The sequence below is a fragment of the Schistocerca americana genome, chromosome 2, assembly GCF_021461395.2.
Source record: "Schistocerca americana isolate TAMUIC-IGC-003095 chromosome 2, iqSchAmer2.1, whole genome shotgun sequence".
NCBI classification, from domain to species: domain Eukaryota; kingdom Metazoa; phylum Arthropoda; class Insecta; order Orthoptera; family Acrididae; genus Schistocerca; species Schistocerca americana.
In genome coordinates, this window is record NC_060120.1 from 696,844,746 (window position 1) to 697,376,201 (window position 531,456).

Genomic DNA, 531,456 nt, shown 5'->3' on the forward strand with positions numbered 1-531,456 from the left:
AATCAATGCCAAGGCGAATAACTACTTGCATGAGGGCCGAAGGTGTATCAATGTTTTATTGACTTACTCAATTTGTGGATCTCTATCTCTCAAATAAATCATCAAAATCTTCTGAAACTATATTCATTTGTTTCTCTGCACACGCACATCACATCTAGCGAGTTCCATCGCATCAGATAATTCCTTCATGATGCTTCGGTTTTTTGGCCTGAGAGTGTATAATGTGGACTTACACAGACATTAAGTCAAACTTCCACACGAATGATTTCCTTGCACGCGCATGCCCCCACTACGATCCGTATAAGTCAACATTCATATTCAACTTAGACGTTAGTTCTGAAAGTTAAAATGGGCTTAATCACGACAATCAGTTCAAAAAATCGATACGTGCAAAAAGCGTAACCTTTTGACATTTGACGCGATTCTCGCGCTTCAACTGTCTATCCACGTAGTAACAGAAGAATGGCGTAGTATTAACTGAGAACTTTCTGTTTATAATGCTATTACTTCCATATTTTCCACCCATTAAACTTAGCAGTGATTTTTATAGTATGAATAGGAAAACTGAATTAAATAAATCTCCAGACTCCTGTTAATGCAGCATGCAATAATAAAATATCAGTGAGTAGCAGTATATTCAGTTCACAATAGTAGAGTCGTAATTGTATCAAAACCCTTTATGTCCAGAATTGAATTAATTGTGACTTGACGTGTGGCAAAAACAAATTGTCATTTTCTGTGCGGATGTTAGTTCCACCAATATGTGTATCGGGACTGGATGGAGTGACACCTTTTTTCTTGGATTGAAACTGATGTTTAGCGCTTTTTTGTGCATTTATTAGTAGACTGTTTGCCTCAAATCAAGACTGAAGATAGACAGTGATTTCCTCGACTGTTTCTTGGAGTATGTACTTGTTGCTAGTTCTCAGTACATTTCTGTCGTCTGTGTACAGGAATGATTTATCTTAGGGTATGTGTTCTTTAAGAGTATTTATGAGGAGTATGAAGAGGCCAGAGCCAAGACTAGGGTCTATGAGAGACCATAACTTGTATCAGGCATATTTGACCTGTAGGATGCAGCGTCCTTAGAGTTCGTGGTTTCAACAAGCTGTCTCCTTTCATTTCATCCGAACTCGATATTGCTCAAGCTTCTTAAGGAGCAATGCATGATTAATCACGCCTCATGGACCAAGAAATGTGCCTACTGCTGACTGCTTGTGATATATTAAATTTGCCCATCTATCGAGAAAGTCATACAGGGCGCTGGGGGATATATCTGTTTTTGCTGAATCCATATAGGTATGGCGGATTAATAACATGTGAAAGGGCACAATAGCATCTCTTCTTCCACTGCCTTCTCTAAAAGCAAATTAGTCTTCCCCAATATACTTATCTAGTTTTCCTTTATCGTACCCTTAACAATACTATTCAGTGTTTTTCAGACATGTGACAGTATTAGCAGTGTTCTTTAATGGATGCAGTCAACTGTCTTTTCTGTTTTAGATTTAGTAATGGCTCTGCATTGTGTGAAGTCGACTGGTGTAATTCCCCTTTCATATCAGTCATTAGACTCTGAGTAATTGATCTTCCATGCCGTTACCCTAGTAATTTAGTAATTCTGCAGGAATTTCATCAATGCCGAGTGCTTGCCCATGTTCAAATTCATGTTTCATGATTGGAGGACCTTGTATTTATCTTCCACACATTAATGTCTGTCTATCAGTAATATTCCCTCTTAATTTTTAATTAATACAGATTTAGTTCAAGATTTGTACTGAGGAGTTTCGATTTTTTCACAAACTGTCTTCAGAATGGCTTTTGGTCCATTTCTCTTTTCCTTCTCTACATTTGGTTGTGCTAAGATTCTTAATTCTTTATTAGTCATCTTCGTTATTTTCCTTCCTGAACTTATTTCTCTCTTGAATTAGCTTTATTATTTCTTCCGGGATTCTCTGGGTTCCACTTTCCTTTTACCTAAAAACTCATTCGTTGCTTCAATTACCCCATCTTGATATTATTCCGCTCACTGACTCATCACTTTCGTTAGCTGTAGAGGTTCCTTGTAGCGGTGAGTATGCAAGTGACTTGAAGATACTTTTGCCACAAATCGTACTACTCTATTAATAGATATTAACAAACAATAAGATCTGAACACTTCTGCCAAAGAATACACAGTAAGACAGTAACGAAACAGAAAAACGAAGACAATAATCAATACAAAGAGATACATCCGTTCAGTGTTCTTAATCTCGATTTCGGATGGTCAATGTCACTGGAATGGGCAACCCTACCCCCCTCCCCGCCTCGCTCCCTCTAGCGCGGAGCATCGAGAAGTGCATAGGAGGAAATCTTATAGAAATGCGGGAGGATGGTGGGGCCTGCTGCTGTAAGAGTGGGGTAGATCACCATTGGTGATATTTGATGCAGTTACTGGATGTCGAGTTCTGCAGTGAAGGTGGGATGATTGTCCCGTGAGTCCACCTCAGTAGGGATGGATGCTGCTTAAGTATCTTCTGCTGATGGTCGCCAGTTATCCTCTTCCTGCTTGTCCCCCAGCGCCGAAACTGGTTTGAGGCACGGCACGGAGACCGTTATGAGTTAATCATTAAGTAGGATTGAAAACGTCTGGTGCCCACATCAGAGTACTTTATGCGAGCCGGAATTAGGGTGCTGGAGTGCAGCACTAACTTTATCACCTCAGACTTTCATGTGGGAGCAGTCGCTTAATTCCTTGTGCACAGAAATTCGCCATGTACTGTGAGCTTGAGGAGGTGGCGTATAGGTGTGACCTCTGACTTTGTTTGCCAACAATGGGAACCCTTAGGCTGATACTGGCAGAGGAAGGAAGGGGCTGTCTGCTAGCAGCATCAGACAATCGCCATACTTAGTGGATCCTACGGTAATGCTTGAGTCCATTGCGAATCGTGACAATCAATGCAGGCTTAAAGGTTCGGTACCATCTTTCAACAATCCCGTTGTTTCTAGCGTGGCTGATGGCTGTGTCAGAGCACAATGTGCACAGCTTTTCAAAGAGAAGTGATCTGAACTTTTGCCGCTACTGGTTCTGCTAGAAAGTGGACAACCAAAATGTGATATCTACATACTGACAATGCCATAGACTCTGCTGTCATATCCTTTAATGGACCAGTTTTAGCCTACGCTTTCGTATGGCCAATGGCAGACAGAATATACCTGAAACTGTTGTATTCAGCTAATGGTCCTACCAAACCCAAGTGTACATGATGGAAACGTCCTTTAGGTACATGGAATTTCCCTAGCGGTGGGAAGGCAAAGCGTACTTCCTTGCTACATTAACGAGCAAGGCGGAGTTTGTCCATTTTCTGTAGTATGCCCTTACCCCAGGCCCAGCTTTGTTATGCGTGGGTTTATATTATTGTGCAACATTTTATATGCAGCTATTGTAGTAACAGTTTGGAAATACTTCTCAGTTAACAATTCGGAACGGGTTCTCGGTTGTTGCTCATTTCATGGTTTCATAAAGAGTATATTAAATGCTTTTATTCCGCAGGTGTTATAAACAAATTCTTTGTTTTACTTACGTATACATTATTATAGGACGGCTTACACACACGATGGACTACATTCAGAAAAAAAAATAGTTCGGATTTATCAGCTATGGGCGTGTGCGGCGGCAATTGCAGTATAGCCAACTATACATGAGCCGTTAAGTGAGATGTTTCGGCGGCCAAGCCTTACATACGATTTATTTAACCACCAGTATGAGGTTTACCATAATTTCATTACGGCAAATTGTGCCAACAGCCACGCGCTATCAAGAGTTCCTTATTGCTCTGGTACTTTGAAACAGCATTTGTTCATAGGATGTAAGTTATATTATGAACCCCACAAACATGTGCTTCAACTGAATACGAGGAGATACTGTGCGGAGTCTCCCAGGTGCAGCTTGTGTTACAGCGAGCGATCTTGTCTCTTATTGTCTCAGCGCTTCATAGCACGTTACCGAAATATCACAGCACTTGTTATGTGTTTCACGTATGGCAATGAGTCTTCAACATGAAATAACAGGAATTGACGTCACAAAATTCTTACAACTCCATGTAAACGTCAGATAACACGTCCATGTGAGGATGGCTTAAGTCACTGGTTCCACGACATTTCCGCATCCAACAAGTATTCACCTTATTCCTCTGCTCAGAATTTTCCTGGCCGACCATTCGCTTCCTGCCTTAGTACAGCACAGCTCACCGCAGCGTGTCCTTCTCCACCTGACGTACCATGTCATTTATCTGCTGGTGGCAACTATCTCTGGTTTCAATTATTATTCTTTTATGATCTATTGTAGAGTACTGAAAATTTAATCTTTCTTTTCTGGAAAGCCAGAATGAATCGATTTATTATGGCCGTACGATGAACACGATCAACATTATCTGAGAAGCTTGCAATATGTACTGAATGTAATTTTCTCTACAGAACTAAGATTTTTGCGATGGACTTACAGAAACCTGCTTTCTTTTTATTAGTTCCAGTGTATTATTACTGACCTCAGTACCATTCAGATTATGCGAGCAGGACGTACTGGAACGCGTGTAGGCATTGAAAGCATATACTTATCTGGTGCTGTTCTCCCATTTTCTGCTTGACATTTTCGTACCAGTACGATGTCTTGTACTTCCATGTTGAAATTCTCCGGCAGTGTATACAGTAGATAATCTCTTTAGGTTGTCTGACAGATCAGATTGCTCTCCTTCTCCATGATCACCACTAGGTACGGTAGAATATCCGCTTTGACTGATTATAATCAGCATTTCATAACCAATCTCATCAAAGTTCCGAGATAAGATTTGCAGGCAAAATCGGTACAAAGATACAGACTTTTACAGTCTGAAACATGCGTTTTTAACTGTTTAATATCGAAAATATCGCTAGCATAGCACGTTGGTGAGCTTCTATCCAAATAGCTCATACCATACTGCTCTAAATCTATGATTATTTGGTGTGCACAGCGTCGGTGTCGTTCTGGCGTGATCCTATGGAGGTTAATATTATGTCAGTTACATGGATAAAATGTTGTAGAATCAATATTTTATAATTTTACGTAACACACATTATATTCCAGTTAACTTGGTATGTGTAGGGACATAAGGAGTGGCAGTTACCATAAGAGGAAAGTGGTCAAATAATGTTTGCAATACTTACCAAATCAGTGACTGGCTAATGATGGTAAAAATAAATAGAACACGTGTAAACTCGGTGATAATTCAGACAGGTTTCCCAACATTGGCTCATGGCGTGGAAAAAGTGGCAACTGTGTACGGAGATACTGAAGAAGTATTAAAACTTAATAAAGAAAAAGATAATTTTGTAATAATGGGCGATTTTAATGCAGTAGTACAAGTATTAAGTCAGTAGGAAATTTTGGACGGGCGAGGGGAGGGGGGAGGGGGGGGGCAGAGGGAAGAGGACAAAGGTGACAATTTGGTAGATTTCTCCAGTCAAAATGATCTAGTTATTACAAATACATTACTTGAAGGTTTTCTTACTTTTTAAAAAAATGACACATGGGAGAAGCCAGACAAAAGTCAAGCCAGTTAGAATATTCAAACGAAGCAAAAGTCTAGGAATCAGATAAAATCATGCCACAGCTATCCAGGTAGAGACGTAGCTACTGATTGTACACTTGGTTAGTCAAGTGCAACATCCGATTTAAAAGAACGAAGAGATCTCCCAAAAAGGAATGGAGAGCGGAAGGAGTGAAAGAAGAAGAACAAAACTGGCTTTTGGAGAAAAAACCAATAAAATAATTATGGCATCAGCGATCACATTATAGCTATACCAAATCGATATTAAGAACACTAAATAAGTGTATCTCTTTGAATTGATTATTGTCTTACTTTTTCTGTTTCGTTATTACCTACCTATGTGCTCTTATGATTGAAGTCTTTTATCTTTTTGTGTGCGAATTTGTGTTAATAAAGTGGTGCAGTTAGTGGCACCAGTGCCTGCATTTTACTTTGCATACTCACCAATACGAAGATCCCACTTTGGTGAGCCATGACGATTGTACATTTTCTACCAACTTAGCAAACACACAGTGCTACCTTGCTGCTGAGGCAATGGATATCGTGAACCATCAAAGGTTCTGGAGTTCTTTCTTCAGTTTTGACTGTGCTTATCATGGATAACATAGCGCTACGAACAATATAGAGCTACCCAAGCCCGAATCTGCTACTGATAGTGACTACAACCTCCTTCCCAGAGGTGTACATGGACGTTTAGGTTCCACGTAGGGACAGATATGGGCCTTGGCGCCCTAGGGATTTCTGGGAAAGGATCGAAGTGGAAGGACTGCACCACAGGAGTTTTCTCTTCAACAGCATTCACCATTTGATAAAAATACAAACATGTCTTTATTACAAGAATAACAACAGCCAGCAGTTAACATGATCAACTGATTCATAAGGAAATTGAAAGGGTTGACTAAAATTGTTAACAACAAGGAAAAATTTAAAGCCAATCAATATTATTCCATAAAACTTAACAAGAAACAAGACAAATTATTTCCTAATTATGGCACAAACTGTCTCCAAAGAGGTTAAAACCAATAAATGGTATAATACTCATGAAATTATTGCCGCTATCAGGACACTAACAAGAAAAGTACACTGAAGCGCCAAAGAAACTGGTATAGCCATGCGTATTCAAATACAGAGATATATAAACAGGCAGAATACGGCGCTGCGGTCGGCAACGCCTATATATAAGTGTTTGGCGCAGTTGTTAGATCGGTTACTGCTGCTACAGTGGCAGGTTGTCCAGATTTAAGTGAGTTTGAACGTGGTATTATAGTCGGCGCACGAGCGATCGACACAGTATCTACGAGGAAGCAATGAAGTGGGGATTTTCCCGTACGACCATTTCACGAGTGTACCGTGAATATCACAAATTTCGTAAAACATCAAATCTCCGACTTCGCTGCGGCCAGGAGAAGATCCTGCAACAACGAGACCAACGACTGAAGAGAATCGTTCAACGTGATAGGAGTGCAATCCTTCCGCAAACTGCTGCAGATTTCAATACTGGGCCTTCAGCTATTATCAGCGTGCGAACCATTCAACGAAATATCGTCTATATGGGCTTGTGGAGCCGAAGGCCCACTCGTGTACCCTTGATGACTGCATGGCACAAAGCTTTGTGCCTCGCCTGGGCCCGTCAACACCGACATTGGAGTGCTGATGACTGGAAACATGTTGTGTGTCCCGGCGAGTCTCGTTTGAAATTGTATTGAGCAGATGGACGTGTAATGGTATGGAGACAACCTCATGAATCCATGGAACCTGCATGCCAGGGGGGAACTCTTCAAGCTGACGGAGGCTCTGTAATGTTGTGGGGTGTGTGCAGTTGGAGTGATAAGGGACCCCTGATACCTCTAGATACGACTCTGATAGGTGACACGAACGTAAGCATTCTGTCTGATTACCTGAATCCATTCATGTCCATTGTGCATTCTGACGGACTTGGGCAATTCCAGCAGGGCAATGCGACACCTCACACGTCCAGTATTGCTACAGGGTGGCTCCGGGAACACACTGCTGAGTTCAGACACTTACGCTGGCCACCATACTCCGCAGACATGAACATTATTTAGCATATCTGGGCTGTCTTGCAACGTGCTGGTCAGAAGAGATCTCCACCCCTCGTACTCTTACCGATTTATGGGCAGCCTTGCAGGATTCATGGTGTCAGTTCCCTCCAGCACTACTTCAGAAATTAGTCAAATACATGCCACGTCAAGTTGCGGCACTTCTGCGTGCTCGCGGACGCCATACACGATATAAGGCAGGTGTACCAGTTTCTTTGGCTCTTCAGTGTATTTACTTCCACAATTTCTTAAGCATTTAACATCACTTCAGAAAATAAGCGGCCCTCCCAAAAACGAGATAGTTACTTAAAGAAAATTCTAAGAGCTAAGAACAATTAAATGGCACTAACTTATCAACAAGAAAAAGTTTTTAAAAACATTCAGTATTAAAATTTTATTTTAAAAGAAGTTGATAATTTAAACAACCGTTTTCGCAGATACAGTATAACAAGAGACACATCAGAATCTGAAGAGAGAGCAAATATAACTACACAGGTTTCCAAAATCAGAGCAACAAACGGAAAATTTGCAAGATTGCATTTATTTTGATAAAAACAATAGAGGCAGGTAATAAAGCAGAAACAATTTAAAGAATACAAAACATAAACAACTGCAACACGCGCAATGGTAGACAAAAATATTCTTCGTCTTTTCCAACTTGAGGGATCTACACACACATTTAAACAGCTGGTTAATGTGCTCAGTATGGTGTGCGACCAACTCTGGTAACAATAAAAAACTGACAAAAATGAGATGTGCTGTGAATGATGTCATCAATCTCATGTTGAGGAAATAACGCCCACTCTTCCTACAGAGCTGCTCGCAAGTCTTGGGAGTGGTTGGTGGATGCTGACGTGATGCAACCCGTTTCCCTCCCAGACCCAGACACATTCTATGGGATTCAAAACGGGAGATCGAGCAGGCCACGCCATGAGAGCAATTCTTTTCGTTTCCAAGAAAACATCAAACACCTGTGCTCTGTTAGGTCGCGCATTATCGTCCGTCAGTACGGAGTTCGGGCCCACAGTACCTCGCAACAGCTGCACATGAACTCTCAAGTTCTCGTCACGATACCTGACAGCAGTTAAAAATTGCCGATTCAGAATTCATGAAGAGGTGTTCGAATGGTCAACATAATCTCTGCCTACACCATTAGGGATCCTTCTCGATGTCTGTCTGTTTTCACAATGTTTGGGTACGAAACCGTTCCACGTTCCCTGCAGATGTGAATGCGCCGGGAATCACTCTTCAGATCAAATCTGGATTCATGTGTGAAAAGAATATTGGCCCACAGTTCGTACGTACAGAGACGTTCCCTTCTGTGAAGACACTCAGAGGTATACATACAGCAGGTATCCAGCAGTAAAGGACACTCTGCTGAAGACTTCTGTGCACTGTTTGTGTTCAGTGAATGCTGCGAGGTCAGATGGCAGTTGCCGTGCAGTACTAAGGGGCTAGCGTCGCCCCATTACAGCCAAATAATGGCCCTCTCTTCCTGGTGTCACACGTAGTTAACCCTGCCCTGGTCTTCGAGATACAGTTTCAATCTCTATAATCTGTCACCACATCCGAGAAACAACAGAACAATTCACATTAAGCTATCAGGCCACATCAGTTTTCGAATATCCTGCTTCCATTCTTCCTAGGGCCCTCCACTGCAAACAGTCTAGTAGACAGCGTTTCTGTGCCATACCGTACCGTCTATGACTGTGCACACAGCAACTGAGGGACGTGGGACTACACGGCAAACACTATCCCGTTTGATATGTGCCCTGACGTCACAGTTGACGTGGTTGTCTGTTTAACGGAATGCCATCTTCTCTGTAGGACACTATCTTTGGATCTCTATTGACAGTTTGTATGATTATATCCTGAATTAGACACAGGATGGGGAAATAGTGGCTTTAATTTTTGGACACCAGTGTATTAGATTAAATCGCAAAGCCATAGAGCCAGTAGTGTACATAATAATTTTTGACAATAAACTTAACTTGTCTACAGGATCCACTCATTCAGTTCAGAGAGGCAGGCTATATGTGCAGACTGGGAACCCATGCAACCGTTAAACGCACTGCTTAGCATATCCATGCAACCGTTAAGCACACTGCTTAGCATATCCAAGGCGTATGTTGCTTCTGCAGAAACCAGGATATCGTTGGAACAGACCGAATGCTCCAAAAGGGCCTGAGCCTGCTCCCGCGGCTGGAATGGCCCAGGCGAATTTAAATAACGAATATGACAGGCGCACCTCAAAAATAGAAAATCTTTTTAGTTTAGATACAAATACCAGACCTTCACATGACCCACACAGAGCAGAAAAACAAGATACTGAACTACAGCCCGGATACAATAATGTTAAGCATGTCTCTGTGTTTAATATTTATATTTAAGATTGACAAAGTCGTAAATTATAGGTCGAGGTACAAGAGCATCTACAAATTAAGTCACCTTAGTAACAAGTGCCGACTAACAAATGCAAAGCAATAAGACCTTTTAAACAAATTTCGCCCTAGCGACATAACGAGTATGAATATAAAGGATATTGCAACACGATAAATATATTAAGTCAACTTCATTAAATGGAATACTAAAAACAGCTCAGGGCCTTGAGGGGCGTCCTCCACTGATTAGCATGCAGCAAAATTTAGGAAAATGGGAGACGTGAAAAACTCTAGTAGCTTACATTTTGCGTCTCTTCCAACAGCAAACATACAGGTAAGTAACACACCCTGTACGTCAAATGGCATATCTGTTCGGTGATGTAAGACTCACCTCAGACTTTAAAGGTATCCATGGACAACACCAAAACATACTAAAATACGTACAGGTCAATTCCCTATGCAAGCAAAGCGCTATAAGGGTGAAAATAAAGTCGCCCACATGTGGTCTAAAGAACAATAGCACATCACACACATAAATATTACAATATCACCGAAGCAGAAAGGCTTTATCCGTAATTCAAAGGCTATCTTTCTCTCACAACACCAAGAAGTGGAAGATAAGGACAAGGTGGTCACAAAGCATGGATTGAGAGTGCAAGGACATGTGATGTCTCAGCTTCCAAAATAATAATCTTCAATCATTTCAATTAAGATATGAGACACCAAGAGGAAAAGGCTGAAGAAAATAAAATCTGCATGTTAGGCGAGGTGCGATAAATCCACGGCTCCAGTTTAAGGATGATGACGACAGTAATTCATTGCCAGGCTTGGAACCACACAGGCTGCAACCGCTGAGCTCGACGCCTCAGTACGCGCCTTCACAATCTCTCCCGCCAGACCTCGGCTGCACTCTACCGACCCAGACTGACTTGCTTCTCGCGAGCCACCCCTTCTCAGAGCGCCACCTGCCTTCCTCGTACAGAGGCTGACCAAAAATTCTACTTTCAATGGAAGATCGACTCTGGCTGAGCCACCACGGCTCATCAGTAGTCTTTGTTGCGTCACACGGAACCGATATAACTCTGATGGAGAAGCAACGGAGACTGATTGTTGCATGCGTTACTGGACCATTGTTAGACTCTAGATCGTCTTCTTACCCCTCCTATTTCGACGTGTGCATTCTTACCCTAGGTGAAGCTTGGCCAGCTGGGTCACACCACAAGATTTCCGAGTTTGCGGCCGATCGATGGAGCTACATACGATAATACCTATGGACCGCCTCAGTCAGTGCCATAAGGATGCTTTTCCATGTTTCCGATGTTCAGAATGTTTTACCATTACTGCCTCAGTTCCTATCAGAATAGCCCCAAACTTTGTTCGCCACTGAAAAATCGGTGTTCTCCACTCACAATATTATTGACGATCCAACGAAATATTCCGCAAAACTGCGACTTGTAAGAGAGCATGGTTCTCATTAGCAATGTTATCCTATCATCACTTGCTTTTAACAAATTTGAGACAACCAAGCCAGTATAACATTAAGGTCTGTGCAAGGCATCTGAGGAACAAATTCGGCAGACAATTTTGTAGGAGCATTTGAATGGACGGACACCCTCACTGATTTGGCGCCACATATGTACTCTTGTGGATCCTACATTAATACGACACAATACATTGTGGGCCGTATGGGCAAGTAAATTGACTCGTGGGACTCAAGTGTCCTTAATTTGTAATGCAGGACACACACAAGAGGTTAAATTACAAATGGCGTCTCGTGTTTTCGAGTTACAAGATGGACGTCCTTGCTACCCAGCAGCCGCTAGTGGATCCCCTTGCACTCAGCAGCCAAATCCTGCTTCAGTGTGGCAGGCAGCAAACGAGCAGAGCCAACCATGTTTGGTGTTTCATGTCATGCCTCCTACAGAGCTGTGACAGTCAACTTGGCTTTTGTTACAGCAACAAACTGACTAGCACTGCTCATTGTTAAAGGTGCTACTAGCGGTTGGCAGATAATGCGATGGTGTTGGTTCCACGAATACCTTGGGACAGCCACATGTAAGTGCCTTCCTCTATGCAAGCATCTGAACATTGCTCGCAATCTTCACTAGACGTCAGAGGTTTCAATGTTATAAAAGTGCCACAAAATTCCAGCCAGGTAAATCAAACTACTTTACTTCCAGCATCTGACTGCAATGGCCATCTCTACATACTTGACAATCGTACCAACCAATATTTTGTGACTGACTTGTGTTCCGAGATTAGCATGATCCTGAATGCTACTAGCATTCCTCATGCTGCACATCTCTCATCTCAACTCAAGGCGGCATATGTTTGATTATCATGAAGTAAGGTCCTATCCTATGCAACATTGATTTTGGAAATGGCCAAAATTTCATGTGGACTTTCATGCAAAGAAACGTTAATGAGCCCCTGTTAGTGGAAGATTCTCTTTGCCATTTTCACTTATGTCCTGATCTGAGAGAAGAAGTGCTCTCCAACAGAACATCCGGTGACAGCATTCAGGATATGATAGGGAGACCTTTGGTGCACACTATTCCACAACATGCAGAAACATTCAAACCTCTTGAGTGCAAGCCTCAGCAGTTACAGTCCTCACTTAATGATCAACTGGATGCAAATAATAAATTGTACATGGAATTCAAAATGGAATGTCTTGCATGGCAAGAGGGAGATTACTTGTTACACTAGACCCTGCGTGACAGATGCAACAAATTGGCAGAGATTAAACATCAGCATTCACCATTAAAATTTTTATCTATTACTAATATTAGTCGTCAACCATCACAGGACTTCACCACTTTTCGAAAGTATAAGAACCTACAGATGAGGGCACAAATGTTCATTAACAATCACAGAGTTGACAATGAATATAGATACATAGATGATTTGCTTGCCTAGATTATACTGGATTTGGACTTGATGGGTCTTAGGCGTGATGAGAACACACAATACTCCCAAAGAGAAGCTGCGCAAACTTTCCAACACTGCGTCATTCAGCTTGGATCCTTATGGACGACACCGCATACACTCTGCAACGACCTTCCTTCTGCATCAGCGACACACCCAGAGGTCAGTTACAGGGCCTCCCACACATGCTTGTTTAGTGCTTCCCAACACCCTACCCACCACAGCATTAAGGAACGTAGAGTGCATAGGAAATACGCTACAGAGGGTCCTCCCACCTTTTACAAGGCATGGCGCAAACTGCCATAGTCGAATTGTTAATGTGGGGCATCATACGTCCTTCCAACAGTACACAGGCTTTCCTGATTCGTTTAATTCAGAGTAAAGAAGGTACGTTTTAGATGTATGAAGAATACAGAGCACTCAAAGCCTGAACCATTCCTAGCCGGTATCCCATACCAAATATACAGGACTTTCATCATTCATTATTGGGTACATCGAACTTCGCGCTATAGACTGTCAAAAGGCTTACTTACGGATACCAATGGGTGTAGATGACATTCCAAAGACCGCTATAATTACCTCCTTCAAGTTGTTGGAGGTTTCGTACATGCCATTAGGGCTGAGAAACGCAGCACAGATATGGTAGCATGTCATTATATCTGCTCTGCCCCAGCATCCCCTCTGTTTTCTGTATCTTTATGTTATGCTAATTTTTTCGTCTTCACCACAAGAACATGAATAACATCTCCGCCAAGGTTTTCAATATTCTGGATCTTTGAGTGTGGTGGAAAATAAAGAAATACCAGTTATGGCAACAGACAATCCACAGTATCCAGCAACCACTATGGTCCTTTTCCAGTAAGCTGATGGGGACGCAACACTTGTCGTCGGATTATTACCATGAATTGCTAGCACTATATGGGGTGATGATATACTTTGAAGAGGATATAGAGAGTCAGCCCCTCATAATTTTTATAGACCACCAACCACTGGCCCATGATCCGGAATCCAAGTTATGACATGCCTCCCGCCACTTCAGCTACCTGGATCGCATCATTACCACTGACATCCGGCATTTAAGTGGGAGGTGGAGAAGGTGGGAAGAGGCAATGTTGTAGAGAATACATATCACTCATTTATGTCTTTAGTGCACTGATAGATTTCGATGTGTTGGCTACAGAACAGGAGCAAAATAGACAGTTACAGGCACCCTTGGCGACTCCAGAACGATTTTACAGTTGCAACACATTCGGATACCTAACTCTTGCGTCTATGTGTGGTGCGATACATCACAAGATAGACAAGGCCCTTGGTCCTGGTGAAATTCCGCAAATTCATATTCGATAAGTTGTATAATATGTCACATCCTGCAGTTCATTCCACTACAAGGTTCGTTAGGGAACAATTTGTCTGGCCTGTGGTAAAGGCAGACTGCATAAAGTATAAACACACCTGAGTTCCTTGTAAATGCAGCAAAACAGGACGCCATGCACCACTAGGCACATTTGATGTACCTGAAGGCCATTTTCATCATATACACTATGATTTGGTCGGGCCATTATGTGAATCCGACAGTTTCAGGTACATTCTGTCAGCCATTGGCAGTATGACATGGTGGGGTGAAGCTGTTGCATTAAAGAATATGACAGCAAAGGCTATGGCATTGCCTTTCGTCATATGTGGAGATCTTGTTTCAGGTACCCATTGTCTAGCACAACCTATCGGCACAGCATATCAAATAATTTCTCCTTGAAAAATTGTGCACACTGTGTAGAGTGTAATGCTTTCACAAAACAATGGGTTGGTAGAAAGGTGGCAGTGAACCCTGAAGGTTGCACTAATGTGGCACAATTAGCAATGGACTGAGACATTCCTATAGTTTCTATTGGGCTACCTGAATACTGGCTCTGCATTTTAGGTCAGCATCAATCCAACAGTCGCCGCTGCCGGTGAAAAAAGTCAGACATCACATAGCCACATCAATATGCCTCTTTCTCAAGCTAAGAGAATATGGTGACTTTCCGTACATAAGGCATTAAGCGACTGCTCCCAAATGAAGGTCTGAGGTGATACAATTAGTGCTGCACTCCAGAACTCTAATTCCGGTTTCCATAAAGTACTCTGATGTGGACACCAGACGTTTTCCATCGTACTTAATGATAAACTCATAATGGTCTCCGTGCAGTGCCTCAAACCAGCTTGAGTGTTGGGGAACAAGCAGGAAGAGGATAACTGGTACCCAATACCAAAGGATACCTAAGCTGCATCCATCCCTACTGAGGTGGACCCTTGGGCCAATCATCCTACCTTCACTGCAGAACATGACATCCAGTAACTGCTTCAAATATTACCAATGGTGACCTGCCCCACTCTTACAGCAGCAGGCCCCATCACCCTCTCGCATTTCTACATGATTTCCTCCTACGCACCTCTGCGCTAGAGGGAGCAGAGGGGCGGTGGCGGGAGGGGGTTGGGACTCGACATTAAGAAGAGAGAACGGGTGTATCTCTTTGTATTGCTTATTATCTTTGTTTTTCTGTTTCATTACTGTCTTACTGTGTACTCTTATGGCAGAAGTGTTGAATATGTTTGTGAATATGCGTTAGTACCGTGGTATGATTTGTGGCAAAAGTAACTGTATGCCATTTGCATACTCACTGCTACAAAGATCCTACATAGCTAAAGGAAGTGATGAGCCAGTGAATGGAATAATATCAAGATTGGGTAATTGAAGTAATGAATGAGTTTTTAGGAAAAAGGGAACTGGAACGAAGAAAATCCTGGAAGAAATACTAAAGCTAATTCAAGAGAGAGAGAAGTTCAGGAAGGAAAACAATAAAGATGACTACAAAAGAATTAAGAATAATCGCACAACCAAACGCAGAGAAGGAAAAGAGAAATGAACCAAAAGCAATTCTGAAGAGAGTTTGTAAGAAAATCAAACCCCCTCAGCACAAATCTTCAACGGAATCTGTAGTAATTAAAACTTAAGAGGTAATATTACTGATAGATAAAGATGAACTTTGTGCTCATTGGAAGGAACACAAAGACGTACTGTACGATGGTGAGGAATTCAAAATTGGAAATAATTTATTGAAGACATTAATGAGTGTAGAAGATAAATACGAGGTCCTCCAGTCATGAGACATGAATTTTAACATGGACAAGCACCCAGCATTCATGACATCCCTACGGAACTGGTGAATAATTAGAGTAACAGCATGAAAGACCAATTAGTCAGATTCATAAATGTCTGATATGAAAGAGGATTCACAACAGAAGACTTCATACAATGCAGAACCATTAACAAATCTAGAACACAAAAGAGAGTTGAATGCATCAATTAAAAAATACAACAAATATTATCACATGTCTAAAAACACGCATTAATATTGTCACATAGAAGTAGTTCCTTCTCTAGATTGTCGCACAGATGACAAAATGGTAGATATCGAAATAGACGACAGAGGGATAGAGAAACAATTAAAATCGCTCAAAAGGGTAAAGGCCGCTGGACCTGATGGGATACCAGTTCGATTTTATACAAAGTACACCAAGAAACTTGCCCTCCTCCTTGCAGTGGTGTACCGTAGGTCTCTAGCAGAGCGTAGCGTTCCAAAGGATTGGAAAAGGGCACAGGTCATTCCCGTTTTCAAGAAGGGACGTCGAACAGATGTGCAGAACTATAGACCTATATCTCTAACGTCGATCAGTTGTAGATTTTTGGAACACATATAATGTTCGAGCATAATGATTTTTCTGGAGACTAGAAATCCACTCTGTAGGAATCAGCATGGGTTTCGAAAAAGACGATCGTGTGAAACCCAGCTCGTGCTATTCGTCCACAAGACTCAGAGGGCCATAGACACGGGTTCACAGGTAGATGCCGTGTTTCTTGACTTCCGCAAGGCGTTCGATACAGTTCCCCACAGTCGTTTAATGAACGAAGTAAGAGCATATGGACTATCAGACCAACTGTGTGATGGGATTGAAGAGTTCCTAGATAACAGAATGCAACATGTCATTCTCAATGTGTAACCTCCCCCTCACTTATCGACCTCAATGACAGTGAAAAATGAAACCGCGTGTACCTAATGGGAATTTTGGAAAAGCAATCGTCACCGAAGTTAACCTGTCGGTAAAGAGGGAGGAAAGGGTTACATCTAAATGAAAGGAAAAATGCAAGTGAAACTGGTGGAAATTAATTTTGAAATACAGATAAAGTTAATAAAGAAAGTAAATGTGCGGCCGTTACGTTAACAATCAACTAGCGGTAATTAGATATTTGAGATTTGGGGGAAATTACGGTCGCCAGTCCTATGGACAATTACTATAATAACTGAAAAAGAAAGGTTATTACACATATAATTACCACTAGAAGCGTGGCAACTGAAGGTTGACACGTGTAGTGTGAAAACTGAAAGTTTGTCAGAAGTAATAAATTTCGCTACACTTCATTTAGCAAAAGAATTAATGAAACTGGAAAGTCGAAAGTTAATTTAGTGACTGAAGTTAATAGTGAGCTTTCTTTCTGAAGCACATCGAAATACAGTTAGTCTTGGACTACCTCAACAATCATTTCTAAAGCTACTTGAATCAACGCAATTTAGAAAGAAGAGATTTAACTTTGAACTTGAATTAAACGATTCTGAACAATTAACAATAGTAAAATTTAGTATGTACCAAGCTGAGCTGCAGTCACAGGTAAGCTAAAATACGGTAACAAAACTCGCACTCTTAATTTGTGCTTGTGTAATCTAACTATTGTAGCCAGCTATGAATACTTAAATTGAACTTTGAAATTAAAGCAGTGAAATGGAATTATGCTGGCGTTTGAATGTCAAGGACACTCGGGTTCATTTCGGAAAAGGAAGGGACCCTGCTTGGCAATGCAATTGGGACAATGAGCAACAAAGGTTCATGCTAAGTTGCTGTAATTTTGCGAGGCAAATAGAACAATTTGAAAAGCTGAGGTCTGCCATACAGTTCTGAAACTTTACGTGCTTTTAGTCTTCCTTGTTGGTTGATTGAAGGTTTGAAGCCGTCAATCGAGGAGGAGGCGACAGTCACTCATTGTCGGCCGTCGCTGTTGCAGAAGCTGGATGTTGGCGCGCCTTCTTCTCGACACGGTCACCAGGCCAAACGAGCTCTTGATGTGCGCCAGCTAATGCTTCCCATCCGCGACACCATGTCAGAAACTATCATCGCGAGTCGAGCGCAATTACATGCTGCCAAACCCCGAAAGCGCGGCAACTCGCGGGAGCGTCACACAACACACCTGCTCCACTCGCTACTCCAGCCAGACTCCCCCAGCTCTGCCCGCGCTCCACGCGGAAGAGTTAACACTACCAAAGATCCTACACACTTTGAGTCTTCACACGACCTATCGATGTAATCGTTCGATAGCAGTTTTCCCTAGGCAAGACCCAGCGTAAAAATACAAATAATATTTACGAAACAAACCAATTATACATCGACATAAATGCATAAATACATATATACAAATATTAAAACAATTACAATATGTAAAGACACAGAAATGTCATATATTCAGGTAACAAAAATAAGGAATAGTACAATAGATGGAAATAGGAGGATATGCATTTCCGGCGTTACACATGCCCCACATTGTCTGAGGATGTTCGTGTAACATAAACAGACTCAGAAAATGTCCAAGTAAAAAAAAAAGAAACAGCGGAAATGCATATGCTCAAAACATCAACAAAATTTAGCATTCGCCTAATTAACCATAAACCAATTTTTAGACGATAATAATTGAGTGGAGACACTCCTAATCTTATTCCACTCTGTCATCTTGATCAAAATAAAACAGGTTGACAACATATTAAAATTCATAGAAAACATAGAAAATGGTTTAGCTATTCTAAAAATCTAAATTCCTAGCAGTATCAAGAAATGGAATACTATTTACAAAATTAATCAGATTACATGGTCATAGAAAACAGGTATATCAAAATACGCAAATTAATAATTAATTACATAGAATACGTATTTTATATAAACTTTTCATGATTAATATTCTCGTCATGAGTGTGCACTTAACGCTAAACAAGAAAATAATATACAGCAGATCGACAAAAACATAAATATTGACAACAGAATTCTTTCATATCAGCTGTCCGGGAAGAAAAACAACTCCGCCTTCCGTACTCGCAAGTACAAAGAATGCCGACTGCGGCACAAGAGCCGACAGCGGAACAAGAGCCGACAGCTGTTCCGCCCCGCCAGTATTGTTGCGCCCGCCTGTGCGGCACGCTTGATCTCTCTCGCCCTTGTAACGGCATTTCCAGAACGTCCGTTTCACTGAATTCTTTCGGTAAAACTCACTCCCGAGTAATCTCAAGGAGTCCATAAACACTATCACAGTGGATAACTCAACACTGTCCAATCATCATACGCATGTACTAGCCTGAAACTTAAAACAGCGTCTAAGTACATCGGCAATGACTAGTAAATCACATATTTATGGAATCTTACAGCTATTTACAAAATCATATTTACATTCCTTAATCTACTGTGACTCAACTGAAAACTTAAACTAGCAGCTTGGATTTTTCAATTGGTTAAAACGTCTAATCAAAAATTAATTACTTGTTAATTACAAGTTCTTTAATGATCTCTAGGTCAGGCAAAAGCATGGCAATCTAGCAAATCGTTAAATCTTACACTCTATTTTACATACTGTACAAATTACCCATTCTGTGGTATTAATCAATCCTAGGTTGGTACAATTTCAGGCCTACAATGTTCCGTATACCTAATAGTTTTCCAGAGCTTGGATACTCTAAGCAGTAAGCATTTGTGTGAGGTATACCAATGACTTTATATGGTCCATTATAAACAAACTTAAATTTAGAGATTTCATTGTCTATCTCGCTCGATTTCTCATGAGCTTTTACAAGTACTAAGTCTCCGATTGCAAACTTAGCAAAACGCACTTTAGCGTCATGACGACGTATGCGAGCATCGGCTCCTAGCTTCATTACTTCTCGCAAACGATCTTTTTTCACACCAATACTAATGTCAATCCGTGGAGGGAATTTGATTATCTCTCCCAATTCACTTTCTACACTTTTGTCAATGCTGAGATTCCTCACATTACAGTAGTTCAAATTAATACCTACATCAATACCATCTGGCCAGTTAACAATGTGTATAGGCTGGTATTGCCTATGCACACCGTCTCCTGCCTCGTCAAAACTAACTGCTATTGTTTTATCTTGTGACGTACATGTCAAAGTTTTGCTTTCGCAATTAATCACTGCACGGTACTTTAATAGCCAATCTAACCCGATAATTACTTCTGTAGTCAAGTCTGGCACGACGACAAACTCTTGTTCAAATCGTGCCCCATATATCTCGAAGTTGACAAAAATCTGTTTTGTGACCGGTTTACTGGCCTTCCCAGTAGCACCGATAATTTTCACTCCTGTTACTGGCATAACTAGGATGCCAGGTCTGTCTTTCAGTAACTCAAATATTTTCCCAGATACAGCACTCAATTCTGCACCGGTGTCAATCAACACGTTTAGTTGTAGGTCGTGCATATTAACAGACACTACTATCTGTCTACACTTGTCCTCGACTGTTTCTTTATTTTCCCACAGTAAATCCTCGTCTATATTCAGGTCATTCCAGAAAAAACCATCCGGCTTTGATCCTAAATCCGGTTTATCTGGTGGCTTTTTCAGCCTCTGTTCACATACAGTTTTAATTTCAACACGTTTGTCCTGAGGCTTTGCCTGTAGCTTCGCCTCCAATACCGAAACCTTTTCCTGTAACTCGCCAACTAGCGAGTGTTGCTTTGCTATCAATTCACTAATTGTCACCTTCGTTGATTCCTCTTTAGCCAGATTGATCTCATCTGCCAATCTACCTGGAGAAATGTGCCCAGTAGTATCTGCAATTACTTCCTCTAGATCTGCGCAACCCACACTGTTATCGTCTGACCGTATAACGTCAGCTCTAACCTCATACACACTGTAATCTGCGTGGTTTTCTACCAATCGTGTCCGGCTATCACTAAAATTTTCGCAATCTTTCTCCTTAATACTTTCGCAATGTTTAACCTGGAGGTTTGCGTCGGATGGGTCGGCTACTTCTACCACTGAAACTTTCGGTAAGGTCTGCCGGTTAGGGCCAGAACTTTCCGTTACTACTTCAACATCCAACTCTTGCGGGACGAAACACGACCAATCTTGCTCGTGCTCCCCATTAACATCAACTATTTCTAGTAAAGTCTGCCGGTTAGGGCCAGAACTTTCTATCATTTCACAAACACTATCTTCCTGCGGGACGAGACGCGGAAAATCCTGCACGCGCTCCCCATAAACACTTCTCCCATACAGGCCCCTATAATCTCTTAGTTCGTCGTATAAGTGTCCGAACTGCCTTAACCAGACCTCATCCCTCTCTGCATCCCCTCGCTCGATGACGGACGTTTTATCCGACATCTGATCTTCTCTCAACACTTGCGAATCATTCTTAAACTCAATCTCCAGTTCCGCTGTGGGTATTACAGCTGCCACTTTATAATCGATTTCCGGAACACTACTTAAATTGTTCTCACTGACAGTGAATGTACTTCCTACTGCCGTGTATACAGCTGATCTACTACTTGTGGGCGCACTCCTTTCTCCTAACACTGGCACACTCTCCCGCCGTTGATTATTCCACACGGAATTTTCATATCGACGACACCTGGGTTTTCTCCTGCTATTGGGCCGCCAAAATTTCTCCACGCCCGGTCGGCCCCTCACCGGCGCTGCTAATGGTTTCCCTGTCTCGTCCCAGCAGATACGGTCCCCGGATGCTGCTGAGGCGGCTGATCACACCCTCTGGCGTTATTACTATTCTGTGAAGCCCGTATCACGTTAGTATGATACTGGTTTCCGTCATTCCTGTTATTATTTGCATTGTACCGATTGTTATTACGATCCGAACCATTATTGTTATTGCTGCCATGGTTGCGGTATGCATTATTCCAATGGTTATCGTTGTTGTGGTTGCTGTGGTACTCGTTGTTGTTACCACGGCCTCTACCACTGTCGCGATTATTGCGCCAATTGTCCTTGTCCTCCACTCTTTCCAGGAAATCATTTATTGTTCTGTAATTGCTTCCTACGTAGCGTTTTGTATCATCTGGGAGCTTTTTGTAGAGTTCCCAGACTATTTCGGATTCCGTGCGGCGATCACGCAAGTATTCCAACTTGCGGATCCAGCCCTCACAAAACTCCTTCATCGAACCGCGCGAATTCGCATCGAAAGGCCTCGATACGACAAATTCGCGCCAGACACTTTGCTGTTTTTGCTCTGACCAGTATTCAGCCAGAAACAAATTTTTAAATTCGTCAAAAGTCAGGTCCGTAATGTTGAGGTTTAAGCCCCAACGCTTGGCATCACCAGCCAACACATCAATAATCGCATTAATTTTTCTCTCATTAGTCCATGATCTGGGTAAAACTCTTTCACAATTCTTAATGAAATCCGTCGCGTGTATACCGCCTTTTTTCAAGGGGTCGAACCGCTCCTCTTTCGTCAACAATTCCGAACTATGTGCATAGATTGGCACATAGCTCTGTTTTTCGTCAAGTTTCTTTTCTAATTCCGACACTCTCGTAATTACTTGGCAAGTGGTTGTCGCAAGCGTTTCTACTTCCCTTTTTTTCTCTTCGCAGGTATTAGCCTGCTTCGTCACTTTGGTATTTACTTCGGATACTAAAGCCTTTAAAGTTTCCACCTTCTTTTGATCCTCTTTTTTCACTAATTGAATTTGTTCCGTCACCTTATTCTCGATGATCGGAGCAACTGATTCTCCTACACTTTTCTCGATTCTGCTAATTTCGGAATAAAAACGAGTATTTATGCTCGCAATTTCCGCCTGAACCCCTATCATTTCCTAAGATTACCGATTTCGCTATTAATCACAACAATATCTTCTTTGATTTTATCAACTTTTGTGTTAACAACTCCAACATTGTTGTTAACAACATTAATAGCTTTGTTGTGACTGTCTAGCTTTCGTTCAATTTTTTCAGACTGAGCTTCTTGCTTGGCCGATTGACTCTTGATTTCGTTAATCAAAACATTCAATAAATCAGTTAAATTCCCGGAAACTATCGGTTTTACTTCCGTAGCGGCTTCCTCTTTAATTGTCCCCCCGTATTCGTCATCAAGGGATTCGCATTTGGTTTTCACTTCCGACTCCGAAACATTTTCTAAAGTGTGGAATTCCATTTCTGCTCTATGTTGCGTTTCGGCGGTCGCCTCTTTCATGCTAGCCGCCTGTCCCTGAACAATGGGTACCGCGGTGCGCGTTTCCCACTGTTCGACCGATTGTTCCTTATCCAAGCCTACCAAATTTTGGTAATTGTTGCCTTCACTCATTTTAATAATTTTCAATATAAATGCCAAATCTCAAATCTAATTAGGATTCCTCACACTAATATTCTCGCTGACGTATCGACCATTTCGTAACCAGTACTTTGTTACGAGATTTGTACAATGCAAAATTCGTGTCCAGAACAACCTCAAATTTGAAGATTGTCCTGTCACGGTCGACACGTGTAACCTCCCCCTCACTTATCGACCTCAATGACAGTGAAAAATGAAACCGCGTGTACCTAATGGGAATTTTGGAAAAGCAATCGTCACCGAAGTTAACCTGTCGGTAAAGAGGGAGGAAAGGGTTACATCTAAATGAAAGGAAAAATGCAAGTGAAACTGGTGGAAATTAATTTTGAAATACGGATAAAGTTAATAAAGAAAGTAAATGTGCGGCCGTTACGTTAACAATCAACTAGCGGTAATTAGATATTTGAGATTTGGGGGAAATTACGGTCGCCAGTCCTATGGACAATTACTATAATAACTGAAAAAGAAAGGTTATTACACATATAATTACCACTAGAAGCGTGGCAACTGAAGGTTGACACGTGTAGTGTGAAAACTGAAAGTTTGTCAGAAGTAATAAATTTCGCTACACTTAATTTAGCAAAAGAATTAATGAAACTGGAAAGTCGAAAGTTAATTTAGTGACTGAAGTTAATGGTGAGCTTTCTTTCTGAAGCACATCGAAATACAGTTAGTCTTGGACTACCTCAACAATCATTTCTAAAGCTACTTGAATCTACGCAAATTAGAAAGAAGAGATTTAACTTTGAACTTGAATTAAACGATTCTGAACAATTAACAATAGTAAAATTTAGTATGTACCAAGCTGAGCTGCAGTCACAGGTAAGCTAAAATACGGTAACAAAACTCGCACTCTTAATTTGTGCTTGTGTAATCTAACTATTGTAGCCAGCTATGAATACTTAAATTGAACTTTGAAATTAAAGCAGTGAAATGGAATTATGCTGGCGTTTGAATGTCAAGGACACTCGGGTTCATTTCGGAAAAGGAAGGGACCCTGCTTGGCAATGCAATTGGGACAATGAGCAACAAAGGTTCATGCTAAGTTGCTGTAATTTTGCGAGGCAAATAGAACAATTTGAAAAGCTGAGGTCTGCCATACAGTTCTGAAACTTTACGTGCTTTTAGTCTTCCTTGTTGGTTGATTGAAGGTTTGAAGCCGTCGATCGAGGAGGAGGCGACAGTCACTCATTGTCGGCCGTCGCTGTTGCAGAAGCTGGATGTTGGCGCGCCTTCTTCTCGGCACGGTCACCAGGCGAAACGGGCTCTTGATGTGCGCCAGCTAATGCTTCCCGTCCGCGACACCATGTCAGAAACTATCATCGCGAGTCGAGCGCAATTACATGCTGCCAAACCCCGAAAGCGCGGCAACTCGCGGGAGCGTCACACAACACACCTGCTCCACTCGCTACTCCAGCCAGACTCCCCCAGCTCTGCCCGCGCTCCACGCGGAAGAGTTAACACTACCAAAGATCCTACACACTTTGAGTCTTCACACGACCTATCGATGTAATCGTTCGATAGCAGTTTTCCCTAGGCAAGACCCAGCGTAAAAATACAAATAATATTTACGAAACAAACCAATTATACTTCGACATAAATGCATAAATATATATATATATATACGAATAGTAAAACAATTACAATATGTAAAGACACAGAAATGTCATATATTCAGGTAACAAAAATAAGGAATAGTACAATAGATGGAAATAGGAGGGTATGCATTTCCGGCGTTACAAATGGAGAGAAGTCTTCTGAAGTAAGAGTGGTTTCAGGTGTGCCGCAGGGGAGTGTCGTAGGACAGTTGCTATTCACAATATACATAAATGGCCTTGTGGATAACATCGAAAGTTCACTGAGGCTTTTTGCGGATGATGCTGTGGTATATCAAGAGGTTGTAACAATCGAAAATTGTACTGAAACAAAGGAGGATGTGCAACGAATTGACGCATGGTGCAGGGAATGGCACTTGAATCTCATTGTGGACAAGTGTAATTTGCTGCAAATACATAAAAGAAATATCCTTTATCATTTAGCTGCAATATAGCAGGTTATCAACTGGAAGCAGTTAATTCCATAAATTGTCTGGGAGTAGGCATTAGGAGTGATTTAAAATGGAATGACCATATAAAATTAATCGTCCCTAAAGCAGATGCCAGACTGAGATTCATTGGAAGAATCCTAAGGAAATGCAATCCGAAAACAAAGGAAGCAGGTTACAGTACACTTGTTCACCCACTGCTTAAATATTGCTCACCAGTGTGGGATCCGTACCAGATATGGTTGATAGAAGAGATAGAGAAGATCCAACGGAGAGCGGCGCGTTTCACTACAGTCTCATTTAGTAATCGCGAAAGCGTTATGGTGATGATAGATAAACTCCAGTGAAAGACTCTGCAGGAGAGACGCTCAGTAGCTCGGTACGGGCTTTTGTTGAAGTTTCGAGAACATACCTTCACCGAGGAGTCAAGCAGTATATTGCTCCCTCGTACGTATATCTCGCGAAGAGACCATGAGGATAAAATCAGAGAGATTAGAGCCACACAGAGGCATACTGACAATCTTTCTTTCCACGAACAATACGAGGCTGGAATAGAGGGGAGAACCGATAGAGGTACTCTAGGTACCCTTCGCCACACACCGTTAGGAGGCTTGCGGAGTATGGATGTAGATGTAGGAGATGTAATTAGATGAATGACGAACACTCTCTTCACTTAACATAGGTTTATTCTGCACTTGCACATACAAGAGCATGGAGCGAACTGTCTCTGGCCAGAAAACATACAGTATACATACACCTACAGAACATTCCAGTACAATGATTCTTGACATTTGTGGATTCTTCTAGAATGTACTCGAACCGAATATAGAAATTAAAATTTTTCAGTCTAGCCGAGTTTCGAACACACGACCCTCCATGCAACAGTTTGGTAACAGAACCACTACACCAAGGAGCTCCTCAGCTTCGTCTGCGACATTGCTCCCTCCTTAAGCACACAGCGTCTCCTTGTTGTGTCGTCCTAATCCGGGAACGAGTCATCGGTGCTGCATACTCCGACTCCTGATGATTGATTCTCGCCCTGGTGGTGATCTCCTTAGAACTTCTTTTGCCGCTATGCTCTTCGTCACCTTTCCGCTTCTTGCCTGTCGCTGGAGCTTTCAATTTACCCTGGGTTGCAGGATCCCTATAGGGCTTCATTCGAAGGACGTGGACCGTATTTCTGATCTTTAGTCGTCTTGTGTCGGGGTTGAAATTTTCAACTTCATAAGTAACACCAGACAACTGTCGTACAACCTTGTAAGGTCCAAAGTAGCGCCTGAGGAGCTTCTCAGAGAGACCAACCTTCCGAACAGTGTAAGTTGGCAACGGTCTTGCAGCTTACATGAGTACATTTAACATGACTGTAACCACTTTGCGAGCACGTTTGGTCAATAAAAACGACTGACAGCGGCGAAATCGCTTTGTAGATAAGTAGTTGTTGTTTGTTGGAGTAATACTCTAAATTACCGTGTAGGAAATCTAAGTGGAAACGCATCGGTATGCTGGCTAGGTAATACAGCGAGACTTACGCGAATTTGTGATTATAAGATTTTGTGGAGATGCAGTATGCAAGACAGAGCTCGGCTACCTCCCCGGCTAGCCGTCAAAGGCCACAGCCTACCGGCATGAATGGTGAACTGGGGAAGTTCTGTAATCCGTTTAGAGAGGTCACAGCGGCCGCCAGCCCCTGAGGGACACGCAGCTGCTGGTGTTCAAGCGTTGACCAAAACAGAGCACTGAACAGCTGGCCGGGCTTTCCTGTGCGTGCTCTCGCCTGGAGAGAATGTTAAAGGAGGATGTAATTGAACACGTGAAATCTCAATATAACAGCCCCTTGCGGATTGTGGACAAGAAGAACGGAGATATTCTGCTCGTGTTAGATTCTAGAGAAATTAACACGATTGTTGTACCTGTAGCTGACATACCGGAGAGGCTCGACGAGCTACTTCAGAAGTTCCATGGAGTTTCGGTGTTCTCTTCCCTCGATATGCGATCGAGCTTGTGGAAAATTGTATGAAAATACACAGCAGTTATTGCGTTTGGTAGTTGCTACCAATTCAAAAGACACCCCTTTGGGTTAAACATTTCGTCAGTGGCTTTTATTAGGGGTCTCGGAACAATTCTTGATAACAAACTGAGGGATAAAATTACCTGTTATGTAGATGACATTCTCATAGCGGAGAATACCTAGGAATCACATAGCGCTCTCCCAGGAGAAGTTTTATCTTAGCTGAGGAAACGTGGGGTGACCGTGAACATAAATAAGTCTTGTTTCGGAGAAAGAAACGTACGTTTTCTGGGACATGTCAGCCTAGGGGAGGGAATGACACCCAATCCAAAGCAGATAACCGCAATTGCAGATTTTGCAACGCCGATGACCAGAAAACAACGAAGAGGATTTCTTGGCGTTATCAACTTTAACAAAAAATTTATATACGTATCGGCATTGGCAACCCCGCGACTTTCTCAGTTGACGGGAAAGAACACGCCCTGGGTATGGGACAAAGAGGCAGATAGAGGATTCAATGTTCTCAAGTCAGTTCTCGCGAAAGCGCCGATATTGTCACATCCTGATTTGTCACAGGATTTCTGTATCGCCACAGACAGCGCAAAAACTGGGCTGTGGGTCATGATATTTCAGGAATACGAATAAAACGGGAAGAAGATACATAAAACAATTGCGTTCGGCGGTAGGGTGTTAACAAAGAGCGAGAGAAATTACTCGGTAACAGAACTTGAGGACCTAGCTGTGGTCTGGAGATTCCAGAAGTTTAAGTATTTTCTGTTTGGACGAAAAACGCGGGTCTACACAGATCACAGAGCTCTGGAGTTCCTCCAAACGGCAAAACTAACTCATGGAAGACTAGCAAGGTGGGTCGCTGTTCTACAGGAGTATGGCTTTACGACGATCTACGTCCCAGGTCCAAAGAAGGTCACTGCGGACGCTCTATCCCGTTCCCCTCTGGGGATAACAGAATCTGTGGCAGAAGAGCTCGAACAGGAGCATTTTTCTCTGTTCTACCTGCACAATGTGGCGTTTGCAAATTATATCTCCTTCACAATGCGGGACATTAAGAACGAACAGGACAAAGATTCCGTACTACTAGGGATAAAAGAGAAGTGGAAAGACAGGACCCAAACCAAAATCAGGCAGCACTACCTTTTACGGAAAGGGATACTCTTTTTACCGGAGAAACCCCGGTGAGTCGTTGTGGGTAGTGTGTGTACCGGCTGAGGTAATCAACATACTCATTTGGTATACACACCTCAGCTACGCTAATTTCGGACCCCGGAAATGCTTCCTGAAATTAAGGAACGTCTGCCACTTCAGTAACATGGAGAGAAGAATCCACAGGATTCTGTCAGTGTGTAAGAAGTGCCAGAAGGCGAAGGCAAGTACAGTGGCAATGCAAGCACCACTCTACCCTATAGCACCACAGAAATTACGACAGACTGCGACAACGGACTTGATGGGGCTTCACCGACCACACAAAGGGGATATAGATATATTATGGTGGTCCTCGAGTTAACCTCCAAATTCGTGACTCTGACTCCGTTAAAGAGAGCGACTGGGAGAACAGTGAGTCGAGCGCTTTGCAGAGATTTCCTCACGCAGGTAGGAACTGTGGATTGTATTCTATCGGATAACGGGCCGCAATACAAGTCGGTGATGTGGAAGAGGACACTGGAGAGGCACAAGATTAAGCCAGTGTTCATATCAGGCTTCCACCCCAGCTATAAGCCGTTTGAAAGGACGATGAAAGATCTTAGGAACCTGTGTAGGCTGTACTGCAGCAAGAAGCATGCCACCTGGGATGTCTTCCTCAAAGACTTCCAGGGTGTCATGAACGAGCTATCCAATAGTACCACGTTACTGGCTCCTATCACGGTACTAGAAAATAGAGACCCACCAGATTGGCTTCGGCAACTGGTCGAGTTCCCTCCGAGGGCACGTCGGCAACATCGAGCCATCGTTGAGGAAGCTCTGCTGACGACTGATAGCGGCGAAATCGCTTTGTAGATGAGTAGTTGGTGTTTGTTGGAGTAATACTCTAAATTACGGTGTAGCAAATCTATGTGGGAACGCATCGGCACACTGGCTAGGTAATACAGGGAGAATTACACGATTTTGTAATTATAAGATTTTGCGGAGATGCAGTATCCAAGACAGAGCTCGGCTACCTCCCCGGCTAGCCGCCAAAGGCCACAGCCTAACGGCATGAATGGTGAACTGGGGAAGTTCTGTAATCCGTTTAGAGAGGCCACAGCGGCCGCCAGCCTCTGAGGGACGCGCGGCTGCAGGTGTTCAAGTATTTATCAAAACAGAGCAGTGGATAGCTGGCCAGGCGTTCCTGTGCGTGCTCTCGCCTGTCACACTAATTTTACGCCTTCAAGTAACTCAAGTGGGGCAGGCCAGGAGTTCCGAATAACAAAAACTTTCAATGCAGGAGTCTGTGTTCACTATGACGGGGAATCTTGCTGGGAAAATCTCCAGTGGTCTCTTAGGAGAAAAATTCCAGTAAACGTGTTATTGCCCATAGCTCTGGTTCTTCCCAGCCGGCATGGGCGGAGTTTACTTGTGAAATTTTGTAGAAAGGGAAGAATTGTGGAAAAGAGTTCTACTCGCAGGCCGCACATTGGTCGGCACTGCCAAACTGGGTGTTTTGAGAGCTTCTAGTGATGTGATTCGCTCGGTAAAAGTTGAAGTGGGAAAACAGAGGTGAAGAGCGATCTTGCTCGACTCTCTGTAGAGGTCTTCCGTTCTGGGCTCTCGTACTGAGAGGACGTTACCCAAGTCGTCTCACGTCTTCGTCTATCACTCTGAGAGGGCGTTAGCCGCGCCAGCTCTTTGCTGCCGGAAAGACTGTTGCAAATAGAGACGTTTATGGATAGCGGTCTGTTGTCCGAGTATTGTAGGAGTGTACTTTCCGAAACGCCACATGCCAACCGCACAGCCGCGCCGTCGCCATCGGAGACCGCCGTTGCAACAGGAATATTACGGTGAGATCGCTCCCGCTTCTGCCTATGTTAGGAGTAACGTTAAATATTTGGATCACGTGCAATTGCTGTTTCCACATAGGGTTCACGATACTTTGGGGTGTATTGGTTCTTCGTATTTTACGTTTTGTGTCGATGTCAGTCGGTCAGCCAAGTTATAAGATATCGTGTTTTGGACCGATTTTAACACAGTTCACTGCCAACGCCAGTTATGAGGATAATTTGTAAATTGTTCATTCTGTTTTATTCAGCATTGATCTGAAGGTTATAATAAAATCATTGTGATTCAGTAGAGATTTTACTTTCAGTAGTGGATCCTGAATTCACCCTTTTGCTTTATTTTATTTTTGTGTATGTGTTTGATGTCATTGAACACACTAAATGTTCGTGATCGTTCATGTTTGGAAGTAAAAATAGGTGTGATTTATCGTCAACGCTACCACCGCAGATTAATTAGGGGTTACAGAGCCACATTTAAATCTAGCGTTATCCATTTTTGCGTACAGTTCCACTCCCAATTTCTCTGTAAGTTGTTTGTCAGGGGCGAACACACGCAAAAATCGGACAAGCAGCGGGTGCGGTGTTACAGCAGGAGTGAAGATCGAGACGAGGTCACCAGGCTGGCTCGCGTCATACCTTCGGCGATCGTTTTCTTGAGCCTGCAGCATGCAGAGTCGAGATAACTGCCGAGCTTCATTGGCTCTGGTTAACACCTGACACCTGACCGATCGTCCACATCATCAGGATGTAACGGAAACACAGTGTCCATCGTCGTAGTCGCCTCACGCCCATGCACCAGGAAAAGTGGCGTTAATCCTGACGTGTCTTGTTTGGCAGTGCCGTAGGCAAACCTCATCCCAGTTACTCTGCTTAGCATTGACGAACACTGATAGCATGTCGGCCAATGTCTTATCAAGGCGTTCAGTAAGCCCGTTAGTTTGCGGATGGTAGGCAGTCGTCACATGATGAGTAATGTTTCACCGGCGGTTTATCTCTGTCACAAGATTCGATTGAAATACTTTCCCTCGATCCGTAATTAACGAACTTGGGCACCGCGTTTTAATACAATGTCTTCCACGATGAATTTGGCTACCTCGGATGCTTCGGCTGTTTTCACGGCTTTTGTAATGGCATAGCATGTCAGATAATCAGTGCAAACAATAATCCATATTTTGCCACTAGCAGACGTTGGAAATCGTCCGAGGAAGTCAATCCCAAGACGCTGGAAAGGCGTTTCGGCTGATGGAATTGGTATGAGTCGACCAGGTGGTTTCTGAGGAACAGCCTTTCTCCTCTGGCACTCTCGACAGTGCGGCACGTAGTGACGGATACTCCTAAATAAATCTGGCCAGAAAAATCTCTTGCGGATTCTAGCGTACGTCTTAATAAATCCTAGATGTCCAGCCTCAGGTGTGTCATGGAATTTCTGGAGAACATCTAAGCGCATGTGTTTAGGAATCACTGTTAGCCACCTCTTTCCAAACGGATCGAAGTTTTTCTTGCAAAGTAATCCATTAACTACCTTAAATTGTCCTTCCACACCCTCTAACCGATTTAAGGCAAGCATAATTTGAGATATCTTGGCGTCTTCTGCTCAGCAGAGAGATCCTGGAGTGCTGCGAGACAGTCACTATCTTCATCAAAGTCTTGATGGTCTTGCACAGGGTTTCTTGAGACACAGTCGACATCTTGGTGTTTTCTTCCACTTCTGTACACTATGGTAATGTCATACTCTTGAAGACGTAGTGACCACCTGGCGAGTCGTCCTGTTGGATCCTTAAGACCTGTCAACCAAAAAAGTGAATGATGGTTTGTAACAACTGTGAATGGCCTTCCATATAGATACTGTCGAAATTTGCACATGGCAAATATCACAGCAAGACATTCTCTTTCTGTAGTTGAGTAGTTTCTCTCGGCTTTTGTAAGTTGTAAGAGGTCCATGATTAAGGAATTTGTTGCTAGCGCACTCGAGCAGATGTAATTTCGATGGATTGCTCACGCGCTGCCTGCGATATGTAAGGTATAAGAGAATCTCAGACCAGAGAGCAGTGTTGTATGCAGTAGGAACTGTGTAGCAGTTGGAGTAAGTAGTTGCTAGCGAGCAGTCTGGTGTATCGTGTTGGCTGGGCCAGTCATGGTGGAGCGATGGCGGTGTCTGAGCGTTGTAGTATAAGGTAAAAGCAGCCTCGCGCATATGTAGCATTGTTATATCAAGTCCCATGTAAATGTTTAAAAAAACTCTTAATAATAATCTTTCTCATAAAAAGTAACTTTTGACAATCATTCATTTCAATTTAAAGAATTTACTAATTTCTCCAATCCTTGGTCATCCCGATTTTTGAAAAGAAAAATCAGTTGTTTCTTTTTATACATGACAAATCTATCGGCCAGGATTGCACTGAGCTGCGCCAGAAAAATTTCATATAGGAGCAGATATATACGCGTTATCCGGCGACCTAATTGAGGTGAGATTTTTCAATTTATTCATAATGAATTTTCAGGTCCATGGCGCAGCACTGCTGACGTCCAAATTTTACCAATTTAAATTCACAGTCAATTATTGAAAGGTTATAAGTGAGTCGCAGTTTAATTGAGAGGTTAGTCACATTGTATTATTGGTAGGTTACGGAAGTTTTCTGTTGGGAGGTTACACTGAAAGAAATAAATAATTATATTGTTTTTACTGTTGGGACGTTACGGAATTTATTTTGTGGGAGGTTACACTAAACGTGAATATTATTCATATTATTTTATTTTGTGGGGAGGTTACAAAGTGTCCTAGAAGCATAGGCTATAACCTTCTCTTTTCCATCCGAAATTTGCACCAGAAGAGCACCCATCCCATACCTGCTGGCATCTGTGTGTAGTTCTGTAGGTCCTCTCTCACCATACAGACCAAGTACAGGGTCAGTCGTCAGAGCTTTTCGCAGCACATCGAAAGAATCTTGTTGAGCACCACCCCAGGAAAATTTAGCATCAGCTTTTAACAACTCTCGGAGTGGCCTGGCTTTGATACAAAAGTCTGTGATAAAACGACGATAATAAGAACATAATCCGAGGAAGCTTCTCACATCTCTACTACTTTTAGGAATAGGATATTCCGTTATAGATCTCACCTTTTCTGGGTCTGGCCGCACACCTTCGTTTGATACAAGGTGTCCAAGTATTTTGATTTCTTTTGCTCCAAAGAGACACTTTCTTGGATTAAGTTTCAGTCCGGCTTGTTGGAGACACTTAAGAACGGCCCTCAGTCTTTTTATGTGTTCATCAAATGTCTCTGAGAACTCTATAATGTCATCTAAATAACAAAGACACATCGTCCACCTCAGGTGACTTAGAAGATTATCCATCATCCGTTCAAGAGTTGCTGGTGCATTACACAAACCAAACGGCATTACCTTAAACTCATACAGGCCCTAAGAGGTGATGAATGCAGTTTACTCAAGATCAGCCTGATATACTCTTTCCAAGGGGTCAATCAGTAAACTATTCTCCCAACCATAACAAGCGCAAACAATCAGGATTAATTCGCCCCAACGCTTCACTTTAGATTTTACACTTATTGTCACACCCTTCAGTGCAAACCATAGAACACGCAAGTGTAACAATGAGAGAATATTTGCACTCGTAATATTTGGTATATAACTTAAGAATTACTTAATAAACAATAGGAACCTATGATTACTCCTTTAAACAAACATATATTTAAGACCATAAACGATAAGGATCAACGGTTAATAAAGTCCCATAGAACTAGGGCAAGGATCACTTTTCGTCTCTGAATGAAGTTGGTGGGTGACATATGGGACAATCAGACGTACATTAAGTGTTACACCGTTAAGGACGATCAATCATTAAGATTTATAACCACAGATTAAAGAAAATTCATCTAAAGCAATTAACTTCAATAGCAAATAATTAAGTCACGTCTCAGCAAATGCATCAAAACCAAGTCTTTCAGTTCTATAACAATGTTGAATCGTCGAATACGCCGGAATACCGACACAGGAGGCTAAATTTTACCAAACAGCAACTTCTCCAAACCTGGAACTATCATAATAGTGTACAATCCTTAGGTTATCCAGAACTACACTAATTCGCATTTCTCGGGCGTAATGGTGGAGTAGATAATTAACCTCTTACTTCATTCTCTTGGACCACTGAGCGACAATAGACACTCGGGCAACTCTTACCCCAGCGTGGCTTGGGAAAGAGGATGGCTCGACCAGAAGGAGGAAACATTTACCCGAATTGGAAAGGGAACTCGTTTAACACAAGCCACTAAGTTGGACGAAGACCAGTTGGCGATTTTTAGTTATTTCCCTTATTTCCCAAAGGTTGCTGGCCAGTGGACGAAAATTACAGAAGTAAAGGTAGTTTTATTTGTGCTCATAAGAATTGGTAACTTCTGCAAATGAGATTCCGGCAGAACTACCGCCGTAGTATCAATATGGGAATTCGGGACTGAGGAGAGCAAGTCAACAACGGTCTCTACCCAATAGACCCAACATTTCAGACAGACCGAGCAACCGACATCAGTTGTGGCTAGGAGGATTACCAAATCGAAACTCTAGCACTACCTTAAATATAACTAAATAGAGCACTTAAATGCCACAAGGACCAAACTCATTAACACAATAATATGTACACAACAACAGTGACTAAAGTTAATTATGCCTACTTACTAAAACACAACAGATATTAGCAAATATTAGCATAATCTCGCATTTCAGACATCCATAAAATTAATTGGCTACAGTTCACTCTATCTCTCCGTCAGGCAGTACAAGGTTATTTAAACATCTTACAGCGTGCTTATCCAAACAGTGACTTACGCCGTCCATGAGAAAACAACGGCTTGAAAAGGTCCACAGCCAAAAAAATTTTCTTTTTTTCCTTTTCTTAACGACGCGCGCCTTAAGTAAGTCAGCATGGCGTTCAAATGCACTATCATTCAAAGGGGTAGTAACACACATGCGAGGCAAGTTCCGATCACAAACTCAAAGCAGAGAAACGTTGCCACACAGTTATTAATAGCTCCCACAACACTGGGAGATTGGCCCCACCAGACGACGACCGTTGCACTAACTAAATGAAAACTCTTACTTTCAGTGACGACATCACCTTCTGGAGGTTACTGGCAGCCGCAGATGTACTTCATAGCTTCCCCAGGCCATGGACGGAAATGTCCACAGATTTACGGCCTCTTGTGTCCTCACGTCCCGGGTTTTTGGGCCTATACAGACTTAGTATAGAGTGACCGAGCGTCCTGCTGCAGAACGGTCGTCCAGGGCCAAACACTCGTCTCAACTCCTCGTCTGCCCTCAGCACTGCACACAGCGCCTCCTCCCACCGGGTGCGCTAGCAGCGCGCTTGCGGAGGCTCCGCAGCGCCCTCTACGAAAGCGCGGAAAGTCCAAAAAGAAGTAAACCAAGGGAAAAACAGGAACCATGGCAAACGACACGGTTCACGGCCTCATCTACTTCTATTGGCCATGGCTGAGAAAAACGTAGCCCCCTTCAGACAATCTAGTGCATCGTCAATTCGTGGAAGAAGGTAAACGTCCTTTTTAGTTATATTATTAAGCATCCTGTAATCAACACAAAAGCGCCAACTGCTATCTTTCTTCCCGACGAGGACCACTGGTGACGACCATGGGTTCTGCGAAGGCTGAATGATGTCATTCTTCATCATTTTCTCTACTTCGTCGCGAATTATTCGACCTTCCGTTGCTGACACATGGTATGCTCTCTGGCTTATTGGTTGATGGTCTCCAGTGCTAATCCGGTGCTTCACCGTCAATTTGTCTAAGTTCCTCTTCACCTGTGGATTGAAGCATTGAGAGAACTCTTGAAGAATGGCAAGTAATTTCTTCTGTTGTTCCTTTGTGAGATCTGGTTATAGTCGAGCTAGAAGATCTTGTCTCGTAGTGGTAGCGCTAATTTCGCCCACAGACTCAGCATGGGAGGTTTCTCTGACGCTCAGCTGTTCTTCAGTTAACAGCTCTGCACTTGCTACGCACATACGTCTTGGAAGGATCTGTGGTTCTCGGCGACAGTTAACTACCTACAATTCACCGAATCCACTCTTAAACGAGATGACAGAGGCTGGGATGACCAAGCTATTCTTCAGTGGTATGCTTCTCTTACATTCTATTACAAGATCCATAGGTTGATACATGGCATGAAATGTGACAGTTACCTTCCTAGCGCTAACTGCAGGAATGATCACTTCATCGAGCATACATAGTCTCCACACACCCGGATGAACATCTTCCTGTCCACAGTATCTCATCGGATCTAGCATAATCTTCGAGCGATCACAATCTATAATTGCCTGAGAAGCTTTCAAAAAGTCTCATCCGAGAATGATGTCATGACTACACTCTTGTAAGAAGATGAATTCTAAGGGCTGTGTATGGCCACTTATACCCACACGAATGGTACATCTTCCTGTAGGTTTTACATATTTTCCATTAGCCACCTTCAGAAGAGACGTTTTGCTGTCGACAAATACGGTTTTCTGCAACTGGCAACGGTACTTCTCTGAAATGACTGAACATGATGCTCCAGAGTCCACAAGAGCTTGGGCTGGTCGGCCGTTCATGAGGATATCGACGTAGTTTCCTATCATTTTTTTAGTGATCGACGGCGGAGGATTTTTCTCTTCGGCGGCCTTACCTACAAGGAAGGTCGCACCCTTTAGTTTTCCAGGTTGCGGCGGCTAGGTGATCGGCTGGAGCTTCTAAACAGCGATGGAGACCTTGATCGGCGAGTTGGGGAGCGTCCTCTGCAGCGGCTAGCTTGTGGCTATGGTGACCTACGTCGTCCTGCACCCACATCTTCTTGTTCATCTTCGTCGTCCCGGAGTTCGCGTTGTCTAAGATTGGTCGTCTGTCTTCTGTTTCGGGCGTCATCAAAAAACCGCCGTCTTTCTTGACGATAGCGCACCACATGTTCCAGTCGTCCACAGTGGGAAAATTGTGATTGGTTATCCTGGGTCCTTCAGACGTCAGTCTTCCTTGGTGCCCAAACAGGTTCCTCGTACGGAACTGTAGGAACGTAACTCCGCCTGGGTCTCGACTTTTTCACAACTTTAAAGGGAAATGAAGAACGAGAGATTGAGTTCAATGTCTGTTCCACTTCCTCCCTAATGACTTCTTGAAGCGTCTCGGTTTTTTGCTCTCTGTGCAATCCAAGTGCCTTCTGCACTTCCTCTCTCACTATCTGACGAAGAACACATGTGAAATCAGTTTCTTCCTCCATCACAGACATCGATACGAGATTTGGAAGCCGTTCAAACTTCTTGCGTGTAATTCTTTTTTCATGGATTGTCTCGATATACTGGCACCATTTTATGAAGTCTTCTGCTGTCGAAACCTCTTTCAGGAGTAGGGCTTGATACATGTCCTCAGCAACACCCTTCATGAGATGTGCAACCTTATCTGCCTCCTTCATTCTAGGATCCACTATTTTACACAGCTCCAAGACGTCTTGAACGTAGGATGCTGTCGTTTCTCGTGGACGCTGTGCCCTGCACTTTAATCTATCTTCAGTCTTGCACTTCTGTCGTTGTGTGTCGCCGAAATACTTGCGCAGTTCTGCCTGGAATACTTCCCAGCTTGCGAACTTCTCCTCGTTGTTCTCATACCATTGCTTGGCAGTGCCATCCAAGTAGAAAAATACGTTAGCCAAACATACGGTGTCATCCCATTTGTTAAATTTGGCTATACGCTCATATGCCTTCAGCCACTTGTTTAGATCTTGGCCATCGTCACCAGAGAACCCGGAAGGATGCCTCATGTGGTGGTACACAGTTGCTGTCATCGTAACGTCCTCTTCTTCTTGAACAGATTGCGATCTGTTGAATATGGCTCGAACTCAGGTTTTTCGCAACGTAAACGGCGGCAATGTCGTGGCCTGATGGGAGCCATTGTGTTGTCTATAATGTACGCTATCACAAGTTCCAGTACCCAGCGCCTCCACCAGAATAATGTCACGGAGAAGGAGGTGTAATTAGATGAATGACGAACACTAACTTCACTTAACGAAGGTTTATTCAGCACTTGCACATACAAGGGCGCGGAGTGAACTGCCTCCGGCTAGAGCACATACAGTATATAAACAGGTGCAGAACATTCTAGTACAATGGTTCTTGACATTTGTGGATACTTCTAGAATGTTCTCGAACCGAATATAGAAATTAAATTTATAGATGCGAGGTGATTTTTTAACACACGACCCTCGATGCAGCAGTTTAGCATCATAACCACTACACCGCAGAGCTACTCAGCTTTTTCTGCGAGAATAGTGTTAAAGACAGGATAAAGGGAAACTATGTAAAATAATGGAGAAGGCTAATTTGTCTTTAGGGGAGATAGTGGTACAAGAGAAGCAGTTGTGGCCTTGCACATGTTATTATTTCGCCATACCAACATGGATTCAGCAAAAACAGATCTACCACCAGCGCCCTGTACGACTTTGTTGAAAGATGGGCAAGTTTAATACATCACAAGCAGTGAGCAGTAGGCACATTTCCTGACCCATCAAAAGCATTTGACATGGTTAATCATGTATGGATTTTGAGGCAATGTTAAGAACTAGTCTCAGAACTACATAAATGGAAGGTAACAGTTTGTTGAAACCATGAACTCTAAGGAAGCTACATCCTACAGGTCAAATATGCTTGGTACAATTTATGATCTCTCACGGGCTCTAGTGTTGACCCTGGCCTCTTTATACTGTTAGAAAATAATCTTCCAGAACACATACATTAAGGGGATCCACCATAGTTCAGGTCGAAAAAAATAGATTTTTGGTATTCATCGTATTTCGATAGATTAAGGTTTTATTTAAGTACTCTGAAAAGGATTTTGCTGAAAAAAAATTTTTTCGACCATTTAAAGAGCATTTTTCTACCGTGTGTGTTTATGCGCCACGCCCACTTTTCTGTTACCCACTTTTCTGCATATATTTTAGATATTTATATCCCCTATTAGCTGAGCGGTCTAAGGTGCTGTAGTCATGGACTGTGCGGCTGGTCCCGGCGGAGGTTCGAGTCCTCCCTCGGACATGGGTGTGTGTGTTTGTCCTTAGGATAATTTAGGTTAAGTAGTGTGTAAGCTTAGGGACTGATGACCTTAGCAGTAAAGTCTCATAAGATTTCACACACATTTGAATATTTTTTATATCCCCTATACTGCACGTTAGGGATTTTTTTAAATTCCCGAGTGTGTTGGCTATCCTTGGAATGCAATGGTCGCTATTCTTTTGTTTCTGCTGTTTGTAAAAAAACACGCTTTCAAACACGCGGTTAGTTTTGATCAAGTGTGATTGCGAGTAGTTGTTATACTTACATTTCCAGTGCTTGTTTACGTGTGTCTTGTTGTGTTTATTGAAGATGACGAAACGTAAAGGAATTTTCAAGAAACGACAATTTAGAGGAAACAAGTTTAGACAGCTTTCTGTACAAGAGGTTATGTCGCCTGACAACAATGTTTATAATTGTAATTCTTGAACAAGTGGATCATCAAAGAAGCTCTCACAATTTCAAGAGAGTTACAACGAATTTACTGTAAGTGACAAGGTGTGCAGTAGCATTATTATAAATTTGAGAATATTATCAGATGTAATTTCTAAATTTGTTCAATGTAGACAGCGTGGCGAGTAACAGAGCGTGAAAATTTGTGAGTGTGCCAGTGGGAGAAAAGGCCTAGCAATTGCTTTGGATTTAATTTGCACTAAATGCTCAGCTGTGATTTCATTTGAGTTCTTCAAAACCAGATGCAAGTGGCCCTTATAAAATCAATACTAGATTAGTTTATGCCTTACTATCCATTGGCAAGGGCATGGCTGCAGGAAGAACATTTTGTCCAGTGATTAACCACCAAATAAATTTGAAAAACTGACTGCAAAATTAAAGAAAGCTGTATGTAAGGTCAGAGAGGAAAGCATGAAACTGGTTGCTAAAGAAGCAGTGGATGAAAATGATGGATGTTCGGATATTGCAGTTGCACATGATGGAAGTTGGCAGAAAAGAGAACATACTTCTCTGAATGGAGTAGTGACTGCGATGAGTGTAGACACTGGTAAAGTGTTAGGTGTGGAGATAACATCTAAATATTGCAAATGTAAAGTCAATGAACATAAAGAACACAACTGTGTGGTTAATTTTAGAGGAACAAGTGGTGGTATGGAAGTTCATGGAGTACAACAAATATTTCATTGCTCCGTAGAAACAAGAGGCGTATGATACACCAAATATTTGGGCAATGGTGACAGTAAGGCATACAACAATGTGGTGAACTCTAAGCCATATGGAGATGCCATTATTAGCAAAATAGAATGTGTAGGCTATGTTCAAAAACGTTTGGGAACAAGGCTGAGAATACTAACTGTTGATGTGAGAGGAAAAAAATTAGAAGATGGAAAATTGTTGACCACACAGGTACGGTTAACTAAAACTGAAATAGAAAACTTGCAGGTATACTATGGGCAGGCAATTAGGAGAAATAAAGAAAATGTGGAGGCAATGAAGAGAGATGTTTGGGCCATATCCTTCCATAAGTCCTCTATTGATGATAAGCCATGTCATGGATTGTGTCCATCAGGAGAAAATTCTTGGTGCAAATACAATAGGGCTCAGGCAACTGGAGAGTCTTATTCTCACCAGCATTCTCTTCCTGCTGCTGTTATTACAGCAATTAAGCTTATTTTCAGAGACTTGGCTCATCCTGACCTTCTAAGGAAATGTCTGCATGAGCAGACACAGAACCCAAATGAATGTTTCAACAGCATAATTTGGAACCGCCTTCCTAAAACTGTATTTGTAGGCATGCATTCAATGAAACTAGGATTTCATGATGCTGTTATTACATTCATTTGTGGTAACATTGGAAAGTTTTGAGTACTTAAAAACCTCGGAATTAATCCTGGTGAAAATATTATCACTGGGCTGCAACATTGTGATAAAATGAGGATAGCCAATGCAGACAGGTCTGCATCTAGTATGGCCAAGAAAGCAAGACAAACATCCAGGAAGGTGAAAAAGAAGCTGGAAGACCTGCTAGAGGCCAAAGAAGGGCCATCATATGCAACAGGACAGTTTTAATTAACTGTAAGTAACAAATTTCAAAAGTTTTTCCTTTAAAGTAAATTTACCACAAACTAAAATTTTCAGTACATATGTCCCATTATATCAGAAACTATCATAGATAAATGAAAGAAATTTTCAGGGACTCTGCATAAAATAAAAAGCCACCTCTGGCACTACATTCATTAATATTCCCCCAATAGGAAGTTCACAAAAAAATATTTTATGTAGAAAAAACTTACTATTTTTTTGTTAATAAATTTAAAAAAGTGTTTCTTAAAAACTATGAAATGGATAAATAGTTGAGGAAATCACCACCCACCTTCAGTCATGATAAATGCACACAAAAAGCGCTAAACATCAGTTTCAACCAAAGAAAAAAAAATTGGAAATGAGTATTTGGGGGGCAGGTCTGACACCCCTGGTGCAGGTCTTATTACATTCGACACCACATTGTGCGACCTGCGCGCCGGATGGGGATGAAATAATGATGATGACTTCACAACACCCCGTCCCTGAGTGGAGAAAAATCTCCAACCCTGCCAGTAATCGAACCCGGGCCCACAGGACAGCAATCCATCATGCTGACCACTCAGCTATTGGGGTGGAAAACCCATCCAGTACAGACGCACGTATTGGTGGAAACAACATCTGCACAGGAAATTACACTTAATTTCTTTTTGTTGAACATCAGTAACACACAAAGCTGGATATTGCAGTCAGACATACTGTCAAAGAAGCTTATTTCTTACCATGATCAGTAAGAGATGTAACTAACGTAGACACTTTAAAGCTGGGTACTGTGCCCAAGTCAAGACTGTTATAGGCTATGGACTGATTTTTTGGGGAAATAACTTTGATTCTCCTACCATGTTTAATTAAGAAGCAAGCAGTGGAAATACTTTTTAAAAAAAAGGAATATGTACAATGTAACCTACTTTCCAAGCAACTTTAAATCCTGTACATAGTTAATTTGATTTTTTTTCACATTGCAGCATTTAGAGATTCTAAACGCAAACCTCCATAACCAGTCCTGTGACACAAGAAACTAAATTTATTCCATACTTTCCAGTCACTGAAGTTTGTAATTTCGCTATGTTTGTTCACCTGGCAAATAACATTGTAGCTCTGTCACTGACATTGCCTACCATTTAGTAGATTATATGTATGCATTTAGAGATTCTAAACCAAAACCTCGATAACCGGTCGTGTGACACAAGATGCTAAAGTTATTCCATACTTTCCGGTCACTGTAGTTCGTAATTTCGCTATGTTTGTTCATCTGGCAAATAACATTGTCACTCTGTCACTGACATTGCCTTCACTTTTAGTAGATTGTATGTATGTGATATTTTATGTTACATACAGGGGCACCGACTTATAAAAAATATTGGGAGGGGGGGCCATACTGAGGGTCTTGCCCCAGAAATTTTTTTATTTTGGACGAAAAATAGTGAATTTTAAAGTTTTTTAAGCATTTTAGAGTCATATGATCAACATTAGAACTCCGAAAACTGGACTCTCGATAACTCGACTCTCCGGGAATCTCAACAAGCCTGAGACATTTTTTTGCTTTGAAAAAAAAAAACATGAACACACTCAGTATTTTCGTAAAAAGCTAATTTAATTTACAGTAATAATCATGCTTATAGACTACTACAAAGCAGTGAATATATAGCTCTGTAAAGACTGAAATTATATTTAAATAAATCCTAAACTATCATTAAAATAATAAAACATAGAATATTGCTATCGCACAGTAATAGCACTTTGAGTGAGAAGTGAAATAGCTAACTTAAGCTTACTTTGAACAAAGTTCACGGTTCATTAAATAAAATCAGTATCTCAAAGTTAATGCTTTAATACAGTTAATAAAGTTAATACAGTATGCCCAATTCTTTCAGTCAAAAAGTATGTAAATAGCGGGTTTTAATTGGATCTTACACCCTAAAATATTTAAGTTTTTGAAATAACCAATACAGTACTACAGTAATATAGTAATACAGTACTAAACTAGTACTAATATTTCGAAACTGAAAATTTAACATTATGTATATATTTAATTGTCTATTTTATAAAGATTTTTAATATTGCGTTAAACGCCATTATTAGGCCTAGAGTGTCTTTAGAAAGGTGCAAATGTTGACCGTCTGAATGGATTAGTGAATATGAAGTCGTTGATGATTGGTTGGATATCCAATTCATCCAAAACATCTCGGTGGGCATGGAGAACAGCTAAGTTGTTCAATCGCTTCTGTCCCATTGTTAATCAGAGATATGACTTCAGGCATCTAAGGTGGCTAAATGACCATTCTGCTGTTGCTGTCGTGATTAGAACTACTTGGAAAAGCTCACTGTACTTCACTACTTCACATAACATTTCTCCAACTGCAGGCTCTTGTGTAATGTACTTTCTTACATCATGCATATCTTTTAAGTCCAGACGTTTTTTATTAGCAATATTGGCTAACATATTCAAGTGTAAGAGCAGTCGCTTGATGTCTAGATTATTTTTGAAAAACTCTGTTGATTTTCCTAATTTGTTTCGCATCTGTTTACTAAAAGCAAGCACTCTTGTTCAACTGCAATTACCTGTGTGAGTCCAGTTGAAGCAAACTGTTCATTAACGCAAGATTGCACCATTTCACAAACTTCAATGTAAATGGCTTTGTAGTATTCCTATGGGCATTTGAAAGTGTGTGGTGAGCTGGCTTCATTGTTGTTATACTTCTTTGGTATACTTCGGTTCTGAGGAAACGAAAGATCATCAGCTTGTGAAGGTTTTTCTTTTAAACACAATTTCCAAAAGTGTTCAGAATTATCACGCCTTCCGTTCAATATACAAATCAAGACCTCATATATTTTTTCCATATCAGCAACACTTAGATGAGGATGTTGATTTTTTTCATTGACAACCTCTACTGGGTTCATTGCATGACAATGAAGATGTAAAAAGAAATAAGTCTTGAATTGTAACATTCACTCAAGATAGCCTGCACATTTGTAACCTTCCTCTGTTTTGTCCCCTGCATAAAATGTTTCAAAAAATTCTAGAAAAAAAATTCTAACATAATTTTGTGATTTCACTAAGCATAATATAATTAATAATTTTCTTAAATTATTGGGGGAGGGCTCCGTCTGTGGTTACATACACTGGTGTCCAAAATTAAAGCAACAAAACGAAATTTTGCAAGTTGCGTTTATTTTGCCGCAAAACAGTGTTAACAGGTGATAGTAAAGGACAAACAATGTAAAGAATACAGAACGCAAACGACTGTAACACGCATAATGGTAGAGAAAAATGTTCTTCGTTTTTTCCCACTTAACGGATCTGCACACACACATTCCAATATCTGGTTAATGTGCTGAATGAGGGATGTGACAATTTCTGGCAGCAATACAGGCTTGAAAACGGCTGGGCATGCTCTGATTGATGTTATCATTCTCATGTTGAGGCAGTAACGCCAATTCTTCCTGTAGAGCTGCTTGCATTCTTGGAGACTGGTTGGCGGATGTTGATGAGATGCAAGCAGTCTCTCTAGTGCATCCTAGACATGCTCTATGGGATCCCAATTGGGAGAGCGAGCAGGCCACGTCATGCATGCAGCATCTTCCGTTTCCAAGAAAACATCAACCACCGATGGTCTATGAGGTCGAGCATTATCGTCCATCAATACGATTTCTGGACCTGCAGCACATCACAACAACTGCAGATGAGATCCCAAGAAGTCGTCACGATACCTGACAGCAGTTAAACCTTGCCAATTCACACGTGTAATTCCATGAAGAGGTGTTCGAGTTGCAAACATAATTTCTGCGCACACTGTTGGGGATCCTCTTCGATCTCGGTCTCTTTCCACAGTGTTTGGCTCCCAAAATCGTGTTCCACGCTTCCTCCAGATGCGAATCCATCAAGAATCACTCTCAAGACTAAACCAGGACTCACCTATGAAAACAACATTGGCCCACTGTTTGACTGTCCAGGTGGCATGTTGATGACTCCTCTCTAGACTTTCCCATCTGTGAAGATACGTCAGAGGTAGGCACACAGCATTTCTCTAACAATAAAGGTCACACTGCTGAGGCCTTCTGCACACCTTCTGCCTCGATACAGCACATCCAGTAGACACTGTGACCTCACGTGCCAGTTGCCGTGCAGTACTAAGGCAGTAATGTCGTGCCCTTACAGCTGAATAATGCTCCTCTCTTCTGAAGTCACACGTGGTCGACCCTGACATGGTCTTCAGGATACAGTTTCGGTCTGTATAAACCGCCGCCACATCCGAGAAATAACAGAATGATTCACATTAAGCCATCAGGCCAGATCAGTTTGCGACTGTCCTGCTTCCTTTCTTTCTATGGCCCTATGCTGCAGGCCTAAATTAACTGCCCATATAAATAATTAAAAGAACCTTCCAAAATGCTCTTCTGCTCCATCATTACCATGTACATATAGGCAGTTTATTTGCCTGGCATAGCCTGAAAATACAGATATATTGTAGTCACTGATACATCGCTGAATCTTGTACATCACAGATGACTTGGAATTATTGCTAACAACTGTCTCTATATTTGCAATCATAATAACTTTATAACGATCAAAATAAAGTGTGTCAGTAATCAAAACCTTATGTATGGTTGATTTTTCAACCTCTTCTTTGTATCAATAATGTTTGTGTAATATTTTGAGGGAAAACAAGTAACAATAATATTATCTATACAAGTTCCACCATCTATATGGCCAGGCCTAGTGATAACATTTATGAGCATACTATTCAGACATAGCATTTTATTAGCCTCTTTAGTTCTAAGTTATCTGGATTACTAAGGTCGAAATCAATATTAAAATCATGCATTATAACTATATTCACTTTCATTCAGAATACTGTATTTAATAGTGTTTCAAATCTTTTGAGAATTTTTTTCTAATTCTCTAATGTCGGGATTCTATAAATAAAAGTAATAGTTGTTTTAGCAGGCTTCAAAAATTTCTTCGATGTTTAATTTATTTATACTAGGCAATGGTTCAGATACAACATGATTCTTAACTAAAATGATAGAGCCACCTCGAGTTTTATATGTGTGGCAAAAATAAGATGCAACTTTAAAATTTAGGATACAAGCTAAATTAATGACATCAGAGTTCATCCAGTGTTCAGCTATACCAATATCTAATCGCTTACGAAGCCAGTACACACAGCATATAAAATTTATCTACTAGTCGATGAATGTTAAGAAACATGTATAAACGCATTGCAGAATTACTGTGTATGGTGTAAATTATATGGTGTGGCGTAGCACATTCAGAATGCAAATGAGATCGTATTTCAGAGTTTATTGTGATGCTATAAGCTGTAGAAGTTTCAATTGGATTTGGTGCATGTGAAGGACTGTTATTATTTATCAAGTACAGAAAATTAGATAAATACGATTAGTTGATAATACATTAGTGGCAGCTGCAGGTGAACACGAATTGCGTTTCTTGTTAAATGCAATGGAACATACGAAACCTGTAGTTTAACATATGCACAGAAATAGGGAAGAAGCGTTACAGGTGGAGGACTGTATGTTACAGTCAGGAAAAACAATCTTGAAGATATGAATACATTGTGATACCAGTACCTGGGAAGCAGAATAGATAAACAGGTACATTCAAGGTACAGAAACAAGTACAACGTCAAAACAGTGTTTATAAGAAGAAGTAGCAGCTAATCTCCCAGAATGTAAAGATAGTGCCTAGTTTTGAATGTATTAACATGAGTCTAATGTTCGCAAAGAAACTCGTGAAACGAACTACAATCGGCGGAAGAGATCAGAAAGTAAATACCAAGAGTGCAGAATACTCTTATTCAGTGCCTTTTGAACTGAAACCCACTAGGTCACAATTAATTCAGTTCTCGTCTTAAAGGATTTTGATATGATTATGACTCTGCTGCACAAACAAAATACATTACAGTTCTTTGAGATTTTATCGTTGTGTGTTGGCATTAACAAGAGATGGAATAAAACTTCAATTAAATTTTCCTGTTCATTTTGCAAAAATTACCTCTACGTTTAGTGACTAAGAAATATGGAAGTAATAGCATTAAAAATAGCAAGGTCTGAGTATGTGCCATACTGTTCTTCTGTTACCACACGCTAGCCACTTGTAACAGTAGCATCGTTTCAGCTGTCAAGACATTGCAGTTTTTGACCTTATAGGTTTTCTGGATTATTGCAACTGTTTGTCATAGACAGTAATTGAACCCATCATAGCCTTCGTAATTATACCCAAGTTGGCATGAGATTGTGCAAGTGTTGTGTTTCCATATGCAAGTTGTAGTGGGGGCATGTATAAGTAACTAATTAATGTCTGTGGAAGTACAGCTTAATATCTGTTAAGTTGAACATTATAAACTCTGAGACTAAAAAGACGATGCACCACAAAGGAATTATTCGATTGGGACAGAACTTGGTAGATGCAATGTACATGTACAGACAAACAAAAGTTTATACTTTCAGAAGATTTCGATTATTTATTTAAGAGAAAGAGATCCATAAATTGAGCAAGACAATAACGTTTGGTCCACCTCTGGTCCTTATGCAAGCAGTTATTCAGCTTGGCACTGATTGATAGAGTTGCTGGATGTCCTTCAGGGTGATATCTTTCCAAATTCTGTCCAAATGGCGCGTTAGACCATCAAAATCCAGAAATGCTTGGAGGGCCCTCCGCATAATGCTCCAAACATTCTCAGCTGGGGAGAGACCTGACGAAGTTGGTGCCCAAATTAGGGTTTGGCAAGCACGAACATGAGCAGTAGAAACTCTTGCTATTTGGGGGTGGACGTTATCTTGCTGAAATGTAAGCACAGGATGGCTTGAGTGAAGGGTATGAAAATGGGACGTAGATTATCCTTAACATGCTTCAATGCTGTAAGGATGTCGAGGATGACAACCAGAGGGGTCCTACTGTGAAAAGAAATCTCTCTCCAGGCCATCACTCCTGGTTGTCAAGCTGTATGGTGGGCAGCAGACAGATTGGTATCCCACTGTAGTCAATGTCTGCCTCCAGCCTGGAATCTGATTTGTTGGAGTGTAAGTGTTTCTTTTGATGAGTCCCGATTAGTAGTGAAGTATTGTCTGGGGGTCCACAGGCAGTGGTGGGATACGAACCTGGTTTTTGCCTGCTATATGACCCAACAACCAGAAGTAATTTCATCTCACAGCAGGACCCCTATGGTTGTCAGCTGTGGCACCCTTACACCACAGCAGTACATAACACATTGCAACTTGCAAACGATTTATGGAATGAAAACACTTTTCCAAAATTACAACATCGCTGTGATTTTTTCTGCTTAACAAAAAATATTAACTGACAGGACTTCAAAGAAAAATAAGCTGTCAGTCAGGGATTGACAGTTTGACAATATTCTCCATTCAGATGTTGACAGTTCTGCATGAACAAGCCACACAGTGTTAGTATGCAATGCTCATGTTTCCAATTTGTCTTTGTGCATATCATACCTCAGATTAATTTTTTCAAGAAATCTTTTAACACAGAACAATCTTAATAGATCTGTGCTATGGTAATCATTGTTTATACCACTTTAGGATGATCAAAGGAGTATTCTTTATGGCACTACTTATTTTATTAATTTGAAAATATAGCATAGGTTGATGAATGAAACAGCAGTTTGGATTGGTTGGTTGGTTGACTTGGTGGAGTGGACTAAACGGTGAGGTCATCAGTCCCATTAGATTAGGGAAGGATGGGGAAGGAAGCCAGCAGTGTCCTTTCAAAAGAACCATCTTGGCATAGCAGTTTGGAAAAATGCTTCCACTTCGAAAAATTACCAGGGAGAGATTGCAAAATGCGTATCTCTTTCACAAATTTATTATGAAAAGTAAAAGAATAATTTTCTTTGCTTGCCTGAACAGATACTTGGAACGACAGATATAATTCCTCAGAGATTTACATAGAATTTTACTAATTGTATTTGGTGATATTACAAAACAAAATTTCGAGAATTTGAACGACTACATGTCATCAGAAATATCAGAAATACTTCTAATCTCTCATTGACGGGGGCTCCTTCTTTTTTGTTTCTATTTTATCTTGTATTAATACTAAAAATTTGTTGTATGATGCAGGACATGTTGAAAAATGATTTATGAAATCTTTTGGGTCTGTGGTTCTGGTTTCTCAGTAAATTAACATGTGGCAATTCGATTTTTTCAACCATTCCTGAGTCCATTTCCCCTTTTTCACTGTTTTCTGTGGCATGCAAGCTATAGACAATGTAAGTGCAGCACAAGCTTCCTTCCTGATGTTCGACATTATAACCTTGTAAAACCGCCTTGTCAACTGACAATTTCTGTCAGTATTTTTGATTGTGTGGGGTCGCTTCAGTATATTGAAACTTTGAGAAACTATTATTGTCAATAAATATTATAGGGCCTATTGCGTATAAGAGACCCACGCTAACAGATGGTTCATACTAACATAGGTGTGATTACATTTTTCCAAGTTTTGCGATGTTTTAGTGCAATGACAATTATTGCAGTACATGTCAACGTTTGTTCTCCAAGTCATGGATCAGCGGTCTGGAATTGTAAGCTACAGACTCAGTATTTATAGGCAATAATGGAACTTTAGGTGACAATCAGATGTGTAAGCATTTTGTTGATCTTCAGTAGCTCTGAATTGTTTTGAATCACAATTACATTTGACGAATTTCTTAGATGATTCGCGACTCTATGTGTTGCAGCAGGAATAAACAGGCTGAGACACACATCCTACAATGAGCGCATTGCATCGAAATAGAACAAAAACTTGTTTGTGCGTCCTGTCTACAGAGACGTAGAGTGTATAATTCATATTCTCAGATATAGATCAAAGAGATATGAGGTGAAAAGCATCTGTACATGTACTCCATCCAACCCCTAATGCCCTGAGAAGCCAGAGAGTCATTGTGCTGCAGTGGAGCAACCCATTGTGGCGAGCAAGGCTGACAAGACAGTAGAGATGTTCAAGAGTTGTGTCAGCATTTGAGCTGTCCAGTAGGTGAGATGGGCGCAGTTGACCTCTAAATGCTGGTGTAATTGTTTAAATACCAAATACGTTAAATAAAAGCGTCAAACGCGTCCCTCATGTTGCACACAATGCCAAATCATTCAAATAAAAACGTCGAACCGGTAATTGTCCCGGAAAAGAGGGTGAGTGTCTGACAGCATCGATTCAGGCGGGTGAATGGGTAGGGAGGGGAAGGGGGCTCCCTCCAGAGTGTCCTGCCAACAGTTGTCCATTTGATGACCGACTGCCGCAGGGAGCGCTTCCTAATTATACAATCATCTGCAGCCCGCACATGTGTATGATATAGCTGATGTCAAAACAACTCTTTGAACGGTAAATTGTTTAAATAAGACGTCTCTGCTTCAGTGTTATAATGTTTAAATAAATAAAACTTTGCTACTCCATGTTTAACATCAAACATCCCTCCTTCTACTAATCCATCACTAACAACATGGCACCAGCAGTGGCGATGGGCATGGTAATTATTTATAATAAAACATGTGAGGCTGATTGTGTAGCAATTCCTTAAATATTAAGTGTGTCAAAATTCGCGGGAAAGTTAAACATGCTGCCAGAATCTAATATCATTTTAACTTAGGACACGTGGGCTAGAAGCAGCCATCTTGGATTAGAGTGAGAGGAGAAGTGAGAGAAATCCTTTGCATGTCACAGAAACTGCAGAACTCCTCTGTAACATTGACGAATAGGGGAGGAGTGGGGGGAATCGTTTCCCTGTCCTCCATTCTGTCCAGGGAGAAATCTCTGAGGAAGCAGAGAATCAGGCAATACAGTATGTTGGGTGGGGGGGGGGGGGAGAGGGGTAGAAGGTGATTGAGGGGGGGGGGTGGAGGGGTGAAAGTAGATCAATCCTACTGACACCTATGCAGATGGAACTCACTTGTCTGTCCCTGAGCTATCCAGAACATATGTTGATTTCACATGAAAATATTTCTTTCTTTTTCATTTGGAATGCTGTCTGTGTAAAAACAGTTCTTCATATTTAGAAAATATTCAGTGTTATAGTTACTATGTGCAGTAAGTTGCAAACTTTGCTTATAGCTGCATAAAACCCAAAATGTGTCTCATACTATTGTAAAACGATCCAAGGAAAACAATTATTTTTATTACTACTTATGTTACTACCTTTCTCACATAGATCCTTTTCTTTTTGCAAAGTGTGGCCAACCATCCTGAGAACATATAACATTCATAATTTGTGAATAACCCTTGTAGGTTACATTTAATTGAAATATATAATCAGAAAGCTATTTAATCTTGAGCTCATGTGTCTTTATGTCAACGTCCTGTACTTCGGATGACAGCAATACATTTTCCAATTACTATAGATTAAATTAAATATTTAGTTGTTATACTTGATGCTTCATCACAATACATGTTGATTAGTTGTTTGGTATATGGAGAGCATTTCAGTGCTTGTTATTTGAAAACTACACCAATGAAACAAAAAATTATCACCTGGTCCACTTTAGGAAAGCGACACAGCAACAGATCTGTACGTCAAGGCTTAGAGAAATTGTTGGTAGGTTTCCAGAGGTATATGGCATCAGATGTCTATGTATAGGTCCCACAATTCCTGTAAATTATGGGCTAGTGGTTTGTAGGGGCCAAGATGGTGCCCAATACTGCCCCAGATGTGTTTCATTGGGTTCAGATCAGACAAATTTTGTGTCAGAGATATGAACATGAACTAAATATCACGTTCCTTAAACTGCTATAAACATATTCTAGCTTTGTGATGTGGATAGTTATCATGTTGAAATATTCCGTTGCCCTTGGTGAAAACACCAAGTGTGAAGGGATGCAGGTAGCCTGCAATAGTGCTCACGAAGTCCAAGGCTCTTATGGTGCCTTCAATTACTGCTGCAGCTGTCATGGAAGCCAAAATGAATGTTAACCATAAAAGACTACTGCCCCCACCCACCTGCATCCATGTGTATGCTTCAAGCGGCTGTTCACCAGGGTGACGGCATATCTGGAAATGACCATCAACCTGGCGTAACAAGAAACTTTATCCCTGGACCAATTTTGATGCTCCTGTGTCCATTGATATAGTAATTGTCGACTGCATTGGCTCATCATAGAAACACAATAGGGGTCATCTACTGTGGAGTCCCATGTCCAACAATGTGCACTGAATAGTGTGCTCCAAAACACTTTTACCTGCATCAGCATCGTACTCTGCTGTCAGATCTGCCATAAATCACCACCTTCATGGTTTTATAAAGCGCTCAACTTGTGACCTCCATATTTTGCGATGAGTAATGGCATCCATTATCTTTCCATCTGCCCAAGGTTTCATCCTCCTTCAGCTAGTTTTCCAAAGGTGCTCATGACAGTAGGACACAAACAACAAACCAGCTTCAACAATTCCGAAATTCTCGTTCCCACTTGTCAGTCTATAACAATCTGTTTTATGCTTATGTCATTGGATTCCCACATTTGCCGCTGTTATCGTCACTAGAGTGATATTTCAACTAGCATATATAAACAGAAGCTCCACAGAGCATTGTGCCCAACTTCCGACTGTGCTATAGATGACTGGGGAAATGAGGGGATATGATCTGTGTAAAGTGTTACAGTGAATGTAGTTTCTAAATGTATCTCATTCCATAAAATGTCGAGTGAAGGTCACCTTTGGTGCAGTGATTTCCCATTCATCTCTGCTCCACTTCTGTACTTTGCATCCCACATCACTTGCCCTGGTCCCTTCAACCCCACAAACCAACCAACCATCACTTACCTGCAGTGCCACCTGGAAGTATTCTATCTCACTGTGCGCAACAGTCATAATTTTTCCGTTAATCAGAATAGATAGGTCAAAAATAAAGTTATTATTTGACTTTGTCTACTTTCAAGCCAACGCACTTTATTCATTATTTTTACAGTCAGTGGTTTCCGTTTGGAAGGGCGATTTTTAAAGATTTGCAAGGAACCTGTCTGTGGCTAATACAATAAAGCTATATTCAATAACATTTTCTGACCACAAATGTGTTCAGATGCCAGCAAAGGATGAGATAGATGTTCCAACAATTCGGATTTGAAATGTTACATTTTTCCCATTGCCAGAGCATCATTGTGAGCAGGTGTATTGAGTTGATGGAAATACTGAGGAACTTCAACTGGTAGATATTTAAAGATAAATAGAAGTAGGTTATCAGCACTGTTTTAAGGTCAGATAACGATCTTACCACTGATAAGAACTTGCAATGTCACATTATGTACTTGGGTATCTTATATTCACGGCAGTCACCACTCCCCTCTCCCCTCCCCAGCAGAATCACCAGCAATTGATCAAGGTCATCCAGTGGAAACCCCTCCCCCTTACACCTTAGACATCCACGTGAGTTATAGTCAGGGTCATCCAGGGGAATACCTAAGCACCTTGGACAGCTGAACTACCTACATTCAAGGTGCTGAGATAATTTGATACAGATCACTTGATATAAAATTGGAAGGACTCCCTTGTATCAGTTGGAGTACATAAAATGGCAGGAAGCCCATGCATGAATAAGGTTTGTTCTCCCTGTTGCCATTCTTGATAATTAGCTCATCTGTGTAAGCCTCTTCATTTGAGGTCTGAGCATCATGGGAGAAAGGTTAGGGTTTGTTATAAACATGTTATAATTGACCATAATTCTTTATTGGCAAGTTTGGGAAATAATGACAATGACATAATGAAGTAGCTAACAGTTTATTACGAAAAATTTCTTTTGGCCATACCTTATTTACAATAATTTCTTGTTTATTAACAATTTATTTTTCTTTTATAATAGTATTTGTTAAGTGCACAGTGTTTTTGATTTATGATCATTTGTTGGTACAGACAATTTTTTTATTTTACAAATCTATTTGATATTTTCACAGTGGATTTTTTACAAATCTTTCCTCTTATATATAATACTTTACAATTTTTGAGTTTATTTACATAGTGCTTATTGACAAAATATTTTTTTCTGAAGATGTATGAGTGGGTACAAGAATAACATCAAAACTACGTTTCCCATTCTAGGTCTGTATACAGTATTTACACCTGAATCATTTTCTTTCTGAACACCTTCACCATTTTGCATTTATAAGTACTAATTTCATTCAATATCTACTGTACAATCAGACATGCTCACTCATGTACACGTACAGTTGTTACAAATGATTCATCCAACTATTCCACATTCACTTACACACATACATCAACTATTTACAAACAAATAAATACACAGCCACACACTCAGTCATTCCAGTGAGTAGCATGAGGAAAGTGAGGAGCCAACCTCAGCTGCGCAGATGAACCACTTGTCAGCGTGATGTGACAGCTCTACTTTCAGCTGCAGTGGATTATGTACCTCATGGCCTCACAATTGAAAGATTCCTTGGCACACTATAATTGCAGTAGCGTCTATTCTCTCAAGGAGGCACCTCTTGTAATCATTGATCGTGAGAACCTTTTCCCACAATCTCTACACTCTGTGATGCACTCACCCCATCTTTCATCAGACAGAAAAGCTTCTTGTATTGAGATGTTATTCCAAATGGATTATCAGTCATATATCCCATTGTGTTGCATTTTTTAGGACTGTAAATATTTACTTCCTAGACATTGTAGCCATTCACCCACTAGATATGTTAATGTAAAGTAGCATAGACTGTTGAAGTATGGCTTCACAAACCTGTAGCGATACCAGTATGCTATATATGGAATTTGGAGAGGTCCATTACACACATACCATTGAATATGGTGACCCGCTACAAATTTTATTTTGCGACATAAACTCTTGTACCATAACACCCATCCCACTGCTAAACTGTTCTGAAGTGCCAAAGAAGCTCGTAGAGGCATGTGTATTCAAATACAGAGATATGTAAAGGGCAGAATACGGCACTGCGCTTGACAACGCCCATATAAGACAACAAGTGTCTAGCTCAGTTGTTAGGTCGGTTACTGCTGCTACAATGACAGGTTTTCGAGATTTAAGTGGATTTGAACGTGGTGTTATAGTCGGCGCACAAGCGATGGAACATAGCATCTCCGATATAGTGATGAAGTGGGGATTTTCCCGTGTGACCATTTCACAAGTGTACCATAAATATCAGGTCTCTGATAAAACATCAAATCGCTGACATCACTGTGGATGTAAAAACATCCAGCAAAAACGGGACCAACAACGACTGAAGAGAATTGTTCAACGTGATAGAAGTGCAACCCTTCCGAAAATTGCTGCAGATTCCAATGTAAGGCCATGGACAAGTCTCAGCATGTGGACCCTTCAACGAAAAATCGTCGATATGGGCTTTCAGAGCTGAAGACCCACTTGTGTACCCTTGATGACTGCACAACAAAGGCTTTACGCCTTTCCTGGGTCCATCAATACCGACATTGGAGTGCTGATGACTGCAAACATGTTGCCTGGTCAGACGAGTCTCGTTTCAAATTGTATTGAGTAGATGGACCTGTATGGGTATGGAGACAACCTCATGATTCCACGAACCCTGCATGCCAGCAGAGGACTGTTGAAGTTGATGGAGGCTCTGTAATGGTGTGGAGAATGTGCAGTTGGAGTGGTATGGGACCCCTGATACATCTAGATACGACTCTGATAGGTGACACGTACGTAAGCATCCTGTCTGATCACCTGCATGCATTCATTTCCAGTGTGCAAAGCCGCACAGGGTAGCCATGCAGTCTGAGGCGCCTTGTCACAATCTGTGCAGCTTTCCCCATTGGAGGTTCAAGTGCTCCCTCTGGCATGGGTGTGTGTGTTGTCCTTAGCGTAAGTTAGTTTAAGTTAGATCAAGTAGTGTGTGAGCTTAGGGAACGATGACCTCAGCAGTTTGGTTCCATAAGACCTTGCACAATTTTCCAAATTTCCAGTGTGCAATCCGATGGCCCTGGGCAACTCCAGCAGAACAATACGACGCCCCATACGTCCAGAATTGCTACAGAGTGGCCCCAGGAACACTCTTCTGAGTTTAAACACTTCTGCTGGACACCAGACTCCCCAGACATGATCATTATTGAGCATATCTGGGATGCCTTGCAATGCGCTTTTCAAAAGAGATCTCCACTCCCTCATAATCTTACGAATTTATGGACAGCCCCGCAGGATTCATGGTGTCAGTTCTTTCCAACACTACATCAGACATTAGTCGAGTATATACCACATCGTGTTGCAGAACTTCTGTGTGTTCATGGGAGCCCTACAGAATATTAGACAAGTATACCAGTTTCTTAAGCCCTTCAGCGTAAAGGAATTTCATGAAGTTATCTAACATTTCTCATTGTTTTTTAAATAAGTGAACTAGTCATTAATTTGTAAAAATCTTTTTCAAAATCACATCACAAAAGCACACAGTTTAGTCTTCACATCAATTTAATCCTTCAACTAGCAACATTTCTTGAAGAAGATTGGTTGTGTATTTGGTTGTCTCCAGAGTGAGATCTAATAGATTGTCTTACTTTGATTTTCTTACTGTGGATAACAGGCTGCATCAAATATTTTTTTTGTTGCAGTTTGTATGTTTGTCACCAGATCAACTATTCTTATCTTACCTATTAAAGAATTATAAGCGTTAGCCTTCTTATCCTCATCGCTCTATACTCATTCTTAAATTTCCACAAACATGTGTAACTCTCATCTATTTAAATAAGCACAGCAGCTTGAATCAGCTGTTTCAGAATTCTTTGTGCTCACAGACATGAAGCACTTGACTGGACAAACTGCTAAATCAGATTTCCATTTCACATACTATGATCTGTCTGTGTGTATGTTATTTGAGCCCACAGGTTTGAGTAATTTTCCTCAGACCTCCAACTTAAAGTTCGACATTTGTGCACATCTCATATCTGGTAAAATTTACGATCCATTTTCTGCAGTCTGTCTTCACAGATGTGATGGTTGTAGATATTTGCACGTTAGGTGTGGACCAGCCTGTTTGCTTTGTTGAACAAAAATACAGATTCCATGCAAACCTTGTTTCCATGACAAAAATATCTGAAGAAAAACTTACGGCAAGTATAATTCAGATACGTTTAAATGATGGTTACTTTCCAGGACATCTCCACTGATAATGGATTTTTAATTCTTCTATGCAGATCAAAATCACATGTTCTTCACTTGTTTAAATCATAACACCGCTCTTGGATATGCTACTAATATTTCATTGAGGCATCACTGTTTTTACAATGTGTATTTCAGTGTTTCAAGAGAAGAAGTTATTTCAGTGTGGTACTTATCTTATGTATAGCATCATTGTCTAGGAGCTGGTGCCAAGGGCGCCCATGCGATAGTTCGTTGGGGGGAGTGCTTGAGCTGGAGGTCTGAAGAATTTTTATATTTTTGAAGATGAATGGCAATTTGGGTATAGCCATAAAGAAGTTCCAATTACGACCCTGTTAAAAGTTTACAGAGCACAGACTTTTAAATCATTTTCATGAAAGAAAAACCCCTGTACAACATTTATTCCTTCACCTAAGAGCTTGGGTGGCAGGGGGGCAGATCCCACTTTGCGCCGGGCATGAGCGCCCTTGGTTGGCGTTCCATAAAACAATCTTGTTTATGTACATATCATCCAGGTTGTTAGTTGAGTAAAACTGAAATACAATGTTGACTTTTAATTTTGAGATCTTTTGTTTTGCACGTACATGCACTATTTCTCATAGTAATAAAACACAGCATAGTTTATAAGCAGTTTGACTCAAGCTACATGTAAAACAATGGTACTCCCAGAAGCTTCTGTGAATCAAATTGGGAAATGGTAAGATTTATCCTTTTAAGAATAGCGACAAATTTAAATGAAAATATATGTTTTATGATTGCAAAATTCTCAGAAACAAAATAGAAAGAAGAGGTATTTATATAGTTACAAAAATAAATTCAGCACTTTTCGAAATATGTCACGTCACAACGTTTATTCATATTTAGCTTTTACAGCAAGATACGTCATTTCTGAAGTAGTTAGCTATGACTCTGGAATATAAAAACAATTCATTGTTTAGTGAATATTGAAGTTTTGTTAGACGTCACATAGATTAAATTTGGAAAATAATCATAATCAAATCGTATTTGTTATGAATGGTACCAAGAAAAAATAAAAATCAGATTATGTGTTGCATAGGCATTAGAAAGTGAAATTTATAGTAGATTTTGGCAATCGAATAAATATTTATAAAGAAATTGTTTCACCAGACTCTGCTGGCATCTTCAGTTCTTCAACAAATTTAGCTATAAAATATATTCATTTTTAGTTTGACCTCACGCCAAGCTGTCTTACAAATAAAATGTAGCACATTATTTTCGTGATACAACATTATTACATAGAAACGTGCAAAAACGTTATTATGTTCTAGACAAGTTTTTAAATGTATAAAATTTTGTAAATTTACCAATGTATTGTACAAATTTGTGAGAGCATGAAACTCCTACTTTGGAGGCCGAAAATCGAAATAAACGTTACCGAAAAGAAGGCGAGATCGCAAACTTTAACATGAGAACTTATCATAAATCTTCGTTTGTAATACGTTTCTGTCAAATTTAGGCGGGGAACTAGACTAGTTGAGGATGTTCTGATGACAGAATGTTCATTAACCGACGTTTTCAAGTGAGTTCCCATTTTCCTGAATGCACAACGCAGTGCGCATTCTAAACGGTATACGGACAAGATGTAAATTGGAGATGTCACAGAACAATCAAGCTCCCTCCGTCCGATGAATGTTGCAGAGTAAAACATTTTGTTTGACACATCCTGCATATACGACGATCCTCTTACTTTTATCGACTTTTAAAATTAGAGCGTAGCTCTTTTAAGTAATACATAGGTATTCAGAATATGAATATTTGGTGATATATTCATATGAACCATTTGAAATGTATTGTATTTTCAATTTGTATGACTGTTCAGTATTTGTATTGCCAAATAAGATAAGAAATTATAGAGATTTCTGATGTAGAAGGTTTGTCAAACACAGTAAAAAGTCCTCCTTTTGGGATCTTGTATATTTCTCAAGAAATATATAGGTATTCGATCTCTTTCTATTGTAAAATCCTTGGTGTGTGATTGAATTGAATTTTGAGTTTAGCATCTTAGTTAAATTGTTTCTGATGTAGTCTGGTTACATGCAGAAAAAAGTTAAGACGTTTTAGTAAATTGAAATGTAAAAATCATGAGGAAGAAATTTTGCTGTTGTCATAGTGTAGCGAAGTGTGCTGCAAACTTTCTCAGCCGCAGAATTATGAACATCTTTGCATTGTTTACTATCACTCTATCAATCAGATGACTTAGAAAGGACGGCGACGAATTGTTATAGGACGTCATCGAGGAAAATACGTGCCAGGGGAATTTTTTATTTTTGGACATATTCAGAAATGAGCCTTTATAACTTTTTTCGAAATATATTTGGCTTGCCAAAGAAACCTGACGAGGAGGATCCATTCAGGAGGTAAGATCTAGTTTTTCTGTATGCTGACAGCTGATTTCATCATCCATATTCTATTTGTAATAATGTCTTGTAGTTTTGGGTACATTTATTAAATAGAGGATAAAACTAATGAAACGTTACAGAAACGATTCATCGTGGACTGTAAATAATTTGCACAGTATGTTGTTGGGTACGTGTGCAATGTCAGTCGAACTTCATATGAAGTTCGCTGCCAATCTTTTTGTAGTGTTGACATAATACTGAGACTTTTCTCGATAGTACCTATAATAATAATTGATATCACAGAAGAAACCTCTTTTGTTGAATGACACCTTTAGATTCATACAAGTCTCTGTAATTGATTTGTAACAAAGTATTCTTCATTGTTGGCACTGCAGTTGTGCGATGCACTTACGCAGTTTCGTTTATTTTCTACTTCATTCTTTTCTACTGTGATACTTTTTCTGTTTCCTTTTGTACACTTAGCACTTTAAGTGCCACAAACAATTAACAATAGTTTTAATGGCTATCATTCTTTAGCGTAAATAAAACCAAAGGATAAATATTTACAACCCATAATTGTTGAGTCAAGTCCTTAGCAGAATTTGATGACAGTTATTACTATCTTCATTTTTTCTGGTACTACAGTTTTTTTATGGCGAGTTTGTAAATATGTTTGAAAATTAATTATTATTAATACGAAAATAGTAGAAAGAAACAGTTCAATTTAACAGTGAAGACATAGAATCAGTTGAATTTTTTATTGAGGGCAGTTGAAAATAACGATTGAGAAAAGAAATTAAACACAAGAGTGAAATGGCTGCATCAACTGAAGTTCTCGACTCGGTTTCACTAACTCATAACCAACCACATACCTGTCAACCTACTCTACATCTCAGGCTATAGGCCTACTACAGATCATTATGTCAACACAAAATATCACCTGAAGTGCTCCTGTTAAGCCTCTCCTTACCATGAAGCTTAGAGCTCTCTCTAGTCAAGATTTTATTCTTCTTCCAATACTCCATTTTCTGGTTGTGAGCAAGCTTTATCTCCTTCATCCATTTCGCCCCTGTGCTTTTCTTAGTTGGTAAGGGACATTTTGAAAACTGGCTGTCAGATCTTGTGTGTTCTCCAGTGGGTTCTTCAATTGTTTCAAATATAACTTTAACGATGCCAGGGGTCATTCCATGTCAATTCAACCAATTTGAGAAAATGTTCCAGCTGATAGTCTCAGATTTGGCTGAAATTTAGCCCACCTATGCTACCAAGTGTGGAACACTCATGTATAAAATTTTAATTTCCCCTGCCAATTAGGTCCAGAATTATGGCTTGTGAAAGAAGGTGGCGTGACCCGGAAATTGCAACCAACATCTGACAATCTTATCTTCAGACCCAACTTCAGGTCTTAATAACTTTGGAACTATTCCGCACAGTCCAGTGAAATTTTTACAACCCAGTAACATCCACTTAGAGAACACACTCTATGAATCAAAACACCAACTACATATTTCTGAGGGAAAATAAAAATTCCAAAATGTGATTTAAAAAATGTAATAAGTTAAAAGGTACATATTGTAGGTGCCCTGTATGCCGAATATAATTCACTCAAAAAGGGTATAATTTTTTTTTGTGGTAAGCTTAATGTGGCCTAAACACACACGAAACTCATCTTGCCCATATCAGCCACACAAACTGAGTTACATGCACACAAAAATACAAAATCTTGAAAAATTACCTGAAAGACGGACTTTCGAAGTGTGGTAGCACAAAAGGGACAAGTGACATCCAAGCCAAATTTCAAACACTGCATAAGTACACCATAATATAGTATGTGGCAAAATTTCAGCTTGTTATTGCAAGGCATTTGTGTACAATAAATGTTGACAGAGATGTATTTGGTTACGTTTTTTTTTAACACGATTCAGCAAGTAATAGTGATGATGCAGACAGCTTGTTTCAGATAAAGCTGCAGCAATTGTTGGGAACCATTAGGCCACAGAAAGTTAAACAGTGGTAGTTTTCAGGGACAGAATGAGTCATTGTTAGGCAGGAACAACAAAGGAAACAAGCAACAATTACAGATTACTCATGTTTTTAAGATTCTAGTTCAGACAGGTCAGTACTGTTGTGGAAAGTCATTATGGAGGCAGAAGAGTGTACTAGTGGTGCTTTTGTTCAAACAAGTTGCAGTATTGGTAGAGCACAAGCATCTGAATGTCATAAAACAACATATGGAACAAAATGTGGCATTTGCTTTGTACTGTATGATCTGGATGAATCGGACCAAGATTTGTTGCTAAGGAGATCCGGGATAGACCTTGTGGGCACAAGAAGTACAGTTTCAGGAAACTTTAGTGTTTGTTATCATCATATGAAAGTGTTTCTGGATAAGTATTCTTTCCAAAGAAGTTGTTTTGATGCATTTCGGATTCATAAGAAGACAGTGAAGTGTAGCCTCAGAGAAATTGATACAAAATCAGTATTGAAGGTGAATCAGTGCATGGGACTTAACATGAAACCAGGACAAAAGTTATGTTCCAGGTGTGTTACACTGCTAAAAAATGAAGAATATTCTGATAATTTACATGACAGTGACAAAGAGTTTCAGCCACCTACAACCACAGCGGATGAGCAATTAAATACTTCAGTGACTGCTCTTTGTTTGTCTCTCATGAAGACACACAAAGTTGGGAAAGGCGACAGGTCCAGCTGTGGTAGAAGAAAATTACAAGAAGCTCAAATGGAATTAAAACATAAAATAGCTGACACACTAATGGTGGAAGAGGAGGAACTACCTGCTCCAAAGGAACAGAAATCATGCCAGAAATGCTCTGATTTGGACTCAATTGTGCATGATTTGAAAGAAAAATGTGCCATATCAACACGCCAGAAAAAAGCAGCTATTCTTACCCTTGCACCTTCCGGCTGGTCTATTGACTACACTGCAAAGGAATTCAATGTTTCTACATGAACCATGGACCTTGCCGATGGTGGGGAGGCTTGCGTGCCTCAGTGATACAGATGGCCGTACCGTAGGTGCAACCACAACGGAGGGGTATCTGTTGAGAGGCCAGACAAACATGTGGTTCCTGAAGAGGGGCAGCAGCCTTTTCAGTAGTTGCAGGGGCAACAGTCTGGATGATTGACTGATCTGCCCTTGTAACATTAACCAAATCGGCCTTGCTGTGCTGGTACTGCGAACGGCTGAAAGCAAGGGGAAACTAAAGCCGTAATTTTTCCCGAGGACATGCAGCTTTACTGTATGATTAAATGATGATGGCGTCCTATTGGGTAAAATATTCCGGAGGTAAAATAGTCCCCCATTCGGATCTCCGGGCGGGGACTACTCAAGAGGACGTCGTTATCAGGAGAAAGAAAACTGTAGTTCTACGAATCGGAGCGTGGAATGTCAGATCCGTTAATCGGGCAGGTAGATTAGAAAATTTAAAAAGGGAAATGGATAGGTTAAAGTTAGATATAGTGGGAATTAGTGAAGTTCTGTGGCAGGAGGAACAAGACTTTTGGTCAGGTGAGTACAGGGTTATAAATACAAAATCAAATAGGGGTAATGAAGGAGTAGGTTTAATAATGAATAAAAAAATAGGAGTGCGGGTTAGCTACTACAAACAGCATAGTGAACGCATTATTGTGGCCAATATAGACACAAAGCCCATGTCTACTACAGTAGTACAAGTTTATATGCCAACTAGCTCTGCAGATGATGAAGAAATTGATGAAATGTATGACGAGATAAAAGAAATTATTCAGGTAGTGAAGGGAGACGAAAATTTAATAGTCATGGGTGACTGGAATTCGTCAGTAGGAAAAGGGAGAGAAGGAAACATAGTAGGTGAATATGGATTGGGGGGAAGAAATGAAAGAGGAAGCCGCCTTGTAGAATTTTGCTCAGAGCATGACTTAATCATAGCTAACACTTGGTTCAAGAATCGTAAAAGAAGGTTGTATACTTGGAAGAATCCTGGAGATACTAAAAGGTATCAGATAGATTATATAATGGTAAGACAGAGATTTAGGAACCAGGTTTTAAATCGTAAGACATTTCCAGGGGCAGATGTGGATTCTGACCACAATCTATTGGTTATGAACTGCAGATTGAAAATGAAGAAACTGCAAAAAGGTGGGAATTTAAGGAGATGGGACCTGGATAAACTGAAAGAACCAGAGGTTGTAGAGAGTTTCAGGGAGAGCATAAGGGAACAATTGACAGGAATGGGGGAAAGAAATACAGTAGAAGAAGAATGGGTAGCTCTGAGGGATGAAGTAGTGAAGGCAGCAGACGATCAAGTAGGTAAAAAGGCGAGGGCTGACAGAAATCCTTGGGTAACAGAAGAAATATTGAATTTAATTGATGAAAGGAGAAAATATAAAAATGCAGTAAATGAAGCGGGCAAAAAGGAATACAAACGTCTCAAAAATGAGATCGTCAGGAAGTGCAAAATGGCTAAGCAGGGATGGCTAGAGGACAAATGTAAGGATGTAGAGGCCTGTCTCACTAGGGGTAAGATAGATACTGCCTACAGGAAAATTAGAGAGACCTTTGGAGAGAAGAGAACCACTTGTATGAATGTCAAGAGCTCAGATGGCAACCCAGTTATAAGCAAAGAAGGGAAAACAGAAAGGTGGAAGGAGTATATAGAGGGTCTATACAGGGGCGATGTTCTTGAGGACAATATTATGGAAATGGAAGAGGATGTAGATGAAGACGAAAAGGGAGATAAGATACTGCGTGAAGAGTTTGACAGAGCACCGAAAGACCTGAGTCGAAACAAGGCCCCGGGAGTAGACAACATTCCATTAGAACTACTAATGGCCTTGGGAGAGCCAGTCATGACAAAACTCTACCATCTGGTGAGCAAGATGTATGAGACAGGCGAAATACCCTCAGACTTAAAGAAGAATATAATAATTCCAATCCCAAAGGAAGCAGGTGTTGACAGATGTGAAAATTACCGAACTATCAGTTTAATAAGTCACAGCTGCAAAATACTAACGCGAATTCTTTACAGATGAATGGAAAAACTGGTAGAAGCGGACCTCGGGGAAAATCAGTTTGGATTCCGTAGAAATGTTGGAACACGTGAGGCAATACTAACCTTACGACTTATCTTAGAAGAAAGATTAAGAAAAAGCAAACCTACGTTTCTAGCATTTGTAGACTTAGAGAAAGCTTTTGACAATGTTGACTGGAATACTCTCTTTCAAATTCTGAAGGTGGCAGGGGTAAAATACAGGGAGCGAAAGGCTATTTACAATTTGTACAGAAACCAGATGGCAGTTATAAGAGTCGAGGGGCATGAAAGGGAAGCAGTGGTTGGGAAGGGAGTGAGACAGGGTTGTAGCCTCTCCCCGATGTTATTCAATCTGTATATTGAGCAAGCAGTAAAGGAAACAAAAGAAAAATTCGGAGTAGGTATTAAAATTCATGGAGAAGAAGTCAGAGACAACAAAGGACTTGGAAGAGCAGTTGAACGGAATGGACAGTGTCTTGAAAGGAGGATATAAGATGAACATCAACAAAAGCAAAATGAGGATATGGAATGTAGTCAAATTAAATCGGGTGATGCTGGGGGAATTAGATTAGGAAATGAGACACTTAAAGTAGTAAAGGAGTTTTGCTATTTAGGGAGTAAAATAACTGATGATGGTCGAAGTAGAGAGGATATAAAATGTAGACTGGCAATGGCAAGGAAATTGTTTCTCAAGAAGAGAAATGTGTTATCATCGAGTATAGATTTAAGTGTCAGGAAGTCGTTTCTGTAAGTATTTGTATGGAGTGTAGCCATGTATGGAAGTGAAACATGGACGATAACTAGTTTGGACAAGAAGAGAATAGAAGCTTTCGCAATGTGGTGCTACAGAAGAATGCTGAAGATAAGGTGGGTAGATCACGTAACTGATGAGGAGGTATTGAATAGGATTGGGGAGAAGAGAAGTTTGTGGCACAACTTGACTAGAAGAAGGGATCGGTTGGTAGGACATGTTTTGAGGCATCAAGGGATCACAAATTTAGCATTGGAGGGCAGCGTGGAAGGTAAAAATCGTAGAGGGAGACCAAGAGATGAATACACTAAGCAGATTCAGAAGGATGTAGGTTGCAGTAGGTACTGGGAGATGAAGAAGCTTGCACAGGATAGAGTAGCATGGAGAGCTGCATCAAACCAGTCTCAGGACTGAGGACCACAACAACAACAACAACAACAACAACATATATGGTAAAGCAAGCTAGGAAAATAAAAGCAACCCAAGGAGTGCTAGTGTCGGAGTTTTATGAAAATAATGACTACAGCTGAATAACGCCTGGAAAAAAAGACTATGTAACGGTGGAAATGTACATGTAAGGTGCAAAATAGACTGTTGCTATGCAACATATCAGAACTACCAGTATATGTAGAATTCAGGGAAAAGTATCCCAATACCAAAGTAGGTTTATCATCTTCTTTCAATCTTCGGCCAAAATGGGTTGTGCCTGTAAGTGCAAGGGGCACACACAATGTTTGTGTATGTGAGACCCATCAAAATGCTAAGCTGATGTTTGCTCCTATAAAGGATTCTGGTCTGGATTACAAAGCTGCAGTGAAGCTGATAGTGTGTGACATCAGTTCCTACCAGTGCATGATACACAGGTGTGAAAAGTGTCCTGGTAAGGCAAATCGTGCAGAACACATGAATAACAAACTGTATGGTGAACTTCTTATGGATGACAATAAACTTGTTTCTTGTAAACAATGGACACACTTGTTCGCACAAGTCTTGAAACGAAGCAAAGTACAGTGGAAGATTTTGTTGAAATGTGTTGTCAGAAAACAGACAAACTGACCACACACAGCCTCACAGCAACAGCACAATCGGCTTATCTGCAGTTTTGTAAGGATAATTTGAAACAAGATGAAATTATAGTAACACTAGACCTTTCTGAAAATTATGCATTTATAGTTCAAGATGCCATCCATGGATATCATTGGGACAACAGTCAAGCAACTCTCCAGCCATTTGTGATGTACTATAGAGGTGAATCAGGTGATCTGTCTGTCATAAACCTGTGCGTTTTTAGTAACTGTTTAATTCATGATGCCATTGCATTTCAAGCCCACATTCGCACTGTCATGGCATATGTGAAAAACAAGCTACCTCACATACATTTTGCAAAATACTTCAGTGATAGGGCTGCTAGTCAGTACAAAAACCGTAAAAATCTCAAAAATTTATGCATGCATTGCCATGATTTTCAGGTTCACGCAGAATGGAATTTTTTCGCAACAAGTCATGGTAAAAATGTATGTGATGGTATTGGTGCTACCATTAAACGCATGGCATCACGAGCTAGTCTGCAGCACCCTACAGGAGGTCACATTGTAACACCTCTTCAATTATTTACCTTGGTACAGAAAAATATCTCTGGCGTACAATCATTCTATGTTTCAAAAGATGAGGTGAAATCAGTCGAAGAGTTGCTAAAAAGCAGACTAGAACATGTTAAAACTGTTGCAGGCACAAGGAGCCAGCATCACTTCTCTTCAGCAGACTCTGACAATGTGCAGATGAGCAGACTGTCCGGTTATAACTATAGGTTCATGCACAACACGTGTCTTCACAGTGTGTCTGACTCAGGATTCAGAAGCAAAAGCAGCAAAAAACAACCAGGTTGCTATGTTATTGCTCTTTATGATGACAAATGGTACTTAGGATGTGTTGCAGAGTGCTGTGAAGCAGAAGGTGATGTATTTGTGAACTTCATGGCACCAGCAGGACCAGCAAGATCATTTCGTGGCCACGTTTGGCGGACAGGTGTTGGATTCCTTTTGAACATATTCTTATGACAGTGCCAATTCCTACCACAGTGTCAGGAAAACAGTACAATTTGCCACTCAATGTACAGTGTACAGTAGCTAAAGTGTGGGAGAACTTCTGTTCGAAGCACAATCGACTGGTTTTTAGCAGTTAAGGTGCAGTAAGCATTAATGATAGGTTGTGTTAATCTGTCTGTATGTTGTTGCTTAGTGATTAAACAGTTGTGGGAGAGGATAAGAAGAGGCAGAACAGTTTACGATATGTTTTTACGAATTTGTGTTGTGGAACTATGGCCACATCACCAAATACATCCGTCAACTTCCATTGTACACAAATGTCTTACAATAACATGCTGAAATTTTGAGATATATATCATTATGGTCTACTTAAGCAGTTTGTGAAATTTGTCTTGGATACCACTTGTCCCTTTTGTGCTACCACACTTTGAAAATCCATGTTTTTCAGGTAATTTTTCAAATTTTTGTGTTTTTGTGTGCATGTAACTCAGTTTTTGTGACTGATATGGGCATGGTGAGTTCTGTGTGTGTTTAGGCTACATGAAGCTAACCGCAAAAAAATTTATACCCTTTTTGATGAATTATATTTGGCATAGAGGGCACCTACAATATGTACCTTTTAACATATTACATTTTTTAATAACATTTTGGAAATTTTTATTTTCCCTCAGAAATATGTTGTTGGTGTTTTGATTCATGGAGAGTGTTCTCTAAATTGATGTTACTGGGTTGTAAAAATTTCACTGGACTGTGTGGAACAGTTCCAAAGTTATTAAGACCTGAAGTTGGGTCTGAAGATAGATTACCAGATGTGGGTTGCATTTTCCGGGTCACGCCACCGGGTCGACCGAAGCATCCGATCCCACCTGTTGGCTTTGACCCATGACGTAAGGCTGTTGTGGTGTGTGACGTCATGACGGTGCGGAATTTAGTTTGTGAGAGTGGCATGTTTGTAGGTGTCGTTTTGATGCGATCGATGGTGCTCTCTGGTGGTGTGTTAGGTGATGTTTTTGGTTTAGTTTGCGAGTGTGGCATCGTGTGTGAATTTTGATAAATTGCTTTTTTTATGTTTTTGGTAGGTATGGATATGACTGACAGGGTCAACAGTTTTCGGTTGTCGACTATGAGTCGACTATGATGGGGGACAGTGCATTGTCTCTAATAAAATGTCTTCAACTATTCGGATTTTTGGATGTAGTCGTGAAGTGTTCAGTGTTTCGTGAAGAAATGAGGCTTACTTAAAGTTCCGGTGTCTCGGACCAGGAGATGCGGAGATGTCGTAAGGATAACAGGTCAAGGGAAGAGTTCGATCCCAATGTGTGGCTGTGAATGTTGGTATCGGGAGATGTTTTTGAGTTATATGGGTCAAGGGAAGTGTTAGGTCCTAATTTATGGGATCGGGAGCTGCAGTTGAGCTATATAGGTCAAGGGAAGTGTCCGATTCCAGATGATATTGTGTTTAGTGGTATTTGGGGAGTTTTTTGATGTCAGTTTTTTTCGTTGTTTTGTATGGGGGTGGATGTCTAAATTTGTTTATATTTAGTTTGCCCCCACCCAAAAACGTCCTATTTCCCACGCTTGTCCCGTTAGTGTTATTAGGCTTTTTGTGGAACATGTGTGTGTTTGTTTTTCGATGTATTTTCGTCCTCATGATGTGTACGTAATGACTTTATATGCGTCATATTTGAATTGTGGTTTATGGGCATTTCCGCCATATTTGTGACGTCATGGATCAAAGCAGATGGGCGGGATCGCACGCTTCCGTATTTCCCACGCCATCTTCTTTCACAAGTCATAATTCTAGAAGTAATTGGCAGGGGAAACTAATACTTTGTACATGAGTGTCCCACACATGGTAGAATTAGTGTACTGAATTTCAGTCAAAACTGAGACTATGAGCTGGGGCCCCTGGTTGAACTGACATGGAGAGGCATTCCCTCTGTGACTGTGCAGATCCTGTGTCCAAGTGCAGGAGTGTGTTGATTACTCTTTCATATGGTCTTCCTGTTAAGATTGCATGTAGGAGTCTCATATAGTGTTGTTATTTTGATATTGTACTTCTCCAGAATTTAAAGTGACTTCATGAACTTAACAGCCTTTAGTAGAAAGTTGATATTTATTGTAGCTGCATATGTGATGCTTTCTCATACTCTATAGTTGTTGTATTCCTCTAGTTAGCATTGGTGGAATATGTGAAAGTACCTTCCTCGCCCACCTGTCCCCCCTGCCCCCTATTGGTAGTACACATTACTGAAAGTGTGTTGACATTACTAAGAGCTGTGCTAAAAGATGTTTTCGTGTTCTGGGCCCTGCTTTCACATCAGCATGTCTTTAAAAGTATGTTGTTAATATAAGTCAACAATAAATAACAATTACCTTCTTCTTATAAGTTGGGCCTAAAATATCCCCCCTCCCCGTGGTAACATGTGTTATGGAAAATGCATTGGTATTGCTAGGGTTAAGAGTTAAGAAATTGGCGAGTGAATTCAAATGTGGCTGTACTTCTCTTGATGATGATCCACAAAGAAGACTCCCCAAAAGTACATCATCAGATGAAAACATCAAGGAACTGCACAATACTGTATTGGATGACTGATAAGCACAAGTGTACGATACAGATGACATCCTATGTATTTAAGAAGGAAAACAAGCTAGTCAATTTCGATAAAGATTGGTGTAAGGCGAGTGTCGCAACCAAAATATTTAGTGTTACTGTGGAACAGAAGGGAGATCTGCCACATCTTACAAAAAGCAAACTAACAAATACACCAATGTATGAAAGCCAGTGGTCCTCCATCAAAAAGTGTGAAGGTGGTCTTTTCTTTCAGAAATGTTATTGGTTTCTGGGATACAAAAGGGGTTCTTCTTGTTGCTTAGATTTCAAAGGTTAAAAACAACTAGTGAATACTATGCAAGCTTCTGGGACAAAAAGTTAACTGTTTATGAGAAAGATACCAGTATTGTGGTATAAAAAAGTAGACAAGACAGAAAGGATATTCAGAAAAAGATTTATATAAAGAAGTATAGTCTTCCATCAGGACAGTGAAAGATGCTTTGGCAGTAGATAAATTGAAAGGTGTGTAGTGTGACTTATGGAAATGTCCATCCTATGTCAACAGATTTCACAACTTAAGTGTACACTTGCTCCCACATCTAAAGGAGCTTGTGGATGGAAAAGGGTTTATTGTAGTGAGAGTCTATGAAAGCCAAGAGTGCTTTTACTGACATTTCAGAATTGTGTTTAAGGAATGATATCATTTTGCAGAAAAAATTTGGGACAAAGCGGGTTCACTTAAAAAATGTATTTTTGGTATTTGTAACAATCTTTTCTCTCAGGCTAAGAACGTTAGACCTTGCTCTTATAAACTGGCGATAAGCACAGTAATCGGGATGTATAAATGCTAACAACATTACATGTGACTAATAATGAAAACATTGGTTCCTTTTCTAGAGTATCACACTTAATAGTGAATCTTAATTTGTGGTAGTGTTGCTCTCAGTACAGATACAGAATTACTTCAGCAGGAGTCACTATTTTGATAATCAGACTTGCAGAATAACCATCTTGTTCCCTCCTCAGCTTTTAAAGATGATGGGACATCTTTAGTGATGAAACATTTTTCGTCCTTTGCCTTAATCAGTCTTTCAGTGGGATGTTGTTGTTGTTGTTGTTGTTGTTGTAGTGGTCTTCAGTCCTGAGACTGGTTTGATGCAGCTCTCCAAGCTACTCTATCCTGTGCAAGCCTCTTCATCTCCCAGTACCTAGTGCAGCCTACATCCTTCTGAATCTGCTTAGTGTATTCATCTCTTGGTCTCCCTCTACGATTTTTACCCTCCACGCTGCCCTCCAATACTAAATTAGTGTGACCGAGCGAGGTGGCGCAGTGGTTAGCACACTGGACTCGCATTCGGGAGGACGACGGTTCAATCCCGTCTCCGGCCATCCTGATTTAGGTTTTCCGTGATTTCCCTAAATCGTTTCAGGCAAATGCCGGGATGGTTCCTTTGAAAGGGCACGGCCGATTTCCTTCCCAATCCTTCCCTAACCCGAGCTTGCGCTCCGTCTCTAATGACCTCGTTGTCGACGGGACGTTAAACACTAACCACCACCACCACCACCACCACTAAATTAGTGATCCCTTGATGCCTCAGAACATGTCCTACCAACCGATGCCTTCTTCTAGTCAAGTTGTGCCACAAACTCCTCTTCTCCCCAATTCTATTCAATACCTCCTCATTAGTTATGTGATCTACCCATCTAATCTTCAGCATTCTTCTGTAGCACCACATTTCGAAAGCTTCTACTCTCTTCTTGTCTAAACTATTTATCGTCCATGTTTCACTTCCATACATGGCTACGCTCCATACAAATACTTTCAGAAACGACTTCCTGACACTTAAATCTATACTCTATGTTAACAAATTTCTCTTCTTCAGAAACCCTTTCCTTCCATTGCCAGTCTACATTTTATATCCTCTCTACTTTGACCATTATCAGTTATTTTGCTCCCCAAATAGCAAAACTCCTTTACTACTTTAAGTGTCTCATTTCCTAATCTAATTCCCGCAACATCACCCGACGTAATTCGACTACATTCCATTATCCTCGTTTTGCTTTTGTTGATGTTCATCTTATACCCTCCTTTGTTGATGTTCATCTTATACCCTCCTTTCAAGACACTGTCCATTCCGTTCAACTGCTCTTCCAAGTCCTTTGCTGTCTCTGACAGAATTACAATGTCATCGGCGAACCTCAAAGCTTTTATTTCTTCTCCATGGATTTTAATACCTACTCCGAATTTTTCTTTTGTTTCCATCACTGCTTGCTCAGTATACAGATTGAATAACATCGGAGATAGGCTACAACCCTGTCTCACTCTGTTCCCAACCAGTGCTTCCCTTTCATGTCCCTCAACTCTTATAACTGACATCTGCTTTCTGTACAAATTGTAAATAGCCTTTCACTCCCTGCATTTTGCCCCTGCCACCTTCAGAATTTGAAAGAGATTTCCAGTCAACATTGTCAAAAGCTTTCTCTAATTCCACAACTGCTAGAAATGTAGGTTTGCCTTTCCTTAATCTTTCTTCTAAGATAAGTCGTAGGGTCAGTATTGCCTCACGTGTTCCAACATTTCTACGGAATCCAAACTGATGTTCCCCGAGGTCGGCTCAGTGGGATAGTTGAATTAATTTCAAAGATGCAAAAGAGACTCTCAGATGCTAACTGCAATGTGTCAAGAAAGAATTTGGATGGCGCACAAGTAACTAAAAACTACCCAGAATTTGTAAGAGAAAAATGGATTTGGTTGCTCAGTAGTAAGTTTTAGTGTTACCTTAAGAGAGTGTAATAGATTTATGAATGTCTTTCATAGACTTACATTTCTCATTTTGTTTTTTAGGGGGAATTACAACTATCCTCCAGAGGATTATGAAAGGAACGCATGGAGTAATGATCATTATGATGATGATGACATTGAAGAGATGGGGTATGTGCGTTTTTTGGACTTTTTGCATTATTGTTAGTCATATTTGGAAAGCTATTATGATTTTCCTCTTTTTGTGTTGACTGCATCATCATAATAGTTACCACTGATGTTTGGTGACTAATTTAAATGAATATTACTTGTTGCAGACCGTTAGAAGAACAGCCATTTGGTTTTAAAATTTTTTCCAGTCCTCTTGAAATTCATCGTTTTTTTGAAAAACAAATGAATGAAATGATGAAAACTTTCCAAATGTTTGACTCAGATCCTATGATTGGTAAGTAAAAAAATATTGGAGAAATTGGTATATACGTACTGACCTTAATGGTATAACGATTCTAGCTATTCATTGTTTTTGTAATTTGTTCATTGCTTTCAAATGGCATTCAGTCTGTGAAATAAGATGTGTTACTTTAAGAAAGAAACTGCATGTGATGCATGAAATATCTCTTGTGCATCAGTAAAAAACATGTTCCATTATGACAGATTGATGGGTTGAATACAGCTTACTACTGTTTGTTGCAAGAAACTATTCACATTAACTATATTATTCATCCACACAAATCCAGGAACAGCACTATTTCGTAGCAAAGTGATAGGATGAACCTTTTCTCACCTCACACAGTTAATGAACATTTCTGCATCAGTGAAGATGAACTCCAGGTAATTTTTTGTTACCTATAATTTCCAATAACGTTCTCCACTGTGTTTCTAGGTTGTAAGAACCCAGTTATTATTGGGGTATGTTGTGCGTTATGTGCTTGGAATGGTAGCTGTGCTCCCTAAGTACAAAATTTAACAATCACAAGATTGAGGCTGGTTCCTTTATTGATCTTTGTGTTTTTCCCCTCTACATGAAATGCATTTTGTGTAAATGATGATGCCCAACAAAGAATAGTGATGTTTGAACCAACTTTTGGTTGATTGCCTCAGTTTTTATTCATGAGGAGATTGACTATCACAAGAAACATATTTGCTCAAATAATTGTTCTGTATTTTTAGATTATTACATTATAGTTATATTTTTGAGAAAATTTTGGAAGCACGAATTCGAGCAAAATTAGGAGGGATGAGAGAAGAGCAACATGACTTCAGAACAGGAAGGTCCACAGTGGATCTAATTTTTGCTGTAAGACATCTGCAGGAACAGCACTATGAATATGGAATAGATCTACTAATGACCTTCCTGGTTGCTGAAAAAGCGTGTGATAGTGTACATATAAGCAAAGTGTGAAATTCCCTGGAGAACAGAGGAATAGCAAAACAGATTATTTGGCGGATAAGGGAAATGTACCATGGAAGTGTGAGCTGTGTGAAAGTGGGAGGAGAGACCAGCTTGGACTGAACAGAAGAATGGCTTGAGGCAGGGAAGTGCACTTTCACCATTACTCTTCATTGATGGATGATATAATGAGTGCAGTAGCACAAGTAATTGGTGAAGGGAAGATGAAAGCTTTGATGTTTGCAGCTGATCTGATGACCCGGGGGAATAAGGGGGGGGGGGGGGGGGGAGTACAAGAGCAGTTGGACTATGGGAACGTACAGTAGAAGAATATGGGATGAAATTCAGTGTGAGAAAGAGCGAGATGATTATCACAACAAGAACAAAGGGAGAGGAACAACTGGAATAACAATTTGTGGGGAACGATTGAGGAGACTGGAGAGTTTCAAGAACCTAGGAAGCTTGATACAGAAAGATGGAAAAAATGACAAAAATTAATGAGCGGGGGAGAAAAGCTGAAGAATTTCGGAATGTCAGAAGCCTGATAAGGAGCAAGGATATACCCCAAATCAGTTAAAAGGTTATATACCGGTCATACTATGTCCCAATCTTGACGTATGCATCAGAAACCTGGATTATGAAAGGAAGAGAGAAAAGCAAAGTACAAGCTAGTGAGATGAAATTCTTGAGAAACAGTATTGGAGTGACAAAGATAGACAGGTTAAGAAATGATAGGATCAGAGAGTTAATGGAGGTGGAACCATTACAGGAGGAGATAGAGAAATCAAGGCTGGGATGGTATGGACACATTAAGAGAATGGAGGAGAAGAGGATACCCCGGAGGATACACGAGATGAAACTGGAAGGAAAGAGACCAAGAGGAAGACCTAGAGACAGATGGCTGAAAGGAGTAGAGGAATGCATCTAGAAGAAAGGAGAAGACTGGACCAAGGTGAAGACGGAGAGATGGTGGCAAGACAGAAGATGGTGGAGAGGCCTATGTTCCAAACAGACCTGGCCAGAGGTTGGGATCTGTCCAAGATGATGATGATGATGATGATGATGATGATAATGATGATGATAATGATGATGACATTATAGTCAGTTAATCTAAAGTGTTGACTATGTCACACACATACCATCTGTGTGTGGAATGCTAAGTAGTCACTTTACTCTAGACCCCAACACTCCATGTTCCCCTGAAATCGCTACATTAAGGGGACTGGTCCGTGAATACCAGGGGAAACCTTGAAAAAATTATCAGTTTTCTAAACAGTGTAACTCAAAGAATAAGGTTTGTGAGCCCGTATAATGATTACCATCTTTGAAGACATATTTTGAGAATATTTTTATGTATGAACCACTGCTTTAGATCTGTCACTTTTTTTAATTGTATCTTTTTGGTGCAGGTGAAATAAACCACACTAATTATTTATGTAAATCATAGGCACACATTTCTCATAATGCAAACAAAGAGTAAGGTTTATTTTTTCCTGTAACTTCTTTACATTATTATCTTTAAAACAGACTATTGAAAAGATGGTGCTACCTAAAACTGTGGCACAAAAAATTTTAACTATGATTATCAAAAATTTTGGAAATGAATTCAGAGTTTTTCTTCAAAAAAGAATTTTATTTTCAAAGTTAAGTCACAAGAATGGTCTACTTTTTAGTTAAGCAGGTTTTAAGACAGTATACACAATTTCAGCTCTCTGTGTTTAATATGAGGGCTGTTCAGAAAGTAGGTAACATTTTGGCATTAAAAAAAAAACTGAGTACAAGAAATACATTTTACTATGTACATCTGAAAGAGTGACTTACAAATACTTCTGCACATAGTCACCAAACACATTGAGGCACTTATCATAGCGGTGAACAAGCTTTGAAAGACCTTCATTGTAAAATTCTGCCACCTGAGACTTCAGCCAGTGAGTCACGTCCGCCTGGAGTTTCGCGTCATCAACGCGCTGTGTTGCAAGCCTGTTGTTCATCTTGGGGAAACAGTTGGATGTCGCTTGGTGCAAGATCGGGGTTGTAAGGTGGATGAGGGAAAATTTCCCATTGGAATGAATTAAGGAGTTCTTTAGTGCGGTTTGCCGTGTGAGGTCGGGCATTGTCGTGCAAAACCAAATTCTGTATATCAGCTTTCCTTGGCATTTGTTTTGAACTGCTCTTCTATGGCTGTGCAAAGTTTGACAGTACTGGGCAGAATTTATGGTTCCTCCACACGTTCGAGAAAACCAATAAGAAGCACACCTTGCCTATCCCAAAACACTGCTGCCATCAACTTCCTTGCTGACAAGGTTTGCAAACATTTTGGTGGTTTTTGGGGGGACCTTGTGTGCCCCCACTCCATGGACTGTAATTTTGTCTCACAATTGATGTGTTTCACCCAAGTCTCGTCACTGGTTACAATTTGATACAGTAATGAATCACTATGTTTGTGGTAGGCCTCCAAAAATGTCAACATTGCCTCCATTTGCTGTTCTTTATGGTGCTCTGTAAGCATTTTGGGGACCCATCGTGCACAAAATTTGTGGTAGCCTAGCTTTTGAGTGACGATTTCAAATAATGAAGTCCGTGAAACTTGTGGAAAAGAAAGCGAAAGCTCCATTATTGCGAAGTGACTATTTTCACAAATCGTTTAATCAACTTGAGCTACAAGATCATCAGTCACGGTGCTCGGGTGCCCACTCATCTCTTCATCATGAACGTTGGTTCAGCCATTTTTAAACCGAATGCACCATTTCCGTACAGAACATTCACTCATTACGTTGTTTCCGCACACTCCACACAGTTCATGATAAATTTCTATAGGTTTTAGGTTTTTTGTCAACAAAAACCGTATCACAGACCGCACCTCACAATTGGCAAGGTTTTCGATTGCAGCTCACGTTTCAAATTCGAATATCGGAAAAACCAGATGCACAGACACATTCCCAGTGTCACGGATGGATGCTGACTGAGCTGCTGAGCACGCACATTCCAAAATATACACGATCAGGGTGCACCTAGCGGCGTCAGACGAAAACATTCCCTACTTCCTGAATAGCCCTTGCAGTTTTTAGCCAAAGTGTACCAGATCAGAAAATTATGTAACTTTGGGGAAATTCAAGTTAAAGGTAAAATATGCTTTTTCTGTTGAACTTGTATGGCACTAACGCATCCCAGGTCTATATTTATCTTGCTTCCTGTGTTACTCTTTGTCCTGTCTCTCTTTCACACTTATTCTTCTTATTCTTGCTTTTTTGGTGGCTTCCAATGCTTATTTTCCTGCTTTGAATAGTCTTCTTCGGTCAACAGCTATTAGAGCTCTATGCATATTTAGTCCACCAGGCACTCCCATCATTTCCATAACATTAACCCTTGACACTGCACTGTCATTGAAATATAGAACAACATCTAGCACTCCTATTTTCAAAGTATTTAGTCCTACTAGAACAGATTTTGGTATCTGTTCCCACACACAATTGTTGAAACTTTCATTTGGATTTTGCGTCCTACCATGTAAAAATTTCTCTAATAATCATGTGTCACTTAGATCCCAATATATAGGTTATAACTTCCATTATAGCAAATGGGAAAGAATGTTTATGGTTGTAGGTCTCACCTTGAAAACAGCCCTCTGGTAGCCATTCCATGAACCACTGCCAGGTGGGCAGAGTGCATGACATGGGTTGTCCTCTGTGGAAGATTTGTGAAAGAAGGTAGCCCATGCTGCCTTTTTCATTCCCTCAAGCTCATTTTTATTTTGTCTTATGGCTTGTCCATAATAATACTGAAACCTGTATATTTCTTCATCTGTTAGCTGACCACGGCCACTAATGCACTAATAATTTCTTTCCTTTCAGATTCCTCTTCAAGTTCCTCCATCTTGTACCTAACTTTTTCTGGGCATGTCCAACACATTCCATTTTTTCAATTTTTGTGTCAGCATAAAGTTTGGATTCACAAACCTTTATGTACCCTTTTGAGTCTCCGTCTCCTAGGTAAGATGTATACATCAAACAATATTTCTTCACTGAGCTGTGAAATATCTTCACAACATCTTCAGGTTCCACCCCTCCACTATAGCCACTAAAATTAATCAAACATCAGTGATTTTCATTTCCACTAGTACAGCCAAGACAGTACTTGGTATTACGTTCCACATCAATGACTCCACCATTGTCCAAGGCAGTAGCTGTCACTACACCATTTAGGAAGCTATGGCCTCTTCATTGCCAGCATGTATTCAGGGCTGCAGACATACATGTATTGCTGTCATTCACATTGTCTACATTTTCCTGAACAGCATGTTTCATGCTATCTTCTAAAGTCTGTAGAATAATTTTATTGTACCTGTCAAACCTTGTAAAGGGGGGGGGGGGCAGGGGGGGAGCCATAAGCATGTTTAATATTTGTGTTATACACTCTCTGTTTAGTTACGCCAAAAGTATAACCACATTTGCTTAAATCCCAGAAATTACAAACAATTCTTGGGGCTAGAATCGGCCCAAGGTATTCCTGCCTGCAGTAAGAGGTAACTAAAAGGAGTCTCTCACTTTTTTGCCCTGTGATTTCAGGTCACATTCTATGGTTTGACCTGCCACTTCCAAAATTCTACAGAAGTGCGGGCCATATGGGGAAGGACGCCTTATGTGGTGCACGAGTGCCCTTAAATTCGGTCTCCACCTGTGCCCATGGGGAGAGCCCCTGATTGGAGTGGGTGGCATCAGGGCGAATGACCCGCAATGAGGTGGATTAAATCATCTCTTGCTGGTGACCCTACGGCACCAGCAGTCTCTAAGAAGGGCAAGATAGAATACAATGCCAACAGGTATGACCCTAAATCATTTCCCTCCCTCGCAACACCATGGGAGGAACACACGAGCTACAGAACGGAGAGAACCATATTCGCCTCGGTTTTTAGTCTGTTGCAGAACCGATGGGGACGCTTTTCTCTCAATGAAGCCTCAGTTTTTCGTTGAACACCTTGAGGATAAGTTTGGAGAAGTGGCAGCTCTGTCCAAGATGCAAAATGGCACAGTCGTGATTCATCCCCAGCCCAATCCCGAGCGTTACTCGCCTGTGACAAGCTGGGTGATATTCCTGTTTCCATCACTGCCAGTAAAAACCTCAACATGATCCATGGGATTATTTTCCATCGTGACCTCCTCTTGCAGTCTGAAGACAGGCTCTGCACCAATTTAGAATGGCGGGGTGTTCATTTCATCCGGCGCATTTACAGAGGACCCAAAAACAACAGGGTTGCTACCAGTGCTTTCATCTTGGCCTTTTGAGGGTGATTCATTGCCTGAAAAGGTCAAGGTGATGGTTTACCGCTGTAATGTTAAACCGTATGCTCCTCCCCTTATGCGGTGCTTTACGTGCTGGAAGATCAGGCACATGTCTTCCCCCTGCACTTAAAGCGTCACATGTCGACACTGCAGACATCCACTGCACCAAGATACTCCATGTGCGCCACCTCCAACTTGCTTCAACTGTGGAGAGCCCTACTCCCCCCTGCTCGCCAGACTGCCCAGTACTCCAAAAGGAACAGAAAATCATGGAGTACAAGACACTGGACTGGTTGATTTACACAGAGGCTAAACATAAATTCAAAAGATTACACCCCATTCGGTTGACGTCGACATGCGCTGCAGATACATCACCATCGCTGCTCCAAGTGCCAGTGGTTCCTCACTCTGTGCCACGAACAGTGGGCTCTCCTTGGTCCCCTCCCCCCTGATGGAGAAGCAACAACGTCCTCCAGCTCCTCTTGAGTGGAAGGGGTCCCTTGGGTCCCTCTCTTCCAAGGTCTCCACTAATGCCATGGTGGACACTCGGCAGTGGCGCAAGGAGCTGCTGGACGAAGAGCTTCACAGTCTTCCTCCGTGTCTGAAGCTGCTTTGGAGAAATTTTACCAGCATGCCCCTAAAGAGAAAAGTAGTAGTCCGCTAAGAAACAGGATCCTCTGGTGACCCCAACATCACCACTCCCTATCAATTCTGCATCTGAGGATGGGATGGAGATATTAGCGTCTCCTGCGGACATGGATCTCACTGATGCCTCATCCACCATAGAAATGGCTACAAATACTCAATCAGCGGCAGCAGGTGACCCTGAGGCATAACCTGCCTCCTTGCGCACTTCATGCCTTCCCAGCTTCACGATAACATCATCCTGCAGTGGAATTGTAGGAGTTTTTTCCACCACATGGCTGAGCAAAGGAAACAGAAGCTTTACACCTGCTTTCTGCATTGCCCTTCAGGAAACCTGGTTTCCGGCAATGCGGACCCCTGCCCTCCATGGCTATAAGGGATATTATAGGAACCGTAGCAACTATAATAATGTGTCAGGTGGAGTTTGCAGCTATGTCCTGAACTCAGTATGCACTGAACCTGTGCCCCTTCACCCCTCTTGAAGCTGTGGCTGTCAGGATTTCGACGATGCAGGTAATAACTGTCTGCAACGTATATCTTCCTCCAGATTGTGCAGTACCCCTGCACGCATTGGCTGCATTGATTGATCAACTCCCTAAACTTTCCTACTTTTGGGAGATTTTAGCACCCATAACCCCATATGGGGTGGCACAGTTCTTACTGATCGAGGCAGAGTTGTCGAAAATTTACTGTCACAACTCAGCCTCTCCTCTTAAATACTGGGGCTGCCACATAATTCACTGTGGCACATGGCACATATTCGGCCATTGATCTTTCGGTTTGCAATCCTGGCCTTCTCCCATCTATCACTGGAGAGCGCATGACGACCTGTGTGATAGTGACCACTTCCCCATCTTCCTGTCACTGCCTCAACATCAGGTCCACGAATGCCTGCCCAGATGGGCTTTAAACAAGATGGACTGGGAAACTTTCTCCTCTGCTGTCAGTCTTGAATCTCCCCCACACGGTAACATCGATGTGGTGGTTGAGCAGGTAACTACAACGATTGTTACTGCAGCAAAAAACGTGATCCCTCGTTCCTTAGGGTGCCCTCGGTGAAAGCAGTCCCGTGGTGGTTGCCGGAAGTCACCAATGCAATTAAGGAACGCTGGCGAGCTCTGCAGTGGCAGAAATGGCACCCTTCCCTGGCGCACCTCATAGCCTTTAAACGGCTCCGTGCCGACATTCGCCAGCTTATCAAAAGGTGGAAACGAGTGGTGGGAGAGGTACGTCTTGACCATTGGGTGCCATACATCACCTTCCCAAATCTGGGCAAAGATCAAATGAGTTTTTGGGTATCAGACCCCAACAGGTGTTCCTGGTGTTAATGTAAATGGCGTGTTGTCTACAGACGCAAACGTGATTCCCGAGTACTTTGCTGAGCACTATGCTCCCATGTCTGAGAATTACCCCTCAGCCTCTCGCACTCTCAAACGGCAGATGGAAGAGTCCTCTTGTACACTACACACCACAGTGAAACCTATAACACCCCATTTACAGAGTGGGAGCTCCTCAGCCTCAATGCCCTTGCACATTGCCCCGACACAGCACCTGGGCCCGATCAGATCCACAGTCAGATGATTAAACATCTCTCGGTTGACTACAAGTGACATCTCGTCATCTTCAACCGGATCTGATGTGATGGTGTCTTTCCATGCACCGGCGGGAGAGCACCATCATACCAGTTCTCAAACCTGGCAAAAACTCGCTTGATTTGGATAGCAATCGGCCTATCAGTCTCACCAATGTTCTTTGTAAGCTGTTGGAAGGTATTGTGTGTCAGTGGTTGGATTGGGTCCTGGAGTCACATGACCTACTGGCTCTGTGCCAGGTCGGCTTCCGCCAGGGTCGCTCTACCACTGATAACCTTGTGTCCCTTGAGTCTGCCATCCGAACAGCCTTATCTAGACGGCAACACCTTGTTGCCATCTTCTTTGATTTACGAAAAGTGTATGACACCACTTGCCAACATCATATCCTTGGCACATTATACAAGTGGGGTATCAGAGGCCCACTCCTGATTTTTATCCAGAATTTCCTGTCACTTCATACTTGCCGTGTCCAAGTTGGTGCCTCCCATAGTTCCCTCCATATCCAGGAGAATGGGGTCACGCAGGACTCTGTATTGAGTGTATCTCTACTTTAAGTGGTCATTAATGGTCTAGCAGCAGCTGTAGGGCCGTCCATCTCACCCTCTCTGTATGCAGACGACTTCTGCATTTCATACTGCTCCACCAGTACTGCTGCTGTTGAGTGTCACCTACAGGGAGCCATCCACAAGGTGCTGTCATAGGCCCCAGCCCACGGCTTTAAGTTTTCGGCCACCAAGTCATGTGTTATGCACTTCTGTCAGCGCCATACCGTTCATCTGGAACCAGAACTTTACCTTCCTGATGGTCCCTTCACTGTAGTGGAGACATATAGATTTTTGGGACTGGTTTTCGACGCCCGATTGAATTGGCTTCCTCATCTTGGTCAGTTCACCCCGAGGCTCTCCGCTCAATTCTTGACATGTACCCTAGGCCATGAAGTGATTCACACCGACGGCATGATGGCTGATGGTCACGTCGGCTTTGTGTATGTCCATGGAGGACATATTGAACAGCATTCCTTGCCCGATTGCTGCAGTGTTTTCACTGCAAAGCTGGTGGCTATATCTTGTACTCTTGAGCACATCCATTCATGCCCTGGGAGTCATTTCTTCTGTGTACTGACTCTTGAGCAGATTACAAGCTATCGACCAGTGCTACCCTCGTCATCCTTTGGTAGCAACCATCCAGGAGTCCACCTATACGCTGGAACGATCTGGTCGTTCAGTGGTGTTTGTGTGGACCCCAGGACATGTCAGAATCCCAGGCAACGAACTTGCTAACAGGCTGGCCAAACAGTCTACACAGAAACCACTCATGGAGATCGGCATTCGAGTAACTAACCTGCATTCATTTTTACATCATCAGGTTTTTCGATTTTGGGGGACGGAATGACATAGTCTCAGTACGCACAACAAACTGCGTGCCGTTACGGAGACTACGAATGTGTGGCTGTCCTCCATGCGGGCCTCTCACAGGGACTCTGTTGTTCTCTGTCGGTTCTGCATTGGCCATGCTTGGGCGACCCACAGCTACCTCCTGCATCGTCAAGACCCGCCTCAGTGTCGATGCGGCGCCTGGTTGACAGTGGCCCATATTCTGATGCACTGTCTCACTTTGACTGCCCTGCGAGGAAGTCTTCGGTTACCGGACTCGTTGCCACTAATTTTATCTGACAACGCTTTACCGGCTAATTTAGTTCTTGTTTTATTCGTGAGGGTGGTTGTATCATTTGATTTTAGCACATGTCTTTTGTCCCTCTGTGTCCTCCACCCTAGTGCTTGTGGGTTGGACGGTTTAATGTGTTGCAGAGTGGCTGGCTTCTCCTTTTTATTCTCATGGTCAGCCAGCCATGGTAATCTGTTTTGACATTTTAATCTTTTCTACCTGTTTCTTGCATTTACATGGTTTTCTTCTCCCTTTTTTCCGTTTAAAGTGTCTGTTGCCCTTTCATTGTTCTAGTGCTTTTTCCTTTCTCTCCATTTTGTGTTGTCAGTCTTGCTTGTTTATTCTCACCCTTGTGGCATTGTTTTATTCGGAACAAGGGACCAGTGACCTAACTGTTTGGTCCCTTCCCCCATCTCTTAAACCAACCAACCAACCAATTCTTGAACCACATTTGCTTAAATCAGAAAGATTACAAACATCTCTTAAATTCGATGCACAACCTCTTCTAGCACGTATGTCCTCAACTATCTGCACACCACTGTTGCCACATTCCTTACATTGCAATGCTTTATTTATTAGTTCAGATAGAGTAGAGAGTTCAACAATAACACAAACTGAATCAGTAGTTCGTACCTCTGTATTATCAGCATTACTACTGTGGAGCCATTGTCCAAATATTTCAGTTTTCGCTCTGAAGCACTTGGAGTAGTTGAGGTTGATTCAAGTGTTGTATCACGTTGTATCTGAGTATTAGGAGAGTTAATCTGTTTGGTGAACAGATTTCCATAAAATTTACATTGTTTGACACCAAACTTCTTAATTCTTCCTATTGCTTTCAAGTGGACGCACACAATAAGAAACTCACGCACACTGTTACTTCACGCTAAACAAAATAATTGCCCAAAACAACAGCAAACAATAATTAAACAGTCTGTATAAACAAAAGATGAGCAACTGTAAAGCTCTCGCAGGTTATCCAACTTAACGGACTAAAAAGTCATAAAAAGAAAACAAATGAGAGCAAAACTTTATTTTTAACGGAGCTGCCTGGGTGCCATGTGGATGTCATGGTGCATGCTGCCACTTTTAAATTCCTCTAATTTTGGTACTGCCTGTGGTCCATTTTCCTGGAAGTAAACTCTTACTTATTCAGAAAGCTACAGAGAATTTTCTTAGACAGAAATTCAAAAATCGATTTTTTGGCAGTTATTCATGTGCAAGTTCCCTTAATATGTGACAGCATGTGTTCCTTAAGGCTGATGTAATGAACGTTTCACCAATTTGGCTTGTGTGTTCGATTGGTTATATGCAGGTAATTCGGTGTGATTTGTGACATGTTAAGGTTTACATACACAATATATCCTTTTACAAATTCAATACATAACATAAATCTTTCAGTGTTTCTGTGGTCAAATACACTTTCTAGAAAGTCATTTCAAGTGATGCTGGTGTAGTGACTTGGCTGAGTCATACTTATGTATAAAGCTATGCTTATTACCTACCTATATTACCAAAAGTCTGATCATATGGTGTATCAGACGAAATATGTGGCTGGATTGAATATTTCTTGGTAGGGAGGACACTGCATGTGATCTTGGAAGAGAGTCAGTGTCAGATGTAGAAGTAACTTTGGATGTAGCCCAGCAAAGTGCGTTGGGCCCCTTGCTGTTCATGTTCTGTATTAATGATCTTGCGGGCAATATTAAAGTAACCCCAGACTTTTCACAGATGTTGCAGTTATCTGCAGCGAAGTACAGTCTGAACGAAGCTGTACAAATATTCAATCAGACTTGAATAAGGTTTCAAAATGGTGCAATGATTGACAGCCTGCTTGAAGAATCCTATGAATATAATGTTAGTGAGTCAGAGTTGAAATATATGAACTCCACATGAAGTGGAATGATCACATAGACTCAGTCATGGGTAAAGCAGGTAGCAGACTTTGGTTTATTGGTAAAATACTAGTGAAACTCAATCAGTCTTCAAAGGAGACAAACAACTCGTGTGACCCAGCGTAGAATAATATTGCTCAAGTGTGTGGTGCCCTTGCCATATAGGACTAGCATGGGATATTGAACATACACTCCTGGAAATTGAAATAAGAACACCGTGAATTCATTGTCCCAGGAAGGGGAAACTTTATTGACACATTCCTGGGGTCAGATACATCACATGATCACACTGACAGAACCACAGGCACATAGACACAGGCAACAGAGCATGCACAATGTCGGCACTAGTACAGTGTATATCCACCTTTCGCAGCAATGCAGGCTGCTATTCTCCCATGGAGACGATCGTAGAGATGCTGGATGTAGTCCTGTGGAACGGCTTGCCATGCCATTTCCACCTGGCGCCTCAGTTGGACCAGCGTTCGTGCTGGACGTGCAGACCGCGTGAGACGACGCTTCATCCAGTCCCAAACATGCTCAATGGGGGACAGATCTGGAGATCTTGCTGGCCAGGGTAGTTGACTTACACCTTCTAGAGCACGTTGGGTGGCACGGGATACATGCGGACGTGCATTGTCCTGTTGGAACAGCAAGTTCCCTTGCCGGTCTAGGAATGGTAGAACGATGGGTTCGATGACGGTTTGGATGTACCGTGCACTATTCAGTGTCCCCTCGACGATCACCAGTGGTGTACGGCCAGTGTAGGAGATCGCTCCCCACACCATGATGCCGGGTGTTGGCCCTGTGTGCCTCGGTCGTATGCAGTCCTGATTGTGGCGCTCACCTGCACGGCGCCAAACACGCATACGACCATCATTGGCACCAAGGCAGAAGCGACTCTCATCGCTGAAGACGACACGTCTCCATTCGTCCCTCCATTCACGCCTGTCGCGACACCACTGGAGGCGGGCTGCACGATGTTGGGGCGTGAGCGGAAGACGGCCTAACGGTGTGCGGGACTGTAGCCCAGCTTCATGGAGACGGTTGCGAATGGTCCTCGCCGATACCCCAGGAGCAACAGTGTCCCTAATTTGCTGGGAAGTGGCGGTGCGGTCCCCTACGGCACTGCGTAGGATCCTACGGTCTTGGCGTGCATCCGTGCGTCGCTGCGGTCCGGTCCCAGGTCGACAGGCACGTGCACCTTCCGCCGACCACTGGCGACAACATCGATGTACTGTGGAGACCTCACGCCCCACGTGTTGAGCAATTCGGCGGTACGTCCACCCGGCCTCCCGCATGCCCACTATACGGCCTCGCTCAAAGTCCGTCAACTGCACATACGGTTCACGTCCACGCTGTCGCGGCATGCTACCAGTGTTAAAGACTGCGATGGAGCTCCGTATGCCACGGCAAACTGGCTGACACTGACGGCGGCGGTGCACAAATGCTGCACAGCTGGCGCCATTCGACGGCCAACACCGCGGTTCCTGGTGTGTCCGCTGTACCGTGCGTGTGATCATTGCTTGTACAGCCCTCTCGCAGTGTCCGGAGCAAGTATGGTGGGTCTGACACACCGGTGTCAATGTGTTCTTTTTTCCATTTCCAGGAGTGTATATACAGAAGGGCAGTGCAAATGGTAACAGGTTTGTTTGACCCATGGGAGAGTGTCACTGAGATGTTTAAAGAACTGATTTGGCAGGCTCATGAAGTCAGATGTAAACTATCCCAAGAAAGTCTACTAACAAAGTTTCAGGAACTGACTTTAAATGATGGCTCCAAGAATATACTACAGATGAGAGGCCCAACAAACATACATTTGCTTATATTACACTTAAAGGCTTTGCATAAAAATCGGGAAATGAAATGATATGAACATCTTTTACCTTGTTCATGGGGAAGTAAAAGTGAATCATGAAAGGTGCTGGAAGTGACTGCCCTCAACTTGTAAACGCAAAACACAATGCTGCAGATTCTCAACTGTTGCTGCTAGAAGCTCTGGTGTCACTTCATGTATTTTTCTGATGATGATCTCTCATAAATCTTCCAACTTGTGTGGTTTGTTCCTGTACACCTTGCCTTTTAGGCTAGCGTAGAGGAAAAAGTCAGATGGTGGTAAATCATGTGAGTTTGAGAGACACAGTCCTTTCAGAATCACTCTGTTGGGGAAAAATGATTCAACCTCAACCATGGTCGCTAGAGATGTTGGCATGTGGTGCCATCAACTTGTTGGTAACAGCAGAGGGTAAGTTCTTCGTCGTCCAACTAGTTCACAAATCCCTAAAACATTTTGCTAGAAACTGCACTTCTCACAGTAGACTCTAAGAAAATTGGTCTGATGATGTGATGCTTTGGTATTGCACAGAACACACCAATCTTTTGTAAATGCATGGGTTGTTCATCCAATGCATGTGGATTTTCATTACATCACAAATGTATATTTTGAGAGTTTATGTAGCAGAGATGTGGAACCACGCCTTATCACTGAACCGTGTGTACTGCAATATTCGTGGCCTCTGAGCAATAAATTGGTGAAACCAATGGCAAAATGTAATGCATTTATCTTTGTCATTGACATTCAGTTCCTGAACAACTGTAAAATGTTATGGGTACATGCTGGCTTTCTTCGGAGCTCTGTGACGTGTGCTCCATGACATTCCTCGTTCCTGAGATAAAGATCAAGCAGACTTTGTAAGAGAGGCCACCAATCATTGTTTCACATCAGTCACTTTTTCTTCCGATAATGGTGGCCATTCCCCGTTGTGAAGATGTGAAGATCAACATCGTTCTACTGTTCTCCATCTCGTTCACTAACTTTTGTATGCAGTATTCAGACTATATATGCTGGTCGCCAAACCGTTGCAACAAACATTTGCTGACATGTTTTAATGGAATCAGTAATCCACTGTTGTTTCACACGAAACATGTACTCTTCGACAGAATAGCAATACATTGTCACTGAACACTGGTCTCCAGCAACAGCCATGCTGAAACACACTGTTGCATAAAATGACATTGCAGAGTGTAGTGCTGCCACATCAAAGGTTACAAATTACATGGTGCAATTTCAGCGGAATTACTTCACATGTTTGTGGGGCCCTTTTCGAGTGGGGACACCCTGTACAACCCTCTACATATCGTTCCCATTGTGATCATGAGAATAAGATTAGATTAATTTCAGCACACACAGAGCCATTTAAACAACCATTTTTCCTGCGCTTCATATGTGAATGGAATGGGAAAAAGCCCTAATAACTGGTATAGTGGGACATTCCCTCTGCCATGCATTTCACAGTGGTTTGCAGAGTATAGATGTATGAGGTTCATTCAAATGAAACAAGGTCAGTGTGTCTACCTTTGCCTTACACGTAAGGTGGCACCATGCAACTGCAGTTATGGTGGCGCCATCTATCAGTAAAGACACTGGCACATACACACTGTTTAATGTTGCATAGCACCAGTGTGGTTTCACGCCGAAGAGAAGGTGGTCATACAAGTTATTGTCCACTTCTGAACATACAGGCAAATAAGCAGGAACAATGGGAGTGTTTTGATTTCATGCCCAGCATTATCAAACCATTTTACAGAAACTTAGACAAGTCATCAAGTCGAAACGCCAAGGCATGTTGTCCAATGGCGTTATCCTCCTGCATGATAATGCCCGCCCCCACACGGCCTATGCGGTGAAGACGACATTGCAGCTGTTTTTGGTGGGAAATGCTGGAACATCCACCATACAGTCCTGACCTTTCACCATGTGACTTTCATGTGTTTGGACCTCTAAAACAAGATATTCGCGGACATCGATTCACAACGGACAACAAAATGGGTGACTGAGTCCAGGCCTGGATCCAACAGCAGCCTACTAGTGTCTCCAAGGATGGAATCGACTGGTTAGTGTCTCAATGGGAAAAATGTGCCAACAGTTTTGGTGACTATTTTTGAGTATGTGTACTGGTTATAACTACATTTTTGAGTTAATAAAATCATTACTGTTACTTTACACTAGTGACCGGGTTTTTTTTGAGTGCCCTTTATAGATCACATACTCTGCTGCCCATGTAGCATTTCTGTGTATCCAGCCTACCTAGTATCTGTCAAGTAAGGTGCTACAAATCTTCATTTAGGAATGCAGCTCACAAAATGTATAGCAAAGATTCCAATAGAGCATTAGGGCCTCTGCTCGAGATTCTTTGCTTTTCTCCATATTGCAGAAACCCAAGTAGATACGGCAAAAGTGTTGAAAATGAAGAGCTGTGCATTCAGTCACTGAGACAGGCTGGTAGTCATAACCACATTTGCCAAGTACTAACATAAACTGGCAATTGTCCCAGAACCTAAGTAAAAGATACTGTTGGTGGCATCATGTCACAGTTAGTGGCTTAAATTACAACCTGCACCTTGAGTAGTTTTTAGCACCCTCTGCTGTATATCTTGTTTTGGCGGGTACACAATATATACACTGATTTTCTTTCCAACCTCTTGAAAAATATGTCTAAAGTTTCCCATTTGTTACCTAAGGAGTTTGTTATTCAAAGAACTCTATATATTGTTTGAATCCTGTTGTAGGATAGGCTATGGCCAGAAAATAAAGTTGTGATTGGCTCAGTTTGTTGTACCCGTCAACACTTACTCGTTTTTGAAGTGTAAAGGATAGGCCAGGTGAGTAGCCGCTATACTGGCGTTATGATACACTGCTTTGCAAAACTTAAGGTTGAGATAGTTACATAATGTAACAAATTAATAACTCGGTGCAAATGAAAGAAAGTGCAGGAGCATGTTGCCAAAGGTGATCCAGTTGTCCACAGGAAGCTGGACATTGCGCGGTGTGAGGTCAGCATGACTATAGTGCCAAATGGGGCAGGTCCTGCCACACAAGGCTGTTGAAGGAACAGTAAATGACAGTGTCTTTCAATCAGCCAGCTGTTATGGTGCACTGGCACTTTGGTGGTGTTCGTCATTACAGTATTTCCTAAAGACAATGTTTAAATGACTTCACAAGTGGAAGAATCATCGGGAAACTGGGAGGAGGGTGAAGTTTGTTGAGTGTAGCCCAGGAATATGGTATTGCTCCAAGCATTCTTTCATGTCCATTATCATTGTTCCAAACCTCAAGAACTGCTGGCTAAAGGAGAGGCAGTAGTCAACTACAGCAGCAGATGGCTACTATATTATGCAACAGGCAAGAAGGGGCCAACATCAAACAGTGGGTGCAATTGCAAACCGCATTTAACAGAACTACAAAGCATGCAGTCTCTCACTCCACAGTGGCTGCAGGAGGGTGGTGTGTATTCCTGATGACCAATATGCTATGTTCCGTAGCACCTGGACTTCAGCTGTGTCATTTGTGCTGGTGCCAAGAGCAAAGGTACTGGACCAACAAGGAGTAGGGTCATAACTCTTCTCGGATGAAAGCAGATTCAGTCTGAGTAGTGGTTCTAGATGTAACCTCTTATGGTGAAAGTGGGAACACACAGTAGACCCAGGAACATTGTCAAATATTGTCACATAGAAGAAGGTGTAAGTAGATGGATGACGAACACTAACTTCACTTAACGAAGGTTTATTCAGTACTTACACATACAAGAGTGCCGAGCGAACTGCCTCCGGCCAGAACACATATGATATATATTATATACAGCTACAGAACATTCCGGTAAAATTATTCTTGCCATTTGTGGATACTTCTAGAATGTACTCGAACCGAATATTGAAATTAAATCTTACAGTTCAGGTGAGTTTTGAACTCACGACTCTACATGCAACAGTCTAGTACCGTAACCACTACACTACAGCAACTGTGCTAGTCAGCTTCTTCTGTGACAATATGATTGCTTTGTTAGTCCAGGTGTAGTGCTTTGGCACGACATAGTGTTGCGTGGACATACTGACCTCCAAATCTTTTAACATGGTACATTTGCTGATCCATGTTATTGTCATACCATACTCCTTTACCTTTTGCTCCCACACCACCTACCTTGGGAGCACTGCCCCCCCCCCCCCCCCCTCCCCCGAACCATTGGGGAAATCAGTCCCCACTTCTCACTCAGAGAAACATAAGTTTTCTTCAGCTCCTCTCGCCAGGAAGAGGTCCCTTGGGTCACTCCCTTCCCAAGTTCCTACTGGTGGCAAAGTGGACACCCGCCAGTGGCTGAAGCAGCCACAGGTAGCAGGTCGTAGGGCTTCATGGTCCTCCTCAGTCACTGAGACTGACTCAGTGAAGCCCTCCCAGCCAGAAAAACCAAAGGAGCAGTGAGAGAAACCCAAAAAGAAGACGTCCTCCAAGAACCCAGACATTGCAGTGGCACCCACACCACCACTACCTGCAGGCTCTGCATCTGAGGATGAGGTGGAGATTCTGGCACCCCCTGCAGATCTAGATCTCGCTGGACCCTCACACTCAATGGATGTTGATTGAACAGGTACTCAGTCGATGGCAGCAGGTGACTCTGAGGTGTAAATTGCCTCCTCAAGCACATCAAGCCTTCTCAGCCTCATGATAACATCATCCTCCAGTGGAATTGATGCAGTTTTTTCTACCACCTGGCTGAGCTATGGCGACTGTTAAGCTTTACACCTGTTTCCTGCATTGCCCTCCAGGAAACTTGGTTCCTGGCAATGCTGACCCCTGCCCTCCACGGCTATAGGGGATATTACAAGAACCATAGCGAATATAATAGTGCGTCAGGTGGAGTTTGCATCTATGTCCTGAACTCGGTATGTAGTGAACCTGTGCCCTTTCAAACTCCTCTTGAAGCTGTGGCTGTCAGGATTTGGAAGACGCAGGAAATAACTGTCTGCAACGTATATCTCCCTCCAGATGGTGCAGTACCCCTGAACGTATTGGCTGCACTGATTCATCAACTTTGTAAACCTTTCCTACTTTCGAGAGATTTTAATGCCCATAATCCCTTGTGGGGTGGCACTGTGCTTCCTGGACGAGGTAGAGATGTCGAAAATTTACTGTCACAGATCAACCTCTGCCTCTCAAATGCTGGGCCCCCGACACATTTCATTGTGGCTCATGGTAGTTACTCAGCCATTGATTTATCACTTTGCAGCCCAGGACTTCTCCCATCTGTCCACTGGAGAGCCAATGATGACTTGTGTGGTAGTGACCACTTCCCCATCTTCTTGTCTCTCCCCCAGCATCATGCCCACGGACAGCTAACTAGATGTACTGCAGACGAGGCATACTGGGAAACTTTCACCTCTGCTGTCACCATTTAATCTCCTCCACATGGTATCATCGATGTGATGGTTGGGCAGGTCACTAGAATGATAGTTTCTGTGGCGAAAATGCAATCCCTTGTTCCTTAGGGTGCCACTGGTGAAAGACAGTACCTTGGTGGTCACCGGGAATTGCTGAGGCCATTAAAGAGCATAGGTGGGCTCTACAGCGACATAAGCTGCACCCTTCCCTGGAGCACCTATTAGATTTTAAACAGCTTTGTGTCCGCATTCACCAGCTTGTTAAAAGACGGAAACAGGAGTGTTGGGAGAGCTACGTCTCGACCATTCGATGCCATACATCACCTTCCCAAGTCTGAATGAAGATCAGACATGTTTTAGGGTACCAGAACCCAACAGGTGTCCCAGGTGTTAACATAGATAGTGTTTTATCTACCGACACAAACACAATTACTGAGCACTATGCTTGAGCCTCTGTGTCGGCGAATTACCCCCCAGCCTTTCGCCCCCTCAAACAGCAGATGGAAGGGAATGTCCTCTCGTTCTCTGCATGCCACATTGAACCTTTACAGAGTGGGAACTACTCAGCACCCTTGCACGTTGCCACGACACAGGTCCTGTACCAGATCAGATCCACAGTCATATGATTAAACATCTCTCGTCCAACTACAAGCGACATCTCCTTGTCATCTTTAACAGGATCTGGTGCAACAGCATCTTTCCATTGCAATGGCGGGAGAGCACCATCATCCTAGTGCTCAAACCCGGTAAAATCCCACTTGATGTGGATAGCTATCAGCCCATCAGCCTCACCAACGTTCTTTGTAAGCTGCTAGAATGTATGGAGAGCCAGCGGTTGCGTTGGGTCCTGGAGTCACATGGTCTACTGGCTTCATGCCAGGGAAGTTTCCGCCAGGGTCGCTCTACCACTGATAATCTTGTGTCCATCAAGTCTGCCATTCGAACAGCCTTTTCCGTATGCCAACACTTGGTTACTGTCTTTCTTGATCACCGAAAAGCTTAAGACACGAGCTGGTGACATCATATCCTTGCCACGTTATATGAGTGGGTTCTCCGAGGCCTGCTCCCGATTTTTATCCAAAATTTCCAGTCACTCCATACTTTCTGTGTCCAAGTTGGTGCCTCCCATAGTCCCCCCATATCCAGGAGAATGAGGTCCCGCAGGGTTCTGTATTGAGTGTCTCTCTGTCTTTAGTGGCCATTACTGGTCTAGTAGCAGCTGTAGAGCCGTCGGTCTCACCTTCTCTGTATGCTGATGACTCCTGCATTTCGTACTGCTGTTCCAGTTTCTGAGCGGTGCACACAAGGCGCAGTCACGGGCTTTAGCTCACGGCATCCAGTTTTCATCTGCAAAGTTGTGTGTCGTGCACTTCTGTCTGCGTTGTACCGTTCAACTGGAACCCGAATTTTACCTTAATGACGATCCACTCCCTGTAGTGGAGACATACTGATTCTGAGGACTGGTTTTCAATGCCCACCTCACTTGGCTTCCTCACCTTGGTCAGCTTAAGCGGAAGTGCTGTTAGCACCTCAATTCCCTCCGCTGTCTGAGCAACACCAACTGGGGTGCAGATCACTCTACACTGCTGCCGCTATGCAGAGCCCTTGTTCAATGCTGCCTTGACTATGGTTCTGCGGCGCCTGCAGCGTTGCGTTTACTCGACCCAGTGCACCACTGGGGCATTCGACTAGCGACGGGAGCTTTTAGGATGAGTCCGGTGATTAGCACCCTGGTGGAGGCCTGAGTCCCTCCATTGAAGGTTAGGCGTGCACAACTGCTCGCTCATGCATCGGCGGCCCAGGTCAGGGCTCACGATTGCAGTTCAAGTCCAATTGCTTCTGTCTGAACTGCAGTCCTTCCCTGTACCACCTCTACTTGAGGTCCATTCACATACACCTACATGGTGTAAATCTTGGCCGAAGCTTCGCCTGGACCTTTCACATGGCCCTAAGGACTCAGTTACTTCTGCAGCTCTCCGCTGCCACTTCCTCTCGATTCTTGATTTGTTCCGGGGCTCTGAAGTGGTTTACACCGACGGCTCGATGGCTGATTGGTCACGTTGGCTTCGTTTACATTCACAGAGGCCATATTGAACAGCATCCTTGCCCATTGGCTGTAGTGTTTTCACTGCAGAGCTGGTGGCTATTTCTCGTGCTCTTGAGCACATCCATTCATGCCCTGGGAAGTAATTTCTTCTGTGTACTTACTCCTTGAGCAGCCTACAAGCTATCGACCAGTGCTCCCCTCATCATCCTTTGGTAGCGACAGTCCATCTATGCCCTAGAACAATCCAGTTGTTCAGTGGTGTTTGTCTGTACCCCAGGTCACGTCGGACTCAAAGGCAACAAACTTGCCGACAGGCTGGCCAAACAAGCTACACGGAAACTGCTTCTGAGATGGGCATCTCTGAAACTGACCTACGTTCAGTATCATGCTGCAAGGTTTTTCGGCTTTGGGAGATGGAATGGCATAACAGTCCGCACAACAAACTGCGTGTCATTATGGACACTACGGATGCGTGGAAGTCTTCCATGCGGGCCTCTCGCATGGACTCTGTGGTTCTCTGCCAGCTTCGCATTGGCCATGCTTGGGTCGCCCACGGCTGTCTTCTGTCAGTGCGGCGCCTGATTGACAATGGCCCATATTCTAGTGCACTGCCCTACTTCGACTGCTCTGCAATGAAATCTTTGGTTACCGGACTTGTTGCCACTAATTTTATCTGGCAACACCTCACCGGCTGATTTAATTTTACGTTTTATACATGAGGGTGGGTTTTATCATTTGATCTAAGTTTTACCACATGTCCTTTGTCCCTCTGTGTCCTCCACCCTAGTGCTTTTAGGGTGGAGGTTTTAATGTGTTGCAGAGTGGCTGGCTTCTCCTTTTTATTCTCATAGTCAGCCAGCCATGGTAATCTGCTTTCTTGTTTTAATCTCTTCTACCGGTTTCTTGCGTGTCTGTGGTTTTCTTGTCATCTTTTGTTCCTTGTGATGTTTGTTGCCTTTTTGTTGTTGTTGTCGCTTTTCCTTCCTTTTGGTATTGTGCTCTATGTCTCGTTTGTTTTATTCTTTCCCTCGTATGGTTGTTTTAACAGGAACAAGGGACCAATGACCAAGCAGTTTGGTCCCTTTCCCCCCCTTTGTAAACCAACCAACCATACTCCCTTCCCACATTTGTCCTTCCAGGGATGCATTTGGCACTGACTTATTTTTTATGTATGACTATGTATCACTGTATTGAACAATGCAGGTGGAGCAGCTCTTGGAACATGAGGATGCGAAAGGACTGGTCTGCCCACTCCCTTGACTATAAACTCATCGAGCATGTGAGATGCGTTGGGGAGGCATATTGCAGCATGTCAACATGTACCAATGACCATCCAGTAGTTTTCAACCTAGCTGGTGGAAGAATGGTATGCACTACCACAAGAACGCCTTACCAACCTTGTGGCGCGCATGACAGCATACTGCCTAGTGTGCATTGACTCCCGTGTGATCACATATCCTTTTAATAACAATGTACCACCTTTTGTAATGTCCAGGGGACCATCATAAATATCAACAATTCTTCAATGTAATTACTGTGTTTGAGTAAAAGTGGCATTTATCTTCATCTTGTTGCATATTTCTTTCAGTTACCTTTGGTACTATACTGTAGCAATTTTTTCTATTTGTGGTCAAAGTTTCATCAAGCTATAAGATTTGATAGTGACATGTCTTGTGAATTACTTCTGTCCCTAAATTTAGCATACCAGCTTATTACAACATGCTATTTATTCACATTGTGGCAAATGAAAACAAAGCAGACTTGATGCAGTGGTAAGTGCTTGCATTGTAGCTCATACGTAAAATCTTATATACTTGCAGTAGACCAAACAACAAGCCATTTACCCCATTACCACTGCATACCACTATGCCCCGCAGGCACAATTTGAAAAACAATGGATTGACCATAATCACTTAGGCTTTCAGCTATTAGTTGACTACAGCTACTAACTTGTGACCACAGTGAATAAAAATAATAAAAATGAAGTAAATGGATGAGAGCAAGTAGGTTTCAGGAATGTTATGTGGAATAATAGTCTCATTATTAAAATGTATGCCATAAGCTTAAAAAAAGAGAAATAAAATAAGCCTTAGTGTCCGTTCAGATTTATGGTGTGGAGATTTTAAGTCAATGAACTGGAAGAAAGGTCAGTAACTTAGTTCACCAAATCAGCAGGAATTTAGTTTATTAAATTAAGAGAGGTCATTATGTGGAAAGATCAGCTTAAGGTCAGTGACTATCACAGTGACTGTCAGTGCTACAATATTCGTTCTGGCAAATATTACTTTGTCTTAGTAAAAAATATCCAGCATAGTTCATGAAAATGAAGTTAGTCAAAACCTTTCTTTTGCATGGTGAGGAAGTAATAGAACTGTGTGTCAGTATTCTTAACTATAGTGTGCAAGTTAGACAGGAAGATGTTGCTCTTCTTTTCTCTCTCCTGTCAGTAATAAGTGCCAAAGCATAGGTAATAATAGTGAACAAGATCATGTCTGCTGTGATAAGCTACCTTCGCAGAGACTTGCCCTCTGGAGATTTTGATATTTACAAACACAAAGTACTTACAGTGAGGTCATAGAAGTTACGGAATACCTCCTAACAACATGTTGGACCTCCTTTTGCCCAAAATAGTGCAGCAGCTCGACGTGGGATGGACTCAGCAAGTCATTGGAACCTCCCTGCAGAAATATTGAGCCCTGCTGCCTCTGCATGCGTCCATAATTGCGAAAGTGTTACCTGTGCAGGATTTTGTCCCAAATTGACATCTTGATTATGTCTCTTAAATTATTTTGTGGCATTAATGTTGAGCAATCTGGGAACAATATCATTCGCTTGAAATGTCCAGAATATTGTTCAAACAATTCATGAACAATTGTGGCCTGGTGACATGGCACATTATTATCCATAAAAATTTGATTGTTGTTTGGGAACATGAACTCCAAGAATGGCTGCAAGTGATCTGAAAGTAGCCAAACATAACCATTTCCAGTCAATTATTGGTTCATTTACACCAGAGGACCCAGTCCATTCCAAGTAAACGCAGCCCACACCATTATAGAGCCACCACCAGCTGGCACAGTGCATTGTTGACATGGTATTCGCCACACTCAAACACTACCATCAGCTTGTACTAACTGAAATCAGGACTCATCTGACCAAGCCACAATTTTCCAGTCATCTAGGGTCCAACCGTTATGGTCACGAGTCCATGAGAGGTGCTGCAGGTGGTGTCGTGCTGTTAGCAAAGGCACTCATGTTCGTCATCTGCTGCCATAGCCCGTTAATGGAAAATTTCACCACACTGTTCTAATGAATACGTTTGTTGTACAATTTCTGCCGTTGTTTCAATCAGTGCTGCTTATCTTTTAACACTGACAACTCTATGCAAATGCCACTGCTCTCGGTCATTAAGTGAAGGCCGTTGGTGAGAGGTAATGTCTGAAATTTGGTGTTCTTGGCACACTCTTGACACTATGAATCTCGGATTCTTGAATCCCCAAATGATTTCCGAAATGGAATATTCCAAGTGTCCAGCTCCAAGTATCATTCCACTTTCAGAATCCGTTAATTCCCATTGTGCAACCATAGTAACATCGGAAACCTTTTCACATGGATAATCTGAGTAGAAATTATAGCTCCATCAGTGCACTGCCCTTTTATACCTTGTGTATGCAATACCACCACCATCTGTTTTTGTGCATATTGCTATTACATGACTTTTTTGTCACCTAGCTATATATCATTTTTGGTTCCCTGGAAATGATTTTGCCCCATGACTGTGATGTAATCCAGGACAGAAAGAAGGTCAGCGTTGGTCATAAAGTCATCTGCCTTTTTTATTGCAGTGCAGATCTAGTTTTCAACTGGCAGTGCACCTATCATTAGTTTGTCATAAGCAGTCATGTAGACTGAACGTAATTATAACTAGTTGGATTAATGCTTGGACATGCCTCAGTTATATTGGAATGTGGGTTGCTATAATTACTTTGAGTCTTATAAGGCACTGATGATAGCTGCACTGTACTTAATGTTACAGCCTTCATAGGTGATTCATTGTACTTAAGATGAATCATTTTCAACGATCTAGTGCCCACTATTATGTTCTTTGTACTTACTATAAAGCTAAAATATTTGCTAGTGTATTTAAAATATAATTTTTATGTTGAAATTGAATGGTTGAGTTGTAGTTTTTCTCGTACTGCTTGGTGCAAGTTATTAACAAATCAGTGTGTTGCAGTTATTGGATATCTACTTTTTGGTTTGTATCACTTGTAGTACTCCTTAATTCATATTTGTTTTGTTAATGTTACGTATTTTGTCTTCTTTGTGTTCTTGAGCCACGGAACAATAAAAAATTTTCAAAGCATCTAGGGAACTTTGTTGTTATGTATTCTGTATAGGACATTGTTTCTTTCTTTCCAGGTATTGGAGATTTCCATTCTATTGAGCCACCTAATGATGATGATGACGACAATGGAGGCCGAAGAACTGGTAGGAGTTTAAGAGATGAATTATTTAAACCTGGATATCAGTATAAGCATCCAGGTGTTAAAGGGTACTTGGAAGACAAGAAAGAAGATAATGATTTAGATGAGAGGTATACATACTAATTTTATAGATATAATAGAATTGTTTCATGTTTTAGAAGAGTGCTGGAGTTATCAATAGCGCAGTAAGTTACTTGAACTCTTGTGACAGAATTTATTGTAACATAGTTGGCACAACTACAGTTATATAGTTGTAAGCGAAGTGCAACATGTGACAGGATGAAACACTCACTTTGTACAGAGAGCAGAAATTGGTTTGTTATAGTTAATAGTGTGGTTTGCTAAGAACTCTTAGTTTTGAAAGAGAAGATACATTTGTCCATGTGAGTATATAATTAATTTGCCGTTGCTTTTGGATTCAGTTTGATTTTTGCAACTTTTATTCATTTTTGGTTATTCGATGTGTCCAGTTACTTTGTTCATTCAGCTCTCCCTAGTTACTGAAGGAGCACTGAGACTGAAAAGCTATACTCTGTTCAAAAATTATATAAGGGTTGACTCTCCAGCAGGAGCACACAGAAGCTTGGAGCAGAGTTAGCACATTCCACATGGAAAGTACTTGTAATCTTCATTTTATTAAACATATCTAAACTCGTCACCCCTGGGGGCTCACAATTATTTGGTGAGTATGTGCAGGGTGAATGTGGGGCCCCATGCCATTGCACTACTTCTCCCTTTCCAGTGCTGCAGTTTTACACTCTGACTATATCTTTCACCGACTTATTCTCTAGGACAGATTTGCTGCTGCACAGCTTTGTTGTGGGCAACCACAGCTGTAAGAATTCATTCTCATTCAATGGAACTGCAGCAGCTGTTGAATAATCCTTTATTAGCACAACTAGTTTTGCAACCTAAAATTGCATCATTAGGTACATCTGAACAGAAAAAGCAGAGATTGGAGGAAAAATTAAAATTTTTGACAAGAGGTCCAGTGAAATCAATATGTAACTGCAATAATGTTTAGATACTAAATGTATGAAATCGAAAATAACCAGCAAGAGCATCAGGTACACAATAAGCAAAATACTCACATTCAAGTTATTGATGTCACTGGACCCTTGTCAAAAATTTTAATTTTTCCTCCACTCTGCAGCCGCCCCCCCCCCCCCCCCTCACCTCGATGTATCTGATGATGCAACATCAGGTTGTACTGCTAAAGGATTATTCAAGCAGCTGCTGCAGTTTTGTTAAACAAGGATCATGGCTGACAGCCGAGCTCACTCTGTTATGGCTTGTCCCACTTTGGTCCCTTATCTTACATCACATATTTTAGATATTCAGTCCCAACATTTGGGTTTGACTTCTACATTTTCAAAAATTTTACAAATTATATGGGACACGAGGGGAAGGTTGCCCATTACCCAGCATGGTAACCAGTTCATGTGAGTGGTCATTAAGTACCTATTCAGTTCTAGCTTTCTGACCATGCAGGGATCATATTTTTGATGCCTGAGTTTTCATCTCCCCGTGAATTCCAAGGAGTAAGTGCCTGTCCTTGGAATGATCATCACATCAGGAGATCTTTGCTCTGACTGGGTGATACCTGTGGAGAGAGCCACGTTAGGAGTAGGCAGCATCATATCAAATATTTGACACCATGAAATGGCCAAAGTTACCAGCCTGTGGTTGCAAGGCTCTGACAGTCTCCTGAGACAGACTACAATTCAGCGCAGATCCTAATTACTGTAGGAACTTTCTCTCTTTGGTTATGGGCCTCAATTCCTGGTATGCACGTGAATAGAGGGACGATTTTTTGTGGAGAACATTGAAACTGTATTTGGTGAACCCTCTTCTCATAGCAAATGACAAAGTGGTTTCATCTTAATTAAGATGACAAATTCCTTCTCATCCCTGGTGTCACTCTCGAGTAACCAACTTGGTAAAGTACCTGTTGTCATCACAGCCCATAAGAACCTAAACATGGTTGTCAGGTAACAAGATACTGGTGCATTCATCCTAGTGTTTGATGGGGATTCGCTTCCAGGAAAGATGAAAATTATGGTTTATTACTGCTGTGTGAATCTGTCTTTCCCACACCTTATGCTGTGTTTTAAACATCAACACTTTGACCGTATGTCTTCCACTGTGGGGAAATACGACTTTGTCTGGAACGGGTCATCTGACTGTCCAGCTTCTTTCCAGTCTTTATCAGTTTCCTCAGTGATGGTACGCCTACCACTATTCCACATTTTCTGTTATTGATCTTACGCTTTCGTCTTCCAATCTTGTAACTTCGCTACACTGGTTGCTACATGACAATCTTAGTGATGGTAACTGCTGTCCCCTGCCCTACAGATAATTTAACACACTGAATTCTTCCAAGAGCCAACTGACAGTTGTATACTTCTGCTATCACATTCACACCTCTGTCAGGATGCATCTGCCAGGTTGTGGAAGCCATCTGTGGTGCCATCATCCATGCAGCTGGAACTGCTGTTGCCCTTTCTGCATGCTCCTTTCACTGCCAGCCAATGCCTTGGTGGATCAAAGATATTGCAACATATGTATGGTATCATAGATGGGCCCTGCAACATTTCAAGAGACAGCTTTCATGGAATCCTCCTTACTTTTAAACAACTTTTCACTAAGGCTTGTTATCTAACCAAGTGCAATAAGAAGAAATGCTGGGAGTGCTACATCTCCTCCTCGGGAACATAGGAATCTTTTGGGACCAAGATCCTTAGTTGTTCGGGCTGCCAGAGATTAACAATTTTTCCAGATCTTTTCCTTTTTGGGGGTATTTCTACCTGTGTGTTGTTTCATGCTGAACAGCTCACGTTCCACTGTGGGATAGCGTCAGCAACCTCCTCTTTCTTGGTTGTCTTTCAGATACGTAACTGACAAGTTCAAGACATCTCCTTTGCCGGATTGTAAGATGAACCTTTCACTGACTGGGCATTATCAGGCTTTGACTCCTCACCGTATTCATCCCCAGCACTGATTAGATACCTAATCAGGTAATCTACATATACACCTACATAGGTGCTCTGCAAATCACACTTAAATGCCTGCAGAGGCTATTATTCCACTCAAAAATTGTGCGGAAAAAATGAACACCTACGTCTTTCCATGCAAGCTCAGATTTCCCTTATGTTATTATAATGTTCATTTCTCCCTATGTTCCTTGGCGTCCACAAAATATTTTTGCATTCAGAGGAGAAAATTGGTGATTAAAATTTCATGAAAACATCCTGCCACAACGATTAACACCTTTGTTTTGATGATGTCCACCCCAAATCCTGTATCATGTTTGTACAGTCTCTCGCCTATCTCTTGATAATACAAAACATGCTGCCCTTCTTTGAACTTTCTCGAAGTATTCCGCGAACCCTCTCAGGTAAGGATCCCACTCTGCGCAGCAGTACTCCGAAAGAGGATGGATAAGAACAGTGTAGACGGTCTAATAGATCTGTTGCATTTTCTAAGTGTGCTGCCATTAAACCATAGATTTTGGTTTGTCTTCTCCACAATATTTTCTGTGTGTTCTTTCCTATTTAAGTTGTTCGTAATTGTAATTCCTAGGTATTTAGTTGACTTTACGGGCTTTTGATTTGACTGATTTATGGTGTAACTGAAGTTGAACAGATTCCTTTTAGTACTCATGTGGTTGACCTCACCCTTTTCGTTATTTAAGGTCAATTGCCAATTTTCACACCACATCTTTTCTAAATTGTTATGCAATTTGTTTTGATCTTCTGATGACTTTACCAGACAATAAACAGCAGCAGCATCTGCAAACAACCTTACACAGCTGCTCAGATTGTCTCCTAATTCGTTTATATAGATAAGGAACAGTAGAGGGCTTGGGGAATGCCAGAAATCACTTCTGTTTCACTCCATAACTGTGACCTCTCTGACAGGAAATCACGAATCCAATCGTATAACTCAGACAATATTTCATAAGCACGCTGTTTGATCACAAGCCGGTTGTGTGGTACAGTGTAGAAAGCCTTCTGGAAACCTAAAGATACAAAAGCAATTTGGAATCCCTTGTCAGTAGCACTTCACAGTTTGTATGATTAAAGAGCTAGTTGTTTTCACAACAATGGTGCTTGCTAAATCCGTGTTAAGTGTGTGTCAATACAAGGTAATTCATAATGTTCTAACACAGTGTATGTCCCAAAATACTGCTGCATTTGGATGTTAATGATATGGGTCTGTAATTTAAAGGATTAATCTGAATGCCTTTTTGAATGTTGGTACGACCTGTGCAACTTCCCAGTCTTTGGCTTCGGATCTTTTCTCAAGTGAGTGATTGTATATGTTTGGTAAGTATTAGACTATTGCATCAGCATACTCTGAAAGGAACCTAATTGGTATACAGTCTGGACTGGCAGACTTGCTTTTATTAAGTGATTTAAGTTGCCTCACTACACTGAGGTTATCTACTTCTAAGTTTCATTGGCAGCTGTTTGTGATTTGAATTCTGGAGTGTTTACTTCATCTTCATTGGTGAAGAAATTTCAGAAGGTTGTGTTTTGGAACTCTGCTTTAGCAGCACTGTCATCAATAGTATTTTTATTTCGTTGATGTTGTGTACAGAAGGCATTGATTGTGTCTTGCTGTTAGTATACTTTACTTACAACCAGAATCTCTTTGGATTTTCTGACAGGTTTTGAGATAAAGTTTGTGGAAACTATTATAAGCATTTGAACCCTGTACTGAATTTCGAGCTTCTGTAAAGAATGGACCAATCTTGGGGATTTTGCTTTCGTTTAAATTTGGCATGCTTTTTTTCGTTGTTTCTGAAACAGTGTTCTGACCGGTTTTGTGTACCGAGGGGGATAAGCTCTGTCGTTTGTTAATTTATTTGGTATAAATCTCAGTTGCTGTCAGTACTATTTCTTTGAATTCAAGTCGCATCTGAATGTCACTGAAAGACGTCATCTTCTGTGTGTATTGGTTAGAAGGTGTTTTTCCTTTGCAGTGGTGAATAGTATCATTGTCGCAATCCATAGAACAGGCGAAACCCAACTTCTGTCAACAGCTATTGTCTGATTAGCCTCTCCAAAGCACTCTGAAAACGTCTTGAAAGGATGGTAACTCGACAATTATGTTCTGTTATCGAATCACGTGGCCTTCTGTCCCCCAACCAGTATGGCTTTCGAGAGGGACGAATCGTATCTGACCATGTGTTTAGGTATCAAACAGCAGTCCAACAGGGTTTTTCTAAACTTAAAAACCCTTACTGCAGTCTCTTCTGATCTACATAAGGCACACGTCACTGCTCAGCACCTTCACATTTCATTTATGCTTTCATGACTAGTGCTTTTGTGGCTTAATACCAATTTGTATTTGTCAGTTTTTATCCCACTTGGTGTTTTGGATTATAATTGGTACATAATGCAGCTTCCCCTATGAGTCTAAGACAGTGATATCCTGCAGGTCTCTCTTTCTGAGTGCCACACACTTTTACATCGCCATCAGTGGGATAATAATCACCGTCAGACAATTGGTCGCCCCTGCGCTGTATGTCAATGACTTTTGCATGTGGAATAGCTTTAAATCTGTAGCCTTGGCTGAGCACCATCCACAAAGTTCCATTTGTAGGACCTTCAGTTGGACCCTTTCCCATGGATTCCAATTCTTTTCTGTGAATATATGATTCATGCATTTTTGTAATCATATGATAGTCCATCCTGACTCAGAACTCTGCTTGGGTGCCCAGAGCCTGGTCATTGTTGCATAATACTGATTTTTGCAACACCTCTTTAATAAAAAGCTGATATAGTTGCCCCATATTCATAAGCTTAAGACCAGCTACATGCAAAAGCTGAGTGCTTCCTCTTTCCCTGACCACATATCTTTGGGTGCATGTTACTCTATTTAATATTTTATGGGCCTTTATCTTGTTCTGATTGGGTGCCAGGCTTATGGCTCAGTGGCACCTTTAGTTTTGAAATGGTTGGATCCAGTCCGTCATCATGGAGTAACACTGGTTGCTGGTGCCTTCTAGACTTGTCCAGTAGACAGTGTGGCGAAATACCGTATTTACTCGAATCTAAGCTGCACCTGAAAAATGAGACTCGAAAGCAAGGAAAAAAAATTTTCCTGAATCTAAGCCGCACCTGAAATTTGACTCAAAATTCAAGAGGAGAGAAAAGTTTTAGACCGCACTCCAAATCGAAACAAAGTTGGTCCATTGTAACACGAGACACAATTTAGGTCGAATGAATGACGATACAGCTACAGTAGTTTGGTTCGAGTCGCAAGCTTAGCAGTTAAGCTTTACCAGGTAGCCATTGCTATGCATCAGGCGCTCCGTCCGTATTTATACGGATACCCTTCCTTTTTCACGTGCTTCGTCTGGTTTGAATTGATTGCTTATTTTTCTTTGATTTGATAAATGCCGTTCTCTTTGTTATAGGTGTTTACGTCATTCTAAGCTGAAAATGCAGTACTGTACTGTGTCATGCATTATTTGTCTCATTCTGATAATGAGTGTTTACGGCCTGTCGCCGCTTGCGGCATGGCTTGCTTTTGTGCACGCTACCGCCGCTTACAATTAGAAGAAAAAGAGAGGAATCGTCTCATTAGCGAAACAATGGCAAGAGACTGCCATTTGTTGTTACTTACACTGCTGCTTTCTTTGATAATGATCAACAAGAACCAAATAATAGGCTGCGTATGATGGAAGATGTTCTGAACGAGAGTTTAGCGAAAATTTTTCTCCGTTTGAAAATCTTTGCAGGCACCTCTTTAGTACATTACATTCTGTACAGAAATTAGAGTAATCTTAGATTTAAAAATCTAGTCAATTGTCGTGCTTCATTTCTGACTATCACTATTAGGCCTAAGAATAATACGAATATAAACATGACATGATATGTATATTCTTCCGCTTTTGCTGTTGTCTCACTCTAGTTTGGTAGTTTATTAGGCAGACAGGGTTTAAATGAGATAGCAGCAAACACGAAACAGTACATGGCAAAATGTTTATACTCATATTATTCTTATGGTGAAGAGAATACTGCATGTAATTCACAATTTGTAAAAGTTCCTATTAGCAACGATCTTTTCTCACAGCTAGGAAAAAATTCAGAGCGTAGAGTTGGCCATATTGACAAACATCCCAAACAGTCTTACCAGTCGGATTTTCATAGTACATAGAAATGCTGCTACATTTGAAGATGAACAATACGGAATTTGTATTTACTTCATTGGATAATGTATGAAACTGCAGTGGTTGAAACTCGGGGCGGAGAAAGAAGCTCGTCTTGCACCTTTTTTTTTTTTTTTTTTTTTAATTTATTTACTGACGTAGAGGTTTTGGCGCCACTATTTATCTTTGTGCCTGCAAAGCATGCCTGTGAAGCGCTACATATATTCGACGGCAGAAGTTAGTTGTGGCGGCACCTACCAACATTTTTCAGAACTTCCGCTTGCTATGCACTTGATTCTAAGCCGCAGGCGGTTTTTTGGATTACAAAAACCAGAAAACAAGTGCGGCTTAGATTCGAGTAAATACGGTAAATAAAAAAAATTAAATTTATTAATTTTTGAAAAGAGGAAAAATTATGGATATGGAACTGTAACCTTAGAATTTTTGAAAGGCTTTTTTTACGGAGTGTATTGACCGGCTTGAATGCGGACAAATTTAGTGCTGTGTGAAATTTGCCTGTAATATAATTTACCATTCCGATTAATTACATTTTTGAATTCTACGTCACTGTTCATTTAATCGGAGTTCTCACCTTAAACGTAGAATTAGTCCTTCTGCCACAATATTAATTCATTAGTCGCCATCGATGTTCTTCTCTTTGTTGACCGTGTGTATCTTCCTGAGTTGGCATTGATTCACTTCACGAAGACGGAGGAAACCAAGGAATACAATGCTACGTCGCTTTAAATAATTCTCGTAAAACTTAGATACTTCTCACTATTTTTTATTCACAACACAATAAGACTTGCTCTGCTCGTCGCACAAACCATAAACACTAACAATATGGCTGCCTTTCTGCACACACCAAAAATTACGTCCATCCTCTCTTAACTCCTTCTTGGAGTATGAAACAAAAGAGAATCCAATATGCACATTACAGAGATTATATTCTACATCCCTCTCAATTTAATCTTTGGCGTAGCCTTTAAGGTATTGTATGTCTCTGTGTCAGAATGTATCATTACAACAGTCTCCACCACACCGAAACGGGAATCTTCCTTCATCAGTTCCAACAGTACAAATTCTTGCTCACTCTTGCAGCCACTATCTGACAATTTCTTAATCATCCAACTTTGCATACACGAAGCATTGACATCCTCACATCTGCTGTCAGATGTGATTTCCATTTGGAATGTGCCTTGAAGCCCTCTTTATAACATGCTTCCCATTTTCGTGCCTCCCTCACCCCCAAACTATAGGCTAGGACTGATCTATTTCAAGGTCTTTGTTCATTATGTGCTGGATGTGTTCCAATCTCTAACATCCTCTACAGTTTTTGCCCTCTAAAGTTCTCTTTAGCACCATGGAAGTCATTCCCTTATATCTTAACAGATGCCCTATCATCCTTTCCCTTCTCCTTGTCAGTGTTTTCGACATATTTCTTTCCTCTCTGATTCTGTGCAGAACCACCTCATTCCTTACCTTATCAGTCCACCTATTCAACATTCATCTGTAGCAACACATCTCAAATGCTTCGATTCTCTTCTGTTCTGCTTTTCTCACAGTCCGTGTTTCACTACTATACAGTGCTGTGCTCCAAACGTCATTCTCAGAAATTTCTTCCTCAAATTAAGGCCCATGTTTGATACTAGTAAACTTCTCTTGACCAGACCAGGAATGGCCTTTTTGCCAGTGCTAGTCTGCTTTTGATGTCCTCCTTGCTCTGTCCCTCATTGATTATTTTGCTGCCTAGGTAGCAGAATCCCTTAACATCATATACTTTGTGATCAGCAATCCTGATGTTAAGTTTCTCGTTGTTCTCATTTCTGCTGCTTCTTATTACTTTCGTCTTTCTTTGATTTACTCTTAATCCATATTCTGTAGTCATTAGACTGTTCATTCCATTCAGCAGATCATGTAATACTTCTTCACTTTCACTCAGGATAAGAATGTAATCAGCAAATTGTATCATTGAAACCCTTCACCTTGAATTTTAATTCCACTTGTGAACCTTTCTTTTATTTCCATCATTGCTTCTTCTATGTACAGATTGAACAGTAGGGGCAAAAGACTATATCCCTGTCTTACACCCTTTTTAAATTACGCGTATCTCCCTATAACTTAGCCCTATTTTTCTCAGAATTTCAAACATTTTGCACCATTTTACATTGTCGAACACTTTTTGCAGCTCAACGAGTCCTATGAATGTGTATTGATTTTCTTTAGTCTCGCTTCCATTATCAACTGCAGTATCAGAATTGCTTCTCTGGCCCCTTTACCTTTTCTGAAGCCAAACTGGTTGTCATCTAACACATCCTCAATTTTCTTTTCTATTCTTCCATTCTACCCTTGTCAATGACTTGGATGCTAGAGCTGCTAAGCTGATTGTGCAATAATTCTTGCACTCGTCAGCTCTTGCAGTCTTCAGAATTGTATGGGTGATATCTTTCTGGAAGTCGGATGGTATGTCGCCGGACTCGTACATTCTATACACCAGCCTAACTAGTTATTTTGTTGCTACTTCCCCCATTGATTTGAGACATTCTTATTGAGTGTTATCTATCCATTCTGCCTTATTTGATCTTGAGTCCTGCAAAGCTTTTTTAAATTCTGATTCTAATACTGGATCCCATACCTCTTATAAATCGACTCCTGTTACTTCTTGTATCATATCAGACAAATCTTCCCCCTCATAGTGGCTTTCAGTGTATTCTTTCCACCTATCTGCTCTCTTCTCTGTGTTTAACAGTGGAATCCCCATTGCACTTTTAATTTTACCACCCTTGCTTTTAGTTTCACCGAAGGTTGTTTTGACTTTCCTGTACGCGGAGTCAGTCCTTCCAACAATCATTTATTTTTTGATTCCTTCACATTTTTATGCAGCCATTTCATCTTAGCTTCCCTCCACTTCCTGGTTATTTCATTCCTTAGAGACTTGTTTCTGTATTCATGAGTTTCCCGGAACATTTTTGTACTTCCTCATTTCATCAATCAACTGAAGGATTTCTTCTGTTACCCATGGTTTCTTCACAGTTTCCTTTTTTTAACCTATGATTTTCTTTCCAACTTATTTGATGACCTCTTCAACTGTACAGCCGACTGAACTATTCCTTATTGCTGTATCTACAGCCTAAGAGAATTTCAAGCTTATCTTGTCATTCCTTAGTACTTCCGTATCCACTTATTTGTGTATTGATTCTTCCTGACTAGCCTCTTAAACTTCAGCCTACTCTTCATCACAACTAGATTGTGATCTGAATCTATATATGCTCCTTGGTACACTTTACAATCCAGTTTGTGATTTCAGAATCTCTGTCTGACCATGATGTAATCTAACTGAAATCTTCCCGTATCGTCTGGGATTTTCCAAGTTTACCACCTCCTCTTGTGATTCTTGAACAGAGTATTTGCTATTACTAGCTGAAATTTATTACTGATCTCTGTCTGTCTGTCTGTACCCTCTTTCATTCCTTGTCCTAAGCCCATATTCTCCTGTAACCTCTTCTTCTGCTCCTTCCCCTAAAACTGCATTCCAGTCACAGCTTGCGATGTTGTATTGGTTTGCTGTTTATTCTGATCCCTCTTTCATTCCTTGTCCTAAGGCCATATTCTCCTGTAACCTCTTCTTCTGCTCCTTCCCCTAAAACTGCATTCCAGTCACAGCTTGCGATGTTGTATTGGTTTGCTGTTTATTCTGATAAGAACAACCCTATCACTGAACTGTTCACAGTGACACACTCTTTACCTTACCTTCATAACAAACCTTACTCCCATTATACCATGCTGTTGATATTACCCTGTACTCGTCTGACCAGAAATCCTTGTCTTCTTTCCATTTCACTTCACTATCCCCTACTAAATCTAGACTGAGCCTTTGCATTTCCATTTTCAGATTTCCTAGTTTCCCTACCTTGTTCAAGTTTGTGACACTTCACGCCCCAACTCGTAAAACATTATCCTTTCATTGATCATTCAGTCTTATTCTCATGGTCACCTCCCCCTTGGCAGTCCCCTCCCGGAGATTCGAATGGGGGACTATTCCAGAATCTTTTGCCAATGGAGAGATCATCATGACACTTTTTCAGTTATAGGCCTCATGTCCTGTGAACACATTTTACATGTCTTTAATGCAGTGGTTTCCATTGCTTTCTGCATCCTCATGCCATTGATCATTGCCATTTCTTCCACCTTTAGGGGCAGTTTTCCACCCCTAGGACAAGAGTGCCCTGAACCTCTGTCCGCTCCTCCGCCCTTTTGGTTGGTTGGTTAATTTGGGGGGAGGACCAGACAACGAGGTCATCAGTCCCGTCGAATTAGAGAAGGAAGATGGCCGTGCCCTTTCAAAGGAACCATCCCAGCATTTGGCGGAACAAATTTAGGGAAATCGCAGAAAACCTAAATCAGGTTGGCTGGACACGGGTTTGAACCGTCATCCTCCTGAAAGCGAGTCCAGTGTGAAACCACTGTGCCACCTCACTCGGTCCTACCCTCTTTGACAAGACCGTTCACAGAATGAGGGTGACTTCTTATGCCAGAAGTCTTTGACCGCCAGTGCTGTTATTAGTCAAAATTTAAGCAGTGGCAGGATTCGAACCCAAGACTGAGGCCGTTTTGATTATTCATCAATAACTGTCTTTGCCCTAATTGGGGTTTGCCTCACTGCAGACAAGCCTTATCAGACACCTCGTCTGCTCTGACCTATCTACTTTTATTTCTCCTTAAATTATTTCCCACTGCCTTAGTTTTACCACTCCTACATACTTTCATAATTCGATAATTTTTTTTACAGCCATAATTAACTCCAGATGAACTATTTCTTTACCAAGGCACTGATTACCTTTCTGTTGTTCAGTTCCTTGACCCCCAACCAAGCAGCCAACCAACCAACCAACCAACCCACCCAAACCCATAAGCTATTCAACATATGTAACAGAGATGAAAGTGGAATCACTGTATTATGGAAGAGTTGCACATTTCATTTTAGTTTTATTTGTGGTAACAACATTTTTGAGATGATATGTGGACTGTTTATGAAAATGCATTTCCTGACGAGGTTACTGAATTTTCAACATGCCAGAAACGTTTACATTATTGAATGTAGGTAAACATATTATGCAAACTAAATCTTAAGAATATGTCATGTTCTCATTTGCTCCAAATTGGAACTCTGTCAGATGTCTCTAATAAGAGATAATTTGGAAACAAACTACCAATACAGATGTGAACTGCATTGTGTGACATAATAATGTTGTGCCATGTGGCACCATATGTGTGCAAGTAGGAAGAGAACAGAACACTGGTAATATTTTTATAGTTGCCTACAGTTTTCGGAATGTAGGATGTGTCAGTAGACTGAATTGCAGTACAGCCTGAGTCATAACTTAGTTTGAAAGCTGTCAGTTTGGGTGTGAGTTGGCAAAGCCAGTGAATGCGAATGTGAAAGATTTAGTTGTTGTAAAACACTGATCTGTAGTGTAGACTGAGACCTTGGTTGGATATAAAAGTGACAGTTTTGTTCTGTGTTAGTGAAGGCTTCAGCTGATCCGATAATTTGACTTAGTGTGACTTGTAATACTCCTCTTGCACTCCAAGAGATATGTGGTCACCTGGTTTCATTCGGTGGAACAGATAGCCTAGTTTATAATTAGTGTTGTTGTGATTTGTGACCAAATTTTCTATTTATTTCTAACAGAACCTGAAAAGATTGTGTCTGTTAATCGTGACGAGGAAATTGAACAGGCTGGAAGAAAGAAGATTAGAAATACAAAGTACATTGCCTCAGTGTAGTAGTAGTAGTAGTAGTAGTAGTAGTAGTAGTAGTAATTCAAGCCTTGGTATCAATCGGCATTTTTTATCCCTCACATTTCCTTCTATTACCAAACAGACAATTCCTTGATGCATCAGGATATGTTCTATCAATCAGTCCCTTCTTTTAGGCCAGTTGTGCCATCAATTTGTTTTTCCTCAGCTTGATTTGTTATTTGATCTAACATCTAAAATCGAACATTCTCCTGTAGCACAGCATTTAAAAGCTTCTATTCTTTTCTTGTCTGAACAGCTTATCATCCACCTTTAACTTCCATACAAGGCTACATTCCAGACATATATCTTCAGAAGAGACTTGCATACACGTAAGTTAGTATTAGATAGTGGAAAATACAGGCTGGAATGTAACAATATAATGAAAAAGATGTTGCTACTCACCACATAGTGGAGATGCTGAGTCGCAGAAAGGCACAACAAAAGACTGTTGGAAAGATAGCTTTTGGTCAATAAGGCCTTTGTCACAAGTAGACAACACACAAACACTCCAATGCAACTCACACAAAAATGACCACAGTCTCTGGCAGCTAGAGCCAGACTGGTGAGTAGCAGCTATCATTTTCATTATATTGTTAAGCTGATATTAGCTGCTAACAGGTTCCTTTTCTTCAGAAATGCTTTTCTTTCTATCGCCATTCTGCATTTATACCCTCTCTGCTTCGGCCATCATCAGTTTTGTACTGTCCAAATAGTAAAACATATATACTGCTTTAACAATCTAGTAAAAGGTATATTGCTTCTCATCTTAAAGATGGCATATTAAGACGCAGACAGGCATAATCAAAACACTCTTCCACATAAGCTTTCGGCTACAGCCTTCAACAGAGAAAGAGAAAAACACACCATTCATTCACACAAGGAAGCACACCTCCTACATTGTTGGTATTCCTACCTAGAGTTACATCTACTACTTTCATTTCTCGTTTTGTAATCTGGTTACCTCAACATACCCAGAATAAATTTGATTACACATCCCTTTTTTTTTTTTTTCTTTACTGATATCCTTGTTATAATTCCTTTTCAAGGTACTATCTAGTCCACTGAACTCTTTCCTAATCCTTTGTTGTCTCTGACAGAGTGAAAATGTCACCAGCAAACCTCAGAGTTTTAATTTGTTCTCCTTGAACTTTAATTCCCTTTCCAAATATCTCCTTCATTTCATCTACTCCTTGCTCAGTGTACAGATTGAACAACATTAGGGATAGGCTACAACCCTGTCTCATCTCCTTCTCAGTTGTAGTTTCCCTTTCATGTCTTTCAGTTCATATAATGGCAGTCTGGATTCTGTATGAGCTGTGAATAACCTGCGTTTTATCCCTATTACCTTAAGAATTTCAAAGAGTGCAGGCCAGTCAACATTGTTAAAGGCTTCCTCTAAATCTACAAATGCTATGAACATAGGTTTGCCTTTCATCAAGTCATAGGATCAGTATAGCCCCCAAGTGTTCTGACATTTCTCTGGAACCCAGACATTCTTCCCTGAGGTTGGCCGTGAACAGTTTTTTCATTCTCACGTAAATAATTTATGTCAGTATTTTGTGACCTTGGCTTACTTGAAAGTGATGATCCAGTAATATCCACACCTGTCGGTACCTGCTTTCTTTGGAGTTGGCATTATTAAACTCTTTCTGAAATCAGAAGGTACTTTGCTTGTGCCATATTTCTTGCGCACCAAATTGAATAATTTTGGCATGACTCACTCTCTCAGTGATCTCAATAATTCTGTGAGGGATTGTCATCTATTCCAGGGAACTTCTTTCTGTTTAGGTCTTTCAGTGTTGGGTCAAATTCTTCTTACTGTGTCATATCACCCATCTCATCTTCACGTACTTCCTCTTTTCTTTCTCTTCTTTACTTAGTACAAGCTCGCCATATGATCTCTAGATATTCACACTGTTGCTTGCCTTTTATCCAAAATTGCTTTTTAATTTTCTTGGAGGTGGCGTCTATATTTACCCTAGTTACTCATGCTTCTACAGCTGTGTGTTTGCCCTCTAGCCATTCCTGCATAGTCAGTTTGCAGTTTCTGTCAAGTCTCATTCTTAGAAATTTGTATTTCTTTCATCTGTTTCATTTGCTACATTTTTATATTTTCTCCTTTCATTAGTTAAATTCAGTGTCCTTTTGTTATCCAGGGGTTCCTATTCGGGCCTGCATTTTTACTAGTATGATCCTTTGCTGTCTTATCTACTTCATCTTTCAAAAACTATGCCTTTACCTTCTGCTGTATTCCTTTCTCTTGTCTAATTCCAACATTGGCTGGTGCTCCCTCTGAAACACTGAGCATTCTCTGGTACTTCCAATTTATGAAGGTCCAGGCTCCTTAAATTACTACCGTTTTGCAAATTTTTGGTTTTAATCAGCATTTTGTAACCGTTAAATTATGGTTGGTGTTCCCTTTTGCCCCTGGAAATGTCTTACTGTTTAAAATCTGGTTTCAGACTCTGTCTTACCGTTATACAATCAGTCTGATATATTCCATTGTCTGTCGCTTTATTAGACTTACCTTTTGCTCTACAAGCCTTTGGTAGCCACGCACTTTCACTGATTCACCACCTGAAATTAGATGATCTAGGATCTACACCTAAAATGAAGAGCCAATTCCTTTGGGAGTTCAAAATGATAATTCACCAGTCTTTAATTGTTTCACTGTGATCCTACCGGTGATGACCAGGTCTCATACAATCTAATAATATTTGCACACAGGTAGCTGGTAGACACACACATGGAGCTCAGCAGTCACTGCACCTTTCGGAAACAGACTTGAACATAGTACTTATGAAGTGCTCTGAGGTTGCTTCACTCTTTAATTAAGTTAATACATCACAAAACAATTCTTATAACCACCAATGTTTTGCAGCTGAACCAAAACTGCTCATTTTAACAGATGTTGCTCATGTCTATGACATGCTTACTCAGCCTGATTAAAGCAAATGTAGAAAAAGCACAAACAGGCCCTGAGGCTGGGCTGTATATGTAATTGATGCCAAGCTAATACTGAAACTAGACTGATGAACGCTAAAGCAGAACCAAACAAAGGCTAAGAACAGACCGACTGAAATGGCGGGAGAGTTGCCCTTATAAAGACTTGCTCCGGAATAGTGTACAGTATTGGTTAATTAATAATAGTTTATAAATTCTATAGGTCGTAAAGTTAATCTTTTAGTGGCTATTGATATTTTGTTATATTTTGTTTATTTATCATGTGCAGCATCTATTAAAATATGCAGTACCTAATTTAAGTGTGTGCAGTGGGAATCCTGGGTTTATGGCCATGAAATCCATCTTCTATGTTAAAATCCAGGTAGATTCAGAAAAATCAGACGATCAACAATATACCAACATTTCCTGAAAATTCACAGGGGTTTGGCTATAATTGGCACTGAAAATTTGGATCAGGTGAAATATTTAATTGTTATTGCCTTTCAAACAAATTAAGTTTGAGCTAATGTAAATAAATTATTGAAAACAGGAAAAATGGCAATTAATTTGAAAGTGATCTTTCCTACCAAATCTACCTATTAGTGCATAAGATTTTCCGTATGGCTAGATGTATGGAATTTTATAATTGCAATAACTTTCGATTGGCATCATTTCTGATGAAACTAATTAGCTCATTCCATCAGAACAACAAACTGAATGATTTAAATCAAACAATGGAAAATCCAGGATGGAATGTAACAATATCATGAAAAGGAAAGTTGCTACTCATCGTATGGCGGAGATGTTGAGCAGCAGATAGTTCTTAAGGTGTTCATCAACTGTAGAACACACACACACACACACACACACACACACACACACACACAAAACTTTATTATTCAAATCATTCAGTTTCACAACTAAAACTTTTGCCCATTAAGACTTTCGTCAACAGTTGACGACACACACACACACACACACACACACACACACACACACACACACACAAAACTTCGCGTGTGTGTGTGTGTGTGTGTGTCGTCAACTGTTGACGAAAGTCTTAATGGGCAAAAGTTTTAGTTGTGAAACTGAATGATTTGAATAATAAAGTTTTGTGTGTGTATTGGGGGGAGGGGGGGGGGGGGGGACACTGCAGGAGCCTCCACGAAGATTGCGTTCACCACTCGAACAATAAGCAATCGGACATCCCCTGGAAACGACCTAGTCGGCCAATCCTGCAAACACCGGAGCACCAAAACCAAAGATGACAAAACAACTCTCCGAAGAGACTCAAAAAAGGCCTTTATCAAGACCATCACTAGTGACAACTTCCTGCAATATTGAAGGCTTATCTGCAAATAAAGAAATTTTATTATCTGACATGTGCAAACGAAACAACTGTGATGTTTTAGTGTTACAAGAAACACACAGAGCACCAACTAGCCATAGACCAAAAATACAGGGCATGAAATTAGTTCTTGAGAGACCACACGAAAGATACAGAAGTGCTATATTTGTGAAACCGAACTTAGACGTATGCTCCTGTGCTCTGACCTGCGAAGAAAATATAGAAATTTTAACTATTGAGCTACATTCATGTACTGTAACATCCGTGTACAAACCACCCAGTGCGAGGTTCAAATTTACGGAGCCTGGAAATTTCCATTCAAAAAACATTAAAGTTGTATTAGGAGATTTTAACTGTCACGGTCTCGCATGGGGTTATAAAGAGACAAATGACAATGGCGAAATGCTGGAGATCTGGACAGACCAGGCTAAACTGAAATTGATACATGACCCAAAGTTGCCTGCATCATTTAACAGCGGAAGATGGAAACGAGGATATAATCCAGATAACATCTTTGTCTCCGAAAAGGTATTCCTGCAAACTGTAAAGCAAATCGAGGACCCAATTCCAAGATCGCAACACAGAGCAATAACTTGCTGCATTACTGCAGTAATCAAATCAGATGTAATGCCCTTCAAGAGACGCTTCAATTTCAAAAAAGCTCATTGGGAACTTTTCACAGAGGACCTTGATAAGGAGATCTTGGAAATTAAACCAGAGATACAATCATATGAAACTTTTATAGACCTTGTCAAGAAAATCTCTCGACGGCGCATACCTAGAGGGTGCCGCACCCAGTATATCGCTGGACTCAATGGTAGCAGCAAGGAAGCTCTGAAAAAGTATGAAGAACTGTACAATAAGGACCCCCTCTCAGAGGAAACGATCCAGGCAGGTGAGGTACTGATGTCTGGTATCTCCGAAGCGAGAAAGGAAAAGTGGTGTAACCTCCTACAAGAGACGGACATGAAGCACAGCAGTAGGAAGGCATGGAAACTGGTCAAAAGTCTCAACAACGACCCAACAGAACCACAACCAAATTACAGTGAAGTTACACCTGATCAGATAGCTCACCAACTACTCATGAACGGAAAAACTAAAAGGAAGATCAGGAATGGCAAAATTAAAAGAAAATTGAACGAGGAGATTAGCTTCCTAGCTCGCCCGTTCTTCATTCGTGAGCTACAAGATGCCATCAACGATTTGAAAAACAATAAGGCCGCTGGCCTCGACGATCTGAGATCTGAGCAAATTAAACATTTTGGACCGGGAGTACAAGCGTGGATCCTAGAGCTAATGAATAACTGTATCACAACAATGCTAATTCCCAAACTGTGGAGGAAAGCTCGGGTTATTGCGTTATTAAAACCAGGGAAAGACCCAGCTGAAGCAAAAAATTTCCGGCCTGTCTCACTGCTTTGTCATTTATTTAAAGTGCTGGAGCGAATGATCCTCAAACGCATAGCTGATTATGTGGACAAAGCCCTCATTAACAAACAAGCTGGATTTCGACCAGGAAAATCATGCTGTGGGCAAATCCTTAATCTCACACAGTACATTGAAGACGGCTATCAGAGAGGAGAAGTAACTGGGGTCGCATTCCTGGATCTCAGTGCTGCATGTGACACAGTTAACCATAAGTTGCTTACCCAGAAAGTGTATAATGTCACTAAGGACTACACCCTTTCTATGTTCGTGCAATGCATGCTACAGAACAGACGCTACTATGTAACCTTACAATCTAAAAACAGCTGATGGAGGACACAGGAAAATGGACTTGCACAGGGTAGTGTCTTGGCTCCAATATTATTTAACATCTATATCAATGATCTTCCGATCAGCCACCAGACACGAATGTTCATATATGCTGATGATGCAGCAGTGGCCACTCAGGATAAAACCTTTGAACAAGTGAAGGACAATCTCACAGGAGCCTTAACAGAACTTGCTACCTATTACGACGGCAATAATCTCAAACCAAACCCTAGTAAATCTCAAGTATCCGCCTTCCATCTTAGGAACAAACAAGCCAAACGGAAACTCCGAGTAATGTGGCAAGGGGAAGAGCTGAAACATACAAACAGCCCAAATACCTGGGAGTAACACTGGACAGAGCACTTACTTTTATTAAGCAGCACTGTCACAACACTAAAAAAAAAGGTCTGTGCCAGGAACAACATACTGCGGAAGCTAACAGGTTCATCGTGGGGAGCTCAACCACATGTTTTGCGCACCACGGGTCTGGCGCTGAGTATCTCAGCAGCGGAATACGCGGCCCCAATTTGGAGGAACTCTGCTCACACCTTGCAAGTTGACGTCGCCGTAAACGAAACTGTACGTATTGCCACAGGATGCCTCAAACCAACTCCCACAGACATCATTTATCCCATCATAGGCATAGCAACACCCACTATCTGCAGACAAGTAGCCGCTGAGATCAAAAGATCAAAACAAAAGAATGATCCTCGACACGTAATACATAAGCACCGAAAGCAACATGTCCGGCTGAAATCCCGCAGGAGTTTCATTGAAACTACTGAAGAGCTTGCCACCAAGCCCGTCGCAAGGTGGTTATCTCTTTGGGAAGAAATGGTGCCATACTCCACAATGGAACTAGTTGAGGAGGGATCTGCAGGATTTCAACTACCTTTTACAACTTGGAGGTCATTAAACCGGCTGCACATTGGAGTAACTGGGTGCAAATCAAACCTATTTAAATGGGATTACAGTGATAGCGATAGGTGTGAATGCGGAGCAATGCAGGACTTGGACCACCTATTGATTTGCCCAGATATGTCTATAACATGCACTAAAGATGATATTTTGAATGTCAATGACAAAGCAAACTACGTTGCTAAGTACTGGGAAGGGAAGATATAATTGGTGCATCCGGATACGGAAGAAGAAGAAGAAGGGGGGAGGTTGTTTCTACACTTTTGATAATCTGCATAACGAGTGCTCATTGCAGGAACTTTAACACATGAATTTTGAAATTTTATGTGGACCTTAATATTTTAGTGTACTCAGAGTGATTGGAGCCAACCTGCTTCGTCACATGGTGAAGGTGACCAAAAGTTTCAAAAAATACTTAAGTTAAATAACTATACATTGGTGACAAAAATTCTTTTCTTTTACTTATTGTATTGATGGTTCGAAAGTTCTTAATGCATGGCAATGGAAAACCTCTGAATACTAATCGTTCTCAGGACTGTTGTTATTTGTTCCCCCCCCCCCCCCCCCCCCAAATTTAATTTGGCGTGACCGGAATAAAACAACTCTGTGTCTACGTCTTATGTATGTCATGTGTTGACCTTTCATGATGACAACTAGAGAAATAACAAAAATTAATATATTATACTTACCTGTCTATAGACACACAAATAAAACTTTGCAAATTATTGGTGATATCAGCTGAAGCAGACTGTCTTGTCTCAGTTTCTTTATGTACACACATTCATGAATGTGGCAGTAGTGTGACCTTATGTATGCAGCAACAATGTGGCACAGTGGCTATAGCAACAATGGCCTGTAATGGCGGAGTGAGCAAATTGTTGTTGTACGTAAGTGTCTGTATGTTAACTTGTGAATTTGTCACATAGGTCATACAGTTGAGATTTTGAGAGATGTCAGTGTGAAAATTCCGTGTGTGTACAAATGTAAATTGTGTTAATTGAAGAAATATGGCCTGGATGTTTTAGAACTGTGTCTCATAGAAATTTTAAATGGAAAAATAAGCATTAACAAAGCTAGGTGAGAATATTATATTCCCAAAGGAACCCTGATTGACAGAATTCATGGTCCAGTGTTTTGTTTCTGTGGAATTTCATAAAGCAAATTTGTAATCAGATTTTTCTGTCCTAAAACTTTTTTTGTATGTACTCTAAAATAAGTATTAAAAGTTAATTATTATGATTTATTTTTAAAGTATTGATAAAGTTTCAGAACAATTGAAGTTGCCCTAGAGCCATAAACAATCCACAATTGCCACATAACAGATAAGCAGTCAACCTCATCCCCAGGTAGGATGAAGTCTTTTACCATCTCTTACAGCAAAATGTGTTAAATGCCTAAAATTTTATTACTACAGTTCAATAACAATGCTCTGAAAGAAAAATCGGTTTCTTAATTTTATTGTTTTCAGAAATTTGTAAGTTTAAGGTCCAAACTTCACCTTATTTGACAGTACAGCCTTCGTTCAAGATTCTTAAACCAATGATTAAATTATGCTCTGTACAAAATTCTGCCTGCAATCTTCCTGTTTCATCCCTTTCCTCCAGTTGGTGTTCTCTTACGTTTTTCTCTTACTTTTTTTCATACTACTGAATTCCAATCACCCATCATAATTAAATTTTCATCACCTTTAACTATCTGAATGATTTCACTTACCTCATCGTACACTCTTTCAATTTCATCATCTGCGGAGCTAATTGCCATATAAACTTCTGCAGCGATGGTGGGTGTGTCTGTCTTGGCTACAATAATGCATTCACTATGATGTTCATAGTGGCTTACACAGATTCTAATTTCCTTATTCATTATTAGGACTATTCCTGCAATGCTGATATTGGACCAAAATATCTTATCATTTGACACAATCTTCCAAAATTCTTGCATTGTTAAATATAAGTTATTATGGTGATTGGTACAGTAATTCCTTCTTTTGATTTAGAGTTATTTTGTTCAGTTTTGCCCTGTGATAGGTTTGCTTTCCACACTTTCCCGCCCCCACTCCCCCTCCACACTCCCACCCTCCCCCGCCTCTTTCAGTACACACCAGTACACAGTCTGGCATGGCTACAGCTTGTTGATTATGACATAATGTACACATCATAGAAGAAAAGCATGTAAACACCATTTTATTAAATATTTAAAAACATAGTCTGAAAATAAGTGATAGGTATAAAGTCACAAATTTTTTTGGAACATTCTTTTCAATTTTAAGATGTTTTTGGTTAACAATATACAGTTTTCATGCTATCAGAATGTGTGATTGAGTGATTGAAGAGTGTATGTGAGGAACGTATTTTACATTACAGTTGATTGTATATGTATGGGCATTTACATAATGTACATGTGGATGGCATACACTGCATGAAAGGCACAATGTAAAAATTGCTTGCATTTATATGAGAAAGTAACAAGTTTACTTTAGTCCTTTGGACATGTAAAGATACTCTGTTACACTTACAGGATAATTTGGCATTGAATAACAGCAATATGTAAAAGGATATATTGCCACTGACTATGTAGAGGTGGTGTTGGGCTATTGTATGTGATTGCACATGTGTGAATGTGTGCGTTATGTTTTGTCTAAATCTGATGGAGGGCTTAGTCTGATAACCAATAACATCTAGCAGTCTTTTTTGATGTACCTGCCTGCCACTCAAAGCTATCTCTGTGTAGTGAGTAGCAGTATGACGTTTCTATGTTGTTATTGTTGGGTAAAGTTTGTCATAGTTTAGAGGACACATTTTGTATATTATACATAAATTCATTAAAGGGTTATTGTTCAAGTAGGTGAAGCACGTAGTTATAAGGGAACAGCTACAACACTTGGTGGCCGTAGTTTGTTTTAGCCAGTAGATAGTCTGTGTGAATCAAAATACTGAAGATTTGGGATCTGTTCCAAAAAAATAAAGACAATTTTCTTGTGGCTATGAAATTTTGTAACAAGTTTAATAATGCATTTTGTGTAGGAATGTTGTGTTAGGGTTAGCATAAAGTGGAAATTAATGCTTATATCTGATTTGGGTGATTTTTCTGAGTTTTTATTAGATAAAGTGAAAATTATGTTTCTTACTGCATGTAATAAGTGTGACATATTATGCAGACTTTGCTTAGAAACACTAGCTCAGTAAGACGTAAGAAACTGTAAAATGTTTAGGGAAGCATAACTCATCACTGAATACTGTGTGTACATTTGATCGTTACTATTAAACTGGCTTTGTCACATTGTCTTTATCAGAAGCTCATTGGTGCAGTACAGTTACTGACTGTCAGTGAGAGTTTTATATGAATAAACTGTATATTGAAGGAATAAATGAACATATACTAACAAAGAGATAGAGGGGCTGGCCAGTACTTACCTCAGCTCAGTACAGCCGATAGATACACATAAAACAGAACTGAAAATTTACATTCCTAGCTTTCGGAACTTTGTTCCTTCATCAGGGAGGAGAGAGGGGAAAAAAGGGAAGAAGGGAAAGTGGATTCAGTTACTCACAACCCAGGTTATGAAGCAACAGGGAAAGGTAAACAGGGAGGGTAGCAAGGATGGAGGCATGGTTGTCAGAGGGAAGCCAAAGATATCTTTGGCTTCCCTCTGACAACCATGCCTCCATCCTTGCTACCCTCCCTGTTTACCTTTCCCTGTTGCTTCATAACCTGGGTTGTGAGTAACTGAATCCACTTTCCCTTCTTCCCTTTTTTCCCCTCTCTCCTCCCTGATGAAGGAACAAAGTTCCGAAAGCTAGGAATGTAAATTTTCAGTTCTGTTTTATGTGTATCTATCGGCTGTACTGAGCTGAGGTAAGTACTGGCCAGCCCCTCTATCTCTTTGTTAGTATTTGTTTCACATCTTATATGAGATTTTCCATTAATCATTTTGAATAAATGAACATTATCTTTTGTAGTATGAACTGTTTATTGGAAACACATAATTTGCATTTAGTGTGGACTTTGGGGCAATTTTTTGTTGACTTTTCTATTTGAAAGTCTAGTGCAGTTGTTTTTTGAAAGCTTACTTAATTTAGTTATTAAAGCAAGACCTCGTGTATAGAATAAACTTAAAGGAGATTATAAAACCGCATAATACAATTTAGAGACCAATCCCACACTGTCAGTTTGCAGCAGCTTTCTTCAACTGGGTTGCATTGTTAGTTATCCTAGATCAGGCAGCTTACTGAAATTAGTTTGGAATTAGATAGAAGGCACTGTGCTGCTGTACACTATAAGTATTGGTCAGACATAGAAAAGACAGCAAGTCTTTCATTACAATCATTACAGTAAACATTTTCAAATGCTTATAAGCACTGTAGAGTCATTTATCTCTGCCCTAGCTAATTGTTTATCACAAACTTTGACTTTTGGTAATGGAAAATTAGACTTTATTGATAATGTATGGCTTCCACCTGATTTAGAACATGACATAAGCAAATCACAAACTGCGTGATATACATGGAGAAAATAATAGTGCCGATCAGGTTTTGAAGTTCTGAAAAGCACCAAATCCTGAACATCTCTCTCTCTCTCTCTCTCTCTCTCTCTCTCTCTCTCTCGTACAGGATGCTTTAAACAATTATTTGAAAAGTTTCATTTAACAGGATGCAAGAAGTCACAAAGTACTCACTGCACATAATCTGCAAATCCATGGTATGCATGGAAGATGAGAGCATGAGAAGAAAAACTATATTTAATGGTGCAGGAGCATGGATAGTCTACAAGCATCCTGTCCCCCTGCCCTAGTGACCATAGCAGATTGAACATTGTCACAGAGGAAAATAAATTGCTACTTCATATGTCAATATGGGGTAACATACAAGACAATTTGTTTCTTCCTTCTGTATACTCAAGCTTTTTTTTTACAAATCATAAAGAGATTCTGATCACCATGTTTCAAATTTAAGTATTTATGACTTTTATCTGTGAGTAAATTTGAAACAAAGTGGATGTATCCTGCCACTGCAGTAATATGGAGATGGACTTGGAGAATGGTGGTGGTATTATTCATGCCACACATAGTTTCATCTTCAGCAGGTGCATCTCCGGGGCTCATGACAAACACTTTGCATGTGGCTGACCATTATAAGAAAATAAATACATGGTGCTGTAGGTGATTTGGCTTTCACATTTCAAAGTTGAAGATTTTTTTTTGTGTTGCTTTGTGAATGAAACTGTTACCTTGCCTTTCTGCCCAGCACAACCACAATTGTTTGACAAATGAACATTATGTCACCTCTACAGGACCATACTGGGTGGCCAGCCGTCTACAGTGAGTCTGATAATTGCCGATTTGGATGTCAGGATTCCATTTCTACAAGGCAGTATATGAAAATGTGAGGCAAGGCAGTATATGAAAATGTGAGGGCTGTTTGTTACTTTTTTTCTCCAAAAGTAGGGTTTCATTTCATCAGATGCTAGGGGCTGTATATATGGCTCAGCATCCATGGCTAGTAGGTGGATGTATAAGTAATTGTACTACTAATGATGGCTCAGAAGTTGGACTGTACATCAAACATCACAACACAGCTATTTAAAGTTGAGTACACAACTGGGATATGTGTTACATATAAGCAAAGATGTCTTAAGTAGATATTATTGAAGATGTTGCTTGGCAGACAAATCTATGAAGATGATTGATGTTATTAATATCTGGTCAGCTTTCCACCACTTTGAACAAAATCCGGAAATTCTTTTAGGTTTGGTGCTATTGATTCTGAAGTACGCAAGGCTTTTTGGGATTTTGTTAATATTTTCAACAAGGCAACTGAAAATAACTAGTCATCTGCTAAAGCACATTAAAAAATTGAAATTAGCAATTATCTGTGATTTATCACGTATAAGTCTAGAGTTCACAAGATGACCTTAATCAGCCAGACACTTCTTACCAAACAAACAGAATGTATTCTGAATGAATTTCATATCCTTCAGTATTGCATGTCATCGTATTAAGCAGGGTGAGACAAAACTAATTTTCAAGGCTCTGTACTCTAATACTGCAAATGCTTGTTGCGCCCTTTTGAGTAAAGTTCCTATAGTTTCCTTGAATCATTTAAAGTAAATGCTAGGATGAGATTAATAAATATGTTCTTTTGATGAAGTAGACTTCCAAAAACTTAATAATTGTAATATCTTTTGATTGTGGAACCCATTCAGAAAGCTTGCCATGAATTTCTGCACTTCAGATGTTAACTGATGAATCCCTGACCTGTCATTGTAAGTAAAATGAACCAATAAACTGAAATATTGTATGTATTGCATTACATTTATTTTCAGTATGAAAGGTTCAACTCTGGGTCAAATACTAGATGCGAAGCCTTCATTAAGAATTGGTGTTGATGGGGAGGAACTGCCAACACGAGGACCACAGATAAGAGTCTTTGGGAAAAGTGTAACAAGTAAAACTGTTTGCAAACCTGATGGCGTAAGTTTCATCCATATTTATATTGAGAAACTCATCTCATTGACATAGGCTGCTTTCTTTTCACAGAATGTAAAATAAACAACAAATTAAAATTATTTTTGTTTTTAAATTTTGTATTTCAGTCTGTAGAACATCATAAAACTGTTAGAGACAATCAAGGCAATGAAGAAACAATTGTAACACGGCAAATTGGAGACAAGAAGTACACAGTCATCACCCACACTGATGCCAACGGTGCGATTAAGAGGAGTGAGACCTTCCAAAATATGGATGAAGGTAAAATAACTTTGATGCTACTCCATTTAAATGTCTCCAAGGAACTTAACTAGCCTGGGTCCAAGTGTATTGATTTTGTGGTTCGAGAGCTGGGGGTGGTGAGCACCCCAAATTCTCTATAATATTAAGCTCACAGCATGTTTATGGCCATCCTGTGACGGGAAACTTTACTTGTTATAAATGTTTGGAAGTAATTAATTCCAACAGAATATTGTGGTTAAGTAATTCTAACAGAATATTTTGTGTTTGTGAGTAGTGGAGTACAGTGAGAGTTTTGTAATAAGTGATATTATCGTGGCAGGATTGTGGTAATGTAAGGCACGTAGAACAATTAGTATTAATTAAGCTAATACTGTTGGTGATGACTTGGACAGGATTACTACTCAGACTCGCAATAGGGTTCACTTTATTCAGCTGTTAATGCATCATAATCAACTCCACTTGATTCAACTGTAAGATTAGCTGATGTGGGTCTTGAGAAGAGGTGGGTGACTGTTCATAATACCCACATTTTGATGGTGCTGGTTGAGATTGGGTTACACTTGCATGGCCAGCACCTGAATAGGACTGGGACACAGGTGATTAGTTAAGCTTTCTTTAGCTCACTGAAGGCTGAATTCCTTTCAAAATTTGTAGGAGGGCCAGACCTTTTACAAAGATGAAATCAATTAAGCAGTACCCCATCTTCAAATACTCATAGATATTGTCTTCATAGGTTGTCCTCTAGTTGAGGTACACTGTAAGGAAAAATGAGTAATAGGCTACCAGATGATGGAAGAATGTGGAGTCATTCCCCAAAATAGTGAACAGAAGTTGTAGAGACACAAGACAGCTTTGCATTTAAAACCAGTCTCCAAGCACACACTTACCAAGAAGTCCTTGGTACGTACAATTTAGTGTCAAATGAAATTCTTTCATTGTATGTTCCAGCCTTTGGTCTCACATATAGTATCATTACTAGTTTCAGTTACCAAGTCATCATCAGGTGACCTGTTTAACAAAAAAGAAACAGGGGACTGTAAAATACTAGGAAACTAAATTACAAATTGAACTAACTTTTATAAATGCACTTGGATATGTTAGATGGTAGCTCATCAGCAGAAATGGCCAGGAGAGGCACTCACATTGTGAGCACATATTTGCTCTGATTTTTGCTTCTGAAGGCTAACTGTGAGTGATACGGTATTAAACATATTCATAGTATAAATTTAATTGCAAGAGAGAGCCTGCATAAGTAAAAAAAAACAAAAAGATAACTACTGCTGTAGATAAAACAAACGCATACTAGAAGCAGGATAGATGATGCATGCTTTCAGACATAATCTGCAAGTAGCAAACTTGAAGCTGGCAGTTGCAAGTGTACAATAAACAATCAGAACAAAAGTCATCACCTGTAGTCCAAAGACTGATTTGATGAAGCTTTACATGCTATCATATCCGATGTCTCAGGACATGTCCTATCAACCAGTACCTTCTTATAGTAAGGTTGTGCTATAAATTTTATTTTTTCCTAATTCGATTCAGCGCCTTCTCGTTAGTTATTCTATCTACCCATTTAATGTTGAACATTCTTCTGTAGCACCATATTTCAAAAGCTTCTGTCCCCTTGTCTGTTCTGGTTATCATCCACATTTCACTTCGACCAGACAAATACCTTCAGAAAAGATTTCCTGGCACTTAAATTTATATTCAGAGTCAACAAATCTCTCTGTTCCAGGAATGTTATTCTTGCTGCTGCTAGTCTGCATTAAATATCCTCTTTGCTTTGGCTTTTTTGCTGATAAAATAGGAAAACTTATCTGTTCCATTTAGTGTTTCATGTCCAAATCTAATTCCGTCAGCATCACCTGATTTAATTCAACTACTTTCTTTTGCCGTAGATCATGTTAGACTGAATAACATTGAGGATAGGTCACAGCCTTGACTCACTCCATTCTCAACTACAGATTTCTGTGCAAGTTACGAATAACCTTTTGCTCCCTATATGTTATCCCTGCTACCTTCAGAATTTCAAATAATGAAACAACTGTTAAATCAAGCTACTGTTAGAAATTGGGAGTCGACAGAAAAAGTGTTTACTGCGCACCTGTGATTGCCAGTTACCAGTTGACTACTTGTACAGGCACACATTTAGGCTGTAGTCATCAACCCTGCCTCTAGTGTACATCTAGCTCACCTAAACCAGTATTTATGTCATTTTCTTCCTGGTATTCGCTTTGAGAAGTCTTTGTCTCACAATCAAGTTTCTACTAGGAATATATTTTTTACCGACTTTATAGTATTACTGCACATAATTAACAGTAGCTTCCAATTACTGAGCAAGGTGGCGCAGTGTTTAGCACATGGGACTAGCATTTGAGAGTACGATGGTTCAAACCCGTGTCCGGCCATCCTGATTTAGATTTTCCCTGATTTCCATAAATCGGTTCAGGCAATTGCCCTTGAAGGGCACGGCTGACTTCCTTGCCCATCCTTCCCCAATATGATGAGACTGATGGCGTCACTGTTTGCTTCCCTCCCCCAAATCAACCAACCAACCAAGCACTGGCAGAAGGTGGCACACATGAACATGAGGGGACAGAGGGAAAGAAACAGCTCCTGGTCCATTCAGTTGACAAGCTATGATGAAATGTATTTAAGTTTGAAGAGAATCAGAATTTTTATTGTCACATGACATACAGAGTTAAATCACAAGATTTAATGTACAGGGGACTCATCAATACTGCAATTACAATTTATGTGTATTGCAGAAACAATAATTATTAATTTATAATTTACAGCGGCCGTGTGTAGTCTAATAACAGTATTACTGTAAAAAGAATGAATAATTATTATAGTCATTTATTAGACATAAAACTTTTAAACTTAATTAACAAAGCATTTTAGCCACTTGCTCTCTTGGTCAGATTGTCATATTAACAGTAAGAAATTATTCGAAGGAATAATAACCATTCTGTACGAACAACTGTCATAGTTCTTGCTTTAGTTGCCCCATCTCCATGCTGAGCATTTGTTTCTTTTTTAGAATGTTGTAAATATTCATGCCCATGTATTCTGGAGTTTGTGCAAACAGCTTTAATCTGTATGTGGGAAGTATGAAATTCTCCATGTTCCTAGTACTGTATTGATGTTAAAAGTTATTGTCCATGAATAACATGGGATTACTGTATACAAAAATAATCAGTCCATAAATGAACAAACTTGGGGCACTTAATATTTTTAAATTTCTTAACAGTGTACGACAGGATACTTTCGGTTTTGCATTAGATATATTTCTAACAATTGATTGTTGTAATTTTAAGATTCTAGTCATTTTGCTTATGCCTCCCCCAAAAATAATGCCATACCTTATAACTGATTCAAAGTAGCTGTGGTAAACTATTTTTCTTGTCTCCAAGCAAGCTGAATATGACAGAATCTTCATTGCAAATGTCAATCTGTTGTGAAGACCAGGGTAGTTTTTGTTCCAAATGCACGCCTAAAAATTTAACACAGTCCGCTTCTTTGAGTTCTTGGTTTCTATGACTAATGTGGATCTTTTACCTTAGACCTTTTAGTTTTTAACTGCAGCAAATGACTTTTCCCAATATTCAGTTTTAGCCCCTTTAGTTGGAGCCAGTTTTCCAAACTGGCTAATAGTTTTGTGATGGTGGAAGGCATTTGTCCAGCAAGGGCAGAAGTATCATCAGCAAATAAAACGGAGTGTGAATTTATGTTCAGGGGTAGATCATTTGTATAAAGTAAAAACAAAATCGGACCCAGATTTGAGCATTGTGGAACACCTTGTGAAATAATCATCCAGTCAGAGAAGGAATTTCCCTTGCTTGATGATATAACTACCTGTTGTTTTCTGTCTGTGAGGTATGACCTAAACCACTCTAAAGCACAACCCCCAATTCTGTATCTTTCCATTTATACAGGAGTAAGTGATGGTTTACAAAATCACATGCTTTTGTGAGGTCACAGAATAATCCTGCAACTTTTCTCGACTTCTTTAAGGCGGAACTGATTTTTTTTTTTTTTTTTTTTCACAAACTCGTAATGGCATCTATTGTACTCCTGCCTTTTTGAAAGCCATATTGATTATCTGAAATTATGTTTGATGTCTGTATAATTTTTTTAATTTGTGTTACTACCACTTTTTCAAATATTTTTGAAAAAGTCGGGAGAGTAGGGATTGGTCGGTAGTTGCCCTTATCTTCTCTTGAGTCCTTTTTTTTTTATCACCTCATACTTTACGACGACTGGAAACTGGCCTTCTTTGAGTGATTTATTAATTATTGAGCAGAGAGGGTGAGCTATTATCCTGGCGGCTGCTTTAGCCACTTTGGTAGGTATGCCATCCCACCCAACAAATTTTTTGTTTTTTAGCTGTACTATAGTTTTCTCTACATTTTTAATTGAAATTTTGTCAAATTTGTTAAAGTATTCTTCTGCTCTGTGTCTTAAATGTACTTTCTCTGCATAAGCATGTACATTTAAATCTGATTTAGATACATTTATAAAAAAAAGTGTTGAATGGCTCTGACATCTGAGCCGGGTTTGTTACAATTTTATTCCCCACCTTAATTTTGGAAATTCTTTGCTGTCAGTTCTAGTCTCCAGTTCTGATTTTATGATGTATGTACTGCCTTTGATTTGTTTCCATGAGTTGAAATGTATTTATTATTAACCATTTGTTTTGCTGCTTTCACTACCCTTTTAAATATGCTTTTATATTGTTTAACATTCTTAATGAAAACGGGGTCTTTGTTGTATTTCAGTCCCTCGTGCAGTTGTATTTTTTTTTTCTTCTTTTTTTTTCACTGGATATTTTTATTCCAGCAGTGATCCAATTTAGCTTATTAGACACTTTTGTCTAGCACACTCTCAGTGGAAGTTTTGATTAAATACATGTAAAAGATTTTCAAAAAAATATGTTAACATGTAGAGAGTTTGGAATCTCCTTGGACTTGCTGCATAACAAAGGTGTTTTGATTTTTATTTCCATTTTCTTCTTTCTTTGTAAACAGATTACCTGATGATAAATGCTAAGGAATCATAACCACTAATGATGACTCTAAGCTGAAAAATACAACAAAAAGAATTTCTTTACAGTGCAGTCACTGTGTTCCCCTCGGGCAGTACACCTAGTCTATGTATGAATGACAAATGTAATGAATGACAAACTAATCTACTTTCCTAGGTAGCTCTTTTCCATTGGAAAAATACAGTTCTGATAAGCAACCAGTTTATATAGGTACGCTATTAATTTCTAATGTAGGAAAAAATGGAATCTATATAATAATACAATGATCAACCCATTTATAGAATTTTAATACAGACAATACTGCAGTGTACTTTATAGAGTGTCACCAAGAAGTCTAAAACAGTTCATTATACATGAGAGGAACAGCTCACAGAACACTTAAAACTATGAGTGTTAACATTCATTCATTCATTTATTTATCATTATAAGCATCACAATACTGTGTAGTTTTAAGTGTTGAATTGGCTGCTGTCAGGCTGTTGCTTAAAGGTTCATTTACGTGGGCTGTAAAAATTGCAGAATGCTGACAATATTGTGTGGCACTGTTGCAGCCAGACAAATTGCATCCACATTTATAGCAACATTATCAGCGGTTTTGCCAGGCATTGTTTCTGGCTATATGTTTCTGGACCAGAAGTGTTACACCAGGCTATACTATTGCCACAAAATAGGCCAAAGTGAGCTAGTGGAAGTAAGTGGAACTCTTCAGTTTTTACAATGGTATAAGGAAAAGGATACATTGCTACTCACTGTAAAGATGACACATTGAGTTGCACACAGACAGGATGAATAGACTTTTACACATTTAGCTTTCAGTCAAAGCCTTCTTCAAAAAAGAAATCTCACACATATTCATTCACACAAGTAAGCACACTTCACACGCACGACTGCCACTTCTGCACCTCTGGCACCTTGGACTGGAATGCAATTATCACGCGAATGAAAGCAGCAAATTGGAGAGGGCAGGAAAGGGAAAGGGAAAGGGAAAAGGAAAGGGAAAGGGGCACTGGGAGCATTGGCAGAAGGTGACACACCTGAGCATGAGGGGACAGAGGGACAGAAACAGTTTGGTGGAGGGTGTGGGGTCAGTAGGCTACCGTAGGTTGAGGCCAGGATAATTTTGGGAGCAGAGAATGTGTTGTGAGAACTACTTCCATCTGTGCATTTCAGGAAAGCTGGTGGTGTAGGAGAGGATCCAGATGGCCTGGGTTGTGAAGCAGTGATTGAAATCAAGCATAGTATGTTCAGCTGGATGTTGTGCCACAGGCTGGTCTACTTTGCATTTGGTTAATTTGGCAGTGGCCACTTGTCCTAGTGCACAGCTAGTTGTCAGTCATACCAATATAAATAATGTGCAATGCTTGTAGGAGAACTTTTATATGACATGCTGCTTCCATAGGTGGACCAGCCTCTAATGAGGTGGAATGAGTCTGTGACAGGACTGGAATAGGAAGTGCTGGGTGTGTGGATTGGGCAGGTCTTGCACCTGGGTCTTCCCTAGGGATATGATCCCTAAGGGGAGGGCTTGAGATTGGAAGTGGCCTAGGGATGGAGTAGGAAGTTCTGGAGGTCGCGTAGGTGATGGAACATCACTTTAGGAAGGGTGAGAAGGGTTTTGAGTAGGATATCCCTCATTTCAGGGTGTGATGATAAGTAATTAAAGTCCTAACAAAGGATGTGTTTCAGTTGTTCCAGTCAGTGGTGGTACTGGCTGACAAAGGGGACACTCCTGTGTAGATCGTTCTTGGGGTTGGTGGGAGAATTGGGAGTGTGTAGAGAACTCACACAGGAGATCTGTTTGTGGACTAGGTTTCACATCAGACAAGGGAGAAAGATACAAAGAACAAAAGAAATTGTGTTTTTGGAAGTGTCTTTTTTTAAGGAAGCCAGATGCTTCAGAAAATTTAACTTGTGAACTGATCTTGGGTACATAACTTTTCCAGAATTGTACAAGGATGTCGAAATGTAATTGCTAGTGTCTCATAGAAACAATTGCATTGAGAACTACTAAAACTGATTCAACTCAGAGTGTACACAAGTTACAAAGTAATGGTTAATCATCCTTGGGTTTTTAGTTACTAGTGATCTGTTCTGAAATTTAATGTACCTCTTTAAAGCACGTTGTTTATTAGTAAACCTTTTGGTACCATAAGTAAGCAGTGATTTTGTAGGAGAACTGAAGGTTTCATTAAGGTAAGTTTGAAATGAGAATATAGTTTTTATTTATATTTTATTTTTGTTCATCAGCACACACTACTGTTTACACTACCAGTTTCTGTGTCAGGGCCATCTAAAATAGTATGAAACTCATGTGGATGAGGAGCAACATCCATTTTCATTTTTCCTGTGCAACTTTTTTGCTTTGCATTTGGCATAAGTTTGAAGATTTTGGAATTTTTTCTGTACTGCATCAAGCGTTAGTTTGAGTTCATCGGCAACAGCTTGCCACCTTTACTTTTTCAGATTGATGTCTTTGTATACACTACTTTCGATTTCCCGTTGCTCTGGTCATAGAAGCTTGACATTTATGAAATTTACAGGACTCATGTTTATCCACTTCTCTCCATTGCCGTTGAAATATGGTATCCCGGACGAGACACAAGTTGAAAATATGGTCACTATTTTTTATTTACTTAAGTTTGGCATATTTCGTGAGAGTACCTTTTCTGTTACATGTATACAAGGCGATATTAGTCTTGGCTTCAGTTGTCTAATGAAGTATGATTCCACAATGCATCTTTGTCGGCTGTAGAAATGACCTGGTTCAACGTGTTTGCCTCAGTTTTGGTGCTTCAAATACCATTTCTTCGAATGTAGTTTCTTCTTATAGTTTATATAAAAAATAGTAACATAATTCAAAATTATTTATGATGGCGACCTGCACATTCTTCTTCCGTCAACACACACCAAGAGTTCACTGCCGACTGACTATAGTCAAAGACGACTCCAACGTCAAAGATATTTTACACAACACACAAACTTCCACTTGTAATCAGTCTCTTTGCTATTCGTCGACACATTTACTAATAGTAATCAATATGCTTTCACTCTCAAAAATATAAGTAAATTAACATATAATAAGGCAAATTATAATAAAAATTCTGACAAGAAATATAAGAAAACATTTACAATTTGGTATCGACAAATCCTGTAGAAAATAACCCATCTCCCAGATCCATTACAACTGCTCCCTAGGGCTTTTGTTGTTATGGACATATACAACAAAATCCCGACCACTCTCAGTAATGGAACTGTAGTACACAATTAGTACATTAATGATGCAGTCTGATAACCTCTTCCAAATTTGGACTCTTTGAATCTGTGGACTTGTTACTGGCTCTTGTTGTAATGATCCTTCCCCATCAATCTCATACACAAAAAATTCAAGTAAAGAAATTATTTGACATGACAAATATACATGGTATAAAACTTACATGAGAAATATTCTAACATACAGCATACGGATTGAAAATAATAGAAAGGTAAAACTCATTTCCTAGAATAAGATTAAATTTTTTTTTTATTAATGTTAATTTCATTATGCTTACATATTGTACAGTAAAAATGATACTGGAAATATATAGTGTAGTGGAAAACAAAGATGATGTGACTTACCAAATGAAAGTGCTGGCAGGTCGACAGACACACACACAAACACAAACATACACACACAATTCAAGCTTTCGCAACAAACTGTTGCCTCATCAGGAAAGAGGAAAGGAGAGGGAAAGACGAAAGGATGTGGGTTTTAAGGGAGAGGGTAAGGAGTCATTCCAATCCCGGGAGCGGAAAGACTTACCTTAGGGGGAAAAAGGACGGGTATACACTCGCACACATATCCATCCACACATATACAGACAAAAGCAGATATATTTAAAGACAAAGAGTTTGGGCAGAGATGTCAGTCGAGGCAGAAGTGCAGAGGCAAAGATGTTGTTGAATGACAGGTGAGGTATGAGTGGCGGCAACTTGAAATTAGCGGAGATTGAGGCCTGGTGGATAACGGGAAGAGAGGATATATTGAAGAGCAAGTTCCCATCTCCGGAGTTCGGATAGGTTGGTGTTAGTGGGAAGTATCCAGATAACCCGGACGGTGTAACACTGTGCCAAGATGTGCTGGCCGTGCACCAAGGCATGTTTAGCCACAGGGTGATCCTCATTACCAACAAACACTGTCTGCCTGTGTCCATTCATGCAAATGGACAGTTTGTTGCTGGTCATTCCCACATAGAATGCGTCACAGTGTAGACAGGTCAGTTGGTAGATCACGTGGGTGCTTTCACACGTGGCTCTGCCTTTGATTGTGTACACCTTCTGGGTTACAGGACTGGAGTAGGTGGTGGTGGGAGGGTGCATGGGACAGGTTTTACACCAGGGGCGGTTACAAGGGTAGGAGCCAGAGGGTGGGGAAGGTGGTTTGGGGATTTCATAGGGATGAACTAAGAGGTTACGAAGGTTAGGTGGATGGCGGAAAGACACTCTTGGTGGAGTGGGGAGGATTTCATGAAGGATGGATCTCATTTCAGGGCAAGATTTGAGGAAGTCGTATCCCTGCTGGTTAGCCACATTCAGAATCTGATCCAGTCCCGGAAAGTATCCTGTCACAAGTGGCGCACTTTTGTGGTTCTTCTGTGGGAGGTCCTGGGTTTGAGAGAATGAGGAAGTGGCTCTGGTTATTTGCTTCTGTACCATGTCGGGAGGGTAGTTACGGGATGCGAAAGCTGTTATCAGGTTGTTGGTGTAATGCTTCAGGGTTTCCGGACTGGAGCAGGTTCATTTGCCACGAAGACCTAGGCTGTAGGGAAGGGACCGTTTGATGTCGAATGGGTGGCAGCTGTCATAATGGAGGTACTGTTGCTTGTTGGTGGGTTTGATGTGGACGGACGTGTGAAGCTGGCCATTGGACAGGTGGAGGTCAACATCAAGGAAAGTGGCATGGGATTTGGAGTAGGACCAGGTGAATTTGATGGAACCAAAGGAGTTGAGGTTGGAGAGGAAATTCTGGAGTTGTTCTTCACTGTGAGTCCAGATCATGAAGATGTCATCAATAAATCTGTACCAAACTTTGGGTTGGCAGGCCTGGGTAACCAAGAAGGCTTCCTCTAAGGGACCCATGAATAGGTTGGCTTACGAAGGGGCCATCCTGGAACCCATGGTTGTTCCCTTAAATTGTTGGTATGTCTGGCCTTCAAAAGTGAAGAAGTTGTGGGTCAGGATGAAGCTGGCTAAGGTAATGAGGAAAGAGGTTTTAGGTAGGGTGGCAGGTGATCGGCGTGAAAGGAAGTGCTCCATCGCAGCGAGGCCCTGGACGTGCGGGATATTTGTGTATAAGGAAGTGGCATCAATGGTTACAAGGATGGTTTCTGGGGGTAACGGATTGGGTAAGGATTCCAGGCGTTCGAGAGTGTGGTTGGTGTCTTTGATGAAGGATGGGAGACTGCACGTAATGGGTTGAAGGTGTTGATCTACGTAGGCAGAGATACGTTCTGTGGGGGCTTGGTAACCAGCTACAATGGGGCGGCCGGGATGATTGGGTTTGTGAATTTTAGGGAGAGGGTAGAAGGTAGGGGTGTGGGGTGTCGGTGGGGTCAGGAGGTTGATGGAGTCAGGTGAAAGGTTTTGTAGGGGGCCTAAGGTTCTGAGGATTCCTTGAATACCATGTCACCCTCACAACACCCCCACAACGTCCCCATTAAATTTTATTTACATTCCCTCCGCAAACATGCCTTCACCCTTGCCAGATTACGCTCTCATATTTTATTTTCTCAGGCTTGTCTGACATTTGGCATAACCTGCAAAGGCCTCACTTAAAGTTCCCATCTCTGGCTGCAACCCTTCTTTCCATCAGTCCCTATACCAGTTCCAAACTGAACAATCCATTGCCCTCACCCACCTAATCCTTCACTTACACATCAACTCAGCCAATGAACACACCCGTCAACTCCTATCCTTAATAAAAGTCCTCAATCTTTCCTCTCCCACATCCACACCGGCTATTCAGAGCATCCTCCTACAGGTCAACCGCAAATTAGAACAGCATGCCACCCTTCACCTCAAAAAACTATCCAATCTCCTGGTTTCCCACCTCCGGAAAGGCAACTCACTCACCCTTCACAACCTTTCCAGCAAACCTCAACCACCTCTCATTGCACACAAACCCAGTCTCTCCCATCTACTCAGTCTCCCACTTCCAGCTCCACTCCCTCCAAAACCTCAAAATTCCAATCAACACAATCTGGCACCACAACACCCTAATTCAGTAGTTAACCTTTCCTCCAAACCTCTCTCCCAATCCGAAACCTCTGTCCTATCCAAAGGCCTCACTTTCAGCCCCACTCCCAGTTTCAACCAAACAGCCCTCTTCAAAGATTTACTGTCCTACACTCGTACTCTTTGCTGGAAGCATCACTTTGCCACGAAGAAAAATGATCCTAATCCTACCCCTAATGATCCAACTCCCCGAGACAATATCCAAATCGAACCCTGCCTGGAACAGTTCCGTCCTCCGTCACAGCGGGACCCACCTCATCTTCCTCAAAATCACCCTCCAAACCTTCCAGGAATTTCTGACTTCCAGCCTTGCATCTTAATCCTTCTTAAAAAACCTTAATCCTACTCCCAACATCACCACTGCTGAAGCCCAGGCTATCCGTGATCTGAAGGCTGACCGGTCCATCGTCATTCTTCCGGCGGACAAGGGTTCCACGACCGTGGTACTTGATCGTCGGGAGTATGTGGCTGAGGGACTGCGTCAGCTTTCAGACAACACCACATACAAAGTTTGCCAAGGTAATCCCATTCCTGATGTCCAGGCGGAGCTTCAAGGAATCCTCAGAACCTTAGGCCCCCTACAAAACCTTTCACCTGACTCCATCAACCTCCTGACCCCACCGACACCCCGCACCCCTACCTTCTACCCTCTTCCTAAAATTCACAAACCCAATCATCCCGGCCGCCCCATTGTAGCTGGTTACCAAGCCCCCACAGAACGTATCTCTGCCTACGTAGATCAACACCTTCAACCCATTACGTGCAGTCTCCCATCCTTCATCAAAGACACCAACCACACTCTCGAACGCCTGGAATCCTTACCCAATCCGTTACCCCCAGAAACCATCCTTGTAACCATTGATGCCACTTCCTTATACACAAATATCCCGCACGTCCAGGGCCTCGCTGCGATGGAGCACTTCCTTTCACGCCGATCACCTGCCACCCTACCTAAAACCTCTTTCCTCATTACCTTAGCCAGCTTCATCCTGGCCCACAACTTCTTCACTTTTGAAGGCCAGACATACCAACAATTTAAGGGAACAGCCATGGGTACCAGGATGGCCCCTTCGTACGCCAACCTATTCATGGTTCGCGTAGAGGAAGCCTTCTTGGTTACCCAGGCCTGCCAACCCAAAGTTTGGTACAGCTTTATTGATGACATCTTCATGATCTGGACTCACAGTGAAGAAGAACTCCAGAATTTCCTCTCCAACCTCAACTCCTTTGGTTCCATCAGATTCACCTGGTCCTACTCCAAATCCCATGCCACTTTCCTTGATGTTGACCTCCACCTGTCCAATGGCCAGCTTCACACGTCCGTCCACATCAAACCCACCAACAAGCAACAGCTGCCACCCATTCCACATCAAACAGTCCCTTCCCTACAGCCTAGGTCTTCGTGGCAAACGAATCTGCTCCAGTCTGGAATCCCTGAAGCATTACACCAACAACCTGACAACAGCTTTCGCATCCCGCAACTACCCTCCCGACCTGGTACAGAAGCAAATAACCAGAGCCACTTCCTCATCCTCTCAAACCCAGAACCTCCCACAGAAGAACCACAAAAGTGCGCCACTTGTGACAGGATACGTTCCGGGACTGGATCAGATTCTGAATGTGGCTCTCCAGCAGGGATACGACTTCCTCAAATCCTGCCCTGAAATGAGATCCATCCTTCATGAAATCCTCCCCACTCCACCAAGAGCGTTATTCCGCCGTCCACCTAACCTTCGTAACCTCTTAGTTCATCCCTATGAAATCCCCAAACCACCTTCCCCACCCTCTGGCTCCTACCCTTGTAACCGCCCCTGGTGTAAAACCTGTCCCATGCACCCTCCCACCACCACCTACTCCAGTCCTGTAACCCAGAAGGTGTACACAATCAAAGGCAGAGCCACGTGTGAAAGCACCCACGTGATCTACCAACTGACCTGCCTACACTGTGACGCATTCTATTTGGGAATGACCAGCAACAAACTGTCCATTCGCGTGAATGGACACAGGCAGACAGTGTTTGTTGGTAATGAGGATCACCCTGTGGCTAAACATGCCTTGGTGCACGGCCAGCACATCTTGGCACAGTGTTACACCGTCCGGGTTATCTGGATACTTCCCACTAACACCAACCTATCCGAACTCCGGAGATGGGAACTTGCTCTTCAATATATCCTCTATTCCCGTTATCCACCAGGCCTCAATCTCCGCTAATTTCAAGTTGCCGCCACTCATACCTCACCTGTCATTCAACAACATCTTTGCCTCTGCACTTCTGCCTCGACTGACATCTCTGCCCAAACTCTTTGTCTTTAAATATGTCTGCTTGTGTCTGTATATGTGTGGATGGATATGTGTGCGAGTGTATACCCGTCCTTTTTTCCCCCTAAGGTAAGTCTTTCCGCTCCCGGGATTGGAATGACTCCTTACCCTCTCCCTTAAAACCCACATCCTTTCGTCTTTCCCTCTCCTTTCCTCTTTCCTGATGAGGCAACAGTTTGTTGCGAAAGCTTGAATTTTGTGTGTATGTTTGTGTTTGTGTGTGTGTCTGTCGACCTGCCAGCACTTTCATTTGGTAAGTCACATCATCTTTGTTTTTAGATATATTTTTCCTACGTGGAATGTTTCCGTGTGTGTATATAAACTCCTGATTTTTTTAATAGTATTTTTTTTACTCAGGTTTTTTTTCTTTTGTATATTTTTTTTTGCTTATGATTTTCTTTTTATATTTTTTTACTCATGTTTTTTGTTTTGTATATTTTTTTCCTTATGATTTTCTTTCTTAATTTTTTTACTCACATTTTTTTGTTTTGTATATTTTTTTTGCTTATGATTTTCTTCTTTTAGTACAGCTAAAGATACATCAGTATTATCTAAATTTTTTGCATTTATTTATGTACACTTGCCTCTCTTCTACAATATTACTGCAAGTCACATTCTTGTGAAGAGTACTTTCGCTCCCCACAACATCAGTATAAACAACAATAAATTGCTCATATATCGTGAGGCTTTATCTAAAATTGGTTTTGAAACTTATACCTTTGCATGCATGTCCTCACATGCATGCCTTCATCCACAGGGAAGACTTAGTTTCCAAAAATTAGAAAAATTCAGAAATGCTCACTATGGAGACTTTTTTTTGTAAAAAAGTAAAAATAAATCTTTCTCTCATTTTTTGTTACAACAGTGTTTTTTCATCAGTTTCAATTAACATGTGACTTCCAATTGTTAATTTATACATGCAAATATACATACTTGGTTATACAGGTAGTTTTGTTCTAACAAGCATATTCCAGTGGAGGACTTTTGTTTTAGATGATAATAGGTTATTTAAATTTTGAAATTATGATTTCTGTTTATACAGTTCTACTCCACCATCTTTTTTCGAAACTACTACTAGAGGATTATTATATGCACTGATACTCCTTTCTATTATATTACATCCTTCCATCTTTTTCAGCTCTTTCTTAACAGCATGTCTTTTTGATATTGCAATACTGTATGGTTTTATGAAAAACGGTTCATGAGGTTTTATCTGAAGCTCACACTGATAACCCTTTACCCTACCAGGTATGTCACAGAAAACATCACTGTATTCCCACAGCAGATTTTCTAACTGTTGTTTTTGCTCCCCAGATAAATTTTGTTTTTCTGAAATTTTCAAATTTACTAAATTCCCAAATTCAACTTCATCAGTATCAAATCTATGAGTTTCAATATTCTCCAATCTATTTTCTTTTAGTTAATTGATACTGTCAAAATTTCCATTACTCTTATCACCAAGGGTGTTCACAAAATTTGTCTGAATGTATTCCCTTTCACTAGTTTCTATCAAAATTTTTCTTCCAACCCAATCAAATGCTGTATTTACTTTTACTATCCAATTCATACCCAAAAGAAAATCCTCATTAAATTCCTGAATTACAAAACATCCATGTGTGAACAACTTGCCTTCAATTAAAAATGTCACTAAAGCCTGGCTTTTTACCAATTTACTGCTCTTCCCAGTAGCACCTTTTATCTTTACCCCAACAACTGGCATTTCAACAAAATCTTTCCCCACTTTCAATTTCTTGCTTAACCTTTCAGATATTCCCGAGATCTCACTTCCTGTATCAATTAAACATTTACCAATCCATGACCCAATTTGAACTTTTATATAAGGACTGCAAAATTGATCACTTTTCTCAGAACCTGTATCCTCATGTAATAAATCACTTTCAATTTCCCCAAACCTATACTTATAAGAATCATATGGTATATCATTACATCCATTATTTGTCACAGTTATAAAATTTGCACAAGATACAAAATTGTCATTAGTACTCTCTATTATCTCAAATAGCCAAGAATTTTCATCCAAATCACATTCTATACTATTGAAGTACTTATCCTTCAGCTTTTCAAAAATAAAATATCTTTTTCCACCACTCAGGACATACAGTTTCACATACATTAATAAGCATCTTTCTAAAGTTCTTGTCAAAAGAAATAGTTTCACTGTTCAGCCATAGATTCATAAGAAATGTGTGTGTGTCATTAGTATCTGTCAAAGTTTCACTTAGGCTGGAAGTTGTACATGTGTCATCGTTATTTGTGTAGTCAGATTCTTTCCCAACAACATCAAAATTCACACTTTTACATACACCCTGCTTGCGAGCCTTATTCGTCATGGTAACATCCCTGGGAATTTCTGTAATATTCCCACTATTTAATCCATTTTCAACCATGTGTATACCCAACTCCCTATTTAAACTAATGAAACACCTTTCCTCAACATTACCATCAATACCATTACCATCATTACCAACTTTATCATCAACATCATTATCAATACACATATTCAGGTCATACACATTCAAATTATCCCCTAAAATATTATTTCCCCTTTCTAAAGTTACCAGATCCCTTTCACCAATATTTTCATTCTCACAGCATGCATTCTCTCTTTCATTCACACACGTCTCTGAACTACTACAAATTACATCATCTGACAAAGTGTTGTTCTTTTCTGCCCAAGTGTAAAACTCTGTCAAATTAAATGAATCACAATTACTTTTATCTACTGTATGTTCTTGTTTACTGAAATTTTTAACTGTATCAATATCATCATTTTCCTCTTGAAATTTCTTCAATAAGTAACAACTAATGACCTCATGTGATAGCTTAGGTTTGGAACTGTCATGTTTGGGTTTATGATAGTCACATCCATTGGTCCTTTCATCATGCTCACCTTCTGCCTCAACCTTGCGGACCTTCAAGGGGGCGTCTACTTGTTTTTTATTTCCTGAATTACAACTGGTTCCTGCTTGAACTGCTGATTGTGGTTCTGCCAATGTCTCTGATCAACATTTCTGTTCCCATTTCTATGCCAAACATTACCTGATTGTTGGTAGTTTCTATTGTACTGATCTCGAGCAAAATTTCTGTGATTTTGATCCCTAAAGTGTTCTCGATTTTGTTGATTATTTCCGCGAAAATGTTGTTCTTGTTTTGGATGAAAATTATGGTCCTTCTTTTGAAAATTGTTATATCCCCCTGAATTTTAACTGACACCATGATAATTGTTTTGTTCCCTTTTTTGAAAGTTGTCATATCCCCAATTTTGACCATTACCTTTCTGAGTAAACCCACTGTGTGTTCTTGTTGTTACCCTATCCAACTTTTCAATATAATTGAGAATCTGCTCTAGATTACTATCAGGACAATGAACTAAACTCAACTGCATTGCTGATGGCAATCTTCTCTTTAAGGTATCAATTTTGATCAAGTCATCCAAAGGTTTTGTTAAATGAATAAGTTTTTGAAGTTCACTTTTGCAAAATTGTTTCATGCTCCCATCTGATTCTCTATAGTTTCTCCCATTCAAAAATTCACTTTTCATTCTAGTTTGTTTAAGATCATCCCAAATTTTTCCAGAAATTTTGATTCAAATTCTGAAAAGGTCATCCCCAAAGTTACAATCTGGTTTGCCCAAGTCAAAGCTTCCCCTTCCAAGAATTTTTTCACAAATTTAATTTTCATATCATCTGGTGAGTGAGGTAAAAAACAATCCTTACAATACTGTATAAAATCAACGGGATGTAAGGGTCCATCTACCGAAAAGTGCTTCACTGGAATATTAGATACAACATTGCATGTGTTGACATTGTGATTTTTGCTTTGAAATTCAATGTCAAAACTTTCAATTTTTTTGCTAAGTTCTTTGACATATTTTTTGATTTCTAAATCATTGCACTCTACTTTTTTTTCTAGAGTAACCAAACGATTGTCAGTTTCTTGTTGTACATTTTTTACTAAAACTTTTGTATTCTCATCCAAATTTTTAATTTCCCCTTTTATCTCATTAAAATCAATTAAATTTCTTTCCCTATCTACCAGTAACTCATTTTTTACAGTATTAATTTCATCGCTCAATTTAGCATCAATTTCATTTACTTTTGCTTCCACAGATTCAATTTTTTCCTCAACACTGCCAACTCTGTTTGATAGATCACCCACTTGGGTATTGACTGCTTGGACTTGCAACAAAATGTTATCAATTTTTTAATCCCAGTAAGTCTTATTGTCGTCAACTGATTGTTTAATTTCGTTCGTGAAATTTACAAGAAAACTTTTTAAATCAAATTGATCGGTTCTTTCTGTTTCATTTGACCTGTCCTGATTTTCGAAGTCTATTAAATTATTACTTTCTACTTTAGGCACAATATTCTCGAAAATCTCATAAGTCATTGTGAAGAAAAAAAATTTATACACAACAATACAAAACAAGATAAAAATATTGTTTTAACAAAATACGAGGGTTTCGTGACTTATCTGGAACACTCTTCTACTGTTGCAAAACCACGTTTTCCGTCCATGTGATTGTTGACCAAAATTCTTGAAATTACTTCTTCTGTCGAAAATTATATTTTTCGCCGAAACATTTCTTCTCCAAAACTTTTACTTCCCGATGAACACAAATACTGTAACACACATTCTGAAAAAACTGGTATTAACACACAAAAATTTTCTTCCTCGTAGCACTGTTGAAGATCTCGTGAACACAATATCCCGGCTACAGTCCCCAGTTGAATGTCAGATCCCTTAATCGGGCAGGTAGGTTAGAAAATTTAAAAAGGGAAATGGATAGGTTGAAGTTAGATATAGTGGGAATTAGTGAAGTTCGGTGGCAGGTGGAACAAGACTTATGGTCAGGTGACAACAGGGTTATAAGCACAAAATCAAATAGGGGTAATGCAGGAGTAGGTTTAATAATGAATAGGAAAATAGGAATGCGGGTAAGCTACTACAAACAGCATAGTGAACGCATTATTGTGGCCAAGATAGATACGAAGCCCACACCTACTACAATAGTACAAGTTTATATGCCAACTGGCTCTGCAGATGACGAAGAAATTGAAGAAATGTATGATGAAATAAAAGAAATTATTCAGATTGTGAAGGGAGACGAAAATTTAATAGTCATGGGTGACTGGAATTCGAGTGTAGGAAAAGGGAGAGAAGGAAACATAGTAGGTGAATATGGATTGGGGCTAAGAAATGAAAGAGGAAGCCGCCTGGTAGAATTTTGCATGGAGCACAACATAATCGTAACTAACACTTGGTTTAAGAATCATGAAAGAAGGTTGTGTACATGGAAGAACCCTGGAGACACTAAAAGGTATCAGATAGATTATATAATGGTAAGACAGAGATTTAGGAACCAGGTTTTAAATTGTAAGACATTTCCAGGGGCAGATGTGGACTCTGACCACAATCTATTGGTTATGACCTGTAGATTAAAACTGAAGAAACTGCAAAAAGGTGGGAATTTAAGGAGATGGGACCTGGATAAACTGAAAGAACCAGAGGTTGTACAGAGTTTCAGGGAGAGCGTAAGGGAACAATTGACAGGAATGGGGGAAAGAAATACAGTAGAAGAAGAATGGGTAGCTTTGAGGGATGAAGTAGCGAAGGCAGCAGAGGATCAAGTAGGTAAAAAGACGAGGGCTAGTAGAAGTCCTTGGGTAACAGAAGAAATATTGAATTTAATTGATGAAAGGAGAAAATATAAAAATGCAGTAAATGAAGCAGGCAAAAAGGAATACAAACGTCTCAAAAATGAGATCGACAGGAAGTGCAAAATGGCTAAGCAGGGATGGCTAGAGGACAAATGTAAGGATCTAGAGGCCTATCTCACTAGGGGTAAGATAGATACTGCCTACAGGAAAATTAAAGAGACCTTTGGAGAGAAGAGAACCACTTGTATGAATATCAAGAGCTCAGATGGAAACCCAGTTCTAAGCAAAGAAGGGAAAGCGGAAAGGTGGAAGGAGTATATAGAGGGTCTATACAAGGGCGATGTACTTGAGGACAATATTATGGAAATGGAAGAGCATGTAGATGAAGATGAAATGGGAGATATGATACTGCGTGAAGAGTTTGACTGAGCACTGAAAGACCTGAGTCGAAACAAGGCCCCCGGAGTAGACAACATTCCATTGGAACTACTGACGGCCTTGGGAGAGCCAGTCCTGACAAAACTCTACCATCTGGTGAGCAAGATGTATGAAACAGGTGAAATACCCTCAGACTTCAAGAAGAATATAATAATTCCAATCCCAAAGAAAGCAGGTGTTGACAGATGTGAAAATTACCGAACTATCAGTTTAATAAGTCACAGCTGCAAAATACTAACACGAATTCTTTACAGACGAATGGAAAAACTAGTAGAAGCCAACCTCGAGGAAGATCAGTTTGGATTCCGTAGAAACACTGGAACACGTGAGGCAATACTGACCTTACGGCTTATCTTAGAAGAAAGATTAAGGAAAGGCAAACCTACGTTTCTAGCATTTGTAGACTTAGAGAAAGCTTTTGACAATGTTGACTGGAATACTCTCTTTCAAATTCTAAAGGTGGCAGGGGTAAAATACAGGGAGCGAAAGGCTATTTACAATTTGTACAGAAACCAGATGGCAGTTATAAGAGTCGAGGGGCATGAAAGGGAAGCAGTGGTTGGGAAGGGAGTGAGACAGGGTTGTAGTCTCTCCCCGATGTTGTTCAATCTGTATATTGAGCAAGCAGTAAAGGAAACAAAAGAAAAATTCGGAGTAGGTATTAAAATTCATGGAGAAGAAATAAAAACTTTGAGGTTCGCCAATGACATTGTAATTCTGTCAGAGACAGCAAAGGACTTGGAAGAACAGTTGAATGGAATGGACAGTGTCTTGAAAGGAGGATATAAGATGAACATCAACAAAAGCAAAACAAGGATAATGGAATGTAGTCTAATTCAGTCGGGTGATACTGAGGGAATTAGATTAGGAAATGAGGCACTTAAAGTAGTAAAGGAGTTTTGCTATTTGGGGAGCAAAATAACATCTACATCTACACATCTACATCTACATTGATACTCCGCAAGCCACCCAACGGTGTGTGGCGGAGGGCACTTTACGTGCCACTGTCATTACCTCCCTTTCCTGTTCCAGTCGCGTATGGTTCGCGGGAAGAACGACTGTCTGAAAGCCTCCGTGCGCGCTCTAATCTCTCTAATTTTACGTTCGTGATCTCCTCCGAAGTATAAGTAGGGGGAAGCAATATATTCGATACCTCATCCAGAAACGCACCCTCTCGAAACCTGGCGAGCAAGCTACACCGCGATGCAGAGCGCCTCTCTTGCAGAGTCTGCCACTTGAGTTTATTAAACATCTCCGTAACGCTATCACGGTTACCAAATAACCCTGTGACGAAACGCGCCGCTCTTCTTTGGATCTTCTCTATCTCCTCCGTCAACCCGACCTGGTACGGATCCCACACTGATGAGCAATACTCAAGTGTAGGTCGAACGAGTGTTTTGTAAGCCACCTCCTTTGTTGATGGACTACATTTTCTAAGCACTCTCCCAATGAATCTCAACCTGGTACCCGCCTTACCAACAATTAATTTTATATGATCATTCCACTTCAAATCGTTCTGTACGCATACTCCCAGATATTTTACAGAAGTAACTGCTACCAGTGTTTGTTCCGCTATCATATAATCATACAATAAAGGATCCTTCTTTCTATGTATTCGCAATACATTACATTTGTCTATGTTAAGGGTCAGTTGCCACTCCCTGCACCAAGTGCCTATCCGCTGCAGATCTTCCTGTATTTCGCTACAATTTTCTAATGCAGCAACTTCTCTGTATACTACAGCATCATCCGCGAAAAGCTGCATGGAACTTCCGACACTATCTACTAAGTCATTTATATATATTGTGAAAAGCAATGGTCCCATAACACTCCCCTGTGGCACGCCAGAGGTTACTTTAACGTCTGTAGACGTCCCTCCATTGACAACAACATGCTGTGTTCTGTTTGCTAAAAACTCTTCAATCCAGCCACACAGCTGGTCTGATATTCCGTAGGCTCTTACTTTGTTTATCAGGCGACAGTGCAGAACTGTATCGAACGCCTTCCGGAAGTCAAGAAAAATAGCATCTACCTGGGAGCCTGTATCTAATATTTTCTGGGTCTCATGAACAAATAAGGCGAGTTGGGTCTCACACGATCGCTGTTTCCGGAATCCATGTTGATTCCTACATAGTAGATTCTGGGTTTCCAGAAATGACATGATACGCGAGCAAAAAACATGTTCTAAAATTCTACAAGAGATCGACGTAAGAGATATAGGTCTATAGTTTTGCGCATCTGCTCGACGACCCTTCTTGAAGACTGGGACTATCTGTGCTCTTTTCCAATCATTTGGAACCCTCCGTTCCTCTAGAGACTTGCGGTACACGGCTGTTAGAAGGGGGGCAAGTTCTTTTGCGTACTCTGTGTAGAATCGAATTGGTATCCCGTCAGGTCCAGTGGACTTTCCTCTATTGAGTGATTCCAGTTGCTTTTCTATTCCTTTGACACTTATTTCGATGTCAACCATTTTTTCGTTTGTGCGAGGATTTAGAGAAGGAACTGCAGTGCGGTCTTCCTCTGTGAAACAGCTTTGGAAAAAGGTGTTTAGTATTTCAGCTTTACGCGTATCACCCTCTGTTTCAATGCCATCATCATCCCGTAGTGTCTGGATATGCTGTTTCGAGCCACTTACTGATTTAACGTAAGACCAGAACTTCCTAGGATTTTCTGTCAAGTCGGTACATAGAATTTTACTTTCGAATTCAATGAACGCTTCACGCATAGCCCTCCTTATGCTAACTTTGACATCATTTAGCTTCTGTTTGTCTGAGAAGTTTTGGCTGCGTTTAAACTTGGAGTGGAGCTCTCTTTGCTTTCGCAGTAGTTTCCTAACTTTGTTGTTGTACCACGGTGGGTTTTTCCCGTCCCTCACAGTTTTACTCGGCACGTACCTGTCTAAAACGCATTTTACGATTGCCTTGAACTTTTTCCATAAACACTCAACATTGTCAGTGTCGGAACAGAAATTTTCGTTTTGATCTGTTAGGTAGTCTGAAATCTGCCTTCTATTACTCTTGCTAAACAGACAAACCTTCCTCCCTTTTTTTATATTCCTATTAACTTCCATATTCAGGGATGCTGCAACGGCCTTATGATCACTGATTCCCTGTTCTGTACATACAGATTCGAAAAGTTCGGGTCTGTTTGTTATCAGTAGGTCCAATATGTTATCTCCACGAGTCGGTTCTCTGTTTAATTGCTCGAGGTAATTTTCGGATAGTGCACTCAGTATAATGTCACTCGATGCTCTGTCCCTACCACCCGTCCTAAACATCTGAGTGTCCCAGTCTATATCTGGTAAATTGAAATCTCCACCTAAGACTATAACATGCTGAGAAAATTTATGTGAAATGTATTCCAAATTTTCTCTCAGTTGTTCTGCCACTAATGCTGCTGAGTCGGGAGGTCGGTAAAAGGAGCCAATTATTAACCTAGTTCGGTTGTTTAGTGTAACCTCCACCCATAATAATTCACAGGAACTATCCACTTCTACTTCACTACAGGATAAACTACTACTAACAGCGATGAACACTCCACCACCGGTTGCATGCAATCTATCCTTCCTAAACACCGTCTGTACCTTTGTAAAAATTTCGGCAGAATTTATCTCTGGCTTAAGCCAGCTTTCTGTACCTATAACGATTTCAGCTTCGGTGCTTTCTATCAGTGCTTGAAGTTCCGGTACTTTACCAACGCAGCTTCGACAGTTGACAATTACAATACCGATTGCTGCTTGGTCCCCGCATGTCCTGACTTTGCCCTGCACCCGTTGAGGCTGTTGCCCTTTCTGTACTTGCCCAAGGCCATCTAACCTAAAAAACCGCCCAGCCCACGCCACACAACCCCTGCTACCCGTGTAGCCGCTTGTTGCGTGTAGTGGACTCCTGACCTATCCAGTGGAACCCGAAACCCCACCACCCTATGGCGCAAGTCGAGGAATCTGCAGCCCACACGGTCGCAGAACCGTCTCAGCCTCTGATTCAGACCCTCCACTCGGCTCTGTACCAAAGGTCCGCAGTCAGTCCTGTCGACGATGCTGCAGATGGTGAGCTCTGCTTTCATCCCGCTAGCGAGACTGGCAGACTGGCAGTCTTCACCAAATCAGATAGCCGCCGGAAGCCAGAGAGGATTTCCTCCGATCCATAGCGACACACATCATTGGTGCCGACATGAGCGACCACCTGCAGATGGGTGCACCCTGTACCCTTCATGGCATCCGGAAGGACCCTTTCCACATCTGGAATGACTCCCCCCGGTATGCACACGGAGTGCACATTGGTTTTCTTCCCCTCTCTTGCTGCCATTTCCCTAAGGGGCCCCATTACGCGCCTGACGTTGGAGCTCCCAACTACCAGTAAGCCCACCCTCTGCGACTGCCCGGATCTTGCTGACTGAGGGGCAACCTCTGGAACAGGACAAGCAGCCATGTCAGGCCGAAGATCAGTATCAGCCTGAGACAGAGCCTGGAACCGGTTCGTCAGACAAACTGGAGAGGCTTTCCGTTCAGCCCTCCGGAATGTCTTTCGCCCCCTGCCACACCTTGAAACGACCTCCCACTCTACCACAGGTGAGGGATCAGCCTCAATGCGGGCAGTATCCCGGGCAACCACAGTCGTAGTCCGATCAGGGGATGCGTGGGACGAGCTGGCCGTCCCCGACAAACCCCCATCCCGATCCCCACAGTGATGCCCATTGGCAACAGCCTCAAGCTGTGTGACCGAAGCCAACACTGCCTGAAGCTGGGAGCGAAGGGATGCCAACTCAGCCTGCATCCGAACACAGCAGTTGCAGTCCCTATCCATGCTAAAAACTGTTTTGCAAAGAACGTCGGAACTAATCTACAGAGAGCGCAAACAAATCGACAAAATTTAAACGGTTGTTAAAATACAAGATTGCCTAGTAAATGCAGTAATGATGCTATTTGCGCACTGCTGACACTGCTCGGCGGCGGAAGGAGACTAAGCGAAATTACACTATTCAGGTACTAAAACACGATGCTACACTCTCAATTACTATAATACGCCCGAAATTTATGAATTACACAATGCAAGTACCAAAAACACGCAAAGAAATTAAGAATTAAACTATGTAACAAATGAGTGAGCTAGGGGTATACGACTTGCTGCTGCAGCTGCTTATCCAACGGCGGCAGGGAGCACACTGACTGATGATGGTCGAAGTAGAGAGGATATAAAATGTAGAATGGCAATGGCAAGGAAAGCGTTTCTGAAGAAGAGAAATTTGTTAACATCCAGTATTGATTTAAGTGTCGGGAAGTCATTTCTGAAAGTATTTGTATGGAGTGTAGCCATGTATGGAAGTGAAACATGGACGATCAATAGTTTGGACAAGAAGAGAATAGAAGCTTTCGAAATGTGGTGCTACAGAAGAATGCTGAAGATTAGATGGGTAGATCACATAACTAATGAGGAAGTATTGAATAGGATTGGGGAGAAGAGAAGTTTGTGGCACAACTTGCCCAGAAGAAGGGATCGGTTGGTAGGACATGTTCTGAGGCATCAAGGGATCACCAATTTAGTATTGGAGGGCAGCGTGGAGGGTAAAAATCGTAGAGGGAGGCCAAGAGATGAATACACTAAGCAGATTCAGAAGGATGTAGGTTGCAGTAGGTACTGGGAGATGAAAAAGCTTGCACAGGATAGAGTAGCATGGAGAGCTGCATCAAACCAGTCTCAGGACTGAAGACAACAACAACAACAGTCCCCAGTTGAAATATGGTATCCCGGGCGAGACACAAGTTGAAAATATGGTCACTATTTTTTATTTACTTAAATTTGGCATATTTCGTGACAGTACCTTTTTCGTTAGATGTATACAAGGCGATATTAGTCTTGGCTTCAGTTGTCTAATGAAGTATGATTCTACAATGCATCTTTGTCGGCTGCAGAAATGACCTGGTTCAACGTGTTTTCCTCAATTTTGGTGCTTCAAATACCATTTCTTTGAATGTAGTTTCTTCTTATAGTTTATATAAAAAAATAGTAACATAATTCAAAATTATTTATGACGGCGACCTGCACACTCTTCTTCCGTCAACACACACCAAGAGTTCACTGCCGACTGACTATAGTAAAAGACGACTCCAGCGTCAAAGATATTTTACACAACACACAAGCTTCCACTTGTAATCAGTCTCTTTGCTATTCGTTGACACATTTACTAATAGTAATCAATATGCTTTCACTCTCAAAAATATAAGTAAATTAACATATGATAAGGCAAATTATAATAAAAATTCTGACAAAAAATATAAGAAAACATTTACAATTTGGTATCGACAAATCCGGTAGAAAATAACACATCTCCCAGATCCATTACACCGTGCATAAAAAAACTTAACAACAATGTATGGCTATCAAAATTGATGGTTATTTGTACATGTGCAAATTTTCAAACAAAAGCTAAACCATTGGTTCAGACATGGGACTGCAGTGCTCTTGATGAGAGAAGTAGGAAACAAAGGTGAGAGAGAGAGAGAAACATATACAGATAAGGACAGAGGTAGAGATTCTCCTGCAGTACGAAATATCCTCCACCCTTTGTGGATAACACTGGCAATCCCTTGCCAGCATCTCTGCAACTACCTGCAACAGCTTGCAACATCAGCAGTATTCCCCAGTCGTACCAGAAAATTGCTGTATATTGCAACCACGTTGCAGCAATGTTGAAGAAAATGCTATTTTGGCCAAATATTGCCACGTGAATGACACATGTAAAGGTGCTACTTTGAAAATAGCAGAAAATAGTAAAACAAGATGACTTCCAATCTGCAGCTTATCCTTTAGTTACTTCAGATAAATGGTAGGATGCTTTCATATTGCAAATTGTGAACAATTTATGGCCATTTTTCATTTATCTGAGACAGTTTCCATCTGTAGTGACTTCACTGATGTTGAAATGTTGGCAAAAATGCATTTAATGCATGCTATAGGAGCTTACTGCTTGCTTCAAGTCAATTCTCACTTACCACAAAATAAAAATGGTGTTTTTAGTCATGTTGTTAAGCAGTTTGTTGGCATTGGTCATCTAGTTTATAATGCTAATGTTCATGGTACTTTACTAAAATGCTTATTACTGGATTACCTTCGCTGTTCAGTCTGTGACAAGATGGGTTATTTAAAGAGGTATACAGTTGGGAAACAATATAGCAGTGCATCAGGAAAGAAACAGTCACAAAAATTTTCAAAATATTGTAAAACCCTGCCAAATACTGAAAGAAGTACTGCTCTTGTTATGTAAAATGGTATTTTTTTTACATGTACAATAATGGGTATTGTTTAGATAAGTTGCAGTCGGTTTTCGCTCTGTTGTTTTGTTATTTAAATATTACTATTGTTTCAGGTGAAGTTGAAGAGTTTAAAAAGAAGTGGAATATCAAGCCTGAGTTGGACAACAAAATGACAAAAGATGACATTGACTTTAAAAAGTTTTTTAGCTTCTGAATTTTCGTACATAATATGTAAATGAATTTAATTATGAATGAATATAGTCAAGAGTTGTGGAAACTTGATGAAAGAATTGTAATAATGTAAATATCATATCACAGTATTATTCTGTTGTACACTTCAATCAGTAAATTTAACAATCAGTAAATTTGATTTGCATGTAAATAAACCAAAACATTACTTGAAACCATAACAGACGACTTTATTATGTGGTATTTTATGACATATCATTGACCCCTCATATTAAAAAACTAGGTAGGGTGGAGAGCTATGATTTTTATGGAAAGCAAATGATGGCTAGACCAGAAGCTCCTTCATGACATGGGGAGCTGGTTCATGGAGCTGCTGTGTGAACCAAAAACTACCAGTTTACTGGTATTTTCTGGTATGTGCAGCAGCTCCGCGAGATGGCTCCAAAGATCAGCGAGGAGTTTCTGGTTTAAAGATAATCATTTGAATGGAAACCAAATAAATAAATAATTGCGATCTGGACTATTTCTGTTATCTGTACACATTATAAAAGTGCGTGTGCGTGTGCGTGTGCGTGTGTGTGTGTGTGTGTGTGTGTGTGTGTGTGTGTGTGTGTGTGTGTGTGTGTACGCGCGCGCACATTGCGTCTCTTCCTAAACCACTGGACTGATTTCATTCAAACTTGGTACACACAATCCTTACTGAGATAAGGAGATATGACACCATAAAGAACAAGATTAGTGAAAAACAGCCGCAATATGCGTGACGTTTAAATTTATTATTTCTTTACTACTAACTGTATTCACAACATATTTTGCTAGCAGTATCCAGTATGTGGCTGAATGTACCTAGCTGAATATATTATTGTATGACACATAATTCAAGAGATATGATGCCATAAACACTGAGATACATGAAAAAATACTGCATCATGAAGTTTTAATACATTTATTCTGTATTGCTAAGACACTACTACAGTTAAGTCAACTTAAGGAAATCCCTGACATCTATAGAGCTATGAAGAGGTGTTACCATAGTGTCATTTACTAAATTGCATTGTAGACATGTGAATCAGCTTCACCCAGTATAAAGACACTGCCCAGGATCATGTGTCTTAATTTGGATACTATCCTTATGCATTTGTACATTATGCATATTTCTGTGTACACTGTTTCATAATTTCAAAGGTGTTTTCGTGAATATATGGAAATTAAATTTTTTTGATACTTCACTACAAACACAGTTAATTTTTTTGTTTCCATTACTAATAGAAAGCTGGCAAGATGAATACCTGGGTAATACTGGGTTTGTCAGCTAGTATCACTATAAAGCTCAAGACTATTTACACATATGCCATCTAAATTTAACTGAGTACATTAGTAAAAAACCAGTACTGCACCTCAGTTTTGTTCATCCATTGTTAGTAGCTGAATATTTACTCCAGTACATAGGTATTTTTCAAAGGAAACCTTTACGTATCTGTGAATACTGAGTCCTATTTATAGCACCTAATTACTTGTCGTTCAGATAATTTATGAATGGCGAGTTGAGTTTTAGTTTCCTTCTGAATTGGTAGGGATTTCTGATTTCTTCTGCTGTCAGATAGGAGCTTGGTGAATATCTTAATGTAAATTGAAGGGGATCACTGCTGTCATCAGTGTTGGGACATTACATGGGATCAATGGTGACGAGTGAAAATGTGTACCGGACCAGGACTTGAACCCTGGATCTCCTGCTTACAAGGCAGGTGCGTTAACCAGTGCACCACCCAGGACACAGCGTTATCGCAACTGCACGGACTATCTCAGCATGCCTCATATCCGATCCACATTCCCACCAATCGCCACCTATCCGCAGTCCCTGTCCATTTCTTGTGTGTTTGCTATTCTTGAGATTCCCATATGAGGTTGGTTGTATTTATGCATCAACACTGAAGAAGGTGGATCCGTTGCCCAGCTAGGCATACTAATTATATGAATGCATCCGAAAGGACAGACACTACGCATTCGTGTAATAGAGAATATTGTAATACCACTGTATCAAACAATGTAAAGTGCAGGATGGAATTATGACATTATAACAACAATATTTCCAGTGTTCTTTTCATTGTATCTGTCTGTGACTCAACTCTTTCTCTCTCGTTACTACCAGAGTTTGTAACTTCATTCAGAACCCTGGACAAGGAGGCGAAGTTTATGTGTGTCTTTTCTTGTGACTATGTATATCATATATCAGTTAAGCCTTATTTTCATCATCAGCAACCAAAGCAGCATTAAGGAGTAATTGTATTGAGAAGTGAGTGCGAGAATTCAAAGATCCTTAAAAAGACTTCATCTAGATATACAGTTATCTGTTTTGTATAATATTCTTACTGCTTGCTTCTGCTGAATGAACATTTTATTTACTTTAGGTGCACTGCCACAGAAGACAAATCAATAAGACAATTTGGGCTGAAAATATCAAAAATAAGACAATTGGGATTGAAAATATCAAAAATAAGCCAACACTTCCTTTAAAGTCAATGCAATGAGAGATGCTCCTAAAGACCTAATGGCCTGAAGTGAACTTCTTGCTTTCTTTATCCTTGTGTTGATACATTTTAACTTTGTATATAGCCGGCCCCCCAGTTAGATTTACATGCTGTGCTTCATTCTTTGTATGAGCATTAATGTCTACTTCTGGTGCTAGATAGTCGTTACTGCTAGTGTGAAATAGCATAATATGAATCTGTGAGATTAAGATGTAAACAGTTAGCTGTGAACCACGTGTAGGTGTAGTCAGCCATCATCTGAGGTGGTGTGTTATCAGCAAATCTGACTTTTCTAACTGCCCTTTAAATTCATTGGAAGATCATTTATGTAGCTTAGAAACAATAGTAACCCCATTGGCAATCCACATGGTATGTTCCACCACTCTTGAGTTTATTTTCGTGCCTGAGACACAGTCTGCAAATGAGACCCTCCGCTTTTTGTCGTCAGGTGAGATTCTATCTATGCAACACGTACACCATTAGACACTGCAGTTTGGCAGAAAGAATTGTGTGATCTAACATAAAGCCTTGGTTAGGTTATAATATATATCAACAGGATGTTTTCTTCTTGTTCAGCCATGTTAGTACTTCATTTGCGATGTCTAGCATTGCTTTCTGTGCAGAGAATCCTTTACGAAAGCCAGACTGACTTATGGTGAACAACTCCTAAGTTAAAAATGCCAGCATTCTAACATAGGCCACTTTCTCAAACCCTTTTGAGAAGGCCGGAAGGAGTGATAAATATCTTGAAAGGGTTGGGTGCTGCAACAAATTCTTGGTCTACAAAATTACCAATTTTTGAAATTTCTTCTATTATCTTCAATTTTAAAATTTTGTTACATGATTGAGTAAAATGTGTCTTGAGCGACTTTAGGCCTATACTGAAAACTTAACGCTTTGCAGGAGCTTTCAGTATAATTTGCTGTTGACATTGTTCTCTTGTGGTACAGCACTGTGAGGCCCAGTTCACACAGAAAAGGCATGGCGCAGATGCCTGGCAGCAACAAGACAGGTACTTGTGGATGGGACATGAGCAGTCTCACTGAAGTGGTGCTGTCAGAGAGGTGTGGGACAGTTGTGCTATGAATGTGTCAGACTATGTTCTCTTCATAAGACAAAAGTGTTGATGCTCTGGATCTTTTGTAACTTGTAAATGTTGAGTAGCAAAGAAGATATTGGGTACATCCATTATGATTGAAAAAAGGAAAGAAACTTGGCACATTAGAAAAAATGAAACAACGGAATGTTTCCAGCATTTTTACAGAATGTGTCAGAAGTGTTTCTATATTGTGTTAGATAAAGTGAAGGAGAGTATTCAGAGAAAATCAATGACACTAGAATGTTTTGATCATAATTTCTGTTTTTCATATGATTTTCATTTGAACATAAACCTAAATATCGCTGATTTTGTGAGAAATTTTAAAAATATTAGGGCACTTTTGCAAAATTAATCATCTGTAAATGTTTGACTGCTGTAAGTCAGAAATTCCTCATTGCAGGGCATAGTTTCCTACCTTATGATAGAAATTTTGTCCTTATAGAGAGGAACAAAATAGCCTTTCACCCAGAAAACTGGATTCCAGTCATTGCCAACACAAAGGACAACAGATCCTTCTGTGCAAGATGGAACCAAAGGATTTCATGGCTCTTAGCACTTCATACCACTGGTTGCACATAGACTCATTCAAAATAACTTACAAAGGGAGGCCATGACGTTGGGATCACAGATTTACGTCAGATGTTGTACACCTTTAGTAGGCCATTAAAACAACATATTGTGCAAGTAGCAAGTTGCACTACTCTAGCTATTCTGAGAGAACTGCAAGAGGAGTTTACGTCTATTATGTAACTGATGTATCTGGGCATTCGGGCCGGACATTAGAGATCATAGTGGTCAAGTGGTTAGTGTTCGAGCTTTGTAAGATGAACGTGTATGAACCAACAGTTCAACTCCTGCTCAGACTTAATTCTTAATACATATTTTTTCATCACTGGTCATATTATGTAATTTGTATGACATTTGAGAGGTAATGTAAGTAAAAGAACACGTCGTGTATCTGCAAGGAGTTGTAGTGAATTTCGTATTACTTGATTACTTACTATTTTTAAGTAAATTCAATTATTAGAACAAGAAAATGAAGAATTTTGTAGAGTTTTCCTGAAAATGTATGACTTTAGTGATTTGTGAAATCCCTTCTACATGCAATCAGGTAATATACCTGGAATACTTTGCACCTCGACACTTTGAATTGCAGAGACAGAGGCAGGCACCATTTGGCAGTTAACCTGCATAGCAGTGAGACATTGCTAATGTAACAAGAATGAATGGTAGGTGCAAAATGTTTGAATATCACAGAATTTACACTTGTACTACAAAAATGAAGGTTTGAGCAGGAGTCGAACTGTCGCCTCATACACATTCATCTTAATGTAGCTTGAACACTAACTTCTTGACCACCATGAACTCTAACTTCCAGCACCTAAACACAGATCATCGGTTACATAACAGACATGTAAAACTTCTTGTGAAATTTTCTCAGAATTGCCCAAGTAGTGCACCTTACTACTTGCACTTATGTTATTTTGAGGGCCTACTAAAGGTATACAAAGTTTGAAGTAAATCCATGATCCCAACCTCATGACTTCCCCTTATGAGTATGTCTGGCTACACATTTCATCTGACAACCCTGCTACACTAAGGGGAAGGAAAAGTCATAACATCCAGTGATTGTGGATTTTTTAAAGTATTGCAAAGCAACCAAGAGGTACTGGGAAAAGAAATCTGCCACTAGATAATGTTACAGTTTTCCCTATCTTGTACGATGAAATTCTGCCAGTAGAAAGTGCCAAGAAGAATCCTTACTTGACATGTGACGTATATCCCATCTGAAAAACAAAATTTCTATGAACGAGTACCAAGTGAATAGAAGATTTGCATGTCTGCATGGCAGAAACCATTGATTGAGGACAGAAAATGTAATGCTGACTGTATCTATTTAGTGTAACTGCAGCAGTAATAGTATTAAATTTTCCTCTGTCTTCTGTTGCTGCTGCTTGTGCAGATTTGTATTGCAATAAACATTGTGTGTTTTGACCTGTGTTCTCAAAATAAGGTTTGTATTTCTGCAGTAAGGAACACAAGAAAACCAGAGTTCTTCAGCAGTACAATGTTGCAACTGCTCAGATTCAACATTGTTTGTCTAGGAAAATAAAAAAAAGTGCTGCTTTTTCAAAGATAGCATAAGTGTAGTCCGATTGCATTTCAGCAAATGCATTTTAATCCATTGAAAAACTGTAGAGATATCCTAATGGTAGTCTTACCAAGTAAGCACAAAATTTTCATACTTCACAGGTGCCACTTAAAGCCAAAATAATTACAGCTTTTCAGATATTTGGGACCTTTTGTAATCACTTATGTGATAAAGTGAGTAAAGCATGTCTGACTGCAGGTATGGTTGTGTTTAGACTGCAAGAATTATATGTTGTTGTTGTTGTGGTCTTCAGTCCTGAGACTGGTTTGTTGCAGCTCTCCATGCTACTCTCTCCTGTCCAAGCTTCTTCATCTCCCAGTACTTACTGCAACCTACATCCTTCTGAATCTGCTTTTTATATTTTAGTTAGCTATGATTAAGTTGTGCTCTGTGCAAAATTCTACCAGACAGCTTCCTCTTTCATTTCTTTCCCCCAATCCATATTCACCTACTATGTTTCCTTCTACCCCTTTTCTTACTCTCGAATTCCAGTCACCCATGACTATTAAATTTTCGTCTCCCTTCACTACCTGAATAATTTCTTTTATCTCATCATACATTTCATCAATTTCTTCATCATCTGCAAAGCTAGTTGGCATATAAACTTGTACTACTGTAGTAGGTGTGGGCTTCGTGTCTATCTTGGCCACAATAATGTGTTCACTATGCTGCTTGTAGTAGCTTACCCGCACTCCCATTTTTTCATTCATTATTAAACCTACTCCTGCATTACCCCTAATTGATTTTGTATTTATAACCCTGTATTCACCTGACCAAAAGTCTTGTTCCTCCTGCCAGCGAACTTCACTAATTCCTACTATATCTAACTTTAACCTATCCATTTCCCTTTTTAAATTTTCTAACCTACCTGCCCAATTAAGGGTTCTGACATTCCACGCTCCGATTCGTAGAATGTCAGTTTTCTTTCTCCTGATAACGACTTGAGTAGTCCCCGCCCGGAGATCCGAATGGGGGACTATTTTACCTCCGGAATATTTTACCCAAGAGGACGCCATGATCATTTAACCATACAATAAAGCTGCATGCCCTCGGGAAAAATTACGGCTCTAGTTTCCCCTTGCTTTCAGCTGTTCGCATTACCAGCACAGCAAGGCCGAAACCAAAAGAATTATGTACCTCCAATATTTCTGTTTACTGTTTTTCATTAGAAGATGTAGGTAGGTAGCAAGAGAAAGCCACATACGACCTAGCAAATGAGGTCTTGCCACAGCTAACAAGAACATTATTGTGCTGTTTTTTTCTGTGACTAAGCCAAATCCTTCAGTTGTCGTACTTGGAGAAAACTGATATTTTTCTTTATTTATTTGGTCCTGTTGATTACATATTATACAGCCAGTGTACAAGTAATATAGGACAAGTCAATTGATGCAATTACAGTAGTACATTAACATTTATACATGACATTGCACAGACATTGGTTTATTATACAATAACAATTACTTGCATGCAGTATTAAAGTCTGCATTTTTCCAAAAACAGTTTAAGTGATTGTTTAAAATAGTAGGGTAAGTGACAGTGCATATTTTTATGCTACTGACGTATTCCATAAGACCTTCACATGGAAAATAGAAGATATAGTGAAAAAATGCACCAGTGCACCATAGGTGTAAAATTAAACTCAGAATGGGGTTGTACAAGATTCATGGGTCAACCCCTTCGAAATTTATTTGAACAGCCTTTCAAAGATTGTAAAGAACTGTTCCAAAACAAATATTTGCTGATGACAGTAGCACTTTTGATCAAGAACCCAAAATCAACAATACTAGACAATGTGTAGGTGATAACTGGACACAAAGGCACAAATATACAAATAAAAAGGGTAAAATAGATCCTCTGGTACCAGCTACAGTCAGTAACTAAACATAACACTGTTATTGTATATGTTTTGCTGCCTTGAAAACAAATGCGATAGTTTATTATGCATATTTTTACTTCAGCTGCTCTCTGTCATGGAGTATTATTCTGAGGTGACTGGAACAACAGACCAGAATGGAAAGCTAATTGAACACATTCTACATCTACATCCATATATATACTCCACTAGCCACCAAACAGTGTGTGGCGGGGGGCACTATTCGCGCCAAAGTCATATTCCCCCCCTTCTGTTCCACTTGTGGATCGTGCGGGGGAAAAATGACTGTCTGAATGCTTCAGTACAAGCTCTAATTTCCCTTATTTTTGAATGGTGATCACTGCATGAACTGAAAAGTTGTTGGTAATAATATATGCTCTACATCATCGGTGAAGATCAGATTTTGGAATTTAGTGAGCAGCCCCTTCCGTTTAGCATGTCTTCTATCTGCAAGTGTGTCCCACTTCAAACTTTCTATGTAACGCTCTCGCAATGACTAAATGTACCAGTCAAGAATCTTGCCACTTTCCTTTGAACCTTCTCAGTCTCTTGAATCAGACCATTGAAGTTTAGTCACTGCCCAGATTCCAATACAGTTATAAGAAAATAATTGATCTATTTTGTATATTACCGTAGTACACCCATTGTATCAAATCCAACCATTCAAAATTAGACAAAGAATAAGATAATCATGACAGAAATGTAAACAAGGTAGTAACCTGCAGCTAGTAGATTATGTAATATGTAAATGATTATGTAGTACTGGAACTAACATATGAATCACATTTAGTCTGTCCTCACTCAGATGACAGTATCATGGAAGGTAAGAGTAAAGCAGGGGCAGTACTGCCAGAAATGATCTGTAATAGTGGAAAGTGATTTGTTGGATGAAGCTTAGAATAAAAATGAATTTGGGTACAAACAGATAATTGGAAATGGAATCGCCTGGTTTCACTGGAAGTCCTATAAGTGGAGTCTCGGTCAAGTTAAGTAAAGGGTGGGGAAAATTTTGTTGAATCTCTAGTAACTGGAATTGTAATAAGAGATTCTACAGTGAGAGATACTAAGATCGTAGAAAGACAAGTTTTACTATCATTTAAAATGAATAATATTTCTTTTAAAAGATAGTAAAACTTGCCTTTTCACCATCATTTTTACTATCATGAACCATGGATCTTGTCATCAGTGGGGAGGCTTGCGTGCTTCAGTGATACAGATAGCCATACCGTAGGTGCAACAACAGTAGGGGGGTATCTGTTGAGAGGTCAGACAAACATGTGATTCCTGAAGAGGGGCAGCAGCCTTTTCAGTAGCTGCAGAGGCAACAGTCTGGATGATTGATTGATGTGGCCTTGTAACATCAACCAAAACGGCCTTGCTGTGCTGGTACTGTGAATTGCTGAAAGCAAGGGGAAACTACAGCCGTAATTTTTCCAAAGGGCATGCAGCTTTACTGTATGGCTAAATGAAGATGATGTCCTCTTGGATAAAATATTCCAGACGTAAAATAGTGCCCCATTCAGATCTCCCTATTCAGGTGGACATCATCATCAGGAGAAACAAAACTGGTGTTCCGCAGATTGGAGCGGGGAATGTCTGGACCCTTATTCGGCCAGGTAGGTTAGAAAATTTAAAAAGGGAAATGGATAGGTTAAAGTTAGATATAGTGGGAATTAGTGAAGTTGAGTGGCAGGGGGGAACAAGACTTCTGGTCAGGTGAATACAGGGTTATAAATACAAAATCAAGTGATGGTAATGCAGGAGTGGGTTTAATAATAAATTAAAAAAATAGGAATTTGGATAAGCTACTATGAATAGCATAGTGAATGCATTATTGTCGCCAAGATAGACATAAAATCCACGCCTACCACAGTAGTAGAAGTTTATATGCCAACTAACTCAGCAGATGATGAAAAGACTGAAGAAACATATGATGCTATAAAAGAAATTATTCAGATAGTTACGGGAGACGAAAATTTAGTAGTCATGTGAATATGGACTGGGGGTAAGGATGAAAGGGAAAGCCACTTGGTGGAATTTTGCACAGAGCATAACTTAATCTTAGCTAACGCTTGGTTTAAGAATCATGAAAGAAGGTTGTATACATGGAAGAGGCCTGGAGACACTGGAAGGTTTCAGATAGATTATATGATGATAAGACAGAGATTCAGGAAACAGGTTCTAAATTGTAAGGCATTTCCAGAGGCAGATGTGGACCTTGACTGCAATTTGTTGGTTATGAACTGTAGATTGAAACTGAAGAAACTGCAAAAAGCTAGGAATTTAAGGAGATGGGACCTGGATAAACTGAAAGAACCAGAGGTTATAGAGAGTATGATTGACAAGAACAGGGGCAAGAAATACAACAGAAGAAACTTTGAGAGTTGAAACAGTGAAGGCAGCAGAGGATGAAGTAGATAAAAAGAAGAGAGCTAGTAGAAATCATTGAGTAACAGAAGAGATAATGATGAAAGGAGAAAATATAAAAATTCATTAAATGAAGAAACTGACAAGGAATACAAAGTCTCAAAAGTGAGATTGACGAGAAGTACAATGTGGTTAAGCACGGATGACTAGCGGATAAATGTAAAGATGCAAAAGTATGTATCATTAGGGGTAAGATAGATACTGCCTACAGGAAAATTAAAGAGACCTTTGGAGAAAAGTAACCACTTGTATGAATATCAAGAGCTCAGATGGGAAACCAGTTCTAAGCAAAGAAGGGAATGCAGAAGGGTGGAAGGAGTATATAGAGGGTCTATTGAAGGGCAATGTACTTGAGGGCAATATTATGGAAATGGAAGAGAACATAGATGAAGATGAAATGGGAGATATGACACTGCGTGGAGAATTTGACAGAGCACTGAAAGACCTAAGTCAAAACAAGGCCCCGGGAGTAGACAACATTCCATTAGAACTACTGATAGTCTTGGGAGAGCCAATCACGACAAAACTCTTCCATCTGGTGAGCAAGATGTGTTAGACATGCGAAATACCCTCATACCTTCAAGAAAAATTTAATAATTCCAATCCCAAAAAAAGCAGGTGCTGACAGGTGTGAAAATTACGAAACCATCATTTTAATAAGTCATGGTTGCAAAATACTAACACAAATTCTTTACTGATGAATGGAAAAACTGGTAGAAGCTGAGCTTGGGAAAGATCAGTTTGGATTCTGTAGAAATGTTGGAATATGTGGGGCAATATTGACCTTACAACTTATCTTGGAAGATAGGTTAAGGAAAGGCAAACGTACATTTGTAGCATTTGGAGACTTAGAGAAAACTTTTGACAATGTTGACTGGAATACTCTCTTTCAGATTCCAAAGTTGGCAGGGTAAAATACAGGTAGCAAAAGGCTATTTACAATTTGTACAGAAACCAGATGGCAATCATAAGAGTCGAGGGGCATGAAAGAGAAGCAGTGGTGAGAAGGGAGTGAGACAGGATTGTAGCCTATCACCTATGTTATTCAGTCTGTATATTGAGCAAGCAGTAAAAGAAACAAAAGAAAAAGTCAGAGTAAGAATTAAAACTCATGAAGAAGAAATAAAAACTCTGAGGTTTGCCAATGATGTTGTAGTTCTTTCAGAGACAGCAAAGGACCTGGAAGAGCAGTGTCTTGAAAGGTGGATATAAGATGAACATCAACAAAAGCAAAACAAGGATAATGGAATGTAGTTGAATTGAATCAAGTGATGCTGAGGGTATTAGATTAGGAAATGAGACACTTAAAGTAGCAAATGAGTTTTGTTATTTGGGGAGCAAAATAACTGACCATGGTCAAAGTAGAGAGGATTTAAAATGTGGACTGGCTATGCAAGGAAAGCGTTTCTGACGAAGAGAAATTTGTTAACATCGAGTATAGATTTAAGTGTCAGGAAGTCATTTCTAGAAGTATTTGTGTGGTTTGTAGCCATGTATGGAAGTGAAACATGGACATTAAATAGTTTAGACAAGAAGAGAATAGAAGCTTTCGAAGTGTGGTGCTACAGAAGAATGCTGAAGATTAGATGAGTAGATCATGTAAATAATGAAGCGGTACTGAATAGAATTGGGGAGAAGAGAAATTTGTGGTACAACTGGACAAGAAAAAGGGATTCGTTGGTAGGACATGTTCTGCGGCATCAAGGGATCACCAGTTTAGCACTGGAGGGAAGTGTGGAGGGTAAAAATCATAGAAGAAGACGAGAGATGAATACGCTAAGCAGATTCAGAAGGATGTAGGTTGGAGTAGTTATTCAAAGATTATGAGACTTGCACAGGGTAGAGTAGCATGGAGAGCTGCATCAAACTTAATCTCTGGACTGAAGACCATAGAGGACCTGAATGAAAATTTGACTTTGGGCGTGGAGTGGCTTGTAAAAGGGAAAGTTGGTTTCAGTTGGGATGACAAGAAGTTATTATTCACAGATCCACAAAGCATAATTTACTCTGAAACACATATAGTAATGATAAATAACAGTACTGTCAGATGGGGTGATTTTGGATGGTTTTGTGGTTATTTTCACTGTAACTTCCAAAGGTTTTGTTAGATTGCATTGTTTGTTATAGGAGTGGTGGGATACATATGTAACAAATAAAATGTTCTAAAAATATAAGTCTGTGTACCTATATTTGCCTGAGACAGACAAATAAAGCGTCTGAAATCACTCCCTGGTTTTTTAAATCTCTGTGCCAGGTCTCGAAGTGTGTGGGGGAATTTGGAAAAAATTGATATTTTTTAAATTCTAAATTCTTCAATTTGATTTTAGTGACTTTTAACACATTTTAAGGTTGTCCGTAAGTGATAAGGATTGACATAATCCGTTGTATATATGAAAGTTCAATTTTTTTATTTTCTAACAAATTAAAAAGCAAATTTTAAAGTACTAAGTCGAAACGTTAGAAACAGAAACAAAACAAAGAAATTCTCTAAATTCTCTATACTCATTTAAAATACTGCTTAAGTGAATGGGGAGATCTTCTGAATGCTGCTTGAGGAATAAATGCACCCATTCTTCTCCTGATAAATTGTTAGAAAACTTCTTCTCTTTACAGCCATATTTATCAACGTAGCCTTTCACTAAATATCTAATATCCAGTTTCGCAAAGGAAATCCCCAATGTGCAACCCTGAAGATGCCTTGCTTCAACATTTCTTCTCCTTCCTCATTTACTACCGACTGTCTTACCTTTTCCGGTTTTTATTTTTTAGGGTCAATCTATGTACACCATAAAAATCACATTCTTTTTGGTATGATAATTTGCCTCACTGAAGATCATGAATGGCTTTATCTAAAAGTGTTGGATCATAATTACACCCTACTTTCGGACTTTTCCTGGTTTTATACATTTTTTGCATTCTCCGACATCACCCCACTCCGACATCACCCCACACAGTACACAGTTTTGTAAAAACGGTCATAATTTTATAACTTTACATGAAAAACTTGACAAAATTGTACAGGAACTGTCTCAATGCTGTAGGCTATTGAGATCATTGACAATTGCAATTATAATACTTTACCAGTGGACACAACAATAGAAAGTTTCCACTTGACAATACAGCATGAACTTTTGCCAATGAAATTGGTCATTAGATATTTACCTACATAAATAATTGACCCAGAATAAAAGTCATATACCATGATAAATACAATCTTGTGCTTAAATTAACTGGCCCATGGAAGTGAAAATGAGTGGCAATTCATTGCTACACAGCAGGGAAGAGCAAATAAATCATACTATCCAAAACCCCCTGGTGTCTGAAATCAACCTATTCGACAGTAACAGTACAGTAGAAACAAAGTTAGTGGGTGCAACAGTTTGATGAAAGGGGTTATTATGAGGAAGATGAGGGTTTCTCTGATTATGATATGGTAAATGAATCATATAGTGAATTGATAGCAGCAAAGGTAGGAGAAGGTGAGAAGTTGAACTTGGAGGAGAAAGAGCAACTAAGGATATAGTTGTGGTATTATTGTGACATCTTTGATGAAAAACTAGGGACATTAAGGAATTACCAATGTCAGCTAAAGTTGAGACCATATGATCCATTCTTTATCAAGCCCTATGGAGTACTTATTTGCAAAAGGAAGTGCAAAACTGGAAAATAACGAAGAGACCTTGTAGACAATTTGATGACCTATTGGTAGTATTCTCAGGAAAGAAGGACCAGTAAGGCTTGTTCTAGATTCTAGATATTTAAATAAATATTTAGAGAGGGAAACAAATAACCTAGAAAATATAAATGAATTCTTAAATAAATTCGAAGATATGAAATATAGAACTAGTTTAGATTTGACTTCTGGATTCCATCAAATGCGTTAGATGGATTACTGCTGATGAGATGGAGGAAGTAGTTAGGAATACAATGGAACAGCACCTTGGGAGAAAACAGAGGCATGACAATAAAGTGAAGGTGACAAAGTTTGCAATCAGTGATCTTGTTCTAGCAAAAGGTTATAGGAAATCAAAAGCAATTAACAATGAAATTAAGAAATTTTTGACATTTACATTATGCCATTTGGGATACTGGAAAACTCTCATGAAAATGCTTACATATGAGTATATCCAAAATCAACGAAAATTTTACCATCATACAAGACATACTAATAACTGAAACACCTTTTCCTTTGGAGAAACGCCATATCTAGTGAAAAAACTGAACTTGTCAGCTTTTACATGCTGTCATCAGTAAACTCCCTCAGGAGGATGTACTCTCTTATGTTTATCATGCATGTGGCAAATGGAGGGCCCATGCTATATAACATTTACTTCCACCTTTCACGTTTCTGATGTCGCATTTCCTCATGCTGACATTTGTGTCTGTCTTATGCAACTGTTTCTACTAATAACTATGGATCTATCTGTTTACACATGGAGTACAAAGTGGGATAAAACAGTACAAGGGTAGGTCTGGAGGGGATTAGAATAAAATATTTACTCATCCCATAATGTTACATGCAGAAATTCTACATATGGAAGTTTGTATCTTTTGATGTTGATTTTATAGTCATAAAACCTTACATATATGTCATGTCATGATTAACCAAGTGTTACCTTAGCTTGTAAATATTGAGAATGTCCTTGTGTTATCAAGGTAAGCTGTAATATACTGTACCTTATGCATCTATAACTATCAGTTGTACTTGTATGGTGCACAATGTCATATTTTAAATAATTCATCTTTGTCAGTGTTATATTATGTCAAGATACATTATCTAGCCTTTGTATTATCAACTGAATTAGCTTACCATGGTATGATTAACTCTGCACTTACTAACAACTACCATTTTTTTAAATAGAAAGAGTTTATTGTCATAAATGAAAAATTGGTAAATTATTTATATTGTCAGTATCATCATTACACAAATACCAATCACTGGAGCCACTGTGGGTTGCAAATGATTAGTACATGAGCTTAGTTTTGAAGTTTCTGGGCACTTTCATTTCTTTTGTGCCACCATATGTTTATTTCACTTGTCATATTATACATTAAATGGATTATTATTTGAACTTGGTCACACCAAAGACTTTTGGGGTTAATGGTTTGTCTGTTTGAAACATGACTCATATTTATCCTTTTTACACTTAGAGAGTTGTACATGTTTATCAGCTAATGTTGCTATTTCATAAGTTTAATAAATAAGTGTGCCATTATATTACTGTTATACAATTTGTCAGTGGAAAATATGTTTTTTGTATACACCTATGATTGCCAATCTAAACTTTACCTGAGAGTTGCATTTCTAACTGTCTTGAAATGCTCATACCAAACAATGGAAAATTCAGGTTTCCTTATGAGAAGGAAAGTTGCTACTCACCATTCAGTGGAGATGCTAAGTTGCAGATAAGGACAACAAAAAGACTCTCACAATTGTAACTTTTGGCTGTTAATGCCTTTGTCAGACACAGACACACACACACACACACACACACACACACACACACACACACACACAAAAAGCAACTGACACGCACGACTGCAGCCTCAGGTGACTGAAATCTTGTTACGAGCAGCAGCACCAGTGCATGATGTAAGTGGTGACTGGGTGGGGGTAAGGAGAAGGCTGGAGTGGGGAGGGGGAGGAATAGTATGGTGGGGATGGCAGACAGAGAAGTGCTGCAGGTTAGACTGAGGGCAGGTGAGAGGTGGGGGGGGGAAGGTAGCAGCAAAGGAGAGAAATAAAAAGACTGGGTATGGTGGAGGAATGACAGCTGTGTGGTGTCGGAATGGGAACAGGGAAGGGGCTGGATGGGTGAGGATAGTGACTAATGAAGGTTGAGGCCAGGAGGGTTGTGGGAACATAGGGTGTATTGCAGGGAAAGTTCCCACTTCCGAAATTCAGAAAAGCTGGTGTTGGTGGGAAGGATCCATATGGCACAGGCTGTGAAGCAGTTGTTGAAATGAACGATATCATGTCTGGCAGTGTGTTCAGCAACAGGGTGGTCCACATGTTTCTTGGTCACAATTTGTCAGTGGCCATTCATGCGGACAGACAGCTTGCTGGTTGTCATGCCTACATAGGATGCAGCACAGTGGTGGTGGGAATACATGGTGGTGGGAGGATGTATTGGACAGGTCTATTACAGGGATATGAGCCATGAGGTAAGGGATTGGGAGCAGGGATTGTATAAGGATGGTGGAGTATATTGCGTAGGTTCGGTGGATGGCAGAATACCACTGTGGGAGGGGTGGGAAGGATAGAAGGTAACACATTTCTGACTCAGGGCACGATGAGAGGTAGTTGAAGCCCTGGCAGAGAATGTAATTCAGTTGCTCCAGTCCTGGGTGGTATTGAGTTACCAGGGGAATGGTCCTCTGTGGCCGGATGGTGGTACTTTGGGAGGTGGTGGGAGACTGGAAAGATAAGGCACAGGAGATTTGTTTTTGTGCAAGGTTGGGAGGATTATTACAGTCAGTAAAGGCTTCAGTGAGACCCTCAGTATATTTCAAGAGGGACTGCTCGTCACTGCAGATGTGACAACCATTGGTGGCTAGGCTGTATGGAAGGGACTTCTTGGTGTGGAACGGGTGGCAGCTGTCGAAGTGGAGGTACTGCTGGTGGTTAGCAGGTTCGATATGGATGGAGGTACTGATGTAGCCATCTAGCCATCTTTGAGGTGGAGGTCAACGTCTATGAAGGTGGCTTGTTGAGTTGAGTAGAACCAGTTGAAGCAAATGGGGGAGAAGTTGTTGAGGTCCTGGAGGAATGTGGATAGGGTGTCCTCACCTTCGATCCAGATAGCAAAGATGTCATCAACGAATCTGAACCAGGTGAAGCATTTAGTATTCTGGGTTTTTAGGAAGGATTCCTCTAGACGGCCCACGAATAGGTTGGTGTAGGATGGTGCCATGCAGGTGCCAATAGCTGTACCCTCGATTTGTTATAAGTAATGCCTTCAAAGGAGAAGTAATTGTGGGTGAGGATATAGTTGGCCATGGCGACTAGGAAGGAGGTTGTTGGTTTGGAATCTGTCAGGCATTGAGAAAGGTAGTGTTCAATAGCAGTAAGGCCATGGGCATTAGGGATGTTAGTGTACAGGGAAGTGGTATCAATAGTGATGAACAGAGCACCATGTGGTAAAGGGACACAAACTGTGGAGAAGTGGTGGAGGAAATGGTTGATATCTTTTATATAGGAGGGTAGATTCCAGGTAATAGATTGAAGGTGCTGGTCTACTAGAGCAAAGATTCTCTCAATGGGGGAACATTAACTGGCCACCATGGGGCATCCTGGGTGATTAGGTTTATGGAATCTGGGAAGCATGTAGAAGGTAGGAGTGAGGAGAGTGGTAGGAGTGAGCAGACAGATGGACTCTGGGTAGAGGTTCTGGGATGGACCTAAGGATTTGAGTAGAGACTGGAGATCCTGCTGGATTACTGGAATGAGGTCACAGTGGCAGGGTTTGTAGGTGGAAGTATCTGACAGCTGGCGGAGTCTTTCCACCAGGTAATCCTTGCAGTTTAAAACAACCTTTGTCCGCAGGTAGGATTATAAGGTCAGGATCAGTTTTTAAATGGTAGACTGCAGTTCTTTCTGCAGATGTTAGGTTAGTTTGCATGTTGAGGGATTTTGAGAATGATAGTGAGGCAAGGTTCAAGATTAAGAAATCCTGGAAAGTTAACAGGGGGTGGTTTGGGGGGCAGGGGAGTGGATCATGGTTGGATGGAGGAGTGAACTGAATTAGACAATGTTCAATATTGGTCTCTGCTTGAGCCTGATTGGTAGGGTTGGTGCAAAAAAGTGTTTCCACTTTAGGGACTGGGAGAAGGATAGAAGGTCCTTAAGAGGTCTTGCATGATTGAATTTGGGAGTGGGGCAAAAGGTGAGTCCTTTGGAAAGGACTGATATTTCTGCATGGCTAAGGCTTCTGGAGGAAAGGTTCATGACTGCGTTGTGGGTCTGTTTAGGTTCTCGACTCTGTGTGGTGATGAGAGAGAGTTTTGGAGGGTGGGGTAAGTGTAGCAGATCTGTGAGACATGATTTTTCAGCTATGAGGGGATGTTGGAAGTTGTTGTAGAGGTGGTTGGCAGTGAACCTCCAAGGTGGGGGTAGGGAGTAAAAGAGATGGAGAGCTTTTTGAGGTGGCATTGTGCATGTTGCTCAAGTTCCTGCTGGCCAAGTTTTTCAATGTGTGTTATGGGTTCCAGGAATTTGGGATTGCATAGCAAGAGAATTTTGCAGATGGAGGTTTGGGTTTAGTTGATATGGTTTTGCAGGACTACGTTGGTGAGGGCTAAGGACTGGCGGAATCTGAATGGGTGGAGGTCGTTGTGGAAGGAGTGATGGCAGCCAGAGATGGGTAATTTAATGGTAAGGCCATTAGGGGGATTCCATGAGCCAAGCAACAACGCAGAAACAGTATGTGGGAGTGGGATGTGGCTAGGAATAAGGAAACTTTTCTGTATTGACGCAGATGGAAGGAGCAAGGACCCATGTTGGAGGAAAAATGGGAAAAATTATGTAAATAATGTGGAATTATGTCCGAAAAATTTTGCAAAAATACACCCAACTACATGTAAAAATCCTTTAAAAGGATTAAATGGATGAAAAAGGGGGAAACAAGTTGAAATCTCAGGGAGCTGATGATAGTGAAAGTATCCTAAATCCATCACCTGATCCAGATTCATTGATGACATCTTTGCTATCTGGATCGAAAGTGAGGACACCCTATCCACATTCCTCCAGAAACTCAACAACTTCTCCCCCATTTGCTTCACCTGGTCCTACTCAGACTCAGCCCAACAAGCCACCTTCCTAGACATTGACCTCCACCTCAAAGATGGCTACATCAGTACCTCTGTCCATATCAAACCCCGCCTCTCCCCTGCCCACAGTCTAACCTGCAGCACTTCTCTGTGTGCCACCCCCACCATACTATCCCTCCCCATCCCCACTCCAGCTTTCTCCTTACCCCCATCCAGTCACTACTTCCATCATGCACTGGTGCTGCTGCTCGCAGTGTGGTTTCAGTTACCTGAGGCAGAATATTAGAACAGAATAGAACAGAATATTTTTTTTTATTAGCCTTTAAGTATTTTTCATACAATTGGCTTCGTCAAAGTTTACAGAGGGTTTTAATTTCAGTACGATATTCAAATAGTTACAGAAAGGGGAGAAAAGAAAGTAAAGACCTTTTCTTCAGCATTATGTAAAACAATGTTTTATACAATAATTAAATACACACATAAGAAAAGAATCACAGTAAATAACTAGCTTATGTAATATCAAAACATTTTCTTCATAACTTAGGTAAAACATATATTTTGAGGATTAGTTTCTAAGAATTCTTCACTTGTATAGAATTCGTTGTTTTTTAGCCAGGTTTGCAATGTATTCTTATATTTATTTAGTGGTACTGTATGAGCTGAGCATGGTAACTTATTGAAAAATTTTATGCTTAATTACTTATAGTTATTATGGACTACAGCAAGTCTTGTGGAAGGCAAGTCCAGCAGGTGACTGTTTCTCGTACTGTGTGCATGCACATCACATCTCATGTTCAATTTTTTCAGATTTTCTCTGGCAAACATTAAACAGTTATATATGTACATGCTTGGCACTGTCATTACGCCAAGAGATTTAAAATAATTTCTGTAGGACTCTCTGGGTGCTAACCCTTCCATGCACCTGATTGCTTTCTTCTGCCATCTGAAAATACATTCAGCCCCTGGGGAGTTACCCCAAAGCAATATTCCATATTGCAGTTGGGAATGAAAAAAAGCATAGTATGAGTGGAGTAGCAATTGCTTGCTTACACTGTTTCTTAATTTATACAATAAGAAAAGTACTTGTGCTAGTTTACTACATAGATAATTGGTGTGTCCTTCCCATGAGAGCTTTTGGTCCATGATTAGTCCAAGTAATTTCACTGTTTTGTTTTCATTTTTAGTTACTTTGAGATTAAATATTATTTCTTCTGTTTTTGTTTGATTTATGCACAGCTGGTTAGCTTGACACCAGTAATTAGCCATTTGCATCATTTCTCTATTTTTGTCCAGTACACTCTCTATGTTCTCTCCTGTAATTATTAATGTCATATCGTCAGCATATAGCATGTTCTTACACGGTATGTAATTCGAGAAGTCATTAACATAGACAATGAACAGAAAAGGTCCAAGAACAGAGCCTTGGGGTATTCCTCTTTCTATAGGGAGTATTTTTGACCTCTGCTTATTTGCATATACAAGTTGTAACCTACTGCTTAGATAAGATTTGAATAGACGGAGTGTATCATCTTCAATGCCATAGTATTTTAGCTTTTTGATGAGTATGTCATGTGACACCGAGTCAAATGCTTTACTTAGTTCAATAAGTGTTCCAGACATTGATTCCCTTTTTTCATACCCTTCATAAACATTGCTCACCAAAGCTTCTACTGCTTCTACAGTTGATAGGTGTGGCCTGAAGCCAAACTGTTGTTCATTTAAATTTTGTCGGTTTCAAAATACCTGTGTATCTGCTTATGCACACAATTTTCTACTAACTTGGATATTATTGGTACTATTGAAATAGGTCTGTAGTTATTTGGGAGGTTTCTTTCACCTTTTTTATACACAGGCAATGTAACTGTGAGCTTAAGACAGTCGGGGAATATTCCTTCACCAAGACTGCAGTCGTGTGTGTGTGTGTGTGTGTGTGTGTGTGTGTGTGTATTGTTATTGAAGGCCTTAATGGCTGAAATCTATAATTGCGAGAGTCTTTTTGTTGTGCCTCTCTGTGACTCAGTCTCTTGAAATGCTGGTGTCTGTGGTTACTGCTAGTTAGTTATGTGTTCCATGAATCATTTTGCACTGTAGATCTTAATGATGTGGAACAAGTCACTACATTGCAAAATGATTTTTACATATGGTTACATTCTGAACAGTTCTGAGTTTACACACACATACACACACACACACACACACACACACATGAGTTGGTAATTCCTATCTACTACCTTTTACACATTACAGTAATAGAAATTCCTCTATGGAATGGAATGTGTTTTCAAGGAGGAATTTTCTTCTTTGTTTTCAAATTTTATTTTGCTGTCTGTCAGACATTTTATTTCACTGGGTAAGTGATCAAAAAGTTTTTGCAGCATTGTACACCCTGTTTTGTGCTAACTACAACCTTAATGTGGAGTAATGAATGTCATTTTTCCTCCTAGTGTTGTAATTATGTACATCATTGTTCCTTTTGAACTGTAGTGAATTATGTACAAGAAAACCTCATGAGAGAATAGGTATACTCTGAAGCAGTAGTCAGAATGCCCAGCTCTTTAAACAGATTTCTACAAGGTGACTGTGGATGAGCACCACATCTTATTCGCATAGTACATTTTTGTGTTACAAAGACTTACTTTTTTGAAGATAAGTTATTCCAGAATATTATTCCATATGACATTATTGAATGAATATATACAAAATCTGTCAAATTACTGAATTGTCTCTCCTCAAGATATTATTATACATTTTACTATATACTGTACCTGGTTATTACCATTCAGTTCACTGACTGCATTCGAAAATATGACTTCTTGTGACTAATAACTTTAGATTTAATGGATTAACCTGCACTTTGATTTAAGAGCATAACATATGAAAGTACTGCTCATCATATCTTTCACATAATGCCCAGTGTTGACGGAAAGTATCAGTTTGCTTCCCATTACAAACAAAATAATTTTTAAAGCAGAATTTTACATGCCCCGTCAACAGAGAAATTTCATGTTAGTTTAGTGCAATGTTTGTTTTATCAATAAGTATTGATATTGACAGTAAAATGTGAAGAATAACCACTACTTTAGCAGCAACAGCACCATCCTGGTGTGCACTGCCTGTTACCACCATGCAGCAGAATTACCAATCCACAGCTGGAGTAGGGATTATTCTTCTTGTTTTACTGTCTCTTTTAATACATACTGATAAAACAGATATTGCAGTAGACTAATTTGCTACCACTCTATTGAATGAACATGTAAAGCTCCACTTTAAAAATGATTTGTTTGTGAGAGGAAAGAAACCAGTATTTTCTGTCGACAATGGGCATCGCATGAAAGATGTGATGAGTAGTATTTGTTTGAGATGACTCCAGCCATGCATTGAAAAAGCGAAATTACAAAATACCTGCAGAAACACAAAAGAAAATGCACCTGATGACTATGTCTCTTGGAATCATACATTTGTTGGAACACCCGTGGTTGTTGCCGTATTGCGTTGCAGTCATTGGACAGCATTCTTGTAGCATATTCACATCATTTATATAGACTGATACACCAAGGTTTTTACATCTCCCTAAAGCCAAAAATCCTCAGGGTTTAGGTGAGGAGAAAGGGTCGGCCAAGGTATTGGCTCACCTGACCAATCCATCTCTCCAGAAAGACTCGTGTTAGGTATCGCCCCACCCACAGTTGAAAATGGGCCGGTGCCCTGTCATGCATGTACCAAATTTGCAGTCATTCATGTAATGGGACTTCCTCCAGCAACACAGGTAATTGGTTCCTAAGGAAGTGATGATACCTGACATCATTTAGTGTGTTGGGTAGCATGTAGAAACCCAGCAATCTATCTCCTTGGACATCTGCAAAACATGGGATCATCTCTTTTCAAGTCCTTGTGGGGTGGCATCGGCACATACATGCATATTATGGTAATTTACCATACTTTCTCTCATGAAGCCTGCATCATCAGTAAACAACATTTTTGCTGTGAACTGCATATCATGGACACACATTTGGAGAAACCACTGGTGGAATTGCTTTCTGGCAGGCCAATCATGTGGCAGCAAAGCTCCGATTCGCTGCACATGGTATGTGCAACTGTTCATGAAGGACTGTCCACACAACAGACTTAGTAACACCTTCTGCTGCAGCTATTCTTTGTACACTCATTCCAGTGTTGTCTTCCATGTGTTCTAATACGTGTTTCTCAATATCAGGTGTGCAAGTTGTTCGAGGTCTGCCATGATGCTGTGTTCATGGTGCAAAGGATCCCATTTCCAAAAGTCACTTGAATGGGACCCTAAACATCTTTAATGATGATATATGGCGTCATGCATATTTGGCAACACACGGGTTACATGCCTGTAGGCTACTTTCCACCTGCTTGCCCACAGCAGAAGACCATATCTGCCATCTCCTTTGTTGAATAGTAAGCTTCCATTGGGAGCTGTACATCCAGTGATAAACATGGAAACAAATTACTGTAATGTACTGTTGTGTTAAAACAAACAATTTGCCATATGAACACTATAGGTACACCAGATGAAAACAATATATCTGACTGATACACTATGTAATGTAGTTTGTTGTGGAATACTGTATGTGTTCTTGTGTTTGGTGAATGCTTGATACCAATGTAAACACATTGTGTTGCATAAATGTCTAGTATATACACTGTTTCCTCATCTGTCTCATGCAAAGGTGATTAGTGTGCAAGATATGCTTCTCATACATACACAGGCCATAACTCTTAAGATATGAGATTATGATCAGCAACATCAGTCATTTGGGTACTCGATCTGTAGAATTATTCTGAAGGTTTTTGGCATTATCATTTGCTCCACTATGGGTATGTAGTCATGTTGTAATGATGATGTTATTTAACTAGCACACTTGTCTTGTATGATTGCTGAAGGTAAGTATATTCTTCTTTTGGAAAGGAAGGCATGGTGGCTTATCATCGATTCGTTGGTGCTGCATATTGTACATGTCACTACAAACAGTATGATACTGAAAATAATTAGAAAGAAATTACAAGGATGGAGAGATGATGGTAACAAAGATACATATTTTTCTTATGAAAGGTCTCATATTTTTAATGATCTTTACCAACATGATGTAAGAAGTAAGAGAAAAAGAAGAGATTAGTTCTGTATTGCAAAGCTATATACTACACCTCTTAGGAATATAGTGTGTATATTGATTGACTTATTTTTATTTAGTCCCATCTGATTACATAAGTGCACAAAATGGTCAGGGAGGATTGCCGATTGAAAGTGCATGAAATTGCTCATGCTTGCCAGATGTCATCTGAAAGGGTGTCTCACATTTTAACTGAAGAATCAGAAGTGACAAAAATATCTGCAAAATGGGTGCCGTGACTCTTGATGCTGGATCAAAAACGCATCAGAATGGACATATCAGAACAATGTTTGGCCCGTTTTAGGAGAAACAAACAAGGCTTATTGTGCCAGTTTGTGACCACAGATGAAACTTGGATGCACTACTATACCACAGACACAAAACAACATGCTGATTCTCCGCCACCAAAGACAGCAAAGAGAATTCCTTCGACAGGAAAGGTCATGGCATAAGTGTTCTGGGATGCAAAGGGGATTCTGTTTGTAGATTACCTCCCTACTAGGCAAACAGTTACTGGAGAATACTATGCAACCTCCTGGACAAATTGCAACAAAAGATATACAAAAATGGCCAGGTTTAGCAAGGAAGAAAGTCATCTTCTATCAAGACAATGTGCGCCCGCACACATGTGCCATTGCCATGGCAAAATTACACAAACTAAGGTATGAATTGTTGCCACACTCACCTAATTCACCTGATATTGCTTCATCAGACTTCCATCTCTTCCAAAAACTGAAAATGTTTCTTGGTGGACAAAGATTCACTTCACATGAAGAATTGGTAGCTGGAGTTGGCAACTATTTTGCAGGCTTGGAGGAAACTCATTTTTGAGATGGGATCAAGGCACTGGAACATCGTTGGACCAAGTGCATTAATCCACTACCAGACTACATTCAAAAATAAAAAAAAGTTTCAGTGATGTAAGTACTTTTTTTATATTCCATTCTGGGAACTTTTCAGAACACCCTCATATTTCTCAGCTGGCCTTTATTTCTTGTTTCATGTGTACACATGTCAGCATTTCCTTTTATTAATGATATTATTATTTTGTAAATGTATACAGATGGAAATGTCAGTATTTTTAGACTATGGAAAACAGTTCTGCATGAGTCTCTGTGTTTCTTGTTCAAGCTGGTCCCAACAGCTCTTTCTTTCTTTCCTTTTTTTAAAATATTCTTTTTGTATTTTTTCTGCTGGAAAACAGTAATTTCATATTGTAGGTATGGCTCAGATAGAGCATGGTACACTGTACATAAAAGCTCCTTGCTGGTGTAATGTGCAAGGTGTTTCATAACAAATGTTGCAGTGCTTAATTTACAGCAAACATTATCTCTATGTTGACTCCACTGGAGCTTATTGTCAACTGTAATCACCAAATATTTAGTAGTGGTAACTTCTTCCAGTCTTGTTTCATCTATAGATATATCTATGTGCCTTCCTTTTCTCTATTTGTGAACACCATGAACATTGTCCTTTTTAGATTTAAAATTAAGTCATTTTGTATAAGCCACTGTACTGTGTTATTTATTGATATAAACACACCTCTTTCTTGTGTTTCCAGATTTTTTTTCTACATTCATCATTGTCATGTCATCTGCATATAGTATTTATTTTATCTTTCTTAATGACATCAATATTGTTTAGAAATAGGTTCAACAGAAGTGGGCCAAGTATAGATCCTTGAGGCACTCCATACTTAATATTTCTGATTTAAGATCTGCATCCAGTTTCTGTTTCCACTCATACTGCTTTCTGTTGCTGATGTATGATTTTGTACACTTGGATGTATGTCCATGAATACCATAGCTTTCAATTTTTTCAATAAATGTAGTATGGGTGACTGTTTCAAATGCTTTAGTCAAAGCCAGAAACATAGCAGACACAGAGTTTCTTTTGTCTAATGCATCTATAATGGATTCTGTGAGGCTTGAGATGCCGAGTTCTGTAGACTTCCTTTTTGAAAACCATGTTGTACTGGAATCAGAATACTGTGTTGATATATATATACAGCGTGAATCACCTAACATTACCGCTGGATATATTTCATAAACCACATCAAATACTGACGAATTGATTCCACAGACCGGACGTGAGGAGAGGGGCTAGTGTAATTGGTTAATACAAACCATAAAAAATTGCACGGAAGTATGTATTTTAACACAAACCTACGTTTTTAGTTTTGTTAGCACATCTGAACATATAAACAAATACGTAATCAGTGCCATTTGTTGCATTGTAAAATGTTAATTACATCCGGAGATATCGTAACCTAAAGTTGAAGCTTGAGTACCACTCCTCCGCTGTTCGATCGTGTGTATCGGAGAGCACCGAATTACGTAGGGATCCAAAGGGAACGGTGATGGACCTTAGGTACAGAAGAGACTGGAACAGCACATTACGTCCACATGCTAACACCTTTTTATTGGTCTTTTTCACTGACACACATATACATTACCATGAGGGATGAGGTACACGTACACACGTGGTTTCCGTTTCCAATTACGGAGTGGAATAGAGTGTGTCCCGACATGTCAGGCCGATAGATGTTCAATGAGGTGGCCATCATTTGCTGCACACAATTGTAAACTCTGGCGTAATGAATGTCGTACACGCCGCAGTACATCTGGTGTAATGTCGCCGCAGACCACCACAATACGTTGTTTCATATCCTCAGGGGTTGTAGGCACATCACGGTACACATTCTCCTTTAACGTACCCCACAGAAAGAAGTCCAGAGGTGTAAGATCAGGAGAACGGGCTGGCCAATTTATGCGTCCTCCACATCCTATGAAACGCCCATCGAACATCCTGCCAAGGGTCAGCCTAGTGTTAATCATGCTGATACCACATGCGTCGACGCGTTTCCAGTGGGACATTTTTGAGCAACGTTGGCAGATCATTCTGTAGAAACGCGATGTATGTTGCAGCTGTTTGGGCCCCTGCAATGAAGTGAGGATCAATGAGGCGGTCGCCAATGATTCCGCACCATACATTTACAGTCCACAGTTGCTGTTGCTCTACCTGTCTGAGCCAGTGAGGATTGTCCACGGACCAGTAATGCATGTTCCGTAGATTCACTGTGAAACCCGCTTCATCGGTAAACTGCAACGCATTCTCTGTTAATGCCCATTGACCGAACTGCACTCGATGATTAAAGTCATCACCATGTCCCTGCAGATGCTGCTCGCCGAACGTGGCCCGTGTTTGTTACAACACGCAACTGAACGTCGGAGGTTTCAAGCGTCAACTTTAGGTTACAATATCTCCGGATGTAATTAACATTTTACAATGCAACAAATGGCACTGATTACGTATTTGTTTATATGTTCAGATGTGCTAACAAAACTAATGGGGTTCCATTTAAAAAAACGTTGGTTTGTGTTAAAAAACATACTTCCATGCATTTTTTAATGGTTTGTATTAACCAATTACACTAGCCCCTCTCCTCATGTTCGGTCTGTGGAATCGGTTCATCAGTATTTGATGTGGTTTACGAAATATATCCAGCGGTAACGTTAGGTGACTCACCCTGTATATATATACGCCCAGATGTAGCTAACTAACTGTCTGAAAGGAGATGCATCGACATTACTGGGTCAGGAGATAAGGACTGTTATCTTTAATGTACATAATTTTGGTTTGAACTTTGTCTTTATGCAGTTAATTGTGTGGTCTCTACCCAAAGTATTTCACTGTGTTGTCAATCACCCTTAAAAATAAGTTTTACTGTGCAAGTGCTCTGGTTGACGTGAAAGTGATCCTGTTTCTATGTCATTTTCCCAAATTAAGTGTTTATTTTTCAAACCTTGATCACAAAAAGTAAATTGCATGAAGAAACATATTTTTTAAATACATCTACATCTACATCTACATCTACATCCATACTCTGCAAGCCACCTGACGGTGTGTGGCAGAGGCTACCTTGACTACCTCTATCAATTCTCCCTTCTATTCCAGTCTTGTATTGTTCATGGAAAGAAGGATTGTCAGTATGCCTCTGTGTAGGCTCTAATCTCTCTGATTTTATTCTCATGGTCTCTTCCCGAGATATACGTAGGAGGGAGCAATATACTGGTTGACTCCTTGGTGAAGGTATGTTCTCGAAACTTTAACAAAAGCCCGTACCGAGCTACTGAGCGTCTCTCCTGCAGAGTCTTCCACTGGAGTTTATCTATCATCTCCGTAACGCTTTCGCGATTACTAAATGATCCTGTAACGAAGCGTGCTGCTTTCCGTTGGATCTTCTCTATCTCTTCTACTAACCCTATCTGGTACGGATCCCACACTGCTGAGCAGTATTCAAGCAGTGGGCGAACAAGCATATTGTAACCTACTTCCTTTGTTTTCGGATTGCATTTCCTTAGGATTCTTCCAATGAATCTCAGTCTGGCATCTACTTTACCGACGATCAACTTTATGTGATCATTCCATTTTAAATCACTCCTAATGCTTTCTCCCAGATAATTTATGAAATTAACTGCTTCCAGTTGCTGACCTGCTATATTGTAGCTAAATGATAAGGGATCTTTCTTTCTATGTATTCACAGCACATTACACTTGTCTACATTGATATTCAACTGCCATTCCCTGCACCATGTGTCAATTCGCTGCAGATCCTCCTGCATTTCAGTACAATTTTCCATTGTTACAACCTCTCAATATACCACAGCATTATCCACAAAAAGCCTCAATGAACTTCCGATGTCATCCACCATACAGAAATACTAATTACATAAACGACATAACTCAACATTCACGCAGCTTTAGTAGGCACAATTCCAATGTTGTGTTTGGCTTTTCAAAATTTTTCATTGGTTATTTTCAGAATAGAAGGGCAAAGTTTCCAAGTTTTTTGAAAAGTTGATAAATGCCAATTTTGTTAATACACAAATTCAAATTGATTCTTTCCATTTTTTAAATCTTTGGCATTAAATACAAAGAAACCTACTTTATTGTTTGTTTGCATAGAAATACAATAATGTGCTACAGTGCAACACTTTAGTATCATACTTTTCCATGTTTGGTAAGCAAAAGTGAAAACAGCAACAAACGTTATTGAAATACAACATAAAATACTGGCCGCAACAATACTGAACTTTCAGCAATGTCCTTACAAAACTTGTCTGCTCCTTGTGGTACATTAATATGCCTCAACAGTATTAAGACATACTTTTTCTTTTCCATGACAACGATGTTGTTCTTTTCCAAGGTGGCTGATTTTCTATTGCTTGTTGCAGTTGCTGAATTTCAGCACCTCAGCTCCTATGGGACTTCCATTATAAGTGTCCTTCTATTTAAACTTCTCTTTAGACCACCTTCTATTTAAACTTCTCATAAGCCATCACTAGCTGAGAAGTTATTTTGAAAGGCATCTTGGAACATAGGGCTTGTAGTGCATTGGATCTGAGATCCTTTGCTTCCCAATCTTTATTTTGTATCTTGACAATGCCATATTTTTCCAGCATTTTATAGTATTCATTAAGTTAAAAAATATCTTCCTTTTCCCAGTAGTCTTTATCAACTCTACCAAACAGTTTGTCATGATTATAGCTGTGATCACACATAGGAAAAGATGTACCAGCCTATTAAATTATTAGCTCTCTTCCATAAAGGCCATTAGTGTGCACATCATTACTGTACTTTGATTTTCACTGGTACATGAGTCAGAAAACAAATGTATTTGATTTGGATGATTTTCTGGATGGGATGCCTAAAGGTTTCTCAGGAAATTCAATAGAGTGGAGGCTACTTCATTGCATCCTGTTGTTTCTTCCATTTCAAGCCAAGTATAAAAAGCAATCTTTTCTTTTGTGTTCAGGAATGAACCATAATGCATAAATTGTATAGCCAAACCTGTTTTAAGGAGTATACCTCATCTACAGAGAGCTTTGGCATTGGTAGACTCTGTTGCACATCAAAACATACATTAACAGCATTGGATTTTCCTCCTCCATTATTTCACAGAATTTTTGCACAAAATTTGCGCAACTTCTGGTTTGTTATAACAGATTCTTTTTCTCAAGATCTTGCACTTTTGAGAGTCTGTCTTTGGATATCTATGATGTTGCTTGAAATGTTGTGGCATAAACAGGTACTGTCTGGCCATCTTTTTTCCTTATGCTGTACTTTATTAAAACAGTATCCTTCCTTTTTGCTTCTTTCTTGATGTTCCATTTACCTGAAAAAGATGGCCTGAACAGAGTAATAATCAGGAGTTTAGGTCATTTGTAAAACACTAACTGTTTCTGGCTACAAGCACCTGCCTACAGTTTATGATCTTTATTTCCTGCAGAAAACACTCTCACGTTAACATAGCCAGTGACATCATGTATTTTTATTCTCCCTTCAGATCTCTCAGAAGCAAAGTACAGTTTGCATTTATCAAATTTTGCTTTAGCTAGCTAAGAGCACATATTGAGTTTTGAAAAAATAACTTGTAATTTTCAACACGCTAAACAGCTGCAAATATCAGCTTTTGACAAAACAATTTCAACAGGTCAAGCATGACAATAAGCTTGATCTGTAACTACCAAAACCTAAATTTTGAACAATTGAGCATTTATCAACTTCAGAAAAAGTGCTCCTCAAATGCCATATGATATGTCAGACAATTACCTGTTGATATGAAAGAAAAGAAACTGTATGAAGGAGGAATCTGTTTTAAGTCACAGATACAAGAGGTTAAAGCCATGCAGTTTCATAATAGAGTTTTCTTTGTAGATTTCATGAAATACTAAGATGTTCGTTACTAAAATTTTTTACATCCCTTCTTTTGTAAACATATATGTTTACAATTTTTGCTGTCTACCCTAAAATAAGTATTCATTACCAGCTCTCTGTTATGTGCCTGGAAGAGTATTGCACATTCTGGTCATGTGCAATACTCTTTGGGGGTATCGAAACATAACAGACCAGAATAGAAAGCAAATTGAACAGATAATTACCACAACTCTTAGTTCATTGAGAGCTTGCCACTACTTAGTTCCATCATTGTCATAAGAACGTAATGGATCTATTTCATATTTTACCTTAGTACACTAATAATATCATATGCAAACATTCCAAATCAAGCAATGAACAAGATAATCATAATGTGAGAAATCTAAATAAAATAGTAATTGTCGCCTAGTCGATGATGTAATATGTAAATGATTATAATATGTGAATGACTGTGGAGTACTAACTTATGAAACCTGTAAAACTTGGTCAATTGGTAGGAACATCTGAAACTTGTATTCTGTTTTAATTAACATATAATAAAACATGTTATACTATGTTGCTCATTTTTGCCAAAACACATAAAGCATTACTCAGAATATTGTAAGAACTGCTATTATCGATTTTTATGAGTAGTATATGTATCAAATTTTACTTATACTCAAAGTAATTATGGGAATTTAACAAAATAATTACCCAAATTCATGTAAACTAATCATCAAAATATACTTTCTGTGTAAAATACAAAATTATTGTAAATGTTAATTGAATCCTCTGTTAAAATGTATGTCGAAAACATGGCAGATACACTGTACATAATTTTGTTGTTGTGTAATTAATGAAACTGTCAAATTCATTGTTTATTCCACAAATTATTCAAAAATATCATGTAGAAACCTGTTCAATAAATTGGATATTCTATTCAGGAACATACATTTCCAATAAATTGCCTGCAACTATAAAAAACTTGGGTTTAAGATAAAGCATAGTTCAAACAGTGTTTGAAAGACTTTTTGACAGGCAACTTCTTCAGCTCTATAGATGAATATCTTTACAGGGACTATTAGATCAGCTTAAGTAAAATGTATGTTAGATTTCAGTTTTGACAGTACTTGGTCACAACACTCAATATATTTTTTTATGTATTATAAAGTTATTGAAAGTGCATAACTATGTTGCATTCTGACAGTGTATTAATTTTGTACATATTGGCAGTTCCAGTTTACTGTGATGTATTCACAGATTTTGACAGTCTCCTGACAAATGTCAGAGCAGGGAGTATTATATTCAGATGTTTTATGTTTTTTAGGTTATACTTTCTGACTTGTTCTACACCCATGAGAATCATCTAATTTTTGGGACTATGGAACAAAAACTGAATCCAATCTAAACCTGTTGTAAATTCAAATGTTATCTTTGTTTTCTGGATATTCATGAGTGTGAAACAAATAGTGATGTTTATACTGTTTTCATACATATGTAAGATTAACTTCAGTTGTAATGACTGAAAACTGTAACATCAAAAATAGTGTAATTGTTTAAAAATGTATATAAAGGTATGAGATGTGGAGTTCAAAGTTCACTGTTGAGCTGTTATTTGCAATGGACAATCTATGTCACTCTTGAGTAATAAAACAGCTTAAAATGTATAATGGTGTACCTGCTATTTCAAGTCACAATGCATGCTGACTATAACTCTAGTGGTCCTGTTCTTGTCAAGATCACCAGGACATCAAATAAGAAGAAGTTAAATATATTTGATGCCACTCGTCTGAAATGTGTAATTTTGATTAAGTTTCCAGAATGAGATTTTCACTCTGCAGTGGAGTGGGTGCTGATATGAAACTTCCTGACAGATTAAAACAGTGTGCCGGACCGAGACTCGAACTTGGGACCTTTTCCTTTCGCGGGCAAGCGCTCTACCGACTGAGCTACCCAAGCATGACTCACGCCCCATCCTCACAGCTTTACTTCTGCCAGTACCTCGTCTCCTACCTTCCGAACTTCACAGAAGCTCTCCTGCGAACCCTGCAGAACTAGCACTCCTGAAAGAAAGAATATTGTGGAGACATGGCTTAGCCAGAGCCTAGGGGATGTTTCCAGAATGAGATTTTCACTCTGCAGTGGAGTGTGCACTGATATGAAACTTCCTGGAAGATTAAAACTGTGTGCCGGACCGAGACTCAAACTGATTAAGTTTATTTGCAGCAAGTTTATACATTTCACTACTAATATTTTTTAGAAGAAATTATGTTTCATAATGCAGCTAAATTAATTAAAGTATTTTTGTTTATAAAAATTGAACAATAAGAATATTGTGTAAAATTCAGAAAGATACAGTTAGTGTATGTTAAGGTGTCTGTTTGGTTGTGCATTTGAATATGTGTACTCTTACTAGAAGAAGAGGAAGAGCTTGAAAGGTAGTGTTTATTGTTTTCTGTTATGTGTTCTCGTGTGCCACACACCAGTCCTCTAGAGGTAACTAGCTATCTTTCCATTATTTTATGTGCAAAAGAAAAAAAGGGTAACAAATACATTTCAACACAATACCAGGCCTATAATCCTGTTTATACAAAAGTTTTTTCTAGTGTGCAAGGATGATTCAAACACAGCATTATTTTTACACAGCAATACATTTAATGTACAAAGCTTAATGATTTCACAAAACAAGCAAAAGCACATCTCATTTTTTCACATTTTCCAGTACGGAACAAATTGACTTAACTCACTTGACTAGAAAAATCTTCCTTTTTCAGAAAGTGTCACTGGAGTATTCATTGTACGCATCATCTTCACTCTAATGAGTGTAACAAATATAGCATTCAGTTTGACAGGTCAATGAAGCCTCAGATTTTATTAAACTTTTTATGGCAGTCTCCTTATCACAACATGAGTAACTTTCTTGGACACCAATGAAAAGGGGTTAAGGAGAAAAAATTTGAATAAACATAATAGCTACTTTAAATTTCAATTGTATATATTTCTTACATGAGTAATATTGCCAGTACTTAGCACTCAAACTTCCAATCAAAATTATGCTTCTCAGTATTCTTTTTCTACACTTTTGCTAAATGTTGAGAAATAGCCAAAAGACCAAACGATAAAACAACAAACAGACTGAATGGTATAGATGATTGCAAATATTTCTCCTTATCTGAAAATAAAACATGAAATCTCACTGCAGCAATAAACAAAAGTAAAATAAATAAACTGCAAATAATTAAGTTGTTAGTTTAATGGAAAGATCATACAGAATGTGAAATAAGCATGCATGTTATATGAAAGAAGAGGCAATTTCTGAAAACTTAAATGACAAAAACAAAATATTCAGCATAAGTATGGTACATTTGCCTAGGAATATTGATAACCATTCATACAGAACCTTGAGAATATATTCTCATAGCAATAATTTAATTATTGAAATAAGAGCTGAAGATTTACTGGATCAATGTCAATATTTATGAAAAATACAACACCAAGAATACAAGCAAATGGAACAAACCTCTTGCAGCAGGTTAGGTATGATACAATATGCAAATGGTTAGGATTAAAAAGCTGTAAATGATCTGTGAATAGGGAAACTGTATGTGGAGTGAAGCCCCAGGTACTGCAGTTAGCATCTCCAAATGAGCTTAGAATCAAGGAGGGTTTTGGTATATGGCATTTCCCACCACACAGTTTGTCGGCAAGAACTCAAGGCATCAAGACTGGTTTTCAAAGGCTGTGATAACAACTTTCCAACCATGCATCAGACATGTTAAATAGGTGGCCTATTAAGTGAACATACTGCTTATGGGAGAAGTATTACCCTTTATAAGATTGCATATTCATCATCACATGAGATCAGGCAAGATTCTGCAAAAATAAACAATGTGGAGTTGCTCTAAGGAGGGGTAGTATCTTGGGCTCTAAAAACTTCTTCACGTTAACAGTTGTTCTGACTGCACTCAATATACAGGACTCAATAATACATGTTGTATCTAATGACATCCCAAACCATCATGCCTCCCATATGCAGCATGGTGATGTAGGCTGCTAGACTGTAGCATTTAACAGGTATGGAGCCATCATCATAATCCAACATGAAGTGGAATTTGTCTAAAAAAGCTAAATTTAGCCGTTCAGCATGCCAGCAAGGCTGTTCATGTGCTCAGTTCAGCCCAAGACATTTGTGTTTTCTAAACAATGGAAGCTTATGTAATGACATTTGCTGACAGTTCACCCAATGGTACACGATTTAGAATTATTAATTCAGACAGATCCACATCTTTTTAATGCTCCTCTCTCAAGCCCACATGCTGTATGAGGCAGAACAGTCCTCTAGAGCCATACAAACAGTCCTCTGCTTTGAATACATTTCATTGTATGATAAAAACCCTCTTGACACTATGTATTACCCTCTTCCATTCAGTGGTAGTGTTGGACACATATTTGGCAGAACAGTGATTCAGATCTCCATCTGGCCATCTGGATGTAAGTTTTCCATGATTGAAGAAAGACATCATTCCACTGGGCTGTATTTTAAAATTATACTTCATTCGGTATGGCCCATTTTCAAGTGCATCTATAACAGATGTGGATACAGTGTCCTGTCTTGTCATACAAAAATCATTTGTCATGTGTAATGGTGCCTGGCACATTCACCGAAGTGCATGATCTCATGATACATGGCTACAAAATATACCTAAACACAATTGTTTAAAGCATTGCAACGTGTGTACGTTCATGATTTTCCTGAAATGCTTCACCTACATCTACATCTACATGTTTACTCTGCAATTCACAATTAAATGCCTGGCATAGGCTTCATCAAACCTTCTTCAAGCTATCTCTCTCTCATTCGACACTCTAATGGCATGCAGGAAAAATGAACATTTAAATATTTCTGTGCAAGTTCTGATTTCTCTAATTTTACCATGATGATCATTTCTCCATATGTAAGTGGGTGCCAACAGAATGTTTTCACAATCAGAGAAGAAAGTAGATCATTGAAATGTCATGAGAAGACCCTGTCACAACAAAAAAACGCTTTTAGCAAACTTCGTGGAAGCATTCTCTTGAGTAGACACGTTACTCTTTTTAAGTGTTCTCCCAATAAATAACACTCTTAGGTTTGCTTTCCCACAACATTATCTATGTGATCATTCCAATTTAAGTTGTGTGTAATTGTAATCCATAAGTATTGAATTGAATTTATAGCATTTAGATTTGTGTGGTTTATGGTGTAACAGAAATTTAGCATATTTCTTGGTTTATTGTGTAACAGAAAGTTAGCAGATTTCTTGGTTTATTGTGTAACAGAAATTTAGCAGAGTTCTTTTAGTACTCAGTGGATGACTTCACACTTTTCACTATTTTGAATCAATTGCCACTTTCTGCATAAAGCACATTTTTGTCTATATCATTTTGTAATGGTTTTTGATCATTTGAGCTCAAGGCAAATGTCAACATGCTTTCTTTGACAGGCACAGCCAATTTCCGTCCCCTATCTAACCAATGTTCTAAGATTGGATGTATAAGTGATCTGTAAGCAGTACCCTTAGCAGACTGCTTCATTTTCACTGTCTTGCAAGTAAACTGAAGTCTGCCAGCTGCCTTACATATGAATGAGTCTATGTGATTGTTTCATTTCATGTCACTACTGTTACATAAATCTAAATATTTGCATGAGTTGCCTTATTCCAACGGTGATTCACTGATGTAGCCATAGGATACTGTTTCATGAAATACACAGTTTTACATTTTCGAATACTTAAAACAAGTTGCCAGTCTTTGTACCACTTTGAAATCTTATCAAGAGGTGACTGGATATATGTACTGAATTTTTTCAGACAGAACTTTGTAATAGATAAGTGCACTATCTGAAATAATTCTGATGTTAATGTTATATTGTCTGCCAGGTCATTAACATACAACATGAACAACCAGGTTCTCAACATAATACCCTGAAGTTACTTCTATCAAACAAGGTGGAACAGTGGTTAGCACACTGGGCTCACAGTCAAGAGAACAATGCTTAAGATTCTTTGCCCAGCTTTCCAGATTTAGGTTTGTATTCAATTTCATGATCCTTGAAATTTTGTCATTCCTGACATTTTATCTAGAACCCCATCAGACATCTTCAGGGGTGATCCTAGTTCAGCTGATCCTTGTAGAATTATTTAAGGTTTTGTGAGGGATCTTTTAATGTGATTCAGTTAAAGCACTCATTAAGACTTCACACATCGCACTGTTGACAGCCCCGTGTGTATCATTCAATATCTCTCTACCTACTGCTCTATGCTTTGATTTGCACCTGGTATGTAGAAGTCACTTTCTTTATAAGCTTCTTTGCAGTGGCTACTTACCATGGAGGAACCATCTCAGCCTGAACTGCTCTACTAGGTACATACTAAACTTGAACCATAATTCCCCTAGATACCCTTACTAAGAAGTAACTGTTTTGAGATCTTCTTTGATGTGTGACACAACTGCTCCTTTCTCTAGCTTACTAAACATGATAGTCTTTCTACTTGTTTTAGCTTCCCTTTGTATTTTAATAATCACTGTTACTAATTAATTAATTTGTGAACTGTATTCAGTGTTTTGTGAATGATTTTTATTTGTTTACCTCTGATCATAGTTTTTTAATATAAATTCAGATTCTATGACAAAAGCCATATCTATATCTTTTAAGAACAGTTGTGATTTTCTTGTGCGACTAAATCAAAAAGCATCCACTTAACCATTCACTCAAATATTTAATTATAAAACAATTAGAGAAGCAGTCTCAAAGAAAATTAATTGGGTGTTGATAGTTTCACTTAAGATCACAACAATATTCAGTTTTCTCTTCAAATCATAATATCAGTTGCCTACACTAAAATCCTTTTTGATAAACAAGTACAGTGAAACACCACTGTTTGTCTCTTAGAACAATTGACAATGTTTTATTCATTAAACAGGCACAAATGTGTGATACATAACGAACACATGCATTACAAGAAGAAAATTTCAACACTTTCAGCTATTTATATTTCCAATTTTATTTCATTTTTGCTACAAGTTTCAGTGTTGCACTACACCACCTTCAGGCTCTTTTGTAAAGACAATAATAATAACAGTGTAAAATTTATAAGAAAAGGGCAGTGTAAAATTTAAGAAAGGAAATTATGGTAATATGCAGTAACAATCTACAACAGACACCATACCGTACAGGGAGTGACATCAAAGTTTGAGATAGATTTAAGAATAAAATGAGAGAACTGTTGCACACTGTGCAAATATAAGCTAGGGAACAAAATATATATCCCACATAATAGTAACGAGAACCTACTGATCAGAGGTTAAAATTACTTGTTATACATAGATAACTATGGTGTGACATATTGACAAATAACCAATATGTAATGCTAATGTCATGCCTGTGAATCAACTGAAGCAAAATAATCCCAGTTATATACTGATGAGTACAATATGAAGGTAAAATATGTATTTATATGTTTTCATATAACAGTAAAATGTAAAACCACTTATTGGAGGTCAACCTCCCATTAACTACTAGTATCATCATGTACCCTGTACTAGTAATAACTAACAAAACAAGAATGTAAAGTTACATCAACACAAGCTATCAATCACAGATTCATAAGGGGCCACTTATTTAACAAAAACATTTTCAGTGAACCAAATTGTGAAGCTAATTTAATATACCATTACGAATTACCACTAAGCAGACAGTACTGAAATATCATATGGAAAAGGTCATAACCAAAATTATTATGGGAGTGGGAAGTCTGCCAGTAGGCAGGAATGATCATTAGGTGATATACAAAACTGTAAATTATGAGGTAAGTCTAAAGAAAAGTTGTAGACTATCTTTCGTTATGCCCTGAAATGAAGAATATCCTACCCATTATCCTTTCCACACCTCCCACAGTGGTATTTTGCTGCCCACCAAACCTATACAATATCCTCCTCCACCCCTACACAACCCATGCTCTGAATCCCTTGCCTCATGGCTCACATCCCTGTAATAGACCTAGATGCAAGATCTGTCCCATGCATGCCCCCACCACCACCTATTCTATTCCAGTCACTAACATCACCTATCCCATCAAAGGCAGGGCTACCTGTGAAACCAGTCACATGACCTACAAGGTAAGCTGCAACTGCTGTGCTGCATTCAATGTGGACACGACAGTCAACAAGCTGTCTGTCCACATGAAGGACCACTGACAAACTATGGCCAAGAAACAGCTGGACCACCCCTTTCCTGAGGATGCCACCCAACATGAAGTTCTTTATGTCAATGACTGCTGCACAACCTGTGCCATCTGGATCCTTTCCACAACATTAGTTGTTCTGAATTACACAGGTGGGAACTCTCCCTGCAAAATATCCTATGTTCCTGTAACTCTCCTGGCATCAACCTTTGTTCTTCATTGTCCTTACCCATATAGCCTCTTCACTGTTCCAATTCCAGCACTACACAGCTCTCTATTCCACCACCCAGAATCTTTTTACTTCTCTCTTTTTCCACTAACCCCCCTGCCCATCATCTAACCTCTCGACTGCGCCTAGCTGCCCTATCATCTCTCCACCTCATCCTTACATGCTCCCACTAGCAGCACTTTACTGTCCCCCCATGCATACCCTGATATCCCTCTCCATCCCCACCCAAACCTCCTCCTTACCCCCACCACCTGGTTGCATCTCCCATCACACACTACTACTTGCAGTCTGGCCTCAGGAGCCAGACACTGTGGTCATGTGTGAGTGAATTGTAGTTGTGTGTGTGTGTGTGTATGTGTGTTGTCTATTTCTGATGAAGGCCTTATTGGCCAAAAAGCTCACTTTCTGATAGTCTTTCTGTTGTGCCTATCTGTGACACAGCATCTCCACTATATGGTTAGTAGCAACTTTTATCATACTATTAGAAAGACATTCATTTCGCTCAGAAAAACCAAAGGCACATACCACTATGTGAAATGTAGTACTTACACAGAGTAAGACAGAAGATAGTTTGAGCTATGACCAGAATAACAAAGCAGTAAAATGGACCTTCCTCATACAGAGATATGCGCCTTTGGTTTTCCTGATTGAAATGAATGTCTTTCTAACACACTAGATAACACATTGCAGTACTTCTCTTTAGATTTACAACAGAGTTTACAGTTTGGCATATCACCTAGCCATATGCCTGCCTACCAGCAGACTTCCCACTTTCAGGATAACATTAGTTGTCTTCTTCTATATGATACTTCAATATTTCCTGTTTCATGGTAGTTTGTAACATTGTTTTGCTTCAGTTGATTCAAGGGTATTGACATTAACTTCACAGTTTGGTCATTAAAATTTTGTTATTATGAATCTGTAATTGATAGATTATTTTGATATAACTTTATATTCTTGTTTTATTCGTTGTTATTAGCACAGGGTACATGGCGATATAGATGGTTAATGTGGGGCTGACTTCCAATAAGAGGTTTTACATTTTACTATTATATGACAGCATATGAATTATTATTTTATCTACAGACTGTACTCATCAGTATATGACTGTGATTGTTTTGCTTCAGTTGATTCAAGGGTACTGACATTAGTATTACATGCTAGTTTGTCAGTTTGTGACACCATAGTTATCAATGCATAATTTTGACTACTGACTAGTGAATTCTCTTTAATGTTATGAGGCATGTATACTTCATTCCCTAGTTTACAATATTATGAAAAGGAAAGTTGCCACTCACCATATAGCAGAGATTCTGAGTCGCAGATAGGCACAACAAAAAGACTGTCACAAATAAAGCTTTTAGCCAGTAAGGCCTTCATCAAAAACAGACCCTCCCCCCCCCCCCCCCCCCACACACACACAGATGCAAATGCAACTTGCACGCACATATGACTGCAGTCTCAGTCAACTGAAGCCTCACTGAGAGCAGCAGCACCAGTGCAAGCAATGCATGATGGGAGTGGTGATTGGGTGGGGGTAAGGAGGAGACTGGAGTGGAGAGGGGGGTGGGATAGTAGGGTATGGGTGGCAGGGAGTGCACAGGGAGTGCACAGGGATGGTGTGGAGAGAGGCTAGGGAAACTATGTGGAGTCAGGAGATTAGATGGAGGGCAAGGAAGAGGTGGGAAAGGGGGGGGGGGGGGTAGCGGGGAGAGAAGTAAAACGACTGGTTGTGATGGTGGAATGAGGGGCTGTGTAGTGCTGGAATGGGAACAAGGCAGGAGTTGGATGGGTGACGACAATGAATAATGAAGTTTGAGGCCAGGAGGGTTACGGGAACATAATATATATCGCAGGGTAAGTTCCCACCAACGCAGTTCTGAAAAGCTGGTGTTGGTGGAAAGGATCCATATGGCACACACTGTGAAGCAGCCATTGAAATGAAGGATGTCATGTTTGGCAGCTTGCTCAAAACGGGGTGGTCCACTTGCTTCTTGGCCACAGTTCGTAGGTGGCCATTTATGTGGACAGACAGCTTGTTGGTTGTCATGCTCACATAGAATACAGCACAGTGGTTGCAGCTTAGCTTGTAGATCACATGACTGGTTTCACAGGTAGCCCTACATTTGATGGGATAGGTGATGTTTGTGAGAGAACTGGAGTAGGTGGTGGTGTGAGGATGTATGGGACAGGTCTCACATCCAGATTTATTACAGGGGTATGAGCCATGAGGTAAGGAGCTGGGAGCAGGGGTCATGTAGGGATGGATGAGAATATTGTGTAGGTTTGGTGGATGGTGGAATACCACTGTGGAAGGGGTGGGAAGGATAGTGGGAGGGACATTTCTCATTTCAGGGCATGACAAGAGGTAGTTGAAACCCTGGAGGAGAAACAAGTAGACCACCCTATTGCTGAGCATGCTGCCAAACATGACATGGTTCATTTCAATGACTGCTTCATAGTGCCATATGGACCCTTCCCACCAACACCAGTTTCCTGAATTGTGCAGGTGGGAACATTCCCTATAATACATCTTATAGTCCCATAACCCTCCTGGCCTCACCCATCCAGCCTTTCCCTGATCCCCTTCTTGGATTACACACCTCTCATTCCACCATCGCACCCAGTCTCTCCTTTCTCGCTAGCCTCACCCCCCCCCCCCCCCCCCTCTGCCCCCTCCCCGCCACTCCCTTGCCTTCTGTCTAACCTCCTGACTGCACCTAGCTGCCCTACCCTATCTCCACCTCAACCCTGCGTACTCCCCAGTAGCAGTTCACTGTCTGCCACCCATACCCTGCTATCCCTACCCCTTCCCCTTCCCACCACAGCCTCCTCCTTACCCCCACCTAGTTGCCATTCTCATCATGCACTGGTGCTGCTGCTCACAGTGAGGCTTCAGTTGCCTTTTGAGGCTGCAGTCATGAGTGAGTGAGTTGCCTTTGCATGAGTGTGTTGTGTGTGTGTGTGTGTGTGTGTGTGTGTGTGTGTTTGTGTGTGTGTGTGTGTCATCTATTTTTCATAAAGGCCTTACTGGGCGAAAGTCTTATTTGTGACAGTCTTTGCCTATCTGTGATTTAGCACCTCCACGATATGGTGAGTGGTAACTTTCCATTTCATAATATTGTTACATTCCATACTGGATTGTTCCCTAGTTTATGCTCATACAGTGTGCAACTGTTCTCTTATTTTATTATTTAATCTGTTTCCAACTTTGATGTCACTCCCTGTATAGTTTGGTTTCTGTTACATGGTTACTCCATATTACCATTGTATATAATTTGATTCCTTAAATTTTACACTATCCTTTTGTTAAGCAGTTTACAGTGTTATTATTGCTGTCTTTACACAGTGATCTGAAAATGGTGAAGTGTAATGCTGAAACTGTAGAAAAAAATAAAAATTGGAAATATAGGTGTTTGACATTTTATACTAAACGGAGGAGGTCCCATGACCGTCCTGCATAAATATGGGCTTACAGATATTTAGAAGAAGAAGGTGATCACTGTACCATAGAGTTCACTGGATAAATCCTAGATGACACTACAGTATAAGCAACTGGAAAGAGCACCAGATAGAAATGTGAAAGTATAGACCTGTTACTGGAGAGAGAGAGAGAGAGAGAGAGAGAGAGAGAAATAAATAAATAAATGATAGATTATCACAACACCCCCACCTCAGTTAATGATTATTTAATCCTTTGGCAGTCTTTTGTCTCTAAGACCTTCAGTCTTGACACCAGAAAGTAGCTGTCTTAGTTATTTCTAGTGATTGGCTTGGTTGGAATATCTGGTTGGAATATCTGCTTTCTGATCTGTAGAGCTAAGGTGTTCCACATTGAAGATGCCCATGTTGTTGTTTTCTAATATAAAATGATACTTCACATCTCTGTGTTTTGTTTGCTTACGATGTTCATGGTTCTTGATCTACTGGGTGATCTGTTGACAGTTTATGTTATTTCTTTTACCCTCACAATATGCTGCAAAATTGACTGGATACACATGATTTCTTTTACAGGTTAAAGGAAGCTAGATTTTCTGCTTCTTTTATTGAAAAGGACATCACCTTCTGCCTTTGAGAGTTTCAAGATATGATGACTTCACAAAGCTTAACATCAAAATCTGTGGCTGATTTTCAAATAAGAACATCTCCTACACAGCCTGAGCCACTAAAAACAGACAAAAAAGTATCCCTAGTTTTTGCTCAATATAAGCCATAAGAGACTGCTTTCTTTAGGAACTTTAAGATTCTCTTCACATGATTACAATGTATCTTTTCTGATTTTATTGAGGTGCTGACTAGCATTAGCTGCTGCAAAAGGGGTATAGGGTATGGTTGCCACTGAGACACAGAGCGAGATTCCAACAGCTTGGTGGTATGTAGGACTGATAATTGTTTAACTGAGTCTCAGCTCAGAGAACACTTGACCACAATTAGCATGTATTGCCACAGCACTGGCATTTTCTATATTGTATTATTCCAGCACAGCCCTCACATATGCATCTTGATTTAAGAAGACAGTAATCTTGAAACTGTTCTATTTGCAAACTGAGATAATGACTAGCACTACTCATAGTTACATCAGGTTCCTGTTCCAAGTAATGTGGCAACAAATTGATGACTTCTCTACTCCGATGCAACCAGACCATTATCAAAGTGAATAGCTAGGATCATCAAGAGTCACCTTTGTCATTTAGAAAAAGGCAGGGATCTGTATCTGTTGCTATGAGGCTGAATCTGTTTAGCACACTGGCGAATTATTAACTCCAGATTCTAGATGCTTGTTTGAGTCCACAGATACTTTTCTTCAGCTTGCATACCCTTTTGCTACTATCCTTAAGCCCTACCAGTTCTCACTTATATATCTCAGAATCAATTTCACTGTATAAAAACGCATATTTAATATCAAACTTCCTCATGTCCATGGCTTTGGATGCTGTGTTAGATAATTTATTCTAGTTGTTGTTGTGGTCGGTAGGATGCAGCTCTCCATGCTACTCTATCCTGTAGAAACTTCTTCATCTCCCAGTACCTTCTACAGCCTACATCCTTCATAATCTGCTTAGTATATTCATCTCTTGGTCTCCCTCTATGATTTTTACCCTCCATGCTGCCCTCTAATACTAAATTGGTGATCCCTTGATGCCTCAGAACATGTCCTACTAACCAATCCCATCTTCTAGTCAAGTTGTGCCACAAATTTCCCTTTTCCCCAATTCTATTCAATACCTCCTCATTAGTTATGTGATTTATCCATCTAATCTTCAGCATTCTTCTCTAGCACCTCATTTCAAAAGCTTCAATTCTCTTCTTGTCCAAACTATTTATTGTCCATCTTTCACTTCCATACATGGCTACACTCCACACAAATACTTTCGGGAACGAATTCCTGAAACTTAAATCTATACTATGTTAACAGATTTCTCTTCTTCAGAAACACTTTCCTTGCCATTGCCAGTCTACATTTTATATCCTTTCTACTTCAACCATGATCAGTTATTTTGCTCCCCAAATAATAAAACTCCTTTACTACTTTAAGTGTCTCATTTCCTAATCTAATACCCTCAGCATCACCCGACTTAATTCGACTACATTCCATTACCTTCGTTTTGCTTTTGTTGATGTTTGTCTTATATCCTTCTTTCAAGACACTGTCCATTCCATTCAACTACTCATTCAGGTCCATTGCTGTCTCTGACAGAATTACATTGTCATCAGCAAACCTCAGAGTTTTTATTTCTTCTCCATGGATTTTAATTCCTACTCCAACTTTTACTTTTGTTTCCTTTACTGCTCGCTCAATATACAGATTGAACAACATTGGGGATAGGCTACAACCCTGTCTCACTCCCTTTCCAACCACTGCTTCCCTTTCATGCCCCTTGACTCTTATAACTGCCATCTGGTTTCTATACAAATTGTAAATAGCCTTTCGCTCCCTGTATTTTACCAATACCACCTTCAGAATTTGAAAGAGAGTATTCCAGTCAATATTATGAAAAGCTTTCTCTAAGTCTACAAATGCTAGAAACATAGCTTTACCTTTCCTTAATCTATCTTCTAAGATAAGTCAGTAGGGTCAGTAATGCCGCACATGTTCCAACATTTCTATGGAATCCAAACTGATCTTCCCCGAGATCAGCTTCTACCAGTTTTTCCATTAGTATGTAAAGAATTTGCGTTAGTATTTTACAGCTGTGGCTTATTAAACTGACAGTTTGGTAATTTTCACATCTGTCAACACCGGCTTTCTTTTGAATTGGAATAATTATATTCTTCTTGAAGTATGAGAGTATTTCGCCTGTCTCATACATCTTGCACACCAGATGGTAGAGTTTTGTTAGGCCTGGCTCTCCCAAGGCTGTCAGTAGTTCTAATGGAATGTTGTCTACTCCCGGGGTCTTGTTTCGACTTAGGTCTTTCAGTGCTCTGTCAAACTCTTCACACAGTATCATATCTCCCATTTCATCTTCATTTACATCCTCTTCCATTTCCACAATATTGTCCTCAAGTACCTCACCCTTGTATAGACCCTCCATATACATCTTCCACCTTTCTGCTTTCCCTTCTTTGCCTAGAACTGGGCTAAGCTCTTGGTATTCATGCAAGTGGTTCTCTTTTCTCCAAAGGTCTCTTTAATTTTCCTGTAGGCAGTATCTATCTTGCCCCTAGTGAGCTATGCCTCTACATCCTTACATTTGTACTCTAGCCATCCCTGCTTAGCCATACTGCACTTCCTGTCAATCTCATTTTTGAGACGTTTGTATTCCCTTTTTCATGCTTCATTTACTGCATTTTTATATTTTTTCCTTTCATCAATTAAATTCAATATATCTTCTGTTACTCAAGGATTTCTACTAGCCCTCATCTTTTTATCTACTTGATCCTCTGCTGCCTTTACTATTTCATCCCTCAAAGCTAACCATTCTTCTTACACTGTATTTCTGCCCCCCATTCCTGTCAATCATTCCCTAATGCTCTCACTGAGACTCTCTACAACCTCTGGTTCTGTCAGTTCATCCAGATCCTGTCTCTTGAAATTCCCACCTTTTTGTAGTTTCTTCAGTTTTAATCTACAGTTCATAACCAATAGATTGTGGACAGAGTCCACATCTGCCCCTGGAAATGCCTTACAATTTAAAACCTGATTCCTAAATCTGTCTTACCATTATATAATCTATCTAAAACCTTCCAGTATCTCCAGGCCTCTTCCATGTAACAAACCTTCTTTCATGATTCTTGAACCAAGTGTTAGCTATGATTAAGTTATGCTCTGTGCAAAATTCTACCAGATGGCTTTCTCTTTCATTTCTTACCCCCATTCCATATTCACCTTCTAAGTTTCCTTCTCTTCCTTTTCCTACTATCGAATTCCAGTAACCATGACTATTAAATTTTCATCTCCCTTCAATATCTGAATAATTTCTTCTCATCATACATTTCATCAGTGTCTTTGTCATTTACTGAGATAGTTGGCATATAAACTTGTACTACTGTTGTAGGAATGGGCTTTGTGTCTATCTTCACCACAATAATGCATTCACTATGCTGTTTGTAGTAGCTTACTTGCACTCCTATCTTTTTAATTCATTATTAAACCTACTCCTGAATTACCCCTATTTGATTTTGTATTTATAACCCTGTATTCACCTGACCAGAAGTCTTGTTCCTCCTCCAACTGAACTTCACTAATTCCCGTTATATCTAACTTTAACCTATCCATTTCCCTTTTTAAATTTTCTAACTTACTTGCCTGATTAAGGCATCTGACATTTCATGCTCCGATCTGTAGAACGCCAGTTTTCTTTCTCCTGATAATGACATCCTCCTGAATAGTCCCCACCTGGAGATCTGAATGGGGGATTATTTTACCTCCGGAATATTTTACCCAAGAGCACGCCATCATCATTTAACCATACAGTAAAGTGCATGCCCTCGGGAAAAATTACGGCTGTAGTTTCCCCTTGCTTTCAGCCATTCTCAGTGCCAGCACAGCAAGTCTGTTTTGGTTAGTGTTACAAGGCCAGATCAGTCAATCATCTAGACTGTTGCCCCTGCAACTATTGGAAAGGCTGCTGCCCCTCTTCAGGTACCATACATTTGTCTGGACTCTCAACAGATACCTCTCCATTGTGGTTGCACCTGTGGTACAGCTATCTGTATCACTGAGGCACGCTAGCCTCCCCACCAATGGCAAGGTCCATGGTTCATGGGGGAAAATATTATTCTATGGATTCAAAAATTATCACTGATTTGAGGATTTCAATATAGACCATGCTATACCTATGTTGTAATTCCCTAGCAACAACTAGAACTTTAAATCTATCTACAATTCCACTATTTTCCTCTTCACTTTGAATATCCACCTATTGTTGAGTTTTTCTTGGTTTTCTGGGCTCCAGTCATGGTCCAAGTTTCATTTTTGTTGTTTGACACATTTCGAATTTTTTGAGTTGTCACAGTCCATTGCATTAGTATGGGATAGGTTCATAAGACAGTGTCTCATATGCAGAGTTTACCTTAAGGTTGGCATATCTTACAGGCTCTTTAATTTAATAATGATATTCAGCAACAAATAACATTACAATACCTAGAAATAGTACAGTTTCAGGACATTATATGGGTTATTCTTCTGAATATGCCAGTTTACAAATTGCCAACTAAAGATTTGTGTGCAACAGTAAATTTGATATTTTATGCATTTTATATTTGTTAATATACAAATAGCAGGATTACAAATATTTTATCATAATTAGATCACTTGTGAATCATATAAAACTAAGGGCTTGACATACTTACAAAGCATTTTTAATGAAGAAAAAAACCTGTCTAGGGAATAAAATGGATGTTCAGTTAAAATTCTTTTTAATTGGTATTTTAGTTTGGTAGTAGAAAGGCCTGTGAGACTTTCTAGTGGGGCACTGGCTAGCTTCAGCCCATCATTAAGTGCAATTTTTTTTTTTTTTCCTTCATAATAAAGCTGTTATGTGGCTATTTACGTGGTACCTGAATTTTTATCTTGTATCATGCTGGTATAGGCCACAGCTGAATTTTGTATTTATTGTTTTCACAAGCAAGCACACCTAATTTTGGAAACAGGTTCTAACATGATTCTCAAGGTTTGGCACCACAAATAATTCTGATAACTTTTTTCTGTGGTGTTAATAATGTGCTTGGGTTTCTTCATGTTGTTGCACGCCATTTTTCTACAAAATAGTTTAAATTTGATGGAAATAATGAATAAGAAGCTGTTTTTAGTACACACATATCCTTACAATATTTGATAATCATGTTTTCAGGAAATATGTTTTTAGACACCTTACAGGTTAAGGAATCTACAGGATGTTCAGAAATTCCCATTATGAACTTCTATGACTTGTAGAGGGCAGTGAGTATATAATATTTGGAATAAGAACCAATGTCCAGAAACATTTCTGTTGTATGATGGTTTCAATTCAGATGTTTAATTCATCCACTTCTGATTGAGAATTTGCATTAGGTATGACACAGTACAGTTATTAGGTAACAATTCAAAAGGAAACATAATGAAACATCCACTTATGACTTAAGAACATGTACTCGTATTAACACTTAAATATTACATCTTTACATTTTACCTAAACAAAAAAGGTCCCCAGAGGACTTCATCTAGGAGTTCGCGGGTGGCATCCGTGGGGCCCCGAGCTAAGTCTGACATTGCTTCCACTTACTTGTGTCAGACCCCTCCTGTTTTCTTTCTTGTCGGCCTCCCTCGGCCAACTCTTGTTTTTCGACCCCAATGGTATTAGGTTTCGAGGCCTGAGGGTGTCTTTCAGTTTCCTATCTCTCTCACCCCAGTTCTTCAGGGTTTGATGCAGGACCGTAGCTCAAGGTTGTGGGTGAAGTCCCCAACGGCAGCTGCAGGGGAGGAGAGGATCTCTGGTACGGTGCATATGCTTGGCAGATGGGGCAATGGATCCAGAGTACCGTAGGTGACCGTAGGGTTCAACCTGAACAAGTCGGCAACTCCTGCAACCCACTCAACTCCACATATAGTGACCCGTCATTCCTGTGGAAACAGTTGTTTGGGTTGAGAGAAAGCTATGAACGCTGGGCAAATTCATGGCTTTTAAATACAACCCAGGCGATGCAGTGCCTGTGGAGAGGACACTCCGCCTGCGCCTGCAAAGGTGCGGATAACAACATGGGGAGTCGCAGTTACCGGTTTTAAGCCTTGCGCTGAGGGACGTGAGTGCGGGCGCCAGGGTTGACTCTTGTCGGTGGGATAGCCCATTGCAGCTAACTGACTGGTTACCGCCCACCTCAAGCTGAGCAGCCCACAGCCAGTAAGGTACCAGTCCATCCCCCACGTTGCGCTTCTATGGGTGTATGGAGCAGCAAGCATCTCACAGTGCTTGATACAAGGTGGGTTACTGAGGCACCTGGAAAAAACAACAATAAAGTAGCTCATATGAGCAAAACCAACTATTCAATAACACGATTTGCCACCTGGAATATCAGTACTATGTTACCCGGATATGACACTCCTACAGATGCTGCCCCTATAGTCAGAAAAACAACCATAATTGACAGAGAACTCCTGCGTCTTCACGTTGATGTGGCTGCATTACAGGAAACTTGTCTCTCTGGGAAAGGCAGCCTGCATGAAGATAATTACACCTTTTTCTGGAAAGGGAGAGAAATTGGAGAAAGACGTGAACACGGAGTTGGCTTTGCAGTGCGAAACAGTCTTCTCAGCTGCTGCAAACGATCTATGTCTGAACAATTAACAACTTTGAGATTAAAGACAACATCAGGCCCCGTCACATTAATCTCTGCATATGCTCTCACTATGAAAGTGCCACCTGAAGTCAAAGGCATGTTCTACGAGGACCTGAGGAAATGCCTGGAGAATGTTTGTGGATCAGATAAACTCATGTTACTGGGAGACTTTAATGCCAGGGTTGGGAATAAATGGAACAACTGGACCGACTGCATTGGATCATATGGCATTGGAAATATGAATGAGAACGGTCAGCGACTGCTGGATTTTTGCACCTCTCTTTCTCTCTGCATCACTAACACTTACTTCCAGAACAGAGACGTGCACAAAGTAACATGGAAACACACATGTTCAGGCCATTGGCATCAGCTCGACTTCATCATAAACCAGAAGAAGCGACCTACATCATGTCCTTAATTCCTGCACATATCACAGTGCTGAATGTGATACTGATCACTCTTTACTTATGACCAAATCACGGTTCACACCAAAGAAGATTCACTCAGCGTCAAAGAGTGAAGATCAACACCAAAGCCATTCAAGATGATGCGCTATACAAAAAGTTCAGTGAAGAAATAGAGATGAAACTGAATCCTGAGCAATTTGAAACTGCACAGAGCGCCAAAAATATGTGGCATCTAGCTAAAGAAGATCTTATGCAGACAGCTATTGGAACATTTGGGAAGCAGGGTAGGACTCAAAGTAACTGGTTTACTGAATGTGAAAGTGAGTTGCATCCATATATAGACACATTCGGGAGGACGACGGTTCAATCCCGTCTCCGGCCATCCTGATTTAGGTTTTCCGTGATTTCCCTAAATTGCTTCAGGCAAATGCCGGGATGGTTCCTTTGAAAGGTCATGGCCGATTTCATTCCCCATCCTTCCCTCTCCCGAGCTTGCGCTCCGTCTCTAATGACCTCGTTGTTGACGGGACGTTAAACACTAATCTCCTTTTCCATATATAGACAAGAAATGTAATGCTCATATACAGGTTATGAATAATCATAAAGACCAATGAGCAATAGCTGAATACAAGGCCTGCAAAGCAGACCTGCAATGAGTTTCTCACCATTGCGCAAATACATATTGGATCAACCTTTGTAAAACTATTCAGATCTGCCGAGACAAAGGAGATTATACTGACATGTATCAAGGCATCAAAAAGGCCATTGGACCAACAAGCAGGAAGTTTGCTGCAATAAAAGATCTAAATGGAGACCCAATCAACAATAAAAACCAGCAGCTAGATAGATGGGTGCAGCACTATGCTAAACTATACTCAGAAGAGGTCAACATTTCCTCAGAAGCTTTGGGTACTTTACCGACTTACCCAGTTATGTCTGAGATTGATGATCCTCCCACTGCTGACGAATTAAAACTCACACTTAAAAGTCTAAAGCTAGGCAAGAATACAGACCATGATAACTTACCAGTAGAAATCATCAAACTTGACTGTGTTTTTCCGATATTGTATCAAATCCTATTGCAGTGCTGGGAAGAAGGCACAGTACCTCAAGACATGCGAGATGCAAATATAGTAACAATCTATAAGGTAAAAGGCAACAGAGGTAATTGTAACAACTATAGAGGAATATCTCTCTTGAGCATTTCTGGAAAGGCGTATGCAAGGATAATCCTGAAGAGACTGGAAACCTTGGCTGCTTGGATCTACCCTGAGTCACAGTGTGGATTTCGAACTGGCAGATCCACAAGTGACAAGATATTTACCTTGCGCCAACTACAAGAGAAGTGCCGTGAACACAGAGTGCCATTATATGTGGCTTTTGTTGACCTCAAGAAAGCCTTTGACACCGTCAGTAGGGAGGGACTCTACCGCATATTGGAAAAAATTGGATGTCTCCCAACTTTGCTGTCTTTAATAAGATCTTTTCATGACAATATGCATGGCTCTGTAATCTTCGATGGCAGTACATGTAAACCATTCAGTATTAACTATGGTGTAATACAAGGCTGTGTGTTGGCACTTACACTTTTTGGAATTCTCCTCTTGGATCTGCTCCAAGTGGCTTTTGAGAATTGCAATGTTGGAGTACATCTGCATACTAGGAAAGATGGAAGTCTTCTGAAGAGTAACACAAAGCGCTACGCGACAGTTGCTCATGAACTCATGACAAGGAAATTGATGCTCGCATTGGAAGAGCTACAACAGCTTTTGGCAAACTCTCTACACCTGTTTGGGAAAACAACAAACTCTCTTTGACCACCAAAATTCTTGTATATCAAACTTGCATCCTCAGCATCCATTTGTATGCATCAGAAACGTGGACTACCTATGCTAAACAAGAACGTCGCCTTAATGCTTTTTACATGCGGTGCTTGAGATCCATCCACAGAGTAATGCAGAAGGACCGAGTGACCAACAAAGCAATGCTATCTAAAACTAACTGCAACCTTATTTCAGCTATCTTGAAGCAGAGATGACTCCGTTGGCTGGGACACATCCACCGTATGGATCCTGACAGATTACCACATGAGGTGATGCTTGGAGAGGTCTCTAAAGCCAAAAGACCTGTAGGACATCCTGTATTGAGGTTCAAGGACTCCTGTAAACGAGATATGGAGAGCTTTGGAATCGACACAAACAGATGGGAGGCACGGGCTAGCATGAGACCAGAGTGACATGATGATATATCATCTGGAATGTAGAAGCATGATGAAGGCTTGTTAGACAGATTAAGGCAGAAAAAGCTTCGCAATGCTACCACTGCTCCTGCCTCGGCAGCCAGATACACTTGTGGCAATTGCGGGCAGAGATGCGGTGCTGCCATTGGCTTGACAAGTCATATGAAAAAAAGCAACCCATAAACACACAGACACTGCAACAATCATCTACTAAGATGTCATGGCCAATATATAAACAAAAAAGAACCCAGCATACTGTACATACAGATCAGTAGTCACACAGTACAACAGCGGCTCGATGTGGCAACCACCAATGCTATTACAGACATTGTACATGTCATCCTGTCTACCCTATTGCATACCATGACAGGCAACTCTGAGGCTTTTGTCTTTCCTTCAGCAGACATGGACACATTGCACATCTGAACTGAAACCATCATAGAATGGAAATGTTACATTTCTAGACATGGGTTTCTATTCAAAATATTATGTACCCACTCTCCCCTACAAGCCCTAGAAGTCTGTAATGTGAATTTCCCAACTTCCTGCATATGCATGTGCCATCTGAGGTTATCCTGGATTGTGATTCCCAAGAATTTGTCCATTTTTCTTTCTTACAATGTCATTTTCTATAGATAATGTCATACTAAATACAATTTGTTTCCTGATATTAAATTCCATTATTGCAGTCTTTGAAACACTTACATTTAGATGGCTTGCATTGAAATATTTGACTATTTCATTGGTTACTCTGTTGCACAGCACCTTCATGCTGCTGTAGACATTGTGTTTGCACACAGTTGATGTATTGCCTGCATAAAGTATTTTTGTTTTGTTTTTTAATCTTGTGCTGGTGAGGACCAGGTGAAATGAATGTGACAGAAGGTGTTGAGATTGTGGAGGAATATGGATAGGGTATCCTGGCACTGGATCCACATCATGAAATATCGTTAATGACTCTGAATCAGGCAAGGTGTTTGGGGTTTTGAGAGGCTGTAATCAAGTGGTAATGGGTTGGGGATGGCTGAGAGTTGGTGAAGGAAGTGGTTTGTATCTTTGATATGAGAGGCTAGTCTATAAGCAGTTCAATGGTTGACAAGAGTGGAAATTCTTCCAGTGGTTGCACAGTAATGAGCAACAATGGGGTATCCTGGATTATTGAATTTATGGATTTTGGGAGGCATGTAGAAAAGGATGTGTATATTTGTTTGCACTTAAGCTATCATCAAACATGGGAAAATAAGTGACTGACTTAAAGCAAGGACGAGAGTAATTTGTAGAGAAGAGGTGAATCAATTTGGAGGTGAAATATAGTAATTTGCTACTTGCATTATTTTTAACTGTGATCCAATAAATGGATCAGTACGAGGATAGTATGTATGGTAGTCAAAGTAATCATGATCAGTGCTCCAGACTACCGAAATCCACATGCAACCATGCAGGTTAGGGCCAGTAAGGCATGTACATAGCAAAGGCAAGTCAGAACGACTCCTCTCACACCTTTCCTCTGTTTTTAAAATGTATTTCATTGTCTATCTGATCTTATTAATTGACTAACACAGTGGCTTGTGATCCTTTCCTTAGTGAGACCTCTCGCAAGGTATGAGCGCCCTCTGGCAATGGTGCTCCTTTCATCAGTGCATTGCTGCATTCTGAAGGTTATGCCAACAGAGGTCACTGGTAACTTACTCCCATCTTTAAGTTTGGTTCATTTGGCCTCTTCTTATCACATACTTCACCATTTTATATAATTTTGTTAGTTTCTTAAACTTTGTACTTGGGTGTACTGTATTTGTACTGTTATTTAACAATATTGTGAAAAGGAAAGTTGGTACTCACAACATAGTGGAGATGCTGAGTCACAGATAGGCACAACAAAAAGACTGTCATAAATAACAGGTTTTGGCCAGTAAGGCCTTCATCAGAGTTAGACAGCAAACATACACATACACACTCATGCAAATGCAACTCACACACACATGACTGCAGTCTCAGGCAACTGAGGCCACACTGCAAGCAGCACTGGTGCATGATGGGAGTGGCGAATGGGTGGGGGTAAGAAAGAAAGAGGCTGGGGGGGGGGGGGGGGGATAGTGGGGTAGATATGGCAGACAGTGATGATGTGCTGTTGGAGAATGTGGAGGGATGAGGTGGAAAGAGGGTTGGGCAGATACATGCAGTTGGGAGATTAGATAGAGGGAGCAGAGTGGTGGGGAGAGGGGAGGGGGGGAGGGGGGTAGCAAAAAAGGAGAGAAGTAAAAAGACTGTGTGCAGTGGAGGAATGAGGGCTGTGTAGAGCTGGAATGGGAACAGAGAAGGGGCTGGATGGGAGAGGACAATGGGTAATGAAGGGTGACACCAGGAGATGTTGGAGATGTAATTTATATATTGCAGGGAAAGTTCCCTCCTGCACAATTCAGAAAAGCTGGTGTTGGTGGGAAGGATCCGTATGGCACAAGCTGTGAAGCGGTCATTATTGAAATAAAGGATGTCATGTCTGGCAGCGTGCTCAGCAACAGGGTGGTCCACATGTTTCTTGGCTACAGTTTGTTGGTGGCCATTCATGCAGACAGACAGCATGTTGGTTGTCATGCCCACATAGAAAGCAGCTCAGTGGTTGCAGCTTAGCTTGTATATCACATGACTGGTTTCACAGGTACCCCTTTCCTCGATGGGATAGGTGATGCTTGTGACCGGACTGAAGCAGATGGTGGTGGGAAGATGTATAGGACAGGGCTTGCATCTAGGTCTATTACCAGGGTATGAGCCATGAGGTAAAGTTAAACCATTTTGAGTGTGTGTTCTCCTGCCACCACTTGGTGAGTAGACTTTTTATATATCCATTTACATCATTTATGATATGAATATACACTCCTGGAAATGAAAAAAAGAACACATTGACACCGGTGTGTCAGACCCACCATACTTGCTCCGGACACTGCGAGAGGGCTGTACAAGCAATGATCACACGCACGGCACAGCGGACACACCAGGAACCGCGGTGTTGGCCGTCGAATGGCGCTAGCTGCGCAGCATTTGTGCACCGCCGCCGTCAGTGTCAGCCAGTTTGCCGTGGCATACGGAGCTCCATCGCAGTCTTTAACACTGGTAGCATGCCGCGACAGCGTGGACGTGAACCGTATGTGCAGTTGACGGACTTTGAGCGAGGGCGTATAGTGGGCATGTGGGAGGCCGGGTGGACGTACCGCCGAATTGCTCAACACGTGGGGCGTGAGGTCTCCACAGTACATCAATGTTGTCGCCAGTGGTCGGCGGAAGGTGCACGTGCCCGTCGACCTGGGATCGGACCGCAGCGACGCACGGATGCACGCCAAGACCGTAGGATCCTACACAGTGCCGTAGGGGACCGCACCGCCACTTCCCAGCAAATTAGGGACACTTTTGCTCCTGGGGTATCGGCGAGGACCATTCGCAACCGTCTCCATGAAGCTGGGCTACGGTCCCGCACACCGTTAGGCCGTCTTCCGCTCACGCCCCAACATCGTGCAGCCCGCCTCCAGTGGTGTCGCGACAGGCATGAATGGAGGGACGAATTGAGACATGTCGTCTTCAGCGATGAGAGTTGCTTCTGCCTTGGTGCCAATGATGGTCGTATGCGTGTTTGGCGCCGTGCAGGTGAGCACCACAATCAGGACTGCATACAACCGAGGCACACAGGGCCAACACCCGGCATCATGGTGTGGGGAGCGATCTCCTACACTGGCCGTACACCACTGGTGATCGTCGAGGGGACACTGAATAGTGCATGGTACATCCAAACCGTCATCGAACCCATCGTTCTACCATTCATAGACCGGCAAGGGAACTTGCTGTTCCAACAGGACAATGCACATCCGCATGTATCCCGTGCCACCCAACGTGCTCTAGAAGGTGTAAGTCAACTACCCTGGCCAGCAAGATCTCCGGATCTATCCCCCATTGAGCATGTTTGGGACTGGATGAAGCATCGTCTCATGCGGTCTGCACGTCCAGCACGAACGCTGGTCCAACTGAGGCGCCAGGTGGAAATGGCATGGCAAGCCATTCCACAGGACTACATCCAGCATCTCTACGATCGTCTCCATGGGAGAATAGCAGCCTGCATTGCTGCGAAAGGCGGATATACACTGTACTAGTGCCGACATTGTGCATGCTCTGTTGCCTGTGTCTATGTGCCTGTGGTTCTGTCAGTGTGATCATGTGATGTATCTGACCCCAGGAATGTGTCAATAAAGTTTCCCCTTCCTGGGACAATGAATTCACGGTGTTCTTATTTCAATTTCCAGGAGTGTAATAGAGGGAAACATTCCACGTGGGAAAAATATATCTAAAAACAAAGATGATGAGACTTACCAAACAAAAGCGCTGGCAGGTCGAAAAGACACACAAACAAACACAAACATACACACAAAATTCAAGCTTTCGCAACAAACAGTTGCTTCATCAGGAAAGAGGGAAGGAGAGGGAAAGACAAAAGGATGTGGGTTTTAAGGGAGAGGGTAAGGAGTCATTCCAATCCCGGGAGCGGAAAGATTTACCTTAGGGGGAAAAAAGGACAGGTATACACTCGCACACACACACACACACACATATCCATCTGCTGGTGTATGTGCGGAAAAAGACCTAGAGGTTTAAGGGAAAGGGGTATAGTTCAGAAAAGTCACCCAGAACCCAGGTCAGGGGAGACATACTGGATGGGTTGAGAAGGAAAGACTGATTGTTGGGGACTGCACTGGGTGAAAATTGAAAACTTCTTAGAGCCCACACAGAGGCATGCTGACAATCCTTCTTTCCATGAACAATACGAGACTGGAATAGAAGGCAGAACTGATAGAGGTACTCAGGGTATCCTTCACCACACACCATCAGGTGGCTTGCGGAGTATGGATGTAGATGTAGATGTACAGTCATTCTCAAGCTGCAGAAGGGGACCAATGAATTCTAATGTCGATTCCCAGCACAATATAAACATAAGTTACTATACATGACCATCATCTTTCTCCAATTTCCACAAAGATGCCCTCTCTCCTTGCTGCTAAGCTGAATCACAGCAATAGTTTACTGTTTGTCAGTAGATGAAGAGTGATGGCTTCCTAATTATACATTCAATGTAAATGGATAGATAAAAGATCTACGCACCAAGCAGTGGCAGGAGAACAGTCCTTTTGCTTCATCCCTCTTCCTTCCCCTTCAACTGTGCTACTGGCTCCAAAAGCTTGTAAAATTCAAATGTTTTTGTTGTGTGTTCGTGGACTGCGCTTTGTGAATAGACTTTTTATCTCTCCATTTACACTATATTTTCAGTAACTGATTATTTTCATTGTTATTCAGTATTATGTGGTGGTGCCATTGTTAGAGATTCTGAATATGGTGTTTCTGGCCAATGGCAGCTGCCAGATGATCTCCATCTTGTAAACAATAAATTTTGAATTAATGAGAAGGCACTGATTTCATATATCAAGCAAACAAGGTCTTAAAAATGTGATGAAACACATCTGTTTAAAATGGGCAAAATCTTATATTATCCTCATATGATCAAGCCAAAGTGACAACATCATTGACAGATAAAAACAAAATGAGCTTGGCATCCTCAAACAGGCCATAGTACCAGGAGAACCATTATATGAACAGTGCTTCTGTTCTGGGCAACTTTTATGAGCTGTACCCCTTTCCCTAAACCTCTCCAGTTCTTTTTCTTCACCCCTCTTCCTCCCCCTCCAACTCTTCGGCCTGAAGAAGGAGCTACTGGCTCTGATAGCTTGTAAAATTTAAACCTTTTTGTGTGTGTGTTCTCTTGCCATTGGTTGGTGAGTAGATTTTTTATCTATCCATTTACATTGAATGTATAATTAGGAAACCATCACCCTTTTCTACCGACAAACAGAAAACTATTGTTGTGATTCAGTTTAGCAGCAAGGGGAGAGGGCATCCTTGTGGAAATTGGAGAAAGATGATGGTCATGTATAGTAACTTATGTTTATATTGTGCTGGGAATCGACATTGGAATTCATTGGTCCCTTTCTGCAGCTTGAGAATGACTGCACAAAGAAATACCAGAGAAAACTCTGAGGACGCTATTTCAGCTTGGCTCTGTAAAGGTAAGTCAGTCTTGATTGCCAAGCAGTGTCAAAACGTCTGCCACATCAATAAATTAGCATAATTTCCCATGTACATCTTGACCCAAAACAACCCTGGAAATATAGCAACACAATATCTCCCATTACACTTGGTAATCTTAAATTTCCAGTTTAGCAGTATCACAGGTAATCAGTGAAATAAATTTGTGAGAATTTTTTAGTGAGTAAAAAGCCTGCTCCTTCAGGATGCCTGTACCTACACTACACTAGATAAGATCTACAATAATTATAAACACGTTTGTCTTGCTTACACTAAATTCAAAAATGCCTACACAATTTTCATAAAGAAACTTTTAACAGATCTAGGAATATGGTTGAAGTGTAAAGAAAAACAGCATGTGACAATAGTGTCAGGAGTGTCTGACACATGACAGCAAATTTGGTGCAGTTAAACATTGGCAGTGCAACACTCTGTAATAAGGTAGAATATTATTCAGTGTAATAACACATCCTAGGTGTAGTATAATATGCAGCATTAAACTATGTGTAGTACAACCATACTGAAGTGATATAATGCAATCTGTTGGATAATTACATTTATAATATACCTTAGTGTAATAGAGAGTCATGTAATTATTTTGTAACAATTATGCTGTGTCATTTTACTGAATACATGTACAAATATTCAAAAGAGAATACAAGTATTCTCTTCAATTTTTAAAAAAATTTAAACAAAGAATAGTATTTTCAATAAGGAAGTCATCTGAAGGAGATACACCATCAGCAATAACACATCACAGTATGGGGAAATGTGCCCCAAGTGTGTACACTGAAAGAAGACACACAAAAAAGACAATTGTGAATCAAAAGATGTTTAAGGAGTTCACCCCACTTTCTTGGTGTAAGAGATGTCTATTTCCTTACTTCAGTATCAGTAATTGGTTTCTATGTTTACAATCAGAGGGCCTAGAGGGCATTATGTTGTGACAGAAGCTCCATGCAGTTGCTAGAGATTTTTGACAGCCCTGTATTGGGTAATAATGCGTTTCCATCTACATATTCATGAAACACACTGTCAGATTCAGAAAGGACATCCTAGAATAAAATGAATTTTTGAAGAAAGTCTTGGAAGAAAGAATGTACACAGATGCTGAATTAGTAATCCTGCAGTACTTTGGTTGAGATCCTTGTGTGAAGGAAGTGTTATAATAGTTTGGATGGTGTCAATTACATTCTGCTTTTCCATTATAAACTGCCTAGATGTCGGATTTGTTGTCAACATAGGATAACCATTACTTATCCTACTGTCAGCAGTAACAGTGCAACTGGGCATATATGGTTATTATACGTGAAAAATCTCTAATGACTATCAAATGTCACCCTCACATTCTCCTATCCCTATATTACAGACAATGAGTGTGATGCATAGGACTGCAGATGAAACAGCAGCCAGCATAATATCAAGACAGGTCTGTCTTAAAAATGCACCATTAATAAGTTTTCATAAAATGATGACAGAGTGCAAAGCTATTACTTATTAACATTTGGAAGATACATGTTTTGTTAGAATAGTCATGACTGCATAATGCAGAGTTAAGGACAGAGGGCTTAAGCTTCCCATATTTTGATGCATGAGTAAATAACCTTTCATATGTGTTGACAATAAGAAAAAATACATAGTTTTAGTGTGAAGATAAGTGAAATGTACCTAGTTCCTCTTCAACAATCTCTAGTTCCCAGTTTAGGCTTCTTTCTATGGCCATCTTCCACCTGGAATATTTTATATCACGCTCTGAAACATGTGAGACATGATCTATTTTACTAATACTCATGATCATAATCACAAATCCTGTGTATTGCTGTATAATATTTGATAATTCCTGTATATGAGTGAAACATACTAAACAAATACAATAAACTATGTTACATTGCTAGTTAGTTATCTTTTCCTTGTGTTAAGTAATACCTATTAGATCTTTCTGAATCAACACAAATCTAGAGATTAATCAGCATGAAAAATTTATTTGATGACTTAGCTGTAGTCAATAAAAGCTAACAAAAACTACGTTGTGTGCTTAATGAAACAGGATATGGGCTAAGTGTTGTGTTTGATAACAACAATATTATGAAAAGGATAGATTGCTAATCATTGTAAAGATATATTGAGTTGCAGACAGGCACAATGGAAAGACTGTTACAGATCGAGTTTCCAGTCAAAGCTGTCCTCTGAAAAGAAAAGAAAATACACACTCATTCACACAAGCAAGCATACATCACCCACTTATGACTGCTGTATTTGGCTGCTCTGGCCAGAATGCAATGGTGTCACATAGACAAGCAGCAATCTGGAGGGGGTGGTGAAGCTCACATAATGCCAGGCACAGAAAGGTGGTTGAAACCTGAAACTGATACCAGTAGGATTTTTGGGGAAAATTTAAGTGGAGTCGAAAGGATAGGCAATTAGGGAAGGGAGGTGGTGTATTTGTCGCAGAAGGCAAAAAACGCAAATCCATTGAGATAGAAATGGAAGTTGCATGTGGGATTGTTTGGGTAAGTGTCAGTGTCAAGAGTGGGCACAAAATGAGAATTGGATTGTTCTATCGCCCACCAGAATCATCTCCTGATGTAACTGAATACTTCAGAGAAAAGCTCAATTCACTTGTACATAAGTTCCGCAATCATACTGTTATCATACAACAATTAAATTGGAAAATTACAGGTTTATTAGTGGTGGGCATGATAAGACATCCTGTGAAACTTTACTGAATGCCTTCTCTGAAAAATACCTAGAACAGATAGTTAGGAATGCCACTCACGATGGAAATATATTGGATCTAATGGCAACAAATAGATCTGACCTCTTTGAGGACATCCACATCAAAACTTGAATCAGCGACCATAATGCAGTTGTGGCAACAATGATTACCAAATTACAAAAGGCAACAAAAATAAGCAGAAAGACGTATATGTTTAGTAAACTAGATAAAAAATCAGTTATGTCTTACCTCAATGAGGAAACTGAAACTTTCATCACATGGCAGGAGCAAGTAGAGGAACTCTGTCACAAGTTTAAAAGAATAGTTGACCATGCACTGGGTAGATATGTACCCAGTAGAACAGTTCGTAATGGGAGGGAACCTCCATGGTATACAGTCACTGTAAACAAACTTCTAAAGAAACAGTGACTACTGCATAACAAGTGTAAAACAAAGTGTAGGGCTATAGATAGAGACATGCCGAATGAAATGCATTTCACTGTTAAGATAGCAGTGTGTGATGCCTTCAGTGATTACTGAAGCAGAATATTAGCAAATGACATTTCACAAAATCCAAAGAAATTCTGGTCATATGTAAAGGCTGTTAGTGACACCAAAGTTAATGTCCAGTCCCTAGAAAAGCAGACAGGAACTGATAGCAAAGCAAAAGCTGAAATGCTGAACTCCATTTTCAAATGTTCCTTTACAAAGGAAAACCATGGAGAATTGCATCAATTTAATCCTCGTGCCCCTGAAAAGATGAATGAAATAATTATTAGTGAAACAGCTGAAATTGTTAAAACTGAACATAACTCCAGGCTCTGATGGAATTGCTGTCAGATTCTATACTGAATCTGCAGCTGATTTAGCGCCTCTTCTCACTATAAGCTAGAGTAAATCCCCTGAATAAAAAATAGTGCCCAGTTCTTGGAAAAAGGGACAGCTCATACCTGTCTGCAAGAAGGGTAGCAGAAGTGATCCACAAACTACTGTCCAGTGTCCTTGACACTGATTTGTTGTAGAATCTTATAACATATTCTGAGCACAAACATAGTGAATTATCTTGAACACAATGACCTCCTCAATGTCAACCAGTATGGTTTTCGAAAACATCAATCATGTGAAACCCAACTCCCATTTTTCTCACATGACATACTGAAAGCTTTGGATCAAGGCAATCAAGTAGATGCAGTGTTACTTGATTTTTGCAGATGATGCACTTATCTATAATGAAGTACTATATGAGAGAAGCTGAATAACTGTTCTGTCAGACCTTGATAAGATTTCAACATGGTGCATAGATTGGCAACTTGCTCTAAATGTTCAGAAATGAAAAACTGTGCACTTAACAAAATGAAAAAAACATAATATCTTATGACTATAATGTCAATGATTCACTTTTGGGATTGGCCAATTCATACAAATACCTGAGAGTAACCCTTTGGAGGGATATGAAATGAAATGATCACATAGGTTCAGTAAGTGTAAAGCAAGTGGTAGACTTTGGTTTATTGGTAGAATACTGGGGATAAGCAATCAATCTACTAAAGAGATTGCTTACAAATCACTTGTGTCATCCATCCTACAATATTGCTCAAGTGTGTGGGGCCCATACCAGATAGGACCAACAGGGGATATTGAATGTATACATAGAAGGGCAGCACAAATTGTTACAGGTTTGTTTAATCCATGGGAGAGTGTCACAGGGATATTGAAGGAGCTGAAATGGCAGACTCTTGAAGACAGGCTAAACTATCCTGAGAAAATGTATTAACAAAGTTTTGAAAACCAGCTTTAAGTGATTACTCTAGGCTCTAGGGATATGCTACCGTCCCCTATGTATCACTCACACAGGGATCATGAGGATAAGATTAGAATAATTACTCCATGCACAGAGGCATGCAACCAGCCATCCTGGTGGATGGCTGGTTGGTAGTCATACTATTATAAAAAGCTGTTCAATGATTGCACCAGAGCTTGTACATGACAAGGCTGCTTTCAAAGGTGACTAGGCCTCTGATGGGGTAGGATAAGCCCATGAAAGGACTAGAATAGGAAGTGCTGGGTGGAGGACTGGGCAGGTCTTGCACCTGTGTTGGGTTGGGTTTGGGATTGGGAGTTGCATGGAGGTGGGCTAGGGTGTTGTGGGGGTTGGATGGGCAATCAAACACCACTTTAGGAGGTGTGGGAAGCACCTTGGGTAGCATGTCCCTTATTTCAGGACATGATGATAAATGATCAAAGCCCTCACAAAGGATGCAGTTCAGTTGTTTAAATCCAGGTTGGTATTGAGTGACAAAGAGGGTGCTCCTTTGTAGCTGGTTCTTCATGGTGCTGGGAGGACTGTTAAAATGCAGGTATTGCTGGTGGTTGGAGGTTTAGTGTGCATAGGGTGTGTTGGCCTTCAGTCCAGATCATGAAGATATCATCAATGAACCTGAACCAGACAGGGTTTGGGGTTTTGGGAGGCTAGGAAGGTTTCCTCTAGATGGCCCATAAACAGGTTGGCATAGGAGGGTGCCATGTGGGTGCCCATGTGTTTGTTTGCATAATTCTCTTCAAACGAAGTAGTTGTGTGTTGCAATAAAGTAAGTAAGTTTCATCAGGAATTAGGTAGTGCATATGGAGTCTGAATGGTGTTAAGGAGCTGTAGTGGTCAATAGTGGCAAGACCTTGGGCAAGAGAGATATTGGGGTATGGGAGGCACCATCAGGAGTGATGGTTAGGGATCCGGGAGGTAAAGGGGTGGGGATGGTGGAGAGTCAGTGAAGGAAGTTGTAGATATATTTGACATGGGAGGATAAATTACACCACAGGTAAGTGGTGTAAACCATGATAAGTAGGGATCCAGGCAGTAAAGGGGGGAATTCTAGACACCATATCCATAATCTATAAACCCTGCTGACATCCTACTGCCAGCTTGAGGCACCACTATCCAATCCACACTTTACCCATAGAGTTCTTAATCATTGACCCCTCATGGCACCCAGATCCTGTATATCTGTTCTTTTTTCCACTTGCTACAGTTTTGGGGCCAAAACTCCCAATTCACTAAATCCAGAGCTTAAACAAGCTCAGAACACTGCTGTTAACCTTTGCACCAAAATCCTCAGCCCCAAAGGCCTTCCGTTCAGCTCTACACTGAAATTTAACAGTGCAATTGTCAAAGACCTACCCTCCTTCTCTCAGTCCTTGCAGGAAACATTAATTTGCCAACTCTCCCTCTAACCAAGGCCAATATAATGCCAACATATAATCCTACCTCTCCCACTTCATGCTACCATCTCACCTTAACTCTCCTCCTCCTCCCCCCCTCCCCCTCCTACCTAACCACCCCCTGGTCACTTTCCAGGGCTTACTTACCTCCAACGTGCCTCCTATGCTTCCCCAGGTCTATTCCTAACAACACCAACTTTTCAGCAGAGAAAAGACAGCCATACACAGCCTCACAACAAATACTGACCTGATCATCCTAACTGCAGATAAAGGTTTCATCAGTGTCACAGGGATTACCTGAAGTAAGGTCTCTGCCTGTTTTCTGACTTATCCACCTATAAACTCTGTCATAGACATCCCATCCCAGCTGTCCAAATAACCTCCAATCCTTTCTTAAAGCCTTAGGCCCTTTCCAGAACCTCTCTCCCAAACCTATCTCCCTCCTCAACTCTATGACAACCCGCACATCGTACTTCTGCATGCTCCCCAAAATCCACAAAGCCAAAAATCCTGGAAACCCCACTGTAGCTGATTATTGTGGTCCTATTGAAATATCTCATACCTCGTCACTCCAACAAATTGCCCAAAATCTAACCTCCCATGTCTAAGATACCAATCACTTCCTTCATCGACTCCCCACTAATCCCACCCCTTTACCTTTTCGATCCCTACTTGTCACTCTTGATGCCACTTCTCTATACACCAATATCCCTCATACCCATACTCTGAGGACTCATGGTCTCATCACTACTGAACACTACCTCTCCCAACATCCTTCAGACTCCATCCCACTACCTCATTCCTCGTACACCTTACTAACTTCATCCTAAGACACAGCTGCAACTGTTTTGGAGGGAAGCTATACAAACAAATCTGCAGCACAGGGCCCAAATCCATGGTCTACTTCAGGTTCAGTGATGATATCTTCCTGATCTGGACTCAGACACAAGACACCCTATTGTCATGCCTTCACAACCTCAACACCTTATCTCCCATCTGCTTCACATGTTCCCACTCAACACAGGGTGCCACCTTCCTGGCTGTTGACTTCCTCCTCCCTGATGGCTCCGTTAAAACCTCTGTTCACGTTGAACCTCCAACAGCACCAGCAATTCAACAGCTGCCACGCTTTCTACCCCAAATAATCCCTCCCATACATCCTGCCCACCTGGGCATGGTGTATTTGCATTCACTAGTACTCCCTTGCCAAATGTCCTGAAGGTCTCAAAAAGTCCTTCACAGAGATGCACTATGTCTCAGGCCTAATGCGCAAAAGATTTCCCTTGCCTTATCCTCACATGCCTCCAGTCGTCCCACCACCCTCAAGAACCAGATACAAATGAGTGCCCCCTTCATCACCCAGTACCACCCCGGACTGGAACAACTGAGCCACGTCCTTTGATGGGGCTTTGATTATCCATCATCATGCCCTGAATTCAGGGACATCCTAACTAGATCCTTCCTACACCTCCTAAAGTGGTGTTCTATCACCCTCCCTATCTCCACAACATCTTATCCCATCTCCTATGAAATTTTTACAATCCCAATCCCTTGCCACAGGGATCATATGCATGCGGAAGACCCAGGTGCAAGGCCTTCTCAATCCTCCCACCAAGCACTTCGTATTCCAGTCCTGCCACAAGATTATCCTATTCCATCAGAGGTACGACTGCCTGTTAAAACAGCTGTGCCATATACCAGCTCTTCTGCAATCACTGCATAGCTTTTTATGTTGGTATGACTACCAGCCAGCAGTGCACCAGGATTAATGTCCACCACCAAACTAAGGCCAAGGGCAATGTGGACCTCCCTGAGGCACAACATGCAGTTGAACATGACTTCAATGGCTGCTTCACTGGCCAGGCCATGTGGATCTTCTCCTCCACCACCAGCTTTCCTGAACTGCACAGATGGGAGTTATTCTTACAACACATTCTCCCAAAATCATCCCGGCCTCAACCTATGGTAACCTACTGTCGCACACCTTTCACCCATCGGTTTCCACTCCCTCTGTCCTATCACTTCCTCTGAATTCACATCTCCTCACCCACACTGTGCTCTGCTCTTTGCCAATACACCAAATTGTCTTTTCCCCTTGTCTATTCATCCCCTTTACTCCTCCCAGTTTCCTCCCATCCTCCCACCTCCCCTTCCCCACAGCATGCTGATGCTGTGCGTGACAGCCTTGTCAAGCTTCCATCTATTCCCTGCATGCTCTGTCAGGTGATGCTGACACCCCTCTTCATACCTGTACCCTGCTATCCCTGCACCTTTTCTGACCCCCTCCAGATCTCTGCTTGCATCGATGTGACACCACTGCATTCTGGTCAGAGCAGCCAGAGATAGAGGTCATGTGTGGGTGAGGTATGCTTGCTTGTGTGAATGAGTGTGTGTTTTCTTTTCTTTTCTGAAGACAGTTTCTGCCAAAAAATCAATGTGTAGCAGTCTCTTCATTGTACCTATCTGCAACTCATTGAGTCATGTTTATAGTGAGTAGCAATCTGTACTTTTCATAGTATTGTTGATCTGGAATTTCCATTGTTTGTTGTATTTAATATGCACATAAACAAAATGAAACAAAAAAATGTAAAGTTATGCAAAGACAGTGGGTATGCTGGATAGCTTAAAGTTTATCACAGACAAGAGACAGTTAAAGAGGTTGATGAATTTTGCTAGTAGTATCTTGGAAGTAGAATATGTAAAAAGGAAGACACAAGAAAGTTTTAATAACAAGGATTGCACAAGACAAGAAGGGCATCCTATAAAAAGAAACAGCATATAACATCCAACAATATGATGTTGAAACCACAACAGTTGTAATGAAAAGCAGGGATTGAGGGACATCTCTATACAGGTACTAAAGTGGACAGTGGGGAAGAAGGAAATGAAATGATGAAAAGGGTTTGAAATGTGATGTTGCTGAAACTTTTCATGAGCAAATATTTCATGGGGAGAATAAATCTTTGTTGAAATATAAACACAGTAATTCTAAAAATGTGAGCCTCATCTTATAAATAATCCTGCTGATCTATTTCTACGTTTTAAATATATACTTGTACTTTTCTTTGATTAGTTGTCATAAAATAACATATGCATATACATACCATCCTCTGATACTGATGGTTCAAAGACATCAGTAGATGATAAACAAACATTTTTTATATCAATTGCTTCTATTCCTTCTGCAATCCCAGCAGCTATAGCAGCTCCTAAAGCAGTTGCCTCTGATAAATCTGGCCGAACTGCAACAAGCAATTGTAAAACTGCAACAAGCCATTGTAACCTACATGGTTAGATATTATGAAAATCAGTTGTAACACACAGGTTGTGAAGAAATTCTGCGGTACAGATGAACCAAAACAAATTTACCCTTAAATTACGTTCAGTTGTGGAAGAGGTAAATAACTTACAGAAATGTTTGATACAGCAAAGAATGCAGTATATCTTCAAGTATCTGTTGGTTCTCAATGTTCCTGCTAGGCAACATGTACAAAATTTGAGTTATTCAAATAGTCATAATGGAGTCATGTAATGGTGCAGAGTGTGCACAGTGTTGTTTATGGTTTCATGAATCCAAATCTGCTGTTACAGTTCAGAGACAATTCTGGACTAAATATCGCAAGCCACCATCTCAAAGACAAACTGTTATTAATTGGTAGAATTGTTTGACCAAAGCTAGCTGTGCATCACATAGGATGCTGGGTCAGGGATGGTTAAGAGCTCTAACACAGCAATTGAACAAGTTTGGCAGTCTTACATTTGTAATCTGGGTAAATCAACGAGACGTGCCAACTTAGAACTGAATATACCTAGTGTCACAGCATAGAAGGCATTATGGAAACACATACCATTGAAACAGATTTTAACTGCGGCAAGCTTTAAGAGAAAGTAACAAAGAAAACGAGCTGAGTTTCGTGTAGAAATGTTTAACAAAATGCACACTGAAGATGATTTTCCTAGTAAAAGTGCATTCAGCGACAAAGCCAGCTTGCATAACTGTGATAAAGTGAATAGGCATAATGTTCAGATATGGGGTGAGCAAAAACCACATCCCGTAATCAAACATATATGAGACTCCCCTAAGATAGTGATTTTTGTGCTGCAGAACTAACAAAATTTATGACCCTTTCTATTTTTACAAGTCAATTGTAACTTGGTATCAAACTTGGACATGCCTGAACATTATCTAATGCCTCAATTACAATCTGATATGGGCACAGAATTTATTTTACAACAAGATGGTCCACCTCCACATTATCATCATTAAACTGTTGTGTATTCCTGTCAGAATGTGCCGTCTTGGACAGAACATGTTGGAGCAAATCCTGGTCCCCATGATCACCTCATTTAACCTCAATGGACTTCTGTGTATGGGGTTATGGTAAAGATAGAGTGTTTGTTCCTCCAGTTTAAGGAAACACTGATGACCTGCAAGAAGTGTTAACACAAGTCATTGCCACCACATATCAAGACTTGCTTCGTAGGATTTTGCATAAGAAATACATGAAATGTATTCATAGTTGTGAATATGGACAACCATTATATGTGTAATGGAAGTGGAGACTAAAGCTTGAAGAGTATGTTTACAGGGCAGTCTATAAAAAAAGAAGGTTAAACAGTAATGCAGATGCTCTGAGCAGAATAAGGCCCAGAGAACAAGAGCAAACAGAGGAGAAAAAAGCTGTTTTGAGAAAATACTAATGCATAAACAGAGGAGAGCGCTGCAGTGGTTGAAAGTGGGGATAGCAACCTCATAAGCATGCAGCAAGTATAAGCAACCCTGAGAATAAAAAAGAAAGTAGCTAGTGAAGAGGAAATTATGCCCAAAGAGAAGTAGAATATATCAAGAGAGATGCATGGTAATCCATTGAGAGGACACCAAGGAACACAGAGGACTTTTGAGAGAATGAAGTCATACATGCGGTAGTGCAGAATGAAGTGTGATATTGAAGATTATACATGGAAGTGTCCATCATGTCAGAGAAATAAATATAGACAAGTGAAAACAACAATGCCTTTAGAGATCACTGACACATGTGAGACAGTGTCTGAAAAGTAGTTCGAGCAGGAAGACAAGACACAGATACAGTGGATGAAGCATTTGAGGAACAATTAGTATTGAGATATGGCTCAATCCCAGGCAAAACCCATGCTTTGGAAGCAAAATGAGGTTTGGGGTTAATGTTAACCATCTATATGCCTGATTGGTGGAGCCATTGGCAGTAAACAGATGCTAATTATCATGACTACAATGAGGCAGGTGGGTGCCTGGGTAAACCAACACATCCACTCCTGTGACCACCAAGAACGCTTGTTTTGTGTACCATTTGGTAACAAAAAACCAATGGGTGTTATCCAGAGAGTCAGTCACTGTCATTACTTACTTCCCAATGTGTTTCCCATTTTGCATGGTGAGTTGCACTTCCTTGCTCTGTACTGAACTGTATATGGTACCAGCATAATTTTGTAGCTGATGGCAAGTGACTTTGACTCCTTGTTGAACAATAATATCATTGTTTGCTGGTACTTGCCTGGAAAGCTGTGACTTGTGTAGTAACTGCCACCAACTGTGCTTGGAGCGATGCAAGTATTGCAATGGTGGTGTTATATGATTGAGGGCCAACATCTGCAAAACTCGCTGATGGGTGTATTTCAACAATGAGGTCAGCTGTCTATGCAAGTGCATTCAGCCCTCCTGTGCACACAGTGACTATTTTTTGTGCATATGATACCAGCCATGACACCCAAATGTTTCTCAGAATGTCATTGCTGTCTGCACTGTTTGCCAATGTCAACAGATGATACAGCAACTGTGACAGTGTGCAGTCACCTAGTTCTTTCACCCACAGAAACTTAACTAATCCCTTAGTTTCAGACTATGACATGCATTCGATCAGTTCATTTTTAAGTGCTGTATACCACTCTGTAGCTGTTATCATGGGTAGAATGTCCTGCACTTCAATGAGCATCTCTTTATTTAGTGTTACAACAACGTAACTGTGGTGTCACCACCAGACACCACACTTGCTAGGTGGTAGCCTTTAAATCGGCCGCGGTCCATCAGTATACGTCGGACCCGCGTGTCGCCACTGTCAGTGATTGCAGACCGAGTGCCACCACACGGCAGGTCTAGTGAGACGTCCTGGCACTCGCCCCAGTTGTACAGCCAACGTTCATAGCAATGGTTCACTGACAATTACGCTCTCATTTGCCGAGACGATAGTTAGCGTAGCCTTCAGCTACGTCATTTGCTATGACCTAGCAAGGTGCCATAGCATTTGATAATTAATATTGTGAAGCATGTACCATAACGAGAGGTGTTCTACAATTGTGGATTAAAGTTAAGTATTACATCAACTACGTACTTTATTTGCTACTATTAATTCCCTTAACTGTTCCAAACCTCGCGCCAGCCTGTGTGAGCTTAAGCGCGTGCCTTTTGGCTTCCTCTCATAGTGACTTGGCTGTCTTACCAAGTCACAACATTTTTGGCGACGAGTCTCAAAAGAGGATTTAGCGTTCGTATTGCCCTAATTTACTTGTGTCATTGCTTCGCCACATTCTCCAGATATACTGTCCGAATTTTATGGCTTGCAGAATCAGCAGACGTGCAATGCAAAACGATGCGGCCGCCGCCGCTCCACCGCTACCGCAGCCACAACATGCAGTTGCACCACCTTTTCGTCATTTTGACGCGGCACTGGAAAGCTGGACGGAGAGGTCACGCCAATTTGGATTCCATCTCGCCGCCTACAGAATTCACGGTAATGAGCGGCAGCCTCACTTATTGTCGTGTGTTGGCGTCCAGACGTACCGAGTGATAGTGAAATTATTTCCCCGACGCGATGTAGCAACTCTGTCCTACGACGAAATTTTGTCGGCATTAGATGCATATTTCAAAGAATCAGTCAATGTGGTTGCAAAAAGGTATACTTTCTTTCGTACAAAACGTACGGCCGGTCAGACTAATCGGGAGTGGGTTGCAACTTTGCAAGGCCTTACTAGGGATTGTGCTTTTGAGTGTGAATGTGGACTCCCTTATTCAGATACTATGGTGTGTGATGCCATTGCACAGAACATTTCTGATGTTTGTATACGAGAGCAAATTTTGAAACTAGTCAATCCCTCCCTTCAACAAGTGATGGACATATTGGATAGGCAAGACACACTTGACTTTGCTCAGGAATCATTTGAAACTTCACCAGCCGTGTGTCACGTTAACCGGCCCACCGGGCGAGCTGCACGGAACAGTAAACAGCCCTCGCGCCCGTCCGCGCAGCCGCGTGTGCCACGCCAGCGTGCACATGCAGTGCTAAAATCATGCCCGCGGTCTGCTACTAGACATTTGCGTGAGAATTGCCCATCACGCCAAGCTATTTGCTTTTTCTGTAACAGAAAAGAACATGTTCAAAGTGTTTGCCAGAAAAAGCTCAGATCGGACATTAACAACCATTCCAGGCCCTTTGCTTCGCGCCGGAGTCGAACCAAGAATACTCAGGCTCGTGAACCTTCGACCATGGACATTCATGTAGTTAATTCCACTCTGCCCAGTGCCACTCTCTCTAACAGTGACTGTGTTCGTCCCACAAATAGTGTGCATCAACGTCGACGGAAATCGCGTCAAGTCGCAAGTGCTTCTGTACCAGTGTCTGTTCACATTGCACGAGACAGTCGCTCTTGTCATCAGCAGGACAAACTTTTTGTAGACTTGGACATTCATGGCAACGTGATACCATTCCAGCTCGATACCGGAGCTGCAGTTTCATTGATCAATAAAGACACGAACAAACAACTGGGCACACCTCTGTTGCATGCCACAAATGTTAAGTTAAATAGTTATTCCGGTCAGAATATCCCTGTGTTAGGGCAGTGCAGCCTTCTTGCAACATACAAGGGACAAACAAAACTTGTGTCATTTTACGTCCTTCGTTCTTCTTCTGCAGTGAACTTGTTTGGTTTATATTTATTTCAGTTGTTTAACTTGTCTATAGTCAATCAGGTTTTATCAGTGAACCAGACTGTGCCTTCAGCCAGTGTTTCTACTCTATGTGAAGAATTTGCAGACATTTTTACACCGGGCCTCAGTTGCGCTACGAACTATACAGCACATTTGGAACTGAAAGTAAACGCGCAACCGAAATTTTTCAGAGCGCGCAATGTTCCCCACACATTTCGTGATGAGGTCGCAAGAACCTTACACGATTTGGAATCACAAGGTGTGATTGAACGTGTGCAGGCTTCTCTCTGGGCATCACCCTTAGTCATTTTGCCAAAACCTTCCAGAAAATTGAGACTTTGCATGGACTTCAAGGCAACAGTGAATCCACAACTAGTGATTGCAACTTATCCTTTACCCCGCCTGGAAGATCTTTTTGACAAACTGTGTCCGGGTAAACATTTTTCGAAGTTGGACCTAGCAGATGCGTACTTGCAAATACCAGTGGACGAAGAATCCAAGCGTGTATTGGTGGTTAACATGCATCTTGGTTTGTATCGATTCAAAAGACTGCCATTCGGGTGTGCATCCGCCCCTGCATTGTTTCAGCAATATCTACAAACTGTTTGTGCCTCGGTCCTTACTGCAGCAAACTATCTGGACGATATTGTGATCTCCAGAAAGATGGAAGACGAACATTTAGCCAATCTCAGAACCTTATTTCAGGTCTTCGACAAAATGGTCTTCGCTTGCGGAAGGACAAATGTGTGTTTTTTGCTCGTGACTTAGCATATTTGGGACATGTAATCAATGCACAAGGCATACATCCCAGTCCCGAGCACCTCTGTGCCATACAAGATTTGCCTTCGTCGCAGAATTTGAAGCAGCTACAGATTGTGCTGGGTAAAATAAATTATTATCATAAATGTATCCCCCATGCCTCTTCCATTTCAGCTCCGCTTCATTGCTTACGCTGTACAGGTGTTCCGTTCGTCTGGACGACGGAATGCGAACGCGCCTTTCGCCAGTTGAAATCGGCGTTGCTTTCTAATACTTGCCTTACTCCATTCGATCCCCAGAAACATCTTTTGTTGATGGTAGATGCATCAGATTTCGGGATCGGTGCTGTGCTTGCACACAAAGATGGATCGCATGATCGCCCTATTGCCTTTGCGTCCAAATTGCTCTCGTCTGCGCAAAGAAATTATTCCCAGATCGAGAAAGAAGCTTTGGCTCTCGTATTTGGTGTTACAAAGTTTCATGATTTCTTGTATGGTCGTCACTTTATCATCATCACAGACCACAAACCTTTGACATCGCTTTTTCATCCGAACAAGCCTGTACCTCCACGTACAGCGCAGAGAAATTCATTCGCTGGTCTATTTTCCTCTCGCAGTACCGCTACGATATGTTGTATCGGTCCCCTGCTAAGCACGGAAACGCCGATGCGTTGTCCCATTTGCCAGTTGCTGAGGATAGAGCATTCAAGTCTTCCGAACTTGCTTGCATGTTCATTGACTCGGAAACCGATGACGTGGTCGAATCGTTTCCGATTGATTTTCGTCGTGTGGCTACGGCCACAGCTGCTGACCCTGTCCTAGCTACCGTTTTGCGTTTTGTTGCTACGCAATGGCCCTTGTCAAAGTCACGGATCGAGGATCCGTTGGTTCGCCGATTTTTTGCACACAAGGAGAGACTTTTTCTAGGACGTGGTGTTTTGCTGTTGCGTTCTGATAATGATCAGTCCAGGGTCGTGATCCCACGTTCGTTACAGTCCTCTGTCTTACGGCTTCTCCACCAAGGACGTTGGGGTATAGTGCGAACGAAACAACTTGCTCGTCAGCACTGTACTTGGCTCGGAATCGATGCTGCGATTACAGATATGTGCTCTTCTTGCATGGCGTGTGCCGAACAACAATCCGCACCACCGCGGAAATTCTTTGCATGGCCGAAAGCCACTTCCCCTTGGCAATGATTATACATTGATTTTGCTGGTCCATTCTGGAATGCTAGATGGTTGGTTGTTGTCGATTCATTTAGTAATTTTCCTTTTGTTGTCCGGATGTCTTCCACGACGTCATCTGCCACCATCCAAGTGTTATCCGCTATCTTTTGCATTGAAGGTCTTCCAAGAACTATTGTTTCCGACAATGGCCCACAATTCATGTCCGCAGAATTTCAGTCATTCTGCAAGGCCAATGGTATTCAACATCTGACATCCGCGCCGTTTTCGCCTCAGTCAAACGATGCCGCTGAACGATTAGTCCGGACTTTCAAGTCACAGATGTTGAAGTTGAAAGAGTTGGATTCTCGGGAGGACGCGTTATTGCTCTTTTTGTCCTCGTATCGCTCTCAGCCACGAGATGGTCGCTCGCCGGCTGAGTTGCTCCACGGTCATCCTCATTGAACCTTGATGTCTTTGCTGCATCCGCCGCATCAGGTTCCCGTGCAGCGGCAGCCACCTGCTTTTGCTCCAGGCGACGTTGTATACTATCGCAACTATTGAGGTTCATGGCGTAGGCTCGCAGGGCGTATTCTTTGCTGCCTCAGCCGCTCTATGTATCTGGTTTTGGAAGCCTCTGGTGAGGTGTGTCGGCATCTCAATCAGCTGCGCCTCTGTTGTCGCACGGGTTCTGCCGCTCCCCATCTGCTTTCAGCGATGGTGCCGTCCGGTCAGCACCCTGGGGACCCATCTACTGCCTCACCTCAGCCCCAGGTGTTACCGACGCTGCCTTCCGTTTCGCCCCATGGTGGCGCGCCGCCGCCACCTGTTCTCCCGCCGGCGCCACCCGCAGTGGACGTGTCGCTGCAGCCACCAGGCGCCTCCCTGGGTCACGCGCCGCCGATTGCTTCCCGTGACCAGTTGTCCTCCGACGTGGTCCTCTTGCCCGCTCCGGCCCACATGGCGTCTTCGCCCGTCGGCTGCCCCGCCCCAATGGAGGTCGAATCTTCGGCCCCTCCTGTCTCTTTACGGGCGCATACACCGCATGTTGGCGTGCACCCTGGACTAGGTTTTCAGGCATTTCCTAGATCCCCTCGGACCGAATGGCCGGGTGCGGGTGGCACAGCCTCGCCTGTTGTTAGGCTCCCCACCTCGTCGCATACGTCAACATGGGGTCCTCTTCACGGCGGGCGGAAGCCTTATAACACAACCGTTCACCGATTTGCGGGGGAGGAATGTGGTGTCACCGCCAGACACCACACTTGCTAGGTGGTAGCCTTTAAATCAGCCGCGGTCCATTAGTATACGTCAGACCCGTGTGTCGCCACTGTCAGTGATTGCAGACCGAGTGCCACCACACGGCAGGTCTAGTGAGACGTCCTGGCACTCGCCCCAGTTGTACAGCCGACGTTCATAGCAATGGTTCACTGACAATTACGCTCTCATTTGCCAAGACGACAGTTAGCATAGCCTTCAGCTACGTCATTTGCTATGACCTAGCAAGGCGCCATAGCATTTGATAATTAATATTGTGAAGCATGTACTGTAACGAGAGATGTTCTACAATTGTGGATTAAAGTTAAGTATTATATCAATTACGTACTTTATTTGCTACTATTAATTCCCTTAACTGTTCCAGACCTCGCGCCAGCCTGCGTGAGCTTAAGCGCGTGCCTTTCGGCTTCCTCTCATAGTGACTTGGCTGTCTTGCCAAGTCACAACAGTAACTATATTAGGTCTTGCCAGCAGTAACATGTGTCAGCACAAACCACCTCACCAACTAAACAGTCATTTGTTGTCAGAATGGAGGTTACTTCATGACAATGTGGCTGACTACAATGCTTGCTGGCACCTCATCTGCACTTGTTGGTGCTGCCATTGGTAAAGTCCAGTATGTTCCATAAATCAAGTAGGAAATACATGGTGCAGCATTTACACATGCTGTTGGTACTGTTGAGTCTTGATCACATTGGGCAGTGAGATTGTTTCTTATTAATCACTTTGAATCCAACATGGCTATCTTATGATCACATCGGGGTCACCAATAAATTTTGGGTCTTACTACAAGATATTTATTTTCAGCAGTAAACAAATGTAGTGTAACAGAAAAAAATGAATGAGTGGTATCTCTTGATACACTTAGCAACCAAGAAAAAATAAAAAATACACAACATTAGTGATCATGCTACCACTGATTAACATGCATTACACATTTTTGAGTTGGCACATTTTTCATCATGATGATTTTCACTATATGACCTGTCACCACAGGACTAACAAACAATATCGAATGTATACAAGAAGGGCAGCATGGATGGACACAATTTTGTTTCAATTTTTCGCAATTTCACAGAGACGTTGAACTGGCATACTCTTGACAACAGACACAAACTATCCTGAGAAAGCCTACTTACAAAATTTCAAGAACCAACTATGAATGATGACTGGTAATATAATAGAACCCCCTACTGTAGGGATCATAAGGACAAGATTAGAATAAATATGGCATGCAAATACATAGTTCAACAGTTGTTCTTCCCATGCATCATACATCAATAGAATGGGAAGAAGCCATAAAAATTGGTAAATTGGTAAATACCCTCTGCTATGCGCTTCACAGTGGATTGTAGATTACGTATGTAGCTGTAGATGTAAATCTAATATTTGCCTAATTAATTATTAGTAACTATTATTGTGAATTACCAAAGATGGTAATTTACAATACTCATTACAGTGAGTTGGGTCATTGATAAAAATCAGAACACTATGAATGACATCATGAGGCACTCTGCAAGTGATGGTATCTCACTCATAGGATGCTGAGACCCATTCTGCACTATCCAATACAACTTTTTGCTTTCTGTCATGTTGGTATGGACCAAGCCACTTCCCTGCTGGCCCACTAAGTACTTGGATTTCTGTGAAAATATTTGCTCACTGATGCAATTGAACACTTTTGACAGCTTACAAAATATTGAATATGTCCACATTCTTTTATTTACTCAATCCAAACATTGGCAGCAAAGCCAAATATAGCATCTTCTGTTCATACTTCTTTTAAACCTAAACTGTATTTTCTGATGATGTCTTGTCCACTGAGATGCTGAACAATTTTGGCACGCATTATTTTCTCCAATGCTGCAGACCACAAAAATTCCTGAGCATCAACAGTTGGTAGGACCAGAGCCACACGTGTAGTATTGTTGGGTGGGACTGTTAGGAGTTGGGTGAGCTGACTGTTACATGCTTCCAACAGCTTTGTCAGTAATGCTCACGATGTCAGGCATCGTAAATTTTCCAGCGATTGACTATACAGTTTGGTGATCAAACACTGTCAAGGATGCATGTGTTTGCCTGGTGTAAAAAGTTCAAGGAAGGACAAGAATTTATGCAAAGTCAGCAACATGATCACTGTACTCAGACCAGCATTACAACTGAAAACATTCATTTGGTTTGAGACATTCTAGAAGGAGGTCAGGGGATGAGAGTATCAGAAATTGCAGAGCAGGTGGGAATAAGCTGTGGGAGCTATCAAGCCATAATCAAAAATGATCTACAGTTCCCTTCTAACCGAAAATCAGAAGTTGAGAAGTTTGGAGATCTGTTGGAGGATTACAGCAAGCTCTGCAAAAGAAGGTGATGCATTTTTGAGTTGGATCATCACCTTCTACAAAATGTGGATCCACCACTACACTCCTGAATCCAAATAAGGCAGTATGGAGTGATAGCAGAAAGGGGATGGAATCCCAGTGAAAGCCAAGACTCAATTGTCAGCTGGCTACGTTCTTTCAACTGCTTTTTTTGATCTGTAATGCATTTTGCTCATTAATTTTTTTGTGTGAGCAACATGCAATCAATGCTGTATACTACTTCAAGCTGCTGAAAAAGATGAGGGATGGGTATCACAGCAGAATACAGGATCAACTGATTCAACAGGTCATCTTCCTCTGCAACAATGCCAGGCCCCGTACTGCAGCTCTAATGGTCTCCAAACTACAGGAAATGCACTGGACTCAACTTGATCATCCTCTTTACAATCTTGACCTGTAGCCAAGCGATTTCCAAGTTTTGGACCAAATAAAGAATCTCTAGAAAGACACTGATTTATAGATGATGAGGGTGTGGGGGAATTTGTGCCCAATTGGCTCCTGATGCTACCAGCATTCTGTGATGCTGCAATAAAAAGCTTTCCTTCTTGCTGGGAAAAATGTATTTCTAAAATGGTAACTATGTGGAAAAATAAACTGTAACTGCCTTTTTCAATAAATGATTTTTTTAAATAAAATCCAATTTATATTTCATTCATCCTTGTGTAACATGTTACACATTATACTTAACAAAAATTAAAACCCTTAAGATTCTAAATTTGTAAAATATGAATTCCATTTATAATGTGACAAAATAGATGCAAGCACTGAATGTTTAGCCACCACTGCCTATACGTTTTACCATGTTTCAAAGAGGTTGGACCTTATTCAATAGAAGCCATATTGGGCCACACATCAGTAACATAAATTATGATGCTTGTACTGAAAGTTATTCTTTCATATTATTCCATAGATTTACTCTCATTAAGAGCTATGCTTTTTTGTCATTTTTCTAAGAGCTTTTTATATAATATTAATTCTATTCACAGCAATCATTCACCTTTGATATAAAAATTTCATCCAAGTGTATAGCAGTTAGGAAGTTAATCAGATGAAAAACAACAAATCTCAGAAAGTGTGGTTTAATAATTTTTTTAACTGTATAATAAAGAAAAGAACTTTGTTCAAGATGTAAGACAACTATAACACCTCATACCTTTCATTTAGTAGGTATCTTTCAAATGCCTGACATGTGCAGATAAAATATTAAAAACAAAAGAATTTACCAACTGAAATGCCACATATATCTGCTAGCAGCTGCATTATTGTGTTGTTTACAGTTAAACCACCATCCACAAGTAGGCTCTTCACAGTAATTCCACAGTCCTTATTCATAGCATCAATAACATCTCTTGTCTGAAAACAAACTGCTTCCATAGCTGCCTTTATAATGTCTGCTCCTGTTGTTGTTTCTTCTATTCCACATATAACACTGAAACAAAGTCAATAATAAGATTTTAATACAGTATGTAAGCAGAGAAGCAAGAAAAAAATACAAAAAGTAATTGAAATACTTATAATGAGAGATGTGTATATTTGTTCATTCATTGATTCTCACATTGTATTCTGTAGTTTGCACTCATGGTTGAGAACTTTCAGAGACGCTGAGTGCCTCAAACAATTGATGCAGACTGAATAAAACAAGGTATTATTATAAATTACATTGGCAGCTGTCAATTAGTGGTGTTTTTGTGTTATTTGTCAATAGCATATACCATATTCTATTGATGCTTTAAAATTTAAATAATTGGCAGAAAGTCCATTTTGTCTTACATCTTGATCAGGCACCAAATATTCAAATATTGTTTTTTTATTGAACAACTTCAATATTTTTTTGGATATAATTCAGTCTCTGTCTTTCCCTACAGTTTTTGTTCTCTATAACTCCTTGTGCTACCATGGAAATTAGTTCCTAATGTCTTAATGCAAGTCCTATCATCCTGTACTTACTTCTTAGTCAATGTATTCTAAATATCCCCATCCTTGATAATACTGTGAGTAAACTCCTCATTTATACCAGTCTGCATAATTTTCAACATCCTTCTGAAACTCAAAATCACAAATGCTTTGATTATTCTTTTTCCTGGTTTTCCCATGGCCCATGATTTACTTCTACATAATGCTTTGCTCCAGGTGTACATTCTCAGAAATCTCTTCCTTGAATTGAGGCCCACATTTAATGGCAGTAGATTTATATTAGTTAGGAATGCTTTCTTCGCCTGTACTAGTCTGCTTTTTATGTATGACCTTGCTCGATCCGTCGTGTGTTATTTCAGTTCCAAGATAGCAGTATCACTTCACTGTGCCAACTTTGTGGGGCCCAGTTTCTATGTTAAGATTACTGCTAATCTCAATTCTGCTTTTCTCACTATTTTCATCTTTCCCTGGTTTACACTAATCTCATATTCTGTGCTCATTGGGCTATTCAGTCCATTCAATAAGTAATTCTTCCTCACAGTCACTGAGGACAACACAATCATCAGCAAACTGTGAATTTTAATTGCATTTCCAACTACATTAAAAGCTTAATGCTTTTTGTTGTTAACATTAACAATTAGTTTTAGGTGAAATGTGATGTACATATGTACAATACAAGTCACAACAGTAATTTTTATAAGTGGAGCTATACATTGTGGTGCAAAAGTATTCAATAAGCTCACAACTAACATAAAGCAAGAAATTGGTAATCCCAACTAGATCAAAAGCACATTAAAATCATACCTCGTTAGGCAAACTTTCACAAATACCTAAACTGAAGAACTGAAATGTTCTGTTAGCTCCATGGCAAGCAGCAGTGTTCATAGTATATCAGCTTGGTAAGTAGTAATGTACAGTAAACACGGCTCACATTCATAGATTTAAGCAACTCTTTCCTTTCAAAAATTTAAATTTAATCAATCAGTATAACTGAGAAGACAGCAGAATTTATCCAAGTGGCAGCTGTTTTACAATTTATTTGATTAAATGTACCTGACAAAAGCATGAGCATTAAGCAGTAAAATGATTTTATCATTAATACAGGTGCACATATTAAATTTATATGATTTTTTTTGTTTTACTTAATGTATACATTTTCTCACTAAACCAATGAAAGTTCTCCTTCTTGATAGTGTGTATGGAATACGATGAGTAAATGATGTAGTGAATTTACCTTCTCTTCAGCCAAACTGACCATCATGTAACAGTGTAAGGTAACATTCTAATAGTTTTTTTCTGGTGAGGATTTATGAGCTCAGCTGTAAGCCGTATTTATTTTTCTGTTAACATATGCAAATATCTTGACTTTGCTGGTGAGTCCAAGTAAAAAACTGTTTTACTGAACCTCTTAGCAACTTTCAATTTAAAGGCTACTACAGAACTCCAATGCACATCACAAGAACCTCAGCCACAATCCTTGATGAAATATTTATGAATATGCCCTTGAAATATTCAACACAAACCATCAATACAGGTATTGGGGACCACACAGCCCAAAAAATTAATAAAACATGAGGAAAACAGCTTGGTTCAACTCAATGCATAATAATTTCATCTAGGAAGTATAATGACCAGAACATATAACATTTCCTTCACTGTCTGAGCCAAGAAAATTGGGAGGAAATCTATGAACAAGAAAATACAAAAGATAAGTTCAACAAATTCATAAATAGTTTTAGCTATTGCTTTGAACTTTGCCCTGCACTCCATAAAATGACAATCACAAAAAGGGATTGGAAAATAAAATGGCTCAGAACAGGGATACAAATATCTGAAAAGGAAAGGAGATTACTTCATGAAATATCTAGACAGCACACCACATCTCCTGAATTTGATTCCTATTTTAACAATTACAAAACGTTTTTAACTAAAGCCATAAACGTTGCAAAAAGAATTGCAAACAGTTCCTTCATAGCAAACAAACCAAATAAAATTAAAACCACATGGGATATTGTAAGACAAGAAACAAGAGTAGACCAGAGAAAATACCATAAAATCAATTTGGAAGAAAACTCATCTGCAATATCTGATCCCCAGCAGCTAGCAAAAAATTTTAACTCGTATTTCACAAAGGCATCTGAGATTCTGGTGAAGCAAATCTTTTGATTTGCTGCCACTGCAAATCAAATTAAAACTATCCCTAGTAACAAGTCTCTCTTTCTATACCCAACAGACAGACAGGAAATCGTAAAAACAATAGAGGAGCAATAATCAAAACCTTCCTTTGGTACTGACAACATAACATATCATACTATTAAAAATGAGCATCCTTTATAGTTAGGCCCATGGCTGACATATGCAATAGCTAACTTTCTGATGGAATCTTCCCAGGAAAGCTAAAAATAGCTAAAGTGACGCCACTGCAGAAAAATGATGAAAAACAAATGTAACAAATTAGAGACCAGTCTCTCTACTATCTATTTTTTCCCTAAAATAACTGAAAAATCTTTTGCAAAAGACTCAAAGATTTCATGGAAGAAAATAAACTTTTCTTGCCCGCATAGCATGATTTCCGAAAAGACAAATTCTCCAAGACAGCTATTATCAATTTCCTAAATAAAGCATTGAACACATTTATATAAAAAAAGAAAATCATAGCTACAATATCCCTAGATGTTTCAAAAGCATTTGACATCATTAATCATGGTCATATTGCTTAGAAAGCTAGAAAATGTTGGTGTCAGAGTCCCAACCTATGAGTGGGTAAAGTCATAGCTACAAAACAGACAACAAATAGTTGAAGTCTTGCACAAAGAAAGCAAAAATTTAATTTCCTACCATTCAGAAAAAAACGGTGTAAAATACAGTGTGCCACAGGGTTCCATACTGGGACCAATCTTGTTCTTGCTGTTCGTAATTGACTTGTAATCACCCAGCCCTAACTATAAGTGCATTAAATATGTTAATGATTCAAATTTTTTTATCAAAAGAAAAAGGACACAAGTGCTCCAAAATGAAATAAAAAAGACCACTTCACATATATCAGAATGGTTTGTGATGAATAACTTAATAATACACTCACAGACAAAAATACTATACAACTACACACAGTGCAGAATAAACTGCCTATAATTGCACCCACTGAGCTGTTAGGCAAAACATTTGAAACTGTAAGTAGCATCAGATTCTAGGAGTTTGGATCCAAGACAACCTAAAATGGCCACACACAACACCTATGTATTAAATTAAATACCATTTATTATGGTATTAAAATTATTACTGGATGCACATCAATGCAAGTCATAAACACGTGCTTTACACACAAGTGGAATCACTACTAAGGTATGGTTTAATTTGCTGGGGAAATTCACAAGTCAGCAAAATCTGTTTAATTGCACAAAGAGACATAGAAGGCATAGCACCTCGCCCTTCATGGAAACCTTCATTTAAAAAGCTTCATGTTCCTCCATTACCATGCCTATATATCTTAGAAACAATAATGTTTACAACAACAGTCATAGATGACAACAGCAAGATTGCTCAAAAAAACCCAAAATATCCATCCATACAACCCAAGGAATAACCAAGATTTGCATGTGCAGTCTGCACATACAACGCTAAAACAAACAGGACCCCTGCAGGCAGGGAAAAAACTGTACATCAAACCACCGAAAAACATTAAGGCAATAACTGGCTTGCATAAATTCAAACCAAAGTGTGGGTATGTTGATAGACACACTAACAAACAAAAAACACACACACAAAATTCAAGCTTTCGCAACCCACGGTTGCTTCATCAGGACAGAGACCATCCTTGTAACCATTGATGCCACTTCCTTATACACAAATATTCCGCACGTTCAGGGCCTCGCTGCGATGGAGCACTTCCTTTCATGCCGATCACCTGCCATCCTACCTAAAACCTCTTCCCTCATTACCTTAGCCAGCTTCATCCTGACACACAACTTCTTCACTTTTGAAGGCCAGACATACCAACAATTAAAGGGAACTGCCATGGGTACCAGAATGGCCCCCCTCGTACGCCAACCTATTTATGGCTCGCTTAGAGGAAGCCTTCTTGGTTACCCAGGCCTGCCAACCCAAATTTTTGTACAGATTTATTGACGACATCTTCATGATCTGGACTCAAAGTGAAGATGAACGTCAGAATTTCCTCTCCAACATCAACTCCTTTTGATCCATCAGACTCACCTGGTCCTACTCCAAATCCCATGCTACTTTTCTTGACGTTGACCTCCATCTGTCCAATGGCCAGCTTTACACATCCGTCCACGTCAAACCCACCAACAAACAACAGTACCCCCATTATGACAGCTGCCACCCATTCCATATCGAACGGTCCTTTCCCTGCAGCCTAGGTCTTTGTGGCAAACGAATCTGCTCCAGTCCTGAATCCCTGAACCATTACACCAACAACCTGAAAACAGCTTTCGCATCCCGCAACCACCCTCCTGACCTGGTACAGAAGCAAGTAACCAGAGCCACTTCTTCATCCCCTCAAACCCAGAACCTCCCACAGATGAACCCCAAAAGTGCCCCCTTATGACAGGATACTTCCTGGGACTGGATCAGACTCTGAATGTGGCTCTCCAGCAGGGATATGACTTCCTCAAATCCTGCCCTGAAATGAGATCCATCCTTCATGAAATCCACCCCACTCCACCAAGAGTGTCTTTCTGCCGTCCACCTAACCTTCGTAACCTCTTGGTTCATCCCTATGAAATCCCCAAACCGCCTTCCCTACCCTCTGGCTCCTACACTTGTAACCGCCCCCAGTGTAAAACCTGTCCCATGCACCCTCCCACCATCACCTACTCCAGTCCGGTAACCCGGAAGGTGTACACGATCAAAGGCGGAGCCACGTGTGAAAGCACCCACGTGATTTACCAACTGACCTGCCTACACTGTGATGCTGTCTGTGTGCGAATGACCAGCAACAAACTGTCCATTCAAATGAATGGACACAGGCAGACAGTGCTTGTTGGTAATGAGGATCACCCTGTAGCTAAATATGCCTTGGTACACGGCCAGCACATCTTGGCACAGTGTTACACCATCCGGGTTATCTGGATACTTCCCACTAACACCAACCTATCCGAACTCCGGAGATGGGAACTTGCCCTTCTATATATCCTCTCTTCCCATTATCCACCAGGCGTCAATCTCCGCTAATTTCAAGTTGCCGCCACTCATACCTCACCTGTCTCATATATATATATATATATATATATATATATATATTTTTTCCACGTGGGAAAAAATTATATATAAAAACAAAGATGAGGTGACTTACCGAACGAAAGCGCTGGCAGGTCGATAGACACACAAACAAACACAAACACACACACAAAATTCAAGCTTTCGCAACACACTGTTGCCTCATCAGGAAAGAGGGAAGGAGAGGGGAAGACGAAAGGAAGTGGGTTTTAAGGGAGAGGGTAAGGAGTCATTCCAATCCCGGGAGCGGAAAGACTTACCTTTGGGGGAAAAAAGGACAGGTATACACTCGCACACACGCACATATCCATCCACACATACAGACACAAGCAGACATATCTTGGAAATAAAGTACTGAGAAAAATGTGTGGACCAGTGAAAGAAAATGAACAGTGGAGAATAAGGAAAAACAGAGAACAAAGACAATTATACACACTGCCTGACATCGTAGCGAGTGTGAAAATTAACAGACTAAGATGGTACGGACATGTGGGAAGGAGAGGGGATAACACGGTAATAAAAGCTGTAATGGATGGAGAAGCTGAAGGAAACAGACCACTGGGATGGCCAAAAATGAGATGGCAGGATAATACCATGGGAGACATGCAGATATTGGGTCTGGGAGATGAAGATGAAAATGACAGGAAAGTGTGGAAGGCTGGATTGAGTGAGGCCAAGGACTGGCTGCAGTTTGTGTGCCCAATATAAGTAAGTAATATATATATATATATATATATATATATATATATATATATATATATATGATGTAACTTACCAAACGAAAGTGCCGGCATGTTGATAGACACACAAAGAAACAGAAACATACACACAAAATTCAATCCTTCTAAAATAGCTTCCTCAGATACTGTAAAGACAGGGTGGCTGAGTGGTGTGTGGACAATCCCAAGTCCAAGGTGGTAAAGAAAAGTCACAAAGGGATAGCTGCAAAGAACTATCTGAGGGTCTATCTTCTGAAAACTTCAATAGAACCATATTAGATTTAATTGAGGCTGAATATTGACCAGCAGAACTGTTGCTTATGCAGACAGCTTATTGGTAGCAGCTTCTGCAGGCTAATGATGTCAGCCTGAGCAAAATGGGAGTTGCATATTACAACACATGAATACCTAGTGCAAATAATATAATGTACAAGTAGCTCCACATAAAAAAATCCATACTTCTGAAAGGCACACTACAATGAAATCTGACAATTAAACTAGATAACACAAGCATATCATATGAACTCACAAGATACTTAAGCGTACTTCTCGACGTGAAACTGATATTTAAAGTCCAGAGAAACATAGTCACTGACAAGGTTGCAAATATACTACACAAATTTGCTTCAGTCAGTAGCAAAGCACATGGATGACTACTACAGTATGTCAAAATATATTACTGTGCACTTTTTGAGTAGGTAGTATGTGCTGCGTCTGGCACACAAGTATACGAACCCTGCTTTGCTACTACCTATACTGCTGTGAGGTGCAGGCAGAGGAGTGTGCTCTTACATTAGTCAGGGGCTTTCACAACATGCCAGAGGAAGCACATGCTGTAGTTCTGGGAATATACCCAACAGACATCAACATCTAACTCCAAGTTGCTTCATACTGATTGATGATGGGCAAAGTGGACAAAGTAAATGCCACAACAGAATTAAAAAAAATGGCTCTGAGCACTATGGGACTTAACATCTATGGTCTTCAGTCCCCTAGAACTTAGAACTGCTTAAAACTAACTAACCTAAGGACATCACACAACACCCAGTCATCACGAGGCAGAGAAAATCCCTGACCCCGCCGGGAATCGAACCAGGGAACCCAGGCGTGGGAAGCAAGAACGCTACCGCACGACCACGAGCAGCGGACACAACAGAATAACACATTAACTATAAATGCCAACTTATACCTTGAGGAGTGAACATCTGGCAACAGAACTGGAACAATAGTGAGAAGGACTGAAGGGTCTATGACTTGTACCCTAAGATCAAGGTACAATTAAGAATGAAGCATGCTAAAACTAGTCACTGTATTGTTCAGTTCTTGAGTGGCTACAACACATTGCCCTAAGCCATGTGCACCTCAGTGAAAAGGGCTTGTGTACATGTGGGGAAAGAGGCTCCCATGAACACATCACATTACACTGCAATCAATTTATACAGGGCAGATAATTACCAGATGCAAACTGCCCAAATGGTCCAAGCTAAGCCACATAGCTGATGCAATATTGGCCCACTTACAAAATCATTACAGATAATAAAGACCATAGAGGGCAATGAGAGATAAAAAAAGACAACATGGTGACATTCAGATGTGGAGGAAGAAGAAGAAGAAGAAGAGTAGGAGTAAACAAGAGGCAACAAGTAATCCATACATAGTACACACTCTACAACAAATAAAGGAATAGTATGGAACAGAGGTGAGTGAAGTTGCGATGAGTCACATCACCCACCAGAATCACCTAAAACTGAGTGAGGTGGTGTAGTGATTGGCACGCTGGACGCACATTCAAGGAGATGATGGTTCAAACCTGTGTCCAGCCATCCTGATTTAGGTTTCTCATGATTTCCTAATATTGCTTCATGCAAATGGTGCGTTGGTCCTTTCGTAAGGGCATGCTTCCTTCTCCAACCTCCCCTAATCTAATGGGACTAATGACCTCACTGTTTGGTCCCTTCCAGCCCCCTCACCAAATTAACCAACCAAACACATGAAGCTGGCACATATGAGGGTGGTTTGAAAATTTCTCAGAATCACCACGAGAGGTCAGCCCTAGCGCAACTAGTTATTCACATGAGAATTCATTGGACTGTTGCCTGTAAACACATGCCACATCAGTGTTCTTGGAAGAGACCTGTGGCAGTGATGTGACTCTGTTGTTCCCATGTAATGATTTGCAAGATTCGAGCAGTGATTAAGTACTTCGTAAAGTAAGGTATGAAAGCTAAGGACATTCATGCTGATTTCCAGTATACACTGGCGGACTCTGATCCTTCATATTCAACTGTTGCCAAGTGGACAAATGAATCTGTATTTGGTCGGGAGAGATTAGATGATGATCCGTGCACTGGTCGGCCAAAATGTGTCACTACTCCAGAAATCATTGCAAAAGTGCACAAAATGGTCATGGAGGATCACTGAATGAAAGTGTGTGAAATTGCTCATACTTGCTAGATGTCATCTGAAAGGGTACATCACATTTTAACTGAATAATTATAAATGAAAAATAATATCTGCAAGATGGGTACCGTGACACTTGACGCGTGCCTGCATACATGTGCCTTTGCAATGGCAAAATTACATGAACTAAGGTATGAATTGTTGCCACACCCACCTTATTCACCTGATATGGCTCTGTCAGACTTCCCCGTCTCTTCCCAAAACTGAAAAGTTTTCTTGGTGGACAAAGATTCACTTCAAATGAAGAATTGATATCTGGAGTTGACAACTATTTTGCAGGCTTGGAGGAAACTCATTTTTGAGATGGGATCAAGGCACTGGAACATAATTGGACCAAGTGCATTAATCTAGAAGGAGACTACATCAAAAAATAAAAAAAGTTTCACGATGTAAGTACTTTTTTATATTCTGTCCCGAGAATTTTTCAAACCAAACTCTTAGCTATGGTAGGCTAAAACATGTAAAATAATATTGATCAACAGGATAACATAAGCTAAAAAAAGACAGGTGGACAACATGGACTCAAACAACAGGATCCATTCCACTCATCTATTAACATAAGCTAACAAGGTTGCTGGTCCTGGATGCTAGGCTTGAATTCTTTATAAGGTTTCTTCCCCTGGCCAGCATAGTCTGTGGGGTCTTTAACAATTCTCACTATCCTCTTCTTAGATCAATAATTTTAATGTTACATTTTCTTTTTCACATATATTTTGTTTATTAAATAAATTTTCAGTAATTTTGGAGTTTATTTCTTAAAATAAACTGTGCATCATACTGTGGAAAATATCAAACTGCAATGTATGACCTGTTAAAAAACCACAAGACAACAGGCCCTGAAAAGGATGCAAATAAATAGAAATATTCAGCGATTGTGAGGTGGTTTTCATATTTATCTGTGTTCACTACCTTTGGGATTGTGTAGATTATATTCTTCCAGAAGTCTGATGACATATCTTCAGACTCCTAGATTCTACAAACTTGAATAATATTTTGAGGCTGTGTCACCTTATGAGTTTAGAAATTTCAAAGGAGTGTTATACACCAATTCTGCCTTGTTTTGTCATGTTGTCCAGTGTTCTGTCAATCTTACTTACTTACTTATATTGGGCACACAAACTGCAGCCAGTCCTTGGCCTCACTCAATCCAGCCTTCCACACTTTCCTGTCATTTTCATCTTCATCTCCCAGACCCAATATCTGCATGTCTCCCATGGTATTATCCTGCCATCTCATTTTTGGCCATCCCAGTGGTCTGTTTCCTTCAGCTTCTCCATCCATTACAGCTTTTATTACCGTGTTATCCCCTCTCCTTCCCACATGTCCGTACCATCTTAGTCTGTTAATTTTCACACTCGCTACGATGTCAGGCAGTGTGTATAATTGTCTTTGTTCTCTGTTTTTCCTTATTCTCCACTGTTCATTTTCTTTCACTGGTCCACACATTTTTCTCAGTACTTTATTTCCAAAAGTGATGAGTTTTTTCTCTGTTTCCTTTGTCAGGGTCCAAGTCTCACTTGGATAGCACACTATTGGTTTGACGATAGTCTGATATATTCTTATTTTTGGTTGACTAGATACTAATTTTGATCTTATGATGTTCACAGCTCCTAAACATCTTCGCCCAGCTTGAATTCTTGTTACTACCTCTTGTTCTATAATGTTTTGTTGGTTGATGTTGACACCGAGGTACATGAATGTGTATGTCTTCTGAATTGTTAGATTTCCGATTTTTAGATTGTTTGGTCCTAAATGAGCTATTCTTCCTACTATCATGAACTTTGTTTTACTTTCATTTATAGTAAGACCTACTTTCTTAGCTTTTTCCATTAGCACAGTCCCCATTTTCTCCAGTTCTTCCATGTTCTTTCCTACCAGCACAATATCATCTGCAAAATCCAGGACATTTATCTTTTTTGCTATGGTGACTCCTGCACTTTCACATGTTACTCCCCTCAGGGTGTTGTTAAGGGCCAAATTGTACAGGGTTGGTGATATAATATCTCACTGTCTCACTTCTGTTTTTATTTCAGATGCTTCTGAGAACTTCCCCTGTACTTTCACTCTACACTTTGATTCCAACACACACATTTTAGTTAGCTTTATCAGCTTGTCAGGTATCCCATACTCTGCCATTGTCCTTCACATTTCCTCTCATACTATGCTGTCATATGCTTTGTTAAAATCTATAAACAGACAAAAGGTCTCATAACTGTGCTTCCAGTTCTTATCTAATATTTGTCTTAGTGTGAATATTTGGTCGTTTGTTGATTTACCTTTTCTGAATGCTGCTTGTGCTATGTCCAATATTTCCTCATGTATGGGTTGAGCCTGTTCATTATAATTTTTGATATTACTTTATAGCATGTGCATAGGAAAGATATCGCTCTGTAGTTCTGTGTCAGCATTTTGTCTCCTATCCTGCATATGGGACATAGAGCAGCAGTTTTCCATTCCTCCAGCATTGTTTCTTTTCTCCATTCCTCTTTTATTAGTTTGATTAACCATACATGTATCTTCTCTCCCCCTTCTTTGATAAGCTCTGCTGATATCATCTCTATTCCTGGGGTCTTCCCATTTTTTAGTCTTGTTATTGCCTCCTTCACCTCCATCAGAGTTGGTTCTTCAATAAATGGTTGTACATTCTGATTGTTTACAGCCTTGTTTTCATTGTTGTAGGTATCTACCTGGTTATCGGCAGTTATGAGGTATTTCCTCCAGTTCTCTAAATTTCCTTCATTTGTAGTGATCAATTTTCTATTCTCATCCTTCATTATAACAGACATAGCTCTGTACTCTTTTCTACAGCTATTCATTGTCCTGTAAAACTGCTTACTATTGTTCTGGCTATAGTCCTCCTCAGCCTTCCCTATCTGTTTATATATGAATGCTCTTTTCTCTCACCTTATTATCCTCTTCATTTCTCTTGTGGCTTTCCTGTATGTTGTTTGCTTTTCATGGTTGTTATCGTTCATCATTGCCTGTCAGGCACTCTTCGTGTCCTGTACTGCTTTTCTACATGTTTCACTGAACCATGATTTGTGCTTCATATTGTTATTATTATTCTCTCCTAGTAGTTCATGCACTGTCTCCCTCACAACTATTGTCATTTTCTTCCATTTTGTGTTGATATCTTCATCTTCTTTTCTGTTGTGGTCATTCTCTAATTCAGCAAATCTATTTTTAAGCTTAATCTTAAACTGTACATTCACCTCCTCCTCTTTTAGCCTACTCACATCTCCTCTTCGGGTTCTTTAAACACTGTTGTTCTTACTTGGTGGTTTTGGTAATGATTGTTTCATCTTTATTAGCACAAGATCCTGTCTCAGCCCCTCTCATTGTCTTAACATCTGTTATTGTCTTTTTATGTTTTCTCTATCAAGACATGGTCTATTTGGTTCCTAGTTAATCCACCTGGTGAGGTCCATGTTACTTTATGTATGTCTTTCAAAATGGTTCAAATGGCTCTGAGCACTATGGGACTTAACAGCTGAGGTCATCAGTCCCCTAGAACTTAGAACTATTTAAACCTAACTAACCCAAGGACATCACACACATCCATGCCTGAGGCAGGATTCGAACCTGCGACCGCAGCAGTCGCATGGTTCCAGACTGAAGCACCTAGAACCGCTCAGCCACTCTGGCCAGCTGTATGTCTTTATGGGGGAATGATGTAGTTGGTATTTTCACGTTTCTAGCTGTAGCAAAGTTGACAAGCCCTATACCATTATCATTTTAATCCGTGTGAAGGCTGAACACGCCTATATATGGTTGCCATTGCTGTTCTTGTCCTATTTTGGCATTTAAGTCTCCCTTGCACAATTTTGGTGTTGTTCTGTGATAATCTGGAGTACATCTGGTCTTAGGTGTCACAGAATTTATCTTTTATGTCTTCCTCCTTGTTCTCAGTTGGGTCTTGGACACTTATTAATGAGATATTTCTATATTTGCCTTTGATTCTGATGTAGCATATTCTTTCATTGACATTTTCTAATGACTTTACAGAGGCCATTATTTTATTATGAACCACAAATCCTGTCCCAAATATATGGTGTGCATGCTTGTTTCCACTGTATATGATTGTGTAGTTTTTCTCTCTGTGCATACCTTGTCCAGGCCATCTTATCTCCTGCAGGGCTGTAATATCCATCTTGTACTCTGTTAGTTCTTCATTAAGTATCTTTGTCTGTCCTGCAGCATACAGTGTTTTTACATTCCATGTACCTATTCATAGTCCTTTATTCATAAGCTTGGGTCATTTTCCGTTAGATCCATTCCAATCCGAGGCTGAGTGTTAGTGTATTGGAACCATTACGTTTTTATCAATGATGGATGATTAGCCCAATGATTAACCCTCCCACTTTATCTGGGCTTGGGGCTGGCTGTAAGGCTAATTTATTTCCAGGCATGGTTCTGTCAATCTCTGACTCTAATTGTGGATCTTCTATGTCTCTCTAATTAACAACCATTTCTTCTTCTGCCATAACTGCAGAAATCCTCCCTCTTACAGATGCCTCCAAAGCACTAATATCACCTACCTGCTTTTTCCTTGGGTTTAACCGTGGAACTCCTATTGCAATTTTTATGTTTTTATTTTTCTATTCATATGACTGAAAGTTATTTTCACTTTTACATTCTGAATTTACCTTCTGGTGACAATTTCTTTTATGATTCCTTAGCATGTTTCTTGTAGCCATTCCATTTCAGCTTTGCTGCACTTCCTATTTATTTGATTCCTAAATGACTTATATTGTTGTAATCCTTTTGCCTCCTGATCATTTTTGTATTTTCCTCTTCCATTGACCAGCTGAAGTATTTCTCATCAGCTCACCTTCCATTAGGAAACGGGGTGCACTCAGCAACTGTTATGTGATTTATAAATTATAGAGCACAGCAGTCAGTCGTCCTTTTTTTGCAGGTTTTATTATACAAATCTAGATTTTGGCTAGTGCCTAGCAAGTTCTCAATGCACTATTTTCTAATCTCAATGCATGTCAGTTCCCTGTCGTTCGGGTGTCAGTATTTCTTCTGTTACTCCAGGTTTCTTTGCAGCTATTTTTCTTGTTCTTATATTTGTCTCTCCAACTTCTATGATTGTCCTTCTCAGGAACATCCCTTTCTCTTCAACTGAACTGTCTACTTTCATGTTAATTATCGTAGTATCTCCAAGGCAGAGAATTTCAAATGAACATCACTGGTTTTTAGTTCTTCAGTATATTATGCTTTCGCATATTGATTCTTTTTGACAACTTTTCTTAAACTGGAGGCTACTCTTCATCACTGTTAATTTGTGATTTAACAAGCAAACATAACCATATTGAACTTATGTTTTAAGGAGAAAAAAGCACACTTCTAAGATATCTTGTGTTTATTCATTCATTCATCCAAAACATCTTTCCAGATTGGGACACAGAACTAACACAAAACAAAACAGTAACACAACACAATCAAAATACGGTATTATTTTAGAAGATACACAAATTTTAGCTTTGCCCACAAAAGTGTTTGCACTATGTGCAGTTGCTGCACTTTTTTGATTCAAGTCTCTTGTATCTCAAATGTTTTAAAAATTCTACTACTGACTAGAAACAATGATCTGATATGAATGCCCTTAAGGTTTTACAAAAGAGTGTGAATGATGATATGGTTTTTACATTATGTGGAAGACTACTGAAGTTTTGTAGGCTGATGTCATTATTGACTATGCCTGAAGCTTTTCCTTGTGTCTTGTTTCACGCTCATGGAGATTAAAATTTTCATTTATGTCTTTGGAGTTCTTTATAGCATCCTTATAGATTCCTAGTATGTCCATTCAGGGATGTGAGAGGATTGATGACTTTTGAAAGAGGGGTTTGCAACAATCTATTTGTTGAAACTGTTATATTTCTCCTACAGTTCTTTTCTGGATTAGGAAAATGAGTGAACTAGGTGGTATATTACACCAGAGTATAACTCCATACAGTAGGATGCTATAGAATTGAACAAAGTAGGCAATGCAGACAGCACTAAAACTTGGTTTAATAGAGAGTAGCCATAGACTATAACATATTTTATTTAGGGATCCATTTATTTTGTTATATGTGTATGACATTTGAAGTTATTTTGAAGTCATATGCCTAAAAACTTTGTTTCCAGAGAAGATGAAATTTTGTTGAAGTTTACTATCACACTGGTGTTGCAGGCATCACCTGCTAAACAGAAATTTAGGACTCTTGCTTTTTGGTGATTATCAGTAGTTTATTCTCTTCAAGTGACCTATTTAGCAGTTCTGTAGTTTTATTTACAGCTGCTTATAGCTGACTTGGGGTGTTTTGTTCTAAATCATTTATATAGAGAAGAAAGAGGCTAGTATCTTCCTTTAGTTCATGTTTTATTTTTATTTTCTGTTAGCTAAGTACGACGTGAACCATTATGCTTCTAATACCACATACTTGGAGCTTGTCCAGCAGTATGCTGTGGTTCAGTATGTCAAATGCTTTACTTAAGTCTAAAACAAATACCAGTGGCACTTTGTTTTTTGTCCATTGTTTGCAGGGCATTGTGTATAAAATCACAGATGGCTTTTTCCAAATACATGCTAAATATCAGTGATAACTTTGTTTTTCTCTAAAAATTTCATTAACCTATTATATGTTACTTTTTCTATGATTTTACTAAAGCCTGAAAATAAGACAACACAGATGATTTCATCTGGAGTTGTTCCACAAACATAGATTGAAAAGGAATATGACTGCACTTTGTTTTTCTGTTTCTTTCTAGTGGCTGTTTTATCACTGACTATTAAATTATTTGTGATATCAGCTCAGTAATACCTGAAAAGATTTGCAATGTGTTAGGATCAGTTGCACTCTTCTTCTCTTGGTTCAGATGATATTTTCCATTTTAGGGGACACTTTATTTGCTTCCTTCTTTATTACTTTCCATATTGCTTGGCTTTTATTTTCTGACTGTGTTATGAACTTATCATTGGCCATACTTTTTGCTCCACATATTGCTCTTTTGTAGATTTGAAGGTATTTCTGAATTTAGTCATTCAGAAGTGCAGCAATCAAACCCATGTGAAAATTTTGGCCATTATTCAGTGCAGCAATCAAACCCACATGAAAATTTTGGTCATTATTCAGGCAGCTTTTAAACTTTTATGCACAGTGGTTGTTTATCAGTTTTTGCACACTACTCCAGCCACCCAGTGCTCAAGCAGGACTGAGTATGAGGTTTATGAAGTACAGTTTGTATGTTGGTAACAAGCTTTTTTGATTGTGTCAAAGTGCACAGCTTCTAACCTGTTGCCGGTGCCACAGATCTCTCTGCTTCAAACATTTTTACGTTGTGATTTATAAATGCAAAGTAAATGAATTAAATGAAATAGTGTGTCATTCAAGAAGTAGTGTAGGGTTATTTTCGAATTAATAGTGTTGCTGTGTTATACTTCTTTTGTATTTTAAAGCTGGCACTGTTAAAGTGAAGTACATTTGTAAGAGACATGCTATTCTTTAACAGGACTGACTGATGTAAATCAAAAACCAGTAACATCATTTCACAAAAATCATAGATTTATTCATTTGGATTTGAGGCATGTATAGAACTGTAGTATATCAGTATGAGAATACTGTTAAAGTAATATTGAACTTATATATATGCAAGGTTGACAATTACTTACTTATAACTATTTTCCATGTAGAATAATGTGCATCCTGAAACAAGGTTTCCAAACACATTAGGCAGATGTTTCCATCTTCCCTCTACTCTTCCCTTCCCAACAACACCACGTGAATAGCAGGGCTCTGGTTGTCACTCCACTGTACAGTACTTCAAGCTCTGTAGTCAAATGGCTGCAGTGGTGTGGAGCAAGTGACAAACAACCACTGTGCATGAAAGTTTAAAAGCTGTACTTTCAGCAGGCCATAACTGCAAACTATCAGAATTATGATCTAAATTTTCACACAAGATTGATTGCAGTGGCTAAATTATTGCAAGTTTGCTGTGTTCTTCTAAAAATATGAGGTCAAGTTCATGATATCTGCGTGTAAGTCTATTTCTAATCATGGACATGTCTACAAGCCAATATTTTATTTCACAACCTCTGTCTTTTTAAGCAGCTGATCTCTCACCTTGCCTCCAGATATCTGTCAAGTATACCTGCTCCTTTTCTTGTGATTCTTGAACAGTGTGTTTGATATTACCAGCTGAAATGTACTGCAGAGTTGACAGAGTCTTTCTCTTCTTTCATTCCTAATGCTGAACCAATATTCTCCAGTAACTATGTCTTCTATTCCATGCTCTGCCATATAATTCTAGATCACCAAGATCATTAGATTTTCATATCTCTTTTGATACTGAGTTACCTTTCAGTGCGCTCATATACTCACACCATCTCTTAATTTTCTGCTTGTAATATCAACATGCTTGCATGAAATATTGCTGTTGATTCTGATGAGAAGTATCCAACCCCTAAACTATGCACAGAACACATTCTTTGTCCTACTGTAATTAACTGTACCTCTATTCTCACTTGAGCTATAAGTAAGTGAATAAAAATTCATTTTTCTTTGAATATAATGTAGAGATAAAATTTCTAGTTTGAGCCAGAAGAGAAATGAGAAGTTCAATGAATCGACAAAACATTCAGGCAAGTGAGTATCTGAAATACATAGCATCTGTGAAGGCAATGAACTGATGGCTAGTCTCATATGCTGATGTCAGTGAGAAACGCAGGACAGTATGTGTGGAGTTAACTGCAGGAACGTATATGGGATTATGACAATCCAGGTATGACATATCAATTGCAGCTGTCTCCAATTCAAATGGTTTCTCTGATCGAGCATGGTTATGAACAGTACCGGTGAACTGGCTCCTCTGATTCAGTATGGTTATCAATAAACTGTTACATTATCTTCCCTCTGTTAACTAAAGGCAGTCATCAGTTGTTGTCATGCACATTTTTAGAAATTCTGTCAATAATTGTGTGCATCCATTAAGCAAGAAGGAAGTTCGTAATAACACTTAAAACTGAAAAATGTACTCATCTGGTTCTTATAGATCTTCATTGAAACTGTGGCTTGTTCAATAATCTTTTTCGCCTAGTACGCATGATAGGCTTAGTTCCTGATAAATAAAAGAGTCTGCTGCACTATGAATTCTTATCCATCCTCCCCCCCCCCCCCCCCCATGTCAAATTACCGTATAATTACACAACTCCTGTTTTAATGCATTAACATCACAATTTCATGACAGAAACATCACAAATTCCTCCATAACTCACAGTAGCATTACTACTTTTGATACTCCATAACTGGCTAATAACAGCTACTGTCACTCATTACTCCAAGGCAGACTCTACTGTATTAATACATAAAAATTGACAACAAAGAGGCCATGATTCGCAGCTCACAGATACTTGAAAACATAAATTTTTACATTTAAAGATTTGCGTACAGTATCAATATGATCAAAATTATTTCCAAAATTATACAAATATATTTCACATTTCATATAAACAATTATTGTAGGAAACGATAAGTGTTATATAAATGATGTATTGAAGTTGAATTGCCTAGAACCTCAGATAGAGCCACATATCAGAGAGTACCAAGCAGGGTTCAGGAAGGGAAGATTATGCAGTGAACGGATCTGGTGCCTGAGAACAATATTAACAATGAGGAAGTCCAGAAACACCACAATAACATTTGTTGATTTCAAGAAGGCCTATGATTCCATAGACGGAGAAACACTTTTCAATACACTGGAAGAAATGAAGGTAGACAACAAAACCAGAAAACATTAACAAATATGAAATCCAAAGTGAAGTTCATGGGAGAGATCTTAGAACCGTTCGAAATTAAGACAGGAGTACGACAAGGAGATGGCCTGTCACCCATTTTATTTAACGCAGTTTTAGAGAAAATAATCAGGACATGGGACAAAGGAGTCAATCAGGTAAAGATGGGGAGACACAAAAGTAGAACCATCAACATAAAATGTCTGGCCTTTGCCGGTGATATAGCCATTATAACAAATAACAGAAAAGAAGCCAAAGAAGCCCTAGAGACACTACAAGAAACTGCAGACAGAACAGGACTACAAATTTTGTATGAAAAAAACCCAGTACATGGACACAAAATTCACAGACAGAAACCCATCGGTAACAAAAATGTAGACAGATAACACAAGTAGAAAGTTTCAAATACCTGGGAGAGATTAAACAGAAAACAGGACTAAATTCGACAGTCAATGAAGAAAGAGTTGCAAATCTACAAAAAGCTTACAGACTTACATGGAACCATTACAACAAAAGAAGTATTTCCATTAATGCCAAATTAAGACATTACAAAACAGTAGTCTTATGAGAAGCCTTGTATGCCTCAGAAATGACAGTAATCAGGGGAAGAATGAAAATCAAGGAAATGGAAAAGCAAGAGAGGAAAATTCTGAGAAAGATCTATGGGCTAGTTCAGAGACAGGGGATCTGTATAAAAAGACACAAAAGAACTGTACAAACAGACAGAGATAATTACAGACAACATCAGAAAAAGAAGGGCTAAATTCTATTGGCACATTTATAGGATGAACAAAAATAGGCTGATCAAGAAGATTTTTAACACAGTGATGAGTAATACAATGAAAACTAACTGGGCAAAGGAAACCATGGAAGACCTCAAGCAACTAAATACAGGTATCTCCACAGACGAAATAATTAACAGACAAAAATACAGAGAAAAAATCAGGAAACAGAAATTCGAGGAAACACCAAAAGAGAAGAAACCAGGAAACAAGTGGAAAGAAGAGAGGAAGAAGAAACACAGTGAATATATGAGAGGTTTTTGGGAAAAGAAAAGAAAGAGACCAAAAAAGGTGCCATGAAAATTGATTGTGTTTTAACGCTCTCCTAAATGGGGAATTAACGATAATAATAATAATAAATTATGTATTGAGACGGTAAATACTTTATTATTAGCTGAGTTGTACTCTACAAAACTTAGCAATAAATGATGTGTGCTGAATATTTCCATTACATGGCCAAACAGAAAAGTTAGTGTTTAAACTGTTTTGGTGTTAACACTGTAATATTTTATGCTTCAGCAAAAATGGGTAAGTATTTATATTTTAACATTTCAGTGCATTTATGATACTTGTTTTTAAATATATTCACGCAAATGCATTTCTTTCTTTCTTTTGTGAGGAATTAATGGAAATCACAACAATCAGGTATCACGTTTGTCACTTGATGCAGATCTTTGTAGTCATTACAATCTTTTAGCCAATGGCCAGCGGTCATGAGAAGGAAGCAGCCAAATAGTCAAAACCCCTGTTGTTATTCAGTGTAGAAAAACTGAAACATAACCATTGTAATAAAGATGTAATAGATGTAAAGAAAAAGTTTAGTATTTAATTGCTTGATGGAGAAATACATCCATGGTAGAGGCAGGCAACCGTTCAGATGTGACACAGCTTTGAAATATGGTAAGACCTTGATTGCACAATTCTTTAATAAAGAATTGTGCAATTATGACCTTTTAGTATTTCAAAATTGTGTCAAGTTTAGTGGTTGACTGTTATAATATTCAGTTCATGTTAATATTTGCATTTATGCTGACTGGTGGAGGACAGACTTTATACACTGAAGAGCCAAAGAAACTGGTACACCTGCCAAATATTGTGTAGGGCTGCCGCAAACATGCAGAAGTGCCACAAAATGATGTGGTATGAACTTGACTAATATCTGATGTAGTGCTGGAGGGAAATGACACCATGAATCCTGCAAGGCTGTCCATAAATCCGTAAGAGTACGTGGGGGTGGAGATCTCTTCTGAACAGCATGTTGCAAGGCATCCCTAATATGCTCAGTAATGTTCATATCTGGGGAGTTTTGTGACCAGTGAAAGTGTTTAAACTCAGAAGAGTGTTCCTCAAGCCACTTTGTAACAATTTCGGACATGTGGGGTGTCACATTGTTCTGCTGGAATTATCGGAATTTACAGTGGTCATGAATGGATGCAGGTGATCAGACAGGATGCTTATGTACACGTCATCTGTCAAAGTTGCATCTAGACATATTGGGGGTCCTACTCACTCCAACTATACATGCTCCACACCATTCCTGAGCCTCCACCAGCTTGAACAGCCCCTGTTGATATGCAGGGTCCATGGATTCATGAGTTTGTCTCCATACCCATAGATGTCCATCCTCTCGATACAATTTGAAATGAGACTCATCCAACCAGGAAACATGTGTCCAGTCATAATGGTCCAATGTCAGTGTTGACTGGCCCAGGTGAGGCATAAGGCTTTTTATCATGCAGTCATCAAGGGTATGCAAGTGGGCCTTCAGCACCGAAAGCCCATATCGATGATGTTTCATTCAGTCACGTTGAATGATTCTCTTCAGTTGTCATTGGTCCCATTCTTGCTGGATCTTTTTCCAGCCACAGTAATGTTGGGGATTTGATGTTTTACCGGATTCCTGATATTCACCGTACACTCGTGAAATGGTCGTACGGGAAAATCCCCATTTCATCGCTACCTCGGAGATGCTTGTACGCCGACTATAACACCACGTTCAAACTCACTTAAATCTTGATAACTTGCCATTGTAGCAGCAGTAACCAGCCTAACAAATGAGCCAGACACTTGTTGTCTTATAAGGTGTTGTCGACTGCTGCTCCATATTCTGCCTTTTTACATATCTCTGTATTCGAATATGCATGCCTATACCAGTTTCTTTAGTGCTTCAGTGTATGTTAGGAAAGAATAAATAAATGATAAATCAAAATGAATCTAATAACAAAAAAATAAAACTGAGTTTTCTTATTTTTCAACAAACTGGAATTTCAAAACCAGTAAAAATAAAATATGCTTGATGTGACTAACCTCAAGTTTTTCAAAAGTGTGATCAAATTATAAAGGATTTCCGATACATAGAAGAGAATGGCAACTGTTTGCCTGAAGCATCGGTGAGTCATATGAAAAAACAGCAGCAAGTATCCAGACAAAGCAACTGATTGTGAGACCAAGAAGAGCCACAATACAGGATGAGAATTTTTTATGCTATCACACCCATATGTAAATAATATGGCCCAGCTGTATAATGATCAGTGTAATTATCTTTATAACACGTCTCCATTCTCCACAAGGAATAGGTCCTTTAGCGTGTAGAAGACTGGGGACTGTAACTCAGTACTCAGAAAAGGAAGAGAAGGAAATATTGTAGGTGAATATGAACTTGGGGGAAGGGAATAAAAGAGAAAGCTGCCTGATAGAATTTTGCACAGATCATCAGTTAATCATCACTAACACTTGGTTTACATATTATAAACGAAGTTGTATACATGGAAGAGACCTGGAAACACCAGAAGGTTTCAGATTGAAACCTCCTGGCAGATTAAAACTGTGTGCCCGACCGAGACTCGAACTCGGGACCTTTGCCTTTCGCGGGCAAGTGCTCTACCATCTGAGCTATCGAAGCACGATTCATGCCTGGTACTCACAGCTTTACTTCTGCCAGTATCTCGTCTCCTACCTTCCAAACTTTACAGAAGCTCTCCTGCGAACCTTGCAGAACTAGCACTCCTGAAAGAAAGGATATAGCGGAGACATGGCTTAGCCACAGCCTGGGGGATGTTTCCAGAATGAGATTTTCACTCTGCAGCGGAGTGTGCGCTGATATGAAACTTCCTGGCAGATTAAAACTGTGTGCCCGACCGAGACTCGAACTCGGGACCTTTGCCTTTCGCGGGCAAGTGCTCTACCATCTGAGCTACCGAAGCACGACTCACGCCCGGTACTCACAGCTTTACTTCTGCCAGTATCTCATCTCCTACCTTCCAAACTTTACAGAAGCTCTCCTGCGAACCTTGCAGAACTAGCACTCCTGAAAGAAAGGATATAGCGGAGACATGGCTTAATCTGCCAGGAAGTTTCATATCAGTGCACACTCCGCTGCAGAGTAAAAATCTCATTCTGGAAACATCCCCCAGGCTGTGGCTAAGCCATGTCTCCGCTATATCCTTTCTTTCAGGAGTGCTAGTTCTGCAAGGTTCACAGGAGAGCTTCTGTAAAGTTTGGAAGGTAGGAGACGAGATACTGGCAGAAGTAAAGCTGTGAGTACCGGACGTGAGTCGTGCTTCGGTAGCTCAGATGGTAGAGAACTTGCCCACGAAAGGCAAAGGTCCCGAGTTCGAGTCTCGGTCGGGCACACAGTATTAATCTGCCAGGAAGTTTCATATCAGCGCACACTCCGCTGCAGAGTGAAAATCTCATTCTGGAAACATCCCCCAGGCTGTGGCTAAGCCATGTCTCCGCTATATCCTTTCTTTCAGGAGTGCTAGTTCTGCAAGGTTCGCAGGAGAGCTTCTGTAAAGTTTGGAAGGTAGGAGACGAGATACTGGCAGAAGTAAAGCTGTGAGTACCGGGTGTGAGTCGTGCTTCGGTAGCTCAGATGGTAGAGCACTTGCCCACGAAAGGCAAAGGTCCCGAGTTCGAGTCTCGGTTGGGCACACAGTTTTAATCTGCCAGGAAGTTTCATATCAGCGCACACTCTGCTGCAGAGTGAAAATCTCATTCAGGTTTCAGATTGATTATATAATAGCTAGACAGAGATTTTGTAACCAGATTTCAAACTGTAATACATTTCCAGGGTCAGATGTGGACTCTGAGCACAGTTTATTGGTTTGAATTGTAGATTGAAACTGAAGAAATTGGAAAAAGTTATGAAATTAAGGAGATTAACCTGGACAAGTTGAAAGAACCAGAGGTTGCTGAGAGCTTTACAGGGAGCATTGGGCAACAGTTGACTAGAACAGGGGAAAGGAATGCAGTAGAAGATGAATTGGTAGCTTTACGGGATGAAATAGTGAAGGCAGCAGAGGATGAAATGGGTAAAAAGATGAGGTCTAGTAGAAATCCTAGGATAACACAAGAAATATTGACTTTAACTAATGAATGGAAAAAACTTTAAAATGCAGCTAATAAAGCAGACGAAAAGGACTGCAAACGTTTAAAAAATGAGATTGACAGGAAGTCCAAAACCACTAAGCATGAGTGGCTAAAAGACAAATGTAAGGTTTAGAAGCATATTTCACAGGGGGGAAGTTAGATACCGCCTACAGCAAAATTAAAGAGGCCTTTGGGGAAAAGAGAAGCAGCTGGATGAATATCAAGAACTCAGGTGGTAAAACAGTACTAAGCAAAGAAGGGAAAGCAGAAAGGTACAAGGAGTATATAGAGAATCTATACAAGGGAGATGTACTTCAGGGAAATATTATGGAAATGGAAGAGGATGTAGATGCAGAGAGATGTGAGATATGATACTACAAGAAGAATTTTACAAAGCTCTGAAAGATCTAAGTCAAAACAAGGCCCCAGGAGTAGATGATACTCCACTAGCACTACTGATAGTCTTGGAAGAGTCATCCATGACAAAAACTTTTCCATCTGCAGTTGCTGACAGGTGAGAAAATTACCAAACAATCAGTCTAATAAGTCACAGCTGCAAAATACTAACACAAATTCTCTAGAGAGGAATGGAAAAGCTGGTAGAAGCAGACCTCAGGGAAGATCAGTTTGGATTCCGGAGAAATTTAGGATCACGTGAGGCAATACTGACCACATGCCTTGCTGTAGAAGATAAGCTAATGGGAAGCAAAGATACATTTGTAGCATTTGTAGACTTAGAGAAATATTTTGACAGTGCTGACTGGAATACTCTCTTTGAAATTCTGTAGGTAGCAGGGATAAAATACAGGTAGTAAAAGGCTATTTACAACTTTTACAGGAACAAGATGACAGTTATATGAGCCAAGGGGCTTGAAAGGGAAGCATTGGTTGAGAAGAAAGAGAGACAGTGTTGTAGCCTATGCTCAATGTTATTCAACCTGTATATTGAGCAAGCAGTAAAGTAAACAAATGAAAAATGTGGAGTAGGAATTAAGCTTCAGGGAGAAGAAATAACAATGTTGAGCTTTGCAGATGATATTGTAATTCTGTCAGAAACAGCAAAGGGCATGGGGGTGCAGTTGAACGGAATGGACAGTGTCTTGCAGGAAAGATATATGATGCACATAAACAAAACTGAACCAAGGAAAATGGAATGTGGTCACATTATATCAGGCGATGCTAAGGGCATTAGATTAGCAATTGGAGACACTTAAAGTAGTAAATGAATTTTGCTATTTGGGCAGGAAAAGAACTGGTGATGGCCAAAGTAGAGAGTATATAAAATGTGACTGGCAATGGTAAGAAAAGCATTTCTGAAGAAGAGAAATTTGTTAACATCAAATATAAATTTAAGTGTTAGGAAGTCTTTTCTGAAGGCTTTTGTCTGGGGTGTAGACACGTATGGAAGTGAAATGTGGACAATAAGCAGTTAAGAAGAGAACAGAAGCTATTGAAATATGGTGCTGCATAAGAATGTTGAAGATTAGATGGGTCAATCATATAACTAATGAGGAGGTACGGAACAAACCTGGGGAGACAAGTAATTTGTGGAAAAACTTGACCAAAAGAAGGGATCGGTTGATAGGAACACTCTGAGATGCCAAAGGATCACCAACGATGTATTGGAGGGGAGTGTGGGAAGTAAAAATCATAGAGGGAGACCAAAAGATGAATACAATAAACAGGTTCAGAAAGACGTAGGGTGCGGTAGCTATTTGGAGAAGAAGAGGCTCATATAAGATAGGGTGCCGTGGAGAGCTGCATCAAACCAGTCTTCTGATTGAAGACACAACAACAACAGTTTGTTGAAAAGAATAACATCTGGCTCAGTGGGTCCAAGTACCAATGAATATAAAATACTTACTGCACTGCAAATCACTATTTGAAGCATTATGAATAAGATCCTAAAGTTAGAGAATTACTGTAGAAGTAAGAAAGTAGATGTAATTTGTGTATCACACAACTGGTTAATTGAAGGTAAAATAGACATTTTTGTTCCTTGTGGATATGTTGTTGTCAGCATTTTACTGAAGGAAATGAGTTATAATTTTTTTCAAAGATAATCTGAAATTCATAACTGTGAAGTAAGCCAGTTATATTCCAAATTAGACACTCAGTTCAGCTACATCAAGCTGACAGACTAGAATATGATAGTTCTAACTCTTTATTGATCTCCAAATGAAGCTGTAGAAATATTCTTCAAAAATATTGAACTACCTGTGAAACAAGTATTAAAGAAAAAGGAAGTATCACTACCTGCACTGACTTCTCTATGGAAATGTCAGACTCTGACAAGCATGAATCAACACCCTTTTTTCATTATTTTAAGGTCATTAAATTTATTCTATATCAACAAAAGATAACATTATTTTTAACTTCCCCATAGATTATGTTTTCTGACAATGAACCTGCAGTAGCCACCAGAAAGATCGCCGGAGGCGCACATCGGCATGGCACGTCACGGACAGTAGTTGCCGCAAGTACAGTCCCGTCCACCAGAGGGCACATGAGAATTCGGCCGTGCCTTCTGCCGACGGAACAACAACAACTCAGACAGCACGGGCCGAGCCCAGTCAGTTTACATCGGTCATGCCTAGTGGACAGTTCCCGGTCTACACTATGTGAAGTGCGGCGGACCACATGAATTGGGTTAATACACAACTGGCAATGAGTAGGGTCGTTCTTTCGCATGTTGCATAGTTGTTCCGGTTTTGCAGCTTATCCACGGCATGGAGGATTTAGTGCGGGTTTTGGTTGAGCAGCAGACGAAGCTCATGGCAACCTTAAAAAAGCGCTTCCGGCATTGCTCTTCACGCAGTCTGCTCCAGCGACGTTCCCTCCTCCCTTTCCCCTGTATGACCAGACGGCAGAGGATTGGAACACATACGAACATCGCCTTCGGCAGCATTTCCAGGCATTTCATGTTGCTGATGCGAAGGTATGCTGTGCTCTTTTCTTGTCTTGGATACCTCCCTTGCTGTATCAAGTTTTGTGGCAGCTAGCACTGTTGCAGGAACCCTCGTCCTTGTCTTTTGACGCATTGTGTTCCTTGCTGTCTTCATATTATCACCACCGCATGCATGTTGTGGCAGCTAGTGTCGAGTTCTATCAATGCAAGAAGCAGCCCCATCAGTCTTAGTCGCAAGTGTCATTTTGTCATGGAGCAGTCGCAAGAGTCGTATGCCCACGCTATAGTGCGCGACGTCATTGTTCGTTCGGCCCCTGATAGGGAGGTCTGTCAACGGGCCCTGCAGTTGGAGGACCCTTCCCTTGAGGAAGTCCTGTCCATTGATCAATTGTATGAAGTCTCTCACGCCGCAGGTCAACAGTTGGAAGCGTGATGCAACGTCGTGGCAGTTCAGGGTGGGGCAGCCGCATTCACTGCGTCTGGGCTGGACGACATGCGGGCGGTACAATCCGGCCGTTACGGCCTCTCCCGCACGGCGCATAAACAGAGTTCCGGCTGCCAGCCCCTGTTACTGTCCTATGCATCATGCTATTTACATCATGATCGGTCAGAGTGCCCCCAGCATTGGGCCGTTTGTCGCAAATGTAATAAAAAAGGACACATTCTTAAAGTTTGCCACTCGGCCTCAAAAGAATCGAAGGAATCAGGTACAGAGGACATGGACGTTGACATTCAGGAAGTTTCATTGGGCCAGGCTCCCGACACATCGGCACACAAACTCTTTATCAAGGTGTCGGTTCGGTCACGCCGATTACAACTGCAAGTAGACACGGACACAGCAGTTTCCTTGTCGAATGCATAAACTTACTCCTACCTTGGGTCGCCCCCGTTGGCGCCAGTTTACCGGCGTCTCCGCGGTTATGGTAAAGAGTTCATTCCCCTACTGGGTCAATTCACTACTAACGTTACTTACAAATCAGTCAGTTGGCCTCTTACTTTTATTGTTGTCAGTGATGTGAGCTCTGCTAACCTTTCTGGACTGGATGCCTTTCAAGCTTTCGGTTTTTCTATCGTGGACACCATACAGTTGGTCTCCGAAGATGTTCCCTATCAATCACTGGAATCTTTGACCTCTGACTTTAAAGATGTCTTTGACAAGGGCCTGGGGCATGTTTCAGACTTTGAAGCTCACTTCACGTTGAAGGTGTCGGCTCGCCCGCGTTTTCTACGTGCGAGGCAGATCCCCTTGGCTCTCCGCCCTCAGGTGTAAGCAGAGCTAGACCAGCTAACAGCCCTCGGGGTCGTTCTTCCCATTTCTACTTCTACCAGTGAGTGGGCTTCGCCCCTTGCTATTGTCAGGAAACCCTTGGGAAAATTACGTCTTTGTGGCGATTTCAAGGCCACCATTAATTCCCAATTGGTGGCGGACACGTATCCCTTGCCCCGTTCTGAGAAATTGTTCCCCGCCGTGGCGGGAGGCCAATATTTTTCGAAAATCAATCTATTGGAGGCTTATCATCAGATACCACTTGATGAGGACTCCAAATGGCTGGCAGTCGTCAACACCCCATTTGGCCTTTACCAATACCAGCAGTTGGCCTTCGGAGTATCCAGTGCCCCGGCAATATTTCAGCGTTATCTTGAGCACGTCATGTCGACAATCCCTAATTGTATTAATTACCTGGACAACATAATTTTCACAGGCCGCAGCACGAAGGAACACTTGCACAACCTTTGAACCCTCTTTCTCAAATTCATATACATGGGCCTGTGTTGCAACCTGCGTAAGTCGAACTTCTTCCAACCATCCATTGAGTATGTGGGCTACACCATCTCTCGGCACGGCATCCAGCTGCTAGGAAGTTTGGTCCAAGGTATCGTCAACCTTCCACGGCCTGCTTCGCTGAAGGAGTTACAAGCTTTTTTAGGCAAGATTGCCTATTACCACTGGTTCATTCCCAGGGCTTCCACCATAGCCCGCCCCCTGTACTGCCTTCTGCGAAAGATTGTTCCTTTTGATTGGTCGCCAGCATACAAGTGTGCATTCACCTCGTTGAAGGGCCTCCTCATGTCAGTGCCTTGTTTGGCTACTTTTGACCCCAATAAACCATTGGTGCTGGCTACAGATGCTTCGCAGTATGGGGTGGGGGCGGTCCTCGCCTATCGCAACGCAGATGGCTCCGAGCAACCACTGGCATTTGCATCTAAAACTCTGAGTCCCATGCAGGCCCATTACTCACACGTGGAAAAAGAGGCTTTGGCGATTGTCTACGCTGTTACCAAGTTTCACCCTTTCTTGTATGGCACGAAGTTTCGGTTAATCACTGACCATAAGTCGTTAGTATCGTTATTTGGCCCCGTCTCTCAGATTCCAGATAGGGCGGCCCACAGACTGCAGTGCTGGGCCTTGTTCCTCTCTAAGTACCATTATGACATTCATTTTCGCCCTACTGGACAGCATGCCAATGCCGACACTCTTTCCCGTCTTCCAGTGGGCCCGGATCCTAAGTTTGATTGGGAGGAGATTATGTGTTTTCATTTGGATGTGGTGTCCCGCCAAGTGGTTGATGGCTTCCCGATCACTAGTTCCAGAGTTGCCAGGGAAACAGCAGCTGACCCGGGTCTCCTGCAAGTAGTTCACCTTATTCAGCAGGGATGGTCATCCCGACCTCCAGGCCGGGCCTCGGACACTCTTCATAATTATTTTGTTCTACGAGATCACCTCTCAGTCTTGGAAGCAGTTCTCCTTCTGGCTACCGATGATACAGCTCCTCGCGTGGTTGTTCCTGCAAGTTTGCGAAGGGAGATCCTCACGTCATTACATGGGGGGCACTGGGGTGTTTCCTGCACTAAAACCTTGGCTCGCAGACATGTGTATTGGCCCGGGATTGACAGAGAAATTGAGCACTTGGTGGCCACCTGTTCCCAGTGTGCAAGCCAACAGGTGTCTCCCAGGTCCGCGTTCTCCTCATGGCTGCCTGCAACCCAGGCATGTGAACGTGTTCACATGGATTTTGTGGGCCCGTTTCTCAATGGCCTTTGGCTCATTGTCATCGATTCTTATTCCCGATTCCTAATGTGGTTTGCTGCTCCTCAACCACTTCAGCAGTTGCAATCCAGGCACTCACAAAAATCTTTTCTGTGGAAGGTCTGCCAGTCACCCTGGTATTGGACAATGGACCTCAGTTTATTTGACAGACCTTCCAGGATTTTTGTAGGCGCTTCGGTATTCGGCATGTTTACCCTCCCCCCTTTCATCCACAATCGAATGGGGAAGCCGAGCGCATGGTGTGCACATTTAAGATGCAAGTAAAAAAGTATTTGCACGAATTTCCTGTGGAGGAGGCATTGACGTTTTTCCTGACGGCATACTGGACCACACCAATGGGATAATGCAGCCCCACCAAGCTCCACCATGGGCGCCAACCTAGAACTCTGCTGCACCTCCTCCAGCCTGGTCCTCACCAGTCTTCGCAAAACGGTGTACCCGGCTTTCCACCAGGTATGTCGGTCTGGGCACGTGGGTTTGGTCGCAATCCACGTTGGATACATCTACATCTACATTGATACTCTGCAAGCCACCCAACGGTGTGTGGCAGAGGGAACTTTACGTACCACTGTCATTACCTCCCTTTCCTGTTCCAGTCGCGTATGGTTCGCGGGAAGAACGCCTGTCTGAAAGCCTCCGTGCGCGCTCTAATCTCTCTAATTTTACATTCGTGATCTCCTCGGGAGGTATAAGTAGGGGGAAGCAATATATTCGATACCTCATCCAGAAACGCACCCTCTCGAAACCTAGCGAGCAAGCTACACCGCGATGCAGAGCGCCTCTCTTGCAGAGTCTGCCACTTGAGTTTATTAAACATCTCCGTAACGCTATCACGGTTACCAAATAACCCTGTGACGAAACGCGCCGCTCTTCTTTGGATCTTCTCTATCTCCTCCATCAGACCGATCTGGTACGGATCCCACACTGATGAGCAATACTCAAGTATAGGTCGAACGAGTGTTTTGTAAGCCACCTCCTTTGTTGATGGACTACATTTTCTAAGCACTCTCCCAATGAATCTCAACCTGGTACCCGCCTTACCAACAATTAATTTTATATGATCATTCCACTTCAAATCGTTCCGCACGCATACTCCCAGATATTTTACAGAAGTAACTGCTACCAGTGTTTGTTCCGCTATCATATAATCATACAATAAAGCATCCTTCTTTCTATGTATTCGCAATACATTACATTTGTCTATGTTAAGGGTCAGTTGCCACTCCCTGCACCAAGTGCCTATCCGCTGCAGATCTTCCTGCATTTCGCTACAATTTTCTAATGCTGCAACTTCTCTGTATACTACAGCATCATCCGCGAAAAGCCGCATGGAACTTCCGACACTATCTACTAGGTCATTTATATATATTGTGAAAAGCAATGGTCCCATAACACTCCCCTGTGGCACGCCAGAGGTTACTTTAACGTCTGTACACGTCTCTCCATTGATAACAATACCGGCGGTGGTCCTGTGCTGCCATGGCTGCCAGCTCTATACCTTGCAGGCGGGGGACCAGGAGGTACGTCGCCACCCAAATCAGCTACGTCCATGTTTGGGCACCCACTCTCCGACCCCTCAGGCACCGGCTTCCCCATTGCCGGCACCCATGTTGTTCTCTCAGGGGGCCCTACCGCCCCTCCCACCTGTGACTCTGCCACACTGCGATGGTTCTCAGCCTTGGCAGCCCCCAGTCGCTCCAACACCAGCATCGCCATCATTCGATATGCCCCGGTGAGAGCTGGCCACCCCTTGCAGGCCCGGTTTCTCAGGAGGCTGGTTCACCTGTGGTCATGCCTTCCCCAGTGTCCTCGCCACTGGGTCTTGCCCCTCCCGAGGTGGAACGGAATCCTGAGTTTGACAGCTTGTCACTCGTTCTGTCCTGGGCTCCGGCTCAAGGGATGGCAGATCCCCCCCAACTCTGGCATTCCAATGGACCAATGGAGGTCATCACTACTGCATGACGTTACGCAGTGGGTCACAATGGCTTCACCCCCCGAAGGAGGAGGAGTGCAGTAGCCACCAGAAAGATCATGGGAGGCGCACATCAGCACGGTGCGTCATGGACAGTAGTTGTTGCAAGTACAGTCCCGTCCACCAGAGGGCACATTCGAATTCGGCCGTGCCCTCTGCCGATGGAACAACAACTCAGACAGCACGGGCCATGGCCAGTCAGTTTACATCGGGCATGCCTAGCGGACAGTTCCCAGTCTACACTATGTGAAGTGTGATGGACCACGTGAATCGTGTTAATACAGAACCATTACTCTTCAAGCTCTGCAGCAAATTGTCATGTCACACTAGTAATACCACTCTAGTAGTGACTTTAGGTGAGAGATCAGAAAGATGAGTTTGTGAACTATTTTGCTGATAGACTACATTGTATAAATTGGGACTTTTTTATCAAACACAGATTAGAAAAATTAATTTTGAAACTATGTATGATAGATTCTGTGGTACACTTGTTCACCTCTAACAATGACTTACTTCAAAGGTAAGCATAAAACAAAATTACCAAATTGGTATGTTAAATAAATCAAAAGCTTTAGGTAACAACTGTTGAAGTTACTGTGAAGTGTATATAAAAATGACTGTAACATATGACACTGACATGGATTAGTAGACATCCCTCAAACATATTTTTTTAATATAAAACTAAAGTTCTTCATGCAAGAAAGTTAGCCTCTTTAAGATTAATAGTAACTCCTCCAAAAAGTGCAAAGCAGCATGGCAGATTATAACACAAGACCATTCTCCTACCAACATACACCAAGTGTCACATGAACCAGACTAACTGAATAAGTTCGTTATGTCTTCAGTGAAAAAAAACTGGAAACAGAACTTGGCAGAAATGTCTGCAAGTGAAGTACCAGGCAAGCAGCTGCCAGTGAAATGATCTTCTCAGTAGAAAATTATCAAGTCCACTAGAGTCATAATCAAAGTAAAAAAACCTCCACATTTAAAACTATGAATAATTACCCAATTATAGTATCAGCAAAACTATTCAGTTGATCTGTGGACCTTTAGCATACATTTTTAACAAATGTGTTCAGTTTGGAATTTTCCCTAAATCATTAAAAATTTCGAAAGTTAAAACGCTTTTTAAAAAAGCAGACAAAAACTTTGCCCAAAATTATCAACTTTTTTCAGCAGTCCCTTTGATTTCCAAAATATTTGAAACACTTATACACAGTCAACTAAGTGGTCATTTTCATGAACATAACCTCTTTTTAGAAAATCATTGGAGTTACAGAAGGGGAAAGAGATACCGGTATAGCAGTTCTCAACAGTGTAAACCAGATAATCAGTGCTTTTGAAAATAAGAATGAGGCATTACTAGTTTTATGTGATCTAAGTAAAACCTGTGATTGTATTCCTTATCAAATATTACTTGAGAAGCTTGAATTTTATAGGGTACACAATAAATCAAAGAAAGTAATTGCTTTTTTTACTTAAATAACAGAATACAGAATGTCTCAGTTAGAAACAGACATTCTCTGACGAAAATTGTTGAAACAAGGGTACCACATGATCAGTTCTTGGATCTTTTTTTTCATAATTACAATCAATGGTTTGCCACATCATATCTCACTGTCTGTGATCTGATATGCTGATGACACAGCTATTAATCAAGACACATCAATATTGCAATAAATGTCACTGGAATCACTAGATGCTTCAGTGAAATGTCTCTCCTCTAACAAATTTATGCATAAGTCTGACAAGAACCATTATCTTTGGTTAGAACTATCAGACAATGCAGAAAATACACTCCTGGAAACTGAAATAAGAACACCGTGAATTCATTGTCCCAGGAAGGGGAAACTTTATTGACACATTCCTGGGGTCAGATACATCACATGATCACACTGACAGAACCACAGGCACATAGACACAGGCAACAGAGCATGCACAATGTCGGCACTAGTACAGTGTATATCCACCTTTCGCAGCAATGCAGGCTGCTATTCTCCCATGGAGACGATCGTAGAGATGCTGGATGTAGTCCTGTGGAACGGCTTGCCATGCCATTTCCACCTGGCGCCTCAGTTGGACCAGCGTTCGTGCTGGACGTGCAGACCGCGTGAGACGACGCTTCATCCAGTCCCAAACATGCTCAAAGGGCGACAGATCCAGAGATCTTGCTGGCCAGGGTAGTTGACTTACACCTTCTAGAGCACGTTGGGTGGCACGGGATACATGCGGACGTCCATTGTCCTGTTGGAACAGCAAGTTCCCTTGCCGGTCTAGGAATGGTAGAACGATGGGTTCGATGACGGTTTGGATGTACCGTACACTATTCAGTGTCCCCTCAACGATCACCAGTGGTGTACGGCCAGTGTAGGAGATCGCTCCCCACACCATGATGCCAGGTGTTGGCCCTGTGTGCCTCGGTCGTATGCAGTCCTGATTGTGGCACTCACCTGCACAGCGCCAAACACGCATACGACCATCATTGGCACCAAGGCAGAAGCGACTCTCATCGCTGAAGACGACACGTCTCCATTCGTCCCTCCATTCACGCCTGCCGCGACACCACTGGAGGCGGGCTGCACAATGTTGGGGCGTGAGCGGAAGACGGCCTAACGGTGTGCGGGACCGTAGCCCAGCTTCATGGAGACGGTTGCGAATGGTCCTCGCCGATACCCCAGGAGCAACAGTGTCCCTAATTTGCTGGTAAGTGGCGGTGCGGTCCCCTACGGCACTGCGTAGGATCCTACGGTCTTGGCGTGCATCCGTGCGTCGCTGCGGTCCGGTCCGAGGTCGACGGGCATGTGCACCTTCCGCCGACCACTGGCGACAACATCGATGTACTGTGGAGACCTCACGCCCCACGTGTTGAGCAATTCGGCGGTACGTCCACCCGGCCTCCCGCATGCCCACTATACGCCCTTGCTCAAAGTCCGTCAACTGCACATACGGTTCACGTCCACACTGTCGCGGCATGCTACCAGTGTTAAAGACTGCGATGGAGCTCCGTATGCCACGGCAAACTGGCTGACACTGACGGCGGCGGTGCACAAATGCTGCGCAGCTAGCGCCATTCGACGGCCAACACCGCGGTTCCTGGTGTGTCCGCTGTGCCGTGCGTGTGATCATTGCTTGTACAGCCCTCTCGCAGTGTCCGGAGCAAGTATGGTGGGTCTGACACACCGGTGTCAATGTGTTCTTTTTTCCATTTCCAGGAGTGTATAATGATTAAACTGTTAGGATTCCATACTGACTCAGAGCTGACCTGGGCAGAACACATCAATCACATCTGCAAAAGAACATCAAGGGTAGTATACCTAATGTGGAAACTGAGAGATTTAACTACTTCAGAATATTTTACGACTGACCTATTTTGGGCTATTCCAGTCTCAAATTTCTTATGGACTGCTGGTAAGGAGGCACTCTACAGATATTAATGACATACTGAAGATACAAAAAAAGTCTTAAGCGAAACGTGTACGACTGGACCAAGACATCCCTGCCAACCCATTTATTCCAAAGAAAATTGTATAACTAATTGACTAAAGATACATTTTATAATATAACAGAATTTGTGTGTGTACAGTATTATGAAAAGGATAGTTGTCACTCACCATGTAACGGAGATGCTGAGTTGCAGATATGCACAACAAAAAGACTGTCACAAAATAAGCTGTCGGCCAACAAGGCCTTTGTCAAAAACAGGTGACAGACACACACACACACACACACACACATACACACACACACACACACACACACACACACACACACACACACACAAACCCATGCAAATGCAACTCACACACACATTACTGCAGTCTCTGGCAGCTGAATCCAAACTGCAAGCAGAGCAGCAGTATATGATGGGAGAGACAACTGGGTGGGGGTACAGAGGAAGCTGGGGTGGCGAGGGGGAGGAATGGCAGGGTAAGGGTGGGGGGGTGCTGGAGTGTGCAGGAATGAGGTGGAGAGAGGGTGGGACAGTCACTCGGTGGTGGAATAGAGGGATGTGTAGTACTGAAATGGGAACAGGGAAACGGCTGGATGGGTGAGGACAATGACTAACATATTTCTTGTTGCAATAATTTACCAACAGCCGTTTGTATTGTAGAAATTTACTTTATGAATTTCTTATGTGCTACCAGTTTTGGCATTACATTGATGCCATCTTCAGGCCCCTGTACAATGAGTAGAACAAATATAATATTATAAAAAATGTAGAACATACATTAACAATTGACAGGTACCATGTTAACTATGTAAGTGGCTCAAAAAGACATATTATATATCATTAAAACTATATGTAACATTAGGGCAAATATGCTTCTGCCTATGTCATGCTGTTAATAGTTTTCACTGTTTACTCGAATATAGCATGATAGATGAACATATATATATGCTAGTATTCATAAATCCATACCACACAGTTGTAATAGGTCATGCAACACAACAATTAACATGATACCTGTCAATTGTTAACATATGTTCTATATTTTTTATAATAGTACATTTGTTCTACTCATTGTACAGGGGCCTGAAGATGGCATCAATGTAATGCCAAAACTGGTAGCACAGAAGAAGTTCATAAAGTAAATTTCTACAATACATACGGTTGTTGGTAAATTATTGCATCAAGAAATACATGCCAGCCATTGTCCCACGGTCCATAGTGGATCAACAAAGATTAATGACTAACGTTGGTTGAGGCCAGGAGGGTTACAGGAATGTGGGATATATTGCAGGGAGACTTCCCACCTGTGCCATCCAGAAAAGCTAGTGTTGATGGGAAGGATCAATATGACACAGGCTGTGAAGCAGTCACTGAAATGAAGAATCTTGTGTTGGGCCTTGTGCTTAGCAACAATGTGGTCCAGTTGTGTTTTGGTTACAGTTTTCAGTGGCCATTCATGCAGACACACAGCTTGTTGGTTGTCATGCCCACAGAGAATGCAGCAAAGTGGTTTCAGCTTAGCTTGTAGATCACATGACTGGTTTCACAGGTAGCCCTGCCTCTGATAGGGTAGGTGATGTTCGTCACAGGACTGGGTAGGTGGTGGTGGAAGGATGCATGGGACAGGTCTTGCATCTAGATCCATTACAGGGACATGAGCCATGAGGTAAGGGGTGGGGAGCGGGGTTGCGTAGGAATGGATGAGTATGTTGTGTAGGTTCGGTGGTCGACAGCATACCACTGTGGGTGGGGTGGGAAGGATAGTGGTCAGGACATTTCTCATTTCAGGGTATGATGAGAGGTAGATGAAACCTTGGCGGAGAATATAATTCATCTGGGCCAGTCCTGGGTGGTACTGAGTTAAAAGGGAATACTCCTCTGTGACCGGACAGTAACTTTGGGACGTGGTGGGAGACTGGAAAGAAAAGGCACAGAAGATTTGTTTTTGTATAAGGTTGGGATGATAATTACTGTCTGTGAAGGCCTCAGTGACATCCCCAGTGTATTCCAAGGGGGACCACTCCTCACTGCAGATGCAATGACCATGGATGGCTATGGAAGAGACTTCTTGGTAAGGAAGGGGTGACAGTTGTCGAAGTGGAGATATTGCTGGTGGTTAGTAGGTCTGATATGGAAGGAAGTACTGAGATAGCCATCTTTGAGGTGGAGGTCAACATTTGTTGCATTGAGCAGGACCAGGTGAAGCAAATGGGGGAGAAGCTGTTGAGGTTCTGGAGGAATGTAGATATGGTGTCCCCACCCTCAATCCAGATTGCAAAGATTTCATCAGTGAATCTGAACCAGGTGAGGGGTAAGATTCTGTGTGTTTAGGAGGTATTCCTCTAGATGGCCCATGAATAGGTTGGCATAGGATGTTGCCATGCGGGTGCCCAGATTTGTTTGAAGGTAATGCCTTCAAAGGAGAAGTAATTGTGGGTGAGCATGTAGTTGGTCATGGCAACTAGGAAGTAGGTTGTTGGTTTGGAATCCGTCGGGCCTTACCATCAAGTTACCCATCTCTGGCTGCCACCCATCATTCCACAATGATCTCCATCTATTCAGTTTCTGCCAATTCTTAGCCCTCCTCAACACAGTCTTGCAAAACCATATTAACCAAGCCCAAGCCCCCTTGCAATAACTTCTCTCCATCCATAAAATTCTCCTACTATGCAATCCCAAATTCTTGGAACCCATAACAAACACTGAAACTCTTGCCTTCCAGGAACTAGAGCAACCTGCCCAACACCACCTCAAAAAACTTTCCACTCTGCTTACTTCCTACTCCTGCCTTGGAGTACCACTGTCCATCACCTCTACAACAACCTCCAAACCTCCCCCACATTCCCTCATAGCTGTCAAAACCACTCTCACAGGCCTGCTACATTTACCTCAAGCTCAAAAAAACCCCTCTGAACACTGCACAGAATCCAGAACCTAAACAGACTCGAAAGCCAGTCATAAACCTTTCCTTCAGAAGCCTTAGCCCCACAGAAATATCAGTCCTTTCCGAAGGCCTCACCTTTGGCCCACTCGCAAATTCAATCATGCAGGACCTGTTAAAGACCTTCTATCCTTCTTCTGGTCCCTACAGTGGAAACACTCTTTTGCCACCAACCCTACCAATCAGTCTCAACCAAAAACCAATGTTGAATCCTCCCTGACTGAGTTCACTCCTCCATCCAACCATGATCCACCCCTACTGGCCCCAAATCAATCCCTGTTAACTTTCCAGAATTATTTAAATTCAAATCTTGCTTCACCATCATTCAACAAGTCCCTCAACATGCAAACTAACCTTACAGAAAGAACTGCAGTCCACCATCTAAAAACTGATCCCAACCGTATAATCCTTTCTGCAGCCAAAGGCTTCTCCACTGTTATTTGAACCATAAGTATTATCTGGCAGAAGGACTCTGCTTACTGTCAGGTACATCCGCTTACAAACCTTGCCACAGTGACCTCATTCCAGAAATCCAACAGGGTCTCCAGTCCCTCCTCAAATTCTTAGACCCATCCCATCACCTCCCCCCAGAGTCCATCTCTCTGATTACCCCTATCACTCCCCGCACTCCTATCATCTACATGCTTTTTAAAGGCCATAAACTCTACAACCCATGACACCCCATTTGACCGGTTGCTTTACCTCCACTGAGAGAATCTTTGCACTCATAAACAAACAAATTCCGCCTTTTACCCATAACCTATCCTCCTATATAAAAAATACCTACCATAATATGCCTTTTCCCAAACCTTTACCTCATGGCTCATGTACCTGTAGACTTAGATGCAAGACCTGTCCCACACGTCCTACCACCTACTCCAGTCCTGTCATAAACATCACCTATCCCATCAAAGACAGTGACCTGTGAAATCAGTCATGTAATCTACAAGCTAAGCTGCAACCACTGTGCTGCATTCTATGTGGGCATGACAACCAACAAGTAGTCTGTCTGCATAAATGGCCACTGACAAACTGTGACCAAAAAACAACTGGACCATACTGTTGCTAAGCACAATGGCCAACACAACATTCTTCATTTCAGTGACTGCTTCACAGCCTGTGTCTTATGGATCCTTTCCACCAACATGGTGCAGGTGGGAACTATCCCTGCAATATATCCTAGATTCTTATAATCGTCCTGGCCTCAAAGTTCATTAATCATTGTCCTCACCTACCCAGCCCCTTTCCTGTTCCCATTCCAGCACTACATGGCCATTTATTCCACCAATGCACCCAGTCTTTTTACTTCTCTCCTTTGCCATTCCCCCTCCCCCTTTACCACACCTCTGCCCGCCATCTAACATCCCAGCTGCACCTAGCTGCCCTATCCTCTCTCCACCTTGTCCCTGCATGCTCCCCAGCAACACTTCACCATCCCCCACCATCCCCCACCCCTACCCTTTCTGCCCCAGCCTCCTCCTTATCCCCACCCAGTTGCCTCTCCCATCATGCACTGCTGCTGCTGCTCACACTGTGGCTTCAAATACTAGAGACCACAGTTATGTGTGTGTGTGAGTTGGGTTTGCATAAGTGTGTGTGTTTGGTTGTTATCTATTTTTGACAAAGGCCTCACTGGCTGAAAGCTTATTTTGTGACGGTCTTTTTGTTGGCTATCTGCAACTCAGCATCTTTGCTATATGGTGAGTAGCAACAATACTTTTCAAAATTTTGTTTTATTACACCTGGATTTTCCATTGTTTGTTTATGTACAGAGTGTGAACATACATTAAAATATAATTGTATGGTTAAATCATGAGATGATACCCATTCTACTGCATATATGGTAAATGGTAAATAAAGATGCATAAACAACTGACATTCCTCTCTATTAATTGGTAATATTTTCTCACTGGATCACAGTACTGCAAAATTTCCAGTTCTGCATTGATTAAAGAAATAGTCTCTCTGAGAAGCCTTCTATAAGCTACATTTGTGTTATTTATGTGAGGATGTCCTAAAAAGTAAAGTCTCCAAATTTTTCATGTGAAAACTCTTAAAGGTTTTTAAATAAAACATACTTTATTAACAATCTAAATCTTTATTCTTCATGTCTACATATTTATTTCTCAACACAGTCTCACTGGCAATGAACACATTTTTCCCAAAGAGAGACCAATTTGTTTATACCATCACTGACTAGTTCCTGACTTTGTCGAAAGAGCCACTACCTCACCTCTGCTTGTACAGCTTCATCACTATCGAAGTGAAATCATTGAAAGCATCCTTTAAGTTTCAAAAACAGATGAAAATCGGATGGGGCCAAGTAATGACTTTATGGAGAATGGCTGATGGCAGTGAGCCAGAGGCATCAGACTGTTGCAGATGTTGCAGTGCATGTGTGTGGTGTGGCACTCTCATGCTAAAGGAGACAGTGCTCCATGTACAGACAAATCCTTCAAATTCGTGCTTTCAGTTTTTTGACAGATTCTCATGCAACAACATTTTTAATGTTACACATTGCCATATTACATGCTACAATTCGGATCCCTCTAGTGGAAGAAGGTTGCAACTTGTGTCAACAAAGCAGCAAAGCTGACCAAGTAATATGCATTACATGTAATAGCTCAACTGATATTGAGAACAGAATAAAAAAATTCGGAGACGTTACTTTTCAGCATGCCCTGGTACAAACCTGCAAAACAGAAAAAGAAAAAAATATTTACAAAGTACTCTTAATGAACTTAGCACAGAATGATTATTTTATGATATCATTCTTTTCCCCCACATGTTTACAGTAATTGAATGTTTGTATATGTGTTAATGCATATTAAAATGAATGCTTCATAAAAGAAAAATATTATGATGACAACAGGAACATGACACAGTCACGGTGCCACATGATTGGCCCAGATTGGAGAAGGGAACTTGTTATTTCATAAAATGGTAGGTTGCCTTCTAAGATTCTTTGAGGACTCCAAAATGGGTGAATTTATTTATTTTAGTCAACATTATATTGCATAAAGTTATCATTGTGATTCACCCGGTCCTGAAGCTTGGCTTGATGTTAAAAAGCAACCAATTATCTTAACATTGTCCAGTTTGCTCTGCTTATGATCCATCTTGCTAGCATCCTTCCAGAGTACCTCTTAGATTGTAGGTGTATCAGGAGTGGGAAGTACTCAGTGGAGTGAATTTTATCACTATGTTTTCAATGAACAAAATGAGCAAGTTCCAAATAGCAGAATGAGAAGTGCATTTGATAACTATTGTTGATGACACAAGGCACCCATCATGAGGTCCTCAACAACTAAATCCCACTGAGAAGTGGTGCTGAGTTCAACATATAATGTGCACTGAAGTTTTCAAGTAGACGAAATGCATCAAGTAGTAATGTTGGAGATCAGTGACAACTTCGTAATCTAAACCTTTTTGTGATGATAACCAGATGAATCACATTATCTGTTTGGCATATGAACTACAATAATAACTGATTCAATGCTTGTCAGTAAAGAAACAGTTATGTCATTTAAGAGTTACCCTACTAAGCCCATCCTTGTAGGGGATATTTTTCCACAGCGCTGCAGCATCAGTATATTTAAAATGCCTTTCCTGCAAACACCAACACAGTGATGTTCCTTGAGCAGAAGATTCAACTCCTCCAGAAGCATGCTGAAACCATTAATGTTCCATCACAACATGAGAAACATCTCAGCAGCTTATATTTGTTTTGGTCTGTCCTCATCTCTTCAATAAATTGATAGCTTATGACAAGTAGCAAATTCAATGAGTTACTCCACAGCTTCCTGGGGCAGATTCTGCAGACAACAGCATCTGCAGGGAATGATAAAACTCTTCAGCAAACACTAAATATGAATGGTTTGATAACTTTGAAACTAGTTTCCTAGGTCACAGGTTTTAATTTTGAACTTAGCTTTTTATGATGATGGTGGCAATTTAATCACTGCAGAGATGGTAACTGATTTATCTTTATCTTCCTTTTGGATAGAGGTGTCCACTAGAGTTCATAGGTTGAAATGCGAAGGTGATCTGCTTCATGCCTGTGTAAACATGCTACTTTCTTATACTGCATTCTTCACTGTAGCCAGAGGTAATATTGGAGCACTAGGCAACTGTTTGCTTTATAGCCTTTTTTCCTTTGCTATATAGTATTTACCCGATCACTTCAATTTTCTGAATATTCTAATCATCCAGATAAGAAGCACATACCTAACTACAAAGACTGCAGCTGCCACAAAAGTTCTTCTTAATTGTGGAAAAGGACATGGACTTCCATGTCCATTAACTGATTGGCTACATTTTACACATGTTGATTGGCCAGAATGTCCAGTACACTAGCATTTAAAGTACCTGTTTTTTTAATGTATCTCAGTGTTTATGATGTCATAATGCATTTCTTCAAGTACATACAGTTTCTACAACAGTGTCACAAATAGAGTTAGTAGTAAAGAAGTAAGAAATTAAAATGTCATCTCTAATGCGGCAGTTTGCTGCTTGGGCAGCAAAAATGTAGTAAAAATTAAACATTTTGTGAGTGGTGTGAGAAAGAAAAAGTCTCATAACGGTATGAAATTATGTATAAAGATTGTTACAAGTCGCTAAGTGCCCTAATTCTCAAGTATTGGATGAATATAATGTGGGTACTTGCGCATTTTGTGCTATGCTTAGTTTTCACCCTCAATGTTTAAAAAGATGACTTTTTTCAATGTCTCTCTTCTCTTTTTTCTATTAAAAACACTTTCTGACAGTTGATATGTGTCCTTTTACTGGAATCTTGCCTTAGTTTTGATTATATGGATAGTTGTTTTGTTGGATTGAGTGTTGATACTACCTAACAACATACACAAGCAAGTGGGAGCTTTTTTTAAAATATTTTTTATAATAAATAGTGGTCTATGCTAGAACCTCTCACACAATTCAGAAAATAATAACCATCATGCTTAGTTTTGGCCGTTGAAGCATGCCCTCAAGCTACAGTAATACAGGGCTGATGCCACCGAGTATCTCCACCTTCAGAACCCTGAGTTTGTCAAACCTAAACTCCGCCTCTGTTGTTCAAGTTCCCTCAGTTTATTACCAATTAGCATTAATTCAGAACACATACACGTAGCTCAATAATTACTGAGAATGCAACAAATCTTATCTTTATATTGTTAATATCATGTGTTACACAACCATTCCTATTAAAACTTTGATTTCAGCTCTAGCTTTCTATCTCAGTTCACTATTTCTTTATTTTCACTTCTTCTCTCATTCTCTATCTATTTCTATTAATCTGTGGTGGCACTGATGAGATCGACTCCGTACTGCGGGGGGAGGGGGTGGGTCTATGTGGCGACGATGAGATTGACACCAGTATCGATCTGAGCATCATCTTTGAACTGAGCAAAACATTATCTTTGTGTAGTTCCGCCATCCAGTTCTGTGTAAGCCTTTCTTGTGTGAAGATGTGAATAAATGAGCTCCTGATTATAAGGTGTTGTTTGGTGTATCTCACCCGAGCATCCAACTCAAATCTTTTCATCAGATTTTTCCATTTTCCATAATTTTTATCATTCTACATCAGTATCTGAATTACTCATTACTTTTTTCAGTTTACTGGTGTCACAACACTATTTAATTTTCAAAATTTTTCACCTGCATTTTTCTTATTATTTATCACCCATCAATCTTTCCTCTCCTCACCTGTAGCTATATTTTTTATCTTTTATTATTAGAACTTTACATTTATTTATAAGCATTTACTTCTGTCTATGTTATTTGCCACAGACTTATGTAACTATGATTTTTGTAGATGACATTGTAACAGATTAAGGTGGGATCCTACTTATACTTATATCACTTCTGATTTCTTTATTTTATTTTATTTATTTATTTATTTTTTTTCTCCTTTTTGATTCTTTTCATTCACAGTGCATACACAATAGTTACGCAAAATTTCTAAATCCTTATACCTATATTATTTCATCAAACTTTATTACTTACTGTACATTTCATAATTGCCACTTGCAATACATTTGTTTCATACGGTCACACTCAAGTCCAAATCCAAAAGTACGGTTGCCAACAAAATACGACACTTAGCCTGAAACCATGTTTACTATGGACAAAAACATGCAGCCACAACAAAACTGACCTGCTGGACAGAGAGTGCAGCTATTTATACAAACATTGAATATTTCAGAATGCTGGTATTTAGACAAGCACTGAATATTCCCAAATATACAAAAATTACAAATATAAGATATTTCAAGAACCTTCCAGGAATAATAACAAATAATTGAAAGTAGTAAAGTGACACTAGCCATTACACCATTTCCTGGAGAAACAGCAACCTACTGTTTTAGAAGTTAGAAGTTCTCATTGGTGCCATCTACAGATGCCCAGATCTATGTCTTATCAGTGGTCCTCTGTTTGGCAGCCCAAGTAGATCCTTGCATTCTGGTCATGTTGCTACATTATCTTCACTAAGATGAACACTGAAGCTGGTCTACCCCCATCCCCAGCCACCCTCCTGAAGCTTCATGATTGGTGAGTTGGTCTTCAGTTTCCTTGAAGCTCCCATCATGCCTCTGGACTGTAGTAGGACTTCATTGGAGGACGTAGATGATGTCTCTGCACTTTTGTCATCTTAATGAACCTTGACATCCTATATGACATCCATAGAGATGAAGGATATGATATGGCTCAAAGTTGTGCTTTAGTAACTTTTTCAATAGTCCCACTTTATATGACAGGAATAGAAATCAATACAATGTCTCTCGGGCTGTATTTCATTGGCTGGTGGTCCACATCAAGCCAGCTACCATTCTCCTTTGGTCTTGGTGATGAGGTGTTTCCCATAGTCACCTCAGTATCATCCTGTTGAAATAGGAAAAATTTATTGATCGTCACTTCATCATTACAACCGTAGAGCAGAAAGAATTATATGAGTCCTTTAGGTCTTCCTTGACTGTCTTATATGCAAATGTCATTTTGAGTTACTATACGCCAATCCCTCTACTTAACATCAATATACATCAAGAGCAAACCTCCTAAGGTCTTATTAAAGCATTCTTTGAGGCCAATCATCTGTGGATGCTAGTCAGTTGTCATCCTATGGGAGATGGCACAAAGTGAAATTACCAATGATACTAGTCTTGACCGGAAAACTTCTCTACAATCAGAGATCATCACACGGACTGCTCTAAAATTCAACATGATGTCTTTGAAAAGGAATTTAGCAAATTCCTGGAGTATCAGCAGTTGGCATAGCTTTGGTGACAGCACAGTGGGTGAGGTAGTCAATGCAGATTACTATCCATCAACTACCATTTGACAATTGCAGGAATCTCCCAAAGATCTCAATTTCAATTCAGTGCAATGGTATTGCTGCATGCAGAAGTAGTACCAGATGCCCCAGAGGTAACAGTGGCATGTGCTTACATTGCTGGCACTCCTCCGGCCCATCACATTGTGTCTAACTGTTCAGTAGAGACGTGGCCAGTATTACAAGCATCTAATACTGTCTAGAAGTCTTCATGAATTCCAGATGATCAGATTTGGTGCATCATAGAAATACTTCAGTATAGCAGGTCATAGATGAGCTGGGATGACAAGCACCCATTTCCAAAACATTGGCTCATAGTTTATCTTACACAATGTTCTTTTTACTATTCCGAATGCTCCTTTTGTCAGTCCCTCATTCTTCAAGGCTTCTTTGGTTTTCAGCAATGCTGAATCTTCTCTCTGTTCAGCAGCAATGTTATTTAATGCAGTGATGACTGAGATTCCATCCACAATGCTCTGTTTCCCAAAGGATTCCTTGAAAGGCTTTTGGTATACTTCTGTTTGTGACCACTTTGTATACAATTGTGACATCATACTCCTGAAGCTCAAGTGCCCATCTTGCCAGTTGACCTGACAGATTCTTTAGGCTAGTCAGACAGCAATGAGAATGGTTATCCACACAACAGTTACTGGTTTACCAAATACATAAGGCTGAACTTGTTGATGGCCCAAAGAAATGTAAGGCACTAATTTTTGCCTCTGACTTAAGATAGTAATATGGAAGAACAGGCTATCACCATTTCAGACCATTCCTGAATCTGTACTAGAACCGCATCTATCCCATAACCCCTAGATGACATCAATATCCGCTTAAGAACGGGGAAATATTTTTCTTGCACCGAATTCCAAAGAAATTTGATGTCTTCCTGCAAATTGTTCTTACATGGGACATGTGTCGGTACAGCATTTATGAATTGCTGGTAGTATGAGGACATTTTGAGAAAACTTCTCACATTGTGAATGTGTGGAAGTGTCAGAAAATCTGTGACTGCTCTTATTTTATCTGTATCAAGAGAGACTCCATAACAATTCACTAAACAACCTAATATTTTTATTTCTTGCATGGTGAAGATGTGCTTTTTGTGATTCAGAAAGAGACTGGCTTAAATGTTCTACAAATGTCTTTGAGAAAACTGCAATGTGATCCAGATAGCAATGACACATCGTCCATTAAGGTGTCAAAGCAGGTTGTCCATCATATGTTCAAAGGTGGCTGGAAGATTGCACAGTCCAAATGGCATAGTTTTAAGCTCACATGCCCCTCAGGAGTTATGAAGGCAGTATTTTTCTAGTTAGGCTCATCAACTTTGATTTGGCAGTATACAGTCTGCATGTCTACAGCTGACAAATACTTTGCCTCTTTGAAGTAGTCTATGGTATTATCAGTGTGCAGAAATAGATAGATATGTTTCTTTGTGATTTTGTTCAGCTGTCAATGGTTGACATAAAAACACCATGTGCCAACCTTCTTCTTCACAAAGACTACAGGAGACAACCAAGGACTCTCTGAAGGTTCAATAGTGTAGTTTTCAGCAACTTCTCCTCATGCTCCTGGATTATCCATTGTTCCATTGGTGACACTCCGTATGAGTGCTATTTTATCACAGGTCACTTGGTCTGTCTTGAAAGCATGTGAAAATTGATGCAGAATTTGCCAACATTGTTGCTCAGTCAGGTCAAATCCAAGTAGTAATTCGATAGCAGCTTCCTACACTGTTTAGGTTGTTGTGACATTCTGTACCAGAAGAGCTTAGTACATGTCTTCTGCAACTCCTTTTATCAAATGTGAGATTTTGTCAGCTTGTGACATATTTGGAATCACAACACAGCATACACCTAAGACATTCTGTATGTAGGACTCTGTTATTTCCCCATGACAATGCACCCCGTTCTTCAATTTTTCTTCTGCTAAGTGGGCTTGTTGCTGACTTTCACCAAATGTTTTCTTCAGTCTGGCTTAGAATTTATCCCAGCTTTTGAGTCTGTGTGTTGTTCTTGAACCTGCTGGGCTGTGTCATCCATGTAAAAGCACATGTTCATGACACACATCATGCCATCCCACTTGTTGTACTTTGTGACTCAGTTGAATCCTTTCAACAGTTGTATCAGGTCCTGATTGGCATCTCCAGAGAACACAGGTCTATGCAATGTGCAGCTGGTTTACTGCTGGCTTGAATTTACAGACCATAGGAATGATGTACTGCTTGTATCCCACTTTTTGCCTGTGTAGGCAACAGCTTTCATGTTGCTAAGTGGAACTACAGTCATGTAGATGTTTTTAAGTACACCAATGTACAACCAGAACAGAACTCACCTCCTAGAAGGAGAGTGGAGCTATCTATACCAGCACTGAATATTTCAGAAAGCTGGTATTTATACAAACGTTAAATATGATGTAATATGCACACAAATGAAGATATTTCAAGAACCTTGCAGAAATGATAGACATTAAATAACAGATAATTGGAGGTCTTTGGACCTGAAGTGGTGACTCATAGCATGTCAGTCAGTGATGCAAACGACTACAAGACATTATGTCCATAACAGCTCACAGAAATATGAAAACATTTTATTTATAGAAGTATTCATGATTTACTTTTCCTGCAAATAATGTGAATTGATTGTCTGTTGATTATTATACCTCATTTAACAGCCCTCATTCTCCTCTTTTTCAAAAACATCCTATCTGTGCTATAAATGGAATATTTCAAACGTTATTTGTACTCAAAATACCCATGCTCCAGAATGTTCAAACCATAAAATGTTTTATTTAGAGAATCCAATGCCGTAGTTTTGTAGCCTAGATTTCTTTGTTTCCAAAAATATATACTGTCACTAAAATAATTTGTCAGTTTAATAATTATTCAGATTAGAAAATTTCACTTGCTCAAAAGTTTTTGGCAAACTTTGAGTATCCCTGTGCACATTAAACTGCTCTCCCATGAAATAGTAAAATTATTTTTGTCATTTTAGTATCAGTAGTTGAATATTGTATCCATGCCCCTTTTAATTTTTCTGTCTTTTATGTTAATATCTAAAATGGAACAGCTAAGTATTTTACCAATTTGTAATTTTCTATAACACACATGGCTATAAATAGGCATTGTGCACAAAGTTGTAATTAGTTGGAGTTCACTAGTCAAGTGGTATAGTGACTATGTCATTAGTCACTCCATGCCAAGCAGTTAAAACTTGAAGTTACTACATTAGCTCATGTTCAGTAATCAAAATGTGACCATCTATTATATTCATTCAATCAGTCAGTGTCTGGTGTCTGTAATGTAAAGTTATTATGTTTCTTATCTGTATTACCAGTTTAAAAACTCTGCTAAGCCACTCATGGATTATATGAAGTCCTGATATGTGAAATATTAACTATCTAAATTACTAATTACAATCCAATAATTATAGGTTTAAAGCAATAAATGAAAATGAATGAACGCTTTGAATAAACCTGTTAATAATCATAAAATTTGTGAAGATGAGCATCCATGAGACCTGGAAGCACAATAACAGTGTGGTGTCAATAGGTCACATCGGCCACACAAATTACAATCTTTGGAACATTAACTGCTCTGACGTGCCGCCATGTTTAATTCCGTCTACCTTTGTACTTCATGCAGTGTTGCAGTGTTCATGTGTGTCAGTCTTAATGGTAAAATACATGTGTATATAGAAAACTTGGGAACTGTTTATTATGTATATTACGATCTGTATCCAGAATCCCATATTGGTGACCCTGGACAAAAAGTTCTATGTCTTCCGTGACTTCTGCACTGGTCGTATAGAACCAACAGGTTTCCTGTATGACACCATGGCTACATCACCAAACATTCTTTACGAAGATTTCGAGACGAAGCTCTTAAAACCAGGCCAACACATCTCTCTGCCGTCGGTTATTTTGCAGCCAATGGACAATGATCTATGATCTTCGATGAGGATAACCTCTACTTTAGAAACTCCACAATGACCAAGTGTTACACAGCTACCTCAAACAATGGACTCAGGTTTTGTTTCGCTGGATTACGCACAACAACAAGTGAAAATTGAAGTGGACGATCTACTAAATAGTGTGACGATCAATCACTGGTATGAAGTTCAAAGGGAACGAAATTCGCACACATGCTTTGATCCTCTACATGCCATGATGGGGGTTACAGTAGTGCTGTGTGCAACACCACCATTTGTGCAAAACGCACACACAGTCAATGTCACCAAGCTACACCAGCCTCGCCTTCCTCACAAATCAGTAACAGACATTTTCATGCCTCCAGTTCGCCAGAACAAACCACTGCATCGGCAGCCCAGTTTTGCGACCACATGGGTACAAGTGCACTCAACATAACCTCTTCACCCAGCAACGTTGTACTACCACAGTGCGACCACCAACAGGTTTCATCAGTGTTTTATAGTACCACGAAAGATGTGTGGCCAGTGTGCATGGAAATCTCTCGTTGTTGCCACTTTAAGCTCCAGGCCATGCCCACCCTAACCCCCCCTCACCCACGGGGAGCCTTGATTTTGACCATACAACCACTCGCTCCTTCCACAGTACCATCTGCATCTGTCGCACCTGCCTTCCGCATCATTTCTGAGTTGGACACTGTCAGTGCTATTCCTGCAATTTCCGGCCCAGTTTACGGGCCCTCATTATGTACCACTCACCCGTTCGCTTCCATGGTACTGACCATGTCTGCCGCATCGTGTTTCAGGTGTCTTCAGAGACATTACAACCAGCCATTGTGCCGAACGTGTGTGCTAGTAACATTTCCACTCCAGTGATGCCGGATCCCATCATGAACTCTTGTGCAGCGGGACTGCCGGCCTTCCTAGACACGCCAAAACCACCTTTGTCTCCACCTCCAGGCCGCCTATCGAAGCTACCTCCCCTATATGAGGACAATCCAGTTTCATGGTTCACACTGGTGGAGCACCTCCTCAAGCTGCATCAAATGACTGATGACAACTCCAAGTTCCTATGTTTGGTCACACACCTTCACGACCACTCGGACTTAATTTGTGATCTCCTTCTTTCACTTCCACCACCACCGAAGTATGAGTTCACCAAGAAAATGATATTGGGCTGACTTGCCTGGTTGCCACAGGAATTGACAATCAGGATTCTGTACTAGGAGCACCTGGGGGACTGCACTCCATCACAACTTTAGCGCTGCCTCAGGTTACTCGTGAGTGAACACATGATGCCAGATGTCACCATGTGGGCGGTATGGTCTGCCAAGTTACCTACCGACCTACAGATACACCTACTGCCACACTCTTTCAAGTCTATTGGTTCTTGCCTATGCATCGCAGATCAGCTGTATGCACTCCTGCGCCAGAAACACCCAGCTCATCCACCATTTTTGGGGCTGAAGCCAAGAAGTGCACGTCACCTTGCCAACACCCAAACACCAACCACAGGAACTAAGCCACAGGAACTAAGTGACGCCAACTCCTGTGGGGAACTTCACAGGCATCCCCTAACATTGCATTCCGTCCACTTGTCCCCTTGGTCGAGCGGTCGTTTATACATGACAGACCTTTCATCACAGTTTGTCAACCTAATTGACACTGGCGCCAATGTGTCTATAATACCTTGAACATTGTCTCCTACCAACTTTTCACTGACGAAGTCTCTCCTACGAGCTGTTAATGCATCAACGTTACAAACTGTCAGTTCTGAGAAAGTGATGGTGCACCTATCCCCTTCTCTACATTACCCATGGATCTCCCACATCGCCGACATCGATGAACCAATTCTTGCTATGGATTTTTTGTCCCATTACAAGCTCTCCCCAAACGTAGTCCAGTGTTCAGTGTTATAACACCCGTCTAACACTCAGATACCATGCTCTGGCACCCATTCTCCTCGTTCCGTTTCCCCTGCAACATGGGATTTAGTTCACATGTGTTCCGCCCTTGCAGGCAAGATTGTGACCTGCGTCACTAACCTACTTTCAGAATATGACTCGGCGGTGCACCTCCACCGGGAGAACAAGGAGCTGAAACAATACATTACTCACACTTACAACGAGCTTGCTGCGGCCCGCACCTCACTGTTGAATCTGCAATCTGCAGTTCCTTCACTGGATTGAACTTCATCGCCAAGCATCAGTTTGAACACTCATCAGGTTAGCTCAAAAACATTCATTGCCTGTGACAATTTGCATTCAGTTACCTCCACACCACCCAAGCACCCACTATGCACAGTGCCTCGTGTGTCAAACAGTGTCTCTAATAACAATCACTTACACAGCACGACCACAACCACTACACATGCAGCTGGCCTGCTTGTTGATAAACATTCCCCCTCTCCCACGCACCACCCAAGCAACTCGGCAGCCATCGCTGTCCCTCGCGTGATGCCAGCGCCTCTCACACCTGTGCCTGTTGCCCAAGGCAAAGTTAACAACAGACAGTCACTACATGCCCCACTCTGCTCCATGCTGTGCACACAGCCGACCTCTACAAACAAGTGCACGCCATGCTCATGCAATAGACATGTGACTTTTGTGCTGCCTTTTCCCACTTGCACTACCAGCTACGCCTCATTGCACACCATTCATCCCAAAACTCCACGTCAGAACTATACTCAGCCTCGTGTGCAGTTTCAGTCTCTTCCATCACTGATGGAATGACACACAAGATAATTACCACTGCCAGCCCTCTTATTAGACACAAGGTTAGATATCTCAACCCCATTAAGTTGCGCACAGCCCGGCAGCAAATTAACGAACTTCTGGACGCAGGCATCCTACAGCCATTGGACAGCAATTGGTCTTCACCAATTCACCTCATCACCAAACATGACAGTTCTTTTCGAATGTGTGGTGATTACAGATGTTTAAATGCTCGCACTGTCATAGACAATTACCCCGTGCCAAACATAAACAATTTCGCTCACATGTTACTGGGCGCCATAATCTTCAGTGTGATTGGCTACTGCAAATGTGCTTATCATCAGATTTCCGTAGGGCCGGAAGACATTCAAAAGACTATGATCATCACGCCGCTTGGTTTGTTCCAGTAAAACTTGATGCCATTTGGGTTAAAGAATGCGGCAAAATGTGACAACGTTTCATTGCCTCAATCTTAAGACGATTCGAGTTCTGCTTTGCATACCTGGATGACATACTCATTTTCAGCAAATCGACTGAAGACCATGAAGATAATTTATCCCAGGTCCTCCAGACTTTGGCTTCCAATGGTGTCGAGGTCAACAAAGAAAAATTCCAATTGTGTCAGTCATCTGTGACATTTCTGGGTTACACTGCCTCTGCAGACAGAATACAGCCTCCCAAATCCTGTGTGCATGTTATCATGTCATTGCCACCCACAGCTACATACAAAGAACTCAGACGTGTCCTAGGTACTATAAATTACTATTACTGTCATCTGCCTTCTGCCGCCGCCGTGCAGGCCCCACTGATGGACTCACTCTCTGGCAAACAAACATCGGGCGTTAAACCAGTCTGTTGGACTGAACCCATGCTAGAGGCTTTCAGGGCTCTTGAAACAGCTTTAGCTCACACAGTCGTACTCACCCACTCTGATACATCTGCCAATTTGTTCATCAGTGCAGACGCCAGCGACATTGCATATTACAACAGAGCAAAGGCGACACAGTTTCACCACTTTATTTCTTCTCCAAAAAACTGTCTACAGCACAGAGGAAATATTCCGCTTTTGATAGAGATTCTGCCAGTGTATGAGGCTGTCAAACATTTCTGCACTGACATCGAGGGCTGTCCTTTCTTCATTCTTACAGATCACAAACCACTGGCAGATGCCTTCTGCAACCCGCCAGAGGATCCTCCCCCCCGACGCTTCCAACACTTTGACCTGGTCTCTCAATTTACTACAGACGTATGCTACATCAAAGGCAGAGTGAACATCCCCACTGATTTCCTATCGCAGATCAATGGAGTTTCAAGTATCGTCGGTTTATCCAACCTCGCTGCTCTACAGGCTTCGGACGAGGACATTCAGGGTCTGCTCACAGACCCGCAGTCTTTGCTTGTGTTTACCAAAGCTAAGTTCCCTGGCATTTCAGACAAAGTGAGGGTGGGCTCTTCCACAGGCATTCTGTGGTGTTTGCTCCCGCCCACACTACGCCGACAGGTTTTCAACGCCTTGCATAATCTCACCCACACCAGCATCCAAGCCACCACTTGCCTCGCCACCAAGAGTTTTGTGTGGAAAGATGTGAAATAGGACTGTCAAACATGGGCATGCAGCTGTATTTCCTGTCAATGAAACAAAATAGGATGTCACACCTCTCCACCACTCGGAAAGTTTGACATCCCTAAGGGACGTTTCCATCACGTACATATCAACTTTATCGGTCCCCTGCCTCCATTGGAGGGCCACAGGTATATCCTGTCCACAATAGACTGAATGTCTCGTTGGGTGGAAGCCATCCCCCTACCCAACATCACAGCAGAAATAGTGGCCAAAGGATTTGTTTCTTCCTGGATCACTAGGTTCGGCTGCCCGTCCACCATCACAACTGACCAGGGTCGACAGTTTGAATCTGCACTTTTTACGATTCTCTGTAATCTCTGTGGTATTAAAAAAATCCATACAACAGCCTACCACCTGCAAAGCAATGGCTTGGTGGAACGAAGGCACCGCACCATTAAAAGTGCACTCAGGTGTCATGACTGTCTCTGGTCCGAGGCTCTTCCTTGGGTGTTGCTGGGCCTACGATCTACATTTAAACCAGCTTTACATGGGACAATTTCCGAATTCATTTTCGGTGAAAACCTGGTTTTACCTGGTGAACTAATTCTCCCCCAAGATCCCGTGGATTCCCCCTCCTTCCCAGACTTTATCTGAAGGATGAGTGCACACTTGAGAAACACTACAACCACCTGTCAGGTATTCGCCACCTGACACTTATGTGCCAACCACAGTCAGCACTTGCTCACACGTCATGCTCAGGGATGACTGTCAGACAACCCTTACAACCCCCTTACCTCGGCCCGATCAAAGTACTCTGGAGGGGCAAGACGACATTCACCATTATGATAAAAGATCGCCCGCAAACCATTTCTCTACACAGGCTCAAGGCTGCCTTCGTAGACTCTGACACCCCTCTGCCATCCCAGTCAGACTGCCCAAGCACATGTTCTTTTGAAGACCCGCTAACGTGTCCATTCAACTTACGGTTGGGTTTTCTCCACCCAATGAATCACCACCGCAGTTCGTGGGTTCCCCTGGCATGTCACCATCATTCCCATTCACAGGTTTTGAAAACATTTCAGGTACTAGAGATACGGATGCCCCGTCCTTCATTTTGTGCTGCAATGTACCACCTGACCGTGTCGATGATGTGTCGATTATAGCGTTAGATAATTGTGTGCTTGTACTGTTCACCGACAGCACAGACCCGACCGACCGTCACTGAGGAATTCAATGTCAGATAGTGCACAGCCTGTCCCTCCCACAATGGTGCGACCCATCATGTGCTCGAGCTTTCATTTCTGTGGATGGCTCAGTATGCATTCGGGGAAGGCACGCTCACACGTCACCTCCTCTCCAATACCGCTACTCCTGAGTTGGCCGACACATCATTCCCCCCCACTGGTTTTCGGATTATGAGTTGGACTGGCAGCCACCCGCCGCACCTTCGCACACTGACCCAATGGAGATGGAGCTTCCGGTTGTGCGCCTGCCGCCTCGCACCACTCACACTGACACTGACACCCACACAACCCCCCCTAAGGGCTCATAGGACGTACTACGTACTGCGGTAGGGTCTGTGTGGTGTTGATAGGTCACATCGACCACACAAATTACAATCTTTGGAACATTAACTACTCTGATGAGCCACCATGTTTAATTCAATCTGCCTCTGTAATTCATGCAGTGTTCATGTGTATCAGTCTTTATGGTAAAAAATACGTATATATAGAAAACTTGGGGACTGTTTATTACATATATTTCAATCCTTATCTAGAATCCCATAACAGGTTAGTAGCTTTACAGATGGTATCCTGAACTAAGAATGCTTTACAAAAGGAGCATGGGAAAGATGACTCACATTTTGAAATAACAGAGACAAAATAAGTCATAAACATTATATACAGTAGCAATATTTTACAAAGTAGACAGTGCATTTGAAAGTGCAGTGAAGGGACGAAATCTGAAATTGACAGGAGATGAGCTGCACAAAACAAAAATTCTAGTCAAAATCTGAGATATTTACTAACCAATAGGAAACTTTGGAGGCAACCACAATATTTGAAAGCTGTCAGCCAATAGAAACCTAGGGGTACTGCCACCATATTTGAAGGTCATTAACCATTGGAAAGCATGCTGGATGTAAAGAAACCTTTATTCCAGAAGAGACAAGTAACATCTGGAGCAATTGGAATAAAAATAAAGGTAAAAGTGTTTATTTTGTTAAGTGTCTAATAACTACTACCAAAATTAGTGACAAATAATTTTAAAGAGTAAGTTTGATAGTTGACAACAAGGATTAGAAATCGATGACAAAAATATGTGGTAATTAAAAGTGAACTATTTAATAATAGTGGAATAAAACTGGACATAGATCCAACTGTAATTACTGAAAAGAATGACAGTAAGATAATGGAGAAAATGTCAAAGGTATCACCTACAGAATACCATGATATTAGAAACCTAAGGTCAGTAACACAGAGGTAATAGATGAAAGTAAATTAAAACAGGAAACAGACAGGGACATCATGGCAAGAAGGAATTGTTGGGCACTAATGGTGATGGGTGTTTACTAAGTATAAGTGAGATGTTAACTCATTTTACAACAGAAATGAAAGAAACTAATCAAAAAATAGATGAAATTAGGAATGATCATGAAAGTGAGATCAGCAGTCTAAATTCAAATATGGGTTCTAAATTTGACAGATTATGGGTAGAAATCAAATAAACCAATCAAAAAACTAGCAGTGGTCTCAGAAAAGACATGAGTAGATTAAGTGTAAAATTGGGCAAAGACTATAATGACAGCAGCAGTTTAAATGCAGAATTGGACTAAATTAGCAGTTTATTAACAATGTAAAATTAGGTATCAGCAGGGGTGTTAATGATATGAGTAATAACATAGATTCAGTGTAGCAGGAGTACAATCATGTCCTGGCAGTAGTTATGAAATGATTTCCCAAACAGAGCAAGTAGATACTGTTGAGGTGAGGAATGTAGAAGTGGATGAGGAAGTTGTAAATGAGAACAAAGACACAGTGAATGACAATGAGACAAATATCAGTTTGAAGAAGTACATAAAACTTCAAGAATTGTCAACAAGGTAAATAAAATGTTCCTGCTCAAGACTGATGTAAATAAAGTTGATGCAGAAGGTATGCTGGTAAGGAAAGAAAAGATTGAAAAATCAAATTGTGACAAAGTAAATGAAACTGTTATGGCATTGCCATTAATAAATGTATCCAAAAATTTACAATTTGTTGACCAAGTAAACAGAGAGCAGAGGATATATGATGCAACGTTCAGTGGAATTATATTTGAGAAAGGCCATATTTTCAATTTTGTGGTTTATAGTACTGTATTGTCTCTGAAAATCAATAGTAAATGTCGGATTTCACCCAACGCTTAAGACTAGGTTGGGGAACATGGTGTCAGACGAATTTTGTGCAAAAATAAATAAATAAGGGGTACACTGTCCTTAATGAATACACTATCTGGCAAATAGTGCTTCTACAACTAGATGAATCCCATCTTTATTTACTGGTTTACTCTCTTCTTCTGCTATCATATCTGTAGATTTTAAGAAAAAGTATTTGTCTTCTACTACCAGTAACAGAGATCAGTGTTGAAATATCAAATGCACCATCGAATGTGAGGTGGATGCTCAGGTGAGATACACCAAACAACACCTTATAATCAGGAGTTCCTTTATTCACATCTTCACACAAGAAAGGCTTACACAGAACTGGATGGCGGAACTACGCAAAGATAATGTTTTGCTCAGTTCAAAGATGATGCTCAGATCGATACTGGTGTCGATCTCATCGGCACCACAAATGTAATGCGCACCCCCATTTTAAAAATGGAAATCATACAAAAGATTTTGTTGGCGTATCAGTGGTAGGCTAAGTTTATTTTATGTAACAATGGATGTATAAATGAACCATCAAAACAACAACAATTTAACTGACCACTGTTAAGTTAGACACTCATTATTAAAGAAGAATACCTAACTTGATTACCTATAAGAGGCACAAGCAAACATACCATAAATTGCAGGTGTTACTCATCATGATTCACTAATGCGATCATTTCTGGTATCGGCAGAGAAGTGTACATCAGATTCATTTCCTCTTTCCCCACAATTCTTGGTGGTGTTCCAGAGCACAGTCTTCACTGTCATCCAAAGAATTTGAAATACCGAATTTCTTGAATGATTTTACAATCATTAATGCTCTGATACTTACCAAGCAGCTGAAATACAGTGTGCAGTAATGTGTGGTGCAGCATGCTTAGTTTTTGCTTTTGGAGTCAATTCACACTTTTGGTTCACCAAGCTAGTTTTTGTACTAACCCTAAATCCAGCCTTTGAAAGGCTAAATTAACTAAAGTCCAGGGGTTGTAACACAGAAGTCATTCCTCCAGGTATAATAACAAGGTCACTGACTAGGCTGTGGATTTTCCTTTTTATGCCATCAGTGAGACAAACGTGAAATGCATCAAGTTAAAGCATTGACTGTTGTTTGGAAAGCTCACCAGGAAGCAGTTCCCACATGTTTCAGAGCCAGTCAAGCAAGAAGGTTTCAGGCATTCATCCCTTCTCTAGATTTTGAACAATGACATCATCAGGGAATAGCTTTCATTTTTAGGGACCTTGGGACTTGTTTTCTGCTTAGGCAAGATCAATTTGCTCACATCAGCTGTGATTGCCAGCATTACAGTTATGCACTGTTTTTCATACCCTGTGTTTTGATGATAATCTGTCTTTACATCAACTGCATAATTACATGGCGTATCAAACGAAACTGACACTTCATCAGCATTGCCTATTTGGCCCATCAACAAATTCTTCACTTTCCGAAGTGTGATGACATACCATTGAAATTCTTGAAGTTTTTTCTCAAAGTCCTGTGGAACCCTTTAGCAAACTGTTGTACAGCAAGGTAGAGAAAAGCCTTCCCATTTTACAAAGTGATCAATCCATCCACGACTAGCCTTAAACTCTTGCCACAGTATATTAAGAGTTGCCACCACATCTTTTGCTTTGTTTCTTATGGTGTCATTGGTCACAGTTTGCCCATTCTTCCTCCTTTCAAGGATGAATTTCAAAAGATTCTTCCCTTTGCAAGGACCAATGAATTCCTTTCTAGTAGCAGTAGTTTCAAATAATGCCAATTTCTGTTTCTCCCACAAGTGAATGTTACTCTCTACTATGATGGCTATCCACAAAGTACATTACGTTTTCGTTTGTGTCCGTTAGGGGTGGGGCTGGCGCGGCCATCTTGGTGTCATGGCATTCCGCCGCTCAGTCGGCATCCTGCCGTGCTAGTGAGAGGTTCGTGCTGTACTCCGTTGAGTTACTGTGACAGTTTGAAATGTCAGCATTAATTGAAAATGCCACGAAGTGTGAAATGCGTGCTGTTATAAGGTTTCTGACTGCAAAAAAACTGTACGCCGATAGAAATCTATCGGTAGTTTCGTGAAGTGTATGGGGACAACATAATCACTGAAGGTGGACTGCGTCAATGGGTCACAAAATTTAAAAATGGCCGAACTAACGTTCACGACAAAGAGCGAACTGGAAGACCCAGCATAGTGACTGCTGAACTTGTCGAAAAAGTCAATGACGCAGTCCATGAAAACCGTAATTTCACAATAACGGAACTCTCTATGAGTTTTCCACAAATTTCACAAAGTTTGTTGCACGAAATCATTACCAAAAAGCTTGGGTACCACAAGTTTCGTGCAAGATGGATACCAAAAATCTTGACAGAGATTCACAAAAATCAGTGAATGGCTGCAGCGTTAATGTTTTTGGACGCTTACGAGAAATATGGTGACTCATTACTCGATCGCATCATTACTGGTGACAAAACATGGGTTAAGCATGTGAACTGCGAGACAAAATTGCAGTCAATGCAGTGGGGGCACACAAATTCCCCCCAAAAACCCAAGAAATGCATGCAGACAATGTCGGCAAGAAAGGTGATGGCCACTGTCTTTTGGGACAGAAAAGGTGTGATTTTTGTGGATTTCCTGGAAAGAGGCACTACAATAAACTCTCAAAGGTATTGCCAAACTCTGCACAACCTCAGAAGAGCAATACAAAACAAGCGCAGGGGAAAGTTGGGCTCAGAGATCTTGCTGATTCACGACAAGGCCCGGGCCCACACGGCAAATGCCACTCGTAAAGTTCTCGAATCTTTTAAGTGGGAGTTGTTTCCTATCCACCGTACAGTCCAGACCTGGCACCGAGCGACTTGCACTTATTCCCAGCAATGAAGAAGTGGTTGGCTATGCAGCGTTTTGATGACGACGCACAGCTTCAAGAAGAGGTAACCACGTGGCTGAAAGCGCAGGAGGCCGAATTTTGCGACGAAGGAAGTTCCAAGCTCATCCATCACTATGATAAGTGCCTTAATTTAAATGGCAACTATGTAGAAAAGTAGTATTTAAGTGTGGCTTTCATCTGTACATAATAAAAAAAATTTCCAATACTCTATTTATTTTTAATTCCAAAATGTAATGTACTTTGTGGATAGCCCTCGTACATTGAACTCTCGCTCCACCATATTGTTACCACATTTTCAGCATAAATAATTACTTTACACTTGAAAGTAGCATCATAGGATATTCTCTGCTTGCCTTACATTTTGTGATTACCTAATGCAAACACACTACACAGTAATATGACAAAAACAATGTAATGACATCGAGAATTACAACAATGCATTGTGATGTACGAAATAAAACCTCAATTTCAATTACATTGCCAGTAAATGACATTTCAAGTTTGTACTTGAATGTAATGTGCTATCGAATCATATGTGCACCCCAATTTTGGATACTGAATATGGTAAAAAAGTGTGCATTAGATTTGAAAAAGTACCATATAAAAATATTCTTTCAATGAGCATTAACAGAACCTTTCAGAGGATGGAAGCTAATGGTATGTCAGTTAAATTAAGTGGGAAAATGTTTAATTTCGTTTCTGGAATATATTAATGGTGAGCTTTTGCACAAAGTAATGACTCTCTTTCAGTTATAAATAACAAAAGTTTGTTATAAGCCAAAACGTTAAAGAAAGTGAAATTTTTCAGAAAACATGTTTGGAAAAATCAGAATTGTAAGTATGCAAAATTATCAGAACTTGGTACAGCAACAGCAGCAAAAATTTTCAAGTAGTGAATTTACACTGAGGTGGTACATATATACAGATGGTAGCAACATCACATATACATGGTATAAAAGGACAGTGCATTGGCAGGGCTGTAATTTGTATTCAGGTTATTCATATAAAAAGGTTCTGGTTTGATTATGGCCACACAATTGGCATTAACAGACTCTGAATACTGAATGTTAATTGGAACTAGACACAAGGAACATTCCATTTCAGAAATCATGAGGAAATTCAATGTTCAAAGATCCAGCAGGTTAAGAGTGTGCCAAGAATACCACATTTCAGGCATTACCTCTCACCAATGACAACACAGTGGTTGCTGGTATCATTTATCACAAAGAGCAGCGACGTTTGTGTAGGGTGCATTTGCGTAGAGTTGTCAGTGCTAAAAGACAAGCAACATTGCACGAAACAATTGTAGAAATCAATGCAGGGTGTACGATGAATGCTGCGAAATTTGGCATTAGTAGACTATGGCAGCAGACGATTGACGCTAGTGGCTCTGCTAACAGCACGACATCGCCTGCAGTGCCTCTCCTGAGCCACATCAGTTGGACAATAGATGACTTAAAAACTGTGACCTGTCCATATGAGACCTGATTTCAGTTGGCAAGAGCTAATGGTAGGGTTTAAGTGTGGTGCAGACCCCACGAAGCATGGGCCCAAGCTGTCATCAAGGCACTATGCAAGCTGGTGGTGGCTCCATTATTGTGTGGACTTCGTTTATGTGGAATAGGCTGGGTTCCTCTGGTCCAACTGAACTGACATTGTCTGGAAATTATGTTCAGATACTTGTAGACCATTTGCAGCCATTCAACAATGGAATTTTCATGGATGACAGTGTGTCAAGTCACTGGGCCAAAATTGTTCGTGCCTTGTTTGAATAACATTCTGCACAAATCAAGTGAATGATTTGGCTATGCAGATCACTCAACACCAATACCTTTAAATGTTCATGGGACCTAATCAAGACGTCAGTTTGCACACAAAATCCTGCACCAGCAACACTTTCACAATTATTTAAAGCTATAGAGGCAGTATGGTTCAATATTTCCGCAGGGGACCTCCATCGACTTGTTCAATACATGCCGTATTGAGCTGCTGCAATACACCAGGCAAATGGAGGTTTGGCATGATATTAGGAGATATACTATGATTTTGATCACGTCAGTGTAGTCTATTTGTCTAAATATATGGAAATGTTACTAACATCATGTGTTCACATTGAAGTGAAATGAAGTTACTTGCCTGTAGCAGTGTGTGTTTTGAATAAAGTTTGTAATAGTATAGCCCTTCAGGTTAGAGTGAAGAAAAATATGTTGCACAGAGTGAATAACGCTTAGACTAATTTGTATCTTGCCTGTTATACAAAGGGAAATAATGATTCTTCAGTATTCTATTAGTTGTTAGAAAATTTTATTGTCAGCATAATTTTTTTAATGGAGCACAGTAAGGGTGTGAAATTTAATGATAAAATATATGATGTAATGAAGAATTATGTAATTGGATAATGAGATAAAAGAAGTAATGATGAGTTATGATGTACATGTCACAATGAGCATATGGACTAATAATAATGAGATCTATAATGAAGAATATGAGAAGTCTTGAGTAATTTAACAATGATTGTGACATTTGTTATGGATTCTGTCTTTGCAGTAGTTAATTTTTGTGAATGCACTTTAGCATTCAGCAAACTGTATGTAAATAATGTAGAACTGAGTAAAGATACAAAGTGCTACCCAGAATATCTGAGAATTTCATTGTGAAAATCAGAAAGCTGTACTTTCATCCTAATGTTCTCTGTCACCTTCAAAGTAGTCACCTTCGGCATGTATGCAATGATCCCAGTGTTGTACCTGTTTTTAGAAGCACTCCTGGAAGTCTACAGGGTGAAGGGTGTCCAGGACTCATCGCAATTCCACTTGGATGTTTCCAATCGAGTCAAAATGTCAACCTTTCACCATGACTTTCATCTTCAGGAAAAGATAGAAGTAACATGGGGCTAGCTATGGGGAGTACAGAGGGTGGGGGGGGGGGGGGGGGGGGGGGGCATTGCCATATTGCTTTTTCCCAGGAATTCCTTCATAATAGCGGTTGTGTGTCAGTGTGTTGTCATGGTGCACTAACCAGTCTTTCTTTTTCCACAAGTCTGATCATTTGCACCAAACATTTTCCCTCAGATGCCTCCAAATCTCACAATAAAACTGCCCATTGACAGTCTGACCAGGTGGAACAAACTTCTTATGCACTATCCCTGACTGTCACAAAAAATCATCAGCAGTGCCTTCACGTTGCTACAAACTTGTCGAGCTTTTTTCAGCCTTGGAGAAGATGGTATTTTCCAGTGTAATGGTAGTTGCTTCATTTCAGGGTCACAGCCATTGACCCAGGAGTCATTACCTGTTATGGCTCTGGATAAGAATTTAGGAGACTCTCGAACTCTTTGTTGCAGCTCAGTGCAAATCTGAATCTTGTCCTTTTGTTGGTCAATGCTGAGAAGGTGAGGCACAAATTTCACTACATTTTCTCTCATGTTCAGTTCATCAGCTAGAATTTGTTGACATGTACTATACAACAGCCCAAGTCTGTTACAAACATCATGAACTGTATTTCTTCAGTCTTCATTGTGCATGTTGATGGTCGACCAGAATGTTTATCACCTTCCACCGATTCTCAGACTTTATTGAAGCATTTGAAGCATTGAGATATTCTTTCCCGATTCCTGGTTTAGGGTACTCTCGCCAAATGCCTCTGTCAGCATGCAGTGGGTTTCAACTGCACTTTTCTTCAACCTGAAAAAGAATTTCAAGCAAATCTGTTGCTTCTTCATGTTACCTATTTCAAAATTTGCAGAATCATGGAAACACATCATGACACATGCCATTACATCTCACAACTGCATGCACCAATGATGATGCAACTTTGTGCTGCAGTAGGTACAATGTGTAGCTCGATACATCTAATGGTGGAATATCGGCTGGCAACTTGTTTGACCAGTACAACAAAATTCTCAGATATTTTGGAAGTACCTTGTATAATTGGTATAACTGATATTTGTAAATATTAAAATATGGTTGTGTAATAGAGAGAAATTATCTGTGAAGAAACATCAGTGTAATATGAAGAAGCAATTTTGAGAATTTATGTAAAAGATATGACATTCAGATTAAAAATATTTGATATTTTCAGATATATAATAGTAATGTTGAATCATTCAAAGAGCCCTTAAAAATTCAAAATGAAACAATCAGAATAGAACAGTTAATGAGGTACATATTGCTGTGAATCTATTTTCATGATGCCAACTGATAATGAAAATGTGTGTATGGATAATTAACTTGATGGAATAGAAAAATGAACTTGACAAAAAATAATAACAGACTTCAATCAATTTAAAAATAAGTGGCTTCTGAAGATTAACTAATGTGCTGTGGTTCTGAGAAAAGGATGAACTACGCAATTTTGGCCAGTTGAAGTCCGATATTTTTAAATGCAATCATAGTGATTATCACGAATGTTTCACACTGAAAAAAGGTTCACAAATAAATGCATTACATGTAATTAACAAAAATACTTATCTTTCAATGGCATTAACTGTTGAGGAGATGAACTTATATTTTAGGAGATATTCTTATGAAAGAGTGCCAACGGCCTTGCCGCAGTGGTAACACCGGTTCCCATCAGATCAGTGAAATTAAGCGCTGTTGGACTGGGCTAGCGCTTGGCTGGGTGACCATATGGTCTGTCCAGCACTGTTGGCATGTGTAATACACTCATCCCTTGTGAGACAAACTGAGCAGCTACTTGATTGAGAAGTAGCGGCTCCAGTCATGAAAAATGACAATGACTGGGAGAGCAGCGTGCTGACCGCATGCTCCTCCATATCCGCATCCAGTAATGCCAGTGGGCTGAGGATGACACGGTGGCCAGTCAGTACCATTGGGCCTTCATGGCCTGTTTGGACAGATTTTAGTTTAGTTTCTTGTGAAAGTCCGGGTCCATTCTCTTAATAGATTGAAATACAGTTTGATATTTTGTCTCACAGTTTATGCTAATATTTACATGCAAAATTATGTGAACAAAAAATCTGCTCACAAAGAAGTTAACAGAAGAATTGTGTGAGATAACAACAGATTGCATCTTACATGTATTAAATCTTCATAACAGCTGAGATAAAGAAATAACTTAGCTGCATTGACTTTTGACACAAGAATAATCTTTCAGAATATTTTATAAATTTCAGAGTAGAAGTTAGTTGAAGTTTATTTACAGGAGTTCTAGAGTTTCAGTTTAAATGCTACAAAACAGCACACTTAAACCTTCTCATTCCCGAGACCTCAATCCTCTAGACTTATGGTTATGGGGACACTTGAAGGAATTAGTCCACACCACGCCAACACACAAATACTACAGGGGCGCGCCATCAGTGCATGCCAGCAGGTACAACAATATCCAGATATACTTCAAAGGGTGCATGATTCTTATGACGGAGGGCAGAGGGGTGCTTTCTCATGGATGGACACCACATTGAACACCTCCTGCAAACATGTGTTTATCGTAGAAAGTATGCATTTCCAGACCCATGTTTATTGGACTTACTTTTCTTGTTTCGATGAGTACTACCACTTCTAAAAGTATTTGATAGGTTTTTTTAACATCCTCTATATACAGCATTAATGATGTAAGCATCTCATTAACTTTACAAGTATATTTTTAAGTTTATATTTTTGAGAGGTTTTTTTTTTTAACACCTTCTATATACAGCATTAATGATGTAAGCATCTCATTAACTTTACAAGTATATTTTTAAGTTTATATAAATGATTACTAATGTAAGTTTTTCTTTGTTTCTTCTTCATGTGTGAAACAATGAGATACAGGACTCTGAATGAAAACAGCAATGGATGCTGAGTAATGGGTGTAGGGTTATACCAGAACTTAAGAATGATGGAGGTTGAGATGTGGAAGGGATTCAGTTCACAGCTTGGTTTTACACCATCCAACTAGTCATGCATTAGTACACTGCATCAGTCTATTTCAATGCCAGTTAGATTCTATCTGTTGAAAAGTACCTACTACTAATTGTACTATTATAAGGTGTTTGACTGGTCAGGATGATGGCGGGTGGGCGTGAGGGTCTTAGGGCGAGCCGGTGACCAGCATTTGAACATGGTCGAATAATTTACTTTAACTTATATTAAAAACTCGTTACATACATACTCAGGAGTGGTCAGTGTCCTCGCAGCCTACCGAACGCGACGCGGAAGCCCGGTATCTGACGATGCAGCAGGGTGTCTGATGACAACACCCTTCCGATTAAAATTGAGCTACCTGGTGGCTCATTAACAATCCTCTACCAATTAACTTCTAATAACCTTAGGCTTCATTCACAATAGGTGCCAAGTCAACTGCAATGTCACCGGCAGTAACGCGTTTGAGCTCAGCAGGTGCAGAGGGCTTTGACCGCTTTAATACATAAAAACCAAAGGTGATCAAACATAAGAAAATTATTGCAAAAGTTGTAGTTAGTCCAGTGGAAAGCTTTAAAGTAATGGTACTCTGAGTAGTTTGTTGATACTGGTTAATACTGTTAAAAGCATGAATCAAATTCAAATCGTTGCCGCTAGTACTTATGGATTGAACTAATTGGTTGTACAGTTCGACTGTCCCACTTAAATTAAAGTTGAATGAATTCATTGACTCAAATAAGTAAGTATTATTGTGGAATACAGTAGAAATTAGAGTTACAGATAACTTGCCTTCTACATACAAGCTGCCTTGGGATATTTGGGATACATGGAAAAAGTCACTTGACAGCTCACAGTTTTCTATGTCTACCACAAAACCACTACCTTGTATCTTTTGGGTAAAGGGGGAGAAGGATGTGTTACACATGATGGTCAGGTCAATTGTTGAGTTGGAAGAGTAGATGATACCTTCTGTGAACCATTGTACGAAGGGTTGAGTGAGTGTTTTCAGGTCCCTGGGACAGTAGTTCCGGGGTTGAACATTCATGAAAAAATCTCTCTCACAGCTGTATAAACGACTGTCAAAAAATATGATATTCGAAGGACAAACAAGTTTTTTTGTTTGCTCACATTCGCTCAAAGTGCTCTTGGATAAAGTTCAGAAACATCTTCGGTCCTGACTAATTAAAAAGTACTCCCGCAGATGGTACTGAACATAGGTATGGAGGGGCGCCCACAATACTGGATAGGTATACACATGGTAAACTTCAAAGTGATGTCTGGAGTCTGCTAAGGGAATGGTGACAATTAGAGCCAATTCATTGTCCATCATGATTGCATCTACATCAGTCAATTGGTAGCAGAAATACAAATTCTGCATAATGACAGGTAGGATCATAGTCGCAGGATTAGTTAGTTTCCTTTCCATAGCTATTAGCAATGCCAAAAAATCTTTAGGATGCAGCAAAACACTGCTCAAATGATTAGCTGAGCTAGTTCCAATGGCCTGCCTCAGATTAGAAGCATCTAATCATGCACTTTACAAACTATCGGCAATCCTAAACAACAAAGTATTTAATTCTACATGGACATTCAAGATATTGACTTCATTCCATAATTCCCCTTGGACTCTTGTAGTCTCATTGTACAGATCCCTAAAATGAGATATGAACTGCTTAACAACCTTACCAATGGACACGGTATTATTAGTAATTGTCTGCTGCATATCACGTAGTATCACTAAATGTTCAGAGAGTTCTTTAGCATTGGAATGTACTTCTTCCCCTAGCTGCTCTAACTTGTTACTCACGTCAACCAAGTCCCTGTTAGTTAATGTTCTGAAGACAGTTCTGAGTATATTGCCACCAAACTCAAACCAAGCCCGCTTACATCTAACAAGATTATTGTGGGGTAAAAGATTTAAAAAAGCAATCAATTTCCCTTCTACATGCGGTAAAGGCTACCTTGACTTGGTTTTTAGCCATAACCCAACTATGATACCATGACAGTGCTGGATCCCATATCATATGGTTGACTGGAATTGCCTCAATAAGGTTCATGAGTTCACTTATGTTCTGAAACTGCTCTTCTACCTCACTTAGGTTATACTTCAAAATAATCTTACAATTACCACTAGCTACTACCATAATAGTTTGTGGTTTGAAAAGAACACCAGATTGATGAGGAAGGATTCTAAAAGACAAACAAAACCTAAAATAAAACCAAGTGGTCAAAGCAAAAACAATAATTATCCTTAAATTTAACATAATGAAGGCAAGAAGTTAGTCTTCCACAAAAAGAACAATGTTAACACTGACTCAGTTGGTTGTTACCAGAATAACACACTTCCACTTCTACACATATGCAATTAGACACTGCACACTGCTGTAAACAACGTACACACACTTAGCACACGCTTAGTGTTTTCTCAGCCGTAGCAGATACCTTGACAAGGGGAAGCTCGGGTCCGCACCGGAGCATGTTCGGCGGCAACCTGGTGCCTCAGCATCGAACTGTGGATCTCGGCGTTAATGGCACACCAGCTGGTTACCATCAGGAGTGCTCTGCGGATGTCTCAGCTGCTTCCAGGGTCTGCCTCGGTGTCGTTCTTCCGGTTCATCAGCTGGTTCCGGTGCTGGATTGCTCAAATATGGCTTTACACAGTTCATGTGCACTATGATAGAGCAAAACGCCAATTGTACTTTTAATGTGACCGGGAAGATAATTTCAAGAACCTTATATGGCCCTTTCCAATGCAATTTAAATTTCTTAACGTGACCCTTCTTCAACACGGGATTACTCAAATAGACTAAGTGTCCAAAGCAATACTTAGGTATGACTGCTCCGCGATTGTGTTGCGCAACCTGCTGCAAAAAGGACTGATGGTTCTGAGCCTTTACGTGCTTCCATACTTCCTGCATTTTGCTGGCTAGGTCCCTGACGTGTTCATTGTTGCTGCCTCTTGCTGATGCTGCGAAGTCGAACAGCGAGGTCATTCACCTGCCATAGACGATTTTGTAAGGGCTGAGCTGTGTGCTGGTATGCACCTTCGTGTTGTAAGCACTCAGTACGAACGGATGTAGGTGTCCCATGAATCATGTTTGCTGCCCACATAATGACTTACTATTTTCATGAGAGTTCACTGAACCCGTTCCACTCGGCCATTCCCCTCTGGATGAGCTGGCGTTGTCCTTAGTTTGTCTATCTTCAGTAACTTGCAGACTTGCTGTAGTAAATTGGAAGGAAAATTGGAACCTCGATCAGTTATTATGGATAAGGGTGAGCCATATTTCAATATCCACTCCTTAACAAATACTTGTGCCACAGTCTCAGCACTTTGGTCCGGAATTAGTGTCATTAATAGATATCTTGAGAAATGATCCAAAATAGTCAAAATAGAGCAATTACCATCCTTTGTTTTCGGTAGGGGTCCTACAATGTCGAGCCCTACTCGTTCAAAAGGAATGCTCGTTTCTGGAAGTTCTTGCAGAGGTGCTTTGGTTTTGCCCACATCATTCCGTTTATTGCATGAGTCACAATGTGAAACATACCTGTATGCTTCAGTTTTACGATTTGGCCACCAATAGAGTTGTGCTATTCGTAGGTTAGTTGCCCTTTTGCCACTATGTCCTGCCAATGGGCTGTCATGACATTCTTTTAACACTTGTTCCCGTAGTGCTTCAGGTACGACAATCCGGTTCCCTTTTTCAGTCATCTTGCACAGTATGCCATCAACAACTTCAAATTTAGGATCATGTTTCCATGATTGACACTGTGTGTCAGCATCTTGCGCATTTATTAATTCCTCTTCCTGGCAGATGGTGAAACATGTTCTGACTTTCCTACTCAATCCACCCGCATTGCTGTGCAGTTTCCTGGGGCGATGGACTACCTTGAATTGATACTCACTTAACCATAAAGCCCATCGAGCTAATCGACTGCTGGGGTCCTTTAGGTTGAGTAGGCACTTCAGTGCTGCATGATCTGTCACTACCGTGAATTCTCGGCCCACTAAAAAACATCGGTTGTAGTTTATGCCATAGACAAGTGCACATAACTCCATTTCTGTTGTCGAATAATTGCACTCTGCCTTGTTCAAAAGATGAGAAGCGAATGAAATTGGATGCTCTTCTCCATCAATTTCCTGTGAAAGTACTGCTCTGACAGTGAAATTACTAGCATCAGTTGCTAGGATGAAAGGTTTTGAGAAATCTGGAAAAGCCAATACGGGAGCTGTTGTCAAAGCTGTTTTCAGTGCTTCCATCGCTTGTGAACATTCGGAGCTCCACTTGAAAACTGCTCCTTTTTTCAGTAATTGAGTCATTGGCCGTGCTATGTCAGCATACTCCTTAATAAATCATCTGTAGTAGTTCGCTGCGCCTAAGAAAGACTGTAGCTCTTTCACATTCATCGGTTCAGGATAGTTCTTCACAGCTTCCACCAATTTAAAATTAAGTTTTACGCCTTCTGTGGTTATCCAGTGTCCCAAATACTCCTCTTCAGGTACAGCAAAATGACACTTTGACATAAACAAGGAAAGATTTGCTCTGCATAGTCTCTCAAAAACAGCTGTCAATCCTTCAGCGTGTTGTTGCATGTCCTGACTGAAGATAATAACATCGTCGAGGTAAACCAGACATTGTGTGGGGATTAGTCCTCTGAGGACTGTATCCATCAGGCGTTGAAATGTTGCTGGTGCATTCCGCAGACCGAAAGGAAGACGGTTATACTTGTACACACCTGTAGGCATAATAAACGATGTTATAGCCCAATCATCTGGATGTACGGTCAGTTGATTGTACCCACTGGTTAGGTCACAAACAGAAAATATTTTGCACGAACCAAGATAATCCAATGAGTGTACAAGATCCGGTAATGGATGAATATCCGATAACGTCACAGCATTCAGCTTCTGGTAATCAACACAGAATCGGTACTTTTGTTCTCCTGTAGGCAATTTCCTTTTTACGGTCACGATGGGGGAGGCCCAGGCTGGATCAGATGGCTGTCTATGTTCAATAAACCTGGCTTCCAGTTGTTCTTTAATCATCTCGTCAACTAAGGTTTGTTGGCTATAAGGAATTCTGTACGGTCGTTGAGTGATGGGTGCTGCTCCTCCAGTATGTATTCTATATTGAACTAATGGAGTTGCTGGAAGATTATGCTACTCACAGAAGAGATCCAAGTAGCTAAGAAGCACTGGTAAAATTATTTCCCAATACTCCGGTGATAAATGGTTTAATTTAGTAACCAGCTCTTGTTTATTTCCCGATCCTCCGGCGATAAATGGTTTAATTTAGTAACCAGCTCTTGTTTGATTGATCGACGTACTTCGACAGTTGCCTCTCCTGTATTGACATTCGTTGGACCATAAGTTGCTACTTGTACATCTTTCTCCTTGGTAGGGATTTCTATCACGCCTTGTGGATCTAGGATCGATACTGTTGCCACAGTAGTTCCGCGTGGTAATTCTGCTTTCGCATTACTCATGTTAGCAATGTTCACTGGAACTCGCAGTTTCCCATTTGGTTCGTCCTCAATAACACTGACAGTTCTTGCTACATAACAATGCTTCTGGTATAGCAAACCACTGTTTACTTATGGCTCTGTTAACAACAAATTACTTCCTCAGCACTTCGGTATCTTCACGTCGATATACAGTGTATTTCCGGTTCCTGGGGGATGCGCTCACTTTCAGTCAAATGTACATTGACTCAGAACAGTATACTTGTGCCGCTTCTCGGTTTGCGCATTACCTCAGTGTCACTAACATTCTTTTGAGTCTGACTCTTAGAGTTCCTATTGCAACCACAAGCATTATGACAGAATCGGATTTCTCTCTTTGCTACATCGATCTGAGCATGGAAATCTAACCCTAGTATACCTTCATAGCGTTTCTCTCTACTTCTTATCACTTGCATCCTGGCCTCATATTCATCTTGGCCTATCACCTCATATTCATCTTGGCCTATCACAAAGTTAATCACAACTTCTCCGTAATTGTGCACCTGGTTGCCATTTAACCCTTTAATGGTACAGCTCGGCTGCCTCCAGCTTCTCTCTTTAACTATTTGCCGATGATACAAACATTGCAATAAATAGCAAATCAAGTGTAGTCTTAGAAAGATCAGCCAATAAAATATTTGTGGACATTAATCACTGGTTCCTAGCCAATTCTTTGTCACTAAACTTTGAAAAAACACACTACATGCAGTTCAGAACTTGTAAGGGGTGTCCCAAGAGTATATGTCTAACATATGATGACAAGAAGATAGAAGAAGTGGACAGTGTTAAATTCTTGGGATTACAGCTTGATAATAAATTCAATTGGGAGGAGCACACCACAGAACTGCTGAAGCGTCTTAACAAATCTCTGTTTGCAATGCGAATTTTGTCAGACGTAGGGGATATAAAAATGAAAAAGCTGGCATACTATTCTTACTTTCATTCCATAATGTCATATGGGATTATTTTTTGGGGTAATTCATCAAGCCAAGCTAAAGTTTTCCGGGCACAAAAACGTGCAGTAAGAATTATATGTGGTGTGAACTCAAGAACATCCTGCAGAAGCCTGTTTAGGGAACTAGGGATACTAACTACAGCTTCCCAGTATATTTATTCCTTAATGAAATTTGTCATTAAAAATATATCACTTTTTCAAACCAACAGCTCAATTCATGGAATCAATACTAGAAATAAGAATAATCTTCACAAGAATTTAAAGTCACTTAGTCTTGTACAAAAAGGTGTGCATTATTCAGGAACACACATTTTCAATAACTTGCCAGCAGCCATAAAAAGCTTAACAACCAATGAAATTCAGTTTAAGAGAAGCCTAAAGGATTTATTGGTGGCCAACTCCTTCTACTCCATTGATGAATTTCTTAGTAAAACCAACTGATTTGTATATAAGTACAACATAACTTCTGCACAATTTCAGTGCAGTAATGTGTTCACTGAAAATTTGTGTGTGTGTGTGTGTGTGTGTGTGTGTGTAAGTATAATCTAACTTCTGCACCATTTCAGTGCAGTAATGTGTTCATTGTAAATAAGTATTACAGTAGTTGTATTACATGTTTATTACCTTATAAATAAATAAAAAACGTTTTTATTTTAAATTCAGTGCATTAGTATTTGTAAAATGACTCTTAGTGTTCATTAAAAATGACGATCATTCCACTTGGGACCTGTGGAATGGTACATTAGTTTATTTGTTTTAGTTGTAAATATTTGTCATGTATTGTTGTTTTTCTGACATGTTCCACATCCAGGAGGACCTCCTCACTACGGATCAATTGGAATGAAAGTAAATCTAATCTAATCTAATCTAAACTACATGGCACCACATTAGAGAAATTTGAGCCCCTGTATCAACTAGAAAATGGACATTCTGTCCGGTAAATTGTGTTAACAAGCAGGCCTTCAGAACTGTCATTCGTGGAACTCACAGTAACTATTGCTTCTTGGGGGCGGAAGTAGTGGTGGCCCACCTGTCCCCTCTGTCGTTTAACATACTCCTTGCATTCCTTCCTCTACAGTTCCACACAATGTGGCCTTCCCTTCCACAAATGAAACACCGAATCTTCTTCCCACTAGTATTGGCCGCCTGTTTCCTGTTCCCATGATAACTGGTTCCTGAATAAGCTTCGAACACACAGCGATCCGATTTGCAGTCCATTTGAGGCCTCCGTAGGTCTTCCACAAATCGAACTGTTGTCTGTATGGCTTCTTAAAATGTCTCACAATGTGCCAATCTGACTGCACGACTGACTTCACCCTGTAACCCATTCAAAAACGTGTCTAATGCCCTTTGTCCTGCTTCAAACAATTTTTCCTCATTGTGCGAATCATTCTCGCTGAGCTCATACGTATTAGCATTAACTTTTCTAATGCGATCAGCAAAATGCTCATTAGATTCTCCATCCAATATATGCATGTTGTGCAGTTGTTCCCTGTAAAATCTTGCTGTCTTCTTCCCTTTGTACCGTTGCACCAGTGTCTGCTTAAAAACATCATAGGTAGCTGCTCGAGTGCACATGGTATCACACGTAACAAAATCGAGTGTATCATCTTGAATTCCCAATTTCGCCACGGTTACTTTATCTGAATCACAACAGGATCCTAAACTTGATGCATTTTCCAGTTTACTAAAAAACACGTGAATATCCTCATCAGACTTCCCACGAAAGACCGGAACTGTGGGGATCAAAGAAAAATTTTTAACTACTGCTGAATCTGTTGTGCTTTCATCAACTACATTCCGAAGACTACCATTCACTTGTCCCACATCCCTTCTACTTTCTGCATCTGTTTGCAATCACTGAATTTCTTCCCGTAACTGTGCAATAACAGTCTGCAAATCTTGTTGTTCCTCTGCCATACTGAATAACCCGGTCACTCTATTTATTTAAAAATTTGCCATCATTGCCGTTCGCATGCACGCCAAGCAAAGCCCATATCTGCTGCAGTCCTACCTTCAGTGCTGGGTCTCGTTCTGTTGCATCGTCTGCAGAGATGTGCTCCAATCGAGGATGGTATCTGCCTTGTGCTGCTTCCACATACGGATACAAAACACGAACTTCGCGAACAATGTCAATCACCGCTATGCCCTATTGGAAGACTGTAGGTTTTCTTCTCTCCCCAGGAAAGGATTTCCAAAGGATCCCACTTCTGACACCATTTTATAAGGTATTTGACTGGTCAGGATGATGGCAGGTGGGCGTGAGGGTCTTAGGGCGAGCCGGTGATCAGCATTTGAACACGGTCGAATAATTTACTTTAACTTTTATTAAAAACTCGTTACATACATACTAAGAAGCGGTCAGCATCCTCGCAGCCTACCAAATGCAATGCAGAAGCCCACTGTCTGACGACCCAGCAGGGTGTCTGATGACAACAGCCACCTGGCCGACAGAAAGACCCACTTTATTCTACGTTGCTAGCTGACTTGCGTGGGCAGCAACCCGGCAATGCGGAATCAGCGGTGACGGAAATATATGTACCGCACTGGAGGGTGAACGATCGCTTGCCTACTTCACCCGTTCCCTTACACTTTGCTGTATTATGGACAACATCATTGATTCAGTGAGCATTAAATTGGTAAATAGAAACTCCTCATTGCTCCCCAGACAGTATTATATTTCTTGTTAAGTTTTATAGGACACTCTCATTCCCAGTTTCTTTCTGATGTACTATTTATACACTGAATAACTCATTTACTTAATACATTTATGTTGGATAGTGACAGCAGAAAGTCAAATTTCCCTACATTATGTAACATTTTCTAGTTAAAAAGTGAAAAACTGGCACTACTTGGCAGAAGTGGGAAAAGGGGGGGGGGGGGGTGGAGAAGATTCAGAGGAAAAGGGGGGAGAAATAATGAAACCAGCCTACTGTTACTATTACATATGAAAGAATGCAAAAAACAATGTCTCTATATAAGGGCTGCAAGTCATATGATGTGCATTATAGTCACCAACGACAGTGAAAACACTTACCCACGTGCATCCTTTCGCCAGTATGGGGCATAAAGTCCTGAAAATGCTGGGACAAAATAAACTTCACTATGAGCTGCATCTACTGCTCTTTCTGAGTCTGAGACATTTTCCAAAAGTCTGATGTTATTTTTCAGCCAACGAAATGCAACACCTGCAATGGCAATGGCACCTTCCAAAGCATAAACAGGAGGTGAATTTTCACCCATACGGTATGCTACAGTTGTCAAAAGCCCATGATTTGACTGCACTGCCTGTAAATTTTACACATATTTTAATTGCAGAGAACTGTGAAGTAAGTGTTGTACTCACATGGTTTTCTTTTTCCATTTTGTGAATACTAAAGCTACTAATGAGGGAACATCTCTAACTTGACCTCTGTTTTAAGGAGAAAAAAGCACACTTGTCAGATATCAACCCCTGCAACTGAAACCCACATAATAATTTGGACCAGTACTCAGATAGTACACCATTACAGTCTTCTGAAAACACAGCTATTCAAGTTTTGCATTCACCATTTGTTTGTCAATTGCTCCACCCACCACTGCTGCTAATGCTCAAGTGTGAAATACTTACAGTGGAGTGAGTAAGAGGTATGTGAAATACAGTTTTGATGTTGGTAACATGCTCTGTTCACTGTGTCAAAGCACATGATTTGTAACCTGTCGCTGCTTCCAGAGATCTCTTTGTTTCAAATATTTTTATGTTGTGATACACAAATGTAGTGTAAACAAATGAAATGAATTAATGTGTCATTAAAGAAGTAGCATACTGACTTTCACTAATTAACATTGCTGGTACCTACTACTTTCTTTACAACATAAAGTGAAGTACAGCTGTAGAAAATGTGCTAGTCTTCAACGGGACTGGCATGATTAAATTATTAAATGAAAATCAGTAACGTCATTCACAACAATTCTATATCAATTCAAAAATATTGTTGAAATAATCCAAACAGATAAACTAACTAATTTTTGTATTGAATAATGTTTGTTCTCGAACAAGATTTCCAAACAAGTTAGGCAGATGCGTCCAACGTCCCCCTCCTCTTACCTCACCTTTAACATCACATGACTAGCAGAGCTCTAGTCCTCACTCCACTCTATACTATTTTGTGCTCTGTCATTAAGTGGCTGCAGAAGGGTGGTGCGAGTGACAAACAACCAGAGTGCATGAAAGTTTAAAAGTCGTACTATCTGAAGGCCGTAACTGCATGCTTTCAGAGTTATGGCCCAAGTTTTCCCATGAGATTGATTGCTGGGGCTAATATCTTGTAATTATGTTGTGTTCTCCTTAAAGTAAAAGGTCAGCTTGGTGATGTTTGCTCTTAAGTGCAATATCTACATCTAAATTATCTAATCCTTCCTGAAATACTTCATATTAGCTATTAATTTTGACTGAAATAAACAGTCATGCAACTGTTTTACAGTACTATTTTCTTTTTTATTAGGAATTTGCTGTGCCCATGAAACATTTTAATGCTATTGTAATGTAATCTAATTTACTTACATAAGAAAATCTGTAGATTATTGCTAATTAGAAACCACAATGAAGTATCTATAATACTATACATCTATAATATATACCTATAATCAATTTTACAAATTTATTATAAACCACACAGGAAGTTATGTGTTATTGAGGGAAAATGCCATTAAGAACTCTGGAGGAAACCGTTAAGCCTGAAAATAGACAGTGAGTTAATTTTTTCCCCCATTTCCTTGCTTATCAATGACAAGTAACTGTGTATGACACAAGACGCTACTCCTTTCTTATGATAATTCAGTTCTATTGCACAAGTACACTATGTGATCAAAAGTGTCTGAACACCAGGCTGAAAATGACATACAAGTTCATGACGCCCTCCATCGGTAATGCTGGAATTCAATATGGTGTTGGTCCACCCCTAGCCTTGATGATAGCTTTCACTCTTGCAGGCATACATTCAATAAGTTGCTGGAAGATTTCTTGGGGAATGGCAGCCCATTCTTCATGGAGCACTGCACTAAGGAGAGGTACTGATATCAGTCGGTGAGGCCTGGCACGGAGTCGGCGTGCCAAAACATCCCGAAGGTGTCTATGGGATTCAAGTCAGGACTCTGTGCAGGCCAGTCCATTACACAAATGTTATTGTTGTGTAACCACTTTGCCACAAGCCATGCATTATTAACAGATGCTCGATTGTGTTGAAAGCTGCAGTTGACATCCCTGAATTGTTATTCGACAGTGGTAAGCAAGAAGGTGCTTATAACATCAATGTAGGCCTGTGCTGTGATAGTGCCATGCAAAACAACAAGGGGTGTAAGCCCTTCCATGAAAAGCATGACTGCACCATAACACAACCACCTCCAACTTTTACTGTTGACACTACACATGCTTGCAGATGCCCTGCCATCAGATTGCCACATTGTGTACTGTGATTTGTCACTCCACACAACGTTTTTCTACTGTTCAATTGTCCAATGTTTATGCTCCTTACACCAAGCAGTGCATTTACCAGTGTGATGTGTGGCTTGTGAGCAACTGCTTGGCCATGAAATACAGGTTTTCTCACCTCCTGCTTAACTGTCATAGTACTTTTTTTTTTTATAAAACGATCATATGGCGCTAGTGGCCAGGGCACCTCACCTGGGGTTGCTCAGTACCTGGTGCAAGTTTTTCTATTTTATGAGATTTCAGTGACTTGTACATCAATACCCCTAGCAAAGAAAATCTCTGACCTGGCCAGGAATTGAAATCAGGACCCTGCAATCTAAAGACAGCAATACTAGCTGCTAGATCATGAGCGTGTGATGCAGTAGTATACAAGCAGATCAAAGATGAATGGGAAAACATTCTAGAGACAATACAGACCTCAAACAGCAAAATCAACTGACATAAATGGCTTTGACAAAGGGCAGAGTGTTATGACTAAACGCCTGGGAATGCTGGTTGGCTGGTCATGTGCTACAGTCACGAGCATCTTTGGAACATGATGAAATCATGGTGAAATCTGGAATAGATGACAAAGTATTAGACATACATGGTTCATCATTGAATGTTTAGGTCAGAGGCTTTCCCACTTTTTAGATGAGGATAGGTGGCAATCTGTGGCAGATTTGATGATGGAGTACAATTCTAGTGCAGACACATGTGGTCATTACACTTTGTTGACCATGAGGCTTTGCAGCTGATGGCCTCTATGTGTTCCACTGTTAACTCAATAAAATCATCAGTTAAAGCTGCAGTGGACATTGGATTATTAAGATTGAACCAAGCATCAACGGAAATGTGTGGCCTTGTTGAATGAATTACTTTTCCTTTGTGGTATAAGGTGTTGTTCCACCTCTTCCTTGCAATCAGATGAAAGAAGTTTGTGTAAAAACATTGTTCTGGTAGTTAGCATGCAGAGAATTTTCCACTGTGCCCATGGTGATTTGATTAATGTACACAGTTGTAGCGAGACATGTGAGCTCAGAACTCCACCAAAGCACAACACTGATTGAGCAGCTCCACCTGCTGTGGAGAGATCACTTATGCTTTAGCATCGTGGCTTGGACGTGTTTTGGAAGGCAGAGAACAAGAGATACTGTTTTCAGTGACAATACCCAAAAACAGTTTAAAGAAGATGAAGAGAAATTTCATTCCCTTCTCTTCTGATCTGAGACTCAGATTGAAGATGTTGTTCTGGTTATTAAGAGATTTGTTCACCATACCTTTTAATTGTTACATAAAAGCAACAAAATACAGAGGAGTTCTTTAAACAGTAGTTATGTCACTTCACAGCAAATTGGCATAGATGTGACCGCTCTTACTGCCCTCAACCCTCTGCAGCTGGGTAAGATATCACCTGGTATAACAAGTGGCACTGCGCAGCAGATCCACAGCTTCAAGAAACTATGAGAAGGCAACTTAAGGAAATGAGTTATCACGAAATTCATCAGAGTGACAGATCAATAGTGAAGTTGTGGCTGAGTTACAACCCATTGCATGAGTCGTAAACTTCACTTATTATATGATGATAAAGGTTGTATGCAGGTACATCATCCAGGTGAGTGGCTGTTCACAACCTGCTCCATATCATGAAGGTCTATGTCAAGCAGCTTTAAACTCTCTTGGGGTCACCCACTTTTAGTCGTCCATAATGTTCCATGAATTTATATCTAAACATATTTCCTTTACGTAACACATTTTATACATTTTGTAATTTATTTTTTGTGATTCTTTATACTGATAATCAAACATAATTAATAAAAATCATTTGTCCCTACAGTAGCTAAATATAAATTAAACAAAAGTCACTCACCAAATAGTGGAGGTGCTGAGTCGAAGATAGGCACAATAAAAAGATTGTCACAAATGAAGCTTTTGGCCACTAAGCCCTTTATCAAAAATAGATCACACACACACACACCCACCCACCCCCCCACACACACACACACACACACATGCAAACGCAACTCATACACACATGACTGCAGTCTCAGGCAACAAGGCCACACTGCAAGCAGCATCACCAATGCATGATGGGAGTGGTGACTGGGTGGGGGAAAGGAAAAGGCTGGGGTGGGGAGGGGGGGGGGATAGTAGGGTAAGGGTGGAAGACAGTGAAGTGCTGTAGGTTAAGCGAAGGGCAGGCGAGGGTGAGGAGGGGGAGGGGGAGGGTATCAGAAAAGGACGGAAGTAAAAAGACTGGACGCAATGGTGGATTGAGGACTGGGTAGTGCTGGAATGGAAGCAGGGAAGGGGCTGGATGGGTGAGAACAATGACTAATGAAGATTGAGGCCAGGAGGATTACAGGAATATAGGATATATTGCAGGGAGACTTCCCACCTGTGCCATTCAGAAAAGCTGTTGTTGGCGGGAAGGATTCATATGGCACAGGCTGTGAAGCAGTCACTGAAACGAAGAATCTTGTATTGGGCATTGTGCTTAGCAACAATGTGGTCCAATTGTTTTTTTGTCACAGTTTGCCAGTGGCCATTCATGCAGACACACAGCTTGTTAGTTGTCATGCCCACAGAGAATGGAGCACAGTGGTTGCAGCTTAGCTTGTAGATTACATGACTGGTTTCACAGGTAGTCCTGCCTTTGATGGGATAGGTGATGTTTGTGACCGGACTGGAGTAAGTGGTGGTGGCAGGATGTATGGGACAGGTCTTGTATCTAATTCTATTACAGGGATATGAGCCACAAGGTAAGGGGTTGGGAGCAGGGGTTGGTTAGAGATGGATGAGTATATTGTGTAGGTTTGGTGGACGGCAGTGGCAGGGGTTGGAAGGATGGTGGCAAGACATTTCTCATTTCAGGGCATGATGAGAGGTAGTCGAAATCCTGGTGAAGAATACAATTCAGTTGCACCACTTCTGGGTGGTACTGAGTTACAAAGGGAATACTCCTCTGTGACTAGACTGTGACTTTGGGAAGTGGTGGAAGACTAGAAAGAAAAGGCATGGGATATTTGTTTTTGTACAAAGTTGGAAGGAAAATTATGGCCTGTGAAGGCATCAGTGAGAAGCTCAGCATTGGGGATGTTAGTGTAAAAGGAGGTGGCATCAATAGTGATGAGCAGGGCTCCATGTAGTAAAGGGACAGGAACTGTGGAGTGCTGATGGAGAAAATGGTTGGTGTCTTTTATATAGGATGGTAGGTGGGTAATAGGTTGAAAGTATTGGTCTACGAGAGGAGAAATTCTCTCAGTGGGGCACAGTAAATGGCTACAATGGGGCATCCTGGGTTGTTGGGTTAATAGACTTTGGAAGCGTATAGAAGGTAGGAGTGCAGGGAGTGGTAGCAGTGAGCAGAGACACGGGCTCTGGGGAGAGGTTCTGGGATGGGCCTAAGGATTTGAGGAGTGACTGGAGATCCTGCTGGATTTCTGGAATAATGTCACTGTGGCAAGGTTTGTAGGTGGAAGTATCTGACATCTCCCAAAGTCCTTCTGCCAGGTAATCCTTGTGGTTCAAACCAAAAGTGGTGGAACCTTTGTACGCAGGTAGGATTATAAGGTCGGGATCGTTTTCGGATGGTGGACTGTGGTTCTTTCTGTGGATGCAAGGTTAGTTTGCATGTTGAGGGATTTGAGGTTAGATAAGGTTCGAGGTTAAGATATTCTGGAAAGCTAGCATTGGGTTATTTGGGGGCCAGTGGGGGTGGATCATGGTTGGATGGAGGAGTGAAGTGAGATAGGCAGGGTTCAACATTGGTCTTTAGTTGAGTCTGATTGGTAGGTTTGGTGGCGAAAAAGTGTTTCCACTGTAGGGACTGGAGGAAGGAGAGAAGGTCTTCAACAAGTCCAGCATGGTTGAATTTGGGAGTGGGAAAACGGTGAGGCCTCTGGAAAGGACTGATATTTCTGTGGGGCTAAGGCTTCTAGAGGAAAGGTTCATGACTGTTTCATGGGCCTGTTTGGTTCTGTATTCTGTGTGGTGGTGGGAGGGAGTTTTGGAGGGTCGGGTAAATGTAGTAGTCTGCGAGGCAGGGTTTGTCAGCTATGAGGAGACACGGTTGAGGTTTGGAGGTTGTTGTGGAGGTTGTGGACAGTGGTGCTCCAACACGGGAATACAAAGTCAGCAGGGTGGAGAGCTTTTTGAGGTGGCATTGTGCATATTTTTCTAGTTGCTGCAGGGCAAGAGTTTCAATGTGTGTTATGGGTTCCAGGAATTTGGGATTGTATAGCAGGAGAATTTTGCAGATGGAGTCACACCATTTTCAACTATCACTATTGTTGCTCTCTCTCAGATTTCATCTTGTTTCCCTCTTTTGCATCTGTTTCAACCTTATCATGATTTTTCACATGTATTTGGGTGTATTTCTGCAGACGCTTGGTATATTTCGAGAGGGATCGCTCGTCACTGCAGTTGCAATGGCCATGGGTGCTAGCCTGTGTGGAAGGGACTTCTTGGAATCGAATGGGTGGCAGCTGTCAAAGTGGAGATATTGCTGGTGGTTAGTAGGTTTGATATGGACAGAGGTAATTTTTTGCATTTTTCACCACCAACGCCCATTACCTTTTTGCTATTGAACACTAGCTTTCCCAATTACTGATGGATTCCAAACCAACAACCTACTTCATAGTCACCATGAACAACTCGCTGACAATTATTTCTTCTTTGAAGGCATTACCTACAAACAAATCCAGGGTACTGCTATGGGCACCCATATGGTACCATCCTATGCCAACCTGTTCATGGGCGATCTTGGAATCCTTCCTAAACGTTCAGAATCCTAAGCCCCTCATTTGGTTCAGATTCACTGACAACATCTTTGCAATCTGGTCCGAAGGTGAGGACACCCTATCCAAATGCCTGCAGAACCTTAACCATTTCTCCCCCATTTGCTTCACCTGATCCTACTCAACCTTACAAACCACCTTCCTAAATTCGACCTCCACCTCAAAGATGGCTACATCAGTGCCTCTGTCCATATCAAACCTACTAACCACCAGCAATACCTCCACTTTGACAGCTGCCACCCATTAGATTCCAAGAAGTCCCTTCCACACAGGCTAGCACCCATGGCCATTGCATCTGCAGTGATGAGCGATCCCTCTCGAAATATACCAAGCATCTCACTGATGCCTTCACAGACCATAATTATCCCCAACCTAGTACAAAAACAAATCTCCCATGCCTCATCTCCCAGTCTTTCACCACCTCCCAAAGTCCCACCATCCAGCTGCAGAGGACCATTCCCCTTGTAACTCAGTACCACCTAGGAGTGAGCAACTAAATTACAGTCTCCACCAAGTTTTTGATTACTTCCTGTTGTGCCCTGAAATGGGAAATGTCCTGCCCACCATCCTTCCTACCCCTCCCACAGTGGGATTCCTCCATTCACCAAACCTACAGAATACACTCAACCATATCTACACAACTCCTGCTCCCAACCACTTTCCTCATGGCTCCCTATAATAGAATTAAATGCAACACCTGTCCCATACATTCTTCCATCACCACCAACTCCAGTTCAGTCATATTACGTATCCCATCGAAGGCAGGGCTGCCTGTGAAACCAGTCATGTGATCTACAAGCTAAGCTACAACCACTATGCTGCATTCTATGTGGGCATGACAAACAACAAGCTGTCTGTCCACATGAACAGCCACTGAAAAACTGGCCAAAGAACAACTGGACCACAAGCACAACACGCAACACAACATTCTTTATTTCAATGATGCTTCACAGCCTGTGCCATATGGATCCTTCCCACCAACACCAGCTTTTCTGAATGGCGCAGATGGGAACTTTCCCTGCAGTATATCCTACATTCCTGTAACCCTCCTGGCCTCAACCTTCGCTAAGTCATTGTCCTCACCCATCTAGCCCCTTCCCTGTTTCCAGTCCAGCACTGCACAGCTCTCATTCCACCACTGCACCCAGTCTTTTTACTTCAGTCCTTTTCCACTACCCCCCTCCCACTGCCTACCCTCCATCTAACCTGCAGCACTTCACTGTCTGCCACCCTTATCCTATAACCCTTCCCCCCTCTCCTCTCCCCAGATGCCTCCTTACCCTCATCCAGTCACCACTCCCATCAAGCACTGGTGCTGCTGCTTGCAGTGTGGCCTCAGTCGCCTGAGACTGCAATCGTGTGGGTGAGTTGCATTTGTGTGTGTGTGTGTGTGTGTGTGTGTGTGTGTTTGTGTGTGCCCATCATCTATGTTTGACAAAGGGTTTACTGGCCGAAAGCTTTATTTGTGACAGTCTTTTTGTTGTGCCTGTCTGCAACTCAGCATCTCCATTATATGGTAAGTGGCAACTGTACTTTTCATAATATTGTTACATTCCATCCTGGAATTTTCCATTGTTTCATTAAATAAAAGGCAATATTTTGTGTATGTGTATGTGTGGGAGGAGGAGAGGGGGGGTGGTGGTTACATGAGGGGAGAGGGAATTACACTAAATTGTTGCTACTTATCTCCTATTGGTAATTCAGTTATTTTAATACATTGGTATTTTTAAAGCAAACAACTAAATCTGCAACAACAGAGGCTTATTTAAAATACAGGGTGCCCATAAAGCACTGCTATTGTTTCAAAAAACCATAACCTGGAAACTATTAGCAACAGAACATTGTAGGTCACTATAAAATGCTTAGCAGCTCTCAAAGTTTTTTTCCTATTATGAGAGAATTTCAGTGTGTGCCCTACTTGTTGCTCATAGAATATCAACGGTGATATTCGAGCTCTGCCCATGTATGCGTCAGCATTATTCCATGAGCAGTTTTGCTTTCTTCGTTGATATGTGCACAAAGGCTGTCAATGTCATTGACTGCTATCATACTATACTGAATTAGCTATATCAAATATTAAGCTTCAAGCCATCACAAATGAGTTCACATATGCTCTGTGGGTTTTTGGAGCTCCAAATTCTAATTTTGCGGCAATATGCATGTCTGTAAATGTGGAACATAGTTTTATCTATAAACAGGTACTTTTCAGGTGCTCATTGTCAGCATCTATGGAGTAAAGCATGGACCAGATGGTTACTTACCACAGAGGATGATCACTTGACTTCAGTGACTGGACCATTTGCACTTCATTATGAAATCAGTGTAACCAATTATGTGACATTTCATGAACAGTTGAACTTGCTTCTTGCAATTCACATGATGCACAATGAATTGACTTCTGGGTGCTGTGTTGAAATGCAGTGTGGACTCTGTCAATACATACTTGAGATGCAGTGGGAGATCCACTTTAAGTAAGGTTTTTGACAGTGTCTGTATCTTTAAAGTTTTTGGACCACCTTCATTATACTTGTTTTTGCTGTTGGTGCCCTCCCATACTTGCATCTGATAATTCTGCAGTACTGTTGTCACAGCTGTTAATTCCGCATACCAGATGAGACATTGTGCCTTCTCATGGTCTGTCACCATTTTGATGTTCTCCTAGTCAAATTAGAAACAAAGTAAAAAGGAAAAAAGTTGAGAGCTGCTAAACATTTTACAACAAAACATGATCTCTAAACTTTCCAAGTTATGATTTTTTGAAATGGCAGTGCAAATTTATGGACACCGAGTACACTACTACTTGTCATAAAACTTAACAAAAACTATTGCTACTTGCTAAGCATTTAGGAGGAATTTTAAATCCTTGAATTTAGATAATATGTAGCAGTGGTTAATGAAGGTTTTTATCATCACCATTAAAGACCAATAAGGAGTAAACACACTGAAATTTATTCCAAGATCCTTAAAGAGGCCTCAGCAAGATGTGCAGCTACCTTCTACACACTACATTATTATTATATGCTTCTATAGAATGACTATTTTATTTACTTTAGATGCAGTGTCTCAGAAAAAAAAACAATAACCAAACTGGGATGAAAAATATGCAAAATAAGCCAAGACTTTTGCCTTTAGATTAACAAAATCAGGATTCTTCTAAGAGTAAAACCTGTTGAAATGAGCTTCTTGACTGGTTTATTTATGTGTAGACTGTGCTTTATCTTGTTAACTATCTGGATCCTTAGGAATTTTCTGCACAGTGTTTCACTTAGATGTCTACTTCTGGTGTTAACAGGTGACTATAGTTTGTTTGAAATCACATCACTACTGAGTCTATGTGAAGTTAAGACTTCAACTGTCAGCTGTAAACCACTTGTAAAGTATTTCAGCTATTATCTGAATTGTTTTTTGGTAAGACTGACTTTGGACCCTTCAGTGTCACCAGCAAACATTACAGTTTTGAACTGTCCTTTAGTCATTGAAAGCTCGTTTATGAAGATTCAGGACAGGTGAGAATCCAGTATCAATCGAGCTCCAGCCCACAAGTTGTGGTCCTCATCCTGAGGTTAGTTTAGTTCCTGTGACATCATTTGCCAATGTTTCCCTCTGTTTCTGTTATGAAGACAAGACTCTCTAATATCCTGCTACACCACTGGTATGGAAACTGACTCAGAGGGTGGTGGTGATAGTACCTGCATAACAGATTGTTCTGCACATGGTATCTGTTGACTGTAGATATCACAGGAAACATAACACTTGGTGATAGCCTCCAGAATGCCACAGAAAATAAATACCAGAGTTGTCAGCTGGATTGGTAGTTTGCATCGTGTTGTTGAAGCACCAGGACGCTGGTTCACAAGTAGCACTGTTACATTGATTTCTGGACTTGGTTAATGATGTTTAAATTCTTATCTTATGTGTGTTGCATTGTTTATGATGATTGTGGCTGTATCCCTATAAAGTTCAGTCAATATAGTATTTTTGATTATTGACTTAAGTGACTATCTTGGTTTCCATATACCACATTGGTAACGGCAGTTGCCTACCTAGACTTTGTCAGGCCGTAATACAAAACATTCAGTCCATGAAAAAGGGATGATATTAATGTCATTACATTTTAATTTGACAAGTAGAGCTTTATGGTTCACACAATCAACACTTTGGCAAGCTCTTTTTGAAAATTTTTTGCCAAGTTGGAAGGTATGAAATAAGCGAACAATTAGAGGCAGTTTGCTTATCTCCAGTTTTATAAACTAGTATCACTATTGAATATTTAAGTCTTTCATGAAATATCTCATGAACCATTACTGATTACAAAGTAAAGCAAGGGTAGCCCTGTCAGTTCAGCACTTAATATTAATATTCACTCACACAAACACTATCATATCCTTCAGAATTACTAGTTTTTAGGAACCTGATCTGATTTGTAATTTCATTAGCTATCATATTTTTTAAACTATTGTCTGTTGGTGATACACACAGTGTCTGTTGAAGACAAATGAATATATCTCTATTTTGTTGTTTATTAATTGGTGCAATGTTTACTGTCACTGTAAGGGGATAATCATTAAATTAAGTGGCCCATGAGTTCTCTGTGTCATCATTTCTTCCACAGATATTCACTTGGGACTTAACTTCATTTAAAGCACTATTTTTGCTTGTTTATTGTTTAATAATACTCCACATTTTCTTTTCTTTGATCTTTAAGTGTTTTATTTTTTGAGTATAGTGTGTGAGGTTTGTTCTTTTAATAAGAAAGTGAAGGATTTTACTATTCTGTTTTCAGAGAGCTATCCCTTGCTAATATAAGATACTTTAAACCCATGATTTACCCAACTCTGGTGCCTGTTTTTATTTAATATTAGCTAACCTGACAATGCTTCACAATTGCTGAATATGTATGGGAACTGGATGTATGTCCTAATCACCTTCTTCTTCCTTTCTGAATCACCTCCTCCCCCTCTCTCTGCATCTCCTCCTCCCTCTCTCTCCATCCATCTCTTCCTTTGCCCTCTCTATTCTATGTCCATTCCCTGCCCCCCTTCCTTTGTCCATTTATTCCTCCACCTCCTTCTCATCTTGAGTCTTGTTTGTTGTTACTACAAAATTCGGATTCCATAGTCCATAGTCATATTTTAGTCATAAGCCGATGAGCCATAAACACAAAATTTTTGTTTTCTGAGAAAATTGACAGCAAGGAAGAAAGCAAAACATCACATTGATATGTATGCTGTTTTTGTATAAAAATATATATTTTTTTTAATAAAGTGATAAAGTTTCTCCTAGACAACATTTTCTGTTCCCTACAAAATTTTCTAATTTTGTGATGTGTAATAGGTAATGAATAGGAATTATTAACTCACAACAGTACTAAAAAATGGTTTATTCTACATAATTATGATTAATTGAACAAATGTTCCATGGAACATGAATTACCACACCCATTGAAGTTGATAACTTCTTTATTAATTCTCATAACAAAGGACACTAAGCTCAACAAAATGACAACTACAAATCATGCATTAATAAAAATTAAGAAAAAAAACAAAGTTATTCATATCACTTAATGAATCTGAAACATCTACGAGGCCTGTTTTTTAAGTAAGTACCGTTTTGAAATTAAAAAAAGACGTGCTAAGATATCTCAATAATTTTATTTTTACGTGAAAGCCTGTACCTTAATCTACTTTTCTACATAATTTCTGTCAATATTAAGGTCACTTGTCATAACGTTTACCAGTATTTGAATACCCTCCTCATAGAGGTCTGCCGCCTGACTTGTTAACCACTGCATCACCACTGTTTTGACTTCGCCATCGTCTTGCAGATGCTGACTGCCCAGGTGTTTCTTCAAGTGCAGGAACACATGGTAGTCACTGGGTGCAAGATCGGGGCTGTACGGAGGATGATATAGAGTCTCCCATCAAAATGATGTGATGAGGTCTTTGGTCTGATTTGCCACATGCGGATGGGCATTGTCTTGCAGCAAAATGATGCCCTTGCTCAACTTCCATGGACTGTTGCTTTGATTCTGGTGTGACATAGGCCACCCATGTTTCATCGCCCATAACCATTTTGCTTAAGAAATCATCACCGTTGTTGTGGTACCGTTCAAGGAAAGTCAATGCACTGTCTAAACATTTGGTTTTGTGCACATCCGTCAAAATTTTTGGTACCCAATGTGCGCACAATTTTTGGTAAGTCAAGTTCTCAGTCACAATGCCACACATAACACTACAAGAAACATTAGGAAAGTCAACCCACAAGAAGAAAATCATAAAGTGTCTGTTTCCTCTCACCTTATTGTCTACTTTCTGCACCAAACTTTCATTAATGACTGAAAGATGCTCACTCCGTTGTTCATCATGCACATTTGTGCGGCAATCTTTAAATGCTCTTACCCACTTTCTTACTCATAATTTTTTCTCCATAAACTGCACAGATCTCATGATGAATATTGATCGCTTTTAGGCCTTTAGCACTAAGAAATCTTATAACAGCCCGTACTTCACAGCCGACAGGACTCACAATTATCGGAGGCATCTTAAACACCCAGTACACAACGTAAACAAGGAAGAATCAGTCTGTAATGGCGTCAGTGCATAGATTAAGCTACATGCTTTCATGTAAAAATAAAATTATTGAGGCATCTTAGCATGTCTTTTTTTTCTTTAAAACGGTACTTACTTAAAAAACACACCTCGTACATTCAGAGGAGGTGCAAATCACTGTCACTGATGTTGCAATAACTATAGTAAAATTCAGCAAATCAAAATTGAAAAGACTTGTATAGTCAGTCAAATTTTGTTATTAAAAAGGCAGTGGACATTATACTACAACCACTTTGCATACTATTAAACTGGGACTTGTGAGTTATTCTTTTCCAGCCTGCTTAATGATAACATAGGTTGTCATTCTACATAAAAAGGAGACAAGTCACATGTTTATAACCACCATCCTATTTCTCTTGCCTCAATACTTTCACAAATAGTAGAAAATTGCATGTATCAACAAATACACAAACATTTCAAGTGCAATGGAACTCTGACAAATCCTCAGTATGGCTTCACGGAAAATTCATATACACTGAAAGCTGTTTAAAATGTACTCCCGACAATACTCAGTGTCTCTGAAGCAAAATCATTTTCTGGTGCCCTTCTAATTAACCTGAGCAAGGCATTTGACTCTTTGAGTAATCAGATTTTAGTAGATAAACTGAGGTGCTATGGCATTATAGGTATAGAACTCACTCTTATAGAATTGTATCTTGTCAATAAGACAAGGTGGTAAATTTTAATGAGATGTGACCTGGGTTTCTAGATGTTTCAAGAGGCATACCGCAATGTTCTGTGCTCAGATCCTTATTTATAATCCATATTAATGACCTACCTAGTACCATGGCATGTACCGGTAAACATGTTCTGAATGATGATGATACCACTTTCATTGCAACTGGAAATGACATAGAGGGCCTAAAGGAACAAAGCCAAGACAACGTAAAAATTTCTGTTATCTGGTTTAAAGACAATGAATTAACTGTAAACCCAAATAAAACTGAAAATGTAATTTTTTGTTCATGGAATACCAACAACAAACATTTGTCTAGGGAACACAATGGAAACTATTGGAATAAGATGGGTGCTCTTTAGATCAGTGTGGGTGCTTCTGGTAATCTGCCATGGAGGAAACCTTTTGACAGAAGCATTTAATTGTAAACTATGCTGTGCATGATGTAACAGGGAGAGAGGCCACTGCTTATCCACAGTGAGTACCTATTGCTGCATTCCATATCTATTTTATTTGTACTCTTGTAGAGAATATCATAAAGATAACTAGTCTTGTATTTTTCTGTCTTGTTCCACACATCTACCTTGCCTATTCTATTTAGAAATATTCCTAAGCAGCTGCCATAAGGGACAGAATTTCTCTACATTTCCACATGCAGGTTCTAACTCAATTTGTCCATAACTTTCACAGATTCCATAGATAGATTCAGGTAGTTTAATCTTTTGGTTTGGATGTTATTTCATTCTTTCACAAGAATTTTTCAAGTATAGCTAAGTGATTTTCAGTTCATACATCACATTATACAACTGTCATAAATATTGGGATGAATTCAGATTTGGCTATTTTAGAATGTTTTAATTACCTATCCACAGGCACCATCAGGAACCAACTGTTATACCACCATAATATTTCCTTTCGGTATCCCTTTTTGGTGCTCCATGATAAATAATACCAGGTACATGTCTTCAGCATATTCTAAATTCTTCTCTAGCAAAAACACTTTGTAATACTAATTACTTGTAGGGCTCCTTGTTTGTTCTTTGCTGGATTCACATCAATTGGCCTTATTATTACTCTTTTCAACATAACTTCACCTCTGCTTGATCTAGTGTCTGATCCAAAGCCTATTCAGTTAACTGTCCCTCCCAAACCCCTTCTTCGACTTCACTCACTTTATTATTGAAACTGATTACAGTTCTGAGTCTTACATCTTCAAACCACTGAATGCATTCAGTTTCCACTTGTCCCATGGGAGTTGGTGATTCACCTACTGTCAGATTTAGCATCCCAAACTTTTCATCCATACAGTTACTAATTGCTTATAATCTTAACTCTGTTTTTCAGCCTATAGAACATGAAATATCACAGAATCCAAATGTTAGTTGTTCATAGAGGTTTCATTTTCATTTACGGGCGAGAAATCAGAGTCATTGAGTTGACAATTAGAGTAAGTAACTTAACATCTCAATATATCCTTTACTCCTCTTTTAAACTATACCACCAAGTAGACTTTTAGTGGTTTCTCACTCAAACACTTACTAAAATTTCACCTGAAATTTTGTTTCTCCAATTTCTATTTCCCATCTCCACTTTTTAATGCTTGTCTCATAGTTATTTGATGGTTTAAAAACTTCTCTGTCTGTTTGCACAAGCAATGACTTTTCGTTTTGCCTTTGTGGCCCTTCACTACAGTCATTGATAGTAAAGAAGCTACCAATTACTGTCTGCAGTATTATTGTCTTTTTGATTGATATTCTAGACCCAGAAATAGTATGTAACTTTGTAAATACAAGCTCTATACAGGGCAAATATTCACACTGTTGCTAATGACCAGCAAATATAATACTGTACTGTGCTTTTGAAATGTCTGGCATCATAGTGACTTTGATATCTTACGTTTATGATAGTAAAATTTGTGCTCCCACACACTGATAAAATACAAGTGCAGAGGCATGTGTGATCCACTTTAGAAAGACCATAAATAATCCTTCCTTAATTCTGATATGGTTAACAAGCATTATAAGCAATGACAATAACTCCGCCACTGCCGGTCCCAAGCCCGGGGCCTCACCTCACAAGTGATGAGGAAGGAGGAGGGGGAGGAGTGACACCTCGTAAAAAAAATAAAAAATAAAAAAAATAAAAAAAAATAAAAAAAAAAAAAAACCTGGGTCCATCTGGCTCCGGATGGTAGCACACTGTGAGGGCCCCTGTATAGGGTTACATGCAAAGCCCCAAAATCCAGACACGTCTGTGTGGCAACCACTGGTACTCTGGTCAGCGTCTGTTGGCTCTGTGAGCTCGGCTGTAAGTTAATCTTCTGGAACTCAAAACTCCAGTCAAAATTATGTGAGATCCTTTGTGATTTCACCACCAATACCTCAACACAAACCAATAATCATGACAGAACAATGGGAAAGAATCCACTACCCTGGGCCCCAGTCAGTAAGACTGGGTAATAGACCTGGTCATCGGATTCCAGGGGATCAGGCATGTCATGAAGAGAAGAATCGGAGCCTCTCAAAAACCCTCAAGATGAAGAGAGTATTTTACATGGGAACACTCAACACCAACACACTACTGAGGCCAGGTAAACTGAAACAATTAACAAATGCCATGGATAAATACAACATCAAAGTTATGGCAATACAGGAAACACGATTTGCAGATGAGAACCACTTTGATTCTGAAAATTACAGAATATATAAGGGGAAACCAGCCATAACCATCCCAGGAAGAAATCTCAAACTCTTCGGAACTGGTTTTGTAGTACATAAATCGATACTGGACTCTGTAATAGATTTCACCTCAAAATCAGAAAAAATGTTGACACTCACGATAAGATCTGGAAACAAAGCCTATACATTAATCAATGGACATGCCCCCACAAACAATTATAACAAGAAGAACCCAGAGATGATAGAGGAATTCTCGGAAGATCTGGAAGAAACTACCAGCAAAATCCCCAAGAATCACATAAAAGCGTTACTAGGAGACTTCAATGCCCAGTTAGGCAAGCAAAGAAAATTCCGAGACAAGACAGGGAAACACACGGCCCACATGAGAACAAACAAAAATGGACAGAACTTGATAAACTTCTGCAGAAATTTTGATCTGAAAATCATGTCAACGCAGTTCCAGAAACCACACAGAAAACTTGTAACTTGGATATCCCCCAACCACGCTCTAGGAGAATTTCAGATAGACCACGTAGCAATATCCACAAAAAACACCAGAGAAATAATGAACGTAAGAACAAAGAAAGGAGTTTTTGAATCTGATCATCACCTTCCCCAAATTAAAGTAAAATTTATACCCAATAGACAAATCAAGAGACCCAACAGACCTTTCAGAACAGATCCAGAGTACCTACAAATAAACAAGAAAGAAATAATAGAAGAAATTACGAAAATCAATAGCAACAACTGGACAGAACTGTCAGAAAAAATAAAAGAACTGATAAAACTGGGGCAGCCACCGAGAAAAAGGAAACACCGATTGTGGAACATGACATGAGACAGGGCCATAGAAGACAGAATACAAGCCTGGAAAAAATTTAACAGCCATAAAACACAAGAAAAATGGGAGGACTTCAACAGGATACAGAAAAACACTTCAAAAATAATCTGAAGAGAAAAAAGAGGTTACAAAAACAGCAGGTTGAAGGTGATAGAAGAAGACTTCACCAGAAACAGCACACAAAATTTTTACAGAGTATTCCGAGAAAATATGACAGGATATCAGCCACCAAGCTTATGCTTCAAAAGACAAGATGGAACACTGGAGACAAATCCGAAGAAAAACTGTGAAATATTAGCCAAATACTTTGACATGTTACTTAACTGTGATAAACCAAAACAGAGATTACAGTTTACAAAACCAGAACCCAACAGGGACTCTGAACCCACAACATATGAAGAAATCGAGAAAATAATAAAATCATTGAAAAATAACAGAGCACCAGGTGAAGATGGACTGATTGCAGAAATCTGGAAATTAGACCATGAAAACATTACACCCAAAATTCATAGCATAATCAAAAACATCTGGGAAACAGAAAAGATACCAGAAGAATGGAAGTCAGCCCTAATACACCCCCTCCACAAGAAAGGAGACAAAACAGACACTAATAACTATAGAGGAATTTCGTTACTGCCGGTGGCATACAAAATTCTATCAAAAGCTCTGTTAAATCGCCTAGAACCTCAGATAGATCCACAGATCGGAGAATACCAAGGAGGGTTCAAGAAGGGAAGATCATGCAGTGAGCAGGTCTGGTGTCTGAGAACATTATTAACAACAAGAGAGTCCAGAAACACCACAGTAACATTTATTGATTTCAAGAAGGCTTACGATTCCATAGACAGAGAAACACTTTTTAATACACTAGAAGAAATGAAGGTAGACAATAAGACCAGAAAACTAATTCAGGAAACATTAACAAATACAAAGTCAAAAGTGAAGTTCATGGGCGAGATCTCAGAATCTTTCGAAATCAAGACAGGAGTGAGACAGGGAGATGCCCTGTCACCCATTTTATTTAACGCTGTTTTAGAGAAAATAATCAGGAGGTGGGACAAAGGAGTCAATGGGGTAAAGATGGGGAGAGAGAAAAATAGAACCGTCAACATAAAATGTCTGGCCTTTGCTGACGATATAGCCATCATTACAAATGACAGAAAAGAAGCCAGAGAAGCCCTAGAGATATTGCATGAAATCGCAGCCAGAACAGGACTACAAATATCATATGAAAAAACCCAGTACGTGGACACAAAATCTACAGACAGAAGCCCATTGATAACAAAGTACAGAAAGATAACACAAGTAGAAAGTTTCAAATACCTGGGAGAGATTATACAGAAAACAGGACTGAATTCAACAGCCAATGAAGAAAGGGTTACAAAACTACAAAAAGCATACAGACTTACATGGAACCATTACAATAAAAGAAATATTTCCATCAATGCCAAATTAAGACATTACAAAACAGTAGTCTTACCTGAGGCCTTGTATGCCTCAGAAACAACAGTAATCAGAGGAAGAACTAAAATCAAGGAAATGGAAAAGCAAGAGAGGAAAATTCTGAGAAAGATCTTTGGGCCAGTTCAGAGACAGGGGATCTGGATAAAGAAACCAACAAAGGAATTGTACAAACAGGCAGAGACAATTACAGACAATATCAGAAAAAGAAAGGCAAAATTCTATGGGCACATTAATAGGATGAATGAAAATAGGCTGACCAAGAAGATTTTTAACATAGTGGTGACGAATAAGGTGAAAACTAACTGGGTAAAGGAAACCATGGAAGACCTCAAAAATCTAAACATCTCTACAGAAGAAATATCAAACAGAGGAAAATACAGAGAAAAAATCAACAAACAGAAATTTGAAGAAACACCAAAAGAGAAGAAATCAGGAAAGAAGTGGACAGAAGAGAGGAAGAAGAAACACAGTGAATTTATGAGAGGTTTTTGGGAAGAGAAAAGAAAGAGACAGATAAAAGTGCCATGAATTTGAAATGTACCAATTTATGTACCATATTGTCATTGTGAATATTGATTGCGTTTTAACGCTCTCCTTAATGGGGAATTAATGATAATAATAATAATAATAAGCAATGACAATATGAAGGCCTCACTAGGATACTCAATATAAGACTAATACAAACATTATTGCACCCCTTGTTTCCGTAACCAGTACTATCTCGTGCCCAGAGACTCATTCTAGTCTGGTGCTCTGATGTGAGCATACATATTCATGAGGTTATGAGGCTGAGTATGAACAAAGGTTGGTGCCACTCAAGGCCAAATGATGTATGTCACAAAAATCAAAAATAGAACTCTTCAGTGATACTTAAAACAGATCCAGCCACGTTGGCTTCCTTCTGAAATCTCCCCCAGCCAAGGAGTAGTAGTATCAACAGCAACAGACCTGCTGATGGGCACCTAGGACAGCAGATATCAGTGCCACTGAACACAGCACAGTTATGAAGTATTACCAGTTTGTTTCTGTCTGCTTTTGCAGCAAATATCAACCATTCATTTGGTAGACAAATACTTTCATTAAACTGAAAGGAGACTATTACTGGGAGCGCCTGTTTACTGAAAAAGGAAGAAGATCAGTGTTTAACATCCATCATTAGAGACAGACCACAACCTCTAAATAAAGAAAGATGGGGAAGGAAATTGGCTATGTCCTTTTCAAATGAAGCATCATGACATTCACACTAAGTGACTTAAGGAAACTATGGTAAAATTAAACCTAGGTGGCAAGATGGGAATTTGAACAGCTGTCTTCTTGCATGACAGTCCAGTGTCACCTCACTCAGTAATTTTGTTGACCATTTAGTTGCTTATAATACTTGGCTCACAGACCCACAATTGCACCCCCCTGCCTCAGCTCATCTAGTGCATATGGTGTTGGGATATGATCTGTTTACTCTGACCATTCAATGATTTGTCATAATTTTCAAGATTTAGTACATGTCAGTTTAATCCAAATAGATAACATCTGTAGTCTCACAAAAGCCTAGAGAAACGATGTTCGAATCAGAGCCTCATACATCTCGAAAATCCTAAGACAACTGTGGTATAGTAGGTGTTCCACAGACTGCCTGCTAATAATAAGATCACCTGATAATGACTGATTAAAATTAACAACAAGCCACCTCATCTATGAGTAATATACCTATAAATAGTGGGTTTCCTGTTGATATTATTATTATTATTATTATTTCTTTCCTTTCTCAGACATTATGTCTGGTTAAAAACGGAAAGTGACGCAGACCTTGATCAAGCGTGACTTCCATTTAACTGTAAGGTATATGTTACATTGCATTTAGAAACTTTCGGGTAATTAAACATGTATCAATAATTACAGATTTCTGTAGTTGTATATATACGTTTGGATGTAGCTGTATTGCATTGATGTACTGGTGAATATTGTGTGGTATGACTCCTGTAGTTGATAGTATAATTGGTATAATGTCAACTTTATCTTGATGCCACATGTCCTTGACATCCTCAGCCAGTTGGATGTATTTTTCAATTTTTTTTCTCCTGTTATCTTCTGTATATTTGTTGTATTGGGTATGGATATTTCGATTAGTTGTGTTAATTTTTTCTTTTTATTGGTGAGTATGATGTCAGGTTTGTTATGTGGTGTTGCTTTATCTGTTATAATGGTTCTGTTCCAGTATAATTTGTATTCATCATTCTCCAGTACATTTTGTGGTGCGTACTTGTATGTGGGAATGTTTTGTTTTATTAGTTTATGTTGTATGGCAAGTTGTTGATGTATTATTTTTGCTACATTGTCATCTCTTCTGGTGTATTCTGTATTTGCTAGTACTGCACATCCACTTGTGATGTGATCTACTGTTTCTCTTTGTTGTTTGCAAAGTCTGCATTTATCTGTTGTGGTATTGGGATCTTTAATAATATGCTTGCTGTAATATCTGGTGTTTATTGTTTGATCCTGTATTGCTATCATGAATCCTTCCGTCTCACTGTATATGTTGCCTTTTCTTAGCCATGTGTTGGATGTGTCTTGATCGATGTGTGGCTGTGTTAGATGATACAGTTGCTTGCCATGTAGTGTTTTCTTTTTCCAATTTACTTTCTTCATATCTGTTGATGTTATGTGATCTAAAGTGTTGTAGAAGTGGTTATGAAATTGCAATGGTGTAGCCAATGTATTTATATGAGTGATTGCTTTGTGTATTTTGCTAGTTTCTGCTTGTTCTATAAATAATTTTCTTAAATTATTATTATTATTATTATTATTATTATTATTACTTAAGAATATCTTCTGTCTCATCCCTGTAATTCAGGTGTTTAAATACCGATCATGATTCTTCATAACAGATGATGTTCTACCAACACACCCAACCGTGGTCACTATCACTAAAAATTATTCAATAGTTTATGGTACTAAAGTAATGGTGGTATTGAGCATTCTCAGCTCAGGATCCCTTGATGCACTTTGTCCATAACCTGCCATTCTTGATTGATCCCTTTAGGGAGTAGAAGATATTGTTCAGCTGTTGTAGTCCAGTATGGTGTCTTCTGCCAATGATACAATCTCCATGTAGCTGCCTATTGATGGTGTCAGGTTTGACATAAAGATACATTGCTGGCTATTAAAATTACAAAACCATGCAGAGCTGCAAATAATGAAATTTTACTTACTGTCCATATACAGTATAAGAAGAAGAATATTTGATTAAATTGGTATGATGAGCTTCCATCTCTGACAGCAACAATGACTGTAACCCATCTGGGCATTGGATCAAACTAAGTTTGGATGATAGATATGGGTACATCACACCATGCTGCTTCAACTCTGTGCCACAGTTCATCAACTGCAGTGTCTGGTGAGAGGTAGCATGGGGCAGCCATGACCAGATGTTTTCAGTGGGTGAGAAATATAGAGAACACGTTTGTCAGGGTTACAGTTGATACTCTCTTTATCAAGGTAGATCAGGACAGCACCATGTAAGCCCTCCACTTGCTCACTTCCTTTAAATTACTCTTCTTGTCAATTACTGATTATTTCTTAGTTATATGATGACTGATTGGGTAGAGTTTATTAAGCACAATTGATTGTCATATCACTATTAGTTTACTATATCACTTGTTGGAACCAATTATCAAACTACAGTAACAAAATTATGCCATGAGATACAAATAAAACTTCAAGTTTCATGAATGCTTCAATCCTGGACAATGTTTCCTACTTGCAAATTACTGTTCAGTATCATCATGAAGATTTGCCCAACACATCTGGCACGGCCTCTGTGCTTTACATGTAACACTTGCTGTCCAAATTACCTGCTATGCAAACAAGAGGGGATTAAATTACCACATACCACCATGTCATATGTTGGGCTACGTCATGCTAAAAAATTCAATCTGGAAACATTTGCTCTGTTCAGAGTCTCCACACAGGGATACATCCATCTGGACGCTTACACAGAACTGAGACTCATCTGAAAATATGATGTGGTGGTGCAATGTTGCCATTGGCTGCACCACTGTGCACATTCCTTCCTCTGATGATCGGTCAAGGGAAGCCACATCAGTGGTAACTATGCTGACAGTCCATGACACTCCATCACACTGTCGAGGTCGACACTTTTCTTGTTGTAAACAAGCTTATTTCCTGACCCAGGGTACATGATGTATCTGTGTGATCCTGCATATTCACACAATCAAAATGTCTGTTCTACAGCATGGGACTATTTAGGTCCTGCATGGCACTGAGTATGACTATCTTGAAATTGTGATTCCATATTTGCACGATGGTGTGAGATTCCAATGAACATGAGAACAGTATCACAGAACAGTAAATCATGAACTTGACAGGTCACAGTCCTGGCACTGTTGATTTCTGATGCAAGTTGGTAGATGTTTCTTCTTTTGTGAGGCATTAGGTAATCTTCACACAAACAAACAACATTTGAGTGTGATTTCTGAATGAGAAAACACGACTCCTACCTACTTTGAGCAGTTTATTGGAGATACTAATCATTTGCAGATTGAAGCACATAGTACACTTCCGATCAGTTTGATGTTTGTTGGATGCCACCTTCATGGTGGTGCAATTTTAATCACCAACAGAGTACAAGTTGATGTGAGAAATTGTTTGTGGCTCCCAACAGATTTTTGCACAGCAGTTTATCATTTCAGCTGAGTAAGAAGAATGGACACTTGTCAGCTGAAATTACTGGTGGTGTGTTTAATGTAGATATGTCTTCGCACGGCTGTCATGAACAAATGCTGAGTGAAACAGTCTTTTAAGAAATGTTAAAAGTTGAAAAAAATACAGAATGTTTACCTTTTAACCCAGATTATAAAGATTCCACCTGTTAATCAAAAACAGACAATGGCTTTATGATTTTAAATACTAACAAAGAGATAGAGGGGCTGGCCAGTACTTACCTCAGCTCAGTACAGCCGATAGATACACATAAAACAGAACTGAAAATTTACGTTCCTAGCTTTCGGAACAAATGTTCCTTCATCGGGGAGGAGAGAGGGGAAAGAAAGGGAAGAAGGGAAAGGAGATTCAGTTACTCATAACTCAGGTTATGAAGCAACAGGGAAAGGAAAATAGGGAGGGTAGCAAGGATGGAGGCATGGTTGTCAGAGGGAAGCCAAAGATATTCTACTGTAAGTAGAATTATTCTATTATTCTGTAAGTAGCGCGTCTCTTGCGTGCCACTAGATGACGGGGGGTGGGGACAACGGAGTCAAGCGCCAACCCTTCCTTTCCCATTTCTTTCTTCTCTACTTCTTCTTCTTGGGCGAAGCCTTCGCCTTAGATGGCGTCGTCGCCTTCTTCGGGTGCGACGCCTTCGGCTTCTTCGTCGGAACCTTGGCAGCCTTCTTCGCCTTCGACGGCGACTCGGGCTTGGCCGGCTTGGCCGCAGCCGCCTTCTTCGCACCTGCGGGAGTGGCCGACGCCGCAGACGCCTTCTTGGTGGCGCCCGCCTTCCGACCAGTCTTTGGCTTCACTCTGACAACCATGCCTCCATCCTTGCTACCCTCCCTATTTTCCTTTACCCGTTGCTTCATAACCTGGGTTGCAAGTAACTGAATCTCCTTTCCCTTCTTCCCTTTCTTTCCCCTCTCTCCTCCCCAATGAAGGAACATTTGTTCCGAAAGCTAGGAACGTAAATTTTCAGTTCTGTTTTATGTGTATCTATTGGCTGTACTGAGCTGAGGTAAGTACTGGCCAGCCCCTCTATCTCTTTGTTAGTATTTGTTTCACATCTTTATATGAGATTTTCCATTAATCATTTAGATCAGCTTTATGATTTTAGGTAGATATAAAAAGATTATTCTTTGTGTTCCAAAGAAAGGTTAATGTGTAAGGGTGCCACATGAGTTCATTACATTAATATTTGTTCCATAGATCATGAGTACAACATTTCATGATGATATAGAATGTGTCAGTTTAGGATCATGTTTTTTATATACAATATAACTAAATCTAATTGATGAAATTAATGAATTAATGAAGCTTGCACAGGATAGAGTAGCATGGAGAGCTGCATCAAACCAGTCTCAGGACTGAAGACCACAACAACAACAACAACTAAATCTTTTTTTTTAATGCTGTTTGGTAAATGACGAAAGACTGTTGTGGCACTATAATTCACCCCTGTGCTAAAGTCAGATTTAACACAGAATAATGAAGATCATCCTTTCTTCTAATGTTGTAGCTTTGCACTTTGCTATTATTTTTGAATTGGGATGGGTTACTAGTAACGAATTCCATAAGTGAATATATGTAATGTGAAGGTACTGTGACTATCCCTAGTTCCTGAAATAAATGTCTGCAAGGTGATCTGGGGTGGGTTCCTGCTTTCATTCTGATTACACACTTCTGTGCAATGAATACTTTTTCCCTTAATGATGAATTAACCCAAAATAAACTGCCACATGAAAGCAGTGAATGAAAATAAGCACAGTAGGCTAATTTACTGATATGTTTATCATCAGAATTTGCAATAATTTTAATAGCAGAAGTAGCTGAATGCAAATGTTTCAATAGAACATCAATGTGTTGTTTCCAATTCAATTTCTCATCAATGCACACATCCAGAAATTTAGAATATTCTGCTTTGTCAACATATTTATATTCAAAGTCTATACTTATGCCATTGCCAGTGCCAATGGGAGTAATTAAATATGTTGGAAAGCTTTCCTCATGATAGGCAATGTTTTTTAAGATGCCAGAAACTTCTGTTAGGTGATTACAATGGTCTTGTATCATCTTTATGGTTCTGGCTGTAATGAATATCAGCATGTACTCTACTGATGAGTGGCCTGTCAAATCCAGTTTCAATATCTGGATTGGCACAAGTTGCTACACCCCAGGCTGCAAAATAGGAAAATCAAGGAGGAGGAACAGTCATGAGCTGTACATTGATTATAAAGATCCACCTGTCAGAAGAATAGCAAAATCAGCCAGACTAAGATGGGTGGGGGCATATGGCATGGATGAGTGATACAGAAGTAGGTAAAAGAAGGAAATTCAGGGGTCAAATGCAATGGGGTCAACTGACAAATGAAAAGATAGATTGATCCATGGAGTACCTTTAGAACATGGTTTGTAGGGGATGGAAATATGGATTGCCCAACATGGTAACTGATGGAAAACTGGTGAAGAAGCCAACACAGAAGAAACAGAAAAGAAAAAGTCCACCTTATCCTTCTTCCTTCAGCAGTAGTCAGGCAATATCATGGGAGAGCTTCAAAAAATCTGGACATGAGAAAAAGAAGGACAGTCCTATTTTGCTGTAAGATTGGCCCTGTATATGCCAATTATTTTAACTGACCTGCCAAGTCAAAATTGAAATTACTGCATCAGCACAGTGTATGAGGAGATGACAGAGGTAATAAGGAATTCAGTACAGCAAACCTTTGAAACAAATACTGAATTCTAAATAGAAACACTATGGCAAGAGGTAAAAATGTTATATAAAAATTCAGACTAAATATGTTTAACTACTTAATTTTATCAATATAATGGAAGGAAACATTCCACGTGGGACAAATTATATATAAAAACAAAGATGAGGTGACTTACCGAACAAAAGCGCTGGCAGGTCGATAGACACACAAACAAACACAAACATACACACAAAATTCAAGCTTTCGCAACAAACTGTTGCCTCATCAGGAAAGAGGGAAGGAGAGGGGAAGACGAAAGGAAGTGGGTTTTAAGGGAGAGGGTAAGGAGTCATTCCAATCCCGGGAGCGGAAAGACTTACCTTAGGGGGAAAAAAGGACAGGTATACACTCGCACACACGCACATATCCATCCACACATACAGACACAAGCAGACATATGTCTGTATGTGTCTGCTTGTGTCTGTATGTGTGGATGGATATGTGCGTGTGTGCGAGTGTATACCTGTCCTTTTTTCCCCCTAAGGTAAGTCTTTCCGCTCCCGGGATTGGAATGACTCCTTACCCTCTCCCTTAAAACCCACTTCCTTTCGTCTTCCCCTCTCCTTCCCTCTTTCCTGATGAGGCAACAGTTTGTTGCGAAAGCTTGAATTTTGTGTGTATGTTTGTGTTTGTTTGTGTGTCTATCGACCTGCCAGCGCTTTTGTTCGGTAAGTCACCTCATCTTTGTTTTTATATATAACTACTTAATTTTGTACACTGAAGTAACACAAACCTTTGTTTTGATTAAAATGTTTACATGTTGCTTTGTCATCAGTTTCTGCTTTTTTTCCTAAACTGTTCCTGCTTTCACATGCCAAGTACAACAAGGGTTAGGGAATAATCATTTCAGATGGTTCTGAGCTGGCACAGTAGACGTAAAATGTAGTGTATCTGATGTTCCTTCACTCATGGTGCGTGAGGTTTCACACAGCATGCGTCCATACAGTTCACAGGCCCGCATACAGAGACTACCTGGGTCAGCACCCTGGGGCACTTTGGTGAGACACCAAAGAAACATCATTGTTTAAGTGATCGCAAATGAGTGCTCAGCCTATTCTTTACACTGCAGACAGTGTGTTCATTGTCAGGCAAACATGCATCTTACTTGTTGCTCTATAAAATTCTGTGCTCCATAATTCAGGTTTGTTCTTGCTATAACAAACTAGGTAACAGGTGAGGGTTACATTTTCTCCATGTGATATTGTCACTGCTAGGTGATCTAACAAACATCTCAATGGAAGAAATATTCCAATGGCTCATTCTCTGGTTCTAAGTGCCATTTAATCATGGATCACATGCCGTTGGTAGCTCTTTTCAAGCCTTCAGCTTCCGTGCCAGACAAGGCAGCACATCATTTGCAACACTGGGCTCTCTTCCTCTTCTGTTATCATTATCAGATCCATTAACAGCTGATGGTGCAACGTGCCAACGCCAATGCCTTATCTCACCTTCCAGTTGGACTGGACCCAGCATTCAATCAGGACAAGCTGCTTTGTTTCTGTTTAGATACTGAGAACCAGAATGTGGTCGATGGATTTCCCATCACTAGTGCCATGATAGCATCAGCTGTCACCATGGGCCTTGTACTTAGTTGAGTCCTCTCTTCTGTGCAGCATGGTTGGCCAGAAAAACCCCCGGGCCATGCCTCGGATCTCTTGCATAATTACTTCTCCCTCCAGCACTGTCTTCCTGTGTTTGATGGCGTTCTGTTGTAAGCAACATAGGATATGCTGCCTGGGTTGTGATTCCTGCTGCCATAATGTTCTGTGACTTCTGCATGTCAGTCATTGGGAAACATCTTGCATCAGAGCTCTGACCGGCTGGCATGTCTACTGGCTAGGCATACATAGGGTCATTAAGTGGCTTATCGCCACTTGCACTCAGTGTGTTCTGCAACAGGTGACCCTGCAGGCATCTTTTCCTGCATGACTGATGCCACAGTGCCCATGGGAGCATCTACACACTGATTTTACTGTGCTCTTCCTAAATCAATAATGGCTCATTGTAGTGGATGCCTATTCCAAGTTTCCCTATGTGGTGCATTGTCCATCCATGTCCGCAGTGGCCGCTATTTTAGCCCTGTCTAAGATTTTTTCTATTGAGGGACTTCTGTATACCATGGTTACTCCTAGTTTGTTTCTCAAGAATTTGCATCTTTTTGTCAGGCTAGTGGTGTTTGCTATCTCTCATCTCCGCCGTTTCATCCTTATCTAATGGTGAGGCTAAATACAAAGTTCAGACATTTAAAACTCAGTTGCGGAAGCATGTGTCTGGCAGTCCTCTGAAGCTGCTTTAGCCTGTTTTTTGAGTTCGTGCTGTTTCACTCTGGTGGGGGACGACAAGAGCCCGGCAAAGCTGCTAAATGGACATCAACCATGGAACCTCCTTCACCTGCTGCATCCGACACCACATGTGTCAGCATTCCCAGCTCTGCAATGGTTCCGGCCAGGTGGGTTTGTGGCTTCAGCCACTGACCAAACTGAGTTCCTGTCATCATGGAGCATCACCAGGACTGGTACCTGTGCATCATCCACACTCCCGATGGGCGGCTGTCCCATCACTTTGACCAGCTGTGGCCATGTACAACGGGGCCTGTTCCCGGGGCCCACTGCCTACCCCATCCCCACCGTCACCAGTGCCTGTCCTTGTGCCACAGAGGGTATCGCTGCCTGGCAGGTTGCTGTCTGGGGTTCCTGTCTCCACCCTCACTCCTTGACTGCTGTTGCTAGAGTAGCCCCCACTGCACCTGACATCGCAGCCATTCTCCATTGTTGGATCCTGAGAGGCCATCATCTCTGACTTCCCCAGTGACACCTCCAGTGCCAACCACCAACCTCAACAAGAACGTTGCTATAGAGATGCCATCCCCAGTCCTGCCCCACGGCTTCTAATGAGGAGGAGGATAGCACGCCAACCCGAACCTCATCACTTCAGCACTACTTGCCTTTGCCTGCCCACCACCACTGTTATCAGGCGATGAAATGGTCATCAGCACTGTCCTTGGTGTTTTCTGTGACTCACAATCTCAGCACCTTGTGAGGTCAGTGTTTTTTTTCCACGTTACCGGTGCTTTTCTTTCTATACCACGCATTTTTCTGTGCCTAGTGTTTTTATGGATGGATGTATGTGGTTTTCCCACCACCTAGAAGGAAGAAGTGATGTAACTTCACTCATGAGATGTGCAATTTCATAGAGTGCATGTCCATACAGTTTACAGGCCCGCTTATAGAGGCCACCTGGGTTGGCCCTCTGGTGTGCTCTGGTGAGCCACCACAGAAACAGTATTATTTAAGAAATCACAAACAACTGCTCAGCCTATACTTTACACTGTATTACTGTTGTCCAGTTAATACGATCAGTGATGCACACAACCTGTATCTTACATCTTGCTCTATAAAGTACTATGTTCCATAAATTGAGTTTTTCTCGTTATAACAATACCTTATTGATATAAGTCAATGAACCAGTTCTTTTCTAATGTAACAATACCACACATAGTACAAATCTCTGTACTGCCATGGACGCTGCTTTTTAATATACATTGCTCGTTTTGGTCTTTTTGTATGAAAGTTTTTAAATTTTTGGTAATAATTTTAATGGTGAATTCATAATGACACAATGATGTACATGTCTGCTTTATAAGTTATTATCAACAACAGGCATAAACTATTTTTATGACTTATTTCTATATGATGTTACTCTTTTCATCATAGAGGAGGACTAATCTCACAGTACTGCATAATCTAGACGAATTAAATCTCTCTTTAACAACATCTAACAGTATAGGGCTAAGCTGATCTGAAAGATTTACGGACCTTCATTTTATGTTCTTGGTAAAACCACAGGTCGTAAATATATTTAAAAAGTCAACCTTTCTTTCTTTCCTCTTCACTCTTTCTCTCTTCTCCTTCCCCTGTGTCTTCCTAACTTTTTTCTCCTTAATAAAAAACAAAACTTGAAAGTTAACATAATTAAATTGATTTTGTTTTTATGTTACTTTTTTGATGCCTGAAGCTAATATCATCTCACAGAACTTTTTCAAACTTAATAATTTCACAAACTGTCAAACAACACAATGTAACCAGTGGTAAGAAACTGGAATTGCATTTGAGGACAGTGGGATCCAAAATCCTGTCTGACTGTTCAAATTTAGGTTTACAAAGGCTTAACTAAATCACCGTTTTGAAAGGCAATTCCAATATAATCTGGACTCATCATCCATCTCTAGTGACCTTGTTGCTGAGAGCATATTAATCTGTAATCTTCCTCGCTCTCTCTCTTGCCTACTCTTCTGACAAGCATAAAATGCAACTCTTTTTGCTCTAATATTAAACTGCAGTAGTTCATAATAATCATCTTGTATAAAGTATTTTGAGAGCAAATCATGTATAAAGAAGTCCGCAATATATATCAATACCTCAATGCACAAGTATCTCTCAAATTAATGAATTTACACAGATTTATAAACTTTTTCTCTTTCTCATGTGAGCTTTGCTTACAGCAGTTCCTGTATTGTAAAGCAAGAAGGCTCCTGTTCCATAAGTGATCTTCGCTTGCCCTCGCTGCAGGCACATTTGGCCAACAAGAGCAGCCTGTTGATCTCCAAGCACCTGAAAGTAAAAGTAAGTTTTATAGCTGTATCTTCATTTACAGTTGCTCAGACCACAACAACAAATGAATACTTTGATGGAGTTAACAGCTCATCAAATATTAACTCCATACATTTGGTACATAAAAGGGAATCCTGTGGAAATCCTACAATTATTTTTGTTCTCCTTGATTACCTAAAAACTTGCTTTATAATCTTATGATATTTATAACAGATCATTGTGAAAGCCTACAGGAAAGGAGTGATTAACAGTTAAGGGCTCTATGGTGGAGCCATCTCAAGAGATATGTTGAAATATATTTTCAGTAATGCATTACACAATATAATTATTGGCAAGCATTTCAAATATTTTTGACGTGGATTGACACCAAACTCTTTCAGAACTGTTGACACCGAGTTACATATTTCAAACAAGTAGCAGTAAAGCTGCACCTTGAAATGTCGGTTAGCTCCATACAGCAGAGGTGGCAGGGTGGGGGAATGGCAAGGTGGGGGACTTCTATGGAATACAGCCCTTATGCGCTCATAGAAAGTTCAATTAGCTGAGCCTCCCAGAGTTGTAAGAATTTCCACTTTGTTTCCACATTCCATAACAAACCAACAAAGTTTTGAACTTTCACTTTTGAATTCCTATTCTGACTATGTATCTCTTTATTATGTTTTGATGTGCCATTAATTCATGTTCGATATTAATGCATTTCTTGTGCTGAAGATACTTCTTTTGTTTACAGCAGTGACAATTCCATCCACTGTAGTGAAGCCATGCAAAGTTTGTAAGAGTTTTGGTACAGTCCATTACAGTACAGTAGCATAAGTGTCATCACTTAGTGGAATTTTGCAAACAATTAGATGAAATAAGGAAATGAAATATGTGTCATTACTTTCAGTTGCTAATAGGCTTCTTGATTCCTAAAGTGTATAATTTAAGATAATTTTCACTGCATAATTTTCAGCTGCATTTTGACCATTTTTGCAAAGTGCACATTGGGTAGAGCTCCCAAAAATGTTTATTTCAAGTCACAGTTAACTGGAGAAACAAATCAAGATTCTCCAGTACTTGACAATTTGGCCACACTGGTAACATATTCAAAGCCTTCCCCAGTATGGCAACCACGAGCTGTATCTTCTACAGAACATAGCGAAGCATTTCTCAGTTATTTGGTGGTCAGCATTTAACTAAATGTTGATTTAGGACACTATTGATGATTAAGAGCTCAGCCATCCAAGTTGGAAGGTTTCCTCATTTACATCTAGTTGATAACTTTCCACTGCAAAGTATGAGTATAATGCTATAAGTGTATATATTTTACTTGGGAGGAAATATCTTAAGGTAAAACAAAAAGAAGGACTAACATCATCCATAAACTGTGTGGCACCTCTTGGGGCTCCACAGCAAATATGCTTTATATGTCAGCATTTGGGCTTCCCTATTTGGGGATGAAATACTGTGACCCTGTTCTGGTTAACTGCTTGCATATAACAAGATTGATGTGGTGTTACAAGACACTAAGCACACTGTCAGTGGCACAATAAAACCCATCCCTAATGCATTGCTGCCCTCAATAAGTGATGGCCATGAGTATTCATCAGAGTCAAGGGTATCATCAGGAGTATTCCTGAACTGCTCTTCTTCTCTTTATACATAAAATAGCTAAATGATCTGATTGACAGGGTGAGCAGAAATATATGACTGTTTGGTGATAATGCTTTAGTACATGGCAAAGTACTGTTGTTGACTGTAAAAGGATGAGTCCCTGGTGCCTCAGAATATGTTCTGCCAAATTAATCCTCCTACTTACAATAAAACCATGAAAGATCACCTGAATCACTGCCAAACAACGTTACTAAGAACACAACTTATGGGAGCAGAACGTCAATTATCTTAGAAAAAGTTGCAGGCCATTTGATTTGTAAATGATATTCAGTGTTGTTGAAGTTAGCACTGACCAACTACATTTCACCTATTACTCACCTCTAACAAGTTTTTCCCGTCATGCTGGTAACTGTGTAAAGTAGCTGCTCTTGTATCCAGGAAATACAATATCAGTCTATTACAAACATTTGTAAAACATTAGAGTGCAACACATGAAAGAATATAAGATTTATTTCCATTGACAGTTAGTTACAGAACCACTTCCACTGAGCATAAAAATATTTTACTGTGATTTTAAAACACTATTTTTATAGAAATATATATAACTGTGAAGAGCATTTTCAAACTTGTATTCAAAAGCGACAAAGAAATTCCTCTGCAGTAATGTTACTCCTACTAAGATCTCATTGTCATTGAACATAAGTCACTAACATAACAAGATTATAATTAATTAGAACTTACACCTGAGACTGGGACATCTTCCAAAGGTGAAACAGCAATACGCCCATAAATTTCTGATGAACTTTTAATTTCAGGCAGTATTTCTTTAGGAACACCAAAAACTCTGAAACAAAAAAATTTATTGTCTGCATAGCAGTGACAAAAGTGCACATTAATAACAAATGGCTATTATGATTGGGATACCACATTACTGTGCAATCACTCAGCTGTCCATAACTAGTCAACACAATCTCTTATTATTTTTATAGATACGTATTCCATGGCCATGGACCATGTGATTGTGTCATTCAAAAGCGGAACAAGCAAGCAAAGATATTGCAAAGAATGTAAGTAATAAAGAGCAGAATATTTTAAAGACAATAACTAAAATTAGTAAGAAAGATTTTATACTTAATTCACATTATAACAGCTAAAAATTTATATGAACATAATTTTGGATACTGTGCCATAAACTCAATAATTACAAAACAATCTCATTCATCAATTCTTCTAGAGAGTAGAGGGGCACATCTAAGTGGTATTTGCTTATGTTTGAATGCTACACCTCCCCCCCCCCCCCCCACCCCCCCCACCCTCCCACACCCCACCCTATCGTGAAGCATGGATCTTGCAAAGTTGTGAGGCTTGTGTGCCTCAACAATAAGACAAATGTATTATAGGTGCAACCACAACAGACACATATCTGTTGAAAGGCCAGACAAACATCTGGTTCTTGAAGAGGAGTAGCAGCCTTTTCAATAGTGGCAGGGGCAACAGTGTGGATAATTGACTGATCTAACAATGTAACATTAGGCAACACGGCCTTGCTCCACTGGTATTAGCCATGGTCTCACAGCTCTTTTGTGCAGTTGAATGATGATGGCATCATCTAGGGTAAAATATTTCAGAGGCAAAATTGTTCCCCATTCAAATCTCTGGGTGTGAACTACACAGGAGGACATCACCACCAGGAAAAACAAAGCTGGCATCCTACTGGTCAGAGTGTGGAATGTTATATCCCTTAATCAGGTAGATTAGAAAATTTAAAAGTGGAAATGGATATGTTGAAGTTTGATATAGTATGAATTATTGAAGTTTGGTGGTTAAATTTTGCTAATATTTGTAAAGATGATGTACAGCTATTTCCTTGGCATTGAATTACGCAGTTTTGTCTGTATAATTCAGTGGGAGGTGGTATAACACTGCAAGTTGGAACAATCCCCACTTGCTATGACTGCACTCCTCTTAGTAATTAATTTTTTTCCTATTCAGTTTTCAACTTTCATCAAGTTGCCCATGTACTGCATATATATATTACCTGCCAGAATCTTCTTGTTTAGCAGTCTTTTTGTTGTGCCTGTCTGCAACTCAACATCTCCACTACTCAGCATCTCCACTATATGGTGAGTAGCGATCTATCCTTTCCATAATATTGTGATTATTCCATCCTGGATTTTCTATTGTTTGACAGAATCTTTCAAACATTAATCGGACTTTGATTCATATGGGCTTGTTATTCAAACCAAAGTTTTCAAATATGTACACTCCAATAATGCATGCAGTTCTGTCAGAAACTATGTTAATTAAAAGTATTCAATAGTAGACATTATTACTATATGAGATAATTGCAATTTTGACTGTACTAATCGGTAGTTTCACAAGTAATGTCAACACTCATTTAGAAAGACCAGCATCCAGACTGTACAGTAAAATCATTCAATCATCCTGAAACTGAGTAACTTGTTAATATTAACTTTAGTACACAATCAAAATTCCTGTTGCAGATTTAGCCTTTACACTTGCTGTATTCTCAATTTTGACACAATATTTTTGTTTTTCAATTTTTCTGGACCAAATGGCACCCTTCATTAACCTATTAAGGCATTAATTAAGAGTTTCAATAATTTAGCATAATTTCAAATACATTAATTGTACTCATAAAAAGGGAATTCACTGCATAGATATACAAAATAGCTCTGTACACTTTTTTTCTTTATTAATTCACTACATATTTTGTAGACTAAGTCTTTCATGAAATATACAGGCTGTTTCAGAATGAATATACTAGTTTTAAAGCTCTGTAGCATTCATTACAGTCAACTTAAAATTATAAACAATGAACCAAATCAAAGAGCAACTCAGTTTCTCTTATAAGAGTTCAATGTGGCCATCATTAGTCACACATCAAGTCAATAGTCAATAGGCAACTTCTTCCCAAATCTTGATCAACGTGACTCAAGTAACTGTTGCACCAACGTTGTTTCTAAGGACAGGCAGATCAGCTGGTAGTGGAGGCACATGCACATGATCATTTATGAACCCCCAAGCTAAAAATCAGACTGGGTGAAAGTGGAGGGCACACAAACCAAGGTCTGTCACCCCCCCCCCCCCCCACCCAACCCCCTGCCCTTGTGGGCAATCCATTGTTTAACTAATCACATGCTGAGTTAAGCTAGTGAGGTGGTGCACGACCTTGCTCCCAAATACAGTTCTGTGGTTCAGCTTCTTCTAATTGAAGAAAGAGCCATAGTTCTAGTGCATCAAGATAAAAACACCAGCTACAGTTGCTTCACTGTAAAAGAGAGGCCCATGAACTTTCTGGCAGATGTTGTTATTGCGATCTTCAGTCTGATGATTGGTTTGACACAGTTCTCAACACTTCACTATCATGTGCAAGCCTCTTCTATTCTGAATGACTACTGTGGCCTACACCTTTCTTAATCTGTTTACTGTATCCATCTTTTGGTCTCCCTCTATGATTTTTACCTGCACACTCCTTTCAGATATTAAACTGATGATTCATTGGTGTCTCAGAATGTGTCCTATCAATCAATCCCTTCTTTTAGTCAAGTTGTGCCACAAGTTTCTAGTCTTCTCAATTCTATTCAGTACCTCATTAGTTACATAATCTACCCATCTAATCTTCAGCATTCTTCCACTGCACCACATTTCAAAAGCTTCTATTCTCTTCTTGTCTTAACTGTTTATTGTCCATGTTTCACATCCATAAATGGCTCCACTCCATACAAATACTTTCAGAAAAAGACTTTCTAACACTTAACTCTATATTTGATTTTAACAAATTACTCTTCTTCAATAGTAACACTTTTCTTGCCATTGTAAGTCTGCATTTTATGTCCTTTCTACTTCAGTCATGATCCAAGATTTTAAACATGGCTGCAGCAGCAACTGTTAAAATTCTTCACAATAAAGGATGGCAGCCAAAAACAGTTGCAGGATAGAATTTTTTTTATTAAAATTCTTGACCAAGGTTTCGGTACATATAAATATACCTTCATCAGAAGTAAACTTCCTGAATAGAAAGACACATTCATTAGAAAAGCCATATCAACGAAAGTGAGAAACAGAAGCTTAAATAACGGTGAAATTGCTAAAGTAATACAGGCACACAATCTTTAGTACTTACTAAAATTACATCATGCACTGGAGAATAATGAAACAATTATGCCAAAAGGCGTCGTCAGTAATTAAAATATCATCTCCATTTGTACAACATGTGTAATGGGCACAGGATCAAAGCGAACAGTTTTAACAATGTTACTTCGCCTATGAACTGTTGAGACACGAGTGTGAAGGCACTAAGGTAGATTGTTTCGCCGAGAGAGGGCACTTGCATGTGCCAGACTCGCGCATATTACAATCCATAAATACATACATAAGCGCATCAAAATTATTAAAGGTTGTGTTAATTCAAACTTTGTCTTAATAAATAAAGCGTATCACGCCAATTAAAGACATTTATGTAAACTAGAAATATAGAACCAAATTTACCTGTGTCCTAGTGTCAAACGGATAAAGCTTGCGCTTGGAACATCTAACGAGAGAGGGCACTACTCTAATGCGCGAGAGTCTCGCATACGTAGGCAGTGAAATACATACTAGCGAACAACCAAAATGTTATAATAAAACGAAACCATCTGTCTGTATGAATAAAACATAGTAGTCATTTAAACACACATACACATTGAAATTCATAATTAACAAACATCACAATATGTAGATCCCAACAAGATAGGAAAAGCGCAGTCATGATCAGTTATTTTGCTACCCAAATAGCAAAACTCACCTACTACCATTAAGTTTCTTGTTTCATAATCTAATTCCCTCAGCATTACCCAACGTAGTTCGACCACATTCTATTATCCTTGTTTTGCTTTCGTTGATGTTCATCTTATATCCTCCTCTCAAGACACTGTCCACTTTATTCCACTGCTCTGTCAAGTCCTTTGCTGTCCCTGACAGAATTACAATGTCTTTGGCAAAACTCAAAGCTTTTATTTCTTCTCCCTGAACTTTAATTCCTACTCTGAATTTTTCTTTGGTTTCCTTTATTGCTTGCTCAGTGTACAAATTGAATAACATCAGGGATAGGATATAATCCTACTCCAGTGTGACATGGCACAGAAAACATCCAATTAGATCTTGTAACAACTGCAAATGATAAGGACATAGTTTTAAGTGTCTCCTTAAAAGTCTCCACATAGGTGCCACTGCAATTGCTAATTCACAACTAGCATTCCAAAATGATTTCTTGGGCTACACATGAAAGGCTCTTGCTCATTCAACACATTCTTCAGTCACTCTTGGTTGTTCCACACTTTCCTGTTTGCACACAGGGATACAAACAAAAACTGTTTGAGTTTCTCTTTCATTTGGTGTATTCAGAATGAGATTTTCACTCTGCAGCGGAGTGTGCACTGACATGAAACTTCCTGGCAGATTAAAACTGTGTGTCGGACCGAGACTCGAACTCGGGACCTTCCTGGCAGAAGTAAAAGCTGTGAGGACGGGGCATGAGTTGTGCTTGGGTAGCTCAGATGGTAGAGCACTTGCCCACGAAAGGCAAAGGTCCTGAGTTCAAGTCTTGGTCCAGCACACAGTTTTAATCTGCCAGGAAGTTTCATTTGGTGTATTATTTATAATTTATAATAAAGAATGTAATAAGTGCTACCAAACCTTAAAAACCTGCATATTTATTTTGAAATGCCCAGTATAACTCACCCAAATTAGTAAATTCTAACCTAGCAGTCTCACAAATTAATATGTAGTTTCTGAGATCTGAGATCGAAAAATATTCATATGCCAGTCTTTATAAAGGCCACCTTTCCCAAAAATCCTCAGTCCCAAGCAAGCTAGCATATGTTCAATAACTATGTAACAGGCTTGCAGCTAACAGTAATATGAGAAACATCTAATCAATCGTAGCATCTTTTATCAGGAACTCTGAGTCAAACTGGAAGTAACTTTCATTTTGTCTGTGTCAGCAACATGGACATTCATGTATTTATGTCATATATTTAGAAAATTGAAGTGTTAATAGACTGTGCAAACTAAAACTATCATAGTGTTCTTTTGAATGTAAAACTCTACTGGGATTACATTGCCACTGTCACACTGTTTCATAAGTTTTAAGCAATATCGGAGACTACTCACCATGTTAATATCAGTGACAATAAATGCAAAAGGCAGCCAGATCTACTTAAAGCTGTATAACTTTCACTGTTGGCCAATTCACCAACAAACCAGTTTTCAGCAATATGATTGTCTTCCATCAATGAGATACTGAGAGCAAACTAGAAATTGCAAGTGGGTGAACAAACATTTGGTACCCCAGGTGAGGAACAGTCCCACCTCAGCTGTGTTAAACTCAACACACAGTTTTATGGACAGTTATAGCAGCGGAACTTAAGAACTTGTTGACAGAAGTACTGAGGTTAAGGGAGATTTAAAATGCAAGAGCTCTGTATTATGAAGTAGCAGAAATGAAGGATGCATAAATAAAACCACGAGAGTCAATACTAGCAAGCAAGAGGAACACAGCGTTGCACATAGTAGTACTGAAAGATACAAGATTAACTATGATGCTTTGAAGATGCAAAATAAATGGACGCTGCCATACTGAGTGAATCTCTGTCAACTAGTGACAGGCTGAGGAGCTAATGCCATCTTCAGTGAGACACAGCCAATGAAGAACCAGAGGGGAGGTCAGCAGTAAACAATAACACAGTAATAGGGAAAGGACTGGTGAGAAGATGACAGTAGGGCAGATGGCTGCAGCCACTGATGTTGTAGAAAATTAAGGTCAACTGTTTGTTATTTAGTGTTCATATAGTATTTTCATAAAGGGGTGACATGGAGGTAGAAGACAGTGTGTTTGAATGTAGAACATAAGAACATTCTATGGCTGAGAACGTAATCTAACTAATAAACTAAATTCAATGCAAATTTTGTCAGAGAAGAAAATCGAAATTGTAGGGAAACATTTGCACTCAAACCTAGATGCTTTGCATCAGGATATTTGGTCCAGTGGAGAGGAAATTAGAAACCTATGTAATAAGGACATGAAAGCTGTTGTTGTGACTCTCCCAGGATAATTTAACACTTTGGAAAACTAAGCCCAAGTATAACTCAGGCCACAATGCTGTGTTCAATAGATTGCACCCAAGTATAGTTCAGGCCATGATTTTCTTCACACACTAGCCGCCTATCACTCAAAAACTGGACTCATTTCAGATGAGAACAATGTATGGACATCTAACTACCTGTCCCTTGACAGGTGCTGCCTTCTGTTGTCAATTTCTAGAATTATTTTGAAAGAAGCTGTAGAAAACATAACAACTGTTGTCATGACTCAATGATCCAATGTGTGCTCACATTATTGTGAGTTTTGTATGTGTGCTCATTAGGTTTTGCAGTTTGCCATAATTTTGATACAAATATATCATGTTAGTTAGGCTTGAAATTTTTGAAGCTCAAGAGGAAGAATTAAATGATTCTGGAATCAAAGGGAGAAATATGTCATTGGGAACAGCTTGAAGAAAATTCATATTCAGGTAAACTGCAATCTGGTGCAGTTTTTCATTGCTAATATTGTTGCTACAGATACTGATGCTGTAATTACAATTTTGTTCTGTTTTATTTGTTAATCTCATCTCTTTTACAGGTGGATCTCATAATGAAGCAACATCCAACATGGGTTTGCATGATTTGTATGGAGAAGATGAGACCATTCTCTGGCATAACAAGCAGGAAAGGAAAGTTATAAACTGGGATTGCCCTGAAAGTGACAGACCTCTCTGCATGCCAGAATACTTCAGATTTTTACATGCAAAAGCCAGTTACATGTGAAATTTCTCAAGAATTCATCTCACCTTTTTTTTATCATTTTTGTAAAATCTGTAATACATCAAAGAACTAAAATAAATATGAAAATAGACCATGATACGTGGTCTTATTAGTGTTTATTGCCCTTTAAGATATATCAATCACAAGTGTGCCAATAATGTTTTAAATGATAAATGGCTAGTTTTCTTGACCCAAAATTTTTCTAAGTGGTTGGACCTCAAACTGTAACTGGCATAGTGCAAACAAATATTATGATAACAGTGATGAGCTGGCTTCTGATGCAAAACATGTCAATTCTGTTGTTATTGAGAATGTGGTGGTAGTTCTGGAAAATGTTGACACTTATACTGCTAACTTTGATTATACTTAAACAGAAAATGTACTAGTAATAAATGACACTACTGACAAAGTTAATGGGCTTGTTACAGAAGAATGTCAGAACAGTGAACATGTTAATAATGGGACTGTAAATAATGCTGTGAATGAATTAACTATCTGCATAGATGAATTAGAGTCTTCAAACCCAGCTGACATAATCTGCCTCTCTGAACATCATGTGACCACTGGTATAGAACTTTTAAGTGTTACAGGGTTTAGGTTAGCATCTCACTATTGTAGATCAGAAATGGAGAAAGGAGGAGTTGCCACATTCATCAGGAACTGTCATAAATTTAAGAACATAGACATTCATAAATTTTGCCTAGAACAGCATATGGAAGCATGTGCAACAGAATTAGAATTTCACAAAAAATCTTTCATAATATTAAGTGTATATCGAGCACCTGCAGGTAACTTTAATCTGTTTGTAAACCACCTTGAAGCTGTACTGGCCCATTTAACAACCAAAAACAAAGAAATAGTGGTTGCTGGTGATTTCAATGTAGATTTCCTTAAAGACTCTCCCAATAAGAACCTATTTCAGTTAGTAACACTATCATTCAACTTAATTCCCACAGTAAAGTTCCCCACTAAGATAACCACTTGCTCACAAACAGCCATTGATAATATCTTTATAGAAAAGTCAAATGAACAAAATTATATTACAAAACCAATAGTCAATGGCCTCTCAGACCATGACATGCAGTTCCTTCTGTTAAATGTTAATACTGAACAAGATATAAAATCTGTTAAATCTGAGCTCAAGAGGGTAATCAGTAAGCCAAAAATTGATTATTTTAGGACACTCCTCAGAGACATTCACTGGACTGATGTTTACAGTGCTCATGGCATGAATGAAAAATATAACATTTTTGCTAATAAAGTGCTTACCTTATTTGAACACTGCTTTCCCCCAAAACTGACCAAGGTTAGAGCAAAGTCTACAAAGAAGCCATGGATTACTCGAGGAATAGGGGTATCTTGTAAAACAAAAAGAAAACTGTATCTGTCAATCCGAAACATTTCCAATGTTGATGCTATAGCACATTATAGGAAATACTGCAAAATATTAAAGACTGTAATACGGATGTCAAAGCAAATATATTACAAGGAAAAGATAGTCATATCAGATAACAAAATAAAGACAATATGGGATATAGTGAAGGAGGAGACCGGTAGAACCAGACATGAAGAGGAACAAATAGCATTAAGAGTAAATGATGCATTGGTGACAGATGTGTATAGTGTTGCAGAACTTTTTAACAAACATTTTATAACTGTTACTGAAAAGATGGGGTTGTCAGGTTCGGTAGATGCTGCTATGGATTACCTTAGACCAGACATTTCAAGTAACTTCCATAATATGAATTTGACCCTCACTACCCCAACAGAAATAATGTCCATCATAAAATCTTTAAAATCAAAAACATCTAGTGGGTATGATGAAATATCAACAAAGTTAATTAAAGAATGTGATTCTGAGCTAAGTAACATATTAAGCTATCTGTGTAACCAGTCGTTTATCAGTGGAATATTTCCCGAATGGCTGAAATATGCTGAAGTTAAGCCACTGTTTAAGAAGGGAGATAAAGAAATAGCATCAAATTTCCGTCCAATTTCACTGTTGCCAGCATTCTCAAAAATTTTCGAAAAAGTAATGTACAGTCGTCTTTATAACCATCTTATCTCAAATAACATACTGTCAAAGTCACAGTTTGGATTTCTAAAAGGTTCTGATATTGAGAAGGCTATCTACACTTACAGTGAAAATGTACTTAATTCATTAGACAAAAAATTGCAGGCAACTGGTATATTTTGTGATCTGTCAAAGGCATTTGACTGTGTAAATCACAATATCCTTTTAAGGGGATACGGAATCACCTATCCCCGCAATGTTAATATATGCCTACTATAGGGAACATTTTCTCACAAACTACTGGAGACAGAGAGGTAAAAATTTTACTGTATGTGCATTCATATGTTACAACAATACTGAAACAACAGTTTATTGTCAAAGTATTTTCTTACAGAGATATTGTACATTTATTTTTAAGTAAATTTTTTCCATCGCTTTTTACTAGACTATCACCCCTAAGTCTTTTGTAAATAAAGTAATTAAAAAATCGTTGTTTCAGTATGTAATAGGGACCTATGTCACTACGTCATAAAAATTTCAGACTTCTAGGTTGACCAGTACCTGAGATAATGTTCCTAGATGAAGTAAAAAGTAAACTTACGGGAAACGGAGAAAGAAGATTAAAACATTCCTGATCCGTAGCTAATACCCCCTTCACAGTCTTCATAATCATCTTCAAGTCTTCTTTTGGCACCCCTCTGCACCTGTCTTGCTTTTTTCACTAATGTCTTGATTATATTATCAGCACGCCTTAGTCTGTGCTGATCTAAAAAGAACATAGTACGTACCGTACGGGAACCAACACACATACCCAACTTTTGAAGGACCTGGCATTTAGTTATATTTCCAAGATTGAAGGTTGCCACAGCATCATACACACCAAAATGTAGTGTATTAATTCCGACAAACACTGTTTTTGGGAGACGATGCCATATCACACTATTCAAGCACTCGTTGGGGTTCTGCGTTTTTCCGTGAAGACATTTCATCAGAAGACTTCTGTCAGCCAGATCTCTGAAAATGGGCTTTATTTCTGCCATGATGGCTGATGGTAGACTGTGGTGGTGAATGTATTTCTCTCCTGTTGTTAGTCCCCTATTGTATTTACACCAGCTGTTTTCACCTTTGGGGCACAAACCATGTTGTGGATGCTCATCCGTGGATGCGGTGTGGAAATATAAAGCCCATATAGCTCTCCTCATTTCTTCAAGATTGCCTGTATTTTGCCTGATTGCAAGGCCATAGCAGTTCTGAATGTGGTCTATTATGGAATCAGTCAATCTTCCTCTGCCACCCAAGGTTTTCCCATCATCTAGTTTTTTCCCTTTCATAACTGATTTTAACCTTCTCAGCCTGGCACCCATTCTCTTCTGCACATGTCCTATACATTCAAGTTTGCTTATATTTACACTGTTCCCATATGGTTTGCTTTCCAAAACTTCTTTGAATGCTTTAGAGTCACCATCTCCCAGATATTTGACATAGCGAACATTATACCACTGTGAAGAGCGATGAAAAATTTTCTTCACCCCAGCAACCTCCATGCCACCACTACTACCATAATAATTAGCAATACAGTCATCACTGTGTTCATTTTTCAGCCTGCCTGTGCACCTACAGTATTTAGACATTATTGCAACATCAAAAACCTTGCCAGTATCAACACTAGTTGCTGTTACAACACCATTGTTGGAGGTGTGGCCCCTTTTCTGCCACGTGCCATCAAACGCCACTGTGAGGTCACGACTGCCGTCATTTTCTTCCACTGCTTCTTCCACAGCAACCTGCATTGACTTCTGTGCTACATCTTCAACTGCAGATCCTAGTACATAATTGTAAGCTTCAAACTTTGAAGGTGCACTTGGAAGATTTAGAACACCACATAGCATATCACCAGCTGCTTTGCCCTTACCAATTGCTCGCAATCCATAAACTAACCTAATATTTACACTATAAAGTTCAGTTTTCTTGTATCCATTATTTACAGTTACTGAAACCGAACTTGGAAACTTACAGCTGTATTTACAAACACTGCATATTAAATTAAACTGGGCAGCCAGGCCAACATGGGATTCTACTTTCAGAGAAACGTTTCCATGACATTTTTTGCAGCACAAACTGTTTTCAAGAGCTTCACACAATATATTCGTATCAATGAGTTCAAAAACTTCATTCCCTCTATCAAGTAAATTATATTTCTCTTCCAAATCTCTTAGTTTTTTATGAGAAGCACTGTTTTCATTTGGTGTAAGTTCGTTCGGCAAATCAATAAGTGGATTCACATTTTCCAACAGTGATGATGATGAACTGCTTTGCTTTGCTAATGAATCATTATTTCTTTTCTTTTGCCAGTTCACACGCTTTTTAAATACTTTTGCTTTAGCTCTAGGCATTTTCACTGCGAAAAATGAAGCACTAAATACGAAATAACTCAACAACAACTACTTTCTTATATCACACTGTTTACAAAACAGTCCCGCCACAAAGTCAAAGAGTAACTTGAGGAAACCAGAGAGAAACATTTTCGGGCAACTAGTGTATAAATAGTCGCTGGAAACCGGGATATTTGAATTCATGTCACTTTAAAGGTACTGCCAAAAAGTTCATGGTTAGCCACGAGAGACGTGTATAACTAAAGCGCAATACCCGATCTCACAAATATATAAAAATAAAATAGTTATAATTGTAGTAGAGCTATGTATGATACGTCATTTTAAAGAGGAAACATGGCAGAATATAATACGCCAATAAAAAAAATTCGATTTTTTAACCCAAAATCCGATTCCGTATCCCCTTAAGTAAACTAGAATATTATAGTGTAACAGGAAATGCTGCAAAATGGTTCAAATCTTATATCTCTGGCAGGAAACAAAGGGTGTTATTAGGAAAGAGACATGTATCAAGCTATCAGGCATCATCCAACTGGGAACTAATTACATGTGGGGTCCCACAAGGTTCCATTTTGGGGCCCTTACTTTTTCTTGTGTATATCAATGACCTTTCATCAGTAACATTACCAGATGCCAAGTTTGTTTTGTTTGCTGATGATACAAACATTGCAATAAATAGCAAATCAAGTGTAGTCTTAGAAAGATCAGCCAATAAAATATTTGTAGACATTAATCACTGGTTCCTAGCCAATTCTTTGTCACTAAACTTTGAAAAAACACACTACATGCAGTTCAGAACTTGTAAGGGGTGTCCCAAGAGTATATGTCTAACATATGATGACAAGAAGATAGAAGAAGTGGACGGTGTTAAATTCTTGGGATTACAGCTTGATAATAAATTCAACTGGGAGGAGCACACCACAGAACTGCTGAAGCGTCTTAACAAATCTCTGTTTGCAATGCGAATTTTGTCAGACATAGGGGATATAAAAATGAAAAAGCTGGCATACTATGCTTACTTTCATTCCATAATGTCATATGGGATTATTTTCTGGGGTAATTCATCAAGCCAAGCTAAAGTTTTCCGGGCACAAAAACGTGCAGTAAGAATTATATGTGGTGTGAACTCAAGAACATCCTGCAGAAGCCTGTTTAGGGAACTAGGGATACTAACTACAGCTTCCCAATATATTTATTCCTTAATGAAATTTGTCATTAAAAATATATCACTTTTTCAAACCAATAGCTCAATTCATGGAATCAATACTAGAAATAAGAATAATCTTCACAAGGATTTAAAGTCACTTAGTCTTGTACAAAAAGGTGTGCATTATTCAGGAACACACATTTTCAATAACTTGCCAGCAGCCATAAAAAGCTTAACAACCAATGAAATTCAGTTTAAGAGAAGCCTAAAGGATTTATTGGTGGCCAACTCCTTCTACTCCATTGATGAATTTCTGAGGAAAACCAACTGATTTGTATATAAGTACAACATATCTTCTGCACAATTTCAGTGCAGTAATGTGTTCACTGAAAATTTGGGTGTGTGTGTGTGTGTGTGTGTGTGTGTGTGTGTGTGTGTGTAAGTATAAGTATAATCTAACTTCTGCACCATTTCAGTGCAGTAATGTGTTCATTGTAAATAAGTATTACAGTAGTTGTATTACATGTTTCTTACCTTATAAATAAATAAAAAACTTTTTTATTTTAAATTCAGTGCAATAGTATTTGTAAAATGACTCTTAGTGTTCATTAAAAAATGACGATCATTCCACTTGGGACCTGTGGAATGGTACATTAGCTTATTTGTTTTAGTTTAAATATTTGTCATGTATTGTTGTTTTTCTGACATGTTCCACATCCTGGAGGACCTCCTCACTACGGATCAATTGGAATGAAAGTAAATCTAATCTAATCTATGCAGTTAGGGAGAGAAAAGTTTGGAAAATCAAAGTTTCCTAAAATAAACAAAAATATTGGAAAATCTCCACTATTGAATGTAAACAGACATTTTCAAAGTTGATAGTGATGTGAATAATTTGCAGGAAGTAATTTTCAGTGAAATTTTACAGTAGGTAGCCTACAATGTGAAGGTAATGTTCAATGCATTTGTGTCTGTTGACCGCAGAATGTTTAAAGATTTTTTTGTCTATTGCATTGGATTGACAAATGTTTTGAATAATAAGAATAATGTTTCAACCAATATTGCAAAACTAGATGAGGGAGCAGGGGGTCAGAATAAATGGCAATTCTTGAATACATAGTGACTTCACTGAACTTCAATGAACACACTATCTGTCCAATAGTGACTTCCCAAGATGGATTATCTCATTCTTCTTTTCTTGATTACTCTCTTCTCTAGCTATCCAATGCACAGGTTACAAGGAGAAAGTAAACACTCTGTATATAAAATGTTTATTTCAGTAATTACATTGTACTAGACATCAATACAGCAGTTTCTGTTATGTTAACTACAAATTATGAAAAAATATCTTATATGTATTTATGTTTGTATTCAGTAATTGTAAAAAAATTGTGTGAGTAACAACAAAATCTTTTACAGCTCAATGATGCAAAAAATTAAATCTGCAATAAGAGATCTGTATGATAGTAGTAGATGAAAAATGTTGAGGAACAATGAACCCAGTTTCAGTTTTTAGATAAATGTTTGAGGCTAATTAAAGTTACCTTTTTGCACAAAAGTGAAATTAAAACTAGTTTGCTACAGTAACATGCCAGTTTCATGAAAAGAAGTCACTACATTGCCCTTCAGACATAAGCAAATGATGGTGAGAAAAATAAGCAACATTGCCTATAATAAAAGAGATGGGGGACAAATTGGCATGAGGAAGCCCTTCAGCCATGAGAGGAAAATAAATGATTTAAAGTAAAATAATGTGCTCACCTGGAACACTAAAGTGAAGTAAATGATGTTTTGTTTGTTTATAAAGAAAATAAAAGGCTTGTTAATACATTTGTGGTATGTTGCGGCAGAGTGACATTTAGCACACTCAGTTTGGTAAAGAGCCAGATTGTGGTATTCATGGTTAATGATTAAGTTACGAAGCAAGATCTGAAGCAACTAAGGAAGAGGTAATAAGTTAGTTACATGTTCCATGGATCATTTCACACAATAGGTTGTAATGATGTGGCACAAGTCATTTTATATCCACATGACAAATTAATTTTTACATATAGTTACATTCTGAACAATAAGTTTTTCTTACAAAAACAAAAAAAGATATACAGATGTGAGTTAGTAATTCCTATCCACCACCTTTTATACATTACAATAACAGAAATTCTTCTACAGAACAGAAAGAGCTGTCAAGGAGAAACTTTTGTGAGTTTGTAATCAAATTTTTTTATTTATTTTTTTGTTATTTCATCACCATGTGTTACACTTATCATTAGTGTAGTACCTCTAGATGTGCAAAACTGGGTATGTTGTGTCTTTTAAAAATTGAGGGTGAAACCATTTGCAGAAAATCAGCCAATGATACTGTTAAGAAGTTCATTTGCCATTTCTTCTGTTTGTGTATGTGAGTTTGGATTGATTCCAATACTAGTGTCATCTGCAAAAAGAACTAATTCTCCATGTTGTGTACTAGACAAAATATTGTTTACATATATGATGAACAGTAGTAATCCTAAGACTGAACCTTGGGGAACCCCATATGTGATTTCTGCTCAGTCAGAATTATGTCTCTGGACTATATTGCTTGAATTACTAAATACAACTTTCAACAATATTATGAAACGAATAGTTGCTACTCAACATATAGTCAAGATACTGAGTCGCAGATAGGCTTCAGTTGTCAGAGATTGTGGTCATGTGTGTGTGTGTGTGTGTGTGTGTGTGTGTGTGTGTGTGTGTGGAGTGAATGTGTTACCTATTTTCGATGAAGGTATTGCTGGACGAAAACTCACTTTCTGACAGTCTTTTTGTTGCTCCTTTCTGCAACTCAGCATCTCTGCTATATGGTGAGCATAACTTTTCATAACATTTTAAACTCCATCCTGATTTTCCATTGTTTAAGTTCAACTTCCTGCATTCTTTTGGTTAGATGTGCTACACCATCAGTCCCATAAAATGTCAATTTACTTATGAGAGTACTGTGATTCACACAGTCAAATGCCCTAGAGAGCTTGCAGAAATTACCAACCGGCACGAGTTTATTTTAATGCTTGTAAGATCTGGTGAGTGAATGTGTAAATGCCATTCTCCATAGAGTAACTCTTCTGAAACCTAAACTTTGATTTGCTAAGGTTACTATCATTGCTAACATAAGATACTATTCTAGAATACATCATCTCCTCAAAAATTTTGGAGAATGATGTCAGCAGTGAAACACGTTATACTTATCTTATTACCTTTCTTAAAGAGGGTTTTAACAGTGGCATATTTCAGTCTCTTTGGAAAAAAACTTTGAGTTAGTGATGCATTACATATTTCATATAAGACTGACCTTCTTACATAGGAAGAAATTTTAGTACTGTATTGGAAACACCATCAAAATCAGATGATCTTTTATTTTTGAGAGAATGTGTAATTTTCTTAATTTGTTGGTACCTTTATATGACTGAATTTTATGAAAGTTACATTTTCAATATACTGGTGTGATATCGTTCTTGAGTTGTTCGCCCCTATGCTTTCTATTACAGTTAAGAAATAATTACCAAATGCATTTCCTACCAGTGGTTCATCTTTATAGCCCTTCCATTCAGTTTAAAAATGAAGAAAAGACAGATTGCTAATTACCATAAAGAATACATTTCAAGTTGCAGACAGGCACAATTAAAAGGCACTTACACATACCTTTTGGCCACAGACTTCATCAGTAAAAGGAGACACATACCATTCTTAGGTGGAGATTTCAATTTACCAGATATAGACTGGGACACTCAGATGTTTAGGATGGGTGGTAGGGACAGAGCATAGAGTGACATTATACTGAGTGCACTATCCAAAAATTACCTCAAGCAATTAAACAGAGAACTGACTTGTGGAGATAACATCTTGGACCTACTGATAACAAACAGACACGAACTTTTCGACTCTGTAAGCACAGAACATGGAATCAGTGAGTATAAGCCATAGCAGCATCCCTGAATAAGGAAGTAAATAGGAATATAAAAAAAGGGAGAAAGGGTTATCTGTTTAGCAAGAGTAATAGGAGGCAGATTTCAGGCTACCTAACAGATCAAAACAAAAATTTCTGTTCTGACACTGACAATGTTGAGTGTTTATGGAAAAAGTTCAAGGCAATCGTAAAATGCGTTTTAGACAGGTACGTGCTGAGTAAAACTGTGAAGGATGGGAAAAACCCACCATGGTTCAACAACAAAGTTAGGAAACTACTGAGAAAACAAAGAGAGCTTCACTGCAAATTTAAATGCCGCCAAAACCTCTCAGACAAACAGAAGCTAAACGATGTATAAAGTTAGCATAAGGAGGGCTATGCATGAAGTGTTCAGTGAATTCGAAAGTAAAATTCTACGTGCCGACTTGACAGAAAATCCTAGGAAGTTTTGGTCTTACGTTAAATCAGTAAGTGGATCAAAACAGCACATCCAGACACTCTGGGATGATAATGGCATTGAAACAGAGGATGACATGTGTAAAGCTGAAATACTAAACACCTTTTTCCATAGCTGTTTCACAGAGGAAGACCACACTGCAGTTCCTTCTCTAAATCCTCGCACGAATGAAAAAATGGCTGACATCAAAACAAGTGTCCAAGGAATAGAAAAGCAACTGAAATCACTCAATAGAGGAAAGTCCACTGGACCTGATGGGATACCAATTCGATTCTACACAGAGTACGCGAAAGAACTTGCCCCCCTTCTAACAGCCATGTACCGCAAGTCTCTAGAGGAACGGAAGGTTCCAAATGATTGGAAAAGAGCACAGATAGTTCCAGTTTTCAAGAAGGGTTGTAGAGCAGATGCACAAAACTATAGGCCTATATCTCTGACATCGACCTGTTGTAGAATTTTAGAACATGTTTTTTGCTCACATATCATGTCATTTCTGGAAACCCAGAATCTATTCTGTAGGAATCAACATGGATTCCGGAAACAGTGCTCATGTGAGAAACAACTAACTTTATTTGTTCATGAGACCCAGAAAATATTAGATACAGGCTCCCAGGTAGATGCCATTTTCCTTGACTTCTGGAAGGCATTCGATACAGTTCCCCACTGTTGCCTGATAAACAAAGTAAGAGCCTATGGAATATTAGACAAGCACACAGGCTGGATTGAAGAGTTTTTAGCAAACACAACACAGCATGTTGTTCTCAATGGAGAGACGTCTAGAGACATTAAAGTAACCTCTGGCGTGCCACAGGGGAGTGTTATGGGACCACTGCTTTTCACAATATATATAAATGACCTAGTAGATAGTGTCAGAAGTTCCATGCGGCTTTTCCCGGATAATGCTGTAGCATTCAGAGAAGTTGCAGCATTAGAAAATTGCAGTGAAATGCAGGAACATCTGCAGCGGATAGACACTTGGTGCAGGGAGTGGCAACTGACCCTTAACATAGACAAATATAATGTATTGCGAATACATAGAAAGAAGGATCCTTTAGTGTATGGTTATATGATAGCAGAACAAACACTGATAGCAGTTACTTCTGTAAAATATCTGGGAGTATGCATACGGAATGATTTGAAGTGGAATGATCATATAAAATTAATTGTTGGTAAGGCGGGTGCCAGGTTGAGATTCGTTGGGAGAGTCCTTAGAAAATGTAGTCCATCAACAAAGGAGGTGGCTTACAAAACACTCGTTCGACCTATACTTGAGTATTGCTCATCAGTGTGGGATCCATACCAGGTCAGGTTGACAGAGGAGATAGAGAAGATCCAAAGAAGAGCGGCGCGTTTCGTCACAGGGTTATTTGGTAAGCATGATAGCGTTACGGATATGTTTAGCAAACTCAAGTGGCAGACTATGCATGAGAGGCGCTCTGCATTGTGGTGTAGCTTTCTGTCCAGGTTTCGAGAGGGTGCATTTCTGGATGAGGTATCGAATATATTGCTTCCCCCTACTTATACCTCCCAAGGAGATCATGAATGTAAAATTAGGGAGATTCGAGCACACACGGAGGCTTTCCGGCAGTCGTTCTTCCCGTGAACCATACACGACTGGAACAGGAAAGGGAGGTAATGCAGTGGCACGTAAAGTGCCCTCCGCCACACACCATTGGGTGGCTTGCAGAGTATAAATGTAGATGTAGATGTAGATGACATAAGCAAGCTCACCTCATGCACACACGATTGCCAGTGCCAACATCTCGGGCCGGAAAGCTGGAGCTGATGGTCATGTGTGAGTGAGGCGTGCTTGGTTGTGGGTGTGAATGGTGTGCATCTCTCTTCTACTGATGAAGGCTGTGACTGAAAGCTATATTTAAGTGTCTTTTAACTGTGCCTGTCTCCAACTTGATGTGTCTTCTTTGTGGTAAGTAGCAATCTGTCTTTTCCTATATTGTCGATATTCCTACCTGGAGTTTCCATTGTTTGATTCAGTTAAATGATGAGTTTGTCTTGTTCTGTGGCTGGTTGTCCTGTCTCTTGTTTCCCTATGTTCCATATAGCCCTAATACTGTTGTCGGAAGTACTAGTTTCTGAGATTATGTGCATATTCCTTGATTTTTTAATAATCTTTCATAGTAATTCTGAGTAGTTTTTGTAGTGTGTAACTACTGCAGGATCCTTACTTGTTATTGCCAAAAGATACATTTTCCTTTTCCTTTCACAAGATACTTTAATCCTTCTAGCAACCAATGATATTTTACATGGCAGTTTAGTGTCCTTTCTGATTAGTTTACATAGGAAGCTACTTTCAAGTAATGCTATGGATTTATAATGGAACAGATTAAATTTTATTTTAGCATTTGTACTGAAGATGTAAGAAAAAATGTACCAAATGTTGAATGACGAACTGCATGGAGAAACAGAGCAGGATAGGAAAAAATGGCTAAAACAAGAGTGTGACTCAGTTGAAGAACTGGAGAGGAAGGGAAGATATCACTCACTGTATACCAGAGTAAAGACTACAACATGGGATCAAAACAGACCAGGAAGTGCTACTATGTAAATTTTCAATAAAGACGAAAACATAATGTATGAAGATTGGGAGGACATCCTGCAGAGATGGGAAGACCATTTCAAAGAGCTATAAGACACAGATCACAAACCAACAACTATGGAACTAGAATCCATGAATAGTGTAAACGATGACGAGAAAGGAGCAACAATCATAATGGAAGAAGTACAGAGTGCAATACCCGCAATGAAACATGGGAAAACAGTATGTACAGATACAATACTAGGAGAAATACTAAATTTTCTGGACCAAGGAGGAGTAAGAGAGATAATGAGGTTATGTAACAAAATATATGGTAGTGGTGAATGGCAATTTGACTCTCTGACAACAGTAATGATTTAAGTACCAAAGAATCAAGAAACCAAGAAATTCATTGAGCACAGGACCGTTAGCTTCATTTTTCATGCTGCCAAGGCTATTTTAAGAACCATAAACAAAAGACTGTGAAAGGTAATGGAGGAGAATCTGAGTGGAGACCATTTTGGTTTTAGACACAACACAGTCACAAGAGGGGCAACAGGACTCTTGCGAATATTGGAGAGGAAAGTGACCTATGTACATGTACCTGGAAAAGGCCTTTGACATTTAGGCTTCGGATAAAATTGAAAATGTAATGAAAAAAAAGAGGGTTGAATGGAAAATAACACCATTTATAAATTCATTATATTTAAATCAAAAAGCATCAGTAAATGTGAGAGGAGAAAGTACCAACTGGATAAAACTAGGAAAAGAAGTATGACAAAGCTGCTATCTTCTACCCGTTACTTAGAAAATATGATTGACCATTGCCTACTAGATAACAATGGGCTAAAAACTGGAGGAAGAAGAATAAAGTGTTTGAGGTTTGTAGACAATAAGGTCCTACAGCAACAGCTGAAAAAGAATTACAGGACACACTGGATACCATTGAAGCTAAAAGAAAGATCTATGTCATGAAAATCAGTACAAAGAAAACAAAATTTATGGCACTGGGATAAAATAAAAGGATAAAGATAATCCTGACTGGAGACTTATTAAAACATGTGCACAGCTTTAAATATGTCACAAGCAGGATGGAAACATGGAAGAAGGCACAGAAATTAAAACCAGAATAGTACTGGTGAAAGAGGCATTTTATAAGAAGAGGATATTTCTGGAGCAATATGGACAATAATTTGAGGAAAAAGCTAATAAACTATTTGTATGAAGTGTCCTGCTGTATGGTGCAGAAACATGGGTACTGAGGAAGAAAGATAGAACAAGGCTGAAGACTTCTGAAATATGGACATGGTGGATGATAAAACCTAATAAGCTGGATGGACAGAGAGAAAAATGAAGAGGTTCTGAGGAGAATGGGAGGGTAGAAGACATGTACTGGATGTAATAAAGAGAAGGAAACAGAAGTGAATTGGATGTGTATTAAGAAAGAAGGAGGGGCTCACATAAACAGTCTTAGAAAGAAGGAAAGAGGAAGTGAAGGAGGAAGAGATTTCAGATCCATGATGTTGTGATGGAAGGTGGCACATACAGCAACATTAAGAAGTAAGTAGTGGATCACAGAAAATGGAGATGCAAAAGACTTGTTAATACAGCAGAAAACTACTGAACTCAATATAGAAACTTGCAGTATTAACAGACTCTGCAAACTACAACTTTCACGGCAATGTTCTTTTGCCAGAATTTGTATGTAAATGTGTACTGTGATTATCCTGCCACTGTTATAGTGTTTTGAAGCCTTGTGAAAGTGCCTATCTGTGATAAACTTTTATGTGAGAACTGAGGCTGGTCATTGTATTAATTCTAGTGACAATAAATGTAAAAAGCAATCAGATCTGTTTAAAGCTGTGTTGTGTACATTATCAAGAATTTACCATAAAATAAGTTTTTGGCAATGATGATCTTGTACCGAGGAGATATCAGGAGGAAACTAAAAATTGCAGGCATACTACCTTTCAGGTGAAATGTTAAATGTCTTTATCAGGTTGGGAGGTTAGGGAATTTAAAAAGTAACATGCATATATTAAAGTTAGATATAGTAGGAATCAGTGGTGGCAGGTAGAAGAAGATTTCTTGTCAGCTGAGAACTGGGTATTAATGCAAAATCAAATGGGGATAATGTCATAGCAGGTGTAATAATGAATATGACATAGGAATTTTGATAAGCTTCTGTGAACAGCATAATGAATACATTATCATAGCCAAGATATACACAAAGCCAAGATATACACAAAGCCAACACCAACTACTCATAGTAAAAGTTCATATGCCAACTAGCTCTGCAGGTGAAGAAGAGACTGAAAGAATGTATGATCAGATAAAAAAAATTAATCAGATAGCTAAGAGAGAGGAAAATTTAATTGTGATGGGAGACTGGTATTTGATAGTATTGTAAGGTACCAGGAAAAAGGTTGTACAGTAACAGAATGTGATGACACATGATGAAGTGTGCGATACAGATCATATTGAAGTACTGAATACTATCTTTTGATATATATGCGAAACTGATGTAACAAAATGAGCAAACAGCGTAATGGTATTAGTTGACTGAATTGATGAAAGCAAAGTACCTCGAACATAAGAATAGGGAATATAGTAAAATCATGATAAAATATAATTTATATCCAAAAACATGTATGACAAATGTTAAAATAGATATTTACAAAATTCATACAGAGAAATCTAATTGTAATTATTGCTCAACAATGCAAGAAGAAAGATTGCTACTAACTGTAAAGATGACATGTTAATTTGAAGACAGACACAATTAAAAGACACTTATACATAAGCTTTTGGCCATGGACATCATACATACATGCACACCACACACACATGGCTGCCAACTCCAGCAACTCAGACCCGAATGCCACTATGATGTGGAATGGAAGCAGTAATCTGAGGTGGGCATCGAAGGGGGAGGGATAGCAGTGTACAGGTGGAGGGAACAGGAGCCCTGTCTGGTAATGTGTGGGAAAACAGCAAAAAAAGTAGAAAAACAGGGCGAAAATTGGGAGGAGGTGACAGGGCAGAGGAGGTGGAAACTGTTGGGTGGAATGTGTGGAGACAGTATGTTATCGTAAGTTGTGGGTGGGATGTTTACAGCAGCAGAGAATGTGTTGTAAGCATAACGCCCATTTGCACAGTTCAGAAAAGCTGGTGGTGGTGGGGAGTATCCAGATGGCTTGGGTGGTGAAGCAGCCACTGGAATCAAGCACGTTATGTTCAGCTGCATGTTGTGCCACAGGGAGGTCTACTTTGCTCATGGCCACAGTTTGGCGGTGGAAATTCATCCTGGTGGACAGCTGCTTGGTAGTCATACCATTCTAAAAAGCTGTGCATTCCTACATTGTTGATATTCCAACATGGAATTGTAATAATCAGCTATGTGTAAAGATCCAGGATTCTGTTAGTATCAAAATCAGACCTTTATTCAAAAAGTTATAAACATTTCTCAATCAAACGTTATTGTGGCAATGATAACTGAATCATTTTACCATGTTCATTATTCTGGAAAGATTGTAACAAACTGTAAATCAAAATTCGGTAACTTGTTTTGGAAAATCAATCACTTTTAATGGTAAACTTCAAAATTACTGTTTTAAACAATGAATATATTTATATTTTGATTATTGTAAGATATGTAAGGACCAGTGTCAGCAGCCCTGAAATGGCTAGTATTTCTCAGATTTTCTTGAGTCAGTGTTACATCATCTTCATAGCGTGAATAAAACAGTTATTATGTACATTTTCATTTCAGTCACATCATTCACTAGATTTGATTAATCTGACAAGTCAGTCCTGACATTAAGATGAGCACTCCTCATTTTACATGCTTCAAGAAAGTGCAAGTTAAGTAATGATCTTGATAGCCGTAATCTGTTCAGTTTTAATTTTTTTGTCACATGCAAACATAATTTGAGCAAAAGTCTGTGATATTATCCTTCACTTTTTAATAAATAAACAACAAACAGAATAAATAGGTCCCAATTATATTACTCATCGTCCGTTTTTGTTTGATATTGTCTAAGAAACACAGATCAGTAAGTTCAAAATCATTCAATTTAACCAAACTTTAATTGAATGATTACAAATAATAATTTATTATTCATTATCTCTACTTGGACTTTTTAGTTGAAATAATATAGGTATTTGATTAGAAATACTGTATTTACCAAAATATTTGAAACTAAGAATGTAAACAAACATTGTACAACCCATACACTCCAGATTTTGATAGCAAAATCAAGATTAAACTAAAATGAAACAACCACTATTTTGTAACATTTAAATTCAGAATATATACAAATAAAATATAGCAAACTCATAATAAAAAAAAAGCTGTTAAACATTACAGAAACTTACTTTTCTGGGATTTTCCAACTCCTAATTGTAGCTTACAAATACATCTAAAAAGTATGGTAGTAACAGTTCTTCTTTAATTCTTTGAGCACCTCAGATCATTTAACACACATAAGAAACAGTACATTGCTATTTGAATTATTTCCTTCTGAAAACTTCTTTGTGAACATTTCTTTTGTAATTCTACGTGTTATGTCAACATGTTTTTGGATAAAAATATCAGAATAAATCATGAGTTGAAGAATCAAACCATATTTTAGTCTACTATGAAAATGGGCCAGGACGTTTAATGTTTAGTTAATGTTTAGTTTTAATTTAGAAATACATGATACATTTTTTCACATGAATTATATGAAACATTTGAGCCTTTGTGACATTAATATCTGTCTGTGCACAATACCAATTTAGTTATGTGGAGACACTGCAAATGTATATATGTGTAAGCCTCAGAGCCAGTTTTTGTTTACTGCATCATGAATTCTGAAATAAAGGGGTGATGCAAATCTTTTGTTAATGTGTGTACTTGCTTGCTTGTTGAACAGAGTTACTCACACATTTACATGTAGACCCACAGTTCAACATGGACTCCGAATGCAATTTCAAATTTTGTTAATAAGTATACGTTGTCAAATGCGAAAGAAATGATAATTGGGGGGTACAAGGGGAGGGATGGGATGGGGGGAGGGGGGGGGGGATGAGCCCTTGACTTTAAGTGCTAGAGTTAAGCACGTAACCACTGACACATTGTGAAAAAACATGGCATAGTACCAGGCCAATGAATATGAGGTTGCCAACTGAGTTACATGTGCTTGCTATCACTGTTCGTTAAAATGTGTGCAGATGTCATAGCAGTTTAAGCATACGTTCGGTAACTATAAATTTAATACAAACTGTATAGTTACTTCTATTCGAGCATAGAGAGTATTTCTGGAAGATATGTCTAATCTTTATTGACTACTGTCGAACTCCATATATTTAACTGTTCACTGTAGATGGTTCAAATTACCTTTTTTGCTCTGTCACTATGCATCTATGAAATGCCAGCAAATTTTTTTCATATTAATTATGAATCATTTCTAAGAATTCTTAAAGGAGAATTTACTATCTGCGCTCATTACTTACATTTCTGATATTTACCTTAACCTAAAAATACTGATTAAAAAAATTCTGAGCCTCAGCACTGTAGGGGGCATCAACAATGACCTCTATATTATTTACTTGTTTTCAACTTCTGTTTGTACAAAAAAAATTTGTTCATTTATAGTGACACTAGTTTTTGAACTGACAGCAGCAAATGACCTTGGCTTGATACACAAAATTCTGCTACCCAAAGCTGATGCTAGTTCACAGTGGAATAATCTGAGATTAACATTTGTATAATGCACATTTCTGAGTTCGGCTTGATCCAAGTTCATTTTGTGTGCCAATCAGGCCATGAATTTTCTTCAATATCCAAGGCTTTGTCAAACTGCAGTGTTCTGTTTTGCTAGCAACTGTTCCAACTGTAACTGTATTTATTATGCAGTTTTATCTTCCAGAAAACTTTACCATCAAAAAGGCCTATAGGACACTCTGGAAATCATTGGGATAACATGGATACAACTTTGATCCAACAAGAGGCCTGAACCTTATTTGCAGTCTAGCCATTTAACCCAAGACTGAAATGTGGTGTGATAACTGAGAAAGTGATGGCTCTGACCTATTCTCAGGTTAGAGATACCATGTTCAACTAACACAAACACAATCAATTCTGACAAAGTTCTCTGAGATGCAGTTTTAATATCATGAGCATAATTTTCCCAAACATCAGTTACTAAATAGTAAGTGGCAACGTCTTCATTATTGTTGCAGAGGGCACTTTCAGTTACCAGTCTCCAGATACAGACAGCTGGTAGCCATTCTGACGGACAATAGGGAAATCATCTTAAATGGTGAATTACATCATTTTATGCTCATGATATCCTTTTTTCTTCATGAATTTCCATATTTAAAGAAAATGATAAAATAATATAAAAGAGAGAGAGAGAAATGAAATAAAAATACAAGACCACTAAAATGTTCCGTTTGAGTCATGTCATGCCTGTGACATTACTTGCTATGGTGCTGCTCCTACTGTCGTAAAGCACATACAGAGCAATATCTTGTTTTGGAATCTACATTTCATAAAATAGGTTACAAATAGTGTGTAGTACCACAGTGTAAAAATACATCTGTAAAAACACTGGAGAAATTGTTTCTCAGTGTTCTGATGAATGAAAAAACACGTACAATGTGGTTGCAACTCACTCGAGATCCAAATGAGTTAGTCGTCACAGTGTGTGTTTATTTCTCATTTTGATGTAAATAAACACTCCTTATGAACTTTTTGTCATTGTAATGTAGCAGGTAGTGTGCTGGATTTCTAATTCAATGTTCACAAGACTGATACTCATTCAGTCTACAAGAATCTGAGAAACCATTTAACAATTTCTGATCACATTATTCTTTCCAAGCGAGCCACTGAAGACAATAATTTGCTATTTCCAACTGTCTCCACTGAGCCTGTTGTAAGACTGCAGGATTCTGATAAAGAGTAAAACTGAACATTGCTTGAAACCTACATGGAAATGTAATAAGATGAGGGCATTATGCTAAAATGAAACTTGGTCCTGCTTAAGAGTCTTTACATCATAGTATTCCAGCAGTCGTTAAGTATGCAAATAGAACAACAAACACTTTTAGGCTCTGCTGCATCAACTGCATATTTCATAGACATAATTTTCTGGTGATACAACAGAATAGAAGTTTATTGTCTCATAACATAAATTTCAGATCATTGACTTAATGTACAAGAGACGTGTCAAAACACAAAATTTGGTTTACATTTTTCTTATAATATGATTAATATAGTATACTGTACTGGATATGTAATTAATATCAACCAATATTTTTTCTTAAGAAGTAACAAAGTTTTAAAAATAAGCAGTACTAAATGCTCTCTCCTTCTCAAATTTTCAGGTTGTCCTTCATGAAGTCTACTACTGAATAGTAACATTTCTGTGCTAGTTTCTAACACAAGGTTTTTTTCAGAGCTTCTAAATTTATGCTGAGCAATTCTCTTTCTTTCACTTTGTTATAAATTTTCATAATCATATACTATGGAGTTTGAGCATAAAGTTTTAAACAGTGGGTGGACAGCATAAAATTATTTTGATTTCTGATGTTGTAATCATGCTGAAAATGATTTGCCACAAATAAATCAGGATTACCATGCACGAAGACAATCAGCTCATAGATGTATAGTTAGGGAACACCTAATATCTTTAGATTTTTTAGGAGTGATCAACATTATTTTCTTCACCCTACATTGTACATATTTCTAATGACGGTTTTCTGAAGTTTTAATATTCAACACACATGGTATGAATTAAAACCAAAATACAATTCTGTACCTTATTACTGATTTGAAGTAGCTGTGATATGTCCACACTAGTAGCTTTGTACAGTATCCTTATTGCAAATGCTAGGCTATTTAATTTATTTGAAAGATGCTGAATATGTGAGCTCCACAATAGATTTTTATCCAGTTGTATTCCTAGGAATTTCGCACAGTTAGCTTCCCGAAAAATCCCGATTTTTGTGACTGATTTGAACATCATTTCATTTTGCTTGTTTAGTTTTAAACTGCATTAACTGAGTCCTTCCCATGTTTAATTTTAACCTGTTTAAATCAAACCAGGTACCTAATTTTTCTAAAGTACACTCTTGGAAATGGAAAAAAGAACACATTGACACCGGTGTGTCAGACCCACCATACTTGCTCCGGACACTGCGAGAGGGCTGTACAAGCAATGATCACACGCACGGCACAGCGGACACACCAGGAACCGCGGTGTTGGCCGTCGAATGGCGCTAGCTGCGCAGCATTTGTGCACCGCCGCCGTCAGTGTCAGCCAATTTGCCGTGGCATACGGAGCTCCATCGCAGTCTTTAACACTGGTAGCATGCCGCGACAGCGTGGACGTGAACCGTATGTGCAGTTGACGGACTTTGAGCGAGGCCGTATAGTGGGCATGCGGGAGGCCGGGTGGACGTACCGCCGAATTGCTCAACACGTGGGGCGTGAGGTCTCCACAGTACATCGATGTTGTCGTCAGTGGTCGGCGGAAGGTGCACGTGCCCGTCGACCGGGGACCGGACCGCAGCGACGCACGGATGCACGCCAAGACTGTAGGATCCTACGCAGTGCCGTAGGGGACCGCACCGCCACTTCCCAGCAAATTAGGGACGCTGTTGCTCCTGGGGTATCGGCGAGGACCATTCGCAACTGTCTCCATGAAGCTGGGCTACGGTCCCGCACACCGTTAGGCCGTCTTCCGCTCACGCCCCAACATCGTGCAGCCCGCCTCCAGTGGTGTCGCGACAGGCGTGAATGGAGGGACGAATGGAGACGTGTCGTCTTCAGCGATGAGAGTCGCTTCTGCCTTGGTGCCAATGATGGTCGTATGCGTGTTTGGCGCCGTGCAGGTGAGCGCCACAATCAGGACTGCATACGACCGAGGCACACAGGGCCAACACCCGGCATCATGGTGTGGGGAGCGATCTCCTACACTGGCCGTACACCACTGGTGATCGTCGAGGGGACACTGAATAGTGCACGGTACATCCAAACCGTCATCGAACCCATCGTTCTACCATTCCTAGACCGGCAAGGGAACTTGCTGTTCCAACAGGACAATGCACGTCCGAATGTATCCCGTGCCACCCAATGTGCTCTAGAAGGTGTAAGTCAACTACCCTGGCCAGCAAGATCTCCGGATCTGTCCCCCATTGAGCATGTTTGGGACTGGATGAAGCGTCGTCTCACGCGGTCTGCACGTCCAGCACGAACGCTGGTCCAACTGAGGTGCCAGGTGGAAATGGCATGGCAAGCCGTTCCACAGGACTACATCCAGCATCTCTATGATCGTCTCCATGGGAGAATAGCAGCCTGCATTGCTGCGAAAGGTGGATATACACTGTACTAGTGCCGACATTGTGCATGCTCTGTTGCCTGTGTCTATGTGCCTGTGGTTCTGTCAGTGTGATCATGTGATGTATCTGACCCCAGGAATGTGTCAATAAAGTTTCCCCTTCCTGGGACAACGAATTCACGGTGTTCTTATTTCAATTTCCAGGAGTGTATTTAATATAGTTTGAGGAATTTGGTCAGTACTTATATTTGCAATGATTACAGATGTGTCATCTGGTAGATCACTTATGTAAAACAGGAACAGAATGGGGCCTAAGACAGAACCTTGAGGCACTTCTTGTGAAATGGTTTTCAATTTTGAAGTATAAGTTCCTTTCTCTGTTGATGTAACCACTCTTTCTCCTGAGTTGGTTAGGTAGGACTTAAACCATTCTAGTACAGCACTCCTAACTCCAAATTTTTCCAGTTTACGGAGTAGCAAGGCGTGGTTCACACGATCAAAGGCTTTTGATAGGTCCCAAAAAGTCCTTGTAGCATGCAATGAGATGTCTAAGAGGAGCTAATTGTATCTACAAAATGGTTTACAGCCAATACTGTGGTTTTGCCTTTTTGAAATCCATATTGATTTTTTGAGATTATTGTAAATTTTTCTATGAAATTTTGAATTTCTATTGTGACTATCTTTTCAAATATTTTTGATAGTGACATAAGAAGAGAGAGTGGGCAATAGTTTCCCATATGTTTTTTGTGCATTTTTTGAATAGTGGCTTAACTACTGTGTACTTGAGTATGTCTGCAAAATAAACTTCTTGAAGGGACTGGTTAATTATTGTAGACAGTGGCTGTGCAAGAATATAAAAACTGCAATGTCTAAAGCTGTTGAAGGCAGACACAATGATGCTCCATGGTTTCACACGAGTGTTATTACACTGTCTGAAAACTGAGAAAAGAGGAACGTGGAAAAGAGAAGTTGTTCTGGCTATAACCATAGCAATTACTTTCTGTATGAAAAAGTTCCCCTGTGTTTTATTGTACAAGCTTCCAAAAGTTGCCCAGGAAGACGTTTACAGCATGGTCAAAGCAAATAATCCAATTCCAGACTCCTTCCATTTTGAGACAGTTCTGTGACTTATTGCTGACACAGTACTTCTCCTAGTTGTCATTCAGTGCAGTTTCCATGTTTAGTATCTCCAGAACATAAAAATCTGGGATGTTTTTGTAAAACAAAGAGACCATAAATCAATCAACTTTTGGATGATTGTTACTTAAAAGTTGTAAATGTGTTTTTCATCACTAAATAACTAAACTTTTGCAGAAAAAGTATCAAAAAACACTAGTAACTTTGACTAACACTCTGATAACAAATGTATAGCTTCATCTTACTCCTAGTCTGTGATGGCACCAGAGCTTCAGTCAATAACAGAGCATTTTGGATCATGCAACCAAATCTTGAAATTTAAAGATTTTTTACCTTTAATTTCACAAAATAACTACACCCCAAACCATATTTTTAATATATGAAAATAGCCTATACAGTGACATTACGTCCATATAAAAGACTACAACCCATCATAACTTCTATGACAGATTTTGTTTCCAACAGACCTCATCTCCCTAATGAAGGGATATGCTGATAAGCATTTCATACCTGCTCATTATATTTACTGGATTACAAATAAGTACTGGCTCATCCTGTAGAGTAAGTGCACTGTTAATACCTTTCAAGAAATAATTAATAGTGACATAGCTTACATTATAAAATATACTTTTTTACCACTAAAGCCTTGCTGTATAAATTCTAAGCAAAATATTAATCATTAACTTGTTACATAAATGGGTAGATATAAATTAAATTTATACTGAACGTACTTGCAGAGTGTGTCATCCCACTGAAGTGTCTCGATGTTCATCAACATAGTCCGTGAAGCATTGGTAACATCAGTCACATGCAGACCACCATTAGGGCCTCCTGTCAGGTTCTGTGAAATTACATAATTCTCAAGGAAATAATAAACTTTTGGGGTGTTGATCAAACACAAGAAAATTAGAATTACAAATGAAAAGTACGGTGAAATAAAGAATAATTTGCAGTGCCTGCAAAGAGCAGACTATAGCTGACATTTTAGTTTGAGTGTGGCATAATCTGAAAACTGAAATCATGTAAACTTATACAGACAACAAATTATATTTTTGTGAGTCAACCTAAGATCACCAGTATTTCCAGCTATAAACAGGCAAAGCTGACACTAAGGTTCGTAGCATCTCCCAAAACTCAGTAAACTCCTCTTGGAGGCTGATGAATAATGAAACTATTCAAACTTAGACATTACTATTAGTGAGCAGATTGGGAGATAATTTATTTACTTAAGTATAACTAGTTGGGAACACAAAATTAAACAGATTGGTAGATAGACGAAAACTGAAATCTTTGTATGCAGCAAAGTTCAAACAGCTGCAAACCAACATCTGGGTGGAGACAATCTGAAGCAGCTCACCAACTTCAAGTACCTGGGCAGGAGACTTACAGAGGGTGTTAGATCATTTCAGGATATTAAATAAAGAAGATGCACATGCTAAAATGGCATTCAAAAAGAAGAAGCGGCTAGAGTGTACTTAAAATAACTTGGCCCATACCTGCACAGACAGTGCAGCAGTGGAGGGAACAATGGCAGTGGTGGAGGTTTGCTTCTGATCAGGCACTGTGTGGTAGGAGAGATGAAAACTAAAGCTTATTCACAACAGTATATCTCACATTACTTGTAAGCTATACCTAGTGAGTTCACAAATGATCTTATGAACAGGTTATGTCAGTATGACCAACATTTTGACAAATATAGTAATTCATAATCAATTAGATCTCACTAGAGTACCAAAGAAGAAATAGTTGCATAAATAAACCATCAACCAAAGCAAAACAAGTTTAACTATGCACTATCAGAAAGAAATTTCATGAATGTTAAAGGATTACAAATGTAATGTAGTGGACAATGTCACTTACTACAATATAGAAAATATAAAATAAAGAACATATGTGGAAATTAGAGCTTAGTCCCCTGACAGCTTGTTCATCAGAATTGCAGAAATAAAATTGTCTTCTCTTCCTTTTGCATATTTCCTGAAGTAGCTATGTTTCCCTTCCTTCTTTAATGTTTTTTCATGCATATGGAATGGCTAGCAGTTCTTGTGGTGCTCTGAACCACATTTTTTGATTAGCTTTTTTCATCCTTGTTTTCCTCTTCCAACATAAGTTTAATACCACTGCATACGATCACACATGCCTGATTACAAAGAAATTTCCTGTGGTGACTGAAGCCTGCAGCTCCCTGCTATGTAGTATGGAGGTAACAACAAGAATGCTTGAAGTGCACAGATCAGCAAAAAACAGTTAACTGAGGTGGCCGCCCCTTCAGAACAAAGGAATAGACACACTCAGGATGAGAATGTGTTTCTGCTCAGGGGCTCCACTAGCATAGAAGAAAAATAGTTTTGGTTAAACTACAGAAACAGTATGTAAAACCTTTTGTTTGGAGCATTGCCCTGTATGTCTCAAAGACAGCAGGGAGCCAAAATAGAAAACACTACAGGCCTTTGAAGCATAGTGTTGGAGGAGAGTCCTATATACTCATGGACAGAGAGAAGAGCCAATGAAGAAGTATTCAACCATCATAAAAAGAGCATTGTGGAGGGCTGTCAAGGAATGAAGGGACTGAAGCGATAGACACCTATACATACAATGCCCCTTTATTGTCAGATTAATAGAATATCAAATACCTATGAATAACGCACAAGAAGACTAAAATTTCAGTACATCAGGCAGATAAAACAAGATCTTAAACTGAAAAAATACTCTGAACTGAAGAGGCTGATCGAAGATAGGGCAAAATGATTAATGAAAATTGTTATTGACCATTATACTGACTGAGAACAAATGAGAAAGAAGTAGACATTTCAAAAAGGGACATTTAGAAAGCACACCAAACCCACAAATTACTACAGGTATCAAAATATACAATGGACCTTGCCTTTGGTGGGGTGGCTTGCATGCCTCAGTGATACAGACAGCCATACCACTGGTGTAGCCACAATTGAGGGGTATCTGTTGAAAGGTCAGACAGTCATATTGTTCCTGAAGAGGGACAGTAGCCTTTTCAGTAGTTGCAGGGGCAACAGTCTGGATGATTGACTGACTGACCTTGTAACACCAACCAAAATGGCCTCCCTGTGATGGTACTGTGAATGGCTGAAACCAAGGGGAAACTACAGCTGTAATATTACCCTAGGGCATACAACTCTGCTGTATGGTTAAATGATGATGGCATCCTCTTGGGTAAAATATACCAATGGTAAAATAGTCTGAATTCAGAAGTCCAGGCAGGGACTACTCAGGAGGATGTCATCATCAGGAGAAACAGATTGGAGCACGCAATGTCAGATCTCTTAATCACATAGGTAGTTCAGAAATGGTAAAAAGGGAAATGTATAGGCTGAAGTTAGATATAGTGGGAATTAGTGAAGTTTGATGGCAGGAAGAACAGCACTTCTGGTCTGGTGAAATGGTTATAAATACAAAATCAAATGGGGGTAATTCAGGAGATGGTAGATATTTATCCCACACCCACCACTGTAGTACAAGTTTATATTGTGGCAGAAGAAGCTGAGTAACACTGTGGGGTAGTGGTTATGATACTAAACTGGTGCATGGTGCGTCGTGAGTTCGAAACTCAGCTGGGCTGTACAATTTTAATTTCTATATTCCATTCGCATAGGTTCTAGAAGTATACGCAAATGCCAAGAATCCTTGTACTGGAATGTTCTGTAGCTGTATATATACCGTATATGTTCTGGCCAGAGGCAGTTCACTCCATGCTCTTGTATGTGGAAGTGCTAAATAAAAATTCGTTAAACAAAGTTAGTGTTCGCCATTCATCTAATTACACCTTCTTCTACATGACATGATTCTGGTGGCAACGCTGGGTATTGGAACTTGTGATAGCACACATTATCAATGACACAGTGGCTCCCAACAGGTCATGACAGAGCCACCATTTACATGGCGAGAAAGCCGAGTTTGAGCCATATTCAACAGATCGCAATCTACCAGTGACAGAAGAAGAAGAGGACATTACAGTGACAGCAATGGTGTGCCACCACATAAGACATCCTTCTGGGTTGTCCAGTGATGATGGCCAAGATTCAAACAAGTGCTGAAGGTATATGAATGTACAGCCAAATTTAACGAATAGTATGACACTGTGTGTTTGGCTAACATATTTTTCCACTTGGAGGGCACTGCCAAGTAATGGTATGAGAACAACAAGGAGAAGTTCACAAGCGGGGAAGTATTCCAGGTGGAACTGCGCAAATATTTCGATGACACACAATGACAGAAGTTCAAGGCTGAAGATAAATTAAAATGCGGGGCACAGCATCCAGGAGAAACTACAGCATCCTACATTCAAGACATCTTGGAGATGTGTAAAATAGTGGATCCTAGAATGAAGGAGGAAGCCAAGGTTGCACATCCCGTGAAGGGTGTTGCTGAGGAGATGTATCAAGCCCTACTCCTGAAGGAAGTTTCGACAGCAGATGATTTCATAAATTGTGCCAGTATATTGAGACAATGCACCAAAAAAGAATTACACGCAAGAAGTTTGACATTGTATTAATGTCTGTGATGGAGGAAGAAACTGATTTCACAAGTGTTCTTCATCAGATAGTGAGAGAGGAAGTTCAGAAGGCACTTGAACTGTATGGTGAGCAAAAAACAAAGACGCTTCAAGAGGTCATAAGGGAGAAAGTGAAACAGACATTGAACCCAATCTCTCATCCTTCATTTCCCTTTAAAACCGTGTAAAAGTTGAGACCCAGGTGGAGTTACGTTACTACAATGCCACATGAGGGACCTGTTTGGGCACCAAGGAAGACTGACATCTGGAAGCCGCAGGATAACCAACCAGTATGTTTCCACTGTGGATCACCAGAACATGTGGTGCACTATTGTTGAGAAAGGCAGTGGATGTTTGACGCTATTGGTGCCAGAAGACAGCAGACCAATCTTAACCAATGCCAACTCTGGGACAACGAAGATGAACAAGAAGGTGAGGGAGCAGGACGACGTAGGTCACCATCGCTGCGAGATAGCCACTGGAGAGGAGGCTCCTCAACACACCAAACAAGGTCTCCATCACTGTTTAGAAGCTCCAGCCGCTCACCTAGCTGCTGCAACCTGGAAAACTAAAGGGTGCAACCTTCCTTGGAGGTGAGGTTGCCGAAGAGAAAAATCCGCCACAGTCAATCACTACAAAAATGATAGGAAACTATGTCAATATCCTCATGGATGGCCAACCAGCCCAAGCTCTTACAGACTCTGGAGCACCATATTCAGTCATTTCGGAGAAGTACTGTCGCCAGTTGCAGAAAACCGTTTTTGTCGACAACAAAACATCTCTGCTGAAGGTGGCTAATGGGAAATATGTAAAACCTATAGGAAGATGTACCATTCACATGGGTATAAGTGGCCAAACACAGCCCTTAGAATTCTTTATCTTACAAGAGTGTAGTCATGACGCCATTCTCGGATGGGACTTTTTGAAAGCTTCTCAGGAAATTATAGATTGTGGTCGCTCAGTGATTATGCTAGACAAGATGACATACTGTGGACAGGAAGATCCGCATCTAAGTTTGTGGAGACTATGTGTGCTGGATGAAGTGATCATTCCTGTAGTGAGCACTAGAAAGGTAACTGTCACATGTCACGCCATGCATCAACCCATGGATTTTCTAGTGGAATATAAGAGAAGCATACCATTGAAGAATAACTTTGTCATCCCATCCCATGTTGTCTTGTTTAAGAATGGATTCAGTGAATTGTGGATAGTTAACTGTTGCCGAGAACTGCAGATCCTTCCAAGACATGTGTGTAGCAAACACTGAGCCGTTAATTGAAGAACAGCTGAGCATCATAGAAACCTCCCATGCAAAACTTGTGGGTGAAATAGCGCTACCACTATGAGACAAGATCTTCTAGCTTGACAATCACCAGATCTCACTAAGGAACAGCAGGAGAAACTACTTGTCATTCTTCAAGAGTTCTCTGAATGCTTCAATCCATAAGTGAAGAGCAAATTAGACAAACTGATGGTGAAGCACTGGATTAGCACTGGAGAACATCAACCAATAAGCCAGAGAGCATACTGTGTGTCAGCAATGGAACATCAAATAATTTGTGCCGAGGTAGAGAAAATGATGAAGAATGACATCATTCAGCCTTCGCAGAGCCCATAGTGGTCCTTGTCAGGAATAAGGATGGCAGTTGGCTCTTTTGTGTTGATTACAGGAAGCTTAATAAGATAACTAAAAAGGACATTTACCCTCTTCCACAAATTGACGATACACTAGATTGTCTGAAGGAGGCTAAGTTTTTCTCAACCATGGACATGTACCCGGGATACTGGCAAATTGAAGTAAATGAGAAAACCGCATTCATCGCCCCTGAGGGCCTGTGTGAGTTTAAGGTAATGTCGTTTGCTTTGTATAATGCACTAGCAACTTATGAATGGATGATGGATAATGTTCTACATCATCTGAAATGGACAATGTGTCTTTCTTACTTAGATGACAGGATAGTGGTCTCAGAGACATTTGATGAACATATAAAAACAATGAGGGCCATTCTTAAGTGTCTCCAACAAGGCGGACTGAAACTTAATCCAAGGAAGTGTCTCTTTGGAGCAAAAAAATCAAAATACTTGGACACCTTGTGTCAAACAAAGGGGTGTGGCCAGACCCAGAAAAGGTGAGATCTATAATGGAATTTCCTATTCCTAAAAGTATTAGAGATGTGAGAAGCTTCCTCGGGTTATATTCTTATTACCATCATTTTATCAAAGACTTTTGTATCAAAGCCAGGCCATTCCAAGAGTTGTTAAAAGCTGATGCTAAATTTATCTGGGGTGATGTTCAACAAGATTCTTTCGATGCGCTGCGAAAAGCTCTGACGACTGATCCTGTATTTGGTCTGTATGATGGGAGAGCACCAACAGAACTACACACAGATGCCAGTGGGTATCGGTCAGAGGACATGAAAGGACAATTTAAGGTAGTTAATGGATTATTTTGCAAGAAAAACTTTGATCCATTTGGAAAGAGGTGGCTATCAGTGATTCCTAAACACATGCACTTAGATGTTCTACAGAAATTCCATGATACCCTGAGGACGAACATTTAGGATTTATTAAGACATATAATAGAATTCACAAGAGAGTTTTCTGGCCAGGTTAATTAAGAACTGTCCATCACTATGTGTTGCACTGTTGAGAGTGCAAGAAGAGAAAGACAGTTCCTCAGAAACCACCTGGCTGACTCATATCAATTCCACCAGCCAAAATACCTTTCTAGCATGTTGGGATTGACCTTCTCGGATGATTTCCAACACCTGCTAGTGGCAATATATTGATTATTGTTTGCACTGATTGTCTGACACGCTATGCCATTACAAAAGCCGTGAAAACAGCCAAAGCATCCGAGGTAGCCAAATTCATTGTGGAAGACATTGTATTAAAACACGGTGCCCCAAGGTCGTTAATTATGGATCAAGGGAAAGTTTTTCAATTGAATCTTGTGACAGAGATAAACCGTCGGTACAGCATTACTCATCACATGATGACTGCCTGCCATTCAAAAACTAACGGGCTTACTGAATGTCTTAATAAGACCTTTGCCAACATGCTATCAATGTTCATCAATGTCGAGCAGAGCAACTGAGATGAGGTGCTACCTTTCATGGCGTTTGTCTACAACACCTCCAAACAAGACACCACAGGATTTACACCCTTTTTCCTGGTGTATGGGCATGAGGCGACTACGATGATGGACATGGTGTTTCTGTTACATTCTGATGACATGGACAATGACTACATCAGCCACGTGTTAACCAGAGCTGAGGAAGCTTGGCAATTAGCTCGACTCCGCACACTGCACGCTCAAGAAAACAATCACCGACCCACCGCCCTGTTGTCTACCATCCTGGTGACCACGTATGGATCTTCACTCCTGTTTGGAGAATTGGTCTCTCTGAAAAGTTCCTCAGGCGCTACTTTGGACCTTATAAGGTTGTAAGATAGTTGTCTGATGTTACTTATGAAGTTGAAGATTTTGAACTTGACACAAGACGATGGAAGATCAAAGATTTGGTCCACTTCCTTCGAATGAAGCCCTACAAGGATCCTGCATCCCTGGGTAAATTCAAAGCTCCAGCAACAGGCAACAAGCGAAAAGGTGATGAAAAGTGTAGTGGCAAATGAAGTTCTAAGAATATCACTGCCAGGGAGAGCATTAATTATTGGGAGTCGGAGTATGCAGGACCGATGACTCCTTCACGGACTAGGACAACGTAACACCAAGACACTGTTTTCTTAAGGAGGGAGTAATGTCACAGAAGAAGCTGAGTAGTACCGTAGTGTAGTGGTTATGATACTAAACTGGGGCATGGAGGGTCATGAGTTCAAAACTCACCTGGGCTGTACAATTTTAATGTCTATATTCAGTTCATGTAAATATCCATAAATGTCAAGAATCATTGTACTGGAATGTTCTGTAGATGTATATATACTGTACGTGTTCTGGCCGGAGGCAGTTCGCTCCACACTCTTGTATGTGCAAGTGCTGAATAAACCTTCGTTAAGTGAAGTTAGTGTTCATCATTCATTTAATTACACCTTCTTCTATGTAACAATACGTCAACTAGCTCTGCAGATGATGACAAGATTGAAGAAATGTATGATGGTTCAAAAAATGGCTCTGAGCACTATGGGACTCAACTGCTGAGGTCATTAGTCCCCTAGAACTTAGAACTAGTTAAACCTAACTAACCTAAGGACATCACAAACATCCATGCCCGAGGCAGGATTCGAACCTGCGACCGTAGCGGTCTTGCGGTTCCAGACTGCAGCGCCTTTAACCGCACGGCCACTTCGACCGGCCAAATGTATGATGAGATAAAAGAAATCATTCAGATAATTAACCCTCGAAAGGGCGTACCATCTTTCATAAAATGAGTGGATGCATGGCATACTTTGTACACATGTACAAAATAGCTACCTTTATATTGCCGAGGTACACATGTATGAGCTAAATCACAGTTTACTCTTAGTTTAATTAGGAAATGATAAAATAAACTTACATTATATGAGCTAAATCACTGTTTAATTAAACAATAATAAAATAAACTTTCATTACATCACTCTCTTCCCATGTAGAAGTGTTACCCCACACTAATGACCCACTGAAAGCATTAAACAGTGTGACTGTATCAAATCCCTGACATTCACTTATTTGAGTATTCATTATCTTGTAGATACCTGCCTCAGTGTGGAACTATACCGCTAGCTCAGAATTGAGTCATTTTCTTGCATGGACAGTACATTTCTTTCTCACCTTGCTACCTTGCTCACTGTTTATTTTATATTACTGCTGCTCACTTGGGTATTTGACAACACAACTTATGTGTTGGCTGAAGCAGTAATGAAGGAATAGGTATGGGCTCTCAATTGTGAAACAATAATAGACTGGGAGAAGACAATGTTATTTGTGATTGGTGCACTTTACATAAAGGCACACCTGCTTAAGTGTTAAGGGAGGTAAAAATTTAATTGTGATGGGTGACTGCGACTCAACAGTAGGAAAAGGCAGAGTAGGAAAAACTGTAGCTGAATATGGACTGGAGGAAAGGAATGAAAGAGGAAGCCACCTGGTTGAATTTTGCACAGAGCATTATTTGATCATCACTAACACTTGGTTTAAGGATCATGAAAGAAGTTTGTATATGTGGAAGAGACCTGGAGATACCAAAAGGTTTCTTTAAGACTTTCCATGAACTGTAGATTAAAACTGAAGAAGGGAGAGATGGAAGATGGAAGTATGCAGAGTATCTATACAAGGCAGACAAACTTGAAAGCAAATTATAGATATGGAAGTAATAATAATAATAATAATAATTTTATTGTCATTCATCCATTAGAGCAATAGACATTGTCAGACATGTTTACCATGCAACTGATTATTTAAAAGAAACAACAGGATTTTTATTAGTGTCACAATTGAAATTTTCATTTATGTCATAGAATGGGTGGGCAACCAGCCAACCAGTATTTGTTTAAGTGCTTGTATGGGTAATTCTTGTACAGGTTGTGGAATCTTATTAAATAATCTGTGCCCCACGAGTTTGTAACTGTTCGGTGATTTTGACAGTCTGTGGCAAGAGGTATAAATGCATCTGTTTCCTCTTGTATTGTAACAATGTACATTTTATCTGCATTTTGCTTCTGGTAACTTCTTTTTGTGTTAATTAAAACATACTATATGTATAAGTTTATTACATTCACAATATTAGGTTCACAAAACAATGGTTTATAGTGTGCCTTATAAGGAGAACCAGTAATTACCCTAGCAGTTTTTTCTGCAGTATTAAGACATCAGGCACACAACTAGAGTTTCCCCACAAAATAATACCATATGTTAGTATGCTTTGGAAGAAAGAAAAATAGGATGTTCTAACATACTTTTCGGGTACACAAGCCATAAGTCACCTTAACAGATAAATTTCTCTTGACAGCTTACCACTAATATATTGTACATGTTGGGCCAAAGATAATTTATTGTCCAAATATACCCCAAAAACTTAACATAACTAGGATCATCCGATTTCCTTATATACATACATACATTAATCTTTGTTCCATAGATAATGAATATGACATTTCATAATGATGTGGAATGTGTCACTTTAGCAAAATTTTTATTTACACAAGATAATTAATTAATTAATTAATTAATTTTACATTTACTACTTCATATCTAAGAATTCATCTATTGAGTAGAAGGAGTTGTCATTCAGAAATTATTTTAATTTTTTTTTAAATGTTGGTTGGCTATCTGCCAGACTCTTAATAATATTTGGCAAATGACCAAAGATTTTTGTGGCAGCATAATTAAGCCCTTTCTGAGCCAAAAAGGGATTTAATCCAGAATAGTGAATATCATCCTTTCTTCTTGTGTTGTAGCTATGCACTTTGCTGTTATTTTTGAACTGGAATGGGTTTTTAATGACAAATTTCATAAGCAAATATATGTATTGTGAAGGTACTGTGAATATTTCAAGTTCTGTAAATAAATGTCTACAAGGTGATCTTGGATGGGCTCCAGATATTATTCTGTTTACACACTTTTGTGCAATGAATACTTTCTCTCTTAATGGCGAATTTCCCCAGAATATGATGCCATATGAAAGCAGTGAATGAAAATAGGCATACTAGGCTAATTCACTGATATGTTTATCACCAAAATTTGCAAGAACCCTAATAGGATAAGTAGCTGAACCTAACCGTTTTAGCAGCTCATCGATGTGTTTCTTCCAATTTAATTTCTCATCAAAGCACACACCCAGTAATTTTGAGTGTTCTGCCTTAGCAAAAGACTTCCATTCATAGTCTATACTTATCAATGGTGTTATGCCATTTACTGTACAGAATTGTATAAACTGTGTTTTCTCAAAATTTAGTGAGAGTCCATTTGCAGAGAACCACTTATTAATTTTCTGAAATACATTATTTGCAATTTCCTCAGCTGATTCTTGCTTCTTGGGTGTGATTACTATAATTGTATCATCAGCAAAAAGAACTAACTTTGCATCTTCATGAATATAGAGTGGCAAGTCATTAATATATTTTAAGAACAATAAGGGACCCCAAGACTGAACCCTGTGGGACACCATTCTTGATACCACCCCAGTTACAGGACACTGCTGGTTTTTGCAGACTATCTGTACTGTTATTTTCAACCTTCTGCATTCTTCAGTTAAATATGAATTAAACCATTTGTGCACTGTCCCACTCATACCACAATACTTAAGCTTATCTAGAAGAATTTCATGATTCACACAAGCAAAAGCCTTTGAGAGATCACAAAATATCCCAATGGGTGATGTTCAGTTATTCAATACATTTAATGTTTTATCAGTGAAAGCATATACAGCATTTTCTGTTGAAAAGCCATTCTGAAAACCAAATTGACATTTTGTTAGTACTTCATTTTTACAAATATGTGATGCTACTCTTGAATACATTACTTTTTCAAGAACTTTGGATAAAGCTGTCTGAAATGAGATTGGGCAGTAGTTGTTAGCATCAGATCCATTCCCTTTTTTATGCAATGGTTTAACAATAGCATACTTCAGTCTGTCTGAAGAAATGCCCTGTTTCAGTGAGCTGCTACATACGTGGCTAAGAATCCTACTTATTTGTTGGGAACAAGATTTTAGTACTCTATTGGAAATGCCATCAATTCCATGTGAGCATTTACTTTTGAGTGAATTTATTATTTTCCTAATATCAGTAGAAGAGGTGGGTTGAATTTCAATTTTATCAAATTGCATAGGTACTGCCTCTTCCACGTACGTCGTTTCATTTTCTAATGAATAGCTGGATCCTATTTTCTCTACAACACTTAAAAAGTTATTATTAAAAATGTTTTCTACTTCTGACTTATTGTTAACAAACTGTTCATTGTGTTTGATAGAAATACAGTCTTCCTATGCTCTCGGTTGCCCTGTTTCCCTTTTCACAATATTCCAAATTCTTTTAATTTTATTATCAGATGTGCTAATCTCAGACATAATGGACATACTTCTGGGCTTTTTGATAACTTTTCTGAATACAGTGCAGTAGTTTTTATAATGTTTCACTGTTTCAGGATCATTACTCCTCCTAGCTATAAGATACATTTCCCTTGTCTGTTTACAAGATTTTTTATCCCTTTAGTAAGCCATGGCTTTTTACATGGTTTCCTACAATTATATTTCACTGTTTTCTTAGAGGAAACTGTTTTCAAACGTACTCACAAAGGTGTCATGAAATAGGTTAAATTTTAAATTGGCATCATGTTCCCTGTATACCTCATCCCAGTCTAACTGTTGCAAGCTTTTCCTAAAATTTTGAATTGTTAAATCGTTATTGGAGTGCACTATTTTGGAGGACTGTTTTGCATTACTGTATGGAGCTATATCATATACTGTAACTAGCAGTGCATCATGATCAGACAGACCATTCATAACAGGGAAAGTTTTTATTTGATTAAATTTATCTTGCTCTATGAAAATGTTATCTATCAGTGTGCTGCTTTTTGTACCACCCGAGTAGGAAAATCAATAACTGATGTCAAATTGAAAGAACCAAGTCAAGTTCAAGCTTTCTATCGGACTCTTGCAGAAAATCTATGTTGGAAACCCCACAAACAATAATTTGCTTTCCTTTGTCTGATAGGAGCAGAACAAAGAATCCAAGTTTTTCAAAAATAGCTGGACATTTTCCAAAGGGGACCTATACACAGCTACAATTATAAAAGTGCCATTATTTAGTGTAAGCTCACATGCACATGCTTCTATATGTTGCTCTACGCAAAACTTTTTAGTTTCCAAATTTTTCACACTATGACTGATTTTAACATATATGGCAACTCCTGCTCTCTCCATAGTGTCTCTACTTACATGTGCTGAAAGCTTATATCCACCTACATTTACCATTTCCATACCTGCGACTATATGATATTCAGACAGGCATAGTACATCTATTCCACCATCAATTTCAGAATCTTTTAAACAAACAAGAAGCTCACCTACTTTATTTTTTAATCCCCTGATATTCTGATGCAATATATTAACATTATTTTTCACTGTGCTTTTAAGCCAATCTTGTGACATACTAACATTATTTTTCACTGTACTGTTATGAGAATCTCGTCATATTTTCACATCTCCAGTACCTGTGTGTCTGAACTTCTCGTTAAGCTTAATTTCAATCAACGTAGGATCTTAGCCTAAAAATGTACTCCCATTAGTTTCAATGCCCCCCCCCCCTAAAGATTTTGCTATCATCCCAGCCAGTTTACCTTTCCCTTTCCTATTGAGATGCAGGCCATGTCATGTGAAGTCCCACCTACCAATACCATCAACAGGAACCAAACCTATGCCTGACAAAGTAGCCGCCCGAAGCAGCTGATCTAGCTCCATATTGACCCTCCTGACAGAGCTGTTCAATTGGGGCCTGTCATACCACATGAAAGGAGAAACCAAGCCAACATTTGTATGGTTCATTGCAGATGCTATTTTTACGGTTCTGTAGATTCAATTTTAATAGTTTAAGGCTGTTACCTTCAATTCCATAGAATTCAACTTTTTCCAGAAGTGGTGTGTGCTCTACACAGTCAAAAGCTTTACTTAGATCACAAAAAGTAGCTTGAGAAAAACGTTCATCTTCAAACACTTGATGTATGTATTTGACTACGCAGTCTAGAGCATCAAACATTGACAAATTTTTTCTAAAACAATGTTATGATTCACTAATTATTCCTAGATTTTCAAAGTAAACTTACACTCCTGGAAATTGAAATAAGAACACCGTGAATTCATTGTCCCAGGAAGGGGAAACTTTATTGACACATTCCTGGGGTCAGATACATCACATGATCACACTGACAGAACCACAGGCACATAGACACAGGCAACAGAGCATGCACAATGTCGGCACTAGTACAGTGTATATCCACCTTTCGCAGCAATGCAGGCTACTATTCTCCCATGGAGACGATCATAGAGATGCTGGATGTAGTCCTGTGGAACGGCTTGCCATGCCATTTCCGCCTGGCACCTCAGTTGGACCAGCGTTCGTGCTGGACGTGCAGACCGCGTGAGACGACGCTTCATCCAGTCCCAAACATGCTCAACGGGGGACAGATCCGGAGATCTTGCTGGCCAGGGTAGTTGACTTACACCTTCTAGAGCACGTTGGGTGGCACGGGATACATGCGGACGTGCATTGTCCTGTTGGAACAGCAAGTTCCCTTGCCGGTCTAGGAATGGTAGAATGATGGGTTCGATGACGGTTTGGATGTACCGTGCACTATTCAGTGTCCCCTCGACGATCACCAGTGGTGTACGGCCAGTGTAGGAGATCGCTCCCCACACCATGATGCCGGGTGTTGGCCCTGTGTGCCTCGGTCGTATGCAGTCCTGATTGTGGCGCTCACCTGCACGGCGCCAAACACGCATACGACCATCATTGGCACCAAGGCAGAAGCGACTCTCATCGCTGAAGACGACACGTCTCCATTCGTCCCTCCATTCACGCCTGTCGCGACACCACTGGAGGCGGGCTGCACGATGTTGGGGCGTGAGCGGAAGACGGCCTAACGGTGTGCGGGACCGTAGCCCAGCTTCATGGAGACGGTTGCGAATGGTCCTCGCCGATACCCCAGGAGCAACAGTGTCCCTAATTTGCTGGGAAGTGGCGGTGCGGTCCCCTACGGCACTGCGTAGGATCCTACGGTCTTGGCGTGCATCCGTGCGTCGCTGCGGTCCGGTCCCCGGTCGACGGGCACGTGCAGCTTCCGCCGACCACTGGCGACAACATCGATGTACTGTGGAGACCTCACGCCCCACGTGTTGAGCAATTCGGCGGTACGTCCACCCGGCCTCCCGCATGCCCACTATACGGCCTCGCTCAAAGTCCGTCAACTGCACATACGGTTCACGTCCACGCTGTCGCGGCATGCTACCAGTGTTAAAGACTGCGATGGAGCTCCGTATGCCACGGCAAACTGGCTGACACTGACGGCGGCGGTGCACAAATGCTGCGCAGCTAGCGCCATTCGACGGCCAACACCGCGGTTCCTGGTGTGTCCGCTGTGCCGTGCATGTGATCATTGCTTGTACAGCCCTCTCGCAGTGTCCGGAGCAAGTATGGTGGGTCTGACACACCGGTGTCAATGTGTTCTTTTTTCCATTTCCAGGAGTGTATAAGTGTTGGTAAATTACACATTCCAATACTTTAGAAAAAGCTGGGACTATAGAAATTGGCCTGTAACTTGAAGATGAGTCAGTATCTCCTTTTTTATGTATTAGAACTACCCTAGACACTTCTAGCTCATCAGGAAAATAGCCCTCAATATGCATTTGTTTACACAATTTGTTAAGGGATACATAGTACAATCTATTACTTTTGTGGCACCGATGAAATCAACACCAACATCGATGCATACATCTTTGAACTAAGCTAAGATTATCTTTGGCCATGTCCAGTTCTCTGTGAGCCTTGCTTGTGTTTGGGTGAATAAGTGAACTACTGCTAAATGAGTTGTTGTTTGGTGTAACTAACCCAAACTCCACCCTCACCAGGTGACCCCGAATTGTAACGTCTTCCGTTTTTGCCATTTTACTGTGTCCACGACCTCCGCATCAGTTATTTTCGCGTATATTACATCGACACAGCATTCAAACAATGACTTCTGTCCAGCGCCTAACGCCGGATTTTGTGATCGACATGCATTGTGTTGCGGGTGATGTACACCCGCCAGGACTGCAACATGATGCCTCTCACTCGATGATTATGCCGATTTCGCCGGACATATTAGATCTGCAACAATAAGTGAGGTTAGGAGTGTGCATGACTCCAGCTATCAAATGCCTTTGTTCCCACCACATGTGCCCTCCCTCATTGACTGTGCAGTTACCTCTTATGGTTCTTCGTGCAGTGCAGGATCAATGCCGATTTCTGCAAATGCTTTGTTGGACACTCTACCACTGCCAGGACAACGATTTACCATGCCGCAATCTGTGCAGTACCACCCGGATACCTGCCATGTGGCCGGAACTGCTTCATTCACAGGTCAACCTCCTCAGCATCCGGCCACGACGGCGCCTGCCTCAATCAGGCATCAGCACATGCCTTCCTATTTCAATACCTCAGCCTGCAACGGGAACAATAACTTGTTATCTGTGCCTGACCTCCACCTCTGTCCCACTTTTATGCCCCAGTGTTTTGTGCCACGACATTCACCTTATCCGCACACTGTTTTGAGTGGAGTGACTATGAACAGTGAACACTCACACATTCTGTCCAACTTTCGACATCATTTCCCACACTGTGCTTCTGTACAGCCCGCACCTCCACAGCCTCCCTGCAACACAGGTGGCCCCAGCTCTGATCATATTTCAAGCTTTCCGCGGACTAATACGTGTTCTCAAACTTTGAACTTTTTCTCACCTGTCGCCCCGCGCCGGCTCCAATCGAGCTTCCACTACCGTTCTCGGCACATCTTGGTGCCTCATCCACATCGATCTTCCACGACGCGTCAATCCAAAAACACCCACAACGTGTTGAGCTTCCGCAACCTCAATCAACACATTACAGTGTCTCACCCGCGTCGGCCTTCCGCGTCGCGACAGATTGCGTGCAACCACAATGTGTCACCTTCACGCTGCCACCCAAACAGCTGTCGTTGTCACATCCCCTGGAGGCACACTCTCCTGGAATACTACAGCAACAACAGCTCGTTTCAGGCAGTGCCCCATCAAACTCAACTAAACCTGTTCTTCCGAAGATTCTACAACGTTTACCGACGCTGCCGCCATTTAATCCCGACAGAGCTACAACCTGGTTCAAAATTGCGGACGAAGTGTTCGACCATTACAAACTCGACGAGTCAACCAGGTTTCTGTGCCTCATCACCCACCTGCACGACCAGGAGGACTTGATTGCTGACCTGGTCGACACTCCGGACTCATCTACCCGCTACACTCTAGCCAAAAAGACAGTTCTAAGTCAGCTTGCATGCTCAACTGAGGCAGCAGTATGGCAAGTGCTCCACGTCGAGCAACTAGCCAATGACAAACCTTCCCAGCTCTGGAGATGGCTACATGCCCTGGTCAGCGCCAATCTACTCTCTGACACAGCTCTTCTCGCCATCTGGCCAGATAAACTATCTCCTCACATCCACTTTGCTCTGGCTCAGAGGTCTCCCGAACCTGTCGAGCAAAGAATGACAATTGCTGACAAGCTACACGATGCATCACTGTTCTATTTCACCAGCCACTGCCTACTTGACAAGTCTCAGGTACAGGCTCATCATCCTGCGGGCAGAAGCAGCTGGAGCTGCACTGTGCCGACCGTTCCGCTCACTCCAGGAAGCAGTAAACAAGCTATTGGGACGTCACCGGCTCTGCCCATGGCCACGCCCCCTCCTGCAACTGAGCCTACTGTGGCCACCGAACCTTGGCCACCGCCACTGGCAACGAACGTTCCACAGGAAATGCAACTGCACTACCTGTACTGTTACTTCCACACTTGGTTTGTTGAGGGACTGCAGACCACCCTGCTACTTCCCAAACGCCAGTCGCAAGTAGGTCCAGGTGCCACCTCCTGCGCACAAGATGACAGGCACCCCCCAGTCCTCCATTCTCTCTGGGAACGACCGGATAATTGCGGACAACTTTACATTACAGACATTTTGTTGGAATACCTTTTCCTAGTGGACACAGGCGCCGATGTTTTGCTGCTGTCTACATCCTTAGCGTCATCGAACATCCGCCCACATCATACTTCACTGCAGGCCGTGAATTCAACTAAACTACAATGCTCGGGTTCAACTCCCACGTTGTCTCACTCTCCGCAAACTGCAAACTCGAGTGGAATTCTTTAGTGTATGAAATTGATGAACCTATACTAGGCAATGACTTCTTGTGACACCACAAACACCATGTTTCATCACCCGTTCAAGACTCACTTCCCCTGTGCTCTGTTGACCTACCCCCGTGACACATTGGTCCGGGCTCATCTCATCCGTACGTGCTCGTCTCTGTTGACGACGTTACAAGAAACAACGTACAAGTGCCTTGTCGAGCTTGAAAACTTCGCTCGCCTATGCAAGGAAAACTTCGAGCTCTCCCTCTGGCTCCACAAAACTCAGCTCCAGCTCTCGGATGCAGCAAAGGAATTAAAGACACTACAGCAAGGACAAAGCAAGGTCAGTAAGTGCGCCAAATCTGCTTGCAGTCTCAGCAATCGAGCCTCCATGTGTTTACCTCCTGCTACCCCTCACAACTGTGCTATCAAGACTGCCATAACATGTACTGACAGCTTCGCAGAGCCACGCCCTCCTAACATGGCAGCATTTGACACTCAGCCGGACACAAGTGCCCATATGCGACGAGCGTCACATGTTCCCGAACTGACGGCTCCTACCCCAACACTTGCGGACAGCACCTCAAACTATGCAATTTCGGCTTCTGCGCGCCGCCATGTAACCGCCACTGACAACACAAACAGTGCACTCGTGCCAAGCGTTTCACCTGCAACCATGCTGCCACAGGCCACACCCTCGGACAATGGACTCACTAATGGCTCACGAGCTCTACCGAGCTCATCCGACCACGGTGCCACTGCTTTGGGCTGGCGGCCATCTTGTCGCGTTGACTCCTGGGACACTTTGCTGCCTCAGCTCCCGTCGGATCCGCCGAGTGCCTCCGAACACCACGACCACGCCTCGCCTGCCTCGCCCGCCACACATTGTAAACAAACTGCCTCCTGCGCCGCCGGCAACATTTCCGTCATCACCAACGGCACGGTTCACAAGCTTCACCTCATGCCAGGTCCCCCAATCTCCAGTAAACCACATCAACTTTGTACCGAGAAAATTAGATTATGAAATGAGATACTTAAAGCAGTAAATGAGTTTTGTCATTTGGGCAGAAAAATAATTGGAGAAGACCAAATGTAGACTGGCAGTGGTAAGAAAAGTGTTTCCAAGGAAATGAAATTTCTTAAAATTGAGTATAGATGTAAGTGTTAGGAAGTCTTTTCTGAAAGTATTTGTATGGTGTGTAGCCATGTGGGGAAGTGAAACATGGACAATAAACAGTGTAGACCAGAAGAGAATAGAAGCTTCTGAAACATGGTGCTACAGAAGGATGCTGAGTATTAGATGGGTAGATCACATAAAAACCGAGAAGTTTTAAAAAAAATTGAGGAGAAATTTGTGACACAACCTGATTGGAAGATGGGATCAGTTGATAGGTCACATTCTGAGATATCAAGGGATAGCAAATTTAGTATTGGAGGGAAGTGTGGGGGATAAAAACCTTAGAGGGAGACAGTAACCAGATCCAGAAGGTTGTAAATTGCAGTAGTTATCTGGAGACAAAGCGGCTTGCACAGCATAGAGTAGATTTGCACTGAAGACTGCAGTAACAACAACAACAAGAACAACACTCAAAATATATTGCTACAGGTGCTGTATGTTGAACCTAAAGCTTAAAATATTCCTAGAAAGATGTATTCGCATAAAAACTGTGAACTTGATACTTTAAAAACAAACTTTGTCAGCAATATTAATTAATCTGATTCATATGAATTACAAACATACCCATATAAGCCAAGTGTCCACAGTACCAAACATACATGACTTATCATCAACAGCCTTTCTTACTGTAGGAACATGGTCCATCATCCACTTTAGTTTCAGAGCACTGAAATATGTGCTTACTGGTAGACCACAGTAGGGTTTGAAGTAATCTTGATTCCTCTCTGGAACACCTTTTAGCAGCTCATCAACAGTATCTGTATTTCTTACATCCAACCAAACTAGAAAACACAGAAAATATGGAATCATATTTTCTAAATATGTTTTAATTTTTAGTCCTTAATCATTCATTCACTCAGACATGATTACATACACAATATTCTGCAAATACCATCATGGTGCAGAGCCTGGAATGATTTAAAATGATTCAATGAATTAACCAAGACAACCCCGCTTTTAAAAATTAATTCCTTGGTCTATGTGAACAACTGAAGGGGTCAATGGAAGAAAGACTGCATTTTGCGTTACTGTGGGTTCTATGTTTAACCAACTCAAAGATAAGAACAAACACCCTAAGAAAAAGAAGCTTATATAACAGACAGCATTTTGTAGCAGTTCACATGGAACAATTTGTCACTAGCATGTGGTGCATTCAAAAACACAGCAGATAAAGTGATCAGACCAACCCTTACTAAAATGAGGGTTAGCATTATTTTTCATAGTCCCCTTCAGTTAATTGCCACAAAGCTGCAATATTCTATTTAAGTTTAGAGAAAAAAGACAATAATATGACAAGAGTTTTCATAAATTAGTTCACTTGACAGATACGGGAGTACCACTAAATCAGGAAAACTTGAAATAATTGACTCAACAGATATATATATGCCCTTACCATGGTAGTCATACACAAAACTACCATATGGGAACAAGCAGTGCTGATATCTGGTTGTATCTTCTGTACATTTCAGAGTAAACTGGCAGTTGATGTTGAAAGAACATAGCTTGTATTAATATATATTTTTTGCATGACATTGAGACATAATTTAGCTGATAAATTGCAATGGCAGTGGTAGATCGAAGTCCCCAGAGCCATAACGCATCAAGGGAGCCAGAGGATGGAATGAATTTCTAATAGCAGATTCACACCAAAATGATTAGACAGTGGTTACAAGGTAATTACTATATACCAAAAACAGAATAAGACATTGACATTGTACAAGTTATTGTCTTCTTGCTGCAGCCATCAAAAGAGTGATGTTGAGCACCACATGTGAAAAGCTTCATGAAAAGTGGCATATACGTACATATGGAATTACATTACATGAAACATATTGCACAAACCCACAGAGGAATCACAGTTATGTATAAGTCGGTTATGGATGGAAATGTTATTTACAAGATGTACATACATCAAAACAAGTTTTATATCACCCCAGTTCCCAGAACCCCTGAAGATAGACATTGGCTGTGGATATTGTATCCCAGACACAGTCCCTTTGACTGTTCAGAGATGTCACTAAACACACCCAAAGATGTAAACAACCATGCATGAACAATGCCTGTTAGGCAGAGTGGGTACAACAGCCAATCAGTTCCAGTCATTCCACCAGGAAGGAGGTACATGGCTCGTGTCGTCTGTAGTTCAACCATGCCTAGACAGTCAATACCACAGTTTGATCGCATCCACATTGTTACTTTGTGCCAGGAAGGTCTCTCAACAAAGGAAGTGTCCAGGCACCTCAGAGTGAACCAAAGCGATATTGTTCAGAGATGGAGGAGATACAGAGAGACAGGAACTGTTGATGACATGCCTCCCTCAGGCTGCCCAAGGGTTACTACTGCAGTGGATGATCACTACCTATGGATTATGGCTCAGAGGAATGCTGACAGCAAGACCACCATGTTGAATAATGCTTTTCATGCAGCCACAGGACGTCACATTATGACTCAAACTGTGCACAATAAGCTGCATGATGTGCAACTTCACTCCCGTCATCCATGGCAAGGTCCATCTTTGCAACCACGACACCATGCAGCATGGTAGAGATGGGCCCAACAATATGCCGAATGGACTGCTCAGAATTGGCATCACATTCTCTTCACCGATGAGTGTTGCACATACCTTCACCCAACAATCATCGAAGACATGTTTGGATGCAACCTGGTCAAGCTGAACTCCTTGGACTCACTGTCCAGCAAGTGCAGCAAGGTGGAGGTTCACTGCTGTTTTGGGGAGGCATTATGTGGAGTCAACGTACGTGGCTGGTGGTCATGGAAGAGCTGTGATGGCTGCACGTGAATGCCATCCTCTGACCAATAGCACAACCATATCAGCAGCATACTGGTGAGGCATTCATCTTCATGGACAACAATTCGCGTCCCCATCATGCACATCTTGTGAATGACTTACTTCAGGATAATGACATCGCTCAACTAGAGTGTTCTCCAGACATAAATCCTATCAAACATGCCTGGGATAGATTGAAAAGGGCTTTTTATGGACGACGTGACCCACCAACCACTCTGAGGGATCTATGCCAAATCGCCATTGAGGAGTGGGACAATCTGGACCAACAGTGCCTTGATGAACTTGTGGATAGTATGCCATGATGAATATAGGCATGCATCAGTGCAAGAGGACATGCTACTGGGCATTAGAGGTACTGGTGTGTACAGCAATCTGGACCACCACCTCTGAAGGTCTTGCTGTGTGGTAGTACAACATGCAATAAATTGTTTTCATGAGCAATAAATAGGGTGTAAATGATGTTTATGTTGATCTCTATTCCAGTTTTCTGTACAGGTTCCAGAACTCTTGAAACCGAGGTGATGCAAAACTTTTTTTTGATGTATATATAACACAAGTGAGTTAAATTTATGGAATATTGAGAATGACTGCTGAAGATAGCTTTGGCAATAATCTGTACAAATGCTATGTTTGATCCAATTTTGAAATGTTATTATCAGACCCTAATGAACACTTCTGTGAGTCAAGACAATATGGAATAAAATTAACTGCTCTCAGTTATGACTTGGATGATGGATTTCATTTCTATACACTAATTACACCACTATATGAAACAATGAAAAATCCAGGATGGAATAATAACAGTATTATGAAAAGGATATATTGATATTCACCATATAGAGGTATCTAAACATGTGAGCTTTATCTGCCAAAAAGTTTTCTTCTGACGGAGACACACACACACACACACACACACACACACGCACACACACACACACACGCAAACATATGCAGACACACACATTCATGTAAGTAAAACTCGCACATAATTGATCACTGTCTCTGGCCACTGATCTGGGCTCAATGGTGGGGTTTTGGGTCATGAAAGGCAAGCTGCAAATGGATACTAGTAGCCATAGTCCAGCTACTAATTGCCCGTGACTTGACTGTCAGTACGATACACACATACTTGCATGTAGTCAACACCCTGGTTTTCTACTAACTTATACTGGCATGTACAGCATGTTTGCATGATTTTATTCGCTGCCAGCAGCCTCATGTGGAGTCAGAGGACAAGAGGATGTGCATACTGAGAACTGTGAGGCGAATGCTCACACACCCTACTTCTGTGAGCCCTTACACCACCTATCCAATCAAATAAGAGTTATTAGAGTAGAACTCTACCTGTTCTAATATCATGGGAAAAGTGTGATATGCTCAAACACCTGAATTGTTGCTCTTCATTCTTAGCATGTGGCAAATCAGTTACAATGTCACCAGCAGTAACGGTTTAAGGTTCAAGAGACTTTGACGGCTTTAATTTGAAAATACCAAAAGTGCTCAAATATAACAAATGAAAGTTGTTGATAATCCAACTGAAAGTTTGAAAATAATAGTACATTGTATAGCTTGCTGACATCAGGCAGTTCTGTTAAAAAGATGCTGAAGTCTACAAAATATAATATTTTGACAGTGTACGTTGCTACCATCCTCTGGTGATACCTGTAGAATGAGCATCCTTTGCTACATCATGTGCCCTGTATAATCTTACCATTCCCCATCCCTTCCCTTACTACCTGGCTGCATGTCGTATTCGATAATTGGATAGATGGAAAAGGGGAGGGGGGGGGGGAGCTTAGCTGAAGTCACATCAGCTGAGAGTGACCACCTTGCAGACACACTGAGGAACAGGAGTCTGAACCCAGCATTCAGCAAATGCATCTCTCACCACTCTAACCAATGTGGCATGTGTTCAAGCAATGTGTGAAGGGGTGGGAAGCAGTATGAGTATATAGGAGGCACAATGTAGCCAAGAAAAACATTCCACAGGTATCACTTGAAGGTGACAGCAAGGTACACTGTCAAAATATCATGTTACGTAAGCAATGGAATCCAACTGGACACCTGAGAGCAATAAAAATTTTACCACTACTTTTTATCACTTACACTCACTGGCTGAAATAAATAGGTATTATTATGGAATACAACAGAAATGGGAGTTAGAGATTATTTGCATTCTGATTATAAGGTGCCATGGGATATTTGTGGTAAATAGAAAAAGTCACTAGACATTTCCCAGTTTTCTACACCCACCAGAAGACTGGTATCATGTATCTGTTTGGTAAAGGATGAGTAAGATTTTTTGCACCTGAAAGTCAGATCAGACATGGCTGACCTTCCGTGACCCGCAGATCTGATTCTCATATGATACATACTATGGGCATACCTATCATTTGGTTACGGGTGAGACAAAAGTAAGAAAACTCAATAAGTAGTAGGAATTGAAAAATATTTAGTAATTTAAGTTATTAACTAATTTTACTTCAGCAATAGCCTGTGAGGATCTGATTAAGATTTTGGTTTCAAACTTATTTCATACTTCTAGAACCCTCTTTCTATGCACATTTATCATACAAAGGCTGACAAGACAGTTTTTGTTATTGTCGAAAGTCTTGACCCTTCATAACCAATCCTTGACCTTTTGTAGCATACAGAATGATCTTTCATTGGTGCATGTTGTGCAGGGCTGCTCAGGTGAAATGTGAAGCACCTGTTTTATGGCTGGTAAAACAGTTGTGTTTCTTTAGCTAGCACAACAAACTCCATTTCCTTCAGTTTCCTCGGTCCCACATATTTTTGTTCCCATGTATTGTACCACTGTACCACTGCTCATCAAGAACTATAAGAAGGTTCCATTTTTCTCAAAAAGTATTGATACAACACCTGAAGCATTATGCAAGGGTTCAATGTAAGCAATGAGTACGCAGGTAAATTATCCTCAGAAAAACATTGCTCTAGAGACATAATTAAAGAATCTAGGTAGGGGATCATTATAGATCTCTTCCAAAACTTGCTAGCAGTGTGTGCTGGAGGATTTGCATAATGTATCAGCTGATTTGTGATTCATGGCATTCTAAAATCAATCCCAGGATTGTTGGTGATTGTCTCTGCTTTGGTTATTAAACTCACACTTTGAACATCAGCACTTTCATGATGTTTCCTCAAAGTGTCAGTTATTTCTCTGATGTGATTTGCACACTGAAACATGTCCATACTTGTGGACTGTAGAGCATTTGCCACTGGTTACAACAGTGCAGAATATTTTACTTAATGCAAATATCAACAATAAATTCAGAATTTTTAGTGGCACAATGCAACTGAAAAGCAGATTTTCTGGTCATACTGTTGCCACCTTTTGACAGTGCCAAAAGTGCCATGACCATCTGAGCATAACTGTCTTTAAAAATACTGATACTTCCATATTTCAGGGACCACCCAGTTTTACAGAGGATTGGAAGATTAGGTCTGCATTTTCAATGAAAAGCCAACTCTCGAAAGAAATTTATCGTTTCTTTTACTGTGGTAACTGCATTTCATGCTACCAGTTTGTGGTTAGCGGAGTGAAAAAACAGCACTTTTTTATACTTCTTGTATATTTTTCTGAACACCACCATCCTTTTCTGGCATAATCAAACATCCATCATATCCTCGTTCTAGCAATTTTTGGGATCCAAACTTGTGTTAGCTATAAAATCATTGATGGCAGAGGCTATAGATTTACCATCCATGGCAATCAATTCCAAAAAACCAAGAAACTCTTCATGAACCACAATCTTTTCCTCATCAAAAAACCTAAAACGAATGGAAAGTTGCTCTTTTCCTGATATGTCACGGCTCTTGTCTCCAAGATACTGTGAGGGTACAGAACTTTCCAGATATTTTGTAGCCAAATTTTGTAAATAAGTAATTTCATTGGATGGAAGTGAAATCTCATACTAATTTTGAGTATAAATGTACAAGTTTTAGTAGTAGAATTAGATGTATTATTGTTATCCAGATTAATCGTTCAGAACATAAAGTTTTAAATTATTAGTATGTAAGAAGATTTATTAGGGGACAAGTCCCCCTTTGTGTATTTTATTATTTGCATGAGGTGTTCCGCCTGGTCTCCATGCCAGTCCAAGAGTATTGAAGACATACTTGGTGTCTTGAGGGCAAAGTAGTGAAAGGTGGCAAAGAGCCTTCTGTGCCAGCCACAACATCAAGGAATACCAATGACCAGAAATTTATATCAATAATGTATACATATATGAAGTATTTTTTCAAATACTTCTTATTCATTACCCAGAAGATCTTTTGTAACAAGATACTTATCATACTGTTGTATTTAAAGGCACAATAAAAGTCTTGAAACCTCAGAATTGTCAATTCCTGGCTTTTAGTCAACAATTAAGTTATTCTACAGATAAGAAGAATATTTAACAAGTCTTGGGTTCTTGGACTATTCCAAGTTGAAGATCACAACAAGGTAAATTAAAATATAAATGAACCCTCACTGTATTATAGGCAAGTGCATTCTTTACAGCAGCAATGATATCTCTAATGACATCTCTCTGCATAAATTAATTATTTCATGCTGAACTGTATGTGGCATTCTTTATACATTTTTCTGTGTGTTCTTTCATAATGTGGTCACCAGGTCCAATTTTAAGTTTTATAAGGCCTTCAAAAACATCTTTATGTTGTTCTTTGCCCTTGGATCTAGTCATGAGTATCACAGAACATCACAGTCGAAATTATTGACCCTATAACTTTCTGTTGGCTTCTATTTCTTTTTGGTGGGGCAGAAAGCAACTGTACTATGATGGACATATTTTCAACAGAACATTTTTGCAAATTCATGCATGTTGTTATAGTGAGTGAAATGTCTCACCACAAACAAACCTTGTGTATTTGTTAATGTTGATAGAAATGATACACAATATATGCACAATGTGCCCTTAAATTTCTGGAAATATGCCAGCCAAGGAGCATATTCTGCCAACCAACTGTACTTAAATTTACTTTTAAATTATACAATGCCCTTAACAAAGTCATAATTCAGAGGGGGAGTTCAATAATTTTTTTAAATTTCAAGTTTTTGAGATAACATCCTGTTATAGGAACAAACTAGCCATTGACCCATATCATTATGACAGTAGATTTGATTCTGTGCACCAGAAACAAATGGCAGCATAAGCTCACTTGACACAGATGCAATGGAAACAGTTTATTTTTGAATTGGAACCATCAAATGTAGCACCAATACTATTTTAAAAAATAACTACATGAAATTTTTAAATAATCAAATAAAGTAGTTAGTAGGTAATAAAAATTTGGGGAGGTTTGTGATGAAACACAGTATTCAAAGTACAGCAAAGAATTTGAAAACAATTACTAAAAAAAATAATCTGATGAGTAAAAATGCTGAAGCAAAAATGGGTTAGAGAATAAACATTTAAACATAATAGCGTGTAAGTATTACTTGCTTTCTGCCCCATAACTTCTCACGCATTATTCTATTTTCCCTATTTTCCCATTGAAATGAGACATCATCTCACAGTAAAAAGTAGCCTTTGTGTTATTCTGATGTATAAGCTATATTACTATAAAGTTTTGTCAAAATTTGTTCAGTATTCAGCCATCTTCATAAAATTTCACCTTTCTACTATTAACACGATTAGATCTACTTTGGTTACAAAAAGTTTTGTTGTTGACAAAAAGTAAATACACATTTAATTCAGAGTGGTTCACTTTATCTAGATCTCCTTACAAATCTTCATAAGTAGGTATAATATCCATCCACCTAATTTCCTCTAAATAATCTAAACCAAACAAAAGCAAAAGACTAAAATTATGTTATGTTACATAACTAATGAAAACATAATAGGAACTATATTAATACGAGTACATACATACCTTTTGCTGTGCTAAAAAGGTTTCTTATATCCGTTGCAGGTAGCCAGCTTATTCCAGTTTAATTCAAATTTCTTTCAACCAAATAGATATATCACTATTCACTCATGAGCAAGAACATTAAGAACAAATAAAACAACTAAAACTTGAGAAAGAATAGCAAATGATCACAGTTAATTTGCCGATGCACTTTAAGTTTTGACACCTTACAAGTCTTGCATGGAGCGGAGCCAGTTGGTTGCAGAGGATTTTGACATTGCATCATCGACAATGCATCATTTTGCACAGTAATTCTGAATGTTTTATGTTAACATGTACATTCCTTCTTATTAATTTTGCTAAATAAATATGTTTTACATATTGTATGCAAAATATTAGCTTCAAGTCAGGATGGATGGTGAGGCAAATGTCTCACTATAGTTACATCCATTGTACTTACTTAAACTCGCAGTCCGCCTCATCATGTGACATGAGGGCAACATTCCTAGCACATACAGTTGAGACTACAGTATGCATGATGATGTTTATGATGTAATACACCAATACAAATAGCACCTCTTACCTGACATGCTATGCCACACTAACAAAATATGCATCAAAACATACATTTTTGAGAGTAAATTCATTTTACATTTACCGCATCTTCAGATGTTTACATTTATTAATGTGTTGTGAACACTGTTTTATTTACTTACAACATGTTACAGTAGCTGTCTTAAAACTTCTGTTTCAAAATTTTGGAATGCTATCAGTAAAGAAACAATGTTCACAACAACATTAATAGCAAGAATTTTTTAAATATTTGTCCAAAAATACTTTTGATGACTGATCACATAGGCATGGGTTGTTTCTGTAATACTAAATAAATTAAGCCACAACTTCTTTGTTCATTTTGAAAAGTTTAAAAGTCTAAATCACTTGAACTTAGCACAGACTGTCTATATTATACAGAATCCAAACTTGAAAAATTCAAATGACAGAATGCCGAATATCTGAAAGTGTGTCCTGGGTGGAGCATAATGTGACCACCTCACTCTCTCTGCCACAGACTTCTTCTGCGGACTGGACTGATACCAACTGTGGGCTGGATCTGGCCCATAGGTCACCGGTTGCCTACCTGTAGAGGAGGTGATCTCTCTCATAGCTGTATTTGGCTGCCGTAAAATACTATATTCAAACGAAAACAAGTTTTTCTGCATTCTCACATTCCTGTACATCAGTTTGTTGCTCTAAATGCAACATATTCCCCTTTTACAAACCGTATAAACTACTTCTACTTGCAATTTAGCTGTAATCCAAATGTGGTGCCATGAGATTTCTGTGTCCCATATCGTATGACTGACAGAAGTCGACTCAATAAGATTCACAAGTTTATATACAATCTGGAACCACTCTTCTAATTTGTTCAGATTATACTTCAAAATAAGTTTAAAATTAACACTATCTACTACTGTATTTGTTTGTGGCTCAAAAAAGTTTAATATTTAACAGTGATTTGGATTCCCCAACCAGCTCAAGTATTGATATGGAGGACAGATCAGAGATACTCAGTCAGCTTGTCCCAGGGGGTGCCACTGCAGCTGCAGGCATGTCATGTGATACTGTCAACTGATGTAAGGGTACCTGTATATGTATATGCCACAGCCCCATGATTGTCAGTTAGTTAGCTAGTTCTCATTATTCTACAAAGTCTTCAATATGCACCTTTAATAGCAGAGTGATTGACCTTGCCTGACATGTTTTCAATAGAAATTGGTCCCTGGACTGTATATGCATACTTATGATGATTCAACTAGGTTTTTTTTCCATTAAAACATGTCTACCTATTTATGTTCTTATCTATGCACAGTCTAGGTTCTTTCTCTGTAAAATGTAAATACCTTTTGCTTTCAAATATTTTGTTTCTCTTGTAGGAGAATACGAGTAGGAAAAAATACCAGTATCTTATGTAACTTTTCAGAGTGCCATGAAAACAAAACAAACAACACAATAAAGATTAATAAGACCCAAAATCACAAAATTCATTTTTATGCTGGAGTGAACTCAGTCAGAATAGGCTATAACTTCTAATACTAGCAGACACTGCTATTGTCCCTTGTCCCTGTGCATGCGCAGCATGCAGCACACTCGGAAATTTAGAACTCCACCCTGGCACAATCTATTGATCATTGATGTCATAGACACACTCACGTCATAGCTGGCCACTGATTTACATGCAAGTATGAAAGGTGCCGCACTTCGAGTAGTCAATTATCACCAGTAAGTTGCTCATGTAAAACCATTTAAAACTGGGTTTAGTGTGGTATGGTGGCTGTGCTAGCTGTTGGGTGACATAACAAGCCACCAGCCAATAAGTGCTCACTAGCTGATGTTTCCTTGATTCTGACAGAGCATATTCTTTGAGACTCAGTGTTTGAGTTTAAAAGGCTGATGATCAGTACTGTTGCTGAATACAGTACATTGGAAATACATGCAAAAAGATGAGACTGCATTATATGTGGCTCAAGGAAAGGTGTCATCTGGGTCCCTTTGCCACATATTGGCTCGTTTTGGAATACTTTGTGCTGACTGTCCTGCTTTTCCATTGCTGCTGTTAACTAGCAGTATTTGTAATATAATTGTGAAGTGAAGCTAAACATTGCAAGTTGTGTTGGCCGATTGTAGGTTGCACCTGCATTTCCCCTCACATCTCCCCTCTCTGCAACAGCCAAAAATATTCCCTTAAGTCCGCCACTACGTGTGGTGCAAACCATATCTCTTTGCGCCACTTACAACTTATTCAGTCACATCAAATACCAACAGGAAAAAAATGAAAAGAAGTCAAGCGAGACATCAAGTAAGACTTAGAATTTAAACAAACTTTTCTAGGAAGACATGTAAAATAGGGGAATTTTTAGCACTGATCTTACGAGTGTTTCACAGTGGATACAAATTTATGGTGTAGAATAGTTAAGAACATAAAACTGGAGAACGTAAAATTGAAGTTCCACTGTATATCCCTACAAGGTGCAGCTTGCAGCCATACGGGTTTTAAGCGGAATGAGCATGTGGTGTGGATGTTGAAATAAAATACAATCTCTCTCATCAACTCACAAAAAATCAAAATTCAAAACTGTTCACAAGTTCTACATCAACTTGGAGCCCCCACATACTACTGCACAAAAGATTTACCTACACATTAAACAGCACCAGCACATCAATGGACCCCCATAAATAAGGTTTGACTTACAAGTTTGGTTATGTTTTGTCTATGGAGAACCAACTCAAATTTCTCAGAATGTACCCAGTGTTCCACAAAAGTATTTAATATAAATACAGGAGGATTTGCTATGCAAAAATCACATATGCATTCACATAAATTTTAAATGTCACAAATCTGAATTCATTAACCATACCAACATAGAAAAATTGAAAGCCACAGTTCACAATAAATTATTTTCAGAGCCTAATTGAGTTTCTTCAGTTCTTGGAGGTGGTTGAATAAACCACAATTAAATGTGTGAGTTATGTTTAGAAAGCCATTAAAGTTCCGCAGTATCTCAAACTATAAATTCCACAATGGCTACACACTGGAACCTCCTAAAGTGTGGCTTGTATCACACACAACCTGAAAAATAACAAGTCCCTCAGATGCTGAAAGATTTTTGTGTCTGAAAGTAGGAACTCTGAATAATTCACACACATGAAAAACATTCTTGAAACATAGACTAACACAGCATGACCACCTCCAAAGGTGTCAGAACCTAGACTCACTTGCAAACTAGTGCTGTTCACCCAGGAAACCTTTGTCAAGCACCACTGGAGTCAGTTAAACTACTGAACGTGAAAATAGCTGAAATTCCTTTTACACACATATTATAAATTAAATCACATGGAAATTTTCTGAGTAATATTATGCTATTATCAGCTTTCTTTTAGCTGCCATAGTTTATGTATTAACAATAATTTCTATGGTTTTTCACTATCTTTGGGTTTATAAGAGGAAATATTAACAAACAATTTAAATTAGCCTATACATTAAATAATTTCCTACATCTCTAAAGTTTACAGTACTGCCACTACTTTTAATGTTTCTCTACTATTTTCTTACTAAAAGCTGTTTTTAATTGCATGAAATCCACTTTTTGGTCTCTCATTTAAATATGTGAATAATTTCAGTAAATCTACTATCAAAGACCAACACAGTTCTACAACATGTATCTGTAGACCCCTTGTTTGTTGCAATCACATAATGCATTGCCAAGATATTCACTTTTACAATTCAGGAATTATTTATAACATTTAACTTACAACATATTTTAAGCTAACGTCGATATCGAAGGCACGTCTTCACAAGCATTATCATCCAGCTGTTCAGCTTCAAATGAGCTTATTGGCTCTTCAGTGAGACATATGGTTCAATATTTATTAATTTTAGGGTGAGTTTTAATTTTGCACTGAGTGCAAAAAGCAGCCATGAGAAACAGAAACGAGCAGTCACTGTGCTGCCCAACAGACGGGTTTTCCTGGTCATGCGGCCAGGTTAGCAGCAGGTGGAAGTCCAGAGACTACCCCAGCTGTGGAGCACAGTGAGAAACTGGCCCCCATATGCTTCTGTCAAGCTGATTTCAGCTGTCAACATGAATATGACATGATCTTAGCTGCCACCAGTGCATCTGCTGTTGCATGTTTGTGACTGAATAAAATGCATCTTTCCTTTATAATACGCTGTCATGTTACAAGCTGCTAGAGGCATTAAAGCCTACAGACAAACCTCAGTGTCAGCAGTTTGCAGTGGATATATTAGGCAATACTTATGCAAACAATGACAATTTGGAAAAGATTTTTTTCTCCGATGAGGCAACGTTTCAAGTATCCAGCAAACTGAATCGTCATAACATTCATATATACAAGGTTCACAGTTTCCTCATGTTACAGATTAAATGGAAAGAGACAGTCCCAAGAACAATGTTTCAATGTTTGGTGAGGATTGATACACAATTGCATCATTGGTCCATTATTTTTCATTGATTCTGCCATCAACAGTGATGTTTACCTGGACAGAGTTTGCTGTGCCATAAGTGGAACACCTGCAGCCTGATGTCATATTCCAGCAGAATGGGTCACCATCCCACTGGTCCCTATATGTCTGGCAATTTCTAGATGAAAAGTTAGCAGATAGGTGGATTTTAGATGAGATGTGTTGAGGTTCTGTGGAAATTGAGAACATGATAAACTTGTGCACATTATATAATTTATTGTAATTGTTCACATTGATACACTTCACTGCATGTTAGCTTACACACACAAGTAAACAAACTGGGAACAGCACGTGGGGACAAAGATGTAAAACGCAGTCAAAGATACACATAGTTAATCACATATCGAAATCATTTAAATAGGTTTGACCAGCTTAACACCCTCACTTCAAAACATTTAAATGATTTTCTTAAAAAATACCTAGACCCATGCAGTCCCAAAAATCATAATGTTTTTCTTATTTCAAGCCCTTTGTCATTATGTCAGCAGGCATATCAGCTGTTAGTAAGTAAACAGTTTTTACAACTTTATTGGACACAGCTTCCCTTATAAAATGATGTTGAACATCAATGTGCTTCGACATTTTATGACTGGAAGCATCTACAGATAAGTTCAGTGCAATCTGATTATGATTGAATAATTTGACATACTTATTATAGTTTACCAGTTCATGTAACAAGTTCCTTAAATAAATAACCTCCCGACAAGCTATTGAAAGAGCCATATGTTGAACTTCTGTGCTGGAAAGAGCAACAGTTTTTTGCTTAGCACTCCGCCATGACACTACAGACCCACATAGTTTGAAAATAAAACCAGTGTATGATTTTCTGTCTAAAGGACAATTGGCCCAATTTAGACCATAATTCTTAGTTTCCTTCAGATATTTCAAAATTCACTTAGCACATATCCAATGTTTTTCAGTATAAGAATTATTGAACTGGCTTAAATAGCTCACACTGAAAGAGATGTCAGGTCTTGTAAGTACTGATAAATACATTAAGCTTCCAATTAGGGCTTGATAAGGTACATCACTAGTTTTAGTTTCTTTTCCATTTAGAAAATCAAGCTTCATTTCAACAGGAGTCTACAGTTTTACAATCTATCATGTTGAACTTTTTCAATAACTGGTCAATATAGTTCTCTTGACTTAAAGTTGATACTCCATTTGCTTTATCATATTTGATTTCCATCCCCAAATAATTTTTAACCGTTTCTAAATCCTTTACTTTGAACTCTGAACTTAACTTATTTTTCAAAAATTTAGTCTCACTTGAGTCATTTGAAGATATATAAAAGTCATCCACATACAAATCTACCATAGTAACTAAGCATTTATCTTCATGTTTTCTAAATCAGACCTTTTGTAACAGAGCTTAAGACACATTTACTCTCTCACTCCATACTCTGGATGGTTGTTTTAAACCATACATAGCCCTTTTTAACTTCAAAACCTTTCTTTTATCTTTACAAAGATTTAATCCTTCAGGTTGTTGTAAGAAAATATACTCTTTGAGAATACCATTTAAAAAAGCAGCTTTAACATCAAGATCAAGATGTGTAATGTTCAAATCCAGTTCAACAGATAAAGCCATTTAAAGTCTAAGTGTTAAATACCTTACCTCAGGAGAAAAGGTCTCATCATAATCAACTCCAAGTTTCTGAGCAAATCCTTTTGCCACTAGTTTACTGCGATACTGTACTTCACCTTGGAATGTTTACTACTTCCCAGGCATTGTTGTCTTCAGACACATGTATCTTTTCATGTATAACACATTTCCATCCTTCAGGTCTGCTAAAGGCCTCCTGCACGGCTGTTGGATCCTCGAGCTGATCTGAAGTTCCAGCAGAAAAATAAACCTTGTAATCATCAAATCTTCTATTTGGTTATGGCTGCCTTTGTGATCTTCTATTAGTTTTCACTTTATCTTCTTGCACTATTAACTGCTTCAGCCCAATTTTTTTTCCAAGATTGCCATCAAATAGTAAACATCTTACCTTTTCTACGACAGTTCTATTTAACCTTTCTGCCAATCCATTTTGTTCTGGTGAATAGCTGTTGGATAACTGATGTATAATACCATGGTTTTTTTTTTTTCAACAAACTGTCAAAATTCACACAACAGAATTCTTTTCCATTATCTGTTCTTACTGTTTTGATTTTCCTTTCTTGCTGACTCTCCACCATTTTCTGAAATTCTTGAAATTTTTCTGAAGTCTCATTCTTTGTATTCAGAAAATAACAAATCCCATTCTGGTATAATCGTCTTTCAAAATGAAAAAATACTTTGCACCACTGAATAACATAACCTCCATTGGTCAACACAGGTCTGCATGTATTATTTCAAGTGGTTTAGAGGCTCTAGTGCCTCCAAGTGGAAAAGGCTGCCTTGTTTTTTTGCCTTCATTGCATACTACACAGTTTTGCTTGCTAATGTTGATGTTGATATCTTCACATACCATTCCTTCTTTTTGAGCAATGAAGACGTCTTTCTTAAAGATGAGTTACCCCAGAACATTAATTCCATATAACATAACTGAATGAAAATACGTGAAATACGTCAACTTACTGATTCCACTCCCTCCAAAATTTGCCTTGATGCTAAGTGCAAACGTGGCTGAACTAAGTAGTTTCAGGAGTTCCAAAAGGTGTTTTTTCCGATTTAAATTGTCATCAATATGGTCACCTAAGAATTTTGAAGTTTCCACCCTACGTATTATTTCATTACACTTGTCACTGGTGAAGTACCCCTGGACATGCAGGACTGAATATGATGTGTCTTTGTGAAATTCAGGTTGAGACCATTTGCAGAAAACCAGCCAATGATACTTTTGAGAACTTTGTTCACCATTTCTTCCATTTATGTATTTATACTGGGAATGACAACAATGCTGGTGTCATCTGCAAAAAGAACTAATACTGCTTGTTGTACATTAGATAGTATTATCATTTATGTACACTCCTGGAAATGGAAAACAGAACACATTGACACCGGTGTGTCAGACCCACCATACTTGCTCCGGACACTGCGAGAGGGCTGTACAAGCAATGATCACACGCACGGCACAGCGGACACACCAGGAACCGCGGTGTTGGCCGTCGAATGGCGCTAGCTGCGCAGCATTTGTGCACCGCCGCCGTCAGTGTCAGCCAGTTTGCCGTGGCATACGGAGCTCCATCGCAGTCTTTAACACTGGTAGCATGCCGCGACAGCGTGGACGTGAACCGTATGTGCAGTTGACGGACTTTGAGCGAGGCCGTATAGTGGGCATGCGGGAGGCCGGGTGGACGTACCGCCGAATTGCTCAACACGTGGGGCGTGAGGTCTCCACAGTACATCGATGTTGTCGCCAGTGGTCGGCGGAAGGTGCACGTGCCTGTCGACCTGGGACCGGACCGCAGCGACGCACGGATGCACGCCAAGACCGTAGGATCCTACGCAGTGCCGTAGGGGACCGCACCGCCACTTCCCAGCAAATTAGGGACACTGTTGCTCCTGGGGTATCGGCGAGGACCATTCGCAACCGTCTCCATGAAGCTGGGCTACGGTCCCGCACACCGTTAGGCCGTCTTCCGCTCACACCCCAACATCGTGCAGCCCGCCTCCAGTGGTGTCGCGACAGGCGTGAATGGAGGGACGAATGGAGACGTGTCGTCTTCAGCGATGAGAGTCGCTTCTGCCTTGGTGCCAATGATGGTCGTATGCGTGTTTGGCGCCGTGCAGGTGAGCGCCACAATCAGGACTGCATACGACCGAGGCACACAGGGCCAACACCCGGCATCATGGTGTGGGGAGCGATCTCCAACACTGGCCGTACATCACTGGTGATCGTCGAGGGGACACTGAATAGTGCACGGTACATCCAAACCGTCATCGAACCCATCTTTCTACCATTCCTAGACTGGCAAGGGAACTTGCTGTTCCAACAGGACAATGCACGTCCGCATGTATCCCGTGCCACCCAACGTGCTCTAGAAGGTGTAAGTCAACTACCCTGGCCAGCAAGATCTCCGGATCTGGCCCCCATTGAGCATGTTTGGGACTGGATGAAGCGTCGTCTCACGCGGTCTGCACGTCCAGCACGAACGTTGGTCCAGGTGGAAATGGCATGGCAAGCCGTTCCACAGGACTACATCCAGCATCTCTACGATCGTCTCCATGGGGGAATACCAGTCTGCATTGCTGCGAAAGGTGGATATACACTGTACTAGTGCCGACATTGTGCATGCTCTGTTGCCTGTGTCTATGTGCCTGTGGTTCTGTCAGTGTGATCATGTGATGTATCTGACCCCAAGAATGTGTCAATAAAGTTTCCCCTTCCTGGGACAATGAATTCACGGTGTTCTTATTTCAATTTCCAGGAGTGTATATGAGAAAGAGTAGTAGGCCTAATATTGAGCCTTGGGGAAACCCATTTGTAGTTTCTCCCCAGTCAGAGTTATGTCCCTGGATTCTGTTGGTTGAATTACTACTGAGTACAACTTTCTACATTCTTTTGGTTGGATATGACATGGTCCATTGATTGGCTATACCATCAGTCCCACAAAACTTCAATTTATCTAGGAGTGTACTATGACTCACACAATCAAATGCCTTGGATAGGTCACAGAAAATACCTACCTGTGCTATTTTGTTATTTAATGCTTGTAATATCTAGTGTGTGAACATGTAAATGGCATTTTCAGTAGAGCAACCCTTCTGAAACCAAACTATGGTTTCCTGTGGATATTACTGTTGCCAAGGTGAGATACTATTCTAGAATACATCACCTTCTCAAAAATTTTGGAAAATGATGTCAGCAGCAAAATAGGTCAGTAGTTACTGACATCTCTCTTATTATATTTCTTAAAGAGGGGTTTAACAATGGTGTATTTTAGTCTCTCTGGAAAAATGCCTTGTCTTAGTGATGCATTACATATTTTGGACAATATCAGTCTTATTATATGGAAACAAATCTTTAGTACTCTATTGGAAACACCATCAAAACCTATAATCAAAATCAAGATCTGCAATTTATTCTGATTTTTGCGATTTAATGCTGTCCTTAAATATGAATATTGAGTGGAGGCATCCCGTTGATTTCAGTTTAGTTATAAATCTGGCTAGGGGGGTGAGTGCTGTTTTCTGCAAGTACAGGAAGCTTAGAATCAGACTAAAAATACCATCCAGCATACAGCCTTTAAGAAACAATGCATTTGCAAGAGTGTGATACCAAGATATGTACAACCAGTGTTCAACACCTACTTCAGAAATGGGCATGTATCAATAGTAAGAGGAAATGTGAATATTTTGCTATATGAAGTGAAATCAGGGAGTTGTTTATTAAAAAATAAGTGATTAATAATAAATTGTCCCTCTTTTTACAGACTTCTTAGTTGTGTAAGCGAAATGGCTAAATAATGACCCAAAGTTTAACTTCTTTCCATGTTTGCTAAACCTAGCAAATTTCAGTTTCAACAAGCAAGAACAATTAATGCTAAACAGAGGCCTAAGGCGTAATATAAATACAAAGATAGATCACAGTGCTGTTAAAGGTAGTATTGTGATAGTGTAACATGCAGTTGACATTCTGAAAGCATCAAAACTGTATGCGGATGACACAAATATCCTGATAACCAGTAGAGGTGACACACTGCAAGATGCAGTTAATGAAACTAGTTGTCATTTACAATCATGGTTTGAAGCAAATAGACTACTCATAAATACACAAAAAACTGTAAGTATGAACTTCCATACTAGACAAAATCTAACCCCCTTCAATGCAGTTATAGTTATCAGCAAAGATGACATTATGAACAGGCAGGACACCAAATTTCTTGGACTTACCATCAGTAACACACTAAATTGGAAACCACATATTGAGGCATTGTCACAAAAGCTCAGTAAAACCTGCTATCTATTACAATCATTAAAAGACACAGCCAGTGTAGATACCTTGAAGCTGGTGTACCATGCCCTGTTTGAGTCTGTCTTGAGCTATGGTCTAATCTTCTGGGGAAAGAGCTCTGATTCTCTCACAATTTTCAAGTTACAAAAACAAGTAGGAAGAATAATGAAATGTAAAAAAAGAACTGAACACTGTAAACCACTATTTCAACAGCTAAAAATCCTGCCACTGCCATGCCTCTATGTATTGGAACTAGCTTGTTTTACAGTACAGCACTTGGACGCCCTCGACAGAAATGCAGACTGCCACACACGACACCAGAAACAAAACACAGTTACAAATTATAGCCCACAACACAAAATTATATGCGAGTGGGGTTAAATGTATGGGCATTAAAATATACAACCACCTCCCAACAGACATAAAAACAAACACAAACCCAAAAATAATGAGAATTAAATTAAAGGAATTGCTACTAAATCACTGTTTCTATTCCGTACATGAATTTCTTGAAACAAAATTTTAATTATTTATCTATTTTAATTACTTATCTATATTCTGTCTGTATCTCATATATGTATTCTGCTATGTGAACTATGTACCACAATGAGATTTTCACTCTGCAGCGGAGTGTGCGCTGATATGAAACTTCCTGGCAGATTAAAACTGTGTGCCCGACCGAGACTCGAACTCGGGACCTTTGCCTTTCGTGGGCAAGTGCTCTACCAACTGAGCTACCGAAGCACGACTCACGCCCGGTACTCACAGCTTTACTTCTGCCAGTACCTCGTCTCCTACCTTCCAAACTTTACAGAAGCTCTTCTGCGAGCCTTGCAGAACTAGCACTCCTGAAAGAAAGGATACTGCGGAGACATGTACCACAATATTTTAATCACTTGTAATAAGCTGTATATTCACTTGTAGATATTTCTACTTATTAAGATAATTTAATTACTGTTTGTTACTCATATTCTGTCTGTATCTTTTATATGTATTCTGCTATGTACAGTATGCACCACTGTCGTCTCTCATCACACACCACCTTTTTTATATTTTGTCTATACATCCTATATGTATTCTGCTATGTGAGTTATGTGAGACTACTGTCATCTCTCATCATATACCATCTTAACATAATTTTTCAAATTGACTTGTCCTATATCATGATGTGCTTTGCTGTACAAATTGTATGATCTACAGGACCAATAATAAATCAAATCAAAACTGAATTGCAGTGGCAGTAAGTAAAGTTATCATGGATCAGTTTAATAAACCCATTAGAAATTTTACTAAAGAATTAGTGATTGTAGACAGTATAAACCAGAAACTATGTGAGGGAGAAGCAATTACCATGAAAGCTGACAATGGCTTCTCGCAGATACATGTAGAGAGGGTTGAACACATAAACAAAACAAAACAAAATTTTGATGAACATAACATAGTGAGAATTGGTAAGGACTTAACTGCAAAGGGACATAAAAAAATAGATAAATGACTCAAAATGTATGGGGGAAATAATTTCTCCTAAGGAAAAAAAAAAACTACTAATGGTTACTAAACCACATACATCTACTTTAAGAGCACAAACTTAAGGTTTACAAGGAGAATATGCCTGTGGGGCCTGTGGTTAGTAGTACTAGTAGCCTCTTGAGTAGTCACTTGAAAATGTTTCAATTTCTTGACAACTCATTATCTTTGCAGTCATCAGTACACAGTAAAAAACATTTAGAAATTTGCCAAGTATATCCATGACATTCCGGTAGCTAACAACATGAAGTTCATGTTTCTGGATATTCGAATCTATATACAGGTATTCCAGTTAATAATATTAGTTTAGATCATGAGGGGTAATCTAGCAGCTCAGAAGAGATTATCAAGATGTGAAATAAATGATTTTCTCAATTGGTGCCTTTGATCTTGAAATAAATGGTGTCCATAAATTATCTTTACAACTTAAGACTTTACTGCCTTAATACTAGATATTAAAAATTGGTTTCTAACATGTGATAACTCACACAATTTTCTTTTCTCAGTCATGCAAATCAATGTGTGCACCCCTAGCGGTATGGATAATGTCTAGTTGGAATTCCATTTATCTCTACATATGACTGAAGATCTCCACATTGATATGTTCAGATGCATTGTGAATGAATGCCTTCAAGTCCTGTAGATCCCTAATGTCAGTTCAATACACTAGATTCCTTACAAAACCCCCACAGAAAGAAGACTAGTGGGGTAAGGTCAGGGGATCATGGTGGCCATCAAATTGAACCATCTTGTTTAGCTGGTCAAACCTATTTAAATGATATTAATATGTGGTCAACTATGTATAACTGGAGGAAGGCAATGGCAAACCACCTCTGCTAGGACCTTGCCTAGTCAGTGGTGCAGATCTTCCGCATTGTTCCCTGCGCCCCTCGCAGTATGGGACCTCATCATCATCATCATCTTATATATGTACCTTTGACTGTGTCTTACATCTTTGTCCCTACATGCTGTTCCCAGTTGTTCCCAGTTCATTTCCTTGTGTGTGTAGCAAAGTGTACCAGTTCTGCTATTTAGTTGATATGTCATTGCCAGGAGATCCTATGGATAGTATGGCTGCCTGTAATCACTGTTGCTCAATTAGCACCACCCAGGAGACACGTGTAGGGTATTTTAAGGTTAAACCTATGGACGTGAGCAACACTACCTCCAGAAAGCCGACTGGATGAAGTTTTCAACGGAACTGGATAAGACCATTGACTGATGACCACAGATGTTTAGTCCCATAGAGCTCAGAGCCATTTGGATAAGACCATTCGATGGATACCTCTGTCACATAATAACTATCAACGCTTCATTGGTGCAGTAACAGCAACAGCTAAAAAGTGTATGCCAAGAGGATACCGAAAAGAATATGTTCCAGGATGGAATGAGGAAAGTGAAACACTGTACCAATACTTCCAGCAAAGTGGTGACCCAGAGATAGCTACGGAACTATTGTCCAGCTTGGACATGTCTCGGAGGCAGAAATGGGCAGAAACAGTCAAAACTATGGACTTTACCCACTCGAGCAGAAAAGCATGGAGTCTTCTGAGAAAACTGGGAGGAAGTGCACCAGCATGCAGAAAAAATTCCGAAGTAACACCAGACCAAATTGCTTCCCACATCATTACTACCTCAAGAGTACTTCCTGACAAGAAACATACAAGACATATCAGACGACAGCTTCGTGACCTGAAAAAGAAGGCATCTCCCTCATCTGAGTATACCCATCCCTTCACAGTTTCAGACATTGACTCTGGACTGAAGGACCTCAAACCTCTTAAGGCACCTGGATTCGATGGTATCCATCCAGAATTCCTGATCCATATGGGAGGAAAAGCTAAGAAATGGCTGCCAGAATTCTTCACTGACATCCTGCTGACTGGTCAACTTCCATCTGAATTTAAAAAGGTGAAGATAATATCTGTTCTGAAACCTGGCAAACCCAGCAACAAGGTAGAAAACTATCGCCCCATTTCCCTACTCAGCTACTGCTACAAGCTTTTTGAAAGGCTAATACATAACAGAATAAGTAGCGCTATCTTAGAGAACGTTCCAGGCTTCCGACCAGGGCGCAGCTGCTGCGACCAAGTATTGTCTCTCACATCCTTCATAGAGTCAGGATACCAAATGAAGCAGAAAACATCTGTGCCATTTGTTGATCTAACTGCCGCCTTCGACACTGTGTGGAGGGAAGGCCTTATCTACAAATTTCTCCGCATCATACCCTGCAGAACAATGGCTCGACTGATTAACAGCATGCTAAGTGATCGAAAGTTCCAGGTAATCACTGGAAGCAACATAAGTAAGTTGAGGAAGCTGAACAACGGATTGCCTCAAGGATCAGTTCTCTCACCCTTACTGTTCAACCTATTTCTATCTGATCTACCTGACACTTCGTCCAGAAAATACTGCAATGCCGATGACCTGGCTCTAGCAGTCAAACACCAGGAAATGAAGACAACAGAAGAGATTTTAGCCAATGACCTGTCTGCATTAGACAATTACTTCAAAATCTGGAGACTCAGACCCAGTGTGAGTAAAACAGAAGTGTGTTGCTTCCATCTAAATAACCAGTTGGCGAACGTAAAACTGGAAGTAAGTTTCAAAGGCAGAATTCTTCGTCACAATTGGAACCCAAAATATCTTGGTGTCATCCTGGATCATACACTATGCTTCAAACAACACCTTCTTAACTTAGCTCAAAAGCTGAGGACTCGAAACAACATCCTCCATAAGCTATGCGGAACTACCTGGGGATCTTCAGCAACCACCCTGCGAACTTCAGCTCTGGGCTTGGTATATTCAAGTGCTGAGTATTGTGCACCTGTTTGGATGAATAGTCATCATACAAGGCTTGTTGATACCCAACTGAATATGACAATGCGCATAATATCTGGTACAATCAGATCTACTCCAGTTTATTGGATTCCAATGTTAACCGGTATAATGCCTCCTGATCTACGCAGATGTACTGCCCTTATGAGAGAATTCCACAAGATCTCCAGGAATTCTAACCTACCCGTGCATAGCGACCTGTCACTTTTAAATCGCAAGAGAGTGAAATCACGTCATCCAACTCTATGCGATGCTGCTGACATGGTTGCTAAGAATTTCAAACTTCTTGAAGAATGGAAAGATCGGTGGGAAGCAGTGACAGATGTGCACCTGCATAACATCTTCTCAGATGCTAAACTTCCAAGTGGATTTGACTTACCACGCAAGACCTGGTCTACTCTCAACAGAATCCGTACCAGCCATGGGTGATGCAAGGGTGCTCTCTTTAAGTGGAAGAAGCAGCCTGATCCAGCTTGTGACTGCGGGGCTCCATACCAGACTGTTCGCCACATTGTCAGTGAATGCAGGATTCGAGCCTATCACGGCGCCAAAGAGGACTTCCTGCTAGCAACTCCAGATGCAGTGCGCTGGATTGAAGGACTGGATATTCAGTTGTAAAGACAAACTTAAGTTTCTTGTGTGTCAATATGTACATATGTATATGTAATTTCATGATATGTCTGTATTAGCCACACGCTAAATAAAAAGTGTACCTGTGTGAACTATTACAATAAATTATATAATGTGCACAAGTTTATCATGTTCTCAATATTCATGGAACCTCAACAGGTTACGGGCCCAGATACACAGATAACCGATCATTAAAAGTATCAGGAATCACTGTTTAAAACCCACGTGTCATGATTCAAAGTCCAGTGTGCTGTTGTTCACAAAGAAGAATTGTTCGAGTCCACAAATAGGGTGATGAATTATCTAATTAATGTGCTGAAGCTAAAAGGACATGAGAACTATGGAGATTGGGTGTTCCCTACCAAAAATGTGCTTATTCTTGAAGGATTACAGAAGTGTGTCTCAGAAGAAGTTTCATCAGAAAATTCGAAGGCCAAAGTGAAGATAGTTCTTACAATTGATCCACCTTTATATATGCAAATAAGAGAAGCATAAAGGACAGTGGACTTGTGGAAGAAACTGAAATCAATGTTTGATAAAAATAACATAGTGAGAATTGATAGGAACTTAACTGCAGAAGCAAATAAAAGTTAAATGACTAACTCAACATATAGGGGGGAAATAATTCCTCCTAAGGAAAAACAGCTACTAATGGTCACAAAACCACATACACTTACTTTAAGAGCACAACTTAAGGTTCACAAGGATAATATGTCGGTGATTGATATATCATAAGCCTCTTCAGTAGATTTACAGGAAAATGTTTAAATTTCTTAAAGACACATTGCCTTTACAGTCATCTGTACACAGTAAAAAGCAATTATGAATTGTCCAACTATATCTGTGAAATTTCAATAGCAACCAACATTTATTTATTTATTTATTTATTCATCCGTGGAACAATAAATATTGTATAGATGTGTCAGATTACAACACATGAGCACACATTTACATTTACAATTAAACAGGTTTCTCATATTTTGCGTAGTTTTTAGAACTAGTCATACACATATTTATAATTACATAATATTTTTGTGATAATGTCATATGTTGCTAATAATCTACATCTATGTTAAATATTCTTTTACAGTATAACAACTTTTACTTACTAAAAAGGTTTTAAGCTTTTGTCTGAAAGTGAGGGGCTCATTTATTTCTTTAATTTCTTGTGGTAATTTGTTATACAGTTTTATCCCATTGTAAAATATACTTTTTTGCGTCTTTGCCTTGTTCTTTCTATCTAGATGGAGGTGGTGACAAGCTCTTGTTTCATGGTCATGTATTAGGCTGTTTGTGTTGCACATGTTGAGATTTTTCTTAATGAACACTATGTTCTGAAAGATATACTCACAAGAAACAGTTAGAATTCCTAGCTTTCTAAATAATTCTAGACAGTGGGCCCTGGTGTTGCTATTTGTTATTATCCTTATGGCTCTTTTTTGTACTTTGAACACAGTTTGTATGTTACTGGCACTTGTTCCCCAAAACATGATCCCATAGCTGAGGACTGAGTGTAGATATCCGTAATATGTTATTTTAAGACAGGTATTATTGCATACCGGTGCAAGGATTCTAAGAGCATAGCATGCTGTGGATAATTTCTTTGCCAAAATATTGACATGGTTTGTCCATTTCAGTTGGCTGTCTACATTCATCCCTAAGAATTTGGTACTTGTTACACATTCTAATTCATTATTATTAACTTTTATTCTAGTGGCATTGTGTTTTTTGTTCAATTGGAAGTTAATATAGTTAGTTTTCTTTACATTTAGGGTTACTTTATTTTTTAATGACCAGTTGTGGACATCATTGAGAGCCTCGTTTGCTCTTTCTGACAGTTGTGTTGGATTTTCACCTGTTATTACTATGTTGCTGTCATCAGCAAAAAGTATTTTTTCGTCATGTCTGATACTTTGTGGGAAGTCGTTAATGTATATAAGAAACAATATTGGGCCTAATACACTTCCCTGTGGGACGCCTATATTCACATTTTCTGGGTCAGACAGGTATTTTATAAGCGAATTGTTTGAAACTTGTGATATCTCAACTCGTTGAACTCTGTTTTCCAAGTATGATTTGAACCACTTCTTTGTCACACTTCTTATTCCTATTTGCCCTAATTTATGAAGTAAGATTTTGTGGTCAACTGTATCAAAGGCCTTGGACAAGTCTAAAAAGATACCACTTACATTTTCACCTTTGTCCAGTGCTTCTAAAATTACTTTAGTGAACTGTGCTATAGCATATTGTGTGCCTTTTCCGGGCCTAAAACCAAATTGGTCATTGGAAAGAAGATTATATTTATTCAGGTAATTTAGCAGTCTCTTTTTGACTAGTATTTCTATTATTTTAGAAATGATAGACAGTATAGAGATCGGCCTGTAGTTCTCTACATTTTCCACATCTCTGTTTATAAGGATAGGTATAACTTTTGCTTGTTTTAGGTACTCCGGAAAGTATCCAGATTCGAAAGATTCATTAATTATGTCTGTTAATGGGCCCTTTATGGAGTCTATACAATCTTTAATTACGCAGACTGGGATTTCATCAAGTCCTACTGAAGTTTTATTTTTTAGTTGGTGTACTACTAGTGCCACTTCCCTTTCTGTAGTTGGCAAGAGCACCATTGAGTCTGTTGGCTGGTTCTGAGTAGGTAAATCATACGTATCTGGAAATTTCTGCTGTAATTTTTTTGCAATACTACTGAAACATGAGTTTACAAAATCAGCTAATTTTTTAGGGTTACCTACTGGTACATCTTTGTTTTTAATATGTGAATTGAGGTCCTTTTTAGCAGCGTTAGATGTTTCCTGTTTGACGATGTTCCAGGCTGCTTTGCTCTTGTTTTCAGCTTCAAGTAATATTTTGTTGTTTGAAAGTTTTTTTGCGGCTAGCAACACCTTTCTGTAAATTTTCGTGTACTTTTTGTAGGATTGCAGAACTTCTGGGTTAGATTGATTATTTTTATGGAGTTGAGATATCTAAGAGTTTCTGAGGATTTTTTGATACCTGTAGTCACCCACTGATTTCTCTTTGTAGTTTTAATTGGATAAAGAGTTTTGGGAAACATCTCTTCAAATCTGAGTTTAAAAATTGACATGAACTTGATAAATTTCTGATTTGCGTTGGTTTCTGCATAGACTTCCCTCCAGTCTTCAGATTCTAGCTGGGATTTAAACTGATGCAGGGCTGATTTGGAAAACATTCTTTTGTATGTACAAAGTTTAGGAGGAGTTTCTACATGAATGTTAGTTTTTAAGATCTGGCAGAGGTGGTCTGCTAGGCCCAGGTTTTGGACAACAATATGACATTTTTTACTATCAATATCTGTAGCTACATGATCTATAGATGAGGAGGATTCTTTCGTTATTCTAGTTGGACAATTAACAAGGGAGGATATTCCATAACAGCTTAGAATATTCACATATATGTTGCTAGCCTTATCAGGCTTCACCATATTAATGCTTAAGTCACCACAGATAATTACATTTGCTTTTGGTCCAGAAACCTTGTCTAAGCTTTGATTCAGTTTTGAGAAGAATATATCAATGTCTCCACTGGGAGAGCGGTACACACAAAATATGACTAATTTTTTTGCTATGCCAGGTCCTATTATTTAAACAGCGGAAAGTTCGAAATGTTTGTCCTCACCTAGATCTAAAAGATCATATCTTACTTTAAATGACATACCTATTTTTACATAGATACATGAACCTCCACCATTCATTGAGATTCTGCTATAGTAACATGCAAGGTCAAATGAGGCTAATGCAATGTGTTCAATTTGCTTCCCTTTGCACCAGTGTTCAGTGATACACAAAATTTGGCTATCGAATTTTTCCAATTCTACTTCTAGCTGTTGTGCTTTGTTCTTTATGGCTTGAATGTTTTGGTGAAACACTGTTAGGCATTTGTTTTCACTTATCTTGGTGGCGCCTTTCCCTTTAGACCTGATGCTAAAAAATCCTTTAGATGAGCTGGTGGCATGGTTATTCTTCTGTTGATGACAGTGGAGGTGAGTCTGTTGCCGGTTTGACTTGGAAGTTGGTGTATCTGAAGGTATCTACCTTATGTTAGTCTTGTAACTGAGGCCGGGTACCAAAAATCCTGCAGAGTTGAAAGTTTCCTGGTTCTTGTGCTTCTTCTGTTTGCTTCTGTTACTGCTGATGATGGTGAAGCTGGTGAAAAGTCTTTCACTGTTGAAGACTGAGGAGCGGCCAATACTGATGAAAGGTCATTGGCTGTTGGCACATCAGGTGTTTTTTTTCTTGTTGATGATGCAGTTGCGTAGTATGTAGCTGCTTCTGCTGAAGCTGCCTTGGAAACTTCTGTCCTAGTTGAATCATTTATCTCAGCTGTTTTTGACGAAAGTGGAGATTCTAGTGCTGGACCTGTTGTCAGTGATTCAGTTTCATTTTCTTGTTGAAAATTTTCAGTTGCTGTGTTTGGTGGTGGAAGTGGTATGGTCGTGCTATTCTTGTCCTTAACTGCCTTCACTGCATTAAGGATTTCTCGACTAATGAATGATTTTCCGAGTTTATTTCTGTGAAGCCCATGCCTTGTAAAATGACTTCTCTCTGCGGATGGTACGTCCACATATGTGGCATTTGGGAGGCTTCGGCAGATTTTCTCAAATTTCCTATTAGTAACTGTGATTTCTTTGTTGACACAGGATTCTTCTATAAGATCATGTCTTTGTGGGATACTGGCAATGAAGAAGTTAACATCTGTAATTTTCTGTAATGTACTTCTTAGAGCTCTTGTGGCAAGTTTGCCCTCGTTCCTATAAACATCATTAGTACCTCCTATTATTAGACAGTTGCTTCCAAGCTTCAAAGAATGTTCACAGTCTTTTAAAACTTCGCGCAAAGGGGCACCCGGTTTCGTTATTCCACTAACCTTGAATATAGTTTGCATGTTACACAAAATGTCGGCTAAGCCCTTTCCATGACTGTCTGAAAGTATGAAAATATCTTCTTTTTTCTTCTTACCTGTATTGGTAGATATCTTGTTTGCACGATAAGTATGTTCCATGTATTTTCTGGTATTTCCTTTCTTGTTATCACAGGACTTCGTAGGCCTATTGAAATGATTTGTGGTCGCTGCATTTGATGAAAGGACTTCCTTTCTTTGGCTCTTTTCACATATTTCATATTCATCACACGTTAAAAATTCAAACTTATTTGCTTGAAGTCTGTGTCCTTCAATATTCTGAATCTATATAACAATATTCTGATTAATAATACTATTGAGATTATTAGGGGTGATCTAGTAGCTCAGAACACATTATCAAGACATGAAATAAAGGAGTTTGTTAATTCGCTGTCTTTGATCTTGAAATATGACTACTTTAAATTTAATAATAAAATTTAGCATCAAAAAGATGGCCTAATGATGGGGAAGTGCCATCTCAGGTCCTCTGGCTGATATTTTCATTAACCACCTTCAGAATAGATTTTCCTTTGTCTTCAGAACCCGAACTTAGCTAAGAAAATTGTGTATTGTTTCAGGTATGATGACGATACAGTTCTGCTAGTAAATAATAATGATAACAATTAAATTAAAGAGGTGGTAATTAAATTTAATGAATTAGACGAGAAAATAAATTTTACATGTTAGGTGGAAAATTATGGTTCTATTATATTTCTTGATTTAAATATCAGTTATGTAAATGATAAATACATTTTTGCGATTTTCCATAAGAAAACCTACACAGAGTGTATAGTCAACTAAGATTCAAGTCATGCTCATGAACATAAAAATGCATTTTTTAATTTTGCTTTCAACCATTTTTTGAAACTCCCACTGTCTCAGAAAGAGCAAGAATTAGAAAGGAACACAACTATTCTGCCTGAATGAGTAACTACACACCAGATTATGTTGTTAATATTTACATGAAATTGCTAGGAGATATAGTAATGTCACTGCATCAAGTGAGAATATTTATTTGGAAGATGAGAATGATAAAAAAAAAAAAAAATACATCTCCTTCCAATATTATGGAACATTTAGCATGAAGATTGCAGAAATACTTGAAAATATAAAATTAACATTTCTTTTTCAAAAACAAACAGTCTAGGACTGATTTTGACTAATACTGTTGACAACAAAAATATATTTGAAGAGTATCATTGCATTACTGCATCAACCAAGAAGGAATGGTTCATGGACCTTAAGGAGAAGGTCAAAATATTAAACAATTACAGATCTTCTGGCATCCACCTGCTTAACACGCAGGTGCTAGTAAAAAATATCCACTTTTGGGAGCTTTTTCTGACATGCTGGTACCTGTATGACCTTTCTGGTTATGGTATGTTACTGCTGTGTTCCCACATATGTGGATTCATATAACTGCAATATTATGAAAAGCATAGATTGGTACTCCCCCTATAGAGGAGATGTTGAGTTGCAAGCAGGCACAACAAAAAAGACTGTTACACAATTGAGCTTTTGGCCAAAAGGCCTTCTTCTAAAGTAGAAAACAAACACACATTCATTCAAGCAAGCACCACTCTCACACACATGATCACTGTTTCTTGCCACTGAGGCCTCAGTTAAATGCATATTTTGCACCTATTCTGATTCTACATGTTTTTGTAATTTAGCACTGATGATGGCTACATTACAATCAAAATCTAGATGAGCAATAAATCACAGATTCTTGTAACTGATTCCTGTCTCCTTTCAATTTCAAAATGTTTAAAAGTCAGGAACAGTTTGTAAATATTAACAAAGAGTCTTGTGAAGACAGTATGTTGGAAAATAGTGAGGGAGAGTTAAAATTTGTAAGGGAACATAATGGAATAATTAAAACTGAATCTGAGGATGTCAGTGGATTTATATCAGGATTAAACTTCACTTCATTTGACAAAGTGTTGTATTGTATTGTATTGTGTTTTATTGATACAGGCAATAATAGTATTGTACAGTTGCACATATGATATTGGACAGGTCAAGAGAGCATATTTACAAGTAATTTTTACAAATTGATATTTACATTATTTTGTAGTGAGAAAATTATCTATTTTAAACAAAACAGTCAATACAAATCATTGTACAATTGTACATATGATATTGGACAGGTCAAGAGAACATATTTGCAAGTTATTTTTAATAAATTGATTTTACATTATTTTGTAATGAGGAAATTATCTATCTTTAACAAAACAGTAAATACAAATGTTGTATAGTAAAATACAAACAGCAATACAAATGTAATATTAAAATAATCCAGTATATTTCATAGACATGCAGAGTATATAATAATCCAGTATATATCATAGACATGCACAGTATATAATTTTCAGACATAATTGAGCATTTATTATAAAATTGTTTACAGTTTTAACCCCTTTCAAAAAATAATCAACTGCACAAAAGCATTGGTCCAAGAGATTTTTTAACTTATGTGTGAAGGCTCTTGAGTTCTTTGTTGCTTTGATTTCATTTGGTAAATTATTATACATTTGTATCCCAATATTTAAAACACTTTTTTGGTAGCTGGTAGTTCTGGAGTGAATCATATGAAGGTAAGATTGCTGCCTAGTTATGAATATCTCCATTGAATTTTAATGTTCAGTCATTGTTTAACAGGTATGACTTGACAAATGAGATGATATTATAAATGTAAGCAGAGGGCAGTGCCATAATGCCATTTGTTTTGAAATGATGTCTGCATGATTTGTTATGTCTTAGGTTACATATTATGCGTATTGCCTTTTTTTTTTTTTTTTTTTTTTTTTTTTTTTTTTTTGAAAATATATGTACCCCCAGGTGAGTTCCCCCAAAATATGATTCCATACTGTAATGTAGAGTGGAAGTAAGCATAATATGCATGTATGAGAACAGATTTTGTGACTGATTTTTTGAGTATCCTTAAAATGTAACACACAGTTGATAGCTTTTTTGTGATATAATTTGTGCGTCTCTCCCACTTAAGATTTTTTTTAAGCCATATGCCAAGAAACTTGACAGAGTCCATACACATAAGCTCTTGGTTATTTAGAATCACGTTGGGCATTTCTTGTTTTTGGGATGAGAGTCTCAAGTTGATGTATGTTGTTTTCTGTATATTTCTTATCAGTTTGTTCTCGTTGAACCATTTGGTGAGTGACGACATAAGTGGTTTAATTTTTTGGTTATGGTCTTCTGTATCAGTACCTGTTATTAGTATATTCATGTCACTGGCAAATAGTGTGGTATGCCCTGTAGCAAGCTACATGCTTATGTCATCAATGTATAGCAGAAACAGTATGGGTCCCAGGATTGAGCCTTGTGGCACACCAAATCTAATAGGCATTGTGTCTGAGAAGTGGTCAGTACATTGATGGGTGGTTGTATTCTTTTTTTCAAAATTAATTGCAACTATTTGTAATCTGTTTGACAGGTAAGATTCTAACCATTTGTTTGCTATTCCTCTTATACCTTTATCTACTAGCTTCTTTAGGAGTAGTGTATGGTCAATTACATCAAAGGCTTTGGATAATTCTTAAAAGATACCAGTAGAGATTTCCTTATTATCCAGTGCTTTTAAGGTTTTGTTGATATACTCATAAATAGCTGTGGTAATTGTCTTTCTAAAACCATGCTGGTGTTTTGTTAATAAGGATAGTTTATTAGTAAAGTCTTCCAATCTGGTGTAAAATAATTTTTCAAATATTTTTGAGAATGAGCTGAGTTGTGCTATGGGCCTGTAATTGGCTACATCATTTTTAGGGCCCTTTTTGTAAAGTGGGGTAATTTTAGAAGTCTTTAGTAGGTCAGGGAAAACTCCATTTGTAAAGGATGCATTTATTATGTGGGTTAGGTGTTCTACAATGGATTCTCCACATTTCTTTACAATTAAATCAGGAATGTTGTCACTGCCACTGGAGTGCTTGTTCTTTAGTCCTTTTATAGCTGTAAGTATGTCAGTATTGGAGACTTTGTGAAGAAACATTGATGCCTGTACTGGTATGGTTTCCATTAGTGTTTGGTGTTGAGTATTTGGTCTGTGGCAGTTTTTCTTTGTCAGGTTTTCTGCTATTTTGCTAAAATAGTCATTAAAACCATTTACAATTTTGTGGGGATCTGAGATAACTTCACCATTTAGGTTTAGTTTTAATGTTTTGTTTATAACATGCTGCTTACTGTTTGTTTCATTTTTTACAACTGTCCACAAGCCTTTCATTTTATTGTTAGATTCCTTTATAAATTTATCATTGTATAATTTTTTTGCTTGTTGGATTATTTTTCTGTAGATTGAAAAGTAGGTATTACAATATGACCTAAACTGATCATCGACTTCATGGTGATTCATGTGATTTTTTAAGTCATGCTTTTTTTGGCTGGAGATCCTTATCCCTTTTGTTTGTGTGTTTGTTTCCGATTTTCCTGGATTTCAGAGGAAATGCAGTATTGAAGTGGTGGAGAAATGTTTCATGGAAGGAATTGAATATGTAGATAACATCATTTTCTTTATAGACCTCTGCCCAGTTTTCAGCCCATAGCAGATAGTTAAAAAGCCTTATATTATCAACATTAAATTGCCTTTGCATTTTAGTTTTTGTAGGATATTGTCTTACGTAATTTAAATTCGCTGTTAGTATTTGGGCTTCATGGTCACTATAACCTGTGCTGATGACTTCAATTGAGTGGTGTAGTTTGTCTGCGTTTATGAAAATCTGATCTAGAGCTGTTTTTAAATTTTTTGTGATCTTGGTTGGTGGGTTTACAGTTGGGGATAGGTCGAATGAATTTGTAATATTCAACAATTCATCTTTGTTTTTCCAGGTATGAGGAAGTCAATATTAAAATCTCCACTTCTTAATAGATTTTTGTTTAGTGAGTGAATTTTTGTGAGTAGCGCTTTGAGGGAGTGATTGAAGGTTTGGATGTTCCCATCAGGGGCTCTATATACATTCAGTATCAATAGGTTATAGTCTGTTAAGATAATTAAGGAGAATTCAAAGTCTGTTTCCATTTGCATATTATTGTACTTTGTGAGGCTTTTGTAACTTAAGTTTTTTTTTACATAGATTGCTGTACCACCTCCCTAACTTTTGTTCCGACAAGAAAAACCACCTACAGTAAATTCGCCAAGTGGCATTTTTTTTTAAATTTTGTCATCTGTAGACCAGTGTTCAGTAATACAGAGAACATCTAAGTGTGACTTTGTTTTTTGGAAGAGATCTATTTCTATTAACTTGTTAAACATTGACTGCACATTATGGTGTAATATTTTAAAGGATAGTAGTGACTGTTTTCCAATGGAATGAATTTTGACACCACTCACCGGGTTTTCTTGTAGTTTTGGTTAATGAAGATTTCGCTCTGCATCTGTTTTCCTTTGGTTTGCTGCTAGCAGGGAGCTACTGGTGTTCTTGCCCATAAAAAATCCTGGCTCTAAGCTGGAGGTCTGCATTTTTGTGTTGAAGATCTTGTCACAGTTTCCAGTGGTACCGATTTGGAGTGTGGCTGCACATTTTTTGCTATTTCCTCTTGGATGTCATGGGCTGACTGATTTGTGGCACTTGAGATTTTTGCACAGGATGTTGGTGGTGACTTGGTGCTGATTGTGGATACCTTCTTCTTTTCTAACACTGTTTCTAATGTTTTCCTTGATGATCCTGACTGCATATTCACTTTTGTTGTTGTTACTGATGGCTCTTCAGCTCCTGGTGTTGTTGTTGGTTCAGCTGCAGTATTGCTCATTCTTCTGAGATTGTCCACCAAATATGTTTGATGTTGTGGTGTAACACATTTTAAGGCACTTCTTGTTACCAGTGGACTTTTGATGGCATTAAGCAGATTAACACACAGTTTCTTTTTCCCATTTTTTATGTAAGTGAAGCCCATCCCTAGTGAAGTCTTTCTGTTGGAGGAAGCTACGAGGGCTATCCACAAAGTACATTAAGTTTTGGAATTAAAAATAAATAAAGTATTGGAAAATTTTTTATTATATACAGATGAAAGCCACATTTAAATACTACTTTTCTACATAGTTGCCATTTAAATTAAGGCACTTATCGTAGCGATGGACGAGCTTGGAAATTCCTTTGTCGTAAAATTCGGCCACCTGCACCTTCAACCACGTGGCGACTGTCTTTTGTGACAGAAAAGGTGTGATTTTTGTGGATTTCCTGGAAAGAGGCACTACAATAAACTCTCAAAGGTATTGCCAAACTCTGCACAACCTCAGAAGAGCAATACAAAACAAGCGCAGGGGAAAGTTGGGCTCAAAGATCTTGCTGATTCACGACAACGCTCGGGCCCACACGGCAAATGCCACTCGTGAAGTTTTCGAATCTTTTAAGTGGGAGTTATTTCCTCATCCACCGTACAGTCCCGACCTGGCACCGAGCGACTTCCGCTTATTCCCAGAAATGAAGAAGTGGTTGGCTATGCAGTGTTTTGATGACGGCGCACAGCTTCAGGAAGAGGTACCACGTGATTGAAGGCGCAGGCGGCCGAATTTTACGACGAAGGAATTTCCAAGCTCATCCATCGCTATGATTAGTGCCTTAATTTAAATGGCAACTATGTAGAAAAGTAGTATTTAAGTGTGACTTTCATCTGTATATAATAAAAACATTTTCCAATACTTTATTTATTTTTAATTCCAAAACGTAATGTACTTTGTGGATAGCCCTCGTATTTACATCTAAAACTCTGATGTGCTCACTGTAAGATGCCTTCTGTATCAAGTAACTGTTCATTTAGTAGATTTTGCAGTTTTCATTTGGCATGTCATATCTATATGGTATTGTGCATATAATTAGTTGTGTTTGCCTAGTTTTTGCTATGGTTTCATCTAGTGATGTCATAAAACCATGTTTTGATCCATTAACATCGTTTGCACCAGCTAAGACGACAACACAATCATTTTGTCCTAGACTAGATGTTTTCTTTTGTATATTGCATGTTGCTTCCTTGAATATAGCATTTGGCTTTATCAAAGATGTAAATTTATAGCTGGTTGTTGAAATTTTGTTCAGTACTTTTGCACAGTTCCTATCGTGACTAACTGAAAGTAACAGTACCTGTTTTTTATTATTTGTAAGCTGACTGATGTTCGTGTTTGTTTTCAAATTACTGCAGTCTTTTCTCTTAACCATTTTTAAATTACATGAGAAGTGTTCAGAAGCACTTTGTAGGTTACCTTTGTTTATTGTTTCACATTTTTCATGTTCACTCTTCTTCAATGGAGCATCGCTTCTTTTGTTAGTACAAATATTTAACACAACATCACTGTACAAATTTCGAACTTTTTCCTGATGTGGCGGTTCACAAAGATTTTTGAATGATGAGGCTAATGTTAACCAAATGTATCAAAGATTTCACCCATGAATACTGCAATGACAAAGCAGAACCACATGAAGCAGGAGTAATCAACAATGCAGAGGTAAATTTGGAAGAATAACTCGACAGGAGGCAAGGTTCATGTGATGAAAAACTGGGAGTGCCAGCAAATGAGGATTTTCAGTCTGAAATACTGAAGTTAATGAGAGTCTTGAATAAAAGTATAGATAAATATTTTAGTGACATTAGAAGTAGCAACAAAGAGCATTTTCATAGTTTAGAATCAGAATGGACCATTACTATTGGTAGAGAAAAATGACAATGAACTGAAAATTGTGATACAAAATTAGATCCATCTAGCAGTGACAGCAATGTCAAATACAAATGTAACTGAAAATGAATGAAGTAAGAAAACGGAAATTGTCACTGTTCAATTTTGTCAGGATGAATTAATAGCAGTAGTTGAGTCATGTGCCTGTAATGATGGTAATTAAATAATATGTGAAAGACAGCAAGTAAATACCATTTATATACCAGTTCTGTGGGTTGAGCAAGAAGTGAGTAATGTAAATAGTAACTCATTAAAATAATGATGAAGACATATGTTTGCAAGTAGTAAATTTGGTGGTTCATGAAGTAGAGGACAGTGTGGATGAGTATCAGTTTGGAAAAGAATGTAAGTTATTAGTAATTAATAGTAATGTAAATAATTTATAATTAATTGAATCTGATGCAAGTGATGTTAAAGACTGTGTATACACATTAACTGAAATGGCTGTTCAAGTTGACAAACTTATAATGAGGAATGTAAGCAATGTGAAATTAACAGCAATGATCTGGTAAAAGAAAAAGTACAAAACTTCTGTAGTTAGTAGCGAAAGCAATGAAAAACAGTTTGTGGAAGTTAATGTAGATAGTGTTGTAATAGAAAGTAAGTACATTGGAAAGAAGATTGTTGTCAAAGCAAAGAAGGCCAGAACAAAGAGGTCAGTTGCTAAATTACCAGTAGCTTCTATGTAAAAATTATTACAAGTATGATTATTATTATGATTATCACCATGAAGTAAAAAGTGTGATGAGAACAAGAAGAATTTTTGGAATCAATAATAAACAGTCTGCAAAAAATAATGTTTAATAAACATATACAGATATTAGTGCTTAAGGTAAATGCATGCTTTGCTGAGCTGTGAAATTCTGTTCTTCCTTTCTAGAATCACTCCATTCTGACTATCCTGCTCTTGGCTTGTAAAGTGAAAAAACTAATTATCTCCTACTATCCACAAATGTAAATAAAAATTTAGTATGTCAAGGATCAAATTTTTTTGTGAATTTTTGAGTTAAATGTTTTGTGTGATAGAGCATACTGACAAAAGATAAGAGAATGGAAGCATATACAGGATCTGCTAGCCTTTATAAAGACCAAATCATAATATTTTTTGTCTGTAATGTCGAATTTTTTGAGTCTATAATAATGGATTTATTTCAGATAACAATGTAGTTTAAAATAAGAAATAAGATAGAGTCTAAGAAAATACTTGTGGTGTCACCACCAGACACCACATTTGCTAGGTGGTAGCCTTTAAATCGGCCGCGGTCCGTTAGTATACGTCGGACCCACGTGTCGCCACTGTCAGTGATTGCAGACCGAGCGCCGCCACATGGCAGGTCTAGAGAGACTTCCTAGCACTCGCCCCAGTTGTACAACCGACTTTACTAGCAATGCTTCACTGACAAAATATGCTCCCATTTGCCGAGACGATAGTTAGCATAGTCTTCAGCTACGTCATTTGCTACGACCTAGTAAGGCGCCATTACCAGTTACTATTGATACTGAATCATGTACAGTTAAGAACGACGTTCACCATTTATGGATTAACGTTAAGTATTCCACCAGCTACGTCCGTTTTTCTAAATTCTACTTTCCTTGTCCTGTTCCAGACCTCACGCCAGCCTGTGTGAGCTAAAATGCATGCCTTTCGGCTTCCTCTAATAACACGGTGTTGGCTCTCCTGCCAACCCACAACAATACTAATTGTCAGAAAATATTGAGAATATGTATGCATGAAATTTAACGAAAATTTTTATAACAGCATCAGGAAAAGATCTGGCTAAAAGATGTGATTCACTGTCAAAATGGTTCAAATGGTTCTAGCACTATGGGACTTAACATCTGACGTCATCAGTCCCATAGACCTAGAACTACTTAAACCTAACTAACCTAAGGACATCACACACATCCATGCCCTAGGCAGGATTCGAGCCTGTGACCGTAGCAGCAGCGCGGTTCCAGACTGTAGTCCATAGAACCGCTAGGCCACAGTGGCCAGCGATTCACTTTCAAACATGTAATTAAAAGTGAAAGTCAGTTTAAAGGAAAGTTAAGTCGAATTGTCTATATGAAAGTTCATGTTTTCAGTAAGTTTGTGCCACATTGTAGCCCTTCTGACCAAAATATATTGCAGTAAACATAAAGAACATTGCCTACAGTAAAATGTTTATTAAAAACAAGGAGTGTCAAAAACTGCCCTTTGGGCTTGAGAAAGGTAAAGTGTTTGTATATGATATAATGTGGCTTGAAATAAATAATATTTCATTTGCTATGGAATAGAAAGTAATATTCTGCTGGTAAGGTGGTTTGTTACTGTTGAGAGTCATTCAGTCCTTTTTTGTGGATGGTAATGAATTGGTGAAATATTAAGAGGGATACGGAATAGCAAATTTAATAACATATTATGAAGTATATACATGAAGCAATGATTAGGGGCCATCTTTGTGGTACGGTTATTCAGTCAACAGGTTTTTTAAGTACAGAAATAAGTGAATAATGGGCCCTGATAAATTGTAAGGTGTGATGATGATATACAAGAGAGTATACATCACAAATAGAAGGACCACTTCCTGTGGAAGTTGAAAAGAATATTTGACCAAGAACTTGATATGTAGTTATCGACCTAGTAGAACAGTTCATGATTAGAGTGATTCTTCATGGAATACACACTGTAAAGAAAATTCTAAAGAAACAGCAACTACTATATAACAGGTATACAACAAAGCATAGGACAATGCACAGCGATGTTAAATGAAATACATTTTTGTGTCACAAGGGCAATGGGTGAAGTCTCCAATGACTACCATAAATTATTTCACTGAAAAACCTCTCACAAAACCCAAATAAATTGTTGTCATATGAAAAACTTGTCACTAGCACTTTAGTTAGTATCCAGATACTCATCAATGACACTAAGGGTAGCAAAATAAAACCAGAAAGGCTGAACTGCATTTTCAAATGTTTCTCTACAAATGAAGATGTAGGCATACTGCACCAGTTTATTTCTTGTGCCATAGCAAAAACACTTGTAAAATATAAACTGATGCAGCTGGGTGTGCACCTTGGTCTGAGGCACAGAACAGAAGAGATCCTGCACACTGTGTGGTTTTTAGGTGTGTAGTATTTCTGCCAGACTGTTGTCTTTAGTTGGTGTGATTCTATAGGTGATAATAATAAGCATAAGTATTTCTTCTATGAAAGCTTCACACAACCTGTTTTTCACTTGCAATTTGAATGAGTACAGTACATGCTCTGCTTCCTCATTCTACTGTGGGTGGAATGGCAATGGAGTGAAGAGGGTAATGCCATTGCAGGAACAGAATTCTGTAAACAGTGTGGACATGAACTGTGGTCCATTATTGGTGACTGTAGTTTGAGGCAAAGTCTCAACTGCTACAATTTTTGTGAGGACTTGCAAAGTCACTTCTGTAGTGGTGGATCACATGTCATCACATTAGGATAATTTGAAAGCCCGTCAGTCATCACAAATGACATAGATTTACAGAATGGTACCTGATATCTACATGAATGTAAACTTATGGTTGTTGAGGTGCAGACCGTGCATCAAAAGTTTGAGGTGGGGCTGGTTGCAGCTCAGCAAAACATTTGCATATGCAGGCCATGTGTTCAATCTCTGAGTCTACGGCAGACCAGCAGAAAAAATTACATGTGAGGACCTATATTCAGGTCAGCCCCAGTGGCCCCAGTTAGAAGAGCTAACGTCTGAGACCTTAAGGCAGGAGGCATAACTATCTACTGTTCACATCTTTCAGTGCTAACGAGGGAACCTCCCCATCGCAACCCCCTCAGATTTAGTTATAAGTTGGCACAGTGGACAGGCCTTGAAAAACTGAACACAGATCAATCAAGAAAACAGGAAGAAGTTGTGTGGAACTATGAAAAAAATAAGCAAAATATACAAACTGAGTAGTCCATGCGAAGATAGGCAACATCAAGGATGATCTGAGCTCAGGAGCGCCGTGGTCCGTGGTTAGCGTGAGCAGCTGTGGAACGAGACGTCCTTGGTTCAAGTCTTCCTTCAAGCGTAAAATTTTATTTTTTATTTTCAGACAATTATCAAAGTTCAGGCACTCACACATAATCAACTTCACTCTCCAAAATTCCAGGACATGTTCAGATTTGCTTGGACATATGCAGGATTTGACGGTCTACACACGGAAAAATTTGAAAACATTAAAAACATATGTTTTGACAGAGCACAGGGAAAAGTGTGCGACTGTGAAACTGTTGGATTCATTTGTTGCAGTTTATGTGACAAACTCTTATGTTCTCATCACTTTTTTGGGAGTAATTCTCACACACAAGAAAACCTAAATCGGGCAATGTAGAAGAATCTTTTTACCCATTCGTCAAGTGTACAAGTTAGGTGGGTCGACAATATATTCCTGTCATGTGACGCACATGCCCTCACCAGTTTTGTATAGAATATATCAGACGTGTTTTCCTGTGAGGGAATCGGTTGACCTATGACCTTGCGATCAAATGTTTTCGGTTCCCATTGGAGAGGCACGTCCTTTCGTCTACTAATCACACGGTTGTGCGGTGCGGTCGGAAAACACAGCCACTAAACTTATTACAGTGAACAGAGACATCAATGAACGAATGGACAGATCATAACTTTGCGAAAATAAAGAAAAACTTTTCACTTGAGGGGAGACCTGAACCAAGGACCTCTTGTTCCACAGCTGCACACGCTAACCACAGGACCACGGCACTCCTGAGTTCAGATCATCCTTGATGTTGCCTTTCTTCGCATGGACTACTCAGTTTGTATATTTTGCTTATTTTTTCATAGTTCCACACAACTTCTTCCTGTTTTTTCGATTGATCTGTGTTCAGCTTTTCAAGGCCTATCCACTGTGCCAACTTATAACTAAATCTGAGGGGGGTGCAATGGGGAGGTTCCCTTGTAAGTAAGAATGGTCCATCTATTACCAATAGCTGGCGACAAAGACAGAAATAATTTCAAAGAAGTCCCTTTGTTCCAGGCAACAGATACTCAGGCCAACAATTTTTGTTCAAAACCAGTCACCTACCAGAGCATATTATCTTGCTGAGAGGCAAGTTCTACAGCAAACTTATAACTAAAACAACCAAATTTAGCTGCTCTTGCAAATCTAAACAATATTTTCATCCACATATAAGACATTGTGTGTAGGTATGGTAACAATTAAATCGTAATTACAACAACAGTGGTAATAACATTCCAGCTGGCTGACAGACATGTTACGTACAAGGAAACTAGCTTACCTATAGCATTGTACAGAGGTTTTCCTGTATTTGGATCCCATACCATAGTAGTCTCCCTTTGGTTGGTTATACCAATAGTTACAATATCAGCTGGGTCAATTTCATGTTCTTTCAAGTTTTCTACACACTGATTAATAGTTTGAAGTACAGCAGACAAAATTTCTACTGGATTCTGTTCAACCCAGCCTTCCTGAGGGCATTCCACATTTATGTCCATTTGATGGTAAGTGAGAATTTCTGTTGTGCGTGCACAAAAAACCTAAAGCACAAGATAATTTAAGATTAGGTATTTGCAAAACAATATTTTCAGTTTTTGAAAATGATACACTAAGCAGTACTCAAAATATACGCAATATCTTCCTTTTCTTACATTCTTGCAATAATTTGGCATTTTTTTGCTTGATCTGAATGTACCAATTGGAAACAGAAGTAGAGATTTTCAAAATCTTACAAAAATTTCTCTATTGTAAAGATATATTTTATTTTTATCCAATTCAACAAACCAGATAATATCAAAGTTTTCAGTTATTTAACCTGATGTAAAAAATAAATAAAAAATATTCATTGTGTTCACATCACAGGTCTAGCTGCCACAGCTACACATTGAAGGACTGTAACACACAAGTAATCTACTGTACACATATTATGCATACCACATGTTTCAAAATGAATCTTTGGATCTTTAGGCTTTGTAGTATTTGTTACATTCAACTTACAATTATAAATAATACATTAAATGAAAGAGCAACTCAAATAATTTTGTTTGTATACCAGTGTGCATGTCCAAGCAATGTTTCCTGTGTGAACAGAAAGCTTTTTGTGTTTTACAGTTTGCAAGGACTAAAGCTGTTGTTACAGTGCCAAGTGCATCGCATACTAAGGTCCACTGTAATCCTCCAAGTGACAATAGCATCCATGGATCGTATTATCAGTTTAAGGACACTGTCTGTCTTTACAGAGGGATAGTGTATGAGACAACCAAGACTAACTGAAGTTTGTTTTTAAAGAGTGGAGAGTCTTTCACACATAGCTGCTAGAAAAAATTTGGAAGGCTGGAAGGCTAGTCATGAATTAGCAACTCCAGTGACATCTGTATGGAGACTTAAGAAAACACAACTACACCCTCACTATCTGCAGTTACTAAAGCCCTAAAGCATACAGCCTGTGGTTTATGTGCCAACAATGCAGACAAAATGTTGCTGATTTGCTCTTTCATTTGATGTATCATTTATAATTCTAACCTGGATGAAATAAATGCTACAAAGCCTTAAAACAGTGATATTCATTTTGAAACACCCAGTATTATAATCACTGCGTAAAATTTACTACTCTTTCAAAGGTGAAAAAGCCTTCCAGCAGTGGTTTGGACAATCTGAATCATAGAACTCATAAAAGGAAAGGAAGAATAGTTATAAACACAAAAAGTGAATTAAGTTTCAGAACATCCTAAAGAATACTTTGAGGATCTCTTTGAATTACATGTCATATATGTATATTTGGTAAAAATCAAGCTACTTCTACATGTGTACAACATAAGGCTCTGTCAGTACAGGGGAGTAGTTAATACTGGACAGTCAATTACAAAGTCATACAGTACGTCATTCGTTAGAAAGAAAAAAATAGTGCTTCACATGAAACAATTATATCAGAAACATAGCTTATTATATTGAAATTTGGTCTTTTCTGCAAAATAAGTACACATGTATGTATACACCCTTATGTTATAACAAACCACACCAATGCTCTTTTTAAACATCAGTCAACAATACCAAATTATACGAGCACTATTCCCAAGAGTCGTGCGCCAAAGTAATCTCTGAACACACTATCGCCACATATGAATCTGCTTTCTGCTATATTCTCTCCACTTGGCAATTGGCCAACTTTTACCATTTTAATAAATATATCACATTACTATGAATGAAGACTTAACAACCACTCGGCATTCCAGCCGTGATTCAACTCCCCACTCACAACAAACAGTAGGGCAAAGATATCGCATTAAGACCAGGTTACGTTACAACAAGTCACCGAATGGGTTGTTTTTGGTTTCTCAGGCAATTAAATGGGATATTACTAATATTTTGCATAATAATTGAAAATCACTACATAAAGAATCTCAAATGTTGATTTTTTGTTATGCAACATTAATCAACTGACCTAGGGTTTCTTATGTCTACCATGAGCTAAGCCCTGCAGTAATACTCCTAAAGAGGATGGAACATTGAGGTGAAACTTGTCAACACCAATTTCTTTTCAAATACATAATTCATTACAGATACATTGTTTCAACTATAATAAACAAACAGTTACACTGCAATAGTGACATAATTACAATTTAGATATAATAATAAAAGAGAGGTTTTGTTTGAGTGGGATCAAAATTATTCACTCAAAGTATATAAAGAAAGTCTAAATGAAGAACTGTGGTAAAAGGCCTCCCTGACAGGTACTGTCAATGGATAATTTGCTAGCTCCTTAAACATATTCTTACATTAATTTGAATACAGTTTTCTACAAACACAGGAGAGAATCAGTTCAGGCAAAAGTGCAGAGAAATAGTGATTTACATCTAGAGTCAAGATTTTACATACCAGGGAAAGATAAATTTATTTAATTGTAAATAATAACAGAAGCTGCACTATAGACAGTAATATAAAGTCCACCATAGTATTATCAAGAAGTCAAAGTGTATCTACTACAAACAAACAAAATTGTTATTGTCGTTGCTTTTAGGGTGCTGGTGGCATGGTCATAGTGCAAGTACAAAATCAGTTACAAGTGGTTATTTAAGGAGCTGAAAATAACAATTAAACACAGAAGAGTAAGAAAGAGTGATTAAAACATTAAGATATACAAAAACATTTTAAATTCGAAGTGATGTATAAATGATTGTTATCTTCATCAGCTGCTGTATTAAGGCCTCCTTGAGACTTCCCGTGGATTACAGTATTCAGCTATATGCATCCACAATGCTCCTGCATGTTTTCTAATATAATTGGTGTCAGGCTTTTCTTATCATTTGGAATCCACCAAAGAACTTCCATGATTCATTGACCACAAATTCATCTGCTTACATGTCCCATCTTTCTTTATCACATCTACACCCAACCCCTTGCCACATGTGTCATATTCCTGTGAAAAGTCCAGGTGTAAGCCCTCTCCTATACAATGACCTAACACATTTATTCCAATCCTACCCCAGGCCTATCCTACACTATCAGAGTTAAGATCATCATGAAAGCAGTCATTTCATAAACCAATTCTGGTATACCTTTTCCACAGTCAATTATGCATGCTTGTCCAACACTCAACTGTCTACTCACATGAATAACTACCATAAACTGTGACCAAGAGCAGAGCTGACCACCCAGTGGCAAAATATGCCGACAAGCACAACATACTTGATTTTGAAAGGTTGTAATACTTTCATCTATCCCCAAATCTGCCTGGCCTCACTCTCCACTAGCACTTGTTCCACACCCACCTCCAACCCTGCTACAACATCTCAGTTAGACAGTGAATGGTTACCTTGTCTACTTGCCTTACTTGTAAGAATTTCCTTTATAAAAAACAACAGAGCAATTTAAAAAGTACCTTCAATTTGAGACATCAGTGTATTCCACCAAAGAGTTGAATTACATGGTCAAAAGTAGTTACATTAGAGTAGCAACAATATTCTGAAAAAGATAGATTGCTACTTGCCATAAAGGTGACAGGCACAATGAAAAGACTGTTATACTTTGAGCTTTTGACCAAAGTCGTCTTCAGAAAAGGCAACACACACACACACATTCACACAAGAAAGCACATTTTACACACACATGACAGCTATCTCCTGCAAGAATGCAACTATTGTGTTGAATGAAAGCAGCAATCCACAGTTGGGCAGGAAATGGGGAGGGATAGAAAGGTATGGGTGGATGGGTGGGGGGAGGGAAGAGTGCTGTCTGGCTGAGTGTGCAGGGACTAGACGGAAGCAGCACCAGACTGCCAGCCACAACACTGAGAGGCTGTGGGAGAGGGGAGTGGGGGGATCAGACTAGGAGAGGATGAGAGAAAGGGAAAAGACCAGTGGGTGCATTGACACACAGCAACGCACAATGACTTGAGAGGAGGTGATAGGACAGAGAGGGCGGAGGAAATTGTTGGGTGGAGGGCATGCTGACAGTAGATTATTGTAGTTTGAGGCCAGTGCGATGTTGGGAGCAGAGAATGTGATTTAAGGATAGCTCTCATCTGTGCAGTTCAGAAAAGCTGGGATAATTTTGGGAGTGGAGAATATATTTTAAGGATAACTCCCATCTGTACAGCTGTACAGTTCAAGAAAGCTGGAGGTGGTGGTGGGAGGGGGGGGGGGGGGTGATACAAATGGCCTGCACTGTGAAGCAGCCATTGAAATCAAGCATGTTATGTTCAGCTGCATGTTGTGCCATAGGGTGGACCTCATTGGCATTGGTCTTGGTAGTGGCCATTCATCCTGGTGGACAGCTGGTTGGTAGTCATACCATAAAAAGCTGTGTCTTGATGCAGCAGAGTGTAACAAGAACTTCCTTGCTCAGTGTGCTGAAATTATCATGAAGGCCTTCATAGACAGGTAATAAACCCCAGACTTAGACCACAAACAGATTTCCTGTACCATTTCCCCACAAATCCCCAGTCCTCCCATCACCATCAATAACCACTTGTCACTCAATAGCACCCTGGACTGGAACAACTGAACCATGTCATTTGTCAGGGCTCTGATTATCTATCATCATGACCTGAAATGTGGGACACCCCACTTAAGATCCTTCCCAGCCCTCTAAAGTTGTGTTCCATCATCCACCAAACCTACACAATCTCCTAGTCCATGCATATGCCACTCCCAATCCCAACAGGAATCATACCCTTGTGGAAGACCCACATACACAGCACTTCCTATTTCAGTCCTGGCATAAGCTTATCCTACTGCATCATTGGCTAGGCCACCTGTGGAAGCAGCTATGCTATGTCATATACCAATTCTGCTGCAATCAATGCACAGATTTTTATATTGGTACAACTACCAACCGGCTGTCCACCAGGATGAATGCACACTGCCAAACTGTGGCCAACAGTGAAGTGGACAACACAAGTACAACATGCAGCTGAACCTGATTTCAATGGCTGCTTCACATTCTGTGCCATCTGCACATCCATCCCCCCCCCCCTCCCCCACCCTCCCTCTCCACCAGCAGCTTCTCTGAAATGCGCAGATGGGAGTTATTATTACAACACATTCTCCACTCCTAAAATTATCCCAGGGTCAACCAACGGTAACCTACTGTCTCCACATCCTCCATCCGACAGTTCCCGGCCCCTGTGGCCTGTCTTCCCAATTCACATCTCATCAACCTCATTCTGCACTGCTCTCTGCCAACACACTCACCAGTCTTTTAACTATCTCTGCTCCTCTCCTGTTCTACATCTCATTCCCCAGCCCCACCCCCTTTCCCATCCCAGATTGCTGCTTTCATTCAATGCAACAGTTGCGTTCCGGCTGGAGATAACGGTCATGTGTGTGTGAGGTGTGCTCACTTGTGTGAATGTAGGTGTGATTACTTTTCCAAGGAAGACTATGGGAGAAAGCTCAATGTATAACAGTCTTTTTGTTGTGCCTCTCTGCAACTAAATGTGTCACTTACAGTGAGTAACAACCTATCCTTTGCTGGACTTTTCATTGTTACATTAGAGCAGTTTCCATATCATGCTGGTCCCACTAATCAACCACAGAGACTGCTAACTCCAACTCAGTGAAAAGGCACTCATACCTAATACACTATGTTTCACCATGAGTTGTGTCACTTAGACCTTATCTGACTTTGTGGCTCATGTATAATTACTAAACAGCTGTTAAACTAATTTATGAAACATGATGCCTAAGGAAGAAGACACTGGCTTTCTAGGTCATAAAAGCAATCACAGTCATGAATTGGTGTCAAACTGTTAAAGGTAGCTCACAGCTTCTGCCTAGATTCTAGGAATTGGGACTGTTCTGGCTATGACTGCCTCTTCCATGTCAGTGACAGCCTACAAAGAGAATTCTCTGTACTGTACCCCTGTACATTCTCACATGCAGCACTTCAACATCCCTCACCCCTACCCTGCTATCCTTCCCCCTCCCTGCCCCAGCCTCCTCCTTATCCCCATCACCCAAACTGCTTCTCCCATCATGCACCATAGCTCACAGTCTGGTCTTGGCAGTTAGAGACAGTGATAAGGTGCATGTGAGTTGTGTTTACATCAGAGTGTTTGTGTGCGTATGTTGTCTTATTCACCAGAAAATCTATTGGCCAAAAGCTTACTTGTTTCAGTCTTTTTGCTGTGCCTGTCTGTGGCTCAGCATCTCCTCTATATGGTGAGAAGAAATCTATCCTTTTCATAATGTGGTCATTATGTCTGGATGTTCTGGAGATCTTAAGTGCAACTTCTCACTATGATGAGGAATGAGTAATTTTTCAATTATAGTTCACTTTCTCTGTAAAAATGTGGCAATCATTTACAATTATTTACCTCTCATTTCTTTTCTGGGTAATTTGAAGACTGTATTATTGGAGCAGGGTCCTCCAGCCTACTGTCCAGCTGTAAAGTCAATGTTTCCAAGATGGGTTTTTCTTTCAAAATGATAGTCCATGACCATTTTGCATCCACCAGTCCACCTCATGAACACCTTCCAGGATGCAGGGATCAACAATGTGAGATGGGCTGGGGTATATGTTGACATGAACCTGATTGAGCGTACTAGGGAACCAAGTGAAACTTGCTGTGAGTCATTGCAGGAAACCTCCTCACACACTGGATGATGTCAGGAGGTTTGCCAGTAAAAAGCAAGAGACTTGACCAGAAACGTATCTACCACTTGTTGAACAACAAGTCAAGTAAGATCCAAGCATGTTGCAATGGACAGGGTATAGCAACATGGTATTAAACATTAACCAGCAGCAGTTTTTGATTTCATAAATGTGCCCTTTTAAACAGGCAGCCTTTATTTTTATTATTGTTTTGTTTTTCTTTCACAATGAAGTTGGATGTTATGTAAGGCTTGTAACACTTTCCCTTTCATTCCCTGCTCCCCTTGAATCTAAACCTCGCAGGTGGTGCAAAACATTTTTGACAAATAACTAATAATAGATAAAATATTTATCCACACAGAATTATGATGACCTGAGGGTTTCACCGAGATGTGTGATAAGCAAGCAGTTAATTTTAATTATGGTACTGTATGGTACTCATGTAAGTGGAATGCAAACAGATTAAGTATGTAACATTTGCACAGTCATGCTCGCTGGAGGCTTACCATGCCACAAACTAACCAGGGGACTATTCATACCAGAAGAAAGCAAATAGTGTCATTTAGTTATCATATTTACAGAAAAATCAAAAATAGCTATAAGTGTAAGTGATTTTCCAACACTATGCATTTAAATACAACATCCAAAATAAATCTCCTGTACCAACATTAATGACACATGATACACTTTTGACACCATAATTGGTAATCTAATAATATTTCATAAACTAAACAAATGCCCCAAAGATTAATCTCTTTGAGGAATTGAAATTTTCGTTCACAGCAGAAAACATGGGCAATGACAAAGCTGAGACACTGGCAATTCGGTGTTTTAGAAGCTTCTCAAACATTCTGGATGAAAGAAAAAACTTTTACTTCCATCTACTCTTTAATGATTGAAATTATGAAAACCGGAGCTCAATGTCCAAATCATCAAACCAATTCATTAACAAATAAGTATGCTGAAATCTACATACACAAACTTTTTCAATAAGGGTATGTTTCTGTAAAAAAGTTCTAAAGATGTGATTACATATATGAATTTTGCCTGTGTCTTTAATTAGCAAAGTACTGCAATAATGCTCTTTGACTTACAACACACTGTATTTCTGCACCTGTATGATCTCTAGACTGTTTTTGTTTCCTGTTTGTGTGCTGTTCAGTGATACAAATGTGTATCTATAACAGATGCCAGTATTCTTTTTGATGGGATGTCTTGCACGTGGCTTTGTTATAATGTTGTTTGTAATTTACGACATCAGCACCATATTATGATAACAAGTGACAAATAATAAATTATTTGTAGTGAAATGAAGTTTGACAGACAAATTCCAAAACAGAAAAAGAAATTCTAACATAATCCACTGATCCTCCTGAAAATGAGGCAACAGAAGAAAACAAAAATGACAGATATACATAACTGTTCTTATCTGTGCAGAAAACAAAGTAGTTGATCTGACTGTAATGCTGATCCAGTCAATACCAATAACATCAAGTAAAATCAGTAAATTAAAATCAAATGCAGCTGGCAAAATTGGGATAAGAAGAAGGGATTTCGAGGAAATGACAGATGAAAAACTAATTGGGTTAAAAAATAAAATAGGTTTGTTAGTTACAGTGATCAATTATGTAAATACTAGGATTGATAATGTCAAAAAGGTTTTAGTTGGTTTTCTGAACATGTTCTGTAGGATCTAGCTAACAAAATTGAGGCAAGCAAGCTGCAGCAAACCACACTCAAAAATCAGACTTGTGTCTTCACTGCACTCGTGCATGAAGTTGGAGACAAAATGAAAATATAAGAGTTGGCGTTTAGGCAGAAGTGGGAGAGCTACACTTCTTGAAAATCTGATTTCAGGAATGAAACCTGGGACTGATTCGTTACAGGGCGTCCTGCATCCTGGAAAACTGGGAAAACTCTAGAACTTTTTTTGTTCTGAAAAACTCAGGGATTTTTTACATTTTACCTAAAAACCCAGGAAAAGGCACAGTACCCAATTTTCTCCTGAGCAGAGGAGTCTGCTCAGCATAATGCAGCTCTGCATTCGCTGTCCAACCTCAGCTCAGCACTGTGTGATTGCCAGCTGCTACTGTTTCAGCATTCCCCATCACTCCCCTCACTCAGTAAGACCAACACACTAGCCAGCGAGTTCAGCCTGGCCGTGGCTGGACAAGCCAAGCCAAACTGTGTGGAGGTTTCTTGTTGTTAACATGAAATGGCTTGCAGCTTGGCTACAGTTCCCTGGTTTGATGTTGTGCATTTGTGATGTGATGTGAGCAGCAATGAGCTGTGGAGGGTATTTGGTGCAGATTATGATTACATATGCTTCATTTACTAACACAATATGATGACAGAGATGTGTCTTTTCAGGGGAGTTCACTGCTAATTCGAATCAATATGTTTTGAACCATGAATAATAGTGCACAATAAGTTTGTGTACACTGTTTTGGATGCACAGCAATAAATTACTGTTGTAGCAACCCAACAGCTACTGATCTGCTATTGTGAATAAATAACATTGCTTATAGAATTTTTGTGATAGGCATAAAATAGTGCCCTTAGAGCACTAACAAGCATGTGTTGGACTTTGGGCATACAGCAGTTGGTTAAGGCTGAGCTAATGCCTACAACAGGTATAGTGCAACATAGGTGGTCAGGGCGAGTGAGGACTGTAGGCATATGGGGCTAGGCAGCCAGGGCAACTCCGTGTCATTTCTCTCCTGGCTAGCTAAAGTTTCCGATGTAATTGTGGGTTTTTGGAAAAACGACATGTCATTTAAGGAGACAGTGATTGAATTATTACAAAGTTTATATTATTATTTTTTAACACAATCATCTTTTTATGACACAATCATAACTGGTTTTAGTTACAATGGCCATTATCGTACGCTATAAACAGAATTTGTTGAACACATGTTTATGTGTTGTGGCCAAAAGCAGTGATGAATGTGTCATAAAAAGGGGATTGGATCCATAAATAAAAAAAGCTGCTGTGGGTCTTATTAGTTGCCATAAACTACTTTCAGTTACAACATGCATGGAAGATATTGTTGCGTTCCTTTGTATCTGGTCCAGGAAGGTTGTAAATGAGTGGATGGGGTGGAGGTTGCTCATAAGAAAGAACGTGGCCCAGGTCATGAGTTTTTTAGTGGCTTTCTGAGTTCATGAACTCTTGAACATGTCTTGCTGTATTGCTTAGATTCAATCCTGTCTAATGCTTACATTAACTAAGGTATCACTCAAGGAAATCAAAGTGGATGTTCAACCTTTGTTAGACTGAGGACCCAGAATTTTGGTGAGTGGCAGAGCACTCATCTGAAAAATTCTGTGTTCTGTGTACAATCTGTAAAAGAAACTTCCCCCTCAGCAAAATGGGCAAGCAGGCCTTGTCGTCACGCAAGTGGAAAACATTGAGATGGGCTTGCTGCTACTAGGAAGGTGGTAATGCCTATATCCATACTAATATTCCCAAACAGCTACAGTGCAAATGCTGCAGTGTCAGAATGCTACCTCCCAGCACTTGATGCACTCAGCTGTTCGTCAACTCCAACAATGAAAACGAAAATCTTGACAATGCCCTCAACTTGGTAAATGCACTCAAAAATAAAATTACCAATTTCAGTGAAGAAAAGTTCTATTTAGTCTCAGTGCATTTTTAGCCTGATAAAGTGCAGACAGGCAGAGCATCACACAGTTGTAATGTCTCCCAGCAACTAGGTCCTAGGTCAAGCACTCGCATCAGGAACCTACTGCACAAACTTCTGGATGATGGCTAATGATGCTAGATTCCACACAGAGGATGCTGTAACAAAGGCAGAGATCTGTTTGGATCTGTTTGCTGCTATCAGACACCAATCTTCTCAAGACAAGAGCAGCCTTGTTAATCTCTTACCAGATACTCTTGGCTCTGTTTTTCACTCAACATATACAGACAATGACATAGTGTTGTATGGGTTTGATGAGAGTTTGAATAAATTAGCAAAAACCAGCAGACGTATTTGTTTTTAAATTTCTGGGAAAATGCTTTGGGTCAGGTTTCAAGCAGGTACCTCATTTTAGTGTTTTTGGGAAAAATTACTCCAAAAGATTTAGTTGAATGATTTGAGGCAAGTAAAGTAAATCTGGAAAGGAAAGTCATTCAGATGTCCATGGATGGCCCCACTTTTAATAAGGTGTATCTAAGAGAACTGAAAATCAAGCTTAATGTTGAGGATAACCCAGAGAATCCTGTGGTTTCATTCTTTGGGATATGTGCTTACACACAGTGTATGCTGCCTTTAAGACAGGTAGTACCAGCACTGGTTGGAACCTAGTTCAGTTTCTGAGAACTTTATATAATATATTTAAAAAGTTTCCTGCTGCCAAGCTGATTTCACCAATATTACAGGCACGTCTGTGTGTGAGTGTGAGAGCAAGTGCTATGTGTGGACTACTGCTGCTCACATTGCACCATTTCTAACTAAATTTCAGCTCCTTTCCGCTATACTTCCCTCCAGTCTATGGTCAGAGGATTAATGAGAAAATTTGTCAAATCAAAAGTTTTGGAGAAGCAGACTATCTTCAAAACAAGTCTGAGTTCAACACATAAATCTGTTATGACCTCAGATAGTTGTCATTGGGTACAGAACTAAAAAGGCTCTGGGACAATGTGATTTATCAGAGAATGATACCTTGATGCTCCATAATGAGCTCCCTATATTTATGAAGAATACGTGTGGTATCTAAAATTCTGGATAAGTTGTCTCCGGAGTATTTCTTTACAAAGAGTGTCTCATTAAATCTAAAGTGGCAATTAATGGCGACCTTATGAAGGGACGGTTAGGTACAGCATTGACACCTCAGTACCTTAAATTGCTTTGGTGATCTTGAGGCTGACACCATTCCCCTGAGTTCCACAATCTTGCAGAGATCAGTTCAATAAAGTAAATCCTCAAAGAATTTTATAGAGATCAGGCTTGCATTGATCATTTATGTATGATGATCATTGGCAGCAAAAGTGGATACAAAAATTTGTAGACATCTATCAAGCTTCCTTGCGTTCTCTTCCATATCAGTGACAGCCTACAAAGAGAATTCACTGACAACTACTCAAATCCAATAAAAAAATCTGACCAGAGCCTTTCTTATAGTGCTTACTACCGTTTGTGATGTGGTCAAGGCCACTGGGAGTGTTGGATCTGCACTCACCACAAAGCAGTTAACACACACAGCTTCTAAAATGCACATGGTAGGTTCAGTGAAACAACAGCAGAAAAATGGGCAGCTGAGAATTCCTCAAGATAAAATTAAAGAAAGAGGAAAGAGATTAGAGAATATCCAAGAGCTGTAAAGCAAGAAAACAAATGTTATGGAAAATGCTAAGAAAGAGAAGAAGTTCTACCATTAAAAAATACCTGCTTTTGACTTCACTCAATGTTCATGTAAGTGTCTTTAGCATACCAGTCTCTTATTATTCCTCCCAAATTGTTTAATGCTAACTACATCTGAATTTCATTCTTAGATATTTTTGTGAAAAGTGTAATTTTTCAATGAAGTAGATAATGATCTTTGATTTTATGTCACTGTATGCTCCAAATAGCTGACGGTTCCAAATGGAAATGTTTTAATGATAATGTTTTACTTCCCTTGCAACCTATTTTATTGGGATGTGTGGCTTACGCATTAAGAGGGATTGAGTAGATTGCTCATCCTGAAAAGGTTACCACTATTATGAGGTATCAGACAATATGAAACAAATCTGAACAGAGATTGAACCTGTGAGAAAATATTCTAACATTCAGAAGGAAGAATTGTGTAATTTATTGTATAAATATAAGAATGAGTTTTCCAGCAAATATTTTTTTTCACTTTATTCTGTTCTCAGTTAAAATAAACTATGTTTGTTGAAGGTTTTTTTTCTTTTAATTCAAGAGAATGGCTAAACTCCAATATAGAAAAAGACACTTGGGCAGTTAAGCACAGTAATGAGTGAATCAGAATGCCGTAACATTCTTGAGTTTTGAGGTTTTTGAAATACGCTTTTTTAATCAATTCTGGGGTGTCACACAGCAGATAAGGAAACCTCAAAAATAGCATTTGTGCACTGGTTCCAAATAATAAATGTTGAGGGATCGAAAAGGATTTTTTTGAATAAGAAACAAAATTAAAGAGGGACTTATCAAGAATATGCAACCTGTGACTGATGTGAAATTAGGGGAAGTGTCAACTCAATCCCTTAAGGATTCTGGCAGTTCAGTATTGGCAGTGGCAGAATTGCTAATTATAAAAAGATTATACAGTTACCTATACAGGAATCAAATTAAAAACAGAGATAGGAGGTTTTAATAACCCACTGAAGAGTTATATGTTGTTTGAATTTTTTTGATAACTGTATGCTTAATGTAAGCTGTTTTGTAGTTTGTGGGTGGATTGAGGATGAAATTTTATGAACTGATTTTCCAACAAAATAAAAGTGGGTTATTAATTGTAAGGAATATTACCTAGAATTTGATGAGAAAGATGACACAAGAATGTGATTCTAAAATGTATTAAGAGGGAATGAATGGACTGCTTATACTGGAAAGGTTGATCACTGTTATGAGGTATGAGACAGTAAGGAACCTGTGAGAAATCATTCTGACATTCAGAAGGAAGAACAGTGTTATTTATTGTATAAATATAACAATGTGTTTTCACACTAACCCACTAAGATAGTGGATTTTGAACATGTGCTTAAAGTTGTGCCACACGAAGTGATCAGAGTAATATCATAGCCCACTCTTGGCAAATACAGAAGCAACACACACCAGTCTTGAAAAGATGACCTGGAGTGGAAGGTTACTGAGTACTGCAGGAGTAACTACTGCAACTCAATCACCGGCACCTGTCAGGGGAAGGAAGAGCATGAGAGCGGAGAGTGCACTTGTCCCCCTCCCCTTTCGAATCTTGAATATGACTTCTTACATATCACAGAACTTCCCTGGATTTCTAAAAAAAAAAAAAAATATCATCTGTGATGCTCCTAATTCTAAATTTACCATTGCCGAGTGCAAAAGGAAATACTGTGACTTTAGAAGGTGGTACCAGTTGGTTATAATTAAAGTGCTGCTACTCACGGAGGTCCAAGGTGGGCTGTAATTATCATATGGCAGCAAAACATGGTCAATATGCTAATGCATTAATGCAGAACTGATTCAAGCTGGAAAAAAAGTTGCAATTTTGGCCACCAGGTGCAAACCTAGTGCTGTACAGCATCCCATTGACATCTCTGGTGGTCATATTGAACAAATTGTGTAAGCAATGGTTAATAATGAAATCAGCATTATGCCTTTCTCACATGCTTGAGCTTTTCTGTTCACATTCTGTTTCTAATCCATTAGGTATGGAAACATTTATGTATGTCTTTCTAGCATCCACAATCCCAGATCTGCACCTGGTGGCCAAAAATTGGAACTAATTTTCTTCTAATGTAAATCAGTTTCACATTAACACATTATAACATCTACCCAGTTTCACCGTCATATGATAATTTCAGTCCCCACTGGACCTCTGTGTGTAGCTACACTTTAATTATAACCATTCAGTACATCACTCGGGTTTGTTTGGTATTCAAGCTATTCAGGTATATCATACCATTTCCTTGAAATGGTGGTAGCTTTACTGCTATTCTCCAGTCAGTTATGATGGGTTTGAACTGTCACAGAACATAACCAATACAGAGTCTCCAATCTTTCCTCTGCTGTTTTCTCATACACTGAGGCACATTCCTCAACATGGGTCACATAATCTCTAACACAATGGTACAGATCTGGATAATCGTAGTTGCTTCTGATTCTATGAGGGTAACCCCAAAAGTAAGGTCTCCTATATTTTTAAAGTACAGAACTCTATGTGGCAGTTGGTCACACTCTTATGAAGAGTGCTTCACGCGCTGCGTGTAAACATGCGCACGCCTTGCTGATGCGCTCGGTCTTGGCTTGGCAGCTGTTAAGAATGGAGCTGCCGTTGGATGTTACCGCCAAGTGTGAATTGTGCGCAGTTATTCAGTTTTTGAACACAAAGGGCACTACACCAATTGAAATCCATCACCAATTGATGGAAGTGTATGGTGAGTTGTGCATGGATGTCAAAAATGTTCGTAAGTGGTGTAGAGAGTTTGCACCTGGTCGGACTGAAATTCATGACAAACAAAGGATCAGGAGACCATCACTTTCTGAGGAGACAGCGTTGAAGGTTGAGCAAAGCATGCAGAAAGATCAGCGGATCATCCTGGATGGTCTTTGCACGTTGGTTCCTGAGGTTGCCCGAATCACCGCTCACAGAATTTCAATGGAAACACTGAACTACTGGAAGGTGTGCGCAAGTGGGTGCCACGCATGCTGACTGAGGAACTCATGTGGCAACGAGTTGATGCTTCCTGCGCATTTCTTCACCACCTTGCAGCCGAACAGGACAACTTTCAGGACACGATTGTCATGGGTGACGAAACCTGAGCATACCACTTTACACCTGAGATTCAGCTCTGATGACGAGGTGAAACTTTGTGAACAGCATGGTGGCAAGCTGGTATGACATAGGCATACAAAAAATGCCACAGCATCTACAAAACTGCATCGACAGAAATGGTGATTATGTCGAAAAATAGCTAAATGTTCAAGCTGTAAACTGATGTAAACCACTGTAGAAATAAACAAGTCTATGTACTTATAAAAAAAAATAGGAGACCTTACTTTTGGGATTACCCTTGTATCAAGGATGTTATATGATCTCAGACGACCTGATGTCAATATGTCAAGAAAGCTCCTTAGTATGGCTGCCTCAAAATGAGCTGAGATGATGAGCAATCATTTCTATCACATTGGATCATAATTTTTTTCAAACAATGTTCCAAATATGAGGGCTGTTTTTTTCTCAACCTCCAATTGCTTAGTATAGAAACTATGTGAGCGGCAGAAAGTGGACATGCGCTGTAGGCTACAACGCAACTCTCAAACTACACACTCCGCCATTGCCAACATCAAGGCATTAGTTCCATTGCACTGCAGCCATGTAACATGGCTGCCATCATTGTTGCTCCCACCATGTGTGAATTATGAAGTGTAATTCGGTTTCTGCAAGCAGAAGGGAATAGTGCAGCAGAAACTCATCGGAGAATGAACCGAGTGTACGGTGATAACTTCATGACTGATGGTGTTGTGTATGAATGGGCTGAAAGTTTAAAGATGGCCAAAATGATGTGCATGATGAAGGATGCCAAGAACGCAAGTCTGTCATTACAGCCGACCTTGTTGAACGACTTGACAGAATGGTTTGAGAAAATCATAGGTTCACCACAACTGCTTTGTCTATGGAAATTCCAGAGGTTTCAAGATCTGTCATGCACTCTATTGTTACTGAACGCTGTGTTGATCAATGACAATGCTCATCCACACACTGCTAGCACAACCCAATGGCTCCTCGAACAATTTCAATGGGACATTTTCGGTCATCAGCCATGCAGTCCTGATCTGGCACCCAGCGACTTTCACCTTTTCCCCGAACTGAAGATGTGGCTAGGAGGGCAGCACTTTCAAACCAAATAAGATCTTCAAAACGTCAATGCACACTTGAAATCATTGGCGGCAACATTTTTTGAAGAGAGTATTGCAAAGCTTGTCCTTAGGTATGATAAATGTCTCAATCTTTCAGTGATTATGTTGAACAGTAACCATAAGTGTACAAAACTTTTGGTAATAAAATAATTGTTTTCTATGAACTCATCTTTTTCATCTTTTATTTATAGCCTATTGTAAGATTTTTTAAAAAATAAATAAATAAATAAAAAAGAAAACCATCCTTGTATTAGATTGAATCCTCCTTTGAGTGCTTCTTCCGCCTCTGAGGCCTCTGTTGTCTTCAGTAGTGCTGGAGCTCCCAATGTCCAAGTGCAATGTTCGTTAGTATGGAGACGATGGGACTTCAACAGCATTACAATATTTTGTAGCATATTTTCTGATGGCCGCACCTTGAAACTGAAACACTTTATGAAGCATCTTTAGTGACAGTACATTCCAATGAAGCCTCTCACATCACAAATGTGTCAAGAAGTTCCTACTCATGCAGTCACCACCACTGTAAAACCTAACATATGCACCCACCCACTACCACCTACTCCAGCCCAATGACTGGCGAATCCAATGATATACAAGACAGAGTAACACATGGAAAAAAATGCACATTGTTTATTATTCAGTTTCTATCCATGGCACAGTGTTTTATATAGGTATAACCATTATGAAATTGGTTAATTGCACAAATGAGCATAGAAGAACTGTATGCCTTGGGACATCCAGTATCCAGTTGCATAGCATGCTCTACAGCGGCCCTTTTCACCTATCTGCTCATGTGCACTGGCTTGCATACACACCACAGCAGTAAGCAAATGGCCAACTCATGGTAACTAGTGGTGAGGTAAGGAGTAGTGAGACGAAAGGAGTGTATGAAAAAATCTGAACAAAGTACCATAACAAGAGAAATTGTTTAGAACAAATCAAACTGGATAACAATGTTATAAAAAGGATGGATTGCTACTCACCTTATAGAGGACACATTGAGTCACAGAAAGGCACAATGAAAAGACTGCTATACATTTTAGCTTTTGGCCAAAAGGCCCTCTTCTGAAGTAGAAAACACACACACATGCTCACGCAAATGCAATTTGCACCACTTGGCCAGTGTCTCTGGCCATCTGCAGCTGCAGAAACAAGACTCTTCCAGTGGAGATCCATAATATCAACACTCTCTAGCACACATGCGAGAATATTTACTCCTGTTTTAGTCTTGTATCAGGACCAAGTCCAGTAATACGTCTATGACAGAGAGGCTATTGTCTACTGAACAAATGCAAACCACCAACTAAGAAGTATCAGAAATGTCTGTGCACTGATCAAGTGCCAAAGAAAATGCAATAAAGTGTTTTGCAAGAATCATTTCCTTATCCGATATATTATTAGCTATTTCTTGAATTCTGTAATGAACAGTTGAACAAAAGAGGCTACCAGCCTGAAACTCTTCTATTTTCTCAGGGGCTGTAAACTGAGGTGCAGGTACCAAACATGTCTTCATAAATTCTGTTTCAGTAAAACTGCAGAATGTTTTGGCTATCTGTGGAGTAATATGGTAGCTTGTCAATTTGCAGATGCATTTATTGATTGTACATTGTGAAAACAAAACTACATTTACTTAGTAAAAAAGCTGGGAAAACTTATTCAGTCATTTATTTCTTTGAACCCATATGATTAAAACTTACTTCAGTCACATTGATTAGTAGTGCTTCCTCCAATTTTTATAACTCCATTTCTTGCTCTTCGCCTTCCAAATGTCCATAATCTTTTGCATGGACGTATTGTAATGTCATTGTAAATTGAACTTTTTCACTGTATTCACACTAGGCATCACAAGACACCATCACAAACCATAAACATACAGGCATCCTCCACTGGCTTATTTTAAATTGATACTGATTTTTGCTTTCAAGCTCCTAACCCAACCATGATGTCAGTTTTCATCAATTTCAATGTTCCTGATTTTTGCTTTCTAGTTCCTAACCCAACCATGATGCCAGTTTTCATCAATTTAAAAAGAGATGCCCTCTACTTTACACTCTTCACAATAAGCATATATGCTTGTGACCAGGGCAACACCAAACATAACCTGAAGACAGCATATTGTTTGCATTTGCCCTGCCCTACATAAAGATGTCTGAGTACCCCATTTTACCACACGTGCTGAATTCGCAGCTGATGAGAAAGTGTGGATGTTCTTGTTCACCTAGTCACCTCCTGGAGAGGCCTTCTCTTCAGCATGCCTCAAGGGTCTTGAATGCTTGCTACACCACATAGGTTATTTGGTTTTTCCCATAAGATATTAGTTTTCCAGAGCTCTTGGTATGGGAAGTTTCCCTCTAACATATCCTTCCATCCTGACAAACTTTACGACTTAATCTCCGTTAACATGCCATTCCCTCTCTTTTTTATAATAAAAAATCAAAAATACCATTAGATTAAGTGTAAGAATACCTAGATCTCTAGAGAGGCCTCTACAAATTGTTTGTTCATCAACTTTATAAAACTGTTAATTATTGCAAAACTTCTATAGAATAGAAAATTTTCTCACCTCAGCTGCATTGTCACAGAAGATTGTGACATATGGCAGCACTGAGTTTAAACTGTACTATTGATACTATCCCCAGGCCTACACAATGTGAGACATTCCAAGGGCAAAGCAGGCAGGACTGAGTTTTTTGGTTAACTTACTCAGATTCTGGCGTCAACTCAATTTATTATCCACCTGGATGCCAATGAACTTCACATATGGAGCACTAGACAGTACATGCTCATTGATCTCTGTTCCTGATACCTGTAATTATTTTAATTTTTGCAGAACTGCGTTAAGCCTATATGAGTTTTTGTAAACTTCAGTGAGAAGGTAAATTGTTGACTAAATAAGTTCTATGCCCGTTCCATTATTTTCCTGGCTGTCTGAAATGAATCCATTGAAGATGTTTGTTAAAGTACTTGTACTTCTGTCATCATCAAACATCACAGTTTTGAACAGTCCTCCAACAAAACAAGTAAATCATTTATGTATACCAAGAATAGAAGTGGCCCAAGCACCTACCTTTAGTGACACAATATTTAATTTATTTTCACCCTGAATTTAATCTTCTTCCTGTCATATAATTTGTTGATTTATAAATGTGTGTTCATTTTGCATACATCAGTTTTTTAGCAAATACACCTCAACTGGTTACAAATGTAACTCAAAGGTGAAGCTACCAAATTAGCACAAGATTTTAGTTTTTTGGTTCGAACAGCATCATAATCAGAAAAATTACTGCTTTCAGTGATTTTTTTATAGCTCATTTAACAAAACTGATGTCTGGTAGTGAAGTATGCAATGCCATTCTAAGTAAATATAATATGGTCCATTTTTCCCCTGTGCTCTCAGCTACCATTAGGAAGAAAATATTGAATTTAGTGATCAATATTTGAATTTATTATCATCTGTCTCATTGCTACTGCCCTCAGGGAGTCCTCTCTAAGTTTATTCTTTCATGACTTATAATACTCCGAATTGTCCTTGCTTTGCTCTAGGATTGTTTTCATGGTACATACTTTTTCCTTCTTGATGGCATGTTGTAGAATTTTGCAATCTGACAACAGTGCATTTTTAAGTCTTGATTAGAGCTAGTTCTCTGAATTAAATAAAGCTCTTCCTTCTTAGTGTGAAAAGTATTTTGATCCCTGATGTTAGTCATATTTTTTTCCTGGCTTCTACCAAATTTTCCCTGAGCTGTTGTACAGGAACGCTAGATTCATAACCTACATATTCATAACACATTCATCACCCAGACAGTATCCTTATCCATCCCCACACAACCCCTGCTTCTAAGCTTTTGCCTCACAGCTCATATCCCTGTAGTAGATCTAGGTGCAAGACTTACCCCATAGATCAACTATACTATCAAAGGCAGGGCTATCTGTGAAATCAGTCATGTGATCTACACACTAAGCTGCAAGCACTGTACTGCATTCTACATGGGCATGACAATCAACAAGCTGTCTGTCCGCATGAAAGTCCATTGACAAACTGTGGTCAAGAAACAACTTGACCACCCTGTTTCTGAGCATGCTGCCCAACATTACATTCTTCATTTCAATGACTGCTTCACAGCCTGTGCCATCTGGATCCTTCCCACCAACACTAGCTTTTCTGAAGTCCACACTTGACCACCACAAGGAAGGATCATCATACTGTACACCAAGCACATTGTAGCCCCTTCACATCTGCACCTGCCATCTGAGAACAAGTAATGGACTTGACGCAACATTCGGAGAAACCCCACACTATTGTTTGGAGACTCACAGCAACCAGACTAAGGAACAACTAATCAATGCATAATCTTCAATCAACACCATAACACGCATGGTTGTGTTTGGAGTGGTGCCATGACCAGGAAGCATGGACTGGCGATGAGTGGTGTTACATTGTGTTCACTGAAGAACTATGGTTTTGTACTACCACGGATGACTATTGTTGGCAAGTATGACAATCTCATGGAAAGAGGTCCCATTTTTCCAATGTATCGGAGACGCACTGCAGTACTGCTACTGGTGTCACAGTGTGGGGATTCATCAGGAATACCTCTGGTCAAGACTGGTAGTGACTGAGGGAATTTTGATGGCACAATGATATATCACGGACATCCTGCATCATCATGTGTTACCTCAGATGACAGTACTGTGGTGTTATTTTTCAACAGGACAATACTCATCCACTCATAGTGTATGTCTATGAAGTGTCTGCATGCTGTTGTACTCCTGTCGCCCGCAAGGTCCCCAGATAAGTCCCCCATAGAACATGTGTGGGACTAACTCACATCACTTACACTGCAGTGGCAGAATACCAGATATTGAAGACCATTTGCAACAGTTCTGGACTAGTTTGCTTCAGGAGATGGTACAATAGCTTTATGACAACCTATTTAGCCGAATCCAGGTTAGAGGGGGTATGATGTCATACTGGTAAGTGGGCTAATACTGCCCAGTTCTTTGTCAATCTGACTAGATTTTGTAATTACAAGAGTAACTCACATATCCTCTGAACCCATGACGATTCATTTCATTTCCTCTTCCCCTTCTGGATTCTTCACTTTTTTGTCAAGTAGTGCATGAGAAGCTCATTTTTCTCAACAGGGTTTTAACATTTTGAGTCATAATGCATGGTGCCATTTTTACTGTCCAAGATGTCATTTTTGTTTCTCAAATGATGGTAGTAGCTGTTTCTATTTAAGAGGCCTGTCTCTCAGATATTTTTACCCTAAATAAGGCCTAGCGAGAATACTAGAAATCACAGGTACTGGGCAGACAGTGTTCTAGTTACACAGTATGCTTCCAGAAAGCAATCATGCAAGTAGCCACTTACCACAAACATTCAGATGCAGACCATACCATGTGTGGTGCAAACATGTAAGAGGCAAAGTGTCAGTCATACCTACTTCTGTTTGCCACAGTCTGTTGAATGACTTCTGAAGCATTGCATTTATACATTCAACAGAATGCTTTATTCAGAGCTTGTCATGCTGGTCAAAGACTAACAGTCTTCACATTAGTGTCAGAAGCATTCCCAGGAATGTGCCTGATGTCATCTTCAACTGTGCACAGCTATCACAAGTGTCCTGCACTTGTCTTAGGTACAACGAGAAGTTTAGCTTTGACATGTTCTTATACCAAGGTAATGTTGTTCAGTTGGTTCTCAAATAGGACTTTTAAAAATTTCCAACTAGAGGGAAGATGACGGATAAAAATAATATGGGCACAAATATTGATGGCCAATAAGGAAACGAATTTCAGCTGAAATATCAATTAAAAGAAGGGCCCTTTGCAACAAATGGAAGATAATCAGGAGAAAATATGGAAAATAAATTACCAACCAGAAGTTTAACAACAGACAATAGATGAAAACTAAAGGTTAGTATTATTGATGGTGTTTTATAGGTAACTGACTAAATGGTATAATGGAAATTGCTAAGGCAGTTTACAATGTATGTAATGCTCTGTCAGCCAGTATTAATAACTGAGTAATGAATGTGAGCTGGCAAAAGTGTGTGTCATGGTCAGTACACAATATGTTCACATTGCTACACAAGAATGAATTCAAATTATTCCATTAAAGGCAACATGAAAATATTTCTGAATATAACAAACAACCAAGAAGGATGAGCAAATTTTCTGAATATAAAGTACTTGATGTAGCACGAAAGATGAAAATGATAAAATTAATTATATTAATGCAGAGCTTAGAAAGTCACTCCAGAGAGGGGGTCGTTCAAATGTGGGTGATACTGATTCATCGCTCCTGCGTGGCTATGTATACAAAAAGTGAAGTTCCAGGGCTCTCAGGATGATGAATATTGTGTTGAAACATCTCTCTGAATGTCGTTGCACGAAACAGGATCAGAAACATGCAAGCTTGTTGTACTGAGAGTTAATAGGACAGCAACAGGAAGTATCCTGGGGTTTTAAAGCAGAACCGGCCGCAGTGGCCGAGCGGCTCTAGGCGCTTCAGTCCGGAACCGCGCAACTGTTACGGTCGCAGGTTCGAATCCTGCCACGGGCATGGATGTGTGTGATGTCCTTAGGTTAGTTAGGTTTAAGTAGTTCTAAGTTCTAGGGGACTTATGACCTCAGATGTTGAGTCCCATAGTGCTCAGAGCCATTTGAACCATTTAAAGCAGATGGAGACAGTTTTAATAAGATAAGAGAATAGTAATAAGATAAGAGAATCATTGTTTGTGGAGCAAACTGTTGATTTTCTGTCACGGAAGCGATCCAGGTCACGTAAGAGTTGTTGTTCAGCTTTAACTTGTTTGTTACAGTAAAATTATCTGTGAGGACTCAAGGAGATGGACAAAAGGCACTGCCAATTTGTTTTTAAACCCACAACTTGCAGTAATTTAGATGTAAAAGCAATAGCCTATGGTTCATTTGATCATGATATTTTGCCCTCCTCAGAAGCAGATCTCATTGTGTTGAGTGTAGGTTTATTTAGCATATTTTTCACTCCATTCTGTGTCAAGGAGTTATCTTCTGGGGCAATTCATTCAAAGTAAATAAAGTATTTATCAAGCAGAAGTGAGCAATCAGAGCCTTTTTCAGTATCTTAGAATTTCGACACTCAGTTCCCAATACATTTACTCCTTAATTGTTGTTGCTGGTAAAAATTAATTTCAGTTAACTTTTGACATATACAATCACATTACAACAAACAAAATTAATTTTCATGTAGACTTTTCTGTTGTGACAGTGCCACGACATTTAACAGTGCCGCCACGACAGTACACGCAAACGGCGATAGAGGCGCTCCGCAACTCGGCTGAGCGCGGGAGCGCCACCTAGCTACGAACGGCACCGGCCGCATGTCACGGCACGGCAGTCGAATAAGAGATACTGATTTGTTATCATGTAACCAGCTATTGTTTCTAAGTGAGTGTGTTTGAATATCCACGCAATTATTGGTGATTAAAGGTTATAACACTTTTTGGCGATGAGGTCGGATATTTTCACTGCATTGTGGATTTGTGTGTTCGTGGCGGGGCAGACATGGAACAGCTTATGCAAGCGCTCATTGAACAACAAACACAGCTGACGGCTGCTATTCAGGCGTTGTCAACGTCGCTTACTCATCGTCTGTCTTCCTCTTCTCCGCCTCCATTCCCTCCTTACGATGAGGCCGCTGAAGACTGGGAGGATTATGAGAAGCGTTTGCGGCAACACTTCTTGGCTTTCGGAATTGTCGGCGCTCCTATGTGTAAGTCGTTATTTCTATCTTGGATTTCCCCACGGATCTATCGGCTGCTATCTCAGTTAGCCCCTCTGAGGGAACCTGCCTCTCTGCCCTTCCAATAAATGTGTGACTTATTGTCTAACTATTACCGAAAAAACACCCACGTCGTTGCCGCCCGCATGGCGCTCTACCGGTGTCGTAAACAGCCCCATCAATCTTACCGGGCTTGGGCGGCGGAACTACACAGTCTGAGTAGGAAATGTCAGTCTGTCACGAACACTCATCATGAGTCTTATGCTGATTCAATGGTTAGGGATGCTATTCTACGGCTTGCTCCTGATAAAGAAGTTCGGCAACGTGCCCTACAACTGCCAAACCCGACGTTCTCGGAAGTTCCAAGCATCGCTCAATCCTTTGAAGTGTCTCACGCTGCTGGCGCGCAAATAGATGCGTAGTGTGATGTAGGCACTGTACAGTCAACTTTCGACACGGACAATTTGCCTGTTTCACAGGAGAACGAAGATGTGGCGGCGGTTCACTCGCGTAAACAACGTCGCGTTGGGCCGCAACGCTCGCAGTGAAAACAGCAACCACAGAAGCAGGTTTGTTCCGCACTTCCTTCTTGTCCACGTTGTTTCATACAGCATGACAGGGCCGCGTGTCCAAAATGTTGGGCCACGTGTAATTCATATAGGAAAAAAGGCCACATTGCTTTTGTGTGTCAGTCCCCTAAAGTTCCTGTCGACGAGGAGAGGCATCGGACATGGATGTTAACTGTGTGCTTTCTCAAACAAATAAGTTGTTTGTTACTGTTCCTGTTCTGGATAAAGACATTCGCATACAAGTGGACACTGGCTCTGCAGTAACTCTCATTAATTCTCGCACGTATTTGGAGTTGGGCTCCCCTCGCTTGTCTCCAGTTACGCGAAATCTGAGAACTTATAATAAACAGAAAATTCCTATCACTGGCCAGTTTGATGCTTCCACTGCCTACAAGTCTGTTGTTAGGCCCCTCACGTTTTATGTGGTGGATCATGCGGGCACTGAAAACCTGTTCGGTTATGATGCTTTCCAGTTGTTCGAGTTCTCCATTGATGATGATGTGCACCTCATATCTGAGGATATTCCGTATCAACAGCTGGATGGATTGTGTTCTGAATTTTTGTCCGTGTTCTCTGCTGGTCTGGATCGTGCCAAGGATTTTGAAGCCCACATTACTCTTAAACCTACAGCTCGCCCTAAGTTTTTCCGGGCACGCCCTATTCCAGTGGCATTGCGTGCACCTGTCAAGGCTGAGATAGACAGGTTAACAGCTTCAGGGATTCTCCTTCCTGTTACCTCCAGTGAATGGGCATCGCCAATCGTGGTGGTTTCTACACCACACAGGAGTCTGCAATTGTGTGGTGATTTTAAAGCCACTGTCAACGCTCAGAGCCTCATTGACACTTATCCTCTTCCCCGTCCTGAGGAGTTATTTACCAAGCTCGCTGGGGGCCAGTTCTTTTCCAAACTTGACTTATCGGAGGCGTTCTATCAGTTGCCATTGGATGCGTCTTCCAAGGAATTTCTCGTCATCAACACTCTTTGTGGGTTGTATCAGTACCAGCGGTTATCATTTGGCATCGCTAGCGCGCCGGCCATTTTTCAGCGGTTTTTGGAACAGCTCACAGCTTCCGTTCCCAGCTGCATAAACTATCTAGATGACATTGTTGTCATGGGGGCCCCCACTGAGGAGCACCTTCGCAATTTGCGTTCACTGTTTCAGGTTTTGCATTCGGCTGGGTTGAGGTGCAATCTGGACAAGTCACAGTTCTTCCAACCCTCCATTGTGTATCTTGGTTTCCACTTGTCCCGTGAGGGTATACGTCCTCTACGTCAGCACATTGCAGCCATTAACGCTCTACCCCGGCCGTCTACGGTCAAAGAACTTCAGGCGTTGGCAAGATTGCTTATTATCACAAATTCATTCCATCCGCGGAGGCGGCACCTCATCCTCTGCATCAGCTGTTACGCAAAAACGTCCCTTTCTGTTGGTCCGATGAGTGTGAGCAGGCTTTTGTCCGCCTGAAGGATCATTTGCAGTCGGCGCCTTGTCTTGCCACATTCCGTCCGGGTCAGCACTTGGTTCTGGCGACTGACGCGTCACAGTATGGCCTAGGGGCTGTTCTCGCCCATCGGTATGAGGATGGATCGGAACGACCCATCGCCTATGCTTCCAAGACCCTCAACGATGCGCGACGGCGTTACTCTCAAATTGAAAAGGAGGCGCTCGCTATCATTTATGTTCTAAAAAAGTTCAGCGTTTTTTTGTATGGTTCTAAGTTTCATCTCATCACCGACCACAAGCTGCTGGTCTCTCTATTCAGCCCATCGGCATCGCTTCCGGATAAGGCAGCTCACCACCTGCAATGTTGGGCCTTATTCTTGTCTCGTTTTCACAATGAGATTCACTATCACCCCACGGCCCAGCACACCAATGCTGATGCATTGTCACGATTGCCGATGGGCCCCGACCCGGTTTTCAATCGTGATGAACTACTCTGTTTCCACATTGATGAGGAAGAACGTTGTGCGGTCGAGGGTTTTCCACTTACAGGTTCGCAGGTCGCGTCGGCTACTGTGCGGGACCCGGTCCTGCGTCAGGTGATCAGTTTTGTTCAACGGGGTTGGCCGGACAGGACCCAAGGCCGGGCATCGAATCCCCTTCGCAACTACCATGCCTTGCGCCTACGTCTGTCTGTTCATGATGGTGTTGTTCTTCTGGTCACGGATGGTGCATCTCCACGGGTCGTGGTGCCAGCCTCTCTTCGCAAAGATGTTCTCAAACTGTTGCATGAAGGCCATTGGGGTATTTCTCGGACTAAGTCCCTGGCCCGCAGGCACGTTTATTGGCCCGGTATTGATTCGGTCATCGCCCACATGGTTGCTGCATGTGGTCAGTGTGCTCAACAACTGGCTGCACCTCGTACAATGCCCTCTCCGTGGCCTGATCCGGCGCAGCCATGGGAACAGGTGCATGCTGACTTTGCCGGCCCCTTCCTTGGTACTTATTGGCTACTGTTGATTGACACCTTCTCGAAGTTTCCGTTTGTTGTTCGATGTCCGTCGTCCACCACTGCGGCGACGACGCTGGCTTTGTCCAAAATCTTTGCGCTAGAAGGTCTTCCATCCACGATTGTCACGGGCAATGGCCCTCAGTTCTCTTCGTAGGCCTTCCGTGATTTTTGTACTGGACAAGGGATTCATCATGTTACAGCACCGCCCTTCCATCCGCAATCAAATGGAGAGATCGAGCGTCTTGTCCGCACTTTCAAAAGCCAGATGAAAAAATTCTTTAGTGATTTGTCCACAGATGACGCTCTGCTACAATTTCTGAGTTCTTATCGCTTCACGCCTCTGGGTGATCGCAGCCCTGCTGAAATCTTGCATGGCCGCCAACCGCGCACTCTACTGCACCTGCTTCACCCTGTGAGGCCTTGTGCCGTGTCCCCTAGTGCTGGAAAATGCTCAGTGGGCGCCGACGTGTAGGCACGAGGGTATGGATCTCGCCCTAAATGGATTCCAGGGGTGGTCAAGGCTCTTCGCGGCCGCCGGCTTTGTGAAATACGTACGGACGACGGCATGGTTGTTCGCCATTATGATCAGATGCGCCCACGAGTGGTGGCCACGCCGGTGCCACCGCCCCTTCCTTCGCCTCCACCAGCCCGAGAAGCCAGTCCTGTCGCTGCTGCCGATCTACCATACGTGTTGATGCAGCCGACGCCGCTACCGCTTCCGAGTACGCCGGAACCGGCCCCAGACGCGACGCCGCCTTCTCCAGGACCCATTTCGTTGGAACACACCCCCTGGTCCGCGACACCTATGGATGCTGCTCCGGAGTTTTCACCCATCATCTCCTCCAGGAGGCACGTTCCACACACGAGCTTCCGTCCTGGACATTTTCGACCATACTCTCATGTCTCTCCGCGGGATCTTCTTGGGGCCTCACAAGAGGCCATGGATGTCTCCGCACTGTCCTTGTCTCCAAGGAAGTGAGTGTTTTTTTTCAAGGGGGAAAAAGTGTTGTGACACTGCCACGACATTTAACAGTGCCGCCACGACAGTACGCGCAAACGGCGATAGAGGCACTCCACAACTCGGCTGAGCACGGGAGCGCCACCTAGCTACGAACGGCGCCGGCCGCATGTCACGGCACGGCAGTCGAATAAGATATACTGAGTTGTTATCATGTAACCAGCTATTGTTTCTAAGTGAGTGTGTTTGAATATCCACGCAATTATTGGTGATTAAAGGTTATAACATTTTCCTCTTGCATTGGGTTCAGAATGGAGTCACACACACTGGTGCAAAAATATTCAACATGCTCCCATGTCACATGATGCCATAAATGGGAATCCCAATCAGTTCAAAAGAAATTTAAAAACACACCATATTAGCTACCTTTCTGTAAATTGCCTGAATAACTATATTCAAGGATTGAAAAGTTAAGTCAGCTACATGACAAGTAGTAGCATTTGTTTTAAAGCTACATGAAAGGTAGTAATATGATACAGTACCTTATTTACAGATATAGGTAACTATTTTCTTTCAAAAATAGCAAGTAATCAAGTGAATAACTACCAATAAGAGGCAAATGGCAGCAGTAACTGCAGAGACAGCACCAACTTTCAAGTAGCAGCTTACTTTCTGATTTACTTGATTAAATTTTGCTGGAAAGAGCATGAATGGTATTAAGCATTTAATACGGTATAAAGATTAAGGGTCTATAATTTGTGGACTTTTGTTAATGTATATATTAACACATTCCACATCCCTTATGATTCTCCTTGAAAGGGATGGAAGGAAAATGAAGAATGAATGAAAAAAGCATTTGTCATAAAAATATATAGGTCTGAAAAGAGTGATAAAAAACTAGTGTTTATTGTACCACTAAAGGCAAGGAAGAAGCCACTTGATACACAGTATTGCTGTACAATATACAATGATCACTAAGACATACTAGTAGATAACAGCACTAAGTACACTTTATTAACCCATAGCCTTAATATTTGAAAAAGAGTATGTAATAAAAAAGCATCTACACATTGTAGGAACAGTGACTGATGTTCCATCAACATAATCTTAAAGTCCTAATAGAAATTTGCGTTCACTGTAATCAAAGGACAGACATTTGCTACAAAAACTCCCAAGTAAGATTTTGACAACTGTGTTCATCATTTATGATGTGCAAAATGTGTGTGGACAATGTAATACTTGTAAACAGTTCAGTTTATTGTGAAAATAGTGTTGGTGCTACTTTGTATAAGAAATATACCACTAGCAGATGGATGGCATGGCTATGCATGTGTACAGTAGACTCTTGGTGCAGTAAAAGCTGACAGCCGGATGTCAGTGTAGGTCCTGGGACTGAGACAGGTATAAGCCTTTAATTCGCAAGATAATAAATAGGAGGCTGTGGCCCCTAACCAGAAATAAACAAAGAGAGAGAGTGGAGCATCATGACACTTGAATGTAAGAGATTATAAGGCTGTTTAGAGCCTTCAGAACTAACAAATGTGTAAGTGCTTTCATGTTTCACGTGGCGTGGCCGCGAGGAGTTGCCACTGTATGCTGAGGGGAATGCCAAGTTGTTGGACAAGAACAACATGTGGACCTGCAGCCTGAGTCTTTGAACTCATGGCATCAAGAATCAAGAATTTTTATGAAACTTCCTGGCAGATTAAAACTGTATGCCCGACCGAGACTCGAACTCGGGACCTTTGCCTTTCGCGGGCAAGTGCTCTAGTTCTGCAAGGTTCGCAGGAGAGCTTCTGTAAAGTTTGGAAGGTAGGAGAAGAGGTACTGGCAGAAGTAAAGCTGTGAGTACCGGGCGTGAGTCGTGCTTCGGTAGCTCAGTTGGTAGAGCACTTGCCCGCGAAAGGCAAAGGTCCCGAGTTCGAGTCTCGGTCGGGCACACAGTTTTAATCTGCCAGGAAGTTTCATATCAGCGCACACTCCGCTGCAGAGTGAAAATCTCATTCTGGAAGAATTTTTATTCACTATTGATCATTTTACAATGAAACAGAGTTCATCATTGTTGTATAACACAGGATTTAGTAATACATATGAATATGTAATAATAAAATAAACTAATGTCAATTAACTGTAGTATACATATTAAGCACCACAATAATAAAATACGCTACAGGAAGATTTCTAGTGTCCGTGAGTTACATTATGATGTTGTGTGGTACAAACACTGTGCAATAATAATTTGATAGAGTATACAGTACATAATTTTACAAAACATTGAAGCATAATTATACAGAACATAAACACAGTGCATAATGATACAGTAGACTATAGGAAAATTTGTTACATGCTAATATCCTCCTCAGGCATCTCAAATAATTTTTTAATACAGTAAAATGGGTGATGTCATACCCAGCTGTATCATTTCATTCTAAAAATTTTTAGATCCATAGACCAAAGATAGTTGAAAATTTTGAGTAGGTTCATTTTGTGAGAATTTCCATTCTTGCTAACCTGTGCCTGGGTATATCTAAATTAGCCTTTGTTCTGGTGTTGTGTTCATGAGTTTCTACCCTAACAGCAAGTTATCAGCATAACATATGACAGAGAGGGCTACGTTATTATGCAGTCACTGATTGCTGCAATGAAGAATGGTCTGAGAATAGATGTTTGTGGAACACCTGTGCTGATTTCCATTGTGGAGGAGTTTACGTTACTGACTGAGACCAAACTGATTGGTACATATGAGATTGTGTTTTTCAAAGTAGCTTCTTATTTGTGTGTGTAGCAGTGCCTCAAATAACTTTGAAGATATTGGCTAAATTGAGACTAGCTTTGGGGAAGTTGTCTACCCTCTTTTTTAAACACTGGGCTAATGTTTGATACATTGAGTAATTCCAGAAATCCAATTTCTACACATTTATTAAAAATAGAAGCTAATGGTGTAGAGATAGAGTGTATTATATTTTTTTTTCTTTTTTTTGATAACCAATAGCAGCCCATACTTTTAGAATTTGAAAATTTGGATACAGCTTTCATAATATCAGCAGATGTGACAGTATTGCATCGAAATACCTGGTCACCTGGCAGTGGGGCTCCAGTCAGGTCCATTGTTGATTAACTAGTTGCTTTAACAATGTTTCCTATTTCTTTAAAAGGTTTAAGAAGTAGTGGCTTAATACCTTGAATCTAGTGGAGCAGCTTGTGTGCATTTAGGTGTGCCCCTTGTTTTCTTATTTGCAATGCTGCCTTGCATTTATTGGGGGTCCTTTCTATATAGTTTTCCACTGCTGGTTCTTTTGCCGTGGGGAGCTTAGTTTTGTAGAATTTTTTGCATTTAAGATAGGACCTAAAAATGATCTTTTTCTGTTTTGCCCTTTGGGTACTGGCATGTTTATGCATCTGATACAGTATGAGCACATTTTCTCTGATTTCCAGAAGTTCTTCAGAAAACCAGTTCAGCCTTTTACTTTTCAGTGCACTTGGTGACCTAATTTTTGTTACTGGAGAACAAGAATACCATGAATCTGTATATTTCCTCAAAAGTTATCAAAGGGCATTTCAGCACCACTTTTCCCCTACAGACAGCCCTCTTACCAGAACCACTTTAGGTTTGATTTTAATATGTTACCTCTTATACAATGTGATGAGAAAAGGCTCAGGATTTGCCAGACCTTCTCCAGCAAGTCTGACTGTAAAGTCCTCCCAATGGAAATTCAGTACAATACTGTCTATGCAGGCATTCTTAAGTGTAGCAAAGTTATTTGTACAATACAGGTCCAATGATCTTAGCATATTCAGAAATGTTCTTGTGACTTTTCCATCTGTGTTTGCCATTTCTAAGTTAAAATAACCCACATATAGCAATTCTTGATTTATTCTTCAAGATTTTTTAACTATAACTCACATTGTTTAATAAACAAATTTACATCTCCATCTGGAGACCTATACATACTAACTACAAGTATATTTTCATTCTCTAGTTTTACACAGTTCTGAGAAAAATGTGCATAAAACAACTCTTGTAAATTTTACTCCCCTTTTTTTTTTTTTTTTTTTTTTTTTTTTTTTTTTTTTTTTTTTTTTTTTTTTTTTGACAGAAATTCCTGCCCAATCATTCTTTCTTTGTTTTCTACACATTATGTCTGCAACAGCATACCCTCGGGGAACAAATAAATTTACTTGATTTTGGATTAACCAGTACTCTGATACACATGTAATACTAACATGCTGAATGCTACACAAATGTTCAGATTCTAAAAGCTTACTTCTAATGCAATATGTTAATTTGTAGCAGCATGACCCATGAGTGATGGGGAACATGCGTGAGAAACAATCTGTATGTTGTCACTGGCAAACCAAAATTGGGGGAAAGGTAAAAAATTGTCAAGTGCGTTTTTGTGTGTCTGTATGTGTTAGTACAATGAAATTAATGGTCACATGTATGCAAACATATTAACAATGTTGTGTAATTGCAATCAGCAATGCGATGAAAACATACAAAAGGCTATGATTTTTGACCCTACCAGTGGATGGCTTACATTTAATGTGAACACCTCATTTGCCAATAGTGCTCTACAGTTAATGAAGAAAATGTTGAACAATTTTAGAAATAAAGAAAATCACCAAATTTTTTAGGTTTTTCTGTACAAACATATAAAATTCGTTGGTCTTTGTCATACTTGTAAATACCCCATTTTTTAAAAAAAAGCTCTACGTTAATGAAGAAAATGTTGATAAATTTTAGAAATAAAGAAAATCACAAAATTTTGTTATTTTTCTGTACAGACATATATAATTGGTTAGTCTATGTCATATTTATTGGAGAATAATTGACGAGATTATTCCTGGCCTTCTCCACTAACCACAACTCAGACAGGAGTTTCAGTTTTTTTTGGTTTAGGATTTACATTTTCTGGCTACCAGTACTGAAATCCCAATATAAGAACTCTTTGCTGATGGGGAATGTGTGGCAGGTGCAACCACAGGATTAGTTTGTAATTTATCATTTAGACTGCATTCAGCATGCCATTAGTTTGGGCAATAATCTTCACCATGTGCCACATGCAAGTCCCCTTGCTTGTGACAGGACAGACTCACGAATGCTATATTATTATACCATTCTCTTGTTGCCTCTCCCTCCCAGATATCAGTAACTACATGTACATGCTATTGTGTTAGGCAGTAATGTTTACTGAGCACTGTACTAATGAATGAATTTAGCTCCAACAAGTGGGCATTTTGAAGAAGAAAAAAGTGTGATTACACTACCCACAAGCAAAATTTAAAGTTTTCTAAAAAACCTCGATTGGGCAAATAGATTTTTCTAAACATAAACTAATACTCCCACCCCCACAAACGATGGACCTTGTCATCAGTGTGGAGGCTTGTGTGCCTCAGGGATACAGATAGACAGCCGTACCGCTGGTGCAATCAGAATGAAGGAGTATCTGTTGAGAGGCCAGACAAACGTGTAGTTCCTGAAGAGGGGCAGTAGGCTTTTCAGTAGTTGCAGGGGCAACAGTTTGGACGATTCACTGATGTGGTCTTGTAACATCAACCAAAACAGCCTCGCTGTGATGGTACTGTGAACGGCTGAAAGCAAGGGGAAACTACAGCCATAATTTTTCACGAGGGCATGCATCTCTACTGTATGGTTAAATGATAATGGCATCCTCCATATTCTCTCCAGGCGGGGACTACTCAGGAGGATGTCATTATCATGAGAAACAAAACTGGCATTCTATGGATAGCAGCATGGAATGCCAGATCTCTTAACCGGGCAGGTAGGTTAGAAAATTTAAAAAGGGATATGCATAGGTTAAAGTTACACATAGTGGAAATTAGTAAGGATCAGTGGCAGGAGGAACAGGACCTCTGGTCAGGTGAATACAGGGTTACAGAATAGAAGCTAATTGTCTCGTAACATACAATTTCAAGCCATTAACTTAATGTACAGAAGACATCAAAACACAAAAAAATGGTTCACAATTTTTTTTATAATACCAGTAATATAATATACGGTACTGAATAATTACATAATTACGCAATTAATAATTTTTCTTCACAAGTAACAGTCATAAGTACTTGCTCTCCCGTGCTCAAATTTTCTGGTTGTCTTTTACGAATTCTTCTACTGAATAGTAACATTTCTGCACTTGTTACTCATATAAGGATTTTTTCAGTGTTTCTAAATTTGTGCTGAGCAATTCTTTTCCTTTCAATTTATTATAAATTTTCATATGCACCTAATGTGGATTTTGAGCATAAAGTTTTAAACAGTGGGTGGGCAGCATAAAATTATTTTGATTTCTGGTGTTGTAATCATGTTGAAAAAGATTTGTCACAAATAAATCAGGATTACTGTGTACAACAATAATCAGCTCATACATGTATAGTAACACTTAGTATATTTAGATTTTTTAGGAGTGGGAGACATGATTTTCTTCGCCCTATATTGTGCATATTTCTAACAATGGATTTCTGAAGTTTTAGTATTCGACACATATGGTGTGAGTTACCACAAAATACAATTCCATACCTTATTACTGATGAAAGTAGCTGTGATAGTCTACTTTTCTAATGCCCATACTGGTAGCATTGTACAATATCCTCATTGCAAATGCTAGGCTATTTCATTTATTTGCAAGATAATGTAGGCTATAAGTGATCCCCATGACAGATTTTTGTCTAGTTGCTTTCCTATGAATTTCACACAGCTAGCTTCCTGCAAATCCTGGTTTCTGTGCCTGATGTGAATATCATTTAGTTTTGCTTTTTTTGTTTTAAACTGCATTAACTGAGTCTTTTCTTGGTTTAATTTTAACCCATTAAAATCAAAATAAAATAGGAGCAATGCAGAAGTAGGTTTAATAAAGAATAACGAAATAGGAACACAGGTAAGCTACTATGAACAGCGCAGTGAATGCATTATTGTGCCCAAGATAGACATGAAGCCCAGACCTACCACAATAGTAAAAGTTTATATGCCAACTACCTCTGCAGATGAGGAGGAGATTGACGAAATGTGATGAGATAAATGAAATTAAATCAAACAATGGAAAATCCTGAATGGAATGTAACATTATTATGAAAAGGACAGTTGCTACTCACCATATAGCAGAGATGCTGAGTCGCAGATAGGCACAACAAAAAGACTCTCACAAATAAAACTTTCGGCCAGTAAGGCCTTCTTTTTGTTGTGGCTATCTGTGACTCAGCATCTCTGCTATGTAGTGAGTAGCACCTTTCCTTTTCATAATATTGGTAAAAGAAATTACTCAGATAGTTAAGGGAGATGAAAATTTAATAGTCATGGGGGACTGGAATTCGATAGGAAAAGGAAGAGAGGGAAAAGTAGTAGGTGAATATAGACTGGGGGGAAAGGAATGAAAGAGGAAGCCGTATGGTAGAATTTTGCACATAGCATCATTTAATCATAGCAAACACATGGTTTACAAATCATGAAAGAAGGTTGTGTAGGTGGAAGAGACCTGGAGACACAGGAAGGTTTTAGACTGACTATATATTGGTAAGACAGAGATTTGGCAACCAGGTTTTAAATTGTAAGGCTTTTCCAGGGGCAGATGTGGACTCTGACCACAATGTAGGCTTATTTGTTATGAACTGCAGATTAAAGCTGAAGAAACTCTAAAAATGTGTGAATTTATGGAGATGGGACCTGGGTAAACTGAAAGAACCAGAGGTTGTAGACAGTTCCAGAACAAGCATTAGGGAAGAACAGTGGAAAGGAATACAATAGAAGAAGAATGGATAGTGTAGAGAGATGAAATAGTGAAGGCAGCAGAAGATCAAGTAGGTAAAATGATGAGGGCTAGTAGAAACCCATCAATCACACAAGAGATACTGAATTTAATTGTTGAAAGAAGAAAATATAAAAGTGCAATAAATGAGGCAGGCAAAAGGGAATACAAACGTCTCAAAAATGAGATCAACAGGCAGTGGAAAATGGCTATGCAGGAATGGCTAGAGGACAAATGTAAGCATGCAGAAGCATATATCACTAGGGGTCAGACAGATGCCACCTACAGGAAAATTAAAGAGACCTTTGGAGAAAAGAGAACCACCTGTACAAATATCAAGAGCTCAGATGGGAAACCAAAAGGTGGAAGGAGTACACAGGGGGCCCATATTAGGGTGATGTGCTTGAGGGCAATATTATCACAATGGAAGAGGACATAGATTAAGATAAGATAGAAGACATGATACAGCATCAAGAAACTGACAGAGTTCCAAAAGACCTAAGTCAAAACAAGCCCCCAGGAGTATAAAACATTCCGTTAGTACTACTGAAAGCCATAGGAGAGCCAGCCATGACAAAGCTCTTCCATCAGGTGAACAAGATGTATGGAACAGGTGAAATACCCTAAGACTTTAAGAAGACAAGAAGAGAATAGAAGCTTTCGAAATCTGGTGCAACAGAAGAATGCTGAAGATCAGATGGGTTGATCACATAACTAATGAGGAGGTATTGAATAAAATAGGAGAGAAGACAAATTTGTGGCACAACTTGACTAGAAGAAGGGATCAGTTGGTAGGGCATATTCTGAGGCATCAAGGGATCACCATTGGAGGGCAGTGTGGAGGATAAAAATCGTGGAGGGAGACCAACGGATGAGTACACTAAACAGATTCAGAAGGATGTAGGTTGCAGTAGGTACTGGGAGATGAAGAAGCTTGCACAGGATAGAGTAGCATGGAGAGCTGCATCAAACCAGTCTCTGGACTGAAGACCACAACAACAACATAGCCTAATAATTCCAATCCAAAGAAAGCAGCTGCTGACAGGTGGGAAAATTACCAAACAATCAGTCTAATAAGTCACAGCTGCAAAATACTAACACAAATTCTCTAGAGAGGAATGGAAAAACTGGTAGAAGCAGACCTCAGGGAAGATCAATTTGGATTCCAGAGAAATGTTGGAACACGCAAGGCAATACTAACCATATGACTTGTCATAGAAGATAAGCTAACGAAAAGCAAACATACATTTATAGCATTTGTAGACTTAGAGAAATCTTTTGACAATGCTAACTGGAATACTCTCTTCAAAATTCTGAAGGTGGCAGGAGTAAAACACAGGGAGCAAAAGGGTATTTACAATTTGTACAGAAACCAGATGGCAGTTATAAGAGTTGAGAGACATGAAAGGGAAGCAGGGTTAAAGAAGGGAGTGAGACAAGGTTGTAGCCCATCCTCAATGTTATTTAATCTGTACATTCAGTAAGCAGTAAAGGAAACAAAAGAAAAATTTGTAGTAGTAATTAAAGTCCAGGGAAAAGAAATAAAAACTTTGAGTTTGTCGATGACATCGTAATTCTGTCGGACACAGCAAAGAAACTGGAAGAGGAGTTGAACGGCATGGGCAGTGTCTTGAAAGGAGAATATAAGATGAACATCAACAGAAGCAAAACGAGGATAATGGAATGTAGTCGAATAAATCAGGACAGTGTCTTGAAAGGAGGTTATAAGACAAACATCAACAAAAGCAAAACAAGGGTAATGGAATGTAGTTGAATTAAATCAGGTAATGCTGAGGGAATTAGATTAGGCAACGAGACACGTAAAGTATTAGATGAGTTTTATTATTTGTGTAGCAAAAGAACTCATGATGGTTAAAGTATGGAGGATATAAAATGTAGATTGGCGATGTAACAAAAGCATTTCTGAAGAAGAGGAATATGTTACCATTGAGTATAGATTTAAGTGTCAGGAAATACTTTCTGAAAGAACCAAATATGGAAGTGAAACATGGACGATAAACAGTTTAGACAGGCAGAGAATATAAGCTTTTGAGATGTGGTGCTACAGAAAAATCCTGAAGATTAAGTGAGGAGATCACATAACTAATGAGGAGGTACTGAATAGAATTGGGGAGAAAAGAAACTTGTCGTACAACATGATTAGAGGAAGGGATTGTTTGATAGGACACATTTTAGGGCATCACGTGATCGCCAATTTAGTAGTGGAGGAAAGTGTGGGGGGTAAAAACCATACAGGGAGACCAAGAGATGAATACAGTAAGCAGATTGGTAAGGTTGTAGTTCAATTGGTTACTAGGAGATGGAGGGGCTTGCACAGAATAGAGTAACATGGAGAGCTGCATCAAACCAGTATTTAGACTGAAGATCACAACAAATAACCATGAGACAAGACTTAACAGATAGAATTTAGCTAAACCTTTCTCATCCCGGTTCGTTGATTGCGTTTTTGGAACTGTGAAAAAGTCTTATCACTACTATGGGTCAACAATACGAGAGTGCATACCATTGCGAAGTTGTCCATAAGGGGAAAAAGTGTTGTAACAGTGGCCATGATGTACAAAATTAACAGTATATTTAAAAATTGAGAAGTTGGTTATCTCAAGTTACGATGCATTCACAACGCCTACCATAAAACGGGTGCTACTCGTTCCTTCATCTAAGGCACCAATCAATGGGCCGTATCTGTTCGTGGACGACATTCTCAAATTTCTGTGCGCTCAGAGAGGTGTACACTCATCCTCTGAAAACAAACAGTTTTTGTAAGGTTTCTTTTCGGCTTTCAGGCAATTAAATAGGTTGTTTATATAGAATGAGAATAACAGCATTTCCTTTATTATATTACCGATGTTTAGAAGACAGTACTCTATTTTACACGCTGAATAATTGAATCTGAAAAAAATCTGTGCTTGTTATTCGCCCTACTGATTTAGATTTACGCGCAATCCACTAGCACCAGTCACCCACACTAAGTATTAAGGTCTCTGAATGATGCAACTTCGTTTGTTTCTATTTTCTCATGGGTAAAAAAATATTAAAAATTTCACTATTCTGCACGTTGTTCAAAAATGAGCTTAGGACTGAAGAACTGTAACCAGTTATTCACATTTTATTTCTTGAAACTACTAATTACGACAACTTCCACTCGCAGGCACTACTTCCTGAAAGCGCTTTTCTTGAAATGGGCGCTTGTTACATTATTGCTTGAGTCGATATTATTTCGACTTCAAAGCTTTAAAAATATCAAGTCAAGGAATTTTCTCCACGGGTGGAATGCGAGATTAGATTTATGTTATTTATTATTATTAATTTATTTTTGGCTAATGACGTACATACTATTAGTCGTCACATTACCTCTGAACTTCATTAGAAGCTTTTAAAATGTGGCACTATTTACACTTTGAGTCATGGCAATAAGTTCAATATGGCTGTCGATAGACATATATTCACGTATATATATATAGATCGCTCATCCGACGGAGCAATGGCGAAACTGCAAATTTAGGTAGTTACTTTCATGTTCAATGAATCATTTGTACCATACACATGGAAGGACTCATTTTACAACTACATTACACATATATGTGTGAATATGTCTACATGCTGTCCATTCAAAAGGATTTCTTTTTTTAATGCAGATGTTACTTTTTAATTCCTATCCATCGCCTTTTACACATTACCATCATAGAAATTCTTATAACACAACTGTAATAGTCACGTCATATTTGTTAGAGAATTAGTTATACACAGAACAGTTGTACTTTGTGAATAGTTTGTAGTTCCTTATATCTTGAAGTGGCGGGTGTTCTGCTGGGTATGAGGGTCATCCACGCTCAATATTTCGACATATTTCATCAGGTGCTACTTGAGACTGTTATTCGAATGTTTTTTCCACTTCTCATTCCAGGACCTAAAAAATGGGTGAAAAGTGTATACAACATTATTATAAGTATTGCCACATTGATGTATTAAACTGTAATAAATAGGTTAAATATTGCAAGAAAATAGGTTTCAGTTGACCTGTCCCATTTTACAAGTACACACTTTGTACAAAATGTAATCAAAATGGGACCAAATAAAAATCGATCAATTTCTGCGAAAGGGGGATGGCAGACAGACGATTACATACTTTTATATCTGTACCTACGAACCTGGAAAGGCTTTGTAATTGCTAAATATGTATGGCAATTGGATATATGTGCTAATCCCATTCTCTCAATCTTGTTCTCTGTACATCTCCTCCATTTCTCTACGTCCACTTCTTCCTCCCCCCCCCTCCCCTCCTCTGTCCATCTTATCGTCCCCTGTCTCTCTGACCTTCGCCTTGTTCATCGTTATTGCCAATTCAGATTCCATGATAGTATTCTAATCAGAAGCTGATAAATCATAAATACTGCTGCTAAAAGTGACTGAGAGGAAGAAAACAAAACAGCACATTGTTGGGCATACAATTTTGTTTCTTTGAGAACATATATAATTAGAAAGAAATACACAGGAGAATGATTTAAATGGTGTGTGCTATCACAGTTAAAACTGATTGTGAGAAAGAAAACAAAACCGCACATTTTCACAGCAGAACACAGCACAGCCTAGCATTTTCTTTCTCGCAATCAGTTGAACAGGAGACCTGTACATTTTTGTTAAAAATATATGTAGTATATGCCCACCTGAATGTTCATTAGAGTATTATTTAAGAAACAGAAGTAATTCGGTAAAGAACTTTTTGAGTATTTTTTGTAAAAACATTTCCCCACACTAAATATATTATTAGAAAGAATACATACAGGAGAATGGTTTAAATCATGTAGACTATCATAGTTAAAACTGACTGCGAGAAAGAAATCAAAACCACGTATTTTCACAGCAGAGAACATAGCAGCACAGCATTTTCTTTCTCACGCTCAGTTGAACAGGAAACATGTACATATCACATATGCTCCTATTTAAAAACTATATAGCCTGTATCCATAATAATGTCTGTTAGAGTATTATGTAAAAATTTGAAGTACATCACTCAATAACTCCTCGAGATTTATTGTAAAAATATTTGCCCTTTAAATATTATATATATTTATGTATTATATGTTTAAAACTATATATAGCCCATATCTGTTTAAATGTTCATTAGAGTACCTTGTAAAAATTTGAAGTATATCAGCCTAGTAGTTTTCAAGATTTTTGATAAAAACTTTAAATAACAACTTGTCTTTATATAGAGGTACAGATTACAGATTTCATTATTTTGCTGTGTCTGATAATTGTACAGGAACATAATGTAAGACCCCCCCCCCTCCAGGATGCCCCTAAGTTAGTATTTTAAGAGCAAGTAAGGATAAAGTGCTGATTGAAAGTAAAAAGTCGGCAGAGGCATTAAGTGCAAACCAACTAATTAATTTTTTCAAGTCCATCTTTTGATACACTGTTTTTTGTTTTCGAGTAGTAGAACATGGTCGAGCTTTTTCCTCATAAGAGAAGGACGTGCATTTGTAGAGCAAAAGTACTGCAGTCTAAGTGTATTTAAATGTGCATGAATAATACGATACAGAAGACCAATATAAAGCATTTTTAATTATGGAAGTGTGTGAAGAGAATTTCTGTGTAATTACAACAAGCGCCATTGCCCATAGAGTAAGGAAGCTCGATGCACAAGCAGACATTTTTAAAAAAATTCAATTCATATTCAGTTACTAATATTCAATCAATTAATTATTAAATCATTTATTTTTTTAATATATGGTATACAATCAGCATCAGAGAACCTACTAAGATCACTACTCAAGAAAAGAGAGGAAGTACCAACGGAATTCTATGGATCCGGGGCCATGATCGACCACACTTGGACAGCAGCAAATTTTGAGATGAGACATGTACTTACAAGACTCGCAGTACACGGATTCCACCATGAAATTTGTGCAAATACAACATACCACGAACCGTCAAACCTTTGCAAGTGTACACTATGTGGACAGTCTTGTGAGAGATACCATATAGAAATATGCAACAAGAGGACCAGATCAATTAGAGACTATGCAATAAATGGTTCAAATGATAATCTGTTATAATACCTGCACTGAATGTAATCGACTACTAAGAATTATGCAGACACTCAATACATCCTTGTAATTCACTCTCAAATGATTGTAATCTAATGAATAACAACAATGGCTATTTTGCTGTAACAAATCGTTTATCGAATTGACGACCATGACAGGACTTCTGGGCACCGGTCGTAAATTGGGTTTGTTAATTATTGTTATGGTCACAAATTTTTTGACATTGTTATAAATTGCAAAAACTAATTGCCTGTATTTTCTGTTCGTATGAATCACGATGGAGAGCAAGTATTACAAAAAGGTTAAAGTGGAGGAGAAATATTTTGAAAGGAATGACAATTGGACAAAAGTCACGTAAAATTTTCCAATTTTTTAAGGTGTTTTATTCAGGGCAGCAAAAGGTTGGACGGCTACGCCAGTTGCTTGCATGGTTATGCTTGGTAGCGCCTCCTTTGATGAAGATAGAAACCTTCTCCTCATTATTTCCTCCCTTGAATTTTGTTGAAAAAACAATACTTACAAGAATTTTCAGTGTAATACATATTGTCAGTAAAACAAAGAACTGTGACACAATAGTTTGAGCATCATAATAGATGAAAAAACAGACTGTGACATCATGTAATTTGCATTTATCAAGTGTAATAATTAATGTAGGAAATTTTTAAAATTTTTGTGAAATTTATATTTAAAAAAATTCATGCAATATGGCCAAAAAATATATGACTATTGTTGATAACAATAGTGAAAACGCAATCAGCCAAGATGGCATAGAATTACGAGATCGAACAATTGAATTTCAGGCGCCATGCATGCCTACTGCAAAAGGTTAAGCAGATCAGAGATGAGGGTCGTAGGAGTGACAAATGATAGCGACGATCCACAGCAAAATAACTTTGATGACACAATGTTTACCACTGACGAAAACATGTAACATATCTCACAGAGCGACATACCGCTCATGAATGAAACATCAGAGAGTGGTCAAAACAGGTATCTTGACAACACATTGCAAACACCACTTGGTCACAGCAGCAACATTAACTTGGGAAGTACAGCTGACAGCAACCACAGTAGTGCAACTAAAGCACTGCTATGGCAGCTACTATCTAACTAACACAAATGCAAAATTAGATTATATAAAACAGCAGCAAAACATTGTTACACAAGATATGAACTTGATAAAACAGCAGCAAACACGAATTTCAGTAATTTGACACAAGATATGAACACTGTCACACAAGATCTAAATGTAATGAAACAAGAACAAAAACAAGTATTCAAGGATTTTCAAGGCACGGTCTCAAAGAAATTTGATGACTTAACCAAAAATTTTCGCACTGAAATAGACGAAATATTGAATAATATGAGAACACAAGTAAAGCATAAAGTACTTTCTGAAGTTATAAATTTCATGGCATAGTCGAACTGTTGAAGAAAAAGTGTTCACATGGTTATCCTGCTGTGGTATAGTTTTCACTCTTGTAAATAAATGATACACTTACGATCAGCATATATTACAATTTTATGTCCTAAAAATAATTTTTAAATTTATTACATGCATAATGAATAGCTAACAATACATTTTCTGTAACAGTATATGATCTCTTGCGTTTCTGTGATGTCCTACTTGCAGAAGCTATTGACCTCTGTTCTATCTTTATATCTACAGTCTTCTCTTGGAATAAATGAGCCCCAAACCTACCATAATTACTGTCTGCTAAGATACAGACTGGTAGAGTCACACTAGGTCTGTGTAAAATTCTACTCTCATGTATTTGTGTTTTTTAATTTTGTCAAATGCCTCCAGGCTCTCTTTACTTCACACCTACATAGAATTTTTCTGTAGAAAGTTGTTTAAGCAGGGTCCATTTAAATCCTCTGTACTGTCTAACTTCCAATAGCACCCACGAAGCTCATAAAACAATGTCTAAGACCATTTACAGAAAATTTCCACTTTCCCATCTTCTGTGACATATTCTGTTCCTTAATTTCTTACAAAATTCCTCCAGTAAGCCGAAATGTTCCACTTAAGTTACCCCAGAGATTAAAACGTCATGAACATAAATGGTTAATTTATCCACTAGTTTCCTCCTCAAGAGAAAATCTAATCCATGAATAATTTCAGGCACAGAGAGATATAGGCCAAACAGTACAATACAGTATTTGTGACATTTTCCCCATACAGAACTGCAGTGTACTTTCTAGAATTCACTTCAAGTGGGATTTGATGGAAGTCGGAAGTAAGGATAAACTAGTCACGAATTTTATGTGTTCGAAATTGTGCAAGAACTCATCAGTATTTTCCATATGACCTGTCCAGAAATTTATTTAACTGTCTTGAATTTAATATCAGTCTTATACCTAATCTCTCTTTGATGCAACAAGCAACAGGTTATTCTAGTTATTGCCGCTCCTCTAAATTATTTCCCAACTCTCCATTTTTTTGTAATTCTCTCTCTCTCTCTGCCCGGAAATGAAATGACCATAAGTCAGCAATGACCAGAATTCTCACCTGGGGAAGTTCTGCTGGTGACTTGCAAATCTTTTCAATTGATGCCACATCGTGTGACTTGAGTGTTGCTGACGATGAATTAATGATGAGGACAACACAAGGCCCTGTTCCCATCGCGAATCGAACCCAGGCTCATTACATGGTACTCAGATGCACTGACCACTCAGTTAAGGGGGCTCCTGTTTGAGAACAGTGCCCCATAAGGTTTAATAAAAATAGTTCATATGGATTCAATTTTAACTTACATTCATAACACAGGACAACGAAATTCTTTTAAAAACTTTTTTTACATTGATAGCTGATCTTTATAGATTTTTATGAGCTGAATCCAAATCTAGCCTTATTTTTTTTGTATCGCCCACAGTTTTTGGGCAACATAATTTTTACTATGTAGTATAAAAATCCTATGCTATACAGTAAGTGGGTAAATTAATGAAACGCTTTGTTACAACATAAGTATGGTTTGTATTTCCAGTAAACTACTTAAAACAATTATATAAGTTAATAAAGGTTTCACTTGTCAGCTGGAATTGATTTGTATTTTCTTTCTCTTTTTTTTAAGCTTCTTGTGTAGCTTTTTATACAAAGAGTCACTTGCTGAACTTCTCGGTGAAGTGACCAACAGCAGTCCCCCATCATGATCTTTTCTTTTAATCTAGAGGCAAGCAATTCAACTTTTTCTTTCGGGAAGCCCATATCCGCAACCAAATCGTTAAGCTCGGTCTGGGTAAACAATTTGGGATCTAGACTTTCTGTATTACAATGGAATTCATCATCATTTGGTTCATCTAAATCAGATAATACATCTGAAAATACTTCTGTTGTAGTAGAATTTAAATCATCTGGTGGTTCAGGAACCGGCAAATCTACACCATGTCCTACTGGTCGGATGGCGGACGGAAGTTTTTCGAATTATGACCAGTAATATCAACACTGTCTAACGGTTTCGGCGACAAGAGAAGCGGTGCAAAACAGGATCGCGAGCTTTTACACTTCTTGTAATACAGTTGACTTACTTGAAACTTTTAGCCAAGCCTCTTCTCTGGATACGCGGCTGCATCGATCTCCACAACTTCTTCTCTGAAGAAATAATGCTGGTTAGAGGAACTAAAAGACTCTCTCTATCTCTCTCTCTCTCTCTCTCTCTTGAAATAACTCAGTACTACCATACTTTCAGATCAGTTCAGTTCAGGTATATTTTCATTTTCACATAAGCATACAAACTCTTGCAAGTCAACTTCGTCGTTAACCGTTAGAAACTATTAAATATAATTACAATGTGGTATATTTAATAACCACCAGAAATTCTAAGACAGATCTTGCTTCTAACAAGTCTAACAGCAAGATTAAATAAGAGTCTCAAGACAAAACATGTTTCAATTGTCTATAACAATTACAATTATTCGACCACCAAGGAATAACACATAATTACTCCTTGTACTTTCCATACAGATTCTATGGCGCGAGCGGCAAACAATTGGTGTCGCTCGTCTGACGCAGCTCCTGTCCTCCCATGACCACTGTTCATCCTGCACACACAGACGTGTTGCGCTATCCATAGGCTCTCACTCTCACATTTATCTTTAAAACATCGCGTGTTCAAGGCGGCAGAAGGTCGAGTGGTTCCAGAATTTACGTGTAAATTCTCGAATCACTACAAATTCCCCCTCCCCCCCCCCCCCAGATCGAAACGCGGTATTTTATACATAACCATTATGTACATTAATATCGTATCTAGTAATAATCCACATTTCAAAAGTAATCATTTACTACATAAGTTTATATACAATTTTTTTTTCATAAATCCTTGTACTTCATAGAACAGACTTCCGATTTTTGTCTTTCCATTAATTCTTTACTATACTTTGATTTTAGAACATAAGCCTCTATTTATGATTTAATATTGCATTACTCTTACTTATGGACGGTGAGACTCTCTCTTCAGCTCCAATCGTAAACTCCAGGTGTCATGGACCCTTGAATATTTCATCCTTAATTCCAATTCTCTGTACTACCTCTTTAGTACATAATGGCCTCATTTCTTGTAGTCTAGAACAACTCTGGGCAAAATAAAAGTGTTCCTATTGACACTAATAAAATCAAGCTTACTAGAATAATTCCTACAAAATGTGTGACTTCTGTCACGATACTGTCCTTTTCCCCTCAGATCAGCATCTATACCTTATACATGGGTTGACCCTGTGAGTGCCCTTCCTCCTTCTGTTTTGGTAGGTACACCCCTTTAAATTCCTATTCTCCTATGGTAAGGGTCAATCCCCTTCTTGGTACCCCTGTTGGCACAGTATAGGTCAGCCTTTCTTAGGTCTGCCTATCTGCCCTTTATATCCAATACATACTGGGTGCGCCCTCCTATCTTTTAAGAGTAGATCTCTAGGTACATTACCCGAGTATACATCTTTATGTATACTATAATTAAATATCCTCTGGAAAAAATACAAAATCTATTTCACACATCACACTCGTTTTTTAATACTTCATTTAGTACCCTAGAGTCCTCCTCTACTTTTCAACTTTTATACTCTTGGTATATACTCTACCTCTATACACTGTTTATACAAAATGTGTTTACTTGTGTTATAAGACTCCCACTATCCTACCAGTCGTCAGACTGACCTTCCTTAACAATTATCACAAACCCTTCCTCTCTGGCTTATGCTCTCCTTAATTACTCATGCTTCCTACTTAGGTATACTCGATATAAAATTAGCATAGTACTTCTATACTTATGCACATATGCAATATGGAATGATCATTGTTCATATATATATATATATATATATATATATATATATATATATATATATATATGTGTGTGTGTGTGTGTGTGTGTGTGTGTGTATGTGCAATGGTAGAACCATCACAATAAACAACAATGTGTGCATATTTCACGATGCACGATGCACACATAACTCTTCCCCCACAATACTTGACGGTTCTTACATCATTCCAGTCTGTCCTTTCATTGTTTGTATCTTTGTGTTTCACTGTGTGTATGTGTAAGTGTGTCTGTGTATCCTGATTCTTTGGCCTACTAATATTAAATAAGTTGAAGGTTATGGAAACCATGTTAAATAAGGACTTCAGCGATAGAAGTATATGAATTTGTAAAGAGGGAAAGATAGACAGGTACTCAAATGAAGAGTAAGAAAGGAAAAATTAGAAATGGTTGCTAAGATCTAAGAAGAGAAAGAAGATACCCCCAAAGACAGCAAACCCTTTCCACCCTCTTTCCCCAAGATCCCTAACTCACCGGTACTTGAATGAGAAGCTGGAGTAGGTATGGTGTTAAATCGTCTCCTACAGAACGGACATTCTCACCTTCACCCTTGAGGTTCCCGAAGAAAAATCTTAGTAACACCTATGGAACGGCAAATGGTGAAGAATCAGTCACACTTGTCTGCGAGGGTTGTCTGGAAGGTGTGATGTGTGTTTAGTGTTAGTCATGATTTATCTGTTGGTGTAAATCACTTACACTACCCACTTCTTTCAAAGTTGATGCAAACCCTCCCATTTACATCACATTTTGTAAAAGGTAAAAACACTCTGCATTAAGTATAAAATTATGTATCATATTATCACAATTATGTAATTATTCATACAATATCATATCTTCTATTAATCTAATATACACCGCAGTTTATTAAGACCTCTGCACCCAGGTTTGCATAGGCAAACTGGATAAGAGATTCCTTTCAAAGAATAGCTTAGGCAAAAATAAGATCTAAGTATACGTGGGTGGCGGGAGAGACTGACTGGCTAGTCAAAAATAAGACCTAAGTATACGTGGATGGCGGAAGAGACTGGCTGGCTAGGCAAAAATAAGACCTGGCTAGGCAGATTTAATCTTTATCACATGTCGCCACCTAGCAAGTCAAAATAAGTTGAGATAACACGGAATGAGTCATGAAGACAGGCAGGGGCGCTCCTGGAATAACCAAGGACGACGCCATAAAATTTCCTAGCGGGCACAACTCCCTATTCTCTAAACACTGAAGACGACTTAAATACGTAGCTGGCACAATCCTCCAACAACCGAGAACAACTTAACCGCATACCAGGAGTAGTTTGGGGTGACGTTATCACAATTCCACACTGGTATGTTTCTCTAACGATGGATAATAGTATAGTAGAAGAAGCAGGGGGCTAGTGTAAGAAGTAGGAGGAATTCGGCGCAGGAAAATTTTCTTACAGAAGAAACACCGAAAACAGCTAGGGATCCGACGGTCATCACTCCGCCCGTTAACACGGAATGTTAATGTTCCTGGGAGACAGATGTGACTCTGCACGGATCCCATGGATCTAACATGGACCTCACTCAATTGCTTACGGATCCCATGGATCTAACATGGACCTCACTCAATTGCTTACGGACCAATACTTCTCGTTAAATTTTGTGTGAAAGCCTCCCCACTTCAAAACAATTACTACTTTACTAGAAAATACAACATTAAGTAAAGTTATTCTATTTTGCACTCTGTCATGTACAAGTTTGAATTCTTGCCACAAGTCGTCTATAACATTTCTATTATCATTAAGTTTTGAAAAAGCAACAGTCGAAACGTTTCAGGAGATTATCCTCGGGGCAACTTTGCGATCGATTATTTCCTCTAACTGTTCCTCCAGATTACTTACATTTATTAAGTATGAAGTGACTAGTTTCTCCTTAAGCTGGCGCTCCACGCTATCTACTCGCGTGTTAACGCCTGCAATTTGCGATTGGACTATAGGAATTCGTATGTCCTGTTTCTCAACGCTTTCCTTTAAAGGGTGAAATCTTTGTTTTACAACATTTTCACCAATTTCAGCTTCTACATTATTACATTTGTCTTCAATATCAAATTCTAAATTCTGGGTCAACTTCTGGAATTGGTCATTCTGCTTTTGACTTAAGTCAGTAAACATTTGATTCATCTGGATAGTCAAGGAATTGAATTCAATTTTTACATCTAACTGCAAAGACTCCACTCTATCATTTAAGGTCTCGAATTTAGAACTTAAAACCTCACTCTGTGCATCCTGTTTTTCACTTAGAGTAGCTGAATCTGCCTTCTGGTCATCTAATTTAGCATTTAACTGAGTCTTCACTGAGTCTAACTTGAGACTTAAAGTAGTAATGTGGGCGTTTTGAGCTTGGATTAAATTCACTACTTCAAACCAGTCTGGCATTTCCCAACACACTGTCATGGCCATGGCTGGTTCTGATACTTCCCCAATTTTTAGAGTATTATCCATATCTTTCTTACTTTTAGATCTAGTTCTCATAAAAAATTCACCACTGAGTATAATAACTATACTAACAGTCTATTATTGAACAGTGTCCCTAACTTCACACTCAAATAATTATTGTTTTTCGATCACCCGGCGCAGAGGTTTACGCTGTGTCGGTGAGCTGGTGTAGAATCAGCACCGGTGAACAGCACGGGCGCCGGCAGCATCGAAAGTTGGTTTCAGCGTCGGTTCCGGTGAACTGATTTGTAGTCAGCACCGGTGAACAGCAGCTGGCGCCATTGGCGTCGGTTGCTGGTCACAGCGTTCATGCCCCCGTGATGTGTGTGAGGGCTGCTTACTCTCCACACTGGATCTTTCTCATCAAATAGATCTCGTCTACATCTACATCTACATCCATACTCCGCAAGCCACCTGACGGTGTGTGGTGGAGGGTACCTTGAGTACCTCTATCGGTTATCCCTTATATTCCAGTCTCGTATTGCTCGTGGAAAGAAGGATTGTCGATATGCCTCTCTGTGGGCTCTAATCTCTCTGATTTTATCCTCATGGTCTCTTCGCGAGATATATGTAAGAGGGAGCAATATACTGCTTGACTCCTCGGTGAAGGTATGTTCTTGAAACTTCAACAAAAGACTGTACCGAGCTACTGAGCGTCTCTCCTGCAGAGTCTTCCACTGGAGTTTATCTATCATCTCTGTAACGCTTTCGTGATTACTAAATGATCCGGTAACGGAGCGCACTGCTCTCTGTTGGATCTTCTCTATCTCTTCTATCAACCTTATCTGCTACGGATCCCACACTGGTGAGCAGTATTCAAGCATTGGGCAAACAAGTGTACTGTAACCTACTTCCTTTGTTTTCGGATTGCATTTCCTTAGGATTCTTCCAATGAATCTCAATCTGGGATCTGCTTTACCAACGATCAACATTATACGGTCATTCCATTTTAAATCACTCCTAATGCGTATTCCCAGATAATTTATGGAATTAACTGCTTCCAGTTGCTGACCTGCTATATTGTAGCTAAATCTTAAGGGATCTTTCTTTCTATCTATTCCCTTTATTTTTATCTCCATAACAAACATTTCAATGAAACTGGAACCGTGTTTGATTTTATTTCTCTGAAATCTCACAAACTTGACTGCCAGTATTGAATATGTTTGCTGCCCACAAAAATGAGTCATGTCGCCCATTGTTCAAGAAATTAAAAATACTAACAATTACTTCAATGTACAGTTTGAAATTTTGATTGTTGTATTTAACAATCAACATAATCTTGAAAAGTTTCGTTTTAAGCATCGCTATGGTACTCATCACAAGGAAAACTTCAAATTTCCTCCTAATCACTTAACACTTTATTCTCAGACACCACTGTACATGGGGCTAAAATATATAACAGATTAAAAGGAGGAAACATATTAACAATGGACCTTGGTTCGCTGAAAAGTTAACCCAAAATATTTTAATAGAGAATTGTTACTACCACATTGCAGAATCCATGGAAGACAGTCTGACACTTTTAAAAATAAAAATCTGTAGCTAATATTGCAGTGTTGTCTGTGTACAACAAAGGAAATTGGTAAACTGTTAATTTATACTATATATTGTAATGTTGTATTTATTGGCATTATTCTTAAAATAGTGTAAAAATAAATTCTGTGAATCATTGTACATTATATTTTTGCAAAACTCAAGGGGCCTCCTGTACCACAGATCATATGATCTGTACAATGTATGCATGAGACTAATAAACCACATTTCGGTAAATGATTGCTTTCCCCATTTCCAGTCTTTACAGAAATGTATGGATTCCCATGTATAGACTTCCATGTATATAATATTCTTTGCCCTCATCTTCCTCAAACAACATGCCATCTGTAATTTCTCCAAAGCCTGTATCTTTTTGTTCACCCTTCTCCGCTAATTTTTCTCTTTCAGTTTCCCAGTTACTTAGTAGCAATACCAATTATTACGTTACAGATTGACTTTTGCAGATTGTCTCTCATCACTATATATTTAGTTTGACTTCTCCCACCACTTGGTATGAAACTTCTCACAAAACTCTTTTGTTTTGTCTTAACTCTCTTGATCCCCTCACTGTCCTTGTAATTATCCCACATCAGTCTTAATACATGAGACATTTCAGTATCTTTTTCTTCTGTATCCCTTTTTAGTTGATGCAATACAAACTTTCCCTGGCAAAATTTATACTATCAAAGTCTTCTCTCCCACAAATTGTCTCCTGATCACTATCTAATTCTGCTAACCCTCCTTTCATTCAGCATAAATCATCTCATCAAGTCCCTCATCATAATTAACTTCATTCCTAAAACCATCATTAATTCGCTAACATCAACGCCTACAGAATCATTACCATTTAATGTCAACACTTCTTCCTCTCTCTCTGTTCATCATCCCTACAAGTAAGTACAATAGTATGGGCACCAATGCTCTCTTCACTTTCCTCCCCATTGTTCATTCGCCTACATAGCCCAAATTTATTAGAGTACCTATCTCACATTACTTTCCCTTTGACAGCTGTGAGAGTTTCGTCATCTAACTCCATCTCTACAATACATGACTGTTTACTATTTTTGCGTTATTTACCCCATTTTTCATAGCGTCCCAAAATTTCTAGTCAAAATGAATCCTGTCTATCTGGCGTGTCCTCCAATTATTTTGTCCATACGACCCTGAATTTCTCCTTCCACTGTTTTTCCTCATACAGTTATTAGCCTGAATTTGATACCAGCTACTCACACCAAACTGTCAGAATCTATGTGGTTGTGTGCCTCAGTTTTCCAATTCATCTCTCCTGTTATCTGGTCCTCAGTTATCTTGTTGCCTGCTATTCCCTTCCTGTGATCTATCTCCATTTTCCAATTCTCTGTTCCCATGGCTGCTTCTGTCATTCCAACTATAATCTCTTCTGATCCACCTCTGTCCATACACCCCCACTGTACTTTCCCAGATAATCTCTTTAAGGCATCTATCTGAGTTAACTCAGCAAAAGGTTTGTCCAAAAGCACAATCTCTGTAACTACTTTTCGAAAAATTCCTTTGCACTGCCACTATCCTCCATTCAAAAATTTGCTATTAATCCTTGCCTGTTCTGATTCTGACAAAAATTTGTTCAGAAAACTTTTTTCAAAAGCACTATGTGACATATCTGAACTAGTATTCTGATTATCCCTAGTAAGTGCCTCCACATCCAAGAATTGAAATGAAAATTTATCATGGTAATGTTGTAAAAAAAATTGTGGTACAATTTCCTCTCCCCAGGGAAACTTTTATTAAGGGCATTAATCTGCAAAACCTTTACCTGCAAAGCCTTTCAGTTCTAAAACTTCTCCATTTAGATTTAACACATTACTTTTGCATGCATCTACATTGGAACTATCAACTTTCTCTACAACATCAAATGTATTACTGAATATAGAAATTTGTTTTGTGTCACATTTATAAATCATTCATAAACTTACTGCTAAAGCGTGTGGTATCTCCAAGTCAACTGTAGGCTGGTCGTATTAGCAAATCTGTGCCACTGGCAGAATCTCCAGACATGAATAAGTGTTTCGATTCTCCAAGAAAGGGATACGAACGTGAACAGAAATCAACCGACTTTGACGATTTTAACAAAGAGCTAGTGGGTAGAACTGTACTTGGATATTACGACAGAGGAGACTATCCAACAGCTAAACAAATACAGGCTGAACTCCACGAAAAAATTAATTACTTGGGCTCAGAGACCTCCGTTCTTAGTCTCCTCCGCTCCCTTGGTTTCCGATTCAAGAAATGTAATGACGGACAGAAATTCTTAATGGAACGCAGAGACATTGAAGCAGCAGGAGCGAAGTTTTTGCTTACAATGCACTTCTTGTGTGCAGAAGACACCAGGCCTGTATTGTAGTTGGATGAAACTTGGGTTTCACAGAACCACACCAATGAGTATATAAGACACGACTACAAAGGAAACGGCGGTTTGAAAGTGCCTACTGGTAGAGGTGGCCGATTAAATTGGTTCATTGACCACAGGCTTCATACCAGAGACCAAACTTGCTTTTCGCGGTGGGAAAAATGCTTGACAATCTGATTAACATTCAGAAATGAATGGAGAAGTTTCTAAGAATTGGTTTATTCGACTGTTGTCTGTGCTGGAAGAAGGGTCAATTATCGTGATGGATAACGCCAGCTATCACTCCATTCAGATATAAAAGCTACCACGTTCAAATTGGCGCACGGCACATATTATGGAGTGGTTAAAGAGAAAGAATGTTTAGTTTTCAGTCGATGAAACGAAGGCTGAACTCCTGTCTAAGGAAGAAATCGTAGTTGCCAAAATAACTTACGAATTAGATCAACTGGTAAACGAAATGGCAGACCAAGTGGTACATCTTCCACCGTATCACTGCCAGTATAATCCCATTGCCTTGATATGGGCCCAAGTAAAGCGAGAAGCAGCGAAAATAAATACTACTCGTACTTTCAAACTTACTGATGTCGAGAAGCTAACACACGAAGCTCTTGAAAATGTTATTCAGCAGGACTGGAAGAGATGCGTAAAACACGTAGAAGCATTGCAAGAAACTGATCTCTTGAACCATGGTTTAAGAGACACAATAGTGGAATCTGTGATAATACACCTGGCTGAAACAAGCGACAGTGAATCTGAAGACATGAAGCCAGAAGATCCTTCAGTTTAGGTAAGTGTCGTCTGTGTAAAAAGCTGACTTGATTTAAATGTTTGTCTATTCTTTTCAGCTATAGAGGACATACTGCGAATGATTTTCCCTTGCTGTAGACGTCTGATAAATTTATTACAAGTGGTGCCGATTAGTTTACTCGACAGTAACTGTTCATTAAAATAAGAATGTCAATTCTCCATTAATTAACAACAGTTTTTTTCTAAAAACCTGTATCGAATGTCTTTACATTCGGGTATAATCTTACTGCATTCGGTTTACTTACATATTCGATATTTAATTCCTTTCTTTCGTAGAAGGATTTACTCGCTGTTTCGTAATAAGGGTAATGCAGTTCATAAAATGACAAAACGTTGTGGTGCTTCCGTATCAACTGTATGTATAAACAATGCAGTAACATCAGAACAGTCCCAGCACCTATTCTGATTCTCCTAGGAGCATAGAAATCTATGATATTTGACAACTTTTACTAAAAGCTACAACTTAGAATTGTATTGCTTTAGTATGACGGAGGATAGTATCTGATGGCTTGAGAAATACAGCGTAATGTCCTTGATAAAATTTATTATTATGGCCAGTCACTTCAATGCACTGTCTTCTCTTCCCACTTGGTCTTTAATTCAGAAACTGTAAAGATGGACAAAATTTGTAACACAAGACAGGGACATTGCAGTAGTAAGAACGAGGTTTTTGTGTACCAGACACGTATTGCGTGCTGAGAATAATATGCTTACAGCAAATTTAGGTAAAACTTCGGTTTCACAAAACCTTTCGAAAAATATTTTGCTCAGCTTCAGTGAAAATATTGGCTTCAAAATAATTACAATTACTTTTGCGTAGCGTATATTGGCGTTTTGAGTGATGGATGCAATGACGAAGGATATGTATTAGCAGCCAGTAAAATATTTTCGGGAAATACGGAATATTCTCGGTCATATTAAAGGGAGCCGTCCGCACAAAACTCTTGGCGACAATGACTCGCTCGCTCCTGCGCACGGAATATCGCGGAAGTAATTTGCCTATGTACGTGATACGATACAATAATGATGTCTGAAATGTTATTAAAAATAATTATGTAGTTTCCTTAACAACTTTCTCGCGGGAAGTTTCTTCGCAGTCCTACAGAACGAAAATTCATCAGCGACTACATTTTTCGCTACGCGGTCGGCATAGTTTCACACCTCATAATATTTTATTTTTTATCTCAGAATAATTTTATGTCTTCCAAGTAAAAGACGTAGCGTATCCATCTGTAAACTTTGAGGATGCTTACAAATTTTTTCAGTCCAATTACATTAGTGATTCTGTTACTACCAGAAGTTTAAGTAAAAAATTATTTCCTCCAAAATTTCTTCAATTTCAATTTTTTTCGTAGCAGCTAGTGAGAAGTTTCTTTTGGAAAGTATTCCTCATATTGTAGACTAAAAACAGAGTTGCACAATACTTTTTTAAAAAAATTTTATGAACATCTGAAATTATCAATATAAAAAAGTCTGGCAATGTTGTAACATGGCGAGATGACCTTGAAGCTCTATTTTCGTACCTGTCACTACAGAAAACATATTTCCACGTGAAACCGATTCACTGAAAGTTTGTTCTAACGCTACATCATTTTTTTCTGATATACTGTATTCCCCCAGCTGTTTAATTATCCTTGCTAAGTTCCTAAACTCACTAAAAATAATTTCACATGCAATGTTACTGTCAGACACTTCACTACAGTCACAGATAATTTGACAAAATAAGTGCTTATCTGTTCGATATTAAATCGTTGAAGAGTCGGTCACGGATCCTTCTTCAAAAATAACGCCAGGCTGTAGTCTTACATAATTACGTCTATTGAGCATACCACTGTCCACTTCAGCTGTCAAGTTGTTGGCGACCATATCAATATTATCGGCCATAATTATTAAATAAAATACCTGGCAGACAGTATCTGAAAAAGTCTCTCATTAGAAAACCCAAATCCACACAGACTTAATCCCATTTATATTCTGCATTTCATGAGGGTAACAATTGACTCGAAACTTAAAGTCTGAAACTCAAGTAACAAAACCTTTTTTACTGGCATATGTCTTAAAGTAGTATATTTTAACACTGCGTAATATGTTTTTAACTTTAAGTTGTAAATTTTCATCTGATTTTTGGTGTAATCTTCCACGATGATCTGAAGTGTCTTGTGTCCAGCTCGCTGCCTGGAATAATCATAAGCATGAAATTATTTCTATAAGTAATGTAGATGACACCAGTTTTAAGTTAACTTTTTCTGATCTTTATTACAATCATGTCTTTTCACATAACTTTGAAAATACACTATAAAAATATGATTTATTCTGATATGGGTCATGACAAAAGTCTGACACATGTACAAAAACCAATTGACTGACTCTGCAGCACTCACTTATATAATTAACAACAATTGCAAAAGTTAAAAACTATTTTTGGATTCATTGAATATGATAATTATAATTACAGATTCCGATTTTTCATTACTTTGTGCTTATCATTTAATTACAGGTATATCGAAAATCTTGTAAATCCTATATTTAGATCGTGAAATGAAGGTTTCTTGAGTGATAAATTATTTTTACAAATAGTTATAAACACATCAAATTGATGGTTAGTTATTTGGCTAATAATTATTATTATTGCTAACATTTATTATCATTACTAACATTTACACAGCTTAACGTTCTCGAATACTACTATCCTATATAGTTAGTTTTTTGTGACACAATTTGAAATAAAAGATAACATCAGTATAGCTATTTGCATACATAATTTCGAACTTAATCGTTCCAGCTAAGTATACTGCTAACTTTTACAGTTCTTGAGGACTTAATGCTGCACAGTCTAGATGAGAGAAACAACTCATGCTATGTGCACTTGAAAAATATGCAAAATATAGTATTGATCTATCTAGTAATATGTGGTAAAGTACAGTGCATTATGCCCATTCTGGCCCACCATATTACAGTACCCAGTATAACAACACATGATGCTTCCTCCATCTTAGCTGTTATTGAATTTAGTAGTAGTAGTAGTAGTAGCAGCAGCTTTATTCATCTGTAGATCTCTTTTTACAAGGATATAGGACAAGTCAAAGTATTTACAAATTTAGATCAATTTAAAACAAGCCAATTCATATACATGTATATTTACAAACTCCTAGTTAGAGACAATCATTAGATTTACTCCTGGTACACTTTTTTTACAAATTGCTTATTAAATAATGTAATGCCACATTGTTCACTCATATCTCACGATCAGTCACTGCACACACTATATACACAATGTTTCATAACACTTCACATACACACATACACACACACACACACACACACACACACACACACACACACACACACACACACACACACACGCTGGTGATCTCTGGAGGACCATTTTCTGTACCACAACTTCCCATTTGCTATGCTAAATAACTGAGTCAGCATCCCTCCATAATGAGTGAGATGTTGAGGTCAGAAAGATGAAGTCGTGTTAGTATTGTGGTAACATAGCTTGCGGGAAAGTATTTCTAGAAAGGAAAAAAGAAGGAAAAAACATAAAGTGAAGGTGTTATGTGGAATGTTGGATATTTTATAATCATTATTATTATTTATTTCTATAACATTTTTTATCAAACCCCTACTCTGTTTTAGTCAAGTAATCCTTCAACATATAATATGTATTGCATAACAGGTACTTTTTAGGTGCCTTTTTAAATAAGTGTATTTTGGCAATTTCTTTTATCTCTTTTGGTAATTTATTGAACAGTTTTATTCCTTGGTAGAAAATGCTGAACGAGTTTTATGTTTATTTTTTCTTGGTAAATGTAAGTTGAGACTATCTCTTGTAGCATGGTCATGGACAGAGCTGTTTGTGCAGTAATTACCATGTTATTTTTGATGTGTATAACTGACTGGTAAATGTATTCACATGGAGCAGTTAAAGTCCCCAGTGTTCTGAACATATCTTTACAATGAGCTCGACTAGTATTTTTGCTTATTATTATTCCTATGGCTCTTTTCTGGAGTTTGAAAACTGTGTTCGTATTTTGTGCATTTGTTCCCCAAAAAAGAATTCCATCGCTAAGAACTGAGTGTACATATGAATAATATGTAACTGAAAGACACTGCATGTTACACACTGATGATAAGATTCTAAGGGCATAACACGCTGGTGACATTCTGTTTGCAAGTACCTTTGTAATTTCACACCACTTCAACTGAGAATCAATAATCATTCCTAGGAATTTTGCATTTGTTACACAGTCTATTGAGGTGCCATCTACATTTAATTTAACATTGTCATTTTTCCTCTTCAAACTGAAATTCATGGCGTTAGTTTTCTTTATATTCAATGCCACTTTACTACTTATTGACCAAACATAAACTTCCTTGAGAGTTTCATTTGCTTTCTCAGCAAGGAGGTCTCTCGTTTCTCAGTGACTGTAATATTGCTGTCATCAGCAAAGAGGATTTTTTTCACCTTGAGTAACACTACTGGGAAAGTCATTGATGTATATCAGGAACAATGTTGGTCCTAGTATGCTACCTTGCAGTACCCCTATATTAATGTACTTAGGTTTTGATTAAGTGTTTTACTGAATGTTTAGATATATTTGAAGTAAGTGTTATCTCTGTTATTTGTACCCTATCTGTTAGGTATGAACGAAACCAGTCGTTAGCTACCCCTCTTATTCCTAATGCTTCTAATTTATGTAGTAGAATCTTGTGGTCGACTGTATCAAATGTCTTATAACATTGTCCCAGTATCTGGGGGTCCATGCTACAGCCCTTAATTTCTTCTTACAACATGGTATGAATAAGTTCCAGTTCCAGATAGTGCTCGACAACGGCTGTTTTATTTGTCTGCTATCTGCTGGTAGTACCTCTGATGCTCTTGGCATCTCATGTCCTAGTTGTCTGGCCAATGTGCAACATGCTACATTGGCAAGGTATATTGTAAATTTCTGCTTTTCGTGAACCAAGGTCATCTTTCATATTTCCTAGTAGTCCTCTTATTTCCCTCATGTTTTGCCAGGTGGACAGGACACACACTTATTGTTATGTTTCTTGAGAATCCTGTTGATCTTGACAGACGTAGATGCCAGTATAGGTAAGCTACTGCCTTTGCTTCATCTTGCTCTTCTTCCCTGTCATGTGGCAGAGAGGATGGTTGAAAGTCTTTCTGAATCTGTTTGACTGTGTATCTTATTTGTGCAGAAGACTGAGCGTAGATGCTCTATTTCTGATGTCAGACTATCTTAGCCTGACAAGGTGTGTACTCTGTGGACCAATACCTTTAGAATTCCATTTTTCTGTTTTGGGTGATGACACTCCTAGCTTGCAGGCATAAATCAGTGTGTGTTGGTTCGCAATACATACTGTGGACAAAAAACCCATCTGCTCTCCTTTTGACCAAGGTATCCAGAAACTACTGCTGACCATCTGCCGCCAGTTCCAAAGTGAACTTTATGTTTGGGTGGCCTGAGTTAAGATGTGTCAAAAACTAATTGAGCCCCATCAACCATGTGGCCAGAGCGCAAAAGTATCAACCACATAGCTGAAGAAGCATGTGGGTTTGTATCTAGCTGTCTCTAATGCTTACTTCTCAAAATTCTGCATAAACAGATTGGCAACCATCAGAGACAGGGTACTGCCCATGAACAATGTCTGCTTGGAATTTTGGCCTCCGTACAGAAAATGTGTTGAAGTCACTATAAGCCTGAACAGGTTTATCAGAACTATCCAAATTTCTCTGCAATCAGTTTCAGTGAGACTTTCAGTGGTGCCTTGCATACAGTGAGACCACATCAAAACTGGCCACCATATATAGCTATGTGGTATGTAGCTGCTTGAGACGTTGCAAGATGTCTTCCGAGTCGTGGATGTGGTGAATACCCTTCTCCATATATGGGCACAGCAGTTTCTTCGTGTACTTAGCTGCTGGGGTAAATTGGCACACCAGCATACCCACAGAATGAAACATAAAAAAGTCACATTGTTGCAGTATTGCATATGAATGACACCGACATCCAGCGGAATAGCTGACACTTCAAGATGTCAACAGATCGCTGGGAAAACGTAAAAAATTATAGTTTCGTATTAGTTTGCAGATAGCTGATTTTCGAATATTATCTAATAATAAATCTAGGAAAAACCCGAGGAAGACAATCACAAGTTGGAGTAGTGCAATCCTTGCAGGAAGATCGGTGGATTACATAATTTGAATAGCTTGTGGGATACTAGATATGGACATTGGACCGTCCACAAAGGAAGGAGTCGCCACCTTTGTGTTGAGTAACATACTTGCTATCTACAGGATGCTGAGGCTATACTAAGCTTGAGCACAGAATTTTACCAAAGGACGAGATTGGCGTCAAGACGTATATTAGAGCAGAAAGAAAAACGTATAGAGAAGAGACCAGATTCTTTAAATAAAAGGCTGTCTCCTCTCAATCATATGGACAGTTTAGAGCCTTTGTTGAGTGTTGATTTAGTTAGTGATATGGTTCGCCCTTTTTATGTGTTTGTAGATGGAATTAATTGTACGAGGGTAATCCCAAAAGTAAGATCTCCTATTTTTTTATAAGTGTAGAACTCTGTTTGTGTGGTAGTTGGTCACATTGTTATGAAGTGTGCTTTACGCACTGTGTGTAAACATGCGCACGCCGCTCTGAGGCGCTCAATCTTGGCTAACTACCTTGAAGTCTTGGCTTGGCAACCGTTGAGAAAGGAGCTCCCGTTGGACGCAACCGCCAAAGCGAATTGCGCGCAGTTATTCAGTTTTTGAACACAAAGGTCACTGCGCCGATTGAAATCCATCGCCAATTCACGGACGTGTATGGTGAGTCGTGCATGGATGTCAAAAATGTTCGTAAGTGGTGTAGAGAGTTTGGAGTTGGTCGCACCGAAATTCACGACGAACAAAAGAGAAAGGAGCGGGAGTCCATCAATTTCTGTTGAGACAATGTTGAAGGTTGAGCAAAGCATGCATGAAGATCAGCGGATCACCCTGGATGATCTCTGGACGTTGGTTCCTGAGGTTTCCCAAAGCACCGCTCACAGAATTTTAACGGAAACATTGAACTACTGGAAGGTGTGCGGAAGATGAGTGCCACGCTTGCTGACTGAGGACCACATGCGGCAGCGAGTTGATGCTTCCCGCACATTTCTTCACCGCCTTGCACTCGAACAGGGCAACTTTCTGGACTCTATTGTCACAGTCTAACATAACAGTCGCGACAATTAGCCTCGATTTTGTTGTCTTCAGCGCCAGCAGTGCTCCAAGCGGCCGGTAGGTTGAACTGTGAGTTCGGCGCGATCGTGAAAGCGAATAGTGATTGTTTATTTTGATTTATACAATGGTTTTTACCATCGGGAGCGTTTGTAGCGCAATAAATTGCAGCAGCAATAGGAAGAAGACACCACAGCTGTCTTTTTTAGGTTTCCTAAGGATCCTGAGAGGTATATACCATTATGTTACTAAACTGTATCGTCAGGATTCATTTGCAAATGTATGTGTATAAATCATGAATGTTTCGTTTTAGGAGCAAAAAAATGGCTAGTTAATAGCAGACGAGAAGACCTTATGAAGAAAGACCCGGTTTACCTGTATAATAATATTAGGTTTTGTTCGCTACATTTCGAACAAAACCAGGTCATGAACGCAGACAATAACAAACTCGTGTGGAATGCAGTATCCCCACTGTTTGGCATTCCTAATAAGCCACCTCAACTGACGATAAAGAAGAAACGGCCACAAAGATTCGACAGTCAATTTAAAGCTGTAAAACAGTCCTATGACACAGAAGCAGCTAGTTCAACTTTCCATTTATTAGTGCCAGATTCGTGAGAATCATCAACACAAGACCTGCTTTGACGATGAAGTGGTTAGATTAAGTGCAGCTGTTCGTGTCTTACAAAAGCGTGTGAAGTGTCAGAATGTTCAGATCGCTAGACTTCGAGCGAAACTTTTATGGGACAAGGAAAGTGCTACAGACAGATTGTTTGAAAATTATTCAAATATTTGGTTTTTCGTGAAATGTAATTTAATCAGCTCATTATGTTTTCAGCATATTTCTCCCACTATTTGTCAGTTGCTTGTCCCACTTAGAATAATATAAAGATGAAGCTCGTGGAAACAAGTGACAATGACAAACACAGTAGGCCTACATAACGATAAACGAGCTGTCCATCGCTTTTGCATGTAGAAGTACATGTCTGTGCTTCTTACATGTGAATCTGTGTGTTTATATTCTTTTGATATCAACGTGATAAGCTGCAATTCTGTCCAATGTCACAAGTGTTTCTTCACGAATGTGTTGTAGCTTGCCACTCTATTCATGGTTTTTGTTCATACTCGCGCTTATTTTAGAATCAATTTTAGAAACATATATGCCTTCTGATACTACACAAACTCTTGGATGCAAGAAACTAACTCGAATAATTCGGAAATTACGTAGGAAATGGATGCAAACAAACATTATGCTTACGACGCGTCTGACGTTCACCTTACCTGCCACTCTGAGCGCTAGTGTCGCTCCATCTGTCAAACGGCAACAACTTTTACAGCAGTGAGTGTCGCGACTGTTATGTTAGACTGTGCTATTGTCACGGGTGACGAAACCTGGGCATACCGCTTTACACCTGAGACCAAGCAACAATCATGCAAGTGGCGGCATCCTTCTTCGCCAAAGCCGCGGAGCTGGCGGCGAGCTGGAATGACATGGGCATACAAAAACTGCCACAGCGTCTATAAAAATGCATCGACAGAAATGGTGATTATGTGGAAAAATATCTAAATGCTCAAGCTGTAAACTGATGTAAACTACTGTAGAAATAAACAGGTCTATGTACTTATAAAAAAATAGGAGACTTTACTTTTGGGATTACCATCGTAATATCGGTAAATTAATGTTCACCACAGACTCGTTATTTAAACATTAAATCATAAAAATCAAAGATGTTAGACTAGGATCCGAAATGACCAGTCAACGAGGAAGGCATCCAGTAAATTTGTGAGAGAAAACCTTGTAAGCAAGCAGATAGTAGGAGGCTGCAGGTTCCTCGAATTGCGCCACAGTGTGTAAGGTTATTGGGTCTTGTTTAACAGGTCAGGTGTCCACTACGCACAGGAGGTGACTACAAGGGTAGTGGTGGTTGTGTGGAGTGGGCTGAGCGGTTTCTTAGGTTCGAGTGTTTCAGGAAACAATGAAAAAGATTTCAATCTCAAAACATGTGGATCAAACACAGGAGAAGAGTTGACCTAGAAACCGTAGGTGTTATAGTATTAAACTGTCATAGCTGTGTTGGGGAGGAACCAGAACTCCAGGTGCTATTAGAAGGCTGGGTTACTAAATATGGTTTTGCAAAATTCCTTCGGCATAGAAGAAGAACGAAATATTCCATAATTCGAATGAAGAACAGCTAGCAAAACGAGTAACTTAGAAGTAGATACCCTCTGTGTAGTAAAGCAGCTTAAATCGTTTGATAAAGGCGAGCCCACTGGTCCAGAAGATTCCTCTCAGAGTATGCTGATACAATATATCCATACTTAACAGTCGTATACTATAATTTGCTCGACAAAAAATCTGTACTTAAAAACCAGAAAGCTGCACAGATCTTACCAACACTCAAGAAAGGAAGTTCGAGTAATCCAATGAATTACAAATCCGTATCACTGACATCGACATGCAGTAGGATTTTGGAATGTATTCTGAGGTTGAATATTATGAATTGCCTTGAGAAATACAGTACGATCTGTTGACGCAAAGTCAGCCCAGATTCAGAAAATATCGTTCTTGTGAAACACTACCAGCACTTTATTCTCACGAAGTAATGAGTGCTATGGACAGTGGATCTCAAATTGAATCTACATTTAGAGATTTCCGAAACTCTTTTGGTCCGTTCCTCACAAACTGCCCCTTGTTAAATTGCGTTCGTATCGAGTATCGTCTCAGATGCGTGAGTGGATTAGTTATTTTCGGTCAGGAATGTCATAGTTCGTGGTATTTCCAGGGAAGTCAATGAGTAAAACAGAAGTGACATTTGACGTTCCCCAGGAAAGTATTATATGCCCTCTGCTGTTCCTAATCTATAAAAAACTATTTAGAAAACGGTCTGTGAAGCCCTCTTAGATTGTTTGCAGATGATGCTGTCATTTCCCGTCTAGTTAAGTCATAGAAGATAAAAAACAATTGCAAAGTGACTTAGACCATATACCTGTAGTTATTAGACATCCTTTTCCATAATTTTCCTTCCTAAGTGTATTGTAATTAATTTTTCAGAAATTTTACGTAATGATTAGCGAGAGAAAAGTTTGAAGTTTTTGTGTCACAACATTTCGTGTGTCATAAAATTAGCCAATTAACGCTTGACGACACGGAAATCGTATGTTTAAATTCCCAAAAAAAATATATTTCAATTCTCTATTTTTAAAAATTTTGCTTTTAATATTCAATCAAAATGGCACAAAAATCAGTTTGCATTATTGTTGACAATTACGAAAACGCAATGAGCCAAGATGGCGTACAATTGCAAGACAGTACATCTGAAGTACCAGCGCCATATCTTCCACACTCAGAAGTATTAAGTAGTTCAGAGATGAACATAACCGAAGTAACAAGTGCTAGTGAGCTTTCACAGAGTTCTAACTTTGATGATAAGTTGATGACAGTAGATGAAACTACATCACGTAACTCTGCGAGAAACATTCTCTTCGCACAGGAAAACATGGAAAGCGAAGATAACATGATTTTTGATGACACTTTACCGTCACCTATCATACGAAATCCAAATATCAAATTTACAAAGTACAGTTGTTAACAACCAAAATACATTGCATAGAAACCAAAATGACGCATTTGCCGTGATACTTCAAAAACACGATAGTATGAACACCAGTTTGCGTGCAGACATAACAAATATAAACACCAATTTGCGAACGGACATAAATACAAAATTTGACAGTTTGTTGCAAACCGTACCACAGTCACACAAGACATAAACAACATAAAACAAGAGCTGAAACATGTTTTAAAAGATTTTCAGGATACACTCACACAACAGATCATCGATTTGGCAAACAATTTTCATGAAGAAATGAATGTAAAATTTACAGACATGGGAAAACAGCTACATCAAGATGTACTTTCCGCAGTAAACAATGACATTACGGAAATAAAACAGAAATTAGACACTCTTAACGAGCAGAATGATACAGTAGAGCAGCAAAAAAAGGTGATTAAAGACACACACACACACAAACCTGGAAGCTACACAAACACAATTAATTTCCACAGTAAAGAACACCTCTACCATAGTGGACAAACTGCATAAGGATTACGAAAATATAGGAACAGCTATTGATGAAATCACTTTAAAAGTAGCATCACTTGAAATCAAATCAGTCTGTGCCAAAAAGGAAAGAGACAAAACTAGTGAAAATTTATCTGATGTAATTTCACAAGCTGAAGCTGGTTCTTTGGACAAAACTAGTACCGCAACGGAAAAGGCAGTGAAGGAATGTATATCATCAATGATGTAGTTGAAAAATTTATTCGGCAAAAGGAAAATGACACTATTGACAAAGTGAACACCAATTTGCAAGCTACGGTGCACAAGATACGCAACTACTTAGGTGGAAGTGTTACAGGGACACAAGTGGTACACATAAACAAAGAGCCAGCCACTGCAAACCAAAGTGATGTATGCACACAGATCACTGCAAACCATACACACAATGCCAGTAGTAATGACAGAGTGCAGAGTGTAAGTATACAGGGCATAACACCAGAACCAGTACCTACGAGAAATGTAAATAATTATGAGAGCTACGTAAACACAGCGCAAAATGCAAACAGCTTGTCCAATATATTTGCTGAAGAAGGTCTATTAATACACCGTCAATTCCCCCAACATTTACAATTGAAGGTAAAAGGATGAATCCTGTTGTATTTATTAGTGCTTTTCGACATGTGTTTCCTAGAAATTGTACGGAAGCACAGAAGATCGGGTTTGTTGTTGGGTACACGCATAGCGATGTACTTTTGTGGGCGACCGAGGTATCTGAGCGTTGTGCCACATATTTACAATTTGAATGGGCGATTCTTGACAAATACTGGTCACAAGCCGTACAGGAGAGACTTAGGCGAGAGGTTTTTAAACCCGCCCCTTTTAATAGCAAATATGGTAGCTTGCGATGGTATTTTGAGAAGTATCTCAATAAAACACGTTATTAGATGAATCCTATTTCTCATGCTGATGTTTTAAAAATTCTAAAACGTCGTTTACCATCAGACATTCGTGAAAAATTAATTACTACACCTGAGCACGACACAGAATATTTTCTATCCATTTTAGATTCAATCGATCTAATATATGAGGAGAAAGTAATAACAAATAGGGCGTCAGCCAGCCAAACACCACAACATAACTCGAATGGTCAATACAAAAAGCCAGACGCAAACATACAGCAAGGCTGGTACACGCAACCGTATTAACCGTGGTAATGGATACGGAAATGGAAATGGCAAGAATAAGAGACTTACAAATATTTCCGTATAACAGGAACGATTACCATCCACAAGCTAATTTCAATCCCTTCTCTCAACAACAACAACAACACAATGCTGCACGCCGTACAGCAGCCAACGTTTGCCCACAATACGGCAACATTCACAACAGCCATATGAACACAGGAGAAAGCATGTGGCGGACTGTAAATGATACACACTGGGGAAACAATCACACAGTACAACTGACAGAAATTGTCCTGTGTACCGAAGTAGATCAGACTACACCGCAGGAAAACCCGAATCGGTCGTAGTTGACCCCATAACATAGATCTTATAAGCGAGGGGGGCAAATCAGATTTTCAAACATGTTTCGTACGATTCGATGAGCAAGGAGACATAAAAGACGATCTATACCAACATGAACTAGAATCGGCGAAAAATACACTAGAGGAACCCAAGTGCAAGCAGTAATCAGGGTGAAATTTTTGGTATAGGCACACAGTTAATACTAGATACAGGGTCCATGACTAATTTAATGTCTGAAACATTTTTCACTGAATTAAAAAGACGGAATATATTTCCTGTTCTGCCAGTACAAAACTTCAAAGTACAAACCGCTACTGGCCGTAAAGCCAAGTTAATAAAACACCAAACTCTTATCAACGTGCACATTGAACAGTTTTCTGTACAGTGTAATTTTTTAATAGTAGCCAAACTTATAGTCAACTGCTTGATAGGTATGGACACATTTAGAACCTACAAAACTCAAATACACATAGGTAATGGTAAGTGCCATTTCTTTGTGAAAGACCAACGATTTTCTATAAGCCTGATTACCACACTGGAGTGGTATGACACAGTAAGCCCAGAACCCCATGTCACTGTACAGAATTCATATCCCACTGTGTATTTGTTGAACAAATGTGATAACGAACACGAGACCGACACTGAAAATAAACAGGAATTAGTAGAACAAAAATTGAACGAATCAAATATTATAGATGCTACACAACGATAAGAGCTTTCTGACTTCCTTTTTAAATGTGCAAATGTTTTTAATAAGAATCGAGGAGTAAGCAAAGATTATGAACATAAACTTAATGTCTATCCTCATGAAATATTTTGTGTTATGCCTTACCCCATACTGTGGACAAAGCGTGAAGCAGTTAAGCAGGAAATCAATCGGATGTGCAAATGGGGAATCATACAGCCAACATTTTCACCATATTGCAGTCCAGTACTACCAGTTAGCAAACCTAATAGATCAGTACGACTAGTTTTAGACGATAGAGGCATAAACAAAATCCTACTACCAGTAAGAACAAAACCATATAATTTAGATGAACAATTACTAAAATTTCATAACACCAAATATTTCAGCACCCTCTATCCAAAAAAATCCTACTGGCAAATAAAGTTACATGAGGAAAGCAGAAAATACACAGCATTTGTCTGCAATGGCAGGAGTTATGAATTTCAGATTCTACCCTTTGGCTTTGACATTAGCGCTAGCGTATTTATATCAGCTTTGGATAGGGTCTTAGGAATAGAATTGCTCAGTAAAGTTACCATTTATGTTGATGATATGTTAATAGCCACATCAACTTGGGCAGAACACATCAGTACAATGGAAAAAGTATTTCAGAGATTTGCAGAGTACAAAGTAACAGCAAATCTTAAAATATCTAAATTTGGCAAAGAACAAGTAAAATTTTTAGGACGTATCATATCAGAACAGGGTATATTACCACACACAAAGAAACTAGATACCATACGTAATTGCCCACTCCCCAAGGAACAAAGAACAATTGAAAGCACGTCTAGGACTAACTTCCTTTTTACGAAAATTTATACCACTACAGCTTATGAATAGCGATGCCCTACTTAACCTGTTGAGAAAGAATAAAGCTTGGCTATGGGATGAGAGATGCCAGGAGTACTTTACCAAAATTAAAAATGCATTAATATCAGCAAACATTCTGAGTCATCTTGACATGTCTAAGGACTTTTGTTTAAGCACGAACGCCTCATCTCAGGGGCTTTCGGCAAGTTTGTTCCAGATACAAGAAGAAGAATGAAAAACAATACTCAAAGTCATCGGCTTTGCCAGCAGAACTTTATCAGACGCAGAAACATCGTATTCCGCATCAGAATTGGAAAGTTTAGCAGTAATTTGAGTATTTTCTTTGGGGTAAAAACACTTAAGTCTATTGTGACCACCAATCATTATCTTTTCTCTTCGTATGTAAACTGTTACACTGAAGACTAGCGAGGTGGTGTTTGTACCTGCAGGAATTCGATTTTGAAATAATATGCATAAAAGGCAGTCAGAATATTACCACAGATGCACTATCCAGATTACTGCAGGGACTAGACAAGTTCAGTCAGCTGTATGACCACGATTCAGAAATCTGAACATTATCGATGCAAAGTAATACACAAAAATCAGACTACAAAAAATTTTGTAAACAGATGGGAATGATACAACACCAGGACAATAGGTAGAAAAAAGTAATACAAAATCTCAACCAGAATATAAATCATAAGGTAAGTAAATGGTATCAGTTATACAAAGGCGTTTTGTTTCACAGAAAGCACGAAAGTTCTAACTATTGGTGTGTATGCCTTCCAGAGGAATATGTCGACGAATTTATCAAACACACACACGAAGTATGAGGACACTACGGAGTAACAAAATGTACAGACAAGATTTCCAAACTTAGTTACTTTCCTAATTTACGACGACGTCTTTCACAAATATTAAAAAAGTGTGCTATTTGCCAAAGAGCAAAAGCATCCAATATGTCAAAGTTTACAGAACTACACCCCATACTAACCAAAGCTCCACTGGAAATGGTTTCTCTGCGTATCGCGGGTCCATATCCCAGAGCAAAAGGAGGTGTCACACATAATAGCTCTTTGTGATATTTTCACAAAACACATCAAACTTTATGCTATCAGGACCACTGCAGCCAGCAGCATCATAAGGAGAATTGAAGACGGTTATTTACGAAGAGTTGGGAAACCCAAAGTAGTATTAACAGACTATGCAGCCTATTTCGTAGGAAGCAAATGGAAACAATTCACAAATACACAAGTCATTAAACACATCTTGGTAAGTTTTTTCCACCCAGAAGCAAGTCCCGTGGAGAGGGTGTTTAAAGAAGTCAATCGATTTATAAGGACATACGCTCATAATAAGCATTCACGATGGATTGAATACGTGACTCCATTTATGAAAATAGCAAACAACCTCCCCCCACTCTTCCACAGGTTTCACTCCTAATGAACTTATGTTAAACACAAAGCGAACTGACGAGTGGAAATCACCCAACCCAAAATTACCTACTAAAGAGTTAACTTCACAGGATAAAATTAAACAAGCAGTAATTACACTAGGGAATAGAGCAGAATACAGAAAGAGAATATACAACAAAAAGTTAAAACGAGTTAGACATTTTTTCGAAGGGCAACGAGTCCTCTTGAGAACACATCCCAAATCAACAAAGGTCGGTAAGCTAAATAAAAATGGCAATTACTATACTCAGGGCCCTATATTATTGCAAAAATACCTTATCCTGGAACTTATAGGTTGATATATGAAAGAACAGGGAGAGACAAAGGTCTCCACCCTCACAAAGACTTAAAAGCTTTTCACAAGTAGTGTCCCAATATCACAGCAGTTCTCTTGTCAGAAAATATATTTACAAGTAGTGACATAGCATTATAAGTATAAATTTTTATTACATGTATTTTTAAATGAAATGTGTATAAACTCAAGTAATTTTCTTGCTTTGTAAGCAAAGACAAACATTTGACTAGAAGGAAGTATAAAAACACAGCATCACGCGAAACGAAATGCAAACTGGAGCAGCGTACGACTCAGCTGTGCGCGCTCGACAATGCGTGATTACGTCAGTAATAGGGAAGACGAGGCCAACGAGAAAGACAGGCCCCGGTGCGTGAACGTGACGTCACACTCGGCGTCTTGATTTGCTAGTGGAAGCAACGTGTGTGAAAGAGCATTGCTATTTGCCTCGTTGTTTTTCGTACTACAAAAGTGATGTTTAACTAAGTGCATCGACAGAATACGTGTGTATATGTGAATGTGTGATGGTGATGCATCCACAATTTGTTATGTTTGCGGTGTTGTGTGCGAAACATTGATAATTGTAAGCAAGGTATGTTAACCTCAAATGCATCTTCGTTTACTACTTTAGAAGATTCTAACCGTCTGTGTGTGTTTATCCTGACGTGATTTTGAGATCTTACACCTGACTGTAACTTCGAGGTAACGTATTGAAATACGGTTTCATTTTATTTCTAGATCTGGAACTCTTGAAATGCCACGTTGATGTAGTGTGTTCGGCTGTCGGTCGAATTATGCTTCCGAAACAGAGAGAACGACTACATTTTCTTTGCCATCTGACGAGAGTCGACGTGCACTGTGGCTTCGAAATATCCCAACAGACTTAACCAAACTAAAACGGCCAAATATTTGTGTAAAACACTTCGATGAATCATGTGTAATTCGAGTGGACGTAATTATGGACAGAGGACAACTGAAAGAATTTCCCAGAATAATCCCAAAACTCACCGAAAATGCTGTGCCAACTATTTTTCCCAACACTCCCTCATACTGTTCTAAATCAACTACAAAAGTGAGACGTCTTGCTGATGTGGAAGACGATAATCTTAGAAACGCTATTCAAGACAGTATTGAGTCAAACAACTTACACCTCCAACAAAATTCACTTTCGTGTCTCAATGATATTTCTGTATTTCTAGAAGGCCAGAAAATTTGCAGCAACAGGTGGTCTGTGATTAGAGATGATGAAAAATTGCATATCTGTCTTTTGGGATTAGACAGGGGAATACCTTGTGTTACTGCATTCATCACTGTTAATAGTGATTTGAGCTTTAGAGTAAATGTTAGTGAAGGAATTCATTTTGCAATTAATGCATCCATCAATGATGTGAAGAAATTAACTTCCATAAACGTTTTAGAAAATGTAATGTCAATGGTTGAGAAAGGGGAAATTTTGCCTAGTGTTACAGATAAAATAAACTGTGCTGTCAATTGCTTGCAGACTATCCCAAATTATGATGAAAATGCACAACTGAAATTTATTGTAGAACAACTCCATGTATCACAAATCTCAAAAAACAACAGACACTATGGCAACAACACCATGATAGTGGCATGCTGCTTGTATGTACATTCTATCATCGCATACAATGCCTTGAGGAAATGTGATTTAATGTTTTTACCCCACCCACGAACCCTGCAGAAAATAATCTGTAATTACCAGCTAGTCACTTCATCAGTTCAAACGAGTCCTTATTTAGAAAACAGGGTGAAATACGAGGGTTATTCCAAAAGTAAGGTCCGATTCGCCGTAACTATTGAAATTTGGCGCCAATGACAAAACACGCATGCGCGCCGACTCCCGGCACGCCTTGCGCGTCAAACGCCGCCATTCGCTTTGTTACTGTTGCTGAGTGTAGTTCACAGTGTCACTTTACAATGTTTAAGACAATTGATCAGCCCGCCGATTGTGAAGTAAGGGCAGTGATACGGTTTTTGTCTGCAAGAAACAATTCAGCGGCGGAAATCCATCGGCAGATTACTGAAGTGTACGGTCCTAACATAATGAGCGACAGTAAAGTGCGCAAGTGGGTGCGAGCTTTTAATGAAGGACGGGATAATGTGCACGATGAACCACGGTGTGGCCGACCATCAGTGATTTCTGACGATTTGGTCAATGCGGTTGACAAAAAAATTCGTGAAGATCGCCGATTCACTATTACAGACGTAGACATGCATTTTCCGAATGTGAGTAGAACAACTTTGTACAGAATTGTGTCTGAACATTTGAAGTCTCACAAATTGTGTGCCCGTTGGGTTCCCAGGCTGCTTACTGAGCCCCAACGAATGAAAAGAATGGCTTTTGCTCTTGATTTTTTGGAGCGATATCATAAGGAAGGTGACAGTCTTTTAGACAATGTTGTCACAGGGGATGAGACATGGGTTTCTCACATCACTCCAGAGTCTAAACGTCAGTCAATGCAATGGCGTCACACGTCATCGCCAGTCAAGGTCAAGGCAAAGCAGACAATCTCAACACGTAAGGTTATGGCGACTGTGTTCTGGGATAGACGTGGAGTATTGTTAGTCGACTTTATGGAGAGAGGAACAACGATTAATAAAGCCGCCTACTGCGCTACCCTGACTAAACTTCGACGTGCAATCCAGAATAAGCGACGTGGTCTTTTGTCGTCTGGAATCTTGTTGTTGCATGACAATGCCAGACCCCACACTGCAAATGAAACGCAAGCTCTGATCAAGAAATTTGGATGGGAACAGATGGACCATCCTCCTTACAGTCCGGACCTGGCGCCAAGTGATTTCCACCTGTTCCGTTACTTAAAGGAGTTTCTCGGAGGCAAGCGCTTCGACACAGATGATGAAGTGAAAGAAGCAGTTAAGGACTGGTTATCGTCACAGGCGGCCGATTTCTATAACATGGGCATTCAAAAGCTTGTTGAACGATGTGACAAATGTTTAAATAAGTATGGAAGTTATGTAGAAAAATAGATAAAGATGTAAGGAATGTAAATAAAACAATTGTTTTGAAAAAACATTTTAGTTTTGATTTTTTTTTTTATAACCGGACCTTACTTTTGGAATAACCCTCGTATTTAGAAAAACATGAGTTATTAGTGTCTCTGTTGTTAGATGAGATTTATGTGCAACCACAACTTTCATTTAAATCTGGCTCAATACATGGGAGTAGCTTTTTTTCATCCTGAGACATGTGCCAAAACAGCACAGGTTTTTATGGTCTCTTCCCTTTTGTCTAAATATGTTGATGTTGTAGCAATTATACCAGTAGCTAATATGACAAGTGAAGAGCTGAAATCTTTGATCAGTAATGTTCTGTGCATGGTGGAAAGAGTGGGCTTCAAAGTTGTTAGTCTGATAGCAGATAACAACAGTGTAAACAGGAAGGCATATGAACTGTTCACCCCCAGTAGAATTCTCCAACCCAGTATTGAACACCCTCTAGATCCTTCCAGGAAACTTTTTTTTATGTTTGACACTGTACACATTCTGAAATGTATCAGGAACAATTGGCAGACAAAGAGAAGTGTTAATAAAGTGTTACAGTTTCCTGACATGACTGATCATTCAGTAATATTGACAGCACAGTACAAGCATTTGGAGCTGGTATATGAGCTGGTTGGCCTCATAGGGAAGATAAATGCCGGCTACGGAAGAGACATTGACCTTGCACAAGCGTAACAGGCTTACTCGCGGCGCAGCCAAATAGAAAGGCGAAGCTACACAAGTATCAAACTCAATTTCAAAATAAATGATAACATGTAACAACTATATTTGCTACCAGGGAACGAAAGAATATAATATTACATTTATATCAACATGCGAAGTTGCGTCAATACTAAGATACATACATTGTAACTAGAATTAAAAGAAATCGTTACTACAAAACATACTGGACGTATTAGCTAACAAAAAGATAAGATACCGTAAGAGATGTCAAAGTAACTTCCTTTGCAGTAAATGAATAAAAGGAATCCAAATGCAAATAAATAAATATATAAACAAATAAGAATGAAATATGAAAAACGTCTGCGAACGAATGTGATGACCGAGTATATGCGTGGCCTACGAACGCAATTAGTTTTTAAGTTAGTTATAAGTTTTTTATATTGCAGCGACCAGTGCATCGACATGGCGCAGAAGAAGAGATTTACAATGAGTTTTATAGGTTCCAAATGAAAAAAACGGGCCGCATCTCCAAGAAATGATTTAGTTATTGGTATGTCTATGTGTATATTTTGGTCATCAGACAAACGAAGAATACGAATATACATCCTCGCAGTGCAACTACAAAACATTTTCCCGTACCTACTGACTACAAAGTGCACAGGAACACGTAGGCATGTGACCTCAAATGAAACCAATCAGTTCACCTCGCGTCACACGCGAATATAAACGACGACATTTCCACATAATCGTAAAGAGGTAAGCATGAGGTAATGCAAAAACCTTTGCGTTACAAACTCAAACCTATACGTAAACAATTATAAGCAACACAATTGTATATAGTACATGAATCGTTAATACGTTTCGGATCCATGAAAAAGGAGTTCCCTGATAAGTGATTTAGGAAAGGACGAATATCATTTCCTTAGTAATCCATAAACCAGTAGAATAATATTCCTTATTCCCTCCCCAACGCAGGAGGCGACGCCAAGTCGTAGTTAAGCCAGAAACGCGTAGTGTAGAATCTTGATGTAAATGTTTTTCTGTTTCTCCATAGGAAAATATGAAACTCTCATAGCTGATGTATGCACAACTGGAAAATAATACGTGGATCCATTAAATGCATATATGGTAACATGATGGAATGGAATGTAAATAAGTTATTTGTATTTATCTACAAAGGAATTTTTTTTAAGCTAACAAACAAACTATACTAACCAGCAACTGTAATTGAAAAAGGAATTATGTAATGTTTTATTATTTAAGAATTTTCTATGTTTGATACAAATAATGGGTGGAATGTCAGACTTAGATGTAAGCCATTGTAATACGCATTGTCGTGTCAAAATGTTTATGTGAATTTTAAGTGTATATCGATCCATATGTAAAAGATGAACTTGAAAAACTAACAAAAAAGGAAAAAACCTCAAGGACTAAAAACCATTCTCACGCCAAAGTGAACGACGAAATAGATGGTGGTATCCAAATGCGTGCGCAATAGTGTAACAAGTCAATTAAACGTCTGACAAATTAATCAGCAAACTACAACTGTACAAGCATCACTTACCTTGACGTCGGGTGTTGATGTGCAGTATTCACCACACTGAAAATGTGGATACGACGGAGAAAATCATTCCCGGGCTGCATTAAAGGTGAATTATCTGCCACAGCATAGGCTCTTGGAGAGTAAATGCACATGCACCGCACTCGCAATGGAAGACCACGCCACAGCAAATTATTCGACGGATAGTATGGCACTCAGTGTGAAAGTGACACTAAAGTGGGAGTGGAAGCGCGAACAACAGTACACAATAATGTGTGGAGCATTAACAGCTCTTGCGCAGCCAACAAACATATTTTGTGCGCATGCCCACAGAGACTGGCAATGTTGCCAAAAGGACAAGTACCTGCCCTCGCAGCACTCTCATGTAAATACTTAGTAAATTATCATTCCGTATGTAAGTTGTGTATTTCCTGTAAGATAATGTGTAAGCAAGACAAGCTGACATCTCCAACCCAATATACAAAGAAATATACGCCGACAAATAAAGGTCATTGTACCCTTTTGGCAAAAATTTAGTTTTAAGCTGTATGGGTGTAAACAAAACACTGTGCGCCTCCATTGCATGTCACCGCACAGTGTGGGGGCAATTGTATAGGCACATACAGGAAAAGCCCCGATACGCTACGATAAAACACTAGTGCGGCCACTGTACACGTCAGCAAAGAGATATTTTGCTATGCCGGAGGGCAAAAGACAAATGATGGAAACATTTTTCAATTTTTTTTTTGACAATTATTAGAGAGACTCTGTCTTTAGTTCTCGTTGTGAGAAGACGTATTTCTTGTGATACAATGTGTTGTCTGAATAATAACCCTATCAAAGTATGAAGTGTGAGAGTTCATTTAGTGCAAAACCATGAAAGCTTTCTTTTCTTCTGCTCATTATCCCAATGTCACGTCAATTTAGCTGCCTGCATCAGAAAAGGAAGTCCAATTAAAAAATCCTTATTGTATCCACGGTCAAGAATGAGAAATACTGATGGTGGAAGAATACGAATATAATCAAATGGTGTAAATCTCAACAGCATAGAGAAAACAGGAATCGATGTAAGTTAAAAGTTAAAGACGTTGCATTTGATTAAAAATCTTTAAGGAATCAAAATGATAAAAGTGGGAAAAAACAATTTGTTTAATTAATTATATTATAAATTTTTTAATATAAATTTGCACATGAGTGGTGGTTAAAAATCTGCTGGACATGTTAGAAGCCCTATGTAAAATGTAAAACACTAAACATTTATGGGAGGAATCACTTAAAAATTAAGTGTTTGCACAAGTATTGTATCACATTCTGTTTAACGGAATGGTGGTTAGAGTTTAATATTTCTTCTACATCATTATCACATTTCTATCACACTAAGGTATACCTATAGGAAAAATCAGTTTAGTTAAATAGTATTGTCACCCCTCAAAAGAAGAGTCTGGATCACTGGGACATAGTAAGCTGAGAATCCTTGGTTATGAATCTACTGCTACAGCTAGTTAGGAACCTACTGAAAACTACGTCCTATGGACTATTTCCTGTACAAATACCCTCAGAAATCATCAAAAATGGAAGGTGTGTAGTGGGTGTTGTGTGAAGTGTGTTGGGTGTGTGACACGCAGTTTCTAGTGTGTGATGTGTGACCTTACACTTCTTTAGATAAAAGTTTAATTGATTTTTGGATTATACGTGGTGCTCTGTGGTTGGCGTCTGATACTGGTGGCTGTTTCTTGTGTTGATATGCCATGGATAAGAAGGGAATGGCAGTAAGATGTCGTTTCCTCACACACGTTATATAGGAACCATATGAACATACCATAATTTACAAACCGTAACAGGACTTGAATTTCATAAACAGTTGACGTTATACACCTCTGGAAACCTATAAATTGTTTGTACCAGACAGAATCTATGTTGTATTTGGTGTAAAATGTAGTAGTTTCACCCTCTTAAAGTTTGCTACCATAGTGTGTGGAACATGCCAGCTGATTGTGTGTCGAGTGCTGGAAATAGATTTCCCACATCAAAATGCGCCTCTTCCTACACGACTAGTGTAGGATGTCTTGGCATCTTACACGTTAGGGGTGACCATATACAGTTGTGTATACGGACGCTGTCTGGCCTTGTGGCATATTCAGTTCCTGCCCGTGCATGGACTGGATCTCCAGTGCGCTAGTGATGTGTGACACAAAATTGTTCAAATGGCTCTGAGCACTATGGGACTTAACATCTGTGGTCATCAGTCCCCTAGAAGTTAGAACTACTTAAACCTAACTAATCTAAGGACATCACACACACCCATGCCTGAGGCAGGATTCGAACCTGCGACCGTAGCGGTCACGCGGTTCCAGACTGAAGCGCCTAGAACCGCACGGCCATACCGGCCGGCCTGTGTGACACAGCTGCGACGGTTGATTCTACGTCTGTCTTTTATGTATAGTGAGATGCAGGACATTTTCAGACCTGTGAGACCTGAGTTTCTCCTGGTGTATACAACTTTCAAGTAACTTCCGGGAATTCAGCCAGGTAACACTTTCAGCGACCGCCGATACTTCGGCGGGAGAACACCCCTCCATTTTCAAGGCAAACTGCAACGGACAGGCGGCGTACATGCAAATTTAAAACCTCGGTTCTCGGACAGAAGCAGGAAAGATCCGAGGTTTTAAATTTGCATGTACGCCGCCTGTCCGTTGCAGTTTGCCTTGAAAATGGAGGGGTGTTCTCCCGCCGAAATATCGGCGGTCGCTGAAAGTGTTACCTGGCTGAATTCCCAGAAGTTATTTGGAAATTTTCAGACCTGTATAACGAGGTGTGTTCTGTGAATCACAGAAAATGCGCTATTGTGAAGAGCTGTATCACTTCCAGACTAATGCAGTACTGCTCTATTCATTTTACTTTAACCTAAGAACTGCTGGATGGAGTTAAATCATCATCAGCACATTCGCACCCAGAAGACAGTACCATAAGAAATCTGCTGCATATGTTGGGTATCCTAGGTCAACGTGCAAGAGACAGTTTTTGGTGAGGTTATATCAGCTGACATTTATTGTTGCTTGACTGTTATTGTGTGTGTGTGTGTGAAAGAGAGATTGTGGTGATCTAGCGTTCTGTTCCTGTTCACGACAATAGTACACCATACTGGTTACATTCGGACGTAAAACGCCAAGACTTGCAGAGTTACATAAATATGTAAACGTAATGTACTTGAGAGATGCAGTTACGCTAAATATTTGAAATTGCGTCAGACATATCAACCTATCACGACTGTGATCACGAAACCTTCCATAGTTAGAAGTGAGTCGTTATTTGGCTTCGTAAAATACAGTACAAGCGAAAGGAAGATTTAAATTTCTTGGAAACATTAACAAATCGTTATATCACTAGCACCAGCATTCCTCAGAAGTGTTTGTAGCTCTAAGTTTCGTAGTTGTTATGGTTATGGGTCTGTAGCAGGAACAGGGACACCTTAACATGATTATTCAATGGATAGTACTGCTACATATTACAATTAATGTACTGATGTCCACCTGTCCTACTAACTATATCGCTCTCCAAGAAATACAGGGTTTACTTGAAGTCTGGAAACACTTTCAATTATTTATTGCACAAGAACTAAACGTTGTACAGATGTCATACATATTTCACTTTGAAGAGAAACTCTGAAAGTTTTTTTTTTTTTTTTTTTTTTTTTTTTTTACAAATATTCGATATGCGAACTATGAGTGACCCGGCAGACATATATGCGGTAATTGAATTCATGCCATACCCGTCCCAGCATGGCATTGTCGACTGTGGCAGTCGCTTCCCGTATTCTCTCCCGGAGATCTGCTACATCACGTGGTAGAGGCAGTACATATACCAGATCTTTAATATGTCCCAACAGAACAAAAGTCACACAGAATGAGATCTGATGATCAGAGAGGCCACTTCAAGAAACAGGTGTCCACTTTTGTAGCACAGCCAATCCATTAATGCAGCAGCTCCGTGTTCAGGTACCCATGAACTTCACGATGAAAATGGAGTGGAGCCCCATCCTGATGAAAGATGAACCGAGAGTCTGATTGCATTTGAGCATCAGCCATTGCTGCAACATGTCCAAGAAGGAATATCCAGCGACAGTGCGCTCCACATTCACTTCGCTCAGACTGGGAGATCCGCTTCTCTTTGCCGGGCACAAGTAACCCGTCGTAACGAATTTGTTGTGCCGGTGGTAAATGGCCTTCCTTGTTGGTGACTTCTTACCGTACTTGGTTCTAAACATCTGTTGAACAGGTGTAGTACACTTGTTTTCGTCGAACTCCAACACACATACAGCTCACTCCGCACCTGAAGTTGCCTTGTTTGCGATTAGCGCTGACTGTCGGCAAATTACCAAACTATACTGTGACGGTACACATGAAAAAAGTTTCCAGTACTTCTCTTCAAAATGACATATGTATGATATTTGTACTATGTTTGGTTCTTGTGCAATAAATAATTGAAAGTGTTCCCGTACTTTATGTTCACCCTGTACATTCTACTGACATCCATTCTCGAACTTTTTGGGATCATTACGTATTTCATCTGAATGATTGAAAAATCTGGATACACATTAACGTGCTTATTCAATGGATATTCAATGTTTTCAACGGGAAATTCAGTGTTGTTGATACGATATTCGTTTTAAAAGCATGAGACCACATCTACAAAGGCACTTTACACTTCTTTAGGTGGAAATTTCACAGATTTCGATACATGATTAATTGAGTTTATCATAAAAATGATGTGAAAATCAATTATTTGCTGTATGTGTTTCGACTGTCGCCATTTAGGAATCCTATTGAGACATCTGATGTTAGATATGCACCATAAAACACATAGTGAAGCATAAACCCTTAGACGTCAGAGTTCTGTGACATGGCAGGAAATTCGCTTACAAGTACAATTTATAACTGCAGCTGGTTGCTGCCAATGGGATGCACGTTGTTGGTTGCTACCCAGCTACGCATTGCCTCCAGAGTGCCTGAGTCACATATACACAACGTGTTTATGTAAGCGTGTTGCTTTGTACTGTGCTGGTAGCACAAGAGGCCTATTATATGTCAGTGTTGGAGGCTCTTGACTACATATTACGTCCGGCAGACGGCGCAGGGCTTCGTCCATGATGGCAGTTCAGGTTTATCATCTCAAAAGTATGTTGTAGACCTAGAGTATTGACCACTACTCTTGCAGAAAATATCATGCTTTCGCATTATATACTTGCTGCATTTTGAGGGCTATGATTCGACTTGTAAATAAGTATGTGTTTTATTCTCTGATGTTATTTCTATATGCCTGGTATGTATAAGTTTGTGTATTTGATGTCGTTGTGCAAAACTGCAACTGTTATCTGTGCTACTATCTATATCCAACCACGTCGTCCTATTCCATACTACTTCCTCACCCACATAGACCATAGCATTTTAACCTATATTATTGCTGATGCCCTTAACATCCATCCCTTATCCTTCCAAGGCCAATGTGACATCCACCATGCTACCATCTGCCTATAACAGACCTTGTCAAACGTCATAACTCAGCACATTCCAGAGAAACCCACCCATCAAAATTATCTCACGCTCCTTCTACATGCTCTCCTGCTCCTCCATGAATCTTGTCACGTCTACTGATCCTTCCTGCATCACTGAGACACGCTTACACACTACCAAAAACTACAAAGACACATCTGAAATCTGGTGAACGCAAAGAAACGCCGTGGGGTCTAGCGCCAAACGTGCACAAACCTCAATGCCACACTGTCCATAAACTTTTCCAGGTACTGGAACGCCTTTCACTGCCTTACTGGCAACCCCTTGCTGCACAATAGTCACCAAGCTATGGAAAGCCAGTCACTTCACATCCTACCTCTCTGACACCTTCACCATCTCAGATGACCCACACTTCCATTACTCCTTATTTCCTACAGTCCACGAGTTCACCAATACCTCCCTCCCACTCTCCACTCCTTGCTTCCAATATCTCGACAGCATCCCACAGGCAAAACTCAATACTCCAATAACAAAGCAAGACATTTAACTGATACTCCATCACAAATGCAACACGGCTTGTAACAATGAAAATGCAAGATGCATGGCACCTGTTCCAGATGGATGAATTTTTTTTGGTGAAGTATATGTAAATATTTGTAATTTAAATGCTTTCTTTTAATAACTAAGGACATTCCTTCGCTGTATGTGTAAATTTAGGTAGAAGTCTTGACATTTCATTGTATTTATCTGTGACTTACTGTGACACTTAAAAGCTCTGGGAATAAGCGAAAAGAATTGTCATTTGCATCGACTAGCAACGATAATAGCAATGATTGTGCATTGTAAAATCTAAAGGTAGGGAGCTGTTGCGCGGAGAGAGAGAGAGAGAGAGAGAGAGACAGGTTCCAGCGCTTGTAGTATGCGGAAGTGTAGTGTTAACGCTCTCGCAGTAGAGAGTACCATTTTCGGCGGCATCATGTACGCGCGCCGGCCAGATGTCTAGTAGCAGGAGTACGGATAGTGGACGGATGGAAGAGGCTATATTAATTACGATTGCCCGTTCCTGTAATTAGCCGTGGCTCGACAAGATGCTACCATCTTCAACAACAGCAGCGGTTCCAGCAACAAAGTTTCGTCGTTGGCTCCAAGTTTCGTCGTATGCCCAGCACTGAAGTAAGACTGTTCATTGGTATTAAGTATTAACAGCTAACCCAGCAGTATAACTGAATGTGAGTTGATTGGTAAAATTTATTTAAATAATAATCAGTTAAACTCAGGGCGATTGTGTCCTCATTGCCCCCAGACATTGTTACCAAGCAGGGTTCTTGTTCCTTTTTCCTTTATAAGCTATCTGAGTGTCATAAGAAACAAGTTGAATAGCTACAATTAGTTTATTAAGGAATAATTTCACTTTTAAGAAACTTAGCCTCAGTCTACTTTCAGTTACTGGAACAAATCCAAATCTAAAGAAATGCACAAATTAAGAAAGCGGAAGTTTTCTTTATTTTACGTATAGCTTGGAGCACATGGCTGTTTGGTTTGGTATGTATTCTAGTATTTAATTCTGTTCAAGTCAGTAAAAAAGGTTCAGTTGCTCAGATAACAATATGAAATCCAATTAGTAAAATAAGTAACTGCAAAGTAAAAAGTGCTTGCTTTTTTTCTAAATTTCTTTGATGACATTATGTTCAGTGCCAACATACACTTTAAGTTCATATTTTCACATCATTACTCGATTGCCTTTTTCTAAATTTAATGCCAAACATAACGTAAGAGTGACTTCTCAGTTTTCTTTATAATTACATACTCACTTAAAATTAGTGTAAAAAAAGTGATACCCTTCAGTTGCCACGTCAGTGTTTTATAATACATGATTTTCTTTCCAATCATCTTGTACAGGATTTTGGATGTAAATTGGCCTAGTGGGCTGGCGACTGTTAATTATTTCCTTTTCGTTCATTAGTGTAACTATTGGATTCATGACCATGGTACCCCTTTTCTGTCCAGTGTTGTTCGTGAGTGAATGAACAAAATAACTTTCATTTTTCCAAATTATAGCCATTGGTTTAAGAATCATGATAGAAGGTTGTATACATGGAAGAACCCTGGAGATACTAAAGGGTATCAAATAGATTATATAATGGTAAGACAGAGATTTAGGAACCAGGTTTTAAATTGTAAGACATTTCCAGGGGCAGATGTGGACTCTGACCACAATCTGACCACAATCTGTAGATTAAAACTGAAGAAACTGCAAAAAGGTGGGAATTTAAGGAGATGGGACCTGGATAAACTGAAAGAACTGGAGATTGTACAGAGTTTCAGGGAGAGCGTAAGGGAACAATTGACAGGAATGGGGGAAAGAAATACAGTAGAAGAAGAATGGGTAGCTTTGAGGGATGAAGTAGTGAAGGCAGCAGAGGATCAAGTAGGTAAAAAGACGAGGGCTAGTAGAAATCCTTGGGTAACAGAAGAAATATTGAATTTAATTGATGAAAGGAGAAAATATAAAAATGCAGTAAATGAAGCAGGCAAAAATGAATACAAACGTCTCAAAAATGAGATCGACAGGAAGTGCAAAATGGCTAAGCAGGGATGGCTAGAGGACAAATGTAAGGATGTAGAGGCTTATCTCACTAGGGGTAAGATAGATACTGCCTACAGGAAAATTAAAGAGACCTTTGGAGATAAGAGAACCACTTGCATGAACATCAAGAGCTCAGATGGGAACCCAGTTCTAAGCAAAGAAGGGAAAGCAGAAAGGTGGAAGGAGTATATAGAGGGTCTATACAAGGGCGATGTATTTGAGGACAATATTATGGAAATGGAAGAGGATGTAGATGAAGATGAAATGGGTGATACGATACTGTGTGAAGAGTTTGACAGAGCACTGAAAGACCTGAGTCGAAACAAGGCCCCCGGAGTAGACAACATTCCATTGGAACTACTGACGGCCTTGGGAGAGCCAGTCCTGACAAAACTCTACCATCTGGTGAGCAAGATGTATGAAACAGGCGAAATACCCTCAGACTTCAAGAAGAATATAATAATTCCAATCCCAAAGAAAGCAGGTGTTGACAGATGCGAAAATTACCGAACAATCAGTTTAATAAGCCACAGCTGCAAAATACTAACACGAATTCTTTACAGACGAATGGAAAAACTAGTAGAAGCCGACCTCGGGGAAGATCAGTTTGGATTCCGTAGAAATACTGGAACACGTGAGGCAATACTGATCTTACGACTTATCTTAGAAGAAAGATTAAGGAAGGACAAACCTACGTTTCTAGCATTTGTAGACTTGGAGAAAGCTTTTGACAATGTTGACTGGAATACTCTCTTTCAAATTCTAAAGGTGGCAGGGGTAAAATACAGGGAGCGAAAGACTATTTACAATTTGTACAGAAACCAGATGGCAGTTGTAAGAGTCGAGGGACATGAAAGGGAAGCAGTGGTTGGGAAGGGAGTAAGACAGGGTTGTAGCCTCTCCCCGATGTTATTCAATCTGTATATTGAGCAAGCAGTAAAGGAAACAAAACAAAAATTCGGAGTAGGTATTAAAATCCATGGAGAAGAAATAAAAACTTTGAGGTTCGCCGATGACATTGTAATTCTGTCAGAGACAGCAAAGGACTTGGAAGAGCAGTTGAACGGAATGGATGGTGTCTTGAAGGGAGGATATAAGATGAACATCAACAAAAGCAAAACGAGGATAATGGAATGTAGTCGAATTAAGTCGGGTGATGTTGAGGGTATTAGATTAGGAAATGAGACACTTAAAGTAGTAAAGGAGTTTTGCTATTTGGGGAGCAAAATAACTGATGATGGTCGAAGTAGAGAGGATATAAAATGGAGACTGGCAATGGCAAGGAAAGCGTTTCTGAAGTAGAGAAATTTGTTAACATCGAGTATAGATTTAAGTGCCAGGAAGCCATTTCTGAAAGTATTTGTATGGAGTGTAGCCATGTATGGAAGTGAAACATGGACGGTAAATAGTTTGGACAAGAAGAGAATAAAAGCTTTCGAAATGTGGTGCTACTGAAGAATGCTGAAGATTAGATGGGTAGATCACATAACTAATGAGGAAGTATTGAATAGGATTGGGGAGAAGAGAAGTTTGTGGCACAACTTGACCAGAAGACGGGATCGGTTGGTAGGACATGTTCTGAGGCATCAAGGGATCACCAATTTAGTATTGGAGGGCAGCGTGGAGGGTAAAAATCGTAGGGGGAGACCAAGAGATGAATACACTAAGCAGATTCAGAAGGATGTAGGTTGCAGTAAGTATGGGAGATGAGGCAGCTTGCACAGGATAGAGTAGCATGGAGAGCTGCATCAAACTAGTCTCAGGACTGAAGACCACAACAACAACAACAACAGCCCTGTTCAGTTTAATTCCTTTTTATTTTTTTAGTAGACTTTTCCATCAGAAGGGTCGATTGTACACTTTCCTCCTACTTATCGGTATTACTTCTTCGGGAGAGATAGCCTTATCCAATTAGTAAAAATACATTAGGCATAAACGCGATCCACGGTCATATTTTATATCGCAAGCAGGATAGGCCGATTAGTAATGGGGAAATTACACGTGGGGACGCAGGTAACAGAACAATATCAGTTTGGTATTGTTCTGGGCACGAATTTGCATCGTTCAGTTGTGTAGCGAATAATAACTTGTTGCTATAAACAAAGTCGCTCGCATACAATAACAGTAAGTGGCAGAAATAACCGAACATTTAAATTTCACAGTAATCAGCAAACTGGGCAACATGAATAAATTAGGCGAAACGAGTAATTTGATTGAACCAAATGTGGAACAATCGGTCAAACAATGCACGACTCAGGAAGCGGGACCCAATGTTCAAAGTTCTGCAGCTAGCATCACATACGCTCCTGCTGAAAATCGAACAATGTCAGAAATGGAATTCCCGGCTCTTGCAAATGCTACGGAATATGGAGTAAAAAGTCAAATAGAACCTATTAATGACGGATACGAGGAAATCTACTAAGACAGAACCGGTGTTGCAACCTGTGATTTCCGGAAATATAAGAGATTTGTTCAGTCTGTTAATCAGTAAAATGGATGCCCAATCAGCAAAAATAGATGCTCAAAAATGCAATTAAAACTGTTAACAGTAATATTGGAATTGTTAACACAAAGGTAGATAAAACTGGAACAGAAGTAGTAGCATTGAGTACCGAAATCGGTAAATTGAAGCGTGACGTGGAGGAAGCCCAAACAAAGATATGAGACAGAAATAGTCGTTTCGTAACTGAAGTAAGGAGGATCGAACAGAAACTGGTAGAGACTGTTGGACCCACAGTAGAGAGCAAGGTAGCTGAAAAAGTGAAAGTAGCTCGAGAAGAGGATGTAGGGAAAATAACGAGTTTACAGACTTTAGTATCCGACGTAGGTGCTGAAGTAAATAGACAATCGGTTGTGTGTAATGAAAAGAAGCAGGAGGTGGAAACGTTATCAGTTACCACTTTCCAATTAGTTACAAGGATAAATGTGTTAGAGAAACGATTAGGAGAAAATCAGCGCTATGTGTCATACCACGCACATAGCGCTGAAATATTAGCGAAGGAGGAGCGTTTCGATCCCCTCAAAAAGCAGGGTGGACTGCACGCTACCGACTTCATTAAAAATTGTGAAAGGGTATTGCCGGAATCATGGACAGACAAGAGAAAAATAAATGCAGTTATCGACGCGTTAGCTGGCGTGGCTAAGCGGTGGGGCTTAAACCTCGATATAACAAACACGACGTTTGAAGAGTTCAAAAATGCATTCTTGAAAGACTGTTGGTCAGAGCCGAAACAAGAGTGTGTATGGCGCGATTTCGTAGTGTCGAGGCCCTACGATATAAACACGGCGCGGCTCCATGAAAGAATTTTGAAAAAAACTGGATCAGCAAATTGGAATATTTGCGCGATCGGAAAACTAAATCGGAGATTTCTGGGGGCTGTGGCAGAAGCTTCCAGATGACTCCAAGAGATACATCGGCAATAGTTTGAGAACGATTGCTACGTTTCTAGAGAAAGTAGAAGACGAAGACAATTGGCAGAATAACCGCGAAAATGTTAAAAGCCGTGGGAATGGTAACAATTACCACCATAGCCACAACCAGAACAATTACAATAACCATTGTAGCAACCACCATGGTAATAACAATCCACAGCAGTATAATAATAATGGTCATAGTAACAATAACCACAATTGTAGAAATAATAGGGGCCAGTATCAAGTAAATATGATATGTGGTCTTTGGAGGAATGATAGTAGACAGGAGCGGAATGATACATCACGGCAGTCTGGCAGCAATAGGTCTGTCGGAATTAATCAGAGAAACAACTAGCCGCGCCGGTTAGGGGCCCATCGGTCGTGGGGCGACCTTGGCGGCCCAAACGAAAACCTAGACAATACCGCTACGATAAATCTGAAAGGATAACTCAGGGATGGGAGAATGTGCGAGAGAGTAAAGAGAGCGACACACCTAGAGTAATGATAACTAAGCTGGAAACGGCAGTCGACGCAACTATAAAAGTATTAATGATATTAGTGTACCGGTAGGGGAGAAGGAAACCGCCGCTTTTACTGCAACAACTGTTACGCAAGTTTCAGTAGAGTATGAGTCGCCAGTGGAAATATTAGAGCCGATCTCGAATAAAGTTTCCGTTATCCAGCAGGGAAATGCGGAACGCAAGGAGGTGTGGTTAGGTTAGTTCGGTCGGATGTACGACGAACCAAAAAGTTATAGAGAATTGTATGGGAGGTGTGCTAATGGGGAGATCGGACAGAAACTGACGCTTCTCAGCCCGCAAGAAATTAGCGTTTTTGAAACGGAAAGCTCTGTACCTGAACGGCAGGCTTGTCCAAATGGAAGTTTTTGAAGTAGCCAACCACAACCCTATTGAAAGCAGAGCGGATGTTACGAGGATGGGCGAGATGAATTTGGCGATAATGACCAGCTACAACTAATGGAAAGCCACGTAGATTACAATATCTAAGAGGTCAAACCTGACGTTATACAGGAAGACGAGAGTGATGAGGGTTGTGTGAGCTCGGGAGATGAGGTAGAAGAGAAAACAGAGCACTTTTCTCCAAAAATCTCCGAAGATGACAGCCATCTTTCCGAAGAATACCTACCTGATGTGACAATTAGCGAACTATTGGTTAAACAAAGTTCATTAATCGATGAAATTGATAGTAAGATTATGGTGTTGAGATCAAAACAAGCTCAACTACCGAAGGACAGACAAGTAGAGATTAAAAACGTACAATCACAAATAATTAGAAAACCGCCGGATAACCCGCTGTCGGCATCAGAACCGGATGGATTTTTCTGGGACGACCTGGAGTTAGACGAGGATTTGTTCTGGGAAGAACAACTTACGGATAATGACATTTGTAGACAGATTGTAGTGCCCATTAATATGTACGGCCTACAAATGCAAATTTTGATTGATAAGGGGGCAGAGCTAAGTGCTATGTCGGGAAAAACTTTTGACTGAGTGAAAGATAAACCAGAAGTAGAAGTAATGCCAGTAATGGGAGTAAAATAATCGGTGCTACCGGAAGGAATAGTAAACCGAAAACAAACCAAATATTTGTGTGTTTTGAGATTCAAGGAGAACCATTGGAAGAGGAATTTGTCGTTGTGCCAGAACTGTGCACCGATATTATTGTGGGTTTAGATTCGTCGTTAAAATATCGAGCAATTACTAACTGCAATAATAAGACATGAAGTGCATTTCCAAAGACAAGATCGAAGTAAATGTGAGTTTTGATGAAACGAGTGACGATGTGAATAGTGAATACAAAACCTATTCATCTTGTTACTTGTCCTGATGAGATTGGTTTAGGCAGAAAAATGGAATACTACGGTTTCTGCAATATGAACATCGACAATTGTTTGGAAGACGAATTAGAGAGCATTGTAGACAAATTGCCAAACGCCCTGCTTGAACAAAAACGAGACCTATGTGACGTAATAATGAGAAAAAAGAACGTGTTTTCAAATAAACCGGGGCTTTTTACTGGGTATCAGTGCAAGTTAAATGTAATACCTCATGAAACATTCTTGGTAAGACCATATGCGGTACCGCTATCCAAGAAGGCGGCTGTACAACTAGAGATAGATCGTATGTTAGAACGGAATGTTATGGAGAGGAGTACCAGCCCCTATAACAATCCCTTAATAAAAGTAGGAAAGAGAGATGGTAGTGTCAGGATTGTGATAGACGCACGCACGTTGAACAAGGTCATTCAACGTGAGAAGGATAGACCAGAAAGTATGGAAGAGATACTGCAAAGATTTCACAATGTACAGTTTATGACTAGCCTTGACCTCACAGTTGTCTACTGGCAAATAGCCTTAGAAGAAGAGTGTAGGAAATATACGGCGTTTTTATATGCAGGCCGATGTTACCAGTCCAAGGTAGTGCCATTCGGCCTGAATATATCTGTTTCTGTCTTTATCAGGACCCTATATAAGGTGTTAGGCGCTGCCCTGAGCTCAAAACTGACAGTGTACATGGACGATTTTCTGCTGGCGTATTCGTCGTGGAGAGAACATTACGAAATGTTAGATGAAGTTTTCAGTGCGTTACACAAAGGTGGAATGACGCTGAAACTGAAGAAGTGTGAGTTTGTGACGAAAGAACTGAATTTTCTTGGTCACATTGTGACAACAGAGGGTGTCACTGGAGATCCACAGAAAGTGGAGGCAATAAAGAACTCGTCAAAGCCTAGGAAACAGTTAAAGAGTTTCCTAGGGCTCTCAGGATTCTATCACAAGTTCGTGCAGGCGAATGCGTTCAACGATCCAAACCTGAACAACTTGTTGCGAAAAAATACGCCATTTGTGTGGAATGACGAGTGTCAGGCCGCATTTGAAAGACTGAAAAATGAATTACTACAGAATAACATATTGTACCATCCTGATCTTGTGTTGCCATTTCATATGGGAACGGACTCATCTAATTATGGCTTAGGAGTAGAATTGTTTCAAGAGGTAGGAGAAGGAGAAAATAAATAATTCAGAACAGTCGCCTACACAAGCCGAACGTTGACGAAATGTGAGCGAAACTATACGATTTCTGAGAAAGAATGTCTCGCTATCGTATAAGGTTTCATAAAATTTAAAGGTTATTCACACGGATCACAAGGTACTCACTTATCTAAAGGATTGTCGTTTACTGCATGAAAGATTGACACGGTGGTCTCTTTTCTTGCAGCAGTTTTACTATGACATTTGTTACTTGAGAGGATCAGACAAATGTATAGCAGACGCGCTGTCACCTTTGCCTGAAACCGATCATCAGCCTGTGGAGGACGAGTCTGAAGGCGTGCTGAAATTGTACTGCTTTCAAGATGTAGAAGGTCGTAAAAGAGTGGAGAGCATTTGTAAAAACATGCGTCGTCATCAAAACGAGGACGACTGTGTAATAATTGTTAAGAACAATTATTACGAAAGGAGTAGAGAAGGGGAGAAACTGAGAAAATACTACAAAATATATAACCATATTTTGTGCATATGTAAAGGTGAAGATTGCAATAACTGGCGAGTGTGCTGGCCAGCCAAGTACGTCACAGAGATGATTGACTACTATCAAGCTTATGGTCATTGCGGACCAAAGAAGTGCGCTGAGAAGCTAGAGGAAGTTGTAAATTTCAATGATATGCAAAAAAGAGTTGCTGAAAGAATAAAGACATGTGATAAGTGCCAGAGGGTGAAGATAACGAACTGCACGACCGTGGTCCTATGCAGAGCACAAGACCTAATGATGTGCTGGATTTTGTTTGTACTGACCTCTATGGTCCACTGCCCAAGACCTTAGGGAATTTCGCGTTCATATTAATTGTGCTAGAAACATTTTCTAAGTTCATCAAGTTATATCCGATAAGAAAGGCAACAGCTAGAGCGCCTTATAACAGATTTGTTAATGATAACTTTGTGCACGTTGGCAAACCAAAAGCGGTTTTATCCGATAACGGAGCGCAATTTACTTCCAAATTATGGAATGAAGGAATGAAAAGTAATGGAATTGAAGTAATACACATTTCGGCCTATTGCCCGAGCGGGAATCCCGCGGTACATGCGTGAATTAGGTCGGCTTTGCCGAACGTATTGTCACCACAATCACAGATGATGGGGCAATTACGTCGACGAATTCGAGAAAATAATGAACGCCTTGACGCATGAATCCACGGGCTACACTCCGGAAGAAATACTATTAGACCATAAGTGTAAAGGTTTAGTGGAAGAAATGATTGATTTCCCTCCGAGAGTTGATATTAACCTTGAAGTAAATAAAGAACACCTACGAGAAATGATGAAAAAGAAAGCTGAAGCGCGAATACGGCGTCATGACGCTAAAGCGTGGTTTGCCAAATTTGCGATCTTGTACTTGTTAAAGCATACGAAAAGTCAAGCGAGATCGACCATGAAATTTCAAAATTTAAATTCATTTACAATGGACCATTTGAGATTATCAGGGTACCTCATACTAACGCTTAATGTTTAGCTTTTCCTACGTCAGGCAAGCTGTTAGGTGTACATAATATTGTCGATTTAAAATTGTACCAGTCAAGGACTAATTAGTCTTAAATGAGAAAAGAGAAACCAAGCCATTACGTGCTATTCTAGTATTAGTGAAGATCGTGAAATTTGTATATTATAGCGTCCCCAGCGAAATAATGAGAAAAGACTTAAAAACAATATTTATAAAGAAGAGACATTTAAAAATTGAATAATATACATTTTTCTCATGTATCCGTATTATAATAATTTCTCTGTGTAAGTTTCGAGGGCAAAGAAATATAACAAAATGATCTACAGAGACGTTGAGATACGCTCTTTTGTTAATTTTTTAGTCGTCTTCACTTCTTCTCTTGTCTTGGTTGCGTGTAGACGGACATCTTGCGAGTGCTGCCAAATTAAGCATATTTGTACTAATTAAACAGATAATATATTGATTTATTATTATTGTTCACTTTTAATTTGTAAGAGGTGATCCCGATTTCATGTCCGCCTTCCTTGAATTAACCTGCATTCGAGTAATTTACAATGCAACAATCTCAGCGGCCGATGCAGCCAATGACGCAATTACGTGGGGATATTAACCCATAAAAAATTAGCAGAAGCGGAAAACTCGCCCGCTATTAACGTAATATACATTTTTCTCCACAGCCGACCGACGCTACAGAAAATACGTAGCTTTAAGATTTTTATTTTCAGTACAACAGCCGAGAGCCAGCGCCAGGACTCCGACTACAATGCAATGGTTAACGGAGGTAAGAAGAAATACTCTCGCGCGTGTGTGGGCCGCAATTGTAATCAATAACTAAAGATTGTATGCTTTAAAGTGAACTGACTAGCCGAGGAAATTAATATGAAAAGTTTATTCCATTGTTCAACTTATATGCTCATGTTTTAAGATTCAGCGAGTCTAACGTTCATTAACGTAACAAATAATTTTTACTGAAGATTAATATTGTTAAGAAAGAGAACTTCACAAAAGCATTTAATTGTAAATCAAAATAAAATGAAATATCATTTTTATTAAGGCCCACCACATAAGTCGGCAACAATCACCATCACCAATAAATTTTTGTGGTAAATAATATATTAAATTACGACGGCCGACGGACGCGAGAATATATATGTATTATGTTGAAATTTTATTGTAATCTGTATGATGTGAGTTATTACCGATGCACTTGGACAAACTGTAAGTTTCAGGTCTGTGTACACATGTGTAATAACGGACAGTGTTGACTTATCCACTGTGATGGAATTAAAAAGAGGACTCCTTCAGATTACTCGGGACTGAGTAACGACAGTTTGAGGCAGGTGGACGTTCTGGAATGCCACTGCATACACAAACGTAGAGATCTAGCGTGCCGCTATGGCGCGCGCAACAATGCTCCACTTGAACTGAGTCGACGGCTCATGTAGCGCTGCTTCGTTCTTTGTGAACGTGCGTGTGGAACGCGAATTGTGTTTCTTTCAGCGCCAACTGTTAAAAGGTTTTGATGTAAATATTTATGTTTGGTATCGACGTTATTTAAAACACACTCACTCGCGCAGTGTGAAAGGACACTTTAAAAAAATTTCACGTTCATTTTACACATTTATGTAATGAAATTTTGTGATTACTATTTCTTATCCTGTTTCTGAATTTTTTTTACTATTCTTTATGTACCTTTAAATGATGCTTGAATTTTTCTATGCCGATATTCAGTATGCTTTTCATAATATTTGTAGTATTTTAAACTTACTGATTTCTTGAAGAAAGTGTTTGTTTTTAAGATGTGTTGTCGTACTATAATGTTTTGAGTAATAATGACACGGGATTGTCATGTAAATAACGTGCCCCCTACATAACCGCAATAATTATTTGAATTGATAACCCAGTGATTATTGGATTGTATGCAGACAAAATTGTTTAACTGTATGCACCTGCATTTCCGTTTGTTTAGATTTTAGGACATTCCCTGAATTTGTTTCCCTCCGGAAAAAAAAGTCATGAAATGTGGGGCATGTGTAACACCGAAAATGCAGGATGCATGGCATCTGCTACCGATATATATGCTGAAGTATATGTAAATATTGGTAATTTAAATGCTTTCTTTTAATAATTAAGGACATTTCTTCGTTGTATGTGTAAATTTAGGTAGAAATCTGTTGACATTTCATTGTATTTATCTGTATCTTCCTGTGAAACTTATAAGCTCTGGGAATAAGCTAAAGGAACTGTTATTTGCATCGACTAGCGACGATAATAGCAGTGATTGTGCATTGTAAAATCTTAAGGCAGGGAGTTGTTGCGCAGAGCGCGCTGAGAGAGAGAGACTGGATCCAGCGCTTGCAGTATGCGGAAGTGTGGTGTTAATGCTCTCGCAGTAGAGAGTACCATTTTCGGCGGCATCATGTGCGCGCGCCAGCCTGATGTCTAGTAGCAGGAGTACGGACATTGGACGGGCGAAAGAGGCTGTATTAATTACGATTGCCCGTTCCTGTAACTAGCCGTGGGTCCACAAGATGCTACCGTCTTCAACAGCAGCAGCAGTTCCAGCAACCCAGTTTCGTCGTAGGCTACAAGGTTCGTCATAGCTATGAAAGAATTAGCGTCTAACCCAGCAGCATAACTGAATGTAATTTGATTGATAAAATTTATTTAAATAATAATCAGTTAAACTCAGGGCGATTGTGTCCTCATTGCCTCCAGACATTGTTACCAAGTGGGGTCGTTGCTCCTTTTTCCCTTATACGCTACCTGAGTGTCATAAGAAACAAATAGAATAGCTACAGCCAGTTGATTAATGAATAATTTCATTTGTAAGAATTTTATCCTCAGTCTACTTTCAATTAACTGTTGTACAACAGAGGCTTCAGTATGTGACTAAAGTAAAGCAATTTCATTTTTCAAGTTTGAGGATCAATCACTGGAAAAAATCCAAATATAAAGAAATACACAAATTAAGAATGTGGAAGTTTCATTTATTTTACATATAGCTTGGAGCACATGGCTGTTTGGTTTGGTATGTATTCTAGTATTTAATTCTGTTCAAGTCAGTAAAAAAGGTTCAGTTGCTCAGACAACAATATGAAATCCAATTAGTAAAATAGGTAACTGGAAAGTAAAAATTGCTTGCTTTTTTTCTAAATTTCTTTGATGACATTATGTTGAGCTCACAGAAAGTCATTGTTCACGTAACAAAGTTCAAAGCCAACATACACTTTAAGTGCATATATTCAAATCATTACTCGATTGCCTTTTTCAAAATTCAATGCCAAACATAACGTAAGAGTGACTTCTCAGTTTTCTTTATCATTACATACTCACTTAAAATTAGTGTAAAAAAAAAGTGATACCCTTCAGTTGCCACGTCAGTGTATTATAATACATGATTTTCTTTCAAATCATCTTGTACAGGATTTTGGATGTAAATTGGCCTAGTGGGCTGGCGACTGTTAATTATTTCCTTTTCGTTCATTAGTGTAACTATTGGATTCATGACCATGGTACCCCTTTTCTGTCCAGTGTTGTTCGTGAGTGAATGCACAAAACAATTTTCATTTTTCCAAATTATAGCCCTGTTCAGTTTAATTCCTTTTTATTTTTTTAGTAGACTTTTCCATCAGAAGGGGCGGTTGTGCACTTTCCTCCTGCTTATTGGTATTACTTCTTCGGGAGAGAAAGCCTTATCCAATTAGTAAACATCCATTAGGCATACATGTGATCCATGGTCAAATTTTATATCGCAAGCAGGATAGGCCGATTAGTAAGGGGGAGGTTACAGGCTCATGATCATGACCGAATCTCCTACAGACATCTGAAAGAATACCCCCTCTCCTTCCTGGAAATCATAGACACCCTTGTAACCCTACACATGGGTTTCTGTTCTGAGCTGTGAAAAACCTCTTGAATCCTCCTCTTTCTCAAACCTGATAGACCTGTCACTGATAGTTCCTCCTATTGCCCCATCAGCCTCACCTCTGGTGTAGCAAAGTCTCTGAGTCGATCCTATCCCGACATACCCATTAAAACCTACAACAATGCCTACCCACTCCTATACATCAATACAGCTTTTGTCCCAGTTTTCCCCCTGACGAATAACCTATGTACCTTACTCATCGCATGTCCCAACAAATCAACAATCGGAAATACCTAGGTCTTGAGAAAGCTTATGACAGTGTATGGCATTTTGGGCTCCCCTTTAAGTTCCAGACCTATGCACTTCCCATAAATTATATCCACCGCATTGCCTCATTTCTCTCTAACTGCTCATTTTATGTCACCATCAACAACACCAACTCCCATTTCCATTCCACTGCATGAGTTCCCTAAGGTTCTATCCTCTCACCTCTCCTATATGCCCTCTACACTACTGACATGTCAAAGCCCCCTCCTTCTTTTCATCTCCTCCAGTACGTCAATGACTTTGCCTTCCTCATACTCTACCTTACCCTCCAGAAATCCCAACGATTCCTTCAGCTCCATCCGAATCAGTTCACCTCCTAGAGCAACCAGTGGCTCCTCAAAATCAAAACTAACAAAATGCAGGCAATAATTACAGGCCAAACCACCTGCGGCTTCCATCCCCACAACTTTTACCTTATGATTTACGACTGACACTAAAATACCTCAGACTAATATTTGATCACTGACTAGCATGAAAACACCATTTACTAATCACTCACCAGAAAGCCCACAATAGGCAAAAATTACTAAAACTACTAACTGGCCAAACATGGCGGTTGCACCCTTCCACAATCCTCTACACCTACAAAGCCTTAATCTGACCCATCCCCTACTATGTCAATATGGTATGGACTTCCAGTCTACGCTCCTTTTATCATACCCTGCAGGTTCTGGGATGCCATGCATCCTGTCTAGCCTTTTGGATCGACTTACCCTACCCCACCAGCACCCTCCACTAACTTATAACATTCCCCAGCTTACTCTTACATCTTGAACACTTCCAAATATCCTAGATTACCCATAAACTCGACAGTACTCACCGCTAAGTTTCGTCCTGTTCGCTGATCCTGGTACTCTGTCCATGTCTGTACCATAACATTCCCCCAACATTGCACCTCCATACCATCCACATCCTCTCCCAATGGAACTAGCCTTACCCAACCATGAAATCTGCCTTGATATATATCCCCATCCTATCAGATCTAGATCACTACCAACCAGCCAGTGAAGGCTTCCTTCCTCCACTGTCTTCTCCATCCACTTCTTAAGTCTTGGTTCAGAACCACATCCCCCTCCACTCTTCCTCCATCCCTCTTCCAAACATCCACCCACACAAACTCCCTCATACACACTACCTTTTAGTGTTCTCATGATCCCCATCTCCCCAGCAGTCTCTATCTGCTCATCTCTTCAGTGATCTATTTATCTCTTTTAATCAGTCACATGTTTTCCTTTTGGCTTTACTTTATGCAACTGTCTGTCTGTTTTTATTTCTTTGTGTGCAACACTCATCCGTTTTTATATCTTTGTGTATGACACTCATCTTCCATTCATTTGTGTCTATATTTTAATTAATCACTGTATCAGCCTTTTATATTTTAATTTATGCAACTG

General features: G+C 39.8%; 2 protein-coding genes across 2 annotated transcripts; one reads left to right on the forward strand and one right to left on the reverse strand.

Moving 5' to 3' along the window:
• Window positions 1-59,671: 59,671 nt before the first annotated feature.
• On the forward strand, window positions 59,672-153,401 carry LOC124595047 (HCLS1-associated protein X-1). Its single transcript, XM_047133611.1, has 7 exons — window positions 59,672-60,000; window positions 73,208-73,294; window positions 73,441-73,568; window positions 99,265-99,439; window positions 125,579-125,726; window positions 125,849-126,002; window positions 153,105-153,401. The coding sequence occupies exons 1-7, from the start codon at window positions 59,927-59,929 to the stop codon at window positions 153,203-153,205; spliced, it is 867 nt and encodes a 288-aa protein (XP_046989567.1). The 5' UTR covers window positions 59,672-59,926; the 3' UTR covers window positions 153,206-153,401.
• A 33,538-nt stretch (window positions 153,402-186,939) lies between these two features.
• Window positions 186,940-472,874, reverse strand: LOC124594350 (glycerol kinase-like). Its single transcript, XM_047132718.1, has 13 exons — window positions 472,813-472,874; window positions 472,598-472,710; window positions 434,060-434,318; window positions 392,142-392,359; window positions 372,762-372,871; window positions 341,959-342,061; window positions 339,514-339,624; window positions 308,059-308,309; window positions 232,521-232,726; window positions 220,874-221,011; window positions 213,506-213,589; window positions 209,158-209,175; window positions 186,940-187,037 (listed from the first exon to the last, which is right to left on the reverse strand). Exons 2-13 carry the CDS (start codon window positions 472,667-472,669, stop codon window positions 186,940-186,942), a joined length of 1,668 nt encoding a protein of 555 aa, XP_046988674.1. The 5' UTR covers window positions 472,670-472,710; window positions 472,813-472,874.
• Window positions 472,875-531,456: the final 58,582 nt, after the last annotated feature.

What these genes read in the sequence shown, in the direction of transcription:
- LOC124595047 (XM_047133611.1), top strand. Translation starts at nt 59,927, where the DNA reads ATGAGCCTTTATAACTTTTTTCGAAATATATTTGGCTTGCCAAAGAAA. An exon ending in GAGGAGGATCCATTCAGGAG is followed by an intron (nt 60,001 to 73,207) that starts GTAAGATCTAGT and finishes TTTGTTTTTTAG; the next exon opens with GGGGAATTACAACTATCCTC. An exon ending in CTTCCAAAATATGGATGAAG is followed by an intron (nt 126,003 to 153,104) that starts GTAAAATAACTT and finishes CTATTGTTTCAG; the next exon opens with GTGAAGTTGAAGAGTTTAAA.
- LOC124594350 (XM_047132718.1), bottom strand. Translation starts at nt 472,669, where the DNA reads ATGTCGTCCACGAACAGATACGGCCCATTGATTGGTGCCTTAGATGAA. An exon ending in TATATGTGGCATTTCAGTTG is followed by an intron (nt 221,012 to 232,520) that starts GTAAATTCTTTT and finishes TGCTTGTTGCAG; the next exon opens with TTCGGCCAGATTTATCAGAG. An exon ending in ACCATCAGTATCAGAGGATG is followed by an intron (nt 213,590 to 220,873) that starts GTATGTATATGC and finishes CACATGTTTCAG; the next exon opens with AGCGTGATATAAAATATTCC.